Here is a 576716-nt window from a genome sequence, read left to right as displayed (position 1 = left end):
AGACGTAGCAACCAACTTCTGCAAAGCAAATTTCAGTGTCATGTACATTCAGCAAGTTGCATTTGAAAACTTTATTTCATCGTCATTACAGGACATAGCACAAGAACAAAATAAAGACAACGTGTGGAAAGAAATTAAACACCTTTGGCAAGATAAGAATAATGTTACGATTAGAAACCATTACACTGTACGCAATGACATTCTGTTTCGCCGCTCTCATCCTGACAGCAACAATTGGTTATTATGCATTCCTGACGAACTGGTTAACAAATTAATCTGGTACACTCATTTAAGTTACGCACATTACGGAGCACGAAAATGTTTTCTTATACTGAGACAGAACTGTTATTTTACCAACATGGAGAAACGTATACGACGAGTTTTAGCGTCTTGTAAAATTTGCCAGAAAGCTAAATCAGACACCACTTCACATATTCCTCCTTTATATCCCATTGTACCTGTTAAATTAAGACATATGGCCACAGTAGACATTTTTGGTCCGATTCCGAGAACTAACAGAGGTTTTTGCTACATCTTTGTCGCTGTTGAGCTCACTTCAAAATTTGTTACTTTCACTCCGTTACGCAAAGCTACTGCTAAAACTGTTTCGAAAGCATTTGTAAAACATTTTCTATTTCATGTAGGGCATGTGATGAAAGTAATTTCTGACAATGGATCACAATTTCGTTCTGGCATATGGACACGTATGTTACGAGCTAGAAACATTTCTCCGATCTATATATCCAAGTACCATGCTTCTTCGAACCCCTGTGAAAGATAGATGAAAGAAATTGGTAAGCTGTGCCGAATATACTGCCACAAAAGACATATTGATTGGGACACACACATATTCTCATTCCAAGATGTAATTAATTCCATTCCAAATGAATCCACTATGCTATCTCCGTCTGTTATACTGAAAAACGTTGAACCACCAAACAAAATTAAAGAATTAGTAAACTTCCCTAAATGTCGTCGACTAAGACACCACGAAATAATTGACATTGCGCTGAACAACATCAAACGTGCCGCAGAGCGCCGGAGAAGACAGCAAAAACAGGTTTGTACACGCCGAGACTTCCACGTTGGACAGAAGATATTAGTGCGTACACACTATTTAACCAGCAAATTAAAAGGAAAGTGCAGTAAATTTGAACTTCTATACGCAGGTCCATATCGGATTCGCAGCATTCCTCATCCCAATGTTGTACACGTCGAAACTTTGAGAACCAGAAAATCGAAAGGCAACCACCATTGGTCAAATATTAAACCCTTTATTGAATGAAGACACTTTATGATTCGACACACTATGATGCCATTTACTAATTTTTTTTATGACCACTTATGCAATTATATTCACATGACTAATTACTGATGATTATCGTATTTTTTCTTGGCAAGTGCCCGACTAGGTAAGATTAGCAGGTCGCTTTTCTTGTCGTTACACATCAGACCGTGCACATTTTCCATTTTTTTGTGTGTATGATTGTATTCCAGTTTTGTTTGTATGCACTGTGAAAAAGTTAAGATATAACACACACCAGTTGACTTTGACATTTTTTTTGCCCTGTGATATCTCAACATCGTGACTGTTTTACATTTTTCTTTTTGCTGCTGCATTGTGATATTCTCTGTACATTTTGCCTCTGAACACTGTCAATGTCTTTGACATATTACGTTTTCTGTCATGTTATGCTGTATGGTTAATTATGTCACCATAAACCAGTCATTATTTAATGGGTATATGATTTAAATGCAAGACATTAATCTCTGTTCATCAATTTCAGAAAGAAATGATGCGTGTAAGAAATAAATTCAACAGAAATGGGAATTTCACCTACGGAATAAACGAAAGAAGATGCAATAACTTTATGAGGAAGAGTAAATGGATCAGGATTAACAAGCATTAACAAGAATATACTATACTCATTGTAGAATAGCAGTCTTAACTAATTTTTTCTTTCAGAATACAAGGTTATTGATGCAGGCTGTCAGACAGAACTACACATCTTAGATTTAGTAATGAAATATGCTAGAGATAAGGAATAGTTGTGTAATGAGTAATGAAGTGATATTTTTGCAGATGATAATGAATGCTGATGAATAATGATGAAGAATATGCTGTTATGAATAATGAAGTTTTTCTTTACAGGTGATGATAATAATGAAGTTATTATAATATGGATAATGAAGTGATTGATAATGAAGTTTTTTTTTTCTTTACAGATGAGGATAATGTTGAAGTTATGTATTTATGCTATGTAGTTATTTAAGTATTTGTTGCAGTTTGCTTTGACAGCAGGTGTTATATTGCATAGTAGGATGACGGAAAGTTTTGGAAAGGACAGCTATGGAACACATTTTTATACACATTTCACTACCTGTTAATTCGAAGTTCACTACTTTTCAACATAGTATGTGTTTCTTCTTTCAGCTCAATAATCCATTTTGTATTTTTTTTCCAGGAGAAGCTTTTCATGATACTTACTAAACCTGTTACTTATTATACCTGTTCTAGTACTTGCATTTTTATTTTTTTTACCCATTTGCGTCTATCATTTATAAATGTGATCACATATACTGCCTTGTTACATAACCTTGCTACAGCTGACTCATGACGAATGACGTTACCTATCCTCATTTGCAGCAATAGGTCAAAAGCAAATAGTGTTATGCCTCAGCAATTAATTATCGATCCCAACGCAATGCATTGCTAACAAAAAAAAAAAAAAAACACGTATTACCAGTCCCACATAATGTCACTAGTTTATGATAATTCTGAATAATACTGATTAGCTCTGAATAGTATGTCACTTGAGTAATAACTTCTTAATGAGACAAAAAATATATATATATAAAATAATGCTTTGTAACTGGCTAATAACTGCCACTGTTTATTGTAATGAGACTACTTATAATGCCCATGATTATTAATGCTATGATTGTAATTAGCTGATTTTTAATAATGAGTTCTTAATGATCTGAATAATACTGAATGAGGAACAATGTTTTATACTATTCGATACTTGATGGCCACTGAGTGCCAATAATTAGTGTCACTTAATGAATTATACATTAATTATGTCATCAATTAGCTCCTGTTTTCAATTATGACTTTTCATGTTATAATAACTGGCCACTGAGTGCCAATAATTAGTGTCACTTAATGAATTACGTTATTAATTATGCCATTAATTAGCTCCTGGTTTCAATGATGATTTTTCATGTTCTATTACTGGCCACTGAGTGCCAATAATTAATGTCACTAAATGACTTATGTTATTAGTTATGCCATTAATTAGCTCTTGTTCTCAATGTTGACTTTTCATGTTTTGGCAAATGTCCAATGAGTGCCAATAATTTGTTTCACTCAATGTATTATGTTGATGCTAGGGCAATAATTGACTCTCCTTTTCAATTAAGACGTCTGATGAACATTATTCTGTCATACTAAATATGCTTTGTAACTGGCCAAGGACTGCCACTGTTTATTGTAATACGATTACCCATGATGCCAATAATTTAATTTTATGAACATTATTCTGTAATACTAAATACATGGTACAGAAATGTTCAGTAACTAGGCTATGAATGCCGCAAACTACTACTGTAATTCTCAATATTATGTGACTTAATGTCCTTCACCTTATGAGCTAACTACCCTGAATTACTGGAATGTCGATTTGTCCTGTCCATCCTCATGATCATGGAGCACTATATTTGGTTTTTGCACTAATCCTGCGTTGGTGTGCCTTGTAAGAGCGTGGTGTTGACACGACATGCTGTCCACCACCGTGAGCGATGAAGACGTTATTATGGTCGCACTGTTTGGTGTACCTAGTGTACTGCCAAAATGAAAACATGGAACATTACTACGACAGTTCAGTGTCTTGGCTACGCTGATAAATTCTGATGGGAAAAGAACTTCAAATTGTGTCACTTGGTGTTGTACTTCTGTGGAAAGATATGGACTTTCAGAACAGCTGTGTGCAATCTAAAGTGCTACAACCATGATGCAATCCTTCCCTTTCCTATCCTAATTCTTGCCACATAGTGAAGATCATTTATTTTGCTAACATCATTTATGTTCATGGGTTATACATTTTTTTTCGATTTGCTGAACTCCAGTGCGAGTACACTTATGGCACTTGTCGACATGATTTTTTGCCATTATGTTTTTTGTTGTGAAAATGCTAAAGACATTTTTTCGATTTGTTGTGAAGTACAGTATATGTGCACTCTTGTCTTTTATATTGTATATACATTTTTATTTTGATGATATGTTCTGAACTACAGTGCATGTGCACTTATGTTATGTGTTAATATGTTTTCTACTGAACTTCAGTGCCTGTGCACTTTTCTCATTTTTCAATATGATTTGTACTCATTCTGTATGTTCAATTCTTCAGTGCATATGCACTTACGTCATTTGTTACTCATTGTATATACATTTCGTCATTTGCTGATAGGTCCTCAACTGCAGTGCATGTGCACTCATGTCACTTGTCAACATGATTTTCTGCCATTCTGTTTATTTGTTCTGAAAATGCTACAGAATTTTTTCAGTGCGTATGCACTCTGTTATCTGTCAAATAATTTGTATATACATTTTTCTGATTTGCTACTATGTTTTGTACTCACATTTTGTCTTTGTCTGATATATTTTGTACTTGGTGCGTGTGCACCACATTTAATTTATGTACTACATTTGAATATTACGTAAATTGTAAAAATTTCTTGCGATGGCAAGTCCAAATGACTCACCATCGCTGCCAAATTTTTGCCCCCCCCCCCCAGTGGAGGGTTATGAAACACGTATGTAACGTAGCAGCGATGGTGAGGCATGATAAAATCTTTGACCAGAGAGCCTTTTATCGTGGTTAGTCTGCGCTTGACCGCGCGAGTGTTACGAGCAGCACTCTGTCGGTAGCAGTAGCTCAGTTCAGTTGCGTCCAGTATTCGGTCGGTAGTAGTTGTGCAGTACAGTTGCGAGCAGTCTGTCAGTGGGCAGTCTGTGAGCAGTGCAGTATGTCGGTAGTAGCAGTCGAGTGCAGTTGTGTGTGAGGAGTCGGCGAGAGTCGACATGGCATTCTGGTCAAGATACAGCACGAGGTATATTATTTTTAAATGCGCTCAGCTAATAATGTAAATTAACTGTAACTAATTTGTGCAATAATCGCCCCAATAATAATTTTTATTTCAAAGCAATTTTTTACAAAAAAAAAACCATTTAATTGAACCAACGATTTCCTTCCATTTCCCTTAAAGAAAAGTTTCAGTTAAAATTAAAAAAAAAATATTATTTGCAATGCATTTCCTCCAAGCCGTGGCCAACAATAAGAGCAGAACTTTGACATGCAGTTTCGAATGAGGTAAGAAATTAATTCTGATTTTTTTTGCACAGGGCGAAAGACCGATATTTCGGTTTAATTGAATTTTCATTGTCACTGAAGTTTCATTAGCACTGAATTATCTTGTATTATATTTTTTGTGGGAGCTTACACCAGAGTCAGATTGCGAATTTCACATTTATTGTCATTAAATTTAATTGCTAGGGAGGTTACGCTTGGATCCCATTTCTATTAAAATAATATCTTTCAAAATTTGTCTGGGGAGCTTACACTTAGCTCAATGATCATTAGCATTCATAAATAATATTGTCTTAAAAATTCTCCGGAAAGGTTACAATATGGCGTACTGGAATTCTGAATAAAACCAACATGCTTCGAGAAAAAAATGTGTTACATTACTTGTTGATTGTCCCGTGTTGTTTTAGTTTTTTATTCCATCATCAGCATCATTTGCTATTCTCTGTGTTTCTTGTGTTCAGCAAAGTTAGCGTGAACACATTCAGTATTAACTGACGGTCAAAGATGTGCCGAAAACATTAATGTCGCATCGCGTGTGTACTGAGTTTGGCTTTCTCCGCCTGCTGCTCTGGCGCTTGGCTCGTGCTTGCTGTGTGTATTGATCACTGTTTTTACACACGCAAGGCAATGCAGAATCTCTCGATCGTATAGATGGCACCTCGCAAACATCTCCTGTGGACGCCAGTAATACAGCAAGTGCTGAATAAATACACTAATATGGTTAACGATGTAGAGTTAACGTTGTAGAAGACGTGGACATGCATCTGACGATGGTGTGGCCATTGTAATATTTATTGTATACAAGAAGAGAGAGAATCACGCAGACCGATTGGTGCTGTGGTAGTTAGACAAAATAATACAGTTAACTGATGTAAAAGGTTGACATAGCACAATGATCGTGTGAAAAGTCAAATAAGATAGCTAATGCGACAAAAGTAAATAACTGTTCTAGACAAGGTCGTAACATTAAGGACCAGTAACCAGTCCACTGACGCCTTAAGAAATGGAACTTCCATGAATAAAATAGCTTCAAACGTCTGATTATTTTACACATTAATTAATGTGTTAAATATTTGATGCTAAGCGTGTAAAGCCCTTACGGTTGGAGACGCTCCATTTTAATAAAATCTACTGTTTCACGCATCTCAATGTTTATGACGTCATTCCACCTGAACTAAGTATTGTACAATGATAAAAGTTTGCAGGTGCGATCAGTGGTATATGTGAATACAATCTGAAATATGTGTTGTGAATAGAATCAATAGTAAACAAGTAATGGATTAAAAAGCCATGCCCTCTGTTCAGGTTTTGTTGCATGAGCAGCGAAAATGTAGTGAGCGATTAGTTTTTTCCTTTCATTATTTTGTAGTAGGTGTCAACAAGAAAAATTTCGAAATGGTTTGAAATTATGTTTCACGTTTGTTGGAAGTCGCAAAATCTCATTCTCAAATACTGAATGAAATCTCGGTGATTCTTATTAACGTTTAAAAACCCCTGAAGCGACGTAGATGATGCTGAGACAAGTAATTTAATATAAGACACATAGGGCCGCAAATATCGAAAATTGTCGTGTCCTGACATAGGTGGGAGGGGGAGAAAAGGGGTTACTGGTCAGTCTGCGCTCCCGAGCGGTACAGAGAAGAAGGCAGAAGGACAGTTCACAGTGAAGGCATTTGATTGTTTTCTTCTATCTGATCCAACACTGGTGCAGGCATTTACTAGAAATGCAGGTGGTGAGACTTGGCAGGGAACTCGTTGTGGAGACTCTTGGACAAACAGGTTTTCAAATAGTTGTTTATTCCAGACAGGACTAACTAATACACTGGAGGCCAGTTCTAGGGTTAGAAAAGCATGAATAACACTGTTACAACAGAAGCCAGTGCAGAAGTCCCAGGAGTGGATGCTAACCACAGTAGCAAACACTAGTAGCATCTTAAGGCAACAGATTAGTTGCAAAACAAAACATACTGAATGTGACACTGTTCACTGAGGCACTCCAAGTGAGAGAGCAGACTTACGCGGAGCTGGACCGAGGCTGGAGTCAACGGGCGCGGATTCGGCGCCCAGATCGTCTCACTGAAAACTCCGCCAAAATGCGGAATCTAGGGTTTTTTAAGAGTCGCGTGGGGGTACTGTTTGTCCCACTTAAAGCCACCCAGCCAATCCTGCAGGTCTCTTGCAGGCGCCTGTCAATCACGGTTTAGTTAGGTCCCCTCTACTGCTCCTAAGGCGGGGATGTTAATGCAGCTGCACTAACTAACTCCGTATTTGGTATCAACATTGTTCAGTTGAAAGCTAAACGTAACTGCTCTGACAGATAAGGCTTGCGTCATTATTGTTATACGTCATTTTCCCCGCCCCTCGGGCTCCCCGGTGTAGGGACTGCTGGGTCAACAGTTTTTTGGCGTTTTCGCTCTCTTTCTAACCCTTGTGAGTCTACTGACGTTGCTGTTTTCAGGGCTGGTATCAAGCTGGCTTTATACGCAGTACGTGCCTGTTGGTTACAAAGTTCTACGGTGGCAACCTACCACAGCGAATAGACGACATATGAAGTTGCATGTTAATTCCTTGAAGAGTAACTAGCGCCCTGGGACTGCGTCTGGGGGGCTTCTGCATTTTCGCAAGGCTCTCCCCTTACGGTTTACTTCATGTAACAATATCTCTCCTAGCTTCGTCTGCCCTCAGCTTCGTCTCTGCTTCCGCGCCTTGGAGCGCCTGTCCTCCTTTCTCACAACTTCAAGATAACATTACAGTAGTAAGGAATAATCAATATATTACAAAATATCCCAAAAGTGGATGATAAGTGTTAACCACGTGACGTCACCAGATGAAGAACCTCAGCGCACGTGCAGCGGTCGGGCTTGTCGATGTTAGCCTTACCGGTAGGGGGCAGTGATACACATCGCTACACTAGCCTTCTCTGTATACATTCTTGCAATATCTGGTGTGATACGGTAGAGCTCGCGGTAGAAGTAATGCCAGACTACGATGAATCGGTTCACATTTACGGAAACAGAGTAGCCTGGGGGAGCGATGTGTAGCACTACCCCCTACCAGCAAGAGTGGGATCGACAGGTCCAACCACTGCACACGTGAAGAAGTAGGTTATCCGGTGACGTCGCTTGTTCAACGTTTATCATCCACTTTTGGGGTATTTTCGGACGTTTCTGACCGCTTGTCTCATATCAAATTACTTATCTCAGCGTCATCTAAGTCGCTTCAGGGTTTCTTTTTAAGTATTCACAAGAATCACTCTGTATAGTATGGGTGATGTGCACACTGTCAGTTAACGCTTTCTCAAGACATACACTACTGGCCATTAAAATTGTTACACAAAGAAGAAATGCAGATGATAAACGGGTATTCATTGGACAAATATATTATACTAGAACCGATATGTGATTACATTTTCACTCAATCTGGATGCACAGACTCTGAGAAATCAGTACCCAGAACAACCATCTCTGGCCGTAATAATGGCCTTGATACGCTGGGGATTTGAGTCAAACAGAGCTTGGATAGCGTGTACAGGTACAGCTGCCCAAGCAGCTTCAACACGATACCACTGTTCATCAAGAGTAGTGACTGGCGTATTGTGACGAGTCAGTTACTCGGCCACCATTGACCAGACGTTTTCAATTGGTGAGAGATCTGGAGAATGTGCTGGACAGGGCAGCAGTCGAACATTTTCTGTATTCCTAAAGGCCTGTACAGGACCTGCAACATGCGGTCGTGCATTATCCTGCTGAAATGTAGGGTTTCGCAGGGATCGAATGAAGGGTAGAGCCCCGGGTCGTAATGCATCTGAAATGTAACGTCCACTGTTCAAAGTGCCGTATGTGCGAACAAAAGATGACCGAGACGTGTAACCAGTGGCACCCCATTCCATCACGCCGGGTGATACGCCAGTATGGCCATGAAGAATACACGCTTCCAATGTGCGTTCACCGCGATGTCGCCAAACACGGATGCGACGATCGTGATGCTGTGAACACAACCTGGATTCATCCGAAAAAATGACGTTTTGCCACTCGTGCACCCAGGTTCGTCGTTGAGTACAGCATTGCAGGCTCTCCTGTCTGTGATGCAGCGTCAAGGGTAACCGCAGCCATGGTCTCCGAGCTGATAGTCCATTCTGCTGCAAACGTCGTCGAACTGCTCGTGCACATGGTTGTTGTCTTGCAAATGTCCCCATCTGTTGACTCAGGGATCGAGACGTGGCTGCACGATCCGCTACAGCTATGCGAAATAGATGCCTGTCATCTCGACTGCTAGTGATAAGAGGCCGTTGGGATCCAGCACGGCGTTCCGTATTACCCTCCTGAATCCACCGATTCCATATTCTGCTAATAGTCATTGGATCTCTACCAGTGCGAGCAGCAATGTCGAGATACGATAAACCGCAATAGCCATAGGCTACAATCCGACCTTTATCAAAGTCGGAAACGCGATGGTACGCATTTCTCCTCCTTACACGAGGCCTCACAACAACGTTTCACCAGGCAACGCCGGTCAACTGCTGTTTGTGTAGAGAAAAGGGTTGGAAACTTTCCTCATGTCAGCACGTTGTAGGTGTCGCCACCGGCGCCAACCTTGTGTGAATGCTCTGAAAAGCTAATCATTTGCATATCACAGCATCTTCTTCCTGTTGGTTAAATTTCGCGTCTGTAGCACGTCATCTTCGTGGTGTAGCAATTTTAATGGCAAATAGTGTATATAGGTCTCTCTCTCTCTCTTCTCAGCGTTCACAAGCCCTGTAGACCACGCGATGCATCAACGAGCTGCTTCCACCGCCTTCTATCTCTCGCAGCCTCTCTCCATCCTGCGGAAATTCTTAATGCTGCGATGTCCTTCTCTATGTCATCTTTCCACCTTGTACGAGGTGGGCCCAATGGTCTTGTTGCCTGGAGAGTTCCTTAAAATGCTTTCTTGATGATTCTGTTGTTTTCCATTCTAGCCACATGTCCAGCCCATTGCAGTCTCCTACTTTTTAATTTATGGATGATAGTGGGTTGCTTCATTAACTGATAAATTTCATTGTTCTTTCGAATTCTCCATACGCCATTCTCCAACACAGGTCCCCAGATTTTTCTCATTACTTTTCTTTCGAAAACATTCAGTTTTTCTCTTTCTTTGTAAGCGCCCTGCTTTCTTAACCGTACAGTGCTATGGGACAGATGATAGTGTTGCATATCTTCATCTTTGAGGTGACTGGCAAAGCTTTACTTTTGAGTGGGTTGCTTAGTGCGTATAGACATCTTGACCCTGAGGCTATTCTTTCATTTATGTCCATTGCTATGATATTTTTACAGTTGAAACGTGATCCAAGGTATTTAAACTGGAGAAGTTTTCTGAATTTAGAATGGTGGTCAATTTCAAAGTAAGGATTTGTGTTTATGACTCGACCTATTTCCATATATTCGGTTTTCTCTTGGTTAATCAAAAGTTGGCACTGTGCCTGAGAGATCTGTACATGTCTTTCAGTTCTTTTTCAGTTTCATTCAGCAATAATATATCATCTGCATAAGCCAGGAGTTTTACTTCACTGTGTTCGAACCGGAGACCATTGTATAGATGTAAATTACTCTCCCAAACCACTTTCTCTAATGCTAGGTTGAATACGACACATGAAAGAGCGTCTCCCTGTCGTAATCCTGTTGTAATTGGCGGGGGATGTGGATCCTCTGAACTTCACTGCTGCCTGGGAGCCATCCATGCACAGTTGTATCATCCTAATGATTTTACTGGGTATACTAAATTCTCGTAATATGTTGTAGAGGCTACTTCTGTGGATGCTGTAGTAGGCTCGCTGGAAGTCAATGAAGAGACAGTGGATGTTTTTGTTGAATTCCCAGTATTTCTCAAAGATCTGTCGTCTAGTAAATAAATTAGCAGTTGGGGAACGGTTTGTTCGAAATCCAGCCTGGTAATCTTGAATAGTGTTTTCTGCGTAAGGTTTAAGTTTTTCCGGAATGATCATTGACAGGATTTTGTATGTTATGTTCAGCAGACTAATTCCTCTGTAATTTCCACATCGCATTCTGTTTCCTTTCTTGTGTATGGGACAAATTATTGCAGTTTTCCAATCTTCAGGCAGTGTTTCAGTTTTCCAGATTTCTTTGTGTAGTTTGCTACCGCCCTCTTTTAACATCTCTGCTGATATCTGGTCCTCGCCTGCTGCCTTGTTGTTTTTGAGCTTTTCATTGGTGTGGATCACTTCCTGTTCTGTGATTCTACATTCGCCATTATTAGTGCTGTCACTCTCAGACATTGCGTAATTGAAGGTTATGTGCGGATCAGTACAATTTAAAATTTCTGAGAAATGCTCTTTCCATCTTTCTAGGATATCTTCCAGCTGTGTTAGCATATTTTGATTTTTATCTTTTTTTTGAATAGGTTTTCACTTTGTTAACCTCTCTTACTTTTCTATGTATACTGAAACAGCTTCTTTGAGTTTTCATTCCTGCTTTCCACTTCTATAGATTCTAGGACTCCAGTTAGATATTTCCTTTTCTCTGTTCGTAGAACTCTTGCTGTTTCTCTACTAACCGTCTTGAAGGTCTCTCTCCTGTCCTCACTCTCCTTATTATGCAGCCACAGCATCCTGGCTTCTTTCCTCATTTCCACTGCCCTCTGACACTTTTCTTTCAACCATTTCTGTTTCTTCGTTTTCTTTTTTTCCCCAGTGCTTTTTCTGCTGCATCTGTTACTACAGTCTTTATGCTTTCCCAAGCCTTCTCGACACTACTTTCCTCCTCAGCTTCTTGCAATGCTGTAAATCGGTTATTTATTTCAATCGCATGGCTTCTTTAACAGACAGTTCCTTCAGTCGTTCGATGTCTAAATTAGGTTTTGGTGTGGCTTTTGGCTGTTGATTCCAAATCATCTTGATTTTCACCTTTCCTACCACTAGGAAATGATCTGAGCCAATTTCAGCTCCTCTGTACGTTCTGACATCTCTTATAAATGAAGTGAAACGTTGATCTGTCGTAACATGGTCAATCTGATTTACTGTTTTCCCATCTGGAGTTGACCATGTACCTTTGTGTATATCTTTCTGAGGGAACATCGTCGAGCAAATTCTCATATTCTTTGACAGTGCAAAGTTGATTATTTTTAATCCATTGTCGTTTGTGGTCGAGTGCTTGCTATATTTTCGTATTATGGGGATGAACATATCCTCTTTACCTATTGTTCCATTAAAGTCCCCTTAGATAATTCTCATATTTCTTGTTGGAATACTTTCGACTACTCTCTCTCATTCTTCATAGTACTCATCTTTCTCATCCTCAGTTGAATCTTCAGTCGGTGCATGGACATTTATGAATATTATATCGTACCACTGGTGTTTGATTGTTATGTAAGACGTTCTTTTGTTAATGGGATGGAGTTCCTTAACCCGATTAACAATCCTGTTCTTAACAGCAAAAACAGTACCAAATTCATGATGTTTTTTATCTCCCCCGTAAAAAATGACGCAATTATCCTCCGTGTGTATCCCTTCTCCAAGCTACCTAATTTCCTGTAGAGCTACAAGGTCTGTCTTGTATGTTTTTAGTTCAGATATCGAAGTCGCTGCCGCAGCTGGTTTATTAAGACTACGATCGTTCCATGTCCCAAATGTGGAGCAGTGTTTCTTGTTTCCATCTCGCGAATTCCTGTTCCATAGCCTATGTCCGTTTCCTTTGAATCCATCATCCAAGGCAAATCGTTGCTGTGAGCCAGTAGGTATAGAGCGCTCTGGCCGCGCTACGAGCGCTGCGCAGGTTAAGCTTGGTGATGGGGCTGCCACCTCACAGCTTCCACGCTTGCTGAGTAATATTTTGGATTATCGTTTCCTAGGAAGATTGCCTTTCCCAGGTCCTGAGCTCTGCCTGCCCCGTAGAGATGCCTTCCGCCTTTTCTACCATTGGAATGCTATAAAAACATTCTCTTCCGGCATCCGAGCCGTTGACTTTCTCTTCACTGGTTTTGGTCCACTCTGGGTATTTTATTTCCCCGGTACCCACCATACCTGCTGAGCAGGTGAGCATTCCCCTATCCGCCACCTGGGGAGGCGCCTGAGGGGGGACCGGCAACCCCTCGCGGGCAACACATATATGCAGTTAGTAACTTTCCTACTTGTCTTACAGTAATAAAACATAAGATTATAGCTCTTAATGAGTGAATTAATGACAAAATTTTAAATTGTTCAGTTCCAGCAACTACAGGAAATACTGCATCAGATTTCTGTTGGCCCTGCAAGCTGATGGGCCGGCCGCGGTGGCCGTACTGTTCCTGGCGCGTCAGTCCGGAACCGGGTGACTGCTACGGTCGCAGGTGCGAATCCTGCCTCGGGCATGGATGTGTGTGATGTACTTAGGTTAGTTAGGTTTAAGTAGTTCTAAGTTCTAGGGGACTGATGACCTCAGAGCCATTTGCAAGCTGACGGATAGGCATCCTGCAACTGGAATTCCAGTCATTCCTCTTCCAGTTGCATGCTGCCTATATAACTGGTGATCATTTAAGCCGTTTAGTATATTAAGTGTAAACTCTTCAGTGTTAGTGATACATGAAATACAAGTTGTATATAATGACATACCGGTACGCAAGATATCCACCATGTACATTATTGTTCAGCACCTGGTCTCTGTAGCAGCCTTGGTCTAGAGGCCTTTATCTTTGATTACTATTCCAAAGACATTCGATCTACAGTCACTAGTTGAGTTCCAAAGAAAAATCGAAACTGCGACTTCTGAAATTTCATCCTCTTTTTACTAGTGACGAGAAGTGTGTGAAGAAGCGAATAGAGGTGCAGAACATTCTGTCTTAAAATGAGAAACTGCACCTAAAGACGAAGAATCAGTAATAATCAGCACCATGAAGATGCAAGTGGGAATGGGAATTGTGAGAGAAGACGGGTTACTCCCTCTTACTATTCTCAATATTCAAGGGGACAATTTAACGTTGATTTTACACTCAACACATCGTTTTTATGATATGACAGGAAGTTACCAATATGAGCAGGCATTGAGCAGCATGTACGTTGCTGTGACTTGGCAAGACAGCCAAGCCACTATGAGATAGCCGAAAGGCACGCGTTTAAGCTCACGCAGGCTGGCGTGAGGTCTGGAACCGTTAAAGGAGTTGAGTCTAGTAAAAAAAGTACGTAGCTTCTGGAATACTTAACTTTAATCCATAATTGGTAAACATCGGTCTGACGGTACATGCATCACAAGATAAATAGCAAATGATAATGGCGCCTTGCTAGGTCGTAGCAAATGACGTAGCTGAAGGCTATGCTAACTATCGTCTCGGCAAATGAGAGCGTAATTTGTCAGTGAACCATCGCTAGCAAAGTCGGCTGTACAACTGGGGCGAGTGCTAGGAAGTCTCTCTAGACCTGCCGTGTGGCGGCCCTCGGTCTGCAATCATTGATAGTGGCGACACGCGGGTCCGACGTATACTACCGGACCCCGGCCAATTTAAAGGCTACCACCTAGCAAGTGTGGTGTCTGGCGGTGACACCACATACGTTGTTCATGTCTGCAGGATCTTTATGGTGGCTCTCCTTAGAATAATAATTTCTGGAACTGAGAGCAAGAAGGCAGTTTGGTCATTAAACAGTAAATCTTGGAGTGGACGTTTGGGGCTTAAAAGCCACAAGTAGCTATTAGGGAAAGGAACATCTCGAAGTACTTACTGGGGACACAATGCTGGTCCCAAGAATTTCTTGCACCGGTGTGCAGACAATGTGTTAGGTCGAAGAGGCGAAAAAGCTGCCGCCGGCCGGTGTGGCAGAGCGGTTCTAGGCACTACAGTCTGGAAGCGCGCGACCGCTACGGTCGCAGGTTCGAATCCTGCCTCGGGCATGGATGTGTGTGATGTCCTTAGGTTAGTTAAGTTTAAGTAGTTCTAAGTTGTAGCCGACTGATGGCCTCAGATGTTAAGTCCCATAGTGCTCAGAGCCATTTTAACCATTTTTTGAGAAAGCTCCCTACCTGGCACCTGCTAGGTGCCTCTTGCCACAGCAGGGGCAGGGGCGCCAGAGAAATCTAGGTTGCCCGGTCAACAAGTTATTACAGTATTGTAAACGCCCTTTGTGAACACGTATAGTGACCATAAAAAATCGTGAGTTTCCACGTTCACTGTGGACCACACGCTATCAAGAGAGCCGTCACGTGCTGTCATCCCTCTGCCTGCAGAGCATTTTGGGAAGCCTCAGGCCTTCAAAACAATTTTAGATGGAACGCCACATTGCTGGTGGCTCTGAAATGAAATGATCTATGCTGGGACACAAAACCACTTCTCTTAGTTTAGCCGGGGCCCCTGGTCAGACACACAGTAACATTTGGGTCGTCCAGATAATGATCACAATGATAAATGTGTTGTTCACTTTTGAGCTATAAAAGAACTCAAATACCCTATCTAAAGTGGCTGTGGGAAGAAACAAGTCGTGACAACAATGTCTCCTCCTCTCTGTTCGGGAATTTACGAGTCAGGGACTGGCTGCTTCTCCAGAAAAGAGAAGAATGTTGTTAACTTTTATTAGGTTTGGCTAATGGACAGAGTTGATCAGTTAGAGGGGAGACATGGAGCTCATGGAATCTTGTGATTGGTAGGAAACCACTGTGTGGGCAGTTGCAGGAGTGCTTTTGTGGAGTTCAGTGAGTTTGGTGGAAAATGAGGAGAAGACACACTAGGTCTTCCGGTTCAGACTCTGGTCTGGAATGGGTCTTCCGATTCAGACTCCAGCCTGGAAACGATATTCTGATTCAGATTCTGGTATAGAGAAGTCTTCAGATTCCGGGCTGGAGAGAATTGTGGTCTTGACATTTGTTACTAGTGGGACACTTGTCCTGAGCGTGACTTTGAACTAGCACTGGTCTTGACTGGAAAGCCTATGTGGAGGACTTAGCTGTACCCACTGGTTAGATCCCAGTCATCTCGGACAACTCGATGAGCCGAGTGCACTCTTATTCATGACTGGTCTGCCACCTTGTTGTTTGATCTCCTTGTGCACACTGCCGTATAAGTGAGTCAAATTGATCTGTGGTATGACTGGCGATAGGGGGTGTCACACGCTGGAATCTGCCGAGATTTCAGGGCTCCATGAGAGAGTAACTGCAATCTGTCTAACAGATCGCCACCCGCGACTTTGCATATTTCATGCCCGCAATAGCGAATTGCAGGACCAGCACATCACTTGAACTACGACGTCAGCTGCGATAGCGCCAAACATCGAGAAAAGGGGTGTTGTGATGCTGTTTCAGACCGATGGCCATAGTAGTCTGGTCCCTTCAATCTCACAAACCAACCACAATGCTGGTTCAAATGGGTCTGAGCGCTATGGGACTTAACATCTGAGGTCATCAGTCCCCTAGAACTTAGAACTACTTAAACCTAACTAACCTAAAACATCACACACATCCATGCCCAAGGCAGAATTCGAACCTGCGACCTGCGACCGTATCGGTAACGCCGTTCCAGACTGAAGCGCCTAGAACTGCTCGGCCACACCGGCCGGCGTTGTAATGCTGCTCCGGCTTGTTAGGGCAAACAGGATCAAAGTCTCGCCACTAGTTCTCAACTGCATAACTTATGTGTAGAATAAATCCATCAAAGTCTCTTCAGTGTCAGATAATTTCAGATTGCGTTTATGGTGTTTTAAGCCAGAGTAAATAGTTCCACGAGACAGACTTTAGTCTTTGCCAACCAGTCACCTCCCAGGCAGTGTTAACTGTTTGTTCTTCCATCAGTTCATGTCTATTTGTCGTCACACATAACACGTATTTTTTGTCATATTTTTAATCAATAAACTTGTAACAAAACTTTTATAAAAGATCAATCCCACGTTGATATATTAGTCACCCATCAACAGTTGACTAAAATAATGTCATGGCCACCATTCCAATAATATTATTTCAGTATTCAAGTTCATTTAGAGTCTGATAAATGCAATAACCTCTAATGCAGCCTATCAACAACAAACACAGTCAAAGAGCAAAATCAATTTAGCAGACACATGGGCCAGATAGTCAAGTGGAAGGCATAATAGTAAAGTGATTGCTGTCAGGGCGTAAACTCATAGTCGCCTGTCACCCTCCAAAACATACCACAACTCCAGCGTAGCCGCTGCAATTTGGCTACCGCTGGCATGATCCTGAATCGATGGCACCTTCTGTGACTGTCAGATGCAATTTCCGATACAAGGTTTCTGCTCTCCCATGCTGAAATACAATTGGTGCACTGAGGTAAATTAGTTTCGCCTAACCATAAGAATAACTGACGCTAAATACATCGATGATTTGTAAATTTTGTTTGGTCGTTTGTCTGGATTTTTATTCATTTGTTGTTGTGATTTCTGTGTCACTTGTTGATTGTTCCTGATGGAGAACGGCGTTGTGGTTGGTTGGTTTGTGGATTAAAAGGACTAAACTGCAAGGTTATCAGTCCCTTTTTCTTTAGTCACACAGGTGTTGAAATAAAGCCATTCACTAAAAGAATCCTATCGCCTGGAATTCGGGGAAGGAACAAAACACACAAAACTATGTGTGTAACCATACTGGAATAGAAAACGAAAGTATCAAGCCAAAACTGAAAACTTTAAGTAAAAGGAAAAAAAGCGGTAAATGTTGTTAAAACAGTATAGCAGACGGCCTTGCCTGGATGATCGTAAGAATAAAAAAAAAGATGAGACAGCCATTCTGCAACACATTAAAATCGCCGGCCTATAAACACAAGGCAAGAGAAACTCAGATGTGAAACAACGATCGCCAAATCGAACTGACAGAACCAGAGAGAGAGAGAAAGGGAGAGAGAGAGAGAGAGAGAGAGAGAGAGAGACAGAGAGAGAGAGAGGAGCTACAATGCAGGAAGGGAGAGGGCCTGAAAGATGATGCTAATGCGCCCAACCTTAAAAATAATGATAAAAACCCTCTTCACGGTTTAAAACTTAAAACTACGTTAGCTGTTGAGGTATTGTTATCTGAAATCGAAGAGAGCACGTCATGGAGATTAAAAGTCCGTTTCAGGGTGGCTAACCACTGTGAAACGTAAAGCTCAGTGACACTGAGGTGCAGCCTCTCTCTCTACATGGGACGTGACCGTGAGTCAGCCAAGTATGGCCGATGCGGAGCTGGCAAAGGACAATGGTGTCCTTACAAAAGGCTCGCATGGAGAACCTCCACATATTCGTTTTCTCTTTTATCATATGTAACTGATTTGGGAAAGTCAGAGACCGCCATTCGGCGTTCCAGAACCAAAAAACTTTGCAGCGTAAGGTTGATCGAAGATTAGATTCCGGTTTGCCAACCTCCAGAGCGGTATGCAAGTAGTCTCTTTGGCTAGCCTGTTGGCAAGTTCATTTCCCAGGATTCCGATGTATCCCAGGATTTACGTCCATATCGTTCAAGGACGTAAACGGGCTCTTGGATGGCCTTTACCAAAGGATGGCGAGGATAGCACTGGCTGAGAGCTGGCAGGGCGCTCTAGGAGTCGCTACAAATGAGGAAGGACTCCTTAATCCAGGAACGGATATGCTCAAGAGCGAGAGAGATAGCTACCAGCTCTGCAGTGAAAACATTGCAGTCTTCTGGCAAGAAGCGCAAATCGGTATGTCATGAACGAGCATAAGCGGACCCAACGTCACCATCACCATCGAGCCATGTAAACTACCTCTGGACGTTTTGACGCTTCAAATATAAAGAGAAATAGGCAGCGGAGTGCCGCAGGATGAACTGAGTCTTTGGGGACCCAGACGTAGCTGTGATCGATGTATACACCATGAAGGTGTACCTGAGTGGACGCGGAGGAGAGGTAGTAGAGGGAAAGACTCGAAAGGACCGAACACGGACTGCATTTGGAAACCCCGATCTGGTCCACCGTTGCTGGAGATAGATCACAGTTGTTGTCGCCTGATCAGAAATGGGGGAACCTCAGCTTCCATGAGTAGGCTGTTTTTGGAAAGCCTCCATCTTAAGTCGTACTCCACAGTGGCGTATAGGATACAGCACCCACAATGCTGAGGGCAATGCTGAACCATACGCCAGGCTCCCATAATCAAGACGGGACTGTACAAGGGCAATGTACAGCTGCAACAGTGTAGGGCGATCTGCATCCCAGTCGGTATGACTCAGACAACGAAGAATTTTACGATGTTGCTAGCACTGTTGCTTAAGCTGACGAAGATAGGGAAGCTAAGTTAAGTGGGTGTCGAAAACCAGTCCTGAAACGTCCCCTTAGAAAAATTATTAATGACTGTGCTGATAAACCTCTACGTTATTTGATTTTCAAACAGCTGAGCAAAACTGAACGAACTCTGACATTTTTCTCTTTACTTATTCTGATCATCACTAAACTGACACACAATATTTTTAGCGCAACGCAATCTGACTTTCAATAATCCCTACAAAAGAATGGCCCTGACTAACAATAACCTATAGCTTTCATGAATCACTCACCCCACAAAAATCTTCGTTACTCAAACTACTGCAATACAGCGTGCGCCAGTACTGCCAGCTAAATAAAAGATTCTAACTACTGAAGGCACTAACTACTGTTAGGCGTAGTTAGCAAATGAAAGATTTTTATAGAGAACAAACAATATAGTTACCTTAATAATGTTCAAAAGTCATCAGTTTATGACATCCAGTTTTACAAATTTCCTTTTTCTGGCGGACACACGTCCAGATCGACCGCCCTCAAAAGTCTGCCATCTCTCTCCCCACATCCACCACTGCTGGCGGCTCACCTCCAACGCTGCACAACGCTACACGCTGTTCACATCCAACTGCCCAACACTACAATAGCAAATATTCCAACAATGCAAACCAGCCACAGACTGCACACAGAACAGTCAGTGATTTTCATACAGTGCGCTACGTGACGTTACCAACATAAAAACCTAAAGAGCCTACTTACAAGCGATGGAATCTCATTCATCTAGTCCTGGAGCTATATTTGAGACCCTCATTCAACTCATACAGGAAGCGGAGAAGAAGAGGCAAGAGAGAGGAGATAGCTACGAAGGAGATGAAGAAATTAGTCACTAAGGAGACAAAGGAGATACGGATGGTAGCTGAACAGCTTGTTGAAAGTATAGAGCAGGTTGAGAAGGAAGTCGTGGGTGTTAAAGAAGAAGTAGAAAAGCATCAAGAAACCATCGACAGAGACAAAAGAGGTCGCGAGCGAGGCTAAACGAAATGCGAGGGCTGCAAGATTACCAGCGCAAAGTGCAAGCAAGGACGTTTGGTTAGCGAAAGAATAAGTAAAACAGGCCAAAACCGAAATGCGCAAACACAAAAACGTTCCTGCCACGCCACAAAAACGGGGAAGAAAGGCCTTCCAGAAAAAGCAAGAAAAAATTAGCGAGCGCATCGAGCAGATCGAGAACAAACAAACAGAAATATCAGAGGTTAAAGAAGAGAAAGCTTGGAGGCTCGAATCACCTTACAACAAATCGAGATGGCAAATGACGTCCAGCAAGCACGTTTGCAGGTTGCGCAATTAGAATCACTGCCTGGTACGGCAGCACTCCCCCATGACCAGGTAAGGAGAGAACATTTTGTATTACAACATTTCGATGCGCAATATGAGGCTACATCACCGGCACAAGGGTGAATGCCGTAGGAGTACACACCAGCCGCCATAGGGCGCACGAAAGAGCGCGTGACGTCGGAGACGCAAAGTGTGGCAGAAACCGAACCAGAACACAGTTGTGCACGTCTTCGACGAACAGAAACATTACTCTGTGAAATTGACGACACAAGAAGAGGCCCTAACAGTGTACAAGGATCGTTTGGATCTCGATTTATGGAGTCGCTCGCGTGCGGCAGAAACGAGGAAAAATTCGTTCACAAGAAATGTAGAACCATTCGCCCTCAAACATTTCTTACCATTCAGAATTTCCAAGTGTTGAAAGAGAATAGCAATACATCATATCCAAAAAGTTGGATTGCTCAGTGCGACAAAGGGCTGCCGGAATTGTGGCCACTGAAATACAAGCTGGAGTTTATCTCCGGATTTTTAGAGGGATCGATTGAGGAACATATGAGCAGTGGTGCTGAGAGCTGTCGCTTACATAGAGAGTTAAGGGACGCGTTCCTTAACACATATTGGTCGCAAGTCACGCGGGAAAGGATCAAGAAGGAGATTATGCTGGGCAAAGATCTAAACGGGTCAGGATTCTGTAGTCGGGTTAAGTTCTTTGAGTCGCTAATTAAGAAGAATCGTCTTTTGAACCAGCCGCAGAGAAGCGAGGAAATTATGAGGCACTGTTACGTCAAATGACCTCTGCACTAACAACAACTATTCACCAGAAGGTGCAACGATTACACTGATTCCTTCAAGAGTGCGCTACCCGAATTAGACTATGTCAACGTGTAACACAATAACACAGTGCCCACATATAATTTTTTTCCTGCTCTATTAACTATGTACATTTAAATGAAGTGTATAAATACGTTGTGCATATTATAGTGATGTATATCTATTTTAATGTGGCAACGACTTTGCCGCGGTGGATACACCGGTTCCCGTGAGTTCACCAAAGTTAAGCGCTGTCGGACTTGGTCGGCACTTGGATGGGTGACCATCCAGGCCTCCATACGCTGTTGCCATTTTTCGGGGTGCACTCAGCCTCGCGATGCCAGTTGAGGAGCTACTCGACCGAATAGTAGCGGCTTCGGTCAAGAATACCTTCATAACGACCGGGAGAGCGGTGTGCTGACCCCACGCCCCTCCTATCCGCGTCCTCCTCTGGGGATGACAGGGCGGTCGGTTGGTCCCGGTAGGCCACTTGTGGCCTGAAGACGGAGTGCTGTATATATATATCTTAATAATTTCCTTTGTGCAAAGTAACCAGTGAAAGAGAACGTAAAGAATCGTAGTAGATGCACTGACCAAGTCGGGTATTATCGTTATGTAAACCACAGAGGTTACTGTTATTGTCGTACTGTTGCTGGGCGCAGAAGCGCTGCGCAGTCGGGCACTGTCTGTCAGGTGGTAACGAGAGTCGGTTAGTAGCGAGCGAGCGGATCGGACGCAAAGGAGGAATTCTGCTGCGAGAGGCAATCCTTGTTTCACGGCAAGACCCCACGTACGGTATGGACAGGCAGAATGTGGAGAAGTAATTGGGCACAGTGCAAAGCATCAAGGTTAACTGGTGTTTAAGAAGAGCGCTGGAGGCTCAAAGTTACTGTGGAAAACCTGTGGCCCTACATTGTCGTGGTATAATGAACCTCGACGCAATGATCGCATCGCTATGAAGTAAGACCCGACCAGTTTATCATTTAGGATAAGAGATTTGACAGTGTTAGTTGCGAATGTGTGTTCAGTAACAACTGCCCGACAGGATCCTCCCCGTATCCGTAACTAACCGAGTCAGTGGCGGTGCTAGGCGTCGGCGACGTCGGCGGTCGGTGACGGCCTCGCGCCTTTGTGGTTCAAAAAATTGTTCAAATGGCTCTGAGCACTATGGGACTTAACTTCTGAGGTCATCAGTCTCCTAGAACTTAGAACTACTTAAACCTAACTAACCTAAGGACAGCACACACATCCTTGCCCTTAGGCAGGATTCGAACCTGCAACCGTAGCGGTCGCGCGGTTCCAGACTGTAGCGCCTAGAACCGCTCGGTCACAACGGCCGGCGCGCCTGTGTGGGCCTCGCAAAAAAGTTGTTGAAACTGTTAAAATTTTAGCTACCTAGTTGTCCGTCTCTGTGTCCGTATGAATGTAATAGTATTTATTTAGGGTTGTCTGGCAACATTATGAAAGTTAAGCCCCATTACAAAATCCATCTGAGGTGTACACCTTTGCGGCAGCGCGCCAAGCGTATAAGTTTGGGATTGCAGATTGTGGGGCTATTATACTACTGGCCATTAAAATTGCTACGCAACGAAGATGACGTGCTAAAGACGCGATATTTAACCGACAGGAAGAAGATGCTGTGATATGCAAATGTTTAGCTTTTCAGAGCATTCACACAAGGTTGACGCCGCCGGCCAGAGTGGCCGAGCGGTTCTAGGCGCTACAATCTGGAACCGCGCGACCGCTACGGTCGCAGGTTCGAATCCTGCCTCGGGTATGGATGTGTGTGATGTCCTTAGGTTAGTTAGGTTTAGGTAGTTCTAAGTTCTAGGGGACTTATGACCTCAGAAGTTGAGTCCCATAGTGCTCAGAGCCATTTGAACCATCTGAACCAAGGTTGACGCCGGTGGCGACACCTACAACGTGCTGACATGAGGAAAGTTTCCAACCGATTTCTCATACACAAACAGCAGTTGACAGGCGTTGCCTGGTGAAACGTTGTTGTGATGCCTCGTGTAAGGAGCAGAAATGCGTACCATCACGTTTCAGACTTTGATAAAGGTCGGATTGTAGCCTATCGCAATTGCGGTTTATCGTATCGCGACATTGCTGCTCGCGTTGGTCGAGATCCAATGACTGTTAGCAGAATATGGAATCGGTGGGTTCAGGAGGGTAATACGGAACGCCGTGCTGGATTCCAACGGCCTCGTATCACTAGCAGTCGAGATGACAGGTATCTTATCCGCATGGGTGTAACGGATCGTGCAGCCACGACTCGATCCCTGTGTCAACAGATGGGGATGTTTGCAAGAAAACAGCCATCTGCACGAACAGTTCGACAACGTTTGCAGCAGCATGGACTATCAGCTCTGAGACCATGGCTGCGGTTACCCTTGACGCTGCATTACAGACAGGAGCGCCTGCGATGGTGTATCCAACGACGAAGCTGGGTGCACGAATGGCAAAACGTCATTTTCTCGGATGAATCCAGGTTCTATTTACAGCATCGTGATGGTCGCATTCGTGTTTGGGGACATCGCGGTGAACGCACACTGGAAGCGTGTATTCGTCATCGCCATACTGTCGTATCACCCGGCGTGATGGTATGGGGTGCCATTGGTTACACGTCTCGGTCACCTCTTATTCGCATTGACGGCACTTTGAACAGTGAACGTTACATTTCAGATGTGTTACGACCCGTGGCTCTACGCTTCATTCGATCCCTGCGAAACCCTACATTTCATGTTATATTTGTCCAGTGAATACCCTTTTATCATCTGCATTTCTTCTTGGTGTAGCGATTTTAATGGCCAGTGGTGTACATTGCACAATTCGCGCGGTATATATCTGTCGCGAATCATCTCGCGCGCCCTAGTCGGCAGTAACGAATGGAACTCGAAGGAGACTGTTTTGTAGTAAATTCGTTCACACAGACTAAAAAAAAAATTGAAAAATAAATTATTAAATTATATACGTAGAGAGGAAGATGATCGTCATATTAAAGAAAGATTCATGTTAAACGGAAAATACACCTACTTTTCTTTATACCATCTTCACAGCCCGCTTAGTATGCACAGTTTTTCCGGACTGACACTCCGATCCAACAACAGGTAAATGCAACAATGCTCTGTGGAAGAGACAATACAGGCAGGAGAATTGTCTTGGCCAGTAATGCAAGCGCACTGAAACCGTGAACAAGTCTTTTGTCTCTGAAGCTGTGGTTGTACCAATTTCAGCCATACATACTTAAAGAACCTCATTCTATGGTAAGTCAATATGCAAATACATTTCTTGGCGTATTTATTTGGCTGCTATCATATACGACAGAATAGAAAAAAGTATTCTGCCACGTATGATAATCACACAGCCTATTCGCTCTATACTATGACATTGAGTACGTTAAGTACCCTACTGTGCTTATCAACGTACTTAGCATACAATGCTTTTTAGATCATCATGTCTGGAGGAGCCAGAATAGACAGAGGCATAGGGAGAAAATGGGAATCTGGTGCATCAAAAAGAAAAAGAAAGGCCAAGACCATTACATCCAGCCATGCTATGAGCCCGAGTATGATGAAATTTCTTAAGAAAACTTCAATTGTAACTGCTCCAGAGGCCTTCGATGATGAAGCTCTTATCCAAGTGTCTTTAGTTTCTGAAACAGAACCAGCTTCAAGGCCGAATGAATCTGTTACCCTTTCTGATACAGCATCAGAGTTGAGTGAAATTGCTGTTATCCGAGATTGTGAGCCGAATAAAGATTTCAAAAGTGACAATCAAGAGCAAATCGTTCTTATAAGAGAGTCATTTGTAGAATTAGATCCGGGAAAAACGGTTCAAATGGCTATGAGCACAGCACTATGAGACTTAACTTCTGAGGTCATCAGTCCCCTAGAACTTAGAACTACTTAAATCTAACTAACCTAAGAACATCACAAACATCCATGTCCGAGGCAGGATTAGAAACTGCGACCGTAGTGGTCGTGCGGTTCCAGACTGTAGCGCCTAGAACCGCTCGGCCACCTCGGCCGGCAGATCCGGGAAAGTGGGTATTTCCAGTAACAGGTTCGCAGCGTCATGATTTAATTCAAAATGGTCCCCAACAAAACCTAGAGAAACCTGATGAAAGTTACCCCAAAGATGCAAATAAAAGACATTTTCTGAATTTCATTTTATTAGAAAATTGAGTAACGGTGAAAAACATGGAGTGCATGATTACACGGGTGGAATTCTGCAAAGGAATCAAATACGGAAAACAACGTACAAGGAAACCGAGAGATTGATTAGGGTATCACAAAAGTATTAGTATAACTTGTTTGAAATATTGATCGATATTATAAAATACTTAGGTTTAGAGGGTATCGAGAAACCTGAACGATAGCGCAAACAGTGGTAATTTTATAGACCTATTTAACTTGTTATCCAAATATGATCTAATACTAAAAGGGCACTTGCAACGTATTAACGAAAAGCAACTTTACCAGCATTATCTGAGCCACGACATTCAAAATGAATTAATTACATTAATGTCCAAATCTATTATCAACGAAATTATAAACATAGTTAAATAAGCAAAATGATCGATTGTACCTGGGATTCGAGCCGTGTGGAACAATGTTAATAACATTAAGGTTCTGTAATTCCTCAGCTGTAGAGAAAGAGAAACATTTCGTTGGGTTTATTGTCGTCGCAAAAATAGCGGGAGAGTATTTAACAAATGTCATTTTAAAGGAACTAGAAAATAATATCCTAGACATCCAAAATTGTTGACGACAGCGATATGATAACGGTGCCAATATGGTTGGCATTAATAAAGGTGTTCGAACAAGAATACTCAGTATTAATCTACGAGCTTTGTTTATGCCATGCGGATGCTATTGTTGGAATTTGCTTTTGCGAGATGCCTCTAAACACTTCTACAACGTCTACAACATTTTTTGGGCTTCATCAATAAAGCTTACGTGCTTTTTACAAAATGAAGCAAGCTTTGAGGTGTTATAAAAATTAAATTGAAATTGACATTGAAACCTCTGTGGGAAAGTAGAATAGGAGCTGTAAAAGCGATATTTTAACAATTTGATGATATCGAAAGTGTGAGTGACCTGAAAAATACAACTGATGATTCCGAAACTCTTAGCGACTGTGATACAATCTTGAAGGAAATGTTAACTTCTGAGTTTATGGTTGCAATACACTTGTGGTATGAGATTTTACTACGTGTCAACAATATAAGTAAACTATACCAATCGGTTCAAGTGAACTTGAAAGTCGCTATTGATACTTTACATTCATTTCGTGACTGGATTCAAGAATTCCGTAACACAGTATTTGAAACAAGCGTTGCAAAAGTTCGATTGTTAGTAGAAAAAATTAGTTGCGAAAATGAGTCTTAGTTTCTTTTTTTTTTAAAAAAAAAAGTATAGCGCAGAAAAAACGAAAGTTCGGTTATGAAAAAATTTATGACCCTGTGCAATCTGCTAGAATGCTGCACAGAGCTAGCTTTTTGACACAATGATGGACGCTATAATCGTCGAGACTGAACGTCGATTCAAAGCGCTCAACGAATGTTTTGAACGATTTGGTTTTATTTAAGATATGAACTATTTCAAGTCGTTAGGTACAACACTTCAAGAAGTCGAAAATAGCGACATACAGCCTTTCGAACTTTATGATGAACTCCAACTTTCAAAATCCAGCCTACAAGACGTAAAAGAACTTATACAGTACATATTAGAAAATAATTTGGAAAAAGTATATTCAAATATTTACACAATAATTAGAATAATGCTCACAGTTCCGGTCAGTACTGCCGAGAGAAGTTTCTCAAAATTAAAATTAATTAAGACATACTTAAGAAGCACAATGTGCCTAGAAAGACTATGTGCTTTGTCAGTACTATCAATTGAAGCGGAAATAGCGGCTAGTATTAAGTACGATGTAATCTTAAAAAAAATAAAATAAAAAAAAAATACAGGGGGCGAAAAGCTGAATGTGTGCTTGTTTAATGTAAGTTTTGTCATTGAAATAATCCTTGTATATTATAATAATAAATGTGTGTATAACTATTATTAGTGTATAAATCAGCTCATTTAACTTAGCATTTATTTTCTGACTGGAAAGTGAAAGGGACCCCGCAAAGCTGATTCACCGCCGACGTTCAGTTTTCGCCTAGCGCTGCCATTGAACCAAGGGTGTCATTAATGAACTGAAAGTAAATGATAAGAAGAGTGAAGTTTATCGAATTGATTAATAGTTTAAATGAAAGTGAACAAAAAAGTTAGTTTTTGTGACTTGCTAATTAAGTGCTTATTATTGACAAGTAATTTGACAAAGCAGCATATTTAACAATGCATCACGTTCAGACAATTTTGTATGAGAAGTAAGTTGCGTAACAATAAGTCAAAACGGCGAACTTCGTAATCGTTTTAAAAACCAGTTACTATTGCTGAACAGTCAATTTAAATACTAAAAAAATTCTTTTCGAAAAGTTTAAATTTTGCAAAGCAGTTTAATAGCAGTTTGCTTTTCAGTGAGAAACGCAGTTCAGTTGTTACGTAACTGGTAGTGTAAAGAACTAATAATTAATTTCATGAAGTAGTTGCAAGTTTGCTTTTGTCCATGACTGAGTTTTTCTGAATTATCATTGTGTTTTGATAACGAGTGCTAATCAGTGCCTTTACGACTGTCCACATCTGCAAACGTACTACAATAGTAATGTGATTTATTTCAAAATCAAGAGTTTTAATTGATTTCGGTCACACTAAGTGAGCTGGCGACCGTTCCAAACAGAGTCAAGATTCAGTCATCATTTTGGACCAAAATTTCACTTGGTTGTTGTTGTTTGTTGTTGTGGTCTTCAGTCCTGAGACTGGTTTGATGCAGCTCTCCATGCTACTCTATCCTGTGCAAGCCTCTTCATCTCCCAGTACCTACTGCAACCTACATCTTTTTGAATCTGCTTAGTGTATTCATCTCTTGGTCTCCCTCTACGATTTTTACCTTCCACGCTGCCCTCCAATACTAAATTGGTGATCCCTTGATGCCTCAGAACATGTCCTACCAACCGATCCCTTATTCTAGTCAAGTTGTGCCACAAACGTATCTTCTCCCCAATCCTATTCAATACCTCCTCATTAGTTATGTGATCTACCCATCTAATCTTCAGCATTCTTTTGTAGCACCACATTTCGAAAGCTTCTATTCTCTTCTTGTTTCACTTCCATACATGGCCATTTCACTAGGTAATTTCCGTATTATTTTGCACATTTTTTATTTCTGCCGATCTTTATTGCGCAAAGTAGATCGCACACTAACGATCAAGTTATGACTGCACCTGACTTCTTCCGGGTAATACTGTCACTTCGTATTCGATGCCCTATTCCAAATTAATATAAAACCATTAGCAACACTTTAATTCTTTAATTGGTCTACCACCTGGAGAAGAAGGGGGGGTGTTATAAGCGAAATACAAAATGCAATCAACAGGAAAAGAAACCGCAGTTGGCAAGGCTCGTTAGAAAGAAACGACAATGGACGAAATGGGGGTAATTATCGATCACGGGAAAACTACAACTCGAGTTATAAACAGCCACCGTTGGAGAACAGACGTAGATGTTGCAATTACAACGCCAATTACAACGAACGGCAAGAAGAAAACTGGAGAGAACATCGAAATCCAAACCAATCCCAGCAGGTCACTGGAGAAGCAAAGCAGCAAAGAAACGACCGGGACAACAACAGTCGATGGCAGCATGAAAACCAGAAAGATCGTAATATCCAGATTATGCCACCCAGCCCGTCACAGGGAAAGTGACGCTTGGGTGCTGCAGACACGCTCAAAATACGTACTAGGATATGAAGACACAAGATTTGTATAATAGATGCATGTAGTAGTTCAGTTAGGTTAGAAGCAATTTGTACATAGTGAAACGTCCCCGTAGAAGAATTAATGAATTACTGTGCTGATAAACCTCTTACATTATTTGATTTTCAAACAGCTGAGCAGAACTGAACGTACTCAGACATTTCGCTCTTTACCTATTCTGATCAACACTAAACTGACAGCCAATATTTTTAGCGCAACGCAATCTGACTTTCAATAACCCCTACAAGAGAATGGCCCTGACTAACAATAACCTATACCTTTCATGAATCACTTACCTCACAAAAATCTTCGTTACTCGAACTACTGCAATACAGCGAGCGCCACTACTGCCAGCTAAATAAAAGATTCAAACTACTAAAGGGACTAACTACTGATAGGCATAGTTAGCAAATGAAAGATTCTGATAGAGAACAAACTATGTATTTACCTTAATAGTGTTCAAAAGTCATAATATATATATCAGTTCATGATACCCAGTATTACAAATTTACTCTTTCTGGCGGACACGTCCAGATCATCCACTCTCAAAACTGCGCCATCTCTCTCCCCATATCCACCACTGCTGGCGGCTCACCTCCAACTGCGCAACGCTACGCGCTGTTAACAGCCAACTGCCCAACACTACAATAGCAAACAACAATGCAAACCAGCCACAGACTGCACACAGCACAGCCAGTCATTTTCATACAGAGCGCTACGTGGCGTTACCAATATAAAAACCTAAACAGCTTACTTACAATAGGTCTTCAATGGATTAGCAAATTCTAGGTGATATTGTGTGGTGCAGTCTACATTTTTCGTTTATTAAATTTCTGAAATTGATGTATTTGTGTCATTTATTAGTTTATGGTAGATCTCCTTGAGGAACGTAGTCAAATGAGTAGCGTGGTTGTTACATCATCGTATCACTGCGTTCACTGCATGCTTGAAAATCAAAGTCAGGACTGAATCAAAATCGTCGTAAGCGTCAGCCCTTCGTATTAATTGACTTCTTTCTGTGGCATGATAACTTCTGCCCATTGACTGAACTGAGCCCAGTGTCCAACCTGAACTTACGTTTGTGTAAATGGCCGTTGTGTCTTCGGACCGAGCTGTTGTTGTCAATTATCGCGCTCCAAGGAGTATAAGAATGTTTGTCAAGAAAGGACAGCATTATGAACGTCAAATTCAGATGAATAGTTCAAGTGCTAGTGTCTTCCATGATACAACTATGGGCTGTGAGAGTATTTCCATCCTTTTTCATTGTTATCTCATACACTGCCCAAGAGCCAAGAGTACGTGCTTTTCCTGTTTAACAATAACGTGATTGAGACCAGGCCACTGTGCATGTTTGTCTCGATTTCCGGCTGTGTTATGAAAGATATTACCTGCCCACACATTAGATGCGTGGAGACGCTAATTCTTCTGGGATTCTGGGCCATCACCACTCATGCGATGAAGCCTTTCGCAAGGTCTTTGCGTTTTGCTGGTGCCTAGAGAGCGAGGTAGGCAAAGCACACTATGAGAGATGAGCATGCGCAGTGCGAGTCACGGTGGTGTGGTGTACCTCAAGTTCAGGACCGACCTACATTGGAGAACTAATTTACCTTTTTGAATCTGATTGCAGCAGCGATTTGACAAGAGGAAATTGGAGACCTTTTGTAACATGTAGAGCAACAAGTAAGCGGACATTAATGACATTTCCACGTTTCAGATGTGTGTATGCAGGAGTAGGTGACATGAGACAGAGCAGCTATGCTGGCAAATGGAAGCATGGTTTCGGGCCACTTTGGCACTGGGTGGCAAAACTGCTGGAAGTACCAAGAACAGGAGTAGTATAAATAGTGTAGTCATAATCTAAGAGTAGAGAAGACTTAGAGGTAAAGTTGAAGGCATTGGATAAAGAAAATAAGTTAATATAAAGTGTTGTGTGGAAATAGCATATTGGTTGAAGAGTGGATGCAGTGCTGGCCTATCATAGGGGTAATTCATGACAGGAAATGGTTCTAACACAACTTTCACACACAGACCAGAGACACTTCACACCTTATATTTAAGACAAGTATAAATGTTAAGGATGTCATGTTTAGTCTATGCAATAACACATACTACTTCTTTTCATTTTCGTTATTCCGATCATTGAAGTAATTATAAATGCACTCTCAATGTATTTATTTAAAAAGCTTATTTTTGCGTGGTTATTTTATTCATAAGAAACTATGTATGTAGGACATTGTACAACATTGGCACTGAAACATACTACGAGGAATGTGCAGATTTTGGAATCTGTCAAACCCAGTCGCTATTGGTGCATCTTGAGGGGCATCACAAGGCAACGCCCTGTGGCCAGCGACAACGACCACATGGCAGCCTGAAGAAGAATGCCTGTGGCGGTGTGGTCCCGAGACCTGCTGAGTGGAGGGTCGATCATCAGCGCTGAATGAATGCCAAGACAGCTGGGGGTCTGCCTGCCACCTTCACAGCCCAATGGAAGCGAAAGCAGAGAAGGAGCTATGCCATGCACTGTGGCTGTTGTAAGCCAGCCTGCCTTGGGTGGCTGTGAATGGAGGTGGCCCTCCGCACAAGGGTGGCCTGCCATTGATGCCACATCACTTCCTCGACAGCCTGGGGGATGGGCTGGGCGCCAAGTAAATGACAGCTGACAGCAGCCCCCTACGAAGTGGTTGTGAGTGGAACCATCAGACTGGAGGTTCACCACTGTTGTCAAAAGAAGCCTTTAAAGGACCCCCAGATGAGCTGGCAGCACAACAAGGCCCAGAGGTATTCCCCAGACAGAAACAACCCCTACAGATGGCGGGCAGTATCAAGTGGCCATGATCCAGGTGAGCAGCTCCTGCAGTCACGTACTAGGATGCAGAGGGAACTGGCGACGTTGGAGACTTCACAAGTTACCCACTGGCACAGAGGGAGAGAGGAAATCCTCACTAGGAGATAGGTTGCACACCATGTGCAACACTGTCTCACCATGTATTTCAACTGCTGGATCGAGTGACGAGATAGGGACAGAGGCATTATTACCTGAACTGGAGATGTTGGGCGCTATGCAACCACACTGGTGTTGCATTCTCTCCCATAAGATGTCATGTGCATCATGCCCAGCACTGCACCAGACTGCCAATTGCTGGCAGGTCGAGATGACATCAATAGCCCAGCTACCTCACTGATGCTGCAATTGACCAGATGGGGACAACAGCCATCTACTGCTGCTCCTACATCAAGGGCTGAGTGAAGGACGACCCTCACTCTGGCATGACCTTGCTGCAGCTCGATGCTTCAGCAAGTCCAGAGACCATTTGTGTGTCTGTTTAGTGTGATGTTCTATCTGTGTGTCTTTGTAAATGTAACAGTCTGTATTACGTAATCCAGTATATTTTCTTGTGAAACTAATTTTTATAGCTAATATAGTGTAGATAATTTCTCAAGCATGTATGTTAACTTAATGAAAGTGATTATCAAAGGCCTTTGAGGTAGAAAAAACAATATTACACTGCCCTAGGAAATAAGCACAACAGATGACACATGTTACTTGTTTGTTTAGATTCTGAGAATGAGTATGTTTCTTAAGTTATAATTATTGTACATTTATGTATTATGGATGACTGAAACCTTGTGTACGATTGAGCAGGGGTAAATCACTGAGGCAGAGAATGGTGCAAATCCACGGAATTGTAAGATGATTAGGAACATTAGTGGTCTCTGACCTCAGAAATTGTATGAGTGAGTAAAAATACTGCTGCAAAGTGTTCTAACCGCTTCATAATTAATAGAACGAAAACCAATCCAAGTTGCAAATATTTTATTTTTCATTCGATGACTAGTTTTGGGCCGAGATCCATTTTCAAATCAACATAACAAATTCAAAATGGCATTATTGAAGATGTCAACTAAATGTGTAGTGTACATTACACCTGAAGGCTCTCGCCCCGAAACTAGTCATCCAATGAAAAATAAAATATTTGTAACTTGGACTGGTTTTTCGTTCTATTGATTAACGGAAGCTGTTGACAAAAAGTGTTTCAAATGGTTCTGAGCACTATGGGACTTAACTTCTGAGGTCATCAGTTCCCTAGAACTTAGAACTACTTAAACCTAACTAACCTAAGGACATCATACACATCCATGCCCGAGGCAGGATTCGAACCTGCGACCGTAGCGGTCGCGCGGTTCCAGACTGTAGCGCCTAGAACCGCTCGGCCACTCCGGTCGGCGTAGTTGTTGATCCAAGTTGCTCCAGTATGCTCGAAGTTCGCTTAGTAATTGTCTATCTCATGGCTGGGGGTGTAGCAACGACCCTTGGGTCCACATAATCATACTACACTCAGCAATGTTCACCAATAGTTATCAGGCATGCAGCTTTGTGTGCGTGAGTGACCACTGAGGTGAATGAGGTCAGGTTACGATATTTTTTTTTAATTTGTGCTCTTGGTTGTCAAAGACAGGACCGTATCATCACTGTGAGATACCAGTACTATTTGTTAATTTCCTCTGTTACATGTCCCACTATGACATTTTGAAGTGAGACATTACACATGAGGAAACCAACCGTGGTGGAGTGCAATGACAGAGGATAGGTTACTCCCTCACTATTCTATATATTCAAGGGTACAATTTAATGGCGATTTGGACTCCCCACTGTGCCACTGGTCGCTGACTTGTAGACTGTCTACTTTCTCATTGTGACACAACTGATCTTTCCCCCACTTCACCGTATCTTAATTTCTATTTTCTTGAATATCAACCTCCAGTTCATCTTTTCATACACTACCTAATTTTTCCACTTCGCTGTTATTGACAGCTGGGTCTCGTGATGCTAGTGGAAACATGGATTTTTATTTATGATTAGTTAACTTTCTGGTATCATATGTCAGAGCCGGTTTAAGGTCCAAGTACGCAAGTGCCCGATTGCGACGCCGGTGTGAGAGAGTCGACAAATTTATTTTTTAAATGGAAGGCAATGTCTGACGCAGGGAGGGGATGCCAAATATTTTCTTGCTTGTGTGGAACCGGTCCTGTCTTATACAGGGTGAGTCACCTAAATCTTGCACCGTAAATATTGCGGAAATGGACAGTGTTATTGATGTGAGGTTTCCACAGAATGGATTAGTAGTCAAGGGCTGGGGTTGTTAGACAATAAACAGATTGTAATAATATTTAGAAAGTGCATTTTTTTTGCAAACATACACTTTTTTAAATGGAACAATGTCTGTTGACATTAAAAAAGTAAAAGTAGGGTAAATTAGAATGTCACTGTTGTTTGTTGCAGGATCTAGTGCGAGTCGTTTACAAGATTTCGTATTTTGAAAAGTTTCCGCAGCGACACTTGTTTGTGCGATTCAACGTGCGTAATTTCTGGGTACGATGTTGTTATGTTTGCTTACAGTGCGTTTCTGTGTTCCTTGAATTCACTGCGACTTGCTAGTCAGTCAGTGTGCGACAGTCCAAGCAGTAGGTTATGACTGGACGATGGGATTTACCAACGCAGGAAAAGCCGACATGCTCATGATATATGGAGAGTGTAGGAAGAATGAATTTCGTTCTTGTATATTGTGTACAGCAAGATATCCAAAAAGACGTCAGCCATGGGAAATCATTTATCAACCTCTTCAACCAGTTAAGTGAAAGTGGTAGTGTAACACCTACACAACGTAACAAATGGAAAAAAGCGACAACAGAAGGGGGTGAAATTAATGTCCTTGCTGCTGTTGAAATTCATCCGGACGTTAGCACCCACTCAATCGTACGAGGAAGTGGCTTGAATCAGGTAAGTGTCCTACGTATTCTCCATCGATATACTCGTAGGTTCAATACCTACCGCATCTCTCTCCATCAAGAGGCTAGAAGGACGGATCCTCAAAATTACAGACCAATATCCTTAACATCGGTTTGTTGCAGGATTCTCGAACATATTCTCAGTCCGAATATAATGAATTTCCTTGAGACAGAGAAGTTTCTGTCCATGCATCAGCACGGCTCTAGAAAGCATCGCTCCTGCGAAACGCAACTCGCCCTTTTTTCACATGATATCTTGCGAACCATGGATGAAGGGTGTAGTGTTGGTAGAAGAGCCAACACTGTTTTTCTAGAGGAGGCCGAAATGCACGCGTTTAATTACACGCTGACTGGCGTTAGGTCTGGAACAGGTCAGAGAAATAAGACTAGCAAAACAGGAGGTAGCTGGTAGAATACTTAACTTTAATCCACAATTGTAGAACATCTCTCGTTACGGTACATGCTTCATAATATTAATTATCAATTGAATACGGCGCCTTGCTAGGTCGTAGCAAATGTAGCTGAAGGCTATGCTAACTATCGTCTCGGCAAATGAGAGCGTATTTGTCAGTGAACCATTGCTATGAACGTCGGCTGTACAACTGGGGCGAGTGCCAGGACGTCTCTCTAGATCTGCCGTGTGGCGGCGCTCGGTCTGCAATTACTGACAGTGGCGACACGCGGGTCCGGCGTATACTAATGGACCGCGGCCGATTTAAAGGCTACCACCTAGCAAGTGTGGTGTCTGGCGGTGACACCACAAAGGATATCAGACGGATGCCATATTCCTTGACTGCCCCACTGCAGACTCCTAACTAAGGTACGAGCATATGGGATTGGTTCCCAAATATGTGAGTGGCTCGAAGACTTCTTAAGTAATAGAACCCAGTACGTTGTCCTCGATGGTGAGTGTTCATCGGAAGTGAGGGTATCATCTGGAATGCCCCAGGGAAGTGTGGTAGGTCCGCTGTTGTTTTCTATCTACATAAATGATCTTTTGGATAGGGTGGATAGCAATGTGCGGCTGTTTGCTGATGATGCTGTGCTGTACGGGAAGGTGTCGTCGTTGAGTGACTGTAGGAAGATACAAGATGACTTGGACAGGATTTGTGATTGGTGTAAAGAATGACAGCTAACTCTAAATATAGATAAATGTAAATTAATGCAGATGAATAGGAAAAAGAATCCCGTAATGGTTGAATACTCCATTAGTAGTATAGCGCTTGACACAGTCACGTCGATTAAATATTTGGACGTAACATTGCAGATCGATACAAAGTGGGACAAGAATGTAATGGCAGTTGTGGGGAAGGTGGATAGTCGTCTCCGGTTCATTGGTAGAATTTTGGGAAGATGTGGTTTATCTGTAAAGGAGACTGCTTATAAAATACTAATACAACCTATTCTTGAGTACTGCTCAAGCGTTTGGGATCTCTATCAGATCGGATTGAGGGAGAACATAGAAGCAATTCAGAGACGGGCTGCTAGATTTGTTACTGGTAGGTTTGATCATCACGCGAGTGTTACAGAAATGCTTCAGGAACTCGGGTGGGAGTCTCTAGAGGAAAGGAGGCGTTCTTTTCGTGAATCGCTACTGAGGAAATTTAGAGAACCAGCATTTGAGGCTGACTGCAGTACAATTTTACTGCCGCCAACTTACATTTCGCGGAAAGACCACAAAGATAAGAGAGATTAGGGCTCGTACAGAGGCATATAGGCAGTCATTTTTCCCTCGTTCTGTTTGGGAGTGGAACAGGGAGAGAAGATGCTAGTTGTGGTACGAGGTACCCTGCGCCACGCACCGTATGGTGGATTGCGGAGTATGTATGTAGATATAGTTGTAGAAGAGCTGCATGGAAACGATTATGAGAGTCGTGCTAACTCCTGTACATGAGCATAAGACAAGATACGCCAGATGTTTCATGTATCTTGTTTAGTGATGAAGTCACATTTACCAACCACGGCTAGGTAAACCGCCGAAAGATGCGATATTAGTCTGTTGACCGTCCCCTTTGGCTTCGTCTTGCGGAACGTCAGCGTCCATGCAGTGTAAACATGTGGTGTGGGATAGTGAACCATCAGCTCACAGGCCATGTTTCGTAGATGGAACACTGACGGCGCACAGAAATCGCAGGCTCCTAGGAGGGCAGACGTTCTTCTGCAGACTAGGAGGAACCTGTGGTACCAACACAATGGATGTCCAGCCCTTAGTGCACGAAGTACTTCAGCATGTCTTCATGAATTGTTTCCGATCGTTGGACTGGACACAAAGAACCTATACCTTGGCTGACCCTCCCCAGATTTGATACCTGTAGACTTTTTAGTGGGGAAAGCTGAAAGACGATATCTGAAAGACATAGCTGCTACACACGATGATATGTAAAGACGTATTAATGCAGCCTGCTGGGACATCTCCGCTGAAATGCTAGCACGTGTGCAGCAATCGTTCCATACCTGACTGGAAATGTGTATTGCTGCCGCCGGTGGTCGTTTTGAACACAACCTTTTATGGTCTGTTGTCTCGTTACTGGGCAGGATCCACGTAATTAGTATATCCACTTGTGTTGTTCTTTAGAGTACGCTACCACAGATATTGGACAAGTGTCTGTGTGGGAACTTTTCAAAATACGATATCTCGTAAACGACTCGCACTAGAATCCTGCAACAAACACCACTGATATTCTAATTTACCCTACTTTTGGTTTTTTAAAGTCAATAGGCTTTGTTATATTAAAAAAGTATATGTGTGCACAAAAAATACTCTTTTTAAGTATTATTTATTAGCTAACAATACCAGCCCCTGACTACCAATCCATTCTGTGAAAACAGCACACGAATAGCACTTTATATTTCTGCAATATTTGCGGTGCAAGTTTTAGGTGATTCATCCTTATACTGCGGCTGCCACACTACAGATTCATTAATTAAGCTTGCAACTGAGAAACGTTGTTTACTTTTCCAGCATATTGACATGAAGTTACTTTTTTATTTCAGATTTGGAAACACACATAAATTCGGAATTCTAGACTTCAAAGAAGCCCTTTGTTATCAAAGGAGAGTACTTGCTCACCTTACATACAGAGTAAAAAGCGAATTATCCTTGGTTTAATTTCCTTAGAAGAAATGTTGGCACAGAGGGGAGATACTGCCACCGTAACTCCGTACGAACTCTCTGGAATCATTACATTTTTAAATTTGCATTTATCTCAGGTGCGCGGCGCACGAATTGGGTGAGGTATGGAAATTGCAGGAAGAAACAGGTCAAGAGCTGTATAAGTAATTCGATCGTTAGAAATCGTTGGACGGACTGATTCTCACAAACAAATCCGTGCAGTTGTCTCGCAGTAGTCCTTCAGAATACGTGACGCTTCTCTAACTGCGTCCTTGAGAGTTTCCACTCAGAACTGTCTTTTGTCTCCGATAGATAGCTTGGCCCGCAGATGTTTATTATCACTCACTGAATCAGTCTGTGTCGTCTGCACAGGTGTGTGGTGTCTTCACCTCTTCATGGCGAACGGTCTACCCGACGGGAGGCCCTAGCCACACGACATTTCCATTTTACCTCTTCATTGTTTCTGCCGGCTGTTGCAGCTGGACCCATGAACCCAATAACTACACCTCTTCTCCTTCATAACATTCTGTTTTTGCGAGAGTGTGACATGACGTTGACGTAGCTGTACAGAGTCCATCTGCATCAATCGAAACAGTTTGAGTATGCAGAAGACGAAATGGCACCAATCATTTCGGTGGAAAGGGGCTAAATGTCAATATGTATGTCTTCAGGAAGCTTATATGTCGTTTGTAAATGCAATCAAGCAAGCTACTTCTACATCCCGTATCGGCTGGGAAATGCGTGACTGCGAAACGGAAAACCAACTAAAAGCGCAGAAGAGAGGAAAAACAATGAGATTCCTGTGTGATTGTGTGTGGACTGTACCAAAGAACGTACTTTCCTTCTAACGGCTGTCGTTAGAGCAATAAAACAACCAAGTTCTATAAGCAGACGCATGCCATTCCCGATTTTAACAGGGGTCATCGAACAGAGGTACATAACTGTAGGCCTATATCGCTGAAGTCGGTGTGCTGAAGGGATGTGGAACACGTTTTATGCTTGCTTATTTTGATCCTTATGGAAAACGAAAATCTACGTTGATTCCACAGATAACGATGTTGGGAAATTGGGTTCGTTCTGGTCATCCAGAGACAGAAGGCTCTGTTGTTTTTCTGCTTGCAATACCACATGTGTAAAATGACGGCTCCTGAGCGTAAAACATTTTGTGTTCTGCAGTTAACTAAGAATGGCTCTGTAATTTCAGTCCAACGTGCGTTTCGCTTTAAGTTTGTGATCCCTCATGTGGCAAAGACATCCACCGATGGTTCAGTCAATTCGATGCTTGTGCAAAGGGAAAAGCATAGGACGACCAAAAGTCACTGTAGAGGATATTGACCGTATCAGAGCATCTTACCTTTGTACTCCAAAGGAGTCTGTTTGGAAAGCAAATCTTGAACTTCAGTTGCCAAAGACGGCAGTGTGGAAGGTTTTCAGAAAACGTTTACACATGCATTCGTACCGATTACAGATGGTACATGCTTTACAGCTGGGTGACTATGGTGTACGTTATAAACTTGCAGGTGAAATATTTCAGCAGAAAGATGACTTTCTTGACAATTCGGTGTTCAGTGATGAGGCAACTTTTCTTGTAAGTAGGAAGGCAAATACCCATAATGTCTGCGTCTGGGGGACATGAATTCCTCATGAACCCGTATAATATTAAAGAGCTTCCCCAAATTAAAATTTCTGCACTGTGTCCCGATGTCAACCGTACGAACCATTTTTTTTTCGCTGAAGTTACATTACAGGGTGGCTTTTATGGATGTTTTGCAAGAATGGCTCTTCTCCGAATTAGAAGATGACCTGAAAATTTCGTTTGGCAACAAGATGGAGCCCCTCCCCATTGACACCATTTTGTGCGTGCGTGGTTGACCGTACAATTCCCTGACCGCTGTATTGGTCATAATGATCAATACGACAGAGTTTCTTTCCACTGGCCTCGACGTTCATCTGACCCCACTTCATGCGATTTTTTCTTTTGGGGCTTTATAAAAGATCATGTCTACGTTCCGCCACTATCTAATGAGTTGAGACTGAAATGAAGAGGTTATTGCTTCCATTACTCCAGATTTTTCAGTCAAAGTATGAGAAAAACTGGATTTTAAATTGGATGTGTGCCATATAACTAAAGGTTCACATACCGAGCATTTGTAAGAATGCGTTAATTTACCTTCAATTTTATATATGTTTTGCTGTAAATAGTCTAAATTCAAATGTTATAATATACCATAGAAACTGGGAATTCTTTTATGGGCACCTTTTATTTCCTGTGACTACTAAATCATAAAAGTGAGTTTTTCTTGTAAGCGGACAGAAGGCAGGTTGGTTGACTTGGGGGAGGGAACCAAACAGCTAGGTCATCGGTCCCATCAGATTAGGGAAGGAAGTCGGCCGTGCCCTTCCAAAGGAACCATCCCGGCATTTCCCTGGAGCGATTTAGGGATATCACGGAAAACCTATATCAGGATGGTCGGACGCGGGTTTGAACCGTCGTCCTCTCGAATGCGTGTCTAGTGTGATAACCACAGCGCCACCTCGCTCAGTGTGTTTGAGTGATTCGCTTGCCCGAGCTTTTCTCTAGAGCTGTAATGACGGCCATTAAAACTTACCGTCGTCATTTCATCGAAACTGCCATATTCATCATTTCTCGCAGTCTTGTTATAGACGCTCTATCCATATATCGCAATTCTCATCTCGTAGAGTCAATCATAATTGTCACAGAGACGTGTCCTAACAGCGTTTATGGTCCTTCACAACTTTCCAGTTGTGACGTAATGAATATCTACACAACCAGATTTCCTCACGAAGCTTCCCCTTCTTTTCCTCAGTCACAGTCACATGGAGCAGTAACACTACAGTACCCTTCTCGTACTCCATGTATCCTTTTCGTCCCCCATACTGCCGGCCGCGGTGGTCGTGCGGTTCTAGGCGCTCCAGTCCGGAGCCGCGCTGCTGCTACGGTCGCAGGTTCGAATCCTGCCTCGGGCATGGATGTGTGTGATGTCCTTAGGTTAGTTAGGTTTAATTAGTTCTAAGTTCTAGGGGACTGATGACCACAGCAGTTGAGTCCCATAGTGCTCAGAGCCATTTTCCCCCATACTGTCCATCCAAGCTTCCTCCCCCCACCCCCTTTGTCCCCTGCAATACATAATACATACGAATACATTAGCCTGACATGAAATTAAACACTACCGTCAGAATATCCCGAAGCAATACCGACAATCTGGAATATATTACCGCTGTTCTCTCCTCAGCACTATCTCCGAAATCATCAACTATGTCATCCATTCCGAGAATGATTTTATTCCCGGTGTATAAGCGATTTCAGCACAGTAATTACGGTGACAGATTGAACTAACTATTGTAAACCACACATCAACAGTTGGACGAATTTGGGGACTGCATGCCTTCACCATACTCCGCAACCTCAACTGGACTTATTTTCTGCTATGCCAACATCGTCCATTAAATTTCTACCACGCCCTTCAAGCCCTCAAAGTTCATGCATCCCATCTTGTTTTCCATTGGCTCCTACTCCTTCCCGCATGAAACATCTATCACCTTATCAGATTCCCCTTCGTTCTCGATACCTACCCATCCTCTGTCGAGAGGAACTAAATGGAATAGCATGAAAGAAAAATTAAAAGACCTGACTGGCTTAAGTCTTTGTACTTGGTACTGCTTCAGTGGTTTGTGCATTGAGTGGATGCAGAGAGCGATGTCGTGTTTGTGTGTAAGATGACAATTAGAAATAAGGAAGAGCGTGCGACCCACTGTTGGTAAGGTGGAAAGTGGGCAATCTATCACAGAGATGGTGTTAAGGCCAATCAAATTTTGCTGTCGTAATACCAGTACGGCCGGCTGCGTCGCCAGTGCATGCATGTGCTGTGGCCCTCGATTCGGAGATGGAAATGTCGTGTGGCTAAGGCCTCCCGTCGGGTAGACCGTTCGCTTGGTGCAGGTCTTTCAATTTGACGCCACTTCGGCGGCCTGCGCGTCGATGGGGATGAAATGGTGATGATTAGGACAACACAACACCCAGTCCCTGAGCGGAGAAAATCTCCGACCCAGCCGGGAATCGTACCCGGATTGACAGTCTGTCACGCTGACCACTCAGCTACCGGGGCGGACGATTCGGAGATAACTGGTACGAGTCGAGGTCGTGGAAGAAATTTTCACCACCGATATTTTGTTGGCCATGCTAGATACGGTGGTGCACATTCCCTAATATCGAACTTTCTTCCAATGTCTTGGATTAAAATTCTAAACCTCCCCACAGGGCCTCATAGAAGTAAAGAGGTGTGTCGCTTTCTTGGTCATTAGTGTCATCACGCACATGCGTCAGAACACACACAGAACACTACACTGGGCAAGCGTTCATCGACAGAAATACGGATTTGATGCTGTGGTGGTAGGCCTGCGCACTGCACCACCTCAGCGTTTGTATCCAGTGCCAGCGGCGGCCGGGCAAAGCAAGCGCGCCACCGTCGCTCGCAGTCAGCGCCCTGGCCGGTAAATACGAATACGTCGGACCACTGTCTCGTCCACTTCCATCTTCTCCGCTGTACGGTTATGTTCTCGACGGCTCGAGCTCTGTGCCGATGCACATTCAGTTGCCAGTGATAGCACTCCTTAATAATTGTATTAATGTTCTCCAATCTCGTCCTTATTCGTTGTGCAATTATCAGCTGATATAATTTTGCGTATTTAGCAGCTGTCAATAGAGAGTGTAGAAAAAATGGCTCTGAGCACTATGGGACTCAACTGCTGAGGTCATTAGTCCCCTAGAACTTAGAACTAGTTAAACCTAACTAACCTAAGGACATCACAAACATCCATGCCCGAGGCAGGATTCGAACCTGCGACCGTAGCGGTCTTGCGGTTCCAGACTGCAGCGCCTTTAACCGCACGGCCACTTCGGCGGCAGAGAGTGTAGACACAGCAGTTTTGGCGACGAGGTAGTTCGTTCTGCAAGTGTCTTTAGCGGGCGAAATGGATCCAGCAATGGTTCAATTTGCTACAACAACAGCAACAACAGCAACTGTTAGACTTGTTTCGCCAATTATTTACAAATTCACCGGGAGCAACGGCCTCTCAGTCACTGCTTTTTACGCACCCATCTGCTCCCTCAGCTTCGCCATCATTTCAAGAAGCAAGGGAATATGGGCACACGTATGTCCGACGTCTGTGGCAGCATTTCGCAGCATTTCAGGTTGAGGACCATCATTGCAAGAAGCTTTTTTCCTGTCGTGGATTGCGCCTGAAGCGTTTCATTTGCTTCGAAAATTTACCCCACTGAAAGGCCCATCAGCATAGTTATTTTCTGAAATATGTTACTTGCTTAGTGCTTATATCTTAAGCACAACACACGATAGTTTCCCATATGGAGTTCCACCAGCGGCAAAAGGGACCATGACAGTCGTATCAAGCGTGGGTAACAGACCACCGTGGGCTAAGTAGAAAGTTTAAATTAGTGTATGCTCACTACCAACACTCCTGTGCCGATTCTCTGATTCGCGACGTCATTGTTTGCTCTGCCCCAGATAGAGAGGTCTACCGGGAGGCCTTGTCAATAGAAGACACAACGGTTGGGGAGGTTTTGGCTATCTCTAAGGCTTCCGAAATGTCACAAGCTGCGTCTGAACAACTTGAAGATGTCACGGACGTTGCATCAGTGCGTTCGTTGGCACAACATCGGTGGCATTCCTTGACGCCCTCGATTTGTTCCTCTAATTTATTCAGGTTGCAATCGGACGTTGCTCCTTCCCACCACTGTTTCCAGTCGTGTCCTGACTGTAACCGACCGCTGTGGCCGAGCGGTTCTAGGCGCTTCGGTCCGGAACCGCGCTGCTGCTGCGGTCGCAGGTTCGAATCCTGCTTCGGGCATGGTTGTGTGTGATCTCCATAGGTTAGTTAGGTTTAAGTAGTTTTAAGTCTAGAGGACTGATGACCTCAGATGTTTAAGTCCCATAGTGCTTAGAGCCATTTGATCCATTTTTGTCCTGACTTTCCGTCTACACTCCCGGCGCCGCTGCCCGCACAGGCGCGCCAGGTCATGTGGCCGCGGTCTGTCGTAGCTTACGCGCAGCCAGATCTCGGACTTGGATGCGGAGTTCATGGAAGTGCATAGTGTTACAGCAGTCCATGGCCGCGAACTCGATCTCCCCGGCAAGCTTTATATTACGCTGTTGATTCAGCAACAGCCGGTCCCTTTACAGTCGACACAGGGTGCTCTGTGCCCTTCGTGAACCTTGAAACATCTCTGGGTAGACCTGCTCACTCCTCCACAAATCGTCGTATGGTCTGTTCTGACCTGGTGGGGTGTATGGGCGGCAGTGATCCAAATGCAATGGTCCAAATACTGGGTTGCTGACTGTGGTGACGATCCCGCACGTGGGGTCTCTGTGCATCATGTGGTGGCAAGAACCAGAGGCAGCGATGGCAGGGGAACGTCCACCTGGTGCTTGAAGAGCAGGCGACGTAAGGGCAGCGGCCGTCAGACACTGGTTGATGGCCTGGGGCGAGCAGCGGCTTCATCTCGACGTCGTCGATGGCCAATGGCACATCCAGGGAAGGACTCTCCATGATACTTGGCCCTTGGGAGGGGGCAGAGCCCGCAGGAGGGCCATCCAATGGCATTTGCTGCATCTGTGGTGGGTTGTTGCCCGTCTGAAGGTGTAGTTGATGCTGATAGCGGGAGAGTGAGCCCGCCAGCGTCCAAAGTGAGTATTCGCTGGCTGTGCGTCTCTGTAACTGTAGTCAGCACCTATTCTGGCCACAAACCGAAGGTGCACGGCCGGATTGTATCACCCACAGCATATCGTGAAGGGCATAGCTGTGCCAAAGGCAGTGGCAGAACAGGTGTAGCAGCATCCAGGTTTATCGACCATGTAGAACCTCTGCTGGGCCGGTGCCGTTCAGTGAGGTGGTCCTGTAAGTGCTTAGGAATGGAGGCAACGACGTAACGACAGACGAGTCTGCCAGGCACTTTGCCCATTAGATCTTAAATTTACGTGCCATACGTTCCGCGCCGGCCGGTGTGGCCGAGCGGTTCTGGGCGCTTCAGTCCGGAACCGCGCTGCTGCTACGGTCGCAGGTTCGAATCCTGCCTCGGGCATGGATGTGTGCGATGTCCTTAGGTTACTTAGGTTTAAGTGGTTCTAAGTTCTAGGGGACTGATGACCTCAGATGTTAAGTTCAAAATGGTTCAAATGGCTCTGAGCACTATGGGACTCAGATGTTAAGTCCCATAGTACTCAGAGCCATTTGAACCATACGTTCCGCCTCACCATTCGATTGGGTTTGAAATGGTGCAGACATGAGATGATTAATATCGTTCCAGATGCAGAAACTGCGGAACAACGCCGAGCCAAATTGTGGGCCATTATCATGTGCGATCGTCTGTGACAGTTCTCCAGTCGCAAAAATATGTAGTAGAGCCCGCACCGTCGCGTCTGTCGAAGTTGAGCGCATGTGTATGACATATTGGTAATTTTACAGTGTACCCATCAGTACTAACCATATGGAATGACAGAAAGGAGTCGGTGCCACAGCTCATCAGGAATGAGCCATGGAGCAAAAGTTGGTAGGGGGCTGCCAGATGCTAGGCTCACTGTTTGCACCCATGGTCAAGTTTCTCAACTGTTGGATCAATGCAAGGTCAGTAGGATAAAAGACTTGCTAGGATTTTCATGTGGCTGATGTTCCAGTGGCCTCAGTGGAGTAGCGCAAGTATCTGGGACCGCTGGACTGGCAGGATGGCAAAGTGGACTTTGCTCGAATCTGTACGAAGGAGGAGTGTACCATCAACCACTGCCAGCTTATTACAAAGAAGGAGAACATTTTGGAGTGGGTGCGACTGCTTAGCGGTCAGTCGATTGTGTCAACCCCTCGACACAAAATGAGACTCCTAACGGAGCACTGGATCTTAATGAGTGGCTTTCTCTATGCACTTGATCATCGATTTGGAGACAGACAACTTCCATTTTATCGAATTCTGGACCCGTGAGTAAGCGTGACAGCATATCTGCATCGGCATGGTGAGCACTGGGACATTTGTACTGACACACACTCAAAAGTAAAGCCCACTACTGAAGTCTTTGTGCAGATCAGTCAGGAAACCGAGAACTGGGGCTGAAAAGCGCCACAAGCAGCTTGTGGTTCGTTATGAGATGGAATTTTTTTTCCATAAAGCAAAACATGAAACTTGTGGAGCGCGTACATGATCGCCGATACTTCCATTTCTATTTTCGAATAACTATGTTGAACTACTGTCAACGTCATTAAGGCAGCTGCTAGAAGTTTTTCAGATTCATCAGCTTCCCTGTAGGACGAAACCGCCCCAAGTCCATACGTGTCTGTGGCAAGAACTGGTTATTTACTTGCTGTCAATGTACCGAGACACAGGGAAGACATTAGCAATGACTTGATGTCGGTGAACATATTGTCACAGTCCACTAACCAAACAAAAGGACTACTTGGAATCCATAAGATGTTTAAAAGATGAATGACGTCCACTGTACTGGAGTGGTGCCATGACCTGAAAGCATGGACTGCTGATGAATGGCCTCACATTGTGTTCAGTGATGAATCACAATTCTGCACTGTCGTGGATGAGCCCTTTCAGTATGGCGGCGATGAGGGGAGAGTATTTTCAAGAGGCACACTGGTGTTACTCCTAACGTCAAGGTATGGGGAGACATTGAATTTGTCTTCAGGTCATTGCTGGTAGTACATCGTGGACATCCTGCATCCTTACGTGTTACCTATCATGCGACAGTATCACGGTGCCATTTTTCAACAGGATAACGCTCGTCGACACATGGATTCCTGTCTCTATGAACTGCCTGGGTGATGCTGAGGTACTCCCATTGCCAGCAAGGTTTTCATTTCTCTCCCCAATAGAATATTTGTGACTCTACCTCGGACATCAACTCCGAACAAGTGCCTGAATCCACATCAAGCCTCAGTTACAACAGTTGTGGGCTAGCTTGGCTCAGGAGAGGATACCGTAGCTTTATACCTTTCCCAACCGAATCAGTGTGTGCATCCAGGACAGAGGGAGTACAATGTAATACTGATAAATGGGCTCATACTATCAAGTTCTTTGTAAATTTGTCTCGATTTTGTAATCACTGAAATAAGAATTCAAATACCTAGGGGCACTTTTCACTGAGAACTCGTCATGTGAAGCAGAGATCAATGCCAGAATACAAGCAGGAAACCGATCTTACCACAGCCTAGCACAACTGCTTCGCTCCAGATATCTCTCCAAACAGCTCAAGATTCGACTATACAAAACCTTGACCCAGCCTGTTCTTCTATATGGCTGTGAGACATGGAGTATCCGGAAACAGGACTTCCATAAGCTCCTTGTTTTTGAGAGAAAAGTGCTTCGGAAGATCTTCGGTCCGGTTCTGGATGCAGATACAGGGGACTGGAGGATCAGATACAACCAAGAGCTTGGGGAACTATACCAGCAGCCCAACATAGCAGGAACTGTCAAAGCCAAACGAATGCAGTGGGCCGGCCATGTAGCCCGGATGGAGGATCACAGATGGCCTCGGAGGCTCCTGGATACCTACAGGAAAGAGACCGCCAGGGAGACCCAAGAAGCGTTGGAGGGATGGACTCCATGAAGATTTATACCAAATGTCAATATATGTGGACGGATGGGGGATAGCAGCAATGGACAGAATACAGTGGAGGAGGAAGCTTATAGATGCGTGCGGTCCACTGGGCCTGATCACGTAGTAGTAGTAGTAGTAGTAGTAGTAGAAATAACATTACATACGCTCTCAACCCGTGAAGTACAGTCTTTTACCTCCTCCCCTTTGGGTGCATCACCTTTTTGGCAGGCCGTGTCCTAATATTGAGCAAAAGCAGTTATTGTGCAGCAAATAAAGGGGAGATTTACATCTATGTTTTCAACTACTCTGCAATTCACACTTTTCTGCCTGGCAGAGGGTTCATTGTACCTCTTTCACATTATTTTTCTACCGTTCCCTCTTGAACAGCACACGGGAAAAACGTTTAAATATTTCCGTACATGCTCTGATTTCTCTTATTTTGTTATGATGATCATTTCTGCCTCCATTTTCAGTTGATACCCCCAACGATAGTACTTTTCACCTGTTTTTTGTACCAAGGGGCATTAGTTCCTTCTCTTATTACTTTATCTGGTGTAAGTCTGTCAATCGCTGTGGATACCGCTTCTTTGAAGTTAAGGCACATCTGGTCTACGCCTACATTGTTAGTCTGGAAGGAATAGAGACTGTCTCTTAGGAAGTAGTCAAGCGAATTTTTATGTTTTTTAATATATATATATATATATATATATATATATATATATATATATATATCGTTTATTTTTGGTGGGTGTCGACGTTACGGTATTCAGTCTTGCTACAACGACCTTCTGGTTACTAACACCTGTATCAATCGTGTTTCCAAATTGAGAAGTGTTTCTGTGGAATAAAGTCAGAGAAGAAAACATCCCAATTTTATCTTATGAAAGGTATTTCATGATTCCCTTTTTAATGTTTAGGAGATGCTCCGATAGTCTAATTAATGCAAGTCCATAAGGAATGTAAAATCCAGCTGGAGACGAGCTCAGGAGTGGAAGTGGCCATAGCACAGTAAACATTTATAATGAACCACTTTCCACTAATGCCTTTTTTGTCATAATTCTAGGGTTAAAACGATCATGAAGCTCTGCAACCATCACGGGCGAGGCAGAGCAGTATGTATGATTTGTTATAGAGCATTAAGTTCTTTTCAGATATTGAAATTAATGCCACAGAAGAAGACATATATGGACTTATCCGTGGTTCATAGCATGTGGCTGTATATCTCACGGTATGATTGCTATCTGTAACGTTTAGTAAATACCAGTTGTGTTTTGAAATTCGAAGATTAAGACAGCTGTAAAGTTAGGTCTTTTGACGTATACTTAGCGGCGGAAGTCCTGTACATTGTACCCTGAAATGGGGGCACAGGTGCAAGAAATATGTGCGATAAACATACGAGATAAACAGGTGTTCCTGTGAGTTATCCGTGACGAGATGAAAGCTAAACCGGACAAAAGCATGAGAATTTCGAATGTGGCAAAACCCACTGTACGGTTCGGAAATGAATTCTTAAGTTTATTAGCAGGAAATAATACGGCAGATAATAGTAATGTTTTATTAAATGGACGGAAAGTCATTGTTTTTCAAGGGTCACTATTAAAAATCTTTTCCCATAGTCAAAGCACGTTTGTGGACATGTTCATTTTCCTGATAAAAGATTTTTTCTTCTAACGCATTAAAGGACTCTCTTCAAGTACGAAATATGTTCAAAAAGTAAAGCGAATATTGTGATTTTGCGCGGTTTGTCAGACCGATACGAGTGATTTTTTTCGTTGTTTTGTTTGTGAACATGTCAAAGTATCTGTACTGTGTTACCCATATCGAATATTTACTCTGTTGCCAGCTGTCAAAAAGATTACTCGGTTTTTGGTGGTATCAGTGATTATTTATTTTGTATAAAAGTGATTCAGAGAATTCGTCTTAAATGTTGCTATCAGAATCGTGTAAAATGCAGCCAAGTATTAGAACGGTTTAGTACTGCTTTGTGTGAGACTGCGACGAATAAAACAAAGGTTTACCAATGGTATTAGCGTTTGAAGAAGGCCGTGATGACGATGAGATGACGAGCGCTCTAGACTCGTGGAACGAGTGACAGAAATGATTGTGAACTATCACCGAAAAACGATCAGAGAAGTCAATGATCATGTTGGCATCTCAAGGAACTCATGCCATAACTTTTCTTCAGTTTTTTGGGTATAAAACATGTGGGAGCAAACTTTTTTCCAAAACTGTTGAATTCCGAACAATATCAGCGGTGAATGCAAGTTCCTCAGGAGTCGTTAGTGAATTCAGTAACACAAAACTTCGTTCAAATGGCTCTGAGCACTATGGGACTTAACATCTATAGTCATCAGCCCCTTTTTTTTGTCTCGTTTTTGTTCGTTGTATCTGCTCGGTGTGGACGTCGCAAGACACCCGTTTCAGTTCGTCGTTGATCCATTAACTCAGTTTTTTTTATTACAGAGGGTATCTAACCCTCTGACCGAACACGCTGAGTTACCGTGCCGGCTTCCCCTAGAACTTAGAACTACGTAAACCTAACTAACCTAAGGACATCACACAACTCCCAGTCATCACGAGGTAGAAAAAATCCCCGACCCCGCCGGGAATCGAACCCGTGAACCCGGACGCGGGAAGCGAGAACGCTACCGCGCGACCACGAGCTGCGGTCAATACAGAGCTACTGAAATGTGTCGTAATAGATGATGAAACATGGATTTAGGGATAAGACATCGAAAGTAACTCTCAGTCGTACCGATGGAAGCATTCGTGATCACCAAGACCGAAAAAAGATCTACAAGGGCGGCGAAATGTGAAGGCTATGCTCACTTTGGTTTTCGATTTTAGCGGCGTAGTGGACCATGAGCTCTTTGCACAACACCGGACGATAAATAAGGAGTACTACATACAACTTCAAGGCTATTTCTATGAAGAAATCCGAGAAAAAATGCCCAAATTTGTGGCGAAATACGGGGGTTAGAACTTTAATAGTGGCAACTATTTATTTACAACTCGTACAAAATAGACACGTGTTTCAAAGTTTTACTGACCTTCGAAGTAGTCACCAGCATTCTGTATAACCCGTTGCCAGCGATTTGGAAGTCGTAGGATACTCTTAGTAGTGCCAGTTGTGTTGACAGTTCGAGCGGCGCGGTCTGTTGCCCTACGAATTTGTAGTAGTTCTTGAGCATTGTCGTGCAAAATGATGGTCAAGTCCTGCAGAAAGTGTCATCACTTCTGTCTCTAAGCTGGTCGTAGGTTGTGTTCCAAAAATTAACAGCATGGAGACAAAAGTGATGACACTTTTTGCAGGACGTGTTCATTATTTTGCACGACAATGCTCAAGCACGTACAGTGCAAGCTGTTACTGATTTGTTTGTCTGATAAGGCTGCTAAGTGCTATACCACCTACTGCACTACCCTGACTAAAACCCTCGTGAGTTCAACTCGATTTCTAAACTGAAGGAAACACTTCACGGCATTCGCTTCAGAACTACTACAAATTCGTCGGGCAACAGATCGCGCCCTCGAACTGTCAACACAACTAGCACCGCTAAGATATCCTACGACTTCCACATCGCTGGCAACGGGTTATACACAATGCTGGTGACTACTGTGAAGATCAGTAAAACTTTGAAACACGTATCTATTTTGTACGAGCTGTAAATAAATAGTTGCCACTATTAAAGTTCCAATCCTCGTAATTCATGGCTCTTGCACCACAATATTGCAACTGCTAACACTTCGTCGCTTGTTCACGAATTTTTGGCAAAAAACAGTATTGTAATGATAGCCAGCATCCATATTGGTCAGGTATGGCCCCCTGTAACTTTTTGTGTTCCCTGCACTAAAATAAATCTTAAAAGACTGTCGTGTCACAAGCACAGATGAGATGAAAAATGTATTACTTAGAGAACTAAAAGCTGTCACAAAGACCTAGTTCCAGAAGTATTTCGCGGATTGGAAAAATCACTGGCATGAATGAGTAAAACTAATGTTTTTCTTCTAAGAGGGTACCGTAACATTGATGTAGTCGGATATATAAAATTATTTTAAAAAAGTCCATAATTTTTTTACACACCTCATATATTTTCGTCACGTTTGTCCTGAAAACTTGAGAAATACTGAACAGCTTTTGTTTCACTTTTGCGGGAATATTAGTAGGGAGACTCAGAGATCGTCAGCCACAATGTTTTCGACAAATGAAAGTCTTTGGCTTTTATTTTGATACACGACCACAAGTTTCCATACCTGTTTCACAGTAAAAATTGTCTCAGTTGCGAAATTATTTATCGTCAATGACGCGTTTCACCCTTTTGGGGCATGATCAGACTGTGTAGAAGCGAGTGGATGTGAAACGCATATGTCATAGTCATATAAAATGGAAAATGGACGTTGCGTCAATTTTTCATTTTATATGACTTTATGAAGGATGCGTTTCATATCCAGCTACTTTTACGCAATCTGATGATGCCCCCAAAGGGTGAAATGCGTCATTGACATTAAATAATTTCGCAGCTGAGACTGATTTTATCCTGAAATAATTCGGAGTTGGTTGCTGTAGCACCCTGTCACAATGGAATGGAATAATCTTTTTCCACCCACTGCTTAGATTACATTTTCGTTACTCTCAGCGAGTGAGGTGGTGCAGTGGTTAGAACACTCGACTCACATTCGGAGTGATTGCGGTTCAGATTACTGTCTCATCATCCAGATTTAGATATTACTTGCTTTCGTCAAATCACAGAATTGAAATATTGGGGTGTTTCCAGAATGAGATTTTCACTCTGCAGCGGAGTGTGCACTGATATGAAACTTCCTGGCAGATTAAAACTGTGTGCCCGACCGAGACTTGAACTCGGGACCTTTGCCTTTCGCGGGCAAGTGCTCTACCAACTGAACTACCGAAGCACGACTCACGGCCGGTACTCACAACTTTACTTCTGCCAGTACCTCGTCTCCTACCTTCCGAACTTTACAGAAGCTCTCCTGCGAACCTTGCAGAACCTTCCTTTGAAGAGGACACGGCTGGTTGCCTTCCCCAGCTTTCGCTAATCAGGGTTTGTGTTCCGTCACTGATGACAACGTCATCATAAGGGACGTTAAACCGTAGTCTTCCTCCCTTCTGTCATTTCTTGAATGAAGAGGTGGACCCATATCTTACACATGTTTGTAAATGAGCGCACAAAATTAGCTGGATCCTTTTTGAAGTGACCCAAACATCGATCAAATATTCGTTTTGGAGCTGGTCTCGACGTCTTCATTCGTAGTCGTAGTTTTATAACATGCTTCGGCTAGTAAGAGGGCTCATTGTAAAGATCTGTCGAAAGCAACTGGAATTTTAAATACACTATATGAATACAATTTCCAGTCAATAATGTACAACAAAAACGAACTTGATAGTCATTGCACAAACAGATCTGTCCAGGACCATGGAACAATAAGTAGCAGAACTTACATTTTGCAAGAGGAAATAAAAATAAAATTCAGAACAAAATTTTCTATCTAGGAAGGAAATTGTAAAATAACCTTAGGAGTTTAAAGAGCAAAATAAAACCATTTACCGAAGATGGCACATAAAATGTACCTATTAAGCGGAACATTCCATACAGTGAAGAATTACTTAGATAACTTAAAGTAGGAATTTGGTGAAAAATATTACATAAGTAAATAATATTTCTTAGAAACTATTACACTTCACAACACACTTTCTCATTAAAATTTTTTTAAACCTTGCACCAAAGTCCTGCAATAGATAACACTAACATCTTATCCTCTTTTTGAGCTCAATATCGCACTCATTATGGAGGGATTATTTCTTTATCTGTTTACTGATTTAATTGTAACAATATTATGAAAAGAAAAGTTGGTACGCACCTTATAGCGAAGATACTGAGTCACAGATAGGAACAACAAAAAGCCTGCCACAAATAAGCTGTCGGCCAACAAGATCTTTGTCAAAAAATAGACGAACGACACACACACACACACACACACACACACACACACACACAGAGTGTGTCTTCAGCTACCAGAGACTGCACTCATACGGTGTGACTGAGTTGCGTTTGCGTGTGTGTGTGTGTGTGTGTGTGTGTGTGTGTGTGTGTGTGTGTGTGTGTGTGTGTGTGTGTGTGTGTGCGTGTGTGTGTGTCGGTCGTCTATCGACAGAGGCCTTGTTGGTCGAAAACTTATTTGTGGCAGTCTTTTTGTTGTGACTATCTGCAACTCAGGATCGCCGCTACATTATAGTGCCAACTTTTTTTTATAATATTGTTACATTCCATCCTGGATTTCCATTGTTTGATTTTTGCTGATGTATTTGCATTTATATGGTTCTCCAGTATGGAATTCATTCAGTAAAGTGTCTCTATACCTACTGCAAATCCAGTTCTATGAATAATGATCTTGATGTTTATGGATCACTAACTGCTAAACGTTACTCATTAAGAACCGAACATAGTTAGGAATTGAAACATGTATGCAAATACAAAAAAAACTTCTGAAACCATGTAAATAATAATGCTGCCACACTTTGCGCTGAGAGCTTTACTTGTAGAATCTTGTACCGTAGGATTCAAGTGAGAGGATGTTGTTTGGTGGCTGGTATCCTCTTTCTACAACACAGCTGCACACATGAATTCTTTACTTAAGTAGATAGCTGCTACATTAACAACGTCCATGTGTTGTGGTACAAGCTCTTCAATATTAGTTCAAAAAATGGCTCTGAGCACTATGGGACTCAACATCTTAGGTCATAAGTCCCCTAGAACTTAGAACTACTTAAACCTAACTAACCTAAGGACATCACACAACACCCAGCCATCACGAGGCAGAGAAAATCCCTGACCCCGCCGGGAATCGAACCCGGAAACCCGGGCGTGGGAAGCGAGAACGCTACCGCACGACCACGAGATGCGGGCAAGTTTCAATATTAGTCCATGTTGACCTCACTGCCGGTGAAGTACAAACCCCACTATGTAATGAATGACAGATGCCAAACCGGAGTGCGAGTCGGTGCATCAGTGACTGAGCGACTGCACTACTGCCTTAGACCGAGTGAGACTGCAAATGCGACTGAGCCCTCCGGTCCGCGGCGGCAATGTAAATATTTGCAGTCGAGAGGATGTCTGCGGCGTGTTGCTTGTGAGTGTCTTTGGCCTCTCCCCTGATAGGCGCGTTTGGTCGAGCGCCTACTAATCGATCTTCTTGCTACATCTTTGCCGACCGGTGTGCTGGCGACAACTTAAGCCAGCACATACTGTAATTGTAAAAATGACTCATTCCATATCAAAGCGATAGGCAGCATCTATGGTCCATGGAACATGCAGATATCTAAGGTTTACTGTCTAGTGACTGTGGTAAACCGTGCTAACTACTACAGAAAAAAGATATACTATAATCCCAGAATACGTCACCACGGTTACCTAAATTGCAGCATAATACGGTATATTATAATGGTTTTAAAAACACTTCAGGGGCATGACGATACTATTTTAGAATTATTACAGGCCTCCGCGACAGTCCTCCTTGCACTACTATCTTAAGCCGTAATAGCTCCTGTTGTTCCGTCATATTTCTAATGTCATCCCCCCGCCCCCACTCTGAATGTCTTGGTATCAAGCAAAAACGTCTCTTGAATCATCCACTATCCGTTAAGCCGGCTCCAAGTCCATTACAGTCGTAAATACGTTATCCACTCCAGTTACTTCCCTGATCATAAGTTTATTTTCTAGTTCCTCATAGCAGTTATCAAAGTGCATCTCTCCACCCACTCAAAGACCCTCGGTTTTTGCATTACTTTCACTCTGAAAGTTCAAATCTTGCTTTTTTTTAGACACAGTGAAGGATTAGTTTTGTAAATCCTATTTTGCTTATCAAAAGCACTCTAGACCAATTCACTGTTCCGTTGATTTGTTTTACTGGACATACAGTCGACTTTAAACATGCAGATACGAAGACTCATTAACAGTATTCTGTTAATTCATCATTATTAGGATGCTTGTCCCAAATATCACCTCTGTGCTTTACAGCTCCCATACCTTTCCTGAGATCAATAAGCGTATCATCTTCAGTTTCATTCGGTTAGCACAGGTCGTGTTATCAGTACTAGAAAATACAGCGACGAAGTTGGAAGTGTAATCTATCTATCGCTTATCACATGTAGGTGGAAACTGATAGTTGTGATCAATACATATCACATGAAAATTAAAATAATCTGAAGACAGTATTGTAACAGTGTTCACTAACACCGAAAACCATCAGCTGTATAATGGAATCACGATAATGAAAAGTTGTGCCAGACGAAATCGAACCCGGATTTCGTGTTTATCGTGAGCTGTAGCCTTATCATTAGGCTATCCGAGCACGCTTGACGGCTAGACCCAAACTTCCATGCGTCGTCGTTCATGCGTCGCAACTGCACTCGTAGACGTTATACAGGGTGATTCTGAAGTCACTATACATTTCAGTGATATAGTAAGTCACTATACATTTCAGTGATATAGTAACGGAATATTTGTTTCTTGCAGGTACTACGACAGAATGCTAACCAAAGAAGAACGAATCGCTGTTTTTTCTGCTCGTCTTCGTGGAATGACGTATGAACAGGTGTTGACAGACTTAGCCCGGAGATTCCGGAAAACAGGCCCCACCAGGCTTTCTATCAAGACTATCGTCAATAAATCCCAGCGTACTGGTAGTGTTGTAGATGAAGGACGTCCAGGGAGGCCGGCCATAACGCCAGATACCGTGCAAAGTGTGCAGGATGCAATCACACGTAGCCCTTCGGCATCTACTAGGAGACTTAGTAGAGAGCTTGGTATTCCTCAAACCACTGTATGGAGAGTTCTTCGTTACAAGATGCACAAACGTGCGTACCATATCCAGGTCGTACATAAGCTTGAAGCGGAGGACTATGCAGCCAGACAAGCTATGTGTCATGACCTGCTAAAAGCTGTGGAAAATTATGATTTGATACCTAGATATGTTGGAACAGTTTTTGGAGCCCCAGTTGATATCTGACGGGATTATGGGTACTGTTGTTTTTCAACAGGATGGTGCACCACCCCATTTTGGCCTCGTTGCTCGGGATTATCTGAATCAAGCATTTCCCGGCAGATGGATTGGTCGTGCCTCTCCACGAATGTGGGCACCCTGCTCTCCTGACTTGACACCCTTAGACTTTTATGCATGGGAGTTTATCAAGTCTAAGGTATACCAGGTGAAGATCCGCAGCACTGAACACTTAACACAGCGGATTCGAGCCGCAGCTGCTGAGATTACACCAGATATGCTGGGGTTAACGTATACCAGGTGAAGATCCGCAGCACTGAACACTTAACACAGCGGATTCGAGCCGCAGCTGCTGAGATTACACCAGATATGCTGGGGGACGTTTTTCGGTCTACATTGAGGCACTGAGGGGGGAGGAGGGGGTTGCGTAAACGTGCATACAGCTCTGCGTGCCATCAAGCATTCTACTTTTAAGGAACACCTGCGAACGACAAAACATAAGATTTTAGGTATTAATGACAATCTAGAGATATTACACATCATTGATAAAGAATGGAATGGATGTTCTTGAAGATTTGGAAATCTATGTCACTGCAGAAAAAGAGCATGAAAATCTTTTAAATGAGCAACCGGAATCAAAGAATACGTTCTTTTTCGAATTTTTTCACAAATTATTCTGAATTGAAATCTGATATTTGGAAAGGAGATTGTATGGATAGCACCTGCGCATGTTAGTTCTGCATGCACTATCTAATCAAAAGTATCCATACATCGCTATGTAATCCGGAATTGACCACTAAATATTGCGAGAGGTGGAGCAGCCAGATAAAAGGAGGTTCAAAATGGTTCAAATGGCTCTGAGCACTATGGGACTCAACTTCTGAGGTCATTAGTCCCCTAGAACTTAGAACTAGTTAAACCTAACTAACCTAAGGACATCACAAACATCCATGCCCGAGGCAGGATTCGAACCTGCGACCGTAGCGGTCTAGCGGTTCCAGACTGCAGCGCCTTTAACCGCACGGCCACTTCGGCCGGCATAAAAGGAGGTGGCGAATATTGTGTTGTCAGTAGAGAAGTAATAACACTGGAGCGGAGCAGTCAGGTGAGTTCAGTGACTTCGAACGAGGACTAGTCGCTGGATATCACCTGAATAACAAGTCCGTCAGGGACATTTCAGCCCTTCTAAAGCTGCCGAAATCGACTGTTGGTGACTTGATTGTGAAGTGGAAGCACCAAGGAACAGCCACAGTATGTCATGACGAACAGGGACTGTCGAGCTACGGGGAGGATGGTTTTGAAAACAATCGCATTAAGTCAGCAGAAGGAAGCACTCGAGTCTTCCAAACTGCTACCAGCAGTCCAGTAGTGCAGCTAGCACAATGACTGTGCTTAGGAAGTTTCAAAGAATGGGGTACAATAGTCCAGGAGCTCCTCATAAAGCACAGATTTCTGTAGTCAGTGCTAAGAGATGCCTGAGGTAGTGAGATGCCACAGGACAGCGAATGAATGGAAACGAATGATTTGACTATCTGATGGAAGGGTATGGTTTTGATGAATACCTGGTGAACGTTACTTGTCACCATAGCGGCAACAGTGAAGTACGGAGGAGGTCGTATAACCGTATGGAGGAGATTTCCGCTCTTAGAATGTTATCCCCTTACTGTGCTCAAGCAAACGCCAAATATGGGACGATATGAACACAGTTTACAGCATTGTGTGCTGCATACAGTAGAGGAACGGTTCAGACACTATCATTGTCTGTATCAGCAGACAATGTACCCTGCCACAAAACAGCTACTGTGAGGCAATTGTCTGTGGAACATTAAATTCATGAAATGAACTGACATGCCCCGAGTCCTAACCAGAACGCAGAGGAACGTCTTTGGGATGAAATAGAACGTCGACTCTCTGCCACATCCCAGCGTCCAACATTATGTTGTCCGGTTTCGGGTATTGAGGAAAGATAGACCACCATTCTCCACACACATTCACACACCTCACTGAAAGTGCCCCAGCAGAGTTCAAGCCGTCATAAAGGCAAAGGGTGGAATCGGACTACTCCGGGAACGACTTTAGAACCAGCGATGGCTGGCCGATTGACCGATAGCGTCGACAGCGAGTCGCCAGAGAACAACAGGTGGATAATATGACAGGATGACAGACAACGGAGACAGCACGGCAGAATAACAAGTGCAAATGGCAAACCAACACCAAATACTAACGAGAAGAACACAGCAAGTGCCATAACCCGATTTCCCAGAAACTTCACTCAGTGGAAGAGGAGTCAAAATAAACACGTGTCTCAGGTTATCCGTAGATACACGATCGTTGCTGAGAAATCGGCGGTGAAAGTTTTAGGCGTACTTTAGGTGCCTTCCAGGGCGCGATAATCTCAATTGAAATTATGGAACAGTGGCCAGTGTCGTGGTCTCTCATTTTTGTGTCCCGTGTTCGAAAACCAGTGATTGTTTTTCTTTATTTTATTATATTTGTTTCATTTATCTACTTGTGTCCATAGGAGGTGACTACATGAACGTTTCTTAACAAGTTAGGGGTTACAAGAGCGTTAATCCTAATCGTAAAATTACAACTACGTTCTACAATAAGTGCCATAAATTTATTACAAATGTGTGTATGGTATTTCAGTGGTTACAATCTTTTTCTAAATTTTCATATTCTTACGTTTCATTCTTTTATCAATTCTTGTATTAATTCTTATATTTTATTCTTACAGATTTCGGGCAATCCCTTGTATGATACCAACCGTAGAAACATTCGAAACACAGAAATTCAGAATTCCACAAGCATTGCGGGAGAGTTGGTTTGCCGTAGCGACATTTCTTCATATGGATCTCACTCGGGAAAGAATGTGGTTAATATTGCTGAAGGTTTGACGTGTTGGTAATAATTTCGCGGTAATCCACACATAACGGATCACTTTACTAACAACTGAAGCTTGCAGTTACTTATGGCTCAAGATACTCTACAGAAATTTCACGGAAAACAATTTCAAATAATTCTCATTCATTCATTGTACCCTCTTTTTTTAAATTCATTCCCAAGATGTACAATTGGTAGCAGAATAAGGACAGCGTTATTTCAGAATATATTCTGAAACATTCGTGGAGTAATCTTCTACGTGCGTGGATAGATACATGAAACATAAAAAGAAAAAAGTATGTTGTATCCTGCCTACTCGTGAAATATGGAGTGTCTAGGAAACCTGTTTTCTCGGATCACTAGAAAAAAATTCAAGCAAATCATATTAATGAAGTCTAGTACAAAAGGAAATGATTACAATACTTAATTCTGTGAGATACAAATGTGTCGCGAGCAAAGGGCGACAGACTAACAATAAATGTCTTTAGTGTATACAATTCGTAATACAAGAGAAGCAATACAGTTCCTAACTCGCTGCTATACAAATGCCTATGCATGATGCCGTTGTGAACGTCGTAAAACTGCTAGTCTTCAATTGGGCCGCGGCCAGTCGGGTGCAGTGCTTGTGTCCTTTTCGTGTCGAGGCCGCTGCCGTCGGGTTGTCCCCCTAGAGAGGGGTCGGCCCGCTTGCAGTTGCCTGACGTCTTCTTCACAGCCCTCTCTGCTCTAACTTTCCCGACCGGTGTACCGGCACTTGACTTTACGCCAGAACATTCCTCCTCCCCAAAGCGACGGACCGTCGTCGTATAAGGAGCTCGACAACGGGAGGAAAGGCAGGATCGTGGACATTGCGCTGGACCGGAAGCTGTGGCTGCAGGGGACATCAGGCTTCCGGTCGTACCCCACCATCTGAACTTCGCTCTGGCGGGAACGTCCCCTGGAAACGACCATAAAACGGCCCTCCTGAGGCCCATAACCAGATGTAGAAGGCGTCGGCTGCTGCGGCTCGGTAGGACAAGAGGAGGCGGAGGAGATGAAGGTTCCGTCTACATGGGGTTGTCCTGCGGTGTCACGATGACACCCTCTGGCGGCTGCTGTGGCCGCGCTATCCTCGAAAACCGTGAATCTGGAGGAAGAGACACAGAAGGATCAGCGTGCTCATGACAGTGACGAATTTGACTGTGATGTCCACGGTTCAATCCGTCTGGGCCTGAAATGAGATACATGCATGTGCCAAGTCGTCGAAGGATCTCGCCTCGCAGACACCGTCTGCTGCCGCTAAGAACCCTGTAAAACACAATATCATGCATCGCAAAGTGATACTTGCGGCTTTCCTCCAGCGCCGGATGCTGAGGAGGGTGGAGCAGGTAGAGCAGTGTACGATGGCGGCGGCCGTGAAGCGATTCCGCCGGCGATGGTCCGTCTCGTGGGTGCGAACGATAGGAGGCAAGAAACAGTTGCACTGCTTGATCCCTCGTGTGTGCGGAGCGTAGTTTGGCCATCTGCTGTATGAAGGTTCTGACGAAACGTTCCTCTTCATCGTTTGACAGTGGCTGGAAGCGAGCACTAGTTATATGCTGTATGCCACTGCGTTCACAAAATGTTTCAAATTCATTTGACGTGAAGTGAAGTCTTTTCAATTCAATAAACTTTACCAGCAGCCATACACTTTAAGATATTTTATTTTATTTTGAAAGCAATCAGTTTTGACAATTCATTTTGCCATATTCAGGCCCCTGCATAATAAAAGAGCATACACGTAGAAACTTAAGGGTGTACAAATCAAGCTTACAAGAAGTGACAGGTAATCATAATACCGCTTAAGCTTAAAAATGATGAAAGTATTGGCGTTAAATCAAATCTGTGTGTGTACATCCAGCACAACAGACTAAAACAAGTGTACAAATTTGTTAATCATGAAACTATATAACATCACAGGTTTACAAGGGCCCGTGTAAATTCATTAAAAAGATCAGCACTAGACAGTGAACAATCGAGAGCTCCGTAGAAACAAAGCTCGTCATATTTTTATTATTATAACTTTCCCCCCTTTTTTGTTTTTTTTATATAATTATGAAATCCTATATGATTCTTTTAGATGAGAAACCACATAGTGTATATGAGTACCAATCTTCATTTAAAGTAAAATGTCACAGAGTACTCTGAGAAATACAATAGTATGCATACGTACATCCTGGACAATATCACGGATGGTAAGACAAGTAGTTGTCACATCATCAAACATAACTTGACGCAAAACCCAACGGCAGTCGACATATAAGACAAAATAGCATGCATAGCGAACACTAGAATATTCACAATCATTTTGTGGCCTAGGTTGTGCAGTAAACCGGAATAAAAAATATGACTGGTTTTCTTTATATCACTTAAGTTGTTGGCATTACCACAGTGAAACAAATCAACAAGAAAGTCAAATCCTACTTAAGCAAGGAGAGTCCTCTAAGTTTACAGCCGACAGCTTCATACAGTATAAGGCACTACCAAACACGACCTACCTATAGACGCTAGACCGTCTAAATACTAAGACATAGCAAGTTGTGACGCGATAGGGAACGTGGGTACGGAAAAAAATAAAAGGTAAATGACTGTGGAAAGACCAACATATTGTCGATGTTGAAGCCCATAAAGCGAGTATCATCATCTATCTCGATCAACACCAAAATTCATCTCTATTAATAACATCATAACACTCTCCGTAAACTGTACAGTTTTGTCAGTAAAGTACATTTAGAAGATACAGAAATTGAAAAAGAAAACAATATACTAAGGGATATAGCGGTAAGCAATAGTTACCAGCCTGAGATTATTGATTTAATTCATAATAATATCGTCTGAAAGAACTCTTAACTTGCTGCATGAAATTACTCTCACTCGCGTTGAAACCAGTAAAAATTGCCCTCAAGCATGGATTTTATAGATCTTATTTCCTATAGAGCAGCACAAGCATTCCGTAAAATAACATTGAAGGTGGTTTTACTAGTAAAAATACATTAGCCAAGGCACTTAATCATTCCATCTACAGACACGATCCTTTTTTGAGGTATGGTCTCTACAAAATTAAAAGCAATGACTATGATGTAATGTTTATTGGGCAAACCAGTAGAACTTTTAAAGAAAGATTTCGAGAGCATACAACTCTGCATACCATCAAACATTGCCGGCCGGAGTGGCCGAGCGGTTCTAGGCGCTCCAGTCTGGAACCGCGCGACCGCTACGGTCGCAGGTTCGAATCCTGCCTCGGGCATGGATGTATGTAATGTCCTTAGGTTAGTTAGGTTTAAGTAGTTCTAAGTTCTAGGGGACTGATGACCTCAGCAGTTAAGTCCCATAGTGCTCAGAGCCATTTTGAACCATCAAACATTCTACTTTTAAGGAACACCTGCGAACGACAAAACATAAGATTCTAGGTATTAATGACAATCTAGAGATATTACACATCATTGATAAAGATGGGACGATGGATGTTGTTGAAGATATGGAAATCTATGTCCATGCAGAGAAAGAACATGGAAATCATTTAAATGAGCAAACGGAATCAAAGAATAAGTTCTTTTTCGAATTTTTTCACAAACTATTGAGAACTGAAGTCTGATATCTGGAAAGGAGATTGTATGGATAGCATCTGCGCATGTTAGTTCTCCCCACAGTCTGTCTCGCATTGTGTTTGTTTATCGTATGCATTCTACATGTCTACGAGTTTTGATGTATCGATCCTTACCGTTGACTGTCTTTTTTATCTTTTGACTCGGTGGAACTAACTCTGGCCACGTTCATGGACTGTAGGTGGGCTCAGTTGGTGTCACGCTTTCGTATGAATCAGCTGCCTCTTTCTTTATTTGTGAATAGTTACACTGAGCTTTTGACAACACTTTTGATGGGAACGCAACAGGCTTATCTTTGTCAGCAAATCTGTGTGAAAGCGCTGCACCGATTCCGTAAGAGGAAGCGTGAACTTGGAATACAACTGGTTTGTCAGGATCTAAGTGCACCGAACATCGATCACTGAGCAATGCATCTCTAAGCTTTTCAAAAGCTTCTTGGCACTCATCTCACCAAACAAAGGAACATTCTTGCGACGGATGCGATGCAATGGAGCTGCGATTTGTGCAGCATTCGGTATGAACCGAATATAATAATTCACTTTGCCTAAAACTAACTAAAGTTCTGTGACATTGGGAGGAACTGATACGTCTCGTATGGCTAACAAATGTGACTGAAGGGGATGTACACCTTGACTGTTTATGACATGACTAAGATACTGCAACTCAAGTTTAGAAACGTCACACTTGTCCAGTCCACACTTTAGTCTTGCATCAGGTAACGCAAGAAACAAAGCACCCAAATTCCTGCTACGACAATATCATCAAAATACACTCCTGGAAATGGAAAAAAGAACACATTGACACCGGTGTGTCAGACCCACCATACTTGCTCCGGACACTGCGAGAGGGCTGTACAAGCAATGATCACACGCACGGCACAGCGGACACACCAGGAACCGCGGTGTTGGCCGTCGAATGGCGCTAGCTGCGCAGCATTTGTGCACCGCCGCCGTCAGTGTCAGCCAGTTTGCCGTGGCATACGGAGCTCCATCGCAGTCTTTAACACTGGTAGCATGCCGCGACAGCGTGGACGTGAACCGTATGTGCAGTTGACGGACTTTGAGCGAGGGCGTATAGTGGGCATGCGGGAGGCCGGGTGGACGTACCGCCGAATTGCTCAACACGTGGGGCGTGAGGTCTCCACAGTACATCGATGTTGTCGCCAGTGGTCGGCGGAAGGTGCACGTGCCCGTCGACCTGGGACCGGACCGCAGCGACGCACGGATGCACGCCAAGACCGTAGGATCCTACGCAGTGCCGTAGGGGACCGCACCGCCACTTCCCAGCAAATTAGGGACACTGTTGCTCCTGGGGTATCGGCGAGGACCATTCGCAACCGTCTCCATGAAGCTGGGCTACGGTCCCGCACACCGTTAGGCCGTCTTCCGCTCACGCCCCAACATCGTGCAGCCCGCCTCCAGTGGTGTCGCGACTGGCGTGAATGGAGGGACGAATGGAGACGTGTCGTCTTCAGCGATGAGAGTCGCTTCTGCCTTGGTGCCAATGATGGTCGTATGCGTGTTTGGCGCCGTGCAGGTGAGCGCCACAATCAGGACTGCATACGACCGAGGCACACAGGGCCAGCACCCAGCATCATGGTGTGGGGAGCGATCTCCTACACTGGCCGTACACCACTGGTGATCGTCGAGGGGACACTGAATAGTGCACGGTACATCCAAACCGTCATCGAACCCATCGTTCTACCATTCCTAGACCGGCAAGGGAACTTGCTGTTCCAACAGGACAATGCACGTCCGCATGTATCCCGTGCCACCCAACGTGCTCTAGAAGGTGTAAGTCAACTACCCTGGCCAGCAAGATCTCCGGATCTGTCCCCCATTGAGCACGTTTGGGACTGGATGAAGCGTCGTCTCACGCGGTCTGCACGTCCAGCACGAACGCTGGTCCAACTGAGGCGCCAGGTGGAAATGGCATGGCAAGCCGTTCCACAGGACTACATCCAGCATCTCTACGATCGTCTCCATGGGAGAATAGCAGCCTGCATTGCTGCGAAAGGTGGATATACACTGTACTAGTGCCGACATTGTGCATGCTCTGTTGCCTGTGTCTATGTGCCTGTGGTTCTGTCAGTGTGATCATGTGATGTATCTGACCCCAGGAATGTGTCAATAAAGTTTCCCCTTCCTGGGACAATGAATTCACGGTGTTCTTATTTCAATTTCCAATAGTGTAGTTTGAACAGTTTTGTACTTGAGCAGTCAGCTGTTCCAAATATCGTTGGAAAATGGCTGGTGCTGAAGCACTGCCAAAAGGCAAATGCAAATATTTAAACAAGTCCAAATGAGTGTTCGCAACACACTTTTGAGATTCTTCATCTAGATGTATTTGAAGGAATGCGTCGTGCAAATCAATTTTTGAAAAGTAGCGACCAGGGCGTGATCTGTCCATGAGATCCTCTGGGCATGCCAGTGGATAAGTATCAATCACAGTTTGTGGGTTGACTGTAGACTTAAAGTCAACACAGAGGCGAATGTGATCTGAAGGTTTGGGGAGCGAAACTAGCGGACTTGCCCATTGGCTAGCTTGTAAGGGGGCAATAGCTCCGCTATCCTGCAACTCTTTAAGTTCAGCAGCGTCTTTGCCCCATAATGCAATGGGCACACTTGTGGACTTGTAAAATTTCGGCCGAGCATTGTATTTCATAGTAAAATATGTGAAATAAAATTGTTATCCTTGCCTAAACCTTCAGAAAAGAGTTCAGGGGATTCTTTCAGCAAGCTAGCTACACTGTCTTCGGCATTGAATCCAGACACTTACAACACATTCTCCTGAATTTGAAAGCCAAATAAGTCAAATGAGTTAAGGCCAAATATGTTTTCACAATCGCGCGATTTTAGCACAGTGAAAGTCACAGTTCGCGTATGCGAGCGATACATTTTCCAGGAACGGGAATATCTTGTCTGCTATAAGAAGTCAGGTGCGTGCTAGTTTTAGACAGGCAATGGGAGTCTAACAGTTTATATGTGTTACGATTCAGTAATGGAACAGAGGCACCCATGACCAACCGAAATTTCACATCTTTTTCACAAAGAGTCAAATGAACGAAAAGTTTGTTGGACTGGCGTAGCTCTGAAGAACTGTTTGCTTGCTAGTTTTGCTAATGCCTGTTGGAGGCTTCGAGCACACTGCATTTATTACATGGACCTTGCGACTAGATTTTTGTGAGTGGACAGAATTCTTATGTTTGTTCCGTTGCAAACATATGGAGTGTACGTGTCCTTACTGACCACAAGTGTAAAACGGTGCTTCTCTGAATTGGCAGTTTGTGCCGTGGATAACACGGAGGGCATGACTTAACACTGTTCGCCTGTTTACGGAGCTGCTTACGCGGTTTGGAGAAATGTTTATGTAGCATGGCATGCGTAAGCTATTGCTACCTAATGGGCCAGTTGCGAGCAAGTGGTGACTCAACCCGACAAATTGGTGCCCGCTCAGACTTATCGGCTAACACGGCACCTGAATAGTACTGGCCCATTACTTGCATGACGTGCTGAAATGATGGTTCTGAAAGTTTCAAAATCTGTCCTCTGACATCAGTGACACTGTACACAATTGCACACGCAACACAACATCTGAATATAAAGTACCACAAGCACTTGAATTCGCATTTCCTCGTCATACCCTGCAAATGTGTGACCCACTTACGAAAGTTTGTTCCGGCCTTTTCTTACAACGAAAGAATTGGTACCTAGCTGCTACCACATTCACTTGTTGGTTGTAATAGATAGCGAATCTACAACGTGATCATAGGAAAGTTCACTTGGAGTGGCATTAGGGAATAATTTCTGAATAAGTCTAAACACTGCACTGCCTGCCATGGACAAGAATTAGTGGAGCTTCACAGCACCTGGTACGTTGCGAGCAATTATGTGGGCTTCAAACTCATGCAATCATTCGAGCGAATCCTCGTCTTGTTCATTAAACTGGCGAAAGGACGGTATAGCACTTAGAGCTGCTGTAGGCGTAGTTTGCTGTTCTATTGGGCACGTAGACTTGGCTAGTAGCTGCTGCACCTTGTTTAGGAGGACTGATATTTCTTGGCTCTGAGACATCTCCATTAGGTGCGCTGCATCTATCGCTTGCAGCTGAGGCGCCTGAGCAGAGGGTGGGTGAGGTGGGTTGCTCATGGCGGGAGAGGTAAATGCGATAAACAGAGAAGGCAATCAAAGGCAATCAATAGAAATAAGTACAAAAGCAAAGAAAATCGCCGCAACGCCCACCTGAAAACACTGATTAGCAAAAACACTATATGAGACACGATTAAAGCAAGTAAACACACCCCTGCATGCAAAGAAAAAACAATATAGAATTAAGCAGCCAGCAAAACAAACACCCACTAAATGAAAACAGAGAATTTGTGGTGGCTGTCGCTATGGAATCTCCTCGTCGCCAATGTTTTATCCTGCCTACTCGTCAAATATGGGGTGCCTAGGAAACTTGCTTTCTCGGATAGCTAGATAACAATTCGAGCAAATCGTGTTAATGAAGTTTATTACAAAAGCAAAAGATTACAATACTTTGTGAGACACAGATGTGTTCGAGCGAAGGGCGACAGACAAACAAGAAATCATTTTAGTATATGCAGGGTGAGTCACTAACTATTGCCACCTAGAATAGCTCCGACAGTACGACAGTAGCTGAAAAGTTTGTAGGACAAATGTTGCATGGGACAACAGGGTCCATAATATGACGTTGGTTTTTTGTTGCTAGGTGGGGTCGCTTCAGAGATATGAAGGTCAACTTCGTTTTTTTAAATGAGATGCTGTAGTTTGATGCTTATTTTCTGATAGCGGCTATCGAGACGAATCCAATGATGTGTAACCGTAAGCTCTTTGAAGGTCGACGAAGGTCGCAAAGGTGTCATTAACGCCCACTTACAGAAGGTGTTCGAAGTGATGACCATTGATAACAGTGCACCATTCGACGGTTTGGCTATACAACACTAATAGGAACGGTAAGACTAGTGTCGTCGAAGCAAGCGAATGTGAATGATGTATTTCTTCGAAGAACGAGTCAATATGCTTCTCATTTACGGAGAATGCCAACGAAATTCAATGAGAGCTATATACTTATACGCTGAAAGATATCTTAGTTAGGTGTAAGTAGTTCTAAGTTCTAGGGGACTGATGACCTCAGAAGTTAAGTCCCATAGTGCTCAGAGCCATTTGAACCATTTTTGGGCCGTGACAACACGCCCTAGACCGCGTGGCTACCCCGCGCGGCTGCCACTGTGGTTCGAGATCCTTGGGTTAGTTCGCGTCAAATCGCAAGGGAACCTGGCATGAGCCACAATAGTGTTGTTCGTGTTCTGCATCGTTATAAATATCATCCTTACCGTATCAGTCTCCACCAAGAATTAGCTGGTGCCGATTGTATGCGTCACACTGAATTCTGCCGATGGGCTCAACTTCAGATTCAGAGGGATGACACGTTTATTAATTTGATTTTATTTACTGACGAACCTACATTTACGAACCATGGAAATGTTAACTTGCATAACATGCATTATAAGGCAACTGAAAATGCACCTTGGCTGTGAAAAGTTGCACACCAAAAACCGTGGTCGGTGAAAAAAATGGTTCAAATGGTTCTGAGCACTATGGGCCTTAAGATCTGTGGTCATCAGTCCCCTAGAACTTAGAACTACTTAAACCTAACTAACCTAAGGACATCACACACATCCATGCCCGAGGCAGGATTCGAACCTGCGACCGTAGCAGTCGCGCGGTTCCGGACTGCGCGCCTAGAACCGCTAGACCACCGCGGCCGGCTCGTGGTCGGTGAATGTATGGTGTGGGATTCTGGAGGAAAGAATTATAGGGCCCTATTTCATCCAAGGAAATCTTAATGGTAGGAAGTACACGACATTCCTGCAAGAAACATTAGGTCTGTTATTTGAAGAAATACCTTTAGGAGCAAGGAACAGCATGTGGTATCAACACGATGGGTGTCCGGCACATTTTTTGCTGATGCTAGAAATGAGTTGCAGAGACAATTCCCAAATCGTTGGACTGGACGCGGAGGAGATATGTCGTGGCCGGCTCGTTCGCCAGACTTCATGCCTCTGGATTTTTTATTATTTTTTTTATTTACACGTCAAGTTCCGTAGGGCCAAATTGAGGAGCAAATCTCGAAGGTCATGGAACGTGTCAGTACATGAAATTACAACATAAAAGTAATAGCAGATAAAAATAAATGTTTGTGTTTTGGGGATTCGTAAAAGACATTGTTTATGAAGATGTTCCAACTACACCTGAAAATATGCGAGAGAGAATTGTCAGAGCAGGTGCTTCGATAAGTGCCGATGTGATAAGGAATACCACTCAATCCATGATAAGAAGTTTGCAGCACTGCATTGATACCAATGATCATCACTTCGAACACCTTCTGTAAATGGACGTTCATGCCACCTTCTTGACCTTCGTTGACCTTCAAAGACCTTACACATCATTGGATTCGTCTCGAAAGCCGATGTCAGAAAATAAGAACCAAACTACAGCATCCCATTAAAAAAAAAACAAAAAAAAACAAAGTTGACCATATCTCTGAAGCTACCCCACTTAGCAACAGAAAACCAATGTCATATGAAGGCCCCCACGTCCTAAGCAAGTTTTGTCCCACAAACTTTTCAGCTCCTATCATACTTTCGGAGTTATTCTTGGTGGCAATAGCTAGTGACTCACCCTGTATAATATACAAACGGTTTGTAATCAAGAGAAGTAATACAGTTCCTATGTCGCTGCTATAAAAGTTATAAAATAAATAAAATAAATAAATAAAAATATGTTGTTATTTTGATATTGATTATTCTATCTGTATGATGGTGATTGTGATTGCAATTGTATTTGCTTATCTGGAAGTGGACGTTTAATTATTCGGTATCAGACGCTTGACAATGGCTTTTTCGTAAAGGCAATGTTACTCGTAGTTGACCGTGAAATAAAACTGAATAATCGGACTTCGTAATTAAATCGTTTCCAAAGACTGCTGCGGTAGGTGCGGACTCATAATCTAAATCTCAATATTACAATAAGTTGCCAGCCATGCCAATACGTCGTACAGAGGTGATTGTCTACTAAACATAAAAAAGTTACACAGTTAGTTAAATCAGATATATTCAATGAATAAGCCTACAGTTCATAATCCTGCTTACTTTTATAAATATAAATTCTTTACAGAATCGAGTGCCTAGTGTGGTTGCAACTCGCAGTATTCTTCTATAACATGAAATATGGCGGTGTGCCAGACAATAAAAAAAAAATACGTGCTTCTCGCACCACTTCAACCTGAGCTCTCCCATTCTTAATCAAACATAAGAGTAACGTAATTGTGCTTTTGTTTTATCAGCGACACAGCGCTGCAGTTGTGTGCCATAGGCTTTATTTATTTGTCACTGATTATTTATTTAATTAGTATTTCGCGTTTCCGCGGAAACTCACGCTCGGCATGCAAATGTGCCTTTATATTGCCCCCTGAATTGCGAGGCGAAAGGACACACCTGCAGGCGAGCAATTCACCTAAAGGCACAAGAAAATCTAAGTTATCTACAACTATTTACATGACTTACATTACACATTATACACATTATATACAAAATTTGAATGACGCGGGTGCGCCGTAAAAGTTCTTATGTTGGCAGATAGAGTGCACGCATGCGCAGAAGCGTCTGTGTAACTGCGGGACTGCCGTTATATCGTACAGTTAGATCACGTGTTGCGACTGGTTCGTCTAAAAAATGTCCCATGTTCAAGTATTTTTCAAAATATCTGCGTAAGTTACCATTTTTACTGTTAAAAGTTTCAGGTTTTAAAATTTGTCTTCTGAGTCGCTCCTGGACGGATTGCGACCAGAATTTGTTCAGAAAAGCACGCTCAAACTCACTGTACGTGGTACATACGTCAGCTTGACTGTATGCCCAGACAGCTGTATCGCCTTGGATGTAACCGACAATATATGAAATCTTTTTCCGGTCACTCCAAGTGCGTGGAAATGCGTTACTAAAAGATTTAAGAAAAATCACCGGATGAATGGTTCGTTTTTCTGGGATAAAAATCTGAAATTGCCTGTGTTTCGTTAAGCTTTCATCTTCCTTCGCATTGTGATATGGATTTATTCCACTGTAATTACTGGTATGTTCAGCTGGCGAGTAATTACGATAATGTTGCTGTGGTTTACCATGATAATAGCTTGTGTTTGTGTTTCCACATCGTGGTATGTGTTGTAGTCGTGGTGTGTTTTGTTCTTGTGTATTTGTCGTGTGCGGAATGTGTGTATCATACTCGAATGTATATTGGTTTCTGAACTGTACATTTTGACTGATATTTTCGTTACATTCAGACTGTAGTTGATCGGTGAATTGTCTCATGGGTGCAGTGACGGATTGTACTGCGTCACTGACCAGCTGTTTGTTATTAGTAATGTATTGCGCTACGGAGTCGTGCACAATTGTTGGTAAATTTTCACGTAAGCATCTATCAAAATGTTTGTCTTTGTTCTCAACCCAATCATGAAATTCTTTATTAATATATTGAAAATGAGCTGTGGCATCTGATTGTAAGATGTCAGTCAGGTGTTGTTCAACATTGTCAAATTTATTCTGTACATCAGTAATTCGTTTTTCAAGGTTGTCATGTACTGAAGGATATGTTTGAATTTGTTCAGTAAGAACTTCACACGTGACATTAAGGTTTTTTACTTGTGTCTGTAAAAGTGCTACGTCAGTTGTAGTCTTTTCTTGTCCCGTATTGAGCTGGGAAAATTTAGTACTGAGTTCGGTCATCTGTTTGGTCAGTGTGGCGTCTATAAGTTCCACACGTTTACACAAAGTGTCATTACCTATCTTGATTGCTATGAGATCAGATTTGATTTCGTCATTTTGTGTTTTTAACTGTTCATTTCGTGTCTCTAATTGTGCCTTTAAGGTTGCCATGTTTTCGGCGTTCTGTTTCCTTATGGTTGCCACATTTTCTGCGTTTTGTTTCATTAGCATTTGTAACATGTCAGCAATGTTTACCGTTTGCAAGGTCTCTGCCTCCGCCGCGTCATTAGACGTGACGTCATGCATTAACATGGGCTCTGATTGAGATTTTGAAATTTTTGTAGTGGACGGCCTATTGTCAAAATTTTCGTCAACACTTGCGTCAATGTTTGATGAATCGTCACTACCGGTTGCTGTCGTAAAGTCATTTTCTAACACTTGTCTCACGTCCGAGTCGGATTGCGTCTGAATAGTACGTCCTTGCTGTTCCATTTTTGCGTATTGTTTTCTAGTTATTACCATGCCACACGTGATATATGTTTCAAGAAAATTTTTGACACTGATTTTAAAATAAAATGTAGTTGAGCATGAATCGCTCGTAGCAACAATGGCTGTCTGTTAATTTAAAAATATAAACTGAATTTGAGATTATTGGTAATGGCTGCTGGCCATGTTACATGATATCGTACAGAAGTCGGCCATATTGTACACTCGTGTATTGGTATTGTTGCATACGTTATTGTTTAGGGAAAAGTACTGAGAATGAAATTTATCACTGAAACTGTTATGCGGAAAAGAAACACTACAGAATTTACTGAAAAGCTAATACACTGAATTATACGTCTGGTCAAGCCTGCTAATGCAAAGATGCTGCGTCTTACCTTATTTTGCTGGAAGTTTCATTGCGTCTTCCCGCAAAATTTCAGAATTGGAAAATATCTTCAGATTTTGTTATCTCTCATACATTGACGTCCAGGTCCAGAAAGTTGATTTTTTACATGAAACAAAGAGAACAATGTAACAAATGACAAAATAACAAGTCCGACACGCAGTCGCCAATATAAAATAAATAAAATAAATAAATAAATAAAAATATATTGTTATTTTGATGTTGATTATTCTATCTGTATGATGGTGATTGTGATTGCAATTGTATTTGCTTATCTGGAAGTGGACGTTTAATTATTCGGTATCAGACGCTTGACAATGGCTTTTTCGTAAAGGCAATGTTACTCGTAGTTGACCGTGAAATAAAACTGAATAATCGGACTTCGTAATTAAATCGTTTCCAAAGACTGCTGCGGTAGGTGCGGACTCATAATCTAAATCTCAATATTACAATAAGTTGCCAGCCATGCCAATACGTCGTACAGAGGTGATTGTCTACTAAACATAAAAAAGTTACACAGTTAGTTAAATCAGATATATTCAATGAATAAGCCTACAGTTCATAATCCTGCTTACTTTTATAAATATAAATTCTTTACAGAATCGAGTGCCTAGTGTGGTTGCAACTCGCAGTATTCTTCTATAACATGAAATATGGCGGTGTGCCAGACAATAAAAAAAAAATACGTGCTTCTCGCACCACTTCAACCTGAGCTCTCCCATTCTTAATCAAACATAAGAGTAACGTAATTGTGCTTTTGTTTTATCAGCAACACAGCGCTGCAGTTGTGTGCCATAGGCTTTATTTATTTGTCACTGATTATTTATTTAATTAGTATTTCGCGTTTCCGCGGAAACTCACGCTCGGCATGCAAATGTGCCTTTATAAAGTGCCTATTGATGATGCCGCCGAGGAAGTGGTGGAACTGCTAGTCTCCAAGTGGGTCGCTGCCAGGCGACGCCGCACTTATGTCTTCGTCTCGAGGGCGCTGCCGTCGGGTTGTCATCCGAGAGAGGGGTCGGTCCGCGTTAGCTGACGTCTTCTTCACAGCCCCCTTTGCTCTAACGTTCCCGACCGGCTTGCCGGCGCTTGACTTTACGCCACAACAAAATAATCATCGGGTTTCGAACACAGGGAGTAAAGCGTGAAGCCGCCATGCTGTCCACTGTGCCACCGTTTCAGCTGAACGTTTTTCTCGCCGAAAGTCATGTAAAGTACCTCGAAAATCTTGGCCGTCGTTTTCTCAGAAACGGTCGCGTACCTACGGATGAGCCGAGACACGTGTTCGCTTAGTTTGATTACTCTTCGACCTAGCGAAATTTCTGGGAAATAGAGTTATGGTACTTGCCGTGTTCTCCTTGTAAGACTTAGCGAACTGAGAACCAAGACAACGATGGGTAGCGATCTCTATACTATAGTGCAGAGAAATCACAACTAAAGGATTGAGCGGTTGCGCTGCTGGCTTTAAAGGGTCGGCGCGAACCCTGATAGGTCCTTCCCCCCCTCCCCCTATTCGTTTTTCCACTCCTTCCCCCCCCCCCCCCCCCCCTTTTATTTTCCCATCACCTGTCCAGTTTCCCACCACCTGCTCTCGGGTGTGGTATGTCATATTGCCAACTTTTTAATGCAGTGTTCACGTGAATGTTCAGTGTTGTTCGTCTTTCCAAAGTGTTGCGAACAGAAACCATGCTGTCGCTGGGTGTGAATTTTATGTCTTTTGCGAACAGAAACCAGACTGTCGCCGTGTTTTTTTAATTGTCTGTCTATTATTTTACCTGTCTGCTTCATACGTATTTTATTAGCATCATCATCTCTTTGTTCTATGTTGTAAGTTCCACGATTTTTTCGCCATGTTACCATTTAAGTCTTCGATTTTGTCGCCTGTTTTTATTATTTATTATCTTCATCTTTTTACAACAAAGTCTGTAGGCTGAAGAGCGGCATACTAAGCTACTGCCAGCCCGCCCCCTTCGGGGGGAATCGAAAATCAATAAAGAAAAAAAAAACCTAATAGGTAGGCTTACAGCGTGGCTCAGGCGGCGTTTACATCGGCGACCGCAACGCCCAAATCGCAGCAGTGCTGCCTAGCGGCCGTCATCGATGTCCATACCATCCGGAGGGTCTTCAGAAACGCCGGGCAGGGACAATAGAGATATATCCCACATTAATATCCACTAATAAACGCCCAGATACTTTTGATGAGATGGTGATGTGAGAAGACTCCTGAGGGGAGCGTGGTCATTGTCAGACTGCTGGTCATCTACAATCACTGCAGGTTGGGGACCGGTCCTACAAGAGAGTGCATGAATTCAAATATCTAGGGGCACTTTTCACTGAGAACACGTCATGTGAAGCAGAGATCAATGCCAGAATACAAGCAGGAAACCGATCTTACCACAGCCTAGTACAACTGTTTCGGTCCAGATATATCTCCAAACAGTTCAAGATTCGACTGTACAAAACCCTGGTCCATCCTATTGTTCTACATGGCTATGAGACATGGAGTATCCGGAAACAGGACTTTCATAAGCTCCTTGTTTTTGAGAGAAAAGTGCTTCGAAAGATCTTCGGTCTGGTTCTGGATGCAGATACAGGGGAAAGGAGGATCTGATACAACCAAGTGCTTGACGAACTATACCAGCAGCCCAACATAGCAGGAACTGTCAATGCCAAACGAATGCAGTGGGCCGGCTATGTGGCCCGGATGGAGGTAGCTCCTGGATTTCACACCTACAGGAAAGAGACCCCCAGGGAGACCCAAGAAGCGTTGGAGGGATGGACTCCATGAAGATATAAACCAAGTGTCAATAGAGGTGGACGGATGGCGGATAGCAGCAATGGACAGAATACAGTGGAGGAGGAAACTTGTAGAAGCGTGCTGTCCACTGGGTCTGATCACCTAGTAGTAGTAGTAGTAGCAGTAGTAGTAGGTGATGTGAGAAGACTCTTCTGTGAAGTAATTTAACTTTTGGGTAACTGAAAGACACTGTTGAAAAATTGTTAAAATTTTTATTTCCTGCCAGTCCCATAAAGAAATGAATATGATTGTATCGTAACCACGACTTAACTTCTCTTGTCAGTTGAATGATCGTATCTGTTAGAACACAATGTAAATTAAACAATAATGCATATATTTACGCTAAAGTTTTTCAAAAGAAGCTTGTTAATACTTAGCTAATGTTGTCTCATGGAGCAATGACAGCTGAAGCAATGTAAATACATTCTACGAATGGACGCGAACTCTCTCGCTGCATTAAGCATCGCAAAGACGAGAGAGAGACTTTAGCGTGGAGCAGTGGAGTGCTATAGAGTGGCTGGTTGACGCATTTATTGAACTGGTTAAGTAAGTGAGCAATTATAATTTCACTCAAAGGTGGTTAGAGTCGTTACAGTCGTACGACTGTCCGGGCATTTGTTGAAGTCTGTATTTTTCAAAGAGTGAACCGAAAGCTTTACGGTAGTTTCGAGAATCAGTCTGCTATATTCCACCCGATGATTAAATAGGAAAATGACAGACTTTTGAGAGACTCTGTTATTTAATCTCTTTTGTATGCTGATACCATTACCCTTGTCGTTCGAAACATAGTCAACGTACTGTTTACAGGATGGATAAGGGCTTTGCTCAACCAAGTCGCGTAAAGGAGTCGTCATCTCGCCACACAGTGAGGTAAGCCATCTTGGAGTCAACAAATTGCCTCACAGACTTTTAGGAACTGTAGGAATCCAGTTCCTCTATGAGTTGTTGCTGGACGCTCATCGCTCAATAGCGATCGCTCGAAGAGTTTGGGACACTTAAACTGACTTACAAGATGGAGCGACAGAAATCAATGATATCTAAGTGTAGATCCGTAGATTGTCACCTATGTTCGACTGGGGTAAATGCGCGAACGGCTTGTACCAGCTAAGACTGCGTGATTTGAAATAGGTGGTAAATATTATATTACTTGTCAAACGCAATGACTATATGTAAGTCTGTAGGTTTACGTGGACAAGATGTGTATGCATCCCTTAGAACAGGGGTGTCCAACCTTCTAGCTTACCGAGCCACCCTGGAATAAGATGAGTATTTTTGGGCCGCACATAACACTCACAATAAAAGTTGACACAAAAATGGGAAGGGGGAGAAAGAACAGCAACGTTTGGAGGGAGTTTCAGATTGAAAATATTCAATTATTTACCGATTGTGTGATAGATGCTCTCTTCTTGTGCCGCATTAGTACTTGCTTTGGGCCGCACGCGGCCCACAGGCCGCTGGGTTGGACACCCCCCGCCTTAGAAGGCTGGAGAACCTGTGTAGCTGAAGGGACTTCGTGATACGACTTTCCTTTCCCAGCGTCGTGATCATGATGTTATCGAAAATTTAGTGAGAATTAGTAACGACGTGCAAACAATGAAAGCCTCTGAATCTGCTGCTTTCTACCGGCCAAGAAAGTAACTAGACAGCGACGGCAGGCGAGTAGAATAAGCAGCTCACCTCGGCGATACGACAATAATATTTTGGTATCATTTCTCCTATCTTATACTACAGGTTACCGGTACCTACCAAGTGACGGTGGCCCCTTCTTCGTGAGAGAAGCTCAGGGATTTAAATGTGTGTGTGTGTATGTGTGTGTGTGTGTGTGAATTTCTAAGGGACCAAATTGCTGGGGTCATCGGTCCCTAGACTTACACACTACTTAAAGTAACTTAACGCTAAGGACAACACTCACATCCATGCCCGAGGGAGGACTCGAACCTCCGGCGGGAGGGGCCGCACGGGGATTGAAATTCTGTCTGCGCTTGGGTAGCATTTCTCACTGGTGACATTTTTCTCATTTCACAACGGGGAGAGAGTGGACAGAATAAGATGTAATAATGCTGCGAAGGAATCAGATATGAATACAGTGAAGCAAAAAGAGAAGTACAAGAAACAGGTCGATAAATTGTAGCAAAAATACCTATTTTGGTGTAAAATATCAGTGAACCTCTAATCTGAGGAACTCGATGTAGAAGCCGTCTCATTGCTGAGAAAAAGTCTTAATTTCGTGATTACACCCACGAGAAAACCTACAGAACAAATCGTCTCTGTTTCTTCCTAAGATTCAATCAAAGCAAGTAAGAGAAGATGTATCAAGAATTATTTGAAAAGATGAATCACCCAAAAACAACATATCAGCGTAGTTAAGTAAAGCTCTTGAAGAAGAGAAATTTGTTAACATCGAGTATAGATTTAAGTGGCAGGAAGTCGTGTCTGAAAGTATTTGTATGGAGTGTAGCCATGTATGGAAGTGAAACATGGACGATAAATAGTTTAGACAAGAAGAGAATAAAAGCTTTCGAAATGCGGTACTACAGAAGAATGCTGAAGATTAGATGGGTAGATCACATAACTAATGAGGAGATATTGAATAGAATTGGGGAGAAGAGGAGTTTGTGGCACAGCTTGACAAGAAGAAGGGACCGGTTGGTAGGACATGTTCTGAGGCATCATGGGATCACAAATTTAGCATTGGAGGGCAGCATGGAGGGAGACCAAGAGATGAATACACTAAGCAGATTCAGAAGGATGTAGGTTGCAGTTAAGTACTGGGAGATGAAGAAGCTTGAACAGGATAGAGTAGGATGGAGAGCTGTATCAAACCAGTCTCAGGACTGAAGACGACCACAACAACAAAGTAAAGCTCTTAAGGATCTCAAGATAATTCAGTGCATCATGGACACCAGTGGGTGTAAGGGAAATACCATCATTGTTACCGAATCAGTGGAATAACACAAGAAGACGTATTAGCTCTTGGCTGGGCCTGTGTACCGCAACCTCAACAGTGATCTGACGAACAGGAATATGCAAAAAGAAAATCCTCCTGTGGATTACCATGAGTACGGTACAGCCGCTGAATATCTGTCACGTCGAGAATATACAATCCACCGATGATACACAAGGAAGAAATCCGCTGACACCGATATTTAACGGAATAAAATCTCCTACATACTTTTTAGCAAGTCATTTATTGGGAAATCTGAAATATACTGAGGGGAAAAAAATCTCAGCACCAAGAACGGCTTGTGCGACATAAACAACAGTTGGTAAGCGTGTTTCTACACCTTCAACATGTTGTCTATTCAGATGTCAAGCCAGTCGCATAAGATTGGCGCTAGTAGCGTCACTATAAGGATGCAAATCAGGTTTGCTTCAAATACACGCTGTAACGGCTGTGGGTGTTAGCTACCTCTGAAATTGGACGTGATGAGCTGATGTTAATCAAGAATGGCTTTAAGACGACAAAGACGCCATTATCAGTACCTCACTGAGTTTGAACAAGGTCGTGTAATAGAGCTACAAGAGGCTGCATGTTCCGTTGTAAGGTGTCAGGCAAATCCAACACCTTCCATGAAAACCCTGACATGATAGCAAATCCGACAGTATGTCACATAGCTCCGAATAAATCCTGACATTAAATTAACCAAAGTAATACGATCAACGAGTGAGCAAATGGAATACCACAGACTAACACAAGAACGCCTAAATGCATGTCATACCTTCCCACCGTGAAACAGACGCAGTTCTGAGGGGAGAAACGAGAACAGAAGCCGAGAGCAGAACCGTGTTAAGCTAGAAGGTCCTACGATAAGGGACAGACACCCACGTCGCCAGCCGACCTCCAATATCACCCCCAGCCCATGTTAAAAGATAGAGCCCTCCAGCCCATGTTAAAAGACAGAGCCCTCCAGAAGAACAGTACAGATCTTACGATAACACTGAAAGGGCCACACCAGCTGTAAGTTTTAGCGTGAGACTTTTTCGCATCTCTGTTACGTTGCAAACGTTAAAGACATTGCCCCACCACGAAAAGTATAATGTTTCTCATTGGATAGAAAGAATTTTTGTAGGCGGAACTTAAGGTTAACATTGAGACCCTGATTGGTCAGTTGAAAACACAGCCATATAGCTTTTTTTAAACCAACTTCGGTAAATTGTAGTAAGGAGAAGTTAGGAGGGAGTTGCCTCCGAGAGGGCGAGGTGCGTAATACTAGTGTCGATCGTCAATTAAAGCTCATGGTGTTCACATTTGCTACTTGAAGTAAAAATCTGAAATGCGATGATTTTTCTGGTATATAATTATTGAGAAGCCACATCAGCCACTACAATTTACGACAAGTTAGATAAGTAATTAAAGATAATTGAGGGTCACTGTAGACCAATTTGATAGTTTTCTCTTTTATGAAACTTAACTTAAATCTAGATTATAGATGTGATATGGCATAGGTCATCCTTCGATCCATTGTAGAACTTGGAAACCCATTCAGGGAATATTCGTTCACAGTTTTGTTGAACGCAGTTGGTTTTTATCATCCTGTATTAAAATACTTCCTTTTATCAATAGAGCATTTTATAAACAATGTTTTGTGAGTAGAATAAAATTTCCATTGGTAAACTTAAATGTTTTTTCGACGTTATTTTACCAGCTAACTAAAAATAGGAAAGCCTTGAACCCCTTCCACTAAATTTAGTTAGTATTAAGATTCTTTTACAGGGAGTGCAGTGGAGCTGACGCTGAAATCATTAAGAATTTGATTATATCATCGCTAGTCTCACTGAACTCTTATGAACTCTACATGTCATGTGTTGTCTGGCGTCTCCTTACCAGCAACAGGTCCCAGGTTCAAACTAGTCAATTCCCTAAAAAACACGCTCAGAGCGTCGTTGCGCGAAAGTGGTAGGGAGACACGACTTAGAACAAACAGACACCACGCAGAATGCTAGAGCGTCAGTGATACTGCAGAAAGACTTGGCATTTATGTAGCCACAGGGCATGAAATGTACGGTCGCAAGAAGACGGGGCTCCGGACGGCCACGTGACACTACCGAAAGATAAGACTAACGTGTTCGGCGTATGGCTCTGACGCATCATTCTGCATCTGCAGCAGCAATCTGAGCAGCAGTTGGCACCACAGTGACACAACGGATGGTTGCAAACCAGTTACTTCAAGGACAGCTCCGCGCCAGACGCCCCCGCAACGGACATTCCACTGTCTCCAAACCAAAGCGATTTGCGACTTCAGTGGTGTCAAGCGAGAGCTCACTTGCTCACTGGACGGCAGAGTGGCAGTCTGTTGTATATTCTGATGAAAGATGGTTCTTTAAGTTAAAATGAAGAGTGGAGATTTCAGTAATATTTGTGTACCGGCTTCGGCTTATGTTAAAGCCAGCTGCAGAATTTTTGGCATCCTATGTCCGGTGCTGGCGGGTTCTCGGTTTTCTCGTGATGCCACGATCGTACACTGTCGATTGTACGATCGTGGCATCACGAGAAAAACGAGAACTTGAAACACCTCCGTTTTTATCCCGACCTGATCTGATCGAATAGCAGCCCAATATTTATTATTAACATGACCGTGAACCTAATGGGGCTAGTAATCGGAATTGACTGCTACGGAAGTTGTTACTTTCCAGTTCGTCCTGTTCAATACTGTAATACTGAATGTCTGGTAACAAGGAACACCAACACAGTTTTACTAATTACGAACTTATATTCTTCTCAAAACACAAAAAGGAGACAACCACTGCCTTCGTCATACATATCTAATTACGGCTAATCTCAGCACAGGCTTTCTTCATTTTCCATTATCGTCACACGCTAATCCATCACCGCATCCAACACCGCAATCCAAGGTTAGGCCGGCGCGGTAGACGCGAAACTAAATATCGGCACTGGTAGCGTCACTGATCACTTTCATAATGATACTTCTTCACTTTCCCGGTATTAATCTATTATTTAGGGGTCTAACCATGGCGATGGTGACACCCTTCTCGGTTAAAGACCCTGTATTATTACAACAATGGCCTCCACACACACACACACACACCATTCCCACCAACCACTCTGGCGCTTCTCCACACTCGCTCTCGCAAAACGTCACAATCGATTGTTTCCCCTTCAACCTGTGCCGAGTGCAAAGTTATAGTAAGGGCCTACGGACCCCTTACAAACTCGCCAGCACCAGCCATAGGAGGCCAAAAATTCTCCGCTATACTGCGTGGACAGTGTCTAAATTGTCTAAATTTGTTGTCTAAATTTATGTCGTCTAAATTTATGAAAGCTGGTTATGCCTCGGTGCCAGGGATGGCCGTGTGTTGGTCAGAAGGAGCCCAGTTGAGAGCCTGCAACCATCCCCTCTGCGTGCTAGGCACACTGGATCGACAACTGGGTTACTGTCTGGGATGTGATTTTGTATGACAGTGGAAACTCTCTCGTGGTTATCCCACGCACTCTGAATGCAATTTGTGCGTCAGTCTGGTGATTCGACCTGTTGTGCTGCCATTCGTGGACAGCATTCCAGTGGGTGTTTTGCAACAGGATAACGTTCGCCCACATACCGCTGTTGGAACGCAACTTGCTCTACAGAGTGCCGACGTGGACGTGTTGGCTTGGCCTGCTCGTTCACCAGATCTGTCTCTAAAGAGTACGTAAGTGACATCATCGGATGACAACTCTAGCATCACTAAAGTTAAAATCTTCTGGGGTGTTAGGCCGCGTCATATTTCCTTTAAAATAATCGACGTTTCGACCTCTCTGCTGGGATCTTCTTCAGGATCTTCCGGTGTCCACTATTGCTAGAATACTGTCAGAGACCAGTGTCGTGTTCTCTAATAAAGGGGAGTTTTTCCGCGTTTGTGCCGGAGAAGTGGAAGTACTTGTTAAAATTCTTATGGCTACCATTGGTGGGCCATCGTCATAGGCTAATATTTCAGCGCTGATGCACAAAAAGGGGCGTTATTGGCTAAACTGTAATGGATACCATAGATAGACACTATTCTACACTTATGCTGGAGAAGGGTTGTTGGTTGAAATTCCTCCTACTGCTATTGGTTGGCCGTCATCATTGGCTAGATGCGAAACGGACAGAACAAGAGAGGGGGAATGTTTACCGAAAATATTATTGTCCGCCGAGGTGACTTGCAACGCGTTGTTTATGTTGTAACGAAATCGGATAAGGGGAATGCTAACGTTGTTTTGGACGCTGTGGATTATCACAGGAACAGGGAACAGCTACTAGCTGATCCTGTGTATCGCAATCCGACGAACAGAATCGATCGGAAAGCGAAAAATTTGATATCAGACTCCAGATTGGACAGCCGTGTTGCAAAGAATCTAACACCTCGAATACCTGTCTCATCCAGAATGTATGGAATACCCGAGATATATAAAGAATCGGTTGCTTTGAGGCCTATCGTCAGTGGAATTAACTCGCCAATTTATTTTTTAGCACATTATTTATCCGGCAAACTGAGACATCTAGCTGGTAAAACAAATACTTTTGTCAAAGATTCGAAATGTTTTAGAGCCGGCCTGAGTGGCCGAGCGGTTCTAGGCGCTACAGTCTGGAACTGCGTGACCTCTACGGTCGCAGGTTCGAATCCTGCCTTTGGCATAGATGTGTCTGATGTCCTTAGGTTAGTTAGGTTTAAGTAGTTCTAAGTTCTAGGGGACTGATGACCTCAGAAATTGAGTCTCACAGTGCTCAGAGCCATTTGAATCATGTTTTAGAAATTATACGCACACTGAAGATATCTGCAGCTGACATTCTTGTTAGCTTTGATGTGACATCGTTATTCACGAACGTCCCAGCGTCGGATACAAAGGAGATCATAAGGGAAAAAGTTGCTGCAGATGTTTGTGACTTAATTGAATTATTTCTTCGTTCGAGTTATTTTAAACGCGATGGTGAATTATATGAACAGGCTGATGGCCTTGCTATGGGCTCACCCATTTCGCCAGTTGCAGTTGACGTTTTTATAGAACATTTTGAACAACAGGTATTAAGTAGTGCTCCTTTAGAGCCTTATTGTTGGCTTGCTGTGTGGACGTTACATTTGTTATATGGCCACACAGTGAAGAACAACTTCATGAGTTCCACAATTTCTTAAATGGAATTCATCCCAAAATCAAATTCAGCTTCGAGGTTGAGAGTGAGGTCGGTCTTCCGTTCCTAGATGTGTTGGTATACAGAAGATCTGATAACATAGAGTATACAGAAAGCCGACTAACACAAACAGGTATTTAGATGCCACTTCGCACCACCACCCAGCCCAGAAGCAAGCAGTGTTCAACACTTTGTCTTCACGTGCCTTCCGTATCAGCGATGACGACAACTTGGAATCGGAGTCGACTTTTTTAAACAGGATATTGAAGGCAAATAGCTATGGTAATTGTTCAGTCGACAGCACTTTTAGGCGGAATATTAATCGCGGTAATAAGAATGACGAGGAGCCGCCTTCTCACCTGTTGGGTTACCGTTTGTTTCTCTGATCACTGACCGCATTGGCAAAATTCTAAAGAAAAATGGTATCCAGACATCTTTCTTTATTAAAAACAAAATAAAGATTTTTCCGACGAAAAGCAGATGCACCTGATTGCCTCCACAATGCAGGCGTCAATCAAGGGACATGTGGCTGCGGCAGTGTATATAGGCGAAACGGGAATAACTGTTAAAGAACGCATTAAGGAACACAAACGGCACACGCGGCTAAAACAAAATGTAAAATCGGCAGCAGCAGAACATTATGAGAACTGTGGCTCTGACATCGATTTTAATAACGTACGTGTGCTGGCTAAGGAAACAAACATTTCTAGAAGAAAGGTCCGAGAAGCAGTTGAAATTTCCAAGAGTGCATGTAATTTCAATAGAGAGGACGGCCATAGGCTTCCGGCATCGTGGCCCCCCACCATCATGGAAGTGAATATGCAGCCGCGGTGTGTGAGCAACATAAACAACGCGCTGCAAGTCACCTCGGCAGACAATAATATTTTGGATAAACATTCCCCCTCTCTTGCTCTGTCCGTTTCGCATCTAGCCAATGATACGGCCAACCAGTAGCAGTAGGAGGAATTTCAACCAATAACACTTCTCCAACGTAAGTGAAGAATAGTGTCTTTCTATCTAACGACGATGGGCCACCAATGGTATCCACGAGAGTTTAGCCAATAACGCCCCTTCTTGTGCATCAGCGCGGGAATATTAGTCTATGATGATGGCCCACCAATGGTAGCCACAAGAATTTTAGACAATACTCCCACTTCTCCAGCACAAACGCGGGAAAACTCTGCTTTATTAGAGAATGCGACACCGGTCTCTGACAGTATTCTAGCAATAGTGGACACTGGAAGATCCTGAAGAAGATCCCAGCAGAGGGGTCGAAAAGTCGATTATTTTAGAGGAAATATGACGCGGCCTAACACTCCAGAAGATTTTAACTTTAGTGACAAGGGCCACGAAAACCTGCAGACTTACATAACTCTAGCACCATTCACAAGCAGCGTTAACCGCCCCAGTAATGATCGACCAAGTGCAACATGCATGGAACTCCGTCCCGCAAACTGACATCCGGCACGTGTGCAACACAATGCTTGCACGTTTGCATGCTTGCATTCAACGTTCTAGATGTTACACCCCATTCACATTTGCAATGGCTTATGTCGCAGCCGGTTGCTGTGGACGAGCGGTTCTAAGCGCTTCAGTCCGGAGCGGTGCTGCTACTAGGGTCGCAGGTTCGAATCCTGCATCGGGCATCGATGTGTGTGATGTCGTTAGGTTACTTAGGTTTAAGTTGTTCTAAGTCTACGGGACTGATGACCTCGGATATTAGTGCTTAGAGCCCATTATGTCGCACTTACGTTAACCTGTAATTTTGCAATGTTAATCACTTAAATACGTTACCTAGACAAATCTATTCGTGAAACTTCATTACTCTACATTAATTATTTTTATGATGTTGCGATTTTTTTCCGTCAGTGTATCTAGTTGGAGAAACGAACCCTTTTGGAAAGATCCAAAACATTTTTAGAAATGTTACATAGGGTATAAAAATATGCGACTGCCATTCTGTTGAGGCCCGAGATGAAATCTTCATTTATCAACATTCCAGTAGTAGATGGGGTACCATAGATTTAATTTGGGATAAAACTGCTCCAAAGATATGAAACCTCTGTAAATTCTGTCTTATATCTAACTATTTTACATATAAAGATGAGTCATATGAATAATCCAGTAGTGTTGCTACAGGGACTACTCTGTCGCTAACCCAACAGAACCTGACATCTTTATGGAGCATTTTGAACAATAGACATCGAGCAATTTGGAATTAAACCATCTTGCTGGCTCCACCATGCAGATGACACATTCGTCACGTGGCTAGAGGAAAGAACAGCTACATGGATTCTATGATTTCCTAAAGGATCGTCATCCTGTTCCCAGACACGACAATATTCCAGAAAGCCAGCCAACACAAATCGGTATTTAGACGTCATGCACAAGCGCAAAAAAGCAAATGTAAAACACTCTTTCTCATGCCTTTCGCATTAGTCACAATAACATCTTGGGATCGGAGCTGGATTTCGTATGGAAAAGACTATGGTCAATGTCTACGACGGCTTCTCCGCACAGAGGAGCTATAAACCAAGCTATATTAATAATGGAAACAAGAAGAACGAGGAACATCCTTCTCACTTTGTAAGGTTACCTTTTGTTGCTGGGATAACCACTTACATAAGTAAAACCATTCAGAAGAATGGTATGAAGACTACGGTTTCCAAGCAGCACAAAATAAAAGACTTTCTCCAACTTGTAACGGACATGCTTCATCGTCTCCACACTTTAGGAATCTCTGAAGTGACCTGCGTTTATGACAAAGCGTACACAGAGAAACTGAGCGGACAGAGTGGTAACTAATTAAGAACACGAAAGTTCAAAACAAAGTGTACAATCTGCAATACCATAACATCAAGAAGACTGTGGCCGATGTATACATCGCCTGAGGAAAAAAAAGTGACGCACTCAGAAGGGCAAGTCACCTCACTGGCACGACGATAATCTATTGTATATACACTGAAGCGCCAAAGGAACTGGTATAGGCATTCGTATTCGAATACAGAGATATGTAAACAGGCAGAATACAGCGTTGCGGTCGGCAATGCCTATGTAAGACAAGTGTCTGGTGCAGTTGTTAGATCGCTTACTGCTGCTACAGTAGCAAGTTATCAAGATTTGAGTATCTAGGGATAGCGTCTTTGATTCATAATCAAAACGTCTTCGGTCCCGGGTTCGATCCCCGCCACTGCCTAAATTTTGATAAATAATCAGCATTGGCGGCCGAAGACTTCCGGCATAAGAAGTCAGCCTCATCCTGCCAACGGCCTCGTCAAAGAGGGCGGAGGAGCGGATAGAGGTTCAGAGCACTCTCTCGTCCTAGGGGTGGGAAATTGCCCCTAAAGGCGGAAGAATCAGCAATGATCAAAGACATGAGGATGCAGAAGGCAATGGAAACCACTGCATTAAATACACGTAACGTGTATCCACAGGACATGAGAAAAAGACTGAATAATCAACGAAAAGATAACGTTCTACGAGTCGGGGCGTGGAATGTCAGAAGCTTGAACGTGGTAGGGAAACTAGAAAATCTTAAAAGTGAAATGCAAAGGCTCAATCTAGATATAGTAGGGGTCAGTGAAGTGAAGTGGAAGGAAGACAAGGATTTCTGGTCAGATGAGTATTGGGTAATATCAACAGCAGCAGAAAACAGGTGTAGGATTCGTAATGAATAGGAAGGTAGGGCAGAGGGTGTGTTACTGTGAACAGTTCAGTGACCGGGTTGTTCTAATCAGAATCGACAGCAGACCAACACCGACAACGATAGTTCAGGTATACATGCCGACGTCGCAAGCTGAAGATGAACAGACAGAGAAAGTGTATAAGGATATTGAAAGGGTAATGCAGTATCTAAAGGGGGACGAAAATCTAATAGTCATGGGCGACTGGAATGCAGTTGTAGAGGAAGGAGTAGAAGAAAAGGTCACAGGAGAATATGGGCTTGGGACAAGGAATGGAAGAGGAGAAAGACTAATTGAGTTCTGTAACAAGTTTCAGCTAGTAATAGCGAATACCCTATTCAAGAATCACAAGAGGAGGAGGTATACTTGGAAAAGGCCGGGAGATACGGAAAGATTTCAATTAGATTACATCATGGTCAGACAGAGATTCCGAAATCAGATACTGGATTGTAAGGCGTACCCAGGAGCAGATATAGACTCAAATCACAATATAGTAGTGATGAAGAGTAGGCTGAAGTTCAAGACATTAGTCAGGAAGAATCAATACGCAAAGAAGTGGGATACGGAAGTACTAAGGAATGACGAGATACGTTTGAAGTTCTCTAACGCTATACATACAGCAATAAGGAATAGCGCAGTAGGCAGTACAGTTGAAGAGGAATGGACATCTCTAAAAAGGGCCATCACAGAAGATGGGAAGGAAAACATAGGTACAAAGAAGGTAGCTGCAAAGAAACCATGGGTAACAGAAGAAATAATTCAGTTGATTGATGAAAGGAGGAAGTACAAACATGTTCCGGGAAAATCAGGAATACAGAAATACAAGTCGCTGAGGAATGAAATAAATAGGAAATGCAAGGAAGGTAAGTCGAAATGGCTGTAGGAAAAATGTGAAGACATCGAAAAAGATATGATTGTCGGAAGGATAGACTCAGCATACAGGAAAGTCAAAACAACCTTTGGTGACATTAAAAGCAACGGTGGTAACATTAAGAGTGCAACGGGAATTCCACTGTTAAATGCAGAGGAGAGAGCAGATATGTGGAAAGAATACATTGAAAGCCTCTATGAGGATGAAGATTTGTCTGATGTGATAGAAGAAGAAGCAAGAGTCGATTTAGAAGAGATAGGGGATCCAGTATTACAATCGGAATTTAAAAGAGCTTTGGAGGACTTACGGTCAAATAAGGCAGAAGGGATAGATAACATTACATCAGAATTTCTAAAATCATTGGGGGAAGTGGCAACAAAACGACAATTCACGTTGGTGTGTAGAATATATGAGTCTGGCGATATACCATCTGATTTTCAGAGAAGCATCATCCACACAATTCCGAAGACGGCAAGAGCTGACAAGTGCGAGAATTATCGCACAATCAGCTTAACAGCTCATGCATCGAAGCTGCTTACAAGAATAATATACAGAAGAATGGAAACGAAAATTGAGAATGCGTTAGGTGACGATCAGTTTGGCTTTAGGAAAAGTAAAGGGACGAGAGAGGCAATTCTGACGTTACGGCTAATAATGGAAGCAAGGCTAAAGAAAAATCGAGACACTTTCATAGGATTTGTCGACCTGGAAAAAGCGTTCGACAATATAAAATGGTGCAAGCTGTTCGAGATTCTGAAAAAAGTAGGGGTAAGCTATAGGGAGAGACGGGTCATATACAATATGTACAACAACCAAGAGGGAATAATAATAGTGGACGATCAAGAACGAAGTGCTCGTATTAAGAAGGGTGTAAGACAAGGCTGTAGCCTTTCGCCCCTACTCTTCAATCTGTACATCGAGGAAGTAATGATGGAAATAAAAGAAAGGTTCAGGATTGGAATTAAAATACAAGGTGAAAGGATATCAATGATACGATTCGCTGATGACATTGCTATCCTGAGTGAAAGCGAAGAAGAATTATATGATCTGCTGAACGGAATGAACAGTTTAATGAGTACACAGTATGGTTTGAGAGTAAATCGGAGAAAGACGAAGGTAATGAGAAGTAGTAGAAATGAGAACAGCGAGAAACTTAACATCAAGATTGATGGTCACGAAGTCAATGAAGTTAAGGAATTCTGCTACCTAGGCAGTAAAATAACCAATGACGGACGGAGCAAGGAGGACATCAAAAGCAGACTCGCTATGGCAAAAAAGGCATTTCTGGCCAAGAGAAGTCTACTAATATCAAATACCGGCCTTAATTTGAGGAAGAAATTTCTGAGGATGCACGTCTGGAGTACAGCATTGTATGGTAGTGAAACATGGACTGTGGGAAAACCGGAGCAGAAGAGAATCGAAGCATTTGAGATGTGGTGCTATAGACGAATGTTGAAAATTAGGTGGACTGATAAGGTAAGGAATGAGGAGGTTCTACGCAGAATCGGAGAGGAAAGGAATATGTGGAAAACACTGATAAGGAGAAGGGACAGGATGATAGGACATCTGCTAAGACATGAGGGAATGACTTCCATGGTACTAGAGGGAGCTGTAGAGGGCAAAAACTGTAGAGGAAGACAGAGATTGGAATACGTCAAAAAAAAAAGAAAAGAAAAAAAAAGTGCGTTTGAACGTGGTGTTACAGTCGGCGCACGAGTGATGGGACACAGTATCTCCGAGGCAACGATGAAGTGGGGATTTTCCCGTACGACGATTTCACGAGTGTACCGCGAATATCAGGAATCCGGTGAAACATCAAATCACCAACTTCGCTGCGGCCGGGAAAAGGTCCAGCAAGAATGGGACTAGCGACGACTGAAGAGAATCGTTCAGTGTGACAGAAGTGCAACCCCTCCGGAAATTGCTGCAGATTTCAATGTTGGGCCATCAACAAGTTTCAGCGTGCAAGCCATTCAGCGAAACATCATCGACATGGGTTCTCGGGGCCGACATAAAGCTTTACGCCTCGGCTGGGCCCGTCAACACCGACATTGGGCTGTTGATGACTGCACACATGTGTATGGTCGGACGAGTATCGTTTCAAATTCTATCGACTGGATGGACGGGTACGGATGTGGAGCCGGCCGCGGTGGTCTTGCGGTTAAGGCGCTCAGTCCGGAACCGCGCGACTGCTACGGTCGCAGGTTCGAATCCTGCCTCGGGCATGGATGTGTGTGATGTCCTTAGGTTAGTTAGGTTTAAGTAGTTCTAAGTTCTAGGGGACTGATGACCACAGATGTTAAGTCCCATAGTGCTCAGAGCCATTTTTGAACGGATGTGGAGACAAACTCATGAATCCATGCATGTCAGTAGTGGACTGTTCGAGCTCGTGGAGGCCTTGTAACGGTATGGGGCGTGTACAGTTGGGGTGATATGGGAGCCCTGATATGTCTAGATACGACTCTGACAGGTGAGACGTATGTAAGCATCCTGTCTGATTACCTGCATCCATTTATGTCCTTTAAGCATTCCAACGGACTTGGGCAATTCCAGCAGAACAATGCGATACCCCGCAAGACTAGAATTGCTACAGAGTGGCTCCAGGAATACTTTTCTGAGCTTCAACACTTCTGCTGGCCACCATACTCCCAAGACATGAACATTATTGAGCATGTCTGGGATACTTTGCAAAGTGCTGCACAGAAAATCTCCATCCGCACTTACTCTTACGGATCTAGGTCAGCCCTGCAGGATTCAAGGTGTCAGTTCCCTCCTGCACTACTTCAGATATTAGTCGTGGCATGGGCCACGTCGTGATGCGGCACTACAGAAGTACGGCCGAAAGCCACACTGGGTAATGGGAAGCACACGGTGCTGGTGGAGATGCTGGTGGATGCGGCGGGTGAGGATGGATTCCAGGACCTTGCTGAAGACCGAGGTAAGGCTGATGGGACGGTAGGAGGAGATGGTGGACGGTGGTTTACCAGCTTCAAGGAACATCAGGATACAGGAGGTTTTCCACAGGTTGGGGTAGTAGCCAGTGGACAGGACTACATTGTAAAGCCTGGCCAGGGTGGAGAGGAAAGAGACAGGAGCTTCACAAAGGTGGCGGTAGGTGACACGATCATGACCAGGAGTGGTGTTGCGTTTTGTGCGGAGTGTAGCAATGAGATCCTGTGTAGTGAGAGGGGCATTGAGTTCTGCGTGTGCCATGTTGTCCAAGTACATGAAACCAGGTGCGAGGGGGGGGGGACAGAGGTGTCAGTTCGATTCGATCGCGGATATCCGGGAAGAGGGAGTAATCGAACTGGGGATCATCGGGGATGGAAAAGACATCGGAGAGGTAGGAGGCAAAGTGATTGGCCTTACTAAGGGTGTCAGGGAAGGGGTGATCATCATGGAGAAAAGGATAGTAGGGGTTGCTTAAGGTCAATCCCTCCAAAACCCAGGCGATCATTGTAGGCAAAACCACCCCTTCCTTCCGCCTCCTCGATTTGTATTTAACCATGGCTGTCCTATCGCCCTCACCCCCACCCTTAAGTACCTTGGCGCCACCCTCGACCGTCGCCTCTCCTGGACCCCCCATCTCCGGACAATCCAAGCCAAGGCACGCTCCTGACTCTGTCTCCTCAAGCTCCTTTCCGGCCGTACATGGGGTCTGGACCCCTCCACCATACTCCACATCTATAAATCCCTCATCCGCCCTATCCTCTGTTACGCCCATCTGGCCTGGATCTCTGCCCCCCCCCCCCCCCCTGCCTTTTACGAATCCCTTCAGATCCTTGAACGCCATGCCCTCTGTCTCGCCTATCACATCCGTCTCCCCTCCCCCATGCCGATCCTGTACGACCTAATTCCGTTCCCCCACCTCCTCCTTTTCCTAGAACAGATACGGATCCTCTACACCTCCTGTAAACTCGATCCTCCTCACCCGCTTGTCTTGCCCATCCTCTCCCATCCCCGCCTGCTGCAGCACCTGTATTCCCACGTCCCACCTGCTCTCCACATCTCCACCCTCCTTACCCTCTCCCAAGGTGGCTTCCGCCAGCCCCCCCTCCCTGATGATGCCCTCCTCCCCTCCATCTACCCCTCCTATCAACTTTGATCCTCCCCTCCCACTCCCTGTGTTTTTTCCTTTGGGCACCCTCCCTCCCTTCTCTCCTCCTTCCCTCCCTCCTCCATTTCTCTCCACTCCTCCCCTGGGCTTCCCCTACCCCTGTCCCTCTACTCCTCCTCCCTTCTCCTCTGCCATTGGCATCTTTTCCTCTCCCCTCTCCCTCTCCCTCCCCCTCATCCCTCTTCCCCTCTTGGCAGGTCCCTGGACTCGCACACGTTACGTGACCATTCGCGCGCCGGAGATCATCGCCATCCGTTTCTCGTGTGTGCCGTCGTGTTTTGTGTTTAGTATTCACCGTCACACTCCATCGTTCACATGTGCCATCCACATCATCAGTGTTAGTGCGTCGTGTCAACAGTTTGTAGTGTGGATTATCGTCGAGTGTGAACGGCTCCATGGTTTTGTATTTATGTGTCTACTGTTTTATTACCCGCCATTATGTAAATTCTGTGTATACCTTCTGTATTTTTTTATCATTGTCTATTCTACGGCTGAAGAGCAGCGTAAAATGTTGCTGCCAGCCTGCCTGTTGTACAGGTTTTAAAATCACCATAAAGAAAAAAAACCGACATTTCCCGAACTGTGACGAAAACTGTTCGAACAAATAGAGTCGTACTCAGACACACTTATGAATATCAATGGGGCACAGGGCCAATCACTTTGTGTGGCAGATATTAAATACCACGGGCATCGCCAGGCGCTGCAGGTAATATTTTGATAATATTTCTCCTATCATTCACTACCAGTTAGCAGTACGTATCAAAGGACGGTGGCCATTTCTTCGAAAAAGAAAACAGCTTCTTACTAGTGTGCGGGACAACGGTTTTCGACAGTTACTAGCCACGAGTGGACACCAGAAAACTGCTGACGAAGATTCCAGCAGAGGAATCGTAACGTAGAGTTTTGGAAAAGTTTGAAGAGCAATATGACGTGCCGTAATTACCCTAAGGAATTTAAATTCAATTAACGATTGGACTATATGACTACAACATTTTTCTTCTGGCCATTATGCTCCAGGAACACAAGAATGGCTAGATGCTTTATACCAACAGCGTTAATCTGGGTTATTGGAACTAATACCTGGCTATATCCGCAAGACACCATAGCTATAAAAACAGGAGCATATTTCAAGACGTTCACACACTGTAGTCAGACTGCCAGTGATTTACTTCACCTACTTCAGATCCTAATATTTAAAAGATACAATTCATGCCCAAAATTAAGGACAAAAAAGCAATTTACGAAGGGAAAGGACTCTCAAAATCCCTAAATTTCTAAATAGTATTGTAAGTGTCGAAGAACATGAGAAGAGGGCAGCAGCTGAATAAGAATGAGACAGGGTTGTACTCCCAAGTTATTCAATTTGTATACTGAGGAGGTAGTAAAGCAAAATAATAAGAAATTTGGAAGGGGAACGACACTGAGATGACAAAATTCATGGATAGCGATACGCACATATACAGATGGCGGTAGTATCGCGTACACAAGTTATAAAAGGGCAGTGTATTGGCGGAGCTATATTTGTACTCGGGTGATTCACGTGAAAAGATTTATGACGTCATTATGGCCACACGATCGGAATTAACAAACTTTAAAAGCGAATGATAGATGGAGCTGGAGGCATGGTACGTTCCATTTTGGAAATCGTTAGGATATTCAATACTCCGAGATCCACAGTGTCAAGAGCGCGAGAGTACCAAATTTCAGGCATTACGTCTCACCACGGACAACGCAGTCGCCGGCATCCTTCACTTAGCGATCGAGAGCAGCGGCGTTTGCGTAAGGTTGTCAGTGCTGACAGACAAGCAACACAGCAAAAAATCACCCCAGAAATTAAAGTGGGACGTATGACGAACGTATCTACTAGGACAGTGTGGCGAAATCTGCCGTTAATGTGCTATTGCAGCAAACGAACGACGCGAATGCCTTTGCTGAGAGCAAAACATCGCCTACAGCGCGTCTCCTGAGTCCGTCCCCATATCGGATGGACCCTAGACGACCGCAAAACAGTGGCCTGGTCAGAAGACTCCCGATTTCAGTTGGTAAGAGCTGATGGTGAGGTTCGAGTGTGGCGCAGACCCTACGAATCCATGGACCCAAGTTGTCAACAAGGCATTGTACAAGCTGCTGCTGGCTCTATAACGATGTGGGCTGTGTTTAAATGGAATGGATTGGATCCTCTGGTCCAAATGAACAGGTCATTGACTGGAAATGATAATGATCGGCTACCTAGAGACCATCTGCAGCCATTCATGGACATTATACTCCCAAACAACGACGGAATTTTTACGGATAACAGTGCGACATTTCACCGGGCCACAACTGTTAGAGACTGTTTTGAAGGACATTCTGGACAATTCGAGCGAATGATTTGGGCACCCAGATCGCCTGAGGTGAATCGCATCGAAGATTTATGAGACATAACTGAGAGGTCAGTCCGGGCAAAGATCCTGTACCGGCAACACTTTCGCAATTATGTACGGTTATAGAGACAGCATGGCTCAATATTTCAGCAGGGGACATCCAACTTGTTGAGTTCATCCCACGTCGAGTTTTTGCACTACGACGGGCAAAAAGAGGTCCCATATGGTATTACTTTTGACACCTCAGTGCAACAGTCAACTTTACAGTTTGCGTTGAAACCGTAAGTTTGTGAATTCTGTCAGAAACGGCAAAGGAGATGGGACATCAGTTGAACAGAATGGTTGATATCTTCAAAGGAGGTTATAAGATGGACATAGGAGATGGGAGTACAACACTGTCTCACTTGTTTTCCCCCCTCTCATGTTCTTCGTCTCTTATAACACCTTTCAGAAAATTTAGGGATTCTGAGAGCCCTTTTTCTCTGCAGGATCTTCTGGCATCCTTAATTTTGAGCTATAATATGAACCATATGTTAGAAGTAGAGGGAGGTGAGGTAAATCACTGGCGGTTAAGCTATAGACTGTGAACACGTTGAAATAAGCTCCTGTTTTATAGCTGTATATGAATGTCTACGAAACTAAAACGTAGGTAATGGAATGAGTAAAATTGATTTAAGTGATGCTGAGGGAAATACATTAGAAAATGAGATAGTAAAGGTGACATATGAGTTTTCCTCTTTGGGCAGCAAGATAACTGGCTGTGCCGAGGTGGAGAGGATATTGTATGCCGACTGGGAATAGGAAGAAAATCGTCAACGTTTAATATGATAAATTTCAAAGTCTAATATGATAAATTTATGTGGTTGGAATCCTTGCTGAAGTATCTATCTGTAGTATTGCCTTATATGGAAGTGAAACTTGGACGATGAGCAGTACTGACATGAAGAGGATAGAAGCCTTTGAAATGTGGTGCTACAGAAAAATGCTGAAGACTAGATGGGTATATCGAATAAACAATGAGCAGGTACTGAATAAAATTGGAGAAGAAGGATGATATGGAAAAAAGTTAACAAAAGAAGGGATCAGTTGATAGGATACATCCTGAGACATCAAGAAATTGTCAAATTGGCTATGGAGGGGAGTATATGGGGTAGGAATTGAAGGGGGAGATCAAATCTCGATTACAGGAAGAAGGGTCAAATAGATGTAGGTTGCAATAGTTATGCACAGATGAAGAGGCTTGCACAAGACAGACTAAGCTGCACCAAACCGTCTTTGAACTTAAGACCACAACAACAACAACATTAATTCCACCATAAGCTCACAATGGAATAAAAAAAGTAGACGATGAGACGTCATCTTCGGAGATACAACTATCATAAGCACCGAAGGAACTTGAGTAGAGTATTTCTGCAGAAAACATTTTCTTACAACTAGATTCGTGCACTCAAACTGCAGTAGCCGTCGTAAGCAAACGAGAGGAGTGATCAAGTAATGAGTGAAGGGAGCTGAGAGCATTTGTAAGTCAAAGTACTTCAAAACACAGGGAGGAAAAATTCATATTTTTAATTTCGCTCTTTTCATTTTTTTCTACTCAGTTGTAGTTATTGATTTCAAATATACGTTTTATCGATGAATATGACTCCATCTACAGGCACCTTAGTCTACGGGAATCAATCAAAATCTGAAACCTTCTGAGAGTGACGAATTTCACGCATCGTAACAAACCGGAAGACAAATAAGTCCAAGGACCGACAAGCCCGAAGATGTCTCAGTTACAGCAACTTGTCACTTTTTGGCACAAATAAGTGTAGGAACTGACATGGAACTACACTACTGGCCATTAAAATTGCTACACCACGAAGATGATGTGCTACAGACACGAAATTTAACCGACAGGAAGAAGATGCTGTCATATGCAAATGATTAGCTTTTCAGACCATTCACACAAGGTTGGTGCCGGTGGCGACACATACAACGTGCTGACATGAGGAAAGTTTCCAACCGATTTCTCGTACACAAACAGCAGTTGACCGGTGTTGCCTGGTGAAACGTTGTTGTGATGCCTCATGTAAGGAGGAGAAATGCGTACCATTACGTTTCCGACTTTGATAAAGGTCGGATTGTGGCCTATTGCGATTGCGGTGAACGCACATTGGAAGTGTGTATTCGTCATCGCCATACTGGCGTATCACCCGGCGTGACGGTAAGGGGTGATGGGGCTTAATATCTGAGGTCATTAGTCCCCTAGACTTAGAACTACTTAAACCTAACTAACCTAAAGACATCACACACGTCCATGCCCGATGCAGGATTTGAACCTGCAACTGTAGCAGGTTACACGTCTGTTACACGTCTCGGTCACCTCTTGTTCACATTGACGGCACTTTGAACAGTGGATGTTACATTTCAGATGTGTTACGACCCGTGGCTCTACCCTTCATTTGATCCCTACGAAGCCCTACATTTCAGCAGGATAATGCACGACCGCATGTTGCAGGTTCTGTACGGGCCTTTCTGGATAAAGAAAATGTTCGACTGCTGCCCTGGCCAGCACATTCTCCAGATCTCTCACCAATTGAAAACGTCTGGCGATTGGTGGCCGAGCAATTGGCTCGTCACAATACGCCAGTCACTACTCTTGATGAACTGTACCTGCACACGCCATCCAAGCTCTGTTTGACTTAATGCCCAGGCATATCAAGGCCGTTATTGCGGCCAGAGGTGGGTGTTCCGGGTACTGATTTCTCAGGATCTATGCACCCATATTGCGTGAAAATGCAATCACATGTCAGTTCTAGTATAATATATTTGTCCAATGAATACCCGTTTATTATCTGCATTTCTTCTTGGCTTAGCAATTTTAATGGCCAGTAGTGTAGTTGTGAGACACGCTACTAGGATAGCCCATAAAAGAGTGTAACATAAACGCTCGGTGAACTGAAACAGACATTTTTGGAAGAAATTCGACGTTGTTCTCTCGAATCCTTGTTAGGTAAATTCAGAGAATCTTTGTTAGAGAAAGATTGTATGATCATTCTGCTAACACTACTGTATAATTGACATAGGGATCATGAGAACAAGATAAGAGGAATAAAGACAGTTATTTTCCAATCGTTCAGTAAGTGAAAGAAAATAGCGCAGAAAATTGACAATATTGGTACGAAGTACCCTCCGTCATGTACTGCACAAAGGCTTGAGGATTACATACAGTATGTAGATGTATAGGAAGTGTAAGCGTTACGTACACTGACAGAAAATCAAACTACCGATTCGACCACTGTAAGGCGAAAGTATTTCGTTTTTGAGCGTTCTAATCGACCAGTTGTGTCGGTCTCTGCGGATAATGAGCATACAAGTGTGAGATTATTGTTATTGTGACTGAGGCGTCTGAGACACTTGAAAAACAGTTTTGTCACGCTCTCTATCGGCAGATATAGATTACGGATATTGAGATATGTCTGTAATCTGAAATCGATAGCACGGTAAACTTGACATCAATAAATAAAACTGGAAAGAGAAAGGAAACAGGAAAAGAGGAAAAATGAAAATAAATTTTTCCTCCGTGAGTTCCTTATCATCTGGTGTCTCCACAGTCTTCCACCACCATTGGAGTTAAGAGATTATTTGAAAGTCGTCTCCAAAGGAAAGGCCACTCTAATAAAGAGAGCTCTGCATCCTAGAGAGCTATGTTACGGCAGGCAATAAACAAACGGTAAAAGGAAAAGTATATTATTTAAGTTCTTTTAAACTGTCAATGTCCGCATTATTTATTTATGTAACCTGGTAAGATGTGTACCATAAGACCCTCTGTTACATCTAACCGTGCGTTCCACGTTTTTTACATCCCTTAATTACATTACAGTAAAAATGATACATTAAATATAGAAAATAAAAGATGATAAATATAACAATAATTAGAGATTATGGTAAGGTAAATTCTTAATTGCGATTGCTAGCATCAATGGGCAATGGGTGGAGGAGGGCGGGAAAGAGGAATGTGGTAACACACTGTTAAAGAAAACAAGGGAAGAGAAAGTGACGTAACCCATAGAGAAAGGAAATGAGAAAGAAGTGTAAGGGGAGAAGACAGAAGCATTGGCTTTACACTTTGACAGAGGGGAAGTTGGGCGTATACGTTAATTTTTGGGAAAGCGCTAACAGGATGACAGAGGAAGTGTCTCAATCTTTTCTGAAACGAAGCAGGGCGTTGACTTGTGCGAGGAATGCAGAGCAGCTTGTTCCAGAGGTGGGCAGCAGCGACAGCGAAGGAGTTCGCAAATGTTTTTGTGTTATGAATGGCCACAGCGAGGATGCTGTATAAGCGAGACCTCTGAGTTTATATTACGATCGTACGAAAGGTGTTTAATCTCTTAAGCAAGGTACTTGTGTGTCTGCGCACCGAGTAGCCTGCGGAGTGGAAATAGTGCGTAGTAGTCTCGTAACCAGTCAGGCCGCAGCCACCCAAACTGGGCGTATGGAGCACTGACAGTCACATCGAAGGATTTGTCAGATGTGACGCACACAAGCATTCATGTCCAGTTCTAACCGTCTTGTGTTTTCACTACTCGTGCCATGTTGAATTACATCACAATAGTGGATGTTCGCTAGAACGAGTTGTCATATATTGACGACATAATGACTTGTGCGTTATTACGCTTAAGGCTATTTGGAGCCATCAACGGCACTCCAAGATAATAAATCAGAGATACATTGCAGAGAGCAGGCAAAAGTGGTAGCGTTCAGGTTACCGGAGATAAATAGTAAATAGAAGATAAATTGCAGACACTCTGTGCAGCCGTCACAAGGGAGAAGTTTCACTTAAGAGAATTGGTAATTCCATCCACCGTCTAGACGCCGTCGTAAGGCGTCATTATAGAAGACGGCCACGAAAAGGCACGTCTTAGCAGAGGCAGCAAGCTTGATACTTACCCCACCCACGGAAGGGAAGACGACAGGGCCAATTGACGTAAAACACTGTTGTTGCTGGCCACAATAGGAGTGGCAGAGACTTTTAGCTTTCAGCTGGGCGCAATTGCTACCAAACTTGGAGTTTGTCAATGTAAAATCCAGAAGCATCGCTACCTACCAAGAAGGAGTAGGGAAGAAACCTAAATGTCGTTGTCAAGAGACATCCTGGAAGTGCAGAACGACTCGTCAGATAGGCCAGAGCTTTCAAAGTGCCGGTGGATTGGTGGGTCGACCATAGGAAGGAAGAAATGGTGCGCCGCCATGATTCTTTAAAAACCCATGTTTTTGTATTGAGAGGGGTTGCTCAGTCAGATCGCTGGGGCGCCGACTCCGTGTCGCTCGTGGCCAGCCTTGGTAAGCTCCGGCATGTCTGTATTCCTCACTTGGAGTGCTGCTCTCAAGTTTGTGTTTAACGTGCTGATAGTGTTCACTACTTCTATTAGCATCCGCCCCCGAGGCTTCAGACACTGACTTCTATTGCACAACCAACTGCCGCCATTGATTTGTCTAATGTTTAGAACTAGTCTTCAGTGTAGTAGTCGGTCTGGTAACAAATAAATAGTGTTAAGCAGAGCCCTGAATTCCATGAGCCTCCTGCTGCAAGGGTCCTGTCGAGTTCCAAAATCCGCGTGTCTCGTAGAAGTCATGTGACAGTGTTTGCCGCTGATCCATGTCATCAATCTGCCTTCACTGGCAATTTGTCTACTGCATTTTATCCTCACTGCTCGAAAATTGCACACTGAGGTTAAACCCCCTATCTTCCCTCTATCGTGTGTCAGCACATGACAGTGTGTTTGCACGAGTTTGCGTTTCACATCCTGTGTAAATATGTTCCGAAACTTTTTCAGGTCGTAGAGGCAAGCGAAGTCCTCCGGCAATTGGCGACAGTATTCTCTCCCCAATCTAAACGCTCATCCGAAATCACGTCCAATTTCTTCATAACTTTCTGGTATGGTAATGGGATGCCGTCAAGTTGAATGGGAGGCAATTAACTGCAGACTTCTCAACTTGTTAATTTCTGATGGTATAGTAAGATTAGCTGCGACTTTTTTGCATTTAATTTAAGCCCCAAGTTTTCTTCCCATGTTACAACTGAAGAGAGATCACCATTAATTGGGACAATCACAGAATTTATATCTTCAGGTCTCGCGCATAGGTAGAGCTGGAGGTCGTCAGCTAGAAATGATATTTGCAGGAAGAAAAACCCGATAAAATATTTACATACAAGGCAAACAAAAGTGGGCCCAGGACTGACCCTTGTAGCACTCCTGAGAGAACACGTTTCCAGGACGATTTTCCATTCCGACAGAGAACACTTTGATGTCTATTTTTCAGATAATTGTCAAACAACTTCAGCACACTATCTGAGAATTGGAGCTGTCGCATTTTTCTGAGCAGTATATCGAAATTGACAATTTCAAAAGCATTGAAAAGGCTGACAGTGTGGATTTTGTAGGCTCTTGGTTGTCTATGGCTTGTTTCAGGTCATCAGTAGACTTATAAGAAAACACGGAATTAACAGAGTACTCAATCAACAAAAGTTGCACGAATTATCAATTTCACAGAATACCTGCTTGTCCCGCAGGCTGTGGTGTAATGCCACTGCGTTGAGATTAGCAGTTCATTAGAACCACTTAAATAAGTATAAATACTAACATCTGGACAACACGAGTAACTAATATCCAGGCAATACAGATAAATTAGTGAAACCGGAGCGTGTTCGGGACCAGGGAACCACCGACTACTATTTTCCGAAACTGGAGAGATGTCTGCGTCTGATGATCATTACATAAAACATATGGGAAAGCAATACAAAATTCACAAACATGCAAGCAATGAGAAAGGAGGAGAACTTAAAAGTGTAGGCTCTGTAGGCCTTGGTGTTGTAGCTTTCCAACATGCCCCGTTTGGTGACAGGTATGAGGGTACCTCTAATGAAGTTCAGCCTCTGAATCTTTCACCCCTCAGTTACACTGCTATAAAATTAAATGCAGCGAACTCTAAATGCGAATGACAAAAGCATTTGGCCCTTAGCAGTGAAACTGAAATTGACAAGATGTATTCTACTCCAAGATTACTGGTAGGGTTCCTGCACTTAACTTAGGATCCACTTAGCAATTAATAAATACACGAAACCCTCCGTTGCCAAATTTACCTTTATTGTAATTAACGTGGAAGTCATAAAAACACCAAACATGGAGGCAAAATGTACGCATCTAAAGGCTACTTTAAAAAGGAATAAAATCGCTTACATTTGTTTCCACAAGAGGAGAATACAACGTTCCAATTCGGACCTCGCTAACATGTACATTTTACTGACATTAAATATAACAAGATAAATAATCATACATGTGACGAGAACAGATGAATAACACTATCAATCTTTACAGATGAGAATACGACTATATCCACGAAGGTTCGCGCCCTGGCAAGGGAGATACTCAACTTCAACATATAAGGTGATTACAGTAAGCCCTAATTCCACTCGACAAACGTAGTAACGATATAAGAGAGACAAATGTACTGAAGGAGGATAGCCGGATGTGCCACAGTAAAAAGGGCCACTATCAACACCGTCAGGACGCGACCCTGTGAACACGTCAATTTCAGCTACCTGCAACATACACAGAGTCATTTGTAGCTTCTGAAAAAACAATTAACATGAAAAGGCACAATCCGTAACACACTAATAAAATATAAACGACTACTTCACAGAACTAGATCCTCTTTAGACAAAGCAAACAGCAGAATATTAATAACACATAAAATACTTCTAACCTATAACAAACTAAGGTACCACGTAATAGAATATCGTCTTGAGCTCATAGAATACTGAGTTTCACTTGACTGTTTACAGGTCTTACAATTCATTTTAACAGTGTCAGCTTAAGCAAACCCGAGAATACAAAACTCGAAATATGACAGGAATAATGACTGAAGCCACTGACAATGCTAGGCTGCCACACAGAGGAGACAATAGTAATTTACAGCGGCGCACAACCGACCTTACATCTCCAATTTAGTATAATCAGAATAAACAATTTTGTGTATAATAATTACTTACAGTATCATGAGAACCTCAGAATAACACTTATTATGCAAGGTAGGTGCTGGTATCGAAAGGCACCTTTAGTAATACAGAGTTCGAGTGTATTCACTTATTGGAACGGTTTCAATTTTACATCCCTTTCCACATAGCTCTCTGTTTACACACTTCTATAGCTTCTGCAACTAAAGAAGGGCATATAAATGCACATATAACTGACACAGATTTAAGCAGAATAAAACAGTACCTTAGTATGGCGCAAATGGCTCCATTTGCTTTACACATGGGATATATTCAACAATGGGTGCCGTGATATCAGCTATTCACATAATTTCCTGCACAGACACAAGGCAGACGAAGCGTTTTCACATGCAACAGCGGCGAGCATCACACATATCCTCCGTCATGCCATAGACACATCTCAATTTCAATTGCTAATAACAAGAACCTGTAGATGCCCTCGCAGCAGAAAAGCACCAAAATACAGCAGTACACCACCGCGATACCAAACCCAAACCCGGGATCTCTCGCTGACCCTGCCCATAGCGTACAGGCGTCATACCACAGGCCTCACGGTAAACGTCAACAAGCCACCTCCGACCCTCCGAATATCCACTCCGCTGTCTCTGTTCTCTCTCCGTTAACCACCCGACCACCGGCCTGAATCGCGAAAGGCAAAGATGGTGACCCTATAATCGATGGCACCGATGCCATTCTAAGTGCGAGAACACTGGCGCCAGCCGCGCCACGGCTCAATTACTCCTATTGTTTCCCAAATAGATTAATGAAGTTAATAAAAGGAATGCCGTTTAATTGAATAACAGAGACATTCAGGATAACGATTTATTTATTTCCAAAAGATATGAATGGCAAGGGACACAGCTAAATATAACACATCGATTATAATCATGCTCCTGTTTAAAAAAAAAAATGATGCGTGGTTGACAGAGTTGGAAAGACTGTGGGAAACTGACTGTAACTGGATAACGCGATCTGACCGTAGCTAATTCGTTTGACAGTAATTGTGAACTGCTGATCGGAAAGCTATCACAATACACTTAAATTACTCGTAGACAGTGACTGCTGCTGTTGTAAGAGCACGTTGCAGTCTGTGCATTTGACCATAAAGATTACTGATGCTGATGCCGTGAAACGCTCGTCACACGTATGTAAATGTCTATAATGCGATGACCAGTGCACCTCTGCGTCGGCTCCACCTTCACACCCGAGTTCGAATCGATTCGGTTCGCGGCCACTGCTGGAATCTACTCTCCAACCGTCCTCTCTCCCTCATGGTTACTGTGCGAATCCTGGCTTCCTCATACGTGGAGTACGTGCCAGGAAGTTAAAAATCAACCATCTAAAACAGTAGCGTTCTCATGTGCCAGTCGTATATTTCTCTGCATACCGTACAGCCTACCTCCAGAAGACGGGCAAAATCCGTTTCTCCAATCCCAACACATCTCAGCATCGAACAGGCATTCATCGGTATGCTTTCTGATGTCACACCTGGCGTCGCAATTGGAACACTGTTATTTTATGCATGCGGGAAGCAGTACGGCTTGGGTGTCTATATGACCCAGGAAAAATTCAACAGCTGTCCCGGCGACACAGTGTTGGGTGTCCTGCAGTGCCGGCTCATTTCGCCTACTGGGGCAAAATGCTTTCACAAGGGTAGCAGATACTTATCTCACAGGGAGGTCCACAGGAAATATGATAAGGACACTGTAGATCTGGAGGAATGCACTCTCCTCACATGAGAACAATAATCGCCCAGGCACTGGTTCGTCGTGAGTCGGCGCTAGCAATCGTAAAGATTTCCTCGGTGACACCTGGAACAATGTACCACAGTCAGCTAGAGCTCTCCTCTATCTTCCCTCGCGTGAAAGCACCAGCCCAAGCTCCCTGTCTCGGTCGATATACCTGCTCCCCCGCCCTTCCTGCTTCTCTGAACTGCCACCAGTAAAGTGGCCCAGCAGCAGCAGTGATTGTCCGACAAAACATGCGCTCAGTCCCACCATCTCTAATTCCATCATGCAACTTTTTTTTTTTTTTTTTGAGTCATCTGGTTTGAGGCGGCCCACCACGATTTTCTCTCCTGTGCTGGCCTCTTCATCTTAGAGTAGCACTTGTAACCTACGGCCTCAATTATTTTCTGGATGTAATCCAGTCTCCATCTTCGTCTACAGTTTTTTGCCCTCTACAACTCCCTTTGGTATCGTGGAAGTTATTTCCTGATGTCTTAACACAAGTCCTGTAGCCAAGTCCCTTCTTCTTGTCAATGTTTTCTTGTATTCCTTTCCTCTCCGATTCTGCAGTGAACCTCCAAATTCATTACCTTATCAGACGACCTAATTTTCGACATTCGTCTCTAGCACCACATCTCAAATGCTTCGAGTCTCTTCTGATCCGGTTTTACCACAATTCGTTTCACTACCATATACTACTATGCTTCAAATGCAAATCCTCAGTAATTTCTTCCTCAATTTAAGTGCTGTGTTTGATACTACGAGGACAGTTCAATAAGTAATGCAACACATTTTTTTTCTCGGCCAATTTTGGTTGAAAAAACTGGAAATTTCTTGTGGAATATTTTCAAACATTCCCGCTTCGTCTCGTATAGTTTCATTGACTTCCGACAGGTGGCAGCGCTTTACGGAGCTGTTAAAATGGCGTCTGTAACGGATGTGCGTTACAAACAACGGGCAGTGATCGAGTTTCTTTTGGCGGAAAACCAGGGCATCTCAGATATTCATAGGCGCTTGCAGAATGTCTACGGTGATCTGGCAGTGGACAAAAGCACGGTGAGTCGTTGGGCAAAGCGTGTGTCATCATCGCCGCAAGGTCAAGCAAGACTGTCTGATCTCCCGCGTGCGGGCCGGCCGTGCACAGCTGTGACTCCTGCAATGGCGGAGCGTGCGAACACACTCGTTCGAGATGATCGACGGATCACCATCAAACAACTCAGTGCTCAACTTGACATCTCTGTTGGTAGTGCTGTCACAATTGTTCACCAGTTGGGATATTCAAAGGTTTGTTCCCGCTGGGTCCCTCGTTGGCTAACCGAACACCATAAAGAGCAAAGGAGAACCATCTGTGCGGAATTGCTTGCTCGTCATGTGGCTGAGGGTGACAATGTCTTGTCAAAGATTGTTACAGGCGATGAAACATGGGTTCATCACTTCGAACCTGAAACAAAACGGCAATCAATGGAGTGGCGCCACACCCACTCCCCTACCAAGAAACAGTTTAAAGCCATACCCTCAGCCGGTAAAGTCATGGTTACAGTCTTCTGGGACGCTGAAGGGGCTATTCTGTTCGATGTCCTTCCCCATGGTCAAACGATCAACTCTGAAGTGTATTGTGCTACTCTTCAGAAATTGAAGAAATGACTTCTGCGTGTTCGTAGGCACAAAAATCTGAACGAACTTCTCCTTCTTCATGACAACACAAGACCTCACACAAGTCTTCGCACCCGAGAGGAGCTCACAAAACTTCAGTGGACTGTTCTTCCTCGTGCACCCTACAGCCCCGATCTCGCACCGTCGGATTTCCATATGTTTGGCCCAATGAAGGACGCAATCCGTGGGAGGCACTACGCAGATGATGAAGAAGTTATTGATGCAGTACGACGTTGGCTCCGACATCGACCAGTGGAATGGTACCGTGCAGGCATACAGGCCCTCATTTCAAGGTGGCGTAAGGCCGTAGCATTGAATGGAGATTACGTTGAAAAATAGTGTTGTGTAGCTAAAAGATTGGGGAATAACCTGGTGTATTTCAATGCTGAATAAAACAACCCCTGTTTCAGAAAAAAAATGTGTTGCATTACTTATTGAACTGCCCTCGTAGTATACTTCTCTTGGCCAGGAAAGCCTTTTGGTCAGTGCTTGTCTGCTATAGATGTTTTCCGTGGTCCGTCCGTCATTGATTATATTTTACTGTCTAGGTAGCTCAAATGGTTCAAATGGCTCTAAGCACTATGGGACTTAACATCTGAGGTAATCAGTACCCTAGACTTAGAACAACTTAAACCTAACTAACGTAAGGACATCACACACATCCATGTCCGAGGCAGGATTCGAACCTGCGACCGTAGCAGCAGCGCCGTGCCTAGATAGCAGAATTCCTTAACTTCATCTACTTCGTGACCATCATTTCTGATGTTAAGTTTCTCACAGTTCTCATTTCTGCTACTTCGCATTACTTTCGTCTTTCTTCGATTTACTCTCAACCCATATTCTGCACTCATTAAACTGTTCATTCCATTCAGCAGATAATGTAATTCTTCTTCACTTGCACTCAGGACAGCAATGTCTTCAGCAAATCGTATCATTGATATCCTTTCACCTTGTATTTTAATTCCATTCCTGAACCTTTCTTTTATTTCCATCATTGCTTCTTCGATGTGTAGATCGAACAGTAGCGGGGAAAGACTACATCCCTGTCTTATATTCTTTTTAATTCAAGACTTCGTTATCGATAAACTACTCTTACTATTTCCTCTTGCCTCTTCTACATATCGATCTTTCCCTATAGTTTACCTGTATTTTTCTTAGTCTTTCGAACACCTTGTACCACTTGACACGGTCGAACACTTTTTCCAGGTGGACAAATCCTATGAACGTCTCTAGATTTTTCTTCCATTATCAACGCAACGTTAGAATTACGTCTGTGATGCCCTTACCTTTCCGAAAGCCAAACTAATCGTCATCTAACACATCTTTAATTTTTTTCCATTTTTCTGTATATTATTCTTGACCGCAACTTGGATGCAAGAGTTGTTAAACCGATTGGGCGATAATGATCGCACTTGTCAGCTCTTGCTGTCTTCGGAGTTGTGGATGATATTTTCCCGAAAGTCAGATGATATATCGCCAGACTCATACACCTACACACCGACGACAATAGTCGTTTTGTCGCCACTTCCCAAAAGATTTCAGAAATTCTGGTGGAATGTTATCTGTCCCTTCTGCCTTATTTGATTTTAAGTCTTCGAAACCTCTTTTAAATTCTTATTCTAATACTGGATCCCTTATCTCTTCTAAATCTATTTCTGTTTCGTAGATCAGACAAACCTTCCCTCTGATAAAAACCTTCACTGTAATCGTTTCACCTATCCGCTCTCTCCTCTGCATTTAACTGTGGATTTACAGTTGTAGTCTTAATGTTGCCACCCTGCTTTTAATTTCATCGAAGATTGTTTTGACTTTTCTATATATTGAGTCAGTCTTTCCGACAATCATTACTTTCCCGTTTTCTTCACGTTTTTCTTGCGGCCATTTCGTCCTAGCTTCCTTGCACTTCCTATTTATTTAATTCTTCGGCGACTTGTATTTCTGTATTCTTGAATTTCGCTGAACGTTTTTGTATGTCTTTTCATCGATCAAGTTGTAAGTAGGCTGTTTAGGTTTTTTTATTGGTAACGCCACCTCTGTATGAAAATCACTGGCTGTGCTGTGGGCAGTCTGTGTCTGCTTTGCATTGTTGTAATACTCGCCATTGTAGTGTTAGGCAGCTGGCTGTGAACAGCGCGTAGCGTTGCGCAGTTGGAGGTGAGCCGCCAGCAGTGGTGGATGTGGGGAGAGAGATGGCGGAGTTTTGAAATTTGTCATGAACTGCTATATTTATATATGATGATATCAAGGTAAATACATTGTTTGTTCTCTATTAATATCTTTCATTTGCTAACTATCCCTATCAGTAGTTAGTACCTTCCATAGTTTGAATCTTTTATTTAGCTGGCAGTAGTGGCGCTCGCTGTATTGCAGTAGCTTGAGCAGCGAAGATTTTTGTGAGGTAAGTGATTTGTGAAAGGTATAGTTTAATGTTAGTCAGGGCCATTCATTTGTAGGGAATTTTAAAAGTCAGATTGCGTTGCGCTAACAAAATATTGTGTGTCAGTTTAAGGACAGTCGTGTATAAATTGTTCAAAGGGGACGTTTCATATGTCGACCCTTAGCCGAGGATACCTCACTGGAATCTTCTGATTTTTTCTTGTAGTTTGTGTATTTAGTGTAGCTTTTGTTTATTGCTAGCGCGTAATTGTAGAGAGAATCTCCTTTGTAGTTGCAGTCTTTCATTGTTGTACTGTAAAACAGTTGTGGCATGCATGTAGATTTGCACCAAGTATTTCGCAGCTGCAATTAACTAGATATTATTTTCAGTGCTATGTTAATGTGTTCTCTTATTTTTGATCTTCAAATTGTGTTTTTCTGTGTTGTCGTGTGAAATACTGTGACAATAATGGCGTGTGAAAAACGTAATACTAGGCTCCAAAGTAAACTGAGAAATGACAGTGAAGACGAAAGCAGTGTGTTAACGCCACCATGTAATGAATTAACAAATATTCAAAGTAGTAATTTGGTAACTGTGCATAGGGAAATGGAGCGGGCGTCAAATAATGGTGTAGACATTGAAACATGTAGAGAACAGGGAAGCATTATCGATCGATCGGTCGGCAACAGCTCGCCTCAGGAATCCGAAATGACAGGACACAATTTCGCAAATACTGTAGATTCAGGTTTTGGGTCATCACCGTTTTCTCAAATAAGTCAAGACACATTTTCTGCTTGTCAAAATGTGAATGTTGCCGGTGCAAATGCACTGCCGAAAAGCGTAGAGAAACAGATTCCAGACACTAATACATTATTATTGCAATTAATGCAACAAATGGAACAAACTCAGAGACAAACACAGCAAAAGCTTGAAAAGTTAGACACAATGGAACAACACCAGAGACAAACACAGCAACAGTTAGACACAGTGGAACAAAATCTCAAAAAGTTAGACACAATGGAACAAAATCAGAGACAAACACAGCAACAGCTTCAAAAGTTAGACTCATTGGAACAAACTCTTGAACAAACGCGTGAAGATTTAACTACTGAGTTTCATCACATTGAATCGAAATGTCAAAAAGTCTGTAATGACGTAAAAACACAAATTTGTGAGCATTTTCAACCTATTTTTTCGCGGCATGAAAATGCATTACAGAATCATGAAGCAGCCATAAAAGAACTGCAAACCATTGTTCATGAAAATCATGAGACCTTGTGGGCTAAAATTGACTCAGTTGCATCTACCGATTCGGTTACGCAACTTGCTAAAACTCAGGAAAACTTAAAGGACACAGTAGATTCGATTTCAGCACAAATGGATACTCTGAAACTTGGTTCAGAAAAACACACTGAGGAAATAAGTACACTATCGGATAAAGTAGCCGAACTTTCAGATCAGTTCACTAACTTATCTACAAAGGTAGATGATGATCTGAATGACACAACACCTGTAGCCTTCACTGACACAGAAGAGTATGAACAAATTAGGAAATTCAAACAAAATCAGAATCAAATTAATACGCAACACCAAAGAGAAATCCGGGAAGTACAAGATCAGCTGACACAGGTAATACAAGAATTACGTATTTCAGAGGACACTCGCGCTCCAATACGGGAAGAGGGACATAGAAATACGGAACAACCACAAAATAATAACACAGGACACTTCGGAAATTATGAAAGAAATTGGCAAGGCGCATTGGATTTTGAGATGGAACCGCCGAAACGAAGTAACAATGACCGACATGCGACTCGCCGACATGACGATTTTGACTATAAGCTGTTCATTACTACACGTAAATTCAAAACATTTAAGAATTCTGGCAACGACATTCATCCACAAGCATGGTTCCAACAATTCTCTCATTGTTTTCCTCCCAACTGGTCGTTAGAACACAGATTAGAATTTATGTGTGGCTACTTGGAGAATGAACCAGCTGTAAGAATGCGATCGGTAATTCACGATTGCCACAGTGAAGGAGAGTTTTACCATGCCTTCCTCTCAGCATATTGGTCTCAAGCTACACAAGACTGTGAAAACATGGCATCATAATGATGAAACATTTCGAACAATCTGAATTCTCCAGTCTTGTGAAATATTTTGAACACATGTTGCACAAGAATCAGTACCTGTCAAACCCATGCAGCCCCTCAGAACTCATCCGCATTTGCTTAATCAAACTGCCTGAACATTTACGACATATTATTTTGGCAGGACGTTGCAAAGACGACATTGAAGCATTTCAGGGACTGTTACAAGAATTAGAAATTGACACAGACAGTCGCAGGATGCGAAAACAGGAAAACAATTACTACAGGTCACATCCGTCACAATTCCGTGACGACAGAAACAATAACTGGACACGACAAGGCTATTCTCACAACACAAATCGTGACCAAAACAGACACCACCCGTATGACAACCGTTGGCAGAGTAGTAATAACTACAGGGAAAGATCACCTCTCCGTGGTAATGACTATCACAGAGACAATAACATAAACAGACAATACGGGAACCAAAATAAATACTATCAAGGGAGACAGAATAACTTTAGACGCAACGGACCAGCGCGCAGTTACGATTCAGGGAGAAATTCTCCACCATGTGACCGACAAGAAAGAAACTATGGAATCTACCGACATGACGACAGACGATATGATCGTAACGACAGACCTGAATTGCATCAGAACTGGCGGGATTCAAACAGAGCAGGGCCCTCTCGTCACGGTGAATTTGTAGAAGTTAGGTCTCCAAATCCCAATAACGACGCGCGCCAACAAAGAGACAATAGGCAATGACTCACACCGCTGGCAGCAACAAAACGTACTTATGAAACTGATGACGCAGCTGCCGTAGCTAGTAATTACGTAAAAATGGAAGACATTAGGGACATCTTACTCCAGGAACACGACGTAAAACTTAACAACATTGCATATCCTGTGATTCACATTACTGTAAATGACGTAAAATTTACGGCAGTACGTGACTCTGGCAGTCCCATCTCAGTAATTAGTGAAACAGCCTTTAGCAAATGCAACAAATCGAACGATTGCCCCACACTTCCGTTACGTAAGATTAAATTACAAGGTGCAATCTTTGGAAAAAGTGTAGATGTACGCCAACAAACCAACTTAGAATTCTTTTGTCAAAGCCACAGCTTCTCTATGAACTTTCTTATTGTTCCATTATTGTCGACGGAAATTATACTGGGAGTAGACTTTTTAAATGAATACAAAGCAATCTTAAGCTTTCACGATGCTGAAATAAGTTTAGAAAAAGAAGGTAAGTCAGTAGCTTTGAAATTTGAAGATTGGCTCTCAAACCATGACGAGGAAATTAATCGGCTTTACCTTCTGTTAGACAACAGTTCGGAATTTTCGACGGAACTTGACACTAACAATCACTCTGCAAGTACTGACAGGGATGACATCGACGGCATATTTGAAATTAATGAGTTAATTCAGAATAAAATTCAAGCAATTGAGAATTGTAATGACACTGATAGGCAGGACCTTTTTGAAATTTTACAAGCACATTCCACAGTTTTTACTCACAAAACAGGAACAATCAAGGGATTTCAATACCAATTTCGTGTTCGTGAGCATACTAAATTTTGTGTTAGACCATACGTAATTCCGGCGCATTATAGGGACCGTGTTAGAACAGAAATACAATCTATGCTTGACGAGGGCATTATTGAGCCTGCAGTAAGCTCATACAACAATCCGTTACATGTTGTTGAGAAGAAAAATGGATCGATCAGGCTTGTCTTAGATTCGAGACAAATCAATACGATCATTATTCCTGAAACAGACAGGCCGCAAACGTTGGAAGAACTTTTTCAAAATTTTAATGGTGTAAAAGTGTTGTCTTCCATTGATCTCCGATCCAGCTTTTATCAGATCGAACTTCATCCAGAATGTAGAAAATACACAGCTTTCCTTTGTTTCGGCGTTTGTTATCAGTTTCGGAAACTTCCCTTTGGTTTGAACATTTCTTCGGCAGCATTCATTCGTGGGTTAAATTCCATATTACCTGAGTTCTTAAAACGTCACATCACCTTATATGTGGACGATATTCTGATAGCAGAAGCTTCATGGGAACAACATAATCGCATTCTCAACAGTTTGTTACATATTTTTGCAGAATCTGGAATTACAGTTAACTTGGAAAAGTCTGAATTCGGTAGGACAAAAGTGAAGTTTTTGGGACATATTATTTCTTCTGAAGGCATTCAGCCGGATCCTGAAAAGTTAGAAGCAATCAGAGCCATTCCAGTTCCATCTACAAAAAGACAAGTCCGCAGTTTTCTAGGTCTCGTAAATTTTTACCGTCGTTTTCTGAATATGCAAATTCTTGTTACACCAAAACTTTGTTCTCTCACTGGAAAAAATACTATTTGGAACTGGGACGAACAAGCACAATTGGAATTCAATTCTTTGAAAGAAGCGTTACTTCACGCGCCAATCTTAGCTCATCCAGATCTGTCACAAGATTTCTGCCTTAGCACGGATTCTTCTAAAGTCGGTCTTGGTGCCCATTTATTTCAAGAAGCCATAGAAAATGACACTACCGTTCAGAAAACCATTGCTTTTGCTAGCCGAGTGCTAACAAAATATGAAAAAAATTATTCCGTTACTGAATTAGAAGCTTTAGCTATCGTTTGGGCATTTAACAAATTCCGTTTCTTTCTTTCTGGTAAGCACGTAAAAGTATACAGTGATCATCGTGCATTACAATTTCTTATGTCCTCAAAATTAAATCATGACAGGTTAAAACGTTGGGCATTGTTTCTGCAAGAATTCCGCTTCACAATAGTCTACATTCCCGGCAAGGAGAACATTGTTGCGGACGCACTGTCACGCGCACCGGCTGGGCTTGAGAAAAGTAACACAGAAGGCAACCTCGAGAAAAATTTCAGTATTCTTTACATTCAGAAAGTCGCCTTTGAAAACTTCATCACCACATCTTTAAAGGACATTGCTCATGAACAAGATAAAGATCCGATTTGGAAAGACATCAAGAGCAAATGGCATGAAAAGACACACACACAGATTCGGCATTATTACCTGGTTAGAAACAACATACTCTTCAAACGCTGCACTGTTGATGATAAGCTATGGGTACTTTGCATTCCTGACGATTTTGTTAATAAGCTCATTTGGTACATTCATTTCAGCTACGCACATTTTGGCCCACGAAAATGTTATCATATTCTTCGAACGACTTGTTATTTTAACAATATGGAAAAGCGAATTCGAAGAGTCTTGTCTATTTGTAAACTTTGTCAAAAGGCGAAACCATCCACTGTCTCACATCGTGCTCCGTTGTTTCCTATTATTCCTTCTAAATTAAAAGAATTTGTGGCTGTTGATCTCTTGGGACCGCTTGTCAGAACATCTAATGGATTTTCGTACGTTCTAGTCGCTGTTGAACTTACTTCAAAATTTGTTTCTTTCACACCGTTACGTAAAGCCACTGGACGGTCTGTATCCAACGCCTTTGTTAAAAATTTCTTACGTGAAGTTGGACACGTTAGTAAAGTCATTTCAGATAACGGACCGAAATTCAGATCTGCTGTTTGGTCACGCATGCTTCGCAACCATAAAATCAAACCTGTTTTTATTTCATTGTACTCACCACATTGTAACCCCTCCGAACGGATTATGAAAGAAATCAATAAGCTTTGTAGACTTTATTGTCACAGAAAGCATCAGCATTGGGACAGATATTTACACTTATTTCAAAACGTGCTGAATGAAATGCCTCACGACTCCACTGCTTTACCACCTACTCTTGTACTGAAGAATGATGAACCACCGAACAGAATCAGAGAGCTTGTACCTTTCCCGAATACACGTAAACTTCGACACAAAGACATAATTGATTTGACTCTTAAAAATATAAAATCTGCAGCAGACAAAAGGAGAAAACTACACGGTAAAGCAAATGCAAAGAAGTTGTATATTGGTCAGAAAGTTCTCATTAAAGCTCATTCATTGTCACATAAGAAGAAACACTTGAGTCACAAATTCTTTCTAGTTTACAATGGACCTTACAGAATCCGACGTATACCACATGACAATTGCGTTGAAGTTGAAACTCTGCGTACTAGGAAGAGTAAAGGTTTACACCACATTTAACATGTAAAACCGTTTATTGAAAGATAATCTGCTTTTTAACTTAGTCTTTGTCATAAAATTTTTCGCTTCACATTACTAATATGCTTTGTCAGACTTAGAATCTGTTAACATACTACAATGTTTGAAGTTAAATATCCAATCAAGAACCAAGAGAACTTATTTAAACAGAAATGACGAATGCATTGTTATAGTGAACAGACGTCACAGTGTTATTGTGTGTGTACATTCTTGCTTGTTAGTTGTACGATTACGTAACGACTATAAGGCTCACATACTTAGAACATTTACCAGTACTGCTAATGAGATTTTAATGCAACATTTTGGTTACCTGAAAATACATTCTGTATTTAAAGTGCTTTCTGTGAGATACCAGATGACACAGTGGTTAGTTTATGTGACAGCTACACGATTTTATCACGACACTACTAATGTGTGACATAATTTACATTGTTGCTTTTGCGGTGTATCTGCTTTATATCTGCACAGTTTTTCTGAATTCTTCTGGAAAGCAAAACATGTTTTATTAGTAACTTTTGTGGTATAGCTACAAGGAGACAGCCTTTTCCATAGCACAACAATACGTTACAGCACAGTACTTTCATCATCACAACAATAAGCGTAATAACTAAGACATTTATACGCAAAGCATTTCACTTTTGTGTATTATGAGGTAAGTACATTGACTTCTGCAGAACTTAGCTTTCGGAGGAAAATAGCTACGACACTTCCACAGAGATTATCTTACAACAAGATGCACATTTAGCGCTACAGGACACGCATTTCAGTGATCAATTTTATACTTAAAACATTTATTTTTAAAGTTTTTTGAATTACAAAGAAAGTTTTCCGTGATACATTTCATTTCATTGCTGTAATCTGTAACACCTGAGGGTATAATAACATTAATCCTCAGGGGGGTACACGCTTACTTTGTGTACCATGTGTTTGGCAAGCACAAGGAACCCTAGCTAATATGGTATTTGCTTATACAACTTTACACATCGGTACCATATTTCTCTAACACACAAATTACACAGCTATTGATCATTTAACTGAGAGATAAACATGTTTTTTACTACGTCAGTGACAGATGTTTACGCAATTACAGAGTTGGATAATTTCACACTTATGAAATTGTATTTTGTCTGTACTGTGTGAACTCTTCATATTTTTTTGGAACCATTGTGATACTATGAGAGCTTTGAATGATGTATTTGGTATGAGATCATGATTTTTAAAGTACGTTTGAGGTAGATGACACTATTGAAATGAGCAGAGAATTTTTTTAGGTTTTGAAATTATTGGAGGAAGCTACGACGATTTTGAGATGTGACTGAGGTGTTGTGATGTTATTTTTACGACGACGATGTGTATTATGCTGCTGAGGTATGTTTATGATTAATAGGCTGAGGCTATATGAGTTATTTGATTATGCTTCATATTTATAATGACGAAATATTGACGAGTGTCGATGGATACGTATATGTGTAATGAATAGTGGGTAGGGACTCTTGACTTGTGAAACAGGATGTTGGAAACCAAGAATCGTACTTTAAGAGTTATGAAATGTGCGTAAATGTGTGACTGTATCACAATGCTGACGAATATTTTATTTGGACACTTATATTTATAGGGTTTTGTTTCTACACATTTGTAACGCAAATTTTCGACCTGTGAAATTTTTATATGAGACTGTCACTGTAGCGAAAACTGCTGTCGTCGTAAATATTTCCGTAAGAAAGTTAAGTGACCACCTGCACGTAATGCGTCGTGGGCACGCAGCTGTGTCAGACGCCGGGAGAACAAGTCATTAGTGAGTGCCTCATCAGAAGCACAGGTAGAAAAAAAAGAAAGGGAAGGCCATTGTCCGCGCTACTGACATTTCCTTGTTGAAAGCATACTGTGGAGCTCGTAATTTATGATATTTACTGAAATGCCTAATAAAATGACAATAAATATTTTTACATCTGCACACCTGATTATGACAAGTGTCTTTCTATGAGAGTTGAGAGCTACTGACTTACGAAATGCCACATGACTATTGAATGATATTTTTATGCTTTGGTTTGCGTAATTGCTTATTTCATTTGATATCTGGTTTCCAGCTGTGTTGCAGCTTTGCTTTTATAAAATGAAATGCATTTGCTAATGTGAACACTTTCTGTCAACAGATCTATTAAATAATTATTTTATGATCCACATTCTTTAAAAAAGGAGCACTTGGAAAGGAAAGAACAATAAGAAGGAACTAGTAACAGTAACACATAATTTTCTTTTCAAGTACATGGTAATATTTTTTTTACAATAAGTTGTTGTGGTGCACCACTTTAATTACTTAGACATTAAGATGTGATTATACATTTGCCTTATCTGCATTGTTATCTTTAGTGTACTATTTTTTCTGCTTGAGCTATGTCATGTTTCGATATAAGCTGCTGTTTGCCAGGCATAGTGCTACTGAACTTTAATTTGTGTTACTCTGCTAAGCCAGATTTTTTTTTTTTTTTTTTTTTTTTTGCTGCACAGTGCCCTATATTAGTTGTAATATTGCAATTGCTTTGGCATTTGTATTTTTGTCATTGATGTTTGTGTTACTTATTTTGTGCTGCTGCATTGCCTCGTCCCTTAGTTTAGCATCTGAGCTCAGTAGATTTAAGTTAGCTTAAGAGGGGGTAGACTATAGAAGAGAATGAGTTGCGATGAATTGGAAGAAATGCATTGAGAATCTATACGAAAAAACGTACAGAAAGCAGGTATAGGTAGGATTTTCTTGGAAATAAATGTTGAGGTAAGAAATGTGTGAACATATAAATACAGAAAGCATGCTTAGATAGAATTTTTTTGGTGGAAACAAAGGATGAAATAAGAGGAAAGATATATAAAGTTTTGGGTTGGACTGCAGTACCAAATGTTACACTGAAAACGAACCCTGTCCTTTCCTATTGGTGTTATCCCACTATGTGTTTGTGTACCCTTGTGTATTTGTTTTCTTCCTGTCTCTGTGTAATTTCATAGAATTTTTTTCTTCTTTTAATATTAAGCTACATTCACTATGATGAGGAATACTGTTATCCTCGAATATAATTGGCATTAATAATATGTTATTTACTTTGTAAAGATGTTAGACATTATTAATTCCGTTCTGTTTAATGCTCATGTGTGAAGCTGATGTTTCAAAAGTTATTGTGATCTTTTATGTATGTACTCATGTCATAATTCCACTGATGTATATGTTAGTTCGATTCTTTTGTAAAGCCTGTACTACAAATGTTATCTGTATTATTATGTTTTAATGATGTTTTCTGTATCTTTGTAATTGTATTCTCATGTTATAAAATTGTACTTGACACCAGTTCATCAAATTAAGTAACTTGTGAGTTACATTTCACTGCACACGTTTCCGTTGGTCATAGTATATGGACAATATGTGAGAAGTAGCGACTGTTAGTGTTTGCACGTGTGTTAATAATTCTGCAAGGGACTGGATAACAGCATTGCTGGTTCTAAGGACAATTCCAAAAACTTTGTGAGTGCACAAGTGGTGGTTATGGACTTGCTATATTGTCTGCAAGACTCTTCGATGGTGATTGTGCACCTGCACATTTGCAACAGATGGCTGCTGGCCGTCTCTACAAGGACTACAGTGGGTCTACATCTTTGATGATCCATCAGTACCATTATTTCTACAAGGACTGCAGTGGGTCTGCACCTCTGATGATCCACCAACGCCATTATTTCTACAAGGGCTGCAGTGGGTCTGCGCCTCTGGTGGCCCACCAATATCGTAATCTCTCCCAGGACTACAGTGGGTCTGCTCTGTGATGACCTACCAATATTCACCAAAACTTCAACTGACTCTGCAGTGGGTTTGCTCTGTTGTGACCCAATACTTGTCTGCATGTCGAGAGTCAGCACTGTCTTTCCGTTGGAAGGACAACACTACTTCTTCAAGACTGCATGGAAATCCACTACTTCCGTGTGCATTTTCTTCTACTGCTCAGACTTTGAGAAAAACACTATATTTTACCGTAATGAATGATCAGGACTGTCTTTATGGACTGTGACAAAATTTTAGCTTTTGACCAACGTTGTATAAATAAGTGTGTGCATTTGATATCTTTGTTATTGTAATTATGAAAAATTTTTTCAAATCATTATTGGCCACTGCCCAAAAATATTTTGTAAAATTTTTTGTGGGGAGCATGGGGGTTATGTAAGTAGGCTGTTTAGGTTTTTTTATTGGTAACGCCACCTCTGTATGAAAATCACTGGCTGTGCTGTGGGCAGTCTGTGTCTGCTTTGCATTGTTGTAATACTCGCCATTGTAGTGTTAGGCAGCTGGCTGTGAACAGCGCGTAGCGTTGCGCAGTTGGAGGTGAGCCACCAGCAGTGGTGGATGTGGGGAGAGAGATGGCGGAGTTTTGAAATTTGTCATGAACTGCTATATTTATATATGATGATATCAAGGTAAATACATTGTTTGTTCTCTATTAATATCTTTCATTTGCTAACTATCCCTATCAGTAGTTAGTACCTTCCATAGTTTGAATCTTTTATTTAGCTGGCAGTAGTGGCGCTCGCTGTATTGCAGTAGCTTGAGCAGCGAAGATTTTTGTGAGGTAAGTGATTTGTGAAAGGTATAGTTTAATGTTAGTCAGGGCCATTCATTTGTAGGGAATTTTAAAAGTCAGATTGCGTTGCGCTAACAAAATATTGTGTGTCAGTTTAAGGACAGTCGTGTATAAATTGTTCAAAGGGGAAGTTTCAAAGTGAAGTATTTCTTCTGTTACCCATGGTTTCTTTGCAGTTACCTTCTTTGTACCTAGGTTTTTTTTTCAACTTCTGTGGTTACTCTTTTCAGAAATGTCCATTCCTGTTCAACTGAATGTAGTTCTTATCCTCAGTTTAAAATTCTTCCTATTTACATTCTCACTTTCAGTAACCACGTAGTGACTCTTGTGGCCTACGTAGCAAGTAGAATAATCACCTCAGCATAAAGCTGTTTATACTTGTAAAATTCGCTGATTGACAGGTCTCCATGTGCCATATCTGAGTGACCAACGGGGAGCGTCGGACAAAAGACGGATGCTATCTCTGGCTCTGCTTCCCAGCTCAACTAGACGTCTTTCCTCTGCTCTCTCTTTCGATGGTTCGGACTTTCTTTCGTTACCTAACCACACCAGCCATTACCATCCTGACTGACTGCTGATCTGCTCTACGACCCCAAGGAGTATATTGGAGTAGAGGTACAATATTTTGGAGCTTCACTTTTCATTTGAAACACTCTTTTTGGGTGTCCACTCTTCCTGAAAGTCGTCCAATCTCCACTCTGCACCTGTACATTACCTTTTCCTTCACGCATTACTGTGGGTCCACAAACTAGGATCAACTCTTGATGAATCTGAGTAGCTGTGGATTCAATTACAAACAAAAATGGAGTAACAACTCGCAGTTCATGACTATCGGGAGTAACAGCCATTGTCGTGTGCCTTCAAACGCAGCCAAACCACTACAGCATCAAAACAGTGACTTAAGGTCTAAGTGACACAAGCGGGGGAGTTAAATAACATATCGCTTGTGTAGAAAACTCGAACCGGCTCTTGGTATAGCAGACAGCGCTGCATTCGTGTAACTGCCAAAATTTAAATATAAGCAAACGACCAGTACTTTTCGAATACGCCTCGTATTAATACGAGAGGCGATCAGTAACTAACGCGATACATTTTCTTTTCTGTAAGCAGGGTGGTTTTATTCAGGGTTCCAATACATAATATTATTTTTCAACATGATCGCCGTCCAACGCGACGGCCTTATGCCACCTTACTCGCAGGGCCTGTATGCCTGCATGGTAACATTCCATCAATAACCTCCCTATCACACCCATACTACTTCCCGTGGAATGCTGTAGGTACGCAAACTAGGAGCAACTCTTGATGAATCTGAGTAGCTGCAGATTCAACTGCAAACAAAAATCGAGCAACAGCTCGCAATTCGTGACTACCGGGAGCAACTTTCTACTTTTTCTGTAATTTCTATTAAGTTTTTCCTCATATCCTTTTCCTTCACAGTGTTGAAGCCATAATCAGTAGAATGGTGCTGCGAAGTCGTTAGAATACGTTGTTTCATTCTTTTAGTTGGTGAGAAAAATTAATGATTTCTTGTCTGCATCTACAAGATGATCGTCATTGGGCCAAACAGAAGGAACACGGAAGTTGCGAGACCCGAGAGATGAAGAATAGTCCAGTGAAGTTTTGTGAGGCCTTGTGTTGTCATGGAGAAGGAAAAGTTCGTTTGCATTTTTGAGGCGACGAATACGCTGAAGTAGTTTCTTAATAGCACAATACTCTTCAGAGTTAATTGTTGCACCATGAGGGAGGACATCAAACAGAATAGCCCCTTCGGAGTCCCAGAAGACTGTTCCCATGACTTTACCAGCTGACAGTGCGGCTTTGAAATTTTTCTTCGGAGGAGAGGTAGTGTGCCACCACTCCATGCACTGCCGTTTTGTTTCCTGTTCGGTGAATCCATGTTCGACAGCCTCATAACGCACAGGCAATAACGTCCATATGGTCCTTCGTTGCTCTTCGTGGTCTTCTGTTAGGCGGTGAGGAACCCAACTATTGGACAAGTCTGTCAGTACTACCAACAGAGACGACCAGTTATGCAGCGAAGTATTTGTGATCAGTCGACCAGTGATAATGTGAGTGTCCGCACATTCAAACATTGAAGGAATCACATCTGTTTGCCGCCGGTTGGCCACGCTAGAGATCGGGCAGGTTTGCGCGACCTTGTTGCGTTGATGACAGATGCCGCACCAAGCGACTCACCATGCTTTTGTTCACTGCCAGGTCCTTGTAGACATTCTGCAAGCGCCTATGAACATCAGCGATGCTCTCGTTCTCCACCAAAAGAAACGCAGTGACAGTTGTCCGCTTGGAACGCACCTCCGTTACAGCCGCCATTTTGAAGGCTACGTATAGCTCCGCCACCTGTTGGGATTTCATGAAAATGTATGGATGAAGCGAGAGTATTCCACGATGTTCCACAACAAATTCCGCATTTTTTCAACCGAAACTGGCCGAGAAAAATATATGTATAATTAGTTATCGAAGGCCCGTCGTAGTAGTACGTGCAAGATCCGTTGATGAGAGTAGCTAGATCAGTAATTTGGAAGTGTTGAATTTAAAAACTCGCTGGCGCAGAAGGGTGTTTTTGGAAAGAACATTTCGGTCGTACTTCAGACACCAGTGTTTATTCAAATGCGCGGTTTGAAAAAAATCCATTTTCAGGCAAAAATCGCGTTTTCAGTACCACACTGAAGAGCCAAAGAAACTGGTACACCTGCCTAATATCGTGTAGAGCCCCCGCGAGCACGCGGAAGTGCCGCAACACAACGTGGCATGGACTCGACTGATGTCTGAAGTAGTGCTGGGGGGAACTGACAGCATGACTCCTACAGGGCCTTCCATAAATCCGTAAAAGTACGAGCGCCTGGAGGTCTTTTCTGAACAGCACGTTGCAAGGCATCCCAGAGATGTTCAATAATGTTCACGTCTGTAGAGTTCGGTGGCCAGCGGAAGTGTTTAAACCCAGAAGCGTGTTTCTGGAGCCACTCTGTAGCAATTCTGGATGTCTGGGGTGTCGCATTGTCCTGCTGGAACTGCCAATGTCCTTCGGAATGCACAATGGACACGAATGGATGCAGGTGATCAGACAGGATGCTTACGTACGTGTCACCTGGCAGAGACGTATCTAAACGTATCACGGGTCCCATATCAGTTCAACTGCACGTGTCCCACACCATTAGAGCCTCAACCCACTTGAACAGTCCCCTGCTGACATGCAGGGTCCATGGATTCATGAGGTTGTCTCCATACCCGTACACGTCCATCCGCTCGATACTCATCAACAGTGCAAAGCCGGTGTTGACGGGCCCAGGCGAGGCGTAAAGCTTTGTGTCGTGCAGTCACCAAGGGTCGACGAGTGGGCCTTCGACTCCGAAAGCCCATATCGATGATGTTTCGTTGAATGGTGTGCACGCTGACACTTGTTGATGGCCCATCATTGAAATCTGGAGCAATCTGTGGAAGGGTTGAAACTTCAGGCAGATTAAAACTGTGCGCAGGACCTAGACTCGAACTCGGGACCTTTGCCTTTCGCGGGCAAGTGCTCTACCATCTGAGCTACCCAAGCGCGACTCACGCCCCGTTCTCACAACTTTACTTCTGCAAGTACCTCATCTCATACTTTCCAAACTTTACAGAAGCTCTCATGCGAACCTTGCAGAACTAGCACTCCTGAAAGAAAGGATTTGCGGAGACATGGCTTAGCCACAGCCTGGGGGATGTTTCCAGGATGAGAATGGCTGTGGCTAAGCCATGTCTCCGCAATATCCTATCTTTCAGGAGTACTAGTTCTGCAAGGTTCGCAGGAGAGCTTCTGTAAAGTTTGGAAGGTAGAAGATGAGGTACTTGCATAAGTAAAGTTGTGGGGACGGGGTGTGAGTCGTGCTTGGGTAGCTCAGATGGTAGAGCACTTGCCTGCGAAAGTCTCGGTCCGGCACACAGTTTTAATCTGCCAGGAAGTTTCGCATCAGCGCACACTCCACTGCAGAGTGAAAATCTCATTGTGGAAGGGTTGTACTTCTGTCACGTTGAACAGTTCTCTTCAGCGGGCGTTGGTCCCGTTCTTGCAGGATGTTTTTCCGGCCGCAGCGATGTCGGATATTTGATGTTATTCCGGATTCCTGATATTCACGGCACACTCGTGAAATTGTCGTACGGGAAATTCCCCACTTCATCGCTACCTCGGAGATGCTGTGTCTCACAGCTCGTGCGCCGACTATAACAGCATGTTCAAACTCACTTAAATCTTGATAACCTGCTGGCAGGATGGCCATTGCTGGGAGTCCCGATACCCCAGGGTCACGGGCATCTACTCTTCGGCATACGTGGGGAGTTAACGGCGCAGGCATTAGCAGAGCAATCCCTGTGTTGTCAGGGGGCTACAACCAACAGGGTGCATGGCGGCCCCACCACAACGGACTGGCTACCGTGCTGGTGGTCATCGTCGGCACAGAAAGTGACACTGCATAGTGCATAGTGGAAAACGCACTCAGGAAGGTGTCCTGGCCCAAGAGATGGAGAATGTACGGGACTTCAATGCGACGACGAGAAAGTGTGCTAAAGATCTGACTGCACAATGGACCCGAAGCACCATGTAAGGTGCTCTTCCCCAATTGGATGGCTCTTCGGAAAAATTTTGAAAAATGGAGGTCAAACTCTACAGGGGACCATCACATTGAGGCCGAAACGTGTGAGACTCCTTTTAGTCGCCTCTTATGACTGGCAGGAATACCTCGGACCTATTCTAACCCCTGGACCTTCAGGGGAAACCTTGTCAGGTTTCCTACTTTTCTTTGTCTTTTCTTTTACGTACCCTCAACTCACATAAATTTATTATAATTCAAATGGTCAGGATGAATAAGGTACTGAAATTAATTTTACTCTTTTCAGACTTAGTTTAATACAAGTGCAACACGTAAATTCCCAGAAGTAGCACATAGATCAAATTATAAAATAAATAATTAAGTAAAAATTTAAAAAATACTTGGTGACAGATCATATTGATTACTGGCAAAGTACGAGGTCCTGGTGAGAAATTTCGACTGAAGCTAAGCAGCAGACATAACATAACTGGCAATCGTTTCCTTTTTCAAGACAATTCTCAACCGGATCCTGTAGGGGCAATGGAGACGATCCTGAAGTGTTTTCGATGGGAAGTGTTTGATCACGCACAGCACAGCCCGTAGTTGACGTATTGTTGAAAAGCGACTTGGATTGACATGATATATCATGTTAACATAACCATCTCATGATTACATTTCAACATTCCTTTGCTGGAAACCACCATTTCTCTTGTCTGACGTGCGGTAGTTTTACCGAAAGCAGCCGCCTTCGCCTTTCCACTCCTCTACGTCCCGTTCTCTGTCATTTTGCTCAACTGTTCAACCATATCACTCTCTAGTCCCTCCCACTGTAGCCATTATCGATCAATATCTGGCATGCGAGATAGGCATCGTCTCCGCCATCGTCTGCTGTAAACATTGGCGATTGCGATGTCGAGTTGTTAGAGGCTATTTAAAAAAGAGCGGTGTGCTTTTGGCAATATTGAGTCTGTGCGAAGACGAGAGGTATTTCTTGATGACGGAATTAGAGGATACATTAGACGCATAATTCACAGAGATTAAGACGTGTTTTGTCGACTACAAAAAGCTTTATCAATATTTTTGCTGGTTTGCTCTCATCTGACCATACGTAATTTATGAAAGTTGATATCTTAATAAAGTCGAGCGAGATGGCGGGGGTTAGCTCACTAGTCCATTCCCCCGTTCTAGTGTACAGTTGATAATATTCCTTAACCATTGAAGGCAAATGACACGATGGCTAATTTGCAAAGGACACGGTTGAATTCCTTCTCCACTCTTACCCTAGTCGACCTCGTACTACAATTACCTCGTTGTCGATGAGAAATTAAATCTTAATCTTCCCTCTTTTCTTTACGTCTTTTTGAATAAGCTAGAAAAACTTCAAATGAGATTTTTGGATTAAAATGAGTTTATGTGTAACTTTTCACTCTTTGTTTTGCTGATAACGTGTGGTCACTTTTTTATCACAGAGAAATCGACTTATTAGCATGAAGATCTTATGGATCTTTTTCCAAATTTTACCATGGGTTTCAGGATAGTACCAACTAATTACTCTGCTTAGTGATCATTTAATGGTGCGAGAAAAATCAATAATTGTCTTCATACAGCTCACACCCATAGGCAGTAGCTTTCCATAGTTATTCTAGTAACAGAAAGTGACCTTGAGATTAAGCTGAAGTGTCAAGGTTTATTTATGTCCCTGATGTCTACGCTACAACGACAAAAATTTGGAAATGAGTGGACACTGGTGTCCAACTACGTCTTTCAGTGCTGACATTAGTGAAGCCTGACTGGAGAACACTTGACTTGACTTGTTTTATTCAACAGACACTTGTCCTACGTATGGCGTAGCCACTAGCGTACGTTGTGTTCCATTGGATCATCGATGTTTCTGTCACACAGCGAAACATCGTGCTGGAGAATAGACATAGAAAAACCGTTGCAAAGAGAGTACTACAGGGTGGTACATTGATGGTGACCGGGCCAAATATCTCACGAAATAAGAGTCAAACGAAAAAACTACAAAGAACGAAACTTGTCTAGCTTGAAGGGGGAAACCAGATGGCGCTATGGTTGGCCCGCTAGATGGCGCTGCCATAGGTCAAACGGATATCAACTGCGTTTTTTTAAATAAGAACCCCCATTATTTATTACATATTCGTGTAGTATGTAAAGAAATATGAATGTTTCAGTTGGACCACTTTTTTCGCTTTGTGATAGATGGCGCTGTTATATTCACAAACACATAGCTCACAATTTTAGACGAACAGTTGGTAACAGGTAGGTTTTTTAAATTAAAATACAGAACGGAGGTGCGTTTGAACATTTTGTTTCGGTTGTTTCATTGTGATACATGTACCTTTGTGAACTTATCATTTCTGAGAAAGCATGCAGTTACAGCGTGATTACCTGTAAATACCACACTAATGCAATAAATGCTCAAAATGATGTCCGTCAACCTCAATGCATTTGGCAATACGTGTAACGATATTCCTCTCAACAGCGAGTAGTTCGCCTTCCATAATGTTCGCACATGCGTTGACAATGCGCTGACGCGTGTTGTCAGGCGTGCCGGTGGATCACGATGGCAAATATCCTTCAACTTTCCCCACAGAAAGAAATCCGGGGACGTCAGATCCGGTGAACGTGCTTCGACGACCAATCCACCTGCCATGAAATACGCTATTCAATACCACTTCAACCGCATGCGAGCTACGTGCTGGACATCCATCATGTTGGAAGTACATCGCCATTCTGTCACGCAGTGAAACATCTTGTTCGAACCATCGTTCGAACATTACGTAGGAAATCAGCATACACTGCACCATTTAGATTGCCATCGATAAAATGGGGGCCAATTATCCTTCCTCCCTTAATGCCGCACCATACATTAACCCGCCAAGGTCGCTGATGTTCCACTTGTCGCAGCCATCGTGGATTTTCCCTTGCCCAATAGTGCATATTGTGCCGGTTTACGTTACTGCTGTTGGTGAATGACGCTTCGTCGTTTAATAGAACGCTTGCAAAAATCTGTCATCGTCCCGTAATTTCTCTTGCGCCCAGTAGCAGAATTGTACATGATGTTCAAAGTCGTCGCCATGCAATTCCTGCTGCATAGAAATATGGTACAGGTACAATCGATGTTGATATAGCATTCTGAACACCGACGTTTTTGAGATTCCCGATTCTCGCGCAATTTGTCTGCTACTGATGTGCGGATTAGCCGCGACAGCAGCTAAAACACCTACTTGGGCATCATCACTTTTGGCTGGTCGTGGTTGACGTTTCACATGTCGCTGAACACTTCCTGTTTCCTTAAATAACGTAACTATCCGGCGAACGGTCCGGACACTTGGATGATGTCGTCCATGATACCGAGCAGGATACATAGCACACGCACGTTGGGCATTTTGATCACAATAGCCATACATCAATACGTATCGACCTTTTCCGCAATTGGTATACAGTCCATTTTAACACGGGTAATGTATCACGAAGCAAATACCGTCCGCACTGGCGGAATGTATTTTTTTTTTTTTTTCCTTTATTGAATTTCAATTCCCCCCCGAAGGGGGCAGGCTGGCAGCAGCTTAGTATGCCGCTCTTCAGCCTACAGACTTTGTTAGAAAGATGAAGAGAATAAATAATAAAAACAGGCGATAAAATCGGAGACTTAAAGAGTAACATGGCGAAAAGAAATCGTGGAACTTAAAACAAAGAACAGAGGGATGAAGACGCTAAGAAAATACATACAAAGCAGACAGGTAAAACAATAGACAGACAATTAAAAAAACACGGCGACAGTCTGGTTTCTGTTCGCAAAAGACATAAAATTCACACTCAGCGACAGCACGGTTTCTGTTCGCAACACGAGAAAGACGAACAACACTGAACAGTCACTGGAACACTGCACTAAAAAGTTGGCAAATGTGACATACCACAGCCGAGAGCAGGTGGGGGGAAACTGGACAGATGATGGGAAAATAAAAAAAGGGGGGGGAGCCGGGAAAGGAGCTGATGGAGGATGAGGACCCATAAGAGGGGTGGGGGGCGCTGGGCAGACGCGACAGGGAGTGGTGTAGGCAGAGGAGGGGAATACAAAAGGACTCGAGGGGGGGGGGGAGAAGGGAGGTAGGGAGAGGTTTAGTGGGGAGAAAACAGGACGGAAGGGGGGAAGAGGGAGCCCAGGGAAAGGACAGAGGAAAGGAGGGGGAGTGAGGATCAGAGTTGATAGTAGGGATAAATGGAGGGAGAGAGGGCATCATCCGGGAAGGGGCGGAATGTTACCTGATACCGAGTACTTATACGTATGTGACTATTACAGCGCCATCTATCACAAAGCGAAGAATGTGGTCCAACTAAAACATTCATATTTCTTTATGTACTACACGAATATGTAATAAAAATGGGGGATCCTATTTAATAAAGCGCTGTTGATATCCGTTTGGCCTATGGCAGCGCCATCTAGCACGCCAACCATAGCGCCATCTGGTTTCCCCCTTCAAGTTAGACGAGTTTCGTTCTTTGTAGTTTTTTCGTCTGACGCTTCTTTCGTGAGATATATAGCCCGGTCACGATCAATGGACCACCCTGTATACGCTACTAGATGCTGCCTGTAATTGAAATACTGATGAATGAGTGAAAAGATAAGCGGTGTACATTAGGAAAGTTGAAGGTCATATTTATAGAAAGAGTTACAAAAAAAGTCACCTAGTGATACGAGTATTGCTGACTGTGCTGAGGTACGAAAGATCGAGCTATATGACAACACAAAAAATTTTGCGGACATTAACTTTTTGGAGTAGTTAACTACAAAGTGAGTTTCCATACACCACTGAAAAATCCTATAGCTTTAGCAACAGGAATGTTAATATCTATTCATTAGCAAGCACCTAGGGCAACACTTCCCCTTATAACCTAGAACAGGCCACTTTTGCTAAAGAAAGTCTTGGAACCTGTTCGATTGATGTTTCCCTGCTCACGCTACTTTAGATTGCTCAGTGCAGTGTTTAAGTAATACCCAAGACATCGTTTTATTAATTGATTCCATGAAGATTTTTCGAGGAAGAAAACCACAGTGCCATTTTCTCCATCTTTAGCCTAATGAAATTTCATGTTGTAACGCATAAATCGGCATTTTAGTATCCACATATGCCTAGATCGCGCTTGGGGATTTATGATAGTCGGTTTGGAGCCTAATGAGTTACCGCCAGAACTAAAATTCCAGAAACGACAAAAACGCGAAAACATACCTATAGTTATAAATATATTAAAATGTGCAAAATAAAGAGGAAACAGCACAAACAAATAACTCTTAAATTGTACTTCTCGTACACGTAAGCCAAGCATCTTCATGCACCCTCTATGAGCACAACAACTCCAGGTGCCGTTTTTAAAGTATGAGCAGGCACGGTTGATGATTTTAAATGACCACGATGAGCGTTAGATGACGACTTAACGTGTTATTATCACAACAATATACTGGGTGTATTTTCATGTTTCTTCTTTATACCGCAATTTTTAACATCTATTTATATTCAATCGTAATTTTGCATTTTTGTGTTTTCTAAATTTTTAGTTCGATGATGACTCATTAGAGTCGAAACCGGTTAATTATCATAAATTCGCCAAGTGTGAGCAATACCTTTGGAATAAAAGAGCTTTCTTCAAATAGATCTCGAATTTCAGTTTGCTAGTGTCAAATTTCATTTAAAATCGACACATTCATTTTCAACGAAGTTGAATTCCCCGTAACATTCAGCAGTCGGTAATTTTTTGATGCCATGAGTACCATTTTCTACAGTTTTATACTGATACATCTATATACCGGGAAAAATAACGTCGAGCGATAGAAGTGCTTGGGTTCAGCATCACAAACTTAGGCGTAGTAGTGAGGTTTCAGACTTCTGTATCCTGAGATCTGTGGTGTCTGCTACGAAGCTGTGCGTATTTATCTCTCCGTTGCGTTAGAGTTGAAAGTCCAGTCTAAGACCAGGAGAACGAATAGGGCGTTAATTGGCAGATAAGAATGCCACTCTTAAGGCTAATGAACTTGGCTTACTTGCTTACTGACCTCGCTAACATCTGTGTCGCGTCTAAATTATGCAGACAGTAACCAGACACGGGCCAAATGATCTTCAGACGCAGTATGTCGCGTGTGACGCCGCTCAGGAAGAAGGCGTGGCGGTGAATCGTAAAGGAGAAGACTAGAAACATTTGTTCGTAACGCTTACCTTTCGCATGATGACATTGTCACTAAATTTTGCAGATTTTACAACCTGATCATAGAAAGGAGTTCATTACTAATGTATGACAATATCATAAAATGAATAGCATTGCGCACTGAACTGGAGTCACTCCTCCGCGATATAAATCCAATTTGGTCGGACGTTGTTGCGCTATGGGGAGAAATCAACTGTTGTACTGGCGTAAGTTACCTTCAAAGTGTGAGCTCCCTCATTTATAGTTTGCCATTAGGATGCATCTTGTAATGAGAGTAACCAGCGTTCGGTTAAGGCAAATGCGCATATGAATGACCCTGAGGTACAGCAGCTCGTTTACTTGTCTGTGAGGATGGGTCGCACATCATTACGTACGTCCCTACTGCTGTTCTAGCTGAAATAACATGAAGTTCACATATGTTCATGCGGTCGAATCAGTTTTAAGTCAGTGCGACTGAAAATTAAATACTGTGATCTAGGAAACTCAGTGGTAGTGTTATTGTTGTTCTCTAAACCCGAAGAATCATTTGATACAGCTCTGTATGCTAATTTATCCTGTGCGAGCCATTTCATCTCCACATAGCCACTGCAAACTGTATCCATTTGAAACTGCTATACAGAAGCCTTTACACGCCGCTACAATTTCTACCGACGATTCTCTGACGTTTCAGTGCGTGTCGTATAAACTCTCTCTCCTACTTCCTCCATTCGATTAGTAAATCCTCACCAGTTATCCAGTCTAAACATCTAACCTTCTTCAAAAAAATGGTTCAAATGGCTCTGAGCACTATGGGACTCAACTGCTGAGGTCATTAGTCCCCTAGAACTTAGAACTAGTTAAACCTAACTAACCTAAGGACATCACAAACATCCATGCCCGAGACATGATTCGAACCTGCGACCGTAGCGGTCTTGCGGTTCCAGACTGCAGCGCCTTTAACCGCACGGCCACTTCGGCCGGCTTAACCTTCTCCATTTCCCTGTAGCACAAAATTTCAGTAGCTTCTATTCTCTTCTTGTGTGAACTGCTTTTCGTCACCATTTCGCTTCCGTAGAATGTTACCGCTTCAGACAAATATAAGCAAATACACTGACGTGATAAAAGTCATGTGATACCCCCCCAAATATCATGGCGGACCTTGCGGCGGCGCGGTTTCTTTCGTCATTTTACCTGCACCTACCTGTGAATTCGTTGCATCAGATCGCCGTTAGGAAAGCCGAGCAGAAACCTACCGTTCTGCAACTCGTACCAGGCTGCATACAACGTAACTATTCTAAGAATCGGGAAAAGGTCTTGAATGAAAGGTGGAAATATTGGCAAAACTTCGGTATATTCTGAAGTCGAGAATTACACGTTCACTGCGAAGCCCGTGTTAATCCTAACACAGTTATACACAAACCCTTTTATTCACTTTATCAAGTATATGGTAACGTATTTCCCGAAATCTGAACATTTACTAAGCACGGATTGTTCTTAAATGAAAACGCTCACCATACTATTAAGTTTATCGATGTCTAATGTACTCAAGTTTTTAGTCACCGGTCTGCTCAATATGCCATGCAGAATTACTGTCTTTCTGTCTTTCGTCATACAGAAAATTACTTTCTAAATAACACACCGGAATAAATGTGCCTTTACTTTAAAACACTTTCGAAACGTGTAGCACAACTAAAACTGGAAAATTGTAACTTCCTTCGGAGCTCGTACTACAGACGGCCGTACCACTGAAAGGCTGGGCTCCGACTACTTAGACTGCTGTCAGCATTCTAAATCTCGAAGAGAAAAGACGCGAGGAGAATACTGCGTTCTGATTGGTCAGTTTTCTTTAAGGCCGATAGAAAAACCCATTGTTCTCCCGCGATAGTCCGCGCTTTTCATGACTAACCAATCAACAAATAACCCACTTTTGAAATGTGCTTTGTCCCGAAATAAATATTTAACATTCTGATATTTTGTTTATACCTTATGATATTAACTATTTTCAAAAAATGGCTCTGAGCACTATCAGACTTAACATCTGTGGTCATCAGTCCCCTAGAACTTAGAACTACTTAAACCAAACTAACCTAAGGACATCACACACATCCATGCCCGAGGCAGGATTCGAACCTGCGACCGTAGCAGCCGCGCGGCTCTGGACTGAGCGCCTAGAACCTCTAGACCACCGCGGCCGGCATTAACTATTTTCATTTACGCTCTAATTAGTTTTCCTTTTACCATAAACTTACTTAACATATTATGATACAAAATTCCCCGTCGTCTGCATTCCCGGCGTCTTAAAACTTTCTCACGCTAGTTCGTACAGCGTTCATCAGTAGAGCAGTGATCTACATTTTTACTCTAGACCACATCCGTGCATCATTCACACTACTAAAAGCATATAGAAGACTGTACAAACATAAATAAACAAAAAAACCTTCAAGAAATAAATGTAACAATTCACAAAAACATTCTCTTGACTTGTTTCTTGAATGCCTCTGAGCGCTACTGGACTCTGGGGGGGATGAAAAGAAGAACTACGTACTCGACTGAACCCGCTTCAGACCACCTGTCACTGTGCATGCATGAGTCATTCTCCTGATACACAGATTCTAGACACGAGAGATATAAGGCGCCACGCCTCAACCACGTGGTTGCCAGGCGGAGTGCAGCAACTCGACGTAGCATGGATTCAACAAGTTGCTGGAAGTCCACTGCAGAAAAACTGACCTATGCTGCCTCTGTTGCCAGTGCAGAATTTTGTGCACGAACTGAGCTCTCCATTATGTCCCATTCACGTCGGGCGATCTGTGTGGCCAGATCATTCAGTCGAATTGTCCAGAAAGTTCTTCAAACCAACCGCGAAGAACTGTAGCACTGTTAAGCGCAGAGGAGAGAGCATATAGGAGTAAAGAGTACATTAAAGACTTCTACGAGAGGGAGGAACCGTTCGCCTATGTGATAGAAGAAGAAATGTATGTCGATTTGTAAGACACGGTGTCCTATTTCCAGTATTAAATCATAGATTGAAACAGCTTTGGTAGACTTGCGACCAAACAAGGCAGAGGGGATATATAACATTCCAGCCCATATAATCCATGAGACTGAAGACATACAGTCCGGCTTCAGGAAGAAGATTATCCGCAAAATCCAGGAGAAAAGACAGAAAAATCCGAGATCCCACAATCAGCTTAACCGCTCAAGCATATAATATTCCGAGAAGAATAACACACAGAAGAATGCAAAAAAATGAGGATTTTTAGATGTCGATGAGATTGGCTTTAGGAAGGGCAAAGACAACAGAGAGGCAGCTGTCACATTGCTCTTGATAGTGGAAGCAAGACTTACGAAAAATTAGGTCACCTTCGTAAGATTTGTCGACTAGAACAAAAGCGTCCGTTTCGTAAACATAGGATGGTGCAAAAGGTTTAAAGTAAACTAAAAAGAACTCGGACAGTTGCGAATAGGACTTGCGTTCTGAGGCTTCTGTAAAAACTTAATAGTGTATATGGATAGTTCATTTATAGGGTTTCGATGAGTGAGTTTGCGAATATCAAAACATGTAATATAAATGGCAGTATCTCTTTACTAACTTAAAAGCTTAATCTCTTACACTGCCTTGGTATTTAACATGGACTTTGGTGTGACGTCATAAGCGCGTGACTGCGTGTGAGATCGCTCTCTAAGTTTTTATATATTTTTAGGTTTCAGATACATATTTTAACGGTTTTTGTGATAATATTTACTATATTAGTGACTTATTAGTGGTTTCCTCATTCACCTCCTCCTTTCTTGTGTTGTGACCTGATATTTGTGAGTGTTTTCGTATCGAGCAACTTAACCTCTTACCTGTGTTTACATTCCGCGCTGACCAGTTGCAGCTGTAGCGGCGCATCGAAAGCTAAGTACTAATTAATTGTTTGTGTATAGTGGTTTATTTAGGAACTTTAGTAGTCTTCAACCGGTGTTCTTGCTGTTTTCTGGTGAAATAATTTCAGAAGAAATTTTTGGGAACTGTTTTCAGTTTCGTTACTGTGTCATTAGACGTTTGATTTTCTTTCTGTGTTAGTCTTTTGTTATATTCTCATTTGCTGTTGATTAATACTGTTAATAATAGTAGTCAGTTCCCTTGTAGAGTAAGTTTGTGATTACTGTAGTCAGTTTTTTAACATTTACTTATTGTACTAGCGGAACTTAGATAAAGTAGTTTTCTTGTTTCAATAACTGTAAAATTTTACCATGACTGAGAAGTGTGGGCTTTGCCGTAGGTTCGTGAGTAGTGGATTGCGGTGTGAGACTCGTTCGAAGTATTTTCACTGGGGGAAATGCAGTGGGGAAGCCAGTTGGCATTCTGGTGAGATCCTCTCCTGGAACTGCAGGTTATGTAGCAAGGGTACGTTGATAGAGGAGCAGGAGCGTTAGATCTGTGCCCTTCCGGTGCAGTTGAAAAAAGCACAGGAGGAGCTAGATAGGATGAGGAGGGAGAAGGGGGTTGGGGAATGGGAGCTGGCTGTCGGCAAGAGATCTGCTAGGAGAAGGAGATTTTCAGATAGTTTTACTATTGGTGTTTGCAATAGATATGACCAACTGTCAGAGTCTAGTGGAGAGGAATCTCTAGTAGCTGTAGATGTAGGAAGCATGCAGCAGACCTCAGTAGTTACGGTGGCTAGGACAGTTGCAAAGTCTAAGAGAAAGAAGAAGGTTCTGCTGTTAGGTAGTTCTCATGGTAGAGGTGTAGGCCAGCAGGTGCAGGAAGTGTCGGGGAGTGAGTACCAGGTCACCAGCATTGTGAAGCCTAATGCAGGATTGGCTCAGGTGACTGTTAACATACGGGGGTTATGTATGGATTTTATTAAAGAAGATCACGTAGTGATTGTGGGTGGGGCTGGTAATAGTATTGATAGGGATGGGGAGTATGACATAGATGGTGACCTGGAAAAGATAGCCAATCAGACTGGCAACACGAATGTGCATTTCGTGGAACTGTTTCAGCGTCACGATCGGCCTCATCTTAATACAGTCGTCAAGTGTAATAACATGAGACTTGGGGGTGCGCTGATGACAGAAGGCATGAGTCGCATTTCAGTGGTGTCGGTGGAGTCTATCGGCAAGACGGGTTTCACTAGACATGGCCTGCACCTCAACGGGTATGGAAAGGGGAGGTTGGCAAAGCTTATAGGTGACAGCATAGGTGGGGGTGGTGGGATCACTCATGGGAAAATTCCTGTACTAGTGGGTGTCAGAGCTGCACCTTTTTTAGATTGAAGTCAGCTGATAGGTATTCCTGCTTAAGGGAAGTCTCTCTAACAAAGAAACCACTTTTGACAAAGCTTAGGTATCCGAGTAATGAGGGAATTAGTATATTTCATCAAAATATACAAGTTAGTGAACTGCTTATAGATGTTGACTATGAAATTATTGGTATATCTGAACACTTCTTAAATAAGGAGATAATTCAGAGGCTTCCTTTACCAGGATACAGGTTGGCTGGCAGCTTTTCTAGGAGCTCTTTGCGGTATGGGGGAGTAGCCATGTATGTGAAAAACGGTATCCCATTTGAGTCAATTGATGTTTCAAAGTACTGCAGTGAAAAGGTGTTTGAATGTTGTGCAGGTGTGGTTAAATTTAGTGAAGTTAAACTTCTAACTGTTGTTATTTATAGATCCCCAGACTCCGATTTCACAACATTTTTACTAAAGCTAGAGGAGGTTCTTGGTTCACTTTATAGGAAATACAAAAAGTTAGTTATATGTGGTGACTTCAATATTAATTGTATAAGTCATTGTGCAAGGAAAAGGATGCTGGTAGACCTCCTTAATTCATATAATCTTATGCAAACCGTATTCTTTCCAACGAGAGTGCAAGGGAACAGTAGAACAACCATAGACAACATTTTTGTTCATTCCTCATTACTAGAAGGGCATTCTGTTAGCAAAAAAGTGAATGGCCTTTCAGATCATGATGCACAAGTTTTAACTCTAAAAGATTTTTGTGCTGCAACACATGTTAAATATAGTTATCAACTTTTTAGGAAAGCTGATCCAGTTGCTGTAGAGACCTTTGTAAACCTTATCAAGGAACAAAAGTGGCAAGATGTTTATATTGCTGATACAGTAGACGATAAATATAATGCTTTCCTCAAGACTTTTCTCGTGTTCTTTGAAAGTTGCTTTCCGTTAGAACGTTCAAAACAGGGTATTAGCATAACAGGCAGCCTGGGTGGCTAACTAGAGGGATAAGAATATCCTGTAGAACGAAGTGGCAATTATATCAAAACGTTAGAAACAGGCTAAATCTAAATGCAGCAGCCCATTACAAACAGTATTGTAAGGTGCTTAAAAAAGTTATTAGGAAGGCAAAAAGTATGTGGTATGCAGATAGAATAGCTAAGTCTCAGGCTAAAATTAAAACCATATGGTCAGTCGTAAAGGAAGTGGCTGGTCTGCAGAGACAGGTCGAGGATATAGAACCAATGAGTAGTGGGAATGTTCGTGTTACTGATAAGTCGCATATATGTACACTATTTAATAATCACTTTCTGAATATAGCAGGTGAACTAAATAGAAACCTAGTCCCAACAGGGAATCATATAGCGCTCGTAGAAAAAAGTGTTCCGAGACTGTTACCTGAAATGCTCCTCCATGATACTGGCAAGAGGGAGATTGAGTTAATAATCAAATCACTAAAGACCAAGGACTCTCATTCATATGACGGGATATCTAGCAGAATACTGAAGTATTGTTCTATGTATGTTAGCCCAGTACTTAGCCATATCTGTAACTTTTCCTTTAGGAGTGGTCGGTTTCCTGACAGATTAAAGTACTCGGTAGTGAAGCCACTTTATAAAAATGGAGACAGGGATAATGTTGACAATTATAGACCTATTTCTATGCCATCGGTGTTTGCTAAAGTTATCGAGAGGGTTGTATATACAAGGTTACTGGAGCATTTAAATTCACATAATTTGCTGTCAAATGTACAGTTTGGTTTTAGAAATGGTTTAACAACTTAAAATGCTATATTCTCTTTTCTCTGTGAGGTTCAGGACGGATTAAATAAAAGGTTGCGAACGCTAGGTGTTTTCTTTGATTTAACGAACTCTGTGAGGTTCTGGACGGATTAAATAAAAGGTTGCGAACGCTAGGTGTTTTCTTTGATTTAACGAAGGCTTTTGACTGTGTTGACCACAAAATATTACTGCAGAAGTTGGACCATTATTGAGTAAGGGGAGTAGCTTACAATTGGTTCGCCTCTTACTTTAAGAACAGAAAGCGGAAGGTAATTCTCGGCAATATTGAGAGTGATAGTAATGTTCAGTCCCAATGGGGCACTGTTAAGTGGGGCGTTCCCCAAGGGTCGGTGCTGGGGCTGCTGCTGTTTCTTATTTATATAAATGATATGCCTTCTAGTATTACAGGTGATTCAAAAATATTTCTGTTTGCTGATGGCACCAGCTTGGTAGTGAAGGATCTTGTGTGTAATATTGAAACATTATCAAATAATGTAGTTCATGAAATAAGTTCGTGGCTTGTGGAAAATAATTTGATGCTAAATCACAGTAAGACTCAGTTTCTACAGTTTCTAACTCACAATTCAACAAGAACTGATATTTTGATCAGACAGAATGGGCATATTACAAGCGAGACGGAACAGTTCAAGTTCCTAGGCGTTCGGACAGATAGTAAGTTGTGGAAAGCCCATGTTCAGGATCTTGTTCAGAAACTAAATGCTGCTTTATTTACCATTAGAATAGTATCTGAAATAAGTGACAGTTCAACACAAAAAGTAGTCTACTTCGCATACTTTCATACGCTTATGTCATATGGTATTATTTTTTGGGGTAATTCTTCTGATTCAAAGAGGGTATTTTTGGATCAAAAACGGGCTGTTCGAGATATATGTGATGTAAGTTCGAGAACCTCTTGTCGACCCCTATTCAATAGTCTGGGAATTCTGACATTACCCTCACAGTACTTATTTTCTTTAATGTCGTTTGTTATTAGCAATATTAGTTTATTCCCAAGAGTTAGCAGCTTTCACTCAGTTAATACTAGGCAGAAATCAAATCTGCATGTGGAATGCACTTCCTTGACTCTTGTGCAGAAAGGAGTGCACTATTCTGCTGCACCCATTTTCAATAAGCTACCACAAGAACTCAAAAATCTTAGCAGTAGCCCAAACGCTTTTAAGTCTAAACTGAAGAGTTTCCTCATGGCTCACTCTTTCTATAATGTCGAGGAGCTCCTGGAAGAGCTAAAAAATTAAGCAAATTCCAGTGTTCATTGTTGATTTTCTTTATTTAAACTTACGAATTGTCGCCTGAATACGTTTCTTGTATTTCATTTTATCTGTTTCTACTATCGTGTTATAATTTCATGTATTGACTCGCTCCATGTCCACGGAGACTTCTCCTTAATTTGGTCCCATTGAACAATAAATAAATAAATAAAAAATTTCTACTTGATACCTCTATCCGTTTCTGAGAAGAAGTGGGTTTAACAGACACAGGCAGACGGTCGTTGATCGCAGAAGGGTTCCGTTTCAACCGATTGAGGTACGAAACCCTAGAAATATCTACAGGGTGTTTCCGCAAGAGCGTGCAAGACTTTAACAGGACGCACAGGATGCTCCACTGAACAGTTTGACGTACGAAACCTGGGGTCAGAGAAGTCAGCTTACGGAGCTAGTAGTAATAAAATCACATTACTGTGTACTTTTTTATTTACATTAGTTACAATTGACTGCATATATCATCACTGACACAATGAAGGTACCATTTGTACTATATCTTACAAAATGTGCTGAAATAACGGCCATCAAGCTCAATGCAAGAATGGCATCGGCGAACAAGATTCTGACGCACACTGACAAATATCCTTGATGTGTTTCGAAACACATTACAGGCTGCTACAATGCTGGCAACTAATTCCATCTCGGTATCCACTAGGGTCTCATACACAAGTGACTTTAGATATCCCCAAAGGAAATAATCAAGGGGATTCATGTCAGGTGACTTCGCAGGCCATGGGATAGGGCATCCCCTTCCAATCCAGCGACCAGGAAATACAGCACTGAGATGGTCTCAGACATCCACACTGAAGTGAGGCGTGTACCGTCATGTTGTATCCACATCCTATCACGAACAGCCAAGGATACGTTCTCCAACAACTCACGCAGATTTTTGTACGAACCTCAAGTACACGTGACTATTCAGATGGCCAGGTAGAAGATAGTACCCAATGAGATTTTCGCCTACAAAGCCGGCCCAGATATTGACAGTAAAACGTACTTGATGACGTGACTCTACTACACCGTGAGGGTTTTCCTCAACCCACACAAGGTTATTCCTGCTGTTCGAAATACCATTTCGATCAAATGACGCCTCGTCAGTCAACAACACGATTTGGAGGAAATCTGGTCGATTAAGCCATTGTTGCAGAAACTACTGACACGATGCGATCCTTGGTGCAAAATCAGTCACAAGCATTGCATGGACTCCTTGCGGATGATAAGGGTGTAATTGTTCGTGGAGTACTCGCCATACGCTAGTACGTGCAGCGCCCATTTCAGTCACTCTCCGACAGATGTTACATTCATATTCAACTTTCTACAACTCGTCCTGAACAGCCACCGACACACCCACACACATCCACAAAACAAAAAAGTACAAGTACATTCTCCCCCCCCCCTCTCTCTCTCTCTCTCTCTCTCTCTCTCTCTCTCTCTCTCTCTCTCTCTCTCTCTCTCTCTCACACACACACACACACACACACACACACACACACACACACATGAGTAATAATAATAATCCATACGTATACGAGTACACATCCTCTCACTTACACACATACACAAGCAATAATAATAATAATAATAATAATAATGATAATATTCCGTAAGTATACACACTCTATCTCCCTTACTAAAACACACACACACACACACACATACACACACAGATATAAAGAGAACAGGAATGAACAGACGTCAGTTTTCAGCATATACTCCGTTAGACTGGTAACATGTATATAACCAAACCGAACAGGAAGAGACATAAAGTAAACACGACTTTGAATCACAGTTTTCGGTAAAATAGCTATAACTAGTGACAGCTCCAAGGCAATTACCGCAAAGAACATGAAAATTGTGAAGAATTAAGTTTGTACCATGAAAATGTACTTGTGTTTCTTAAGTGAAGTTATAGTGCGACCTCCACTAAAGATGTGACCAAATGAGAGAAGCCGGCCGGAGTGGCCGTGCGGTTCTGGGCGCTACAGTCTGGAGCCGAGCTACCGCTACGGTCGCAGGTTCGAATCCTGCCTCGGGCATGGATGTGTGTGATGTCCTTAGGTTAGTTAGGTTTAATTAGTTCTAAGTTCTAGGCGACTGATGACCATAGCAGTTAAGTCGCATAGTGCTCAGAGCCATTTGAACCAAATGAGAGAAAATATACCAGCCCAAATCTCTAATAACTGTAAGTACTCATTTATTTACGTAAAAACACGAGGCATGAAATCTTTTATAATCTATAAATATCGCTTATCCAAACAAAAGTGTATTATTTTAAGTTCCACTGGAGATGCCTTAAAGTAAAAGGCGAAACGCGTCTGGAACAAATAAAATACACTGTAGCAAGGAAAATGTGGTTTATGTTTACAAAACGATAACTTGCATGTTATTGGAGGAAGCGGAAGACTTTATCACTCAGTGAAGTGACGCAAGACAATCTTCTCATAAATAACATCAATTCAAATGCGATTTAGGAATGACAGACCTGCTGTGAAATCTTTCCTTAAACATGTACTCACTGTAGATGTCGTTTACTCCCACCAAAGTTGTACTGTTGCACTGAAATGCCAATCATTTGCAAAATCCAAGCATATAGTACACTTCGTGCCAAACTGACGTTTGTTGTACGCCGCGTTCCTGGTGCTGCAATTTTAATGCCCAGAGGTGTACGACAGTAACGCTCCTCACTGAGGAAGAACTAAGAATGGCTATAAGCCAGTTAAGGAAAACAACAGCTCCTAGTCCAGACTGCATTAAGGCCAGAGTGCTTCAAGCACGGACGATGGGATTGCACCTTAATTTATTAACGAAATTCTGCTGCAGTGGAGAATCCCAAGTTCAAGGAAATCGGTGCAACTGGTCATACGTAAGAAATGGGATTACTAGGATCCCATATTGACGATGTCCTATCGACCCTTAGGATGAGTTTACTCGGCAGACGCAGATGTAAAACTTTCGCGGCTGTTTCATGAGCACAGAAGATTCTAATTTCATTCCGAAGCGAGAAAGTAGCACATCACGTCACACTCAGAGCCGTTACAGCTATTTCACTAAAAGAGGACTAAAGAAAGACACTGAAGCTAGTCAGAGTTGAAATCAGACAATTTGGCCATGTAATCATTGAACTGTACATCGAAATTGGTCAGTTTTACGCTGAAATCATGGAATATTGAACCGAAATCATCTAATACAGCGGTGGTTCTGCGTGACACAAGCCCTTGATAGGTCTGCAACGATATGCAACATCAGTTGTTTACGAAATTCAGCCCGATTCCTGTTAAGGGGCTCCGGAAAGGCTCAAAATCATGAAAAGTTCAATTTTTACTTTTTTGCGTTTTCTGAATCTGCAGACTATTACCTTTTAATAGATATATAATTTATTCAATTCCGAAGACTACAACTATTTTTAAATTTTTTTTGAAATGTGTTCTACATTGGCGTGACCCACTGTGGCGCTGTTAAACTGCTGTCAAATGGTGTTATTATTAACGTCCGTGTTCATCAGGTACATTTTAGTGATGTGAGATAAAGTATGTGTTGTGGCTAACCTGTGATGGTTCAATATATATCGCTGGTGTGATTGTCGATTGTTTCATGTTTATTTACTCTGTCGTTATCTCGAAAATATTCGTAATTAATTCTGTTTCTTGAGTCTCTGTTTTGTTGAAGTATAATAATGAGTAAAAGTAAAGTTATTAGAAATCCTCTGAAGGCTTTTAAGAAAAGGAGAAATGTTGGAAGGCCAAAGGTATGTGTTATTACTGTAAACAATAAAGACGATAACCAAGTGAGTGAACCTAACCTCTCTAGTACACCTGCCCATAGCAGTCAAAGTGGGAAAGAAAATACTTCACAGAAGAAGCTTGGTTCAATGAGTGAAAACTATGAATGTTTTATGGGCGAATCGGATGTGAATGAAATAATTGATATGTCGGTTCTCAAAGGAATTTTTTCAAACTGTGTAAGATGTATTCATTGTAGTGAAGTCGGTCTGGAACTCTCCATAATAAAGCACGTAGGACTTGCTAGTGAAATACAACTGAAATGTGATAAGTGTTCATACATGACCACCTTTTGGAACAGTGTTGCAGTAACTGCAACTGAAGAAAATGGTAGCAAAATCTACGAACACAACAACGAGCGATGCTTGCTTTAGACAAGGAACGCCTTCGGGCTGCAGACAGGGCTGTAAAGAGTCTGGAAATACAAGCAAGAGTAAACAGGAGAAGGAACAAGAGGAAGCTGGAGGAGGAGTTTGCAGAGGATGAAGATAATCCATCCTATGAACCTGGAATGCACTAAAAAGTTAATCCAATCTTTGTCGCTCGATTCCCAAAACTTTTATTTTCTCATACTAATTACATGTTTTCTAAGGATCTTCCAAACATATTTGTTTCAAACTTTCAGTAAATGTTACACAGTACCTTCCGCATAATTTAACACAGCCTTTTTCCAAAAAAACTGTATATTTTTGAATATATAAATAAAAAATTTCAAAAAAATGTTGTGAATTTTCATTACAATTGAAAAAAATCATCTTTAATAACTGAACTAAAATTTTGTAAAATCCCTGTGTTAAGTTGTAGCCCATATTCCAATAAATAATCTGTAAAAAGTTCAACTTCCTACCTCAAATACTTTGTGAGGAAAGATGTAATTTATAAGCGTTATTTTAACATTGCAAGTATAGGGCGTTCCGGAGCCCCTTAAGTGGTAGTGATTTTCTCAGCCACTCAGACAGACTGACAGTTACATCAAAAAGTTGGAGAATGGACGTCAGTTAAACTTATTTCTTGGAGAGCAACGCAGATGCAGGATAGATGCAGTTCTGACATGTGGCACTATTATCAGTTGAATTATCACATTAAGACTGTCCCCATCTCTAGCACAGACTCATAACCATCAAAACTAGGAAGATGAAAGTTCCACACATATTTCTGACTAATACTAGTCTTCGTTGCTTCAGTCTGCTGGGTAAGAATCTATAGGCATGACATAACATCTCATGTTTCCACAGGGTTCCTAAGTCATTTCTGACGAATTTAACAAGGCGCTTGTGTGGAAAGTCTTTTGAGGACCAACATTGCGGGTGACCATGGTAGATAGGTCTGCTGTTCCGAGTTTCATTAAGCTCCATACCGTGGCTGAGTATCATCAGCAAATTGAGTGTCATACCAATCCACCGCTACAATAGATTCTTGCAGGTTTCCGGAGCTCTATGGCACCGCATGATTTCCACAAAATCTAACGATACAGCATGTCGGACAACTACTTCACCAAGTAACGTGAGACAACATAAAGTGTGAAAGAACTAAAAATTTACAGGAGTAGTTGGAAATGATAGAATGATTCCACATATTTAACGATACATCGTCTCAGCTACACTGTGTTTATGTATTTCATTGATGATATGCCTATTAAATCTCGGGATATCTCGAGAATGGTATTGTACACAGGCTTTACACATTTCAAACAAAATTTGGGTTTTAACCATTGCCTACAGTAAATGTTGGCTATCCAATGTTCGTTATCGGTTAAACTTACAAGAAACAGAGTACTGTCAATACATATCTCACTGCGTAACATGATGAAAGCAAAGTCTTGGCAGAAATAGGTATCAGCGACTGAGGTCTGAACAGAAAAAATTCTTTTAGAAGTTTAACACAGATTTTCACAATAGTGCGTACCCCACAATTCATCTATGCATAAATGCAGCATCATACATCCAGCAGCATGTAACGTAATAGCTGGCAGGAATGTCAAGACTGAATATATTAAACTGCCATTACAGTGAACTACACACATCAAAAAAAGTTTTGCATCACCCCGGTTCCCAGAACTCCTGAAGATAGACGTTGGCTGTGGATAATGTATCAGAAACACAGTCCCTTTGACTGTTCAGAGAAGTCACTAAACCCACTCAAAGATATAAACAACCATGCATGAGGAGCGCCTATTAGACGGAAGGGGTCCGACAGCCGATCAGTTCCAGTCATTCCACCAGCAAGGAGGTACACGGCTCGTGTTATCTGTAGTTCAACCATGTCTAGACAATCAATACCGCGGTTCTATCCCGTCCGCATTGTTACTTTGTGCCAGGAAGGGCTCTCAACAAGGGAAGTGTCCAGTTGTCTCGGAGTGAACCAACGCGATGTTGTTCGTACATGGAGGAGATACAGAGACACGCCTCGCTCAGGCCGCCCAAGGTCTACTACTGCAGGGGATGACCGCTACCTACGGATTACGGCTCTGAGGAACCCTGACAGCAACGCCACCATGTTGAATAATGCTTTTCGTGCAGCCACAGTACGTCGTGTTACGATTCAAACTGGCTGCATGATGCGCAACTTCATTCCCGATGTCCATGGTGAGGTCCGTCTTTGCAACCACAACACCATGCAGCGCGTTACAGAAGGGCCCAGCAATATGCCGAATGGACCGCTCAGAATTGGCATCATGTTCTCTACACCGATGAGTGTCGCATATGCCTTCAACCAGACAATCATCGGAAACGTGTTTGGAGGCAACCCGGTCAGGCTGAACGACATACACACTGTCCAGCAAGTGCAGCAAGGTGGAGGTTCCCTGCTGTTTTGGGGTGGCATTATGTGGGGCCGACGTACAGCCGCTGGTGGTCAAGGAAGCGCTGTAGCGGTTGTGCGGTACGTGAATGCCATCCTCCGACCGATAGTGCAACGATATCGGCAGCATATTGGCCAGGCATTCGTCTTCATGGACGACTATTCGCGTCCCCATCGGGGGTGGGCTGCAATCTCAAAGGGTGCATGGCAAATACAGGACGTGCTTGAATCAAGGAACAGTCGGAATTGTAGTTGTAAACTGTTGTAGTTGTGCTGGGAAAGTCCCTGAGCTTCAAGCGCTAATAGAAAGCACAGAAGCTGAAATCGTTATAGGTACAGAAAGCTGGCTAAAGCCTGAAATAAGTTCTGCAGAAATTTTTACGAAGTCTCAGACGGTGTTCAGGAAAGATAGATTAGGCAGAATTGGTGGTGGAGTGTTTGTGTCTGTCAGTAGTGGTTTATCTTGTAGTCAAGTCGAAGTAGATACTCCGTGCGAATTGGTATGGGTGGAGGTTATACTTAACAGCCGAACTAAGTTAATAAATGGCTCCTTCTACCGACCCCCAGACTCCGATGATATAGTTGCGGAACAGTTCAGAGAAAATTTGAGTCTCGTAACAAATAAATACCCCACTCATACGGTTATAGTTGGTGGGGACTTCAACCTTCCCTCGATATGTTGGCAAAAATACTTGTTCAAAACCGGTGGTAGGCAGAAAACATCTTCCGAGATTGTCCTAAATGCCTTCTCCGAAAATTATTTCGAGCAGTTAGTCCACGATCCCCCGCGAATTGTAAATGGTTGCGAAAACACACTTGACCTCTTAGCCACAAACAATCCAGAGCTGATAGAGAGCATCATGACTGATACAGGGATTAGTGATCACAAGGTCGTTGTAGCTAGGCTCAATACCGTTTCTTCCAAATCCACCAGAAACAAACGCAAAATAATTTTATTTAAAAAAGCGGATAAAGTGTCACTAGAAGCCTTCTTAAGAGACAATCTCCATTCCTTCCGAACTGACTATGCAAATGTAGACGAGATGTGGCTCAAATTCAAAGATATAGTAGCAACAGCAATTGAGAGATTCATACCTCATAAACTGGTAAGAGATGGAACTGATCCCCCATGGTACACAAAACAGGTCCGAACGCTGTTGCAGAGGCAACGGAAAAAGCATGCGAAGTTCAGAAGAACGCGAAATCCCGAAGATTGGCTAAAATTTACAGACGCGCGAAATTTGGCACGGACTTCAATGCGAGATGCCTTTAATAGGCTCCACAACGAAACAATGTCTCGAAATTTGGTAGAAAATCCGAAGAAATTCTGGTCGTATGTAAAGTACATAAGCGGCAAGACGCAGTCAATATCTTCGCTGCGCAGTGCCGATGGTACTATTACCGACGACTGTGCCGCTAAAGCGGAGTTATTGAACGCAGTTTTCCGAAATTCCTTCACCAGGGAAGACGAATGGAATATTCCAGAATTTGAAACACGAACAGCTGCTAGCATGAGTTTCTTAGAAGTAGATACCTTAGGGGTTGCGAAGAAACTCAAACCTCTTGATACGGGCAACTCTTCAGGTCCAGATTGTATACCGATTAGTTTCCTTTCAGATTACGCTGATACAATAGCTCCCTACTTAGCAATCATATACAACCGCTCGCTCACCGATAGATCTGTACCTACAGATTGGAAAATTGCGCAGGTCGCACCAGTGTTTAAGACGGGTAGTAGGAGTAATCCATCGAACTACAGACCTATATCATTGACGTCGGTTTGCAGTAGGGTTTCGGAACATATACTATATTCAAACATTATGAATCACCTCGAAGGGAACGATCTATTGATACGTAATCTGCATGGTTTCAGAAAACATCGTTCTTGTGCAACGCAGCTAGCTCTTTATTCGCACGAAGTAATGGCCGCTATCGACAGGGGATCTCAGGTTGATTCCGTATTTCTAGATTTCCGGAAAGCTTTTGACACCGTTCCTCACAAGCGACTTCTAATCAAGCTGCTGGCCTATGGGGTGTCGTCTCAGTTGTGCGACTGGATTCGTGATTTCCTGTCAGGAAGGTCGCAGTTCGCAGTAATAGACGGCAAATCATCGAGTAAAACTGAAGTGATATCAGGTGTTCCCCAGGGAAGCGTCCTGGGACCTCTGCTGTTCCTGATTATATAAATGACCTGGGTGACAATCTGAGCAGTTCTCTTAGGCTGTTCGCAGATGATGCTGTAATTTACCGTCTAGTAAGGTCATCCGAAGACCAGTATCAGTTGCAAAGCGATTTAGAAAAGATTGCTGTATGGTGTGGCAGGTGGCAGTTGACGCTAAATAACGAAAAGTGTGAGGTGATCCACATGAGTTCCAAAAGAAATCCGTTGGAATTCGATTACTCGATAAATAGTACAATTCTCAAGGCTGTCAATTCAACTAAGTACCTGGGTGTAAAAATTACGAACAACTTCAGTTGGAAAGACCACATAGATAATATTGTGGGGAAGGCGAGCCAAAGATTGCGTTTCATTGGCAGGACACTTAGAAGATGCAACAAGTCCACAGTGGCTTGCACTACATTCGTTCGTCCTCTGTTAGAATATTGCTGTGCGGTGTGGGATCCTTACCTGCTGGGATTGACGGAGGACATCGAAAGGGTGCAAAAAAGGGCAGCTCGTTTTGTATTATCACGTAATAGGGGGGAGAGTGTGGCAGATATGATACGCGAGTTGGGATGGAAGTCATTAAAGCAAAGACGTTTTTCGTCGCGGCGAGATCTATTTACGAAATTTCAGTCACCAACTTTCTCTTCCGAATGCGAAAATATTTTGTTGAGCTCAACCTACAGGGGTAGGAATGATCATCAAAATAAAATAAGAGAAATCAGAGCTCGAATAGAAAGGTTTAGGTGTTCGTTTTTCCCGCGCGCTGTTCGGGAGTGGAATGGTAGGGAGATAGTATGATTGTGGCTCGATGAACCCTCTGCCAAGCACTTAAATGTGAATTGCAGATTAATCATGTAGATGTAGATGTAGTATGCACTGTCCACAAACATCTTACATCAACATCCAAACACAATCTCCACAAGCTGCTGTAAAGTGCATTGTGGAGGGTATACTATTGATTATCGTTTATCTCACGTATTGCACTCTCATGTACTGATCGAGGAAAAAATGCTTGTCTACATACCTCTGGGTGTGTTGTATAATTCTTATGATCACTGTGCCAGATAAATGGTGGTAATGATATAGCAACACATTTAGAAACGTTTCTAACGCCCTGCCCCCCCCCCCCCCCAACCCCCTCTCCTGGAGAAAAACTTCATAATTCTTCATCAAGTCGTATATATCTTTATGAATTTTCCTTATCCTATTACCAAAACTTTGTTCTGACTCATTCTGCCTATGTGATACACCTCCCATCTGAGCCTGAAAACTCTTGAGCTATTCTGCTTCTCATGGTGCTATACAAGACATTCCTGAGTTGTCTGAATGTAGATGTGTTCCTTAACCCCTTGTGATAACGAGTAAATGCAGTCGCTCTCCCTGTCAAATGTGACTTGGTGAAAAGCAAGAATTGACGCCAGAAACTGTAATAAAATGCCCATAAAACAATAACAAATTGCCTCAAAACTGTAACAAATTACAACAAAATGTAGCAAATTACCACTAGACTGTAACACTTTGCCCTAAACTGTAACAAACTGTCCCCCAGCTTTCAGCGAAAATTGTAAGAATTTACTTCAGCTTCAGCAAAGATTATAAGAAATTGCCTCAAAACTGTAACAGATTAGCCAAAAACTGCAATAAATTGTCCCAAAGTGAAATAAATTGCCCCCATTTTACAGTAAAAATTGTAAAAATTTGTCCATATTTCAGGACAAATTGTAACAAATATGCTAAAAACTGTAACAAATTGATCCAAGACCATAACAAATCGTCCCTTAAACTGTAACAAAATACATCATATTTCAACACAATTTGGTAAAAAAATACCTATGTTACAGTGAAAGTATAACAAAGTGAAACACAGTATACATAAATGATGAATAGCTGGACACAGAGCAGTCTCAAAACTGACTACTGTCAACATGTGTAACTGGGATGTTCTGCTATATGTGTAGCAGCATACCAATGTCATGTGGAGTTCCTGAGTTTGTATTTTTTTTCATTGTGAAGGCAGCCTGAGAAATTATAAAAAGAAGACAAACGGGCACATAAGACCAAATGATACACATGTCATAGTGAAAGAAGTAACAGTAGCTTCTTCTTTGAGAAAGATTGCAAATAAATGTTGAATAAATTTCATGACGCTTCAGCGATTCTGTCAAACAACAGAAACTAATTACAAAAATATTCACAAGGGATTGCTGAAATCTCAGTGCAATATCCATTTGCTGCAAAAAATGGAAGCTGAAGCCCAATCTGTGGTAGGAAAAGCATTCAAACCTGTTCGTCGACTTCTACAGAGTTCAATTCAAGAACAGCTATTCAGAATGAAGAAGAAGAAGAAGAAGAAGACAGCCAAGATGAGGAAGGCGAAGAAAACAATGCATCTATGAAAGTAGACGGTGGAGAGATTAGAAGAGAAGAAGATGATGATAATGAGGAAGATGATCACAATGATGATGATGATGATGATGATGATTATACTGAAATGCATTAGGTTATCTGCAAGAACCATATATGTTGGGTATACAACCTGTAAGTTTAACCAGTCTTATAAAGGTATGTCCAATATTCTGAAAAACTTCAAAGGCCGAGAAGTATTCATTGAAAGATACCAAAATATATGGTGAAATGTTACGTATGACATAGCAACAAAAAGTCCAAATATCGTGAAATGAAAATAAAAGTTATGAAACCAAAGTCAGACTTCACAGCGACATTATAGATACTCAGAATAACAAATTAGCAGTTAACTGAAACAACATATCTACTGCGATGAGAACATTAATGAATTAGTTGAACAATTATGACTGTGCACATCATTGAACATTGCAGGGAATACAACCCATCAGAACGAGTTAATTGCAGTATTTTTCAGAGTTTGAGAAATATTTATTATCAAATAATTATGGAGATATCAATTCCATTTCCTGTTTGCTTATAATGCTACACGTATTGCACCATGGGAGCAGGTGGTGCGTGATCATTGCCAGTTCCATATACGTATTGAAGGCATGTATATCTCCTGTGCTAAATGAATGTGGATGAAAATGTATACATATCATGAATAAATATCTTCTTACTATATATGTCTTTGTTAAGACTGAACCTGCTCATGTAGGGGAGCTAGATAAAAATTGTTAGCTGAGGGTTGTGGACAAACTGGATTTTCCTCTAATCTGTCGGTAGAGGGTCAGGAATGTGGATGGATGGACGAGCAAGTTGAAACCAGTTGGTACAGCAGAGGAATGGTGGGCAAGTTGGAGCTTGTAAATGGTCTATCCATATCCTTGATGATGATGATGATGATGATGGTGATGAATATGAATTGGGAAAGTTTCAATAAAAATATAAGTAAAAATATACATTGCTTTAAAAAAATCATTTGTTTGTCACCCAGCTTAAAAGTAGTTGTACATCATCTGAAACACATATAACACATTTTCTTCTTCATAACTGTACATAAGCTCCTGTACAGCTCCTGTACCTGTATGATCCCAGATTGGAAACTGCAGCAAGCTTGTAAATATTATTCATCCACAGCCTTCCCAGTGCTTTTCACGTAGGTGATTGTGTTTATAGCTTCAAATATTCTAAGTTGTCAGCATATCTTAGTAAAATATCCTGGAATAATACCTGTGTATACCATATAAATGACACATCAATCGTAATGCAGGTTCTCATGTCTTGGCACACTTCACATCTCTGAATTCTTTCGGTGATGCAACGTTTCAGAAGAAAATGGTGATTCATCCAATATTTGTGAATCCAATGAAGGCAGTACTCTAAAATACAAACGGTCCACATTCATCACAGAAGCCTTGAGTATCTGAGGGCAAAATCTTGCATACATGTCAAAGAGTAGGTTGCAATCATTATTAACTCAGTCCAGCTCTAAATCATCATATAGGTATAAATCTGAATTAGGGTAAACTGTAGCACTGTCAAATGTGCTTGAATCGGGTTCCAAGCTTCCCTTCCAGTTGGACTGCAACACCAGTACAATGGACTGAGGCGCTTCTAATAGAACAGATGTTTTAACAATCCAGGTTTGTCTGGCTGAAGTCGGTAGCATGGGATAGTCAAACAGCTCTCCTGAACATAAAGTTAATGGCAGTTGGATATAAGCATTCAGAAACTTTAATTTAACGCTATACAACCAGTAAGTATGTACTCCCAATGTGCACGCCTAGCAGAACTTCTGTCTAAAGCACAATGGGAATTTACACTGACGGAAAAAAATCGCAACACCAAGAAGGAGTTGTGCTACATAAACGAAAGTTGGTAGGCGTGTTTCTACATCTGAAAGATGGTGTCTTTTCACATTTCGCGCCATTCGTATAAGAGTGGCGCTAGTAGCACCACTATGAGGACGCAATGGTTTGCTTTAAATACACGCTGTAATGGTCGTGAGCGTTAGTTACTTTGGTGAGTTGATGTTAGTCAAGAATGGCTTTAAAGCGTCAAAGACACCATTATCAACACTTCACTGAGTTCGAACGATATCGTGAATAGGGTTACGAGAAGCCGGATGTTCCTTCTGCGGTATCGCAGAGAGACTTGGCAGGAATGTAACCACTGTAGCTGAATTCTGGCAGCGGTGGTCACAAGAATATACTGTCGCAAGGAGACAGCGCTCTGGTAGGCCAAGTGGCACTACAGAGAGGGAAGACGATCGTGTTCGGCGTATAGTTCTGGCGCATCGTACTGCATCTGTAGCAGCAAACTAAGCAGCAGTACGCACCGCAGCGACCTGCTATAAAACGGTTACTTTAAGGACAACTTCCGAGCGAGACGCCCTGTAGCGTGCATTCCACTTACCCCAAACCACCGCTATTTGCGACTTCAGTGGTGTCAACCGAGAGCTCATTGGAGAACAGGGTGGAGGTGCATTGCGTTTTCTGATGAAACAGGGTTCTGCGTCCGTGCCATTGAGGGCCGCGTGTTGGTAGGAAGGGGGCTAGTTGAGGACCTGCAACCAACCTGTCTGTGTGGTAGATACACTGGACCTATGCTTGGAGTTATGGTCTGGAGTGCGATTTCGTGTGACAGAAGGAGCACTCTCCTTGTTATGGCACACATTCTGACTGCAAATATGTACGTCAGTCTGGTGATTCCACATGTTGGCTGCCACCATTCATGAACAGCATTCCACATGGTTTTTTTCCAACAGGATAACACTTTCCCACCTACTGCTGTTGTAACCCAATAGCTCTATAGAGTGCCAACATGTTGCGTTGGACTGCCTGATCACAGATCTGCCTCCAATAGAGCATATATGGGACATCATCAGACGACGGCTCCAGCGTCACCCACGAATATCAACAACCGTCCCTGTATTGACCGAACATGTGCAACATGCATGGAAATTTGTCCCGTAAACTGGCATCCGCTTACATAAATCTGTCATCTTGCACTGTTAATCACTTAAATATTATATTACCTAGATAAATGTATTTCCGAAGTTTCATTACTTTGTAAGATGTCTATGACTAAGGAATTTATTGCTAGCGCACTCGAGCAGATGTAATTTCGATGGATTGCTCACTCGCTGCCTGCGATATGTAAGCTATGAGTGAATCGCAGACCAGAGAGCAGTGCCGGCAGTAGTAGTAGTTGTACCTCTGGCAGTAGGAGTAAGTAGTAGCTAGCAGTCGGGTGTATGGAGTTGGCGGGGCTGGTCGTGGGGAGCAATGGCGGTGCCTGAGCGATGTAGTATAAGGTAAAAGCAGCCGCGCACATATGTAGTTTCTTACAACTCAATTCGTACTATTGTTATATCAAGTCCCATGTAAAATGTTCAAAAAAATATCTTTTAATAATAATCTTTTTTTACAGAATTAACTCTTTGACAGTCATCCATTTGAATTTAAAGAATTTACTAATTTCTGCAATCTATGGTCATCTCGATTGACATAAGGAAAAGTCAGTTGTTTCTTTTTATACATGACAAATCTAGCGGCCAGCATTGCACTGGGCTGAGCCAGAAAAATTTCTTATAGGAGCAGATATATACACGTTACCCGGCGACTTCACTGAGGTAAGAATTTTCAATTTTATTCAGAATTATCTTTCAGGGCCATGACGCAGCACTGCTGACGTCCAAATTTACCAGTTTAGATTCACAGTCGTTTAATTATTGAAAGGTTATATATGAGTCACATTTTTTATTGGGAGGTTAGTCACTTTATTATTGCGAGGTTACGGAATAATAAACTGTTGGGAGGTTACACTGAAATGTGAATGTTATACATATTTTTTCTGTTGGGAGGTTACAGCTTTACGTTAATTATGTTTTGGTGTTGCGATTTTTTTCCTTCAGTGTATTTCTGACTACAGCGTTTAATTTCCCTTAGCGAACTCCCTGCCATTTTTACCCTCCTGTTTCTTTAATTGTCCATCCGCTTGTAGTTTTCAGTTATCCCGACAATACAAATTGGTTAGCTGTTTCTATACTTCCAATATTAACTCTGTTTTATTGTCATATACTTATTATACATTGTTTTGATCTTACTGTAAAAAAATACGAAAACTACTGCCACCTGCAAATCGTAAGTGGTTAATATAAAACCAGGTTGTGCTTATTCCTTCTCCATACCAGTTTAATGACTGGAACATCTCTGCCAACGACGCAGAAAATAGTTTCGCTGAAATGGAATCACCCTGCCTAACACTTTTCTTAGTTCTGAACTTTTCATTCTCTTGATGTAATCGAATGGAAGCTGTACACTTGGTTTGTGAATTCGCCAACAAACTGTTGTAGATAGTTTCAATTCTATGGCTCTTAGTTCTCAAGAGCTGTCAGCAGAGATCTTCGTAATCTGTAAACCAAATACAAAGTGGGAACTGGCATTCATTGCTACTTTCTATAATTTCGTTGGCAACACGCAGAAGGTCAATTGTGCGAAAGCCACTTCTAAAGTTAACTTGTTTTTTTTTTTTCCTAGTTGAAATCTAAATCCTTTTCAGTATTACTAGTACGCATTTTTGTAAAAATCTTGTATATCACTGACAAAAGAATCATTTTGTTTGAAACCTATTTCCGTGAAATATCATACAGCGTGCTTTCGCTTATGGAGAAGACAATTTCTGGTTAATGATTCATATCTAATTGACCAGTAATTTGGACGAGGAAGTAACTAGTCATGCTTATTTTACTAGGACTCATTACCTGCAATCGAGGTCGCTAGACACGCGACTGTGGTGGCGTTCGTTCTCGAAGACAATCGGCGCAAGTTCAAATCGTCAGTATTTAGTTGGGAAGGGGAACGAGAGGTATTTTCTGATAACCAGACTATACGCCAGTGCCCTACGTTAAATCCCAAAACATTTCAATATCAGTTGGAAAAAGAGCATTTGGTACTGTTGATGATATGCTTTCAACTCACGAGAGGACATTTTGGAGTGACACGCTTCGATTTTCTTCATACACATAGGACATCAATTTCCTAAAGCAGTACGACCAAATTCTCAAGAGAAATCGAAAAAAGTCGCCTCTGGCGATTAGATAATTTCCGAGTTCGAAACATTTATATCTCGTTAATCAATTCGTTGGTAGCGCAGTGCTTACCGTAACTGGACTGCATTCGTAAAGTAGCTGGTTCTAATCTTACTGGTAGCATATTTTTTTACTTCTTCTTGAATGCCATATTTATAAACAGATGAAAATTTTAGTTACACAATGACGAATCACAATTTTAATAAAAGTAAAATATTTTAATTTGTAATTATAATTTGCTTGAAAACGCCAGTTTTCACAATAAATTAAAATTTGGTACATAAATGTGAAACATCAAAAAGAAAATGGAATAGTTATTTCTGATGTATAAAATAAAAAAGTTCTTTCTAGAGGTTAAACAGTATTGGTTACGTACATAGTTTTTTCTTCATTTAACATAAATACATTTAACTTCTCTTGTCAAATTTTAGTTCATTCTCATACAGACATTAATTACAAATAAAAATTTTCAAAAAATTGTTCAAATGGCTCAGAGCACTATGGGACGTAACTTCTGAGGTCATCAGTCCCATAGAACTTAGAACTACTTAAACCTAACTAACCTAAGGACATCACACGCATCCATGCCCGAAGCAGGATTCGAACTTGCGACCGTAGCGGTCGCGCGGTTCCAGACTGTAGCGCTTAGAACCGCTCGGTCACCCCGGCCGGCATAAAATTTTTATTAATAAATAAAAATTAATAAATAAAAATTTTATTAAAAATTATGGTACAATTTTCTATACAAAAATCACTTCAAAAGAAAAGTTCTGTATTCTTTTTAAACATGCAACTTATTTTCCATACCTGTAATATTCTTACAGTATGTTGAAGCATTCTTGGGAAAGAGATGTCATTTTTCGACATAATCTCCATCCCTTTCATCTCCTTACGCCGTCGTGGAACTTAATACCGTATATATGCACGTAGAAATCGGGATCAACATGTTTAAGCCGCTGTATAGCAGCCTTCACAAGGTAGTCATCATATTGAGATCTCGTTGTGCGAAGAAATTCCTTCAGTTTACTGGAGAGATGTTAATCTCAAAGTGCCAAATCAGGCCCTTAGCGTTGGTGTTCCAATGAGATCTCGTTGTGCGAAGAAATTCCTTCAGTTTACTGGAGAGATGTTAATCTCAAAGTGCCAAATCAGGCCCTTAGCGTTGGTGTCCCAATGTAGTCCACTTAAGATTTATGTTCTCGGTGGTGGTTTTCTCACTGACATATGGTCGGATGTTATCAACCAACAGCAAAAAACTGTGTTTTTGTTGAACTGTCGAACGTGACACATTCGAGCATGAAGTTTTTTAGGAATTGCCATTATATTTACAAGCAAGAGACATTCTGAATCAAAAACACAGAATCAACAACACAGCAATCACCGCCTTTCCTGCTGAAGGATCAGTTTTCAATTTCTTCTTCTTTGGCGAGTTTGCAGTATACCATTCCACCGATTGACTTTTCGTCTCTGGTCAGTCACAATTCTCGCAAGGAAGTAGTCTCCAGAATTCTCTTACTGTTCTAAAAGTTCACTGTAAACTATCTTCCAATTTTTTGTGGGCATTCGCAAACATTCTCAAAACCCACCTCGCTCAATCTTCTTTCAACTTCAAACATTTAAGAACATTTAATTTTTCAATATTCCGCACACTCTCACTTCTCCTACTCTCACTCGGGTTTAAGTTTCGTTCACTGTGAATACGCTACAGTTCGTCAGGAGTCTGCGCAGTGCTCGGTCTGCCTCTGCGTCGGGGGTCCGTAGTACATACTGGCGTGCTCACTTTACTAGGTAATCTGCTTGCCCAACGATCAACAGCGTCATCCCCATACACCTTCTTCAATATACTGTGAATGTTTTTCACTGACGTGTTCTCACAACACAGGGACGCTGTAGTAGCACACTGCTTCAGACCCACAGCCACAGCGCAACTTGCCCAAAAGGTCGAATTTAATCTGAATACAAGCGGAAAGAATGTTTCTGTGACCTCCAGGATGTCAAAGATGTAGAAGAAAAGCTGAACATTTGAAAAAAATTATGTTTTTCTTTGGAGTGACCCTCGTGGTTAACTTTTTCATTTATTAATAAACATGTAATTAAGAAAAAGTAAACACAGGTACGCTACTCGCTTAACAGCAATTTTATAAATTGATACCAGTTACGCTATGTGCTGAGCTTCCGTTTTACAAGCTACTTCGTTTCTTCGGGACATTTTTCATCCTAATATAAAAATCAACAGAGATTGTTGGTAATCGATGAGGAGCAGCTGCAGCTACTTCAAGATCTTTGGCCGGCGTGGCAGGCGTAAAGTCTCGAAATTGGTTCAAAAATGGCTCTGAGCACTATGGGACTCAACTGCTGTGGTCATCAGTCCCCTAGAACTTAGAACTACTTAAACCTAACTAACCTAAGGACATCACACACATCCATGCCCGAGGCAGGATTCGAACCTGCGACCGCAGCAGTCGCACGGTTCCGGACTGCGCGCCTAGAACCGCGAGACCATCGCGGCCGGCCTCGAAATTGTATATAAGTTACAAATGTTTTATACTTAATAGAGCACAGAAATCTTCTAAGATGATTTTTCGTGTATTTTTCAGAACAGAGTCGTAATGCTTTAGAAATTTCATTTCAGGGCACCGAACTTCAAATCCTATATGAAGAACGCTGAAAAATAGGTAGACTAGTCGGTAAAGTCAACGTGTCAGTCACTTACACTAGTTAATTATACTTACACATTAGACACAAGACTCACATTTCGCTAGAAAAGACTAAGACTAGTAGCGTCATAGAATCTTTTCCGGTCAGGCAGTTGAGTAGGCCCTCGGAGTCTATCAGCTAATTATGCTACACGATTTACTTTACTCTGATGTATATAACAGTATATGGTTGAAAACGAATTAATCGAACTTGTCTACCATGTTGATGGTTTAAAGGTCTCATTTCTACGTGCTCGTAATTGTCAGGCAGTAAACCTCACGGTATTAATTTTAATGCTAATTACTTATATCTAACATTGTTTATGTGACACAATAATTTTGCACGATGATTCGGTTGCGGAAAATACGTTAAGAGAAGTCATAGAAAACTGAAATAATTGAAGTATATAATTCCTGAAGATTGTTGAGCACTTCTAATATGTGGTGATTATTGGTTTCCACTGCGATAGCGTGCCAAAGAGAAAAACTTTGACATATTTCTGTTATCCCGACCTCATACGGGTTGCTTTTTATGTTTCATAAATGCTTTAATTTTAAAGTGCCACGGACATAGCAGCTCATTAGCATTTCATGGTGAATTGAGTGTCTTGAAAAAATTTATGACGTGTTTGTGTTGCTTAGCATTGCCGTGTGATGTCACTTTTGATACACGATGGAACAGCAAATATTATATAAAGATTTCGTTTTCTTTTGAGCACAAACTCTTCAAATTACTGTCAGAGCTTTCTACCCATGTAAGTACGCCTTTTAGTTACAGTGTTTTTCGCTTACAGTTATTTAAAATTCTGAAACAGAAGTTGACTTGTTATTCACCCAAGTTTTCTTCCAAGCATGCAGGCTACACGCCCAGAGAAATAATCATTTTAATTTAATACCAGTAATTGTCGGACATTTGTATTTCTTTTAATGAATTCTTATCCTACGTAATTTTTATCCGCTTAGCGTGGAAACATATCGAGACAAAGTTGGAAGAATTGGTTTCCATCAATAACAATATAAAACTTTTCTTTCCTCCTGCAGTTGTTTCGTTTCGTTTACTGGTTTTGTGGACAAAATAAATAAGAACAAAATAAGCTATACAGTTTTTCTTGAGTTCAAAAAAAAAAAAAAATGGCTCTGAGCACTATGGGACTCAACTGCTGAGGTTATAAGTCCCCTAGAACTTAGAACTACTTAAACCTAACTAACCTAAGGACAACACACACATCCATGCCCGAGGCAGGATTCGAACCTGCGACCGTAGCGATCGCGCGGTTCCAGACTGTAGCGCCAGAACCGCTCGGCCACCAGCGGCCGGCTTTTCTTGAGTGGTGACAGTAGGTGTCTGAGGAGCAAGTGAAGCCAACTGCATCCTCCATTTTCTTTAATCTTTCATTTTGTAGCCAAGTAAACAGAGCGGGGCGTTCTAGAACTCTCGGACCTTCTCCCACCTTCTCTCAGCGAGCCGAGAGAGGGTCAAATGGATACCCAGTTGAGAATATTTGGGAAGGTACTACCACTTCGTCATTTGCCTGATAAAAAAAGGAAACTTGCGGAAAACGTTGATCAGAATATGGATGTTAGACTTTTTTTTTGTTAGTTTCTAGGTCTGCATTGTGACAGGCAACAGTATGAAGCCCATGAGTGAGTCTGTCGTTTCTGGCGAAAAACCAGAAATATGTGCATCTGCGAAGAGTTGTGCAGAGGAAGTAGACAATGCCTCCTTCTCTAGTCACGCGGGGCTCCTAGTATTGATATAATTTGTGAAGGAATATCTATTAAATTTGTATATCATTAATTATTGCACCAACAGATACTATGTACCTTCTTTACTGAAACACTAGCTGAGTACCTGGCGTTGCATGGGTACGCATTTATTCCAGCCCTCTTAGTCCATTTGCTCTTTTCCCCTCTCATTGTCCGTCTCCTCTGGTCACCACACGGTACACCTCTTTCACCTCCCTCTCTCTCTCCACCTCCTGCAGCCCCGTTGCCTGTCCATCTCTTTCTGCCCCTTCGTTCTGTCCTAAATCTACTGTCTCCTCTCCTTCTAGCTCTCTTTTACCGATACTATCTTATTCATTCATTCCCACTGCCGCCGTCTATTCTCACTATCACTAGCTCTCTCTTCCTCGTGGTCATCGTCACAGACTCTGTCCCTCATTATCTCTCACCCACTTCCCCTTACTCTTCTTAATTCCCGTCCAACAAGCGCTGAATCCTTCACTCTTTTCCCAATACTGTTCTGTCACTGTCAACTATGTTCCACTACCACTGTGTCCCTCTCTTTCTCTCACACTGCCATTGTCTCCTTCGCTGTTTCTAAACCACGACCACTGTCTACTATCTTCCAGCACTTATTACTTTTTCGTGTCTTTACCACTACCATTGTCTTCTCTGTCAGCATAAGAAAACGCGAACATGTTCACATGCCAACATTTTTGGAATTTTTTTTAAAGATGCTGAGGAATGTAGAATGAAGCAGCTGGTATCCCACTTTTCAATCGGAATCTTTTAAATAGAAGCGTATTTGTATTTTCTGTGCTCCAATAGGAGCACTATTCCACTGGTTCCCTTCTTTCCCCTGCTACAGAAGAGCATGCCACTCATATGAAGAGAACTTTATGGTTTACTTGTGTGAAACTGAAATAACGTGTAACTAATTTTTCACGTGATATCGGATTTTACACGCAAAAAATTTTTTATGTGGTTGAGTACTACAGTGTAGTAGGTAGAACATGTTCTGAGGTATCAACGAATCACAAATTTAGCATTGAAGGGCAGCGTGGAGGGTAAAAATCGTAGATGGAGACCAAGAGATGAATACACTAAGCAGATTCAGAAGGGTGTAGGTTCCAGTAAGTGCTGGGAGATGAAGAAGCTTGCACAGGACAGAGTAGCATGGAGAGCTGCATCAAACCATCTCAGGACTGAAGACCACAACAACAACAACTACACCGCGTGGTTCCCAGATCCTTTCTGATGATAACGCACACACTTTACAGCATGTTTCTCCGTGCTACGTCACTGTATAAACTACGTTTTCGCCTCACACCGGATTTTACGTGTACAATTAGGGTAATTTGAACCTCTGTACCTCATAAACAGATAAAGAAATCAAGAAAATTTTCACGGTTGTTGGAGATCGAGATCTTAGAACATTGTAAAAATTTCAGCCTTTTGCTAGACAGGGTGGTCCATTAATTATGGCCGGGCCAAATATCTCACGAAATAAGCGTCAGACGAAAAAACTACAAAGAACGAAACTCGTCTAGCTTGAAGGGGGAAACCAGATGGCGCTATGGTTGGCCCGCTAGATGGCGCTACCATAGGTCAAACGGATATCAACTGCGTTTTTTAAAATAGGAACTCCCCATTTTTTATTACATATTCGTGTAGTACGTAAAGAAATATGAGTTGCAACCAGACAGCCATATTGCCTCCTATCGCATGAATGGGATTTACGAGCGATCAGCGATCGATCGCTACGATCTGCGATTTGCCCACACACGTGCGATCAGCGGATAGATCGCGCGATTAGCGACGGACTGCTGCAATCCGTCGTTCGTGTTTGAGGCCTTTAAACACTTTTTGTCTATGGAGGGCGCTCAGCGAAACAGTTCTACAACCGGGACACAAAAAATGGCTCTGAGCCTTATGGGACTTAACAACTGAGGTCATCAGTCCCCTAGAACTTAGAACTATTTAAACCTAGCTAACCTAAGGACATCACACACATCCATGCCCGAGGCAGGATTCGAAAATGCTACCGTAGCGGTCGCTTTCCTTTGAGACAATCTCCTCTCATTCCAAATTAATAATATAAGTGTAGACCAGATGTGGCTTGAATTCAAAGGAATAGTATCGGCAGCAATCAAGAGATTTTACCAAAGAAATTAACAAACGACGGAGCTGATCCTCCTTGGTACATAAAACGGGTTAGAACATTGTTGGAGAAACAACGAAACAAACATGCTAAATTTAAACAGACGCAAAATCCCCAAGATAGGCGATTTTTACAGAAGCTCGAAATTTAGCGCGGACTTCAATGCGAGATCCTTATAACAGTTTTCAAAACGAAACTTTGTCTCGAAACCTGGCAGAAAATCCAAAGAGATTCCGGTCGTATGTTAGCGGCAAGAAACAATCAATGCCTTCTCTGCGCGATAACAATGGAGATGCTATCGAAGACAGTGCGGCCAAAGCAGAGTTACTAACACAGCCTTCCGAAATGCCTTCACAAAAGAAGACGAAGTAAATATTCCAGAATTCGAATCGAGAACAGGTGCCAACATGAGTAACGTATAAGTAAATATCCTCGGAGTAGTGAAGCAACTTAAATCACGTAATAAAAGCAAGTCTTCTGGTCCAGACTGTATACCCATTAGGTTCCTTTCAGAGTATGCTGATGCATTAGCTCCATACTTAACAATCATATACAACCGTTTGGTCGACGAAAGATCCGTACCCAAAGACTAGAAAATTGCACAGGTTACAGTGATATTCATGAAAGGCAGTAGGAGTAATCCACTAAATTACAGGCCCATATCGTTAACGTCGATATGCAGCAGGATTTTAGAACAAATACTGTGTTCAACAATTATCAATTACCTCGAAGAAAACAGTCTATTGACACACAGTCAACATGGGTTTAGAAAACATCGTTCCTGTGAAACACAACTAACTCTTTGTTCACATGATAAGTGTTGGGTGCTATTGACAAGGGATTTCAGATCGATTCCGTATTTCTGGATTTCCGGAAGGCTTTTGACACTGTACCACGCAAGCGGCTTGTAGTGAAATTGCGTGCTTATGAAATATCGTCTGAGTTATGTGACTGCATTTGTGATTTCCTGTCAGAGAGGTCACAGTTCGTAGTAATTGACGTAAAGTCATCGAGTAAAACAGAAGTGATTTCTGGCGCTCCCCAAGGTAGTGTTATAGGCCCTTTGCTGTTCCTTATCTATATAAACTATTTTGGGGACCATCTGAGCAGCCGTCTTCGGTTGTTTGCAGACGACGCTGTCGTTTATCGACTAATAAAGTCATCAGAAGATCAAAACAAATTGCAAAACGATTTAGAAAAGATATCTGAATGGTGCGAAAATTGGCAGTTGACCCTAAATAACGAAAAGTGTGACGTCATCCACATGAGCGCTAAAAGGAATTCGTTAAATTTCGGTTACACGATAAATCAGTTTAATACAAAAGCCGTAAATTCAACTAAATACCTAGGTATTACAATTACGAAAAACTTAAACTGGAAGGAACACACAGAAAATGTTGTGGTGAAGGCTAACCAAAGACTGCGTTTTATTGGCAGGACACTTAAAAAATGTAACAGATCTACCATGAAGACTGCATACACTACACTTGTCCGTCCTCTTTCAGAACACTGATGCGCGGTTTGGGATCCTTACCAGATAGGACAGACGCAATACATCGAAAAAGTTCAAAGAAGGGCAGCACGTTTTGGTTCAAATGGCTGTAAACACTACGGGACTTGAGGTCATCAGTCCCCTAGACTTAGAACTACTTAAACCTACCTAACCTAAGTACATCACACACAGCCATGCCCGAGGCAGGATTCGAACCTGCGACCGTAGCAGCAGCGCAGTTCCGGACTGAAGCGCCTAGAACCCCTCGGCCACAGCGGCCGGCAGCACGTTTTGTATTATCGCGAAATATGGGAGAGAGTGTCACAGAAATGATACAGGATTTGGGCTGGACATCATTAAAAGAAAGGCGTTTTTCGTTGCGACGGTGTCTTCTCACGAAATTCCAATCACCAACTTTCTCCTCCGAATGCGAAAATATTTTGTTGACACCGACCTACATAGAGAGAAACAATCACCACGATAAAACAAGGAAAATCAGAGCTCGTACGGAAAGATATAGGTGTTCATTCTTTCCGTGCGCTGTACGAGATAGGAATAATAGAGAATTGTGAAGGTGGTTCGATGAACCCTTAAATGTGATTTGCAAAGTATCCATGTAGATGTAGATGTACATGTTTATGGGAATAATGCTAGGTGGGAGACAATCTCGTTCCTCTGAAGCATTCACTAAAAGATGGGAAATTGTTGTCTCATTGGCAGTTAAGAGCGAACAGTATTTCCTGCTTTGGATGCGACTGAGTAAACTCGAAACATTGGTGTACTATTAAACTTCTTGTTACATCAAATAATCACAATGTTGCTGTGTAATACCGAAAAAGATTTTAATATAAATGGCGCTCTAGAATGATGCCATTTTTTCGGCTTAACTAGGTCTATTTTGGCGTTGTCTGCTAAACAAAACTAAGAAGTTTTTCTTTAATACTGCAGCAGTTGTAACACGCAGCAGATAAACGAGACTACTTTTGTATGAATTATTATTTTTATGCACGTAACAGTATATCATTCAGGAAGTACTGATACCAAATGCATAGTATTACAATTAACCAAGTAAGTTAGGAAACACAGAAATATTCTCAACTGTCAGTCATATGCTTCAATTTCTCACGTACGAGATCGAAAAGACGAATTACGTCTTCCTTCAATGGACGAAATCTAGATATAAATTCCGAATCGTCATATTCTTCAAGGTAATTGACTTGACTCTCACTTTCTTCTCCTTCCTCACTGTAAAAAATAATTATGCCGAAATCTTATCTTCATTGTCTAGTTCTACCATAATCCTGCCATCGCCAAAAATTTTTTTCCAGTTAAATTCGCTAACCCAATCCAAAATCTCTGGTGAAATTGTCCCTAGCTTATTCTGCGGTTAGGCGTTATTCCGGTTTGGTACAACGCTTTTCCGCGCTATTCCGAGAATAGCTGCTAACGGGAGTTTGTACAACCGACTATAACAACACTTTCATAAATTCACCGAGATTGTAAAGCCGTTGTATAAATAGCTGCAGTGGAACTACAAACCAATAAATAAAGCATTTGGACTTGAAAAAATATTTGCGGAATACAAACTGGAAAGACCCAACACACTTCGCGTTAATGAAAAATGTAACGTACTCTGTAAAATCTCTAACGTAGCCTACAGCATCCAAGTGAAGCATTTCAAAACATGTTTAATAAATTTATTTCATCATTTTGCGAGTATTCGTTGAATCCGCATGCCACCACTACTAAACATAACAGTTAGTTCTCAAACTTCACAACACAGTGGCGTTCGAAATCCTGTTTAAAAGTGCTTCGCACATTGCTCATGTTTGAGGAGCGATCTGTTTTTATCAACAATTGAAAGCAAATAATCTCTGTCGACAATAATAACAATAAAAATAATAATAATTAATAGAAATAATAATAATAATAATAATAATAATTAATAGAAAACCCAGTACATAGAAAGAGTGCCACAAGACAAATTGCCTATTGTGACAACCCATGGGAAAATCATACAAGTACCACATTTTAAATACCTGGGAGAAATCATTCAGCCATCAGGGATCAACCTAAAGGCCAATGAGGAAAGAATAAAAAAATTACAGAAAGCATATAAACTCACGTGGAACTATTATAACAAAAAGTCCATATCCACTAACGCAAAATTGAGGCACTACAACACTGTCGTACTTCCGGAGGCACTGTATGCATCTGAAACAACACAAATAGGTGGGCAAACTAAAATCAAAGAAATAGAGAAACAAGAAAGGAAAATTCTCAGGAAAATTTTTGGCCCGATACAAGAGCAAGGAATCTGGAAGAAGAGACCAACATCAGAATTATATAAATACACAGACAAGATTACAGATACAGTAAGGAAAAGAAGAATGCAGTTCTACGGACATATCCACAGGATGAATGAAAACAGAATTTCAAAGCGAATTCTTAAAGTCATCAACTCAGGCAGGGGAAAAACAAAATAGATAAAAGAAGTTGAAGAGGACCTCAGACAAGCACAAATAACAGTAAACGATGCAGAAAACAGAACTGAATTCAGGAACATCATCAAAAAACATAAATTTGACACCACAACACAGAAGAGACCAGGATGCAAATGGACAGCGGAGCGAAAGAAACAACACAGTGAACACATGAAGAAAATTTGGGCTCAGAAAAAACACAAACAATCATCATAAAGGAATTCAAGTTCAAACGCTCTCTTAAATGGGAATAATCGAAAATAATAATAAATAATTAATAGCAGACCAAAGTAGAGTATAATAATTATGTAGATAAATCTCTCGTACCAATCGTAAAAAAAGTAAAATGTGGTTTAATAAAACACAAATACGTCGAATATAGTCTTCAAACGTTCAAAAATACACAGTCTTCATGTTGGTGATGTGTATTATCTCCAACGCTTTAAGCAGAGTTAATATTTTCAATTTAAAACTGTAAACTGTTACTTTTTCCGAAAAAAATCACTGATTCAGAATAAGAGAGCTGATCGCTTAAGAAAAATCCTATGTGCTGACAAGGGTATCTCGAAGAAAAAGAAAAGTGATAGATCTGCTACAAGTTGATGGATGATGGGAAACATGTAACGCGCAAGGAAAATGGTGTATCGAGAGATTCTAACGTCATGAAACCACAGAAAGTAAATACAGAAACCAACAGTAAAAGACTTAAGTTTTCTCGTTTATGGTTCTTAATATTAGGCCTACTTACGAAAGCAGAAATAAAAGTTTTTACACCAACTGTACTGTAAAAAGCAGTCTTCCCTGATTTGCAATTATCGTCACAAAAATCGGCGAGATTATGGTCAGCAAGACTGCGATAACACAGTTAAACAGTAGTCAAACTGCTCCTAATGTTATTAAGAATCTTTTTGGAAGACAACAGTTACGAGGCGTAGTATTCCCATTACTTCAGTTACACAAAATGTAAAACAAACATGGAGGTAAAATATCTCTGTGACAAAGAGCTCGACTTCAAAGGAATCTTTGATTCTATGTTATAAACCAGGGATAATATTGGCATCAATATTTGCATACTTCGTTGCTGCTCCACTTTACGGAAAGCAATATATGTATTTCCTACGGCGAGGGCAGGAAAAATTTCGTTCTGTTTTGAGTTTTTAAGTCATTTTCCTGGACGACCAAATCAACGTGGAATTCAAGAAATAGGTCAGACTGAACTCTAAGGTAATATTCTTTACTTTTAAGACCGTTTGATAAGGTTAGCGTACTGCTACATTGTGTCTTTACGTTCAGTATCGATGGCAATTACACATTTGTGAATATATATGACATGCACTATGCAATGAAAACGAATATCATGATATGATTCATAGATATTTCGCTGATAAATTAGCATAATATTTTTACTCTGTCTTTCATGAATTTGCACTGAATGGCAAGTGCCTTAAACGTATCAAGCTTTTTGAAATACTTTGTCTGTGACCACTGCTTCGGGCCCTATTGTAATACCGACAGCAGTAGATTGTGATATGTAAATATGACAACGGAATGAAATCTACACACAGGTGAAGTCAAATATATGATATAGCCCAATGGCCATTAACACACTCAGCAAGGCGACAGTTGCATTTATACTTTGGCACGTAGTTATAAACTTAATATTTGTGCAGATGTCGATACTCTTAGATACCTTCTGCACACCATGAGTGCACTCGCCCAGAACTAAGGAATTTGGATTGGGCCGAATTTCACAGTAAATGTAAATAAGAAACGAATAATAAACTATTGCATACTTAGCTTGAGGTATATAGCGAGCGATACATGACTGCTTTGGATTTATCTTCTTCTATTTCAGTATCTCCTCTACCTAGAGCGGGTTTTGCTTCAGTTGTGAATACTACTTTCATTAATAGCTGCGTTATGTTGTCTACAATATCGACTGCAAAATCAAATCTGATGCCTAAATTAAGTGGTATGATACCGCGTACAATGGTTTGGGGTCTGCAATCGACAATTTCAGATGTTGTTCGTATTTGGTGTGAAGGTTTGCTGAATGACCAAATCTCCAACTCCGAAATTTTAATGCTTTGTGAGTAGCGACCACTTCATGAAGGACGCGCAAATGTCGCGGTGAAATTTCAAAAATGTTGGCCGTGTTAAAAATGCTGTAGTTCAATGCATAATTGTGGTGCACGTGCAAAAATTAACAGGATAGTTTAGCAGTATTCACAGTGCAAATTCTGTAAGTTTTATTAGATTTATGCTCCAAGTGGCATTCAAACTTGTCAGTAAATTTTGTCAAGGCAAAATTTCTCTTCAGCTTTATCTCCTTATGTAGATAGTTAAGAAACTTCTCCTGTTGTGGTCCTATTATCTAGTAGCTTGTTTATAAAACTTATAAGTTTTACTGTTTTTAGTTTATAGTTTATAGGATGCACACGGATGAATTTGTCTGGAAACAACTTCGTTATCAAAGTAAGTGACTTTTGAACTTTTGTATCCACAGGGGACGACTGATCCAGAGTTACATTAACTACCATTTGAAAAACCACCTTTTCCTACAAAATATTAAATTTCCGCTGATGACTTCTTCCCTTGAACGTCTATAGTTAACAAATAAGGTTTCTCATACAAATGACTATTCATTCAAACCAGAGAAACATGACCATAAAGAAGGAAAAGTAATTTTGACCAGACTTAGTCCTTTCCACATTAAACAGATGGTTAAGTTCCATATTTTAGTGTTTTGTTATCAGTTTTCAGAGAAACAATATTTTTTGGCAGTACAGCTTGGTAAAGACGGGCTACAAAATTCCCCAAAAATAACATAATTGTTTCCATATATGAAGCCACGTTTTCTGACATACGTTTCTCAGTAGGAATATGATCCAACAGTCATTAACTACAGAATTCTGCAACAATAAGCGAAGCATTAACTGTTTTCTTAAGTGCATAATTATAGGTATTTTCGGTTACTTTGTTTTCCAATGCATGATGTCCCATATGTAACATAAAAACTGCTATATTTATGAAATACTAGACTGATTCTGTAAGTTTTCGACTTCTTAGATACTGACTCCACAAGAAAAAGGTAATCAAGCTCAGAACTTTAAACAAACTTGGATTCATACGTAAAAAAATCCTGATAATTTGAAAACCTAATGCATTCAGCTACTGACTAATTTCATCCAAAGTGTTCTTTTGGTAATCTGGATGCCAAGTTGTAATTCGTTGTATATTTTCGGCAAGCTGTTGCTGAATGTAGGAGATGTTTCTCCTGAATAAAAGTCGCTGTTGTTGAGTCGTTCTGGTCTGAGGTAGCGTGAAAAGTTGACTCGTCTTAAAACCATTGTATTGGCAAACTTTGGGTCTGTGCAAAGTTCATGTTGTAACTCTTTTACAAAGAAGAATCATCACAATCAGGAAGAAAGTGGTAGTGTGGCAAATCAGCTGAAATATTTCAGCTAGTGTGGTCACTTGGGCAAACGTGTTCTTAGAATTGTCATGTGAACCTCCGAGACAAACTTATTGCTGTAACAGCTTTGACTTCATGTGATGAATATGTGCTTATGGAACAAAATGATAAGTTTAACAGCAGTTTGGGGTATCCTGGGGTCACACCCCTTAAAATTTAGAGCGTCAGTAAACACGAGTCCAAAGACTACGTCAAACGCCAAGTTAAACAGGAACAAAGCTTAACAAGTAGCCAAAGAGCATCTGCTAGTACTCCAACGATGGTGCATTGCAACAGTCAGTGGGTTCAGGCAAACAGGAGTGCATGAATTGTTCTGAATGATCTCAGCTGTTATCAAACTTGAAAGAAAGCTGCGCACATATTGAGCAAATTCAAATTCTCACATTGGCACTTGGGAGTTGGTCCATTAAAACAAATGTCTCTGCAGAGACTTGTGTCTCTAAGAGAAAGGTTAAAACAGCTGGAGAACTGAAAAATGGAAAGGGCGTGCTAACGGATCCAGGCAGAAACGTCGAAGTTCGTTCTGAAAGAGTCAGGAATCTAGAGTTTGAATTTTTTGAGAATGATAAGTTCAGTACGCTCTGCCACAGCATAAGGAATTCTTTTATGTCAGAAAAAATGGAAGAAAATATCAAAAGGAAAACGACTGTTGCAGAGTAATCTGTCGATTTGTTCGATGTTTATCGAAACAAGCATGACCGATAAATTGGTTTTTCGAAATTCTGTGAACTTAAGACAAAATGGTGTCTCATTGTTAGATCCTCATGCGTGCACTCAGTGAGTGTCTGCGCAGCTCATCAGAACGCCACATTCATGCTTACCAGTAGCATCATTGGCATGGGTTATAAACTTTTGTTGGGTCTGACGTTTCGCAGTACTGATACAAAAGTTGCATGCTGCATCAATGTCGGGGTTAGCGCGGAAGATTTGTGTGGTTCCAAACAGATCGTGCATCACTTGAAACAAAGCAACTACCAGTAGATGATTTTGTTATAGAGACAGCATCAAGAATCTCTGACCTGATAATTCACCACTTGGTTTCAAATAATCAACCGTAGTATTTCAAAACTGTGGAGCGGTTGTCAAGTAAGTGCACTGTTCTCTTTTGCAGAAAATCTTTGCTATACAAGATGCTGTTGGAGGATTTCACTGGGAAAACAATCAAGCTACTCTACATCCCATTGTTGTCTGTTTATAAAATATTAGGGAACAGAGGTAAAGTTTGTACATAATTAGTGATGACCTAAGACAAGATATCACTGCTATTCATGTATTTCCGAAAAATCTTGTGAGTTTACTGAAACAAAAAAGGGCACAAAATCTGCAGAAAATCATAGCCTTCAGCAATGGTTCCTTTTTGTTGACAACGTCCAAATTAAGTCAACCAGATATTTTCATGCAGAAAGGTTTCCTTAGCCTTCAAGGGTTGTTGGAACAATAGGAATTCAACTGTTTATTCCAAACGATCTGAAAACAAGTGAAATGAATAAGATGTTATGGGCCTTTCTGTCATTTGTTGCCAATATATCAGAACCAACCAGGACATAACGTCACGTGTACGTACGGCAGCAGTTGCAGAATTGGCAATTTTGTAGTATCTCATTTGAGGAGAATGATATTTTTACCAACATAGTGCATGCCTGTGATTCTTCGAGATAGTTTCACTGGCCCATTCGAAAAGATATTTGGTGGATCTCTGTTCATCATATTATCACATGTCTTCTGATACCGTCTACACCAACAATGGGTGGGAAATACGGTTTCCCGGAACCAGCCCTTACTATAGATGATGAAAAGTTAAATCTCTGCTGCGGTAATGTTGTTTTCTTCAAACAAAACTTTTTCCAGGTTCACAAGCCTGCAAGTGGACTGCCCAATAAAGTTCGTCAAGCACATTAGTGAATTCCTTTAAAACGTTTCCATGCCTTTGGATAACTTATGGAAATTACCCAGGTCTCATGTTTGAGTATGTTTATGGTTTCCAGCGGAGTTTTCACAGTGTCACCTCACTAACAAGTTGTGCAGACGCAACTCCGAGAGAATTCTGAAAAGTGGTTTATTAAGTTTATTAAGTGAGAAACTGAGGAAAAGTAGTATCAGCAGCTTACGAAAAAGCACCTCCTCGGTACAAATTCGACGTGTAAGTCTTCACTTACGTTGTTCCAAAACTCACAGCATCTCACATTTCACCAGATATCGATGGCCCTTAAAAATTACATTTTTTCATCGAAAAAGTCAGTAGCTGATAGCGTAACATGGTAGATAATTAATTTTTGCATAATAGCCATATGACAAAACACTCTCCTCTTTAGTGCTATCATTTGCTAAAATCTCATTTCAATATATCAAACAGTTTATGACGTGCCAGAGCGTACTAAACTTATCATTCTCAAAAAATTCAAGCACTGGAGTCTTGACTCTTCCAAAATGAACTTTGCTGTTCTTTTATTCGCGGTGCTGATAACACAGTTTCCGCTTTTCAACGCTGTAGTTGTTTCAACCATTCTCTTAGACACACAAATTTCTGCTTCCCTAATCCGATGAGACCGATGACCTCACTGTCTGATCTCCTTCCCCAAAACAACCAACCAATTTATGTGCAATTAATATGCAATATATATTACACCGGTGATGTACCAGTCTGAACCCTCCTATTCATGACAATGTAGCATTATTTCTGCACTTCATCTGTCTGTAAAGTAATCAGGTTAAAAGTTTGAGTACTTGAGGCTAGATAAATGAGGCCAATGTCTAAAGAAACTGTATCTGATTACCAGTGCAGCTGAACTCACTGCTTCCGCAAGAACAGATTAACGCTTTTAACAATTATCTACGTGCTGATACGTCGCAACAGCCTTAGATAACACACGTGTTTCTTCTGTTTTCTCAGAAATCATATGACAAAAGACGTTATTCAAATAATCTCCTTTCACAAGTGGAGGACCGTTATTTAATTGGTACTGGACTCTATGGAAAATTTGATGCCGTCAAGAAGTAACTTCTGCCTGAAAACGCTCTAAGAGGTAAACGTCATTTGCAGTAAGGAAGATTTGGATACAGTTATCATCACCGTCTTTATTTTAGCACTGTACTCACAAGAGAATACAACAGAAGTACAGTAAATTTCCTAGAGATATAAATAAACTATCTGATTACCCGGAATTGCCCACTCATATCATTACGCCTATCTTCTATCAGAGAAGAAAAGCTGACAAATTGTAAAGGTTCTTCGCCTCTAGTTCTCCACCGAACATCGCGATGGGCGATGATGATAGTTGGGTTGAAGAATCCAAGAGAGGTTTTCTTTAGTAGTGACATATGCTCATAACCAGGTAAATTGTACATTCACTCACTCCTAAACTGTGTCGTATAAAATTCTTGCACACAGTACCATAAATAACGCCTTACTATTTTACATATAGCCCGTGTAGGAAACACAGTTAATATGTTGCAACAACTATAACATATTACACATTGGCCAGAGTTGCCAGGTTTATCTAAACAAAATAACGATTTCGTAAAACCTGACACTTGTAAACTGAAAAAAAGTCTGTTTTTCTCCACAGTGACTTCCCTAAAGAAGTTAGAATTAACACATGCAGGTCTAAAACTCCAACAAATTTCTACAGTTACCGATTTATTGTTTTCAATCCTTCAAGTACTATAACGGTACGGATATCACAATGTAAACACATTTGACCTGAAATAAAGCACTGTGTTTTATCTTTTTGATATTTCTGCTCACTTTTGATCTCCTTAGTAGAACTTTACCTTCTACCCGGTCAATAAATCGACTAAATTGTAGTTATGTAGATGAGTAGTTGATCTTCATCTGTAATTCAGCCACTAACATGGCCATTGATAAAACGGTTTCTCTAGACTCGCCAAGAGTTCTCTATGAGGCTAAAAAATTCTATCCGAAACAGCATAAAAACTATGTATAAAAACAAGAAACTTATCACTTTAAACAGGTTTTCACACTATGCATGCTAGAGAAATAACCTCATTAATTTCTCATCAGAGTTCAAAACACTCTCCTCCTCTTCCTTGAGACTATGACTCCTTGTGCCTCGCTGCTGAATGCGAGTAAGTTCGATGTTCCGGCTGTTGAGAGCAGATTCGTTAACTTCGGACTAAATACTGAAATTTTATTTTTAGTTACTTTTAGGAATTACATCTTAACTTAGACACTCACTTAATGACCATGGCTATATTGTATTGCATATTATCCACTGTAGAGTAATAAAGGTGTGCACAAGACAGCTTTGTGTCCCCCACACCCCCAGAGTGTGTCACTAGAAGCGTCGCTGTGGCTTCTTTTGTCAGGACAGCGTAATCTGTGAATTAGGTTAAGAATACGCCCTTTGGAGATATAGTCAGTTATCACGGACGTCGGATAGCAACCCATGCTTGCACCTCATGTGGTCAGTGAACTGATGACCATCCAACAGTCCACAGAGAACAACTGAGCTTTACACTTCATCTTCTCTGCACGAACATCAAAGAACACGACACTGTGGCACCATCCGATCAATGTGGGAGAGTCAGTTGCTTTCATACTAAAGGAGTCGTTCAGCCAATAGAATTCCGTCGCTGTTGTTAGTGTTCTTGGCGTGTAAGGCTGACCAATCGTGAAGACAATGCTTTGGACTAATACTAACTTTGTGTTTAAAAATGTGCATCTTATACACAAAAGGAGGGTAGTTACGCTTGCTGTCCCCTGCCTTTTCATGGATTTAGCAACAATTCTCGCCCATCACATAGGCAACAGCACAGAGTCGTCATGCCATGCAGGAGTTTTTGGAGTGGAGAGTTGAGGAGGAACAATTAAGTTAAGGAATCAGTTACTGACTACTGTCTCATGAGGTAATTTTCGTAGAATCTAGACCTGGCAACCATGTAGGGCTGCGTGGCGTTTTTTACTTTTCTTTAGGAAATGTAAGTTCGCAAATCCGCAGTAGTGTGATCCGTATCCAGAGCAGCTCACTTACTTGTGTTTTCTAATACACAACGAGCGTTGCTGATTTGGTTTATTGTATATTGTAGTTCTGGCTTCTTTAGCTTTGAAGGATCTTGGTACTTTATTTGCCATGTAGTATCCAAGATAAATTTTGGTTCCTCCCAAAATACTAGCGTCTTTCTTGCTCACTTTAAATGACTATTCAGATAACTTCACTCTCTATCAGTTTGCTGTTATTTTTATGAAATAAACAGAGTAAATAAACTGCTGTTATATACAGACTTGACTTAAATTTCAAGATACTTGAACTATCCTACAACTTTCCCTCGTTAGGTGACCCATTAAAAATAAATATGATGATGATTTATGGTGGACGGCCATCATCATCATCATCATCATCATCATCATCATATTTATTTCTAATGGGTCGCCTAACCAGGAAAACTCAACAGGATAACTTCAGTGTGTAGACGTTAACCTTGTGCGTAGTGGCCAAGTAAAAGGATAATTTACTTATTATTTTGTGACAGCAGCTTGTATTGCACCCGCTCGTCGTGTATTGCTACGATTTGGTTCTTCCAACTAGGGAGAACTGAGTCCACTTCTCCTACAAGCTCAAGTTGGTTGTAGGCTGGCGTTAATTCACAATATAACCACCAGGCTAGGAACTTTCAATAGCTGAACTGGAAAATAACAGGTTTGAAGCATTAAGTTTAGGCCATAATCTCCGCCCACACATGCAGCTTCAAACAAGCAAAATTACCTTGTAGTATCACAAACAGTCATTAATGATCTTCCACGAAGTGATATTTTGCATGTGAAATTCCTTGAGATGTAGTTGAATAATAGGTTAAAATTGAACGACTACATAAATCAACTACTCGAGAAACTCATTTCAGTTCATTTTTCAAGTGGAAGCAGCTCTCATTGTGTTGACTTAAAGCTTTTTTCACATCATTTTTATTCCATGTTGTCTTGTAGAGTTATATTGTGGGGCAATGCACGCAAATTGGATAAGTATCTATTCTGAATAGCACCAAGAATATTCTGTTTCGTTGGTACCAAGATCTTACAAAAGCCTCTTTAATGATATTGCATATCTGACGCTCACTTCCCACAACATTTATTCCTTAATGATATCTCTTTCCAGCAATAAAAAATACTTCTTATATATATATTATTCACACAATAACAATAATGACACAAAGTTAATTTAATTCTGACTTCGGCTCTTTCTCTATGGTTGCACGTGTAATTAAGTACTCTTGTGCAAACGTCTACAACAAACTATCATCAAACAGTGCAGTACTTTGGGTATCCCCACTAATTCAAAAGAAAATTAAAAACATTTCATTACTCACGCCTACTCCTTATGTAGTTATATAGATTCAAGAATCGAAAATTCTTGTTGGCTGCAAGGCAAGTAGAAATGGTTCGCTGTAAAGCTGAATGATAAGTGCTTTTATACTGTGAACAAGCCTCTGTTGTAACATATTTAACAATCTTCGAAAAATACCGACGTAGATATTGACTTACTAGTATCAGATAATGGGAAGTTATTTCATTATACAAATGAGGAAGCAAAAACTTTTTTCAAAAGTAGCAGCTTTCCTGCTAATCTTCTGGGTTGGATTTAGTTGGGGTAAGGACAAGAAATATTAAATAGTAAAGAGACAGTTTATTCTTAATACGCTGCACAGATTGTGAGCGTTCCTTCTTTTTATTATCGTGTAACTCGACTTATCCATGTGGCACATGCTATGGGCCAAGAACTTTAGATTTGGGGAGTGTATTCATCAAATCTACTAATATGACACTCTTTTCCAACATGTTCAGAAATAAATTAGCGATAATGGAAATTGGCTTCAAATGACAAATCTTTATTTTCGATTAATCTTTTGCATTTTTAACAGTAATCTTTTTGCATTTAACAGATGGACAAACATTCTTGATATTTTCATAAGGGATCCTATGTCTTTGTCACTTGAGAATTACAAGCCGCGTTGGCTTTAATCTGCATAGTCCTGTGGGGATGGGAAGATCTGGGGAGCACATGGTCACTGCTTTATTTCAAAACACAGACATTCACATGCACTAAATCCACACGGGCAAGCGAATGTCGACAGCATTTTTAGTCAGAAGAATTGTATACACCTCGTAGCTGGCATCGAGCAGGATTTGGTGGCGGCATTTTTTAGCATGAAGCGCTTGGAAACAAATCGACTCATCTTGCAAAATGCACACTCGATACAGTTTTTTTTGATAATTTAAAAATGTTCACCACAAATAAAAATAAGAAGGCAATCTCTAACTTTTGAGGTTTGGGCTGAGATTTGAATTTATAGACCGCGTGGTCGCGCCTAACGGAAATCACATTATTCTGCACACGATTAATTGAACTAAAAATTATAACCGGTACCTAAATGATCGTTGCAAAAATAGCTACGAGAAAAATTGTTGAGTTTAACAAATAAGTAACATATTCAAATGTCTTTTTATCCCGTGTTCGACGCAGCCGTTCTGAGGGAACGTCTGGTCGCATACTTGTCTTAAAACACACTCCCCCGACTAACCGTCTCGCCGAGCTCTCCCCGAGCCGCCCGAGGTGGTGGGGAGGCCAATGACCAACCTCTGCTAGGAAAAAGTTTAGCTTTACACATCTTTGGCCAAACCCTCCTGTTACTGCTCTCTGGCTTCCACTGACACCGTTTAGGTTGGTAGAAGATTAAGAGAGCCACCGCTTCTCTGGTTCGTCCGCTACTACATTCAAATCGCTCACACATGACGACACACTTTAAGGAAGGGCGAAAAAAAAATGGACATAAGGACACAGGACGTGCACATAAGAATGAAAAAGAAAATACGTCGACCCATATTGTTCCTACAGGCATGCGATTGTTGGAGCTGAGATTATTTCACAGTTAATTAGTTGCATAAAAGATCGATTTAATTCTGATCTCGTATATCAGATAATATGAAGATTTGTTTTAGCACTAATTTTAATCATGTAACGACACCTATTTTGACGTTGCAACACTTTATGTTTGTGCCCGAGGAATAATTCAGCCAAATTTCATAAAGATATATTTATTACTGTGACCGCAATCTACTTTGTCAGCTTAAGATACAGGGGTTTCGCGGTTCGTCAGATCCAAACGTTCGTGTTTCCAATGCTTTAAAAACCGCACGATCTGCATCTCTACATCTATTATGACAATCTGATCAAAAGAATTCTGACACATAATGATGGAAATTAATATGAGATGAGTCCATCCTTCGCCTTTATGACGGCTTTAGCTCTGTTGGGGCCATTTTCAGTGAGGTGTCTGAATGTCCGTGGCGGAATGGGAGCTCTCTCTTCCTCAAGAGCCAAAACTGCAGAAGGAACTGATGTTGGACGCTGCGGTCGTGAGCGAAGTCGACGGTCTAACTTAATCCTAAAGGTATTCCATTGGTTTCAGGTCGTGACTCTGGGCATGTCAGTTTATTCCTGGAATGTTACTGACTACAAACCATCGCTCCACAGATACTGCTATGTGACACGGTACACTTTCGTGCTGCCTGACAAAATCATCGCCTCAGAGCTGTTCCTCTACTCTACGCAGTGTACAATGCTGTCAAATGTATTCTTATTCTTCCGCATTTAGCGTTTTCTTTAGCGCAATAAGGATACCATACGCTAATCACGAAAAAATCCCCATACCGTAACACCACCTCCTCTGTACTTCACTGGTCCCTCCATACATGATGACAGATAACGTTCCCCACGCATTCGCCAGACCTCTTCCATCGGATTGTCACAGAATATAGCGTAGTTCATCACTCCAGATCACTCGTTTCCAACCATACATCTCAAGCGTTACTTACCAACATTTTGGCTTGTGAGGAGCTGTTCAAACACTGAATCCCATTATTTGTAACTCCTTAAGCACAGTCTCTACGCTGGCTGGACTGCTGCTAGCACATTGAAACTCAAGTGTGATTCATTTCGCTGATGTCATGCGATTTTTTAAAACCACCCTCCACAATGCTCATGCCGTCCGGAGATGAGGTCTGCCTGGTCTTAGTTTATCTGTAGTGGTTTCTTTGCAGCTCCACGCCGCAATCACATCGCCAACAGTCTATTTGGACAGCTTTAGAAGGGACAAATGTCTCTGACAGATATGTTACTCAGGTCATAACTAATGACTAGCCCATGTTCGAAGTCAATGAACACTCCTGACCGGCCGGTCGTTGTGACCGAGCGGTTCTAGGCGCTTCAGTCCGGAACCACGCGGCTGCTACAGTTGCAGGTTCGAATCCTGCCTCAGGCATGGATGTGTGTGATGTCCTTAGGTTAGTTAGGTTTAAGTAGTTCTAAGTCTAGGGGACTTACGACCTCAGATGTTAAGTCCCATAGTGCTAAGAGCCATTTGAACCATGTGAACTCCTGACCGATCCGTTCTGCTGTTACTGCTTATCTGCAGACAACACAGTACTTCTCACCTACTGTCTGTACCATTAGATATCTGGTGACATCTAATGATCAGTTCTTCATTAATAGATGTGTTCGGATACTTTTGATGAGACATGTACACTAAGATGACAAAAATCATGAGATATCGATATGCACATATACAGATGCCGGTAGTACCGCAAACACAAGGTTTTAAAGGGCAGTGCATTGGTGGAGCTGTCATTTGTACTCAGGTGATTCATGTAAAAAGGTTTCCGATTTGGTTATGGCCACGAGACGGTGATTAACCAAACGCAGAATGGTAGTTCGACTAGACGCATGGGATATTCCATTTCGGAAATCTTTAGGGAATTCAATATTCCAAGGTCCACAGCGTGAAGAGTGTGCCGAGAAAACCAAATCTCACAACGCAGTGGCCGACGGCCTTCACTTAACGACCGAGAGCAGCGGCGTTTGATTAGAGTTGTCAGTGCCAACAGACAAGCAGTACTGCCTGAAATAACAGCAGAAATCGATGTGGGACGTAAGACGAACGTATCCGTTAGGACAGTGCATAAAAATTTGGCGTTAATGGGCAACGGCAGGAGACGACCGATGCGACTGCCTTTGCTAACAGCACGACATCGCCTGGACCGCCCCTCCTGGACTCATGACCACGTGAGCTGGACATTAGACGATTGGAAAACCGTGGCCTGGTCAGATGTGTCCCTGTTTTAGTTGGCAAGAGCTGATGATAAGATCCGAGTAGGACACAGACACCAAGACGTGATGGTCGCAGATTTGCAACGAATCACTGTGCAAGGTGATGGTAGCTCCATAATGCTGTGGGCTCTGTGTACATGGAATGAGCTAGATCCTATGGCCAAAGTGAACCGATCACTGACTGGAAATGTTTATGGTCAGCTTCTTGCTGACTATTTGCAGCTGTTAATGTACTTCAAGTTCCCAAACAACGATGGAATTTTTATGTATCACAATGTGCCATGTCACTGGGCCTCAATTGTTAAAAACTGGTTTGAAGAACACTCTGAACAGTTCGACCGAACGATTTGGCCACCCATCGAACATTTATAGTTCATAATCGAGTGGTCCGTTCATGCAAAAAATCCTGCACCGCAAACACTTTTGCAGTTATGGACAGGTATGGAGAGACATGGCTCAATATTTCTGCAGGAGACTTCCAGCGGATTTTTGAGTCCATGCCAAGTGAGTTCCTGCACTGCACCGAGCAAAAAGAGGTCCGACACGATATTAGGAGGCATCCTAAGGCTTTGTCACCTCAGAATGCTAGCATTCTTTGATCGATCATTGCTGCATCATGTGCTATCTGGACCAGCTGCTACCTCCACCACGTGATCTTGTACACAAACAAGTACACTTCCTTATCTGATGGAAGCCGACACGTTTGCAAATTCGTGAGATAAGGCACGGCTTAAACTGTGACGTCTCATTCTCAGCCGCTTCCTGTCATCGAGGAAGGTCGAAGAGGGACGGTCATTACCTCATTACCACCACTTCCTTTGGCAAACATCCACTCACTATTTTTCAAACAGAAGCTTCTATCAATAAAATGTTCCTGGCTACTATGCCATGGTCGAATGGATTTCACATTTAAACCCAACGTTCGTTTCCATCTGCGAAGGACACTTTCATGGGGGATCGTAGCTACAGTGTGTGGTGTCACCGCCAGACACCACACTTGCTAGGTGGTAGCTTAAATCGGCCGCGGTCCATTTAGTACATGTCGGACCCGCGTGTCGCCACTGTGTGATCGCAGACCGAGCGCCACCACGAGGCAGGTCTCGAGATACGGGATAGCTCTCGCCCTAGTTGTACGACGACTTTGCTAGCGACTACACTGACGAAGCCTTTCTCTCATTTGCCGAGAGACAGTTAGAATAGCCTTCAGCTAAGTCCATGACTACGACCTAGCAAGGCGCCATTAGCCTTACATAGTTTGATAGCTATCGTATAAAATGTCTCATCAAGAATGCTGTATTCACATCAAAGAATAAAAGATAAGTATTCGAGGAGCTGCATACTTTTCTTATTAGAATTCACTACTTATCCTGTTCCAGAATTCACACCCGTCTGCGTTAGATAGCGTGCCTTTCGGCCTCCTTTATCTACAAGGTGTTGGCACATTTACCAACACATCACAGTGAAAGTCCGATCCACACCCTTGCTCGCTATTGACTGCAGCAAAATCCCGAATACGCGCGCTCCGAGCAGTGGCGTGACGTCACACGTTTTGAATACTCGAGCACAAGGACTTTTGTCGATTGCCGTCGTACACTGTTGCTATCATCCCATGGTGGTAGAGTGGTACCCATCTTTTTCAGCACCGGAATCCAAATGTAATTCGATTTCACTCCCTCTTCCTTCCACTGAAATTTCTGGTGTGTTTTACAACCTCTACGGCCTCTCTGTATAGCCTTTCATGGTATCTGCTTGTGGCTGACAATACTTAAGACCCATCAAAATGAATGTGGCGGTCTCCTGTCTGCAAAGCATGTTCCGCAACAGCTGCCCTGTCACTCTTACCCTTCTGCGATTGCCCTTGTGCTCTTCTAGTCTTTTTTTGATCGTTCGTTTTGTAGCACCCATGTGCACTTCCCCACAACTACATGGACTCCTACAAATTCCTGTTTTTTCCATCGATTTGCGAGCAACCTTGGCTAATTTCAAATGATTTTGTACGATGATGTTCCGTTTTTTCAAGATTTTCCTGTGGAGTAAGTAACATCCTTAACGAATGGCAGGAAAACTTACAGTTTCACACGCGTATGTGCATGACTATGCTTTCTGCCCTTTTTTACGTCAGCGGACGAGTAAGCATTCTTGAGCAATGCACTGGTGAGATGTTTTAATTTTGTATCAAGCGGTTCTGGTCGCAGATGTTCCTTGCCCTATCTGTTTCCTTGTAGTTCTGGGGAGGTGTACATGAGTACTACAAAAAGAACGCTTAAAGAACGACTAGAAAAACACAAAAGCAATTGCAATAGGGGGAAGAGTAACATATCAGCTGTTGCGGAACATGCTTTGCAGCAAGAAGATCACCACATTCATTCTGACAGGACTTGAGTACGGACAGCCACAAGCGTATACAGCGAAAGGCTATACAGAGAGGCCATAGAGATTGTAAAACACCCCAGTAATTTCACAAGGAAGGAGGAGGGCGTAAAATTGAATGATATCTGAATTCCGATCTGAGGAAAATGTATACCAGTCTTTCACCATGCGGTGATAGCAACAGTGAAGCGACGACAGTTGACAGCGGCCAATTGCGCTCGAATATTCAAAACAAGTGACGTCACGCCACCGAGCGGAAACACGAGTAAACGGAATTTTGGTGCAGTCAGTATGGAGCCAGGATGTGAATCGGACGCGCAAAGAAGCTACGATCCGCCTTGAAATGGTTTTCCGCAGATGGAGACGAAACTATGATTTTAAACACCCACCTGGCTAGCGGCGCTGTCTAACGCGCTGCTTCCCGAGCGAGGTCTCTAGAAGAGCGTAGCGTTCCAAAAGGTTGGAAAAGGGTACAGGTCATCCCCGTTTTCAAAAAGGGACGTCGAACAGATGTGCAGAACTATAGACCTATATCTCAAACGTCGATCAGTTGTAGAATTTTGGAACACGTATTATGTTCGGGTATAATGACTTTTCTGGAGAATAGAAATCTACTCTGTAGGAACCAGCATGGGTTTCGAAAATGACGATCGAGTGAAACCCAGCTCGCGATATTCGTCCACGAGACTTAGAGGGCCATAGACACGGTTTCCCAGGTGGATACCGTGTTTCTTGACTTCCGCAAGGCGTTTGATACAGTTCCCACATTTGTTTAATGAACAAAGTAAGAGCTTATGGACTATCAGACCAATTGTGTGATTGGATTGAAGAGTTCCTAGATAACAGAACGCAGCGTGTCATTCTCAATGGAGAGAAGTCTTCCGAAGTAAGAGTGATTTCAGGTGTGACGCAGGGGAGTGTCGTAGGACTGTTGCTGTTCACAATATATATAAATGACCTTGTGGATAACATGGGAAGTTCACTGAGACTTTTTGCGGATGATGCTGTAGTATATCGAGAGGTTGTAACAATGGAAAATTGTACTGAAATGCAGGAGGGTCTGCAACGAATTGACGCATGGTGCAGGGTGTAGACAAGTGTAATGTGCTGCGAATACATAGAAAGAAAGATCCTTTATCATTTAGCTACAATATAGCAGGTCAGCAACTGGAAGCAGTTAATTCCATAAATTATCTGGGAGTAGGCATTAGGAGTGATGTAAAATGGAATGACCATATACAATTAATCGTCGGTAAAGCAGATGCCAGACTGAGATTCATTGGAAGAATCCCCAGGAAATGCAGTCCGAAAACAAAGGAAGTAGGTTACACTACATTTGTTCGCCCACTGCTTGCATACTGCTCACCGGTGTGAGATCCGTACCAGATAGGGTTGATAGAAGAGATAGAGAAGATCCAACGGAGAGCAGCGCGCTTCGTTACAGGATCATTTACTAATCGCGAAAGCGTTACGGAGATGACAGACAAACTACAGTGGAAGACTCTGCAAGAGAGACGCTCAGTAGCTCGGTACGGGATTTGTTGAAGTTTCGAGAACATACCTACACCGAAGAGTCAAGCAGTATATTGCTCCCGCCTACGTATATGTCGCGAAGAGACCATGAGGATAAAATCAGAGAGATTAGAGCCCACACAGAGGCATACCGACAATCTTTCTTTTCACGAACAATACGAGACTGGAATATAAGGGAGAACCGATAGAGGTACTCAAGGTACCCTCCGCCACAGACCATGAGGTGGCTTGCGGAGTATGGATGTAGACGTAGATGTAGATGTAGATATGTCGGCGATTGCTATGCAAACGCTGTCTTCACGTACGCTTACACCATAATTACTCTACCACGCAAACGTTGGGGGCGGGGGGGGGGGGGGGGGCACTGAAGGCCGCATCGAACAATAACCTGTGTTTGGTGTGGGGCGGCGGTGATGTGGGTGGACTGCTGTGGCCTGTCGTGAGGTTGTGAACCGCTGAGGGCTGTAGCTGAGTGGCCAGCGCGACAGACTGTCAGTCCTAAGGGCCCGGGTTCTATTCCCGGCTGGGTCGGAGATTTTCTCCGCTCAGGGACTGGGTGTTGTGTTGTCCTAATAATCAACATTTCATCTCCATCGACGCGCAAGTCTCCGAAGTGGCGTCGAATCGAAAGACTTGCACCAGACGAGCGTTCTACCCGACGGGAGGTTCTCGCCACACGACATTATTATTATTACAGCGGGAAGAAGCCTCTCAGTCGTTTCTAGGTCCCCGGTTGAATTCACATACAATGAGTTTAAATTGAAATCCACTCGAGCACGGCATAATAGCCGGGAACATTTTATTAATGGTAATATTTCCGGCCGTACCTTTCCGCAGTGGCAATATCGTAACCAATGAAGTGTAACTGAGGTGCGATTATTGCTAGTTGAAAACTAATACCGCCAGTCTGCCTTCGGCAGTGACACAGTGCGGACCGTGTTGCCTGCCGGCCGCGCTGTGGTGCGCGCGCCTGTTTGTTTACGCCGGAGCGGCTTCGCGTGTGCGGTGTTGTGAGTCTAGAACGAGATGGCACACTCGTACAGAAAAACGACTTTGAAGTTCAGTTTTGCGAACGACTACTCACGACCAAAGGCACACGAGATTGAACGATTCTTAAAAGAAGAGGTAAAAATCGATCCACAGGAAATCGTGGGAATCAATTTATCGATCGTTTCTAGCGTCGTCTATGTCAAGCTTGTTGACGAGGCTGCTTGCGAAAGACTTCTACAACGATCACCGAACGGGTATCGTTTCTGTCATGCCGACGGGAATGTTGGTGCAGTTACGGTGGATCACGCGGGAATGGGGATCCGAACTATACGAGTCTTCAAACTTCCGTTTGAGGTCCCGTCTGAACTTGTTACAGACGCCTTTCGACCATACGGTACAGTTATATCCCATGTGGCCGAAAAATGTACGAGTTTTACCACGTACCCCGTTTTAAATGGGGTGAGACAAATACGGATAGAACTGCGAAAGCACGTCCCCTCTTATTTGTACATAGGAGGTTGTCGAGCAATTATAATCTATGATGGGCAACCACACACTTGCTCGGGGTGCAGGAAAGGAGGTCACGTCCGCTCGGAATGCCTCCAGCGACGTTTAGTGCAAACTCCACGGGATTACGTTCAGGCGCCACAACAGATGACTGTCTTACCGTTGACCTTTGTGGAAGCCCTGAGAGGCGATGTGAGGGAGATTTCCGATGGGCACCAGCAGCTGCCCCCTATAGAGAACATAGACACCAACGGACTGGAACTCCGACCACCGGTTTCACCACAGCAGACACAGGACACGACACAAGAGATGCAGCTGACGGCCGCTCCAGGCTCATCCGTGGTGGCTGCCAGTGCTTCCACCGAGAGCGTGATAGGCCAGGACCAAGACGGAGGATACGCAACCCAAACAGCCGATGCGGAAGCAAGGCAACGGAAACAGCGTTCGCCGAAGAGAAGAAAGAAGCGTCGGCTGACTTCTGCTGACGATAGCCATAGTCCCGAGGGGACAGTGGACAACAACGACAGTATCGACCTGAGACCAGTGGATTCAACAGATACCGAGATGACGATGCAGGAATTACACAGCGGCGATAACTTGACCTCTCCTTCTGGTGACCGGAAGGCAGAAGTGGAGATGACAACTGTCCAACATCAGAGCGGTGACAACGTTGCCTCCCACCCTTCGACCAGTTCCGGAAATATGCTGGGGGACTGGGTGCAAGAAATAGACCAGCAGGAACAGAATGAAACTACGAACGCGACGATTGAGGATAGTCCTGGCCAGAGGCCGGGAGAGATCGGGAAATGTTGAACAACTTAGTGTGGTGAGGAGCGCCGGGGGTGCAGATAGACGCTTAATGACACCGCCCTACAACTGATGAACACACGCCAGGCGTACCGCATTGCCACGATAAACATTAATGGCATTCGGACACCACTTAAAATTCAAATGCTGAAAGACATGTTACGCGCTGCGGACGTGGATATTGTATTCCTACAAAAAGTGCGTTTCACATCGCCGCCAGAGTTCTACGGCTACGAGGCACATTATTCAGTGCACGATGAAAGTGGATTCGGTGTGGCGATTCTCACCAGGGAAGGAATAGGACTGGAGGACGTCATGTATCTCCCTTCGGCACGTGGCATAACGATCACTGTCGACGACGTTCGTTTCATCAATTTATACGCGCCATCTGGCTCCACAAAACGAAGAGAAAGGGCGACCTTTTACACCGAAGAGATAGCACGGTTGTTCGCTGGACGCTATGATAACTATATAGTGGGCGGCGACTTTAATTGTGTCGTCGACAAAAAGGACCAAGTACCTCATTATGTGCCATGCATGGAACTGCGTGCGTTGATTACCGAAATGGCGCTTCTGGATACCTGGGAACTGCAGCATGGCGACAGACCGGGTTATACGTTTGTAACGGGACACTCGGCGAGTAGACTTGATAGAGTGTATGTGACACGAGCTCTACGGGCGGCGATACTGGATGCCGAAATCTGGCCAGCGGCTTTTACGGATCATATGGCGTACGTATGTACGATTTCACTAACGCGTTAGAAGATATGGCGGAGTAAGGGTCACTGGAAAATGAATTGTGCACTTTTACGTGACACTGAATGTCGCCGGACGATAGAGGCGGCCTGGGAGACCTGCGTTCGCCGCCAACGAGCATACACCTCGGTTCTCCAGTAATGGATTAAATGCGCAAAACCAACGTTACGGAGAACGTTGATACGATACGGGCGGGACAAATCGCAGTGGAACCGCACGACGGCTGATTTTTATTTTACAGCCCTGAGGGAGCTGATGACTCAACAACCATCGCCGGAAAGGCACACGGCCATGCGCAGGATAAAAGCCAAGTTATTACAGCTGACGAGACTAAGAATGGAAGGTGTAATAGTCCGGTCGAGATTGGCGGACACAGTTGCTGCGAAAACCCCCTCCATGCACCACGTAGTACGTGAACGCCAACGACGACGCAGAACATTGATCAGGGAACTAATCTCTGAAACTGGCCAGCAAGTTGTGAACCAGCGTGATATTGCGCATGTGTTTACTGACTATTTCCGCCAGTTATATGGACCTGTACAAGTGAACCACAAAACACTACATGACGTCATCTCGGAAATGCCAGATAGAGGACCACCACTGGATGCAGAAACTTTCATCACAGCGATAACAGAGGACGAGCTGACGGATGCAATTGCCAGGGGGGCCCCGAACAAGTCCCCAGGACAGGACGGCTTCCCAATTGAATTTTACCGCGCCTTTGCATACCTCATGGGATGGACCTGGATTCAGATGTACAACGAACTCTTGTTACCACAGACTGAGATACCTGCCGAATTCACGGAGGGTATCATCATCCCAACACCCAAACCACGCGGTGGCAGAAGGCCAGGAGATTATAGACCACTCACTCTCTTGAACTGCGACTATAAGATTTTCGCGCGCATCCTTGGGGCTCGCCTGCGGTATTCAATTTCTGATAGACTCCTCATCGATCGAACTTGCCTCGGCGGTAAGAGTAACGTACATACGGCGCTCGGTGACTACCGAGATATCATCGCATTAGCAGCGGCATGCCGAGTGCGTGGGGCACTCGTCGCTATTGACTTCGATCATGCGTTCGACAGAGTGGATCATACCTTTTTGCATGCGGTGATGGGCAGATTGGGAATCCCACAGGCCTTCATTCTCGTGATCATGCGACTGTTACACGGCGTGTGATCAAAGGTCTCGGTGAATGGGCGGGGCACTGACTACATTGTTATTTCAAGATCAGTTAGTCAAGGTTGCCCCCTTTCGATATTTTTGTATGCAATGGCTTTGGAACCCTGTCTATATGGTCTCCGAAGACGGTTGGAGGGAGTGCCGTTGCCACAACTGACCTTTCATTGCCGCGCTTATGCTGACGATGTGATGCTGGTGGCACGGACAGGCGAAGAAGTACGTACGGCGTTGGCATGGATACAGCGATACGGGATGGCGGCAGGAAGCGTGCTCAATCTACAAAAATAACGCTGCATGAATGTCGGTCGAGGATTACAGCCGGGGGAGGAAGGCCCGCTCATGTTAGTTAAGACCATAAAATGCCTAGGTATTATGTTCCACACGGATGTGCAGCGGACAGCAGCGGATAACTACCGACGCATATTGGAGCTGATGCGGACAATGGTGCTGTTACAGAAATTAAGAGCGTTGGATATGATTCAGAGGGTGATCTATGTTAACGTATACCTAGCACCGAGACTCACTCACGTAGCGCATGTCCTGCCTTTAACGCGCACAATGGCATCACGGATACAAGCAACTTCGTCAGTGTGGGACACCTGTTTAAGATCCAATACACAACGCTTACGCTACCACCTGGAGAGGGTGGACTTGGTCTAGTGAACGTATATGAAATGGCACGGGCGTTATTCGTCAGTACGATTTTCCGACAGTGGCGCGGTCAATTTCGCAATATCTCGGGTGCGTTGGCCGATGTACTAGCGCCCACTTCAATGCTGCCCCCAGTCAATGTGGGCCATATTTCACCGAAGCTGTCACATTTCAAGTTTTTTTTTTTTGGAGCTTAGCTATGTCAGAGATTCCTTCCCAACAACACGACTACCGACGACGCGAGATGTATACCAACTCTTACTGCGCCGGTGTCCCAGGAATACCCTGGAAAAGAAGTACCCAGACAAGAACTGGCGACAGATATGACGCGTTATACGAACGTTTACCTCCCAACGTCGGTACGCTCAACATCGTATGTGGTGGTAAATAGGAAGTTCGCAACGAATCAACGGCGGCACGCGATTCATTTGGCAGACACTCCACTATGTTTAGGCTGCGCAACAGTGGACACTGATGAACATCGTTTAGCATGTAGTGGGGCGGCTCCAGTGTGGAACTTGGCACAACAGATATTGGCGTTCCTGTTACGCTCCGCCCCTCACACAATTTCATCAGACACACTTTTTTTCCCCCAAGAATCTTATTTTCCGGTCCAAAAACCCAATGCAGTGACATGGGTACGGGGAATGGTGGTGGGCTACGTGTATAACGAATCGGAAAAGGACAAAATTGATTTTTGGCGTTTTCTCCTGGATGAACACACGAAGCTGCAACAGCATAAGAAATAAGGGTAAGACTTCGCTAATTACCTGCGACTTACATTTACCGACCCGCCGGCCAGATGGGGTGTGACGGGTGAGAGATGAGATAAACGAAGAAGCCGAAATAGACATCGATCACACTTATGGACCCTTAGTTAATTTCGAGAAGACGACCCAGTCTTACACCAACGTCTGGAGAACGAGTCGATAGATGGCTCTCTTGCTCAATCGAACGTCGGGTCGTGAGCAGGTGTCGCCCCGACACGAATATCATTTCATTGCTACAGGAGCATGTTTCTTTTGCATTTGTACTATCCGCAATGTCCTCATGTCTTTCATTTGGGCATTTTCAGTTTTATTCATTTCCTTAATTCATTAATTTTCTAATTAGGCACTACTTGTCAACATATGGACATTGTAGACACTATTTATGCAGTAGTACAACAAAATGTATGGCAGAAAAGGTGGTAAGCCTGACATTGAAAAAAAAAATGATTGTAGAGCACTTCCCCGCGAAAGGCAAAGGTCAAAAAAAAAAAAAAGTGGCCAGCGCGACAGACTGTCAGTCCTAAGGGCCCGGGTTCTATTCCCGGCTGGGTCGGAGATTTTCTCCGCTCAGGGACTGGGTGTTGTGTTGTCCTAATCATCAACATTTCATCTCCATCGACGCGCAAGTCTCCGAAGTGGCGTCGAATCGAAAGACTTGCACCAGACGAGCGTTCTACCCGACGGGAGGTTCTCGCCACACGACATTATTATTATTACAGCGGGAAGAAGCCTCTCAGTCGTTTCTAGGTCCCCGGTTGAATACACACACAATGAGTTTAAATTGAAATCCACTCGAGCACGGCATAATAGCCGGGAACATTATATTAATGGTAATATTTCCGGCCGTACCTTTCCGCAGTGGCAATATCGTAACCAATGAAGTGTAACTGAGGTGCGATTATTGCTAGTTGAAAACTTCTACCAATACGCCGCCATAGAGATGTGAAATATCACCTCTGTGGCAATTTCTGGTAGCTCCTAAGGGAGTGTTATTTCATAGAGTTCAAGGTACACATGCTGTGTGAGTTACACAAAATTAGAAGGTATTCGAATCACAAGAAAAAGTTCGGTAATATGTTAAAAATTATATTTGAAAGAATGGGCATTGGTTAATATAAAAAAGAAGACTGTGTTGACAGAGATGTATTGTAGTTACCTTAAGGATACTATTTAAGGTTTTACAGTATGTTTATGATGTGTGCTTTTTCTACTTCAGAGAGTAGTTCTTGAAATTTATAAGCTAATGTACAGAGCTTATGTGACATTGAGATTGTGTGTCTAATAGTGTCAAAACATAAAACATTAAAGGTGCATTATTGACTTATTCTAGAAATCTGGAAATAGACAGTTTTTATAGAAATGCCCTTATCGATTGGTTAAAACCATAAGATTCTATCTGATAAATGTAATATTCAATGGCTGGCACATTGCCCTGTTCATTTTTGCACTGTGATGTGTAAGTCAGTTTCGCAGTGAAAGACTAATTATATAGATCTGATCACTTCAGATACTTAAGATTCAATTAATGTCCAGAAAGTGTAGTTGAAAGGCTCGACAACTTTATTATATATCTCCTTTACGCCATTCTCAAGTATTTCAGAAATTGTCTAATATGATTATTAAATTGTTTTATATTTAAAATTATCCCACCAACTTGTTGATATCCATCATAAAGAACTTATCATGCTTCTGTAAAGACTGGAGCTCATGTAATTCAAAGTGCAGATTTTACTTCTTCAGGTTGAAGTTTGAATGTCTTTAAAAATTTTTTCTTGATGTTTATTTTAACTCTTTCCGGTAATTTAGTAACACAATTTTCTGTTGTCTTTCCTTAACGTCAGCGTAATTGAAATGATCAAACCGTTTTGTTTAAATAACTTCGTGTATGTATAACTTAGTATGTATTTGTAATGTGTAACAGTGTTTTTTTAATAAATGTTTTTATAAAATAAAAAAAAAGTGGTCAGCGTGACAGACTGTCAATCCTAAGGGCCCGGGTTCGATTCCCGGCTGGGTCGCAGATTTTCTCCGCTCAGGGACTGGGTGTTGTGTTGTCCTAATCATCAACATTTCATCTCCATCGACGCGCAAGTCTCCGAAGTGGCCTCAAATCGAAAGACTTGCACCAGGCGAGCGATATACCCGACGGGAGGCCCTCGTCACACGACATTGTTATTATTACGGCGGGAAGAAGCCTCTCAGTCGTTTCTAGGTCCCCGGTTGAATACACACACAATGAGCTTAAATTGAAATCCACTCGAGCACGGCATAATAGCCGGGAACATTTCATTAATGGTAATATTTCCGGCCGTGAAAGTTCCAGTGTCGAGCTTTCGTACCTGTGACGAGTATGCTGCACTGCTGTGCGATAAGACACGGGTAGAAAGCGACGTGAGACAACTGTCCGATTCGACAGGAGTTGCGGGTGGCGGGGTGGGCAGGCGCTGCCGCGACAGTCCACGTGCGCCGGCCGGGGGGAGGAGTGGGGGCAGACGTCGTCGCCGGCTGCGGCTGCGGCCGCGGCGTCGCCACGGACGCTCAGTAGGCGCCTGTCAGCTGCGCCGGTGCTCCGCCTGTGCTGTGTCGTGTGGTGCGCGCGCCATGAGCCACGGCGACGACAAACCGCGGCCCGAGTCGGGGTCGCCGCGCAGGGTGCGCCTGGACCTCGCCTTCCACGACCTCTCCTACTGCGTCAAGGTCGGCCTGCGCAGGGGTGAGTACCCGCCATCTGTTCCCAGGCGTAATGCAAAACGATTTCTTATGCGGTGTCAACGTCTCGTTGACGTAGGACCAGCAACCCTCTTGTTCCATGAAGACTTAATGACAAACCTGCCACACCTGTAGTACATATAGCGTCTACACTACCCTCCATAAGTTCGGAAGCACCATGCTGAGCATTACAACGGAGCAAGATGAGAGTGTTCTATGTAAGTTATAGGTTAGAATACAGAAGAGTATGCTCAAATAACGAATATTAATGATACAGAATTGTACAGATAATTATTGTACACTCAAATGCATATTTGTATTGGTCATTTTAATACAAGCAGACTTCACCTACGCAAGCAGGTTGAAACGTCCCCTTAGAAAAATTAATGAATTACTGTGCTGATAAACATCTTACGTTATTTGATTTTCAAACAGCTGAGCAAAACTGAACGTACTCAGACATTCACTAAAGTGACACACAATATTTTTAGCGCAACGCAATCTGACTTTCAGTAATCCCTACAAAAGAATGGCCCTGACTAACAATAACCTATATTTTTCATGAATTCTTACCTCACAAAAATCTTCGTTACTTGAACTACTGCAATACAGCGAGCGCCAGTACTGCCAACTAAATAAAAGATTCAAACTACTGAAGGCACTAACTACTGATGGGCATAGTTAGCAAATGAGAGATTTTGATAGAGAACAAACAATGTATTTACCTTAATAGTGTTCAAAAGTCATAATATCTATATCAGTCCATGATATCCAATATTACAAATGTACTGTCTCTGTCCAGATCATCCGCTCTCAAAACTCCGCCATCTCACTCCCCACATCCACCACTGCTGGCGGCTCACCTCCAACTGCGCAACGCTACGCGCGAGTTAACAACAACAACAACAACAACAACAACAATGCAACAATGCAAACCAGTCACAGATTGCACAGAGCGCTGTGATTTTTATATAGAGCGCTACAAGGCGTTACCAATAAAAAAACCTAAACAGCCTATTTACAAGGTCTACTAAACACGCTAGTGGCGTCAGTATACAGCACGGCTGTGTAGAGGCATGTTGTTTGTAATTTCGTTCACTTGTAGTTCAGTTTGTATGAACGTAGGACACTTCGCGAAATAAGCTATTATGCCCAGAGGAAGCAATTTAAAATGGTCCCACAGTGCCACATTCTTTGATTCATGGGTAAATATTGAAACATCCCCTTAGAAAATTTTATGAATTACTGTGTTGGTAAACCTCTTACGTTATTTGATTTTCAAACAGCTGAGCAAAACTGAATGTACTCAGATATTTCTCTCTTTACTTACTCTGATCAACACTAAATGACACACAATATTTTTAGCGCAACGCAACGCAATCTGACTTTCAATAATCCCTACAAAAGAATGGTCCTGACTAACAATAACCTATACCTCTCATGAATCACTTACATCACAAAAATCTTCATTACTCGAACTACTGCTATACAGCGAGCGCCAATACTGCCAGCTAAATAAAAGATTCTAACTACTGAAGGCTCTAAATACTGATAGGCATAGTTAGCAAATCAAAGATGTTGATAGAGAACAAACAATGTATTTACCTTACTAGTGTTCAAAAGTCATTATATATATATATATATATATATATATATATATATATATATATATATAAAAACAAAGATGATGTGACTTACCAAACGAAAGCGCTGGCAGGTCAATAGACACACAAACAAACACAAACATACACACAAAATTCAAGCTTTCGCAACAAACTGTTGCTTCATCAGGAGAGAGGGAAGGAGAGGGAAAGACGACAGGATGTGGGTTTTAAGGGAGAGGGTAAGGAGTCATTCCAATCCCGGGAGCGGAAAGACTTACCTTAGGGAGAAAAAAGGACGGGTATACACACGCACATATCCATCCACACATATACAGACACAAGCAGACAAATATGTCCTTTTTTCCCCCTAAGGTAAGTTTTTCCGCTCCCGGGATTGGAATGACTCCTTACCCTCTCCCTTAAAACCCACATCCTGTCGTCTTTCCCTCTCCTTCCCTCTTTCCTGATGAGGCAACAGTTTGTTGCGAAAGCTTGAATTTTGTGTGTCTATCGACCTGCCAGCGCTTTCGTTTGGTAAGTCACATCATCTTTGTTTTTAGATATATTTTTCCCACGTGGAATGCTTCCCTCTATTATATATATATATATATATATATATATATATATATATATATATATATATATATATATACTCGTGGAAATTGAAATAAGAACACCGTGAATTCACTGTCCCAGGAAGGGGAAACTTTATTGACACATTCCTGGGGTCAGATACATCACATGATCACACTGACAGAACCACAGGCACATAGACACAGGCAACAGAGCATGCACAATGTCGGCACTAGTACAGTGTATATCCACCTTTCGCAGCAATGCAGGCTGCTATTCTCCCATGGAGACGATCGTAGAGATGCTGGATGTAGTCCTGTGGAACGGCTTGCCATGCCATTTCCACCTGGCGCCTCAGTTGGACCAGCGTTCGTGCTGGACGTGCAGACCGCGTGAGACGACGCTTCATCCAGTCCCAAACATGCTCAATGGGGGACAGATCCGGAGATCTTGCTGGTCAGGGTACTTGACTTACACCTTCTAGAGCACGTTGGGTGGCACGGGATACATGCGGACGTGCATTGTCCTGTTGGAACAGCAAGTTCCCTTGCCGGTCTAGGAATGGTAGAACGATGGGTTCGATGACTGTTTGGATGTACCGTGCACTATTCAGTGTCCCCTCGACGATCACCAGTGGTGTACGGCCAGTGTAGGAGATCGCTCCCCACACCATGATGCCGGGTGTTGGCCCTGTGTGCCTCGGTCGTATGCAGTCCTGATTGTGGCGCTCACCTGCACGGCGCCAAACACGCATACGACCATCATTGGCACCAAGGCAGAAGCGACTCTCATCGCTGAAGACGACACGTCTCCATTCGTCCCTCCATTCACGCCTGTCGCGACACCACTGGAGGCGAGCTGCACGACGTTGGGGCGTGAGCGGAAGACGGCCTAACGGTGTGCGGGACCGTAGCCCAGCTTCATGGAGACGGTTGCGAATGGTCCTCGCCGATACCCCAGGAGCAACAGTGTTCCTAATTTGCTGGGAAGTGGTGGTGCGGTCCCCTACGGCACTGCGTAGGATCCTACGGTCTTGGCGTGCATCCGTGCGTCGCTGCGGTCCGGTCCCAGGTCGACGGGCACGTGCACCTTCCGCCGACCACTGGCGACAACATCGATGTACTGTGGAGACCTCACGCCCCACGTGTTGAGCAATTCGGCGGTACGTCCACCCGGCCTCCCGCATGCCCACTATACGCCCTCGCTCAAAGTCCGTCAACTGCACATACGGTTCACGTCCACGCTGTCGCGGCATGCTACCAGTGTTAAAGACTGCGATGGAGCTCCGTATGCCACGGCAAACTGGCTGACACTGACGGCGGCGGTGCACAAATGCCGCGCAGCTAGCGCCATTCGACGGCCAACACCGCGGTTCCTGGTGTGTCCGCTGTGCCGTGCGTGTGATCATTGCTTTTACAGCCCTCTCGCAGTGTCCGGAGCAAGTATGGTAGGTCTGACACACCGGTGTCAATGTGTTCTTTTTTCCATTTCCAGGAGTGTATATCGGTTCATGACACCCAGTCTTACAAATTTCGTTTTTCTGACGGACACACGTCCACATCGTCCACTCTCAAAACTCTGCCATCTCTCTCCCCACATCCACCAATGCCGGCGGCTCATCTCCAACTGCGAACGCTACGTGCTGTTCACAATCAACTGCCCAACACTACAATAACAAATATTGCAACAATGCAACCCAGCCACAGACTGTACACAGCACAGTCAGTGATTTTCATACATACCGCTACGTGGCGTTACCAACATAAAAACCTAAACAGCCTACTTACAAGATAATCACTTTGCACCAAGAAGACAATAGCGTCCGAAAAATGTCAACGAAATCGAAGATTTCCGTCAGTGGAGTTCTCAAGATCGTACACCGGCATCGAGATACAGGCTCCTATGATGACCTCCCTCCTCCGGAGCATCCGGGAAAATATTAGAACGCCAGGAAAAGTATTTTGTAGTGACCAATAAACGTAATAGATTCAAAACTGTCGATGAATTGATTGCTTAACTAAACACAACTAGCGATACACCGGTGAGTAAGTCAACAATGAGACGGCGCCTGGCAAAAGAGAACCTGCAGGATTTTCTAGCAGCAAGCAAATCATTGATGCGCCCAGACGAAATGCTTCAGTGGGCTACGACACACCATCACTGGACAGCAGGGGCTTGGGAAGGAGTCTTATTCACCGATGAATCCAAGTTCGAAGTATTTGAAAGTAAACATGCATCTGTTGCCGGTTTGAGATGGTTGTCATTAAGATCAGGCACTTTCAGTGCGGCCTCAGTAGGTCAGGCATGAGAATTAACCTGTCGGTTCGAAACTAGTCGCCCAAAAAATGTGTACTGCAACTGTGACAGATTTGTAATAAATGCTTCATAAAACAGTTTATTTTTATCTGCGAGTAAAACTTCATACAGATTCAGTTAATTTATTTGTGCTTTCACTGTGATTTTCGGTAAATTGTACAGTCATGACAGGTGGATACTTTTTATCGACGTCTGGCAGTATAGCCATCTTATTCGATTTGGGATATGTACTACTCATTTCTTATAAACATCACTGCTATGTAAACCACCCATCCTCCACTCCACACTCGTGTATTAATTTATCTCATTTAGCTCATTACCTCGTCGAGGAATTGTAGATCCCCATGCTAAATCTATGATGCGGGCCCTTCGAGGGCAAATTTTGTGATAAGCCGCGAAAAATGGCATTTTAGAGAAATTTTCCAGTTAAAAGCGTGTAACGTACAATTTGGGGTGTATATTTAATTGTATAAAATTTTACTACACAATTTATGATTTGATGTGTCGGTCACCTTTAAAAAATGAAAAGATTTTCCTAGGATGTGATTTTGGGCTCCTTTCCCGCACGGAAATGTTGATTGTGGTGGCAGACTGATCTCTAGTATACCCTAAGATCTAGGTTTGGTTGAAAGATGATAATTTGGTCGTGAGTTGGCGACGCCAATAGAAGTGAATACCAAATAAAGGTTACGGTAACAGATTGACCTGTAGCGTAGCCTAATGTTTACGTTCGCGCCATATTTAAATACACATTGCCATACTTAATCCACTTTTCAACAAAAAACTAAAACTACTACAAAACAGATTCAGGAAACATATATTACATAATGGACAAGTCTCCGACGAGTATATGCTGGACTCGCATTCGGAAGGACGACGGTTCAAACTCGCGTCCGGTCAGACCTGATTTAGGTTTTCCGTGATTTTCCGAAATCGCTTAAGACAGATGCTGGGATGGTTTCTCCAAGAGCGCACGGCTGCTTTTCTTCACCGTCCTCTCCTAATCCAAGCTTGTGCTCCGTCTCTAATGACTTCGTTGTCGACGGGACGTTGAACACTAATCTCCTCCTCCGACGAGTATTTTAATGTATGTGATGCACATACATGTACACGAACAACGAAAAATGCAAGGAGTGTCCCAAAAGCAACGTTTACCAAAGAATTTAAGTCGTTAAGGTATCCTACACGATTTATTAACATTTTGTGGAACGGCTATATTTTCTAAAACAAAACAAAAGTACTTAGAGTTTTGCCCATGTAACTAGCAGAAAATATGTTTGTTAGGTGAATGATAGGTAACAATAAGCCGACTAATCTAAATACAATACCACAGTGTCTCGCTAATGAGTAAAGCTATCTGAAAATGATTCCCCAGCTTCAAAAACTAAAGAATCCGCGTCTGGGACAAGAAGTAAAACATTTATGTGTGATGGTTTGGATGAGATGAGAAACTGAAGAGATCGAAGGTTCCGATGTCGAACTCACGTCAAACCGCAAAATTCCGTTAACCGTTATCTAAAAAGTATTAGCGATTTTGCAACTCAAGCGCCGAGCGTTTGACTGGGCCCCACTGGGAATTCGACCGACACGAGGGAGTGCATGGTTTGAGAGACGAGTGCTGACTTCATCCATAGCAACAGCCCACTGAAAGAAACATTTAGCCGCAAAAGTCAGAGTCGACCGCTATGGGGAGGGGGAGTGAATGTAAGAAGGAACATTTTCTTCCTCCTGGAATACAGACTCCTTAGTCATTATAGAATTCATGCCGTTTTTAGAAAGCGCTGTCCGTGATGCGATTGAACAACAGATTCAGTGTCAAGTTGAACGGGAAATACTGTGTCTTTAGCAAGCTCTGCGTAACTTGCGTTTGTTTGGTTGACAGGATGTTCACGCTAAATTATAGCATTTCCTCTTCGGCGCTGTGGTTTCTGCGCTGTTTTTCAGTCATGGCGGATGCAGACCTTTAGAGAACATTGCCGAAGTATAGTCCCAATTTTTTTCAACACAGCACTGCCTGCAGGCATTGTGACCAGTTGGGCAGTCCATTTGTCATGACAGGAAAACAACGTATCAGACTAAAGAGACGAGGACTGCACTGGATCAGTCGTAGGTTGTTAAGAGTCAAGAGTCAGTTATACCTATCAATTTGAGTTTTCTAAGATTTCTCACACACATCTTGTCGAATATTGGCCCGTGATTTTCTCTTGCCCAAACAGCCAAAAAATATAGCTTTCAAAGCAACTGTTGTTGAACTTTTTTGACAATCATCATTAAAAAATAATAGAACTTGTGAAAATAATGAAATAAATTATCTAGCATCATCAGAGTTTTGTAAGGAAATAAAATCAGATGCTATGAATGTTGAAAAGTTGTTATTTTACAAATTTATTGTCTATTTCCCCTCTTAGAGGAGTATCGAACGGAAACATTTTTTGCTGGTTATTTTTGCTGATATCCAGTAGGATTTCTACTGTAGATCTGATTTTTTTCTATTTCAGGTTTTTAATCTTCAGAATCAATTTAACATTACTGAAACATGAAAACATACATCTTGCAATTATTTTCGAGTTTCATTTCGTAATTCGTTGGATGTAATTAATTATAAATAAAAAAATATACTTCGCAGCTGCTAAGAAATGTGCTTAGCATACCTTTAAGGTGTGGTATCTTCAGAAAGATGTTTGAGTGGATAAACGACAAACATTTGAGATACAATAAGTTTTGTGTAATTCCTGTCAAATGAAGTTCTTAGGCCACAAAGCGTTCTCAAACTCCCCCGAAGACTAATATAAAAGTGGCAGTTTTAGTATATTGCCCTCTCTTGGCTACATTTGTGCAAACGCCTATGGAATAAGGCCGTACAAAATAATATCGTATACATATTTTATGATTAAGAGACGAACTGCAGCAGAGTATTACAATCAAGATCTATTTTTATTTTAAATTTTTGTAGTGTGGGTCCATTTGCCAATAGCTCGCCCGTAAATGCCCTCGTGCTTTAATTTCAGCATGAGATCGAAATCAGTCCAGGCTCACTCTCGAGGTGGGCCCCGAACACGTTGTAGAACAGCTGCGTAGTCTGAATGTTTAACTTTGACCTCATTGTCAATCTTTTGTCAGTGGCAGATAAAATTACTGATGGTCTGCCTTTTCTGTTACGCATCACGGGCCGATACTCGCAGTTAATGTTACCTATTTTATTATTATCTTAGAAAATTACTTAGCATATATACAGGTTGACCGACAATTATTGGTTCAACGAAGAGGACGAGCAGAGGACAAAGAAAAAAGCAAATAATGCTAATAAACATAGATTCAGAAACCAATTATTTTGAGTAATAATTCAGGGTAACAGCAGGAAAATTACATCACATTGGTGGACAGATACGTTACTCTCGCTTATGTCGAATACAAACTCAATGACTTAACCATTGTGCCACCTGCGTCGATGACTTAAAAACAACCAAACAATTAATAGCACCGTTGCAACTTTGTCCTGCTATCTGTACATCGTCCTTCTAACAGTCCAAAAGCGCGTCGATAGAGATTTTCATCCGGACTGCAGAAGGATAACTTGTACTATTAGTTTACTGCGACCGTCGATGTTTTTGCGAGAATGTAAACACGCACCCCGTATTTGAGCTGATACAGTGTTAACCCTACCTAGTTGTTACTCGTATGTTTAAATTTCTTCCACTTGAAACATTCTTTGCTTTTCCGTTTCACGTTCATTCTTCTATAAGGGAGGAACTTTTGGCTTTTTACAACTGTATTTAAGATTTTGATAGCGTACTGGACATCGCTGCTGGTTAATGCGTCGTTGCGAATGATGTCTGTAACATCCCGTATATTTTCTGCCTCCCCTAGCGGGTAGAAATTCTATCGTAAACTTTAAATAAAACATTAAGCGGTAATTCAGTGATGTACCTCGATTTGCGATTACGTTAAATAACAGATGAAGCTCAAATATCTGTCTTATTTATATTTTCCTCCCGCAGTGAAAGGCGATATATACCCATTTTTCAGAGTGTTTGACTATGCCATTAGAGAGAAGTGCACGCAAAGTGTTATAAAGGGCAAAATCAAGCTGATCTGTTTGCAAATCGTTAAGACTTAGTAAATTAATTATGAGAAGATCTTGAGTTGTAAAAGATTAAAATGTCATTTAGTAATTAGACGTTGCATACTAAAATACTGCGCAATACTGATAATGTTACGCAGCAACTGTCAAATGTGTCATAAATTTACCACAATATGTTTTGGGTCTACGTTGTCCCATTAACAAGTGCTATAAAATGGTTCAAATGGCTCTGAGCACTATGGGACTTAACTTCTGAGGTCATCGGTCCCCTAGAACTGAGAACTACTTAAACCTAACTAACCTAAGGACGTCACACACATCCATGTCCGAGGCGGGATTCGAAACTGCGACGTAGCGGTCGCGCGGTTCCAGACTGTAGCGCCTAGAACCGCTCGGTCACTCCGGCCGGCTAAGTGCTATAAAACAAAGAAACAAATCAATACAACGAAATACTACATATACTGACAACCATGTAAATATCTACAAGGTGCTTCCTGAAGAGCATGCAAAAATGTAAAAGGATACAGAGAATGCTCCACTGAACAATTTGAGGTAGCGAAGCTGGGGTCGGCGAAGATATGGAAGTAAACTTGTCTAGAGCATTGTCTTGCATTGCAGTTTTCCAGCTTATTTACAACTAACTTGGGTATAAGTTTACACGTACTGTGCTGTTTATTTACATGTACACTCTTTCTATCCAGTAAGGAAGCAAGGAGGACGAGCCTTATTACTAGGAAATCATGATTCAGGTTTTGTTTACTTTACTTGTCTGTAAGGTCGTTTGTTGTATCGTATTTACATTGTCCCATGACAGAACGTGCTATGAGTTAACGACAGACCCTTCATTACGCAGTGCTGTTCAGAAACGTACAGTACAATACGATGCAGCAGTACCGGTACAGTTTCGCAGAACCCACTGACGTATACCTTCGGTGTAGAGAAGTACTTAAAATGCTCTCGCTGCTGAAAGGCTGTACGGGGAACGATTTCCTAACAGGCCTCATCCGTCACGACGAGTGTTTATTTCTCTCGATCAACGAATGCGGGAGACGGATTCACTGGAAAGAAGAAACGAGGGATCTTCCAACATGAGGACCACTAGCACAGTCGATTTTGGAGAGGAGGTGCTGAACGTGTTGCTGTGGACCCCACTAGTATTGCACGTGAAATGGACGCTGCAAGTACTAGCGTGTGGCGAGTACTCCACGAACAACAATTACGCCCATACCATCCACAACGAGTCCATACAATACTTGTGACTGACTTCGTACCAAGGGTCGCATTGTGAAAATGTTTGCTCCACAGTGGATTGATCGACAAAATTTCCTCCAAATCGTGTTGTTTACTGACGAGGCCTCATTTGATCGTGGTGGTATTTCGAACAGCAGGGACAACGATGTGTTGGATGAGGAAAACCCTCACGCTGTAGTAGAGTCTCACCATCAAGTACGTTTTACTGTCAATATCTGGGCCGGCATTGTAAGCGACAATGTCATTGGACCATATCTTCTACCTGGCCGTCTGAAAGGCCAGCTGTACTTGAGTTTCGTGTAAAGAGTTCTACCTGAGTTGTTCGAGAACGTTTCTTTGGCTGTTCGTGAGAGGCTGTGAATACAACATAGTGGTGGACCGCCTCACTTCAGTGTGGATGTTCGCAACCTTCTCAGTGCTGCATTTCCTTGTCGCTGGATTGGAAGTGGAGGTTCTATCCGATGGCCTGCGAGGTCACGTGACCTGAATCGCCTTGATTATTTCCTATGGGATATCTAAAGTCACATGTGTATGAGACCCCACTGAATACGGAGATGGAATTAGTTCGATTAGTGGTTCTAAACACACCAGGGACATTTGCCAGTGTGCGTCAGAATCTAATTCGTTGATGTCGCCGAAGTGGAGTCAAATCGAAAGACTTGCACCCGGCGAACGGTCTACCCGGCGGGAGGCCCTAGTAACGCGACATTTACATTTTTTATCTTCAGAGAGGAATCGGATTACACACCCACTTCCAGTGTCTGCTGAGCATGCCGGAAAAGATCAGTGTTTGTCTTCTATGTTCTGAATAGAGCGATTAGCTTGCTGGACGAAGAAAATTAACTGATATCTTCTTAACACGAATTAACTTCTTCTAAGTGCTTGACAGAAAATTATAATAATAACAAAAAAGATAAACTTTCTCGGCGTTCTGCAATAGTAGAACGCCAGTAAAATGATTCGTTTGTTGTTAGATTTTTTTCCCTTGTTCAGCTGCTGTGGCGAATAATTCACTCTGGAACGGCAATGCCAATTGTTCGCAAGACGCGTCGTCTGGCCAAGCAGCGAACAAAAGTATTTCTTCAGTAAATGTTGTGACAATGACGGGTGTCTAATCACTGTTGTGAAATGTTGGAGCAGATACGCTAAGTAAACATCGTCTTGTTGATCGTGCTAACCTATAGAACTAAATCATGACTAACCACAAGCCTGGCGGCAGAGGAGCAGTGATAGTGCAAGACAGTTTCCCATATTATGCAAGAGAACATGGCATTAAGACTCAATCGAGGCTCTGTTGAACGAGACGTGTCATCATTCTCCTTCGACAGTGCAAGGAAACTGAAAAACTCTTCTCTAAAATTACAACGAATTTTGAACATCGATCCATTCTCCGAGGCCAGATTTTAACTGTTGCGGCTCACCATTCACTGATTTTCGGATTATTGTTTTTCTTCAACGTGAAATATGTTAACTGAATGATGCTGAGAGATTCTTTGGTTCTTGATTGAAAAGCAAAACTTTGTCCCGACGATATCTATGTCATTAAAGAGAGAAAAGTAACTCAGTTGAACTGCAGTGGTTGTCAAACTTCTTCGTACAGCAGTCAATTCTGACATGTGGCGGCACCTCATGGAGCATACGTGCCCATCTTATTACTAATCGATAACCTACATAAATTAGTATGTTATTAGCCTCCAACAGGGCGCGAAATGTTGGCTGCCTGTCCACACGTACCGATCGTTAAATGTCGGCACCGTTTGGAACACTTCGTGTGGACTGTTTGACTGTTTTCGGTTTCACATTGGTGCCACCCTTGTCAACCACAGAGCTGTGACTCTGTAACTGCCTGACGAAGTGTTGTTACGCTGTTTGCGTGCGCGGATGATTAACTGATACATTTACAAACACTGATTACATTTACAAGCATTGGCAATGTGAGACGTGATCACAAATGTTTACTAAACTGACATCAAAGCGTTGTATTACAACACGCTTAATTTACCTTCATATTCATTGCAACAAATATGTCTCGCATTTGAAGATGACGATCTCTGTAACGTGTATTCATGAATCCGTGTTAATTCTGTTTGAAATTTATGCCATAGCAACTGGTCGGTACGAGGCACACGTTCCATTGGGTTGTTAGCTGGAAGACAAACAAGAAAAGGTTCCCCTTCACCCCGAAACGGCAGATCTATCTGCCCATGCATCCAACTTCGCTTCTGAGGTGACCGGCGAATTCCTTGCGCACCTGTTATCATTTCTCCAGCATAGTTTTGATTCAATGAAGGAGTCAGATAGAACCAGCATTGTAAGTATATTTGTTTGTTACTGAGCACGAAAATTACACATTTAAGAATCTCTTAACGTTAGTTGACATTCTCGAATTCGGCTGTTAGTTGGTAGAGGCATATTATTATAAAATATGGCTGAGAACAGCGGTTAAAGGCGCTACAGTCTGGAACCGCACGACCGCTACGGTCGCAGGTTCGAATCCTGCCTCGGGCATGGATGTGTGTGATGTCCTTAGGTTAGTTAGGTTTAAGTAGTTCTAAGTTCTAGGGGACTTATGACCACAGCAGTTGAGTCCCATAGTACTCAGAGCCATTTGAACCATTTTTGAGAACAGCGGGCCGCAAGAATACTTCATTGTGGCCGAAGTATGATGACCACTGACTTAAAGGATAGGAGGGGGAAATCTGCCAGGACTTTTTAAAAACACGACTTCGCATTAACCTGAAGAAACAGAGGAAATCAGCAGACAATATAAATCTGCTCGGCTGAGAGAGGATTTGAGCGTCTCCCGTCCCAAATGTGGAGCTTGTGCCATAACCTCTGCACGACCTCGTTGTTTTTGTTAACATCAGGGAAGAAACCATATTGGAATAAGGACCTACCCTTCGATTAGGAGATGTGCATGCCCAAAAATATTAGACCCAGACGTAACTTTGCTATTATTGTCATTGTCTGTAGAACAAAATGAATAACTCTAGGCGAGCACAGAAATAAACGCCAAGAAACCTCGCCTTGACCTGAGTTTGTTTAAAAGTTTATAGTAGTAGACTACGCTGAAAAATAATCCCTGCAGTGTTTACTGTCATGACATAGCCTACATACCTTTGTACATCTTATTTTTATTTACGACTTCCCATTCCTCACGTGAGGTGCAATTGCTCGAAGAAGTTGGAACCTTGATGGATATTTGAGTTACTTTTCGTGCAGAAGATACTTCTTATTAAAGCACTATATACACTCCTGGAAATGGAAAAAAGAACACATTGACACCGGTGTGTCAGACCCACCATACTTGCTCCGGACACTGCGAGAGGGCTGTACAAGCAATGATCACACGCACGGCACAGCGGACACACCAGGAACCGCGGTGTTGGCCGTCGAAAGGCGCTAGCTGCGCAGCATTTGTGCACCGCCGCCGTCAGTGTCAGCCAGTTTGCCGTGGCATACGGAGCTCCATCGCAGTCTTTAACACTGGTAGCATGCCGCGACAGCGTGGACGTGAACCGTATGTGCAGTTGACGGACTTTGAGCGAGGGCGTATAGTGGGCATGCGGGAGGCCAGGTGGACGTACCGCCGAATTGCTCAACACGTGGGGCGTGAGGTCTCCACAGTACATCGATGTTGTCGCCAGTGGTCGGCGGAAGGTGCACGTGCCCGTCGACCTGGGACCGGACCGCAGCGACGCACGGATGCACGCCAAGACCGTAGGATCCTACGCAGTGCCGTAGGGGACCGCACCGCCACTTCCCAGCAAATTAGGGACACTGTTGCTCCTGGGGTATCGGCGAGGACCATTCGCAACCGTCTCCATGAAGCTGGGCTACGGTCCCGCACACCGTTAGGCCGTCTTCCGCTCACGCCCCAACATCGTGCAGCCCGCCTCCAGTGGTGTCGCGACAGGCGTGAATGGAGGGACGAATGGAGACGTGTCGTCTTCAGCGATGAGAGTCGCTTCTGCCTTGGTGCCAATGATGGTCGTATGCGTGTTTGGCGCCGTGCAGGTGAGCGCCACAATCAGGACTGCATACGACCGAGGCACACAGGGCCAACACCCGGCATCATGGTGTGGGGAGCGATCTCCTACACGGGCCGTACACCACTGGTGATCGTCGAGGGGACACTGAATAGTGCACGGTACATCCAAACCGTCATCGAACCCATCGTTCTACCATTCCTAGACCAGCAAGGGAACTTGCTGTTCCAACAGGACAATGCACGTCCGCATGTATCCCGTGCCACCCAACGTGCTCTAGAAGGTGTAAGTCAACTACCCTGGCCAGCAAGATCTCCGGATCTGTCCCCCATTGAGCATGTTTGGGACTGGATGAAGCGTCGTCTCACGCGGTCTGCACGTCCAGCACGAACGCTGGTCCAACTGAGGCGCCAGATGGAAATGGCATGGCAAGCCGTTCCACAGTACTGCATCCAGCATCTCTACGATCGTCTCCATGGGAGAATAGCAGCCTGCATTGCTGCGAAAGGTGGATATACACTGTACTAGTGCCGACATTGTGCATGCTGTGTTGCCTGTGTCTATGTGCCTGTGGTTCTGTCAGGGTGATCATGTGATGTATCTGACCCCAGGAATGTGCCAATAAAGTTTCCCCTTCCTGGGACAATGAATTCACGGTGTTCTTATTTCAATTTCCAGGAGTGTATATATATATATATTTCAAGGAACAAAACCATGTCTACAGTCAAGTCTCTGTTTTGAGTAATCTCTGTTATAACTTTATGCGTGTTTTGTATCAGAGAACGAAAGCAGTCCAGTGAACACTTACTTGGTTGTGGAAAACAGCGTCGTTCTGAAGCGGCTGGTGATATCCATAGGATACATAAAACGTTACAGACTTTACGTAGAGCAGTTAATTAAAGAACCGAACCGTGAGAGTAACGTATCACAGATCTCCTGGTGACTTTGCATATCCGAGCTTTTCGATTTAGTTCACGTAGAGGAAGGAATCAGTTATCATACAACTGCTGTAGCATTAATTGTTGGGGGTGAAAGAATGTTAAGAAAGGTAGGAAAATATTTCTGCTTCACAAGTTCGATAAGAAACAAGCTGCAGATTATGTGAGCAGTCAGCTTCTCTAGGAATGAAAATGTAGAGTATCGATGGTAGATGTGTGTAGTGTCTAGCAATATTGTAACGGAAGGGATTAATCCGCCGTGGTTCAGTAGCCATGTTGAAAGTTGCTACGAAAGAAAAGAGAAAATCATCACAAATTTAAGCGAAATCGAAGCCTTATTGACAAACGAAAGCTGGACGACGAGGCCATCATGCACGAACGAAAGCAACGGGAGAAGAGTCTACTGAATTCCAAAGTGCGATTTTCCCCACCCACCTGATGAAAAGTACAAAGTACTTTTCTTCTTACATAAAGAAGATAAACCGTTTAAAGTCAATTGCTCAATGACCATACAGGCAACGAAATGTGAGTGACACAGGAACATCGTCAATACAGTTCATCTGCCCAAGCGGAGAACGAATGCCGAAAAGATAGATAATCAGGTAAGTGACTGCTTAATAGAAAATCAATTAAAGGTCATTAAAAAAATTGCAACTGATAGAATACCTGATGATGCTAAACAGATTATACGAAAGAATTAACTATCTGTTAGGCAGTGGTTTGTTGTATCTTGCTTGGTCAATGATGGCTACCAACCGACTGGAAAAAGGTGCACATCATTCGCGATTCCAAGAAGGGTGGCCGGACAGGCATGCGTAATAAATTTGGCCGCAACCTAAGGGACTGTCATAGGACCATTAATGTTCATTATATGTTTAAGTGACCTGATATGGAATGTCAGAAGGTTTGTGTGGCTGTTCGCGAACTATTATGTTGTGTGTAGGAAATCCTGGTGCACGGACTGATGCTGACTGTCAATATAAATTATTGTAACATGTGGGGCATAAATCGAGGAAAGGACGAATTATTATGCCACGGTTGACAATCGCTCATTGCATACAGAATAAAACGAAAAATATTAAGAGTATACTTCTTGTGGCGATCTGCCTATCGAGAGATTAATATTGAATGTTCTTACACGGTTCGTTTACCTTCACACACTCTCGAACCTGGAGGCCCAAAGAATATCAGTTCCAGTCTAGAACAGATCACCCTCAAAAGGGGCCTAAAATAAATCGTAACCGAATTCGGAATGGTTAATTAAAATGATGTCCCTGATAATATTTTTCATGTGACTGCGTAAATTATATTTCGGATCTACACAAGAAAGTAAAAGTTGAAATTCTGTAAGAATTTTTACAGTTCCCAAGGAGTGAATGTTGTTACGTCCTGTTCACAAGTAACTGTCCGTACAGAATTAAATAAAACTTCAAATCAATAATCACTGAAAAATATTATAACTTCACTAAGACAAAACTATAAAATGCTGTAACACAATCGACGTGTGTTTTTAAGTAAACTATGGACGCAATGCATTGTATTCTTCCATATATATCTAGAAGTAATCGACTTCAAAGTTAGTATCATATACGTAAAATAAAATAAAGGCTTTGGCTTGGCGCTGTGTAACAAACTCACGTCAGTCGATCACGAGTACATTATCTTAAATTATGTTTCATGTTCTGCAGCAGTGGCCTCCCGATGTCCTTTCGCTGCCGGCTATTATCCCTCTGCTTTCGTTGCCGAGTACCGGGTAATTTTAATCATCCCGAGCCCCCCTGGATACTGCGTGGCTCGCTACAATAAATAGCTTCTTGCCACATATTTTTGCAAACATTAGAAGATAAAATTACGTACTGACAATCGCCACAGGCGAACCGTCACAGTCTGTAAAGACCCTCTGTGAAACGACAACCTAAAATTAGTTATTATAAAAAGTACAAGTATGTGTCCGGGTGAGATTCATTGGAAAAATCCTAAGGAAGTGTAATTCATCCAAGACAGAAGTAGCTTATGAAAACATCGTTCCACTGATTCTTGAGAATTGCGTACCAGGTAAAGTTAATGGTTAAGGTATGGAGGAACCAAAGAAGAGCTACGCATTTTGTCACTGTTGTGTTCAGGGTGAGAGGCCACGGATGCTCAGATATCTCTAGTTACAGACTCGACAAGAGAATTGTTGCCACCACGGAAAAGTTTACTGTTAGAAATTCTAGAATGTATATTCTAAAAAGAATCCGACAACGAATTAAATATTTCCACACACGTCACGCGGAATGACAACGTTTAAATCAGAGGTCGAGCGGAAGCTTACTGACGTGATTTTGGTGACACACTAACAGTGAGTGGTACAGCGGAAGAGGTAAATGATAGTGCTATCAAAAGTATCCTGCGCTGGATATACAAATAAGTAGAGAATGGTAATTGATGAATCAAAAAATGAAAGCAGGTCGAGGCTTAACATTCCATCGGAAATAAGGCCATTAGGGGCGGAGCGAAAACACGAAATGGGGGAAGGTTGGAAGGAAATCGACCTATCCAGTCTAAAGCAACCGACCCAGTCCTCACATGAAGCTATTTACAGAAATTCTGAAAACCTAAATTTCTGTGGTCAGATTGGTACTACACCATCCTTCCAAATGCTAGTTCAGTGTATTGAGCATCGTTATCACACTCGCTCGGCACAAAAATATTAAATTTTTTACAGTGTATACGCATCTTCACAGAATGTAGTAGTCGTTGCTATATCTTACAAGAGTCCCACTCGCTTCAGCTACAACGGAATTTGTGTCTTAAGAACGACTGTACTGTATAGACCGGTTACAACCTTTTGCAACACCACTGACAGGCCAGCCACCATTATCATAGTCTAAATAAACATTGATCTCCCATATTTCGTTCGCACAAAGTTCCGCATCACCCTCGTCCGTATCTGCGTTTTGTTAATATATTTCGAAGTGCTGTGTCGTGATGTATGATATACAAATTCAATAATAACCTCAGACGTATTCAACTTACTAAAAGGCATTTTAGTTTCAGCCAACCGATATGTCCTCGTTGTTTCTGAAACATTCGTGGTCGAGGGAAACGACTGTGGCAGAAACGACTTAGTAAATAGCGGTGCCACAGACGGAATGACCTACTTCAGTGACACAACCTGACACTGATAACACTTGGTGGTGTTACCTCAGATTAAAAGATATCGCAGCGTCTGCGCGAAAGTGTTGCTTGCGTACCGGGACTTGTCGACCTGCTCTGAATGCAGCTACACTGTCAAATACGAGTAACAAAAAAGCGAAAGCCTCTCACAACGCCAAATACTCAGTATCTGCTGATGACTGATTATAGCTAGAGTTATCAGATTCAAGGGGAATTCCGGGTATTAACTGAATAAATCTGCAGAATTCACGGTTGCACTAGAACGGTATGTCTATCCTAGAGCGTCTTATCACGAAAGAGAGGCAACGTCTGAAAAAGCGGTATTATTTCGATGTACAGTACATGGATAACGAAAATGTGTACCCGATTCGTTAACAAGAACAGATATAGAAGCCATCAATACTTTTTCACGAATGTCGTTCCTCTAGGTAATAGTCCCCGACAGTGAGGAAAAAATTCAGCTTTTTGAGGGTATTCCGCCATTGGGACTAAAAGACTGCGGCGTGATCTTTCCCTCTAAATTCTGTTCTTTTCTAGAGCAAATGAACATGCATGTCCCAATGTCTTAGAATGTTTGGCTTTTCTGCGCTCTTTAACGGGGGGTAGGACGTGAAACGGGACGACTTTGAGCAGGAGAGACACCACAGGAATTTTTAACTTCCACTGTCTATACTTTTAAAAATAAATACATAAAACTTTGTCATAATGACCAGAAAGGATTCAGGATTTACACTTATAGTGGTGGAAGTTCAAAAATATAAGAAAATAATTTATTTGTTTACATTTGTATTTCACCTTTTTTTCACTTACCGTTGGCTGCATTTGTTGCTATAGGTACACTTCTTCATAAGTAAGGGGGATTCTTCGATTAATTTTGCACAGCATACAAACCATACTTACAGGTGTATGAAACTCTAGAATTTTCCAAATATATTAAAATCTGTAGTAAAAATTGAGATAATTAACTATAATATTTGAGTTTTTTCTAAACATAAAGTTTAAAATGTAACAGCACATTCATTTTTTCATAAATTAAATAATTTCTAGAGTTTCATACACCTGTAAGTATGGTTTGTATGCTGTGCAAAATTCATCGAAGAATCTCTCTTACTTATGAAGAAACGTGTACCTATAGCAACAAACGCAGCCAATAGAACTGAAAAAATGATGAACTTTCACATGTAAAAAAAATTTATTTTGTTATTTTTTTAACTTCCACTGCTATGATTGTGAATCCTGAATCCTTCCTGGTCATGCTAACAAAGTTTTATGAATTTATTCGTAAAAGTATAGACAGTGGAAATTAAAATGTCCTATGATGTCTCTCCTGCTCCAAGACGGCCAGTTTGACGTCCAACCCCCCTTAAAGTAGCAGCATCGTCAAGAACGTCGATTATGAATTTTTCTTCGCTTCTAGGTCCTTAGTTCTGTGGTTAAATCCCCACGTTCTGTAAGACAGCCGCTGCTTTACAATCTCCTGTTCATCGTTGAATTCTGGCTTTTTGTATAAAACGGTCGCTTCCCATAACTTCCCATGCACCTAAAAGTGTAGTGTATTGAGCAGCGTGAGGTAGTAAAGCGTTCACCTTCGTTTCGTTCCATATTTTTCCAAAAATTGTGAAGACATGTCATATCATGAGCTGCTCCGTGACATGAGAGTCCGTTCACGTCAAATGTGAATCGTCCTTTCTTATGATGGGCACAATGCCAAAAAAATTCTCCTTTTCTTCTTTTTCGTCCCCAGTTCCCTTTTTGCCGACACCCACAGTACATATGACGCAGAGCTCTCGAGATACCGTATGACTGTGGCCTCCCTCCTGAAACTTTTAGCTACACCCGTCTATCAGTGTCAGGATCTACACGCCTGCTATATTTACCTTTTGATAAGGACTCGGTATCTGCAGGCCCGCAAGTTGACACGGCCGCCGATAACAAACGCTGGTCTGAGTCCGGAAGAAGTTTTTCCGGAACAAATATTTGGCAATATTTCACCGCGTTAGTAGATAACGCTGTTATTGCTAGGATGGAAAGAGACCCATTTGAGATGGAACAAAAGGTGTTGCATGGCAAATCCCACTAGAGCGGCAATACTGCCTTATTTACGTCTGAGAAAGAGGCACGGAGATAAAAACAGTGTACGTTTCTGTATTCTTAGGCGTGTAGCGCTATCAAGCTCTAAATGTCCAGCATTTTTGTTCGACAGTGCTATTTGTGCGAAGTCCCTTGCCGCCACTCAAGCACAGACTAATGTATGTGAATCTTTTAAATAAGCCGGCCGCGGTGGCCGTGCGGTTCTAGGCGCTCCAGTCCGGAGCCGCGCTGCTGCTATGGTCGCAGGTTCGAATCCTGCCTCGGGCATGGGTGTGTGTGATGTCCTTATGTTAGTTAGATTTAAGTAGTTCTAAGTTCTAGGGGACTGATGACCTCAGCAGTTGAGTCCCATAGTGCTCAGAGCCATTTGAACCATTTTAAATAAACCACTCTGCATTTGAATTTCAATAAATATATAATTTAGGGACATTGTGTATAAACATACAGTACAGGCCCTCACAGCCCCCGTCTTCTTCATTTAAAACTTCCAGGCTGAGAGGCCGTGGTCGATGATGATTTAACTAAAGGAGTGTGTATAAGTTCACATATGGTCATTTGCTTCTCCTGACAGCATTTCGGAGCGGATCCCGTAGACTAATTAATTGTTCTAAGAGTTTCTTTGCTAACATTGAACATTCGAGAAATTTTCATCATGATATTATCGCCCAGTACACAGTGCATCTAAACTTCATCGATAAACGTTGGGAATTATAGGCAGCATACATAGGATTTTTTTGTTCTGGGAATATACTTTTAACCTGAAAAAGAGGGTAATTAGGTTTTAAGGTACCGTCGATGATGTGGTCATTTGAGACGGAAGAAGGGCTTGCATTGGAAAGGGATGAGGAAAGAAATCGGCTGTTTCGATGTCAAAGGAACCATCTTGGCCTCTTTTTTAACACTTCGTTTATAAGTTATGTGCATAAGACCTCCATAATTTACGAGGATAAATAACTATGTTAGTAAATAAACTTCATTTCGTCAGAAGCATGCTCTTTTCCTTTAAATAAACAATTATGTCCACTCTTGTTTGGTGAATAATAAATCGTTTTCTGCCTTTCTTAGAAATGACGTTACGAATGAAAGGTCGGTTTGTATCTTACACGTTTATTCATTCTTCTGATATATGGATCAGGTGAAAAATTTAACCGTAGGTACACTCACGCGATGACCAGGACACTTTTTTTTTATTCGGATTCTTTTTAGTTAACATTGTGCGCCAATTATTTGACGTGTAGATCAGACTTAGGTTCAGAGTAACTTGTTCGTTGCATTATTTCGCGAGCAGAATTGCCATATTTATAAGTATTGAGATCACGTAGGTGAGCTTGCTATTTCGTCGATATATAATTAATACTGTAAGATTAGTGCGTTGGGGCTGCAAATTCTGAAGCACTTGTCACAAACCAAAACATAGGGTTTGGCTCAAATGGTTCAAATGGCTCTGAGCACTATGGGACTTAACAGTCCGGCCAGTGTGGCCGTGCGGTTCTAAGCGCTTCAGTTTGGAACCGCGTGACCGCTACGGTCGCAGGTTCGAATCCTGCCTCGGGCATGGATGTGTGTGATGTCCTTAGGTTAGTTAGGTTTAAGTAGTTCTAAGTTCTACGGGACTGATGGCCTCAGAAGTTAAGTCCCATAGTGCTCAGAGCCATTTTTAACATCTGAGGTCATCAGTCCCCTAGAACTTAGAACTACTTAAACCTAACTAACCTAAGAACATCACACACATCCATGCCCGAGGCAGGATTCGAACCTGCGACCGTAGCGGTCACGCGGTTCCAGACTGAAGCGCCTAGAACCGCTCGGCCACACTGGCCGGCCATAGGGTTTACACGAATATCTGTGTGTTGGATTCACATGCTTTGCCTACGGAAAAGCTTTCCAACACCGTAGGGGGGTTAAAAAGAAGGGACGATGACTCGTAAACATCACAAAACTTTCTAAATATAATTTAAGGATGGCTGTACTGTAACAGTAGACTGAAAAAAAGAGTTCGACAGAATGTTAACAAAGTTTACGTCTCTTTCGTCAGATTGAAACGCATGCAACATAATGAAATGAAGTAGCTCTCTTGATCGCCTAATATGTCAGTAATTTAATACTGCTACAAAGGATGTTTACCTTGTTCAGCGGCAAGTCACTTAATTATATCCATGATTCAATTTTCACTGACTTTTCTAAAAGACGTATCAAGTCAGTTTTAACAAGTTATTTAAAGCAAGATAGCAATGATAACTTAAATACAAGACGCGATTCAGCATTTGGTTGTGTTTAAGAATAATTAATCTATTTGCACAGATTTCTCTGCACTCAGTTTTGACAGAAATTGAAACAACGACAAATTGAGCATGTTTGGTTTTCTCTCCACCAATAGCACATCCATTTCATTATTGGGACGCTAAGCACTGTTAGCGAAATCCGTATAACCATTTTAACAGCATCACATGAAAGAGACTTTGAGAAGCGCCCTCTAATCCTAAACTATTTTTCACAATAAAGGATGGCAGCCAAAAACAGTTGCAGGATAGAATTTTTTTATTAAAATTCTTGACCAAGGTTTCGGTACATATAAATATACCTTCATCAGAAGTAAAACTTCCTGAATAGAAAGACACATTCATAAGAACAGCCATATCAACGAAAGTGAGAAACAGAAGCTTAAATAACGGTGAAATTGCTAAAGTAATACAGGCACACGATCTTTAGTACTTACTAAAATTACATCATGCACTGGAGAATAATAAAACAATTATGCCAAAAGGCGTCGTCAGTAATTAAAATATCATCTCCAATTGTACAACATGTGTAATGGGCACAGGATCAAAGCGAACAGTTTAACAGTGTTACTTCGCCTATGAACTGTTGAGACACGAGTGTGAAGGCACTAAGGCGGATTGTTTCGCCGAGAGAGGGCACTTGCATGTGCCAGACTCGCGCATATTACAATCCATAAATACATACATAAGCGCATCAAAAATTATTAAAGGTTGTGTTAATTCAAACTTTGTCTTAATAAATAAAGCGTATCACGCCAATTAAAGACATTTATGTAAACTAGAAATATAGAACCAAATTTACCTGTGTCCTAGTGTCAAACGGATAAAGCTTGCGCTTGGAACATCTAACGAGAGAGGGCACTACTGTAATGCGCGAGAGTCTCGCGTAACGTAGGCAGTGAAATATTTCTTTATCCTTCCAGTCACATTAATGTGACCACCTGTCAAAAGCAGAAATAACCACCTACATTCAGCGCAGACCGCTTCGAGACGTGGACGAAGAGTCAGTTAGGCTGTGGAAGGTATCTAGAGGGATGTGGAGCTGCGCCAACGCCAGTGCCGTGTCGTGGACATCTACGCTAGATTTCTCGGTTGAGGATCCAAGACGCGAGCAGCTCAGTCGAAGAGGTCCCACAAATTCTCGATTGCTTTTCAATCCAAGGAGCTTGGTGGCCAGGGGAGTACGGTAAATTCGTCCTGCTGCTCTTCGAACCATGCACATACCCTGCAAGCTGTGTAGTTGGTTACATTGTCGTGCTGGTAGATGTCATCGCACAGAGGAAAAACAAACTGCGTGTAGGGGTGGACATGGTCCCCAAGAATAGATATACACTTTTGTTGGTCTGTGGTGGCTTCCAGAATGATGAGATCACCCACGAAATGCCACGGAAACATTCCCCAGACCATAGCTCTCTCTCCTCACTGGGAGGAGCACACCACAGAACTGCTGAAGCGTCGTAACAAATCTCTATTTGCAATGCGAATTGTGTCAGACATAGGGGATATAAAAATGAAAAAGCTGGCATACTATGCTTACTTTCATTCCATAATGTCATATGAGATTTTTTTTTTGGGTAATTCATCAAGCCAAGCTAAAGTTTTCCGGGCACAAAAACGTGGAGTAAGAATTATATGTGGTGTGAACTCAAGAACATCCTGCTGAAGGGAGCTAGGGATACTAACTACTGCTTCCTAATGTATATATTCCTTAATGAAATTTGTCATTAAAATATATCACTTTTCCAAACCAACAGCTCAATTCATGGAATCAATACTAGAAATAAGAATAATCTTCACAAGGATTTAAAGTCACTCAGTCTCGTACAAAAAGGTGAGCATTATTCAGGAACACACATTTTCAATAACTTGCCAGCAGCCATAAAAAGCTTAACAACCAATGAAATTCAGCTTAAGAGAAGCCTAAAGGATTTATTGGTGGCCAGCTCCTTCTACTACATTGATGAATTTCTCAGTAGAACCAACTGCACTGAAATTGTGCAGAAGTTATATAAGTACAATCTAACTTCTGCACCATTTCAGTGCAGTAATGTGTTCATTGTAAATAAGTATTATAGTAGTTGTATTACACGTTTATTACCTTATAAATAAATAAAAAACTTTTTTATTTTAAATTCAGTGCATTAGTATTTGTAAAATGATTCTTTCGTATAGCGTTCATTAAAAAAATGACGATCATTCCACTTGGGACCTGTGGAATGGTACATTAGCTTATTTGTCTGAGTTGTACATATTTGTCATGTATTGTTGTTTTTCTGACACCCTGGAGGACCTCTTCACTATGGATCAATTGGAATGAAAGGAAATCTAATCAAAAAAAATAAAAAAACTCCGACCTGAACTCTTCCGACGAGTGTTGCAGTGTTTTTACTTTCTGTGCGATGGAGCATAAAATATGATTTATCTGAAAAGGCGACTTGCCGCCACTCAGAGGACCTGCACTTGCGCTATTGGCGTCCAAATTCCAGCCATCGTCGCACTTTAACAGCAGTCAGTATGGGTGCATGAACCAGGCCCCTATTGATGAGACCCATACACAGCAACGTTCGCTGAACACTCGTTGAGGAGACACTCTTGATAGCCCTTTGGTTCATATGGGCGGTCAGTTGCTCAACAGTTGCAGGTCTATTTGCCCGTACACTTCACCTCAGCCGTCGTTCACCCCTGTGTTCTATACCCATGGTGCACCACAACTGCGTTGACGCCGGTTTTGGATAGCGCCGTTATGCAATGCCCGGTATACTTTAACCACGGCAGCACACGAACAATTGACAAACTTAGCCGTTTCGGACATGCTTTCACCGTTGACCCGAGAGGCAATAATCATGCCCTTTTAGACATCAAATTAGTTGCTCCGTTTTCGTATTACGATTACAACTGCACTGTTTTCCGCGTGCCCTTGACACGCTTTATGTTGTTGTTGTTGTGGTCTTCAGTCCTGAGATTGGTTTGATGCAGCTCTCCTAGCTACTCTATCCTGTGCAAGCTGCTTCATCTCCCAGTAACTACATCTTTCTGAATCTGCTTAATGTATTCATGTCTTGGTCTCCCTCTACGATTTTTACCCTCCCCGCTGCCCTCCAATACTAATTTGGTGATCCCTTGGTGCCTCAGAACATGTCCTACCAACCGATCCCTTCTTCTTGTCAAGTTGTGCCACAAACGTCTCTTCTCCCCAATCCTGTTCAATACCTCCTCATTAGTTATGTGATCTACCCATCTAATCTTCAACATTCTTCTGTAGCACCACATTTCGAAAGCTTCTATTCTCTTCTTGTCCAAACTATTTATCGTCCATGTTTCACTTCCATACATGGCTACACTCAATACAAATACTTTCAGAAACAAGTTCCTGACACTTAAATCTACACTCGTTGTTAACAAATTTCTCCTCTTCAGAAACGCTTTCCTTGCCATTGCCAGTCTACATTTTACATCCTCTCTACTTCGACCATCATCAGTTATTTTGCTCCCCAAATAGCAAAACGCCTTTACTACTTTAAGTGTCTCATTTCCTAATCGAATTCCCTCAGCATCACCCGACTTAATTCGACTACATTCCATTATCCACGTTTTGCTTTTGTTGATGTTCATCTTATATCCTCCTTTCAAGACATTGTCCATTCCGTTCAACTGCTCTTCCAGGTCCTTTGCTGTCTCTGACAGAATTACAATGTCATCGGCGAACCTCAAAGTTTTTATTTCTTCACCATGGATTTTAATGCCTACTCCAAATTTTTCTTTTGTTTCCTTCACTACTTGCTCAATATACAGATTGAATAACATCGAGGAGAGGCTACAACCCTGTCTCACTCCCTTCCCAACCACTGCTTCTTTTTAATGCCCCTCGACTCTTATAACTGCCATCTGGTTTCTGTACAAATTGTAAATAGCCTTTCGCCCCCTGTATTTTACCCCTGCCACCTTCAGAATTTGAAAGAGAGTATTCCAGTCAACATTATGTACCCTCCACTTTTAGTGTTACCAATAGCAGTCTGTGAGTGCTTACTGCACGGAGACGTCGATTGTAGGCGCTGGTCACATTAACGTGACCGAACTGTATATTACCACTCTTACTTACCTTTTACGAGCCTGATGGGCGGAGAATGATGGAATCTCAAAACACAATGGTGATTCGCAAAGGTAAATCATATGAAGTGGACATTTAGTACCATGTAAAGTAGGACACCGAGACAAAGACGACAGGAAAACAGAGCGCGTTAGCGGCGTGCTTCCGATGGGACCCGAGCCGACTCAGGGGTCAAAATCCGCTTAGTGTGGCCTCCCGTATCTGCTCTTTGTCTGCCGGCGAGGGCGACACGTGTGGCGTCGCGTACAAGCCACTGTTTCGGGGCTCTCTTACCGCCGCTATCATCTGGCCAAATAGAACGCTCCAGGCAGCAGGTATACCAGTGCTGTTAATAGATACACCAAGGATTTACAGCGTCAGTCTGGAAAAGAGCGAGGAAAGCGTGCTGAAAATGTAAGAGAAGTTTTATTTTTCCCTCTTGGTGGGCTCGCTATTTGTTCTTTCGTCTACCTGACGTGCCACAATGTAAACAACTCAGATGCCGGCGCTGTTGTATCCAAAATCATCCACGTCCAAATGAAGAATTGTGCTGACTTTGAACAAGGAGAGGTATTTGTAGACTACAGTGTGATAGACAGTTAAATTTGGATAGCCGACAACAGATCTAAGAGGAAGCGACAGTCAACTGGTGTACCTGTTTCTACATTAGAATACCTAAAACTTATCTATGTCTTTTTTTTTGGGGGGGGGGGGGGTGGTACTTCTTATAGATAATTAATTCTAATTTAACTTCTGGTTTTTCCCACATTGTTCCGTTCGATCAAAGCATTGTCTTTTTCGATCTTCTGACCACGTTATTCTGGTTTTCTCTTTTTTTCCTTTCGAGAGGGAACTCCACTTCTTTCTATGAAAACTTATCTTTGTTTAGAATGTCATTGATATCTAACTTCATCACTTTCAGAAAATTTATGGCCTTTTGTAACCATTTCCACCCTTGTGATTTTTTTCTGGTTGACATGTCGGAAAATTCTCTTCTATCATCTGGTTACATTCACCTGATCCACATACGGATAAAATATCGTTCTGAATTCTTGCCGCTATTTTCGATTGCTCAGTTTTCTTATACATATCTTCGTCAATCTCTTCCTGCATTCACCGTTCTGTTTAAGAGGTATTAAAACTTTTTACTTTGTTTATCTCTCTTTTTCTGTGTTTTCTGCTTATAAACATTCTGTTTTTTTCACTATGACCTTTTTTTTTAAACATTGCTTGAGAAACATGCACCTCTTCTTACAAATATCTTTTGGAACTGATAATCCATTTCCAGCTTTCATTGCTTGCGTTTATTGGCCTTTCCCATGGTCGTTCTTTTGTATTGCCTCACCAGGATATATAAATGTAGAGGCTTTTAATCATTTTTTCGTAATCTGTGTGACATGGGATTTGTATCGTCTGTTTTTAACCAATTTAATTACCCTAGTGCTGCTTGAATAATTACTATACAGATCCTTACAAGCGTCACCATCTTCTTCATTAAAGGTCTAAGCTGAATGCTCTGTTCTGGTCCCTATTGTCTTCATGGTCGTCGAGTGTCTCTTCTCCGAAGTTTCATATGGAGACAGTTTGGCGATGCACTTTTCAGACAACAACTCTAACGATTTCTCCAGTCTCTTACTTTATACATAGCCCCATGTGCATTTAATTTTCTGCCATATCCTCGTCGTCTACCGTGTATTCTCAAGAACTTCCTGTAACAGCTTCAATTAATCTCATTCAGTGGGCTATGCTCTCGAAGCATCCAAGTTTCACTTCTTAATTCGCATTCGGGAGGACGATGGTTCAATCCCGTCTCCAGCCATCCTGATTTAGGTTTTCCGTGATTTCCCTAAATCGTTTCAGGCAAATGCCGGGATGGTTCCTTTGAAAGGGCACGGCCGATTTCCTACCCAATCCTTCCCTAACCCGAGCTTGCGCTCCGTCTCTAATGGCCTCGTTGTCGACGGTACGTTAAACACTAACCACCACCACCACTTCTTAATTCAAATAGGGGAAGGCAATTGTTTCATTAAACTTTATGCTGGTTTCCTTTTTAGTTTTGTTCTTCAGTAATTTTGTATTATTCTGCATGTACGAATGAAGAAATTAGTTTTGGCGTAGGTTGGGGGTCTATATGGACAGGTGAAATGATTCCTAAATATGTGAAATTGCTAGATGATGCCCACATCGGAATCTACTCTAACTTTGTATTGGAAGTTGTCTACTGTTGCTTTACTTTTGGATATAATTAGTCCATAATAGATGCAATTTGTGTATTGTTCTCCGTCAATGGTTTACAGTTCATTGTGCAATACCGTTGTTGGTGCATAACACTGAGTTTGCCTTAATTTACACAAAATAGGATTGTTATTCTGTACTTTCAATCAATCAAGACTCGACAGTCAACCATAGGAATTGAAATTTGTCATGTTGAGAAATGAGAATAAGCGATCTGTTAAATCTTAAAAAACACAGTATGCAGTAAAATGTAGAACAGCACATCTGTTTACGTTAGCTAAACACGATCCATTCATTGACGAAGGAACATGCTATTGTACAATTCATTGTGTACTGTGTTTTCTAAGACTTAACAATCATCTGTGAGCGCTACATATACGGACATGACCAAGTGCACAAAGTGCTTTTTACTTGTAAACATTTTATTTCTCACAAACCTTTGCGAAATGTGCTACTTATTATCCACTAGTATGACAGCTTGGTATGAGGTTCCAACTCACAATGAACACGTTTTGTACCAATAATTTTTGGAGGACAGAAGATTACAGCAAACCTGTCGAAACCGGTTGTCGAAAATAAATAAGTATTAATGCGATCTTTGGTATAGAAAATTTCTTTACCAAATATTTCCTTGAAAAAATAGTAACACAATTTCCTTTTCTTTTGCGACGTCCACAACTACATGGCTTAGAGGGAGCCATGAGATCAATTGTCAGTTACGTTATAATATACAAAACCTACCTAGTAAGTCGTAGATACCAAAGTATTCAGGTAGTGTGATGTGATGTTTATCCTAATCACTCTTTAGATGCAACAAAAAACTTTTTTAAGATAGTGGAGCTGGCCGCGGTGGTCTCGCGGTTAAGGCGCTCAGTCCGGAACCGCGCGACTGCTACGGTCGCAGGTTCGAATCCTGCCTCGAGCATGGATGTGTGTGATGTCCTTAGGTTAGTTAGGTTTAAGTAGTTCTAAGTTCTAGGGGACTGATGACCATAGATGTTAAGTCCCATAGTGCTCAGAGCCATTTTGAACCATTTTGAAGATAGTGGAAAAAGCCTCAAAACATGTGACTAAAACGAGTGATATTTTCAGAGCATAATTGCTGGAGGAACATGGAATTAAACACTTGTGCCTAGATCCATTAGAGGATTAAATGCGATTTTAGATTTATGGGCTTACAGATCTTCCAAACTAACGATACCAAAAATATTCACTGTTTCTTGAATCATTCTAAAGTACGAAGACGGTGTATTCTCTAAGCCTCAAGAGACAAAATCGGGTAATTGCAACCATGAAGGGTACAGAAGGACCCGGGGGCGGTAGATCCCACCGTTCTCAAGTAATACAAATCAACTGCTGTACATTTTAAGCGTTTCCATGGTTCCCGATAATTTCGAGGGACACACAGCTGTAATTTTATGTTCTCAGATTTAACTCCTCGGGCTGCACTATATTGATTTATTATATTTCACATTTTCGACTTCGGGACATCTTTTCTGCGATCATATGTGCCTGAAAAATCAAGTACATCAATCGAAAACTAACGTTTACCTTCCATGGGGCTCAGTCCATAAATATTATCATTCCCAGATCGCATCAAACTTCAGCACCTCCATCCCACCATGTACAGACGTAATATCGCACTATGAACGAAATTTCATTTGTTGAGACAAAATCGACTCTATTGTTTTCTCCGATTAAGCTAAGGTGAAAGTTGTTTAAGGAGCTATGTCGGCGCATCGTTGTTGTTGAGAGTAAGATGAAATGTGATATTTTTTAAAAAAAAAAAAAAAAAGGAGATGTTCGTCAGAGCGAAAGCGATATAATAGGTGGGCCTAAACAGGGCCACTGACTGATAACTGAACGGATGTGCAGCAAGTGCGCAGCTGTGGAGCGGTTATCTCTGCCTGTCGGCTCTTTTGTCTGTCGCTCTAGTATGGTACCAGATAGCATTCGTATAATGCTTTAAAATGTTCGAAACTTTCAACACCTGCAGGAGTTCCTACGACAGTGCTTAAAAGGAATGATGAGAAGTACTCACTAAGTACTTATAACCACGATCGTAAGAGCATAGGGGCGTTTGTCCTGGACTCTCTGTACCAACCTTCTCATCTCAGCCTAGCATTTGCACGCTACATCCTCAATTATTTGTTGGGTCTATTTCCATCTCTGTCTTCCCCTACAGTTTTCACCCTCCGCAGCACCATCTAATAGAACCCAGTATGTTGTCTCGAGAGTGAGTGTTCGTCAGAGACCTGGGTATCGGCAGGAGTGGCCCAGGGAAGTGTGACAGTACTGCTGTTATTTTCTGTGTACACAAATGATCTGGCCGACAGGGTAAGCTGTAGACTACTGCTGTTTACTGATGATGCTATGGCGTATGGGAAGGTGTCGTTGAGTGACTTCAGGTGGATACAAGATAACTTCGATGAAGTTCGTAGTTGGTGTAATGAATGGCCCCTAGCTCTACATGTAGAAAAATCTAAGTTAATGCAGATGAGTAGAAAACAAACCTATAATGTTCGAATACAGCATTAGTAGTGTAATGCTTGATACAGTTACATCGATTAAATATCTAGGCACAACGCTGCAAAGCAATATGAAACCGGATGATCATGTAAGGGTTGTAGTAGGGAAGGCGAATGGTCTACTTCGGTTTATTGGGAGAATTTTAGGAAAGTGTGGTTTATTTGTAAAGGAGACCGCACACGAGACTCTACTGCGGTCCATTATTGAGTACTGTTAAGAGTGTTTGAGATCCACAGCAGGTCGGATTAAAGGAAGACATCGAAACAATTGAGAGGCGGGCTACTATGTTTGTTACTGGTAGGTCTCCTGTAGTCTGCGCCACACCTCAAATTCTTCGAGTCTCTCCGGTTCCAGTTTGCCCACAGTCCATGTTTCTCTAAAAAATGGTTCAAATGGCTCTGAGCACTATGGGACTTAACTTCTGAGGTCATCAGTCCCATAGAACTTAGAACTACTTAAACCTAACTAACCTAAGGACATCACACACATCCATGCCCGAGTCAGGATTCGAACCTGCGACCGTAGCGGTCGCGCGGTTCCAGACTGTAGCGCCTAGAACCGCTCCGCCACCCCGGGCGGCGTTTCTCTAACATCAAATGCTGTGCTCCAAAGGTACATTCTCAGAAATTTCTTTCTCAAATTAAGATCGATGTTTGATATGAACAGACTCGTTTGGGCCTGCCAGCTTTTTATGCTCTCCTTCCTTCGTCCATCATGTATTATTTTACTTCCAAGGGAGTAGAATTCCTTCATTTCGTCTCTTTCGTGGTCCCCAGTTTTCATATTAAGTTTTACAGAAAATCTAAATCGGAATGTCCACATGGAGGTTTGAACTATGTTTCTCTCAAATAAAAATCAAGTATCTTCGTAATAGTAACATGGCGGTGTTAAAAGAATCTCACAATGATACAACATGCAGTACTGATTTGATTTTTATTCTGTATAAACAGTTAGTGGCACTTAGCTAATTACGTGATGTAGAGGTGCGGCGACTAATCTTCGGTCCGTGCCGTTGTATTTTTCTATTCAGAACAGATCAGTCGGTAATTATTTATCCTCGAACGACAAGCTCAAGCTGTGTCTGTGTTGAATTACTCGTATTTGATTGTGACAGACTCGATTTTTTTGCTATGTGCAGTCGGCACTAAAAAAAGATAAAAATTATATGAAAAATTCTGTACATCGTACTTTAACTGATACCGAAATCAACTTTTTTTTTCTAATTGTTTCCTTTTGAACCATTCGTCGATTTTTACTTAGCACTTCACATATTCGTAAAGAACAGCGGTCGAGGGAATTTCACTTCTTATTTCTGTTTGTGTGCTAATGGACTTCTAAAAACCCCACGGAAAATCCATTATGAAGCAGCGTGGCCTCTGTATCTCATCAAAATGTATTAGTGATGAGCTGTTTACGCACGATTTCAGTCTCGTTCAGAGGACAGAAACTTCCTGTCTCATGTGGAGCGCTGCTCAAGTTGTTTCCTGCAACTGTAGTAGCGCATACACCTGCATACTGAAGCAACATTACGCAGTTCCTTCCACATTACTGGGCCTGCCAAATCGAACGGCACGTTGGCTCAGACACTTTATTGGTCCAGAAACGGAGAACGTAAATGTAGAATTTAAATTCTCATGGCTGCTGAAACCATTAGAGACTGAACTAAAATGGTTCAAATGGCTCTGAGCACTATGGGACTTAACTGCTGAGGTCATCAGTCCCCTAGAACTTAGAACTACTTAAACCTAACTAACCTAAGGACATCACACACATCCATGCCCGAGGCAGGATTCGAACCTGCGACCGTAGCGGTCGCGCGGTTCCAGACTGTAGCGCCTAGAACCGCTCGGCCACACCGGCCGGCAGAGACTGAACTCTAGTTAGTTTGCAGAAGGATTAATGGTGAGAGTGAACGTGCTGTTTTAAGGGTGTAGCTCAATTTGAATGCCTGAAAAATAGCTGATTTTCGTGATTTTAAAAGTAAATTAAAAAGTATTGCTAAATCTGATGATATAGTTTTATTACTCACACTTTTGTCTTTAAGAAATCGTTTTTGTATCCACATCGGACGCTCCCTTCAATCGCTGAAGCAGGTGGAAGGACCCCTTGCAGCCGGATCATTGGTCGTAGGTGGGGGTTCCCGAAACCCTTCTATTGGACCTTTAACAAAATAATTTTATATAATATATTTTTTATCAGCACGCATAGAATAGTTGAAAGATATGAAGTTCTAACAAAATGGTGACGTGTTGTACAAAACGTCATTTTCTTCTCCTAAAACATCGAGACAAGAGCGTGTATCGAAAATAGACTTTTGGAGATATGACAAAACGGTTACGTACGCTGCTACATAATTAATTATAGAATTCTGGCATCAAATTCCGATCAAAGCGTATGTGCCGTTCTCAACTTATGTTTCCCGCCAATCTGAATACTACGGTTTCGGTTTTTGGGTTACATTTTTTGTATTTCAGTTAAACGTACGTACCTATAGTCAGCGACCTCTGGACAGTTCAGTAATCATTCGAGATCGAAAAAGAGGTCCTCCTCCATCTTCTTCGTGGCCCATAATGGTCCTGGATCTCTGTGACATCTTATGTCATCCGCTGCTCTGTTCGCTCGATGCGCTTTTCGTCCGCTTTCGTGCAGAAATTGTAAAAGGCTGGTCCGATCTTAAGGGGAGTCAAGTCAGAGCTGTACGGTGGGTGATCAAACATTTCCCACCGGGAGCGCTGCAGGGGCGTCCCCATTACGCCTAAAGTGCGCATCCGAGAACTGTCATGAAGAAGGGCTGCCTGAAACCAGGCGAAATCTCTCACAGAAACTCATACTTGGCGGGACACAATATTTTTATAGGCATCTTTACGTGCTCACTATGTGTCAGAGCAGAAAAGAGCGATGTGACGCGATCGACGGGCATACTAAAGACACTATCCAACCCATCTATGCAAAGCTTCACCGGATTTTCTCTGTGGTACCCATTTCGCGATCGATGGGACCTTACTTTCCGAACAGCCCACGTACAATTTTCCTTAGTGTGAGGTGTTGACCTAGAAATGTGTAAAAATTATTTGTGATATGATGTACTCTTTTCTATGAACCCAACATGTACAAAGATACTGAGGCACTGACAGGTGTGCAAGGGAAGCATAAAAAATGTTATTGGTTACAACTTCCTGATTTTTGTGAGACACGACATTGAACATAGGAGGCTAAGAGTGGAAATCTGTTTTACACATAACGATAGCTCTGATTTCCGTGCACTGTCAAATCGTAAAATACGTTACTATTCATGGAGTATAATGGCATTAAAAATTCACAACGAGGCAGCAAAACAGTAAAAATATGCAGTATCAAAACTCATTTCTACATTTATTTCTATTTTCTTGTAAAACAGTACACAACAGCCAATTTCTCCAAATTTTCTTCACTTAGGCTCTTGCGTTTATCGGCGAGATTACTTTTGTACGCAGAAAATGACCTTTCTGCGTCACAAGAACTGAGAAATGTATACTTAGGTGAAGAAATTTCAGGCAAAGTCAGACCAAGTTGAAAGCCTTTTACATTTTTCCACAAAATATTTTCTTGTCGCCTTCATACTATCAAAATACAGGATTTGATCCGGCAACTTTGCCCATCTTAAAGCTGCAACACCTAGTTCTCCATACGATGACAGCAAAGGTTTTTCAACTTCTTCAGTAACTGTCAATGATTCCACCAGTTGTCTGTGGCTTTCAGCTTCGTTATTATAGAAGGAAAATTCACAAAATTTGATTTGGTGTCAGTCTGGTCTTTCTTTAGATCTCTTTTCCTGAATGCCACTTCCGCGTTTTTAATGCAAGCTGCATTAGTGGCTTGAAAAGTATCTACGACCCAAAACCGGAAAAAATAGGGAGGGCAGTAAGTTAAGTCTTTTTAATAGAATGAAGAAAAAGATGTCAACTTCAATAAATTCGTGGGAATTCGCGGTCTCTTACTGACTTAAATTTATCAAAATTTTCACAGTAAAAGATGGCAGCATTTATCCAGGTACCCCATCTTGTTAAAATAGAGCATGGCGACAAAGCTAAATTTGGCAGTATATCTCCAAATGAGGCGACACGGACAAGTGCTTTGAAGAATACCTTCAACAGGAAAAAAAGTCATCGTATTGCTTGATTAATGCTGTCACAATTATCATACCCTTGTATTTTGTGCAGCAATTTATCTCCTTTGTGGGGGATTTCGGAGGATCCACATTGTCGTATTTAGACATGCTGTTTCAGCTACACGTCGTAGAGCATATGCCAAACAATTAATATACTTTAGATTATGATAAAATATTTTAATCGCTTTCCTTGCCTTTATCATATTTAGGGTAGCATCGCTTAACAACAACGGAATACTTTTTTATTAAAATTTGTTGGAAGGAAGTACATTGGCTCCCACCGACATCTACCGAGCCGAATTAAGGAGCTTCAGATCACTATGAAGTTTACCGACTGTAAGACAATTCGCGAAATTACTCATATTCTGCACTTCTGACGTAATTCATATGAAAAAAAAACATGATTAAGATATGCTATCATGCAAGTTCTTGGAATATATGCACTGAGCTCAGTAAAATAATATAAATAATACAATATCCATTACAAATGTCTAAATTCATGCAATTTTATCAATGAAATCTTCGAAATATGCATTTACTCCCCAAATGGCCAAAATATATAACAAGCATTTGCATGGAAATCGGGACTCTACACGTAAATGTTCGATGTTGTCGGTAATGTCACGCCGTGCCTAGTTACAACAAAAATAGCACATTTCTGCTTAACAGTGTTAATTTTCTAGGGCACTTTGTGAGGACAGCACAACTTGGTGATATACGATCATAATCTGCCGTTCTACAGTATTTTAAAACCTGAACATTTCGATGAACGGATAGAATGTTAACACTCTGAGGAGACCACCTTTTCGCTCACATTGTTGATTGAATTTGGATGGGTTTTACATTGGGTCTACAAGTGTAATAACTGTAGTGTGGGTACCAGATTCAGACGAACCAGTTATCAGATACGCCGGCAGAAAACTGCTAAGTCGATTGGATGACAAAGCGACATTTTTTTTAAAACAACATCCTCGCACAGCTCCTAACAAGCGCTGTAAATCTTCGGATTCTGGACGAAAGTTTTAATGAGTAGTGGGGAAAGGTGAGAAAAGCCCATGTTATCTGTACTTTTTAGTCTACTCTTTCTTAAAATAGGAAAACAGGAAACCAGGAATGGAGCTATTACTCAGATTTATCTCATCCTATATAGTAAGGAAAAAAGGATCACAAGTAAGATTATCGTTGAAGAATTTGTTTCCTCATTTCAGATGTTTGAGATTTTCTTTGTATCATACTTCTAGTAGTATAGTCTTTCAGACTAAGAAACATTACATATTTTCTCAGTTTGTTGATCACCTTTCCCCTTCAGTGTTTGTATCTGTTCTTAAGAAGGATGTGTGTGTGTGTGTGTGTGTGTGTGTTTCTACTCTTTGGCAAATTGTAGCATCAAAAAGGATATATGAAAGTAGTATGTGATTCATAGGATGTTCAGGGTAGGACAGGATGGCTATATGATTACAGTTGTGACTGAATGTGACGTCAGCACGAGGCTGATAATTCTCACGTGTATGACAGAGATTGATCTTTGAACTTCTTCTCGAGCGCTCAGACAATGCAAACTTGTCTATCGGCGTAGCAGTTCATCTGCTGACAATGCAAATCACCGAAGATTCAGTGGGTCCAAAGTGAGAGTTGGAACTCTTTTAGCAGACCCTTTACATTCCTCTCTCTCTCTCTCTCTCTCTCTCTCTCACACACACACACACACACACACACACACACACACACACCAACTGCTTATACCATTATTGAAATATATTCAACACATTATTGATGTCTTCATGTGTGTAACCATCTTTTGCAGTTACTTTTTACAAAACTGTGGTCAGGAATGTTTCCTAGAACCAAATATTTATAACTGCTTAAGTTTTTATACGCAAATAACGTTTTGTCAGTTATTCTTTTCACTCTTTCACGTCACAACCCGTCTTCGCAAAGGCATTGTCGGATCTGTCGTCAGTTTTACAATTTCCATTATTTCCAAGGTTTACGATATCATAAATGTGTGTTACCTGTTTTAAAGGTGCGATATGGACACTTAATGTAAAAACTGTACAGAAACGGATGCTTGTTCCGTGAGCAATGGAGAAATGCATATTGGCAATGAGCGCGTACCTCTACAGTAGTTTCGATACCTGTGATGTTGGTATCGATTGTAAGTGTTGAGTGAGTATCGATATCGTTAATGAAGAATAAAATTAAAGAAAATAATAATTTTTTATTACTGTTCAAATGAGAATTAAAAATATGTGTAATATCTATATGGTATACTTGGAAATACGAATACAAATGCAGCAATAAAAACTACATAACATGCGCAGTCTACAGTAAACATCAGATTTTAGCAAACCGTGCCAGTAATATTAAGTATGTGCCCACAGCCTTGGAAAAGCGGTACCAGTACTGTTTTTTATATTCGAATCGATTCATGAAAACATAATTTCCGTATTTCGCTCGTGTCTTAAATAAGTTGTTTTATGTACAAGAGAAAGACATAAGGAAAAATACATAAGGAATCAATACCTTGCGATACTGTCGATATCAATAAATTATTCCGATATAATGTAGATATTGATACAACTTAAGATATTGGTGCAGGTACCAAATATCGTATCTGTTATAGGGGCGACCCTATGCGAAAGTGGTGGGCGAATGTGGAGTCTGCAGTATCGTATTGCCAGGCTGTTCTATATATTTTACATTCCGTTCTAAAATTCTTGGTAGCAGAACCTTTATGTGTTGCACTGTAGTTGTTGTACACATGTTAATTAATATATTTTATGTTTTTACATTGTCTTTGTAGTATGTTGCTTGTCTTGTACGCGATTGGAGAGCCTTGTCTTTTAAAAGATATTTTTTTCTATTCTTTGTGCCAGTTTATGTCCACATGTTAGTGTCTAGTATTTTTGTGACTTGTTTCTCATCCTTTGCTATGTGCCTTCTGTTAGTATCGTGCCGTCTCAGAGTTAATTTGTGTTTGTTACTAGATAGATGACGTGGGTTCTGAATCTTTTCTTGGGTTTCTATTTATTTAATACCTCTTTCAGTTTTTCTATTAGAGTCTCTTCGTATCTGTTGTTTGCTACTATTTGTGTTATTTTCTAGATCTCCTTGTTGTAGACAGATTCAGTTTTTTCGTAGAGATTGTGCTCAGTCCGTAGAGGGTGTATCTAGTGGTTGAATGTTGCTGATGCTTTGTGTGTGTTTGTATTGTGCTTGTAATATTGTATCTGTGATAATAGGTTTCCTGTAAATGGTAAAGAACTTTGTCTTTTTTTATGTTCAGGGAAGTATAATTGAAGGAGTCAGTGGAAGAAAGTGCAAACCCTCAATGTTGTAAGGGCTAGTCTAATCACATTATCTGTTGTGTTTCCGAATAGACCACACTGTAGTTATAAACAGAACTATACGGACCGCTGTCTAGTACGTAAATAGCTTTTTATTATTGCCTGTACGTTCTTGACTTTGAATTTAACAAAAAATATAATATGCAGTATCACAAAAGACACTCTTGTGCTTTTGCACTATCTACCGCTATTCCCTTCAATTTGTCGCCTTTTCCTTCTCTGTAGCAAGATTTATATTTTAGTGATTTTTGTTTAGGTTGTTGCCCAGTTATTCTACTCATTTTCTGATACATCTGCCGGCAGATGATATTATTCCGTACGAACGGACACATAGGCACAGGTTAGTTAGTTTTAAGTAGTTGTAAGTTGTAGGGGACTGGTGACCTCAGATCCTCATATGTTAAGTCCCATAGTGCTCAGAGCCATTTTGACAGCGAGGGTGTTGCCGAACTGGGGATCGGGGGGGGGGGGGGGGGAGGGAGTCTAAGAAGACCCTTTGCCGATTTATTACGCACATCTTAATGTTGCACCCCCATGTTGTCACGCCAGAGTAGTGCGTGGAAAAGGAGGGATGAAAAAGTATATGAACCCTTTGCTGCCTCAGATCAGGTTCAGATTTCGACCAATGATTTTAACAGTCCTTAATTATTCCAAACTGCGCAGCGGAACAAAAATTGCGGTTGCGCTACACGCCATTGGGATCAGATAATAATGTTCCATGGGGTTGCAGTCCTATCACGTCCTTGTAGGGTTGAAATGCCCTGATGATGGCAACAATGTCGAACATTGTCAAGAATGTCGTTCTGTTGCCAATCGCATTGCGAATTGTCTTTTTCGAACGCGATATGTGTGGTAATCTGTGTCACATGTGTTGAGATGGTTTTTCACTGACGACATTTATCTCACCCCTTGAGGCCTTGTCGTGACGATTCTGAGCGGTGGTGTGTCTGATATGTTTTCCTCGGACACTCATAAGAAAACAGCGGGATTTCAGTCCTGGATGTCGCGGTTGTGACCTCCATCGCTGAGGCGTCAAGAGTAGAGTTGAGCAAGAGAGAGTGTGTCGAAGTTACAATCGTGGAACACGTGTACGATGGCATTGGGCAAATTTGTGGGAATATTTGGTGACAATGCCACATCATTAATCGACCTTACAGCTCACATGAGCTTCTAAGCCGTGATTTTATTTATTTATTTATTTATTTTTTACGTGTCGACACCTTGATGTTCGAATGGTCGCCGACCTCGAGGGTGATGTCACAGGGCGCCACGCTTTTGCACCATTACAGTGGAAGGTTACAGGCATCTTTGAGAAAAAATCGAACTTATGCATCGGAATGAGAGGCAGTTATGATTCATTAGTTTTTTGAGCAATGTTATTAATTACATAATTATGTTTATTCGAGATAATAACTGACTACCCCTCGCGTCAATCTAAACCAGTTTATCTGTTTGAACTTACTTGAACATTTGACTAAAGTAACTTAATTGTCACACACGTGCAACTCAGTGTGGCGCACTTGACTCACGAAAATATGTTGTCCTACTTACACCGTTAACTAAACATCATTACACGTGATGTGTGAAAGACACAGTTTTGGTCAAAGAGGCGAACTTAATAACGATATTGAGTATTAGCAAATCATTTTAATTGGTTCTTATGAATGACTGTTATACAGACTCATCTGTTTATGACTTAATTGTTTTAATATAAGCGACGTGCTAGTTGCTCCTGAGTGTACTTAGCGAGAAATTACTAGGGTACTATCTGCAAAGTGAGCGTCTAACAGAAAATAGAGCAGCCAGAGATGATAGACATAGACTAGATGTAATAATCTGTGCAGGTGGTCGGTGACACCGTTCTGATTGTTCATGGCCGGTGCACAGGACGCAAAAGAAAACTAGTACCCCTTTTACAGTCATACGATTCCCTTGAGAATATTTCCTAACCCTTTCCCCCTTGTTGTTGCTATTTAGTCTGGAACGTATTGCACCGGATATAATTTAACCAAATTATATGTGTCTAGCATATTGTCACAAGTACAGTTTAGATCTTCCATGTTCTGCAGGAATTAGCTTCAATTTTCTACTGTTCGTTGGTAATTACGTAAACATTCCTCGCTACAGCTCATCAGTGTACGAGATGTTGACATCAAATGCAGTCTGACACTAACAAAGGCTCAGTCACCTGAAAACCGAAAAATTCGTCTGAAACCGATTATGAATTGAATAAATAACAGTCTAAAGCATTGACTGTTAACGTTATTTGAATCGTTTCTTATCACACACAAATTTCGGTCCGTTTCGTAAGGATTTTCGTTATAATGTAGATCAGAGATCAAAATTCCCATATTTACGCTGTTTTACAGTTTGAGACACATTCCGGCAGTTACAGTGCATGGGTAGATAGCACCGACAAATGTCTATGGTCGTGGCAACAGGTGAAAAGCATATCTCAGAAGATAAAGTCCGGGGCCCAGGTGTGCGTTGTGCACCTGCTGTTATTTGGCCGCACCTGTCGATAGTCAGGTGAAAAGCCTCCGTTATCACATTTTGGAACGTCCCTGCTTAACTGCCATAACAGAAAAGAGCAGCAAGCGAACGTGTGCACCGAGTCCAAGAAACTACTTATAAAAGCGCACAATCCGGATGAAAACATAGCTTTTGAAATGGGTTTTAAAACCGGTATCTGGATTATTCATTGGACGTTAATATCAGGATCATTTTTTGGATGTTATTGAGATTCTATGACAAACAGTAATCCTTGTCAGCTGCCATGTTTAATCTTTTTATGTATGCGTTTAGAAACTATTGCATATTGTATCAAGGAAGAACTTAGAAAAAGGCGAAGATACTTCTAGCATAGTGTTTTTTCCGTCATATTTTGTGTTCTCAAAAGCTTCTTTAAATATCGCTGCTTCCAGATGTGATGCAGTAGAAAAGAGAGTAAGTGACTTTGTACGAGGTGCTTTCCTTGTTACTTTACACTTTATTTTTTCACATCAGTCATGATGAGCCATTTGACTCATCATTATATCTGCAAATATGTAGCACTTTGATCTAACATAGGAGGCTGGACAATCATTAGAAGTGTAATCCCTGCACAGTGCATCTTTTTTTTCCCAACTACTGTCATAACGTGAGATGGCAGCATGGTGTGTGATCATCAAGTTCAGTCCTGGTCGACGTGATTTCTATGGAAGGAGGGTGTAAACACTGCGGAAAGGAGAGTATAAACACTGCGGATATTCACAGCCCACTGGTGGCTATATGTGGAGAGTGTGCACCGTTAGGTTGCGTTCGTACACAGGGGCACCCCCACAACGGTCGTCAGACACCGTCGCCATAGGTCGCCCGAAAACATCGGCCGACAGCGTGGTCATAGTGCATCCGATCTCCATCGTCAGTTTTTGGCTGGGTCAAGGAGATTAGGTTAGGTTAGAATCTATTCTATGTATGAAGTAGGTTAGATTTTAACCTCTTAGGGTGGGTTGGATACCACCACGCCTCCGTGCTTGGATACGAGTGCTGCATAGCGGCTTCTGCTATTAAAGACACGCCGAACGCACTTGAATGAGCTTTCCTGTCTCGTAAAGAACGTGGCGAGTACTATACCCTCTGCCCTCAGTTACCAGAATAACCAGACAAGTTTTACCAATACATGAGATGACGGGAGAAACGTCCGTTACATACTCGAGACAATTCGTGGTGACATTGAAAAGCAAGTTATAAACATTCTATTTCGCTGTATTTATTTAAAGTTGCGCGTATGTAGTCAGTTAACCTTCAATGACTGTCATTTTGACATGAGGGGGAAGACAAGTAAAAAGTGTAGCATAAGATACTCTGAAAACCTAAACCACTTAAAAGTGGAAATACTACCGTGCACCACAATTGCAAACCACTTCACATTAATAGTATCACAATCCCACTGGCATAAAACGCCAGGAAGCAGTAATACTAATTTGTAGATAACTAATGACAACGTACCGCAAAAAATATTCAGAATAGTAGCTATAAGCATATGAGATGCGCCACCCTCTTCATTTGAACAAATTAATTTCTGCGGTTATAATCTGTGCCTAAAATTTCCAATAAAGATTTTGGCCGTTTGAGGTTTCAAATAAACCTGTGATATCAGTCCATAGATTCCGAACTACATCTCGATTATGTTTTCATCCTCAGGATGCCATATAAACTCACTCTTTCTTGGACTAAATTTATCAGTTTCTCACGCTCCATAGTTCGTGTGCGAAAACTTCGGTCGATTTGACCGAAGAAAACAAACTGATTTGAATTTCACCGATTGTCGTCCGAAGTCTGTACATTCGGGAGATAGAATCGGCTATTGTGTGACCGCGCACGTAGTGGTGAACTGATTTTTAAGATCGGCCTCGGCAGACGATGTCGGTCGTCGGCGGAATCCGCCGATATCGGAGCCACTTTGACCGCAGCCTTACTAAAAGTGCTCTTGCAACACGACAACGATACTGATCGGAAAACCACGGCTGCCATCGCCGAAATGGGGTTCCAGGTAATACCACAGCCATCGTATGCTCCTAACTTGGCCCGTTTAACTCCTGCAAGCACTCCTCGAACCACTTTTCTAGGGTCTATCGCACACATTGCAGTACAGCCGCTAGCAGTCTACGAAATGATGTCCGTGCAGTTGTCCCTTCATATCCCTGAATGGGCGACAATCAGAAGGGGCCAAGTCAGGAGAACTCGGTGGATGCGGCGGTACCTGGAACCCAAATTCAGCGATGGCAGCCGTGGTTTTCCGACCAGTATGGTAACTATCGTTGTCGCGTTGCAAGAGCACACTACGTGCCGGCGCACACTCCTCACTCTCCGCCGGAAATCATCCGTGAATATCCACAGTGCTTGCGCCCTCTTTCCTTAGAAACCACATTATCCAGCACTGACCTTGCTGATCACACTCCACGTTGTTCGCTGACATAATGACAGCAGGTGGGAAAATGGGCTGTACTGTGCAGGGACTACACATCAGGCCACCTATGGTTGCCACCTATGGTTGCACCAAAGAACTAAATACTTGCAACTGCAGTGATGAGTCAAATGGCGCACCATGTCTGAAGGCGAAAAATAAAGTGTAAATCAACATGGAACGATGCTCCTACAACGTATTTCTCACTTCTACACCATCGTCTACTCCTCTGTTACAGATTTCAATACATGCTCACTTGTAGGTTTTGATGACTGTCCACATCAGTTACCTAAAAAGCATTTCAGCAGTACCCGGCATGAGAAATCGAGTGATATGGCGCCTATAGAATTTAAAATAAAGCTTTTCATAGGCGACTGTCTACAGCTGTTAAATATTTTGAAAAAAAAAAATTCTGTGCCATCAGTTATGCAATTGTATATTTATTCTCTACCGGTTTCATTTATTACAACCATCTTTACAGGAGAAAAACTGTGTACATCATCCATCCATCGATGTATACCATTTTTCTCCTGTGAGTATGGTTGCAATAAATGAAACCGGTAGAGAATAATTATACAATAAGACAGTCTATAGAACGTGTTGGCTCATCGCCACTCCACCCCTTTCAGTCATAAGGCTTGGAAATTTCGTCCAGAGCTCATCGCCTTCTTGATTGGTGGTCTGCGTTTCTTAATTACATTACTATCGCGAGAGGTAGTCCTATTGTTCGTCACTTTGTAGCAATTCATATCAAGATACGCAATATCTAATCGCTGTGCTTGACCGTAGAAAGTACTTGCACACTGTCCGCTAACAGAACGGGCATTGGAAAAAGACACGTGCCTTCGGTTTGTGGCTAACATATAGCGAAATTATGCAAAATTTTCTGCCGCGGGAAAGAAGAGGTGCATACGTGCTTTTATCTGTATAAAAGTTTTTTTGTATTGGTGGCGGAAGAATTAATAGGTAAGAATGGGATCAAACGTCTGAAAGAGATTAATTCTTGAAATATCTGGAAAGCTATATAGCAAGTGATGCTAACTGTACCAATGAAATCTGCTGTTGAATTACTGTGAGCACATGAAGATATTTAAAAGTTTATGACTGGACTGAAGAAAATAGAGCTGTTAAATGTTAAATATCTAATGTGGCACACTGTGGGTGAGGTGAACTGATAGAAAATACTTAGAGCTTTGATATGTGGCACTGGAGAAGGATAAAAAAGATCACACGGATGGACGGAGGTGCGGAAACGAGGTAATGAGAGTAAATTATTTTGATAAGTGTACCTCACAGAAAATCTAATTCAATAGACAATATTTTGAGACATAAGTATCTTCTACATGCCACCACAGAAAATAATATAGCAAGAAAACGGAACTATGATTATGATAATTGTGACCTCAGGAAGCATGGTCGATCTCTCCATGGAACTGCCACAGGCAGAACACTGTTGATGATGATGATACCTGTAGAGTGTCATCCTCACAACCGATATGCACTAACCGATTCATAAGGTCGTGTGCATCTATTACACATAATGTAACGGAAGAGGATATATGTATGTTCTGGAGGATAAGAAACTAGCACCGTTAAAGATGAGATCGGGACAATGACATGTATAAATAATCGAAAACGAACGATAGTTGTGTATAAATCATACGTTTCAAGGTTGTTGGGCTTATTGGTAAACATCCCGGTTTCGAGCAAGGAGGTGTGAGTAGCAGTGGTAAGGAAGTATTATGTAAAAATAACTGAAAATATCTGCCATTTGTGTCAAATCTACTACCTTCAGGCTCACTAGGCTGAATGGTGCAAGTTCCCATAACCAAGTATTGTATTACAGTAAGAAAAAGCGGTAACGCTATCATTAACTCAGAGGTTGGCTTGAAAACCACGATACTTTACTAGGTTGGTCCTATTGGAGATTGTAGTATGCCGTTGCCTTCCTCCGACCTTTGAACTGCCTTAAGCCTTTGGCACACGGGACGAGTTAGCTAACGCTTATGCGGCGCTTTATGAGTTTTGTAATCTCACTTCCTGCTATTTCACGTTGAGGAGCCATTTCGTCACATGAAACAGAAAATAATTATGTTGTGAGAGATTTCGGCGACGCAGCATGTAAAATAGATCCAATAGGAACCAAGTAGAAAGCTTGAGGCTGGCAGAAGGCGAGATGACATATTGTACTTGTCGTGTTCAGTAGATGTCGATATTCGGTGGGTTTTATGTTACACCTTACACCCCATGAATATATGTTTTTCCTAAGAACGAATCGTTATTGGTACGATTTTTTGTAAAAAAATCGATGCGAAAGGTCACATTGGTGGTTAAAGAATTTTCGTATTTAGTTGTTATCGTGTTATAACTGCTTGTTTCAGAATAAGCTTTTTTAAGGCAACGGTACATTGAAGATTCATGAAAAACGTGTCGTTATTGTTAGAATTCATTATAATTAACTGTAAATTAATAATCAGCTAGTAAAGCCTATGTAAGACTGTAAGATACAATACAAAGTCCCATATTACGAACTTACAGCATAGGGTAGTGAGTAGAGGCACAAAGTTATGTTACAGAGGTTAGCTCGGTGTAAGGTTTGAATCCTATTATATCCTTTTTTTTCGTCTTTGCTTTATCCAAAGGGTTGTGCGACTTTCTTACGAAATTAATAGAAATAATTTCTGTAATACTTAACGTTATGTCAGTAAATATTTCGTTCTCTGTCAAGAGTGAGTTTGTTCTATTTGGTGAACTTTTATCAGCTGACGTCCTTACTGATTGGAGGCGTATCTTTCCTTTTTGTCTTATTAGATGTTCACGGATACTGAACTTTTTATTTATGTATACCACAGTCAGGACAACACGACTACTATATGAACAACGGAGAGAATGTGCATTTTAATAGTGCTAACGTAGGAATTTCACTTGCGTCCATTTTCTAAAACAAACAGCACTGTTTACGAACCAAAGAAAGCCGACAACTGCCGCTGGAGAGCGCTGAGAGCGCACAATCACGTTAACCAGATTGTCCCGTGTACCGGCGGTTCTGTGTTTCGAGACGTTGGATATCCGATCTGCGTAGACTGCCTCGTCCCGTGTAATGACGGCTTTACCCTGTCTGTTATAGGGGGACCTACAGTTTAACGTGAACTCCGAACCAGAATGCAGCTCGACATTTTTTAAATCAACATACATTGCCAGAGCTGAAAGTGTAGAGTCTTGTATCGTAAGGGAGCAAGGTAGAGGATGTTATTATGGGTGGCCGGTACCCTTATTCTACAGCACAAATGCACACATGGTTTAATACGGTTCTTTATTTACAAGAATTTGCTACTTTGCTTGAATAGAGTCCATGTGTTGCGATACAAGCTCATCTGTAATAGTCCTGTTGCAGACAATATCGGTAATCTTGCCGTTGCAAAAGTTAGTTTCTCACTGCTAGTCGCTAATCTAGTCGCTATTCACTGCCGTAACCTGCGATGTGAACTGACAGACGCCAATTGGAATATTGAGTGAGTGAGATGCTCCATTCAGCAGCGGCGGCCTTAATACACGTTGTCGAGAGGGTGTCGTGTCTCTGGCCTCTCTCCCAATAGGCGCGCTTGATCGAGCGGCTACAATCGATATTCGCGCTACATCTTTGCCGACCGCTGTGCTGGCGACAGCTTATGCCAGCACAGAAAGAAAGGGCAAGCGACAGATAAAAACCGTCGTACTAATTGGGGATCAAATTCCAGATATTTGTGACGTAACTTGACACTATGTGAATAAGCCATCGAGCCATATTATTAAATTAATATTAAGTTGAATTTCTAATAGATTGTACTTTATAAGTGAGTAATGTTTTCACAATATAAATCGGATTCATTCTCTTTCGCCTTACACAAGATCGGAATAAACAAGTAACCGAGCAACATTCGGTCATCAGTTAGTTATTATTCACTGATGACCCAAAACACTTTAAGCACAGCCCTCCTTGAGAGTGAATGGTGGCGCCATAAGCAAAGTATATAATCGAGGCGAAGACTATTGGCGAAAACATTCGAAGAGAGCGAAAATGACAGAACGAGGTGCCATAGTGGTTAGCACACTGGTCTTGCATTCGGGAGGGCGACGGTTCAAACCCTGTCTGGGCATCCAGATTTAAGTTTCCTGCGATCTCCCTAAACCGCTCCAGGCAAATACCGGGGTGGTTCCTTTGAAAGCACGCGGTTGATTTCCTTCCCCATCCTTGACACAATCCGACCTTGTGCTCCGTCTCTATTGGCCTCGATGTCGACCGGACGTTAAACACAATCTTTCTTCCTTCCTAAATGACAGCTATACGAAATTATCGCAAGCAACGAATACAAACATTGGAGGAACTACCTAACCTTGTAGCCCCCGCCATAAACTGGGCAAATGAATCACAGCATGATCTCTCTCGCAGCAGATGATTGTTCCAAGGAACCAATCTGAAGATGGAGGAACAATCAGCCGATTTAGCCCCGCCACACTCCGGACAAATCATCCACAGCACGATCTCTCTACAGCATCTGGGGAATCGTTCTGGCAACGACACGATCCGCAAGTGGGAAAATCCACAGCCTTAAACGACTTTGAGAAAGGGCAGATTGATGTGGTACGCACCTGTGAACGAGGATCTTGGAAACGGCGACGATGATCGGCTATTCTCATGTTACTGTCTTGAACGTCTATGGAAAATGCTGATGGACGGTGGAACAACAAACAGGCTAAAAGGTACTGGACGTCAAGGCTTCATCGCACAAGGAAGAGGTCGGCAGATTGCCCTCTCTGTAAGGCGGGATAAGGGGCATTCTGTGGAAAATCTCACTACAAGGTAAAAGTGTTTCGGAATATACCGTTTAGCGTATGTTACTGAACATGGAGCACTGCCCATTCGTGTTCCCATGTTGACCCAAGAAACTTGTCAGTTACGGTTGCAATGGGCAGTGGATCATTGAAATTGGACCATGGATCAATGGAAAAGTGTCATCTAGTTGGATGAATCACATTTCTTGTTGCATCAGATGACTGCGGGAACATACTACGAACCACTAGCATCCCTATACGCTTAAGGTCTTGCCCGACGGCGATTGCATCTTCCGTCGGGATAACTGTCTGTGTAGCAAGAGAAGAATATTACTACAATTGTCAGAGGAACATGACTGTGATCTTACCTTGGTGCCGTAGCCATAAAATTCGCCTGATCAGAAACCGATGGATCACATTCGGGATATTATAAGGCGCCAACTCTGCGACCACAAACCTCAGGCCTGCAATTTACGGGAATTGCTTGGCCTTGCGTAGACATCTGGTACCCCAGACCTCTGGAAACCTAAAAAGGACCTGTCGTAGGAATGTCACACATAATCGCTGCTGAATTGTTTTCCAAAGGTGGACCAACATGCTGTGAAGGAGGTGGTCATATTGTTTTGGCTCATCACTGTATAATACTGACTCTATCTTGTCCCCCTTAACTAGGTAGTATTTATTATTGCGTGTATATCAGTAGGTACACGTGCAAATCTTTTCCGCTCAAGATTTTGCACACAAAGCGATTTTTGCTAAGGTTATCTGCGAATATATTCACGTCCGCACAGACCTCTGCCTATCCCACCCGTCTCGGCTCAATCACACCGCTAACCACCGTCCCATTCTCGAGCATGCAAACTATCTGCTATGTACAGATGACACAAGCGTATCGCTGTGCCGCTGGTTTCCATCTGGTAATAAGATATCCAACTTTCGTGCCAATTGCTTTATGTTTTACCGAGTTTGTGGTTTTTGTATGATTTATCGAAAAACGGAGTAATTTCTTTTTAATGTTGTCAGACTCAGAGATTGGCGAATAAGTTAATAATGGAAGACTGTGCAGTGCATCGCTATACGTGAGAGAGCGTGGTGCGTAGGAACGCGTATCGTCTCGAGAACAGATAGCAACGTAAGTGTGCGGTGTCATTATCTTACGTAAAAGCCCCCGACATGTTACTTCGTACGAAATTTACGGCCCGTGACGGAACTGTAAAGTACGTTGTACCATGAAATTCTTCTCTAAGCATTCTAAAACAGTTCAGATTTCGCAGGTTCAGTGTCCTACTGCTCTCGTAGTATTTCGTGTAGCCTCGCACGTGCGTATTAGTGTGTGTTAAAAACTAGCATATTGGTCTAATTGTTCAGAACAATAATAATAATTTCTCAGTGAATTTGTAAAATGTAGAAATTGCACCCGAATTTCGAGAAGGATATACATGAATAGCGGAGAGTAACAGCTTTAGAAAGTTGTACTTCGGAGACAACAGAGTTGGAGAATGTGATAGTTTCTAGTACTTCTTGCGGTGCATTGTGTTTTCTATAAAGAGTAGTGTCGAAAGTCTACGCAGTGGCTAAAAAGATCAGACGTCCGTCACAATACTGCTGTCGAAAATGGAGCATTTTAAGAGTATTTTTAGAATCCCACATAGGGTTCATGACACTTATCACGACTGAAAGTTGCTTTTCGATGTTGTCGTTGTCGTTGGTATGTCGTTGTCAGAAGACTGGTTTGATACAGCTCTCGACAGTAGCGTATCCTGTACAAAGCTCTTCATCTCTACATACCTACTGCAACCTATATATATTCACCTGAACCTCCTTACTGTATTCAAGCATTTCTCTCCCCTTCCCCCTCCCTCCCCCCCCCCCTTAATAAACACACACATTTTCTTCCATTGGCAACTTAACTATTCCTCAAGATGTGTACTGTTGACTGACTCCTCCTTTTAGTCAACTTATCCCATAAATATCTTTTCTCACCAGATCGTCTGAGTACGTATTTATTACCGATCTGCTCCAACCATAGCTTTCTTAACTAGCACCACATTTCAGAAGCCTGTATTATTGTCTTGTCTGCACTGTTTATAGTCCACGTTCCACTTTTGTACAAGACTGCATTCCTGATAAATGCTTTAAGAAAAGGCTTCCTAACGCGTAAATTTATACTCCTACTTAACAATTTTTTCTTTCTGAGAAAAGCTTTTCTTATCATTTCCGGTCTGCATTTTATATACTGTCTACTTAGGGCCTTCCATGTTGAAGGAGGATCTTTTTGTTTATTGTAATGAGCACTCTTGAAACACCTGTAACACATGCCTTTGAGCCGGTGGTTCTAGGCGCTTCAGTGTGGAACCACGCGACCGCTACGGTCGCAGGTTCGAATCCCGCCTCAGGCATGGATGTGTGTGATGTCCTTAGGTTAGTTCTAGCGGACTCATGACCTCAGATGTTAAGTCCCATAGTGGTCAGAGCCATTTGAACCACTTTGAACATGCCTTCGAGATCAGTGTGTGATGCGGATATTCAACGAAGTCCTATTATCTATTAATTTATTTTAATATAATTCTGTATTTTATAAAGGGTAGAGCAGTTGTGATACGAACACACGCTCGAAGTTAAACTCACGTCTAATTCTGATTATTGGTATGGAACAAAATACCAACTGAGAATGTTAGAATCTCTGTTTTTGCTGCATACTATGAAAGGTTGCCCAAAGCGAAATAAGGACTGATGCTACAAATCAGTGTACTTATGAAATGTGTTCTGCTGGTTGTGATGGCCTCCAAATTTGAGTCCACACATGTGTGCAGTTGGTCCCTTCTCTGCTCATAAAATTTCTCCACGTCGTTTTCTGTAGGCTGTCGCACAAATGCTGCATTTTCCGCCTGCAGCTAGTGATGGCCTTTAACTTCTGTCAAAGACAAATACTTTTCTAGCTTTTGCTTTCAGTGACCTCGCTGCTGTAATACGAGGGTTATTCGGAAAGTAAGGAACGATCGGTCGCGAAATGGAAAATACAGTGAAAATTTGATGAAGCTTTGCACAGATGCTGTGTCTAATACGCCCGTCGGTCGCATCAAGTCGCTCTTTTCAGTTCTGAGCTCACAGTGAGAACGTAAAGATGGCTAGAAATTAGCGTCAACCGCCAAGTATGAGGGCCTGGCGAATTATTTCGCCTTAAGCTATGCAATCCACATAACATAACTGTAATGCGGTTCGTTCTACACGACAATTCTTGGCCGCACTCTGCAGGGGCCATGAAGATGCTCCTGTAGCGTTTTCGATGGAAAGTGTTCGATCACCCACAATACAGCCCGTAATTGGCTACCCCTGAGGTTCATCTCTGTTCAAATGCACCGCTGGCTATGAAGACAATATTTTGACACAGACAACGAGCTGCAGTCCAGAGTAGAAAATTGTCGAAAAGCACTGGCGGCTGTCTTCTATAACGAGGGAATTGAAAAGTTGGTACAACGCTTCGACAGATGTCTAAGTCTGAGTGGCGACTGTGTAGAGAAGCAGCTGGAAGGTGTAGCTAACCGTTGCAAATAAAACAGTTTCGATTTTCACTGTGATTTCCATTTCGCGACCTATCGTTCCTTACTTTCCGAATAGTCCTCCTAGCATTGCGGTCTGAAGAAGCGAATGCAATAAAATTTCCCTCGGATGTTGACCGTAGGGCTAGTTGGACTTGTTGTTTGAAGCACTTATCTGATGTTACGATCTGTATTACTTCGCAACACTGTCGTAGGCGCTGGTAATGTCTGCCTCGTGTTCCTAACTGATGCTACGCCAATTGAAGTCCGCTGCCCTGGAATAACCATATTATTTGGAAATATTTTGTGCAGGCGGTGCTGAACGGCTTTTAGGTAAATTGAGAACTGCATTGTATAAGGGCGACCAAATGAAAACGAGACAGATGGAAAAAAGTATGTAAACTTTTCATTATTTCAAAAGTTATTGCTGTAACTGTTAATACATTTATCCCACTGTGAGACAGGATCGTCAATGCCTTCTTGGAAAAATGTTTTCGGTTGCCTATGGAACCATGGTTGTACCCAGGTGTAATCCTCTTCGTTTAAAGCAAATCGACAGCCACGCCTGTTTTCGGGGCTGCAAAAATATGGAAATCACATGGGAAGAGATCGGGACTGTATGGAGGATGTGTGCGAGCTTCCCAGTGAAACTTCCGTAGCGTCGTCGAAGCAGCCTGGCAACATGTGGGCGGCCATCATTCTGCAACAAAATGATGACGTGCGTCTGCCCGCGGCTGATTGACTTTGTGGAACACGCACAGCAGTACGTGGACACTTTGCAAAGACCGTCCGCGGAGGCCGAGCGGTTCTAGGCCCTTCAGTCCGGAACCGCGCGACTGCTACGGTCGCAGGTTCGAATCCTGCCTCGGGCATGGATGTGTGTGATGTCCTTAGGTTAGTTACGTTTAAGTTGTTCTAAGTTATAGGGGACTGATGACCTCAGATGTTAAGTCCCATAGTGCTCAGAGCCATTTGAACCATTTGAAAACTTTGCAAAAACTGAAGCCGCCATCAGTTCCAAACGCCCAGTAATGTTGACGGATGGCGTCTAACACCTATTACAGGATAGAGCTCGCCGAAGTTCTTTTGACAACGCTGCAAGAGCTCCAATGGGAAGCCCGCGCACATCCTCTCTCGCCATGCGATTTCCTCATTTTTGAAGGCCTGGAGGAAGACATTTGTGGCTGTCGATTTACTTCGGACGAAGGGGTATACGCCTGAGTACAATCACGGCTCCTAAGCAACTGCAAACATTTTTCCATGAAGGAACTGGCCATCCTGTATCACACTGGGATAAATGTATTAACAGTTATAGCGATTCCTTTTTAAATAATAAACAGTTTATTAACTTTTTAGCACCTGTCTCGTTTTTATTTGAACCCCGTATAATATATAGAGCTGTTGTACCATTTTTATTGAAGACAGTCGATTTCGGCCCAACATCAGACAATCTTCGGTTCTCAAAAAAAAACTCGGCTGTGCATTGTCGCAGTTATAAGACCAAATGTAACTCATAGAATGTAACGTTACTATTATTAACTGTCTGTGAGTAACAGTTATGTCCTGACATCATAGTCGGTTATTTCATCTCTGTTTCACAGGGTGGCCGTATCCGTCTCTGAATTGTCATGACATAACTGTTTTTCGTAGACAGTTAATAATAGTAATGGAAAAGTCTATAAATTAGGAACATTTGGAATTGCACCAGCGACACTGCATGGCTGAGTTGATTTTTGAGACCCGAAGCCACGCGGGGTAGCCGGGAGGTGTATGGCGCCTTGTCACGGTCCGCGCAGCTCATCCCGTCGGAGGTTCGAGTCCTCCTTCGGGCATGGGTGAGTGTGTTGTCCTTAGCGTAAGTTAGTTTAAGTTAGATTAAGTAGTGGGTAAGCTTAGGGCCCGATGACCTCAGCAGTTTGGTCCCATAAGACCTTGCCACAAATTTCCAAATTGAGACCCGAAGATGGTGTGATGCTGGACCGAAAACGAAACGACTGTCTTCAGTAAAAATAGTACTACAGCTGTGTATTTTATAATGCAGCTCTTAACATATTATTTAGGTTTTAAAATCTGTGCTTTCGAATTTAATCTTTATTTGAATGACTCCGCGACCGCTGCGTCCGAACTTGAGAGGCGTTGGAAACATCCGTTTGTTAATCATAGTACACCAACGCCGATGAGACAGGTCAACATGAATTCGCAATCAGATTCATTTTGAACCTCACCAGACCTAACGTTTCTACTGGTTGCTAAGAATACTCCAGCTCCTGCCGAGTCCAACTTACCTTTACGATATGCCTTCTAAGTGTTGTGAAGATTTCCCCTTTATTTATTTCGGATTTCGATCAACTTTTAACCCATACTGTTAATTGAGAGCGAATGCTTTGTTGGAGAGTGGTGAATTCGGGGACTTCACTGTTTTTATTGTCAGTCAGTCAATCAATTTCAAACAGGTCTCAGCTCTTACCATTAAGTAATAGCAAATGTTTTCTTGAACAGATGTGAATTTTGGGGATTTACTGTTTTTGTTGTCACTAAAGGCCTTACTTCTGAACTGGCATAAGCTGGAAGACTTTCGGCTGCAATGATTTGTGTCTGACCATACGTATTAATAACAATAAAAATAATAATAATAATGTGCAGGCCCTACAGCAGTATGGTAGGTATTACATAGCTATAATTGAGCTGGGCTAGCAGTTAGTTCGTGTATTGTTGTGAAGTGAATAATGAAGGTGTGCCTGGTATATTGCAGGAACTGCCTACAGCTTGAAGAACATATTTCCTTGAAATATTTAAGCATATGTGATGTATTAGTCTGAACTGTACAGTCACTGATGCATGGAACAAAGTATAAAGTATGTGTTTAGGGGGTGTACTGTGTTATTCATACTTTTTTACACAAACTCTAACTCTCACCACATTGTATCATACATTAATGCTAGTATTTGAAGATAAATGTTATTAGTGATAATAATAAAAAAATTTAAAAATAATTTAGTATCATGACTGAACTGTAGCTAAGCCTTTTTGTTATTACAACACAGAAAATTACATTTTATCCCTTAGGGGGTAATTACCGGCCGGCTGGAGTGGCCGAGCGGTTCTAGGCGCTTCAGTCTGGAACCGCGCTGCTGCTACGGTCGCAGGTTAGAATCCTGCCTCGGGCATGGAAGTGTGTGCTGTCCTTAGGTTAATTAGGTTTAAGTAGTCCTAAGTTCTAGGGGACTGAAGACCTCAGATGTTAAGTCCCATAGTGCTCAGAGCCATTTGATTTGGGTAATTACCCTCAGGTTGGGAAACACTGCTCTAGACTGTTTCACTTTCGTGGTGGAGCCTCAACTTCACCTCTGCATGCACCGCTTCATCACTATGAAAGTGAAGTCATCAAAATGTCCTTTAAATCCGATGGTGCCAAGTCGGGACTGTACAGAGAGTAATCGATATCAGTGAACCCAAGGCGTCGGATTGTTGCAGATGTCGCAGCGCTCGTGTATGCTCTGGCGTTGTCAAGCTGAACGAGAGGCTGCTCCATGTGCGAACGAACTCTTAGAATTCGAAACTCGATTACTGCACGCTGTTTCTCCTGCACCGACATAGTTACGTTGCACACCGGCATGTTACTACGATTCGGAGAAGGCTGCAAATACACTACTGGCCAATAAAATTGCTACACCACGAAGATGACATGCTACAGACGCGAAATTTAACCGACAGGAAGAAGATGCTGTGATACGCAAATGATTAGCTTTTCAGAGCATTCACACAAGGTTGGCGTAGGTGGCGACACCTACAACGTGCTGACATGAGGAAACTTTCCAATCGATTTCTCATACACAAACAGCATTTGACCGGCGTCGTCTGGTGAAACGTTGTTGTGATGCCTCGTGTAAGGAGGAGAAATGCGTACCATCACGTTTCCGACTTTGAGAAAGGTTAGATTGTAGCCTATCGCGACTGCGGTTTATCGTATCTCGACATTGCTGCTCGCGTTGGACGAGATCCAATGACTATCTGCAGAATATGGAATCGGTGGGTTCAGCAGGGTAATACGGAACGCCGTGCTGGATCCCAACGGCCTCGTATCACTAGCAGTCGAGATGACAGGCATCTTATCCGCATGGCTGTAACGGATCGTGCAGCGACGTCTCGATCCCTGAGTCTACAGATGGGGACGTTTGCAAGACAACAACCATCTGCACGAACAGTTCGGCAACGTTTGCAACAGCATGGACTATCAGCTCGGAGACCATGGCTGCGGTTACCCTTGACGCTGCATCACATACAGGATCGCCTGCGACGATGTACTCAACGATGAACATGGATGCACAAATGGCAAAACGTCATTCTTTTGGATGAATCCGGGTTCTGTTTACAGCATCATGATGGTCGCATCCGTATTTGGCGACATCGCGGTGTACGCACATTGGAAGCGTGTACTCGTTATCGCCATACTTGCGTATCACCTGGCGTCATGGTATGGGGTGCCATTGGTTACACGCCTTGGTCACCTCTTGTTCGCATTGACGGCACTTTGAACAGTGGACGTTACATTTCAGATGTGTTACAACCCGTGGCTCTACCCTTCATTCGATCCCTGCGAAACCCTACATTTCAGCAGGATAATGCACGACCGCATGTTGCAGCTCCTGTACGGGCCTTTCTGGATACAGGAAATGTTCGACTGCTACCCTGGCCAGCACATTCTCCAGATCTCTCATCAATTGATAACGTCTGGTCAATGGTGGCCGAGCAACTGGCTCGTCACAATACGCCAGTCACTTCTCTTGATGAAATGTGGTATCGTGTTGAAGCTGCATGGGCAGCTGTACCTGTGCACGCCATCCAAACTCTGTTTGACTCAATGCCCAGGCGTATCAAGGCTGTTATTACGGCCAGAGGTGGTTGTTCTGGGTACTGATTTATCAGGATCTATGCAACCAAAGTGCGTGAAAATGTAATCACATGTCAGTTCTAGTATAATATATTTGTCCAATGAATACCCGTTTATCATCTGCATTTCTTCTTGGCGTAGCAATTTTAATAGCCAGTAGTGTATGTAGATTTTAAGAGTAAAGATGTAGAACGTTTACAAAGTTTGTTTTATTTAAAAAGCTTTAAGAGTTTTCACGTAAAAAGTTTGGAGGCATTACTTTTCAGCACGCCCACGTACAATGCGCGCAAACGCAGGTCGCGGCGTCCAGAGGCAGGAGAAAACGTGCCGTGGGCTTGTCCTTAGGTTTCTCCGCACCGTTGCTGCAATGTTCTCCGCTTCCTCAAACTTTTTCTTGAGTCTCATCTCACTGCAGTAACAATTGTACAACAGAAAATTCCCCGATTCCCTTCAGTGAGCGGTATACGCTCGAAAAATCTGTTCGTTTCGATACCATGCGCAACGGCGATGGTCTCCCATAACCGGCTACAATACTTTTAGCCTTGCTATTTTGAGCACGCATTCCGGTTGAATGTCTCATCCTGCACCTAACCAATTCAAAATAGAACTGCGGATCCCAAAATCCGTAAATAATATGCATTTAAATCTGATGCGTACGTAAAATCAGCCTCGTAGTAAATAATGTATCACGACAGAGAATATTCTTGCAGCAGTTGACGCTATATTTATTTAGATTTACACGAGTTATCTTCTACGAGCAAAATGAAGACTCTATGATGGTTAGCCTCATTTTGATACTCTTTCGTGAAGTACCCACCAAGTATAGGCATTTTATTGTTGTTATGGTCTTCAGTCCTAAGATTGGTTTCATGCGACTCTCCACACTACTCCCTTATACGCAACCCTTCTCATTTCCGAATAACTACTGCAGCCTACGTCCTTTTGAACCTGCTTACTGTATTCATCTCTTCGTCTTCCTTTACAATTTTTACCCCCCGCACTTCCCTCCAATACTAAATTGGTGTTTCTTTGAGTTCTCAGAATGTGTCCTGTCAACTGAGCCCTTCTTTCAGTCAAGTGGTGCCACAAATTTCTTTTGTCACCAATTATATTTAGTACCTCCTCATTTGTTACATGATCTACCAATCTAATCTTCAGAATTCTTTTGTAACGCCACATTTCAAATGTTTCTATGCTCTCTTTGTCTGAACTGTTTGTCATACAGGTTTCATCTCCGTGCAAGGCTACACTCTTGACAAATACTTTCAGAAAATATATCCTAACTTTTATATTCGATGTTAACAAATTTCACTTAATCAGAAACATTTTAGTTGCCATTTCCAATCGACATTGAATGTCCTCTTTACTTCGGCCATCATCGGTTATTTTGCTGCCCAAATAACAAACCTCATCTATTGATGGTTCAAATGGCTCTGAGCACTATAGGACTTAACATCTATGGTCATCAGCCCCCTAGAACTTAGAACTACTTAAACCTAACTAACCTAAGGACGTCACACAACACCCAGTCATCACGAGGCAGGGAAAGTCCCTGACCCCGCCGGGAATCGAACCCGGGAACCCGGGCTCATCTATTGATTTTAGTAATATTTTTCATAATCTGATTCTTTCAGCATCCTCTTATTCCATTCGTCTACATCCCATTACCCTTGTTCTCCTTTTATTAATGTTCATCTTTTATCTTCCTTTCGAGATACTGTCCATTCCGTTCAAATGCTCTTCCAAGTCCTTCAGTGTGTCTGACAAAACTACAGTGTCATCGACAAACCTCAAAGGTTTTATTTCTTCTCGCTGGACTCAATTTTTCTTTGGTTTCCTTTACTGCTTGCTCAATATTCAGATTGAATAACATCGGGGATAGGCTATAACCCTGTCTCTCTCCCTTCTCAACCACTGTTTCTCTTTCATGCCCCTCGACTCTTATAACTTTCGTCTGGTTTCTGTACAAGTTGTAAATAGCCTTTCGCTCTCTCTATTTGAACCCTTATACCTTCAGAATTTCAAAGAGAGTATTCCAGCCAACATAGTCAAAAGCTTTCTCTAAGTCCGTAAAAGCTATAAAGGTAGATTTGCCCTTCCTTAACCTTTCCCTCTAAGATAAGTCGCAGGGTCAGTATTGCCTCTCGTGTTCCTGCATATCTCCATGATTCAAACTGATCTCCCCAAGGTAGGCTTCTACCACTTATTCCATTTATCTGTAAATAACGCGTGTTAGTATTTTGCAATCATGATTTACTAAACTGATAATTGGGCAATATTCACGCCTGTCAGCCCCTTGAAGTCTGAAGGTCTTAGGTCTCCCACTGCACTGTGAAATTCTTCTCGCAGCATCTCCCGTCTAATTTTCACCTACTTCCTGTTCGCTTTAGACATCCATACTGCAGAAATGTGTTCGAAAGGGAATTCAACAACTACAGTCTGTTTATTAGGTCGTGCTATGGTGTAAAAGTATTTTGCCATGCCAAATTTGTGAACGAGTTACGGAATGAAATAATCACCCAACAGACACACATCTTGAAGAAAAAATAAAATCATGACGATTTTTTATGCTGGTCAAAATAATCCGCCGGCGAAATGCTGGAGTTTATCACGCAAGGAAGGTAGGAGTGATAGAGTTTTAACATTCTGTAGAATTCGTGTTCATCTGAAATGATTACACCACGGGGATGTCAGGACTCGACGACGTCATTAGTTCCTATTCAGGTCCGCCTTCAATGGGCTCGTTGTCGAAGACACGCTAAACACCGATGAAATAAAATAGTAATATTGACTTTTCCTAGAGTGGAAAATCGCAATAAAATTTACATTTTTGTGCTTTTCTTGATACTCTGGAAGTAACTCTTAGTGCGTAGAAGAAGGTAATGTAAGTGGTGTTAAGGCTTCTTCCTGCTTCGTTGACGGATGGAGCACAAGAAACCGAATAGACCGTGCATCAGTGCGAGCTGTTGGTGTTCTAATTTTAAGTACGTTGTTTCTATGGAAGCGATACGTAATGGTATAAATATTATTCATAGGTCCTCCCCTGAAGCCAGATATTTTCCGAGAACATTAGATAGATCGATGTCCCCTTTTAGTCCAGACTACACTGAGGTGACTAAAGTCATGGGATAGCGATATACACATATGCAGATGGTGGTGGTATCAACCCGCCAGGGTAGCCGAGAGCGCGGTGATAGGGGCCAACGCCTGAAGTGAAAGAGGTAATTTTCTAAAAAAAAAAAAAAAAAAAAAAATTAAAAAAAACAAAATAAATAAAAAAGAAAAAAAGGAAAAAAAAAGGGTAGCGTCTTATAATTCAAAAAAATAAAAAAGTGGCCGTGCGGTTAAAGGTGGAAAAAAAAAAGAGATCTAACGCGCTGCTTCCTGGACTCGGGTAGGCGCGCCGGCCCCGGATGGAATCCGCCCGGCGGATTGACGACGAGAGAAGGTGTGCCGGCCAGCCTGGATGTGGTTTTTAGCAGGTTTTCCACATCCCACTAGGTGAATACCGGGCTGGTCTCGACATTCCTCCTCAGTTACACAGCTCGCAGACATCTGAACACATTCACACTATTTCATGGATTCCACTAGACACAGACAGTTGGGCTACACTAATTCCGTTTTGGGGGTAAGGGGTGGCGGCAGGAAAGACATCCGGCCACCCCTTATTCTTAACATGCCAAATCCGAATAACCATGGCCGACCCTGCGTAGCTGCGGGACAAGGTGCAAGCGATAGATGGATAGAGAGATAGAGAGATAGATGGTGGTGGTATCACGTATACAAGGTATAAAAGGGATATGCATTGGCAGAGATGTCATTTATACTCTGCTTCTTATGAAAAGGTTTCCGACATGATTATGGCCGCACGACGGGAATTAACAGACTTTGAACGTGGTATGATAGTTGGAAATAGATGGCTGGGACATTCGATTTCGGAAATCGTTAGGGAATTCAATATTCTGAGATCCACAGTGTCAAGAGTGTGCAGAGAATACCAATTTTCAGGCATTATCTCTCAACACTGTTAACACACCAGAGCAGCAGCGTTTGTGTAGTGTTGTCAGTGCTAACAGACAATGAACACTGCGTGAAATAACCGCAGGCCGACGCGAGTGCCTTTGCTAACAGCACATCGCCTGCAGGGCCTCTCCTGGGCTCGTGACCCTAGACAATTGGAAAACAGTAGCCTGATGAGATGACACCCGATTAGAGGTGGTAAGAGCTGATGGTAAGGTTCGAGTGTAGTGCAGATCCCACGAATCCATGGACCCAAGTTGACAACAAGGCATTGTGCAAGCTGCTGCTGGTTCCATAATGGTGTAGGCTAGTATGGACTGGGTCCTCTGGTCCAGCTGAACCGTTCATTGATTGGAAATAAGTATGTTCGGCTACTTGTAGACCATTTGCAGCCAGTCGTGGACTTCATGTCCCCAGACAACGATGTCATGTCACTGGAGACAGTTGTTCGCGATTGGTTTGACAATTGGAGTGAATGATTTGCCACCCACCTCGCCCGACATGATTCCCGTCGAAGATTTATGGGACATAATGTAGAGGTCAGTTGGTGTACAAAATGCTGAATCAGCAACACTTTCACAATTATGGAAGTTACAGGGGCAGCATGGCTCGTATTTCTGCAGGGGATTTACAACGCTTTGTTAAATCCACGCCATGTCTAGTTGCTGAACTACGCCAGGCAAAAGACGTCCGACACGATACTGGGAGGTATCCAATGACTTATGTCAATTCAGTGTACTTTAGATCCAAGTCTCCTGAGAAATTGTGTATTTCACTATAAACTGTGCATGCGTTCTGTAATAATCTTTCTTCATAAGGGATGTTGGTTCATGTCGGCATTACATGAACAGCAGACAAAATCGGTTGTGTTACTGTTTAGATCTGTGGAAATTTAACTTCGATTTTTTCTGCTGTTGCGTGAATAGTGCTTGCCGAAGAGTGACGCAGGAGAATCGCAACCGTCACTCGTTCGCTCACCCAGAATCCGGGGCATGTTTTCGTACGTACACTGCTCACTGCGAAGGCCAAACGCGACCACAACTTGACAAGCGTCGTTTATAAACAGCTGTGTCGCCTTGGTGGCTGACACGCATCGGCTGACTGCACGATCGACAACAGCTGGTGCTGTCCAGTTCAGTGCCGCGTTAAGTCGGATTAAAGTGGACTACATATAATGCGGCAGCTTGTTGTCTGGCTGTAGGTCGGAGCGACAGAAACGGACCATATCCTTGATATCAAGAACAGTGCCAGGTTATTGAACCTATTTCCACAAATAATACATGAACGCCAAAAATTTGCCCGTAGACTTATGAGAGAATACTATGATCATTGTGACAAGGAACCCCTCGACTGCGAGGTCGCAAGTTCAATCTTTAGTAAGGCTCATTTGAAAAAATTGAGTTAACAGTTATGACAGGAAAAATATCAGCATCTAATGACCCAGCATGTGCATGAGGAGGGCGACAGAAGAGGACTGTCCGTAAGGTACAGAGGTCAGCCTTATAAGGGATGTATTTCACAAAATGGACATCGTCGACATTCATGACATCTTCAAAACAAACCATTAACCTGCACCATGAACACAGAATGAAAAATTGCGCGCGACAGTGATCGTAAAGGTTCGCAACATCAAGATCGAAGGTGAACTCTTGGGAGTTACAAACAGTGTAGGACGGTCAGCTAGTTATCCACTGTTAAAGAATGCATACAAAGTCATATTGGTGTAACCGGGCGACGAGAACTGATGGAATGTGATGGCAATGCAACCGAATGCGAAACAGTCTGTGGTGGAGCTTATCGTGGAGCTATCTATTCTTTAAGACGTAGTTGCAAATAGTGCGATAATATCTTTTATAGGCACGGAAAAAACAAACATCCAGGGGCTGAATTTGTCCAGTGGTTCCAGGTAGTTTCAACTGCAGTGCCACAAACTTTACAGGAGGGATAGCCTGCTCTAAAGGAATATGATTTTTTTACAGTGATCAGGAATCAAGCAAAAGCAAGTTATTCTCACCAGCTGTTGGCCAAAAGCAGTGCTCATACCATAGTAGTAGTTCTCTTACGCTCATTTTCCAACTCCTGCTTGCTGTGACGTAAATATTCCCTACTGCCCTTACAAGAGCGCGTATACGAGAAATAATCGTAGGGGGAAGAGCATCTCCACCTTCTCACAATACAATAAATAACTTTCCAACCAATTTACCATCCAGATGAACAGTCGGCACAATTGTATACGAATACGTTACGGCACTGATGTTGGTTGATCATGATAAAACTGTCTTGGTACCGCTAACTTCCAGCGTTCGTTTTATATGTATTTCACCTTTAAATTCCAATTGGTCAGAGATGGAAATAAATTCCTTACGGAACGATGGGACAAGTTTGTTTATCTCATCTACAAATTTTCGGGCCAATTCCGCACTTTCCTGTGCATCGTCAAGCTGACATTTTGTTTGAAATTTCTTTGTCTTAGGTCTTCCAGCTCTGTAGCATTGTTTGAGGTCGTGTAACTATCCACTGTTTCCTTGAAATCATTGTAATGTATGCCGCGCGTAGTAGTAGACCACTATGATGCACATCCTTTAAATTGTATCGAGCATCCTTGAAACGTGCAAACATCAGTTTTTGTAACAAGTGCGCCTTATCCTCCCTTGAATATCCATAGTTTTTCAAATGCCTTACAAGGCCATGTTGCTGCTAACTTATTGGAAATCGATTCATAATTGTTTTTTTACTATACTGCGGATGATCTTCCATGTATGTAATTATATGTAATTATGTTTAGTTTCCGCTTCTTGGACAACGATATTTCTTTAGTACGTTTTACTGGAGACGGGATATGTGGTTCCCTGACCGACAAAGATGATGACCTACATGGTGCGACACCTGTTTCAATATCGCTTTCACTTGTTAAGCATCTTTTATCATCATTGCACTCCTGATGTTCATCGTCCGCACAGAAGAGCGTATTCGAAACCACACATTCTACTGACTCATCCTGCAGAAATGCTAATATTTCATCTGCCACTTCTCCGTCTCTCTCTCTCTCTCTCCCTGCGAAAACCCTTGGGTTCCTTTCTGACAAAATGTCAACTTCGACAATAGATGTTGTAGATATAATGCAATGTTTGCTTTGGTTATAGTTGCTATTGGTCTGCTTTGTATCAACTCTCTAGCACTATTGTGAGTTACTCGTCGACTAAGCAGTTCAACGACGCTCCGTAGCCTCAAGCTGTGCTCATCATTGGATGCCTCCAGTCACGCCCCCTGTTGCCATTAGTAGCCAATATTGTGGTTACATAGCAGACAATATGTAGGGCGTCGAATGGCGTAAACATCATTGGCCTTTTGCGGCCTTGCACTCAAAGGGGTTGCTTGTGAGAAAGTTACACGCACTACTTGGGCGCAGCGTTATGGACACTGCAGCGTGGAAATGGTCAACTGTATAACGTGCCATGTGGCGCAGACATTCGCACTCGGGACCAGCTACATCAACTCCCTTTCAACCAATACAGATATAGTTTTTCCGTGGCTTCTCCTCATCTGTTAAGGTGAATGTCGGGTTGGTTCCTTTGACGAGGTCTCGCGTTTTCAATCCCCATACTAGCCCAAACCGAGTTTGCGTTTCCTCCCTAACTTCCTCGTCGTTGATGGGACGTGAAATCCTAATATGAGATATATAAATGCAGAACGCATGTATTGTCGCATTCTGTGCTTATAGAATGAAAAATCCACGGAAAGATGACAAATATTGGAGAAGACGCTACTAAGCGACAAGGCACTCTTTCATTGTTTCATTTAGAGGCAAGAACGACAGATGATTGCCTTTGCAGGGGGCGGCAACAAAACTGTCACAACTGACAGCGCCAACTGTTTGTAGCATATAGCGGGTCGAGTTTGTTGTTCTAACAACTCTTAAATCAATTGGATGACACATGAACTTCCCAATTTTCGGTCAAATACTTTTCAAATGATGTATTTCTTAGAACTGGAATTTGGTGGTAGCTGGTGGTGGCGGTGGTGGTAAGTTCCTATGGGATCAAACTGCTAATGTCATCGGTCCCTATCTTACACACTACTTAATCTAACTTAAACTAAATTACGCTAAAGATAACACACGCACCCATGCCCGAGGGAGGACTCGAACCTCCGACAGGGGGAGCCGCGCGAACCGTGGGAAGGCTCTTGAGACCGCGCGGCTACCCCGCGTGGCCTTGGTGGTATCTATGCTAAAGCGTATTTGTCTGGTCTGTAGCGTTGTACGGAAATGAAACGTGGACGAGAAACAGTTCAGACAAGAAGAGAACGGAAGCTTTTGAAATGTGGTGCTACGGAAGAATGCTAAAGATCAGATGCACAGATCAAGCAACTAATCAGGAGTTACTGAATCTGATTGGGGAAAAAGCAATGTATGTTACAACTCCACTAAAATAAAAAAATCGTTTGATAGGAGGCATTTTGAGCCACCAAAAAATTGTCAATTATGGTATTGGAGGAAACAGCAGGAGGGGGAGGGGGTATAAATTGTGCTCAAGAATGGACACGGTAAGCATATTCAAATGGATGTAGGTTACAGCAGCTATTAGGACATGACGAGAATTGCACAGGATAGAGTTGCCTAGTGTTGCGTCAAACAACTCTTCGGACTGTAGAACACATCATGCTAAAGCGATATGCCGACCACTGATGTGGACAAATTATTGGGTTGGGGCATAAATTCGTAGCGTCTTCTCATAAATTTAATGAACACAACTGATACACATAACAGAGATTTTAGGCATTAGTAATACATTCTCCTTCGCTGTTTACAACAGCCTGCCAACGCTGAGTTAACTTTTTGATTCCGCGACTGTAGAAATCACGTGGTTTTGAGGCGAAGAGCTCGTTGAGCCATGTTCGGAGCGCATTTTCATCCGGAAAGAAAATTCCTTGAAGGTTGTTCTATAGACAGCAGAAAAGACGAAAATCGGAGGGCGCAAAATCAGGTGAATAAGATGGCTGCGGAAAGAGTCCCACCTCAACTCCTGTTTAATGCTTTTTGTCAGCCTAACAAAATGCGAACGGGCGTTACCGTGGACTAGCATCACTTCACGCAGTTTTTCTGATCATTGTCTTGGACTGCGTCTGCAAGACGTCTCAATCACATTTATCAATTCTCGAGTAGACATGATATGGATCATTGTGGAGTGTTCCGTTTAAACGATCTTCATCAAAGCCAGAAGGTCTTCCTGAACCTGGAGAACCAATAATGTCAAAACGATACTCTTTAAAACGAGAAAACTACACTTCTGACCATTGAAATTGCTACACCACGAAGATGACGTGCTACAGAAGCGAAATTTAGACGACAGGAAGAAGATGACGTGATATTACTAATTAAAATGAAGCAGCTGAATTTCTCAAACAGCGCAATACACTCGTTCGACAGCTACCTCAAAAACAGAAGTCAACAAGTCATTTGTGGGTCGGAAAAGTCATCATGGAAAAACGTGCGCTCTGGAGTTCCCCAAGGCTCCGTCCTTGGTCCATTACTCTTCTCACTGTACATTAATGATATTTCTTCAGTGATTCACCCCTGCAACTACCATCTATATGCCGACGACATCCAACTGTACATAAGTGCAAGCCCCAAGAACATTGCTGACGCAGTAGCGAGTATGAACGCAGATCTTTGCTCTGTTTCTCGATGGGCACAGAACCTAGGTCTGAAACTAAACCCCAAGAAATCCCAGGTCATACTTATATCTCATCCAAAGTTAATCAGTCGGTACTTTCGCGAAACAGTCCCTCAAATACTCCTCAATGGTACCCAACTACCATACCAAAAAACAGTAAAAGACCTTGGAATAATCTTGGATGAACACCTAAACTGGGAAGAACAAACAGTCACAGCTTGCCGGAAATCGCTCTCCTCCCTACATGCAATTCAAAAATTTAGAAAAATATTTCCAGCCCATGTTAAACAAAAATTAGTCCAAACACTAGTCTTGCCTAATCTTTACAACTGTGATGTAGTTCAACATGGCACAAATAATGAAAATTCGAGATGCCTCGAGCTAGTGATGAATGCTTGTGTTAGATACGTATGCAACATACGGTTGTATGATCATATCAGTCCTTCATACTCCCAGCTAGGTTGGATACGCCCACATAAGGCACGCGATCTCCACACGATGTGCTTACTTCATCGATTTCTTAGCCACTGGTGCCCCCAATACTTATCTTCTCACATTAAACACCTATCATCATTCCACAACCGCAATACCAGATCGGATACGTCTAGCATCTTGGCTGTACCATTACATAACACAAAATCTTTCTCCGTGTCATTCTCCATCTCAGCCATACGACTATGGAACGCGCTCCCATGTGATCTGCGTCTTATCCAAAACCACTCAACATTCAAGAGGGAACTTAAGACTTACATATTAGGGACGGTATAGCCACCATTATCGTGGCCCCCCTCATCTTTTTCTTTCTCCTCTCCATCATAGCTTCGAATTTTACCATTCTATCTCTCTTCCTCTAACCTATCTACCTCTTCTATATCACTTTCACCCCATTCCATCGTCTTATATCTCTGCTTGATGAGAATAACTCACAAGCTGTAAGAATATAACGAGAAAATTCCCAACTAGCAATAGGACTGACACTCATAAAAGAAAAATATGTTTACTTTCATATACATAGTCATTATTATTATTATTATTATTATCATTATTATTACTATTTTTATTATTCTTGATTGTTATAATTATTTTTTGATTGTTATAATTATCATTGTACTACTTTTATAATCTCTATTTTTTTTCTTTAACATTAATACTGTATAACATGTTATATGTCCCAATTTTCTGTAGACACTGAAATTTGTTGAATCTGAGTATGCCTGGTTAGGTGTAAGAGAGGGCCTGAAGGCCCTAATCTTGCCAGGTAAAATAAATGCATAAATAAATAAATAAATAAATAAATATGCAAATGATGAGCTTTTCAGAGCATTCACGCAAGGTTGGCGCCGGTGGCGACACCTACAACGTGCTGTCATGAGGAAAGTTTCCAACCGATTTCTCATACACAAACAGCAGTTGACCGGCGTTGCCTGGTGAAACGTTGTTGTTGATGCCTCGTATAAGGAGGAGAAATGCGTACCATCACGTTTCCGACTTTGATAAAGGTCGGATTGTAGCCTATCGCGATTGCAGTTATACTATCGCGACATTGCTGTTTGCGTTGGTCGAGAACCAATGACTGTTAGCAGAATACGGAATCGGTAGGTTCAGGAGGGTAATACGGAACGCCGTGCTGGATCCCAACGGCCTCATATCACTAGCAGTCGAGATGACAGGCATCTTATCCGCATGGCTGTAACGGATCGTGCAGCGACGTCTCGATCCCTGAGTCTACAGATGGGGACGTTTGCAGGACAACAACCATCTGCACGAACAGTTCGGCGACGTTTGCAACAGCATGGACTATCAGCTCGGAGACCATGGCTGCGGTTACCCTTGACGCTGCATCACATACAGGAGCGCCTGCGATGGTGTACTCAACGACGAACCTGGGTGCACGAATGGCAAAAAGTCATTTTTTCGGATGAATACAGGTTCTGTTTACAGCATCATGATGGTCGCATCCGTGTTTGGCGACATCGCGGTGCACGCACATTGGAAGCGTGTATTCGTCATCGCCATACTGGCGTATCACCCTGCATGATGGTATGGGGTGCCATTGGTTACACGTCTCGGTCACCACTAGTTCGCACTGACGGCGCTTTGAACATTGGACTTTACATTTCAGATTTGTTACGACCCGTGGGTCTACCTTTCATTCGATCCCTGCGAAACCTGACATTTTAGCAGGATAATGCTCGACCGCATGTTACAGGTCCTGTACGGGCCTTTCTGGATACAGGAAATGTTCGACTGCTGCCCTGGCCAGCACATTCTCCAGATCTCTCACCAACTGAAAACGTCTGGTCAATGGTGCCCGAGCAACTGGCTCGTCACAATACGCCAGTCACTACTCTTGATGAACGGTGGTATCGTGTTGAAGCTGCATGGGCAGATGTACTTGTACACGCCATCCAAGCTCTGTTTGACTCAATGCCCAGCCGTATCAAGGCCGTTATTACGGCCAGAGGGGTCTGTTCTGGGTACTGATTTCTCAGGATCTATGCACGCAAATTGCGTGAAAATGTAATCACTTGTCAGTTCTAGTATAATATATTTGTCGAATAAATACCCGTTTATCATCTGCATTTCTTCTTGGTGTAACAATTTTAATGGCCAGCAGTGTATATACTATCCCCCATGATGTACCTCCTTTCAGGAAAAACGTCTGCTCGATGACGCAATGTGTACACTTCTTTGATGGTTCCACACTATTTAAGATCCCTCGTCATATCTGAAGGCGACATGAAAGCCAGCTACGTCAGTATTATTGCTGATCACTGCACGGTATATCTCCTTTACACGGGGGGTTACGTTTTCCACCACGGCAGTTTTTTCACATCACAGTGCAAGAATCGTGGTTGAAGAGCATCACCTAGAGTAATTGTCGGTGATAATATGATCGCAGGTGCACCGATAGCAATTTTGTTAAACACCTCTACCAGTCATCGACTCTTCATGTAACTTCGTAGTGCGGTACCACATACTTGGTACGATATAAAACATTGTTGAATCTATGCCACGATGAATTGCGACTGCATTACGTGCCAAATGTTCACCGATGTTTATGAAGTGGTTAGCCACAATGTTCTAAGTGATCTGTGTCTACCAAGTAAACGTAGGTATCAGTTATTTAATAGTTTGAAGAAAACGGAGATGGATGAAAACCTTTTGTAAATCGTGACTCAGAAGCATCGCCTGTGTGTGTGTGTGTGTGTGTGTGTGTGTGTGTGTGTGTGTGTGTGTGTGTGTGTGTGTGCGTGAGTGAGAGAGAGAGAGAGAGAGAGATGAAAAGATGAATAGAGTAATTCGCGGATTCCGAGACTGTTTCATTAGTAATGAGAGCCACAAGAGGCTGTGATGACCGGCACATAAATGCCACTGTTTATTAAGAAGCGAGCCCTACAATCGTTTCGAACATTAGGATCAATATTCAACTGCCCGAATGTGGCACATGCGCACCCACTAATATTGTGTTATCAGTTAAATACCCTGAATTCCGCATTAGCTGAAAACCTGTTTGTGTAATAATCACTAGTCGATACGAGGCGAGTTTTTAAAGCAAGTACCGTTTTGAAATTAAAAAAAGACGTGCTAAGATATCTCAGTAATTTTATTTTTACATGAAAGCCTGTGCCTTAATCTACGCACTGATGCCATTACAGTCTGATCCTTCCTTGTTTACGTTGTGTACTGAGTGTTTAAGATGCCTCCGATAATCGTGAGTCCCGCCGACCGTGAAGTACGGGCTATTATAAGATTTCTTAGTGCTAAACGCTTAAAAGCGATCGATATTCATCGTGAGAACTGTGCAGTTTACGGAGAAAACATATGAGTGATGGAATGGTAAGAAAGTGGGTGAGAGCATTTAAAGATGGCTGCACAAATGTGCATGATGAACAACGAAGTGGGCATCCTTCGCTCGTTAATGTACGTTGGTGCAGGAAGTGAACAGTAAGGTGGGAGAAAACAGACGCTTTATGATTTACTCCTTGCGGGATGACTTTCCTAATGTTTCTCGTAGTGTTTTGTATGGAGTTGTGACCGAACACTTGAATTACCGAAAATTGTGCGCACGTGGGGTCCCGAAAATGTTGACGGACGTACGCAAAACCAAACGTTTAGACAGTGCATTGACTTTCCTTGAGCGGTACCACAACGACGGTGATGATTTCTTAAGCCAAATTGTTACGGGCGATGAAACATGGGTGGCTTACGTCACACCAGAATCAAAGCAACAGTCCATGGAAGTTGAGCAAGGGCATCCCTTTGCTGCAAGACAATGCCCGTCCGCATGTGGCGAATCAGACCAAAGATCTCATCACATCTTTTCGATGGGAAACTAGATCATCCTCCGTACAGCCCCGATCTTGCGCCCAGTGACTACCATCTGTTCCTGCACTTGAAGAAACACCTGGGCGGTCAGCGTCTTCAAGACGATGACGAAGTCAAAACAGTGGTGATGCAATGGTTGACAAGTCAGACGGAAGACTTCTATGAGGAGGGTATTCAAAAACTGGTACAACGTTATGACAAGTGCCTCAATATTGACGGAAATTATGTAGAAAAGTAGATTAAGGTACTGGCTTTCATGTAAAAATAAAATTACTGAGATATCTTAGTACGTCTTTTTTTAACTTCAAAACGGTACTTACTTAAAAAAACACGCCTCGTATTAAGTAGCATCACGATGTGGCGTTACGCGTGTAGATACTGCCCGCTATAGAGACGGATATACTTCTGTTTCGTTCAAAATAATTGTCATGTGTCGGTTGCCAACGACAACGATTGCGTTCGTTTAGGGATAAGCTAATTCGTCAGTATAACTGTTGACAGTGTTCACATTCAGAGATCGTGAAGCACCAGATATTTTCTGTGGGGCTAATATTGGGCCAGTTGAGGTGCGATATGTTGCTTTGGTGTAGGTCAATCCAGAACGTACGCGTGCATCCCTGTCAACACGGCTGCTGCCACCTCGGAAGAGGGGAGTATCTACAGTATATTAATCATTAAGATGCAGAAAAAACGGTACCACTTGGTCACCGAGAATGCTAAAATAAACATCTTAGTACGTGTTCACGGTAACTACACTGAAGTGACAAAATTCAGGGAATACTTTCTAATATTGTGTCGGACCTCCTCCTGCCCGGCGTAGTGCAGCATCTCGTCGTGGCAAGGACTCTACAAGTCGCTGGAAGGCCCTTGCAGAAATATTAAGCCATGTTGCCTCTAAGGCTGTCCATGATTGCGAAAGTGCAGATATTGTGCATAAATTGCCCTCTCGATTATGTCCCATAAATGTTCCTTGAAAGTCATGTCGGGTGATCTGGGTGGGCAAATCATTCGCTCGAATTGTCCAGAACGTTCTTCAAATCAATCGCTAACAACTATGACCTAGTCGCAAGGCTCATTATCATCCACAAAAAGTCCATAATTGTTTGGAAACATGACGTCCATGAATGGTATCCAAACATAATCATTTCCAGTCAATGATCGGTTCAATTGGACCAGAGGATTCACTCCATTCCATGTAAACACAGGCCATAACACTACGGAGCCACCACCAGGTTGTACAGCGCCTTGTTGACAATGTGGGTCCATGGTTTCGTGCGTGCGGCCTGCACCACACTCAAACTCTGCCATCAGCTCTTATAGCTGAAATCGGGACATATCCGATCCGGCCACCGTTATCCAGTCATCTAGCAAAAGCACTCCGTCTTCAGGCCACGAGTGGCCTACCGGGACCATCCGACCGCCGTGTCATCCTCAGTGGAGGATGCGGATAGGAGGGGCGTGCGGTCAGCACACCGCTCTCCCGGTCGTTACGACGGTATTCTTGACCGAAGCCGCTACTATTTGGTCGAGAAGCTGCTCAATTGGCATCACGAGGCTGAGTGCACCCCGAAAAACGGCAACAGCGCATGGCGGCCTGGATGGTCACCCATCCAAGTGCCGCGCACGCCCGACAGCGCTTAACTGCGGTGATCTCACGGGAACCGGTGTAACCACTGCGGCAAGGCCGTTGCCTATCCAGTCATCTAGGGTCCGACCGATATGGTCAAGAACCCAGGAGAGGCGCTGCAGTCAATCCCTTGCTGACAAAGGCACTCGCGTCGGTCGTCTGCTGCCATAGCCCATTAACGCCATATTTGGTCGCACTGTCCTAACAGGTACATTCGTCTTACGTCCCATATTGATTTCTGTAGTTATTTTAAGCAGTGTTGCTTGCCTGTTAGCACAGACAACTCCACGCAAACGCTGCTGCTCTCGGTCTTCAAGTAAAAGCAGGTGGTGAAAGGTAATACCCGAAATTTTTTCATTCTCGGCACACTTGGTGAATGTATGAATACTGAATTCCCTAAGGAATCCCGAAATTTAATGTCTAACGTTTCTAGCTCCAACTACTATTCCGCGTTCCAAGACTGTTATTTCCCGTTGTGCGGCCATAATCACGTCGGAAACCATTTTACATGACTCAACTGAATACGAATAACAGGTGTGTCAGTACACTTCCGTTTTAAAGCTTGTGTACGCGATACTGCTGCCATCTGTATATGTCTGTATCGGTATCCCATAACTTTCGTCACCTGAGTGTAGAATGAGTGGACCCAAGAGAAATACGCTCGGAAAATCACAGAATCGCCTCCAGCCTGGACTATACTCACCACAAATTGCGGGTTGCACGTCTCGTTGGGCCATCAGTAATAATTTGAAAAGAGGCAATGCACTGACTCGTCGCCTCACACTTCACGCATCCAGCCAGCTGTGTTGTCTGGTCCACTGAAGGATTGCAGTTTTACGTGATGCTGTAAGCAGTAGCCTTTTCGCGAGGTACCAGAGCATGAAAATCTATTGCATGCACTACCATATTTGCTCAGAAACTATTGTAGTTCGGGTGGAACTGACAGCAACAGTTTCTTTCGGACTTGAGACCGATTCTCAGTGACAAAGCGTGACACTCGTCTACAATCGTTGTCAGCTAGGATCTTAATACGACCACTGTTCCTACTCCGTGTTACTTGGCGGCGAATGATACATCATTGTTTGTAGACAGGTTGGTGAGCATGCGTTGATACACCAACAAATCGGACAACCTCATTCACGGTGTGGTCACGGGCGCTTGTAAACACGTTAGCTCCTTTCTGTCATTCTGTTACGACTCCATTTCGAACCATATTATTTCGGTACTTCCTAATTCTATAGAATGGACCACTACATACACACCTTAACTCTGCCATGAGTTACGTCAGCAGTGGAGTGTCATAAAAGCACCTTGCGCCAGTTTTACACCGTCTAGAGAGTTTGAAAGTGACCAGTGACTAAAATTTGGGAGGTGAACTTACATGGTAAGAAACTGTTAGCACAATATAACTGGTGAGAGTTTTAAATCAGCGTTCTATCCGTTATTGAACACCACCTTTACTAGAAAGCCGTTTTTTGGTATGAACGATAGAATTTAGGTGTATCAAATTTCTTTCATGACTAGAGGTGGAGGGAGGGCTCTGAATACATGGAGCCAGCAGAAATACATTGTCAGAACAAAGTCTTAGTACACCTTGAGACGTCATCGATTTTGATTCGATGACGGCAAATGCCTCTTGGAGATGTACTCATAATGGTTTCAACGTGGTCCGCCAACAGATAGCGTAGTGGCGTAGGTACCAGAGTGACATCTGTGTCTGCCCTTTAATAGGGAATGCTCACAGCTAGAAGACTCAGTGTGGCGCAGATGTGTGAGGCAAGCAGGAAACCATGCTATGGAGACGCATTCGGGTTTCCTACAGCCAACTGAACGAGTTTGAAAGGGGTCAGACTGTGGCTTCCGAGTAGCGAAACGGTCCTTCTGGAGAATTCCCACACAAGTTGGACGTGCTGCGTCAGGTGTGCAACGATGCTGGTATCAGTGGTCACGTGAATATTCCGACACCCGTAGACAAGGTTCTGGATGTCCACGCAGAACAGCTATAACTCTCGTTCACCTTGGGAACGCTAACCAGCGCTCGGTACTTGCAGAATGTTGCTAGACCCGTTGCTTTGCCGTCCTTGAAGCAGGATGGTGATGTGTAGTTCCAACAGGATAATGCTCGCCCACACATTGCATGTGAAACTCAAAGTGCTCTGCAAGACGTACAGCAAATTCCTTGGTTAACACGATCTCCAGACTTGACTTCAATCAAGCACGTGTAAGATTCGATGGGACAAGTAGTGACTTGTCAACCAGAAACTCTTACAGAACAATGTGAACAGGTCGAGCAGGTGTGGCGTGACGTATCCCATGACGGTATTCGTCATCTGTATTATCGACTGGATGCGAGCGACAGCGACAGCATTGCCGCCCGTGGAGGTTACACCACATACTAATATGGGTGTTTCAGCATGAATCGATATATGGTACCTCAAAACACCTTTGCTATTGACCTGTAAGTGTGCTACATTTGCACTATTGCAACAATAAATTTTGAATGAATGGAATCCTCTAAAAGGATGTACTATTATACTATTTTTTTCCAGCAGTGTATCATAGTATGTGCATGTGGGGTTCTCTCTCTCCGTCTCCTTTTGCTTTTGTTTGTTTGTTTCTGTGTGCATGTGTGTGTGTGTGTGTGTGTGTAAGAGAGGGCGCGTGGGAGAGGGGAAAAATGGGTGTATAGTTCAAGCAAGTTGATGACTTGAATAACTTAACGCTATTTTCGGGTGTTGTTGTTGTGGTCTTCAGTCCTGAGACTGGGTTGACGCAGCTCTCCATCCTACTCTATCCTCTGCAAGCTTCTTCATCTCCCAGTACCTACAACAACCTACATCCTTCTGAATCTGTTAAGTGTATTCATCTCTTGGTCTCCCTCTACGATTTTTACCATCCACTCTGTCCTCCAATACTAAATTGGTGATCCCTTGATGCCTCAGAATATGCCCCACCAACCGATCCCTTCTCCTAGTCAATTTGAGCCACAAATTTCTCTTCTCTCCAATTCTGTTCAATACCTCCTCATTAGTTATGTGATCTACCCATCTAATCTTCAGTATACTTCTGTAGCACCACTTTTCGAAAGCTTCTATTCTCTTCTTGTCTAAACTATTTATTGTCCACGTTTCACTTCCATACATGGCTACACTCCATTCAAATACTTTCAGAAACGACTTCCTGACACTTAAATCTATACTTGATGTAAACAAATTTCTCTTCTTCAGAAACGCTTTCCTTGCCATTGCCAGTTTACGTTTTATATCCTCTCTACTTCGACCATCATCAGTTATTTTGCTCCCCAAATAGCAAAACTCATTTACTACTTTAAGCGTCTCATCTCCTAATCTAATTTCTGCAGCATCATCAGATTTAATTCGACTACATTCCATTATACTCGTTTTGCTTTTATTGATGTTCATTTATATCCTCCTTTCAAGACATTGTCTATTCCGTTCAGCTGCTCTTCCAGGTCCTTTGCTGTCTCTGACAGAATTACAATGTCATCGGCGAATCAATCTCAAAGTTTTTATTTCTTCTCCATGGACTTTAATTCCTACTCCGAATTTTTCCTTTGTTTCCTTTACTGCTTGCTCAGTAAACAGATTGAACAACACCGGAGATAGGCTACAACCCTGTCCCACTCCCTTCCCAACCACTGCTTCCCTTTCATGCCCCCCGACTCTTATAACTGCCATCTGGTTTCTGTACAAACTGTAAATAGCCTTTCGCTCCCTGTATTTCACCCCTGCCACCTTCAGAATTTGAAAGAGAGTATTCCAGTCAACGTTGTAAAAAGCTTTATTTAAGTCTACAAATGATAGAAACGTAGGTTTGCCTTTCCTTAATCTATTTTCTATGATAAGTCATAGGGTCAGTATTGCCTCACGTGTTCCGACATTTCCACGGAATCCAAACTGATCTTCCCCGAGGTCGGCTTCTACCAATTTTTCCATTCGTCTGTAAAGAATTCGTGTTAGTATTTTGCAGCCGTGGCTTATTAAACTGACAGTTCGGTAATTTTCACATCTGTCAACACCTGTTTTCTTTGGGATTGGAATTATTATATTCTTCTTGAAATGTGAGGGTATTTCACCTGTCTCAGCAGATGGTAGAGTTTTGTTAGGCCTGACTTTCCCAAGGCTGTCAGTAGTTCTAATAGAATGTTGTGTATTCCCTTGTTTTAAAACGTGTCCTACTAGAATGTAAATGTTAGTGCATGAAGGGGTAATTTTGGTAGACTTACCTTCGCTGCTACAGTTGATTAAACGAAGAAATTGCTGAAACGACGTAATTACATTATGAAATGATTATTGTTCCCTCATTACCAGTTTCCAAATAATAATAGACTTTGGAATCAAAATTAAATTATAGAAATTTAACTGAGTAACTTGGAAACATAATCGTAATTACTATTTTTTTCACGCCTGTTTGGAAGAACTGTAGTCAAAGTGTTAGTGAAAAATTATCAGAATTTTTATTCGATTTGTGTGTCGTTTAGACGTTACAGTAAACCACAGTGACGTAGTTAGTCTTATCACAAAATACACAGTGTTGTTACTGATGCGATGATTAGGAATTAGAACTCATGAGATCCACGAAACCTTTTTTGCCACCTTTTTGGGTTTTCAAGTGTCTCGTCTGTTAAAGGAGGCACTTGCCTCTCTGTCGCGACTAAATTTGGTCCAGATCGACTACTTCCACAGTCGACGGAGTCCGATAAGGGGAGCCCCGTTCTCCAAGTTGCCGCCCCGCTGTAGCACCTTCGCCGACGCAGGAAGAAGAGGCGTTCCAGATTTCAGTGCGTTGCTGTCGGGCGTCTGCATTCCATATTTCGACCTCATCGCTAGAACAGCTGTGTGTATGGCTCAACAGCTGACTTTCGTTCCCAGGGACGCCGCAACAGAGCAGCCGACCACAAAAGAAAGTAACGAAACGGGTACACATGCTGAGGCCCTCTGCTAACAGACCGAGTGGAGGGATGTGTGACTCTCGCACGTTCCCGTTCGCTTGCTCCGGTCCTCGTCGTCCGGCTGCGTCCTGTTGACCTGTAAACAATAAAAGGCTTTCTGTAGTGTTTGTACACTGCAGAAACAAAGGCGGTAGCAGCCACAGCTTATCGTCCACTGTCAGTTTAGTATCTTATCTGAAGCTTGTCAACACTTGTTTGCAGGGAGGGGACCGTGTTTGTGCTTGTTCCTTTGTTGGTGTTGTAGGTGTAAGGAGAACAATGACATCTTGCAAAGTGGACAGTGGACAGACGAGGCAGTGAGAATACCGGAACTAGTTATAGAAAGAGACAGGGAAGATCTGAACCTTTCAGTTTAATGGATGGCGTTTCGATCTTGTTCGTTCCACATGCATGTTCAATGTTCCGACAACCATACCACCTCGCTTAGTCCAAATTCGAAAGCAATATCCTTAATGACATTAGAATACTTTTCATTAAGCGAGATAGCATGCTAACAAGCATTTAAAATAAATGACAGGGAAAATAGTGTTGGCAATAACCTAGAGTATTTTGCCAGTTAACAGTTGGCTGTACTTCACATGGAGGTGACAAAACTCGTGGGATATCTCCTAATATCGTGTCTGACATCTTTTACCCGTCGCAGTGCAGCAACTCGACGTGACATGGACTCAAAAAGTCGTTGGGAGTCCCCTACAGAAATACTGAGCCATGCCGTCCGTAATTGCGGAAGTGTTGTCGGTGCAGGATCTTGTGCACGAACTGACCTCTCGATTATGTCCCACATATATTCGATGGGATTCACCTCATGTGATCTGGGCAGCCAAATCATTCAATCGATATGTCCAGAATGTTCTTTAAACAAATTGCGAACAATTGAGGCCCGGTGACAGGGCGCATTATCATCCATAAAAGTTCCATCGTTGTTTGGGAACATGAAGTCCATTAATGGCTGCAAATGGTCTCCTAGTAGCCAAACATAACTATTTCCAGTCAATAATCGGTTCAGGTGGTCCAGAGGACCCAGTCCATTCCATGTAAACACAGCCCACAAAGTTATGGAGTCACCACCAGCTTGCACAGTGACTTCTCGACAACTTGGGTCCACAGCTTCATGGCATCTGCGCCACACTCGAATCCTACCATCAGCTCTTACCAACTGAAATCGGGGCTCACCTGATGAGGCCACGGTTTTCCAATCGTCTAGGGTCCAATCTATATGATGACGAGCTCAGGAGAGGAGCTGCAGGCGAAGTCGTGCTGTTAGCAAAGTACTCGCGTCGGTCGTCTGCTGCCGTAACCCATTACCACAAAATTTCGTACCACTGTCCTTAGGGAAACGTTTGTCTCACGTCCCAAATTGACTTCTGCGGTAATTTCACACAGTGTTGCTTGTCTGCTAGCACTGACAACTCAACACAAACGCTGCTGCTCTCGGCGGTCAATGAAGGCCGTCGGCCACTGCGTTGTCCGTAGTGATAGGTAATGCCTGATATTTGGTATTCTAAATACACTATTGATACCGCGGGTCTCCGAATATTAAATTACCTAACGGCTTCCGAAATGTAACGTCTCATGCGTCTAGCTTCAACGAACACTTCCCTCTCATATAATTTTGGTGTTTTTTTTTTTTTCTTTATCAAGTTCGGCAGCGTACCTTTTCTCCGCCTGTATTTGCTCGTGTTTTCCACACTCATAAGATTCCATGCTGGTGAGGACGATCACGTTGAGAATTTGAATTTGTGCATATTTGTTCTCACCTCAATTACAACTGACTGTTAGGACAACATGTACCTATTACTGCCTGTCCCGAACATGGGTGGACGTCCACTTTGAGTGAATGTGGGTATAATAAGAAATGCGTGCAACTAGGCAAATTGAGATGGAATCTCTTGGTTTACCTATGCAGTAGCAGTTTGGGAAGGCAGTCGAACAATGTTTTCGAAGCTAGCTCCGGTGGTGTCAGATCGGCACTACACTCTGTCGCCATTGCGGCTATGCGTCTACAGGGGTGCAGCCTCGCGGCTAGCTGTTTTCGAATCCGAGCGCTGGGACGCAGTCTTCAAATTTTCATGAAATGTAATCTTAGTTGCGATTACGAACAAGCGTCAGCTGCATAGGGGAATGACGCCAATGAAAATTTGCGGTGGACCGGGACTTGAAACCGAATTTTCCACTTTACTCAAGTGGTAGCCTTACTACATTATTGGTCATTAAAATTGCTACACCAGAAGAAATGCAGATGATAAACGGGTATTCATTGGACAAATATATTATACTAGAACTGACATGTGATTACATTTTCACGCAATTTGGGTGCATAGATCCTGAGAAATCAGTACCCAGAACAACCACCTCTGGCCGTAATAACGGCCTTGATACGCCTGGGCATTGAGTCAAACACAGCTTGGATGGCGTGTACAGGTACAACTGCCCATGCAACTTCAACACGATACCACTGTTCATCATGGGTAGTGACTGGCGTATTGTGACGAGCCAGTTGCTCAGCCACCATTGACCAGAAGTTTTCAATTGGTGAGAGATCTGCATAATGTGTTGGCCAGGGTAGCAGTCGAACATTTTCTGTATGCATAAAGGCCCGTACAGGAACTGCAACATGTGGTCGTGCATTATCCTGCTGAAATGTAGGGTTTCGCAGGGATCGAATGAAGGGTAGAGCCACGGGTCGTAACACATCTGAAATGTGGCGTCCACTGTTCAAAGTGCCGTCAATGCGAACAACAGGTGACCGAGACGTGTAACCAATGGCACCCCATACCATCACACCGGGTGACACGCCAGTATGGCGATGACGAATATACGCTTCCAATGTGCGTTCACCGCGATGTCGCCAAACACGGATGCGATCATCATGATTCTGTAAACAGGACCTGGATCCATCCGTAAAAATAACGTTTTGCCATTCGTGCACCCAGGTTCTTCGTTGAGTACACCATCGCAGGCGCTCCTGTCTGTGATGCAGCGCCATGGGTAACCGCAGCTATGGTCTCCGATCTGATAGTCCATGCTGCTGCAAACGTCGTTGAACTGTTCGTGCGGATGGTTGTTGTCCTGCAAACGTCCCCATCTGTTGACTCAGGGATAGAGACGTGGCTGCACGATCCATTACAGCCATGCGGACAAGATGCCTGTCATCTCGACTGCTAGTGATACGAGTCGGTTGGCATCCAGCAGGGCGTTCCGTATTACCCTCCTGAACCCACCGATTCCATATTCTGTTAACAGTCATTGGATCTCAAGCAATGCGAGCAGCAATGTCGCGATACGATAAACCACAATCGCGATAGGCTACAATCTTACCTTTATCAAAGTCTGAAACGTGATGGTAAGCATTTCTCCTCCTTACACGAGGCATCACAACAACGTTTCACCAGGCAACGCTGGTGAACTGCTGTTTGTGTATGAGAAATCGGTTGGAAACTTTCCTCATGTCAGCACGTTGTAGGTGTCACCACCGGCGGCAACCTTGTGTGAATGCTCTGAAAAGCTAATCATTTGCATATCACAGCATCTTCTTCCTGTCGGTTAAATTTCGCGTCTGTAGCACGTCATCTTCGTGGTGTAGCAATTTTAATGGCCAGTAGTGTATTTGGGTACCCGAGCACGACTCGGGGCAGACTCAAATTTACCTATGTCGTCAGTGATATGTCTACAACCTGTACTCGTACACACATTATGTCATTTCCGTACAGGGGAGGACATTTTAATTGAAAGACACTGCCTGGTATCGGCGGATAAATACGATATTGCATTGCGTGTGATGTTAAGAAGAACGATGCAATGTTACTTCGTCTGTGCACGCATGCACAGTTGATTGCTACGTTTCTTTTCGTTGTGAGTCACAAGCTAGCTTTTATTATTCATTTAGTAATGGGAAGTGGTGAAATTTACTTTGGAATCTTCATGTGTGTGTAACAGTGCGGCTATGTTGCGCTTCCTAAATCTACTCAATCATTTGCTGACAAAAAATTGATACGTTGGAATTGCTTCCTTGTGTGGAACTATACAATTAGTATCTTTATGTGTGTTTCATGTAAATGTAAGCTCAGGAGTATGCTGCATTTGTAAAATAAATGTTAATATCGCAGTTATTTAGTTCATTAAACTTCACCCCAAAGTGTACGACAACAGGTTTCCCCACGTCCTGTAATCGTTAACATCCTGTAGCCTGTGAGATAAAGTGACTTAATATGTGTGTGATTCCTGACTGGTCGTTCGGGAGTTCACTAATTAAAATTCTGTTGCACAGTTTTCTTTTTAGGATAGTGAGTATGGCTAGTAATACATTAAAACTGATGTAACTTCAGAAGGCTTAGCATTCAAAGCCGAATAAATAACCTCAAGCATTGTGTCTGTGCACAGTGGGCGATCAGCTAGCCAAAGTCCACTTTCAACTGTTAACACATGCTAGCCGATAGGCATTCTTATCAGAAGTACCCGTTTCGAATCCTAGCGCTTCAAGAATTTTTCATTTCCATTCTTTGGCCAGCTAGTGGAGGATAAGACGTAGCTAAACTTCTCGAAACTCGGAGCAAATTAATGGTGTACTTCCAAGTGTTCTGTTGCGTTGGTTTCTGTACTATGCACAGTATTTCCACCACCGACCCGCGTCTCGCGTCTCTTTTTTCAGATGCAGCGAGTTTTGCTGTTATGTGAACTTCCTCCCCGGACTCCAACCGGGCTGGTCGTAGAAACAACTCGACACAATACTCATTAAGTACACCCTTAGTCAGCCGTGTAGAGAATACCTGAGTGATCGCCCTGAGCAAAGGTTCTGATTTAAATCAGCGAACCTCTCCAAAATGTCCCGTGGAATGAGCATGTGACACTGGTGATGAATGATTCTTCCTTCGGGTGAGGGCGTTAAGCTCGACGGCCTCCTTGGTGTTATTCAAGAGTAATCGTCGATATGTCAGCTCATACATGTCACCTATACTTTCTGCGTCAACTGGGAAGGCTACTATTAGACCATGAACCAAGCGAATAAATAAATAAATCTTTAATGTTGTTTGTGTCAAGCTATTCCGTATATATAATTTCTGTCGTAGTTTTTAACAGCTGTAGGTGACAAATGTATTCGTCAAACATACAAGAGATTCTTATAAATGTGCATTTTTAATATGGTTTTTTAAACTACGTCTTCTACAGAACACGATATATTTTTTTTTCTATTTACTCAGGCATGTTTAGACACGTTAAGTGTCATCTTCTGTGGCTTTCGATTTATTTCTATGAACATGTTATGCAAAGTTCATGGCCGGCCGGTGTGGCCAAGCGATTAAAGGCGCTACAGTCTGGAACCGCGTGACCGCTACGGTCGCAGGTTCGAATCCTGCCTCGGGCATGGATGTGTGTGATGTCCTTAGGTTAGTTAGGTTTAAGTAGTCCTAAGTTCTAGGGGACTGATGACCTTAGAAGTTAAGTCCCATAGTGCTCAGAGCCGTTTTTTTAGTTCATGGTTGTGCATTTTTTACTTTATTTTGATTGTTCACCTGAGGACTAAATTAACTATGATAATTAATTTGTACAGGTCGGCTTGTTTTTAAACCTTTTTATGGTTTAGTAGCATGTCAGCAGCAAAGTAGCTGGAAGAATATGCTTAATGAGAAATACTTGAAATACTCTCTCGAGAGTAGCAGCGATGTCTCTTTTATGCTTACATTTTCCTCCCTGTTGTACATGTAGTTAAACACCCTGCTTTGCATACCTTCACAATAAACAGCAAAGATGCGCATCAAGACAGAAAATATAAGTACAGGACATAAACCACTAGTGCTATCCAAAAAGCATTCCAGAATTAATAACTCATTAAGCAAATTCTAACAGCTACGTGACGACATACACTCAAACAAAAAAAGACCTAAAAACAAGCGACCTGTACAGATACAAATATTTTTACAATCAAAAATGTGCACGTTGTAGTTTTTATGAAGCGTAAAGTGAAAAAAAACAACTATGAATAATTGTATAATATTTTTACAGAAATAAACCATGACCGAAATAGATGTCGAAACATACAGTTGCATTTTGCAAAAGGTGGAGTTTGAAAAACCAAATTTAGTATTCAAATACGGAAAAAACGTCAACAGCTGCTTCCAGCCCGGGCAAGAAGTGCATCGTTTCTTTTGAGCAGTTATTCTCTGCATACATTTACGACGCTGCGACATTCCTGACAGGTTTATCTGGCTCTTTGAGTTCCCCTGCTCAAGTACACTGCAAACGGTACTTAAAGACAGCGATCTAGCACACACCATTTTACTTCCGACATAGCCTAGTGACGCGGTTGGCGTCAGGCTTTAGTTTATCGGTGTAACTAACGTTGTCGGGATGCGGCTGAATTCCCATTACAAGAGACCAATAATGTTATACGTAATAATCCGACAGAAACAAACGCTTTTCCCCTTGTAAGTAGCTTTGGTTCTACACCTCACGCGAAGTCCGGTTTTGAAATCGGGAAGCCCCCCGGTAAGAGGCCAAAGGCGAGAAAGTGCCTATTAAGTGAGGTGTGGAGCAGAAATGCGTTACCAAGGCAACGCCCAAGGACGCCTAGGATTACCGCCATATGCTTGGCTCATCGCTGCTTGGTCAGGTACTCTCGTGAAGTAATTTGACGTTTGTGGACGAGTAACAACGGAGAACAAAATGGTAGAAAGATAGCAAAATTTAATAAAGAAGCTGTATGTTGACATACAGCGCTTGTTATCTTAGATTTACCAGAATACATAATCTATTTACTGTGCACATGTATTTTCGCGCGTATAATGTCATGAAAGAAGATGATAAACGTAAATTTTTTGCTCTGATGAACTTAATACTTATACATGTTCGCGGGATTTGTCCAGTCTGCTAAAATTCGTATGAAAGTGCCTCACTAATTACATTATTCACATCCAAAATGAGGTAATTCTGTGGTGAATTCGGCAACCTTGCTTATAGCAATCATAAGATAATTCAGCATACCTACCCCTACTATTGACTGCAAAGGAGTCTCTACTTCGCCTTCCGCGTCGCGTTTAATAGAGCGTACGGTTGTTGTGCCAGCTAAAAGCATATTTCTCTTGTGAATAGTAGCTTTCCTGACCTATTTCAGTGGGGTAGTTGTTAGCTTCACACTTCAATGTATAGGGGAAATTTTAAAAATGTGCTTTTACCTGAAAAAAATAGGTGTGCTTCCAGGAAACTGTAAGAGAATCGGGAAATCCTGAAAGACTTGAAGAGAATTTGAACTGATCATAGACAGGAATAGATAAATGAAGTCATTGAGTTCCAAATCACACTCTGAGATTTTACATATGAGGACAATCTGTTGTGGAGCTATAGAGCAAGGTGAGGTGAAGTAGTGCGTCAAGTTATTGTGCTCATTGCTCGCCGACCTCGAGAGGTTTCGCTATTGCTCGGGGGTTCTCGGGTTTACCATTGTCTGGTGGCATTGCAGAATTTGGCACATTAGCTAAACACAGCGATCGGGCGCTGAAAACCACGTCACAGTCGAAATTTTATTCATTTACACAAAATCAAATGTGTGGTATTTGATTAATTATTCTATTAATACCGGTATATCTCTTTAACTTTTTAAGAACTGTTCGTTGTCATACAGTGCTCTGCTCCATCAGTTCCATTCCTACACACCGCACTGGACTCGAAAATTTGATGGAAGCATGCTGAAGAACGCTACGTTTGTAATTTACTCACCGAAAAGCATCATTCTTTTGGATTTGAATTTAATTGGACGAAGATTTTAATGTGTTTTTGGATGGTTGGTTCATCCTATTAGTCCCACGATCAACAAGCCGTTTTTATGCCATCCACTATATTTTTAACGTCTGACAACGGTGTGAACAGATACTCTCGAGAATGTACGTGAAATTTTCTGTGATTGTGGCAGTAATTACAAGGTCTTTGTTTTCGTTTTAATAAGAGTTACTACTCGTGCAACAGTATCATGATCTTGGCAAAAGGTGCTAATGAACACGCTGTTTAGCGCCTAGCAATTTTAAATCATCCGAAATCTTTGGAATTTGACTAACGACATTCACAAGTACCTTTTGATAGCTGCAGCGTAGGAAAGTGATGAAATATTTAGAGATGTGGGATGTTTATGCTGAGTAATTACGTTGTTTTTGTGTAACTAGTCAAAGTAATTCTGTAAATAGATTATTCGTCTACAAATAAATGAAAATACGCTTATTTTCCGTCTGTGGATCGCTATTTTTATTTTCTAAATCTGATCGGTTCCGGGCAGTATCGCCGAACTTTAGGTCTGTCAGACAATATAAAAGTATCCAGAATGAGATTTTCACTCTGCAGCGGAGGTGTGCGCTTTCGCGGGCAAAGGTCCCGAGTTCGAGTCTCGGTCCGGCACACAGTTTTAATCTGCCAGGAAGTTTAATATAAAAGTAAACGATAACTGGATCTAATCCGTTGTTTACAATATCACAGAACTAAAATAGAATTCTATCTACCTAGAATGAAAACGTTGCATAACATATCATTTCTCGTAGTTACAGTAACCAATTTTCGCCGGCCGTTGTGGCTGAGCGGTTCTAGGCGCTTCAGTCTGGAACGGCGCGACCGCTACGGTCGTAGGTTCGAATCCTGCCTCGGGAATGGATGTGTGTGATGTCCTTAGGTTAGTTAGGTTTAAGTTGGGTTTGGCTCAGAGCCATTTTTAACCAATTTTCACAGAACAATTTCAGTGACAGAATTGAAGCTGATGGTGTTCCGTTAAGAACTGGTTACTCTAACTACGACAAATTGTAGATTACATAACTTTTGTATTTTAATTGGAGGGATATATTTTTAGCTCTGTGGTATTGTAAACATTTGATTAGAACCCAGCTGTTGTTTATTTTTATATTTTTAACAGATCTAAAGATGAGCAACACTGCCAGAAGCCGGTCGGTTTGAGACAGTATAACCAGACAGACAAAAAATAAGTGTATTTCCAATTAACAAGGGTCGCGGATAACTCCCTGTCGACAAGTATGTCTAGTTTTGATATAAATAAATGATTCGTTATATTACTTAGAACAAGTTTAGCGCCTCACTGGAAATAATAAATACATTCTTAATTACTTTTCTTTATATCTCACAGCAACAAGTTACATTTTTGGGATGAATCGATTGTGGTAGCGGAGTGGTTAAGAAATGGACTTGCATACAGAAGGAACGAGGTTGAAATCCCCTTAAGCTACCATCCACGTTTAAGTTTGCTGTGAGTTCCTAAAATCGCTTAAGACAAAAGCCGAGGTGATTTATTTGAAAACAAGGCGGCCAATTCTGATCCATACCTGCTCAAGCCAATGCCCTGTCATCGAGGTAAGTTTTATCCTAACCTTTCTTCTGCTAGCAATTCCCCCCCCGATAGCTGAGTGGTCAGTGTGACGGATTGTCGTCCTGAGGGCCCGTGTTCGATTCCCGGCTGCGTCGGAGGTTTTCTCCGCTCAGGGATTGGGTGTTGTGTTGTCTTCATCATCATCTCATCCCCATCCGGCGCGCAGGTCGCCCAATGTGGCGTCGAGTGTAATAAGACCTGCACCAACACGGTCGGACATGCCCAGAAAGGGGCCTCCCGGCCAATGACGCCAAACGCTCATTTCCATTATTTTTTTTTTCTGCTAGCACACGAACACCCAGTCTACCTTCGCGTTTTACTACGGCATTTATTCTGTACGTCTGTTAATCGGGCAGACGATACAACCTCCAGTAGCGAACAAAGAAACGTGCGACCTTTTAAACTCATGTGAACTAGGTCTAGGTTTGCAAACTGATGTTTAGCATTGACTGACTGACCTGTAGTAGCAAACTGAAAACACGTTCAGAAATGATGAGTCACTAACACTCGCCAATAAGCGGGGCAATTAACACTATATTATGCAAGATATCCGAAACCATTTGTAATATGGGCGTATTTACGCTTATAACAAACTAAACAAAGGCATAGAAAAACAAAGGTTGTTCTGCGTTGAACGAAGAAAGGTTAGAATGTAACGTCTTGTCAACATCCAGTTCACTAGAGACGGAACATTACCTGAGATGGAAAACAGTAGAGGAAGAAACCATTCCAGCAGTTGAGATAACCATAAAAAACGTGAAGCATTACATCCTAACACAGTTTTGAAACTGGCTTCTTACGAAAACGAGTTCACCCAGTTAAACACTGGGATACATTATGGTAGTAGTAAACGGAAATGTTCTCGCCAAATCTATGAGAACAAAGATATCCATAGGATGCCCTCCCGAGAAACTTCCTGGTGAGTTTGCCTGGGAGGCAGTAATTCCTGATAAAATTATCCACAAGTTGCGGAAGAGAATACTCATCCACTGCTGAGAGAACTGTTGCACCATCACGCGGGAGCCGAGTCTTTGTCTTATCACGCATTGGTCGAAGAAGACTATTTTGTTTAAGAAGCCATGTCCTTTAACATTACTTTCAGACCACTGAAACATTCCTTACCTCATGAGATTATGCGTATAAACTTACCTCACATGGGCTTCAGTATCAAGGCATCTGAATCAAAATACCCTATCCTTAACTTTAATGATCTGTGGACTTTATGTGCTGGTAACTGCCGATATTGCTGCTGTGAATCACAAAACAGGACTGCTTCGTCGAATGTGTGTAAAGAGTTGTTCAGCCGATTGATTGCAATTCTGACTTATATTACTGAATCAAACAAGTTTATTGCTTATATGGGCACAGCACTATGCGTATGTGTTTTTCGATCATCACCTGGTGCCTTATTTGCTTAAGTCTAACGCAAAACACATTCATATGCTACAAAATAAAAATCTGTCCTATCTTAACCTTTTGTAGCAGTCTGCTTTTGCTGGTATCTGTTCCGTGTTGAACAGCAGCTAGATAGATTTAGCGGATGCCGCAAATTCGGTATAACGACAACGGTCTTGTATTTTCAGCAATGTCTTTAAAAGTTGTCATGAAAAGTCCAATCCACAACGGATCACGAGAGAACGATGAGACAATACAAAAAATGGCTCTGAGCACTATGGGACTTGTCATCAGTCCCCTAGAACTTAGAACTAGTTAAACCTAACTAACGTAAGGACATCACACACATCCATGCCCGAGGCAGGATTCGAATCTGCGACCGTAGCGGTCGCGCGGTTCCAGACTGCAGCGCCTAGAACCGCTCGGTCACTCCGGCCAGCCTGCGACAATACAACGACGGACACTGCTCCTTCGTAGTCGGTGGTGAACTGCACATGTCTGACAAGATTCGGACACACAGCCGTGAAATATGGCTTTAGTGCCTTACACTGAACACGCTGCATCTTTGAATCTACCCAGCTCCTGCTAAACAAAGAACAGATGTCTGCAACAGCAAACAGTCTGCTACAGTAAGGTACGTTAGGAGACGTTTTATGTTATTTTGTAGCATAAATACGTGTTTCGTGTTAGTCTAACATCCACTTTTAATTGACCATCACCCGCATTGTCACTCAAAGATACACTGAAGAAATGTTTGGAGTTGATACCAGGATATGAGTGTGAAGTCTGATGGTCAGGTACTATACGCCACTACATTCTTACTGCTAGAATTCGATCCAGTTATCTGCGGGTCGAAGGACACCGAACAAAAACATGTGTGGCTAATTATGGGCATTTTCACAGCTATTGGGAAGACAAAAGGTGGGTGTGATTGAAACTGATGTATAAGAGACACGATTCGGAATGATTACATTTAATTCTAAACGAGCGCAGTATTCCAACAGCGATAGTTCATTTAAAATTACGAATTTTTGCTTAAAATTTCGTTCAATCGGTATTTGGACGCAAGGGGACATGTAGTTACTGTAAGGACATTGAGATACTACAGTGTTAGCTATATTAGTAACTTACTGTTCTTCACGTTCTTGAACCTCTTGAGTATTTCACCCTCTTCTTCCAGAAACATCTAACGTACAGCTACATTTTCGTTTTCTGTCGCATTCGAACCGCATGACCATTGCGCTTAAATGTAAGGTATAAAGATACTAGATAATCAGAAACATTTTCGTCTGGTAGAAATGTGTTGGAAGTAACCCTCTATAGGGGTCATTCTTTTTCATTGCATTATTCTGCCGTTCGTCTCCAGACGGCGTCGCAGTTTGTTTTGTACAGTGCTAAGTTATCTTTGGAAAAAGATCTTTAATTTCCGAATTGTTTGCTCAGTCTGAAGACTGTTGGGCCAATAAGTGCAAAATGCGTTCTACGACATGCTAAGTTTAAAGTACTTAGTGACAGAGCGTAGCTATGAGAAACAGTTAGTGACAATGTATAGCTACGATAGGACGAATATTTCATAATTTCTGCGTTCGTCTGGGAAAAAGGATCGAGTGACAATATACTCGTATGCTATGAAAATTGGTATGGTGGAGTTTAGTGAAGCGTCGAAAGATAGCATAACTGTAATTTATAAGATATACAAGATGTCTATACCAGAAACTAAGTTCTGGAGAGATATATCTCTAGATAAAATTTATTCTTTTCTTAAGACAGTAAACGACGTTTATTACACAGCATCGAGTCAGAGTCTTCACTTATCACTTTAGTGAACTGCGAGACAAGTCAAAAGAAATAAGTGGCTCATAGGCTTGAGCGAGGCAATAAGTAACACGTCAAGTGAAGTCGCACTTAAAGTCTAATACAGTCAAGAAATACGATTGTGGTAAAATTTTCGTTCCTTTCGTGGAGCATAAAATATAGCTCAAAGCAGATATTGATTTCAACAAACATTAACTGTTGTAATGATGTAAAGTATACGTTGAGTCCCAAAACTCCGATCGATACGGAGTGTGATATAAATCTGTTACATCCTATTTAATCCAGAAATGTTTTGACATTGCGCAGCAGAGAATAGTAAAGGTCGGGGGCATCATCAACAAGGGCCCACACGACAGGTAGTTCATTCGTCATATTTTTGTTACTTCCAATTTTTGCGCAATTACCCATGCAGTCCATGTAAAATGACAAGGCATATTGCTGCACCGGGAAGAGTGTTTTATTTCAACATCAGGGCCTTCGATGTTGTCAGATTGACTTAACGACGGGTAGTGACCTTTTAACTATCAATGTGTACGCTCATGTTATCGAAGGGCATGACTAATGTTGGATAATACCTGCAGCTTCCGTGTCCTCGCCACACACTGCGAGGGAAGGTGACACACGGAGTATTTTGGTGGACGCTACCTTCCTCTCATCCATGTCCAACCGAACTAGTATCTCGTCTCCAGTGACCTCGATGTAGAGGGCCCGTAATTTTATCCTTCCATATTTATCTCGCTTGTAGGCAGATGGAACATCTCCTGCCTTTGTCCGAACCTTAACGTCTGTTTAATGAGAAGAAGAGCAAGGAAGATAATTGTTGCAGGGCTTTATCATGCTAATAACGATTGTGGAATGCATAATAACCTAAGTTAAGACTGTTAGTGTTCCCATCCTATTGCATATGAAAAAGAAGTACGTTTCGAATGACCACCGGCTTATTTGACTGGTGAGAGAGTGTAACAGGAATGTTGGAAAATTTTAACTCTCAGCACTCCAAGAATAACGCTATACATCTCGCGAGACTTACTTAGGAAATTTCAAGAAACGTCGTACATATAGAAAATTTCAAGACACGTCGTAAATAGAAACTACTTATATTCTCCTGCCCCCTACTTACGTATTCCGCAAAGACCATGCAGATAAAATTAAGCAAATAGCAGCTCGCATTGAGGCTACAAATAGTCTTGGCTCCACGTTTCATCAGAATGTATTGGGGAGGAACTTCAGTGGTTCGCACAGTAAAAAGTATTTTATCCACGAACTTTATAGTGATTCTCAGAGTATATATTAATTGCATCCTTGCAGTGTCGAATGCCAACTATCCATCGGTCTATGTCATACATCGAACAGTGTATAGCAGAAGACGCTTACGCATGCATCCTACCACAGCAGCAAGTTTGTAAACAACTACCTTTCAATCCTCCGGCACGGTGGTCCTTCGTTTTCCAGTGCCGCTGGCGTCAGCAGTCGACTCTGTGGCTTTGGGAACCTATCTGCCACCTAGTAGTGTTACGGCGTGAGATGGTTTAGGTCCGACTGACCGGCACGTGGTGCACTGTGACCTACGGGGCGGTCGATGTTCTATTTGTAGTTTGATAGGGGGCTGTCTCCTCGCTGTATTTTCTCAGTTGCTTCCGGGAGACGTCAGTTTTAGGAGGCGTTTGCTGCATTACACTCAGAATATTTAATATTAACGGAAGAGATAGTCAGACACAGAGAATGAACTGAGTAGAAGAGATAAGGGCACAGGTATGATAGTGGCCTGTTGAAGGTACCATCCCGATTTTCGCCGAAATGCTTGAGGAAAATCACGGCATATGGATGACCTAACATTGATTTGAATGCCTCTGCAGCGACTTAACTACTGCATCACCCGGTTGAGTGAGACGAAAAGTTGTGCGTGTTAACTGCAGGGAATATTTTCTAATTTAAAAGCGGCGATCATGGATTCTAATCTCGTATCAGACATGACTATGGCTTCTTTTTGTACATCAGAATGCAAATTAGGTACAAAATGTGATTTTCGTAAATGACTGAAAGTTGTTAGATGAACACAGATAAAAGGTGAAAGTTAGTAGAAATGTCAAAAGCGACGAGAAGTCTGTATCGTACAGTTGCCAGAATTCATATTTCAACTAAAAAAAAGTTCATTTTGTGTCCAGGTTTCAGAACTCCGTCCCGCCACACCGACTGATGTGGCGGAGCAGTTGACGCGCCGGGCTCACATCCGAAGGAGTGGGGTTCGGATCTCTGTCAGGGCTTATCCACTTAGGTTCTCCGTGGTGCCTCTAAATCGTATGTGGCAAGCGCCGGAATAGTTCATCTGCAATGGACGAGGCCCATTTCTGCCTCTATGTGCTCAGTGTGACCTCCCCGTCAACCAAGTTCTTTCGTTCTGTCGTGCTCCAAATCGCGTTTCGGTTTCCCTTATTCCCACACTATCTACGCGTTATTCTCCAGCGGACTTATGGTATCAGTATCCTCATTGTTAATAAAGTTACACACATTAACAAGTTTCTGGTAATCCTGGTTATGCTTTCGCCTTTTAAACATCCACCTCTTGCGAATTTTACACCATTTCTTTTCCAATACTGTCATAACTCAAGAAGTTATGAATAAAAACTGATCAATAATGTATTATCTTATAGAATGTGCGCTATAGTTTAAAATACTACCTCGTCTGCAAAGCTAGGTCAATAATTTCAGTTCCTCAAACGCGGCAACGAAAAATGTCTAATTTAGCGTCAATTCTGACGGAGCTCTTACGTCATAACAAACTCACTATTTTTTAAGATTGGGACTTCATCATTCATTATTTGCATATTTGTTATTCGTTACATTTTATACTTTTCAAGATGCAACATTCAGGGGGTAAGTCTTGTGCTAAGACACTTAAATGACCTGATGACGGATACAATGTGAGACATACAGTGACGTCACAGCCGGCAGCTAGCGTATATAAGGGCGCACCAACAGCCTACTGGCAGTCATACCACTTGACAATGGCCAAGGAGTGCTTGGCCGAAAGCTCGTGTAGTTTTAAGCAATTGACGCAGTTGGAAACCCGAGAACATTTTATTCAGTGTTATCGCCGCGAGACTCTGCATTCATACATTGAGACATACAGTGTTGCAAAAAAATGCAACACCTTCAAGGCCTGTGTTCAGTGGCACAAGGGTATAATATGTGCATATTCAGGGGTTGCAGTCTTAGTGATTCATAGTCTTAGTGATTCATTTGTCACGGTCATCGACGATTAGACTGCGCTCAGGCGGCTTGTGTGTCCGCCCTCTCTTTTGCTTCAGCACACAGTAACTGTGCTGAGTTTAGTGGTGAACAGTGATTGCTACAGTCACTCTATGGTACAACAATGTCCCACAGACGCGTACGTACTCCTGCTGAATAACTGCAGCCATTGGAACGGGGTCGCTTTGTAGGTCTGCTGAAAGCTGGATGGACACATCCACGGATTGCTGCACATGTTGGGCACCACGTATCGGAGGTGTATGCTGCTTTCAGCAATGATCTGTGGAACATTCTCACCCCTGTAGACCAGGTTCTGGACGTCCGCGTAGTGGAGACCCACAAGATAGACGCAAAGTTCGAGAAACAGTAGCTGACCACGCCTCATGCGTGGAAGAGATTCAGGCACTTGCCGCACCTACTGTGTCACTGAGGCCCATTGACAATGGTCTGCTTTCAAGAAGACCTTCAGACTTCAAGTAGAATATAATAATTCCGGTCCCAAAGAAAGCGGGTGTTGACAGATGTGAAAATTACCGAACTGTCAGTTTAATAAGTCACGGCTGCAAAATACTAACGCGAATTCTTTACAGACTGATGGAAAAATTGGTAGAAGCCGACCTCGGGGAAGATCAATTTGGATTCCGTAGAAATATTGGAACACGTGAGGCAATACTGACACTATGACTTATCTTAGAAGAAAGATTAAGGAAAGGCAAACCTACGTTTCTAGCATTTGAAGACTTAGAGAAAGCTTTTGACAATGTTGACTGGAATACTCTCCTTCAAATTCTAAAGGTGGCAGGGGTAAAATACAGGGAGCGAAACGCTATTTACAATTTGTACAGAAACCAAATGGCAGTTATAAGAGTCGAGGGGCATGAAAGGGAAGCAGTGGTTGGGAAGAGGATGAGAGAGGGTTGTAGCCTCTCTCCGATGTTATTCAATCTGTATATCGAGCAAACAGTAAAGGAAACAAAATAAAAATTTGGAGTAGGTATTAAAATCCATGGAGAAGAAATAAAAACTTTGAGGTTCGCCGATGACATTATAATTCTGTCAGAGACAGCAAAGAACTTGGAAGAGCAGTTGAACGGAATGGACAGTGTCTTGAAAGGAGGATATAAGATGAACATCAACAAAAGCAAAACGAGGATAATGGAATGTAGTCGAATTAAGTCGGGTGATGCTGAGGGAATTAGATTAGGAAATGAGACACTTAAAGTAGTAAAGGAGTTTTGCTATTTGGGGAGCAAAATAACTGATGATGGTCGAAGTAGAGAGGATATAAAATGTAGACTGGCAATGGCAAGGAAAGCGTTTCTGAAGAAGAGAAATTTGATAACATCGAGTATAGATTTAAGTGTCAGGAAGTCGTTTCTAAAAGTATTTGTATGGAGTGTAGCCATGTATGGAAGTGAAACGTGGACGATAAATAGTTTAGACAAGAAGGGAATAGAAGCTTTCGAAATGTGGTGCTACAGAAGAATGCTGAAGATTAAATGGGTAGATCACGTAACTAATGAGGAGGTATTGAATAGGATTGGGGAGAAGAGAAGTTTGTGGCACAACATGACAAGAAGAAGGGACCGGTTGGTAGGACATGTTCTGAGGCATCAAGGGATCACAAATTTAGCATTGGAGGGCGGCGTGGAGGGTAAAAATCGTAGAGGGAGGCCAAGAGATGAATACACTAAGCAGATTCAGAAGGATGTAGATTGCAGTGGGTACTGCGAGATGAAGAAGCTTGCGCGGGATAGAGTAGCATGGAGAGGTGCATCAAACCAGTCTCAGGACTGAAGACCACAACAACAACAACAACAACAACAACAAGATAACATACGCATCTGGCCAGGTAGACACCGACACCACGACACCACCAAGTACTGCTACTCTGGTGTAGTGAGAGTACTGACTTGAGAGTGGAATGGCGCTCTGTTGTCTTCAGTCGTGAGAGTAGCTTCTGTCTGCGTCAGAGAGATGGACGTACAGGTATACGGCGTAGACCTGGTGAGCTGCCTATTTCTGAGTGCATGTTCCCCTGACACACACAGGTCTCGCCCCAGGCCTCATGGTGTGCGGAACCATTAGCTACAACCAGCAGTCACACCTGGTGTTTCTGCAAGGTAAAGTAACCAGAGCACCGCACATTGCACAGGCTGTTACCCTTATGCTACTGCCATTTTGCCGTCAGGAAAAATTTGTTCAAATGGCTCGGAGCATTATGGGACTTAACATCTGAGGTCATCAGTCCCCTAGAACTTACAACTACTTAAACCTAACTAACCTAAGGACATCAAACACATTCATGCCCGAGGCAGATTCGAAACTGCGACCGTAGCGGCCCGGCGGTTCCAGACTAAAGCGCCTAGAACAGCTCGGCCACACCAGCCGGCATGTCGACAGGAAGCTGATGCGGTTTTCCAGCCGGACAGTGCAAGTCTATATAGGGCTTCTGGTACACAACTCGCTCTTCGAGGCGTGCAGCAGCAGCTCTGGCCAGCAACAGCATCGTCCTCCACGGCATGCAAGAACCATTGACGAATTGCAACAAAGGGTGCAAGATACTTCGGAAAATCGATTGCAGGATGTCATTCGGCACCTTTATGAACGTTTGCATGCGAGAATACACTTCTTTGTTGGCGCCAGAAAGGGGGATGGAGAGGGGGTGGTACACTGTGTACTGATGCTACTGTTTGGACATCCTCTACTTTGACATGTGTGATTTCATTTGGTCTCATTTTCTTATCATATACTCCTCCTGCAGAGATGAACTACCCGTCACTTCATTTGTTAGTAAAATAACGCCGTCCTTGTGATTGTTGCATTTTTCTTCCGGCTATGTGTATCTTCCTGATTAGGAAAAGTTAGTGTCATTTACACTGAGGTGACAAAAGTCATGTGCTACCTCTGAATATTGTGTTGGACCTCCTTTTGCCTGCCGTAGTGCAGCAACTCGACGTGGTATGTAATTAACAAGCCCCCTGCAGAAATACTGAGCCATGCTGCCTCTATAGCTGTTCATAGATGCTAAGGTGTTGCTGGTGCAGGATTTAGAACAAGAACTGAGGTCTCGGTTATGTCCCACAAATGTTCTATGGGATTCCTGTCGGTGAATCTGGGTGACCAAATCATTCACTCGAAGTGTCCAGAATGTTCTTCAAGCCAGTCGCTACCAATTGTGGCCAATTTCATATCTGGGAACACGAAGTCCATGAATGGCTGCAAATGGTTTCGAAGTAACCGAACATAACCATTTCCACTAAATGATCGGTTCAGTTTGACTAGAGCACCTAGTCCACTTCATATAAACACAGCCCATACCATTATGGAGCCACCATCAGCTTGCACAGTGCCTTTTTGACAACTTGGGTCCATGGCTTCGTGGGGTCTGCGCCACAGTTGAACCATACCATGAGCTCTTACCAACTGAAATCGGGACTCATCTGACCAGGCCACTGTTTTCCAATCGTCTAGGGTCACGAGCTCAGGAGAGGCGGTGCAGGCGATGTGCTGTTAGCAAAGCCACTCGCGTCGGTCTGCGGTTATTTCACGCAGTGTTGCTTGTCTATCACCACTGACAACTCTACGCAAACGCTGCTGCTCTGGGTCGTTAAGTGAAGGCCGTCGGCCACTGCGTTAACTGTGGTGTGAGGTAATTCCTGATATATGGTATTATCGGCACACTACTGACACCATAGATCTCGGAATATTGAATCCTCTAAGGATTTCCGAAATGCAATGTCCTATACGTCTATCTCAAGCTACCATTTTACGTTCAAACTCTTTTAATTCCTGCCGTGCGGCCATCATCACGTTGGAAACCTTTTCACATGGATCACCTGAGTACAAATGACAGCTCTGCCGTCTTTATTTGCGCATATCGTACCCCATGACTTTGTCTCCTCAGTGTAATATAGCACACCACTTGGAAATCTGCGTTAATGTCTAGGCTGAATTGTAGATCGTGGGATTGTGCTAAGCGTGTCGGTATCAGTGCGTGCCTCTCGAAAGGAGTATTGTAATCGGTTTCCATCGTCCCGCTGCCGTTTGGAAGCGCCGTGGGAACAGCTTCTCTTTGTTCGGGAGACAGCAGGCGCCGAGGCTGAGCCTGAGTCACGAGCCGGCCTTTGCTCGTAGGCGGGAGAAGACACGTCTGGCCCAAGTGTTTACACTCGACCAGAGCAAACCAGGCCGGCCGGCACGCTGGCTGATAAGTAGCGAGCACTCTGGACCGGCCTGTTGCGGAGAGCGCCCAGTACCCCATCGCGTGCGATGCGAATCTTGTCGTGGCCATTTTGCATTTATGCTGAGATTTCGTGCATACCGCGTCTTCTAAAATCAGGCAGTAGTCGCACGAACCATCCGCTCCATACGCTCCCATGATTTTTATCTCACCATTTACAACTGTCCTATCCAGCTGACAAACATACCAGAATAACTTGTCCTCGACCGTAAATTCATGGAAAATCACCACCTACTAACATCCAATAGAAATACCATAATCGACCAAAACAACAGTTTATTTTATATCCATCTCTCGTAAAACCTTAGCATGTATTTTGGGCTCAAACATAAAGAGGTATCTCAAACAGAATGATCCCTTCGCCGCCAACCAGAAAAACCCGCTGGACTGGTAAAGCTTTACAGAAGCTCGAAACTTAGCGTGAACTCCAATGCGAGGTGCCTTTAATAGTTTCCACAACGAAACTGTCTCGAAATCTGCCAGGAAATCCAAATAGTTTTTGGTCGTATAAGAAGTACATCAGCGGAAAGACTCCGTTAATACTTTCACTGCGCGATAACAATGGTGATATTATGGATGACAGTGACACTAGCAGAGTTACTGAACACAGTTTTCCGAAATTCCTTAACCAAAGAAGACGAAGTAAATATTACTAAATTCGAAGCAAGACAACTTGCCAACATGAGTGACCTGGAAGTAGACTTCTTCTATGTAGCGAAGCAGCTTAAATCAATAAAGGCAAGTTCACAGTTCTAGATTGTATACAGTCAGGTTTCTTTCAGAGTAAGCTGATACAACAGCTCCGTACTCAGTATTCGTATACAACCTCTCACTCGTAGAGAAATGCCTACTCAAAGGATGCAACGTTGCACATGTCACACCAATACCCAAGAAAGAAAATAGGAGTAATACGCTGAATTACGGACCCATAATGGTATACAAGATGAACACCAACAAAAGCAAAACGAGGATAATGGAATGTAGTCGAATTAAATCGGGTGATGCTGAGGGAATTAGATTAGGAAATGAGACGCTTAAAATAGTAAATGAGTTTTGCTATTTGGGGAGCAAAGTAACTGATGATGGTCGAAGTAGAGAGGATATAAAATGTAGACAGGCAGTTGCAAGGAAAGCGTTTCTGAAGAAGAGATATTTGTGTGGCGCGCAGTTTGTGACTCGGTGTTCATGGTGCAAGTTGATTGTTTGTTTTGATGATGTCATGAGCGTCGACGGTGCCCATTTGGTGATGTGTAATACATACATCCCATCTCTGCAACTCCCGGACACTCATTTTCTGTCGGCCTCCTGCTGCATGTGTTGATTCAATAGCAGCCAATATGTTTCCTGTCATAACTGTTAACACAACACTTTCAAATGATCCTTAATGAAGACTGAACCTTTAACATCGCGCTCAAGGGGTTCATTGTCAGTAATCTTGCAGGAAAACTACCAATCGTTTGGTAGATTACGTCTGTAAATGGCTTCACTTATCAACATCTACATAATGCTCCTTCTACCACGACATTGCAACACTATATGTATGAATTTTAATTGCGACACAAATTTTAACAAATGCATACATTTTCTTATCCAAAGAAATTAGAGAAATCAAACAAAAATCAGACAATAAGTTAAATAATTACGTTTTTGGAATAGAACCTTTTCAGAACACTTAGCTTTTAAATAATCTGCTACTTTTGTACATGACAATTTCTGTAGTTTTTCGTTTTCAAAGAAACTTAAATTTTATTAATTTTATTTACGTAACTACAAAATTAAATAATTCATGAAACTTCCTGACAGATTAAAACTGTGTGCCGGACCGAGACTCGAACTCGGGACCTTTGCTTTTCACGGGCAAGTGCTCTACCAACTGAGCTACCCAAGCACGACTCACGATCCGTCCTCACAGCTTCAATTCTGGCAGTACCTCGTCTCCTACCTTCCAAACTTCACAGAAGCTCTTCTGCGAACCTTGCAGAACTAGCACTTCTGGAAGAAAGGATAATGTGGAGACATGGCTTAGCCACAGCCTAGGGGATGTTTCCAGAATGACATTTTCACTCTGCAGCGAAGTGTGCGCTGATATGAAACCCTCCTGACAGATTAAAACTGTGTGCCGCGCCGATACTCGAACTTGGGACCTTTGCCTTTCGCGGGCAAGTGCTCTACTGCTGAGCTACCCAAGCAAGACTCACGACCCGTCCTCACAGCTTCAATTCTGCCAGTACCTTGTCAAGTTTCATATCAGCGCACACTCCGCTGCAGAGTGAAAATCTCATTCTGGAAACATTCCCTAGGCTGTGGCTAAGCCATGTCTCCGCAATATCCTTTCTTTCAGGAGTGCTAGTTCTGCAAGGTTCGCAGAAGAGCTTCTGTGAAGTTTGGAAGGTAGGAGACGAGGTACTGGCAGAATTGAAGCTGTTAGGACGGATAATGAGTCGTGCTTGGGTAGCTCCGCTGGTTGCCAACACGGTAACTCAGCGTGTTCGGTCACGGGGTTCGCTGCCCTCTGTAATAAAAAAAACTGAGTTAATGGACCAACGACGAACTGAAACGGGTGTCCTGCGACGTCCGCCACGAGCGGATACAACGAACAAAATGAGATTTTAAAAAAAAATGAGAAAAAAAATAAAAGTTGGTAGAGCACTTCCCTGCGAAAGGCAAAGGTCCCGAGTTCGAGTCTCGGTCCGGACACAGTTTTAATCGGTCAGGAAGTTTCATATCAGCGCACACTCCGCTGCAGAGTGAAAATCTCATTCCGGTAAATAATTCATTTTTGATCAAATAAACTGTATGGCTGTAGTCAGCAGAGTGAAAATTAAATCTTGTAAAATGAATTTCCACAAATAAATGTTTAAATTTAGTTTTTTCAAATGAGCAGTATAGTGTGACGCAACTAACATTTTGAACAGAACAATGATTATTTGATTATTAATTTTTGAATTTAATATTATTAATTACATATCCATCACAATTTTTATTATTTCTATCCTTCCCAAATTAAGTAGTGTCATGACGAATCTTGAGAAATACTATGCCGACTCATCGTATGAGCTAGTGACTAAAAAGGATGTTCACAATACATTTTATAGACAGAAAAGAAAAATATTATCACTACATAAACTCGTATATATCATATGGTTCGTCAGAAAACATGTATCGTGAATTATGAGACTCAAATTGTTCCAAAAAGTACGAAACAATAGGTGTTATTGAACAATTCATATTCCTAAAATGGCCTATATCCAGATAGTTTAAACTAAAATGAAAAATGTCAAGGGATATCTTCTAATATCGTGTCGGACCTCATTTTGCCCAGCGTAGCGCAGCAACTCGACATGGTGTGGATTCAGTGAGTTGTTGGAAGTCCCCTGCAGTAATATTGAGCCACGCTGCCTCTATAGCTGTCCATAATTCCGAAAGTGTTGCCGGTGCAGGGTTTTGCGCACAAACTGACCTCTCGGCTATGTCCCATAAACGTTCGATCGGATTCATGTCGGACGATCTGGGTGCCTAAATTATTCGCTCGAAATGTCCAGAATGTTCTTCAAACCAATTGCGAACAATTGTGGCCCGGTTACATGGCGCATTATCATCCATAACTGAAGTCCGCGAACGGCTGAAAATTGTCTCTAAGCAGCCGAACATAATCATTTCCAGTCAATGATGGATTCAGTTGGACCAGAGGAGCCAGTCCGTTCCATGTAAGCACAGCCCACACCGTTATGGAGCCACCACCAGCTTACACAGTGTCTCGTTGAAAGCTTGGGTCCATGGCTTCGTGGAGTCTCTACCACACTCTAACCCTGGCACCAGGTCTTACCAGCAGCAATGGCAACTCATCTGACCAGGCCACGGTTTTCCAGTTGCCTGTGGTCCAACTGATATGGTCACGAGCCCAGCAGATGCACTGCAGGTGATGATGTGGTGTTACCAAAGGCACTCGCGTCGGTCGTCTGCTGCAATACCCCATTAACGCCAAATTTCGCCGCACTGTCCTAACGGATTCGTTAGTCATACGTCCCAATTTGATTTCTGCGCTAATTTCACGCAATGTTGCTTGTCTGTCAGCACTGACAACTCTACACACACGCCGCTGCTCTCGGTCGTTGAAGGCGAGGCTGTCGGCTACTGCTTTGGCCGTGGAGAGAGATAATGCCTCAAATTTGGTATTCTGGGCCGCTCTTGACACTGTGGATTTCGGAATATTAAATTCCTTAACGATTTGCAGATGGAATGTTCCATGCGATCATCTCCAACTGCCAGTCCGCGTTCAAAGTCTATTAATTCCTGTCATGCGACCATAATCACGTCGGACACCTTTCAGATGGATCATCTGAGTGCAAATGACAGCTCCGTCAATACACTCTTTTAATTAAATGAAACAACAAGTTTACTGTTACCAGTCACCGTTTTATTTTTCCACGACTCGTGTCGAAGGTTTAAAACTCCATCATCGGGTGGATTTACATTAGTTAGTATTACATATGTGTGTGTATTGTGTTACGATTTTGGAGGAACTTGTGGCTCTGCCTAGTGGAGAAACAAGACACTATTTCAGAATATGGTTTTGGATAACTGTTGAAAAAAAAAATTAAACTGATATCTAATGGTAAACTTTAATAAGTAAACTAGAGTACCTCCAGTGGTCACAGGTCCCTTTTGCTGTCGTAACACATCACATGTATACTGCCACATTTGTAAACAAATATGGCGTATGGAATCAGCTGGGTGCAAGGTTCGTATAGCATAATCTCAAAGTGCAAAGAATGTACATCGTAACAACATTATTACAGAATAATTGTTTAAAGCATTTGGAGGTGTTTGTTTTGAGGTGTCGAATATATGTGTGTGTACTTCGGGTGGTATATAAATCCAATTTTGAAAAGTTAAAACAGCTGTTACTGACATTAAATGAAACAAGTTTACTGTTACCAGTCACCGTTTTATTTTTTCCTCGGCGCGTTTCGAAGGTTTAAACCTCCATCATCGGATGGATTTACAGTAGTTAGTATTACATATGTGTGTGTGTTGTGTTACGATTTTGGAGGAACTTGTGGCACTGCCTAGTGGAGAAACAAGACACTATTTCAGAATATGGTTTTGGATTGCTTTTGTCAAAAAATTAAGCTGATATCTAATGGTAACCTTTAATAAGTAAACTAGAGTATCTTCATTTAATGTCAGTAACAGTCACGGTAAAGCCTAACCTAAAAATGTTCACACTCTTTTAAACCTTGTATATGCGATACAACCACCACCTGTATTTGTGCGTATCGCTATCCCATGACTTTTATCAGCTCAGTGTATGACCCTCAGGGAAGTAACTAAAAGGTATCCTGTGTTAAACACAGTTATAATTTTGCTACTTGATTCTCGAAAAGTTAGCTGAGAAATTTTTGAAACCGAATCGATTAAGGGGGGTAGGACGTCAAACGGGCCGACTTGGAGCAGGAGAGGCACCACAGGACATTTTCCACTGTCTATAGTTTTATAAGTAAATTCATAAAACTTTGTCACTATGACCAGGAAGGATTCAGCATTCACACTCGTAGCAGTGGAAATTCAAAAACATAACAAAATTTTTTTTTACATGTGAAATTTCATCATTTTTTTCACTTACTATTGGTTGCATTTGTTGCTATAGGTACACTTTCCTTCATAAGTAAGAGAGACTGTTCGATGAATTTTGGACAGCATACAAATCATAATTACAGGCGTCTGAAACTCTAGAATCTATTTAATTTATGAAAAAAATGAATGAGCTGTTACGTTTTAAACTTTATGTTTAGAAAAAATCAAATTTTGTAGTTAATTATCTCAATTTTTACCACAGTTTTTAATAGATTTGGAAAATTCTAGAGTTTCATACACCTGTAAGTATGGTTTGTATGCTGTGCAAAATTCATCAAAGAATCTCTCTACTTGTGAAGAAAAATGTAACTATAGCAACAAATGCAGCCAAAAGTAAGTGAAAAAATGATGAAATTTCATATCTAAAAAAAAATTATTTTGTTATGTTTTTGCACTTCCACTGCTATGAGTGTGAATCCTGAATCCGTCCTGGTCATGATGACAAAGTTTTATGAATTTATTTGTGAAAGTATAGACAGTAGAAAATAAAATGTCCTGTGGTGCCTTTCCTGCTCCAAGTCGGTCCGTTTGACTTCCTACCCCCCTTAAATGTACGTTTAAAAGCGTTTAGTAAACTTGGTGACAATACGTCACGTCATTTGCATTGCCAGTACATTCAGTCGGGTGGTTTTGAGCAGACGTATGCAATGCGTTGATTGGCATTCGTCGGAACCCCCCGCGTGGTACGGCTGAAGGCCGTCTGGTTGTTGCTAAGTCCGCCCGAGTGTGATGCGGCGGTGGGGGCGGCATCTGGCGGGAGCGGCCGTGGCGCGTGACGACAGCTGGCGGCTGCCACTACGTAACGCCGCGCCCGCGCCGCCTTGTTTACCGCGCTGAGCCACGCCGGCACGTGAGCACGAGTGGCTGCGACTGGGGCCGACGACCTCGGCGCGGCGGGACAAGCCGAGTCCACCCGATCCGGCCTTGGACGGCCTGCCGCAACGCGGCCGTGGTTTTGGCACGCTGCTGCCGTGCCCAAACAGCCCACGCGCCGCAGCCGCGTATATTAGCGCTCCACTATCCGGCCTCTTAAAGCCCGTTTTACACGAGTGATTTTCTGGTCGAAAGCGATTACTCTAAGCGAGTGGACCTCTTATGTCTGTGTGTAAATCAGTAATCAACCACGACGCGAGTGTGCTAAATGTGGAGTTCTTAATTTCTGGGTTTGCTGCACACTGTGCATATGCAAAAAATGGGTCTTTGGAGACGTCTGTTAAATTCGAAAGTTAACTTATTCGGGCCGCGCTCACTTAGGGTGACCAGATGCAATTGTTTAGAAAGAAGGACAAACAGCTTCAAAAAGGAGGACAAAATAAGAAAAAAGAGGACACATCAAACGGGTCAACTGCAGATGTGGATACCACCCGTCAGTTTTGGACTAGTCACGTGACTGCCGGAAATTACCGGTAAAACTAGTAGTTAATTGTTACTGATGGTCAGGTGGTGGTTAACTGAGCAATATATAAAAAAAATAAAAACTTTGATTGTGGTGACAGTGTGGCGTCAATTGTTTTGTTATGTCAACAACACGGAATTGTTTACGAAGTGAAAAACGTAAGACCATTCACCTCCCTTCATTCGACGCACCGCTACCAACATCTACAATTCAAGCAGCAGCTGAGGACATGTAAACTGCACTTTAACCTTCCGAATACAAATAAACTGAATGACTATGAAACAATGAAATAAAACCATGACAGTTAATCTGTCGAGTTATTTCATACATTTATTGACCACTGAGACGTACGTTCCAGCTCCACATATTTTACATTCCGCTTCAAATTAATTTCTCCCTTTCTTAAAGCCGGATATTTGCAGGAAAGGACATCAGAAAATGTACACTTTCGTTTAGGCATAGCCAAATATTTTACGTAACTCACTCGGTTAAAAATTACACTCACAAATCACACGTGCACTACTGGAAGCCAAGCCAATAAAAGGCGAAGATACGAAACGAAAATTTTAAATAATCGATATTTGAAACTTCCTGGCAGTTTCATATCAGCGCACACTCCGCTGCAGAGTGAAAATCTCATTCTGGAATCGATATTTGCATTCGGTTATAAGCAGATCAACGATAACATCGACGATTCTGGTGCCACCTACTAACACCGCCTTCGTGCGTGTTTATCACGAAGGCTGTGCCAATAATTAAAGTATTTAAGAAAAGAGCAATAGAACAGGACGAATTGTAAATTTAACTGTATTACACTCAACTTTGCGAAAAAGCCGTACACTGTAAAAATCCGCCCGGACCCCGGACAAAGAGTTAAAAAGGAGGACATGTCCGGATTAATCCTTACGTCTGGTCGCCTTAAGCTCACTCCTGTTATAGAAATGGATTTTGTGCTTTCTCGTCTCCTTAAATCCTTTATGTATTCTTTGCTTTATTTTTAGGGACACACTGAAAAATTACGCAAGGTCCTGAAATTTTTCCTACTAGTACTCTTTGATAGACGAGATGTCTGAAACCTACGTATTACAGAGAAAAAGCCTCCACTACGCAGAAATAAAAATCCAAATCGATGAGGTGTTTCCATGAAAATTATTTCGACCGTGAAAATGTCAGATTTAATTGGCTGGAAAAATCATTTTCTATCTTTCTTGTAACAAGAACAACAAGAAAACAAAATATGAAGGATTAAGAAAAAGACACTATTTATTGACTTCTGGATATTGTTTGATGCGTTTGCACTTTAGAAGTATATATCTTCTCGAGCAAATAAATGTGCGCCTCTAGGTTTTGAAATGGTTGGACGACAGTTTTTCTATTCTTTCAGTTCTTGGGAGTGTAAAGAATTTGCCCCGCGACCTTTGACAAGAACTTCCACTATGAAATGAATTCTGCTGTGGACGCTGATAAACTGTGTTATCATTGCTTCTTCCAGTATTGTGCTGCTACAATATATTTCCATTTTTTCATGAAAAAGGATAGTCCCTCAAAACCTCATTTTCACCGTTAAGATGCAAACTGTACAAGAGACAGCTCCCACAACACACGCTGTTTTAGTGCTGACGTGTTAACGAAAATGACAACTCGAAACCAACGAGACTGTTCACAGGTATAAAACGCAAGGGCACTGCAATAGGCTCACTTGTCTGAGTAGTCAATTAAAACAAGAAAGTCTACCGTGCAGTTGGGGATTTACAGAAATAAAGGACTTCGAGTTACCACTCTTTATTTTACGTACGTTAACTACTAACGTAGAACACGCTCACATGCGAACAAGCGAAAGTTCGAGGGTGTAGGAATTTCTTATCTTTTAAGCTTCTTTAACACGAGAGACTGTCTTGTCTCAGTCGACTACTCGTGACAAGTAAGTCTACTGCAGCGCCCCTAGTGTTTATTTCTGTAATGAGTCCTGTCTGTTATGAGTGGTCGTTTCTGCTTACACATCGGCGCCAAAACTGCATGCGTTGTGAGAACTACAATTTGACATATGAACGGTGAAAGTGAGTTTATGACCTATGAGAGACTATACTTTTTAAAAGTCGAAATGCAGTAACATAATGTAGGAAGAACCAGCTGTAATAGACTGTATTAACGACCAAAGGAAAATTCATGATGGATGTTCTTGACATAGATCGTGTGGCAAGTTCTCCACTTTGAAACTGTAACATGCCGCCTATGATTACGTGAAACTGACTTCGTATTCTGAATCTGTCAATCAAGAGCATTAACTGCTAAGTAAAATTACACTCCTGGAAATGGAAAAAAGAACACATTAACACCGGTGTGTCAGACCCACCATACTTGCTCCGGACACTGCGAGAGGGCTGTACAAGCAATGATCACACGCACAGCACAGCGGACACACCAGGAACTGCGGTGTTGGCCGTCGAATGGCGCTAGCTGCGCAGCATTTGTGCACCGCCGCCGTCAGTGTCAGCCAGTTTGCCGTGGCATACGGAGCTCCATCGCAGTCTTTAACACTGGTAGCATGCCGCGACAGCGTGGACGTGAACCGTATGTGCAGTTGACGGACTTTGAGCGAGGGCGTATAGTGGGCATGCGGGAGGCCGGGTGGACGTACCTCCGAATTGCTCAACACGTGGGGCCTGAGGTCTCCACAGTACATCGATGTTGTCGCCAGTGGTCGGCGGAAGGTGCACGTGCCCGTCGACCTGGGACCGGACCGCAGCGACGCACGGATGCACGCCAAGACCGTAGGATCCTACGCAGTGCCGTAGGGGACCGCACCGCCACTTCCCAGCAAATTAGGGACACTGTTGCTCCTGGGGTCTCGGCGAGGACCATTCGCAACCGTCTCCATGAAGCTGGGCTACGGTCCCGCACACCGTTAGGCCGTCTTCCGCTCACGCCCCAACATCGTGCAGCCCGCCTCCAGTGGTGTCGCGACAGGCGTGAATGGAGGGACGAATGGAGACGTGTCGTCTTCAGCGATGAGAGTCGCTTCTGCCTTGGTGCCAATGATGGTCGTATGCGTGTTTGGCGCCGTGCAGGTGAGCGCCACAATCAGGTCGGCATACGACCGAGGCACACAGGGCCAACACCCGGCATCATGGTGTGGGGAGCGATCTCCTACACTGACCGTACACCACTGTTGATCGTCGAGGGGACACTGAATAGTGCACGGTACATCCAAACCGTCATCGAACCCATCGTTCTACAATTCCTAGACCGGCAAGGGAACTTGCTGTTCCAACAGGACAATGCACGTCCGCATGTATCCCGTGCCACCCAACGTGCTCTAGAAGGTGTAAGTCAACTACCCTGGCCAGCAAGATCTCCGGATCTGTCCCCCATTGAGCACGTTTGGGACTGGATGAAGCGTCGTCTCACGCGGTCTGCACGTCCAGCACGAACGCTGGTCCAACTGAGGCGCCAGGTGGAAATGGCATGGCAAGCCGTTCCACAGGACTACATCCAGCATCTCTACGATCGTCTCCTTGGGAGAATAGCAGCCTGCATTGCTGCGAAAGGTGGATATACACTGTACTAGTGCCGACCTTGTGCATGCTCTGTTGCCTGTGTCTATGTGCCTGTGGTTCTGTCAGTGTGATCATGTGATCTATCTGACCCCAGGAATGTGTCAATAAAGTTTCCCCTTCCTGGGACAATGAATTCACGGTGTTCTTATTTCAATTTCCAGGAGTGTATTTATTGGAACTTTGACTTTGGTGATAACGTTATAAGAAATCTGAGCCAAATTACATCGTTGCTTTAATCTCAGTTACTTTCATAAAAGTAAAGAGTGATGACAATACTGTTAACTTTCATTTGCTTCAAAACTGCAAAATACCCACGGCCCACAGTTAGCTTGGAAACAATTCGTTTGGTATTTTACTGGCCGTGAAAAGAAAATGAAGTCTCCTTTCGTAATAATTGCACACAGAAAAATTATCAGACTTCCAGAAAAATAAATGATTGCAGGCTCTAATAAATGTAATATGCAAATAGTAATCATGGACAAAACGGCTTTTGATATAATCACAAAGAAAACTAAAAACTTCCGTATTTAATTAAATCACTATTACTGAGTCAAGTTATTTTTTCTTTTTATCTAAAATAAGAGAAGGTCTTCATATGGTGTAGTTGTAATGCATACTTTTAATGGTCATTCTATCTACACGCGTTAATAAGATTCACGTTAAAAAATACAGCTCAGCGAGAGCGATCAAGAAAGATCCAATTCCTAGAGAGACTTGACAACAGGAGAGATCTAGCTGCAAGAGAGATCTAACCATCAGAGTGACCTAATCGTAAGAGAGTCTTTTCGCATTGTTCTGTTGTATTTATAACTGTTCAACAGACACTAACGTTTCTGTCATTCGCAAGGGATATCAATGATTACACGATTCGCATGTAGCTGCCTTTCACAGACGATAAACTGTTAGTAAATTAAATATTATTTTTATTGGGTCTACTTGATGCCGTCATTGTATAGATAATCATCTTAATAAAAATACGGCTGTGACGCCACAAAATAACGGGAAAAGTGTCGTACATCTACATCTATTTGCTCGTCAAATGTATGCTTACATACACATCAAACAATATTTCAGAGATAATAAATCTGTCTATGTTGTTTTCTTTCCAAATGCTAGGTAACATAGAAATTGTTTTTCTCACTAACAGACCTGACTTTTTCATTGCTCAAACAGTTTTCATAAAAAACTTTTATCTATTTACTTTCTTACTTATATATAGTATAATGATATAGAGTGTAATTTTTTCTTTGTCCAAGTATTGCAAAACGTAAATACTTTTTTCCTTACAGATATTTAGTCTCTGTTGTGGGAGAACGCTAGCAGCAAAAACACCAGGCCCCTCTTGCAGCCCTTTGCAATGTGTCACAAAAACAAAACACCAAAATAAATATTCAGAAGACACAAAAGCATAAAATCCATTACTATATAATGGACGTGAGGTCGGTGAGAATAGGTTAAGTTCTTATGTTAAAAGACGACGCCATAGTTCCTTGTTTCTGTGCAGGCGCAGTCTAGACTTCAGAACTCCACACTCAGCACAGTCGGTTTATCGCTGCTGTCACTGACCCACTAGCTAGCTACATGGTTGGCAGCTCTTTCATATGCAAGTCAGTGACGCACATCCACAACGAGTAGTCGATTTCGACCAGAAAGGTGCTCGTGTAAGTCGGGATTGAACGATGGTTGGAGGAACTGCAATGTTTCCTCCCAGTCATACTTGGGGAGAAAAACAACCCGATATTAAGGTCTCAGCAGGGCAGTAGACATCAAATTGAGAAACATTTTCCAGATAACGATAGGTCGGATATGCACTCTGTATTCGGACCACAAAATGACAGCCAGTCAATAACGATTGCGTAGAAGATTGCTTTTTAAGCGAACTTATTTGAGAGTGGCTAGCAATGCGGTTTTGTCTCACTAAGCTGGTCTGTGCTGTGGTTTCTTCAACGATATCAACATCATGGCGATATTGTTGGAAGTAGCTTCAAGGTTTTGCTGTAAACCATATGATTTCAGGAAAACAATTATTCTTTAAAATTTAACTTCTGTTTTGTTCTTCAACATTGTCTTAGTTCAGGCTTCGTGATCTCCTGTACTTGTTAGCATAAAAATTTGTTCGTGCTCTTTGTACATTAGCAAAAATTAAAACTCGTGGCCCTTAGATTTTACTTCAAAATGGCTCTGAGCACTATGGGACTTAACATCTGTGGTCATCAGTCCCCTGGAACTTAGAACTACTTAAACCTAACTAACCTAAGGACGTCACACACATCCATGCCCGAGGCAGGATTCGAACCTGCGACCGTAGCAGTCCCGCGGTTCCGGACTGAGCGCCTAGAACCGCGAGACCACCGCGGCCGGCTCCTTAGATTTTACTATCAACACCATTGCACTATACAGTAATACATTTTGACTATCTTACTACAGCCCTTTTTTTGCCAAATAACTTATTTTCTTGAAAAATTAATGGCATTGTGGAACTTTAGTAGTAGTCGATTTGATAGTTAACCTTTATCTAGTAAACATCACTGAAAATACTTGTCTATCGCAACCAGCCGTAGCGAGGAATTAAAGTTTTGCATATTTTTTCTTGTCTCCATCTGCATCGGTACTCTGTAAGCCACCTTTTAGTGTGTGACGGAGAGCACTTTCGGTACCACTGTCAAATCCCCCCTCTCCTTTCTTGTTCCAGTCGCGAATAGTTCACGGGAAGAACGATTGTTGGTAAGCCTCGGTGTGAGCCCGAATCTCTCTAATTTTATCTTCATGGTCTTTCTCTTGAGACTGCCCAACTGAAAAGATCGCTTTCAGCTAATTTAATTAGTAACTGCGATCTGTAGAATAACAGGCATTAGCGGAAGCGAAGTTTAAACACACTTCTCTCACTTATGAAAGTTCCCTTTAATTCAGTTCTGTAAGTTGTGAATGCTTAAGAAGAGATGAGCAAGAGGGTGAAGAACTCGTCCAAGTGCCATTAGCAGATGTCAAACTCTCTGTCCACGTATTAAGACCAGGTCATACGGATGCATGCTTATTATCATCACGGCTTATTGGAAAAGCCATGTGGTATAGTGAGCAAATACACCGTTTCTTCAAGAGGAACATTAGCTGGCGCGCCTACTAAGGACTGGCAGTTGCCCAACAAAAATAGAAGTCGCGACTGCAGAGTTGATGCCTTTACAAAATTAGCACAGTGAAAGCTGGCATGTCACGTCCCTCCAGTTAGAAGGGCAAATGGCAGATATGAAGGCTGTCTGGAGATACTGACATATGTTCAAAATTATCAATAAAAGAGAAAGAAAGAAATCGAGATTTCAAAAAATTAAAAGCTAATATGCAGTCACTTTCAGTGCTACTAAACGAGTGGCTCTCCAAATAATCATTTAATTTTAGGTTAACTGTGAATAATGGAGGTAATGTCATGAAATCAGCAGCGAACTGTACCTGGTCATAGTTTTCAATCGGAACTTTTCCTTGGATGTAAAAGCGTCAAAGCCGTCACTGACATACGTGTTTATTCTTTACGTTTACCTTGCTCTAGTGGCTGCCTGTGTAATATTAACGGGTCATTTTTGTAAAAAGTACTAAAATTAAGAAAGATAGGTAAATATACAGGGTGATTCAAAAAGAATACCACAACTTTAAAAATGTGTATTTAATGAAAGAAACATAATATAACCTTCTGTTATACTTCATTACAAAGAGTATTTAAAAAGGTTTTTTTTCACTCAAAAACAAGTTCAGAGATGTTCAATATGGCCCCCTCCCGACACTCGAGCAATATCAACCCGATACTCCAACTCGTTCCACACTCTCTGTAGCGTATCAGGCGTAACAGTTTGGATAGCTGCTGTTATTTCTCGTTTCAAATCATCAATGGTGGCCGGGAGAGGTGGCCGAAACACCATATCCTTAACATACCCCCATAAGAAAAAATCGCAGGGGGTAAGATCAGGGCTTCTTGGAGGCCAGTGATGAAGTGCTCTGTCACGGGCTGCCTGGCGGCCGATCCATCGCGTCGGGTAGTTGACGTTCAGGTAGTTACGGACAGATAAGTGCCAATGTGGTGGCGCTCCATCCTGCTGAAATATGAATTGTTGTGCTTCTTGTTCGAGCTGAGGGAGCAGCCAATTCTCTAACATCTCCAGATACTGTAGTCTAGTTACAGTAGCACCTTCGAAGAAAAAGGGACCAAAAACTTTATTGGCTGAAATGGCACAGAAAACGTTCACCTTAGGCGAGTCACGTTCATACTGAGTTGTTTCCCGCGGATTCTCAGTGCCCCACGCTGAACAACTGTCGTCTATTCACTTCTGCCGTACTCAATAACACAAAAAGCTTTCTGTTGAGCGGTCGCCATCTTAGCATCAACTGACGCTGACGCCTAGTCAACAGCGCCTCAAGCGAACAACAGTTTTAAATTCCTAAAGTTGTGGTATTCTTTTTGAATCACCCTTTATGTAACGCATGTTGAATGACACACTACAGTAACAATACAACAGAGTTTTTTCTTTTTTCATGCCCCATACGTTGTAGTAGGAACCACAAAGCGTAATCCAATAAGTAATGTAACAATAATAAATGTGTTGCAATGTTATGTATATTCTCTACAGTAATATCGTTTCACCCATAAAGACAGCGTAACTTCTAAGAACGATACGGCTTTTAAGTACAGTTGGGTGTCACGACGTGTGTCACGAAATACGACTGATACACTTCACTCCATAGATGCCTGTCACTTCCACATTCAACAGTTAGCTAGGGTTGCAGAGTCGCAATTATCTGTAACAAAAGTTTAAGTGTTTCTTCTAAGCTACTTAGGCTTCCATCACTCTGTGAGCCACAGGAAATCCCCAGATCCATATAGAGGATCTGATTTTATGACTCCACAAAGCTTTTATTTCCTTCTTCATATATTAACAAGCTGTAACACTTCATGTGAAACCCTACCAGAAATACAGTCCACTGAAGATTCAACTCAGAGAACGGTTTGTTGTTCCATCTGTCGCTGACCAAGCCCGTATTTTACGGACTATAGGACACTACGGGCTACAAGACGCGCCATAATTTTAAGCAGTTTAAAAAATAACATTTTTACCATTTTAAGTATTGGATTGCAAAGCCAGACTAAAAAAACAGTGTTAGTTTACACAACCGAATTGACCTTCAAAATCCCTGACAATCGTCATCTTAACTCTGTTCTACTACTTCTTCTTCTTCCTCTTCTTCTACCTGTTCGGCGTCATCGTTGTCTTCCTCATATACAAGAAAGTCTTCACTGCCATCGAGAGCGTTACTTAAACCGCACTTCTTGAAATATTTATCAATAATGTTTTCTCTCACTCTAGACCACGACTGTTTTATCCACTGATACACTTATTTGCTTGAAGGTCGTTTTAAACCTGACTTCGATGTGAATTCATGTTGAGTTTCATCCATCATCCATGTGTTACATTGCTCTCTCGCGTAAACTTTAAATGGTTTATCTATCGAGACATCAAAATTGTGAAGTAAGTCCTCCCGGAATAACAGCAAGCTCTGTTATTTCCATGTTTCAATTTCAATTTCACAGAATTTTTCAAATGGCTACTAAACTGATCTAGCGAAAGAAGAGAACTCTTCTTCAATAAAGCGTCTTTCCTTCTCTCCCACACTCTGTTAATCCATAATTCCATACAAACCACGCCCATCCAGCCCTTGTCACGCACGTGAACAACATCAGACGGTATTTCAAAAGGTTTTGGCATTGTTGTGCGTTTGAAAACGATCATTGGTTTAAGTTTAGTACCGTAAGCACAACATGAAACGACAATAGCGTAGTGCATTTTTTCATGTCCAATTGTTTTTATAGTTATAGCTTTAGCACCTTTCATTGCAACAGTTCTGTTACTCGGCACATCGATTGTCAGAGGAATTTCGTCCATGTTCGCTATTTTGCTTAGTTCCACACTGGTTTTCTTTCGATGGATAATATTTTCTATTCATACTCTTGTGGCACTTTCAGAGAAATTTTGGTTTTGGTTCGCATGCTAAGTCCATGACACTTCTTAGATCTGTAGCACCAACCAACTCCACCCTTAAAGTCTGTTAAGTTGCACCTGTAGCGCTTTTTAGCGCTTGTATTTGAATCGTTTTTATATTAATTCCAATGCCATTTTGACGGTGTGCTTGAATCCATTTCATTACGTCATTCTATAGCTTTGGCCATTTTGCATTCAGTCCTCATTCGCATATTTATTCTTCCTCAGTTTCTTCTGTTCTTCTTTGCTAACTCGCCAATCGCGAATTGTTTTTTCTGTTGGTGAAGGGCCGAAGTGCTGCTTGGCTGCTCTTTTTGTATGTTGTCCTACATACGCTATTACTTTCAATTTGTAGCCCGTATCATATGAATACCTTTTATTTTTTCGTACTTCGAAACTAACTACCAAGAAAAATATTGCACTGTTAGCGATAACACTAATCAGTTTCAATTCAAGTTCACTGGTGCCGTAGATTGCAATGATGCTTCATAGGCCAGACAGTGCTCTGGGTTTATGATGGCCAGGCGGGATGGAGACAGTGTTAGGAAGCTTGTGAATCCCTGCGAGTCGTGTGCGTCGCATCGGTACACTGCTACTGCCAGTTGAATCAAATTTTGCCATGTAGAGATACGTTTCCTGTGGCATCGAATATATTGCCATTTTTAAAAATGGCGGAAATTTAACTCAAACAGTGAATATTTTATATTAGTTTCGAGTATAAGCCGCATTGAATTTCAGCCTGCAGAGGAGTGTCCGCTGTTTTAATACTTCGTGTTACTCAAATCCACAGTCTTACCTTTCGCGGGCAAATCTACCCACTACTGAGCTATCCGCACGCAAACGACACACCCGCTCCGCTTCATTTTTGCCAATATCGTACTACAGATTGTCGTAGACTTTGAAATTTTATTTCAGACTTATTACAGCTTCAACTCCAACAGTGGTGTTGATTTATAGTATGACAACTTCTTTCACAATCATCAACATGGAGAAGTAATCGAGAATCGTCCACAAGACCCAGAGGTCAGCAGACACTGGCGCCCAGGTATATGTCGTGGTCCTTGACTTGCGATAGGCGTTCGATACGGTCCCGTAGTATTGCCTAATGAATAAAACACTAGCTTACGTAATACCACAGTAGCTTTGAACTTGGACAAAAGAGTTCCCAGCATAGAGAACACAGCATGTCGTTTTTAACAGACAGAAGTCTTCTGGCGTAACAGTATGTTTGAGTATACCCCTACTGATGATTACAGAACCATTAACGTACACAATGTACATACATGACGTAGCCGATATCGCTGGAAGCACCATGAGCCTGTTCGTGGATGATGCTGTTTTGTAATGAAAGATCGCAACGCTAGAAAGTTTTAATGAAATACGGGAAGATCTGAAGAGGATCAATGCTAGGGCTGGGATTGAAACTTAAGCGTCAGCTTAAACAATATTGTGCGTAGATGGCGGAAATGCTCCGTTACTGTTTGATTGCACGTTTATCGACAATCCCTGGAAGCAGCTAAATTCGTTAAATACCTTAGAATATGCGTACTGAGGTATTTGAAGTGGAACGACCACATGACTGTAGTACGGGGTGTTCAAAAAGTCTCTCCGCCGTGCCGTATGATTATTAGCCGCGCGCGCCGCATGCCGCAGAGAATATACCGAACGAAACTCAGTGAAATACAAGTTATAAATTTACTTACAAATTTTCACATTAAATGTTGAAAGTGTCCCCGACTGTTGTTGAATACACAATTCAATTCGTCTAATCATGTTTTCAAACACAAGCTGTAACATTTCTTCTGTAACAGAAGCAGTGAAAGTGGATATCGCAGTTTTCAATTCATCGATGGATTTTGGACGCTTTTTATAGACAGTTGCTCTCGCTGCATCCTAGAAGAAAATGTCAGGTGGTGTTCGGTCAGGCGATCGTGGAGGCCAAAGTCCCTGTGAAATTATGCGATCACCAAAAACATTAGCAAGCAGTGACATTGAAACGCGAGCTGTATGTACCATCTGGTTGAAAATAACCGTTCAACCGTTCAGTATTTCACTTAACACAAGTTCGCCTATGAACGGGTACAGAATATCACTGCAGTATCGTTGTGCGTTTATTGTTTCGTTGAGCAATATGGGCCCACAATCATACGGCACTGCTGAGAGACTTTTTGAACACACCGTACCATAGGAAAGGCAGATACCAGGCAGATTTATTGGAACAATTTGCTGGTAATGTAGCCCATCCAGAAACGAGAGAGATTAATAACACTCGTTCGAGCGATACATAAGTATGCTCTTGAGTCTGAGGTCCTTACTAGGCAGGTTTGGTAGAGAAAACAGGGACGATCCGAAGGAGAGCAGCTCGTTTCGTCATATGTTCGTTTGGTAAGTGCGAAAGCATCACGGAAATTCTCAACAACCCCAGTGACAGACATTACAAGAAGTAAAAGGAGGAAGGAAGATTAAGCGTCTGACGTCCCATCGACAACGAGAACATAAGAGACGAAGCACAAGTTCGGATTAGGGAAGTCTGGGGAAGGAACTCGGCTGTGCCCTTTCGAAGGAAACATTCCCGCATTTGTCTAGAGCGATTTAGGGAAACCACGGAAAACCTAAATCAGGATGGCTGGACGTGGATTTGAACCGTCGACCTTCCGATTGCGAGTCTAGTTGCTGACCACTGTGCAAATTCGCTCGGTCGTTACGAGAGGTATTGTGCGCACTGTGATTTATCTGTTAAAATTCGAGAGCATACATTCCTAGAAGCCAATCAAAATTGCGGTTTATCACGTGTACATCCAGCGAAAAGCTTAAGTAGATAAAATCAGAGGTTTGATCTCAAATGGAGGCTTACCAACAATCATTTTTCCTGTACACTACTCATGACTGTAACAGTAAAAAAACAAAATTGGGGGGGGGGGGGAGGGGAATTACAGTAGCACACGAAGTATCCTCCCCACCTGCCGTAAGGTGGTTCAAAATGGTTCAAATGACTCTGAGCACTATGGGACTTAACTGCTGAGGTCATCAGTCCCCTAGAACTTAGAACTACTTAAACCTAACTAACCTAATGACATCACACACATCCATGCCCGAGGCAGGATTCGAACCTGCGACCGTAGCGGTCGCGCGGTTCCAGACTGTAGCGCCTAGAACCGCTCGGCCACTCCGGCCGGCCCGTAAGGTGGCTTGTGCAGCATAAGTACAGATGTGTGTATAGATGTAGAAACTTGAAACGTCTTTGTGAAGTCGTTTCATAAGACGCTTGTCGAATTCGGTACAACTTATTCACTTTACTACCTGATTTTGGCTCAATTCATGAACTCTTCCAGAAAGACTGAGCACTCAAATAAGGCCTATTGAATATTATGTGTGTGTTTTAAAGTGGGGTTTCGGTTTTGTTTTGTGGGAAACGGTGAGTTGGTCATTTCTGCAAGAATATCTGTTCTTTCGTGCGCTTTCTACATAGCAGCACAACAGTTTGATTCGAAATGCACCACGTGCTCTAGTTCGGCCGTTTGCAAGCAGCAGACGCAGTATGTTGAATAATTATCGCACAACCTCGTGCATTGGTTAAACCTCTGCCCAGAATAGTGCATGCGTAGAATATCTCACTGAGATATTTTTATGGTATGAATGCAAAAGAGATGATAGTATCATTGTCTCCCACCCCCGTTTTCTGTGTTTCTTCTTGCTGTAGTTGAACTGTCCTCTGTTACATTCTCACGTAATTCTTACTTAAATATTTCTAGTCAGGCACCAGTTATGTGTAATTAGGATGTGCAATCAAATACTTAGATACAATAAATAATCTACGTGGAAGATAAATTCTGTGGTGTTGATCTTACCCACTTACTCCGATTTCCAATCCTGAATTAATCAAGTTGCTTCATGCACGACATGGAGTGCTATTTATTTGCCTACTTAAAAAAATTTGCATACTTGTAATTAAATTATTAAAGTAATTAAACTAATAATTGTCCAGCTTCGTTTTTTTTCTAAATGGTTAGGAAGGGCTTGGGCTGGTAGCGACCCTGAATTTCTGAATTTTTATCATTATTTATGTGAGAGAAGCAGCTAGAAATTCGAAACAATGTATACGGCTCGATGAGAAACGTCGTAAAGATACACTCCTGGAAATTGAAATAAGAACACCGTGAATTCATTGTCCCAGCAAGGGGACACTTTATTGACACATTCCTGGGGTCAGATACATCACATGATCACACTGACAGAACCACAGGCACATAGACACAGGCAACAGAGCATGCACAATGTCGGCACTAGTACAGTGTATATCCACCTTTCGCAGCAATGCCGGCTGCTATTCTCCCATGGAGACGATCGTAGAGATGCTGGATGTAGTCCTGTGGAACGGCTTGCCATGCCATTTCCACCTGGCGCCTCAGTTGGACCAGCGTTCGTGCTGGACGTGCAGACCGCGTGAGACGACGCTTCATCCAGTCCCAAACATGCTCAATGGGGGACAGATCCGGAGATCTTGCTGGCCAGGGTAGTTGACTTACACCTTCTAGAGCACGTTGGGTGGCACGGGATACATGCGGACGTGCATTGTCCTGTTGGAACAGCAAGTTACCTTGCCGGTCTAGGAGTGGTAGAACGATGGGTTCGATGACGGTTTGGATGTACCGTGCACTATTCAGTGTCCCCTCGACGATCACCAGTGGTGTACGGCCAGTGTAGGAGATCGCTCCCCACACCATGATGCCGGGTGTTGGCCCTGTGTGCCTCGGTCGTATGCAGTCCTGATTGTGGCGCTCACCTGCACGGCGCCAAACACGCATACGACCATCATTGGCACCAAGGCAGAAGCGACTCTCATCGCTGAAGACGACACGTCTCCATTCGTCCCTCCATTCACGCCTGTCGCGACACCACTGGAGGCGGGCTGCACGATGTTGGGGCGTGAGCGGAAGACGGCCTAACGGTGTGCGGGACCGTAGCCCAGCTTCATGGAGACGGTTGCGAATGGTCCTCGCCGATACCCCAGGAGCAACAGTGTCCCTAATTTGCTGGGAAGTGGCGGTGCGGTCCCCTACGGCACTGCGTAGGATCCTACGGTCTTGGCGTGCATCCGTGCGTCGCTGCGGTCCGGTCCCAGGTCGACGGGCACGTGCACCTTCCGCCGACCACTGGCGACAACATCGATGTACTGTGGAGACCTCACGCCCCACGTGTTGAGCAATTCGGCGGGACGTCCACCCGGCCTCCCGCATGCCCACTATACGCCCTCGCTCAAAGTCCGTCAACTGCACATACGGTTCACGTCCACGCTGTCGCGGCATGCTACCAGTGTTAAAGACTGCGATGGAGCTCCGTATGCCACGGCAAACTGGCTGACACTGACGGCGGCGGTGCACAAATGCTGCGCAGCTAGCGCCATTCGACGGCCAACACCGCGGTTCCTGGGGTGTCCGCTGTGCCGTGCGTGTGATCATTGCTTGTACAGCCCTCTCGCAGTGTCCGGAGCAAGTATGGTGGGTCTGACACACCGGTGTTAATGTGTTCTTTTTTCCATTTCCAGGAGTGTAGTAATACGTTACAAACTCTATTTCCTCTTAAAGATGGCCTTCCGCTCTGACTGTCTCCTCAGCAGCCCTGACTCGTCCGAATGTGTATAGCCACTATAAGCAAAACGGACTGTACCTCAGTGAACCACACTTGCAGGTGGGGCCGGCGAAACGGACAGCAGCTAAGGCAGCTGTCCGACCTTGGTCACCGACCAGTTCACCGGCTCGCTCCGCCATTAAACGGACCCTTTTAGCTCTCACTTGTCCCAGCGCTTACTTCTTTCACACAAAGGTACACTGAAACTCCTTTCTGGCTACCAAAGTCTTCGATGTGCTAAAGAACGGAGCGAGATGGCACTCCGATCAAAGCCCTGGAAACATGGGGTTCAAATATGTAACCGTCCATCTCGACTTAGGTTTTCCTTGGTTTCCGCAGATAAAGACGAATGACAGGGTGTTTCTTTTGAAAAGGGTATGAACGGTTGCCCTATCTGAGTCTGTGTTCCCTCTCTAATGACATCACAGATGGGACGATGAAGCCTAATTTTCCTTTTTCATCTCAATCGGTAAAGCTCTCTGAGGACCCCAATTTTTAGAAACCCCACATTCTACGTGTTGTTCTCATCTAGATTCCAACGTGTCACAGTGGTTTAAAAACTCGACTCGTGTTCGGGAACAGCCTTTCTGAAATACCTGTTTGGGCATCCTGAATTAGGTGTTTCGCAGTTTATTAAATTCACTTCAGGCAAATGCCTGCCCCACGCTTGCCCAGTCTGATCTTATGCTCCCTCTCAGCTATCGCATCGGAATTTTGAGTTCTAACCTCACTCCTCTACGTCTACATTTATACTCCGCAAGTGAGCTTACGGTGTGTGGCAGAGGGCACTTCTGGTACCACTTCCTGGATACCATTCAGGTACACGCAAGAAGGGACCATTCTCCGTTCCGCACATCTGAAAGGAACGATTTTTGGTAAACCTTCGTATGAACTCGTCTCTCTGATTTTCTCGCCATGGTCGTTTCGCAAGGAAGTAATGTGTTGCACGACTCTACTCGGGAAGTACGCTCTCGGAATTTCAGCGATAAACCTCTCTTTGTAGTCCAGAATGAGATTTCCACTCTGCAGCGGAGTGTGCGCTGACATGAAACTTCCTGGCAGATCAAAACTGTGTGCCGGACCGAGACTCGAACTTGGGACCTTTGGCTCTCTTTGTAGTGTCTGCCAATGGAGTTTGTTGAGCATCTCGTAACAGTCTCGCACTGATTAAATGTCGCCGTGGCGAAACCCGTGGTTCTTTGTTGGATCTTCTCTATCTCTTCTTTTAATCCACTTTGATGACGATCCCATACTGATGAACAATATTCAAGACTCGGTCGAACAAGTGTTTGGAAGCCACCTCTTTCGTGGATGAATTTGATTCCTCACGATTCTCCCAATGAATTTCAGCCTGGAGTCTCCTTTTCCTACTACTTGTTGTAGGTGGTCGTTCCACTTTAGGTGCACCGGATGGTTACTCCTGTCTTCCACCCCCTCTCCATCGAGCCCGCCCCCAAGACCGCGAAGTTATCAGACACTCATATCTCTCACCCATCCTGCTCTGTGAGCAGATGAAGACTATTTATCGACACACATGATCAGTTATAATTCATTTACTCAACAAAACGGGGCAACATTTTTTATTTCCATAAAAAAGTCCCGTTCATAATTGGGCAGTTTTATATCTTTGGAACCACCTGGAAAAGGCAGTAGTACACACTTCCTGTGGCTGTCATGCAACACTCTGATACGGAGTAGTACACTATGTTCATACAACAGAAAATTTCAACAGATATTTCTCTTATCTAAGGGAAGTCGGAGAAGTCAAAGGTTGAATAGTGGAATGAAATGGTTAGGTTGCACACGCACTTCTTGTGTTGACAATATTAGTCAGATATCACTGTTGTGTGTAAGCTGTTGTGTTATGCTGCATAATGTTTCTTCATTTTGAGTGAGACACTTCGTTCAAATCGACAATGATATGAAATAAGCAATTTGTAACATAATATTCAGTAACGACTGCACGTCTGTTATGCAGGAGAACAGAGGTTGGACGCCCTTATCTTCACGAAGAATGCACCGGCAGTTTTCTTTCTATAGATGCAATGTCTTTTTTTGTTTTTTACGACAGTGAATGGGCTTTTATCAGGGGAACGCAAAACAGCTGCCTTCCGTTTAATTACAGATTCATAACGATATTGACATGTATCGTCTCCAGTCACTACATTTTGTGCTTTATTAGGCTATTTGCCGCAAACTTTTTCGAATGTAATGTCAAATATTAGAAATGTCCATATTACTTCGTAAATTCTGTATAGCAAATTTTTAAATAGGTAAATGAACTAAGCATTGCGTTGTCGTTTTGACATGGATGTTTTCTTCTGCCAGTTTTTTTGGACAGTTGTCGTTATTTGAACAGTGAATTACACTGTCCAGTCAATGTGATGGGACCACCACCTATGTTCGACATCATTGTGCAATAAGCACGCACAGACGGCCGGTGGTAGCAATAACAAAGGAAGATACAAGTAGTGTGTCAGGGTGGGCGCGGACAACAATGCAGTCGCTGTTGTAGTGCGGAAACGGGGCGATTTATCTGACTCCAAAAGGGCATGATTGTTGGCTTTCGGGCCAAGGATGGAAGCATTTCCGAAACGGCTAAGTTTGTAGACTGTTCGCGTGCCGACGAGGTTAAAGTGCACGGTGCATGGCAAAATAGTGCTACCCAAAACGAGCGCCGAGGCAGCGTCGTGAACAACGGCCATAGATGACAATGATGAACGAAGGCTGCGGAGAGGTAAACGAGCGAATAGACATGCAACTGACCGCCCAGCTGAAGCAGTATGTCCTCAACGACTGTTGAGCGAACACTGTTGCTTGTGGACCTCCTCAGAAGGGCGTGCGTCCATGGCGACTGCTGTTCATAGGATGCGGAGGCTGGAATTTGCAAGCCAATTCAGCAACTGGACGTCCTTTTTAGTGGCGACAGGTGGCCTTTTCAGATGAATCACGTTTTACGCTCCATAGAACAGATGGTCGCAGGCGCGTACGGCCCTGCAACAGTTGTCGGAAGGGTCCAGGCTGGTGGAGGAAGCGTTATGGTCTGGCAAATGTTTTCGTGGCATTCTCTGGGTGATATAGTCATTCTGGAAGGCGCAATGGACGAACACATCCTTGGGGATCAAGTTCCCCCCTATATGCCGTGATTCGACGACGCTCAATAATCATTTCCGTCTTTCTTTCGACGTTGTCATTGGTTGCTAGTGTGCCGGGTAGACGGCAGTGTTCGCTATCTTCATCTTCTTCACCGCACTCTGCCAAACGTTTGCACCGCTTGTAAACGTTCGTTTCGTCAACAGAAGATACCCCAAAGTAGCATTTAACCTTTCAAGTGCAACAGTACACTTTCCCATTTTATTATATATTTATTCTTCGCAATTGTAGCACACTGCTAAAACGTAACGCAATTACAGAATTTGTATCTGCATCCAGTGCTGTTCAAGCTCAAAATAAATGACTGAAAACGAATAAACTGCTTTTGAAAGTATGTTATGGAGCCAACTGTAATACAATGACATACAGTGTGCACGAGCCACTAATTAATGGGAAGAAGAGGAGAGATACGGCAGAATGAAAATTAGAGAGACGTGGACTTCGGACGTTGGGTCGGTGCGGCCTGGGAGAGGCGACTTCCTGCGGATGATGGGCGCGTCTGCACGCACAAAGCCAGCGCCCGGGGATTGGGAGCCAAGGCTGCGTCCTCGTCATCTACTCTCGGCCATCGCGTGTTGCTCCGTCCAGGTGGTCTGTCTGGGTGCTGGTCCGCGGTAGTACAAAGAAGAGTTCAGTTCTTCCTTTCCTTAGTCTTAGTAACGAAAAATGTTAGAAATGTAGAACTGTTTACTTTACAAAACCTAAAAAGAATGTAATATCGTATGATTACAATATCAATAAAATTACCAAATATGCAGCAACCAGTCGCAAAATCATGTTTTATTTATTCACTTTTGCAAATCGATTTCAACTGATTAACAGCCATCATCGGTGCTACAAATACAAGAATAAAAATAATTAATAACAGTGACCAAATGAATAAATGTACATAAAGCAACGTAAACCAATTAAATGTATATAGACGCATTAAACCATTTAAAATGAACATACAAATTTACCTTTCAACCAATATGTGCCCTGAGTAGTAATACTGTCTTAAGCAGAGGTCAAACATAAAGTGATACATCGAGAATTGACTATGACAACGAGAAACCATAAGGGGTGCTGCAAAGCAAACCCGCCCTCTATGCGAAAAAATACAGCTAAAATAAGAATGAGAAGAAGAAGAAAGAGTTATGACATTATCATTCCTATTTCAGCTGTATCTGTTATTATTTATTTTTATTCTTGTATTTGTAGCACCGATGATGGCTGTTAATCAGTTGAATCGATCTGCAAAAGTGAATAAATAAAACATGATTTTGCAACTGGTTGCTACATATTTGGTAATTTTATGGTTTACGGTCGGTGCACGACTTGGGAACCACATGGAACCCACCATTTACAATATCAATGTTTGTAGTTGAATCTGTCAACACTATAAATACCAGGCTGGAAGTGTTTATGGACTGATCACTTACGTTCAGTTTTTGGTAAAGCAGGTGGCAGACTTAGTTTTACTGTTAGGATCACGGAAAAATGCAGTCAGTCTGCTAAGAAGACTGCGTACAAAACACTCGTGCAGCCCATCCTGGAATATTGCTGAAGTGCGTGGCACACATACAAACAGGACAGTCAGAAGATACTGAATGTATATAACGGTCAGCACGACCTCTCACACGCCGGCCGTGGTGGCCGAGCGGTTCTAGGCGCTTCAGTCTGGAACCGCCCGACCGCTACGGTCGCAGGTTCGAATCCTGCCTCGGGCATGGATGTGTGTGATGTCCTTAGGTCAGTTAGATTTAAGTAGTTCTAAGTTCTAGGGGACTGATGATCTCAGATGTTAAGTCCCATAGTGCTGAGAGCCATTTGAACCATTTTGAACGACCTCTTACAGGTTTGTTTGACTCATGGGAGAGTGTCATCGAGAGGACGAAAAACCCAAACTGGCAGACACTTGAAGATAGACACCCACCATACTCCAAAAACATGCGTACAAAGTTTCAAGAACAAGGACTAAATGAGGAAACTAGAATTATACTACAACCCTGAAAATATACCCCCTCCAGGGACCACGAAGACATGATTAGACTAATTTAATCGTGCATAGAGGCAATTAATTGACCATTCTTCATGCCCAAAGTGAAAGAGAGGTAATCCTGTAGCGTGGTACAGTGGAAACAATTCTCTGCCACACACTTCATAACGGTTTGCGGAGTGTGAATGTGGATGTAGAGACAAAAACGTTGTGATCGATTGTTTTTGATTTTTCGTTTTTATTAGCCATGTAAGAGCTTGGAAACTATCATTTTGTAGAATACAAGCCTTGCAGAGAACACAATTTTCTTAAATGCGAACATGTTCAGATGCAAGTACCTGCACTACGAACTTTTATTTCTCACATTGAACATGTTTCGGATCAACGTTGATGCCGGCAGCTGTGTCCGAGCGGTTCTAGGTGCTTCAGTACGGAACCGCGCTGTAACTACGGTCACAGGTTCGAATCCTGCCACGGGCATAGACGTGTGGCATGTCCTTAGGATAGTTAGGTTTAAGTAGTGTAACCTCCCCACAAAATTTTAAAAGAAAAAAAAAGACAATACTTAATAGAAATGGGAGCCGAGTGTAACCTCCCCACAAAAATTTTAAAAAGACAGAATATTATTTAAGAATGCTAATGGACATTGCTCTATGCGTAACCTGCCCACAATGAAATGTACTGACAATGGGAACAAAAATGTGAAATTCGCAATCTGACTCAAATATAAATTCTTCACCAAAAAATTAAAGTCCATTCAGTGACAAGAAAGTTCAATTAAACCGAAACATCGGTCTTTGGCCCTGTGTAAAACAATCAGAATTAAAGTCTTACCTCAGAATAACTGGATGTCAAATTTCTGCTCTTATTTCTGCGCACGGCTTGGAGGAACTGCATTGCAAATAATAATATTCCTTTTTTTTCTGTGAATTTACTGAAATTTTTCTTCAAAAGAAGTGGAATGAAATGGGAAGTGCAACGAAATCTTTAGTTCAATAAAAAATTAAATTTTTGAGAAAATGCTTTTGAAATAAAAATTATTATTGGGGCACTTGTTGGAGAATAATTACAATAAACAAAATTTTTCATTATCTAATGATTATATTAATTAACAGTATACCTCATACAGCATCTTGACCAGTGTTGCCGACCGCCTACATCACACAACCGCACTGGGCTGCTACTACTGACCGACCGCTCTGCATGACGACTACTAGCGTACTGCACTGCACGACTACACAGAGCTACAGACTCGCAACGACTAACTACAGAGTACTGAGAACCGCTCGCAACACTCGCGCGGTCAAGCGCAAACTCTCTGGTCACAGATGCTACAATGCCTCGCCATCGCTGCTATGTTACATACGTGTTTCATAACCCTCCACTGGGGGGGCAAAAATTTGGCAGCGATGGTGAGTCATTTGGACTTGCCAAGCGCGGCAAAATTTTTCTTTAATTAACAAAATTCTTCAACTTACAGAATATTTAAACGTTGTGCACACGCACTAAGTACAAAATATATCAGACAAAGACAAAATGTGAGTACAAAACATAGTAGCAAATCAGAAAAAATGCATATACAAATTATTTGACAGATAACAAAGTACACAGGCACTGAAAAAATTCTTTAGCATATTCAGAACAAATAAACAGACTGGTAAGAAAAAATATCATGATGACAAGTGACATAAGTGTACTCGCATTGGAGTTCAGCGAATCGAAAAATGTATAACCTATGAACATAAATGATGTTACCAAAAAATTTTTTTCTTTATGTGACAAGAATCAGGATAGGAAAGGGAAGGATTGCATCATGGTTGTAGCACTTTAGATTGCACACAGCTGTTCTGAAAGTCCATATCTTTCCACAGAAGTACAACACCAAGTGACACAACTTGAAGTTCTTTTCCCATCAGAATTTATCAGTGTAGCCAAGACACTGAACTGTCGTAGTAATGTTCCATGTTTTCATTTTGGCAGTACCTTACGTACACCAAACAGTGGGACCATAATAATGTCTTCATCGCTCACGGTGGTGGACAGCATGTCGTGTCAACACCACGCTCTTACAAGGCACACCAACGTAGAATTAGTGCAAAACCAAATATAGTGCTCCATGATCACTAGGATAAACAGGACAAATGGACATTGCAATAATTCAGGGTAGTTAGCTCATGAGGTGAAGGACATTATGTCACATACCATTGACAATTACAGTCTTCATTAGTAGTTTGCGGCATTCATAGCCCAGTTATTGAACATTTCTGTACCAAGTATGCAGTATTACAGAAAAATGTTCATTAATTGTTTTACATAGAATCAGTAGCCTTCTTTTCCTGGTTACAAAGTATTATGAAATAATCACATTCTTTTCAGTTACAGAGTATAATTAAGAATCATTAACCTTCTCCTAATTACAGTTAATTAATCATTTGTCATTCCAATAATACTCATTATCCTTTTCCTAATTACAGTTGATTAATAATTTGTCGTTAATTAATCATTTGTCTAATTACAGGTAATTAATCATTTGACGTTCCAATAATAATCATTAGCCTTTTCCTAATTACAAAGCATTATTAAACAGTCACATTCATTTCCAATTACAAAGTATGAACATTGAAAACAAGAGTTAATTAATGGCATAATTAATAACAATTCGTGGAGTGACATTAATTATTGGCACTCAGTGGCCAGCAAGTATTGAATAGAATCATCATTCAGTATTATTCAGATTATTACGAAGTCATTATTAAAAATCAGTTAATTACAGTCATAGCATTAATAATCATGGGCATTACAAGTACTCATTACAATAAACAGTGTTCCTCATTCAGTAGTATTCAGATCATTACAAAGTCATTATTAAAATCAGTTAATTACAATCAAAGCATTAATAATCATGGGCATTATAAGTAGTCTCATTACAATAAAACATTGTTCCTCATTCAGTCAGATCATTAAGAAGTCATTATTAAAAATCAGCTAATTAGTCATAGCATTAATAATCATGGGCATTATAAGTAGTCTCATTACAATAAACAGTGTTTCTCCTTCAGTAGTATTCAGATCATTACAAAGTCATTATTAAAAATCAGTTAATTACAATCAAATCATTAATAATCACAGGCATTATAAGTAGTCTCATTACAATAAACAGTGGCAGTTATTAGCTAGTGACAAAGCATTATCTTAAATATATACCTTTTTTTTTTGTCTCATTAAGAAGTCATTACTCAAGTGACGTACTATTCAGAGCTAATCAGTATTATTCAGAATTGTCTCAAACTGGTGTCACTATTTGGGACTGGTAATACCTTTTTTTTTTTTTTTTTTTTTTTTTTTTTTTTTTTTTTTTTTGTTAGCAATGCATTGCGTTGGGATCGATAATTAATTGCTGAGGCATAACACTATTTGCTTTTGACCTATTGCTGCAAACGAGGATAGGTAACGTCATTCGTCATGAGTCAGCTGTAGCAAGGTTATGTAACAAGGCAGTATGTGTGATCACATTTATAAATGATAAACACAAATGGGTAAAATACAAAAATGCAAGAACAGGTATAATAAGTAACAGGTTTAGCAAGTATCATGAAAAGCTTCTCCTGGAAAAAATACAAAAACGGATTATTGACCTGAAAGAAGAAACGCACACTATGCTGAAAAGTAGTGAACTTCGAATTAACAGGTAGTGAAATGTGTATAAAATGTGTTCTATAGCTGTCCTATCCAAAACTTTCCGTCATCCTACTATGCAATGTAACACCTGCTGTCAAAACAACTGCAACAAATACTTAAATAACTACATAACATAAATACATAACTTCAACATTATCCTCATCTGTAAAGAAAACTTCATTATCAATCACTTCATTATCCACATTATCATAACTTCATTATTATCATCACCTGTAAAGAAAAACTTCATTATTCATAATACCATATCCTTCATCATTATTCATCAGTATTCATTATCATCTGCAAAAAATCACTTCATTACTCATTATACAACTATTCCTTATCTCTAGCATATTTCATCACTAAAACTAAGATGTGTAGTTCTCTCTGACAGCCTGCATGAATCACCTTGTATTCTGAAAGAAAAAATTAGTTAAGACTGCTATTCTGTGATGAGTATAGTATAGTCTTGTTAATGCTTGCTAATCCTGATCCATTTACTCTTCCTCATAAAGCTATTGCATCTTCTTTCGTTTATTCCGTAGGTGAAATTCCCATTTATGCTAAATTTATTTCTTAGAATCATCATTCCTTTCTGAAATTGATCAACAAAGATTAATGTCCTGCATTTAAATCATATACCCACTAAATAATAACTGGTTTGTGGTAACATACTTAAGCATACAGCATAACATGACAGAAAACGTAATATGTCAAAGACATTGACAGTGTTCAGATGCAAAAATGTACACAGAATAATACAATGCAGTAGCAAAAAAAAAAAAAAAGTAAAACAGTCACGATGTTGAGATGTCATAGGGCAAAAAAAATGTCAAAGTCGACTGGTGTGTGTTATATCTTAACTATTTCACAATACATACAAACAAAACTGGAGTACAATCATATACACAAAAAAGTGGAAAATGTGCACGGTCTGATGTGTAACGACAAGAAAAGCGACCTGCTAACCTTACCTTGCCGGGCACTTGCCAAGAAAAAATACGATAATCATCAGTAATTAGTTAGGTGAATTAATTGCATTAGTAAATGACATCATAGTGTGTTGAATCATACAGTGGTTTCACTCAATAAACGGTTTAATGTTTGAGATATGGTGATTGCCTTTCGATTTTCTGGTTCTCAAAGTTTCTACGTGTACAACATTGGGGTGAGGGATGCTGCGAATCCGATATGGACCTGCGTATAGAAGTTCAAATTTACTGCACTTACCTTTTAATTTGCTGGATAAATAGTGTGTACGTACTAGTATCTTCTGTCCAACGTGAAAGTCACGGCGTGTACAAACCTGTTTTTGCTGTCTTCTCCGGCGCTCTGCGGCACGTTTGATGTTGTTGAGCGCAATGTCAATTATTTCGTGGTGTCGTAATCGACGAGATGTAGGAAATGTTATTAATTCCTTTAATTTTGTTAGGTGGTTCAGCATTTTTCAGTATAACAGACGGAGATAGCATAGTGGATTCATTTGGTATGGAATTAATTACATCTTGGAATGAGAATATGTGTGTGTCCCAATCAATATGTCTTTTGTGGCAGTATATTCGGCACAGTTTACCAATTTCTTTCATTAATCTTTCACAGGGGTTCGAAGAAACGTGGTACTTGGATATATATATCGGAGAAATGTTTCTAGCTCGTAACATGCGTGTCCATACGCTACTACGAAATTGTGATCCATTATCAGAAATTACTTTCATTACATGCCCTACATGAGATAGAAAATGTTTTACAAATGCTTTCGAAACAGTTTTAGCAGTAGCTTTGCGTAATGGAGTGAAAGTAACAAATTTTGAAGTGAGCTCAACAGCGACAAAGATGTAGCAAAAACCTCTGTTAGTTCTCGGAATCGGACCAAAAATATCTACTGCGGCCATATGTCTTAATTTAACAGGTATAATGGGATATAAAGGAGGAATATGTGAAGTGGTGTCTGATTTAGCTTTCTGGCAAATTTTATAAGACGCTAAAACTCGTCGTATACGTTTCTCCATGTTAGTAAAATAACAGTTCTGTCTCAGTATAAGAAAACATTTTCGTGCTCCGTAATGTGCGTAGCTTAAATGAGTGTACCAAATTAATTTGTTAACCAGTTCGTCCGGAATGCATAATAACCAATTGTTGCTGTCAGGATGAGAGCGGCGAAACAGAATGTCATTGCGTACTGTGTAGTGGTTCCTAATCGTAACATTATTCTTATCTTGCCAAAGGTGTTTAATTTCTTTCCACACATTGTCTTTATTTTGTTCTTGTGCTATGTCCTGTAATGACGATGAAATAAAGTTTTCAAATGCAACTTGCTGAATGTACATGACACTGAAATTTGTTTTGCAGAAGTTGGTTGCTACGTCTTGCTGATTGTTGCCGAGAGAACGCGATAGTGCGTCTGCTATAACATTTTGCGTACCGGGAATGTGAACTATTGTAAAAATTAAATTCCTGTAAATATAGTTTCCATCTGCTTAATCTGTCGTGCGTGAATTTGGCCGAAAGTAAAAATTGTATCGCTCTGTGATCTGTGTAAACTGTGGTATGTCTGCCATAAAGAAAGTGCCGAAATCTCGTAAAAGCCCATACAACACATAATGTTTCAAGTTCTGTAACGGAGTAATTTCGCTCAGCAGGTGACAGAATGCGGCTTGCAAATGCGATGTTTTTGATTACTATTGAACCATCTTCTTCAATTTCCTGGAAAATGTGTTCGCCTAAAGCGGTGTTAGAACTGTCGGTGGCAATGGAAAAATTTCTGGTAAGATCTGGGTGCGATAAAAGTGGAGCATTCAACAAGGCATGTTTCAAATAACATTCTCGTGAACAATATTCTGTGTGTCAAAAGTAATGTTTGCGTTACTGTAATATGCAATCTGTGCTGTATCTGGTTAAAATCTATCGTACGTGTTATTATTTACGGGAGAATGTTGTGGCATATCCACTATATGAACTGTTCTGTTATTTCTTAATGACGTGTTACGCTATGGATGACACCTATTGTCTGTTCCATTCATGATTATTTGTTGTTGCTGATGTTGTTGCTGCTCATAAGATCGACTGTTATTAAATGTACGCTGAAAATTGTGCTCATCACTTTTTACGTCTGTCATGATAGTAATTTCTATACGGCGCATTGCGATACGAGTTGAAATAGTGTGTTGTCTGTACGTAGTTATTTCTTTGCTGCCATGCGTTACTATTTGTTGGAGCTAGGACTATACGTGCACGCGGCGAAACATTAAAGTTTGGTTGACCTTGTAGACTGCATTGTTGGTTAGGTATGCTAAGCGGTTGACTTTCATGCTATTGTCGTGGAAAACGTCTATTGTTACAAAAATGTGGTTGCGACTGCCGAAAATTTTGTACATACTGATGATTACGATTTCATCTGTTATTAAAATTACGGCGATAGTTGTCATTACGGGAGTGCCTACTGAAAATTGTCACTTTCGGTAAAAGATTATCATATCCGGTTTTCATTACATATTCTTAACCCTAGATAGAGCAATAGTTAAAGAGCAGTTTTGATAGATATAAAGGATAGTAGAAGAGAAGGCAGCAGTGCAGAAAACTAAAGATGAAACAGCACTACTACAGCTCGGGGCCCTATGCTCGCTACGGCACATATTCATTAAAGCGTAATGAATCCCCTGAGGTCTATTACGAACTGCAAATAAATTTTAGCTTTTGCGTTGCAAGCAATATCGGTAAAATTCCAAAGGCAAATTGTTGTATCCGTGCTAATTCCAGTTTCTGCATTATAGGCAATGCTGTTGTAAATACAAAAATAAATTGTCGCATCTGGTTCAAAACTAGCTTCTGCATTACAGGCAATAGCGGTGAAAGCATAAAAACAAATTGTCGTATACAGCTCAAAGCGTGTACCTGTGTTCTGTCATTATTAAATTCTTTACATTTTCTTGCGGATAAAAATTGCTCATAATCTATGTTCTCGTCACCGAATTTGAGAACACGTTCAGGTTTGTATGTGAATCTGTTCGTCTGTGTCATTTCGTACTTCAAGTTGCGTAGCTTTTCATATTTTAAGTCGCGTAGTCTCTGTAAATTGTTCACATTATACACGCTGCGTGACTCTGACAAATGCTCATAACGTGGCGGATTCTGTGACGTATTGGTGACTGAAATAGTTCTTAATTCTGTTACTTGAAAACTTGCGACATTTTGGTTGTTCTGTCGTTCACTTTTATTATTGACTTCCGTATTCGGAGTGTGTGAAACTTCCACTGACTCTAAATTAACTTCGTCGCGAATCTGTACTGCGTTTTTAGGGCATTGTTCAGTGATTGCATTAATTTCGTGTATCTGTGTTTCGTTTGCTGAACATTGTTCGGTGACTGCAATCATCCCGTCTTTATGTGATTCTGTTGTGTCTACACGTGTGCTACTTAATTCTTGTGCAACAGTGCCAACTTCTTTATTACTGTTATTAGCACAAGTCTTAGTATCTACACGTAAATGTACTTTATTGTCCCGACATTGCACGGTAACAGCTGTAATCTGCTCACTAACTTGTTTGTTCTGTTCTTTAAGATCGTCTTGTTTTTCGTTTGTGAGTTCGAAACTTTTATCAATTGTTTCGCTAAGTTGTTTGTAATGGTTGTCGAAACTTTCACTCTGTTGTCCGATCCGTTCAATAAGTTTGTCTAGTTTCTTGTTCTGTTCACTAAATAGTTGTTGTAGCAATCTTGCCATAATTTGTTCAAAGCCAAAGTTAGCGTTTATACTCTCTGTGCTGTTTAGTGGTGAATCTGGAACTTTCTCGCTTACTGTAACCATTTGGTTATTCTCAGATTTAGAAAAACGTTTGTCAGTCGGATGTACACTGTCAGACATTATTTCGGAATTAAATAAATCCGTCGTACTTTCACTACACTGACCATTTTCATTGGAAAAATTTGTCTGTACATTACTTGGATTTTCTAAATCGGGTGTGTTAAGTTCGGCAGCGCTCATTACTATAGAGCATTCTGCGTCACCAATTGTCGTCAAATTAACAGACGAGACAATTGAGTTCGTTTGTTCATTATCAGGGTAAAAGTCATCACTAGTGGTTGGAATGCACTGATTGTTAGTGAACGCAGGATTGTCATCATTACACTGCGTGTCACATGTCCTATCGGTAAAGTTGTTTAAATCGGTAGTTTCGTTCGTAATACCTCGCGATACACTATTCACAGTCTTTCGCGGCATTTTTACAGTAGTCACAATTATTCAAAAACAAATAAGCACAAATGCAAAGGCAACACACAAATACAATAGAGCAACAAATTGCCGTTGACCTGTAGAAAGAAAGTCACAAGTTAATAAAAGCGTAGCGCCAAATCCTAATTATATCTAAGCAAATAAGAGCAGATATCTGACTGTCGCTCAAAAGACTCTCAACGAAATACGATCCTGGACTGGGTGTCGCCAAGTGTAACCTCCCCACCGCAATTTTTAAAAGGAATAAAAAGACAATACTTAATAGAAATGGGAGCCGAGTGTAACCTCCCCACAAAAATTTTAAAAAGACAGAATATTATTTAAGAATGCTAATGGACATTGCTCTATGCGTAACCTGCCCACAATGAAATGTACTGACAATGGGAACAAAAATGTGAAATTCGCAATCTGACTCAAATATAAATTCTTCACCAAAAAATTAAAGTCCATTCAGTGACAAGAAAGTTCAATTAAACCGAAACATCGGTCTTTGGCCCTGTGTAAAACAATCAGAATTAAAGTCTTACCTCAGAATAACTGGATGTCAAATTTCTGCTCTTATTTCTGCGCACGGCTTGGAGGAACTGCATTGCAAATAATAATATTTCTTTTTTTTCTGTGAATTTACTGAAATTTTTCTTCAAAAGAAGTGGAATGAAATGGGAAGTGCAACGAAATCTTTAGTTCAATAAAAAATTAAATTTTTGAGAAAATGCTTTTGAAATAAAAATTATTATTGGGGCACTTGTTGGAGAATAATTACAATAAACAAAATTTTTCATTATCTAATGATTATATTAATTAACAGTATACCTCATACAGCATCTTGACCAGTGTTGCCGACCGCCTACATCACACAACCGCACTGGGCTGCTACTACTGACCGACCGCTCTGCATGACGACTACTAGCGTACTGCACTGCACGACTACACAGAGCTACAGACTCGCAACGACTAACTACAGAGTACTGAGAACCGCTCGCAACACTCGCGCGGTCAAGCGCAAACTCTCTGGTCACAGATGCTACAATGCCTCGCCATCGCTGCTATGTTACATACGTGTTTCAGTAGTTCCAAGTCTAGGGGACTGATGATCTAAGATGTTAAGTCCCATAGTGCTTAGAGCCATTTGAACCATCAACATTGATTTTCATTTTGAGCAGAGAAATGAAAACACAATACCGGAGTAAGCACGTTGGAAGCATTTACAAAGGCACCAATGGCAACGCCAATAGTAGACAATTTACGTGGTAAAGTACACAGGTGACAAACGCCATGAATATCCCCTAATATGGTGTCGGACCTCCTTTTGCCCAGTGTAGTGCAGCAACTCGACGTGGCATGGATTCAACAAGTCGTGGGAAAACCCTGCAGAAATATTGAGCCATGCTGCATCTATAGCCCTCCATAATTCCGGAAGTTATGCCGGTGCAGGATTTTGTGCACGAACTGAATCTCTCGTTTGGGTCCCATAAATGTTCGATGGGATTCATGTCGGGCGAATTTGGAGGACGAAACCTTCGCTCGAATTGCCAAGAATGTTCTTCAAACCAGTCGCAAACAGCCGACGCACAGTGACATCCATAAAAATGTAGTTCATGAATGGCTGCCGGTTGCCTCCAGGTAGCCGAACATAACCATTTCCAGTCAATGATCGATTCATTTGGGCCATCAGAGCGCATTCCATGTAAACATAGCCACTACCAGCTCGCACAGTGCCTTTGTGGGGTATGCGCCATACTCGAGCCCTCCTATTAGCTCTTTCCAATAGAAATCGGGACTCATCTGATCAGGCCATGGTTTTCCAGTAGTCTAGATTCCAACCGATATGGTCACGAGCCCAGGAGATGCACTGCAGGCGATGCTGTGCTGTTACAAACGCACTCGCTTCGGTCGTCTGCTACCAAAGCCGATTAACACCAAATTTTGCAGCACTGTTCTAACGGATGAGTTCGCCGGACGTCCCACCTTGATTCAAATGGCTCTGAGCACTATGGACTTAACACCTGAGGTCATCAGTCCCCTAGAACTTAGAACTGCTTAAACCTAACTAACCTTAGGACATCACACACATCCATGCCCGAGGCAGGATTCGAACCTACGACCGTAGCGGTCACGCGGTTCCAGACTGTAGCGCCTAGAAACCGCACGGCTACTCCGGGCGGCCATATATGACAGTAGACACGGCGACACCAGTATACACTTCAGTTTTGTCGTTTTGTCCGTCCTTGAGTCGTGACTGAAATGAAAGTTTTGGCAACTCCACGTCGCAGGAGTTGTGATGGAGTTAAAGCTTGTTACGTGGAATCGTTGCATAAGAAAAAAATAAGAAATGTGTTTCGATTCGTGACTGGATGAAGGAAAAACGTCAGCTCGGTTGCTCAGCATCCTAGCTGAAATAATTTATAACGGAAGATCCAAGAAGTTCTTTTAATTATGTTAGAATGTCACCAGAACTGTTCACGTTTGTTCTAAACAGAGTTAATTATGCAGTAATGAATAAAGGTACTGTAATGCATGAAGTACTGTCGCCAGAACTGAAATTACATATCATATTGCATGCATTACAATCGAGAGCACTCGGTATGCTATCAGATATTGTTTCAGTTGGTGGTAATGCTATTTCTTTAACACCAATAATAATTAACATTAACAGTAATAATTATTAACATTAGCAACAATAATTATTCGAAGCAGGCCGCATTAAGAAGAGAATGGTTTGCAGATTACTCTCTTGAAGATAAATCCGTATAGTGGCAATATTTCAAAATTCTAACGTATGTGAAGGGGGCGCACTGCTGCGACGTTTTAAATACACTCCTGGAAATGGAAAAAAGAACACATTGACACCGGTGTGTCAGACCCACCATACTTGCTCCGGACACTGCGAGAGGGCTGTACAAGCAATGATCACACGCACGGCACAGCGGACACACCAGGAACCGCGGTGTTGGCCGTCGAATGGCGCTAGCTGCGCAGCATTTGTGCACCGCCGCCGTCAGTGTCAGCCAGTTTGCCGTGGCATACGGAGCTCCATCGCAGTCTTTAACACTGGTAGCATGCCGCGACAGCGTGGACGTGAACCGTATGTGCAGTTGACGGACTTTGAGCGAGGGCGTATAGTGGGCATGCGGGAGACCGGGTGGACGTACCGCCGAATTGCTCAACACGTGGGGCGTGAGGTCTCCACAGTACATCGATGTTGTCGCCAGTGGTCGGCGGAAGGTGCACGTGCCCGTCGACCTGGGACCGGACCGCTGACGCACGGATGCACGCCAAGACCGTAGGATCCTACGCAGTGCCGTAGGGGACCGCACCGCCACTTCCCAGCAAATTAGGGACACTGTTGCTCCTGGGGTATCGGCGAGGACCATTCGCAACCGTCTCCATGAAGCTGGGCTATGGTCCCGCACACCGTTAGGCCGTCTTCCGCTCACGCCCCAACGTCGTGCAGCCCGCCTCCAGTGGTGTCGCGACAGGCGTGAATGGAGGGACGAATGGAGACGTGTCGTCTTCAGCGATGAGAGTCGCTTCTGCCTTGGTGCCAATGATGGTCGTATGCGTGTTTGGCGCCGTGCAGGTGAGCGCCACAATCAGGACTGCATACGACCGAGGCACACAGGGCCAACACCCGGCATCATGGTGTGGGGAGCGATCTCCTACACTGGCCGTACACCACTGGTGATCGTCGAGAGGACACTGAATAGTGCACGGTACATCCAAACCGTCATCGAACCCATCGTTCTACCATTCCTAGACCGGCAAGGGAACTTGCTGTTCCAACAGGACAATGCACGTCCGCATGTATCCCGTGCCACCCAACGTGCTCTAGAAGGTGTAAGTCAACTACCCTGGCCAGCAAGATCTCCGGATCTGTCCCCCATTGAGCATGTTTGGGACTGGATGAAGCGTCGTCTCACGCGGTCTGCACGTCCAGCACGAACGCTGGTCCAACTGAGGCGCCAGGTGGAAATGGCATGGCAAGCCGTTCCACAGGACTATATCCAGCATCTCTACGATCGTCTCCATGGGAGAATAGCAGCCTGCATTGCTGCGAAAGGTGGATATACACTGTACTAGTGCCGACATTGTGCATGCTCTGTTGCCTGTGTCTATGTGCCTGTGGTTCTGTCAGTGTGATCATGTGATGTATCTGACCCCAGGAATGTGTCAATAAAGTTTCCCCTTCCTGGGACAATGAATTCACGGTGTTCTTATTTCAATTTCCAGGAGTGTAGATACATATTGAACAAAGAATTCAGCTTCTTAAATTTGTATAGCCTTCCCTCCTGTCAGCAATATTCCTTAACAAAGGGCTGGCCAACTCAAACGATGGGATTTTAGTCTTGTAGACGTGAGCATTGCCACAGCCAGAATTACACTTGCTTGCATTTTTCTTAATTCCGTTCTATATGTGCTCCTATCTCAATAAATTTTGCACTGTAGCTCAGATATTGTCAAACCATCTATGTTATGATCGCACCTGACGGTCTCAGCAGCAGGAATATGTTGCTTATTTTTGTAATCAGCATCACTGAAATCCCACAAACACCTATGCAAAGCATAGATATCCAAAAAGCGAACATTATTCTCAGTTCCCCACTTCAAATTTCAGTTTGTCTACATAATCTCAAAACTCATGCAACTAGTGTCGCCAAAGTTGTAACACGCCGAAAGTGTTTAGTTTCACCAACGAGTTGCGCAAAGGCGCGGCGCACATGCGCAGTGGCCGGTAGCGCAGTTGCGTGCAACCTACTGTCGTCGTGTAAACTAGGCTTAAGAATGGCGCTAGTAGCGCCACTATGAGGATGCAAATCAGGTTTGCTTTAAATACGCGTAGTAACGTTCGTGAGAGTTAGCTACCTTTGAGATTGGACGTGGTGTGTTGATGTTAGTTAAGAATGTCTTTAAGGCGACAAAGACGCCGTCATCCAAACTTCATTAAATTTGAACGAGGTCGAGTAATAGGGCTACGACAAGCTGGATGTTCCTTCCGCGACACTGCAGACAGACCTGGCAGGAATGCAGCCACTCAACGTGATTATTGCCATTTGGTCACGAGAATGTAGGGTCGCAAGAACACCAGGCTCCGGACGGCCGCGTGGCAATACCGAGAGGGAAGACGATCGCGTTCGGCGTATGGCTCTGGTGCATCGTACCGATCTGTGGCAGCAAATGACATGAAATGATAGTATGGCAGCCGAGGAAGTTCGGGTGCCAATTGCGAGTCTTATTGCAGTGGATGCCACATTGGGCGACTCGCATGGCGGTGATGACGATGAAATGATGATGAGGACAACACAGCACCCACTCTGCCGGGAATCAAAACCGAGCCCAGCTTCATGTGAGGCAAGCACGTTACCATCTTTTTTTCTTTGTTGTTCATTGGGTTTGGTGTGGGTGGACGTCACAGGACATCCGTTCAAGTTGATCGTTGATTCCTTTACTCAGTTTTTTCATTACAGAGAGCCAGCGCTGAGCTAACGTGCCAGCCGGCAAGTACGAGGGTAATTCCAAAGTAAGGTCTCCTATTTTTTATAAGTACACAGAACTGTTTATTTCTACAATGGTTAACTTCAGTTTACAGCTCGAACATTTAGCTATTTTTCGACATAATTACCATTTCTATCGATGCTGTGGCAGTTTTTGTATGCCCATGTGATACCAACTCGCCGCCATGCTCCGAAGAAGGATGCCGCCACTGGCGTGATTGTTGCTTGGTCTCAGATGTAAAGTGGCATGCTCAGGTTTCGTCACCCGTGACAGTTGAGTCCAGAAAGTTGTCCTGTTCGGCTGCAAGGCGGTGAAGATATGCGCGGGAAGCATCAACTCGTTGCCGCATGTGGTCCTCAGTCAGCATGCATAGCACGCACCCATCTTGCGCACACCTTCCGGTAGTTCAGTGTTTCCGTTAAAATTCTGTGAGCGGTGCTTCAGGAATCCTCAGGGACCAACGTGCAGACATCATCCACGGTGATCCGCCGATCTTCACGCATGATTTGCTCAACCTTCAACACTATCTCTTCAGAAATTGACGGTCTCCCGCTCCTTTGTTCGTCATGAATTTCGGTCTGACCAGCTGCAAACTCTCTACAGCTCTTACGAACATTTTTGACATCCATGCACGACTCACCATACACTTCCGCCAACTGGCGATGGATTTCAATCGGCGCAATGCCCTTTGCGTTCAAAAACCGATTACCAGCTCGCAATTCGCACTTTGCGGTAACATCCAACGGGAGCTCCATTCTCAACGGCTGCCAAGCCAAGACTGAGCGCCTCAGCGCGGCGTGCGCATGTTTACACACAGCCCGTGAAGCACTCTTCATAACAGTGTGACCAACTGATACACAAACAGAGTTCTGTACTTATAAAAAAATAGGAGGCCTTACTTTTGGGATTACCTTCGACGTTACCATCCAGCTAAGCAGGCGGACTCTGTAGCAACAATCCGAGCAGCAGTTGGTACCACAGTGACACAACGAACTGTTACAAAACGCTTACGTCGTAAACAGGAACTTATATAGAATCCTCGGATACTGATTGTGTGCTGTTCAGTTCACATTTGCTTACATGACGTGTAGCAGATTTACGAGGTGCGGCTAGAAAAAAACCGGACTGATGCTGGAAAAAACATTTATTTACAATTATTTACAATTTCATGTTATCTCCTTCAATGTACTCTCCTCCTCGGTCTCTACACCGCTCCATACGAATTTTCCACTGTTCATAGCAATGTTGCAGATCATTTTCGGTAAGTCCATACATTACTTCCGTCGCTTTTTCTTTTACTGCTTCAACAGTCTCAAATCTAGTTCCTTTCAAAGCTGACTTGACTTTAGGGAAAAGAAAAAAGTCACAGGGGGCCAAATCAGGTGAGTAGGGTGGATGATCTAAGATGGGAATGTTGTGTTTTGCCAAAAACGTCTTCACTGACAACGCACTGTGAGCTGGGGCATTGTCTTGGTGAAGGATCCATGACTTTTTTCTCCACAAATCGTTCCGTTTTCTCCGTACTCGCTCACGTAGGGTAGCCAGGACGCTAATGTAGTAATGCTGATTCACTGTTTGTCCCTCTGGTACCCAATCAATGTGCACAATCCCTTTGATGTCAAAAAAAAAAAACAATCATCATTGCCTTGAATTTCGATTTTGACATTCGTGCTTTTTTTTGTCGTGGAGAACCAGGAGTTTTACAATGCATCGATTGGCGTTTAGTTTCGGGATCGTAAGTAAAAAACCACGATTCATCGCAAGTAATAACATTTTGTAAGAAGGTGGGATCACTTTCAATGTTTTCCAGGATGTCAGAACAAATCATTCTTCGGCGTTCCTTCTGTTCAATTGTGAGACACTTTGGAACCATTTTTGAACACACTTTGTTCATGTTGAAACTTCCATGAAGAATCCGCCTAACACTTTCCTTGTCAACTCCTGTTAACTCAGACACTGCTCTGATTGTTAAACGGCGATCTTGTCGAACAAGTTTACCGATTTTTTCAATGTTTGCATCAGTTTTTGCTGACAATGGTCTGCCAGTGCGAGTGTCATCACTGGTGTCTTCGCTGCCATCTTTAAATCGTTTAAACCACTCAAACACTTGTGTTCGCGATAAACAATCATCGCCGTACACTTGTTGTAACATTACAAACGTTTCACTTGCAGATTTTCCTAGTTTGAAACAAAATTTGATGTTAACACGCTGTTCTTTCTGTACACTCAACATTTTCCGACGCACAGACAAAACGTCAACTACTTAAAACAGACGCCACGGGCAGACTGAGTGCAGGAGGCAGATGAAACTCGAGCAGTAGGCGGAGCGAGAGTCACGTGACAGGCCCCGCGACTTTCAGCCTTATTGCATTCGTTTTATTGTTTCACCAGTACTAGTCCGGTTTTTTTCTAGCCACACCTCGTATGTCAATTGCATGAAAACGCTTCCCGAATTTCCTTGACTGTGCTTGCACATTCATCAGCAAACATCACTAACCAAATGTCCGAAGTTACTATATAGAATCTTGGCACAAACTCGCTTTCGGCAAATTAAACTTCTGTAAACAATTAAGACTGGTAGAATTACCTTTTAATATATCAGTATATTCTTGCTGAAATTTACACCAGTTGCTTCTTTATCTCTTTCTTTACTCGTCAGATAATTCAGTTACAATCTATTTTGCAAATGCCGTCTAACAATAGACAGTTATTATCATTAGAATCATATACGTATTCACGATGGCGTCTCTCGTAACAGAATCCCTGTTGGTCGATAATTTTTCACATAAACGATCCGCTCGACGCGGAAGAACTATATGTACGAAGTAAACACATTTCTCCCGCAGACGAAATGCGCCAACTCACTGTACTTAATAAATTGCCATAAAACAGTCCATTGAAGGTAACAAACGAAAACATATCGGATCCTAAGTCGTGGATAAGAGTTAACTCGCCTTTCAGTTTTAATAGATGGAAGTGGAAGTATTTGACCCGATATGGCAAGACGGAAAAATATGCTGCTGTACCCTCGTCGTAGATGTAATATGGAATGGCGCAAAACTGCACTGCTATACGTTCGCATGAGGTAACATAATAACGGTAGACTGTCTTATATTTATGAATATCACATGCTCAACTTCTTGCTATCGAATCTCAAACAAGGGAAGCGGACTCAAACATAAAAGAACTGATGCCTGTAACACTCTCCTAAGATAACAACGAATCCTGGGCAGGCACAATAGGGAACACATGAAGGTCTGGGCAAATAAAACACGTAAGCCTGGGCAGAGTCATTACAGAAGACGAAAATGTGCCCTGAAAAGACACAAACTCTTTCGGACCACTACAGAAGTTTGTAAAAGGAAAATACAGCGAATATTTTCGGAGGCGTGGCAGATACGTCAGAAAACGGTTGTACGGTTAATCAGGGGTTACAATATCCCTGGGAGTTGAGATACAGTATGTATGTATGTATTTGTAAATCTGAGTTGTCCTTCCAAACTGAATATCTGTTCTAATACAAGTATATGAATCTGAAACGTCTTTTTATGCATGTTGAAAATCGTTAACATTACGTGCGCTGTGTTCGTGGAGTATGGGGAATATCCTCCCGAGCTACTTGTTGTACTAGTGCTAAGGTTCTTCGAAGTCTCGCTGAATCATTATCCTTGCAAGTGAATGGAAAGAGGGTTGCTTTATTAGTGAAACTGATGAGGTAATTGCGTCCAGTGCGTAATGAGGGCAGGATGTCCTCGCGTGTATTTTACAACTGCCTTATTTTCCCGACGTATCGCTAAGAGCTACTTACTTCTCGGAAACGTTTGCTCTAAATAAAAACAAGAAAAAACGTTCTCGTCAACACTGAAAAACATTTACGCACAACAGTGATCATTTAGAACTCTTACACTTACATATTTTTTTGTTGCATTACTCACACACCTATGTAGCCCAATTTTTAGATCAAGATACTACACTTTAAACAAATCTATTTTTGTACCAAATATTCTCCTTAACAAAAGAAAAAAATGGCTCTTCAGAAACGAAACAGCCTCTATATAGCAGCTTTTCTTATCCTCATGACTGCGATTTTCTGTTGTAGTCAGGAGTTAATGAATCCTGAAGTTATCAGAAGAAAGGTGCAAGCTTCAGTCGGTAGGTTTGCAAGCTTGTGTGAAATGCGTCAAACTATAGCAGATGATATTTTTACGAGAAATATCATTTGAATACAATATGCTGAAATTATCGCACAACAAGTAAACAAATAATAAAGAGACAGGAACAACGATAATGGTTCTTCAAATTTATGATAAATCGTCTCTAAAGGTGGTTCGGGAGCAATCGTGATTTAAAAACTGCTGCGCTACTTATAAAATTTCCGAGTGTCGTACAACTGTAATGCCACACTCTTTAAGTAATGTAGTGATGAATACTTGTCTGTTAACGGCCCGTAATAATTTTTGTAGTGCTCCATTCCTCTTGACCTAGATAAGTTTCTGGATTTTGAGTTTCCTAGCTGATATGGAACGCTACAAAAAGTATTAGAGGCTAATTTTAGGCATGTGTTACAGTTCTTTATTACTAAAATAGTGTGGTATTGTAACTGTACGACATTTGGGAATATTATATCGTTCATTATGTTAAGTACTTTTAATCACTGTTGCTTCCTAAGACATCTTTGCAAAAAAACAGTGTTGGAGACCACATTAAGCTAACATTGTTCTTGCTTGGCGATACTCGTGTTATATCCACAGTATATGTACAAGATCATCGGCTACAGTCTAAATAACATACAGCATCTGGGTCTCTTAGAGTTAATTATTATTAACCGCTTAATTGTTTGTATTCGAGTCACGAAAACATAATGCCCGGGAGAGCGGTGTGCTGACCACATGTCCCTCCATATCCGCTTCCAGTGAAGTCTAATGATGACACGGCGGCAGATCGATACCGTTGGGCCATCATGGCCTGTTCGGGCTGAGTTTAGTTTTAACCTTTTGTATACTCATTATGAATCTGATAGCGTATGTAGTAGCTGCTCTGAGAGGAATACTGATGGTTCTGCTTTTTGAATTTTTCAACAATTTACGCCAAAGGGCAATAGAAGATGTACTATTTAACAGATACTGAATAATGTTTGGGATACATCCGTATATACGTGAACTAAGTACGAGTATTTGTCCTCCAAGTCAACTGTCGTTCGTGGATATAAGGACACAGGTAATAGATTGGAGAAATCTGGGTATGTTTTTGGAATGGAGAAAGTGGAGTGGTAGCAACTGCTGGCGAATTTTATTCCTCGATTTGTACAAGTGTCTCTGGGGTCTAATACTGGAGATACCAATGATCATCACGCCTCATATAAAGGACTACCCGAACGAAACATTCTTCGCATGATGTGTTTTACACATTAGAAATTTCAGTGTATCCTTTAGGGATTCCTTCAGCTTCTAAAGAGTTAACTTCACTGCGCCAGAAATAACTCATGGTACTGAAATGGAGTTTATGCACAATCTCAACTACGCCTTACGAGCTTTATGTCAAATCAGACATTCGTAATCAGAGTGACACCGAAATAGCGTTCCATAAATAACAGAGAATGTACTAGGATGAACTCATGACCACTCCAGAAACTGTTGTATTAATTCTGTCTGAGTGCTTTCTCTGGTGAATTAGCTACACTACTAATGTGACGACAAACAGGCCAAATAGCTTCCGAAAGGTGAATCTCGAGTTTTTTGTAGTTAGCTTGAAATTTGAACAGCACTAAAGGCTCTATGAATATTTGATGTGTCCACTGGACACCGACTGACGTAGCTGGTTATATCCGGGTAGCACTTAGCGCGATCCGTTGAGCAGACTCGTCCCACAGCGCCTTGTCGTCCAGCCAGTTCCTTCTGACCGGTTTGCAGGCTTAGTGGCGCCAAACTTTCCGTTGCTCCTAAATGAGCACGCGAGCCAAGCTACAGATCATCTGCACCAGCAACTCATGGATGGATCATAAATTGTAGTCAATTCCATCGCCTGAGGAGCAACGTAATCGGTATCCCTCACTTTAAGAAACATAATCAGGTCTACATGTAGCGCAAAACGAAAGTACATGTATTAAAACTATGAGTTGTAATCTTTAGTCCGAAGTCCGAAGCCTGGTTTAATGCAGTTTTCCATCGTACTCTATAATATGAAAGCTTCCTTATCTCTGCGTAACAATTGCAATCCACATCCACTTGAACCTGCTTCTTGTAACGAAGCTTTGGTCTACCACTGCAGTGTTGACCTTTCACCCTCCTTCCCACTCACGACTCCCCTCCCCTCCCCCTCCTCAACCCTTCCGCTCACACGCACAAACACTTCCCACCGTCATCAAACTGACAGTTCCTTCGTGTCCCAAGATGTGTCCTTTTAGTCATGTTATGACTTTTACGTCAAATTCGATTCAGTGAATCTTTATTATTTAACGGATCAACCCATCAAATCTTCAGTATTCTTCTGTAACACTATATTTCAAAAGCTCTATCCATATCCTGTCTGTATTGTTTATCATCCACGTTTCACAGCCATAAAAGGCTACACTGCAGACAAATACCTTCAGGATTTGTATTAGATCTTAACACAGCGCTCTTTTTTAGAAACACTTCTCATGCTATTGCCAGTCTACATTTTATATCCTCTCTAATTCGTCCACCGTCTATTATATTGCTGCCAAAATAATGAAACTCATCTACTTTTAGAGCCTCAGTTCCTAATCTAATACTTTCAACGTTGTCTGGTTTAATTCAACTACCTTGATTTATCTTTATTGATATTCAATAATGTTATAAGGATACCAAAATGATTCCTTATGTCGATTCTTGTTTGGCCTCTAAAAATGCCCGTATCTTATCAGTTACTCCGTGGCATTTGAACAACGCCAACTTTATGCTTTAAGAACAAAGTAATTTTGCCTTCAAATGTGATGACCTATAACAATGCAATGATTTAATGTAGTGCCAACTGCCAAGTAGCGCTAAAATATTTAGCCGTCTATGTGTAGCAGTGTATCTATACCCAGCTACACGCACGAATTTACAGGAAAATGTAAAATATTGTGGGAAAGCGTAATTCCTTGACGAACTTGTTAAATTCCTTCAGTATGTGAATTTGCGTCCTCACCTCTCGCGACTACACTTGCGTCACTAGCTACCTGCATTGGTGAATCGTCTCGTTGTCTCGAAGGACAACATGTCTGTTTCTCCATCTAGCATGCCCCTTCCGCTAGGGACATCGAGTAGTACTACCAGTAGGCCATAAGCAACAAGGATTCGCCACACTTTCAGAGGGCTGTTGACAGGACCTTCGGGCTTCTTCCGCGAATTGAAGGTTCGCATGTTTGCGGGTTTTTCAGCCAAGTTGTCATTTTCTCTACAGAATATTTAGACAACTTCTTCAGTTGCGTGTGAGAAAAGTAAGGAAACCGATTTTTTATCTACCAAAGAGTTTATTTTTCTTCAGACAATATTGTCCCCTTCAAATACTTCGCTTCGGCAGCTACACATCTGCAGTCAGTCCCGGTCTTGGTAGCAGCGCTGCAAGGCTTCAACCGGTATGACCTTTAACACATCGGGTTCCATTCTTTTGAATGTTCTCCAGAGTTCCAAAATGAAGTCCTTTTAAGACTTTTTCAATATCCGGAAAAGAAAGAATTCACGAAGAGTCATACAGACTGAATAGGGAAGCTGTGGAACTGCAGGAATATCTTTTGAGTTCAAAACTTCTGAGAGCGTAGCGGCCGTATGACAGGGAATGATGTTATGATGCAGTATCCCCTTGGCTGCAACGTTCGGTCTCATTCAATTCTCCCTTTTCGTGATCCTTTCAAGGAAATATTTGTAAAATATTTGGTGGACAGTTTGTCCTGGAAGAACAAATTCTTTATGCACAATACTCCTACTCTCAAAAAATTAAATGAGCATTATTTTTATCTTTGATTTGCTCATTCGAGCACTTTTTTTTAGTTTAAAAGGTTACCCACCATCTTCATTGTTAATCGTCGGTCTGATGGTATGATCATGCAAGAATGATGACAAAACATTAAGCGTAGACCAGGCTTCGGACTACTGAGCAACACTACATCTTCCCCCCCAACCTCTCTCTTTCTTTCTGTCTTTGTCACACACACAAACATACACAGCCACACACACTTCGTTCTGTCTTACTAGTCTCACTGAGGCGGGACGTCTCGTTCGCTCTGTAGGTCTTACATAAGGTGACCATATTTCTGGGAGTCGAAGGTGAGACCAGTTTTATAACTGTCCACCGCTCAAAATGCAACAGTGTTCTTTAGTTGTTATACATTATTTAAGCCAAACGATAAAACAAACACAACCTAAAACAAAGACACATTCACAGTTATCGTATAATTACAATACTCTTCATTCTTAAAAATTAGTAATCAGGACACAACACTTGCTTAGGTAACGACACACAGCTTTTAATACTCAGTTGTTCACACCACTGTACCTCTGTGACGAATGAATTTGATCCAGCAGATGTTTATATCTTATTCATCAAATAAAAGACACTCTCGACTGCTGCTTTTGTACCGGAAGATGTAAAGAAAATTCCAGAATCTTAGAAATATTTTCAGAATATGTTTGGATGTGAAGTGCTTGAACATTTGTAGCCAGTGCATATCAGTGACAGTTTTTTCTGTGCTTCATTTCTCTATTTACTGACATGTAACGAACTGCTGCACGTTAATAAATGGTTCAAATGGCTCTAAGCACTATAGGACTTAACATCTGAGGTCATCAGTCCCCTAGAACTTAGAACTACTTAAACCTAACTAACATAAGGACATCACACACATCCATGCCCGAGGCAGGATTCGAACTTGCGACGTAGCGGTAGCACGGTTCCGGACTGAAGTGCCTAGAACCGCTCGGCCACACGGGCCGGCTGCTGCACGTTAATATACTCTTGGAACAAGTCATCATCGTTATCACGATCGAGAATTTGATGTGATTTTTAAAAACCAGAACATTTAGCGTCCTAGCGGAAACCGATGGGGACAAGAGTACTGGACTCCAGAAATCGGAACTGTCCCGGACAAAACGGGACGTCTGTTCACTTTATCTTATAGGCAATAACAGAAACATTATTCATGTCCCGGTAACCGTTTACTGGCCGATATAGGATGTGAGAAGACAGTGGACTTATTCTCAAGAAGAAAGCTCCAAACCAAATCCAGGAGTTGTTATTTTCGTTTCTCTAGCACACTTTCAAGGCCGTAGCCGATTCCCATCACAGTTCTTATCCAAGATGAGGTAGTGCTATTACTTCACCGATTATTACTTCAACGACACTGTCGTCTACGGACATTAAATTCCCGTCCTTGTTTCTTAGCTCTAGCATAATAAACCCATTGCAGATAAGATTTTAAACTACAGAATAATTTTCCTTCTGCAAGGAAATCATATAACACCATTTTAGGTTAGAGTTTACCTTTCAATATACCTTCTTTGGCAATTGGCCAATAAGCATTTTATTTTTTACCTGTACTATTAATGTCTGATATGGGTTACTGAAATTTGTCACCAACTGTTATGTGCTTTGAAAAGTACCGCAATAAAAGAGCCCGAAGGACATGTATTTCAACACGAAATATCTGAAATAAAACAGGAAAAAATCATTATGCTTTACAGTCAAATACAATACCGTGAGCTGTCGCTTTGAAAATAAAGCTATAGGCAGTTACGCTGCTTCATTTGTTATCAAACGTTGTTACTCGAATGTAATTAAACAGAATAGTTCATCAAGTCCGTTACAAAGCCAAAGGTTGTTGTAGACGTCTCATGGATTCAGACACACTACACTGCGTCTGCTAACTCTTGAAAAAGAACGCTGTGCTAGAAGTACCGTCGGGCGAAGCGAAAGTTATTGTTACTACAGTGATCGACATGACAGAAAATACATCAAGGTGACCTACGCCTTTTTTACTTCAATAAAGTTAATATTTTTCGTGGCTTCTTCATCACGAACAAACTAGTCGAAGAAATTTAGACATTAGATATTACGTATTAGCTTTGTGTTCTAGGGTCAATTCAGTTTCGGTGAACACAAAAGTGACTTGCACCACCAACTGTGCTATGCATCGATCATTGCTCTTTACTGTTACTCATATGTGGGGCGAGGGTAGGCAAGTACTATATACTGAGCTGTAAAGCAGCAGGAATTCACGAACAAAGTCAAAATGAACCACATAAAAGTAACGGGATAAGGTGATTGACCAACAGAACTGCTTGCCAGGGACGAGGTCGAGTGACAGTTAGAGAACTAAATTAAGCGACCTGTCTTTTACGATGCCATCTATTTTTGATATGTTTGCTCTGTGGCACAGTTTGCCACTTATAAGAACGCTGCAGTTATCTCTCTCTCTCTCTCTCTCTCTCTCTCTCTCTCTCTCTCTCTCTCTCTAGGACGTAAACATGACGGTAGTGTCACGCTGTCTTGGGCTCCAGTTGCCTAAACTGCGTTTTCCGTAATATGTGGGCTTTTATTTTTGTATTGTTTTGGACGAATTCGGAATGAAAAAGAGGTAGAGGGTGGTGCACGATTCCCGCTGTTCCAGTAACGTAGCGTATTCCTATTTCTCTCGAACAGCGCGAGGGAAGTCTCGAGGCTTAAAAATCTCATTCTTCACCAGGACTCGAACCGATTTCCTGTGATTCGAGAGCCACCGCCTAGTGCCTGTCAGCGGTAATACGGCAGTATGAAAATACACTACTGACCATTAAAATTGCTACACCACTACGATGTGCTACAAACGCGAAATTTAACCGACCGGAAGAAGATGCTGTGATATGCAAATGATTAGCTTTTCAGAGCATTCACACAAGGTTGGCGCCGGTGGCGACACCTACAACGTGCTGACATGAGGCAAATTTCCAACCGATTTCTCATACACTAACAGCAGTTGACCGGCGTTGCCTGGTGAAACGTTGTTGTGATGCCTCGTGTAAGGAGGAGAAATGCGTACCATCACGTTTCCGACTTTGATAAAGGTCAGATTGTAGCCTATGGCGATTGCGGTTTATCGTATCGCGACATTACTGCTCGCGTTGGTCGAGATCCAATGACTGTCAGCAGAATATGGAATCAGTGGGTTCAGGAGGGTAATACGGAACGTGGTGCTGGATCCCAACGGCCTCGTATCACTAGCAGTCAAGATGACAAGCATCTTATCCGCATGGCTGTAACGGATCGTGCAACCACGTCTCGATCCCTGAGTCAACAGATGGGGACGTTTGCATGGCAACAACCATCTGCACGAACAGTTCGACGACGTTTGCAGCAGCATGGACTATCAGCTCGGAGACTGTGGCTACGGTTACCCTTGACGCTGCATCACAGACAGGAGCGCCTGCGATGGTGTACTCAACGACGAACCTGGGTGCACGAATGGCAAAACGTCATTTTTTCGGATGAATCTAGGTTCTGTTTACAGCATCATGATGGTCGCATCCGTGTTTGGCGACATCGCGGTGAGCGCACATTGGAAGCGTGTATTCGTCATCGCCATACTGGCGTATCACCGGGCGTCATCGTATGGTGAGCCATTGGTTACACGTCTCGGTCACCTCTTGTTCGCCTTTACGGCACTTTGAACACTGGACGTTACATTTCAGATGTGTTACGACCCGTGGATGTACCCTTCATTCGATCCTTGCGAAACCCTAAATTTCAGCAGCAACATAATGCACGACCGCATGTTGCAGGTCCTGTACGGGCCTTTCTGGATACAGAAAATGTTCGACTGCTGCCCTGGCCAGCACATTCGCCAGATCTCTCACCAATTGAAAACGTCTGGTCAGTGGTGGTCGAGCAACTGGCTCGTCACAATACGTCAGTCACTACTCTTGATGAAGTGTCGTATCGTGTTGAAGCTGTATGGGCAGCTGTACCTGTACACGCCATCCAATCTCTGTTTGACTCAGTGCCCAGGCGTATCAAGGCCGTTATTACGGCCAGAGGTGGTCGTTCTGGGTACTGATTTCTAAGGATCTATGCACCCAAATTGCGTGGAAATGTTATCACATGTCAGTGCTAGTATAATATATTTGTCCAATGAATAACCGTTTATCATCTGCATTTCTTCTTGGCGTAGCAGTTTTGATGGCCAATAGTGTATGTGAAACTGAATGTCTTTTTTTTTTTACTTTTTTTTATTTTTTTTGCCAGCAGTACATAGCATCGCTCCCGTAAAAGCGGTCCGACATTTCCTCAGGAAACAAAGAAACTGTCTCGTGAGGGCTTACGGGAAGCGCGAGTTCAGTTCCCACTGTAGTTATCGCGCGGCTCTTCCTGCTAGCGCTGGCCGTGAGTCAGTCGACAACAGCTGGCTGCCTGCGGCCTTGTGACGCACAGCAAGCTGGCCACCAGCTGATCGCCACAAAGAAACCGAGCTGTGGGGAAACCTGCCTCACCTCGCTCTCTCCTCGGGATATGCAGCCTGCAAACACGCACAGCCGGTGCGCGCGTCGCATGCCAAGTGGAACACATAGCTGAGAGACGACTGGTAGCGTTCTGCAGCGGCGTGTGTGGGGGAAGAAGAAGCTGGCTTGGTTGTTAGTTCACCCACAGATAATTTTTACGGTGACATTAGACACGACGTCTTAATATAAATACAAAACTCAATTAAGAGTTAATTAATACATACACATAAGCATGTAACAAAGCTCATAAGACAAAAACTTAGCCATTCTTAGAGAAATCATTACAGTACAAGCATCATTTAATACGTGTAACTCCGCGGCTGGACTTGATAGCCGCCTGCATTCGATCAGGAACTGAATTCACACGCTTGTGCAGGAACGTTGCATCAAGGTTAAGCCTCTCGCTAACGATCTGATTGCGAAATTACTCTAAATTCCGGGTATGCTGATGTCGGAGTTTTACCCGCTGTTCCACCATGTTCCACAGATTTTCTTTGTGGTTCTAGACACATGATTCTGCTGAACAATCAAGATGTAATCGGCTGACGGCATGTTCCGAATTCCAGCGGCATATTCTTCCATCCTGATAAACTCTGCAGTTGCCGTCTTGAAAAATAGGAATATCAGTAGCATGTTCATCGAGCATAATGAACACCTGATCATTCTGAATGATTCTACACTGAAGAGCTAAAGAAACTGATACATCTGGCTAATACCGCGAGGGCCACCGCAAGCACGCAGAAGCGCCGCAACACGACGTGGAATGGACTCGACTAATGTCTGAAGTAGTGCTGGAGGGAATTGACACCATGAATCCAGCAGCCGCGCGGTGTAAGGCGCCGCAGTCATGGACTCTGCGGCTTGTCCCGGCGGAGGTTCGAGTCCTCCCTCGGGCATGGGTGTGTGTGTTTGTCCTTAGGATAATTTAGGTTAAGTAGTGTCTAAGCTTAAGGACTGATGACCTCAGCAGTTAAGTCCCATAAGATTTCACACATATTTGAACATTAAAAAAAAAAAATCCTGCAGGGCTATCCATAAATCCATAAGAGTACGAGAGGGAGGAAATCTCTTCTGAACAGCACGTTGCAAGACATTCCACGTATGCTCATTAAAGTTCATGTCTTGGGAGTTTGGTGGCCTCGAAGATGCTGTGTCCAATCGCTTGAGCGCCGACTATAAAAACACGCTCAAAATCACTTAAGCCTTGATAATCTGCCATTGTAGCACCAGTTACCGATCTGACAACTGCACCACATAATTGTCCTACGAGTATATAGGCGTTGCCAACCGCAGCGCCGTATTCTGTCTGTTTACATATCTCTGTATTTGAATGTGTGTGCCTACACCAGTATCTTTGGCACTTCATTGTATAAACATACTGGTTCATGTTAGTGGTCAACTCAGTGAGCGGACCCAATTCATGATAAGAAATGTGTCCCCAAAACATCAGAGACCCACCTCCGGCTTGAACCTGACCCTGTACACATTCTGGATGAAATGCTTCATTTGGGCCTCGGTGCATTCGACGATGTGCCTCCTCCGAATATAGGTAAAAACGTGATTCGCCAGATCGCATTACTTTCCACCAGTCATCTACTGTCCACATTCGATGATTTCTAGTTAATTGAAAACGCGTAGCTTTACACTGAGGTGACAAGAGTCATGGGATAGCTATATGCACATATACAGATGGCCGTAGCATTGCGCACACAGGGTATAAAACGGCAGTGCATTGGCGGATCTGTCATTTGTACTCAGGTGATTCATGTGGAAAGGTTTCCGATATGATTATGGCCGCACGACGGGAACTAACAGGCTTTGAACGCGGAAACATGGTTGGATTTAGACGCATGGGACATTCCATTTCGGAAATAGTTAGGGAATTCAATATTCCGAGGTCCACAGTGTGAAGATTGTGCCCAGAATATGGAGCTTCAGGCATTACCTCTCACCACAGATAAGACAGTGGCCGACGGCCTTGACTAAACTACCGAAAGCAGCGGCGTTTACTCAAAGTTGTCAGTGCTAACAGACAAGCAACATCACGCAAAATAATCGCAGAAATCGATATGGGACCTACGACGAAAGTATCCGTTATGACAGTGCGGCGAAATTTGCCGTTAATGGAATGTGTCAGCAGACGACAGACGCGAGTACCTTTGCTAACAGCACGTCGCTCGCAGCACCTCTACATGAGCCTATATCAGTTGGACCCTAGACGACTGGAAAACCGTGAACTGGTGAGATGAGTCCTGATTTCAGTTGGTAAGAGCTGATAGTAGCGTACGAATGTGGCTCAGACTCCACGAAGCCATGGACCCAAGTTGTCAACAAGGCATTGTGCAAGCTGCTGGTGGTCCATAATGGTGTGGACTGTGTTCACACAGAATGGACTGGATCCTCTGGATGTTCGGCTACTTGGCAACCATTTGCAGCCATTCAGTGACGCCATGTTCATGAACAACGACGGAATTTTTATAGATGACAATGCGCCATGTCACTGGCCCACAATTTTTCGTGATTTGTTTAAAGAACACTCGGGACAATTCGAGCGAATGGTTTGTCCACCCAGATCACCCGACGTGATTCCCATCGAACATTTATGGACGGCCGTAACAACATCATGGCTCGATATTTCTGCCAGGGGCTTCCAACGACTTGTTAAGTCCATGCCACGTCGAGTTGTTGCAACACGACGGGTCATTCTCGCCGCAATGTTCTCTCGCTTCTAGGTGGGGATGATGGACCTTTTTACTGGCTGCCTGTAGCAATTCGCGTTGGGGTTGCAAGCGATTTTCATTCACAAGCCGTGAAACGCGTCTCCGATCCTTCTCAGTCAGGATCTTTTTCCGACCACAGTTCTGATGTGTTTTCTGGCCACGAGTGTTAATCCACAGCTTGTAGATACGTTAAACAGTCCGCCGCGGAACATCAGCAAACCCAGAAAATTCGCACACTGTATGGCCATGGGCATGGCCAAACACAATTGCCCCTTTCGACCACTATGCCATGACCTTACATTTACCATGATTCTGTACAATGTCCTCTTGAAAGAAAAAAATGTCTTACTGATTGCTACTTCCTTATGGTCACGTAGAGGCAGTGCGTGAACGGTTTAGCATGTAACTCGATCGCTGCGCCATCTGTAAAGGCCTAACGGTTCATCCGTTCGTGTACATTGGGGTGTCTCGCTGTTTGTCTGGCGAGCTTACTTTAAGGTGTACGAAGGTTGCCCAGAAAGTAATGCACCGCATTTTTTCTCAGCCGAAAACAATGCTACGATTGCGAAACGTTACGTATGCATTATTTGAAGTCTCCTGAATGAGCGCGCCAAGTTTCCGTCACTTCCGACAAATAGCGTAGCTGCAGGACAGTTTCAAAATGGCGTCTGTAGGTGATGTACGTTACAAGGAACGCGCCGTCGTTGAATTTCTCACTGCAGAGAAAGAAACTTTGGGGGACAATTCACAAACGCTTGTACAAAGTCTATGGAGCATCTGCTGTCGACATTAGTACAGTTAGTCGCTGAGCACGGAGGGTGAGGTCATCAGAAGGCGGTTCAGCAGAGCTCCACAATTTGCAGCGATCGGGGAGATCGTCCACGGCTGTCACACATGACATGTTGCAGCGAGCTGATGTTGTCATTTGCGAGGACAGACGCATTACGACTCGAGAAGACATTTTGAGGACGATGAAGAGGTGATTCACACAGTGAAGCACTGGCTCCGCCACCAGGACAAGGATTGGTACCGACAGGGCATACACGCCCTTGTTTCGCGCTGAAGGAAGGTCATAGAACGGGGTTGAGATTACGTGGAAAAATAGGGTGTGTAGATAAAGCACCATTCTTTCGTGTGTGTAATTCTCATAATGTTCAATAAAGAATTGTTGAAGAAAAAATGCGGTGCATTACTTTTTGGGCAACCCTCGTAGTTTCAGCGGAATTTTTACATTATACTTTTTTTGTAAATGCATTTGTAAAACAAGGTAAAATTTTTGCAGATTTTACCGTTACCTATGGTTATAATGTCTCTAATTCTTTTTCTTCTTTCTTCTCAATTTCTGCACAACTTTAAAAGAATATTCTCCTCTTCCAATAAAGATTGAATTTCCTGATTTACTTGAAGAAATGTGGCAACCAACCACTTCTTACAGAACTTTATTTATGCCATCTTAAGTTGATGTAGTACGTTTCACATATGCACCCAAATGCGAAAAAGAACTGTAAGTTACAGAATAAAAATTAATGCACCTAATTGTTAACTAAGGGTAAATATACAACTCAGGAATGGTAGTTAAAAGGATTTTACTATCTTGAACAGGTAAGTTGCAGCGTTCAGAATGTAATATTGTGTACTGACGAAGATATAAACTTATTAAAGCCAGAAAATGGATGAAATCGCGTTCCGCACCGTGAATTTAATGAATTAATATGAAAACGGCTGTTTGCTGTATTTCTTCATCGATAAATTAGCGTTTTACCTGAACCATGGTTTTGTGTTGTTGCTTCATTTTTCTTCTTCTGTTTTGTAACTAGTGCGCTACACATTTTGGAAACTTTTCTTCTTACGTCCTTTTGGCATGTCCATACCTCTCGTAGTTGCTTCTTTTGAATAAAGGCAGTATTTTAATTTTAAACAAACATTCTGTTTCCGATCTCTTCGCTTTTTTAAAACTTTTCTTATCACTGCCGAACCTCTGCAGCTTGTCCAGGCTTGTGAACCACGTTTATTAATGCCATTTTTTTAAATAGTCTTTTTTTAGTATCAGTTCCTATGTGCTTATGCTATAGAATACCATTTAATACAGAAATAGTTGTTCATTAAAAACTGATAATTTCAAAACTAATGTTACTCATTTGATCTGATATCGGTGTCAGGATCATAATGGTGCATTTCCATCACGTAAATTTCCTTTTCCCATTTGTGTCACACTTACATCCATTCACTATAAATGAAATGATGAGCTCACGAAGAAGAAAGGAGATTAGTTCTGAAAAATGCAGATGTTAGCCATAGGATTTTCAGTAAGTTGCATTTTAAATTACGTTATGAAAGTGCCCTATATTGTAGGGTTTGCTACTATCTAATTCATTGTTCCAGTCTCCTATTTGCTGGTGTTTCATTTATCTAACATTTGAATGAACTTGGCTAATCACATTACCTTTCTTGGTTAAACTGTTCACTACATATGAAATACCACAAAATCTGCGATAAACAACAGGAAAAACAACCTAAAAATTCTGAAAGAGATTGAATCTAAAACGTACGTTATTGTCAAATAACGTAGGAAACAGGTACACATTCAACTAAAAGAGCGAAATGCAACTGCGTCATTCACTTACATGCTGAAGACTTCGCGGAATTAGGCTGAATTTCCTTGAAACTACCTGTTTACACGAGTTAAACTTACAGTAATGGGAATATGGAGACAATATATTAAATGTACAAATACAGTATTTCTGTTGTGTTTGAGGCCAAACTTTAACGACCTGATTAAGCCATCTGACTACAACGCCCTCACCTCCTTCTACCGACCTCTCCCACCACGTATGAAACTGAATTACGTTCGCTTATGGTTTCTCAGGTCACAACAGAATGCTAAAATGATTCAACTAAAATTGGACATCGGAAATGGCAAAAAATGGTTCAAATGGCTCTGAGCACTATGGGACTTAACATCTGAGGTCGTCAGACCTTTAGAACTTAAAACTACTTAAACCTAACTAACCTAACGACATCACACACATCAATGCCCGAGGCAGGATTCGAACCTGCGACCGTAGCAGTCGCACGGTTCCGGACTGAAGCCCCTAGGAACGCTCGGTCACATCGGCTGGCTCGGAAATGTCGCCAATCCGAAGAGTGAAGATCGATAGCTTTGGATTATATTAACAAGTGCTGCCAGGAATATCTTACACCACACTATCTTTATCCATATAGTAAGTCATATGTCTCAAAGTTTTCATTGAATTTTCTCCCAGACCTCCACGATTACCTTGGAACACACGCATACACACACACACATATACAGCTTACAAGTTAACACAGGTTGTATCTAGTTCTTGAATATCAAAAATGGTTCAAATGGCTCTGAGCACTATGGGACTTAACATCTGAGGTCATCAGTCCCCTAGAACTTAGAACTACTTAAACCTAACTAACCTAAGGACATGACACACATCCATGCCCGAGGCAGGATTCGAACCTGCGACCGTAGCAGTCGCGCGGTTTCGGACTGAAGCGCCTAGAACCGCTAGGCCACCGTGGCCGGCTCTTGAATACCCATAGGCATCTTATTGTATAGTTTGATTGCCAGGTAGAAATTCCCTGTTTTAGTTTTTCTTTTTTTTCGTTGATAAGCGTAATTTAAGTGCGGTTCTTGTTCCGTAATTACGGATAGTTAATGCCAATGTACTGGAATCAAATAATGATTTTTTCTGTTTTCTCTTTACATGCATAAATAAACCTGCAGTATTTTAGAAATGACAACATTTTCCGACTAGGCAGTTGTTGAATGTATTTATTCGCGATCACTATTTCGGTCTACTACGCCATTCTCAAATGGCAGCACGCTGTGAAGCGCGCTCGTCTTAACTGGACACTGTTCTCTTGTCAATATATTTACATGTTCCATATGCATAAAAAGACAGGAGGCTACGCCATTTACTCCGATAGAAAAAATATCGTAACACCAAGAGGCATTGTGCGGCATAAACGAAAGTTGGTAGGCGTGTTTCTACATCTGAAAGATTGTCTATTCAAGTTTCTCGCCAGTCGCATAAAAGTACCACTGTGATGATGCAAATCAGATTTGCTTTAAATACACACTGTAGCGGTCGAGAGCGTTAGTTAGTTAGTTATCTTTGTGATTGGACGTGGTGAGTTGATGTTAGTCAAGAAAGCCTTTAAGGCGACAAAGGCGCCATTATCAGCAACTCACAGACTTCGTACGAGATCGTGTAATAGGGCTACGAGAAGCTGGATGTTCCTTCTGTGATACTGCAGGACTTCCATGAATGTAACCACTGTACATGACGGCTAGCAACGGTGGTCACGATAATGTGCGATCGCAAGAAGACCGGGCTCCGGACGGCCACGTGGCACTACTAACAAGGGAACCTCCCCATCGCACCCCCTTCGGATTTGGTTATAAGTTGGCACAGTGGATAGGCCTTGAAAAACTGAACACACATCAGTCGAGAAAACAGGAAGAAGTTGTGTGGAACTATGAAAAAATAAGCAAAATATACAAACTGAGTAGTCCATACGCAAGATAGGCAACATCAAGGATAATATGAGCTGAGGACCACTGTGATCCCGTGGTTAGCGTGAGCAACCGCGGAACGAGAGGAAACTTGAGAGGTCGTTGGTTCCAGTCTTCCCTCGAGTGAAAAGTTTATTTTCTTTGTTTTCACACAATTATCAAAGTTCAAGCAGACACACTTTATCAACTTCGCTCTCCAAAATTCCAGGACATGTTCAGATTTGCTTGGACATATGCAGGATTTGACGGTCTACCCACGGAAAAATTTGAAAACGTTAAAAACATGTTTTGACAGAGCACAGAGAAAATTTTGCGACTGTGAAACTGTTGCATTCATTTGTTGCAGTTTATGTGACAAACTCTTATGTTTTCATCATTTTTTTGGGAGTGATTATCACATCCACGAGAAAACCTAAATCGGGCAAGGTAGAAGAATCTTTTTACCCATTCGACAAGTGTACAAGTTAGGTGGACCGACAAAAGTTAGGTGGATCGACAACATATTCCTCTCATGTGACGCACGTGCCGTCACCAGTGTCGTATAGAATACATCACACGTGTTTTCCTGTGGACGAATTGTTGACCTGTGACCTTTCGATCAAATGTTTTCGGTTCCCATCGGAGAGGCACGTACTTTCGTCTACTAATCGCACGGTTTTGCGGTGTGGTCGCAAAACACAGACACTAAACTTATTACAGTGAACAGAAACGTCACTGAACGAACGACAGATCATAACATTGCGAAAATTAAGAAAGTAAAATATACACTTGAGGGAAGACTTGAACCAAGGACCTCTCGTTCCGCAGCTGCTCACGCTAACCACGGGACCACGGCGCCCCTGCGCTCATATTATCCTTGGTGTTGCCTATCTTGTGCATGGACTACTCAGTTTGTATATTTTGCTTATTTTTTTCATAGTTCCACACAACAGAATCCCAGTACGTGGTGGCATGGGACAGAATTTTAGTTTCATCGAACAATATTTTATGTTTGTTGTGCAGAACACCAACGCCATATTAAAAATAGAGAGCTGGAGAAATCGGCAATTGCGGAGCACAGCCTCACGAACAAACATAAAATATTGTTCGATGAAACTAAAATTCTGTCCCATGCCTCCACGTACTGGGATTCTGTTATTAAGGAGGCTGTTGAAATAAGAATGAGCCAAAAGAACTTTAACCGCAATAGCGGATACCATCTGAGCTGTGCGTGGAAACGAGCGCTTGATGCAGAGAAGCAGCAGAGACGTTCCTTCCAAGGTTTACGTTCAAACGGAAGCGGTGGCGCCACCGGCGCGCACAGTGACACCGTCTGAGACAGCAGCACGTAATAGCCGACCAATCATAAGCCGACCAATCAGAAGCCGTCCACGGGCTATAAATAAGGCTACCACAGCGGCAGTGGAGACAGTCAGCTCCTGACGATGACGATGGAGGTCATCGTCGAAAGATCGAGATTTTATCTAGAACTGACGCGGCAAGAATACCGTGAATGTTTTATACATAAGTGCCGCCGCGAAAAACTTCGTTCCCATATTCCCGAGAATCAGGTTAATTTGTCAAGGAACTCCTCGACAGAATAGAAGGAGTGACCCACGAGGAAACTCTTCAGTTTCGATTTGAAAGCGCGTGGATTACTGCTAAGATTTTTGAATTCGAGTGGCAGCTTATTGAAAATGGATGCAGCAGTATACTGGACACCTTTTTGCACAAGAGTTAAGGAAGTCCGATCCAAACGGAGGTTTGATTTCTGCCGAGTATTAACCGAGTGAAAGCTGCTTATTGTTGGAAATAAACTAATATTGGTAACAAGAAACGACAATAAGGAATATACGTACTGAGAGGCCAATGTCAAAATACCCAGATTCATGAACAGAGGTCGACAAGAGGTTCGTGAACTCACACCAATTATTGCCCGAACCGCCCGTTTCTGTGCCAAAAATATCCTTCTAGAATGGGAAGAGTTACCCCAAAACATAATACTATACGACATAAGTGAATGAAAATAAACAAAGTAGACTAATTTACGTGTCGAAGTATCACTCACTTTCGATACCGTTCGAATAGTGAAAATGGCAGTATTAAGTCTTTGAACAAGATCCTGAACGTGGGCTTTCCACGACAGTTTACTATCTATCTAAACACCTAGGAATTTGAACTGTTCAGTTTCACTAATGATATGGCCGTTCTGTGTGATTAAAACGTCAGGTTTTGTTGAATTGTGTGTTAGAAACTGTAAAAACTGAGTCTTACTGTGATCTAACGTTAGTTTATTTTCTACAAGCCATGAACTGAGGTCATGTACTGCACTACTTGAAACCGAGTCAATGTTGCACACAACATCCTTTACTACCAAGCTAGTGTCATCAGCAAACAGAAATATTTTAGAGTTACCCATAATAGTAGAGGGCATATCATTTATACAAATAAGGAACAGGAGCGGCCCCAACACTGATCCCTGGGGCACCCCCCACTTGACAGTACCCCACTCAGATCCCACATCACAGCCGTTATCAACACTGTGAATAATGACCTTTTGCTGCCTGTTGCCAAAGTAAGAGGTGAACCAATTGTGAGCTACTCCCCTTTTCCATAATGGTCCAACTTCTGGAGCAATATTGTGAGATCAACACAGTCAAATGCCTTTGTTAAATCAAAAAATACGCCAAGCGTTCGAAACTTTTTGTTTAGCCCATCCAGTACCTCACAGAGAAAAGAGAACATAGCATTTACAGTTCTTGAAAAGCATTCCAGGGCTGTTTTCCAATAGGATATCTCTCGCCCACATACCGCTGTTGTAACCCAACATGCTCTTCAGATTGTCAACATGTTGCTTCGGCCTGCTCGATCAAGAGGTCTTGTCTCCTGTCGAGCACATATGGGACGGCAACTATAGCGTCATGCAAAAACTGGATTAAGCGTCCCTGTATTGACCGCCGAAGTGCAACAAGCATGGAAATCCATCTCACAAACCGGCATCCAACACCTGTACAACACAATGTATGCACGTTTGCATGCTTGCATTCAACACTGTGGCGGTGACACCGGTTCTTAATATACCAGAATTTCACATTTGCAGTGGTTTACCTCTCTCTTATGTTAACCTGTGATCTTTAATGTTAATCTCTTAAATATGTTACGTAGACAAATGTATCCCCCAAAGTTCATTCATCATCATCATCAGCCAATTCAATCATTAAATGATGTGGCCTCTTCGAGTTGTGGATTCAGGTAGGCTTTCAGCAGTCTTCTCCAAGTGGGACGGTATTGGGCAGTTCTCTGCCAGGTATTACCAGCGATCTTCTTGGTGTCTTTGTCCCATCTGTCTGGTGGTCTTCCTCTAGGCCTCTGGTGCTCTCTCGGACTCCACTCCAATACTAACTTCGTCCATCTGTTGTCTTTTCTTCTTGCGACATGGCCAGCCCACTGCCATTTCAAGGAACCTACTGTCTCTAAGATGTCATTAACCTTCGTCGCAGACCGGATGTCATCTACCCTTTTCCTATCCTTTCTTGTATAGCCCAGCATTGATCTCTCCATGGCTCTCTGTGCTATCCTAAGTTTCCCTTTTGTAAATGACTTCAATGTCCATGTCTCGCAGCCATACGTCATCACAGGAAGAATGCATTGATCAAATACTGCTTTCTTCAGATTTAGTTTAATTCTATTTTGGTGCTGCGATTTTCCTTCCGTCAGTGAATGTAAAAGAGCGTAGTACTGCGTGTAATAACTACTATAGAATTCATATCTTAATTTTCACTGCAATTCAAACATGGTGTGACATTTAATAACACCTGAGAATGGCGTGTTATTGTTGTTGTGACCTTCATTCCTATGACCGATTTGATGCAGCTTCCCATGGTAGTCTGTCCTCTGCAAGCCTCTTCATCTCTTCATAATACCGCAAACTACATCTGTTTGGACCTGATTAGTGTGCTCAAGCCTTGGTCTCCCTGGATAGTTTTTACCGTTCCCTCCCCCCCCCCCCCCTCTCGCACAGGTCCTGCCACTACCAAATGACACAGGAAAATGTTGTCATTTCTCAAATACTTTTTTAGTTCACAGCAACCAGTCAGAAAGGTAGAACTTCATGAAAAGGCGCTAACACATTCACACATTCCTGCTTGTCTTTATTTCGCACAAACTGATATGTATTGCCTTACGTAAGTTACTTATGTCAGTCATAATGTAGTATTAATGTGATATGCTTTTAATTACATGTCGAAAATTCGCATACGTGTTTGTACGGAAGTTTGCGATTTGTTTCACCACCATTGCAGATCACACGAAGGAATAAATACTTTTTACGTAATTGAGGACCAGCATTAATCTTCGCTGTTTGGTTATAGGTTCGTTGACATCACGGAAACAACGAACTACTACAGGCCCGAAAGACGCCTATTTTCTCGCGAATGAGGGAAAGCAATAACGTTCGGTGGAAGTCATGGCCATTAAAGGCCGATTACTGCGTCAGTTCGCCATATGTGATTGACGGGAATGTGGAAAACCTAAGTCAGGACGCGTATTCGAATCCCGCGCCTGCAAACGTGAGATCTGTGTCTTAAACATCGGTGCTCTTATCGCTGCCCCTTCTCAGAGATCGGTAAGACAAGACTATTTACTGCATACACGAAGGTGTGTTAACAAGCGTCATCAGTTCTGAGTTATCGGTGTAGACGTAACGTCCTGTTTCTCTCAGTATTTAGACTTTACATTTTTCCGGAGTCTGGGGCGTCAGTGACGCTTCCTGTATTTACAAGGCGCTTTTGACCTCACGTAGATAGACTTCTGCTACTCATCTACGACGTTGTAAGTGTCTAACCAGAGACCTTCCGATGCTGTAGTAAGCAACACTGAGCAGGTACGCAAGGGAGGCACCTTATCTGAAACTGAGCGATGCCTGCAACCTTTCAGATGTCATGATTTTTTACATCTTTCGCATGAACGAACTAAGAGAAACTTGGTGCAGGTTTTGGATGTGCTGATATCTGCCGGTAGTACAACTGCATCGTTGTAGATACGCATGTAGAATACTTTATTACCACCCATAAACCTTGGAGGAAGGGCCTCACTGACAATAGACAAGTGTAAGAACGTGTACAGAAACGCAGAAGTGACTTCTCGTGACCATTCATGTCGTGCGTAGAGGACAAAAGGACGAAGTGATACTAAGACGGGACCTGAATCGAGACCTCCGAATTATCGGTCTGTTTGCTGCAGAAACGAGCACCGTCAAATTAACAGAGTAACGCAACAGAATAACCTCTTCGTTCCAAAAGTGACCCAAGAGAACGGCTTGCTTAGTTTTGCTTTAATATTGATGCAGTTACCACGTCGTCTTGCGAAACTGGGAAGTGCTCTAGACCCGGATCGAATCCACGTGGCGGATAACGACCCTTGGTGTAGTACAGCCAGCCCTAGTGTAGTTTTTTATGCGGTTTTCCACATTCCTTTAGGAAAATTTTGGGCCGGTCCCCAATCTCCGGCTCAGAAACTACGATACACAAACAGCTAAGATACAACATAGAGAACAAAGCCTACACGATTCACAAATAGATGTCGCACACGACATACCCGTCTTAGGTTAAGGCTAACCGACAACTGCTGCGATACGAATGAAATCCGGCCTCAGATTTAAGACGAAATACATTTTCAAAATAATGAAAAGAGCGTAATCTGTGCGACGGGAAAAACGCTAGGAAAGAATGAGATCGATTCATTGATCCTCGACCTGAACTGATACCACATTTACAACTTATAAGAAGAATTTTACAAAGTTCAACAGTGTCAGAATCTATTCCTGAAAGAAATATTGCTCATAAACATAGAAGAAAGAACATATGATTGACAGGATTATTAGGAAGGTAGTACAACCTAGGATTTCACAAGGGAGGGAACGAAATCGGTCATGTTCTTTTCAGATGAACCGTTTTGGCCTTTATCGTAATAAATTTGAGGAAATCATGGAAAACTCGAAAGTGGTTAGCTGGACAGAGGCTCCTCCCTATTGCGATTCCAGTGTGCTACCTACTGCACCACATTTCTTGATAGATATAAGGCAATTATTTCGTATGTACAAATACATATGAACAGTACGAGCGGTTTTAGGCGCTTCATTCTGGAACCGCGCAACCGCTGCGGTCGCAGGTTCGAATCCTGCCTGGGGCATGGATGTGTGTGATGTCCTTAGGTTAGTTAGGTTTAAGTAGTTCTAAGTTCTAGGGGACTGATGACCTCAGATGTTAAGTCCCATAGTGCTCAGAGCCATAAGAACAGTACAAAAAAAAGTTCAAATGTGTGTGAATTCCTAAGGGACCAAACTGCTGAAGTCATCGGTTCCTAGACTTAACACTACTTAAACTAACTTATGCTAAGAACAACACACACACCCATGCCCGAGGGAGGACACGAACCTCCGGAGGAAGGGGCCGCGGAATCCGTGACTTGGCGTCTCAAACCGCGCGGCCAGTCCGTGCTACTGAACAGTACGTACTGAAAACTGTCTGGACAGCCCTACGTAATGAGGACCACTAATGTCACGAGGGGCAGACCGCCAGTATAAAAGAAGGCGGGGGTTATGGTGTTGTCAGCAGAGAAGGAGTAACAGCAGAGTGAATCGGTCAGCAGAGCTCAGTAACTTGGAACGTAGGCTACTCACTGGATGTAACCTGAGTAACAAATCCCTCAAGGACATTTCAGCCCTGCTAGTGGCCCATATCGACTGTTGGTGATGTGACTGTGAAATGGAAATGCATAGGAACAAAACCACAGCCAAACCCAGACCAGACAAACCTCGCGCACTGACGGACAGGAACCGTTCAGCATTGCGGTGGGTGGTCGTAATGAATCGCACGAAATCAAAGGAAGGAATCACTCCTGAGTTCTAAAGTGCTACCAGCAGTCCAGTTAGCGCCACTGGACAGTGGATGACTGGAAACGGGTGTTTTGGGGCAATGAATGCATTTTCCCTCTGGCAATCTGAAGGACGGATTTGGGTTGGGTTTGGCGAATGCTGGGAAGCATAGAGAACATTATCTGTCAACAGTTGAGTACAGAGGAGGTGATACTACTTCTTAAGTAATAGAACCCAGTACGTTGTCCTCGATGGTGAGTATTCATCGGAGGTGAGGGCATCATCTTGAGTGCCCCAGGGAAGTGTGGTAGGTCCGCTGTTGTCTTCTATCTACATAAATGATCTTTCTGATAGGGTGAGTGTTCATCGGAGGTGAGGGTATCATCTTCGGTGCCCCAGGGAAGTGTGGTAAGTCCGCTGTTGCCTTCTATCTACATAAATGATCTTTTGGATAGGGTGGATAGCAATGTGAGACTGTTTGCTGATGATGCTGTGGTGTACGGGAAGGTGTCGTCGTTGAGTGACTGTAGAATGATACAAGATGACTTGGACAGGATTTGTGATTGGTGTAAAGAATGGCAGCTAACTCTAAATATAGATAAATGTAAATTAATGCAGATGAATAGGAAAAAGAATCCTGTAATGTTTGAATACTCCATTAGTAGTGTAGCGCTTGACACAGTCACGTCGATTAAATATTTGGGCGTAGCATTGCAGAGCGATATGAAGTGGGACAAGCATGTAATGGCAGTTGTGGGGAAGCGGATAGTCGTCTTCGGTTTATTGGTAGAATTTTGGGAAGATGTGGTTCATCTGTAAAGGAGACCGCTTATAAAACACTAATACGACCTATTCTCGAGTACTGCTCGAGCGTTTGGGGTCCCTGTCAGGTCGGATTGAGGGAGGACATAGAAGCAATTCAGAGGCGGGCTGCTAGATTTCTTACTGGTAGGTTTAATCATCACGCGAGTGTTACGGAAATGCTTCAGGAACTCGGGTGGGAGTCTCTAGAGGAAAGGAGGCGTTCTTTTCGTGAATCACTACTGAGGAAATTTAGAGAACCAGCATTTGAGGCTGACTGCAGTACAATTTTACTGCCGCCAACTTACATTTCGCGGAAAGACCACGAAGATAAGATAAGAGAGATTAGGGCTCGTACAGAGACATATAGGCAGCCATTTTTCCCTCGTTCTGTTTGGGAGTGGAACAAGGAGAGAAGATGCTAGTTGTGGTACGAGATACCCTCCGCCACGGACCGTATGGTGGATTGCGGAGTATGTATGTAGATGTAGATTGTAATATGGGGGTGTCTCTCTTGGTTAGTGTGGTCACCTTACTGCGCCTAAGAAAATGCTAAATGCAAAAGGATATGAACACATTTTATAGCATTGTGTTCAGCACAGAAATACACGAACTGTTTGGTATCTCCATGACGATGCACCGGTTTATAAAACAGCATGTGTAAAGTAATAAATTATGGACAACAAAATTCTGAAATGGACTGTCCTGGCTCCCCACTGTCCCTAACTGAGCGCAATGGAATACCTTTGGGGTGAGTTAGAACGTCGACTTCACCCCAGACTCAAGCACTGAACATCACTAATTCGTCTTCTTTCGGCTCTTCAGGAAGAATGGACTGCCACTCGTCCACAGACATTCAGATACCTCATTCAAAGGGTCCCTAGCAGAGCTCAAGCCGTTATGGAGGCGAAGGGTGGACTCACCCCGTGTCGATGTCCACTATTATGTTTCCGGAAGTTTTCTATCAAATGGTGTCTGTTCTGCCAACCACTGACAGAGAGTGCAACTAGTATCGTGAGGTATACTAACAAAGCATAGTTGCATTAATAAAATGTAACAGACTAGCTTTTTCCCCATGGCTCCGTTTGCTTATGGCTTTGAAACAAATATTGCAGACATCTCCCCTTCTCCGTTCTTTGTTTCCGCTTCTTCCTACACACGCCTCTCTGTCTGCCATATCCGCCCAACTCTCTCTGTCTACTCTTCTCCGCCCTCTTTGACCATTTCCTCTAACCGCTCTCTCCGACCACGTATTCCTCTTCCCTCCTCCTTTCCACATCCTCCTCGTCTCTTCTGTCCATTTCCTCCAACGCTTCTTCCTTTTCGACTATACCTCTACACCCTCTGCATCTTCCACATGTCTCCTGCATCTCCCTCTCCTCCCAACTCTCTCTGTTCATATCCTGATCCCAAGTCTCTCTTTCCATGTCATCCTCCCCTTCTCTCTCTGTCCATCTCATTCTCCTGCCTCTATTTGTCCATCTCCTCCTCTCCCCCTCTCTGTCCAGCTTCTTCCGCACCTTCTCTCTGTCCACCTCCTCCTCCTCCCCTTTTCTCTGTCCACCTCATCCTCATCGCCTGCGCTCCCAACTCTCTCTTTCCATCTCATCCTCTCCTCCTCTCTCTGTCTATCTCATTCTCCTGCCTCTCTTTGTCCATCTCCTCCTCTCCCTCTCTCTGTTCAGCGTCTTCCCCATCTGCTCTATGTCCACCACCTCCTTCTCCTCCTTCCCTTTTCTCTGTCCACCTCATCCTCATCGCCTCTTCCACTACCCATCTCCTCCCTTCTTGCTTTGTACTTCAACCGAGGACAACGGACAAAAAACTTCGAGAGCTGCTAACCGTGTTACAACACGTCACGTTCCCAAGCTATGATTTTTTGAAACGATAGCGGATCTTCATGAACAGCTTGCATAATGTGCTAATCTGGTAAAAAAATTTCTTATCGGAAGTAATACTTGGTGAAAAACAAGGACATGATTGCCACCTAAGCTCTGTAGATGAATGCACCGAGGAAGGTTCAAATGGTTCAAATGGCTCTGAGCACTATGGGACTTAACATCTGAGGTCATCAGTCCCCTAGAACTTAGAACTACTTAAACCTAACTAACCTAAGGACATCACACACATCCATGCCCCTGGCAGGATTCGAACCTGCGACCGTAGCGGTCGCGCGGTTCCAGACTGAAGCGCCTAGAACCGCTCGGCCACACCGGCCGGCTGCACCGAGGGAGGGCCATAGTAGCCCTTAGAATGCCCCGAGAACAGAAGCTGATGAAGAGCAGAGCACACTGCATAGTGGGACTGGAGGAATAGCCTGTAGCATCCAGAAATGGCCGCAACGCTGCACTGGAGGCCGACGTCTCGCGCCGTGGCGGGAGGTACGCGTTTTTCTGACGGCGGCCTTGGCCTGCAAAGGCAGAAAGAAAAGCAAACACACCCACGATACTCGCTGAAGCACTGGCCTGCTTTGGCGCGTGCTGCTATATCCGTCTCGCTTTGTTAGTGACCCAGCTAATCGCTAATATTTCAGGACGCATCATATTTCAATGTGTTTGCTTCGCACGAGTGAAAAACTACAAGAAGAGATTGTGTGTGTGTGTGTGTGTGTGTGTGTGTGTGTTTGAGTATGTATGCGTGTGCCTGTGTTTGTCTGACATAGATATTACATCTTGTCAGTAAAGAACTCACTGTCAATGGAGTGTTAAACAGTAATAGCAACCAATAAAGAAACGAAGAGTCGCTGTGAAAAAACTGAGCTCCTTAATAATGTTCATAAATGCAGTTTCGAGGAAAAATAGTAATTCAGGAGGCTACTTTCTTATCATAAGCCATAATAAATCATAATCAGTAGTATCTCACTGTCAATTAGTGCCTCGTTTGAGAGAAAAAAAGTGGCATCGTTCCACACGATGTTTCAGCACTTCTGGTCACGAGTCACGGAGGGGGAGGGGGGACAACAGGTTCCGAATTTTTCCGTAATTGAAAATATTCATAGACACGAGCAAGTGTTATCTTCATTTTATTTGTGTCGGAGCAAGTGTTATCTTTATTTTATTCGTAATGGAGTCAAGTAAAAAGTAGATCTTTCAAATCAGTCTGCTCCAATACTGTTATAATTGTATAAATGGCATTTTCAGAGGCTAGGAGAAAGGAAAGAAGTAAGATTAGAGTTTAACGTCCCGTAGACTGCGCGGTCATTAGAGACAGAGCACAAGCTCGGATTAAGAAATGATGGGGAAGGAAATAGGCCGTGTCCTTTCAAAGAAGTCATCCTGGCACTGCCCTAGAGTGATTTAGGGAAATCACGGAAAACCTATACCTGGATAATTGGACGGGGATTTGAACTGTAGTCCTCCCGAACGCTAGTCCAGTGTGCTAACCACTGCGCAACTTTGCTCCTTAGCGCCTAAAAGTACTTTCATATTTGAAGAACAAATCCCGTGCTAAAGGAAGAGGACATGGAACACTCCACCCTCATTCCTCTTGATTTTGCTTATGTTCATAGAACGTAGTTAATTTTACGGGCATTCACTGTGTAAATTATATGATTGTTTTGAAACATCATCAAAATCTATTGTAACCACAATTACAAAGTCGTTAGGCCATACAAGAAGGAAGTGATGTTATAAACTAAATCATTCATTGTCTTACTAAGTGTTGCATATTTTTTATGTTAGGGCTGGAAAACCTATGAAATCAAAATCGCACGTGAAATCTTCTTTATTCGAATGGGTTACTAGTTTCGGCTGACAGATTCAATATTTACATCACCTGACTGTGTCAGTTATCAAATTTTAACGGCATAACGCTTTTGTTTTATGAGCCTTGTTCAATTACATTGAGCACGAACGATAAAAACCTGTTTGTAACTATGTCATGTTTGGATGTTGTCATTTTAAGAAAAATTTAACGAGGTGTGAAGCCTTAGTGACACTAACACTAATGAGGATGTTTTATGATTTGAACGTGGCTAGACTGTTAGGCGAAAGTAGTAATTAATCCAAAGAAAGAAGATTTCATTTGCGATATGTACTTCACGAGTTTTCAATGCGTAACATAAATAAAAAATTACAACAGATCGCATACCTCCTAGTTGACAGTCTCAATAAACTTGTTACATGTTTCTCCTCCCTAAATCTTTCAAAAGGAGCATGAAACATGAAGTATTATTATACTAAATAAAATAACCTCCGGATGCCGTTATGATTTAATAAGCTTTATTCTGTGAAAAATTTCGAGACTTCAGTTCTCATCTTCAGATGTTTCTTAGTACATATCAAAACGATTTTCACCATAATTCTGCAGATGGCAACAGGTTGTCAAACGGAAGACAAGTGAACACACTTCATGTCCGCAACACTGTGGAACGCGCCCCTGCACCACACTAGGGTGGTTGACATCCTTCTGCGGTCTTAGAAATTAATATGTAACGTTGATTAGATGTGTACTAAGGTACATCTGAAGATTAGACTTGAATTCTCGAAAACGATCATAGAATAAAACTTTTAAAATCACAACTGAACCCTGAGGCTATTTTATTTATTGTTATTACTGCATGTGGGTGCGTTCCCACCATTCACTATGATGGATGATGAGAACATGAAGTGTTAAGTTCACATAAGATACTTAATACTAGTCCGCAGCTCGTGGTCGTGCGGTAGCGTTCTCGCTTCCCACGGCCGGGTTCCAGGGTTCGATTCCCGGCGGAGTCAGGGATTTTCTCTGCCTCGTGATGACTGGGTGTTGTGTGCTGTCCTTAGGTTAGTTAGGTTTAAGTAGTTCTAAGTTCTAGGGGACTGATGACCATAGATGTTAAGTCCCATAGTGCTCAGAGCCATTTTTGAACGTAGTACTATCTTTTTACGAAAATGCAATAACACTGATTTCAATCCTTGGATAAAAGAGCTACCGCAAAAGCACCAACGTCGCCGATTAGTACAACAGTCGCGGAGGAACTGGCTCGTTTGAAACATAGATGTACAGAACTCATGACGTCGTTCGAAACGATTGGTGCATTTAATGCATTTTTCTTCTAGGCTATTTTGTGGCAATGACATATCCCACAAATGACAGCCCACATCCTCCTTGCACAATCTCGATCATGAATCGACACGTTGGGAACGCTATCTTGTGACTCACTGTGACTCAATCTTAAGATCCTTTCTCCTCGAAGAGAGACTGTCATGAGTTTTCCCTGACTGCTTTCAGTGCTCAGAAACATAGGAGTACTTCTTTGTTTCCAGTAGCTGCAGTCCTTCCCATTTGTTGCTTTCTTTTTGTTTTTTGTTTCACAACTGCTGCCAGTTGCAAATGTCGAAAGACTGATTTGTTTCTCTTCACCTCGGAAGTCGTATTCTTTTGTGGCGATCAAGTGCTTGGACACACTACGAAACATCCTTTGTTGGCAGTTGTGACACTGTTGGTCCACACACCCTTGACATCAAAACATATTTTTTCTGTTTGGAAATTTTAGTACCTACTTATATCTTTGGAATTATTCCTGATTTCGTTTCTAGTATGATATTAAGATGGCAATGTCATGTCAGAATGTTATAATACAGACTACAGCAAATATTTTATTGAAAGAAACTCTAGAATTACGAACATAGAGACTGAAATAGAAATGGAACCCATCGATAGATTCTACTTGACTGTGTAGGGCGAAAAAAAAACTTGATCTTATAAACAAAGAAACCACAACAGTTGCCTACCACCGGCTCCGGTCATTAATGAAACTTTTGCTAGCGTTTCTGCAAATTATCAGCCGGCTGCCGCACTCAGCAGAATAGAAAAATGAGATGGACGAAATATGACGTAGCGATGAATTACAGATCCCTTGCCCTATTTCTAAAAGTAACTCTGGAATTTTTCCGGCCAATATGTTATAAAGCTGCAATCTGAGTAGTCCAGACGACTCATTTATTAATAATTGAGTACTAAGATGTAAATTTTAAGGGTAGAGATTCGAAGATGCGGAGCTCCTAAAATGAGGTATTTAGAAGCAGTTTCTGTTTATGAGATTGTGCCTGGTTTTTAAAACCGATACCTATATGGCTTACTGCTGCAGCGGAGAGAGGATGGTTTGCGGAAATTTTTATTTACACTGGAAGTTGCGGTCAGATATGAGTCACCGCCTTTAGATTCCGTCACGTGTAGTGAAATGGCGTCAGAAGTGCGGTTGAAGCTTTCAGAATTGTTCAGAATTAGCGCTGTGAGGTCTGAGGACATCTAATTGCTAATACTGCAGATTCTTAAAGACACGGGAGCAAATAAACACAAAACTCGTATTACAATTAGGATTGATAATAGGCACTTTTCTACAAAAAAGTAAAACTCTCAGTTGTCACTTATCGGACCGATAGTATATACACTACTTGACATTTCGTAAGGAACAACTGACACTGGCTAAGGAACAATTGCCACCTCGAACAACCGACCAGTGTAGTAAAAGGATATGTAGAGGACTGAAAGTGTTAGCTATAGAGAAGTTTGTGCATGAACACTCTGCATGCAGTCGTCAGCTCAGGCAAAACGGTGATTGACGAAGGATGTTGTGGAATCGGTTAATGCGACATTCCGTGTGGAACGGCAACATGTTTGTAAGACATCATTTGAGTGCTTACGATCGTGGACCAGCAGTTGGACGGCTCGAAGCGGGTCAAAACGTCACTACTGTGGCCACAGTAACGGATGTGTCCAAAAGTGTCATCGCGCGATTAAAGAAGGCAGCTGAAAGTTGAAATGTTATGCGGAAGCATGCCAGCGGTCGTAGATAGACCACCACACTCCAAAAGGATCGATACAGCCCCAGTAGCGAAAAGTAACAGGTACGTCACCCCTAGACAAATTGTTGCAGACATCGCAACCGCTACTGTTACACGTATCTCTATCAGTACGATTCTGCGGCGATTGAATCAGGCTGGTTTTGTATGCTCGGAAGCCTGTTAAATGTTAGGGAGCCTGTTGTTTGGGGTCAGCAACAGTGGTCCACAGTGTTAGTGTGAGAGAGAGCAGAGCACGTTACACACCACGGAACGTTCGTGACCATCATCGATATGGCGTAGGCTTTATAGTGTGGGCAGCACTATGCACAGGGCCGAAAACAGCCGCGTATCTTTGAGCGAGGCACCATTACAGCACACCGGTATTGCAGGGAGATTGGTCTGGATCGTATCCGTCTGTTCAGGGATGCGGTAGGTCCCTAATTTCTGTTTATGGACGATAACTCCCGCTCATCCAAGACCGCTAGATGTCGGACACACTGGAAAATGAAGGTAGTCAAGGTATGGAATGGCCTGCGTACTCCCCGGACATAAACCTTATAGAGAATGCCTGGAATGTTCTTGGCTGACGTGTTCCACAACAAACACCCCCTCCTGAGCCGTGCAAGAACTGAAAACCGCCTTGATAGAGAAGTACGACATTATCCCTCGAATACTTCTCAGCAGCACGAATAACAGGTGTAAAATGTGTGCTAGTGCCGGAGGAGGGCCTGTTCCTCACTGTGGGCCCGATATCGACATTTGCGTTGGGAGTCTGACCTTGTGAAACATGAACGTTAGTTATGTCTGTTATCCTACTTTCCCATGTAGTGAAATCTGTACTATCTTTTGTTATAAATATACCATCCCCTTTATTACGTATATACTATGTTTCATGTCGTCCATCATTAACTTTGATTATTCTTATCCAGCAACGTATCTGTTCCTTAGCAGTTGCCAAGCAGTTTACGTACATATTTTTTTCTCCTGTTGTGATTGGCTTAAAACTCATATATACATGTTATGGACGTAGCGTCATTAACTTTACACCCCAAACGCAAAAGGTGTTCAGAACGATAAGTGCTTTCGGTGTGTTCAAGATACTACTGGATTACCATAAAGGAAAATGGTATTTGTTATTTACTGTACTGTGCTTTCGGTGTGTTCGCGGTACTACTGGATTACCATAAAGGAAAATGGTATTTGTTATTTACTCTACTGTACTCGTATATTACAGCTAAAAGACAAAGTTCTGGTACGAGTCTGTGCTCCAGCACACAGCTTTGATCTGGTCACCTAGATTCTCTTATTTGACCCCTTCAAATTTTTGTCCCCTGGAATGGGTGACATCGAAGACGATAAATAAAACCTTTATGTCTGGTAATTCTCTCAGCAAACTACATTAAGACAACTTCCGAAAAGATTTTGTTGTGGAAAGAAAGCTGAAAAATTATATGAAATTTGTTGATAATATTATTGAAACTGATGTAAATTATTATTGTGTTTTTGCCTTAGTAAACTGGCACAGTAGGTGAGCAGTTTCTCGGCGTTTGTTTTATGTGTAACATTCAAAGCGTGGCCTAACTGTGTAGCTTAAAGAGTATTGGGCTGGTTTCAGAAACAGGTAGTTCTCCCTCTACTCCGTTCGGCCAGAGTGCTTTTAGATGGTTTCCTCCCGTATCTAGGCAAATGCCGCCTTGGCTCTCTATGTGCGCGTCAGGTGCACAACACAGAAACAATTAAAATACGAATAGACGCACACAACTAGGTTTACATAATTCACAAACGCATGGCGCACTCGATTTATTCCCGTAGAATAATTGATACCTGTGGGGACACAGAACTGTCACAAAACTAAAATAATTTTAAGTAGTGGATAGACGAAACCGGAAAAATATCATGTCTGTGTCACAAAGCGGATGAAAGTTTGTTTTGAGTGATCGTGTCAGTCAGTCATTGAAGAGGATTGTTACGAAAAACAACAGCACACTGTTTCGAGCTTCTTGAGTTTACGCCCGAAGTGTGAAACATGGTAGAACTTCGCTGATGATTTGGGTAGCCTTATTGTGGTATTACGTGGGCCGCCTCTGTTACTCTACAAGGTCACGTTACTGCCAATGACTATGTGACATGGAACAATGTTTTTTCGCCAATGGAGATGCTACGATCCAAGACAACAGGGTCACTGTTCAGGCAGCTGGCATCGTCCAGGACTGCTTTTGTGAGGACGAGGATGAATTTTTGCATCTCCCCTGGTCACCACAATCATCAGATCTCAGTATTGTTGAGCCTTTGTGGTCTACCTTGGGGAGAAGGCTGTGTGATAGCTACCCACCACCGTCATCCTTAACTGAACTTCCCACTATTTTGCAGTAACAGTGGTATACGATTCCAGCGAAAACCGTAGAGGACCTGTATTTATCCATTCCGAGACGATTGGAAGTTATTTTGAACGTCAATGGGTTTCCTATACCGTAGTGTTTTCTACATCTACATCCATACTCCGCAAGCCACCCGACGGTCTGTGGCGGAGGGTTCCTTGAGCACCTCTATCGGTTCTCCCTTGTATTCCAGTCTCGTATTGTTCGTGGAAAGAAAGATTCCAGAATGAGACATTCACTCTGCAGCGGAGTGTGCGCTGATATGAAACTTCCTGGCAGATTAAAACTGTGTGCCCGACCGAGACTCGAACTCGGGACCTTTGCCTTTCGCGGGCAAGTGCTCTACCATCTGAGTTTGGAAGGTAGGAGACGAGATACTGGCAGATGTAAAGCTGTGGGTACCGGACGTGAGTCGTGCTTCGGTAGCTCATATGGTAGAGCACTTGCCCGCGAAAGGCAAAGGTCCCGAGTTCGAGTCTCGGTCGGGCACACAGTTTTAATCTGAAAGAAAGATTGTCGGTATGCCTCTGTGTGGGCTCTAATCTCTCTGATTTTATCCTCATGGTCTCTTCGCGATATATACGTAGGAGGGAGCAATATACTGCTTGACTGCTAGGTGAAGGTATGTTCTCGGAACTTCAACAAAAGCCCGTACCGAGCTACTGAGCGTCTCTTTTGCAGAGTCTTCCACTGGAGTTTATCTATCATCTCCGTAACGCTTTCGCGATTACTAAATGTCCCTGTAACGAAGCGCGCTGCTCTCCGTTGGATCTTCTCTATCTCTTCTATCAACCCTATCTGGTACGGATCTCACACCGGTGAGCAGTATTCAAGCAGTGGCCGAACAAGTGTACTTTAACCTACTTCCTTTGTTTTCCGATTGCATTTCCTTAGGATTCTTCGAATGAATCTGTCTGGCATCTGCTTTACCGACGATTGATTTTATGTGGTCATTCCACTTTAAATCACTCCTAATGCCTACTCCCAGATAATTTATGGAATTAACTTCTTCCAGTTGCTTACCTGCTATATTGTAGCTAAATGATAAAAGATCTTTCTTTCTATGTATTGGCAGCACATTACACTTGTCTACATTGAGATTCAATTGCCATTCCCTGCACCATGCGTCAATTCGCTGCAGATCCTCCTGCATTTCAGTACAATTTTCCATTGTTACAACCTCTCGATATTCCACAGCATCATCCGCAAAAAGCCTCAGTGAACTTCCAATGTCGTCCACAAGGTCATTTATGTATATTGTAAATAGCAACGGTCCTATGACACTCCCCTGTAGCACACCTGAAATCACTCTTACTTCGGAAGACTTCTCCACTGAGAATGACATGCTGCGTTCTGTTATCTAGAAACTCTTCAATCCAATCACACAATTGGTCTGATAGTCCACATGCTCTTATGAAACTTCCTAGCAGATTAAAACTGTGTGCCCGACCGAGACTCGAACTCGGGACCTTTGCCTTTCGCGGGCAAATGCTCTTCGCAAAGGTCCCGAGTTCGAGTCTCGGTCGGGCACACAGTTTTAATCTGCTAGGAAGTTTCATATCAGCGCACACTCCGCTGCAGAGTGAAAATCTCATTCAGGACACATGCTCTTAGTTTGTTCATTAAACGACTGTGGGGAACTGTATGAAACGCCTTGCTGAAGTCAAGAAACACGGCATCTACCTGGGAACCCGTGTATGGCCCTCTGAGACTCGTGGACGAATAGCGCGAGCTGGGTTTCACACGATCGTCTTTTTCGAAACCATTCTGGTTCCTACAGAGTAGATTGCTGTTTTCCAGAAAAGTCATTATACCCAAACATAATACGTGTTCCAAAATTCTACACGTTAGATCTACGTTAGAGATGTAGGTCTATAGTTCTGCACATCTGTTCGACGTCCCTTCTTGAAAACAGGGATGATCTGTGCCCTTTTCCAATCCTTTGGAACGCTACGCTCTTCTAGAGACCTACGGTACACCGCTGCAAGAAGGGGGGCAATTTCCTTCGTGTACTCTGTGTAAAATCGAACTGGTATCCCATCAGGTCCAGAAGCCTTTCCTCTTTTGAGCGATTTTAATTGTTTTTTTATCCCTCTGTCATCTATTTCGATATCTACCATTTTGTCATCTGTGCGACAATCAAGAGAAGGAACTACAACGCGGTCTTCCTATGTGAAACAGCTTTGGAAAAAGACATTTAGTATTTCGGCCTTTAATCTGTCATCCTCTGTTTCAGTACCATGATGTTCCCATACTTTTGTCCAGTCCCTGGGTAACTGTAACCCCACAGCCACAGAAAATTCGCCACCTGTTTGCATGGGATTTCTTAGCTTGTCGTTGTCTCTACAGTTGCTTCCTGAAATAATTCCTAGTTCTTGTGAGGCACCCTGTATTTATGTTTTTGGGATATCGTACAAGATCTTTTGCCTTTGGTGTACCCGCCTTGCGTCGCTCTCCACTTTCCCCTGTCCTCTGTTTTTTCCTTAATTTGTTGCTAACTTCACTATTTTGAACTTCATCTAGTTTTACATGTCTTATTACGCCTCTCCCTCTTTTCCTTGAGACCTTTCCTTGGATAGCCCTTTATCGAAGAGAATTTCTTCGAAGTTATGTCCCATTTTAGATGTTTTCCTCATTCTTATCATTTCCGCTTGTTTTTTCCCTTTCCTGTTTGTAGAAGTACTTCTTCATTCGTCGTTCTGTCGGTGCTTTTCACTCTAAGAATTTTTCTCGACAACCACGTTTCAAAACTACCGGAGTATTTTTCCTCTTTCCACACTGCCAAACAAGAAATTGAAGTAGTCAAATGTCAACGTAACTTCGCACACAAACTCGACATCGCCGGATATGTAAATTACCTGTGACAAGCAGAACGCCCATTAGTGCTTTCATATTTAGTGTCTTTATCAGACCTGATAGGGTATACTCGTATAAGGGCGTGAACAGCACCAGATGTTGAATAAACGGCCTCGCGGGATTAGCCGAGAGGTCCAAGGCGCTGCAGTCCTGGACTGTGCGGCTGGGCCCTGCGGAGGTTCGAGTCCTCCCTCGGGCATGGGTGTGTGTTTTTGTCCTTAGGATAATTTAGGTTAAGTAGTGTGTAAGCTTCGGGACTGATGACCTTAGCAGTTAAGTCCCATAAGATTTCACACACACATTTTTGTTGAATAAACGCTGTCAGGGACATGGAGATGTCGCGTACTCGTGTGACGCAGCATTATCACCACTTGACGGAGTTTGAATAGGGCCTCATTGTGAGTCTCCATTTGACCGGCTGGATCAGTCGTGCAATATCCAGATTTGTGGGCCATTCGTTTGTAACAGTAGCCTGACGCTCGACTGCATGCGGAGGTGAGGGTAGACATGTTCATCGTCTATGTTCCAGTCGACCACGTCTTACAGCCACAAGGGAAGACCGCCGTATTGTGTACATCAGAAATCCTTCACACCTGAGCCTGTCATCCGAGAGTAACGTACTCCCTGCAACATCTTGTGCCATCCCACACCATTGGTAGGCGACTAGCAACAATTGGACTAGGGAATTGCCATCATACGCGTAAGACGCCGTTGGCCCTGCGACCCCAACGGCTGCGTTTGATGTGGTGCCGTGACTAGGAAGCATGGACTGCTAACGAATGGTGTCGCATCACGTTCAGCAATGAACCTGCACTACTCCAGACGACCATCCTCGGCGAATATGACGGTGACCTGGAGGGAGGTTGCAGTCTTCCATTGTTTTTGAGAACGGTGTGGGCAGCCATCGGGCATGAATTCAGGTGACGGCTGGTCGTGAGTGAGGGTACTCGGATAGCACAACGGTATGCCACGGACATCCCGCGTCCTCATGTCTTACCTCTCACGTGACAGTATCGTGGTGCTACTTTTTCAACAGGACAATGCTCATTTATTCATGGTAGATGTCTCTATGCATTGTCTGCATAATGCTGAGATACTCCCGTGGCCACCAAGATACGCTGATCCATCCTCGATAGACCACCATTTATATAAGTGATATGCCCTCTAGTATTATTAGTAACTCTAAAATATTTCTGTTCGTTTATGACTCTCGCTTGGTAGTAAAGAATGTTGTGTGCAACATTGGCTCGGTTTCAAATAGTGCAGTTCATGGCATAAGTCCACGGCTTGTAGAAAATAAACTAACGCTAAACCACAGTAAGACTCAGTTTTTACAGTTTCTATCACACTATTCAACAAAACCCGACATTTTAATTTCACAAAATAGGCATATGATTAGTGGAACTGAACAGTTCAAATTTCTAGGTGTTCAGATAGATAGTAAACTGTCGTGGAAAGCCCACGTCCAGGATCTTGTTCAAAGACTTAATGCTGCCATTTTTCCTGTTCGAATGGTATCTGAAGTAAGTGATCGTTCGACACGAAAATTAGTCTACTTTGCTTATTTTCATTCGCTTATGTCGTGTGGTATTATATTTTGGGGTAACTCTTCCCATTCTAAAAGGATATTTTTGGCTCAGAAACGGGCGGTTCGGGCAATAAGTGGTGTAAGTTCACGAACCTCTTGTCGACCCCTGTTCACGAGTCTGGGTATTGTGACACAGGCCTCTCAATATACGTATTCCTTACTATCATTTCTTGTTAACAATATTAACTTATTCCCAAGAATAAGCAGCTTTCACTCAGTTAATACTCGGCAGATATCAAACCTGCATTTCGATCGGCCTTCCTTAACTCTTGGGCAGAAAAGTGTGCACTATATATATCAATAAGCTACCACAAGAATTCAAAAATCTTAACAGTAATCCACGCGCTTTCAAATCAAAACTGAAGAGTTTCCTCATGGGTCACTCCTCCTGTTCTGTCGAAGAGTTCCTTGAAAAATTAAGCTGATTCTTGTTGCATTGTTGATTGCGTTTACTTCAACTTAAGGCTTGACTTTTCTGGGTTCATAAACATTTTGTTTTTATATGTTATTACTTTTATGTTGTAACTTCATGTACTGACATGTTCCATGACCTTGGAGAGCTGCTGCTCAATTAGGTCCAACGGAACTTGACGTCTAAATACATAAAATAAACATGTGTGGAACCAGTTTGATTGTCAATTCTGTCCCAGCGCCAGTATTGGGAATATCGAAGATGAGTTACAACAGTTATGGGCCAGATTTCCTGAGGAGAGAATACAACGGCTTTATGACACCCTTCCCAATCACTTAATGCAAGGATCCAGGCCAGAGACGGTGTAACGTCCTACTGATAAGTGGGCTCATGCTACCAAGTTCTTTATAAGTTTGTTTCGATTTTGTAATCATTGAAATAACGTCAGCTACTCTCAACCGGTCAATTTTCTCCGCCCCTTCTGGGTGCTCCACTCGTTTTCTTGTTTTGTTTTTTTTAATTTTTTTGTTTTTTTTTTATTTGTTTGTGGGGCAGTGTATTTCAGTTTTCCTGATTCACTGCCATACAGTACTACACTACAGATAAAACACTATTCTATCGGAATTATTTTTGTTGTCAACGATCCTTTCACCTTTTCAAAAGCTCGTTCACCCATAGTTCGTATCCCGTTCACCCATAGTTCGTATCCCTTGCACACAACTTTCATTTTATTTCATGAAACATCGTAAGTACCTAACAGATTTTACTTGTTCCAAAGTGTTTCCTTCCAATGATATTTTGTCTTACCTTCATGTCTGTTGGTTCTCATTGCTTTGATCTTTCTAAATATAGTAGTGGAAGTCTGTATAAAGGCAGGGTTTCACGAAATTTCTGAAGCATGCATGTATCGAACTTGTTATGACTGTAGTAGACACATATGAGACTTCGACAGTCATGAGGGAACTGCATAGTTTCTTTCATAGCACGAGTAACAAAATAAGGCGTTTGCATTTCTTGGATGGAAATCGGTATAAAGGCACTCACCGTTCTGTGTGTTATTACTTTTTTTAGTCCTTTGTTCAACCTCAGATCTTCCTAATTATCTCCAAAAATTTCTTCGAAATTGATTTTTTTAAGGTTTGTAGTTCTTGCAGTGAAACTGTCGCCCACTCTTCTCGTGTCGATCTTTTCGGCTCACTTACGGCCTCAAATTGCCTTCCATTGCGATAAACAAGCCTTGCAAGTATTCCACAAAGGTTTTCCACAGGAATTAAATCCGGGGTACGTGCAGGCCAGGGCGAGATCTCGATATCTTTATCTTCAAACCACTTTTTCGTTGTAGCAGAAAGATACACAGATGCATTATCTTGTTGAAACATTATACTTTCGTCCCCTAGGACCTCTTATATTCTAATTAATGCTGCCTCTAGCACCTCAGTGCACATGTCAGTGTTCATTCTAGTGTTCATCCAAGCAATGCGTGACTTACCTTTACCGCAGAAGGCTGCCCGAGTCATAACACTTCCACCATCAAAATTTTTGCTCATTCTTACCTGCTGCTCTGTTCTCAGATCAGACCAATAACACTGAACTACTGTTCATCCGGCGGATCTAAATCAATTTTTTTCTTATCTCTGAAGACCACCTTACCCCAATCTGATGTCCATGATATACGTTTTTCAGCAAACTCCAGTCTAGCCTGTTGCCGTCGGGGTATTAGAGCAGGATCTGCTGTCGTTTCTTGAATGCAAGATGTTCGTCATCTGACAAAATTTGTCGTACACGTCAGTTATAGACAACTATAAATCAGCAACAAGTTGAGAAGAATAACTGTTTGAGGCTGTTGCTTTGAAGAAAAATAAATCTTTTTATGTCTCACATATTTTCCTACTTTGTCCATATTTTTAGTTCTGTCCATATCGTGCGCTCACGAAATTATCAATCACTGTTCTTGAACCGTTCAACTTCTTGGCAATTTGACGATTAGAGAGTCCATTTCCTTGTAAGCACCCATTTTTGCTTTTTCATCACATAACTGTTTTACACGTGGCATTGTCACAGTCGTGGTTTACATACACAACACGCACCGTCACGAATGGTGTCTGCGTCCTATCTGCAGTAAAGGCACGTACGTAAACACCGCACAGGGCCTACTGCCTTTATACCATGTTCCAATCTCTGACACCTGAATCGCTGATGTCTCGTTCTATTTCGTACTACTGACATAAGATGCAATACCATTTGACTGCACTTGTCGGTAAACTACGTAGATTTCATACATTATGCCCCTAGCCTTTTCTCATGCTTTGTCAAAGTCCTTTTCCGAAGCAACAAAACAGATATACGCAATCCTGCTAACTCCTAGCATCCTTTGTCCCATTATTTTCAAACATCCAGTCTCGTGTTCCTTTTCCTTAACTGAATACAAGTTGGTCCTCCCATCCCTCCCCCCTCCCCCCTCCCCATGCCCATATTTTTTCGAACAAGAATAAGTAATGATAATTTACAGCTTTAAGCTAGTAATTAGTAGAAAATAAGTCTGTTTTGCTGGATGTGAGATGAAAGAGTTATTGTGGTGTGTTGCAGAGAGCCGTGCGCTGCTCAAGGAAGTGAGCGGTCTGTGCCGGAGCGGGCAGCTGACTGCCATCATGGGCCCATCCGGTGCGGGCAAGACCACCCTCATGAACGTGCTTGCCGGCTACACGTAAGTCTCGCCAGGTTGCTTTTCATTATTCTAGTTCCGTTATGTTCTGCCTGCCATGATTGGTTGATTTGGGGGAGGGGACCAAACAGCGAGGTCATCGTCGGTCCCATCGGATTAGGAAGGGATTGGGGAAGGAAATCGGCTGTGGCCTTTCAAAGGAATGATCCCGGCATTTGCTTGAAGCGATTTAGGGAAATCACGGGAAACCTAAATCAGAGTGGTAGGACGCGGGTTTGAACCGTCGTCGTTCCGCATCAGAGTTCAGTGTGCTAACCACTACGCCACTTCGTTCTGTGCCTGTCGTGTCCTCTTCATAGTAGTTTGTCAGCCTTCAGCGACTTGAGGCAAAGCATTCTTCATTCTTTTGAGTTTCTCCAGAATCTCGTCAGCGAATGTAAATCACTTCTTCAGCATCAAGTGGGCAAATTTACGGAAAGTCTGTCCATCAGACCATCGTCAATTTGAATGAAATGCTGCATAGATGTTCTCCATAAAAAAAAACAGCTGAGCAAAATTTGAGCTTAAGATACAAGAAATTCGTACTTTACAAAGGCTTTCAGAATGGGGCAGTAAAATATGGTCTGAGTTCTACACGACGTGACAACAGTCTCCTAATATCGTTCAAATGGTTCAAATGGCTCTGAGCACTATGGAACTTAACATCTGAGGTCATCAGTCCCCTAGAACTTAGAACTACTTAAACCCAACTAACCTAAGGACATCACACACATCCATGCCCGAAGCAGGATTCGAACCTGCGACCGTAGCGGTTCCAGACTGTAGCGCCTGGAACCGCTCGGCCACCCTGGCCGGCGCCTAATATCGTGTCGGACTTCTTTTTGCCCGGCGTAGTACAGCAATTCGACGTCGCATGGACTCAGCAAGTCGTTGCGAGTCCCCCGTAGAAATATAGAGCATTACTACCTTTACAGACGTCCGTAATTCCGAAAGTATTGCCGGTGCAGAATTTTTATGTCCCATAAAGGTTCGACGGGATTCATGCCGGGCGATCTTCGTGGCCAAATTATGCTCTCGAACTGTCCAGAATGTTCTTGAAACCAATCGGGAACAATTGTGACCCAGCGATATGGCTAATTGTCATCCATAAAAATCCCACCATTGTTTGGAAATGGCTGCAAATATTCTCAGTCGTTTCAGTTCGACCAGAGGAGTCAGCCCACTCCATTATGGAGCCACCACCAGCTTGCACAGTGCCTTGTTGACAACTTGGGTCCATGGCTTCGTCGGATCTGCGTCACATTCGAACCCTACCATCCCCTCTTGCCAACTTAGAGCGGCACTCATCCAACCAGACCACGGTTTCCTAGTCGTCTAGGGTCCAACCGATATGGTCACGAGCCCAGGAGAGACGCTGCAAGCGATTTCGTGCTTCGCGTCGGTCGTCTGCTGCCGTAGTCCATTAACGCCAAATTTCGCAGCACTCTCCTAACTGATACGTTCGTCGTACGTCCCAGACTGATTTCAGCGGTTATTTCATGCAGTGTTGCTTGTCTCTTAGCACTGACAACTCAACGCAAACGCCGCTGCTCCCGGTCGTTAGGTGGAGGCCGTCGGTCACTGCGTCGTCCGTGGTGACAGGTAAGCCCGAAATTTGGTGTTCTCGGCACACTCTTGACACTGTGGATCTCGGAATACCGAATTCCCTATTGATTTCCGAAATGTGCCAATGCCAATGCACTACCTTTTTATACCTTGTGTACTCGATACTACCGCCATCCGTATATGTGTGTATCGCTTTCGCATGACTTTATTACCTCAGTGTATGTCAGTTTTGGTTACAAATAAGACAGCTTAAAACTGAAACTAATCCGAAGGAGATATCGGGATCGCATCAATAACTGTCAGTGCTCATCTGACCTAAAATTTTAATGCTGTGTCGTTGACCATTCTTCTGCTACATGAGGTCAAATTTCCGGAAAAATCAATCGCGACAATATTTCAACCATTTCACAACAGAATAAAAATTTCCACAAACAAAGGATATTGCTTGCTCATTAGGAGTCGCGTACAGAAACTATTTTTTATCATTTCTAACCAAATGCAGCAGTTACACCTATTTGAGAAGCTATTAAGATGTAAATATGCAAACAATAATTTTTTTTCTCAAGTTTCAGCATACTTTGATGTCGCGTTGCTAAATGTTGCACCTTCTGATTCTTTATTTTTGCTGTAGTAGAAAGGTCTGGTGGTTTTGTATTAGAAGAACATTTATTTGTTCTCGAGACGTCCTGGATAACGTTTGAAAAATGACCTTTGACGAAATTTCTTGTAATACTGTTATATATAATTTTTGATATATTTTTATTATTTTTAGACGCTATAATTGTGTATATTTACTAATGCTTTTATTTTTTATCGATATCTAACATTAACCGAGAATTTATTACAATAGTGGAAACACAGGATGGAAATAATTCAAAAAAATACGCTACAACTCACCTATAAATGATTGTACGACGGGAGTTCAGAAAGAAAGTTACATATATTATTACACGCTAAGACACTGCGCAACAAAAGTGCGGCATTGGCAGAAGAGAGTGCATTTACTGGGCTTTCTGCAGACACAGATCTGGTGCGGTATGGGTAACAGGTGCACCACAGTGCGCGAGTGAAATGCAAACGGAAACGTAGTCCATTGTTGAAGGTCTCGGGACAGTACGAGTCTTGCAGGCAAAACGTCTAAATTTCTGGCAGATTCACCTTGAAGTTCAGGATGTATATGACCAGATTCAGTGTCGCATCCACCTGTAGTGAACCGGTGCCAACAATTTGACCAAGGCCGCACAAACGTAACGCTAATGGCAAGCAAAGCGTTCGTCATCGATCACAGGCGACAATGTCCAGTAACTCGAGGAACTGATTCACAGTCATCGCAGATTTTCCAAAACGGGGACGTTCATGCAGCGGTTCTCGAATGGCTCCGTGACAAAGGAGGGGATTTCTATCATCGAGGAACTGAACAAGTGTTAGAAAGTTGAGACCATTGTTTCAGGGATTTAGTGTTAATGCCGAAAAACTCTCATGTACTTTTGTCACTTTGGAGTACAGTGCAGCATTAAATAAAAGCTACCTTGCTTGCCACAACTATACTTCTAAAGTCCCCTCGTAAAATGTACTTACCAGCAGTAACGGAAAATGACTGCCACCAATATATTTTTTCATATTGAGGAAAGGAAACAGGCCTCGATGCGCTTCGTCTTCCTGGTTTCTATGAGAGATGTAATTATGCAATATAGAAAGTACCACGACGTACCTGAGAATGTTCTTAATTTCCAGAGGCGTATAGCGAATCATTTAAGAGAGTTTGTAGGTATGGAATGACGAGAATATTAGGTGTGATACAGTAATAATATCATTTAAAGCGACTAAAGGCAATAACGCAGTATTATGTAATGTGTTGGATAGCTGTAAAAGTAGGGGACCTGGCCTAGATGGCATGGGTTTTGGTTTTTGATTTTATTATTTTTTTTGTACAACACTTGTAGAAATTCTAGTGTATGGGCGAATAGCTTAACTTTTTGACTGCAAAAACACGGAAGACCTATAAATTAAACACGATTTTAATTATACGTATTTAGTCAAATACATATTTAGGTAACCCCAAAAACACTTTTCCTAAAAGCTTGCAACTATGCCAACTAACCCCTAGAGGTTAGTTAGTATAACCTGATGTGGAGAAGGCTATTTAGGGAGAACACAGCAATTTTCGAGGACTTTCTTTTATGTATGTTTGCAGGTGGGGATATTCAGCCGCCAAATAATTGTCGAAATTCATGATGAAACCTTCAGCTGTCTTTTGTTTTGCACAATTCGGTAGTAGTTTCGCCCAGTAACCATTATCAAGCTTAGCTAGCATAAACGGTAGGAAAGTTATCCCATAATTTTAACAAATGTAATTTTCTCTTTTAAGCCCACCATAGCAAGTAAAAATTTCTCACAATAATGACTGTGTACGATAATCTTCGTCAAGAAGCAAGTCTACATCGACAGCTACTACACACTGAGTGTCAAGAAGCAAGTCCACATCGACAGTTATTAACACACTGAGTGTGTGGGCAATCTTCTTGACGAAAATTGTCGTACACAGTTATTAGTGTGAGAGATTTTTTTACGTACTATGGTGGGCCTACAAGAGGAAATTACTTTTTTGGAATTGTGGGATAACTTTCCTGCAGTTTATGCCAGCTATGCTGGATAATGATCATTGACCGAAAGTAGTAGCGAATTGTGCAAAATAAACGACAGCTGAAGATTTTTTTGTTTTATCAAAACTTAGGAAAGATCCTTTCCAAAGAATATGTTCTTCAAAATATAAATTCTTCTCGAAGAAATAATGCTTGAATGAAAGTAAATTCCACTTAGATGTATAAACAATGCTATGAACTTAAATGTGTGAATAATCAGCGAATGAAAAATATGTTCTGGTTATTATTATAGCTATGCGTGGTTTTTCAAACAGAATTATAGCTACGCGTGGTTTTAAGTCAACCAGGAATGTAGGAGTTGGACGCTCGTTTATTTGAACAAGTGTTTCTATTTTCGCACAATTTTTCTTTGATTGTACCATACTGAAGCACCCTTGTGTGGCCACCTCCAGTTATTCCCCTTTTGACCATGGTGGACACGCAAATCTCGTTGCCATCGTGTTCGAAAATCTTCTAATATCGGGCATGGTACTTCACCAAAACTTATTTCAACGTATCTGTAGGGTTAGCAGAAGGCTTTTGAGACTCTGGAGCATTTCTTGTTGATCTTGTTCGATGTTACTTGTTGGGACAGCTACGCCAACTGACCACATACCTAAAAATGCAAACTAGCCTCACAGGGACATCAAAAACAAAATGGATATCACACAAATCCATACATCAGAAATAAAAGATTATGACACATGCATGCATCCAGAGTTAACCGCTTTCCCCAAAACCGTCATCAGCAACACCTCAGATCGACCTATAGGTTCACCAGATCGAAGATTTAAGATCAAAAAACATACTCACCAGTCAGAACAATGATGAAATCGGGGTCCTTTCTTCGTGACGTTTCCAAGCAGACTAAATTTACGATGGGTGGTACACATTTACATGCACTTCCCTCTAGCGCGATGGCAGCACTCCAGGTCCACAGTGGCAGGATATAGAAACTGTGTGTCAACTAGCCCCTTATACCAACTAACCTTGGTCTCCCCCACTAACGATAACAATTACAGACAATATGTTGTTTTGCTAAGGTTTTCAGATCCAAGACTTATTTGATGCAGATCTCCAGGATAGTTTATCCCGTGAAAGCCTCTTAATCTCTCCATGACTGCTTACTATAATCAAGCCCTGATCTCCCTCTAAAAACCTCTGACATTTACCTCCGTTACCAAATCAACTATTCGCTGATGCCTCAGAATCCGTCAAATCAGCCGAACCCTTTTGTTGGATCATATACTTATTTTGTAACCAGTTTCATTCAATGCATTTTCATTAGTTACCGGATCTACCCATCGAATCTTCAGCATTCTTCTGTAACAACACATTTGAAATGCTGCTATTATCTTCTTGTGTGTAGTGTATATTGTCTACAATTCTCTTTCAGCTTACACTATTGACAAATACTTTCAGAAAAGACTTTATATTACATGAAGTTAATTTAGTTCTTAAAACATTCATCTTTTTCAGAAATGCTTTTCTTGCTATTGGTAAGCATATCCTCTCTACTCCAGTGGTCGCCAGTTATTTGGCCCAAATTAAAAAACCTACCTACTGCTTTTAATGTTTCGCTTCCTTATCTGCTTCCTTCAACATCTTCTGATTTACATCAGTTACAGCAGGTTACGGTCCTTTTCCCTTTTGTTGTTGTTCATCTTATAACCACATTTCTAGACACTATCCATTCTGTTAATTGTTCTTACAGACCCTTGTCGCTGTCAAATCTTAAAGTTTCTATTTCCTCTACCTAGAGTGTAACTGCTTTTCTGAATTTCTTTTCTGTTTCCTTCAGCACTGTTTCTCTCTCTTCTCTATTATTGCTTCCCTTCCTTCCATGTCCTTCGATTATTGTAACTACAGTATGGTTTCCGTATCGGTTAGCTCTAAACAAACTTATCATTATCCAAGTATCTCAATCTACATCTACGTGATAACTCTGCAATTAAAAAAAATGGTTCAAATGGCTCTGAGCACTATGGGACTTAACTTCTGAGGTCATCAGTCCCCTAGAACTTAGAACTACGTAAACCTAATTAACCTAAGGACATCACACACATCCATGCCCGAGGCAGGATCGAACCTGCGACCGTAGCGGTCGCGCGGTTCCAGACTGTAGCGCCTAGAACCGCCCGGCCACTTCGGCCGGCCCTCTGCAATTCATAGTCAAGTTCCTGGCAGAGAGTTCATCCAACCACTTCCACTCCAGTTCTGTACCTTTCCACTCTGGAACAGCGCGCGGGAAAAGGAGGAGGAGGTTAGTGTTTAACGTCCCGTCGACAACGAGGTCGTGAGAGACGGAGCACAAGCCCGGATTAGGGAAGGATGGGAAAGGTAATCCACCGAGCCCTTTTAAAGGAACCATCCCGGCAGTTGACTGAAGTGATTTAAGGAAGTCACAGAAAACCTAAATCAGGATGATCGGACGCGGGTTTGAACCGTCGTCCTTCCGAATGCGAGTCCATTGTGCTAACTACTGCGCCACCTGACTCGTTGAGCGTGAAAAAGAACTCTTAAATCTTTCCGTGCGAGCTCGGATTTCTCTTATTTTGAGATCATTTCCTCCTATGTCGGTAGACGACAGTAAAATATTTTTCCATTCGGAGGAGAAAGCTGGAGATTCAAATTTCATGAAACGATCATGCCAAACTCGCTTATCATATCCGTGACACTCTGTACCCTATTTCGCGATGATATAAAACGAGCTGCCCTTCTCTGAAATTTTTCAATGTCCTCCGTCGATCCTGTCTGGTAAGAATCTCATACTGCACAGCAACACTATAGCAGAGAATGGATAAGCGTAATGTAGGCAGTCTCTTTAGTGGATTTGTTGCATCTACTAAGCGTTCTGCCAGTAAAATGCACTCTTTGGTTCGCCTTACCCACAACATTGTCTATGCGATCGTTCCATTTCAAGTTCAAAAATGGCTCTGAGCACTATGCGGCTTAACTGCTGAGGTCATCAGTCGCCTAGAACTTAGAACTAATTATACCTAACTAACCTAAGGACATCACACACATCCATGCCCGTGGCAAGATTCGAACCTGCGACCGTAGCGGTCGCTCGGCTCCAGACTGCAGCGCCTAGAACCGCACGGCCACTCCGGCCGGCCCATTTCAAGTAGTTCGTAATTGTACTTAATAGGTATTTACCGAACTGACACCCGTTAGACTTAGAGATTTATCGTGTAACGGCAACTTAAGGATTTCTTTTAGTATTTATGTGGATGACCTCACGCCTTTCATTACTTAGGGTCAATTTCCGCTTTTCGCACGATACACATCTTGTCTAAATCATTTTGCGATTGTCTTTGATCTTCTGATGACTTCACTAAACGGTTAATGACAGCATCATCTGAAAACAATCTAAGATTGCTACTCAGTTTGTCTCTTAAGTCATTTATATAGATTAGAAATAGCAATGGACCTATAATTCTACCTTTGGAAACACCAGATATCACTTTTGTTTTACTTGAAGAGTTTCCATCAATTACCATCAACTGTGACCTATCTGAGAGGAAAGCGCAAACCCAGTCCCACAACTGAGTCGGTACCCCAACTTGATTAGATAACAATTCCGATACTGTAAGCGTCCTAAAAACAGTCGAGATTTCTTTTCCTGTCAATAAGACGGTTTTGTCTTCTCGGTGCTCTTTCACCTTCGGCAAACTTGTTTTGTCTTGAACTTTGTCTGCTTTGCGTAATTCTGGTTTCTACGTTTCGCCCACCGCTATGTAACAACACCAGAAGTCATTACGCTGCAGATTTTCCAAATACGTACCTGAAACTTCCTTCCTGAAGCGTTTCTGGCCACCCCTCGACAAACGGGGCAACCGTCGCTTTCCCGGTACTTCATATATAGAACTTCATTCGTAATATTGCGTACCCGTTCATATGAGACGCCAGCTCTTTCAAAAACTGTCTGCTTAATGTCACGTTCTTTTACCACGTTTATAATTTTATAATTTCTTTTTTTTTTCAAGAGGTCTTCAGTGTATTAAATGTGAAGCATTGATACGCGCACGGTTGAAATAATTTATCCCGTAGTAAACGGTCTAAAGGCTTAATCTCCACGAGCTCCCTCCAGCACAGTTTTTATTTGACCCGAAGACCTTTTTTAATTACGTTCTTTCTTTGTGCGAGACTCGTCTTCATCCAGTTTCTACGAAAAGTTTGGCACCGATCACGAATGGTGGTTCCCAGATTAGCAATTTCGCCTTATGTCTCTATGAAACTGTTAAAATAATTTCACTTATCAACAGTAAACCACTTAGTTCGCCACTGTTCCATAGAAATTTATAAGCCTTATCCACCATCGTGCAGCACAATCATGTGCTAGCAGGAAACGTTAACGATTTTGCTGCCGCCATTATGGCGAAGAGGAATGTTGCGTGGCTGTCGGGTGATCAATGACCGACAAAATTCCCATAGCTGTGGCTTTAAACTATAATAGCAGAGAGTGGAGTCAAACGAAACGGTAGTTGATACTCTCTAGTGTCTGAATCTCGTCATTGTCGGCATAAAGTAGACGCGAACGGTTATCGCAGGATCATGCAATTAACCAAGCCCTAATTTCTGTATTTATACCCTGTTGATTATTTGGTAGAGAAGTGGACTTCCGTTTCGCTTTCGGTGGATAAAACATTTTTCTTTATTGTTATATTTCATTAAATTAATTATAATGTCGTTACTGTAGGTACAATCCAGATAGTGAAGCAGTATCTCTCTAAACGGTGCTGAATGCGCGCTTGACGCATCAGCAGGGAAGATTTCGGATAGTTCTCTTTTCTTAATACAGGGTGTCCAGTGATGGAGTCATTAATTTCATAATTAGGTATTTCGAAAATAAGATCTATAGACGAGTGCAACAAACGGTACGTTTATAGTGCAAGCTGTAATAATTTTATACAGAAGTTTCGAAATATATCGAAAAGTTGTTAACAGGTGGTGCTGCAATCGCAATATTTAGCTACTATAACGTTCGTTGCTGCTGAGAGTGATCGGTTCCATCGTTGAAACATGAAAGGAAATTGACGTACCGAAGAAAGAGGTTCCTTGTATTCCACAGTGCAACGCGTTTTTCTGGTACCGGAATACCACAGGTCAGAACGCGGTTACGGCAACAGGGTACAGTTTTCAGACACGATTCAATGTCTCAAAAAGACCCGATTCGAAAACCATTCGCAAGCGCTTCGCCAAATTTCAATGGGCGGGCAGCGTGGCTGATGATCTAGCGGGGAATTTTGACCTCAGGAAAACTGTAGTTGCTCCTGATAATGTCGACACGGTTTTTGAAATTACTCACAAAAATATAAATGAATCAGTCCGAAGAATTTTAGCAGAGATTGGTTTGAAGCGTTTCAGCCTACAACCGTTTCCACTCAAATTCCAAGGCTACCAGTTCTTAACTGTACGAGCTGTGCGGCAGAGGGATGACCTTGCCAAGCAGATTCTCATAATATTGATAAAGAAGGCATTGGTGTTGGCTGCATCTGATTCATAGATGAAGCACACTTTCAGCTGAATGGAGTCGTGAATAAAGAAAACTGGCTATTTTGGAGTTCCGCAAATCCCATTTGTGTGAAACGAAACCATTGTATTCTTTTAAAGTTACTGTTTGGGCTACGGTATACAGCGGAGGCGTTATTGGCCCTTTTCTCATAAGAGAAACGATTGGTAGTGAACGTTACTTTGCAATTTTAGAACAGTTTGTCTCTGCAGAGCTGTAGTTGGAGGTTCGATCAGGCAACGAGTAGTTCATGGACAGTCACCTGGACGACCTTGAATCGGCAATTTGCGTGGCATCTGAATACATCTCCATTGAGACACTCACTACAGGATGCGATGACAAATTTCATTGTTCGTCTGTGCCATCTCCGTGCAGCGAGTGGTGGACTTTTCGAAAAGATTGTGATGTGATTGCAAAGAATGCTTGCAGAGAACACACGCTGATGCTGTACGAGCTGCACAAAATACAGCGCCATCTGTTTTCAGCTCTTTCCGAAACTTCTGTTTAACTTCTTTATAAAATTATTACACTTTGCACAATCAACATACCTTTTGTCGCACTCTTCTATCGATCTAAGTTTTCGAGATGTTTAATTTTGAAATCAGGGTCTCTCTCCGTCGCTGGACATCCTGTAGATTTTACTGTACTGTTAGTAGTGTGGTCATAAGAATGTATCCAATGGAAATGATATGATAAAACACGTAAAGGATTATGTAAAGCTGATATGAAATTATTCTGGGGAAACGAATCGAGGATAACCTCAGTAATATTGCAAATTTTACTGTCACCAACCGTCCTGATGAATAGGAACTGGTAACATGAAACGCTTCAAATGAACTGCAATACAAGTCGCAACGTTAGCATTAAGGCGCCCTTAGCTTGGCGGTTGTTGTATTTACTGGAATTTTGCCAGAGCATGTTGAACCAAAATACGTAGTTGTTTAGTTCAAAGCTAACGGCCATAAAACTGTACACTGTAGGGAGTACAAGTAAGGCGAGAACAGGAAATGACGCTTGCTGTCTTCGGACTTCCTACGAACTTTCCGAACTGTGATTTTACCAAAAAAAAGCTGGGCATGTTATTCAGCTGAGGAGCATTGTCAGCTTAAACCTCTCAGCTTAATTCAGTTTTTAGTCGTATAAACAGCGACAATTGTAACCTCACACGCGAGCTTTGGTTTCCTTGTGCCAGTCGGCATTCCATGCCTGAGGATTTAGCTTGTCGGAAGCTGGAGTAACAAGTGTAAGACAGCAGAAAGTTGTTATTGACCAAAGTTCACTCACTCACGGAACGTTCCTTCCTTTACCACCCTCTCCCCCTTTCCTCTAATTTCCCTTTTACCTGTGGAACTGCAGGCCGTTGTGGCCGAGCGGTTCTAAGCGCTTCAGTCCGGAAATGCGCTGCTGCTACGGTCGCAGGTTCGAATCCTGCATCGGGCCTGGATGTGTGTGATGTCCTTAGGTTAGTTAGGCTTAAGTAGTTCTAAGTCTAGAGTACTGATGACCTCAGATGTTAAGTCCCATAGTGCTTAGAGCTATTTGAACCATTTTGAACCTGTGGAACATATCTTATTCAATAATCAACAGCGTGCAATCAACAGTGTTTCCGCCAAGTATTTCTGCCTAATAACCAATGGCCTGCAACATGCCGTACCCATGCACGTAATGCGAACTTAATAACCTCATCTTTTGAGCACAGACCACAGTCGTTTCCCCGAAAGTACAAGAAAGGTATGCTGATTTTATCGTTGCTGCCTCGCATCTTCGTACTCGCACGGAAAGTTCGCCGGGAAATGTCAACTGGTTCTCCATTTCACTCTCTCCAACGCACAGGCTTCGCTTGTCACTGAGCTACAGTCCTGGGTAGAGGAGGAAATAGAAAGCTGTCCGCGTTAAGTAGGTTTTCACGTTTACCTGTACATTCATTTGCTTCGGATCAGAAGATAATCCTTACCGATGCCGTCTTTGGACTGAAAGGCATGGATGGACTTTTTGGAGCTCTACAGTACGCCTCGAGAGCACTCAGGACACTAGAGGCATTCGATAAATTAAGTTTACAAAGAATGATAGTATAGGATTTGTGGAAAGTAGGTGCGGTTTAAGTGGTTATGAAAGAGCCAACAAAGGTATTTTGACAAAGCTATAATGACAAGTTGTGCATGCACATGTACGTAGAGAGCCTTATCAAGAGGCTGTACGGAGCCGGAAAATATTTGTGTTGCGCGACCAGCAGCACACGCCAAGTGACGAGAAAACAGCGCGCGTCTGTCGCATTTAGAAGAGTATACGAAAGGATGCTCGCAATTACTGACTTATATTTATTAAGTTCGTCTGCCGCACGATATTGATATTACTGAAGGGAGCAGGCCGTGTGTGGCCGTGCGGTTCTAGGCGCTACAGTCTGGAACCGCGCGACCGCTACGGTCGCAGGTTCGAATCCTGCTTCGGACATGGATGTGTGTGATGTCCTTAGCTTAGTTAAGTTTAAGTAGTTCTAAGTTCTAGGGGACTGATGACCTCAGAAGTTAAGTCCCATAGTGCTCAGAGCCGTTTGAACCAATACTGAAGGGAAATAGGTTTCTCTGAAAGAATTAGCATGCAGATAGAAAATAGCTCATTTTTTTCACGCACAATATCTTGAAAATTGTAGATGTAGGTGAACAAGTATATTTCGTTTTCCTCGATTTCCAAAAGGCTGTAGACGCTACACTGCGCTATTGACCGATGACAAGATACAGTCACAAGGATTATCTGTACGAATATGGCATTAGTTAGAAGCATTTGCGGCGAACGGGTCCCCTTAAGCTGCACTGCACGATGCATGCTCAGTACAAGCTAAAGTAACATTGGATGTCCCTGAACTATGAGTAATAGAATAACGGATGTTCTCAATCAACATAGTCGACTTATCAGAAGGGGTCAACACCACTATCACACTGTTCGCTGATGGTAACGTTACCCACAGGAATATATTGTCCATGGGTGGTTGCAAAGAAATTCGGAACAACTTGGAGACAATATCCATGTGATGTAATGATGGAGAGCGCAGAAAAAAGTGAATAAATTCAGTTTCGTTAGCAAATTAGTGGTGAACTTCGGTACATCATTTTACATATTTTAGGGGAACTGTAAGATGCTAAATGAAATGGGATGGACAGTTGACACCAGTATTAGGGGAGGGAAATGAAAGACAGATTGGTCGGAAAGGCTATGGGAAAGTGCTACACATCTGTAAAGGGCGTCGGATACAAGAAGCTAATGCAACTAATTCTAGAGTGCTGCGAGATGCTACTAAAGCGTCTGCAGTCGTTATCACCTTGAGAAACCAGACTGTGGTTGTAAGAGCCAAGACATAAAAGGGCGACAGTTGATCAGAAACTAGTGAAGCGGGATTGTAACCTATCCCATGTTTATTTAATCAGTACACTGAGCCAGTTTTAAAGTAAACCAAATCGAATCTTTTAGAGGAAAGATAAGTTCATTGAGTAGAAAGAAATACTTGAAGGTTTGTTATTTAAATAATAAAACACCGCACCAGTTACGTTTCTTTTCATGCATGGCGCGATGCGTTCCGGAAATTTATTCCTATTATCAAGCGCAAATATCTACTTTTGTATTTTCTGTGATGTTTACAGATCTGTTGATCAGTTTATCTTGCCCTACAGTATTATTTTTGTGGTTTTACTGCGACCAGAAAATAAATCTTGCTATTTTCTTACGTGCTAATGTTAAAAAATAATATTTTTATCTGTCCGCTTACGTGTACAGGTGCTCCTTATAGCGCAGACATCAACAAAAACGCAAACCACCACTCAAACTGTTTGTTTATGTGAATTCAAAATAAGATACAAAGATATTATGACGGTGTAGCTTCACAAAAAGTTTGGATATAGAAGTATTCCATTTTTCGTGTGTTACACTATTTAGGTCAAATTGTCATTACATTATCGATTATGCATTGTACTATATATGATAATATTTTGTTACAAATATTAACTTAAATATATGAAAGAATGAGCATATTTATTGGTTTCCTATAGTTATTATATGCAGGAGAAACATTTAAAGAAATTAATCGATTCACTATGTAGCTTGCTATAGGGAATTTTTTTATCCTTCCTTTTTGTGGTTTACAAAAATTCCCAACGTCTCCATTAAATCTATTGCATGTGATTTGTGGAAAACGTGAAGTATCTTAAGATCTTCTTCTACATTTGTAATTGGGTGTCCTGAATTTTTTATATGCGGCTAATTCTGAGAATTAGTTATGTGCGTAACAGTTCAGAGTATCTAGTACGACAGTTCTTGTCAGTAGTAGCTTGAGCAAGTTTTACACGTGATTTTGTATATTCCCGAGTCTGAAAATTTATCCTGTTTGTGTTTAAGATATGAACTAATTCCTTTTGTAGGTTGTTGTTTGTAAAAAAAACTACGTTGACTTCATTTCATCTAAATAGGTTTACTACTTTTTGGGAAATGTTGCCCACAAAATTTATGATGGCCACACAGGTTATTGTATTGTTAGCTCCTTCTACAGAGCCAGGAATTGTGGACAATGAGGAAGGCACAATACCTGGAAGTAGACAGACAAAAAATACTATTTTTTTAGCACCATAAAATCACGAGATTTATATTTTACGGTTTTCCGTTTTCAGTGTAAACACAAAAGGACGATGGCAGGGCAAGAGAAGCTGAGCAAAACATCACAAAAATAGCAATGTAAACATTTGCATTTGGTAATTAAAATAAATTCTCGAAACGCGTCGTGCAAAGCATCATAACAATAATTTCGTCTCGCTCAATGGCCCGATGCAAGGCTTTCACACTATCCCAGATTAATGAATAAATTCATAACTGGCGCAATGTTTTATTATTTCAGTCGGGAATGACACAGCTGCAGGCTTTCTAAAAACATCGATTACCATGAACCGAATTAAACTGAAGGTTTGTCAGTGACACTATAATTCTGTCAGAGACGTCAAATGATATGGAAGCTTGTTTAACGCAATGGATAGGGTCTTGAAATGAAGTTATAAGAGCAACTTCAACAGACATACAACAAGATAATGGAGTGTAGACAAATTAAATCGGGTAATGCTGATGGGACTAGGTTACAAAATGAAACTTTAAAAGCAGTAGACGAGTTTTGTAATTTGGAAAGCAAAACAACTAATGATGGCAAAGTAAAGAGGATATAAAATGCAGTCATGAAATGGTAATAAAAACGTTTCCGAAATATTTTAACATGAAATATCAATTTAAGTGTGCAGAAGTCATTTATGAAGATATTTGTGTAGAGTATAGACGTATGTGGAAGCGAAACACGGAAGATAAATTGTGCAAACAAGTAGGAAATAGAAGTTTTTGAGATATGATGCTACAGAAGAATTCTGAAGATTAGATGGATAGGGTGCGTAACTAAAGCAGAGGTACTAAAATGAATCGGGGAGATACATCTATGGCGTCACTTGACTAAAAGAAGAGACACGAGGATAATCCCAAAAGAAAGGTCTCCAATTTTTTTATAAGCACATAGACCTGTTTATTTCTACAATGGTTTACATCAGTTTACAGCTTGAACATTTACGTATTTTTCGACATAATCACCATTTCTGTCGATGCATTTTTTTAGACGCTGTGGCAGTTTTTGCATGCCCCTGTCATACCAGCTCGCCGCCATGCTGTTCAGGAAGTTATGAACCTCTTCTTTCACCTCGTCGTCGGAGCTGATTCGCTTTCCGGCCAAAAGTTCTTTTAACCTAGGGAACAGGTGACAGTCACTGGGCGCCAAGTCAGGACTATAGGGTGGGTGGGTGATTATGTTCCACTGAAACTGTTGCAGGAGAGGGATGTGGGGGCGAGCGTTGTCATGGAGAATGTGTACGCCCTTGCTCAACATTCCACTCCTCCGGTTCTGAATTGCCCGTTTGAGTTTTTTCAGAGTCTCACAGTACCTGTCAGCGTTAATTGTGGTTCCAGTGGGCATAAGGTCGACCAGCAATACCCCTTTCCGGTCCCAAAAAACGGTTGTCATGACTTTGCCGGCAGGCTGTGTTTGAATTTCCGCGGATTTGGCGAAGAAGGATGCCGCTACTGACGTGATTGTTGCTTGGTCTCAGGTGTAAAGTGGTATGCCCAGGTTTCGTCACCCGTGACAGTTGAGTCCAGAAAGTTGTCCTGTTCGGCTGCAAGGCGGTAAAGAAATGCGCGGGAAGCATCAACCCGTTGCCGCATGTGGTCCTCAGTCAGCAAGCGTGGCACCCATCTTGCGCACATCTTCCGGTAGTTCAATGTTTCCGTTAAAATTCTGTGAGCGGTGCTTCGGGAAACCTCAGGAACCAACGTGCAGAGATCATCCAGGGTGATCCGCCGATCTTCAGGCATGCTTTGCTCAACCTTCAACACTGTCTCCTCAGAAACTGACGGTCTCCCGCCCCTTTGTTCGTCGTGAATTTCGGTCCGACCAGCTGCAAACTCTCTACACCACTTAACGAACATTTTTGACATCCATGCACGACTCACCGTACACTTCCGTCAATTGGCGATGGATTTCAATCGGCGCAGTGCCCTTTGCGTTGAAAAACCGAATAACTGGGCGCAATTCGCACTTGGCGGTAACAATCAAAGGGAGCTCCATTCTCAACGGCTGCCAAGTCAAGACTGAGCGCCTCAGCGCGGCCTGCGCATGTTTACACGCAGCACTCTTCATAACAATGTGTCCAACTGCCACATACAAACAGAGTTCTGTACTTATAAAAAAATAGGAGACCTTACTTTTGGGATTACCCTCGTACATTTATTGGACTGTTGTGTACGACTTCGTACACATTGGTAAGGGGAGGTGGGCTACAGAGTGGTGCGGCAACAGTCGTCGTGGGAAAGCTGGACAGGAACAGAAATGATTAGCGTACAAGTTAACACAGTAAACAATAGATTTCCTTAACTTGTATTTCTCCAAAAATACATGAAGACTCGTTACAACTGATGCAAGAAGAAATAGAGTCGAGTTATCATACTGCCCACAAAGAAAAGTCTCTTTGTACTGAAGCACGAATGATTGAAGACAGAGCCGTGAACAGGGGGCGTCTGTGTAGCAACACACTGCAAAGTGGCTCTGATCATGAATGGGCTACGTCACTAGCGCCGGCCATCCTATACTGCAGTGACAGAGGGCACTCAAAGTACGATGTAGCTGGAGTTGTGGTCCAGTGGACGCGACGATTGGGTCTGCCACGTCTTGGGCGACTGCTATCGGCATCTGACGGAAACTTGCAATTCCGTTGCTATGACGCCCGTGGGATGGTACTTATACGTGATACCAAGTGGACAGCTCCTCACACATTAAGGAACAGTTATTTTGGTGTAGCGCACAAAAATCACTCAAACTGACTAGGCTAGAATGCAGCAATCTGGTTCCAAATGGGTGTAGGCTTTACTAGTTATGCCATAGATGAAGAGATTTGCCGAGGATAGATCATTGTGGAGAGCCACATCAAACTAGTGTTTGGATTGAAAACCCTGAAAACCCCAAGCTCGAAATGGTTTGTTTATTTACATGCAGTCAGTATCAAAAATTAAATTATTTTTGTGGATAATTCTGTTTATTTGTCATTATATGAGTCAGACGCTGTGAGTTATTTATGTATCTCCCAAACATGTTGTTATCTGCTGTGCGTTATTCTATCAATAGAAAAAAAATGTTCCAGAGAAAGTATTTGCGTGTTAAGTTGCCGTGATGACTGGGTGTTGTGTGCTGTCCTTAGGTTAGTTAGGTTTAAGTAGTTCTAAGTTCTAGGGGACTGATGACCATAGATGTTAAGTCCCATAGTGCTCAGAGCCATTTGAACCATTTGTTAAGTTGCCAGCTGTCTTCTGAAGATTTCTATTGGATTAAGTATTATGTTGACTGCTTATTGGAATTTATTGTACCAGAACAGTTGCTTCTGTACAAATCAGTAATTTATAGGAAAATTGGATGTTACATTGTTACTCTACAATAAAATTACTCACCACTTGTAAGCATTTTCACAAGAAGAATTTGTGAGACTACAAGAAGAGCCACTTACGTTCTGTAGTTACAAAAAACAAGGGTCATCTTACGTTTAAATTACTAATGTCTGGAATCTTAAAAAACGTGCGAAACTTCTTGTGTACATGATAGACACGACATGTTAGATAATGTGTGTGCAAAATATGACTCAGTTACCAAGACGAAACAAAGGAACGTTCTCATTGACCACACTGCGTGTTTTCCGTAATTTCATTTCTTTGTTAAGTTCATGTGACTGAGAGAAATTGGTTAAATAATGCGGAAATGGGATGAGAAGTTCCGCCTTATGCAAGACACCTTTTTCTTTTGTTTCACCCATACATGTTTCAGCACTTTTGTGCTGTCGTCAGTGGGTTCTATTTTTTAACTGTAAATTTGTTGTTAACATATTAACATTTGTGTTGTTTACAACATTATGTAAAAGTTGCATTTATAACTTAATTGGCGAAAAGTGGGTGTAAGCATAAGTAACATACCTTACATGATGTTATTGTCCATTTATTTTGGTAGCTGTTCTGCTACACAATGTACAACTTGTCATCTGCGAACAGCAAAATGTAATTTATTTTCTGTTTGTTATGCATTTACGGACGGAAATAAGACTGTATCACGTTTTCTTTCTGTAACTTATAGTTTTGAAGTTGTGGTGCGTTCTCCTGTGTAGTTGGCGAAGTAAATAGGCTTACTTCTTTGCCTGTGTTCGCGTGGCAATGCACTTTTTCCGATTACTCAAAACATAGGCGGAGTTTTCGCTGCCATTACGTGTTGTTGTGGCTGTGTGGCGTTCATTTGTTTCGTAGCGTGTTCTGCTGGGTGAGGCGCGCGAGTTTGAATTGTATTTGTGTTGGTGGTGTGTGGTTTGTGTGGGTTTATGTGTGTGTGATGTGTGTGTTGAGTACTGGGGCAGAGAGAGAGAGAGACGGAAAGAAAGAGAGAGAGAGAGAGAGAGGTTTTGTGTGTGTGTGTGTGTGGGGGGGGGGGGGGGTGTTAATTGTATAGTTCTTCTATTGTGGCGAAGAGGGTTTTGTTGCACAGTGATGTGTATTCATTGAGTACTTTCTTTCCTTGGGCTATTGATTTTTGGATGTGGTAGTTTTCTTCTATAGTTAATTTTTGGTGTAGCCTGCTGCTAGTTTTTAGGATGTGAAGGTCAGTTTCAATGTTTGTTGGGTGGTGGTTGTGTGCTACCAGGTGGTCTGCAAATGTTGAGTGTGTGCTATTGCTTTTCAGTGCTCTGAGGTGTTCATTATATCTGGTTCTGAAGGTCCTACATGTTTGGCCCACATATACAGATTGACAGCAAGTAAGTTAGTAGATGCCGGACTGTATTTATTTGTCATTGTTGGTGGTATTTCTTCCGAGTCTGCTATGTATTGTGTTGTTGGTTCTGTATGCTATGTTAAGTCTTGTTTCTTTAGTATATTTAGTATATCTAGTATATTAACCACACACCACTAACGACAAATACAATTCAAACTCGCGCGCCTCACCCAGCAGAACACGCTACTAAACAAATGAACGCCACACAGCCACAACAACACGTAATGGCAGCGAAAACTCCGCCTATGTTTTGAGTAATCGGAAAAAGTGCATTGCCACGCGAACACAGGCAAAGAAGTAAGCCTATTTACTTCGCCAACAACACAGGAGAACGCACCACAACTTTAAAACTGTAAGTTACAGAAATAAAACGTGATACAGTCTTATTTCCGTTCGTAAATGCATAACAAACAGAAAATAAATTACGTTTTGCTGTTCGCAGATGACAAGTTGTATGATGTGTAGCAGAACAGCTACCAAAATAAATGGACAATAACATCATGTAAGGTATGTTACTCATGCTTACAACCACTTTTCGCCAATTAAGTTATAAATGCAACTTTTACATAATGTTGTAAACACAAATGTTAATATGTTAACAACAAATTTACAGTTAAAAAATAGAACCCACTGACGATAGCACAAAAGTGCTGAAACATGTATGGGTGAAACAAAAGAAAAAAGGTGTCTTGCGTAAGGCGGAACTTCTCATCCCGTTTTCTTAGCAAGCACGGAGACAACAAGAGAGCTGCACCACAAGATGATTAAATAATGCGATGTTGGGAGCGTAACGACGTATATCATGAGCAGCAGTTTTCAGTTTTATTTTCCAGGTCGCATTAAACTATTAAAACTTGCAAGAGAAATTGCAGTTTGGTGGTACTTGCGTCCAGAAAAAGTTTTACAAGCTTTGTGCTAGTATATAGAGCGATACTGTGAACTAGTTAAGGCATTATACTAGTATCTGAGAGAATGAAACGGCTTGTAAACCCTGCTTATGACTTCCAGAGATTTAGTGGACGTCAGTATTGTTTCCTGAAAAGACACGAGGATATCTTAAATATCCTTTTCTAACATTACGTTGTTCACATGATTGAACACGTACTGATGTCACTCGAAAATGCTCTTGTATGAGCGTGAAACCGACCACGATTCTTACATAAAATATGTTGAAAGGATGCTGCTCTCCTAGTAAACCAATTTCTTAGTTTCTGTGCGCAGAAGTAGGTCATTAATGGAAAGATTCGTACCAAAGAATCTTGTTATTGTAAGACTTAGTGAACTTTTCGGTAAATAATACCCGTTTTTCTTGAAATCAGTTTTTCAGTTTTTTTGGGTTCTTTTTGAGTCATTAATTGTTGTTTCGAATGAACGGCGAAGAACTTTATCTCGGTAGTTTTTGTAGTTTGATTTTTAGCGTGTTCCGTTTACTGATCAAAGATCTCAAATTGTGCTGTTGCGCTGCATTAATTTACTTCTCAACTTGTTTGGGACAGCAGCGTGATATTCTTCTCCGAGACATTGTGTAGAGAAGGACAATAATATGCTCATGCTGAGCTCGAGAATTTGCCTAATACGCTGTTCCACTGGTCGAATCCTGCATAAACGCGCTGGTAGCTGCCGAAATCGGTGGGCCCGGTATCTCTCGTCGATAAACACGTGTGTGCCAAAACCCCCTTAATTCCGCCGTTAAGATAAAGCTACAAGGACAGCTGCAGAAGACTATGTAGGGCACGACTGCCTGAAAGAGGCAGCAGAGGATGATGAGTCCAGTGTCTGCTATTTGGTGAACATGCAGTGTGAAGGTGCATCTGGGCTACCGACGTGGCACTAATTTCATCATCATGAGTACCCTTATAACATACACTGATGGATAAAGGCGTCCCCTAGACTTCATCAAATACGATATTACGATGTTCGATAATACGTACCCATGTTATGAAATAATTTTTACTGCTTCAGGTACTTTTTACTTATATATATCAATTCGGTGTTTCTTTAGCACATGCTGCCTTCATCAGGTGCATTACAGTTACATGTGTATTAATTTGAAGTGCGAAGAGAATTAATTTCTGTGTATGCCAGCGAGGCTATGAAGAACTAGAAATTATCGCTCGTGGCACGATTTTCATTCCTTGCTCATTGCATGCTAACAGATTGTTAAAGTGTAAGCTAGAAAGAAGCAATGCAAATTTCTTAAAAAATTTATCTAGTGTGGAATGCTTATTTTATTAGTATAAAGAATTAACTGGAAAAATTTCTAAACATTACTGAACAAACAAGAAATACTAACAAATCAGACAATTTAATTTGTGTCATTATGTAAATATGTTTACAGAGGGTAATTCAACTGCCTCTACCGCTGTAATTTTGTGCAACCCGGAATGTTATATATGGCATTCGTAAATCACATGCGAAATTTTCGTAATCTCTCGCTTGCTATACCAAAACTATAAGTCCTACAGATGAAATGAACACGACCATTTTGTAGGAAATTTAGTTCAAATGGGTCAAATGGCTCTGAGCACTATGGGACTCAACTTCTCAGGTCATTAGTCCCCTAGAACTTAGAACTAGCTAAACCTAACTAACCTAAGGACATCACACACATCCATGCCCGAGGCAGGATTCGAACCTGCGACCGTAGCGGTCTCGCGGTTCCAGACTGCAGCGCCTAGAACCGCACGACCACTTCGGCCGGCAGGAAATTTAGTATAATTAGATTCTGTTCCGGCAAATGTTTTCCCTAGAGGCCGTAGTTTCTGAATTGTTCAAGAGACACATACAAAAGTGATCTTCTAACGCACCCCTGCACCACACTCTGCGCAGGATCCTTTTCCCTAGAGCCCGTAGATTTCAAATTATTCAAGAAAAACGTACAAAAGTGATCTTCAAACGCACCTCTGTGCGACATTCAGCCCCATCGATCAAACTTTCTAGTATGTTGTTCTTGGAATTCCCTCCTACCACTGTACAAATATTTGCGGCTACACGAATTATTTCCCACATCCGACCTGTCTTGGTCTTCTTTGACTGGCTTTCTTACGCCACCGTCGTACTCGAGCACTTACAAGTTGTAAAACTGAGTTTGTGTAAATCTTACCAAATAGTTTTGTGAGTTTTGACAGCATAAAATAAATCATTACTTCGTTGTGTTCATCAGTCCTTCTGGCTACGAAACTACTGTGCTTGAAAGGGTTAAGTTTGGATCGAATTGTCTGTCTAATTAATATTAGCGTAACATTTACGAAAGGCGTTTTTCGTTCATTGCTTTCACAGGCAGATTGAAATTAATACTGTTAACGGAACAACCGTCTATGTGGGTGACGTAATAGCACAATCAATTGAGAGCAAAAGAGATCGAATATTGTAAACGGTTCGTGTAGCTAGAAATTTTTGTACAGTGGTAGGAGGGAGTGCCACGAACAACATACTAGAATTGCTGACTGGTGGGGGACGAGCGATGGGTGGAACTGCGTTTGAACGTCACTTTTGTACGTTTTTCTCGAACAATTCGAAAAGCCGGTCTTCAACAAAGACGTGTTCCAGTACAAAATTTAGCTACATTAAGTTTTCTACAGAAACGTCCTGCTCATTTTTTTCTGTTGGACTTATAATTTGCGCGTAGCTAGCGAGAGAATAGGAAAGTCTCGCGTATGGGTTATGAACGCCAGCTTAACATTGTGGGTTGCATAAAACGACAGCGGTAGGGGCAGCTGAATCATCCTGTATAAAAATGAGTGTATTTTCATTCATTGTACTACCTTAGCACTTGCAATAAGTTTATCTTAGCAGTTAAGAGTCAACATCTGGATGCGAAAATGTTAACTAATGAGACTGTGTTTATTGCTCTCCTCTGAGCGCGAGACAAATTTCTAGATGAAATGCTAATAACGACATTAATGAACTGTTTTAAACATACAACTAAAATAAATGAGTCTTTCTATACAAAGTTACATTTCGCTACATAACCTCACTGGCTCAGCTAGCAAATAATGCTCATCACACATAGGATGAATGTGCATTTAACTGTAATGTACCTAATAATGGCAGCATGCAGCCGAACTGCATCTTGCTAATCAATATTAGTAAAAAGTGACTGAAACAGTAAAAATTGTCTGACCAATTATTTAATGCAGTCTCTGACCTCAGTCAATTTCATACAACATGTATAATTTTTTTTTTTAATGCACCTATTACCCTACAAGTTTTCTATGTCATTTACCCAACTACAATTAGATCTTCGTCTTTGCCATTTCTTACCTCATGGAATCCAGTAAATAGTCCCTTAGTTTATCCATCATCCATTCGCCAGGTTGCATGTCGCATCCACCTCCATTTCATTTCCATTACAGCCACCATTACGTCCTTCACTCCAGTTAGCCGGTTGATCTATCTGTTTCCCTGTCTTCCATAGTAATTCCCAACATTCATATCCCCCTTGCTTAGTGATAATTACTCAGTTTTTTTAATAGTTTTCGTGTTAAAAGTCGACGTCTAATTGCTGTAATGCAAAATTGGTTATAAGTCGACGTTTCATTGTCGTAAGGCAAAATTGGTTATGCATACCTATTCTAAACTTTTCTTTTCAGATCTACCAGACGCTTAGTTTTTAAAACCTTATTATCTTATCAAGAATACTCAACCCCTTTTTACCTTTCTCCATATTTCTGTATTACTCCTCCAGTTCTTTTCTTCATTTTCCCCAACTACAAAATAAATGAGCTCATCCTGTGATAGAGTTCATAATTTGTTTAATTGATTATACGTTGTCTTAATCTCATCATAATAGAGTTTCAAGCTTACTTTCTAACTTGTTCTCTGAAGCTCTTGAATTCGTTGTGAACTTGATTTGAAAACAATACAACGTCACCCACAAAGCGAATGAGTTTCAGGTATGTCCTATTAACACGTATACCTTCTTCTCTCTCCTCTGCTCTGTAATTTCGTTTCTTCTGGTCCTCCGTCTTCTGACTAGTTTGTTGCGACCCGCCATGCATTCCATTCCTCTCCTGTGCATCCTAGCTGCGCCAGGGTAGCACTTTCACCTAATGTCCACAATTACTCTGCGCAAAAGAATTAGAGGATAACATTTTCGAAACCCCGTAATCGTCTCCCATTGCGACGTATAAGTTTAAAATTTGGCCCAAATGTACCTACGGCCTTCCTCTGTAATGTGTGACGTCGGTGCCAATTGTTACGTTATATACAAAAAAATTACATATATATTTTATATATTTTTATTTTTAATTTATCAGCATGAATTTTTCTTTTGTTAGTGCATATTCCTTCTCTCAGGGATATTGTCTTTTCTTATCACGTTTACTTACGTGCATAAGTAAATACGAAAGGGGTTCTTGAAGGGCCGCTGTTATTCATGTACCAACTTCAGATTTTGAACGTGATGGCTGAAATATGGTTGCCGTTAACTGAACTGAATGTAATTTTGTTAATTTCTATTTATTCATTGCAAAGCAAGGCTCGAGAGAATTTCGATTGTTGCCGTGGAGCGGCCAAGATAAAACTTACTGAACTTATGGAATCTGTATAATTTAAAAAATGAACTTTAACGTAAATTAATTATCTGTTGCAATTTAAAAAGGTTCTTACAACGAAATCTCTCGCATTTACAGTTACTGTTAACACTGAAAAATAAATTAATTCTTCGCTGCGTAATGGCCGACCAGAGGCTGCATCGGTAGATGAGCTTCCCGCAGCGCAAATTACTGAAAAAATACTTATTAAAAATAATTAGCCACTGCGAGCATTTTAGGTGACAACTATTACAAGGAAATTCATTTTTTGATAATAATAATAAGTTTATTCTAGTGAAATACAGAATAACTTACAGAAAATATGTGTAGCCGCTCAATGGCTGCCTTCCATATAGCGTATAAAATACGTCCTTCCTCCTCGTCCGTATAATCGCGTCTCTATCGATCCTTTTTTATTTTCGTAGACATTAAATAAAGATGCTACTCTTAAATTATCGCTGCATATCAGTTGTTTCAAGAACATTAACTATATCTTTTACACTAATTATATTCATAAAATACTTTCTGCGGTTTACAACCGATAAAAATGTCAATATTTATGTGACGTACCGTCACAAATGGTGCAAAAGAGTGGACCCTGCTACGTCACCCTTGACACATGCGAAAGAAAGGCCGGAGCTCAGAAGTTCATGTGACGTATATATTCATGATGTCCCATTGGCATCAAATCACCACAATTATGCCCAACGTTGCCGTGAACGTGTCACATGATGGGGAAGCCGTCACAGCCCGCCTTACCACATTTAACCCCTTCATTTGACGCCTTTGCATGGAGATCAAAACCGCAAACCCCAGAGTTGAAATCAATCAGTTTTCTTATGAGTGACCGAGGAAAAAAATGTTTCAGATACAGCGCGACTCAGAACCGACACAAAAAGGCCTCCGGGGGCGACTTAAAGGGCGTCAGTGGAACCACCGCTTTCCGTGGGGCGTTGATCCCCAGCATTTTGCGGTCGAAAACGACAGTCTGCAGTGTGATTAGCAACATGAAGACGTTCTTGACCATCTTTGATACTGCCGATGTTTTCCTTACTTTCAAACCTTCTCGATGGATATCGTGGGCTAGGAACCCCACTGAACGTGATCTCATCCCTTTGGAGCGCAATGTTACCGCTATTTTGGCTGTAGTGTAGAGGCTGGAACCACTAGCAATCGTTCAAAATACTCGAAGAAACTGGGACGTGATTCGAAGTAGCAAAGGGACCTTCTGATTTTTCATTGCTACTGCGTCACGCCCTCCTGTGCATGATCACAGAGGGTGCGACATTGCCACAATCGTGAATAAAACAGCAAACGGTACCTCTAAGGCCCCCCAAATCGGCAATAATCTCAATGGCACCCGCCCCTGTGTATTGAGAACTTTAAAACTGTGCCTTTGCAGAGAAAACTTTCGGAATAGTGCTACACACATGCATGTAGCAGGCCGAGGTGGCCGAGCGGTTCTAGGCGCTACTGTCTGGAACCGCGCGACCGCTACGATCGCAGGTTCGAATCCTGCCTCGGGCATGGGTGTGTGCGATGTCCTTAGGTTAGTTAGGTTTAAGTAGTTCTAAGTTCTAGGGGACTGATGACTTCAGAAGTTAAGTCCCATAGTGCTCAGAGCCATTTGAACCATTTGAACATGCAGGTAGGCTACCACTTGATACACCTCCGGTACCAGTTGCCTTCCAGCAGACGCCTAGCACTGTTTTCGGAGGTTTTCTCTGTAAAGACACATTTTTAAAACTCAATAAATGTGGGCGACTGCAAACGACTTTACTGACCAAGTGGGGGGCTTTAGAGGGACCCTTTGCCGTTTTATTCGTGTATGTATCAATGTCACAGCCCTCTGAGATCACGCCACAGGACGGCGTGACACTGGATCACTGAAAAAGCATAGCAACCCGCAGTAGCACGTTCGGTATTCGTCGAATGGTTTTGAACGGTGCCAATGGTTCCATCCTGAACACCAGAGCAAAAATTGCGGTTGCACTCACACTAAAGGAATGAGATCACATTCAATGGGGTTGCTAGCTCATGATGTCCTTCGAGGAGGGTTGAAGCGCCAGGAAGATGTCAGCAGTATCAAAGATTGTCAAAAATATCTTCCTCTGATCATAGAACAGCAAACTGCCGTTATCGGCCGCGAAATGTGGGGGAATCAACGTCCCAAAGATAGGGGAGATTTCATTGACGACCTTTATGCCATCCCGCCATCCCCTGAGGTCTTTTATGGGTAAGAGGGGCTTTGAGGACCTTCCCATCGCATGACTCGTCCACGACTTTTGGAAGAACTGCGTTGAATTTTGGTGTCAAACATCGTTAATCCACTTCTGAGATCTGGTGTTTTTTTCTTTTTTTTTCGCATGTGGCGACATCTTGCTTTTTGAAACGTAGTCGAGCCCGAGGGTAACGTTGCAGGGCGCCACGGCTTTGCATCGTTACAGAGGAAGAGCGTAGGCACCTTTGAGACAAATATCTAACTCATGTGCAACGCGGGTTAGTCGTACGGTCTTAGCAGCCTTGCCACGGTTCGCGCGGTTTCCCCCCGTCGTAGGTTTGAGTCTTCCCTCTGGCATGGGTGTGTGTGTTGTCCTTTGCGTAAGTTAGTTTGAGTTAGATTAAGTAGTGTGTAAGCCTAGGGACCGATGACCTGAGCGGTTTGGTCCCACAGGAACTTACCACAAATTTCAAAGCTTACGTGTCCGAGTGGGAGACAATGGGGTTTCTAAAATTTTATCCACTATTTCTTTTGCGCTGTTTCTTTGTTAGGTATATTTCAATCCTTTTCTTCTCCTATACTTTTTACCCTCTATCATAGAAGTTATTCCTTTGACGTCTTAACACATCTATATGCTGTTCCTTCTTCTTGTCAACGTCTTCCAGAGGTTCCAATCCTTGACGATTCTGCTGACAACCTTTTCATTTCTTATCAGTCCACACAATTTTCATCATTGCAATAAAGCATCAAGTCTCAAACGCTCCGATTCTCTTATTTTCCAGCTTTCGTATAGTCCATGATTCACTCTGATACAACGCTGGGCTCCAGACGTACATTCTCATAAACCTCTTCGTCAAATAACTCTCAATGATAAGTATTTATAGACTTATTTTGCCTGTGCTATCCCTCTTTATATGTAGTTGCCTTGTTCTTCATCCAAGGTAGCAAATTTCTTCACTTCGCCTACTTGGCGGTCCGCAGTTTTGATGTCAAGTTTATCGCTGATCTCATTTCATGGCAAGGACAGATGAGTGCGAGAACTATCGCACAGAGCGGTCACCTTAATCACTTTGGCTATCCGTGTACGACCCACGGCTAGCCCTGCTCCTCTATACGTTGCCGTTCGTGCGTCACAACCTGTACTCGGACACACATTATGTAATTTCCGTACAGGGGAGAAGATTTTAATTGAAAATCGCTCCCTGGTATCGACTGATAAATACTACACTGCAGTGCCTGTCTTATTAAGAAGAATGATATTCTAACATTCTGCGTGGTATCTGTTTGTTCTATATCGTGTCTCCCAACCACTTTCGCGCAACGACGCTCTGAGCGTGTTTTTTAGGGAATTGACTAGTTTGAACCTGGGACCTGTTGCTGGTAAGGACATGTAGAATTCAGAAGAGTTCAGTGAGACTACCGATGATATAACCAAATACTTAATGATTTCAGCGTCAGCTCCACTGCACTCCCTGTAAAAGAATCTTAATACTAACTAAATTTAGTGGAAGGGGTTCAAGGCTTTCCTATTTTTAGTTAGCTGGTAAAATAACGTCGAAAAAGCAGTTAAGTTTACCATTGGAAATTTTATTCTACTCACAAAACATTGTTTATAAATTGCACTGTTGATAAAAGGAAATGTTTTAATAGGGGATGGTAAAAACCAACTGCGTTCAACAAAAATGTAAGCGAATATTCCCTGAGTGGGTTTTGAAGTTCTCCAATGGTTCGAAGGATGACCTATGCCATATCACATCTATAATCTAGGTTTAAATTAAGTTTCACAAAAGAGAAAACTATCAAAATGGTATACAGTGACCCTCAATTATTTTTAATTACTTATCTAACTTGTCGTAAATTACAGTGCATGATGTGGCTTCTCAATAACTACACTCCTGGAAATTGAAATAAGAACACCGTGAATTCATTGTCCCAGGAAGGGGAAACTTTATTGACACATTCCTGGGGTCAGATACATCACATGATCACACTGACAGAACCACAGGCACATAGACACAGGCAACAGAGCATGCACAATGTCGGCACTAGTACAGTGTATATCCACCTTTCGCAGCAATGCAGGCTGCTATTCTCCCATGGAGACGATCGTAGAGGTGCTGGATGTAGTCCTGTGGAACGGCTTGCCATGCCATTTCCACCTGGCGCCTCAGTTGGACCAGCGTTCGTGCTGGACGTGCAGACCGCGTGAGACGACGCTTCATCCAGTCCCAAACATGCTCAATGGGGGACAGATCCGGAGATCTTGCTGGCCAGGGTAGTTGACTTACACCTTCTCGAGCACGTTGGGTGGCACGGGATACATGCGGACGTGCATTGTCCTGTTGGAACAGCAAGTTCCCTTGCCGGTCTAGGAATGGTAGAACGATGGGTTCGATGACGGTTTGGATGTACCGTGCACTATTCAGTGTCCCCTCGACGATCACCAGTGGTGTACGGCCAGTGTAGGAGATCGCTCCCCACACCATGATGCTGGGTGTTGGCCCTGGGTGCCTCGGTCGTATGCAGTCCTGATTGTGGCGCTCACCTGCACGGCGCCAAACACGCATACGACCATCATTGGCACCAAGGCAGAAGCGACTCTCCTCGCTGAAGACGACACGTCTTCATTCGTCCCTCCATTCACGCCTGTCGCGACACCACTGGAGGCGGGCTGCACGATGTTGGGCGTGAGCGGAAGACGGCCTAACGGTGTGCGGGACCGTAGCCCAGCTTCATGGAGACGGTTGCGAATGGTCCTCGCCGATACCCCAGGAGCAACAGTGTCCCTAATTTGCTGGGAAGTGGCGGTGCGGTCCCCTACGGCACTGCGTAGGATCCTACGGTCTTGGCGTGCATCCGTGCGTCGCTGCGGTCTGGTCCCAGGTCGACGGGCACGTGCACCTTCCGCCGACCACTGGCGACAACATCGATGTACTGTGGAGACCTCACGCCCCACGTGTTGAGCAATTCGGCGGTACGTCCACCCGGCCTCCCGCATGCCCACTATACGCCCTCGCTCAAAGTCCGTCAACTGCACATACGGTTCACGTCCACACTATCGCGGCATGCTACCAGTGTTAAAGACTGCGATGGAGCTCCGTATGCCACGGCAAACTGGCTGACACTGACGGCGGCGGTGCACAAATGCTGCGCAGCTAGCGCCATTCGACGGCCAACACCGCGGCTCCTGGTGTGTCCGCTGTGCCGTGCGTGTGATCATTGCTTGTACAGCCGTCTCGCAGTGTCCGGAGCAAGTATGGTGGGTCTGACACACCGGTGTCAATGTGTTCTTTTTTCCATTTCCAGGAGTGTATATAACAGAAAAATCATCGCATTTCAGGTTTTTACTTCAAGTGGCAAATGTGAACACCATGAGCTTTAATTGACGATCGACACTAGTATAACGCAAAAAGGGGGTGTAACAGATGAGACTTCTGCAGTCTGAGTGAAGCTTTATGCGCTGTTATGCGGCATCACGTGCATTCATTACCTTGTCGGTGTTCGTCAGGGGGCGGCGGGCAGCACAGCTCCGCTTACCTCGCCGTCTCAGAGGCAACTCTCCCCTAACTTCTCCTTACTACAATTTTCCGAAGTTGGTTTAAAAAAACTATCTGGCTGTGTTTTCATCTGACCAATCAGGGTCTCAATGTTAACCTTAAGCTCCGCCTACAAAAATTCTGTCTATCCAATGAGAAACGTTATACTTTTGGTGGTGGGGCAATTTTTTTAAAGTTTGCAACGTAACAGAGACGCGAAAAAGTCTCACGCTAAAACTTGCAGCTGGTGTGGTCCTTTTAGTGTTATCATAAGATCTATACTGTTCTTCTGGAGGGCTCTATCTTTTAACATGGGCTGGGCGGTGGTCCTGATGTAACAGAGACGCGAAAAAGTCTCACGCTAAAATTTGCAGCTGGTGTGGTCCTTTTAGTGTTATCGTAAGATCTATACTGTTCTTCTGGAGGGCTCTAGCTTTTAACGTGGGCTGGGGGTGGTCCTGGTGGTTAGCTGGCGACGTGGGTGTCCGTCCCTTATCGTAGGGCCTTCTAACTTAACACGGTTCTGCTCTCGGCTTCTGTTCTCGTTTCCCCCCTCGGAACTGCGTCTGTCTCACGGTGGGAAGGTATGACATGCATTTAGGCATTCTTGTGTTAGTCTGTGGTATTCCATTTGCTCACTCATTACTCGTACTACTTTGGTTAATTTAATGTCACGATTTATTCGGAGCTATGTGACATACTACTGGATTTGCTTATCATGCCAGGGTTTTCATGGAAGGTGTTGGATTTGCCTGACACCTTACAATGTGAAGTTCCTTCGTTCTTCTTAACAGCACAGGCACTGCAGTATCGTACACACAGTATCGTATCGGAAGGCCGATAGGTTTACAGTTTTTTATCTCTCGTGTACTTTCTTTTTTGTGATGTACAATAATGACAAAACTGTTGTAGTTTTAAGCAACTGATCTGATACCCTGTAAATAATTGCGTAAGTTCTTTTTGTTATACTTTCCATCCAGTTTTAGTGTATTTTTTATCGGAACAGAGTCATTTTAGGGAGTCTTTCCTGTGTTCATACTTCGAGTGGCTTTATAGACACCATCTAGCATTACAACCAGAATGTCATCATTTTCATTATTACCTATCGGGTGTTTCTCATTCATCTCTTGAACTATGCAAACAACTACATAACAAGTTTGAGATCTATCTTTTCAAGTGCTTCTGTGACTTTCTGTGCGTATTTACGGTAGATCTAATGGTGCGCTCACACACACACACACACACACACACACACACACACACACACACAAGTTTGTATATAATAATATCTTTTATGATCATCCTGTAAGGAGCAGCTGTATTTGGTAAGCTTATAATATTGTAATTATTAAGACTAATTTTAGTACTCATTATCCTGTAGAGGACTGCATAAAGGATTTTAGACTTTTACAGAATTCTGTTGTTGATTGTCTCTCTAGTTAAAACTATATATCAGATCACGTCTTGGAGGCCAGATATGTGGCATTCATACGCAATACTCTTACTTATTGAATTATCGAAAATGCCTCTTGCATGGATGAAAATTTCACAGGCTTCTCCAGACTTTTTGTAAACTTCTCGCCAGCTCTCTGGCAGTTTCTCCACAACCTCAGGGCTGTTACCAAAATTGAATTCTTTTCCAGAGCGTGCTCCCTACAAACTTTCTTCCTTGCTGTGGAAGTTTGAGCAAATGTAAGCGTCAAAGAGATCACGATCTACTAAATTTATAGATGTTCAAATTTAACAGTACCTCATGACAGCAAGATTAGCGACCAGTTTACACTGCGGGTATAAAGCCTAGTGTAGACAACCTTCACTTATTTGCACCGACAGCCCGTACGCTCCGTCACACATCGTATGATGACTTGCGAAATGCAAATACAGATGTAGGTAAGAGTGTAATGAGGGTAATATAGAGTAAAAAGAAATTCAGTCACTAGGGACCCACAAGCTTCGAGGTGCAACTGTGTTTGGAGGAATTTCCTCGAAAGACTCTGTAGAGAAGCTATTTCGCTCGTTGTGTGTAGAAGGTAGTTTTCGAGTTTAGGCAAACAGCTCAATTCAGTTTATCGTACGAATCCAAGCATTTATTCAGTATATGAGGGCTATCCGGAATGTAGGGCCCAATCGGATGCGAAGTGGAAACCACAGTGAAATTCCCGTGAAGTTTTGCACAGATGTCTTGGGCAGTGTATCTAGCATGCCTGTTGATCACGTCACTTCGTCTCCCGCCAACTATGAGGGTCTGGTAAGAGATTTCGCGTGATGTCACGCAGCTCACATAACATAACTTTCATGCGTTTCCTACTTCATGACAATAATTCTCGGCCACACTCTGCAGGGGCAGTGAAGATGCTCCTGCAGCGTTTTCCAAGGGAGTGTCTGATCGCCCACAATACAGCTCGTAATTGGCACCCCCTGTATTTCATCTCTGCTCACTTGATCCGCTGGCTATGAAGACAACATTTTGCATAGGCAACAAACTGTAGATTAGGCTAAAGAATTGTCACAAAGCACAGGCGGGTGCCTCCTATGACGAGGGTATTGGAAAGATGGTACAATACTACGACGGGTGTCAGAGCGGTGACTATGTTGAAAAGTAGCTGGACAGTGTAGCTAACTGTTGCAAATAAAATATTTTTGATTTTCACAGTGGTTTCTATTTCTCGACCGATCGGCCTTCATGGTACCTACATTAAGTCATCTATCATCGTTACTAATATTTAGAAAAATTCTTGTAATTGTTTCACCTGTATAAGAAAATGACGCCGATTTCAGTTTGGGATTCTTCATATGTAGTGACCTTGATGTCGGCTTAGTTAATCTCACTGGGAGGCTCATGTTATCACACAAGATAAGCCTGGATGTCTGGCCTACTTCCGGGTACCGAGATGTGATATCACCCGCTAAGCGCTATCACGCCCTCAGCGGATGTACCTGTCAGTGTTGTGCCTGAGCGCCACCAAATAAACCGTGGTAATTTACGGTGGGAAGTTTATCGACCTAAATAGTGTACCGACAGACAGAATGAATGTTACGGTGTTAGTTCGAGAGTCATGGAATGATCACGATGCAGTGACACAACCAAACAACTGAGTTGTTTGCTTACATCCAGTCAGGCGAAATAGGCAACTTTGTCGATAATGGAGGCAGGTTTGGATTTCCCATATGATTCAATGATAGATCAATATCTATTCTTGTTATGTACAAATTCCCGTTAGACACTTGAAGACTTGTAGAATGATAGTAGTTATGATTTCAAAAGTTAAAAATCTACATCAGGCGCAGTACCAGACAGGGCCCTTTTCCTCTAGGACGCATAGTTTCGTGTAGCTAAGCTATAAGGTAGTCAATGAGAGGCGAGAAACGAGACGAGGTGCTTCGAGAGTTGCAGTTTAAACCGTCTGATGTTCTTAGCAGGTTATTCGAGGTTTCGTTAAATTTTCCCCAACACAGTTTCGACAGTTTTTTCTACACGCATGGAACGAAAAATTTGATGACAGATTGGTTTGCAGCTCAGCATGAAGAGTAGGTTAGGTTGAAAGCTGACACTTGTAAGTTGGTGAAGCTAACGAACGTCATATGACAAGAAGCTGTTTCTTGGATTGAAGGTTGCGGTGACAGGCTGATCTGTAGCGTAGCCCTAGGTCTATATAGCATGTGGCACAAATTTATTTTTATTATTCTGGAGATTTTTTGCTTTTATTTTTGTCACTGCGACGGCCGTTTTTCCGCATTTCGTCTCTCTATTGATATCATGGTTTGATACAATGCCTCCCACTTATGCTGCTCTCTCACTGACTACTTGGAAAGTTCTAAACGTTGCCATAAATCTTACGTTGGAATGTTACAGTTATTGGGAACTAATTAACTTATAAGATCCTTCAGTTAAAGATTTTTGCGCTGTGGAAAAGGCGTACATTCGTGTGGTCGTTTCTAATATTCAGCGCTGGGATAAATGTCCTAGAAATTTTTACGTCGTTGCGATCATCCTGATGGCCGCAGTGATGGCGACAACAGTTCAGTAATGACGCGCGAGCAATCATTCATCCGAGGCCAAACATGGCGTCACACTCGGCGTCAGACTTTGCGTCGTTTACGGCACTCGCTGATAAGCGCAGCCCGACCACAGCTGATCAGAGTGTCTACAAATGTTTCTTACACCAGCACGTGAATTTAGTAAAATAATACAGGAAGCATGCAAATAATAATAGGAGGGCGTGGTGAAAAGTAGTGCTCCGAATTTTGTGTGTGAAAGTACTTAAAAGATTTTTAAATACAAGAAACGTTATTAACAGTCTGCGTCTTTTTTCTTCGTGACTACATATTTGCACCCCTTTGTTGCTAGAGAGCTCCGAATTACAGCGTGTAACATGGCGGCGTGTCACTTAACTATGTCAGTGCGTGAGAAACAGCGTGCTGTAATCTAGTTTCTAACCATAGAAAACGTTCGTCCGCAGCCTCTCCTTCAGCACGACAATGCCAGGCCACAAACTAGCGCTGCGACATCTGCAACAATCCGACGCCTTGGGTTCACAGTCATCGATCATCCACCATCCGATTTTCATCCCTTTGCAAAACTGAAAAACACCTTCGAGGACTTCACTTTGATACTGATGAAGCAGTGTAAGCAGAGGTGAGGGTGTGGCTCCGTCAATAAAGTCCAACATTCTGCAGTTATGGTACCAACAAACCGGTCTCTCATTGGGAGAAAAGTGTTCATCGTCTGAGAAATAAATATGTATACATGAAGAATAAAGATGAAAACCGTTAATAACGTTTGTTTTATTTAAAAATAGTATAAATAATTTTATCGTAAAAAACTCTCAGGCATTACTTTTCAACACGCTCTCAAAAATATACAGCAAAAGCAACGCTTCCCTCTGATTGGCTTTGTTAGGCGGGCAGAGAAAATGCTACGGAGGCCGCTGAATGTTGTCGATTGTTTTAACATGTTACATTGATAAATCAGTATGCTCCGTGAACGTCAAAATATGATGCTTGTGTAAAGGCAAGGGCTGAACAGAAATGGGAGAACAATGTAAACAACAGTGGAGCAAGTTCCAAATTTTTGGTAATTTTAACTAACATAACACATCAGGGGTGTTTCCAGCCAAATGTGATACCATCCTCTCAGCAATATTCGGAAGCCGTATACCAAAATAATCACATTCGTCTCCATATTGCTATGAGAAATCTTCTCTGCTTGCTGACACGTCGTCATTGAACATTTTTGGCATGTCATCTTTCCGCTACTCGTTACGCTCTTTCTCAAGGGTATTTCCAGCCAAATGTGATACCATCCTCTCACCAATATTCGGAAGCCGTATATCAAAATAAACACATTCGTATATATACTAAGATGACCATGCAGCTGATTAGAATGAAATTACAATGAAATGAACACCCTTAGCTGCTTACAGGCGTTGATATACGTCAACGGGGACATATGAAAATGTGTGCCCCGACCGGGACTCGAATCCGGGATCTCCTGCTTACATGGCAGACGCTCTATCCATCTGAGCCACCGAGGACAGAGAGGATAGCGCGACTGCAGGGATTTATCTCTGGCACGCCTCCGGCGAAACCCACATTCTCAACGTATTGTCCCGCACTACATTCGTAGTGCCCCCTCCCATTATACTCATTACTCGCGGCGCGTTGCCGATTCCCGTAAGAGTTCGGGCACTGTTTGTGCATTCGCACAGAAGAAGAAGATGGTCAAGTGGCCGGTGAGCCTTATATATATATATATATATATATATATATATATATATACTAAGATGGTATCTGTCCGAAAGAACAGATACCATCGGTGACCATGCAGCTCGTTAGAATGTAATTACAATGAAATGAAAACCCTTAGCTGCTTACAGGCGTTGACATACGTCAACGGGGTCAGATGAAAATGTGTGTCCCGACCGGGACTCGAACCCGGGCTGTCCTGCTTACATGGCAGACGATCTATCCATCCATGTCCTCGGTGGCTCAGATGGATAGAGCGTCTGCCATGTAAGCAGGAGATCCCGTGTTCGAGTCCCGGTCGGGGCACACATTTTCATCTGTCCCCGTTGACGTATGTCAACGCCTGTAAGCAGCTAAGGGTGTTCTTTTCGTTGTGAAATCACATTCGTCTCCATATTGCCATGAGAAATCTTCTCTGCGTGCTGACACGTCGTCATTGAACATTTTTGGCATGTCATCTTTCCACTACTCGCTACGCTCTTTCCGTAGCCAACGTAGCTGATCTGTCTACGCACTCTCGTAGGATATATCTGAACAGCAGTTCTTCAGGTACCCACCTGTACCACATTATGTATACTAATGGGCAGTAAAATTAGGTCGTTACACCTGATACAGTGTAGCACCCAGTGCCCCCTAATGACAGTGGCGATGCGTCGCGGCACCGGCTGCACGAGACACTAAAAGCGTTGGGGAACCAACATGATCCATAAATGATCAATTTCTGCTCATAGTCCGCCTGCGTAGCGTAGCGGTAGCGTTACCGCTTATCACGCAGGGGGGCCGGGTTCGATTCCCGGAAGGGGACTGGGTGTTGTGTGTCCATCATCATTGAGTCGCAAGTCGCCGATATGGCATCACCTAAAAAGGACTTGCAATACGGCGACCGAACTCCCCCGATTGGGGCCTCCCGGCCAACAATGCCATACGATCATTTCATTTCATTTCTGCGCGTAACTCATAGAACTGGCCGGATCTCGGTGCAAGTCGCTTAGGTCTTACTCGATGGTGTTTGACGTCAAGTTATCAGAGTTTTTTGGGAGTGAGGGCTAAAGTTCCCTCATGACCGTGGAGCATGTAATAGCCTCAAACCATCATACGATATTTCGGAAGAGATGAGATGGTTCATTGTCGTGCTGAAAGTAAAGTTCGCCAACCATGGTCCTGTAGACGGGAAACTGAATGACTGGTCAATTGATTCCTGAATCGTTAGCCGGTGGGAGATAACAGCAGACGTGTCAGCGTCGCTATTTAATCGAATGTAAACATCCTTCACACGAGGATACCTCCATCTCTTTCCTGTACGGTGCTCCGATGGCAAGAAGGACGCATTGTTTCCTCTGGTTTCAGATGTAAGTACCATCTTCATGAATGTACCCTGATTAATTATTCCAGGAGATCGTTTTTCCATTCATCGAACCTCCCATGACGGTGTGTGTGTATGTGTGTGTGTGTGTGTGTGTGTGTGTGTGTGTGTGTGCTCCCGCTGATCTCTGTGCCTTGTTACGTGCGGTGAGCAGTAGGACACGTGTGTGGTCTGTGGCTGCCATATACCGAGGAGAAGGTTGTAAATGGTATCGCTTTTCACCGATGACAGCTGTACTGTGGGCCCCTTTCGTCCGACGTTACAATCCCTGATAGCCAACAGCGTCCTCCAGTACAACGTCTGATGGCATCCCAATCATACAAGACGCCAAACTTTTCCTTTCGTCTCTAATCCAAATTTTACAGCACCTTATGTTATACTCTAGATTTAGAAATATGATGTAGATCTCTTGCTCTTTATTTATTTTCTTTGTATCACTGGGGGTCAAGCATGTGCTGAATTAAAAGAACTTCGATTTTGTCATTTGCTGTACACAATGATAACAATCTTTTTTCAAAAACACTACTCTATGTAATTTATCATTCGTGTGTCAATGCTTCGGAACGCTAAGCAGTAGCTATTACTCACTGTGCTAAAGCAAAGTTAATTCCCGGATACAGATTTACATATATGGCAAATTAAAATGGTTCTAAGCACTATGGGACTTACCATCTGAGGTCATCAGTCCCCTAGACTTAGAACTACTTAAACCTAACTAACCTAAGGACATCACATACAACCATGCCCGAGACAGGATTCGAATCTGCCAGTGTAGCAGCAGCGCGCTTCCGGACTGAAGCGCCTATAACCGTTGAAAGGTGGCTACACTGTGCCACTGCGCCAGAGAGTGCGCCAAAGAGTACTATTAAGCCGCCTCCACAGTGCGTGTTAAGAGCTCATGGCAGTCAGTGCTAGTTATGTGATCGTAGCAGTCAGTGCTTGTTAGGAGATCGGAGAGGACAGTGTGTGTTGGGAGTTCGTAGCAGGCACTGCTTGTCGTGAAATCGGAAGGATATGTTGTAGTAAAAAGTGTTGTTCCTTGTTTTATGCAGTTATTTGATGGGAGAGATAGCAGATGTTATTGTAATGAGTGCATTTCGTCAATATATATGAAGGTAAAATTTATAATGTTCCTTTATTAGTTGTGTATCTGAAATAATGTGTCACTACAGGTTCAGTCAACAAAGCATCTGGCTCGTGTTCTTGTATTAGAGTGAATTTTGGTTTTCTTGCGTAATTATAGTTTTTCTAAATTTCTTTTGTCACGTCGGTATAATTGGTATTTAAGAATTCTTGTCTTGTTTGAGAAGAACCGTGCCAGATGTGGACGTTGAGTCACACTCCCACATACAGAACAGTTACTTTTGTGCTTATTGGTTTTGTTGGTTTTTTAGTTGCTGGGGACTTAATTAATTAACTGTGTTTACTGAAATTTTCTTACATTGTTCTCTGCAGTCAGATAGCGTAACAATTCTAGTCAGGGCCAACCGATTACGAGACCTGCGTAATCGGACATACAGTTACAAAAGTATTTTCAATCACACAAATTTAAATAAGCCCCCATGCACGTGGCGACCGCTGCTTCGGATCGTCCCTTGGATTCTTCTGATTGTGAAAATTGTAGACTGTAGTATTGTTGTAGTAATTTGTAGTATAGTAATTGTAGTCTGTTTTGCATGTGTAGATTTGGTAATTGGCATTCTTCTAATGATATTTTTCAAAATTTAAATTTTATTGCCTTGTATACGCGTTTGACAATCTTGTGCAATTATTTCAATTGTTCGATTGATCGTGTTTGAGGGAGACATTGCGTGTGAATAGTATTGTTGGAGATAAGGGGTCATTGTGTGTGATTTTCGTACAGTGACGAATCTTTCGTATATTTTGTAAATGATTACGCGATCGATGAAAAAAGTAAAAATGATGAATAGTGAGTATAACGAAATTGTTGACATGGCGAACTCGCCAACAGAGGAAGACAGTATGGTGGATAATGGAGTTGAAAACAATGTGATATGTCGGGAAAATAGTCCGGAACCATTTCAAAATTTTTCTCAATCAGAAAATTCACAGAATACGAGATCAACGATAGAAGATTCTGAAATAGTATCGAACACAGATAGCTTTACAGCTATGACGAAGGAAACTGGTTTTGCGGGAAATGTTAGGGGCGAAAATAATTTTGAAACAGTTACCATGGGGCAGTTGATGAGTGCTATATTAAAAATGGAAACACGGTTTGGATCTGAATTAAAAACAGTGGGATCAAGAATAGGAAAAATGGAAACAGAGATGGGAACTTTGCGATCTGAAATTAAAAATGACATAGGGACAATGGAAACACGAATGGAAACTTTAGGATCTGAATTTAAAACAGAGATAGGAACAATTAAAACAGAGATGGGAACAATGGAAACACGGTTAGATTCAAGAATAGGGACATGTTTCAAAAATATGAAAGATGAATTAAAGAAAGAAATCAGGGAAGAAGTACAACCGATTCTGAATTCTCACAATAATAGATTAATTGCAGTAGAAATCAGACAAAGGGAACAGGATAGAGAACAGGAAGAAAGAGATCGCGTGATAGTACAGAATTTTTCAGAGTTAAATTTACAACGTGCAAAGGATAAGGAAGAAATATTTGAGAGAATCGAAGGATCCGTACCAAATGACAGATTAAATAACCTAACACAACAATATGAACAGTTAACTACCAAATGTGTCAATACTGAAACGCGAGTCGCGACACTTACGGAAGATGTAAACAAACAGAAAAAAAAAATAGGCGACTTATCGGAAAGAGTTGAGGAAATTTCAGATAAATTGACAAATCTTAGTTTACATGGGGACAGAGATTCGGATGATACAGCCCCATTACCATTTGCAGAAACCGAAGAGTATCAGAACATAAATAAGCATGTTGAAAATCAGGGAAAATTTAATGAACGTGTGAAAAGGGAATTTGAGGCATTACGGAAGCAAGTCAAACAAATTGAAGGCGAAATAGTAGGAAAGGATAGTAGAAGGAACTTAGAATCACAGATAGCAGAGGGGTATGAAGAAAGTAATTTATTTCATTTACGAGAAGCAACAAGAGAGCGCCAGGCGCGTGAACTTGACAATAATCGACATTCGGACTGGGACAGACGCGGTAGGTCTTTGTCGCCACGAGGCGAAAACTTTGACTATAAACACTTTTTGACTGTCCGGAAATTTAAGATCTTCCGTAATTCTAAGAATGACATACATCCATGTGCATGGTTAGATCAATTTATGTACGCACTTCCACCAAATTGGCCACTAAGTCACAAACTGGAATTTATGTGTGGATATTTAGAAAACGAACCGGCGACGCGGATGCGCGCACTCATTAGAGATTGTAATAATCTGAATGATTTTTATCATGCATTTCTATCGGCATATTGGTCCGAAAACACGCAGGACAGAGTTAAACACAGTCTTATTATGCAGCGTAATTTCAAACAGTCTGAGTTCCGCACGCCGGCAGAGTACTTTGAAGACATGATTCGAAAGAATCAGTTCCTGTCCAACCCTTATAGCCCGACTGAATTAATTCGCATTTGTTTAACTAAGTTGCCACAATCCATAAGACAAATTGCTTTAGCTGGAAGATGTAAGGACGACATCGAGACTTTTAAGACTTTGTTGCAAGAACTTGAGTATGACAACGACGACGGGACCTCTTGTAAATTTTTCAGTAACAGTATTTACAATAGATTTCCAGAGAAAAGAGATAGTGATCGGAACGGGCGTTATGTGAGTAACTTTGAGAACGATAGACGTAACAGACACGACAATAGATACCAGCCCTATGACAATAACAGACGTTCTAACAGAAATTACACAGACAATAGCGGTAATTCGTACCGAAATGATCAATCATACGGGAACAGTAATCGGTATCATCAGGGCAGAAATTATTCATACAGTAATAGAAATTCTTACTACAGAAATAATCAGGGTAGTAGATACAACAATAATTTCAGAAATGACAGTCGAAATTACACAAGAAGTAGTTATGCAGACAGACAGGAAAACAGAAATTTTAATAACAGACACAGCCAAGAATTTGCATCTAACAGACAGGAAGGACCTAATTGGCATCCTCCACGTGACAGAACTTCAGAGAGACAAGTGCAAATCGTAGAAATGGATCCGCGAAATGACGCGAATACTCAAAGACGTGACGCAAACAATCGACAATGACTTGCAGCTTCGGCTTCTGGCAGCAATATAGACGGTTCAGAAAGTAATGACACTACGACTTTACACTACGTACGCCTGGAAGACATGAGAGATATTTTATTAGACGAAAAGGAAAATAATGTAGACGCATTTTTACACCCTGTTATTGAAATATGTGTGGGTAAGAATAAGTTCACTGCAGTATTAGATTCTGGGAGCCCACTGAATGTCATTAGTGAATCAGTTTTTCGTATATGTGAAAGAACTATTGCCTGTCCTGTGTTACCTATTTCTAAAACTACAATTCGAGGTGCGATTTCTGGAAAAAGTGTGGAGGTCAGACAACAGACCAATTTAAATTTCATTTGTCAAGGATACGAATTTTCTGCTAATTTTATTATTGTTCCATTACTCAGTACACAAATTATTTTAGGTATGGAGTTTCTTAACGCACATAAGGCAATTTTGAACTTTAAAGAAGGAAGTGTAAATTTGACTGTTGCTGGAATGCCGAAATGTCTAAAATTCTTCGTGTGTTTAACAAGATCTGAGTCAGATACAAAATGTTTAAGGTTTCTTACTTCTGATGTTTTCGTTGAGCATTATGACGACAATGTGTTTATTCATGATAATGACAATAGATACAGAGACGCGATGGATGAGATAATTAATAGCGAAGAGTTAATTAAAGAGAAGGTTAAGAAAGCTGAAGTGCCAGATGACGTTGCAAGAGAAGAGCTGCACCACATTTTGACTTCACATGCTACAGTGTTTAGTCATCACACAGGAACTATACAAGGCCTACAATATTTATTTAAAGTGAAAGAACACACACCATTTCGCGGGAAAACGTACGCTATTCCTTTGGCTTACAGAGACAAGGTTAAGAATGAACTTCAGTACATGTTAGATCAGGGCATTATTGAGCCTGCAGTCAGTCCTTATACTAGCCCATTACACGTTGTTCTTAAAAAGGATGGATCAATTCGTCTGGTTCTGGATTCCAGACAGATAAATAATATCATTATTCCTGAAACTGACCGCCCACAAAATTTAGATGAACTTCTTCAACATTTCCATGGAATTAAAGTTTTGTCCACGATTGACATGCGCGCAAGTTTTTGGCAAATAGAACTCCACCCTGATTGTAGAAAATATACTGCCTTTTTAGCCTTTGGTAACTGTTACCAATTTCGGAAATTACCGTTTGGACTTACTGTATCTTCAGCAGCATTCATTCGTAGTTTAAATGAAATTTTACCTGTTTATCTTCGTGACAACATTACTTCTTATGTTGACGACATTCTTATTGCTAAACGTTCTTGGAGTGAACACAACAAAATTTTGGATTCATTATTACGTATCTTTGCAAAAGTTGGCATTACAGTAAACTTGGAAAAATCTGAATTTGGTCGTTCTCAGGTGAAATTTCTCGGTCACATTATTTCTACAGAAGGTATTCTTCCTGATCCAGAGAAATTAGATGCTATTCGTAATTATGCTGTTCCTACTACAAAACGTGATGTTCGTAGTTTCCTTGGTGTCTGTAATTTTCTTCGACGCTTTGTTAAATTGGACGATTTGGCCACACCTCGTTTATGTGAACTATCTGGAAAGAAATCTAATTGGTGCTGGGATGAGGAAGCTCAGTCAGAATTTGAACAGCTTCGTGATGCTTTAGTTGCTGCTCCACTTCTTTCACATCCGGATTTATCTAAAGAATTTTGTTTGGCGACGGACTCATCATACAAAGGCCTAGGTGCACATTTATTTCAAGAGATAGAAGAAAACGGCGTTGTAGTACAGAAGACTATTGCATTTGGAAGTCGTGTTCTTTCTAAATCAGAAAAGAATTATTCCATTACGGAACTTGAAGCTTTGGCTGTTGTATGGGCTTTCACAAAATTTCGCACATTTTTGTTTGGCAGACATACTAAGGTTTACACCGATCATCGAGCTCTGGAATTTCTTATGTCGACAAAATTAACTCATGGCAGATTGTCACGATGGGCGTTGTACCTACAGGAATTTGACTTTAGTATTGTTTACATACAGGGTTCTTCAAATATTGTTGCCGATGCTTTATCACGTGCACCTATGGGTTTGAAACAAAGTGCTGAAGAGGACTGCAAAGAAAACAATTATTGTTTGATGTATATTCAAGGTGTTGCGTTTGAGAACTTTATTTCGTCTTCGCTCCAGGACATCGCTAAGGAGCAAAATAAGGATCCAATCTGGAAGGACATTAAGGAGAAGTGGAGGAGAAAGGAAAGCGTAGCGATTAGACAGCATTATTTAGTTCGCAATGACATTCTTTTTAAACGGAAATCGGTCGACAGCTTCGTTTGGTTAGTTTGTATTCCTGATGAGTGGGTTAATAAGCTGATTTGGTATACGCATTTCAGTTATGCGCACTTTGGTCCCAGAAAATGTTTTCATAAATTACGAGAAAATTGTTACTTCAGTAATATGGAAAAACGTATTCGATCTGTTCTTGCCAAATGCAAATTATGTCAAATGGCTAAGCCTCCAACGATTTCTCACAGAGCACCGTTGTTTCCCATCATTCCAGCGAAATTAAAGGAGATGGCTGCAGTCGATTTGTTTGGTCCAGTGGTTCGTTCTTCTAATGGTTTTGCGTACATTTTCGTAGCAGTGGAGTTGACGTCAAAATATGTATGTTTTACACCTTTACGTAAAGCAACAGCTCGTTCAGTATCTAACGCTTTTATCAAACATTTTCTTAAAGAAGTCGGTCACGTTGATAAGGTTATATCAGATAATGGATCACAGTTTCGTTCTAAAATTTGGCTTCGTACTCTTCAGCGTCGTAAAATTAAACCAATCTTCATTTCACTTTTTCACCCTCAATCTAACGCTTCAGAGAGATGGATGAAGGAAATCAATAAATTGTGCCGTCTTTATTGTCATCAGAATCACAGAACTTGGGATCAGTATCTTCATATTTTTCAAAACATTCTGAATGAACTCCCTAATGATTCAACTTCTTTACCGCCTCTATTGATATTAAAAAATAAAGCACCGACAAATCGCATTTCTGAAATAGTTCCTTTTCCACCTTCACGGAAACTACGGCATTCTGAAGTTGTGAACATGGCTCTACGAAATATTGCATCCGCGGCTGCTAGAAGAAAGAAATCGGCGAAACGTCCTGGTCGTTTAAAAAATTTGTCAGTTGGTCAGAAGGTATTAATTAAGTCCCACCGTTTGTCTCATAAAGGAAAAGGCTTATGTCGCAAATTTTTTCTGCTTTATAACGGTCCATACAGAATTCGCAAAATTATACATGATAACACTGTTGAAGTAGAAACTCTTAAATCTCGACGCTCTAAAGGAATACACCATATATCTAACGTAAAAATTTTTGTGGAATGACATACTTCGGAGAACTAACAGCTACATGTAAACATGCGGAGAGTACAAGGATACCGCGCTGTGTTTTGGCGGCGGCACATACTCAAAGCAACAGTCAAGTCTGCGCGCCGCACAAGGCAGTCGTTGACCGCAAACAATTGCTTCCTACGTCACGCGCCTACAGCTGATCGAGCGCTCAGTGCGAATGCACTGACAGACATAAACAAATACACAGTTTAATTTCTCCGACTAAATTCTGTATAAAGCTATAAGGACTTGTTGAATTGTGTTATTAACATTCAGTATTTTGCAGGATACGGTGTATAAAGTATTTAAGACCTTCAGGTAAATTCTGTGCGTGTCCGACGTTAAGACGACTTGCTATCGAGAAATTTTCAGGAAGAATGTAATTTCGAAGAAGAAACTAATAAACTAAAAAGGGTAATTATTAATTGAGTTCGTTTTACAGGTAACATATTTCCACATAGGTACGTACTTTAGACGTAATTTGCTGCTCGCGATTACGTGATTCATACTTTGTGCTAATTTCATGTTCTATGAATTTACGTGTGAAGCGACGTGCTTGCGTACGTTAACTGATTTTGACAATGATTATTAATGAACTGGGTTGTGACTTGTATATATTATGCATCGCTTGGCTGCACTGCTATTTCACTGATGTCATATTTTTTAATTATGTGCCTGCTGTGCTTATTTATTTAAATTATAATTGTCACCTGATATATTGTGCTGATGTGTTTAGTTATGTAAGTTACACTTTGTCATTTATCTGCTTGCGCCTTCATGTTTACTTATTAAGATGACATATGAACATTTATTTGCTTAGGCTGATATGATGCTAATGACCTGTTTATTACGTAAGATATATGTTTGCTGCTTTTTGTAGGGATTACATATTTACACATTTCTGTTTTGTTGCCATAACTGCTCTTTAATTTGGTATATAGAAATGCTGATGTACAGTGTTCGAATATAGAGTTTAGGTTACACTATGGTATAGGTTATAGATTGTTCGCTTGGCAGAGCCTCGTTGTAGGATTTGTGCTGCATCCACTTGTTGACATTCTGTTCTCTACTGGTATATTTACTCGCTATTGCTTGTTTTGCTTACGCTCAGTATCTTATATTTTTTAAGATAAGAAAATGAACTGCTATAATTCGACGAACGACATTAGTACAAGAAACTTCATAGAAGTCACATGAGCTGGAGGTTTTATGGAAGCTGTATAACTTTATGCTAATAGGAAGGAAGCTAACGACATGACAGACCAAAACTAGGTTTAGACCATTGACAGTATTACACTGCATTTTCGTGAGCAATTGAAATAGGAAGTGACACTTGACACAAAAATACTCCACATGTTTGCTTCTGTCTGCCATAATTCTTGAAGTGGTGTACACACTGTGAAATATTATGATCATTCACACTCCGTAATCGTACTTAATTACTGAGAGTTATTCGAACTAAGTCTGTTAGAGGTCAGGTATGCATTTCTTTTATTTAATGATGGACAAGGAACCAAAATGTATCTTATAATTTATAATGAGTAGAAAATTTGGGTCAGATGGATTACACAGAGGTTGTGTGTGGACACTGTGTCTTCGGATTGTATGGGATGCTGAATTGAAGTTGCATTAGGATTTTATCTGTACTTGTTCGAGGAGACTGACTAGAGGAAAGAGTTGTTATGGAAGTGAAATGATATTGGTGCTGAGGTTTATATTTATCGACGTATTATTGAGGTATAGAGATTATATGAAGTTGATGATTATGGAGTTTTTGTGGACAAGAGGTAAGGTAAATGATATTGATGATAAGAGTTATATGTATCGACGTATTGAAGAAGTATTAGTGACGTATTGAGATTATGTGATGCTGTTGATTATTGGAGTTTTGGTGTATAAGAGGTAAAGTAAGTGAGGAGCATATTTTTTTTGTTGGTCTTATGGAACAAGGAGGATGAAGATAATAGTCTATACACACACTTTGTTAAATAACTAAGCAGTATATACTTTTTTTTGAAGAGAGGAAGTAATTGCATATCTTGGCTCACTGACAGTTGTTCAACAACAGTACATTTGATCTGGCTTGGCAAACATTGGTCTTGACATGATGACTATGACGTTGACTTAACTATTATTGACTGTTATACATTGCTGCCAGTACTACTTGATACACATGATGAACATCAGATTTAGACAGAATTTCAGTTACACAATTAACACTATTCAATTACACAGTAGTATTTAATGTGGATGAGAGATGCGTGAGTGTGTTTTGTGTGTTTTCCTTTCCTAATCCTACCCACCTATCTCCTAAATATTATTTTATTTGTTTGTAGTGGCTTGCACTGACACCCATGAATATTATAGGTTTACTGGTATTTGTGTATTGTAATAGTTAATAGGATAATTATCTGATATCATTTGTGTGTTTGTTGTGATTTGTATGTTACTGTAAAAGCATCTGTATGTGCATTCAAACTATTGTTCATGCCTGAATTGTCTGATTAGTGAAGATAAATATTCTGAACTGTTACCTGCACTTTTCAACATGATGTGTGACATTTGGTCGTGTTTAATTTCTGCTGATGAACAGAGTGATCAGTGCTAATGAATTTGATGGAACTGCTTCTACTGAAAAGATGTCCCCTGTTGCTGTGTGCACCTGATCAACATTGCTGATGCCACTAATGGACTGTTTTTACTGAAATGGTGTCACTTGTTGGTGTTTGCACCTACTCAACATTGCTGGATGCAACTGATGAACTGTTTTTACTGAAATGAAGTCACTGGTTGCTGTCTGCACCTACTCAACATTGCTGGGTGCCTCTGATGGACTGCTTCTACTGAAATGATGTCACTTGTTGGTGTCTGCACCTGCTCTCAACTTTACTGGGTGCCACTGATGAACTGCTTCTACTGAATTAATGTGACTTGTTGCTGTGTGTACCTCTTGAACTTTACTGGGGCCACTGATGGTCTGCTTCTACTGAATTAATGTGACTTGTTGCCGGGTGTACCTGCTAAACTTTATTGGGTGCAACTGATGGACTGCTTCTACGGAAAACATGTAACCTGTTGGTGTCTTTTTTTGTATAAACTAATCATTGAAAACATTTTATGTGAACATTTGTATAAACTGATTTTTTTTGTATATTGTGTAAACTATTATGTAAAGCCAAATGCATGAAAAGAAGTTGTATTGCTTACTGTATTTCATATATTAGGTTAGTAAAAGGTCAGTGCAAAGCCAAAATTTTTAACTAATTATGTGATATTTAGGTATTAATATTATCTTTATTTTTGTCTGTATTTTTGTGGACGAATTTGGTGGTATTTTCACCACCAATGCTGGCAAAAATACCATCAAATTCTGGCCTGTGGAGGAGGGGCATATGAAAGGTGGCTACACTGTGCCACTGCGCCAGAGAGTGCGCCAAAGAGTACTATTAAGCCGCCTCCACAGTGCGTGTTAAGAGCTCATGGCAGTCAGTGCTAGTTATGTGATCGTAGTTCCTTTATTAGTTGTGTATCTGAAATAATGTGTCACTACAGGTTCAGTCAACAAAGCATCTGGCTCGTGTTCTTGTATTAGAGTGAATTTTGGTTTTCTTGCGTAATTATAGTTTTTCTAAATTTCTTTTGTCACGTCGGTATAATTGGTATTTAAGAATTCTTGTCTTGTTTGAGAAGAACCGTGCCAGATGTGGACGTTGAGTCACACTCCCACATACAGAACAGTTACTTTTGTGCTTATTGGTTTTGTTGGTTTTTTAGTTGCTGGGGACTTAATTAACTGTGTTTACTGAAATTTTCTTACATTGTTCTCTGCAGTCAGATAGCGTAACAATTCTAGTCAGGGCCAACCGATTACGAGACCTGCGTAATCGGACATACAGTTACAAAAGTATTTTCAATCACACAAATTTAAATAAGCCCCCATGCACGGTCGCCACGTGCATGGGGGCTTATTTAAATTTGTGTGATTGAAAATACTTTTGTAACTGTATGTCCGATTACGCAGGTCTCGTAATCGGTTGGCCCTGACTAGAATTGTTACGCTATCTGACTGCAGAGAACAATGTAAGAAAATTTCAGTAAACACAGTTAATTAATTAAGTCCCCAGCAACTAAAAAACCAACAAAACCAATAAGCACAAAAGTAACTGTTCTGTATGTGGGAGTGTGACTCAACGTCCACATCTGGCACGGTTCTTCTCAAACAAGACAAGAATTCTTAAATACCAATTATACCGACGTGACAAAAGAAATTTAGAAAAACTATAATTACGCAAGAAAACCAAAATTCACTCTAATACAAGAACACGAGCCAGATGCTTTGTTGACTGAACCTGTAGTGACACATTATTTCAGATACACAACTAATAAAGGAACATTATAAATTTTACCTTCATATATATTGACGAAATGCACTCATTACAATAACATCTGCTATCTCTCCCATCAAATAACTGCATAAAACAAGGAACAACACTTTTTACTACAACATATCCTTCCGATTTCACGACAAGCAGTGCCTGCTACGAACTCCCAACACACACTGTCCTCTCCGATCTCCTAACAAGCACTGACTGCTACGATCACATAACTAGCACTGACTGCCATGAGCTCTTAACACGCACTGTGGAGGCGGCTTAATAGTACTCTTTGGCGCACTCTCTGGCGCAGTGGCACAGTGTAGCCACCTTTCACCGTTCGGCCACAGCGGCCGGCTTACATATAATGCAGCTACTTCACAGGTGTTTCACGAATGGTATCAACTGCCAGAACATGAGCAGTGAAAAGTGGTAGCCACTTTCCTCATACCTTGCCTCATGACAACGAACTACTGGCGGAAAGTGTCAGTTGGTGTTCAGAAATTCTAAGGGCAGTATAAGCAGTTGCACATCTGGCCGCTGTTGACTAACAATAATTTTTTATATTCCACTTCTAAAACGTATTATCGGGTAAATGTGAAGAGGTTTCAGGCGCATACGTACATTTTAACGTAGCCGTCGCAGGGATATTAGGCTTTTACGTGTCGCATAATTGTCACGATACTTTAATTTAATCGCTTTGTGTATGATGTGAGGACGACACAGGAAACATACTGCTTTAATCAGATCTTATAGGACCGATGGCCTTTGTAGTCTGGTCCCTTCGACCCCCACAAACCTACGAGCCAGATCTTATAAGAGGTGTAGCACCGTATTGTCACAGGGTTCTACTGATATGCATTTATTTACAAAACCGACAATCTGTGGGGCACAAAATGTATTTCTGCAATGTGTCGAACGAACTAAAGTAATTAGAATTCCTCTTTGTTTTTCGGTCTCTTTTTTCCGTAGTTGCAGATATACAAATTAAGATGCACGTGCACCTCTTCTGGGGTAGGTTGTGTTGCGATCACAACGTAAACAGTTGCAGTAACGTTAGACAAATCCAACTGCTTTATTCTTCATCAGTGGGAATGATTTTTTTTTTTCGTTTATCAAAAATGCTGAAAACAAACTCTCATAAGGCTGATATTTTAATCAACATATCCCGTAGGAATAGAAGTACTGGAGTACCAGTTTGTTAGCATTCGCTGAGAGTGGTCATTGCAACACTTTCCTCTTCCGTCAGTGTTTTCCGTGTGAGACACGCGCAGCGGCTCTGCCTGAGGGATAGCAGCAACAGCATTTTCAGTGGTCTGCCTTAACTGTTCCAGTATGCAAGGATTATTTGAGTACACTTGACTCTTCGATTTGTCTCACACGTAAAAATCACATAGAAAGAGACCAGGCGATCGAGGTGGTTAGCGCAGACTCTGCTGATTCCCCTCTTTCACCGAGCATCTCAAGCATTCGCGACAAAGTTGCCAAGGCTGTACTGTTGCTCCTGCTAACTGAATTTATTCCTTGTCTTTCGACGTCTGTAAGCTGATCTACATACAGCTTAAAAAGTTCTGGACATACCGGTTAGCATTAAGAGTTTGGGCAAAGGATCGTGTTACGATGCAGACACCAAACATTGAGCACCAAACACTAATCTTGAGGCTACGCAACGACTCTTCAGAATGCTGACGTGGATTTTCTAATGCATAACGGTGCATGTTCTGTGAGTTAAGACACCCTGACAGGCTGAATCAGGCTTCAGCTGAAGAAATGAATAACTGAGGTACAGAAACACCTGATTACACTTCACTCAAAACCATCGGCAGAACTCGACACGTGAACGTTTGTCTGGAGGCTTTGCTCATGCCCTACCATAATAATAATGAGCGTATGGCATTGGTAGCCGGGAGACACCTCGCGGGGCGGTTCGGCCGCCGCTCCACAAGTTCTTTAACGCCACTATGGCGACTTGCGAGTGAATGAGGATAATTTTTAAGGACACAGATGGTCATTTTACAGTTCCATACCTCAATCGGTAAAAACGGAACCCATAATGGATCGTTTTGTTGCCCGTCTGTCTGTATGACTAACTGTTCAAAACCGTTTTTCTCAGGAACGGTTTGACGTATCAAGTTGAAATTTATGTCACATATTAAGTTTTACGGTCCCTTGTCGGCGTAAAACCATGAAGCTTCTAACTCAATGCAATTAAAAGATTCGACCACTCATGTCAAATATTTTTATACTCGCAAAGTCGCTCATTAAAACCTACAAGGCATTTCTTCTTGACGTCGAATCATTAAACTTGGCAAGAAGAAAGAGCCCATGGCGATCTGAAAAACTGAAACTTCTAAATCAGTGCAACAAAAAAGGCTATTTATGTCATGTATTTTTATACTCGCAAGCTCACTCATTAAAACCTACAGGGTATTTCCCCTTGTCGTAGAATCATGAAACTTGTCAAGAAGAAAGATTTCACGGTAAAAGTTAGGGAAAAGATCAGAAAATTGTTAATTTGAAATTATATTACACAAAAATATTTCTTTTGTCATTTGTTATCCGATTTCAAACTTGAATTATAACATTTTACAGTTCTTGGAATCGCTGGGACCAGTATCAATGTCGATAACAGGCAAAAATCGTCGAGATCCTACATTCCGGAAATGGATGAACTGTCCATATACATAATTACGTTCTGACGGAGCCCTCTGTGCGCGAGCCCTCCTCACACTTGGCTAGTGTTTTAATAGTGTTTCGACACGAGGACCTCTTAATTCCCACTTGCACAGATAAACGGCATTAGCATTTCGTCGGACTTTGTTCCAGGCTTTCTTTCATTACACTAAAGTTTTCTGCTGTTCGTACTTTTTTCGGATAGTTACGGCTGTTAATGACCGCAGACCCCGTTTCGCGCGATTTTTCCACCACGTATTGCAATTCAGACTTTGTTGGAAGTTTTGTCAAAACACTTCCACTCTTAAACTCTTGCGCAGACAGATCCGCGCACGTTTTTCACGAATTCTGCTTCCCATAACGCTCGACAATGTGTTGCACTCAACTGGTCTCTGATCACGTCTCCTTCTCTCGCTCACTCAGACGTACTGATAGAGGATAGTACTCGGTTCAGTGTACGTGGGAGTTGCGCAGGTGCAGACGTGTCACAGCAGCCGATTGTTGTATGCAAATCGAGGTTTCCAGCATTTTCTGAAATGGGCAGTTCTCTCGTTCATGAAAAAGAGTCAGTTTCGTGTCAATCTTGGAAATATTTTCCGAGCCAGTTTTATTTTGCCTACCCTATTTCTTTTACCACTTGGTCCCATTTTAGAAGCAAATGTCAAGCACTTGTTACGTCAAGCACTTGTAATGGCACCACTATTGTGCACTTTTTAACTGTGTACTAACGGTAAGATTAGCCTTTTGCGGCTACAGTGGCTCTTTGTGGCCCACTAAATCTGCGGTATTCTCTGATAGAAAAACAAAATAACAATTACTGTATTTCAACACGCTAATGAGAATCACGTCCGATGATGAAAGTGAAATACTTTTTCATTGGTTTGAAGTCCTAGCTCACATTTTCACTTCGTAAGGATGCCCGTATCAAGAAAACAGTCAACCCAATCAAATCGTGGATGAAGATGGAATATGGATTAGCACAGCGCTGAGACCCTCCGCCATACCAAACAACGTTTGATAGTTGTGGAGTGCCGATGTAAGCACCAGTGTTACGTCGCGGAGGAAAGAACAGTCCGGACATTCACCTGAAGTTCAGCTCAATGCTGGTTCACGAGCACATCACACTGCTTGTCTTCTTACTCCTCCCCCGGTCCCCCTAGATAGGAGGGGACTGTGAATTCGGGGGAGACCAGTTCGTGACAGAAAGGCCATTCTCACCCCCTGCAAATATAGTCCTTGTGAACACCTGGCTCAAAATACTCGCAATACCACAAACTGACTTGTTTTAGTGGAACATGCGTCGGTCATACCGGCAATAGAAGACTGAAAGAATTTCACAGTTCGACAGTGTCCAGATGTTAGAACACGTTGTCAACTTGGCGCTGTCGACAGCCCACCTCACTTCTGGATGACGATGAAATCGCGTACAGTTAATTCGCAACATTTATGCGAAACCTTCCTGGAGAACTCGAAGTCATGGTTGGATTCAAGAATAATGTTAAGTCAATTCTATGACAGTCAACAAATGGAAATTGACAGAGGTGCCAGTCGTCATACTATAGTCCATATAAAATTACTTGATAGTTGAAAGGCCGGCCGCGGTGGCCATGCGGTTCTAGGCGCTGTAGTCTGGAACCGCGCGACTGCTACGGTCGCAGGTTCGAATCCTGCCTCGGGCATGGATGTGTGTGATGTCCTTAGGTTTAAGTAGTTCTAAGTTCTAGGGGACTGATGACCTCAGATGTTAAGTCCCATAGTGCTCAGAGCCATTAGAACCATTAGATAGTTGATACTTCACGCCCTGGAGTTAGTTTCTTCTAGTCAGAGTGCTCAACGTCACGCCAAAAACCGTTCCCCGTTGCCAAATTGCCACAACTGGTCAGTTCAGTATGTCCGGCTTTCTTACCTGTTGTGTTTAGATCGGGTGAAACGTCCCCTTAGAAAAATTAATGGATTACGGTGCTGATAAACCTCTTACATTATTTGATTTTCAAACAGCTGAGCAGAACTGGACGTACTCTGACATTTCCCTCTTTACCTATTCTGATCAACACTAAACTGACACACAATATTTTCAGCGCAACGCAATCTGACTTTTTCAATAATCCCTACAAAAGAATGGCCCTGACTAACATTAACCTATACCTTTCATTAATCACTTGCCTCACAAAAATCTTCGTTACTCGAACTACTGCAATACAGCGAGCGCCACTACTGCCAGCTAAATAAAAGATTCATACTGCTGAAGACACTAACTACTGATGGGCATAGTTAGCAAATGAGAGATTTTGATAGAGAACAAACAATGTATTTACCTTAATAGTGTTCAAAAGTCATAATACACTCCTGGAAATTGAAATAAGAACACCGTGAATTCATTGTCCCAGGAAGGGGAAACTTTATTGACACATTCCTGGGGTCAGATACATCACATGATCACACTGACAGAACCACAGGCACATAGACACAGGCAACAGAGCATGCACAATGTCGGCACTAGTACAGTGTATATCCACCTTTCGCAGCAATGCAGGCTGCTATTCTCCCATGGAGACGATCGTAGAGATGCTGAATGTAGTCCTGTGGAACGGCTTGCCATGCCATTTCCACCTGGCGCTTCAGTTGGACCAGCGTTCGTGCTGGACGTGCAGACCGCGTGAGACGACGCTTCATCCAGTCCCAAACATGCACAATGGGGGACAGATCCGGAGATCTTGCTGGCCAGGGTAGTTGACTTACACCTTCTAGAGCACGTTGGGTGGCACGGGATACATGCGGACGTGCATTGTCCGGTTGGAACAGCAAGTTCCCTTGCCGGTCTAGGAATGGTAGAACGATGGGTTCGATGACGGTTTGGATGTACCGTGCACTATTCAGTGTCCCCTCGACGATCACCAGTGGTGTACGGCCAGTGTTGGAGATCGCTCCCCACACCATGATGCCGGGTGTTGGCCCTGTGTGCCTCGGTCGTATGCAGTCCTGATTGCGGCGCTCACCTGCACGGCGCCAAACACGCATACGACCATCATTGGCACCAAGGCAGAAGCGACTCTCATCGCTGAAGACGACACGTCTCCATTCGTCCCTCCATTCACGCCTGTCGCGACACCACTGGTGGCGGGCTGCACGATGTTGGGGCGTGAGCAGAAGACGGCCTAACGGTGTGCGGGACCGTAGCCCAGCTTCATGGAGACGGTTGCGAATGGTCATCGCCGATACCCCAGGAGCAACAGTGTCCCTAATTTGCTGGGAAGTGGTCCCCAACGGCACTGCGTAGGATCCTACGGTCTTTGCGTGCATCCGTGCGTCGCTGCGGTCCGGTCCCCGGTCGACGGGCACGTGCACCTTCCGCCGACCACTGGCGACAACATCGATGTACTGTGGAGACCTCACGCCCCACGTGTTGAGCAATTCGGCGGTACGTCCACCCGGCCTCCCGAATGCCCACTACACGCCCTCGCTCAAAGTCCGTCAACTGCACATACGGTTCACGTCCACGCTGTCGCGGCATGCTACCAGTGTTAAAGACTGCGATGGAGCTCCGTATGCCACGGCAAACTGGCTGACACAGACGGCGGCGGTGCACAAATGCTGCGCAGCTAGCGCCATTCGACGGCCAACACCGCGGTTCCTGGTGTGTCCGCTGTGCCGTGCGTGTGATCATTGCTTGTACAGCCCTCTCGCAGTGTCCGGAGCAAGTATGGTGGGTCTGACACACCGGTGTCAATGTGTTCTTTTTTCCATTTCCAGGAGTGTATATATAGCAGTTCATGACATCCAGTCTGGACACACGTCCAGATCATCCGCTCTCAAAACTCCGCCATATCTCTCCCCACATCCACCACTGCTGGCGGCTCACCTCCAACTGCGCAACGCTACACGCTGTTAACAGCCAACTGCCCAACACTACAATAGCAAATTCCAACAATGCAAACCAGCCACAGACTGCACACAGAACAGTTTTTTCATATAGAGCGCTACGTGGCGTTACCAATATAAAAACCTAAGCAGCCTACTTACACGGGAATCCGTGATCTGGCCATTTTATTTCGTATTTCATTACACAAGATAACCACACCAAAAACAATACGCGCGCGCGCACACACACACACACACACACACACACACACAACAGTGCGAACGACATACACACGTTTCATACAGAGCGCTAACCAAACCCTACTGGATCCTTCCACACTAGTGCCACATTTACATTTATTATAATCACAGAGACTGAATGGCTTACATTAGATAAGTTTCGCACGACGTTATGTGAAGCCAAATTTTTGAAGGCTGCAAATCATCGCTGTTACTGAGGTTTACGCAGCGTAGTGTCGTAGCACATCAACCTGTCGTGTATAGCCAGATTAAAATTACTTGATAGATGACGTCTGTCACTTGCTGCTGCAGTATTGCCGTATTGGCCACTAGCTACCGATCAGTTATAGGTGACACGCAAACACGATAGGTCACTTCACAAATGCTGTTAATGTGTAACGAGTAGCAACATTGGAAGCCGCCGCCGCGAAGTATGATGGAAATGCAAAATGCTCTGTTGACGGCAGTTTTTACGTGGTCAGCGACTGAACTGCGGTAGACGACGCGCTTTGTATCCCTGAATTTAAAGTCGAGTCCTGACGCAACCACATCCTTGTGATGCGCAATGTATCCGAGAAAACGGTGGTCAAGAGTCAGCCGCAGAACTAAAATCACGATCGCTTTGTTTACGGCGATTAAGGGTAACCTCCACGAGCAAACTCGAGATAGAAAGACCTCAGTGCCAGCTTTAAAAACAAACTGTAGTTTCTCGCTGTCATTCATTGATTATCTGAAACTATACTCACACTGGCTACACAATCTGCACCTTTATCAGCCAATGAGCAGTGCTGGTTGACTTCAGTTGTACATTATACACGATACAGGCAGATCCCAAACCAAAGAAGAATGATAGAAAGAAAAATAAGAGCAAATGAAAAAGTCAATACGATAATGAAAATGATACGGCTAAGAACTGGAAACCAAAAGAAAATTACATTTCAAGTAGTTAATTGATAAAAATGGTAATGAAAGTCTCTTGATTGAAATTCGCAGTATTTAACGACATTCGAGCCTACAACCTTCTAAATGCCAATTATAGTTACTTAATGTTTGACACTTCATGCACTGGATCTAGTTTCCTCCAATATGAGCAACCAACGCCACATCCGAACAGTTCGCCATTGCCACGTCAACTAGTCAGTTCACCTTGGCTTTCTTTCTGGTTATGTCGCATCCCGAACCCTTGATCTGGCCCTTTTACTTCGTAGCTCATCACACATGCTAACCACACCGAAACATACACACACACACACACACACACACACACACACACACACACACACACAAAATCATGCTAACAATATACACGCGTTTCATACACAGCAGTAACCCAGATCCTTCTGCACTGGACGCGATTCAGTTTCACGTGTACAGATTTATAATCACAGAGATTGGCTTATATTAGGTAAGATCCACACGACATTATGTGAAGCCGAGTTTTGAAGGCTGCAATTCATAGTTGCTAATGGGGCACCAGATCATAAAAGTAGCATCTTTACGCAGCACAGTGCCAGACATAGATAATTTGTTTGGGTATTGGAAGAAGACAGCACTACTAAATCAAAAACGGACCATGAAGACACAACAAACACTTACAAATATCACAGTGGTTTTAGTAGTCAGCGCCATAAAAGAAATACGGAAATTTTCAATTTATTCAAAGAGAAGACAACACCACTTACGGGTTCTAGCCTTCTTGTGTTACTAGTGGCGGTGTCAAATGGTTCAAATGGCTCTGAACTTAGAATTACTTAAACCTAACTAACATAAGGACATCACACACATCCATGCCCGAGGCAGACTCTAGCAGCAGGGCGGTTCCGGACTGAAGCGTTAAGAACAGGTCGGTCACAGCGGCCGGCAGTAACGGTGTCTGTTAGTTCTATGTATTAGGATTCATCTGTAAGAACCTTTGTATAGTTCGCGCAGGATACTGTGGCCGATGCGCAGTGACAAGTTTTCGTCCAAAGCGCTGGGCGAGTTATTCGTTTGTGCGGAAGGGAAGGCCGGTAAGTGTTTTCCATCTTTCGGCCGGTCAGTGATGACAGAATCGAGGCCCGCACCCAGCTATCTGTCTCAAACGATGTCACAGAAATAATTCGGCAACAAATTTCATTTTTGCTTTGCTGATAGTTCTATATGTCAGGTTCATGACGATCTGCCCATCATTTCGTTAATGGTCATAGTTACTGTGATATTTACGTGAAAGTAAAACACTGCACGAAATTCGGAAAATGCAATGAAAAATAGGGGTCGCTATGATTTTGTGAGTAGTGCATGTTACATAATGTGTTGTTGCCTATGAAAGTTAGCTAACGTATTGAATTTTTCTTTAGACTTGGGTAGAGGTGTCTGACTGTCACCAATCTGGAGAAAATTGATCAGATATAGCACACTCATTTGCGATCGCGCCGAGCCAGCAATAAAGCCAGTATCCACAACGTTTCCATATTTTTTAAACGGTTTGAGGTATGGGAATGAGATTTTGGCAAATGATAGCATACAAAGAGGAGAGTATTTTTCCGAATCGTTATAATGCAAAACTTAATTATCTACAGTGTTATTCCGTAACTACAGACTTCTTCAATGAAAGAATGTAATTTTTAAGGGCCATCGATAGCTGGTGAAACGAGAAATGTTATGGGTTTTGGAACAACATATGTGAAGGCATTACAGGTTTTTTTTGTACAGAGGATGTGCTTTTTCATAAACTACTGACTTTACTTTTCCTCAGTTCCTCATTTAATAAACGTAATAAACCACTGTTTCAAAATTCTCTCCCAATTGTGTCTGCACAACGTGTTAGTGAGGTGAGACAGTGTAAACTCCACTGTGCTCTGGCAAAAGAAGAAAATTTTGACATGGCAACCGGAAAATCTGTAGGTTTTACTCAAAATTCTCCACTCTTGACACTTTTCTGAAAATTACATATGGTTAACAAGCCAGGCGAAAATAAATAGCTGCATTTTCGGCGGAATTTTTTTTAGATACTGACAAAAGTAGAGGTGAAAGTAGATCTTTCTGAATGGTCACCATGCAAGTGTAGGCGTGGACGGGTCCCACTTAATATTTGCAAAAAATGTGAGCGTAGGTTTCAGTTGAGAACGACATTTTCCCTACAGCGCTCTGAGCGACGCCCACCATCACTGCCGCTCCCCACACGCTTTACCGGCTGACTGCGCATCCAGCGGCCACGTCATTTTGTGCGCACTATGCATGCCATCTCTGTTAAGTTCTGTGAACAGTGTATTCCAGTGACGTTGAGAGGCTCTTTAGTTCTTAGTAGTCACGGATTCTTTTGATGTGTAAGGGGCGATCAATAAGTTTCCACTCGAAGGCCGTACAGTGCAGAATCGGAATGCCACTCTGACAAAATCGCCCTGAGCATGAGGCAACCCTCCCACTAATGCACCCGGTTGAAGACACTCATTTGGTAAAAAAAACCGTGTCCTGCTGTGTAAAGAAGTCAGAAACTGTCAGCTGCACAGCCTCATCTGACAGGAATCGTCGTGACTACGATGGGCGTTTGAAAAGTCCGTGCAAAAATAAAAACTACTTACGTGTTTTGGGTAAACATTTATTATTTTTCGACATAGTCTCCTTTTAGACTTATAGACTTTGTCCAACGATGCTCTAATTTGTTGATCCTTTCCGAATAATAGGAACCGTCCAAGTCTGCAAAATAGCTATTAGTTGCTGCAATCATCTCCTCGTCTGAATAAAATCTTTGTCCAGCCAGCCATTACTTCAAATTGGGAACAAATAGTAGTCCGAGGGAGCCAAGTCTGGAGAATAGGGGGGATGTGAAACGAGTTGGAATCCTACACACACCACAACTGTTGAGGTGTGTGCTGGTGCATTGTCGTGATGGAAAAGGACTTTTTTGCGGTCCAATCGCCGGCGTTTTTCTTGCAGCTCGGTTTTCAAACGGTCCAATAACTATGAATAATATTCACCTGTAATAGTTTTACCCTTTTCCACATAGTCGATGAGGATTTTCCCTTGCGAATCCCAAAAGACAGTCGCCATAACCTTTCCGGCCGAAGGAATGGTCTACGCCTTTTTTGGAGCAGATTCTCCCTTGCTAATCCATTGTTTAGATTGTTGTTTCGTCTCAGAAGTATAGTAATGTATTCATATTTCATCCACAGTGACGAAACGACGCTTAAAGTCCTGCGGATTCTTCCTGAACAGCTGCAAACAATCCTTGCAACACTTCACACTATTCCGTTTTTGGTCAAGCGTGAGCAATCGCGGAAACCCATCTTGCGGATAGCTTTCTCATGTCCAAATGTTTATGCAAAATATTATGTACCCGTTCAATCGAGATGCCCACAGCACTAGCAATCTCAAGCATCTTACCTCTTCTATCATCCATCACCATATCATGAATTTTATCAATGTTTTCTGGAGCCATAACCTCCACAGGGCGTCCAGAATCTTCAACGTCACTTGTGCCCATATGGCCACTCCGAAAATTTTGAAACCACTTATAAACTGTTCTAATCGAAGGTGCACAGTCACCATAATGTTTATCAAGCTTCTCGTTAGTCTCCTGAGGCGTTTTGCCTTTCATAAAGTAATGTTTAATCACTACACGATATTCTTTTTCGTCCATTTTTTGACAATCACTCGACTTCCTCAATTCACACGAATGTCAAACACAAAGAAATAGACCAATATGGCTGAAACTTGGTGTGCGTTCTTTCCAAAGATGCTACTAACTAAACATGACCTCGATACGCGCCAGTGGTGCCATCTCTCGAACTTTGCACGGACTTTTCAAACGCCCCTCGTACAAGACTTTTTTTCAGGGACCGAAGGCGTGATAATCGCATGGGGAAAGATCAGGACTACTGAGCAGGTGCTCGAGTGTCTTCCCCGTGACATGGCGCAACTTCTGCTGGATAGCCGCGCGTACTAAGGCGTCTTGCCAAGGTTCGCGCGGCTGTCCCCGTCAGAGGTTCGAGTCCTCTCTCAGGCATGGTTGTGTGTGTTGTCCTTTGTGTAAGTTAATTTAATTTAGATTAAGTAGTGTGTAGGCCTTGGGGCCGATGACCTCAGCAGTTTGGTCCCATAGGAACTTAACCACCACTACTTCTGGTGGTGCCGGCCGCAGTGGCCGTGCGGTTCTAGGCACTACAGTTTGGAACCGCGAGACCGCTACGGTCGCAGGTTCGAATCCTGCCTCGGGCGTGGATGTGTGTGATGTCCTTAGGTTAGTTAGGTTTAATTAGTTCTAAGTTCTAGGCGACTAATGACCTCAGAAGTTAAGTCGCATAGTGCTCAGAGCCATTTGAACTTCTGCTGGTGTCCCTGATCAACCGATGTCTTGTGTCAAATCGTGACCAGTGCAGAACTTGGCGCATCATTCCAAAAGAGTGCTTTTCGACAGACATGCTGCTCCATACATATTGTTCATTCTCCTATGGATGCCTACCAGCTGTGTTTGTCCTTCGGCAGTCAAGAAAAGAATTACAGCACGTGTGTCCTGTTTGGATGCATTTGGTAATAATGTCGACATAGTTCACTTTCCGCATTTACCACACGCACGTTGGAAAGACACAAACGCTATACTAATCCCTTGTCAAGAAATCAGTTCTTGTATACCAGCACCGAGGTCGCGCTACATTGCATATATGCTGCAGCGGTGTCCTCAAATGGGAACATTTTGATCGTCCATTACAGAAGACTTGCCAATGTAGTCCGCCATTAGACCTCTGACTGGCTTTATGTTGCTTTCCATGACTGATAACGTTCTCTCCTGTACCAGCCTCTTCTTTTCAGAGTAGCACGTACAACCAACGTCTTCGATTATTTGGGGTTATTTTTATTCTGTGCTCATCAGACTGTTCATTCTATTCACCAGGCCCTGTAATTCTGCCTCACTTTAACTTATAATAGCAGTTTAATGAGCGAGTTTTATCATTGATATCTTTTCACTCATAAACCTTACTTTTATTTACGTCATTACTTCTTCGGTGTACGAGTATAACTGTTTCGTATACTGGTCTCCTATTCTTAACATTTGTGTGTGTGTATTGTAATCTGAACAGTGTGTCAATAACGCAAATGGTATGTTTACGTAAATGCTATCTGACGAAAAGAGTCGCCAAATCCATATGAAATTGTGTAATTGTATTACAGTTAACTTTTCCGAAAGCATTAGGAAACTTAAAACTGTATACTAAATAAGCTAAGAAGCTATCCTGTCGTATTGTGTATTGTGCAGTACAGTACATGTCTTGCAATACTACCACACAAAAGAAACAGAATTAAAATTTCGCATAAAATTACAAACCAAACTTTGGAAAAATAAATGCCCAAAATCCTTCTATCTATTAAACTGCCCTAAAAATTAACGAGCAAAACTGACCATCTAAAATTACGAACATTAAATAGCACACACGCGAACATGTAACACTGCACTGTAAGAGTAAGAATGTCTGGCAAAGAAATGAAATCTGAATGAGACTTTTGCTGCTGATAATTTGTGATGCAATGCTTGCGTACCCTACTGTTTGTAATGTATCCTATTCCCGTTATAGCATTTTGCTGGAGTTAATATCATTCTACAAAATTTTCGTTTCATTATTTTATTGATAGCTGTAATTTTCAGCAACTGTAGTATACATTTCAAAATAAAATTCAGTCGTCAGTTGCAACACAGAGTGTTCGGAAATTCCCGCTACAAACTTTTAGGACTTGTAGAGGCGAGTAAGTACGTAATATTTTAAATAGGAACCCACGTCCGAAATGTACCGTTTCTGTGCTACATCCGTTTGAAAACATATTTGCTAGGTATGTACGCAACCGAGTAGTCATGATGAGGGATGATTACGTCGGATCTGCTGATGTCATTTGACGTCTTTCCTATCTCTCTGACCTGGTTCGAGCCTCATTCACTTTTCTGTGAGTGTTGAGAGCTACGTGACTGAGAACACATTTGCAGAATACACCGCTATGATCCTTCTGAATGGTGAGGCTCTCGGTAATTGAAGAGCTGCTCCCCATCTTTATCAAGACCGTTGTTCACAACGTCCGACTCCATCGCATATCCCATTCTCCACAATTACGCGACGGCTTCGAGAAAGGCTATCTTCACCGTCAGCGGGCTTGACCGTTGTGCTCCAAGGAGACGCAGCTTACCCGAACTGGAAGAGGCTGCACTGAATCACGCTGAAGAGAACCCGTCAAAGAGTACAATTTCTTTGGCTGTTCATGAGTGGTATGTAAAACAAGTGATGTACTATGTCACGCCCAATCGATTACTTGTAAAAGTGGTCCTGTTATCAAACACGTTTTCAAGTGGTCGGAGCACTGAAACGGTACGTTTCTGAACATGGGTTCCAATTCAAAACATTTTCTACTCATTCCCCTCCACATGTCCTAGAAGTTTGTAACGGAAATTTCCAAACGCAGAGTAAAAATATATTTGCACCTGAAGATTGAATTTTATTCAGAAAGATTTTCATTTCACTTCACTGACCACCAGAATATCTGGATTGTGCCTTTGCATTTCCATTTTCAGATTTTTCTAAAGTGACTGCCACATATAAACCTCTCATATTCCTGGTTGACTCTGAAATGTTTCCTTTTTGTTGATTTTTCAGTCTCTTTTTCATGGTCACATTCCCCTTGGCAATTCTGTCCCAGAGATCCGGCCGGCCGGAGTGGCCAAGCGGTTCTAGGCGTTACAGTCTGGAACCGCGGGACCGCTACGGACGCAGGTTCGAATCCTGCTTCGGGCATGGATGTGTGTGATGTCCTTAGGTTAGTAAGGTTTAAGTAGTTCTAAGTTCTAGGGAACTGATGACCTCAGTCCCATAGTGCTCAGAGTCATTTGAACCATTTTGAACCAGAGATCCGAGTGGGAAGCTAATCTGGAATTTTTTCGATCATCTTTTTCACCACAGGTCACATTTGCTCCGGATACGTATTTTGTCTTTAATTCAGTGGATTCCATTACCTTTCGCGTCATCGCGCCGTTGGTCTTTGCTAATTTGATCCCACAGAGCTGCTACTGCCCAGATTATACGCCAGTGGTTATAATGCGACTTCTCTCCAGAGTCTTAGGGAGTAACCGCATGTGGTATCTTGGTGCAGAACTAACCATCTGATGATGACGCCGAGCTTGTTGTTCATGTCAGTGGTATTACAGGTGAGTGGGCTATGAGCTACCGTGTTACGTACCAAGTTACATGCTGCCTGTTCATGAACAACATTACACTCTAGATGCATTCACCACAGTTATCTGCACTAAACACCCACACCCCTCCTGCGAAAATCAGCTTGCTGTTTTCTCTTACGATATCCTGCAATCTATGGATGGAGAACAACAGGCTGAGTCCATATTCCTAAATTCCCGGAAAGCGTTTGATGCTGTGCGTCACTGCAGGCTGTTGACGAAGGCCCGAATATACTGATTATGTTCCCAGGCATGCGAGTGACTCGAGGACTTTTTAAGTAATAGAACCCAGTTCTTTGTACTCGACGGCGTATGTTCATCACAGACAAGGGTATCATCAGGAGTGCCCCAGCGAAGTGCGATAGGACCGCACTTATTCTGTCTATACATAAACGATCTGACGGGCAGCGTGAGCATCAATTTACAGCTGTTTGCTGATGTCGCTGTGGTGTACAGTCGTCGTTGAGTGATTGTAGAAGGATGAAAGGTGACTAGGACAAAATTTCTAGTTGGTGTGATGAATGGCAGCTTGCTCTAAGTGTAGATAAATGGAAGTAGGAAAAAGGTCCTGTTTCGCTCGAATACAGCTGTAGTTGTGTGCTGCTTGTCGCACTCACATCGATTAAATATCGAGGCGCAACGTTGTAAAGCGATATGAAACGAAATGAGCGCGTCAGGCTGGTAGTAGGGAAGGCGAATACTCGATTTAGTTCTATTGGGAAATTTTTGGGAAGGTGAAGCTCATCTATAAAGGAGATGGCGCATGTAACGCTGATGTGACCCACTCTTGAGGCCGGCCGGAGTGGCCGAGCGGTTCTAGGCACTACAGTCTGGATACGCGCGACCGTTACGGCGCAGGTTCGAATCCTGCGTCGGGCATGGATGTGTGCGATGTCCTTAGGTTAGTTAGGTTTAAGTAGTTCTAAGTTCTAGGGAACTGATGACCTCAGCAGTTAAGTCCCATAGTGCTCAGAGCCATCTGAACCACTCTTGAGCACGGCTCGAGTGGTTGGCATTGGTACGTGGTGCCCTCCGCCACACACCGTACGGACGGTGGTTTGTGGAATACGTATGTAGATGTAAATGTAGAGCAAAAGCACAAACACACACACACACACACACACACACACACACACACACACACACACACACACACACATTCTGTGGCAGAAGAAATGTTTTTCAAATAGGGAACTCAACAAACCAGTGCCAGACAAATGGATTTTTAGAATGAGATTTTCACTCTGCAGCGGAGTGTGCGCTGATATGAAACTTCCTGGCAGATTAAAACTTTGTGCCGGACCGAGACTCGAACTCGGGACCTTTGCCTTTCAAGGGCAAGTGCTCTACCATCTGAGCTACCCAAGAAAGACTCACGCCCCGTCCTCACAGCTTTACTTCCGCCAGTACCTCGTCTCCTACCTTCCAAACTTTACAGAAGCTCTCCTGCTGTGAGTACCGGATGTGAGTCGTGCTTGGTTAGCTCAGATGGTAGAGCACTTGCCCGCAAAAGGCAAAGGTCCCGAGTTCGAGTCTCGGTCCGGCATACAGTTTTAATCTGCCAGGAAGTTTCAAATGGATTTTTAGCCTCACAGGCGGGATTACCGGCCATGCAACGGATGTTGTCATTTCCTTCGAAGAACGACCACAACAAGGAAGAGCAGGGTTTCACGTCCCATCCACGATGGCAACATTAGCAGAGCACCTGGATCTCCGACTAGACAAGAATGGAGAATTAAGTCAAACGTGACTTTTCCGAAGGACCCTTCAAGGCATTCATCTTAAGGGATCTATGGAAACCACGGAAAACAACAGTCTGGATGTCCAGACGAAGGCTTGAACGCTGCTTTTCACGAATGCGACTGAGTAATCTTAACTACTGACTCACCGCGCTCTGTCACAACGAGGAAAAAAAACCCATCAACGAATGTTGTCATCTCCACATTACGAATGCAACCTATGGCAATAAAGCAGCAGATTGTTAGTTTTACGCATGTAAATCTTGAAGGACGAACAGTTTTTCCTCTTAGTTTTCAAACTACCCGGAAAGTCATATTTACTGAATGTTCGTCGTGATTCGAAGTGTCTGGTCTTCTTTTTGATAGACGAAACGGAATGCTGGGAAGATTCATTACCAGACATCAGGTTTCAGATATCTCTCTTTCTGAACATTTGTGTGGCTTGGCTTAACGCTCTTCGATACCAACTAGACTCTCAGACACTAAAATAACAAGCTCTGTTAACGTGTTTAACCCGGTCTACAAATGCTATGTTACTGGGTAGTATTATAACAGGAATGTTCTTGAAAGTAATGCGTATCCCTGGTGTTTATGGCGTAAGCTCGTGAATCAAGGAGCTTTGAAAGATTGTCATCCAATGGACGCCACAGTGCTACAATGAATCGACTACTCTTGTAAGGATCCCATACTATTTCGCAGCCTAGCAAGGGAAGGAGAGATGGCAGCGCGCCGAAGTAGTTCCATACGGAATACACAAATGCCCTAGCTTAAAAGCCAAATCTCGTCACAGTGTCTCTTAGTGTTGAGGGCAATAAATTATGAAACGCGGGGTTTAACTCGAGGCACCCAACTTATTAAAATAGACTGGACCGTGCGCCGTCATTGGTCTTCTCTTTGCCTTCCCTTAATGCCATATAAATATGGAATTAAAGGAAGGCAGAGGGCAAGACCAATGACGGCACACTGTATCATTTCTCTCAATACTATAAATTTGTAATATTGAGGGTAATGATACAGTGGTTAAGAAACAGGACACGTCCCCAATGACGACATGATGTTAAACTCTAACCTTCCTCAAATTACTTCATACAACAAGAACGAGCTGTCATCACAGCAGTCATTATATGTGACACCAACACAAAATGACAGATGAGATGATGGTCATTGTAAATCCTTCATCAGTGAATATCATCTCTCCCACCCCACCCCCTCCTCCTAATCCTCCACACTTCCATCCTCCCCACTACTACACCCTCACAACCTGTGGACTGACGTAAGGATGACTGGAAAGGAGTTTGAAATATCAGTCATCCAAATACGAATTATTGGGGCCATTAAGAAATTTCTGTGCATGCCACGTACACGACGTTAATATTAATGAAATTTGTTTTTCGTTATGTCGGTAGTACTAATTTACCCGTAAGTAGCTCCGGCATCTCAGAAGATGACTGTCCGGGAATTACGACAGAGGACACTGGACAGAGCATGACGCCAAATTTTTAATTCAGATCCCAGGTGCTCAAAATGGACTCAGTGTCTGGCTTGGGAGACGGCAGTACATGCGTGAAATTCATTGAAGTCGCTGACTCGAATTGCATGGGAAGGCGTGACAGCAATCCTCTTTGGAAATGAGTCCATTGGGTTGTCTTCATGAGGTGTGAACTAATTTGATGTGGAGTAACCACGTGGACAATATTTCTACATGTCAAGTTGACGCACCTCCATTCTAGTGAAACAATGCCACCGCGTGTTTTACAAAACGAAACTTGAAGAGATGTTCTATTCATGGACATTTGTCATTTTTCTCTATGTATTGTAGTTTTCGCACAGCCGTCTTCTGAAACCCCAAGAGGTACTTATCGTTCAAGTGGCTCTGAGCACTATGGGTCATAAGTCCCCTAGAACTTAGAACTACTTAAACCTAACTAACCTAAGGACATCATACACATCCATGCCCGAGGCAGGATTCGAACGTGCGACCGTAGCAGTCGCACGGTTCCGGACTGTAACGCCTAGAACCGCTCGGTCACAGCGGCCGGCCGAGAGGTACTTATAAATAATCCTATATAGAGTGAACTTAATATGCAGAATAGTCTTGTTTACGAGGCTCCTTAAAGAAGTTTTGCTATGGGCGTTTCATTCAATTGCACACACCCAAAAACTACAAAAAATTTCTTTGATCCGGACTGTTTATCGCCAACAGAAATTAATCCAAAGTTGGTGTACGTTTTTAAGAAGTCTGTCCCTTTATTCTAATCAGTATACAAATGAGAAATTAATTTCAGACATTTTTTCTGTTTCTCTTGATTGTTACCATGCGAAAGTTGTACTAAATGTGAAGTCACAAGTGGTTGCCTTTTAAAGTTGTATGCAATGGCTGATACCAGAAGCATACCAAAAGGAAGAGTATGGATCGTTTTAGTTGCAGGACTGACTTGGAGACAGCTCTGTGCAGATGGGATCCTGCATTCCTAAAAAGGTTGCCAAGCTCAGGTGCGAAAACAAAATTCACAACAATGTTTGCTATTTGAAAATATATAATGGTTCCCTCATGCGAAAGACGTAACAGCAATTTAAGGACAGGTTAGCAGCCACCAGTCAATCACACACACACACACAAATAAAAAAAAAAGGAGTTTATCAGCTGCGACGATTGTGTCCAGTACTTTCTAGGATGCAAAAGGAAATTTTTATTATTGATAACCTTGAATAAGATACAATCATAACTCAACACCAACACGCAGAGCATCTGGACCAAATGAAGGAAAAAACGCGTGCGGGGGGGGGGGGGGGGGGGAGGATCACGAATTGCAGAAAAGACATTTAGTTGACTTTCTAGAATCGCACATCAGGGACGGCATTTAATCAGTATAAAAACTTTGAGTATTAATCTCAAAATGGGGCTAAGTCGACAGTAAGTACATTACTATAAAAAAAACACAAATGTTCAAAACTAGTTCAAGAAACTTTTGTCGTTAACCTCGAACTTATGTGGATTACACACCACGTCACTCGATTTCTTTGTTGAGGTATCATTATTAGTCTGATACAGTAAGTAACAGAGATTATGTGTCTTCAGCACTCATCGATTGTCCTGAACGGCGTTTCATTGTGTAGCTATTAAATAAATATGTTTCCTTGAATTTGCTTAGCTATCTCCGTTAACTTGTGTATAGATATGGTTTAAGAAACGATCGAGACAACGATCTACTAGGAGAGGGGTACAGCATTAAAAAGCATACAGGAACAACAACAGAGAGGAGCACCATAGATTTGTATGACTGATGACTAAAATGCACAGAGAAGTCTGGAGGAGAGCATCTTAAATAGCTGTTGCTTATGAAGCATGTTTGGTGATTTTTTTTTTTTTTTCAGCTGCCGATAATTTGGTTTCCAAGCTGTCTTGCAAAATCACTTTGGTTATTGTTCGCATTTCCCAGTTTTGCCTCATTCACAAATAATGTTCCTAATTTTGTGTCATACACACATTCGGCAAATAAACTGTCAAGTATTAAATCTGCGCCGGCCGCGGTGGCCGAGCGGTTCTAGGCGCTTCACTCCACAACCGCGCGACTGCTACGGTCGCAGGTTCGAATCCTGCCTCTGGCATTGATGTGTGTGATGTCCTTAGGTTATTTAGGTTTAAGTAGTTCTAAGTTCTAGGGGACTGATGACCTCAGATGTTGAGTCCCATAGTGCTCAGAGCCATTTCAACCATTTTATTAAAACTGCAGGTTTCTGGATTACGCGGTGCAGAGACAGAGAGAGCTCTAGGAGGCGTGAATTACCGTCTCTACTGGCTGGTCCTTTCAGGGCCTAATGCACTTACCCTGGATATGTAGATCCCTACATATTGATTAAAAAAAGAAATGTTCAAATGTGTGTGAAATCTTATGGGACTTAACTGCTAAAGTCATCAGTCCCTAAGCTTACACACTACTTAACCTAAATTATCCTAAGGACAAACACACCCATGCCCGAGGGAGGACTGGAACCTCCGCCGGGACCAGCCGCACAGTCCATGACTGCAGCGCCTGAGACCGCGCGGCTAATCCCGCGCGGCTCATATTGATTCCTTCTCGGCCTGATGGCTCACAAGAGTACTGGTTGGTCATCAGTAGAATAAAAGATTCGACTTTGCTTCCCCGTATTGTGCGCCTGAAGTATTTTCCCCTGACCGCAGAATGACAATGGCCGTTCAAAGTTCGCTAGGTGACTAGAAGCAACAGACTGTATTCGGTGCGGCCGCACTGCGCCCTCGCGACAGCTCTCCCAGCAGGTGGGAACTCTCGAGTGCACGAGCACCGAGCCCGGTGCAGGCGCACCCGGCACGGAAACAAAGAGCTGGTGGGGCAAGACCGCTGCAGCAGCGACGGAAACGCGGAGAAAAAGAGCGCAGGAGGTGACGTTGCGGACGTTCGCTCGACTGGAAGAAAGGTTGCGTCACGGACAGAACGGAGAACGCGGAAGTCGCCTGCCATCGGTAGCCCATTAGTCAGCGGCGATAGAGATAGAGCACGCAGGAGCAGTGAGAGAAAACTCATCTAGTGAACATGTTCCACCTTCTACCTTCTGGTATCTGATATGAGCTATTCACACTGTCAGCGATATACCTTTTAATGCCTTCATTAGTTGCAGAGATCTCGTTAGAGGTCTGTACCCATAATCTGTATACTTCACTAATTAGTTTAGTATAACCAATCTGTTCCGTAAACGGTGAGTCGAGATTTAATTTGCAAAGCGAGCATCGTTTAAGGGATTAAAGAGAGCTGTTGAAAGATCACCTCTGTTAAAACAGTGTCAAACAGCAGCAATTTGGCACTTTTAGGCCCTTCGCACATGGAGTGACTCAAAAGCAACTCGTTGCCGATGTGCGTTGCTAAAGGGTCGTCAGTGAATCACATCCTCTTTAGTTAAATACGGCTCCGCAGTGACTCACCAGTACACCGCTAGCAACGCGTGGCCATCAAGTTGCCGGCGACTCGGCGCCCGCGTTGCCAAGCGATTGAGTTGCATCGTGTCTTCTGACACAACTCGGTATTTGTTTACTTTGAAGATGAACGAGCAGCTTGTGAACATTAACTCCGCAAGAGAAGTGGACAAGCATCACATTTTATGCGAGTTCCTAGGATACTGCGAAAGAGATTTGTCAGGGAAAGCGGTGTATGAAGTGGGAAAAGAATTTCATATTACACATTTAGTGTACTATACAGCTAATGTTTAAAATAAAGTTACTGATAGATGGAAGGCAGTGTACAAGACACTGCAAATCATATCAATAGCGTTCTTACGTGTGACTGGCAGCCTTCTTCATTCTGTAAAATTACATTGTCAAATGGAAACGAAAGGTGAAAAGCCACAAATCTCAGATACGTGGCCGGCCGATGTGGCAGAGCGGTTCTAGGCACTTCAGTCCGGAACCGCGCTGCTACTACGGTCGTAGGTTCGAATCCTGCCTCGGGCATGGATGTGAGCGATGTCCTTAGGTTAGTCAGGTTTAAATAGTTCTAAGTCTAGGGGACTGATGACCTCATGTTAAGTCCCATAGTGCTTAGAGCCATTTTTCAGTCATGTATAAATACAATGGTGTTCATATTCAAATGATTTACCACACCACATTTCGGTGAATATAAATCTCCAGATAACTGGGTTTTCAAAATACAAGTAACGATGTTTTATGGTGGAAGAAGTCAACTGCGACAACTGTAGCACTGCTAGTCGTTCTATAAAAAGCAATAAACTACGAATCTGTCTGCCACGGCTTATACTTCTTTGGATGTACGGATGGATACAGAATTTTCTTCGTTTTCTTATTCATGTGTAATAATAGTAGAGAACCACATCTTCTTTCGAGCTCGAATGTATTACACACGGATGGCTTTATCGCTGAAACAACCGCTTATCGGTTATATCGCTTTTTTTTTTCAGGCCAGTTTAACCTGACTATTAAAACCACTCACCCACGACCTGTTTGTGAAATAACCGATTTTCATTTTGTTCTGGTATTTCCTGTAATACACAAGGATCGAAAAATTTTTACTCTCACAGTTTCAAGAAACATACGAGTAGAATCAAAATATTATATTAAACAGGCAAATTAAAGAAAACTTCGTCCATCCACCTTTCGCTGCTATTCTCGAATAATGATAAGTGGTTGAATACAACATAAGAATCACCAGTATTCTCGTTTTGATTTTAATTTTTTCAGACTCTGCTCAAAAATTATGTTGTAATCAGGGATCATATCAGTATTTGGGAATAACGAATAGTCAACGCTAAAGGATGAAAACTGAGATCGAAGAGGTATACTTTTAGTGTTAATTTGTCCGTTTTCATAGGCTACAAGCACATAAAGGCATATCATGTAGACATTTCCAGCAGATCTGCTACTTTCTATTCTTATTGTGAATTATGATTGAATACTTGTTAAGATTTTAATTTACCGCTGTTCCCACAATCTCCTCCCTCTTTTATTATTTCATAGAAATGGCAGACAAATCTTTAATCTTTTAAAGCAAATGAAGCATTGTACTTCATTGTCACGTCACTTCGTAAAAATATTTCCGGCCTATGGCTGGTGCCATTTTGCAGTGCAACTGATGTCCGGCGACAGGTAGGGAGCAACTACTGTATAGATCAGGCGGGGGCAAGTCTTGCACACAACAAATGGTTCAAATGGCTCTCAGCACTATGGGACTTAACGTCTGAGGTCATCAGTTCCCTAGAACTTAGAACTACTTAAACCAAACTAACCTAAGGACATCACACACATCCATGCCCGGGGCAGGATTCGAACCTGCGACCGTAGCGGTCCCGCGGTTCCAGACTGAAGCGCCTGGAACCGCTCGGCCACTCCGGCCGGCCTTGCACACAACACGCACACGCATACCTCGAGCCAAGACGCACAGCAATAGGGACATTATTCTCCAAGCAACGCTGCACCGATTCTTATGGCATGTGTTTGTTCCTTGTTTCGTCAGCACTGTTGTTAAAATAGCACAGATCCCTTTTCTCATTTCCTGTAATATCGCAATATTTCAAAATAACGCAACATTTACATGTAAAAATTACTTCTTTCTTAAGTAAGGTTTATTTAGAAACGAAAAATTTTAGCACTGTTCCTATAGGTAACTAACATTTCGAGGTTTTTTTGCCTGGTTGTTAGTAAAATTAAAAAGAAACGCCTGTTATAACCGAGATCAAACAAATGCCGAAAAATACCCTTTATTCTGAACTAAAATACCGTTATCAGTTCTAACCGGTCGGTTTTTCGCATCCCTAGCTCGACATACAGACTGTAACAAAAAGATGCTCGGATATGACAAACAATACTCCCTCTCCTCCACGCTCGCTCACGGCAACTGCAGGGCTCGCATGCTCGAGAGTTGAGATTAGGAATTCTTTATGGTCCCTGAAGGCCTATGATTTTGGGTGCCCACAAATCATGTCATCTGCACCGTCATTTATGACGTAACAAGTGCAGATCGAAGGTTCAGTTCTGGGAGGGTGGAGGGGGCACTCGTGGTTTGTTACTGGGTCCTCTCAGTATAATTTGTCACCACCTCAATAGCCACAGATGGCTAGGATTTTAACCCGCCATGGTAGCCGACAGCGCTAATGCGCTGCTTCCTGGACTCAGGTAGGCGCGCCGGCCCCAGATCGAATCAGCCCGGCGGATTAACGACGGGGGCTGGTATGCTGGCCAGCCTGGATGTGGTTTTTAGGCGGTTTTCCACATCCCGCTAGTGTGCTCCCTGCCGCCGTTGGATAAGCAGCTGCCAGCAGCAAGTCGTATACTCTTAGCTCACTTATTTGTTACATAGTTTAATTCTTAATTTCTTTGCGTGTTTTTGGTACTTGCATTGTTTAATTCATAAATTTCGGGCGTATTATAGTATTTGAGAGATCGCGTTTTAGTACCTGAATAGTGTAAAATCGCGTTGTCTCCTTCCGCCGCCAAGCAGTGTGTCAGCAGTGCGCAAGTAGCAGCATTACTGCATTTACTAGGCAATCTTGTATTTTAATAACCGTTTAACTTTTGTGTCAAATTGTTTGTGCTTCCTGTAGATTAGTTCAGATGTTCTTTGCGCAACAGTTTTTAGCATGGATAGGGACTGCAACTGCTGTGTTCGGATGCAGGGTGAGTTGGCATCCCTTCGCTCCCAGCTTCAGGCAGTGTTGGCTTCGGTCACACAGCTTGAGGCTGTTGCCAATGGGCATCACTGTGGGGGTCGGGTTTGTCGGGGACGGCCAGCTCGTCCCACGCATCCCCCCATCGGGCTACGGCTGTAGCTGCCCGGGTTACTGCCCACATTGAGGCTGACCCCTCACCTGTGGTAGAGTGGGAGGTCGTCTCGAGGTGTGGCAGGGAGCGTAAGACATTCCGGAGGGCTGAACGGAAGGCCTCTCCAGTTTGTCTGACGAACCAGTTTCAGGCTCTGTCTCAGGCTGATACTGATCTTCGGCCGGACATGGCTGCTTATCCTGTTCGAGAGGATGCCCCTCAGTCTGCAAGATCCGGGTGGTCGCAGAGGGTGGGCTTACTGGTAGTTGGGAGCTCCAACGTCAGGTGCATAATGGGGCCCCTTAGGGATATGGCAGCAAGAGAGGGGAAGAAAGCCAATGTGCACTCTGTGTGCATACCGGGGGGTCATTCCAGATGTGGAAAGGGTCCTTTGGGATGCCATGAAGGGTACAGGGTGCACCAATCTGCAGGTAGTCGCTCATGTCGGCACCAATGATGTGTGTCGCTATGGATCGGATGAAATCCTCTCTGGCTTCAGGCTGCTATCTGATTTGGTGAAGACTGCCAGTCTCGCTAGCGGGATGAAAGCAGAGCTCACCATCTGTAGCATCGTCACAGGACTGACTGCGGGCCTTTGGCACAGAGCCGAGTGGATGGTCTGAATCAGAGGCTGAGACGGTTTGCGACCGTGTGGGCTGCAGATTCCTTGACTTGCGCCATAGGGTGGTGGGGTTTCGGGTTCCGCTGGATAGGTCAGGAATCCACTACACGCAGCAAACGGCTACACGGGTTGCAGGGGTTGTTTGGCGTGGACTGGGCGGTTTTTTTAGGTTAGATGGCCTCGGGCAAGTACAGAAAGGGCAACAGCCTCAAAGGATGCGAGGCAAAGTCAGGACATGCAGGGACCAAGCAGCAGTCGGTATTGTAACTGTAAACTGTCGAAGCTGCATTGGTAAAGTACCGGAACTTCAAGTGCTGATAGAAAGCACCGAAGCTGAAATCGTTATAGGTACAGAAAGCTGGCTGAAGCCAGAGATAAATTCTGCCGAAATTTTTGCAAAGGCACAGACGGTGTTTAGAAATGATAGATTGCATGCAACTGGTGTTGGCGTGTTTGTCGCTGTTAGTAGTAGTTTATCCTGTAGTGAAGTAGAAGTGGATAGTTCCTGTGAATTTTTATGAGTGGAGGTTACACTCAACAACCGAGCTAGGTTAATAATTGGCTCCTTTTACCGACCTCCCGACTCAGCAGCATTAATGGCAGAACAACTAAGAGAATATTTGGAATACATTTCACATAAATTTTCTCAGCATGTTATAGTCTTAGGTGGAGATTTCACTTTACCAGATATAGACTGGGACACTCAGATGTTTAGGACGGATGGTAGGGACAGAGCATCGAGGGGCATTATACTGAGTGCACTATCCGAAAATTACCTCGAGCAATTAAACAGAGAACCGACTCATGGAGATAACATCTTGGACCCACTGATAACAAACAGACCCGAACTTTTCGACTCTGTAAGTGCAGAACAGGGAATCAGTGATCATAAGGCCGTTGCAGCATCCCTGAATATAGAAGTTAATAGGAATATAAAAAAAGGGAGGAAGGTGTATCTGTTTAGCAAGAATAATAGAAGGCAGATTTCAGACTACCTAACAGATCAAAACGAAAATTTCTGTTCCGACACTGACAATGTTGAGTGTTTATGGAAAAAGTTCAAGGCAATCGTAAAATACGTTTTAGACAGGTACGTGCCGAGTAAAACTGTGAGGGACGGGAAAAACCCACCGTGGTTCAACAACAAAGTTAGGAAACTACTGCGAAAGCAAAGATAGCTTCACTGCAAATTTAAACGCAGCCAAAACCTCTCAGACAAACAGAAGCTAAACGATGTCAAAGTTAGCGTAAGGAGGGCTATGCGTGAAGCGTTCAGTGAATTCGAAAGTAAAATTCTATGTACCGACTTGACAGAAAATCCTAGGAAGTTCTGATCTTACGTTAAATCAGTAAGTGGCTCGAAACAGCATATCCAGACACTCCGGGATGATGATGGCATTGAAACAGAGGATGACACGCGTAAAGCTGAAATACTAAACACCTTTTTCCAAAGTTGTTTCACAGAGAAAGACCGCACTGCAGTTCCTTCTCTAAATCCTCGCACAAACGAAAAAATGGCTGACATCGAAATAAGTGTCCAAGGAATAGAAAAGCAACTGGAGTCACTCAACAGAGGAAAGTCCACTGGACCTGACGGGATACCAATTCGATTCTACACAGAGTACGCGAAAGAACTTGCCCCCCTTCTAACAGCCGTGTACCGCAAGTCTCTAGAGGAACGGAGGGTTCTAAATGATTTGAAAAGAGCACGGGTAGTCCCAGTCTTCAAGAAGGGTCGTCGAGCAGATGCGCAAAACTATAGACCTATATCTCTGACGTCGATCTGTTGTAGAAGTTTAGAACATGTTTTTTGCTCGCGTATCATGTCGTTTTTGGAAACCCAGAATCTACTCTGTAGGAGTCAACATGGATTCCGGAAACAGCGATCGTGTGAGACCCAACTCGCTTTATTTGTTCATGAGACCCAGAAAATATTAGATACAGGCTACCAGGTAGATGCTATTTTCCTTGACTTCCGGAAGGCGTTCGATACAGTTCCGCACTGTCGCCTGATAAACAAAGTAAGAGCCTACGGAATATCAGACCAGCTGTGTGGCTGGATTGAAGAGTTTTTAGCAAACAGAACACAGCATGTTGTTATCAATGGAGAGACGTCTACAGACGTTAAAGTAACCTCTGCCGTGCCACAGGGGAGTGTTATGGGACCATTGCTTTTCACAATATATATAAATGACCTAGTAGATAGTGTCGGAAGTTCCATGCGGCTTTTCGCGGATGATGCTGTAGTATACAGAGAAGTTGAAGCATTAGAAAATTGTAGCGAAATGCAAGAAGATCTGCAGCAGATAGGCACTTGGTGCAGGAAGTGGCAACTGACCCTTAACATAGACAAATGTAATGTATTGCGAATACATAGAAAGAAGGATCCTTTATTGTATGATTATATGACAGCGGAACAAACACTGGTAGCAGTTACTTCTGTAAAATATCTGGGAGTATGCGTACGGAACGATTTGAAGTGGAATGATCATATAAAATTAATTGTTGGTAAGGCGGGTACCTGGTTGAGATTCACTGGGAGAGTTCTTAGAAAATGTAGTCCATCAACAAAGGAGGTGGCTTACAAAACACTCGTTCGACGTATACTTGAGTATTGCTCATCAGTGTGAGATCCGTACCAGATCGGGTTGACGGACGAGATACAGAAGATCCAAAGAAGAGCGGCGCGTTTCGTCACAGGGTTATTTGGTAACCGTGATAGCGTTACGGAGATGTTTAGCAAACTCAAGTGGCAGACTCTGCAAGAGAGGCGCTCTGCATCGCGATGTAGCTTGCTCGCCAGGTTTCGAGAGGGTGCGTTTCTGGATGAGGTATCGAATATATTGCTTCCCCCTACTTATACCTCCCGAGGAGATCACGAATGTAAAATTAGAGAGATTCGAGCGCGCACGGAGGCTTTCCGACAGTCGTTCTTCCCGCGAACCATACGCGGCTGGAACGGAAAAGGGAGGTAATGACAGTGGCACGTAAAGTGCCCTCCGCCACACACCGTTGGGTGGCTTGCGGAGTATAAATGTAGATGTAGTTGCAGAATACCGGGCTGGTCCCCACGTTCTGCCTCAGTTACACGACTCATAGACATTTGAAAAACGTTCGCACTATTTCATGACTTACACTAGACACAGACAGCTGGGGTACACTTATTCCATCCTGGGAGTTCGGGGTGGCGGCAGGAAGGGCAGACGGCCACCCTATGCTACTAACATTGCCAAATCCGTCATAACAAGGCTGACCCTGCGTTCCTGCAGGATAAAGGCCTACAGGAAAAGAAAGAAAGAAAGAAAGGAAGAGATCCTAGTATCGTGTCGGATCTCTTTTGGCTGGCGTAGTGCAGCAACTCGACGTGTCATCGACTCAACAAATCGTTGGAAGTCCCTTGCTGCCTTTGCAGCCCTCCATAATTGCTAACTTGTTGCCGGTTTAGGAGTTTGTGCACGAGCTGACCTCTCGATTACGTTCCATAAATGTTCGACGGTATTCATGTCGTGTGATGTGGGTGACAAAATCATTCACTCGCATTGTTCAGAATGTTCCTCAAACCGGTCGTGAACAATTGTGGGTCGGTGACAAGACACACTGTTATCCATAAAAATTCCATCGTTGTTTGGGAACTTGAAGTCATGAATGGCTGAAAAAGGTCAATGACCTGTTCAGTTGGACCAGAGACCCAGTCCATTCGTTGTAAACACAACCCACACCATTATGAAACCACCACCAACTTTGGTGCAAGGCTTCTTGGCGTCTGCACCACCCTCAAGCTCTATCATCAGCTCTTACCAACTGACTAATGTGACCAGGCCACGGTTTTTCTATCTAGGAACCAATCGATATGGTCACGAGCCCAGGAGAGGTGCTGCAGGCAGCCGTACTGTTACGAAGGGACTCGCATCGGTCGTCTGCTGCCATTGCCCGTTATCGGCACACTGTCCTAACAGATATGTTTGTTTATACGTCCCACATTGATTTCTGCAGTTATTACACGCATTGTTGCAGGTCTGTTAGCAACAGCAACTCTACGCAAACGCCGCTGATCTGGGTAGTGAAGGGAAGGCCGTCGGCCACTGCGTTGTCCATGGCCATTAAAACTGCTACACCAAGAAGAAATGCAGATGATAAACGGGTATTCATTGGACAAATATATTATACTAGAACTGAAATGTGATTACATTTTCACACAGTTTGCGTGCATAGATCCTGAGAAATCAGTACCCAGAACAACCACCTCTAGCCGTAAGAATGGCCTTGATACGCCTAGGCACTGAGTCAAACAGAGCTTGTATGGCGTGTACGGGTACAGCTGCCCATGCAGCTTCAACACAATACCACAGTTCATCAAGAGTAGTGACTGGCGTAACGAGCCAGTTGCTCGGCCACCATTGACCAGACGTTTTCAATGGGTGAGAGATCTAGAGAATGTGCTGGCCAGGGCAGCAGTCGAACGTTTTCTGTATCCAGGAAGGCCCGTACAGGACCTGGAACATGCGGTCGTGCATTATCCTGATGAAATGTAGGGTTTCGCAGGGATCGAATGAAGGGTAGAGCCACGGGTCGAAACACATCTGAAATGTAACGTCCACTGTTCAAAGTACCGTCAATGCAAACAAGAGGTGACCGAGACGTCTAACCAATGGCACCCCATACCATCATGCCGGCTGATACGCCAGTATGGCGATGACGAATACACGCTTCCAATGTGCGTTCACCGCGATGTCGCCAAACACGGATGCGACCATCATGATGCTGTAAACAGAACCTGGATTCATCCGACAAAATGACGTTTTGCCATTCGTGCACCCAGGTTCGTCGTTGAGTACATCATCGCAGACGCTCCTGTCTGTGATGCAGCGTCAAGGGTAACCGCAGCCGTGGTCTCCGAGCTGATAGTCCATGCTGCTGCAAACGTCGTCGAACTGTTCGTGCAGATAGTTGTTGTCTTGCAAACGTCCCCATCTGTTGACTCAGGGTGGCTGCACGATCCGTTACAGCCATGCGGAAAAGATGCCTGTCATCTCGACTGCTAGTGATACGAGGCCGTTTGCACCCAGCACGGCGTTCCGTATTACCCTCCTGAACCCACCGATTCCTTATTCTGCCAACAGTCATTGGATTTCGACCAACGCGAGCAGCAATGTCGAGATACGATAAACCGCAATCGCGATAGGCTACAATCCGACCTTTATCAAAGTCGGAAACGTGATGGTACGCATTTCTCCTCCTTACACGAGGCATGACAACGTTTCACCAGGCAACGCCGGTCAACTACTGTTTGTGTATGAGAAATCGGTTGGAAACTTTCCTCATGTCAGCACGTTGTAGGTGTCGCCACCGGCGCCAATCTTGTGTGAATGTCTGAAAAGCCAATCATTTGCTTATCACAGTATCTTCTTCATGTCGGTTAAATTTCGCGTCTGTAGCACGTCATCTTCGTGGTGTAGCAATTTTAATGGCCGGTAGTGTATTTTCTTCTTGTAGAGGCCGCTCCTGTCGTGATGCGGTCGTCACCAGCGGTCTATTGGCTGACGTCGTCTCACAGCCTTCTCTGCTCCTGTGTTCATCATCTTAGGTGCCGGCACTTCTCGATACGCCGGAACCCTTGGAATACTGAATCCTTGAGGATTTCCGTAATGGAATGTCCCATGCACCTAGCTTCAACTACCATTCCGCGTTCAAGGTCTGTTAACTCCTGTCGTGTGGCCATAATCACGTCAGACACCTTTTCACATGAATCACTTGAGTACAAATGACAGCTCCACCAATGTGGTGCCCTTTTATAACTTGCGTTCGTCATGCTACCGTCGTCTATATATGTGCATATCGCTACTCCACGTGTTTTGTCACCTCTGTGCATATGTCCCACCATAGGTTAACAGTTAATCGGTGGAAATTGCTGCTCGTTATTGATGTGCACTACTATCCACTGATAGAGGTAAGGTTGCTAATGGTTGCAGAATTATTATAATTACAGCTTGCACTTGAATATTGTGCTGCCTCCAAGTCTCGTTGTTAACCATCTGTTCCCCACCACCACTCCGTTTTGTCGAATCGAATTAGCTGGCGCCTGCAGATAGGCAACCCGGTCAATAGATTAGCAAAGTGAACTGCTGTCGCACCTTCGTGGAAAATTCGTGTCAATCAACAGCACGCCTGTTTTGCCGTTTGCCACAAACGAGGTCCATACTCAGCATTTGTAGTGTGAGTTACGAACTTGGAGATGTTCTGTCCACTGATGTGTGTCTGTGTTCTGCATGTTTTGTAGTTTGTGTGGCGTCTTCTTCAGAAACTCTGGAGGTACTTACGAAAACCCCTGCACTTCCCACCTCACCCCGCGTAGGACACGAAACAGTGGGAAACTTTTTTTTTTGTATTGTTACTTCTCACATACATCGAGTATAGATTTAAGTGTTAGGAAGTCGTTTCTGAAAGTATTTGTATGGAGTGTAGCTATGTATGGAAGCGAAACATGGACGACAAATAGTTTGGACAAGAAGAGAATAGAAGCTTTCGAAATGTGGTGCTACAGAAGAATGCTGAAGATTAGATGGGTAGATCACGTAACTAATGAAGAGGTATTATATAGAATTGGGGAGAAGAGAAGTTTGTGGCACAACTTGACAAGAAGAAGGGACCGGTTGGTGGGACATGTTCTGAGGCATCAAAGGATCACAAATTTAGCATTGGAGGGTAAAAATCGTAGAGGGAGACCAAGAGATGAATACACTCAGCAGATTCAGAAGGATGTAGGTTGCAGTAAGTACTGGGAGATGACGAAGCTTGCACAGGATAGAGTAGCATGGAGAGCTGCATCAAACCAGTCTCAGGGCTGAAGACAACAACAACTACAACATACTTCTCACTATGCCATTAATTAAAATAACCGTAAATTAATGATTTTCATTCCAAAGAAAACCGCAGTGAAAAGTTTACAATAACTTTCCAGAAACTTCATTTCAGAAAAATACGGAAACAGGGTTCAGGGCACACGCGCCAAGTGTCATCCCTAGTTACGTGACCGAATGTGAGTGAAACTGAGGAAGGATATTACTGAAGAAACCGTTTCATAATGTTTGCAGTTGGCCCCTCCCGAATTCTAAACCATTATCTTGACAGTTGCACCACCTTACATCAATTCATCAGTGTTAACCAGCAGATTTCTTCACTCAAATGCTGCGTAGCTTTTTACTCTTGTATCTCAGCCTCTTAAGTGAATTACGTGCCCGATTGCAAATGGTCCACGGTTCGAAGCTCAGTCATTCCTGGGGTTTCTCCTGATGCTAATCGCTTCCTTCACTTGGGGCAGACTTTGAACGTGGAATGGAGGTTGGAGCTAGACGCATGGGACATTCCATTTCGGAACTCGTTAGGTAATTCAGTATTTCGGCATCCACAGCGTCAGGAGTGTGCCGAGAATATCAAATTTCAGGCTTCACCTCCCACCATGGATAACGCAGTGCCCAATAGCCTTCACGTAACGACCGGGAGCAGCGGCGTTTGCGTAGAGTTGTCAGTGCTAACAGACAAGAAACGCTGCTTGAAACAACCGCAGAAATCAGTGTGGGACGTACGACGAACGTATCCATTTGGACAGTGTGGCGGAATCTGCCGTTATGAGCTATGGCAGCAAACGACCGACGCGAGGCCTTCACTAACAGCCTCTCCTGGGCTCGTGACCGTATCTGTTGAGCCCTAGGCTGGAAAACCGTGGCCTGGTTAGATGAGTCCTGTCAGTTGGGGGGTAAGAGCTGATGGTAGGGTTCGAGCGCCGCGCAGACCTTACGAAGCCATGGACCCAAGTTGTCAACAAGGCACCGTGCAAGCTGGTGGTGGCTGCATAATGGAATGGACGAGGTCCTCTGGCTCCATATTGGAATCGACTGGGTCCTCTGGTCCAACTGAACTGATCATTGACTACAAACGATTATGTTCGGCTACTTGGAGACCATTTGTAGCCATTCATAGACGTCAGTTTTTATGGATGACAATGCGCCACGTCACTTGGCCACAATTGTTCACAACTGATTTGTGGACAATTTGAGCAAATGACTTGGCCACGCAGGTCGCTCGCCATGAATTTCATCGAACATTTATGGGACATAATCGAGAGGTCGTTCGTGCACAAGTGAGGAGTTCAGAGGGTTGACATGTTCCGTCTGAAACGCAATGTCTGTTGAGAAGAAAAACCGCATACTGCTGGTAAACTTGCTTTATCAGATTGGTAGCAATAGCAGCGCTGCATTGCGGAAATATTTTCTACAAAACAGCTGCAAATAGGCCCTATGTCAATAAATGAGCTAAATATTATAAATAAATTTAAAGAAAGACGAGAAATAGATGATGCAGCAGGGAGAGGAAGGCGGTCCATTCCCTTGGTAGTTGTTAAAGGCTGGCTCTGAGCACTATGGGACTTAACATCTGTGGTCATCAGTCCCCTAGAACTTAGAACTACTTAAACCTAACTAACCTAAGGACATCACACACATCCATGCCCGAGGCAGGATTCGAACCTGCGACCGTAGTAGTCGCGCGGTTCCGGACTGAGCGCCTGAACCGCTAGACCACCGCGGCCGGCCTAGTTGTTAAAGAAGTTGCTGTAGCTATTAGCGACCGTGCAACACTTGTCTCAAATTCCGCAGCCAGTGTTCGAGCTGTGTCGTGGGAATTGTCTCTCACCTGGTCAACAGTTCAAAAGATTTTGCGACACGTTTTACACTGGTAACCCTACAAGATTCTGAATGTGCACCAAATGAAGCCCCAAGATAGGCTGCAATGCCATGACTTTGCCCTTCCTTTTTTGGCATTCATGGAAATGAATGACAACAAAATTTCACTGCACCACACACTTATCTTTGTACCTGATGACTGTATAACAGACAAAAAGCGATTTTGTAACAAATAATAAATATTGTAGAATATAAAACAAATGTTATATGTGTTTCATTCATAACAGAGAATTAGTGTGAAGGTGGTTCGATGAACCCTCTGCCAGGCATTTAGGTGTCATTTTCAGAGAGGCCATGTAGATGTTGATTTACAAATTTAGTATTTTTTGTACTGTACTGTATATGCACTGTAAGTACAATTTCGTTACTTGTTATCCTTTCCGTCATTGCAATTTTAGTGGCCAGCAGTGCAGATTAATATCATCCTTCCCTGGTAGCTTCATCATCACACTCCACGTCTATACTTACAAAGATTTTCACTTTTCGCCACATCTCTCGCTAACTTCTATCACAGAGAACTGCACCGACGAGATGGGTCCACGAGCTACTTCGAACGTAGAGGAACTTGACTATACACACGTTTCAATGACCTCGTACCGGTGCAAGCTGTTGTTTATTAGCGGTTGGCGGTCTGGAGCCAGGTGGCTGCTGTAGTCACGGAGGAGATACGGACCCATTAAGTCGCAGATAAAACGCCAAGAGAGGCTCTTCTCTGGCGCAGGTGTGAGATGCACATAGCGTCTCTGCGATAAGCTAGCGTTGTTGGAATTTTTTTCGAATGATACGTAAAAGCGTTATCACGAAAGGCGAATAAACCAGACAACCTATAATTTATGAAGGACTCAACACAGTTTATCTCTCAATACGTTCCGTGGTACTTTTGAGTTTTGTTTCAAATTGTATCACTCCGAAAGATATCCTAACCATTCATAAATGGGTTTACAGAACGGGTTCGATCGTCTTGTCATCTACATATGTATCTACATCTACATCTATATCATTATTCTTCAATTCACTATTAAGTGTCTGGCGGAGAGTTCATAGAACCACCTTCCATTCGTCTATCATTCCACTCTCGAACAACACGCGGGAAAAACGAACACTTAAATTTCACCGTGCAAGCTCTGATTTCTCTTATTTTATTATGCTCATCATTTCCCTAATGTAGGTGGGCGACAACAACATATTTTCACACTCTGAGGAGGAAGTTGGTGACTGAAATTTTGTGAGAAGATCCTGCCGCAACGAGTAACGCCTTTCTTTTAATGACTGCCACTCCTATACGTGTGTCATGTCCGTGGCACCCTCTCCGGTATTTCGTGATAATACAAAGCGAGCTGCCGTTATTTGAACTCTTTCGATGTCCTCTATCAATTCTGTGAGATGCAGGTCCCACACTGCACAGCAATACTCTAGAAGAGGGTACAGCAGTCTCTTTAGTAGACGTGTTAAATTTTCTAAGTGTTCTGCCAATAAAGAGACCTTTGGAGAAAAAAGAACCACTTGCATGAATATCAAGAGCTCAGATGGAAACCCAGTTCTAAGCAAAGAAGGGAAAGCAGAAAGGTGGAAGGAGTACTTGAGGACAATATTATGAAAATGGAAGAGGATGTAGATGAAGATGAAATGGGAGATATGATACTGCGTGAAGAGTTTGACAGAGCACTGAAAGACCTAAGTCGAAACAACGCCCCGGGAGTAGACAACATTCCATTAGAACTACTGACAGCCTCGGGAGAGCCAGTCCTGACAAAACTCTACCATCTGGTGAGCAAGATGTATGAGACAGGCGAAATACCCTCCGACTTCAATTCCAGTCCCAAAGAAAGCAGGTGCTGACAGATGTGAAAATTACGGAACTATCAGCTTAATAAGTCACGGCTGCAAAATACTGACACGAATTCTTTACAGACGAATGAGAAAACTGGTAGAAGCCGACCTCGGGGAAGATCAGTTTGGATTCCGTAAATATGTTGGAACACGTGAGGCAATACTGACCCTACGACTTATCTTAGAGAATAGATTAAGGAAAGGCAAACATACGTTTCTAGCATTTGTAGACTTAGAGAAACATTTTGACAATGTTGATTGGAATACTCTCTTTCAAATTCTGAAGGTGGCAGGGGTAAAATACAAGGAGCGAAAGGCTATTTACAATTTGTACAGAAACCAGATGGCAGTTATAAGAGTCGAGGGGCATGAAAGGGAAGCAGTGGTTGGGAAAGGAGTGAGACAGGGTTGTAGCCTCTCCCCGATGTTATTCAATCTGTATATTGAGCAAGCAGTAAAGGAAATAAAAGAAAAATTCGGAGTAGGTATTAAAATCCAGGGAGAAGAAATAAAAACTTTGAGGTTCACCGATGACGTTGTAATTCTGTCAGAGACAGCAAAGGACCTGGAAGAGCAATTGAACGGAATGGACAGTGTCTTGAAAGGAGGATATAAGATGAACATCAACAAAAGCGAAACGAGGGTAATGGAATGTAGTCGAATTAAATCGGGTGGTGCTGCGGGAATTAGATTAGGAAATAAGACGCTTAAAGTAGTAAATGAGTTTTGCTATTTGGGGAGCAAAATAACTCGTGATGGTCGAAGTAGAGAGGATATAAAACGTAGACTGGCAATCGCAAGGAAAGTATTTCTGAAGAAGAGAAATTTGTTAACATCGAGTATAGATTTAAGAGTCAGGAAGTCGTTTCTGAAAGTATTTGTACGGAGTGTAGCCATGTATGGAAGTGAAACGTGGACGATAAATAGTTTAGACAAGAAGAGAATAGAAGCTTTCGAAATGTGGTGCTACAGAAGAATGCTGAAGATTAGAAAGGTGGATCACATAACTAATGAGGAGGTATTGAATACGTAGAATTGGGGAGAAGAGAAATTTGTGGCACAACTTGACTAGAAGAAGGGATCGGTTGGTAGGACATTACCTATTTAGTATTGGAGGGCAGCGTGGAGGGTAAAAATCGTAGAGGGAGACCAAGAGATGAATACACTAAACAGATTCAGAAGGATGTAGGTTGCAGTAGGTACTGGGAGATGAAGAAGCTTGCACAGGATAGAGTAGCATGGAGAGCTGCATCAAACCAGTCTCAAGACTGAAGACCACAACAACAACAACAACTGTCTTTGGTTTGGTTTCCCCACAACATTATCTATGTGACCGTCTCATTGTAAGTGATTCGTAGTTGTGAATCACTGAGTATTTAGTTGAGTTTACGGAATTTAGGTTTGTTTACGGAATTTAGGTTTGTGTGACTGAAATTTAGCGGACTCTTTTTAGTTCTCATGTGGATGACTTCACACTTTTCATTATTTAGAGTCAACTGCCACTTTTTGCACTGTACAGATATCTGGTGTAAATCATTTTGCAAATAGTTTTGACCATGTTGGTAAATGACAGCATCATCGACAAACAATTTAAGAGGGCTGCTTAGATTGTCTCCTAAATCATTTATGTAAACCAGGAACAACGGAGGGCATATAACACTTCCTTGAGGAATGCCAGATGTTACTTCTGTTTTACTCGATGACTTTCTATTAGTTATTACGAACTGTGACCTTTCTGACAGGAAATCACGTATCCAGTCACACAACATACGACAGAAGAAGACTTCTGTTTGTTAATAAAAATCACATTTTGTTGGAATAAGGTTATTAAACATAGCACTTTTAAGGTTGGCAGCGCGGGATTGGGTTTGGTAGAGAATTTAAAAAAAAATTACGCAGTCATGATAATCTGTTATTGAATTTGGTTAAGTGTCACCGGGACACTAAATTTTCGTTACACGTTGCTCATAATAGAGGAATATATGATCGTCTTGTCACACTGTCCGAATTCCATGCCAGTTTTGCTGTATCCTTAAAACCTGCATTGCCTGCAGTTTTTAAACTGTCTTAACGTCATTCATTAGAGCCAAACCAGAAATACTAATTAAGTGTCCTTACGAAGCCGTTTTTCAGTTTCGCTTTATATCTGTATTGCAGGTTACTTTGACGGTACTCGCCGAAACAGATTTAACGCTCTCTCTTCACTTTGATTATATTGTTCTTAGTTTTACATTTGCTGTGCACAGCCCTGAAAATATAAAATTATTGAGCCAAATAATATGTACTGCGCACCACAATTTTCGCTTTTCTATTCTTTTATAAAAAGGTATAGGACACGAATATAGCAAAATGTAGAAGCTGATGTAGGATAGCCAAAGGATTAGCGGCAAATACTGACTGATGAACTGAACACACTATATCAAGCTCCCTGGGAGCGTCTCCCAGTTGAGGATATAGCAAGGATTGTCAGACAGATTTTTAGAAGAATGGTCGTCAATCTGCGGCCTAAGGGTCGCATGTTGCGTGTGGGCTATATGTGGCCCGGATCAAGTGTTTCGTGTGGCCCGCGGATCTCAGCAGTATTTTACAGTAATACGCTTCTAACAACTAATAGCTGAATCCAAAAGCTTCAACTAACGTTAAGGGCTTCTAAAGAGCGTATTTTTCTAGATCAGTAACAAACAAAAATACTTGCAGAGACATTAGTATTTTAAGATGTTGTTAATTTTAACTGACATTGGTAAATTTGACCGTGAGCTTACGTCAGGGCAAAGTCGTATGTGGAGCGGTCACTGCAATGTTGATAAAAATGAGAGAAGGAATATTTTATTTTTTGTCTTCCAATGCTGACACCTCAACGAGCGTGCGCAAACAGCACCAATCAGCTGCAGTGGTGCAAATGTCAAACAGAAGCAACATGTGTTCGTGAATGTGCGTTATACATACGGTCATCTCTAAATGTGGTAAATGTTTTAACAAGTAATATGAAATCAAGTTAAGACTGTTGTAATACAATACAATGAGTAATGGGAAAATAACGTAGTAAAATTTGTGGTCATGTCTCATATTGCAATTGCCGTTAACAATTAATGTAAGGTACTAATTTAAGTCCCCCCCCATGAACCATGGACCTTGCCGTTGGTGGGGAGGCTTGCGTGCGTCAGCGATACAGATGGCCGTACCGTAGGTGCAACCACAACGGAGGGGTATCTGTTGAGAGGCCAGACAAACATGTGGTTCCTGAAGAGGGGCAGCAGCCTTTTCAGGAGTTGCAGGGGCAACAGTCTGGATGATTGACTGATCTGGCTTTGTAACATTAACCAAAACGGCCTTGCTGTGCTGGTACTGCGAACGGCTGAAAGCAAGGGGAAACTACAGCCGTAATTTCTCCCGAGGACATGCAGCTTTACTGTATGATTAAATGATGATGTCGTCCTCTTGGGTAAAATATTCCGGAGGTAAAATAGTCCCCCATTCGGATCTCCGGGCGGGGACTACACAAGAGGATGTCGTTATCAGGAGAAAGAAAACTGGCGTTCTACGGATCGGAGCGTGGAATGTCAGATCCCTTAATCGGGCAGGTAGGTTAGAAAATTTAAAAAGGGAAATGAATAGGTTAAAGTTAGATATAGTGGGAATTAGTGAAGTTCGGTGGCAGGAGGAACAAGACTTTTGGTCAGGTGATTACAGGGTTATAAATACAAAATCAAATAGGGGTAATGCAGGAGTAGGTTTAATAATGAATAAAAAATAGGAGTGCGGGTTAGCTACTACAAACAGCATAGTGAACGCATTATTGTGGCCAAGATAGACACAAAGCCCATGCCTACTACAGTAGTACAAGTTTATATGCCAACTAGCTCTGCAGATGATGAAGAAATTGATGAAATGTATGACGAGATAAAAGAAATTATTCAGGTAGTGAAGGGAGACGAAAATTTAATAGTCATGGGTGACTGGAATTCGTCAGTAGGAAAAGGGAGAGAAGGAAACATAGTAGGTGAATATGGATTGGGGGGAAGAAATGAAAGAGGAAGCCACCTTGTAGAATTTTGCACAGAGCATAACTTAATCATAGCTAACACTTGGTTCAAGAATCATGAAAGAAGGTTGTATACCTGGAAGAATCCTGGAGATACTAAAAGGTATCAGATAGATTACATAATGGTAAGACAGAGATTTAGGAACCAGGTTTTAAATTGTAAGACATTTCCAGGGGCAGATGTGGATTCTGACCACAATCTATTGGTTATGAACTGCAGATTGAAACTGAAGAAACTGCAAAAAGGCGGGAATTTAAGGAGATGGGACCTGGATAAACTGAAAGAACCAGAGGTTGTACAGAGTTTCAGGGAGAGCATAAGGGAACAATTGACAGGAATGGGGGAAAGAAATACAGTAGAAGAAAAATGGGTAGCTCTGAGGGATGAAGTAGTGAAGGCAGCAGAGGATCAAGTAGGTAAAAAGACGAGGGCTAATAGAAATCCTTGGGTAACAGTAGAAATATTGAATTTAATTGATGAAAGGAGAAAATATAAAAATACAGTAAATGAAGCAAGCAAAAAGGAATACAAACGTCTCAAAAATGAGATCGACAGGAAGTGCAAAATGGCTAAGCAGGGATGGCTAGAGGACAAATGTAAGGATGTAGAGGCTTGTCTCACTAGGGGTAAGATAGATACTGCCTACAGGAAAATTAAAGAGACCTTTGGAGAGAAGAGAACCACTTGTATGAATATCAAGAGCTCAGATGGCAACCCAGTTCTAAGCAAAGAAGGGAAGGCAGAAAGGTGGAAGGAGTATATAGAAGGTTTATACAAGGGCGATGTACTTGAGGACAATATTATGGAAATGGAAGAGGATGTAGATGAAGATGAAATGGAAGATAAGATACTGCATGAAGAGTTTGACAGAGCACTGAAAGACCTGAGTTGAAACAAGACCCCGGGAGTAGACAACATTCCATTAGAACTACTGATGGCCTTGGGAGAGCCAGTCATGACAAAACTCTACCATCTGGTGAGCAAGATGTATGAGACAGGCGAAATTCCCACAGACTTCAAGAAGAATATAATAATTCCAATCCCAAAGAAAGCAGGTGTTGACAGATGTGAAAATTACCGAACTATCAGTTTAATAAGTCACAGCTGCAAAATACTAATGCGAATTCTTTACAGACGAATGGAAAAACTGGTAGAAGCGGACCTTGGGGAAGATCAGTTTGGATTCCGTAGAAATGTTGGAACACGTGAGGCAATACTAACCTTACGACTTATGTTAGAAGAAAGATTAAGAAAAGGCAAACCTACGTTTCTAGCATTTGTAGACTTAGAGAAAGCTTTTGACAACGTTAACTGGAATACTCTCTTTCAAATTCTGAAGGTGGCAGGGGTAAAATACAGGGAGCGAAAGGGTATTTACAATTTGTACAGAAACTAGATGGCAGTTATAAGAGTCGAGGGGCATGAAAGGGAAGCAGTGGTTGGGAAAGGAGTGAGACAGGGTTGTAGCCTCTCCCCGATGTTATTCAATCTGTATATTGAGCAAGCAGTGAAGGAAACAAAAGAAAAATTCGGAGTAGGTATTAAAATTCATGGAGAAGAAGTAAAAACGTAATTCTGTCAGAGACAGCAAAGGACTTGAAAGAGCAGTTGAACGGAATGGACAGTGTCTTGAAAGGAGGATATAAGATGAACATCAACAAAAGCAAAACGAGGATAATGGAATGTAGTCAAATTAAATCGGGTGATGCTGAGGGGATTAGATTAGGAAATGAGACACTTAAAGTAGTAAAGGAGTTTTGCTATTTAGGGAGTAAAATAACTGATGATGGTCGAAGTAGAGAGGATATAAAATGTAGGCTGGCAATGGCAAGAAGTCGTTTCTGAAGAAGAGAAATTTGTTAACATCGAGTATAGATTTAAGTGTCAGGAAGTCGTTTCTGAAAGTATTTGTATGGAGTGTAGCCATGTATGGAAGTGAAACATGGATGATAACCAGTTTGGACAAGAAGAGAATAGAAGCTTTCGAAATGTGGTGCTACAGAAGAATGCTGAAGATAAGGTGGGTAGATCACGTAACTAATGAGGAGGTATTGAATAGGATTGGGGAGAAGAGAAGTTTGTGGCACAACTTGACTAGAAGAAGGGATCGGTTGGTAGGACATGTTTTGAGGTATCAAGGGATCACAAATTTAGCATTGGAGGGCAGCGTGGAGGGTAAAAATCGTAGAGGGAGACCAAGAGATCAATACACTAAGCAGATTCAGAAGGATGTACGTTGCAGTAGGTACTGGGAGATGAAGAAGCTTGCACAGGATAGAGTAGCATGGAGAGCTGCATCAAACGAGTCTCAGGACTGAAGACCACACAACAATAACTAATTTAAGTAGGTTACCAGTTAACAGAAAGATAGACGAGGGAAGGTGTGGTAAAATGGCCAGGATAAGAAAAGTGGCCAATGCATATTTTTTGCCCTGCTGCTTGACGAGAAGTGGTCAGATGAGTTCTAATATCCAACGCCATTTAAATTGAAACAAATGAGTCCTCGGTCAGTATTATTTTCAGTCTATAAATAATAGTCTAAAAATGATAGGTTCATTTGTTTAAATTTTAATTTAGAAACGGTCACTGAACCAAGCAGCCATTTTTAAAACTTTACTTCGCCATTGTAGTCAGTGAGATTGACAGAGGAAGCTTTCTTCGTTGCTTTTTAGTAAAATGGTTTTTGTTCTTTACTCGTCTTACGCAAGAGAATACAAACGATGTGCTGCAGTCGCCTGGTATTCTTTCAGATAGTAGGACTGTAGAAGCCTAGAAAGTTTTCCTGGAAATCAAAACAACAAACATGGGATCTTGTTGCGTTGGCAATTGGCACAGCATCCGCTTAGATACTTAAAACTGACCGCAATGTAAGCCTTCAGAAAAATGCATGTAGTTCCAGCATATTATTTACTTTTTCACTTAGAAATATTTCATGTTATACCTTATGATATGTAGATTCCAAATGTTTAAGTGGTAAGATTCTATCATGAGTGAATATTTCGTCCATACGAGGGCTACGACTGTCGATACATACAAATTAAACAAATATTTTCACCAGTCACTTGCTTATTTTAATAAACAATTTTAATCATTAGTATAAGACGCAAAATAACTTACACTCTCCTAGGACTGCGACTGTGAAAAGACGTCTGTATTCCTCACCAACACCAGACCTGTAAATAAACAGTTCTCCGCCTGAAGAAGACGATGTGAACCATCGAAATGCGTACGGGCAAAATTAACAAGTGACTGGCGCATTAAATGTTTTATTGGTAAGCTTCTACCAGTAACAATGGTTTGGTGAAAACTGAATTTCGATTTGAGTGCCCACTACATCCGCTTCCCCTCCGCCATCATCTTCCGATTAGACCTGAGATGTCACCAACATGTTCGATGACCATTCCTATTCCATATCTATGACTCAGCCAGAATTGGAAAAAACTTTGACAGTTCGCTTCTTATAGCTGACGCAGTTTTTAAATATATAAGTGTGACTACAGTATGTTCACCATTAAAGAGGGGAAGGGGGACGGTACAACAAAAATGTTAGTACAGAATTGGAAGACGAGCAGAGGAGATGAGAACACAAAACGGAAGCACAGCAGCTTTGCGGTTGCTGGAACCAGTGGCATGTTATGAAAAAGAGGTCGGGACTATATGACACAAAAAATAAAATTGCCTTTAAGAGATCAGTTGGCTTCTATTGTGGGAAATGATCCATCGCCATATGATCTAAATGCAGATGGGCCACATACTATGGCCGGTCGGTATGGGACTTATTGAAAAAATGCCTGTAATCTTGGACTAATAATGTTGTTTTTTTCACTAATGCGAACTATGTGGACAACAGTATTATTGAGAAAAGACATTACATTTGTACACAATGTTTTAACGGTCTGTAGTAGTTGCTACTTTAATAGCACATGGCAACTAAACAGGAACAGATATAGTAGAATAAAACATTAGACTGTAACAACTATGTAAGTGACTGGATTATTTTCTGCAGCAGAAAGGATAGCCCACTGCGACTGAAAGCTGACACCAGAGTAAATTTCACACAGGATGGTACAAGTGTGTTAGTAGCAGTTTTATGAACGATAGCATGACCAAATTATAAAAAAAATATATATGTATCTAAAATAGCAAAATTAAATTAGGAAACATTTATTTTATGAATAAAAGCAGGAGGTCATGTCCAAAAGTTCTTGAAATATATTAGATAAATAAACTTATGACATCTTACCTGGATCTCATTCTGGACTGTCCCTGTGAAGCAAATACATGGATCCCCACGTTTCTCCCATTTTGGAAGTGCATTCAGGAAGGCTTTCTTTGTTAGTATTTAGCGCCCTATGTGATTCTTCTTGAATCTGCCTGACTGTTATAAATCTTCGTCCCTTCAACCTGATTTTCATCTTAGGGAAGAGGAAGAAGTCACACGAAGCTAAGTCTGGTGCATGTGGTGTGTGGAGAATAACTGTCTTCTTGTTTTTTAGTAAATAATTCCTGAATAATGTAAGCCGTATGCAGCTGTGAATTGTCATAGTGGAGTACCCAGTCGCTTGTACGCCACTTCTGTTACAACTGGCAAACTTTTTTTGGCCGAGGTGAAGGAGGACTGTTATATTGCAACGATTGCCGATTAGTCTCAGCGTCAGGGTCAACCCAACTTTCGTCACCAGTGACAGTCTTTGCAAGAAAGTTTGGAATGTCTTGAAATAGTTGTTTAAAGTTTTCTGCAAACTTCCTCGCAGTGTTACTTCTGTCCGTGTGGAAGCAGTCATAGCCCAAATTTCTCTGCAATCCTTCTCATGTTCAATTCTTCTGAAAGATTACACCCATAATATGTTCCCAAGGTATTGCAGAGGTGCAGAATCAGATTTCTCACTTTCTCAACATTTTTGGTGTGGTTCCTGTTGACACCCCAACAGTATGATCATCGTCATAAGTTGAAGTTCGCCCATTTCTGATATATTTATACCTGTCATAATACTGTGTCTGGCCTAAGGTGTTGTTTCCAAAACTTTGTTTCAACATTTGGTGTGTTTCTGCAGTGCTTGTGGGAAGTTTAAAACAAAGCCTTACACAAACGCACTGCTTTTTCAAGTCAGCCATCACAAAACTGTAAACTCATGAAAGCATGACATTGGGAATATGATCATCATCAACAAACCAAACCACTCTGTTCAAAGCCAGTTGGCACACTGAATGGAAAGGTATTACAGTGGACTCATAACCATTTGCCTGCAAAGTTCTAATTTTGTGAATTTGGGGATACTACCTTGCCAATGATAGTGAGAAAGGCCCTACTGTATTAATGCTTGAGTGTTTTTCTGCCTTAGTGTTTGCCGCTATGTCATCACAGGGTTCATCAAAATCTATCAACTCAGTGACAGTACAGAAGTTTCCTAGAGCTCTTCGCTGATAAATGTGTGCGGCGTCTGACCGAAAAGAAACGATTCTGATATTGCAATTTATGCAAACTGAAGTCTTTGTACTTCCAGAGAAGACCAATGACTTTTGTATTGTGCTGTATTATAAAAGTCGATATCTTGGTCACAAAACATTTTATTACTAAAATTATTAATCAATTTAAATGAGATATTTTGTGATCAAGACATTGCCTTTTATAATCTACTGCAATTAATCTACCATAATGAGTTATGATAAGGATTTGGAATTGCTGCAGTAAGATGTCACAAATACCCACTCTTTTTCATTGAGTACTATCCAGAGCTTAGCTCTTGAAACGTTACCAAATGGTTTTCAAAAGTTATAAAACTTACATGAGTGTTCATTTAATTCCTTATGTTTTCTACTAATTATTTCAAAGTAGAAACTTTCCAGTTTTAATCTGTTTGTTATTTTGTGATTGAAACTGAACTTTATAGCTTTTATTTGGTTGTTTAAAACTGCAGTACACTTTTAGTAGCCATTATCTTAGAGACTTATCAGGTTTCGATCTAACTTGTTTTAAATTTTATTTTTAAATAGTGATATTTTTAGCTTCATTTCAAAACTTGTGGACATTATGAGATATCAGATACATGTTAAACAGGAGCAGCAGTTGAGTATGTGTTGAATATTCATAATAGGCCTATTCATCATCAGGTTTTCCTGCTTGTTGGTTTTTATGCTTTCTTATAATTATTTCTTAACTGCCTATTGCAGTGTGTGGTTGCAGTTGCCTGCAATGGCTTCATACAATGCCATATTCAGTTTTTCATATGTATTCATCAACCTGATCTCTGTGATTATGATAACCTATGTACGTGATGATGAATCGCATCTCGTGTGGAAGTATCCATTAGTATTTGCTTATTGCTGTGTATGAAGTGTGTGTATTCATTGGCATCATTTTTTGTGTGGTGAAATATGAAATAAAAGTGCCAGACCCATAATTCTGGATCCAAACACATCAAGAAAGAATGCTGGACGAGGAGTTTGATCTGAAATGGCTAATTGTTGATGCAGTTTGGCAACGTCGAATGGTTTGTATGTGACACAGAGTGCTCTGATTGGAAGAAACCAGCTCAAGTGCATGAACAGTCAGCTGTCAAGTGATTTTAATCAGAATGTAGTATTAACAACATTTTTAATCTTACTTATGCCACTATACTTTAAAACCAATTGATAATTTTTTCCTTTGTGTGAGTTACCAATTTTTAAGTAGAAGTTCGTTGATAAAGTAGAAGGATATGTCTAGGAGAAATGAGTTTAGGTAGATAGGTTGAGGAACCTTAGAAAAGAGGGGCAGGTCACTTAACCCCAATCTGAAACAGGTGGCTCCCTCTCATCCTGAAATCTGAGTTCCCTGCTGCTCCTTTCTAACCTTCACCAACCTATCTCTCTTTCCTCCCCCATGAAGGAAATAATGTTTCCAAAATCTGGCATTAGTGTTTTCACTGTTAAATGTGTTTCTTGGCAATAAGGGAAACTGATCTCCTAAAGGTAAGTACTGGCCAGACATTCTTCTCTTTGCAATTTTATAGTGTTCACAAAGGAATTTCCCTATTGATTCAATTAAAAATAAATATACCCTTCTCATGATTGTGCTAAGACCTTGAAATGTTTTTATTATGTTGATCCTCTGTGAGAAATAACACAGCAGTTGTAACACTGTTTTTTACAAAAAATGATTTTATTTCCTTCTATTGTGAGACAGAAATGACCGACATAGATTGGTGTCTTCTACTATACACTATTGGACTAACAAATGAATGAATGAATGTATAAATCAGTGAAAATATGTGATCACGTAACTGAACAAGCTGACACAGTGATTTAGGCAGTTAATCACTATTACTTGACACGAGGCTTAAATGTCATCACTCCTGTTGGTTTAGTTTTCCTGGAGTTGCCATTAATCACTTTAGCTGAATTTTTGAATGGTTGATTTATTTATACAGTTTTGACTGTGTGACAGAAATAATTGAGGATCAAAGCAGCACACCAAACTGCTTCTCTTGATTAGTGACAGTAAGCCACTAATTCACCAGCCATAAAAAGGTCATTATGTGTAAAGTGTTTGACATAATTATCCACAATCTGGTCCCCTGTATGTGAAATTGTACCAGTTGTTAATATAATTTATAATCAATTCAGTTCATACATTGCTCCATTTTAGGCAGAGAACTATCAAACAGATCAGAGTGAATTAAGCAGATCACAAACTATACAATTCGAAAGTCGGTTTGATGTGTGAGTAACATTTTGGATAATTTGAAAATGCTGTTGAGGAATAAAATCTTAAGGTACTATATCATTGATGGTATCCTCTATTAATTCACTGTGAAGACGTTTCCAAATATATTCTGTGAGACATTATATTTTTCTTGTACTGCCTGCCAAGGAAGTCGTCAGAACATGTGCTGTTTTGAGTGCTGAAGACTATTATGATAAATGAACACAACTGAAATAGGATCCACACACAGAGCAGTTTTGCATATATTATGCTTTCTTGCTCTCTCACTTAACTTGTGGAAATGTCCTATGAGGCAACTCCTCTGGTGCAAGAACAGTACTTATGTGGGCAGGGGAGCAGGGTGGGGGGGGGGGGGAGGAGGAAAAGGCAAGGGGAGGGAAGCAGTGAGAACATTCAAGCATTCCAAAGAGAGAGGCACGCTGGCCACATTTCAAAGAAAGAAAAATACCTTCTCTCTATAGTAAACCACCCAGTCTCTTCACAGTGAAAAAGCAGCCATAGTTTTATCTACGATTACCCATCTGGGTAGCTGTGTGTGTTAAAGCATCGCTTCCAGGATGGGGATGTGCACCGACCCCATATCGAATTTGTGCAGTTGATTAAACATGCTGGCAAGACTGGATGGGGTTTTCAGGCAGTTCCTTACACCCCACTAGGTGAATGCTGGTCTGGTACCCAAGTCCCTTCTCAGCAACAAGATTTGCAAACATTTAAAAAACTTTGCTCACTTCCTCATAAATAACACTAAATGCATAGAGGTGGGGTACACATGTTTTGTCATGGGGGGTTAATAGAGTGGCAACAGGAAGGGCACCTGGCCACCTCTTAAATTAATCATGTCAAATATGTAAGTAATCATGCTGACCTTGTCCCAATGAGGGACAAAGACATAAGAAAAAGAAGAAGAAAGTCTATTTGCAATTGTGGAATAAGGAACATAAATGAGACAGTTTTAGAATATACTAGATTAATTAAGTCCTAAAATAGTTTCAAATATACTAGCATAAAGCTGTAAAACAGGCTGTCCTTGATACTGAGAGACCTGCTGAGACCTACCATACAATTCCTATAAAAGGCATGCACAGAACCCATAAATCATAGCTTTTTTTATGTGGTAGAAGAATTTTATACAAAATGTGGTATTCTAAACCTAATAAGTAATTTTAAATTTTAAATCTAAACATAATTTGTAATTTCAACATAAAATCCCATTATGATATAATATTAATACCATACCCAAATCATATGCACGATCAGTGGTTGATGAATAAATATGAAAATCTGAATATGAATCATTCATACTGTTTATGTCATGTCAATATTCCAAATAACTGGATCCTCTTTTTTTTCCTTCTACCTGCTAACATACCCAGTGATACAAAAACACCATCTTAATTCGTGTTATCTCTCACTGAAACTCTTTCATGGTCTAGCTCCATAATTCAACACTTGTATTCTTATGGCTTAGTTGTATTAAAGAACTTATTTCAAATGGTTGAAGAATCAAATTACACTACTTAGACTCTGCTGTTTGCACTTCTAATTTGTGAAAATATAGTCTGAACATTCTGCAATAAATGACCAAGAATTATGTATAGTCATTATAAGATAAGGTTAGGATATACTAAATGCATTTCAATTATCTCCATTTCTGTGTTCCATGGTACATTTCAATGACAGTCTTCGATAAAGTGCAACAGGATATTCTCTCTAGAGTGTCTTCATCTGCACTACCAGACTAGTTGGTTCAGGCATTTACCATTCTGTTGCTTTCAATTACTTCTACTGATAAAATGAATATCTACTGTCCTGGACATACCATTAACTTCATCAATAATAAGTTATTTTATTTCCGTTTGACACTTTCTTTAGCCACTTATATTGCACAGTTGTGTTTTTTGTATGCAACTATGTCATCATATCTGAAGTTCAAGAACTTCCTGTCACACTTAACTGACAAATTCTTTTTGCACTCGCAATACTTACATTGTAATATGGTTCATGTGATGAAAATTTTTCAGGAGGAGGGGTGTAACTGGTGACTTACTTGTAAATGGCCTGCAACGAGACCCACGTGAATTCCAAAGTATGTCCTGTTACATCATGCAAGACGACAAATTGCAGCCACACTTGTCAGTAAGTGAGGCCATGACCTTTGCTGCTAATCTGAAAATTCCTGATCATCATCGTAAACATGATAAGGTAAACAATCACTTTAGTTTCTTTTTATTGAAGTGTGTGTTAATGAGGACTACATAATAAACCCCACTTAGAAGTGTGAATAAAGAGAAAAATGAATTTTATTTGAAATATCAGTGAATATAATTTGCCTATACCACAATATCCTTTGCTAAAGGCAATTAGTTTTTGAATGAATCTCCCATCTTCAGATTACTGAACAATCTTTAATAGAGGGCACTACAGTTGTTGTAATTAAATGACACATGGATAATATTATGAGGTAATGATGGTTAGTCAAATGTTTTCTACATTTCTTGTTTCTTGTTTTAATTTAACTGAATCTTAAGCATTTCTTGGACTGTCTGTAGCCCTATGACTACTAAATTGCTTTTTATACAGGGTGTACATAAAGTCTGGGAACACTTTCAATTATTTATTGCACAAGAACTAAACATTGTACAGATATCATACATACATCATTTTGAAGAGAAACCCTGAAAGTATTTTTTCATGTATACTGCCACAGTGTAGTTTGATAATTTGCCAATAGTCAGTGCTAGTCGCAAACGCGGCGAGTTCAGGTGAGGAGCGAGCTTTCTGTGTGTTGGAGTTCGACAAAAACTAGTGTGCTACAGCTGTTCAGTGGATGTTTAGAACCAAGTACAGTAACAAGCCACCAGCAAGGGAGGCCATTCACCACTGGCACAACAAATTTGTTACAATGAGTGCCTGGCAGAGAGAAGCAGGCGTCCCAGTGTGAGTGAAGTGAATGTGGATCGTGTACGAGAGACATTCATAAGGAGGCCGAAGAAATCAGTGCATCGTGCATCCCGTGCACTCGAAATCACTCCAATGACATTCATCTTTCAGCAGGATGGGACTCAACCCCATTTTCAGTATGAAGTTTGTGGGTACCTGACCACGGAGCTGCTGCAACGATGGATAGGCCGTGCTACCGAAGGGGACAGCTGTTTCATGAAATGGCCTGCCCGATCACCAGATCTCACTCCTTGTGAATTTTTTCTGTGGGGACAGATTAAAGATCTGGTGTATGTACCGCCTCTACCACATGATGTGGCAGAGCTCTGGGAAAAAATACGGGAAGCAACTTCCATGGTCGAAGATGCAATGGTGGGATGGGTATGGCAAGAATTTGATTACCGTATTGATGTCTGCCGGGTCACTCATGGTTCACATATCAAATGTTTATAAAAAAAAAAAAAAAAAAAAAACAAAAAACAAAAAAAAAAAAAAAAAAAAAAAAAACACTTGCAGAGTTTCTCTTCAAAATGCAATATGTATGGTATCTGTGCAATGTTTAGTTCTTGTGCAATAAATAATTGAAAATGTTCCAGGACTTTATGTACACCCTGTATAAAAAGCAATTTTGTAGTCATAGGCCTACAGACAGTCCAAGAAATGTTATTTTAAACATAGAACAGTTTCAGTCTTGTTTCCCATATTTTTTCCATTAAGCTCCTTCTTTTTCCTCCCTCATCCCAGCCTACCTTTATATTATTCTACTTAATAATTTACCATATGATACATATAATTCCAGCAAATGTTTCATTATATGTTTACTTTTTAATATTTCAGAAGTAGCTCGGATTCCATGGTACTGAAAATATGTAACAAGTGGAAACCAATTATGTTAGGTTGCACAAATGTGGTGTTTCATTATTGTTATTTATCAATTTCACAACAGTTTTATACTGAGTAGTTGTTAATTTACTATCAGTTAAACTGATGTATAGGGTTTTCAGAGTTTGTGTCTTGGGAAGGAATTTTGGTTTCAGCCATGCCTTACTTTTATAATGTTATTCATTGGTTTCCTGTTTCAATAAATTTTACTCTTAATAGTAGACATAGCAATACATAAATGCCACCTGTTCTTCAAAATAATCACTGAATTTTACAAATAGCATTTAAAAAAAGTTTTTGTAAAATTATATCATAAATTTTATGTAATCTTCAGTAATGCAATTATTTATGCAATGAAACAGGTTAAGTCACAATTGTTTCATTACACCATGACCCTAGTGCCACCTAGCAGTTTATCCCACTGGTATCAGTTTTGATCCTTGAAGGTAGTTTGCACTTGTCTATTGTTAAGGATTGTTGACTAGATATCATGTATTCATTTGAGTAAGTTTCTACTGGCTCTTAATAATGACATTAATTATTTGGTAAGCTTTATACCATATTTTACTTTATATATCATGATTCCGTTTAATGGTGAAGAAGTAATCTGTTATGTATTTATATTGATTCAATTTTTGTCTTTGTATTTTCTATAGTATTTGATAATAACATAAGTTGAAGCCTGTAAGGCATAGAGGAATAGTAAAGTTGTGGTTCAGACATCTCATAGTGTTTTCAGTGCATCCAAAGGCCACTTTGTCACACAGTGCTTATACACACATTGTAGCTGATACATATTTAATTTAACACTGAAAAATTCGACTTTGTCTAGGTAGTGTATGAGTTTCTTTGGAACTTCATGTCATGCAGGTTTTTTGGCAGACTTGATACATGAGTACCAAGGTTCTTTTTCTAGAATTTTCAGTTGGTATGGTATGCTTAATATCTCCTTTTCTGGGTTATACAACCTGTGTTGCATTTTAGTGCACTTTCTATATCACCAAAGTCATTGTCTTTCAATAAGAATGAATGACCAGAAATAAAAAAAATTAGGGTAATCATTTTAAGAGTGACATGTTGCTATGGAGCAATCTTCAATATCAGAATCATTTTTATGTTTCTGTTCTGCTCCCCACAAGAATCAGACCACAAAATTAGTGCTTTAACTTGTTCACTACCATTGCTAAGAATGTGTCTCCTCAGATAAGATCCTATATCTTAGCTCCAAGATCAGCAACTCCTTCAGTCCACACATAACAGTGAGCCTCATTATTTTTTTCCTGTATGGATTCCACAGTTATAAAACAATAGTTGCTGTTTATAAAAAAAAAATTATATTAGTTGGAATTCAGGGTAAGGGTAAAGTTTTTCCAAGTCAGATGTGGTGGGTTCCATTTCTGCTTGTGTTATCATATCCTGTTTCAGTAATATTTGTGCTTCCTCTGCTTTATCTACATGTATCCTATGATCCACCTTGTGCCCTTCCTCATAACTTCATTATATATGGAGTGGATTCCTGTATTAAGTATCTCACAAACATTCATAATTACCAATTATGTTTCAACTCCAATATGTAAACCAGCAGAATGTGTGACATTCTTACTTGGATTTGGTTCCATGTTGCATATTGCAAATCACTGTCACATGGATACAGCAAATGGTAGTTGGTTCAGACCTCTCTACAGAGCAGCACACTGTGGAATGGAGTTAGCTCTATTTTGTATGATGTACTACACAGTCACACGTAGTTTGCAACAAAGGACTAGAAAGTGGAAAATGATAGTTGGTTCCCAATTGAATAACTGCATCTGATTGATCCTGTGAATTGCCCAAGAATAGAAATGGAAACAATTGACAGTAGCACAGCTACAATTACAGCAGTGGAAACTACTTGTAGATGAGGTGATAATTAATCACTTAGTTGAATAGTATCGCACTCTGCCAAAGTAGATGTTAATAGTGGTTGGCAGACATCATTGTACTCAGATCCCAAACAAGCCCAGTTGTAACACAAATAGTCCAGTGAATAACCAGTGCAATGCAGAATATTGTCAGTACTTCGGTCAGCTGTTGAGATGAACATGTTCACTTGCTGGTGACATATTGGCTGGAAGTCTGACGTGACCTACCAACCACAGATAATGTGTTGTGCACCAATGGCAGAGACCATGCCAAATGTAGGTGTAGTGCAGCATATCAGCAGTGTGGCATCAGCTATCAATATGCCCTACAAGATTACAAGAGATGTAGCAGGGTAAAGTGATGTCAGAACAGGACTTGAATTCATTTTTCTGCAATGAGCATTGCGTAAACTTTAGCAGCATCAGTGTGTTTTCCATAAATTCCTATCAAATTTAGTTTCTTCCCTTCCACCCTTACATGTAGTTTCTTGCTGTAACCTTGTAAAACTACTGCTACTTTGTACAGAGAGATCAGTAGGAAAGTCATAACCACAGTCTCATATAAGTTTCAGAAGGAAATCTTCATTTTGAGAAAGTCTGTACTGAAATGCATTTATGTGACAGGCTACCCTTCTGTGCTGGAGTGGAAATAAATGTGGATCTTTGCTTTTGTGGACTGTGTTCTCTTATGTGAGACATCTGAGATCTTAGTCATATCACGTACATTAATTCTGTGTCATGTATATGGAGAAAAGGTGGTGGTGTAGTGAATCATTGTATTAAGTTGTGTAATATGCTTGCATGATCAAGATTAGAGATCACTACCTGTGAAAAATTGATTTTTTCGTGATATTTGAAGTTTACTCTGATGCACATTTAACTTTTACATTTCTTATTATCGTAATCCTGTGTAACAGATGTACATGTTTTCAAACCAAAACATCTAAAATGTAATTCCAAACAATGGAAAATCCAGGATGGAATGTAACAATATTATGAAAGTTGCCACTCACCATATAGTGGAGATGCTGAGTTACAGATAGGCATAACAAAAAGATTCTGACAGTCTTTTTGTTGTGCCTATGCGCAACTCAGCATCTTCGCTATGTGGTGAGTGGCAATTTTTCATAATATTGTTAAAGTTTAATTCCTTAATTTCACATCAGAGTAATGAAAAATAGCAGTGCATTTATTCTGGGACACACATAATAAGATAAAATTATATTTTCTTTTTTTCTGGGGGGTGGGGGAGGGGTGGGGGGTATGTAGTCCCCATTCAGTTTTCTAAAACAAAGAAATACTTGATAAAATTCAGCAGATACTTCAAAGCTGCATCTTGTTGTAATATAATTGTATTAGTAGTAACATTCAAGAAATTAATGTGTTCAACATTTTTCTTGTTGTATTGGTAGACTTTGTGCCATCCATTCTTAGGAACTGTGGTGCTGTTTCATTTGTATTGCTTTATCGGTATTTTTCTTGCAACCTTTTCTCAAAAGGCAAAATAGTACGTACAGTTTCAGTTAATGGTCTGAATATTTTCTATTTTATCAGATTCAAAAAACGCTGCAGTCACTGGGACTTGAAGAATCACGCAAGACGAGAATAGGCAAGCTATCAGGTGGACAGCGAAAAAGATTGGCCATAGCACTGGAACTCATCAACAATCCTCCTGTAATGTTCTTTGATGAGCCAACTAGGTGAGGATAATCTCTTTCCTTTGCAGTGTGTAAAATGAACAATAGGCAATGGTTTTTTCAAGAAGAAAATTACAACATATGTGCCAGGATGACTAGAAATCAAGTGATAATCACAATATGCATTTTGCAGTGGGCTCGACAGTTCTGCTACTAAACAGTGTGTCATGCAACTAAAACTTTTGGCAGAAGAAGGAAGAACTATTGTATGCACCATTCACCAACCAAGTGCATTAATATTTGAAATGTTTGACCATTTGTGCATCATTGCATCTGGCTGTTGTGTGTATCAGGGCTGCACCAGTGAGATGCTGACATTTCTCAGCAATCAAGGACTTAACTGCCCTCCATACCACAATCCTGCAGACTATGGTGAGTTTTTGAGTAAATTTTTTGGTTATATTAGGAACTGTTATGTTAAGCAAGAAAAAGAGACAGAAACTATTCCAAATTGAAATAATTTGTAATAATGAGTAATTGACACATTTTGCAAGATCACATTCCCTTTCAGTTCCTCTCCCCTTTTCCTTTTTTCCTTCTTGTTCTCTTCTTAACTGTACTGCTTTAATTTTTGGGTAGGTTATTTACAGATTTGGTTAGAAATTAATATACTGCGTTGACTAGTCATGCAGACATACTTAACACAAACTTACTTTCTTTGTTGAGAAGCTCTGTGTAAATAGTCAGACAACTTACCTGCAGGTTCCCGTTCCAGTCAATTTTTGACAGATGTTTTCATGAGTTGTTCTTATGCTAAGGTGCCAAAATTATGAGATACCTCCTAATATCATGTCAGACTTAATTGTACCTGTTGTAGTGCAGCAACTCAATGTGGCATGGGCTCAACAAGTCATTGGGAGTCCTGTACAGAAATGTTGAGCCATGCTGTTGTCCATAATTGTGAATGTGTTACCAGTGCAGGATTTTTTGCTCTCATGTCCCATAAATGTTTAGTTGGATTCATGTGGAGCCATATGGGTGGCCAAATCATTTGCTCAAGTTGTCCAGAACGTTCTTCAAACCAGTTATGAACAGTTGTGGCCCTGTAACATGGTCCATCGTTATCCTTGAAAATTCCATCATTGTTTGTGAGCTTGAAATCCATGAATGGCTGCAAACTGTCTCAAAGTAGCCGATCATAACATTTCCAGTCAATGATCAGTTCAGTTTAAACACGGCCGACACCATTCTGGAGCCACCACTAGCTTGCACAATGCCTTGTTGACAACTTATGTCCATGACTTTGTGTGATCTCTACTACACTTGGACCCTACCAGCAGCTCTTACCAATTGAAATCAGGAGTCATCAGACCAGACAACAGTTTTCCAGTCATCTAGGGTCCAACCAGTATGGTCATGAGCCGAGGAGAAGAACTGCAGGTGACGTCGTGCTGTTAGTAAAGGCACACAAGTTGGTCGTCTGCTGCCGTAGACCATTAATGCAAAATTTCACCACACTGTCTTAAGTGACCTGTTTGTTGTACATCCCACATTGATTTCTGTGCTTATTTTGTCTGTTAACACTTGACAACTCTATGCAAGTGCTGCTACTCTTGTTTGTTAAATGTAGGCTGTCACCACTGCATTGTCCATGGAGAGAGGATATGCCTGAAAGAAATTTGGTATTCCCCACACACTCTTGACACTCTGGATCTTGGAATATTGAATTCACTAACAATTTCTGAAATGGAATGTCCCACCCATCTAGCTCCAACTATCAATCTGTGCTCGAAGTATGTGAATTCCCATCTTGTGGCCATAATCATGTCAATAACATTTTCACATGAATCATCTGAGTACAAATGACAGCTGTGCCAATGCACTGTCCTTTTATACCTTGTTTATGTGGTACTACCTCCAACTGCACATGTGCATATTGCTAACCCCTGACTTTATTACTTCAGTGTAAAAACTCTTATCAGTAAGGAATCTTTTATTAAAAATATTATATACTGTTTCAAATAACTAGTTGATGTACTTCATATGAAGATGACCATTACCAGATAACTCAAACCATTATTTCCTCATTTTAACATACAGTACCAGTACAGTTGGTTCATAATTATCTTGTTACCCTCAGAGTCTCAATTCTGACAAATCCTTGGTGTCCTGTAGATTGATGTTTCAGTGAAATAGCTAAAAGACTGTTTTCTAGGACTGTGAAAAAGATGTACACAATACAGTTGTTACATTAAATGGCTCTTCCCATATTTATTATCACTGTAAATTCTGCAATGACCAGGTCCAATTTCACAACTGCGTGTTGTATGCAGGTAGGTACCACCACACTTCTATCTCTAACCATAATCCTGATAACACCTCCTCAGTGAAGTGCCACAATAATTAATGAATGCAGAGGCAATATATCATAACAAGCATAATGTACACGTTTTTGTCATGCAAAAAGCTAACAACATGATTGAAATTTGCAGTGCATTAGTTTCATGGACCAGTTACACTTAGCTATTTCATATTTTCTTTGCGAATACAGACTTTACAGGCAAAAATTATCTGGAGATATGATTGTTATTCGGAAAGTAAAGTCTAAATTGTGATAGCTAGTCAAATTTCATGTGAACATTGAAATGCACATGCCCACAGACTTTTGCCATGCCTTGCTCATCAAATGATGCCCTTTGCATTGACATTGTCACAGTGTGCTATTTACAGTGTCAATTCAAAATGTTTTAAACAGCTGATAAGCCCATCGAATCTGAAAGATAATCAGTGATTTGGTTTTTGATAGCAAGAAACATTGTAGCAGCAGAAATTGACAGATAAGTGAGGTGTATGGCTCCAATATAATGAGTGACAGAAAACTGTGTAAGTGGGTGAGAGATTTTGAGGACGGATGGGAAAATGTCCATGGTGAACTGTGATCAGACCGACCACCAGTGATCTTAGTAGATTCAATCAAATCCATGGACAAAAAGATTTGTGAAGACCAGTGATTCACAGTTTCAACTTGTGCACTGGAATTTTCAAGTGTGGGTAGAACAACTGTGAACAAAATTGTCTCTGAAAAGTTGCAATTTTGCATATTGTTTGCACATTGGGTTCCTGAAAAACACAAAATGGGAAGAGTGGCTTATGCTCTTGATTTCTTTGTTCCAATATCATAAGAAATGTGATCCATTTTAGAGAAATTTGTCACAGGGAACAGGACATAAGTTTCTCACACGACACCAGTGTCAAAACATCAATCAGTGGGACGGCATCACATGACATCACAAATCAAAGTCAAGGCCAGCAGACAATTTCAACACTCAGGGGAATGGCAACCATGTATTGGGATAGACATGGTGTATTGTTAGCTGAGTTTATACAGCCAGGAACAAGCAAGTTTTGTTGCTGCTTGACAAATCCATATACCATTCTGCTGTTCAACCCAAAATCTGATCAGATCTTTTGAATGGGAACAGATTGTCCACCCACTGTACAGTCCAGACTTGGGACTGTGTGATTTTTGCTTGATCTGCTATCTGAAGAAAGTTCTTGGTGGTGAGAGCCTTAAAGCAGATGATGAGGTGAAAGAAGCAGATAAAGACTGGTTATCCCCACAGGCACCAGACATCAATGGCTTACAGGTGCGAAGGCTTGTAGAATGTTATGACAAATGTTTAAACAAATTTGAAAACTATGTAGAAAGATAGAGAAATATGTAAAGAGTTACACAAGAACAGTTTTAAAAAAATGTGAGGGATTATGTTTTGTAAGAAAATGGACCTTACTTTCTGAATAACCATCATATTAAGTACTTGCCAGCTTACCTGGGACTGAGCTGTGTAGATGTTCTGTAGCTATTTGCCAATCGCGGACTTACTTACATGCTGTTATGTATATGAATGCTAGCAGCAGATTTTCAACAAATACTCCCCCCTCCACCAAAGAAGTGTAGAAGTGTTAGTGTAGACTGTCTCAACATAGATGTTGCTTGTGAGTTTTCAGACTGCAGGCCTTTTTACAGGCTTGTTACACATAGGTTGACCCATTGCTATATCTGAGTCCAGACTGAGGATTCTGACTGGGGTTTGACTAGGTAATGGTAATGGTAAAGATAAAGATATTTGTTGATATCGGAAGCTACATAATCATTTGAAAGCAGGCTAGGCTAAATTTTGCTATTCTGAAAGGCAGTAAGGCAGTAATGCAATTTATATTATGGATTAAGAAATTAGAAAAGTTTATGGGACAATTCTATCCTATTTACGAATATCTACATCTACATCTACATTTATACTCCGCAAGACACCCAACGGTGTGTGGCGGAGGGCACTTTATGTGCCACTGTCATTACCTCCCTTTTCTGATCCAGTCGCGTATGGTTTGCGGGAAGAACGACTGTCTGAAAGCCTCCGTGAGCGCTCGAATCTCTCTAATTTTACATTCGTGGTCTCCTCGGGAGATATAAGTAGGGGGAAGCAATATATTCGATACCTCATCCAGAAACGCACCCTCTCAAAACCTGTCGAGCATGCTACACCGCGATGCAGAGCGCCTCTCTTGCAGAGTCTGCCACTTGAGTTTGCTAAACATCTCCATAACGCTATCACGGTTACCAAATAACCCTGTGACGAAACACGCCGCTCTTTTTTTTGGATCTTCTCTATCTCGTCCGCCAACCCGATCTGGTACGGATCCCACACTGATGAGCAATACTCAAGTATAGGTCCAACAAGTGTTTTGTAAGCCACCTCCTTTGTTGATGGACTACATTTTCTAAGGACTCTCCCAATGAATCTCAACCTGGTACCCGCCTTCAATTAATTTTATATGATCATTCCACATCAAATCATTCTGCATGCATACTCCCAGATATTTTACAGAAGTAACTGCTACCAGTGTTTGTTCCGCTATCATATAATCATACAATAAAGGATCCTTCTTTCTATGTATTCGCAATACATTACATTTGTGTATGTTATGGGTCAGTTGCCACTCCCTGCACCAAGTGCCTATCCGCTGCAGATCATCCTGCATTTCGCTACAATTTTCTAATGCTGCAACTTCTCTGTATACTACAGCATCATCCGCAAAAAGCCACATGCAACTTCTGACACTATCTACTAGGTCATTTATATATATTGTGAAAAGCAATGGTCCCATAACATTCCCCTGTGGCACGCCAGAGGTTACTTTAACATCTGTAGACGTCTCTCCATTGATAACAACATGCTGTGTTCTGTTTGCTAAAAACTCTTCAATCCAGCCACACAGCTGGTCTGATATTCCGTAGGCTCTTATTTTGTTTATCAGGCAACAGTGCGGAACTGTATGGAACGCCTTCCAGAAGTCAAGGAAAATAGCATCTACCTGGGAGCCTGTATCTAATATTTTCTGGGTCTCATGAACAAATAAAGCTAGTTGGGTCTCACATGATCGCTGTTTCTGGAATCCATGTTGATTCCAACAGAGTAGACTCTGGGTTTCCAAAAATGACATGATACTCGAGCAAAAAACATGTTCTAAAATTCTACAACAGATCGACGTCAGAGATATAGGTCTATAGCCACACAGCTGGTCTGATATTCCGTAGGCTCTTACTTTGTTTATCAGGCGACAGTGCGGAACTGTATCGAACGCCTTCCGGAAGTCAAGGGAAATAGCATCTACCTGGGAGCCTGTATGTAATATTTTCTGGGTCTCATGAACAAATAAAGCGAGTTGGGTCTCACACGATCGCTGTTTCTGGAATCCATGTTGATTCCAACAGAGTAGATTCTGGGTTTCCAAAAACAACATGATACTCGAGCAAAAAACATGTTCTAAAATTCTACAACAGATTGATGTCAGAGATATAGGTCTATAGTTTCGCGCATCTGCTTTATGACCCTTGTTGAAGACTGGGACTACCTGTGCTCTTTTCCAATCATTTGGAACCTTCCGTTCCTCTAGAGACTTGCGGTACACGGCTGTTAGAAGGGGGGCAAGTTCTTTCGTGTACTCTGTGTAGAATCGAACTGGTATCCCGTCAGGTCCAGTGGACTTTCCTCTGTTGAGTGATTCCAGTTGCTTTTCTATACCTTGGACACTTTTTTCGATGTCAGCCATTTTTCGTTTGTGCGAGGATTTAGAGAAGGAACTGCAGTGCGGTCTTCCTCTGTGAAACAGCTTTGGAAAAAGGTGTTTGGTATTTCAGCTTTATGCGTGTCATCCTCTGTTTCAATGCCATCATCATCCCGGAGTGTCTGGATATGCTGTTTCGAGCCATTTACTGATTTAACGTAAGACTACAACTTCCTAGGATTTTCTGGCAAGTCGATACATAGAATTTTACTTTCGAATTCACTGAACGCTTCAGCATAGCCCTCCATACGCTAACTTTGGCATTGTTTAGCTTCTGTTTGTCTGAGAGGTTTTGGCTGCGTTTAAACTTGGAGTGAAGCTCTCTTTGCTTTCGTAGTAGTTTCCTAACTTTGTTGTTGAACCACGGTGGGTTTTTCCCATCCCTCACAGATTTACTCGGCACATACCTGTCTAAAATGCATTTTACAATTGCCTTGAACTTTTTCCATAAACACTCAACATTGTCAGTGTCGGAACAGAAATTTTCGTTTTGATCTGTTAGGTAGTCTGCAATATGCCTTCTATTACTCTTGCTAAACAGATAAACCTTCCTCCCTTTTTTTATATTCCTCTTAACTTCCATATTCATGGATGCTGCAACGGCCTTATGATCTCTGATTCCCTGTTCTGCACTTACGGAGTCGAAAAGTTCGGGTCTGTTTGTTATCAGTAGGTCCAAGATGTTATCTCCACGGGTCGGTTCTCTGTTTAATTGCTCGAGGTAATTTTCGGATAGTGCACTCAGTATAATGTCACTCGATGCTCTGTCCCTACCACCCATCCTAAACATCTGAGTGTCCCAGGCTATATCTGGTAAATTGAAATCTCCACCTAAGACTATAACATGCTGAGAAAATTTATGTGAAATGTATTCGAAATTTTCTCTCAGTTGTTCTGCCACTAATGCTGCTGAGTTGGGAGGTCAGTAAAAGGAGCCAATTATTAACCTAGCTCGGTTGTTGAGTGTAACCTCCACCCATAATAATTCACAGGAACTATCCACTTCTACTTCACTACAGGATAAACTACTACTAACAGCGAGAAACACGCCACCACCGGTTGCATGCAATCTATCCTTTCTAAACACCGTCTGTGCCTTTGTAAAAATTTCGGCAGAATTTATCTCTGGCTTTAACCAGCTTTCTGTACCTATAACGATTTCAGCTTCAGTGCTTTCTATCAGCGCTTGAAGTTCCGGTACTTTACCAATGCAGCTTCGACAGTTTACAATTACAATACCGATTGTTGCTTGGTCCCTGCATGCCCTGACTTTGCCCCACACCTTTTGAGGCTGTTGCCCTTTCTGTACTTGCCCGGGGCCATCTAACCTAAAAAAACTGCCCAGTCCACGCCACACAACCCCTGCTACCCGTGTAGCCTCTTGCTGTGTGTAGTGGACTCCTGACCTATCCAGCGGAACCCGAAACCCCACCACCCTATGACGCAAGTCGAGGAATCTGCAGCCCACACGGTCGCAGAACCGTCTCAGCCTCTGATTCTGTTTGTCTGAGAGGTTTTGGCTGTGTTTAAACTTGGAGTGAAGCTCTCTTTGCTTTCGCAGTAGTTTCCTAACTTTGTTGTCGGCTCTGTGCCAAAGGTCCGCAGTCAGTCCTGTCGACGATGCTGCAGATGGTGAGCTCTGCTTTCATCCCGCTAGCGAGACTGGCAGTCTTCACCAAATCAGATAGCCGCCGGAAGCCAGAGAGGATTTCCTCCGATCCGTAGTGACACACATCATTGGTGCCAACATGAGTGACCACCTGCAGATGGGTGCACCCTGTACCCTTCATGGCATCCGGGCATCCGGAAGGACCCTTTCCATATCTGGAATGACTCCCCCGGTATGCACATGGAGTGCACATTGGTTTTCTTCCCCTCTCTTGCTGCCATATCCCTAAGGGGCCCCTTTACGCGCCTGACGTTGGAGCTCCCAACTACCAGTAAGTCCACCCTCTGCAACCGCCCGGATCTTGCAGACTGAGGGGCAACCTCTGGAACAGGATAAGCAGCCATGTTGGGCCGAAGATCAGTATCAGCCTGAGACAGAGCCTGAAACCGGTTCGTCAGACAAACTGAAAAGTCCTTCCGTTCAGCCCTCCGGAATGTCTTTCGCCCCCTGCCACACCTCGAGACGACCTCCCACTCTACCACAGGTGAGGGATCAGCCTCAATGTGGGCAGTATCCCGGGCAGCCACAGTCGTAGTCCGATCAGGGGATGCGTGGGATGAGCTGGCCGTCCCTGACATATCCCCATCCGGACCCCCACAGTGATGCCCATTGGCAACAGCCTCAAGCTGTGTGACCGAAGCCAACACTGCCTGAAGCTGGGAGCGAAGGGATGCCAACTCAGCCTGCATCCGAACACAGCAGTTGCAGTCCCTATCCATGCTAAAAACTGTTGTGCAAAGAAAGTCTGAACTAATCTACAGAGAGCACAAACAAATCAACACAAAATTTAAAAGGTTATTAAAATACAAGATTGCCTAGTAAATGCAGTAATGCTGCTACTTGTGCACTGCTGACACACTGCTCGGCGGCGGAAGGAGACTACGCGATTTTCACTATTCAGGTACTAAAACGCGATGCTGCATCTCTCAAATACTATAATACACCTGAAATTTATGAATTAAACAATGCAAGTACCAAAAACACGCAAAGAAATTAAGAATTAAACTATGTAACAAATAAGTGAGCTAAGAGTGTATGACTTGCTGCTGGCAGCTGCTTATCCAATGGCGGCAGGGAGCACACTGGCTGTGACCAACCGACACTGGCCGTTCAAAACAAAAACAGAAGACAGACAACTATGCGAATTTACACTATTCAGGTACTAAAACGCGATGCTACTATTCTCAAATACTATAATACGCCCGAAATTTATGAATTAAACAATGCAAGTACCAAAAACACCCAAAGAAATTAAGAATTAAACTATGTAACAAATAAGTGAGCTAGGAGTATACGACTTGCTGCTGGCAGCTGCTTATCCAATGGCGGCAGGGAGCACACTGGCTGTGACCAACCGACACTGGCCGTTCAAAACAAAAACAGAAGACAGACGACTATGCGATTTTACACTATTCAGGTACTAAAACGCGATGCTACAACTCTCAAATACTATAATACACACGAAATTTATGAATTAAACAATGCAAGTACCAAAAACACACAAAGAAATTAAGAATTAAACTATGTAACAGATAAGTGAGCTAGGAGTATACGACTTTCTGCTGGCAGCTGCTTATCCAACGGCGGCAGGGAGTCATCTTGGAAAATATTTTATTTCATGATAATTTATTCATAATCCTAATCAGTGACTTAACCAATTAATGAAGTACTTCATCTTGTGCATAAAAATTATGGCAACAAAAGTACGATGGCAATGTGGAATCTAACAAGCACAGGAGTGAGATCTGTAGTTGAAAACTGTGACAGTCTTGACATAATGTTAGTGTAAAGCTATGGTGTGTATAAGTAATCTCATCCAAATATTCTGATTAGCTCACTAGATGTTGCATTTGATGAACAATATCATTAAGTTCAATTAATTGTATTCTTTAAGTAACAGAGTTCTTAGAAAAATTTATGTTTACTAATATAGCTAATCAGTACATTCAAAATAATAATCTGGATACTAAATTTAAGGCAAATTAGCCTAATTACTGACTTTAAATATTTATATATATATGTTATGTATGTATTAACAATATTATGAAAAGGATGGATTGCTATTCACTGTAAAGATGACACTTTCAGTTTGCAGCCAAGTACAGTGAAAAGACTGTTACAGATTGAGATTTTGGCCAAAGCCTTCTTCAGAAAGAAAAACACACACATTCATACAAGCAAGTACATCTCACACACAGATGACCGCTATCTCTGGCTGCTCCAGTCAGAATGAAACAGCGTTGTGTCGACAGAAGCAGCAATCTGGACTGGGGGAGGGAGGGGGGGGGGGGGAGAGGGGGGATGGCAGCGTATGGGTTGGGGGAGAGAAGTGAGTGCTGCCTGGCAGAGTGTGCAAGGACTAGATGGTTGCAGGAAAAAGCTGCCAGGCTGTGGAGGAAGGAGGGAGGGGGCAGGGGGGAATAGAAGTGGAGAAGGAGAGGAGCAGAGAAGGAGATAATTCCGGTGGGTGCATTGCCAGAGATTGGTGTACAGCAAAGGTGAGAGGACATGAATTGGGGGAGCTGATAGGACAGAGAGGAGTAGAAACTGCTGGGCAGAGGGTGTGGGACAACGTCTGTGCAGTCACTGCAGAGCCTTTAATACTGGTGTGACTCCCAACTAGCTGTCCATCAGAATGAGTGGCCACTGTCAAATTGTGCCCAATAACAAAGAGGATCACCCTGTGGCAATCAGCATAATGTGCTTGATTTCAGTGGCTGCTTCACAACCCACAACATCTGTATCCTCCCATCCACCACCAGCTTTTCTGAACTGCACAGATGGGAATCATCCTTATAACACAATCTCTGCTCCTGAAATCATCCCAGCTTCAACCTGTGGTAACCTACTGTACCCACACCCTCCACCCAACTGTTTCTGCCCCCTCTGTTCTATCACCTCCTTGTAATTCATGTCCCCTCACTCTCATTGTGTTTCGGTCTCTACCATCACAACCACCAGTCTTTCCCCTTATCTACTTGTTTTCTTTTTCTCTCCCCCACAGCCTCCCGATGCTGCATCTGGGAGCCTTGTGCTGTTACCATCTAGTCCCTGTACACTCCACCAGGCAGCACTGACTACTCTCCCCTCACCCATATGCTGCTATCCCTCCCCCTTCCCTGCCCTACTCTGAACTACTGCTTCTGTTGACATGGCGCAGTTCCATTCTGGCCATAGTGGCCGGAAATAGTGGTCATATGTGCATGAGGTGTGCTTGCTAGTGTGAATGTGTGTGTGTTTTCCTTTCTGAAGAAGGTTTTGGCTGAAAGCTCAATATGTAACAGTCTTTTCATTGTGCCTATCTGCAACTCAGCATGTCATCTTTAAGGTGAGCAGCAATCTATCATTTTGATAATGTTATTGATATTCCATCATGAAGATTCCATTGTATTACTTTATGTATGTATTGCATAGATGACTGTATGAAAAGTGAATAATAATCAGAACAAAAAAATTTAGTAATTTAAGAGGTGCAGAAACATAACAGGTGGCAAGATCCTACCTTTCTACATCATTGGTTCACCATGGAGACTGGGAACAAATCCATGATGTTATAAAATTATTTCAAATTATTTAGAAAAACTAATACAACACACATCATCTTGCTTACAAATTCACATTATACACTAACATGCTGTTTTACAATGTGTAGTGTGTTGTCTCACAACCCATACAAAAGTATTTAAAAGACTTCCATATAGAGGGAGACACTATACATTTAGTGCACAAAATAATATACATAAAACATTGCAGGCCACACTTTTGTAATTGTTAGCTTCTGCCTGGAAATTTTTTCTACATTGCAGAAGGATGATTTCAACCTTTAATCTAATTTAGCTCCAAAGAAAAATAAATTTTTTGAAGTAATCTGGTGCCCTTTTACAAAACTCCGTCCCTTGTCCCAATTTCATAAATTCAATGCAATTATTATTATTGTTATCATCATCTTTATACTGACCAACTGGTATTGTGTAGCACTTCAGTTAATCTTCTTTCATTGTTGTTTCCTTTTTGTTCTAGTACTAGTCCATCTTTTCCCCCATGTTTTCTTTCCTTTCTTCTGTCTATGTTGTTCCTGATTTATTTTTTGTCTTGAAAGCCTTCTAATTTCATTATTACGTTGGGCCTTGTAGTACAGCAGTAAAGTGCATGCTTGGAAACTGACAGGTTACAGGATTGAATCCTGGTCAAACCACAGAAATTTTCTGTCTATCTTTAATGTAGCCTTCACCTTCAGATGTCTGCTGATGCCAGCACAAAAAATATCCAGGTAATAATGACTGAAAAGATTTATTTATCAAAATTAATAGCATGACTACTCTGACATGGGTTGAAACAAAACATAAAATAAGTCACAACTTGAAATAGAACAATAATACTTCTGGTAGGTGAATGCCAGTTAGATAGTCACTGATTGTAAGTCTAAGTTAATTAAACGCACACTTTATGAAAGTCAGAGTCCCATAGGACACTCAGTCTTAAAGTACAAACTGAATAAACTAAGTTTAAATCCTGTAGGGAGCAAAACTGTCCAATTACAGTGTGTAGCCATTTGCAAGTTAAACTGGAATGAATTTACAAGTCCACAAGTGTGCTATGATGAAAGAGTCCCCACCCTCTTCAGCAAGGAGGCCACAAATACTTCAACTCCACAGTTGGCAGCTTCTGCAGTTGCGAAGTCAGATGTGAATGACAACAACAGTGTAGCAGCAGCTCTCGAGTGAGAATCCTGTTTAGTCCAATCCTTACAGGATCGGCACCTGGCCTAGGAAACTCATTCAAGTGAACTGGTCTGGTCTGGCCTAAGCACTGCCCAAAATACCCCTTGGCACTAGGATATAACTGGTCCTATTTGCTATCATGTGTCTTGTGGGAGGAATAGGTCTGTGCAGCCCACAGCCTCTAGTAGTGTGTTGGTTGTCTCCTGGTCAACAGTTGGAGCATGGCTGCCTGTCTTCCAGAAAATAGTCCCCTTTGTATTAAACATCTTCAAAGCATTGATGTGGTGTTGGTTGCTGACACTGCAGGCATTAAACCTTGGTACAGCACACTCTCTATGATGTGTAGTGTCACCAAGAATGGCATTGGTTGAGATTCCATGTATAACTGTAGGTCTCCTTTCCCCAGTTGAATAACTGGTGTAGATTAGGAACAAGTCACAAGAGTGGCATCCAATTGAAAGACTTGTACATGGACTTTGAGCTGCATAAAAAAGCCCTTAAAACCAGTAAATGGAAAGCAGGAATCTGCTACAAGGCTCTGAATATTTGTGAATAGATAGTTTATGATTTCTTTTTTGTAAAGCAACTCCATAAAAATCAAAATGATAAAGTTGGAGTAAAGTTTCATGACACAGCTACAAACAAAAAACTGTATTCTTTGCCTTTACAAATGTCTGCTTGTGTCTGTGTATGTGCGGATGGATATGTGTGTCTGTGCGAGTGTATACCTGTCCTTTTTTTCCCCCTAAGGTAAGTCTTTCCGCTCCCGGGATTGGAATGACTCCTTACCCTCTCCCTTAAAACCCACATCCTTTCGTCTTTCCCTCTCCTTCCCTCTTTCCTGACGAAGCAACCATTTGTTGTGAAAGCTTGAATTTTGTGTGAATGTTTGTGTTTGTTTGTGTGTCTATCGACCTGCCAGCGCTTTTGTTTGGTAAGTCTCACCATCTTTGTTTTTAGATATATTTTTCCCACGTGGAATGTTTCCCTCTATTATATTTACTTCAGTCTAAGTTACATATACTCAAAAATACCAAACATTTGCCTCTACTAAAGTTCGATATCACTTTGTTGAGCCATTGCAAAGGCTATGTTGATTGCATAACACCCAATAAATATTTCATAGCAGCCATCATCAAATAACTTGCCTATATATTTTATTGGTCCCATTCCTAGCCATCATTAAACATTTCACACTGGAAAGGAGCCATACGATTGCCCTTGTTTTTGCGGCTGTGTGGATCTTTGGATCATGATGTGTGACAGGCATGGTGAATTATCATTTTGTATCCGTAAGCAGGTCAATGAGCTTACATTCAGTGTAATCAGTTACTGAGGCAAGGGTAATTGGTTGGATCTTAATGTACTATATGAACATACATCTCAAGACATTGTTAACATCTGTGTATATTATGTTGTTTGTTGCTGCTAAGTGTAAATAAAGACTTATTTCCAGAAAGATTGAGAAATGTTCTTCAGAATATAATCTTCTTTAATTAATCTTGTGATAGCTTTGTCACCCGGTTTATTCTATTTCATAAAATATTTTATCACTGAATAAAAAATTTTGTCATTTTTTATTAGATGTGGTAAGTTTTTTTTACTACTTTCTGAATTGCACAGTTTTAGAAGTCTGTACTGGAGATTATGGTGAAGGACACGTTGAAAAACTTGTGCAAGCAATAGAAAATGGAAAATGTGAACGATGGCACAGAAGAATTGGCAGCTGTTCGTCAAAATATGCAGGTAAGTTTATTTGCTCCAAACAAATCAGCATTTATCAAAAGTTTACAACAATCAAAAAAATTAAAACATTATTTCATTTCAGAGTCAATTGCAAATGGTTCTATAACTTCAGAATACTCTCATGGGACACCAGAAATAGGTCCATTGGTGGACACAACTAAGAAACCCAGACCTAAACTGTATGCTGCATCTTTCCCTGCACAATTTCTCCATCTCATAAGAAGAACATTCCTCATTCACTTTCGTGACAGTGTAAGTATATAATAAAAGTGATTATCCAAAATATGTTCAACCAGTGTACTAAAAATTAACTGCAAGTCCACACAGTGTAATTTTGCACAAGTGGTGTTAAGCTTTTGGTAGCTTTGAAGTTGGTCAATGGTAGTTGTCTTCCAAATGTTGGAAGATCTGATGAATATATGTCAAATGATGTACATCAATGTGAAATGTGAAATGTGTTTTCTTCATCTCATAACATACACAATTTCAGAACATATGGCTGATGTACAGGAGACATATTGTCACACTTACAATAATACTTTGTGAAGAATTTACTTATTTAACATTTGCCAAACTTACAGTATTTACATTTAGTATAAATATCACAAATTTTTATTCCATTTTAGAGATCCAGCTCAAAGTATCAGTTTGTCCTTCATGAAATCTTCCCCAGAGTAGTAGCATCGTTCAGTTAGAAAATTACATAACTTGCTTTTTAAAATATATTAAAAACCTCCATATTTTTATTGCATTGTGAATTTTCATGGCTATGTACTGAGGGATCTGAGCACACAGTCTTAAGTGATGTGAGGTGAGCATAAAGTTTTATTTATGTCTTGTGTTATGTGAGTGTTCAAAATGAAAATGATTTTTTTAAATAGATCAGGTCTGCAGCGTAGGAGAAGAACCACCTCAAAGATGTATAAAGAGGGGACAGTTAATATTTTTAGGTCTTCAAATAATGGTCGACATGATGCCCTCGTATGTGCAGTGCACATGTTCCGAATGATCCTTTTTTGCAACTTTAAAATTCATGTAACATTTCCTGAGTTTCCCCAAAAAATTATGCCATATCGAATAACAGATCCAAAATAGCTATAGTATGCTATTTCCCTGGTGTCCATATCAGTGGAAAAGGCCAAAATTTCCATTGCAAATGCAAGGCTGTTTAATTTATTTGCTAGATATTCTATATGAGAATTCCAGCTCAAAGTTCTGTCTGGGTTTATTCCCAAGAATCTGACTGAGCCAAGTTCTTCAATTTTTTGATTGTTGTGAGTGATGCAGATTTCAGCTTTTGAATGTTTGGTTTTAAAACTCATCATCTGGGTTTTTTAAATATTTGGCCTTAAGTCATTTGGATTGAACTATGTTTTCAACTTACTTAACATATTCATGACATTCTGTGGTTTATTGTCAGAATTTTCATTTTCAGTTAGGGCAGAAGTATCATCTGCAAACCAGGTTAAATGAGTATTTATATTGAAGGGCAAGTCATTTACATAGAAACAGGAATAAAATTGGTCCAAGGAATGAGCCTTGAGGAACACCTTGTTACACAGTTTTCCACTCTGAGAAGTAATCTGCTCCATTTGATATGATTACTGCCCTTTGTTTCCTCTCCATGAGATATGGTTCAAACCATTTCAAAGCAGTATCCCTTATTCCATACCAGTTGAGTTTGAAAAGCATCAGGGCATGGTTTACAGAGTCAAATACCTCTGTAAAATCACAGAATATTCCTGCGACCTTAGCTTTCCTATCTGATGATGAAGTAATTTTTTCAATAAACTCATTTATTGCATCTACTGTGATTGTGCCTTGCTGGAAGCCAAATTGGTTGTGTGAAATTATATCATTCTTGGAGACGAAACTTTGTATATGTAAAGCAGCAATTTTTCAAATGTTTTTGATATGACAGGAAGTATAGAAATGGGGTTTCCCATATCATCTTTCGAACGTTTTTTAAACAATGGTTTTACTTCTGAGTATTTCAAGATATCAGGGAAGTAACCTTCCTCAGAGGATCTGTTTATTATGAGAGATAGAGGATAAACTATTATGTTGTAAACTTTTTTAATTACTTTGGTGGGTATCCCATCCCAGCCTGCAGAGTTTTTGTCTTTTTAGGAGAATATGACATTTTCAACAAATTTTGTTGAGACTGTGTTCAACTTTTTGTCTTTTTGTCTTTTGACCCAAAACTACTTACTTTCTGTTCATAATTTGCTACATCTAAATCAGATTTTGCTACATTCATGAAGTATTCATTGAAGCTCGCAGTTATTTGAGCTGCATTTACAACAGATTTTTCCTTAAGTTTGATTTTTGAAATGTCTTGTTTGTGATTTCAGACACCTTATTCAGACTTAACTACAGCCCTTGTTTTATTTTTCTGCCCTAGAATGAATTTGTTATTTGCCATTTGTTTTGAAGCTTTCACAACTTTTTTAAAAATAGTTTTATAGTTCCTAACATATTTTACAAAATCAAGATCTTTGTTGTTGTACTTCTGCTGATTGTGTAGGTTCCTTTTCCTCTGACTGGAAATTTTTATTTCTGGTGTGATCCATCTTATTTTACTTGATGTTTTATTGCAATATGATCTTGGTGGGAAAGCTTAGTTGAATACTTCAAGAAAACTGTTTAAGAATGTACTAAAGTTTTCAATTTGTTCAATCACCATCCCCAAAACTTAGTTTCTCATAGAATATTTCAGTATTAGTTTTACTTAAACTTCTTTTGAAATAAGTTTTCCTTATGTTGTGTTAATCAGTTTTTGGCAGTGAGACAAACAAGGCTGAGTGATCAGAAAGTCCTAAGTCCAGACAGAATTTATGTATATTATCAAAGTAGTAATTTGTTACAAAATTATCAATGCATGTTGCTGAGTAAATATTTTCCCTGATGAACTCCAAAAAAATTCGTTTAAAACCAGGCTTTGTAATTGAATCAATAAATTTTGTTGAGTCTGTATTTTCATTTGCAGTGTTTATATTAAAATGTGCTGCTTTGACAATTTTTTTCTTCTTTTCTTTTAGTTTGTCTAGCAAGCACAGGAATTTAGAGAGGAATGGTGTGACTAAAGCCGTTTCTGGAATTCTATAAATAGAAATCATTAACATATTATGGTCTTTAAGCTCTATGCAACAACTTTCGAATATACAATCTTCATTTAAACAATTAAAATCTGTTTTCACTTTATAGCTTGTAGAAGAGTCCAGGAGTATGCAGCAACCTCCATGTGAGTTTTTCTCCCTGGAATAGCTACTTGCAACATTGAAATTTTCAATTTTGTTAAAAATATTTATTGTGTTAGAGATAAGCCAGTGTTCATTTAAACAAATAATTTTATAATTTTTATGTGTTTATATTCTGAGAGAAGAATTTGTAACTCAAGTTTGTAGCTTAGGCAGCTGGAAGATTTCGAATTTAAGCCATTTACATTCCAGTGCATCAAATAAGAATTTTTGCTCATTTCAATGGTATTAAGCATACATTTTTGTAAACATTGGTCAGAAGTTTACTTTTCAGCTAACAGGCATTTTTCTCTTACATCCCCTCCAGTAAATATCAATTTCCCTTAGTTTTAATGATTTTGTAAACATCCATAAACATTTTGCTGAAGGTCCTAGTCTGTTTGGATACAGTCAATTCTTGGCTAGACATTCCTTGCCCAAAAACGTATTTGGGTTTATAAATATAGCACCTAGTCTGTCACAACACTCACCAATTCTGTAATTAATTCGAGTGATATAACTGTCACTCACCGACTTCCTGTTTATGGTTCCGCTGATCACTATCGTGGAAGCAGGCTAAATTTTTCTGGCTGATCAGATTATATTTTTTGATTTGTTTATAATTTCCTCTTCACTGTATCCTCAGAGGAAATTTGGATGAAAATGGTTTTGTAATTTTTGTTCGCTTCTTTTTTATGTTTTCTCTTGAATTTGTAATGTTTTTAAAATAGTTACTGAGCTGATGGGACATAATTCCTGGGCGGACTTCAACTTCACAGGTTGGCAGTATTGCATTTTTCAAATGGAATTACCAATTATGAGAAATTCATTTTCAGCTGCACTCTGCAGTAATTAATTTTTTGTCACTTTCTTTTTATCTATAAACACTTATCCTTATCTGATGATCAGATTTGTCACAAGCAGTAGGATAAGCTTGTGAACTAAGTCAACTGTTATATTCATATACATTATATCACACAGTTATCTGGTGATGTATTAAAAGATACACTCCTGGAAATTGAAATAAGAACACCGTGAATTCATTGTCCCAGGAAGGGGAAACTTTATTGACACATTCCTGGGGTCAGATACATCACATGATCACACTGACAGAACCACAGGCACATAGACGTAGGCAACAGAGCATGCACAATGTCGGCACTAGTACAGTGTATATCCCCCTTTCGCAGCAATGCAGGCTGCTATTCTCCCATGGAGACGATCGTAGAGATGCTGGATGTAGTCCTGTGGAACGGCTTGCCATGCCATTTCCACCTGGTGCCTCACTTGGACCAGCGTTCGTGCTGGACGTGCAGACCGCGTGAGACGACGCTTCATCCAGTCCCAAACATGCTCAATGGGGGACAGATCCGGAGATCTTGCTGGCCAGGGTAGTTGACTTACACCTTCTAGAGCACGTTGGGTGGCACGGGATACATGCGGACGTGCATTGTCCTGTTGGAATAGCAAGTTCCCTTGCCGGTCTAGGAATGGTAGAACGATGGGTTCGATGACGGTTTGGATGTACCGTGCACTATTCAGTGTCCCCTCGACGATCACCAGTGGTGTACGGCCAGTGTAGGAGATCCCTCCCCACACCATGATGCCGGGTGTTGGCCCTGTGTGCCTCGGTCGTATGCAGTCCTGATTGTGGCGCTCACCTGCACGGCGCCAAACACGCATACGACCATCATTGGCACCAAGGCAGAAGCGACTCTCATCGCTGAAGACGACACGTCTCCATTCGTCCCTCCATTCACGCCTGTCGCGACACCACTGGAGGCGGGCTGCACGATGTTGGGGCGTGAGCGGAAGACGGCCTAACGGTGCGCGGGACCGTAGCCCAGCTTCATGGAGACGGTTGCGAATGGTCCTCGCCGACACCCCAGGAGCAACAGTGTCCCTAATTTGCTGGGAAGTGGCGGTGCGGTCCCCTACGGCACTGCGTAGGATCCTACGGTCTTGGCGTGCATCCGTGCGTCGCTGCGGTCCGGTCCCAGGTCGACGGGCACGTGCACCTTCCGCCGACCACTGGCGACAACATCGATGTACTGTGGAGACCTCACGCCCCACGTGTTGAGTAATTCGGCGGTACGTCCACCCAGCCTCCCGCATGCCCACTATACGCCCTCGCTCAAAGTCCGTCAACTGCACATACGGTTCACGTCCACGCTGTCGCGGCATGCTACCAGTGTTAAAGACTGCGATGGAGCTCCGTATGCCACGGCAAACTGGCTGACACTGACGGCGGCGGTGCACAAATGCTGCGCAGCTAGCGCCATTCGACGGCCAACACCGCGGTTCCTGGTGTGTCCGCTGTGCCGTGCGTGTGATCATTGCTTGTACAGCCCTCTCGCAGTGTCCGGAGCAAGTATGGTGGGTCTGACACACCGGTGTCAATGTGTTCTTTTTTCCATTTCCAGGAGTGTACATTCACACTGTTAGGTACTAAATGTGTATTTTGACAACTAAATCACTAAGAAGTTAACATTTTGATAGTTGGACATGAACTAACTGACTAAATAGATATTAGAATTTTTGGGCTACTAGGTGCTGTCTAATTCACATAGACATCTCATTTTAATTATTTAGTGCAGTCTGAATTATAATGTGGTGTTATAGTGTGTAAACAGGGACTGATATTAATGAAATGATTGACATCTGCCAACTGACTGCATCTGCACATCACACACATTTATAGATGCACTTAAGGTTAATCAAAATTTGTTATTACATTTTAAAATTTGACATAGAAGATAGCAAAATTAGAGGACAGAAAGATATGGTTGGCAAAAGAGCAAATCCATTTAAATATGAGTTGTAGAACCAAAAAAAAAAAAAAAAAAAAAAAAAGAAAGTAGACATTGTGATATGAAAAATATTTCTATTTAGATGGGAAATATCAAAGCCTGCCAAAAAGTTTTGAGAAAGTAAAATTTCCCAAATTGAATAATTAACAAACTAACAAGTTGATCTAGTGAAAATAATTTTAGGAATCAATAAAATGTGTGTTACAAAACTAAGCTTTCAAGTTTAGGAAATAATCACTATTTAAGATTGGAACTTTCTATATTGTAAAATTTTTGACTCCAACTAACTTTTGAAATATAAAGTTTTGGAGAGAGTAAAATGTATGTTGAAAAGAAGAGAATAAGGGCTTTTAAGTGAACTATGCTATTTGAAAAACATAATGTAATGGAATGGATAAAAAAATCTACTCATGGAATGGATAAAAAAATCTACTCACAAAACAGCAGCAGGAGAACACACACACCAAGGTATTTAAATTTGCAAGCTTTTGGAACCAATAGCACCTTCTTGTAGCAGAAGGTTTGAAGGTGAAGGATGGGGGGTGAAGGAAAAGGACTGGTGAGGTTTAGGAAATGGGGAGAGTTCGGAAAAGTCAACCAGAACACAGGGTCAGGTGAGACTTACCAGACAGAATGAGAAGGAAAGACTGTCCTTCTTGTCCCATCCAATAAGTCTCTCCTGACCTGAGTTTCTGGGTGACTTTCCCAAACTCTCCCCATTTTCTAAATTTCACATGTCATTTTTCTTCACCCCTCTTCCTTCCCCTTCAAGCCTACTGCCAGAAGGAGCCACTGGCCCCAAAACTTTTGCAACTTTAAATATCTTTATATGTGCATTCTCCTGTCACCACCTGTTGGGTAGATCTTTTATCAATCTAGTTACATTTTATAAGTAAACAGCTATTTCCTCACTGAAATTTTCACCACCACATGTTGTGTGTGAATAGTAAATTATGAATATTCCTTTCAAAATATTTCCATAATCACTGAAAGTACTTTTGTCATCAATGCTCTGAAAACTGTTCCGTGAGTATCAAAATGAAATAAAACATGAATATCCTGGAGGGTTACAAGACAATTAGTAGTTCCTGCAGTAGGCATAAAATTAACTTTCACAGAGGGCAAAATCAGCAATGCACTTTTGCAGTTTCGCTTGGCTTAGGGCCTATAGCTGTGAGAGAGGAGTGGTATTGTCACCAGCATTGCTGTGTTGTTGGCATTGGCCTGTGTTGTGCTGTTGTTCTGCTGCTAGTACCTTATTCACTGTCAGATATACTCATAATCTCTATTAAAATTTGTACGACTGTTGCAAATCTCCACTTCTTGACTGCAGAACCTTAGAAATTTTTAGCATGCACTAACAGCTTAAATTGTCACATGATATTATGTGCTAATTTGAAGGATTAGGCTCCACAGTTACAGACTTCTCAAGGGACTTCTATTTTATGTGACAAGAGTTTCCCATATAGTATTCTTTTAACAGTGCAGCTTGTTTGTGATGACGATTTGTCCCACATTACTAAATGATGCTGTACATTCCAAAGACTCTAAGGACTCATATCATTAATTTTAGGAATTAATTAGAAGAGAGAGACTAACACCATGCTTCCACAATGTTTGCCTAATCCTACTAGTTGTTTCCTCAACAGCTGGAAAACATTCAGTAGATATCGATAAATCATACATCTTGGTTACAATGGACCAAAAACCCAGAAATCAATGTTTCAACCTTAATATTTAGGTAGACTCCATTTGTATGATTGATGAAAAACTTTAGAGGTTCATTTAAATGAAAATAATCAATTTCTGAAAATATAATATAATTAGATAAGCTACTCACCAAGTGGTGGCAGGAGAACACATATATAAAGGTATATAAAGCTTTCAGGGCCAGTGGTTTTTTCTTCTGGCAGAGGGGTTGAAGGAGAAGGAAGAGAGGTAATGGAAAAGGAATGGTGAAGTTTAGGTAATGGGGAGATTTCATAAAAGTCACCCAGAACCCTGGGTCAGGAGAGACTTACCAGATGGGATGAGAAGGAAAGAGTGATTGTTGGGGACTGCATTGGTCGAAATTTGAAACCTGAGAGCTTGAAGGTGCAAGATAGGGTAATATGAAAGACAGAGATTACTGCCAAAACATCATGCATGGGTTAGTAAGAGTCAAAAGCTAAGTGCATTGTATGTGGTAGAGGTGAGAGGTGGGAGGCCGGGGAAAAGTAGACAGGTCAGAAAATGAAAGATACAGAAAGCTAAAAGGGAGTGGAGAAAGTAATAGTCTTGAATCTATTAATTAGTTCCTTCAACTAGGCTATGACTTCCTAATAACATACCCTGAAATGAGGTCCATTCTCTTTGACATTTTGCCTTCCACACCTAGAATAGCATTTTGTTGCCACCCCAGTCTTCTTACTATCCTTGTCAGAGAATATGCCTCTCCTGCACCCATTTCCCTACCCTGTGGCTCCTACCCCTGTGACTATCCCTGCTCTAAGACAATCTATGCATCATCCTACTGTTACCTATGCCAGTTCTGTAATTGGCAAACAATGTAATATCAAATGGAGAGTCACCTGTGAAGTGACACATCACATCCCAACTGTTATGTGAACACTGTCTGATCTTTGCCGGTCGTGGTGGTGGTCTAGCCATTATAGGCGCTTAGTCAGGAACCCCGCGACTGCTACGGTCGCAGGTTCGAATCCTGCCTCGGGCATGGATGTGTGTGATGTCCTTAGGTTGGTTAGGTTTAAGTAGTTCTAAGTTCTAGGGGACTTATGACCACAGATGTTGAGTCCCATAGTGCTCAGAGCCATTTGAACCATTTTTTTGTTTGATCTTTTACATCAGCATGACTATCACCAAGTCATCAGTTAGGGTGAATGGGCATAACCAGAGTGTGTATACTGGAAACACACAATATCCTGTTGCAGATCATCCTCAACAACATGCCAGTCTTAACCTTGCTGCCTGTTTCACCACATATGCCATCTGGATTCTTCCTACAGACATCAGTTTCTCAGAGCTCCGCCATTGGGAACTGTCATTGTACCGTGTCCTTGGTTCTCGCCACAACCTGGCCTTAATTTATGTTATTTTTTTTGGTTTCAGCATTTCTTCACAATAACTGTTACTTTCATCATTCCCTTTCAGTTTTCTATATCTTTCATTTACTGATATGTCTTTCTCCCCTTCCTTGCACCTCTACCGCATACAATACACGTAGCTTTCTGCTCTTATTAACTCATGCATGACGTTTTGGCGGTTATCTCTGTCTTGTGTATTCCTTCATTAAGCCCTCTGGTTTTCAAATCCTGGCTGACACAGTCCCCAACAATCAGTCTTTCCTTTTCACCCCATCCAGTAAGTCTCCTCTGACCTGGGGTTCTGGGCATATTTTCTGAACTCTCCCCATTACCTAAACCTCACCAATCCTTTTCCTTCACCCCTCTTCCTTCTCCTTCAAGCCTTATGCCTGAAGAAGAAGCCACTGGCTCCAAAAGATTGGAAATTTAATTATCTTTAAATGTGTGTTCTCCTGCTGCCACTTGTTGATTACATTTTTTATCAATACAATTGCATTATATTTAGAGGTTCACTGTCATATATTCAAAGAACAAAGGTTTAGTTACTCTGCCTTGATCAATATTTAAGTTTTTGGAGCCTTTTTTAAAGCCATTTCCTCAAAATGTTACATAAAGAATTACCGTATCTGGCATTTGGAGATACTATCACCATGTTATCTGCCATAGAGGGAAAGGAAAGGGAAAGACGAAAGGATGTGGGTTTTAAGGGAGAGGGTAAGGAGCCATTCCAATCCTGGGAGCGGAAAGACTTACCTTAGGGGGAAAAAAGGACAGGTATACACTCGCATACACACACATATCCATCTGCACATATACAGACACAGGCAGACATATGTAAAGACAAAGAGGTTGGGCAGAGATGTCAGTTGAGGTGGAAGTACAGAGGCAAAGATGTTGTTGAATGACAAGTGATGTACAACGGGTGGCAACTTGAAATTAGCTGAGGTTGAGGCCTGGTGGGTATCAGGAAGAGAGGATAAACTGAAGGGCAAGTTCCCATCTCTGGAGTTCTGATTGGTGTCGGTGGGAAGTATCCAGATAACCTGGATGGTGTAACACTGTGCCAAGATGTGCTGGCCGTGCACCAAGGCATGTTTAGCCACAGGGTGATCCTCATTACCAACAAACACTGTCTGCCTGTGTCCGTTCATGCAAATGGACAGTTTGTTGCTGGTCATTCCCACATAGAAGGCTTCACAGTGTAGGCAGGTCAGCTGGTAAATCACTTTGATCGTGCACACCTTCTGGGTTACAGGACTGGAGTAGGTGGTGGTGGTGGTGGGAGGGTGCATGGGACACGTTTTACACAGGGGGCAGTTACAAGGGTAGGAGCCAGAGGGTAGTGAAGGTGGTCTGAGGATTTCCTAGGGGTGAACGAAGAGGTTACGAAGGTTAGGTGGATGGCGGAAAGACACTCTTGGTGGAGTGGGGAGGATTTCATGAAGGATGGATCTCATTTCAGGACAGGATTTGAGGAAGTTGTATCCCTGCTGGAGAGCCACATTCAGTCTGATCCAGTCCTGGAAAGTATCCTGTCACAAGTGGAGCACTTTTGGGGTTCTTCTGTGGGAGGTTCTGGGTTTGAGGGGATGAGGAAGTGGTTCTGGTCATTTGCTTCTGTACCAGGTTGGGAGGGTAGTTGCGGGATGCAAAATCTGTTTTCAGGTTGTTGGTGTAATGGTTCAGGGATTCAGAACTGGAGCACATTTGTTTGCCACGAAGACCTAAGCTGTAGGGAAGGGACTGTTTGATATGGAACGGGTGGCAGCTGTCATAATGGAGGTACTGTTGCTTGTTGGTGGGTGTGATGTGGACGGACGTGTGAAGCTGGCCATTGGACAGATGGAGGTCAACATCAAGGAAAGTGGCATGGGATTTTGAGTAGGACCAGGTGAATCTGATGAAACCAAAGGAGTTGAGGTTGGAGAGGAAATTCTGGAGTTTTTCTTCACTGTGAGTCCAGATCATGAAGATGTCATCAATAAATCTGATCTGGACTCACAGTGCAGAAGAACTCCTTGGTGCATGGCCAGCACATCTTGGCACAGTGTTACACCGTCCGGGTTATCTGGATACTTTCCACTGACACCAACCTATCAGAACTCCGGAGATGGGAACTTGCCCTTCAAATAACAACAATATATAAAAAATAGATTGCTACTCACCTCATGAAAGAGGCACTGAGTCACAGACAGGCACAATGGAAAAGAACTCAAGAAGTATTTCAGCTTTTGAACAAAGTTCTTCTTCAGAAGTAGAAAACACACACACATTCACACAATCATAACTCACACAGATGTGGCCAGTCATCTCCTGATAGTAGCACTCAAACATGACTGTGACCATGTGTGTGTGTGTGTGTGTGTGTGTGCGTGTGTGTGTGTGTGTGTGTGTGTGTGTGTGTGTGTGTGTGTGTGTGTGTGTGTGAATTGTGGTTGTATGTATTTTTTGCTTCAGAAGAAGGATTTTTTTTTTTTGAAAGCTGAAATATTTCTAGCTTAACAATATTATGAGAAGGAAAATCGCTAATCACCATGTAGCAGGGATTCTGAATTGCAGATAGGCACAACAAAAAGACTCTCACAATTATAGCTTTCGGCCATTAAGGCCTTCATGAACAATAGACAAACATACGCACACACACACACACACACACACACACACACACACACAAACACAACTCACACACATGACTGCAGTCTTAGGCAACTGAAACCACACTCTCTTTTGTTGACAAAGGCCTTAACAGCTGAAAGCTATAATTGTGAGAGTCTTATGTTGTGCCTATCTGCAACTGAGCATCTCCAGTATATGGTGAGTAGTAACTTTCATTCTCATATTGTTACATTCCATCCTGGATTTTCCATTGTTTAATGTTTCTAGCTTACATTTGCAATCTACCTGTCTGTGACCCAACAACTCCTCTATGTGGTGAATAGCAATCAGTCCTTTCCATATTGTTGTTATTCCATCCTGGAATGTCTGTTATTAGATGCTGAAGGAGGCTTATTTAAGAATCATTGGAGCAGTGGAGTAACCAAATGATTAATTTTGTACTAAGATCTCAAGTTGGCAGGCAGAGGTATGTGGAAATAAGTGGTAGCATGTTCTGTCATCTGGAAAATTTTAGCTCATTCATGTCATGTGTGCAGCTGTAAAATCTCAAAAGATGAATAAGTAATTCTCACTATATTTACACAGTGTGGACTGTAGATTATCTTTTCTTCAGTAATGTGGGATTGGTTAACAGTGTAATTATATTCTGTGTGTACTGTAGATCTGATACCTAACTTCTGCAGTTTCAAACATGCTGAGGGATTGGATTTTTCTTGTACAAGATCACCACCTGAAGGAATGCACAGAGCATTAACAGGTTTTAAAGCTAACTAAATTGTAGCTTAAGAAAGTAATTGTAGCAAGAATAACAACTATATAAAAAAGAGTGATAGTTAAGTAATAAATGGAAGAATAGCTAAGTGCTTAAGAATCCAGAAACACATTACACACACACGCACACACACACACACACACACACACACACACACACAAGTTTAGGCTCTGCTGCCCCCCTCCTGGATTTGAAACACAAATATTTACTAAAATTTGCCTAACATGTGGGCATGTTTTTTTTGTCTGAGTTGCAAACCTGAAACTGTGCTTTTCTAAAAATAACAAAAAGAAAAACTTAATAACATGCCAAACAATAAATATAAATGCAAACAATTTGCATGATTTTCAGAAAGGTACCTGGGAGCAAAACACTGATTGTTTAAATACAAAGAGATTTTTCTTTGCCCTGTCATTTGCAAACAAGTTTATGATTTCTTTGAAGTCCAGTTTCATTTTCAAATGTGATTCAATAGCAAGAACACCAAGATAACTATGATGATCATGTTTTTGTGATGTCCTTAAATAAGTACTTATGCTCTTACACTGGAAAATGACCTTTCTGTTGAGCTATTGGAAGCAGGGTTCCTGAAATATATTTGAAGAACTATGTTCTTACCTGGGTACACATTCTCAAAGTTGCTACCTTTTAGCTTGTTGCATAGTACTGGAAGAGAGTGTAACTCATTTTTTATCTTCACATCAGAGATATAGTTTTTGATGTGTAAACATTCAAGTATAAATGCCGTGTTTTCAAGATCTGAACTGTTGACTTGCTGAAAACTGGATGATGCTTGCTGGATTTTGAGTGGACTTAGCTTTTTCAGGTCTAACGAAAACATAGATGGCTTACTGAAGTCCTTATAAGAAGAAACTCCCTTGTTGAGTCCTGTAATTTATCCAAAATCAAAAGGAAAGATATCTGCATATCATTTGGTTTATTAGTTTTTTCAATGTCTGAACCAGATTCATCAAAGAATTTTTTGTTTTTCTTATTTTGTTGCTTTCCTGAACCTCACATTGTTGAATTACAGCACTATTACAAAGGGATCCAAATTTTTTCTGTCCTAGGTTCTTGAAAACTTCATATCTCATTATTATTTCTTCCAAGATTCCTACTAAAAAACTGTATAACTTCAGAACAGTGGCTACACCCATGTCTACTGATTCAAATTGCTGGGCTCCACTTAGTGCTTTCTTCCTGTCATTTTCTTCAGTGTTTATCAAAATATCACAAAGCAGCATTCATCAATGACATGGTATGAATCGCATCAGAAGCAACTTGCCATTTGATTTAATGAACTAAAGCAAACTGTATGCAGTTGTCTGCATGAAAATCATACAGAGTGCATATACTACTCTCTCATGTTATAGGTGCATATGAGATGTAAAAAAATTAAATGAAACACAATGAAAAGTTAATTCATCATACGACTCACAGATGCTAAAAAATTCTGCTTATAAGAGATGTCCAGAAATTTTCAAATGTACATGTTTATGAACAGAAAAAAAATGTATGTGAGTATTTTTTGTTAAGAGTTTTTTAACAAAGTTAAGAATGCTTGTGTGGATGAACCTTAACTATTTTAACCACATTGTAACATAATTATTGGCTGAAAATTAAACATGTAAGAATGCTCTCTCATAAGCTGTAAGAAGGAAAAACTAACATCACTGTATCAGACTATCTCGTACCTGTGCTAATAGTATCGAGAATAAATGTCACTAAGTAACATACTTTGGCATTTTTGTCAGCTAACATTCCTCAGTGAGAGGGAGATTTAAATTATAGGAAGTTTTTGATGCCCATGGTTTTTATACAGTTTTCTATAAATATTGCCGCCCCTTAAACCTTAAAACCTGCCACCCTGGACAGTTGCCCAGTTTGCCCCTCCCCCCTCTTCCCTCCCCCTCCCTAAATACAGCCCTGTGTGTATTACGGAGTCAGTTACTATTATAAGGTCAGTCACTTTGGTACAAGGTTGTGCTCGGATTTTTATTTTCTGGTTTGATGGAAATTCAATGATACATGACTGTTATAATGTTAGAGAAGAGTTTCTGAAAGCATGTAAATTTTTCATTATTATTGTTATTATTTTCATCACAATTTCACAACCTGTTCACTGAATGTTATTGTTTTTGTATGTCCATTCTTGTGATTGATAGTCTTTGGGACTTTGGCCTTTCACTTACATAATACAATGAACTACCTGAAACTGTCATTTTTATATTATTTTATTATATTGCAACAAGTTTTGGTGATTTAGTACTCCATCTACAGGCCTATATGCATAAACAGTAATGACAGCATCATCAACTTACCAACCATGCAAATACAAAGACAGAATAAAAATCGAGGACAATACTATAGAATTGAATTTACAGTAATCATTTGATAAAAATCGACAGATACAGTCATTATCACATACGCAAAGTAGAATTGTATATACACAGTATACCATAACAAACTGTTACATTCCATCTTAGATTTTCAATTGCTTGATGACAAATTTCTGCTCTGTATATAGTACAAATGTATTATTTATTAATAACGTCAAACAATTCTCTATTTTTATTAATAACAGAATTAGCTAAATATTTAATGATTAAAAATTGGTCAGTTAGGTGGTACACTAAACAGAGAAATCCTGGAATAACGTACCAGTCTACAAAAATAAGTGTAGAAAATGATAGAAGACTGAAATAAACTACAACAGCTTCAGAAATAAGTAAACCAATGTAATATGCATTTGTGGGCAAGCAGTTCTTGTGAAAGGATAGCATCAACAATATCTAAGTGTCCGTACAAGTAAAGCTATCAAAATGACAATATAAATATATCCACACATCATGTCAAAGTTATAAAATGCTGAGCTGAAAACTGTATATGACCATATTTATGTCATATGCATAAAATGAAATCCAAGAATGTGTCGAAAGACCAAATGTAGAAAACCACCAACGTCATACCATACACAGAATGTACAAAACCCAAGATAAAGTTCAAGATTAAAAACATATATCCATCCATGTGCAAGTTTACCTTGCAAAAGGACAGCAGCAACAAAATCTTAAGTGTCAATAGAAATGAAGCTATCAAAATGATGATATAAATGTGACTATATATCATGTCAAAGTTATAAAATGCTGAGATGCTGACATTATAATATGTTATTGACTGGTTTTTACCTGGATACACAAGTTGTACAGAGGTGCATGTAAGGGATTGGCCTACACCATTACACCTTTTGTGATGTAACCCAGTAGTGTATGATGGTTTAATACAGGTCTTCCATGTTTCTTTTATGACATAAGTATTATCTCCACATATCATGACTGTATTGTTGTTGGTTGCTTTACCTGGATAGGATTAGTGGATTACAGTCACATTATTAGGTATTATACGATTTTTCATTGGTATCTAAGTTTTTGGTACAACACTGGATACACATCGGGTTTTTCACCTTTGACATTACTGACAACTTTGAATACTGATGATGAAAAACATGTGTTTTGAGATATTACATTTAAGTTTTACTTTATTATCATTGTTTAATTTGACATATTTGAGAAACAGATTCTGCTTATATGTTACCCTTAAAATGTCCTTTGTCAAATGGAACAGACTTTTTAAAGTTAATGTTACACATTAAGTGGTTAACTCCTTGGGACCTACAGCAAATTATAGGGTAAAAAATTTAAAACAAAATAAACTGGCCCCTAACTGAGAAAAATTAGCATACCCTGCTCAGCATTTTTTAAGGCAGAACATTGGTATTTTTATTCTGTGTTATGGCATCTTTTAGACGAAATTTGATTTTGAAATCTTTAACGGGTCAAAACCACTTAAAATTTTGATTTCAGGGAACCTTTCAAAAATAGGTATCCGAGATCACATATTTAATGGATGTCAAAGGAATTGATTTTCTACCTACAAAATAGTTGTGTCTGAAGCAGGTACAGGTAATTCACAAACAGCACTTTCGCATCTTCTTCTGTGGTTCTGGAATATCTGGTGGACAGGTTCTTCCTTAGAATCCTCATTGTCCTTGACTTGAGGTTCTGATTCAGTTTCTCATTCTACTTTGGGACATAGAATGTCTTTTTATTCCTCTTTGCAATAGGTTCTGATGTTTTTAAAAAGATAATCTTTTCATTGTCTTGTCATGCCTACTAGAATTACTGCAGCAGGAAATGCAACAGGTCCATTTTCTCTGGAAAACTTGCAGTACACAAACTCATTTCTGTCAATGTCTATTTTGTAATGTACACTTCCTTTGTCACTAACGATGAACTCAAAGTGGATATATTTAGTTATGTGAGGCACTTTGTGAGCATTACTATTCATGACAATTAGCCAGTCATATATATTCACAGCAACTTCCCCTTTATCATTTCTAGCAGCAACAGCAGTGTTAACATGTGTTGTAGTTGTAGGTTTTCGTTCCTACCATAATGTCAGCTGGCATCCTAGGGCTGCCAACTGCAAATTCTTAACATCTGAAGATATTTGTAACTCTTCTTTAAAAAGGGCTACGTACCTTGTTTGGAATTATTGTATTTGGAAAACATTCTCATTTAATACAAAGCTACACTGAGCTCTTTAAAATGCCTATGAAATTTAGGCAATATGTTTTGTGAAGCATTGTGTATGTAGCTGTGAGATTTACAAAAGAGGCCTCTTCTCTGCCCAGTGTTATTTCCCCATAATGACAAGAAATCTGTTTTCAAAAGACAGATATTTATTGCTTTTAATGATGTTATTGACACCTGTTGCATACAAGGAACTTTCAAATTGATACAAGCGTGCATAGAATGAAGTAAGTTACTACTCTGTGGTTTGCACCTCAGTGTTTTATAACTTTGACATGACACATATATACATTTATATTGTTATTTTGGTAGTGTTACCTATATTGACACTTACATTTTGTTGATGCTGTCCTTCTACAAGTTCAACTTGCACATAGATGCATATTTGTTTTTCATCCTGAACTTTATCTTGGGTTTTGAATATTCTGTTTATGGTATGACATTTTGTGGTTCTCCATATTTGATCTTTTGACATGTACTTGGACCTTCACTTTATGCATATGGCATGAATATGTCCATATATGCTTTTCACTTCAGCAGTTTACAACATCGATGTGGCATGTAGATATGTTTGTACTGCCATTTTGATCGCTTTTGTCTCTATTGTTCCTTTGCTTTCGCCTTTGGCCCGTAGTTTTCGCAGGGTCAACGTGGTTGCAATCAGACATGGCAAGCTTAATTTGAAGGGGTGGCTGGATGCCCTTCCTGCTGCCACCCTGTAACCCCCCCCCCCCCCCCCCCCCCCCTCCATGGATGGAGTCTGTGTACCCCAGCAGCTGTCTGTGTCTAGTGTAGTGTGTGGACATGTTTCAAATGTCTGTGAGTCATGTAACTGAGGTGGGATGTGGGGACCAGCCCAGTATTTACCTAGGGGGATGTGGAAAACTGCCTAAAAACCACCCCTCATCGTTAAGCCGCCATTCAGTTTTGATCCAGGGCCGGCGCACCTACCCGAGTCCAGGAAGCAGCACATTAGCGCTCTCGGCTAACCTGGTGGGTATAGCTTTATCTCTATTGCTAGTTAGATATTGTTGATGCTATCCTTTTACAAGGACTGCTTGCACATGGATGCATATTACTTTGGTTTACTTATTTCTCATGTTTTTGTTGTTTATTTTATCCATCTATCATTTTCTAAACTTACTGTTGTAGACTGGTAGGTTACTTCAGGATTTTGCAGTTTAATGTATCATCTAACTGACCAGTTTTTAATCATGAAATATTTAGTTAATGATTTTATTAATAAATAGTACATTTGTATGATATATAGAGTAGAAATTTGTTTCTTATACTATGTATGTATAATTCTGTATTAGGTATGTGACAGTGAATGTATCTGTTGGTTTTTATCAAATGATTACTGCAAAATCCCATTCTATAGTGTTGTCCTTGATTCCTACTTTGTCTTTAATATGTCTTTATATTTGCGTGGGAGGTAAGTTGATGATGCTATTATTACTGATTGTGCACACAGGCCTGTAGATGGAGTATTGAGTCATCAAAACTGGTTTCAGTATAATAAAAAAAACATCAAAATGATGGCTACAGATGTTTCATTTTATTATCGAATTTCACTGTGGTTGTATGAGGGCAAGGTGAAATGCTCTCAAACTGCAACAGAGGATGTATTAGTGTCAATGCAATTTTGTTTTTGTTATGTTGGTTCCTGTTATGTAGTAACATAGGTAAAGTGGAAACTTCATCTGGAGAACTGTTTTATTTATAGGAATTTTCATAGCAGTTCTGTTTTGTGTGAATTACTGAAATGAATAAACTGCAATTCTATCCCAGCATAAATTTGTTTTGCATGATTTATTACCAACATAAAATTTGGTGAAAGTTTGAAGAGTCTGATTCATCATTTTCAACAGTTAAAAATAGTTTACTGAATTTGTATATGCAGTATAAATCTCTTGTAAATGGTTCACACAAAGGTGGTCACAATGGTACAACCATATATGTACACATTTTGAAAGCTAGCTCTGTTTCTGATTAATATGGTTCATTAACAATATGTTCCAAATAGATCTATAATTATCTGTATTCACCATGCAATCAGTGTTTATGAAGAACTCACTGAGGACAGCATATTGTGGAGAAAACACCACTGACTGATGATAATCACATATGTGGTTATGTAAGATAATAGTGTCTGATTTAAGTTTTTCTCTCTTGCAGAGTCTTACACGGATGAGGCTGATGTTGCACATTGTAATTGGTTTTCTCATTGGAACTTTGTTCTTTGGAATTGGAAATGATGCTGGACATACACTAAATAATTTCAGCTTTTTGTATTTCTGCCTTATGTTCATCCAGTTTACAGCTTTCTCGACCATGAGTTTAACATGTAAGTAGACATATTAAAATAAACAATGGAAAATCATTTGAAACAGATAGATATGCATGTTCCATCTGCAAAATTCACTTGTATAATGAAACAAAATCCCAACATGCAACAAATGAAAGCATGAGATATGGATATTCTTCCATCATTAATTTATCATATTTATACATTCACTTGATTACTCTTCAAAACAAAGTTTCAAAATCTGTAATGTATCAACAAAGTTGTTTTCTTTTCATGTGCTTTACTAGCTAAACTGCAGTGTTGTGGAATAAATAGCACTGTATTACAAATAATTAATTCTTATCTAAATAACAAAAGGCTGTTTGTGTCAATTCAAAATAGGCATTGTTACTTGAAGCAAATCATGTTTGGTGTGACTCAGGGCTCTGTCCTTAGACCATTCTTCTTCATTGTTGCAATTAACAGTTTGCCACACTATATTTGGCTTCAGTCAGTCATCTGCTATGCAGACAATACAGCTTTAATCTCCACAGATGGAGATATGTCAAGGTTACACCAGAAATCACAGGATACTCTCTCCATAACACTAAACTGGTTCTCATGTAACAAACTACAGTGTAATCCAGAGAAAAGTCATCATCCAGAGAAAAGTCATCATCAGACTCTGTAAAACTGCTTGGAACACACATTGATTTCAAACTAAACTGGGAACCTCACATTAACCATGTCTGCAAAAAGATATCATGGGTGTCCTGTTTCACATGGAAAATATCCGATCTAGTGAGTAATAAATATCTTAGGACAACTTACTTTAGACTTTTTCAATATCACTCATGTCATGTCAGTGATGTACTACACATTGAGCCAAAGATGCTATGAATAATGTGAAAGGTTTGTCCAAGGGAACACTGATGTCCTCTATTCACTAAGAATATATTGACAGTGATGAATCTTTATCCCTAAGCACAATTGATATATAGTAAAAACAACATAACACCAAAGAGAATATAATCTGTCATGACACTAGGAACAAAAATAGTGCTGACAATGCTAGGCACAGGCTGACAGAAACAGGCAATGCTCACAAAGTGAACAGTTTGAAATTTCTTAGTAAATTGCCACATTCTCACTCAACACACCTCTTAGTAATTTTAAAATTAAGTTGTATAACTGGTTAAAAGTGGAAAATCCAGTATGGTGTAATGACAATATTATGAAAAGGATAGATCACTACTCGCCATATAGCGGAAATGTTGAGTTGCAGACAGACGCATCAAAAAGACTAATAAACATGTAAGGTCTTCTTCTGAAATAGAGATCATAGAGACACACATTCACCCAAACTCAGAATGTGAGCTGTGTGTGTGGAAATTCATATGGGTATGTTGTTTATTTCAGAAGAAGGTCTTCTAACCAATAGATTACATGTTTAGTAGTCTTTTTTTTTGTTCTTGTGTACCTGGTGGGGCAAAATGAATTCACTTTATTGCAACATAAAAACTAAACTGTAACTCATATGACTCTGTTGTAGAGCACATCCAGCAACAGAATAAAATAAAAGAGAAAACATAAGTCAGTGACTGTGCCAAAGATAATGATTAAAAAATATTAATCACTAACATGTAGCATTACAGCACAGATAACACTGGCAGGTATTTAGATCATTAGGGCGAGAGGTGCTTGTTCAACTGGGTGTGTGAACAATGTAGCTTCTGGGATGGCAGTCTTCAGCTTGGTAAATGCCAACTTGGCCTCACTATTCCACTGGAGTTCATCTTTCGGCTTCGGTAAACCATGAAAGAGTTTATTGAGTGGTGCAGCCAGGAGGGCTTGATTGTGAACAAATCAATGGTAAAAACTGATTACGCCAAGATATCATTGTAATTCTGTAACTGTCATAGGCTGCAGAAATTTAAGTATAGCTTCTACTTTTCCTTACGGTCATCTTATGCCATGTGCATTGATAGTATAGCATAGAAACTGTACTTCAGGTACTACAAAGATGCATTTTGGTGTGTCGATAAGCTGAGATTGTGGAGTTATGTTGAATTGGGACACAGAAGATCCGTCACTCAGCTGATGCAACACAATATGAAACGTTAGTGATTGTTGATTTCCACATGAGTGACTGTCAGAAATCACATTGAGGTTAAAAAAGTAAACTGTAACTCATATGACTCCATTACAATGTGCATTCAACAGCAGAACATATATATAAAAACAAAGAGAAAACATAAGTCAGCAACTGCACCAAAGATAATCACTAAAAAATAATAATCACTTGAGCATTGCATTACACCACACATAGCACTGCACTTCAAGACAGTCCATTCTACAGTTTAAGAGAATTCTTGGATATTACACTTGTAGTGTAGTAATTGAGTTTTAAGATTATGATTGCAATTCTGTAAAGCTAGTTCACGTATGATAAATGAATTGTGCATGTAATGTGGACATTAACTAATATAACTAATATAGTGATTTCTATTGTATTGTGTCATCAGTGAAAAACCTGTTCCACTACATATGAAAATAAAGAATCTGAATTTGAAACTAAAGACTCTTGCAGTTTTCAAACTTTGTGTAATCTGGATTAGAAGATTAAATGAATGTAACTTTCTAAAACAATGAACCCTCTATGTGGTCAATGGCAGTCTATTCTAATTCATTTCATTGCTGTTAGTCCATTCCAAATTTTCTATTGTCTGATCTAATCATTACTTACACCACTCATGTTCTTAACCTTCTAGCCCAGAAACTGTAATGTTCATTGATGACACAAGCATATTAATGAGGGGCCAAACTCAATCTTTCCAAACAGAGTTCAGATGATAGTTGATAAGGCATAAAATTGGTTTGCAGCTAATAGTTGAAATCTTAATCTCACAAAGACTTGTATCATGTAATTTCAAAGAAATGGAAATAGCCTGCTAACACCAGAAGTAGACATTAATAGTCATACACTAAAAGAAGCGCTTTGTATAAAATTCCTTGGCATCTAGTTGGATAACAAGTTAAAACAGAGCTAATACGTAGGTAAACTAATTGAGAAGCTGAGTTCAGTGTGTTTTGTCTGTAGCAGTATCTCTCAGTGTATTGATCTAAAGGTGAGGATTGGCATATTTTGCAACTGTATGCCCCCTGTTGTTTAGGGAATTACCTTCTGGGGTAATGTGCATCAAATAAATAAAATGTTCATTCAGCAAAAGTGAGCAGTGAGAATATTGTGTAAAGTAGACAACTGTACATCTTATAAAAGCCTTTTTAAGGATCTTGTGATTGTCACACTCCCTTCCAGTATATTTACACCTAAATTGTCTTGTTGGTCTTAATAAAAATCCACTTCAGCAGAACTGTGAACTACACAAACACTGTACAAGACAAAAAATAGTTTTCATGTAGACTTTGCCTGCTTGCCTAAAGGTGTGAGTGGATTCATGTACTCCACAGTAAAGATATTCAATGAACTGCTAGGTAACAAAGAAATATCTGAGAATTACAACCTTTTGAAAAGAAAATTAAAAATGTACGATGGGAGCCACTGTTTCTGCAAATTATTTGAATGTTTAGATTCAGGGATTCAGAAGTTCTGTTAAATGTATGGGAAGTAGCTGCGTTCACTGCAGAACTGCACAGCAAGTAGTAATTTACTGTAAACAGGTATCAGTAAAGATGTTGATAACTACTTTCTTTGAAAAACACTGAAGTAATGAAGCAGATCTTAAGCTACCAATCAGAGTGTCACTGATGATCTAGAAGGTATTGACTGGGGTATGGAGCCATGTCAGCTCCAGTGCCGTGGCCAGATGCATTAAGTTTCTCAGTTGAGGATCCTTGGCATGAATAACACATCTCAATGTTGTCACACAGATTCTTGATTAGGTTTAAATCTGGGGAGTTTGGTGGCCAGGGAGTATGGTAAACTCATCCTAGTGCTCTTTGAACCATGCACATGAACCATGCACATGCATTGTGAGCTGTGCAACATGTTGAATTGTCCTACTGGTAAATGCCATCATACTGAGGAAAAACAAACTGCATGTAGGGGTAGACATGGTCCTCAAAGAGACATATGTACTTGTGTTGATCCATTGTGCCTTTCATAATGATGAGATCTCACAAGGAATCCCACAAAACATTTCCCAGACTATAATGCTCCCTCCTCCAGCCTGGACCTTTCTCACAGTTGTTGAAGGGTGTTTACTTTCAAATGTTTCATGCCATACACACCAAGGGCCATCTGTCCAATGGAGCAGAAAATGAAATTCATCTGAAAATACCACCTGCCACCACATAGTTGATGTCTAGATGCAGTATTGGTGTGCAAATTACAGCCTTTATCACCAGTGAACAGCAGTCAGCATGGGTGTATGAACCAGAAGCCTGCTTTGGAGGCCCATGCACAGCAACATGCCTTGAATGGTCATTGAAGAGACACAATGGTAGATCCTTGGTTCATCTGCATGGTCAGTTGCTCAATAGTTGCACATCTGTTTGCCTGTACACATCTCCGCAGCTGTCATTCAGCCCTGTCATCTATGGTCTGTGGCGCACCATAGTTGCTTTGGCACAGGTTTGGATAGCACCATTTTGCCATGCATGATATACTTTAACAATGCCATCATGCAAACAGTTTACAAACTTAGGGATTTTTGAAATGCTTCCACCCTTTGAAAGCCAGTGATCATGTTCTTTTGGATATCCCATGAATTACTCCATTTCTGCATTACAACAATGACTGCACTGTTTCCAAGCGCCTACTGGCACTGAGCTGTGTGACCTGTTGAATTGTCCTGTGGATTGTTATTGCTAGCTGACATTGAATGTAGGTTGATGGTCACATTATTGTGACTGGACCATTTATGACTGAGTAGGCAGCAGCTCATTTCAAAGTAGCAGCTTTCTTTCTGATGTATTTTTATTAATTTTGACTAACATAAGCATGAATGGCATTAAGGAGGTTAGTAACAGTTTATTAATGTTTAACAGAAAACACTTATCTAATGTTCTGCAAATATGTGTGTATTACCTTCTTACCTGTGTGACTTTCTAAACTCTACATTAAGATGTTCCACAGAATGCTTCACTCAATGTTTACCATCACAGTTCAAGAACGACATGGTCTTCACACTGGTCAAATTAGCATTCTCATAAATGTTCCTGATGTCATTGTCCCTGTTATTTCATAATCTTTTTTTTTTTTTTTTTTTTTTTTTTTCATATATCTTTCTTCACAGAACTCAAATCACAGGAGACATCACTGAACCCTGGACTTTGATGGGAAACCCTAGTTACCTGGTAATTACTTACCACAGGGTTCATTAAAGGTTCTGAGATTGTCATCCCATGACTACTATTCAACTACAAGACCATAATCTCTTCTCAAAATCTTCCTTCGTACACTTAGCATACACCTTACGCCCCATACTATCAACCTGTTTCTGAACTTCTGGGGTTGTCTGAAAGCAACCAGGCTGAATGTATCAAACTTAATATTGGCTCTGGATCATTTTGCTGATTTGGAAGGCATGGCTGCAATCCAGTCCTCTGGTCTGGCCAAGATTACTACAGCAGACTGCATCTCATAAAACTGCTAATGCATCTTGCAGTATTGCCAAATCAGCTAAAGGTTTCAAGATAAGCTGCACTTTTACCATTAGTCCATAGTGGTAGTGACAATTACTGCATTTCCAGAAGTGACCAGCATCATTTCTGAAGTGAGCTGTACTACAACATCCCTCGGGAAAATAATGCTGATATTTCCCACACTCACTGCCATTCCTAAAGATTCTGCATCAGTTTGCACACTTGTTCATTGTGACTCTGAAGATAGTCAAAAAGTTTCTCTCAAAGAAAGGTTGACACATAAGGCATTTATAAATTTAATTTTTGATAAAATTAATTGAAAATAATAATTATTTAGCAACAGTTGCTTTATGTAATTTAGGTGCAGAAAATTATTCATAAAATATTACATTTACAAAATTTCTAAGAACAATTTATTTGATCTTAAATGTCAACTGGTGAAAATTTTAGAATAGAAGCATACATTTACTGCCACAGAAACTGACATTAGGTTAGTTCAGAACATACATTATATGTAACTAATGTTACTCTTAACCAGTAACTGCACAAATTTACTGATAGCTTTGTAAAAATAGATAATAAAACTTATCTTTGTAGAATAACGTTGTTGGGCTGTGTTTTCTCACTATAGCAAGTATTATCTGCAAGATATGGAAATGCTACTATTTCAGTAGATGTTAATCACTGTAAATCAATTTATGTAAGTTTGAAATTGTGGACAGTAGTATCATAACTATTGATTTAGCTAATCTGAGGAGCAATCTATCCACATGTTATGTTTCTCACTCACATGTTAGTTTCCTACCAGTAATAAACAAAGAAACCCTCTGTTTTCCATTATGAAGATAAGGCTTCATCCATTCAATAACAATGCCTTTAATGCTGTAACACTTCCAAATAGAAATTTGTGGCCAAGGCTTTGGCAACGTCTCAAAATGTACAACACGTAATTCATGTTGGTAATATAATTTCCTGAAACACTACACTAACATTTCATTTCCATTTTTGTATTGTCTATAGGACATTATTTGTGCAGTCACTAAATTATAATTTGAGAAATACTCAGTAGACTTATTTTTGAAACACAAAGAAAATGAAATAGTATCTAACTTTTCCTAGAGAATCAAAGCTGAATTGGACTGTTGCCCAGTCTGCTTAGTATATCCTCTCCTTCTGTTGATCCTGCAGCAGCAAATTTGATGTCTTCTTTTCCTAGCGAGGCACCAAAGGACATAACTGCATGCCATGTTTATGTCTCAGCTGCAACCAAATTGGGCAGTTGGTGTGATGAAATCTGATTTCATATGAGCAGTTTGCAGCTGATTGGAAAGGCTACGGCATAAGTTACTTGCCATGATATGTTGCGGCGTATACAAACAATCAGACAGTCACCTGAGAGATGATGACAGCAGTATTGTAAGCAGAACAGTACTCACTTCTTTAGGGGAAACTGAATACATTAACGCAGAAGCATAATGTGTCCTTTGAGTCATTATGTGATAGGATCCAAATGATCAAAGTCCAGTCATGTGAGCTAATGTAGAATAAATATAACAAAGAGATAGAGGGGTTGGCCAGTACTTACCTCAGCTCAGTACAGCCGATAGATACACATAAAACACATCAAACAGAACCGAAAATTTATGTTCCTAGCTTTCGGAACAAATGTTCCTTCATCGGGGAGGAGAGAGGGGAAAGAAAGGGGAGAAGGGAAAGGAGACTCAGTTACTCACAACCCAGGTTATGAAGCAACAGGGAAAGGAAAATAGGGAGGGTAGCAAGGATGGAGGCATGGTTGTCAGAGGGAAGCCAAAGATATTCTACTGTAAGTACTGTGCCAGCTTCAAACCAAAGAGTATGCATACAGAAGTAAAGAGGTATATAGTATAAAGATAAACACAACTATGTAGGATGAAAAGATGCGTGAATGGCTAAAGAGGAAAGGGGAAAGAGGAGAAGACTGAAGAGTAAATGGGATTGAGGTTGTTTAATGTAGGTTCAGTCCAGGGGGATGGCGGGATGAAAGGATGTGTTGGAGTGCAAGTTCCCATCTCCGCAGTTCAGAGGGACTGGTGTTGGGTGGGAGAAGCCAAATGGCACATACGGTGTAGCAGGTTCCTAGGTCCCTAGAATTATGCTGGAGGGCATGCTCCACTACTGGGTATTGGGCATCTCCTAGGCGGACAGTTCGTCTGTGTCCGTTCATGCGCTCAGCCTGTTTAGTTGTTGTCATGCCGATGTAAAAGGCTGTGCAGTGCAGGCATGTCAGTTGATAAATGACATGTGTAGTTTCACACGTGGCCCTGCCTTGAATTGTGTATGTTTTACCAGTAGCGGGGCTGGAGTAGGTGGTTGTGGGGCGATGCATGGGGCAGGTTTTGCAGCGGGTTCGGTTACAGGGGTAGGAACCGCTGGGTGGAGAAGGTAGTCTGGGAATATTGTAGGGTTTAACAAGGATGTTACGGAGGTTAGGGGGGCGACGAAAGGCAACTCTGGGTGGTGTGGGGAGAATTTTGTCAAGGGATGATCTCATTTCAGGGGTTGACTTGAGAAAGTCATATCCCTGGCGGAGTAATTTGTTGATGTTTTCGAGGCCAGGATAATATTGGGTGACAAGGGGGATGCTTCTGTGTGGTCTGGGGGTAGGAACATTGTTGTTGGATGGGGAGGAATGTATTGCTCGGGAAATCTGATTGTGGACAAGGTCTGCGGGATAGTTGCGGGAGAGGAAAGCATTGGTCAGGTTATTGGTGTAATTGTTGAGGGATTCGTCACTGGAGGAGATACGTTTGCCATGAATACCTAGGCTGTAGGGAAGGGAGTGTTTGATGTGGAAAGGATGGCAGCTATCAAAGTGAAGGTACTGTTGTTTGTTTGTGGGTTTGATATGGACAGAGGTGTGGATGTGAGCTTCAACAAGATGAAGGTCAACATCCAGGAAGGTGGCTTGGGTTTTGGAGAAGGACCAGGTGAAATTCAGATTCGAAAAGGAGTTGAGGTTATGGAGGAAATTAAGGAGTGTTTCTTCACCATGAGTCCAGACCACAAAGATGTCATCTATAAACCTATACTAGGCCAGGGGAAGCAGCTGTTGGGTCTTCAGGAAAGCCTCCTCCATGCAGCCCATAAAGAGGTTGGCATAGGACGGAGCCATCCTGGTTCCCATGGCCGTTCCCCTGATTTGTTTGTTGGTCTGGCCTTCAAAAGTGAAGTAATTATGGGTGAGGATGAAGTTGGTAAGTGTGATAAGTAACGGGGTTTTTGGAAGATCTTCGAGTGGGTGTTGGGAGAGGTAGTGCTCAAGGGCAGAGAGACCATGGGTATGTGGGATGTTTGTGTAAAGGGATGTAGCATCTATGGTGACAAGAAAGGTTTCAGGTGGGAGAGGAGTGGGAATGGATTTGAGGCGTTCTAGGAAGTGGTTTGTGTCTTTGATGTAGGATGGGAGTCTGCGGGTGATAGGTTGGAGGTGCTGGTCTACCAGAGCTGAGATACGTTCGGTTGGGGCTTTGAAGCCTGCTACAATGGGACGGCCAGGATGGTTCTCTTTGTGGATTTTGGGTAATAGGTAGAAGGTAGGGGTACGTGGCTCAGGTGGAGTGAGTAAGTCTATGGAAGCCATTGTGAGGCCTTGTGAGGGACCTTAGATTTTTAGGATTTTTTGCAGCTCAGTCTCGATGGAGGGAATGGGATCCTGGGTAACAGCTTTGTAGGTTGAGGTGTCGGAGAGTTGACGCAGTCCTTCTGCCACATAATCCACACGGTCAAGTACGACAGTTGTGGAGCCTTTATCTGCCGGGAGGATGACAATAGAGCGGTCTATTTTCAGCTCCTTAATGGCACGGGATTCAGTTGGGATGATATTGGGGGTTGTCGGGATGTTCTTCAAGAAGGACTGGGAGGCAACACTGGATGTGAGGAATTCCTGAAATGTCTGCAAGGGATGGTTTTGGGGGAGGGGAGGAGGATCCCTTTGAGAAGGCAGTCGGAACTGTTCTAGACAGGGTTCAACACTGGGTCTAGTATTTGGGGGCTGTGTTTGGGTAGTGAAGTGATATTTCCAGTTGAGGTTCCGGGTGAATGAGAGGAGATCTTTAACCAGGGCAGTGTGGTTGAATTAAGGCGTGGGGCTAAAGGTTAAGCCTTTTGATAGAACAGATGTCTCTGGAGGAGAGAGGGATCTGGATGAGAGGTTTAGGACTGAATTGGGACTGGTGATATGTGGCATTTGACTGTGGTTATAGTTGAGATTTGGTCTGTGTGGGGTATGTGCTGGGATGGGGAGATTGAGTAGGGTGGCTAGGCTAGGTTTGTTGGCTATGAGGGGGGTTTGTTGAAGGTTCTGTTGTGGTTGGTGTTTGTGAGGGATAGGGAGAGGGACCCCACTTCTTAGGTGTTGCACTAGCACTGTGGATAGTTTTTTCAGGTGGTGTGTGGCATGGAACTCAAGTTTGCAGCTGGCTTCTAGGATGATGTTCCTGAGTGTGTTGGGTTTGAGAGGTGGAGGACTTTGAAGAGAGATAGGAGCTGTTGGGAGTGGTGGTTACATGAAGTAGTGTAGAGATTCAGGACAAGTTGGGTAAGGGCTAAGGATTGACGGTTCTGGAAGTCCAGGAGAGACTGGTGGAAGGAGGAATTGCACCCGGAGATGGGAACTTTTAAGGTAAGCCCTTTAGGGGTAATTCCAAAGGTTAAGCAGGACCGGAGGAAAAGTATGTGGGATTGCACTTTGGCTACGGTGAATGCATGTTTCCAGAATGAATGTAAATAATGTGGTACAGGATTAGGGTATATAGTGGGTAACTGGTGGGTAGGGAAATTAAATAACTAAAGTTGAAATAGTAATCATAAGAAGGAATAAAACGCGGAGGGAAGGCCGAGAAGGAAAGAAGTTGTGTTGGTAACGTTCAATACCAAAGGAAGACCACTAAATAAGAAAAATACGGAAAAGCACCATACTCGCATATTAGTAGGTTGGTAGTAATGCTCTATTCTCTAGACACTCATTGCATTTCGCTTATCAAACAATGGAGGTGATGTGAGAGGAGCAGTATGGTGCAATAAAATCCTGTGTTTGTTTAAACTATACAGTGACTGAAACTTACAAAATCTGCAGCAAACATATGGTGAAGATGCACTACCTCATGCAAAAGTGTTTAGGTGGTTCAAAGACTTCAAATGCGGCCAACTTGTCTGTGTTAAGCCAAGGTGGGACTGGTGTTTCGGCTTCTGATGTGACTGAAGTTAATGTCAATGTAACTGCTGTGATTATTTGTGAGGACTGGCAGATAACATTACTTAATCTCAGTGAGATGTTGAAAATTTCATATGCAAGTGTCTTTATGATTTTGTTGATCATCTCCATATGTCCCATGTTTGTGCTCGTTGGGTGTTGTGTGTGTTGACTCCAAACAAAAGGCTTTGCAAATGGAGACAACTAATGAGGTGCTGTGTCCCTTTGGTGATTGAGGGGATGCATTTCTGGAATTGGTGATGAATCATGGGCACATCATTATGATCCTGACAGAAAACAAGTGAACACAGTGTGGAAATCGCCAGGTTCTCTGACACTAAAAAAAGGCAAAAGTTGTTCCATCTGCAGGAAAAGTGATGCATTTTCTGATTCTCATGGAATGATTTAGCAGCATACAGTTTTCCCTTGCACTACTGTTACAGCAGTAGACTACATGTCAGTATTAGCTAACCTGAAGAAGCACATTGCTGGAAAAGGACCAGAACTTTCTCGGAATGGATGGTGACTTCATTATGACAGTGTGCGGCTTCATGTCACAAATCAAGTCACACAGTTTCTGGAACAGTTCAACATTACGTATGTATGGCATCCATCCCTGATCTTGCTCCTAGTGATTATTTTTTTCATCACTAAAAGCAAAACTTTCAGACATTTGATTCAAGAACTCTGAAGCAGTACTCAAGAAAAGTGAGGCGATTCTCAAGGTCCTGATAAGGAATGGGCTGTACCATGTGTTCAAGGACTGGTAGAGATGCTATAAAAAGTGCATTCAAGTAGGAGAGAAGTACAGTAATAAACATCTGTGAAAAAATGAGTCTAGTCTTTCTAGGGGTGTAGTGACTGCCATGTGATTGCTTCAGTAATAAAAGCCACAGGTGTGGACGTTAGGGCCATGTCAAACAGCATTATCATAGCCAAAATGCTACAATTGTAGACAAGTGGGTCACAAAACATGGGAGTGTGGGAGTGTTTAACGGCTAAATCAGTATCAGCAAAAGCATTCATTAAATGTCAACAGGAACATATCAGCCAAAGGAAAATGTTCTTGATAAAGTGTAGTTCTGCATGAGTAGATGCAGAGACAGAATGCTGCTTGTGTAGTTTCATTGGTGGCAAGAAACATAGGTTTGTAGTAGATACAGGGGAACATGTAATGGTCATTGCATTAGATCTCTTGGGTAGAAAGAGACAATGGTCTCTGTGTTACAGGTTACATGGAGTTACTAATAATGATATAAGTTCATTGGAGGCCCCACTTCCCAAATTTAGCATTAGTACTGAGACATTTTTTTGAGCATTGGAGGTTTTTTCACAGGTTGGTAGAGGGTATTCTGCAATTGTTGGGCTTGATTTCCTTATTAAACGTCATACTGAAATAGACCTTTCATGGCATACAGTTGAGCTTGAAGGGATTTTACTTTTTTTTTTTTTTTTTTCAATTATAGTTCCTGGTGGGCACCTGTTGTGATTCTGAAAAAAATGATGGATGCCACCAAAAAATGCCATTTTTGTTGCAACCGTAGATACCTGAATGATAGAACCACCACCATTGCCTATCCATTACCTAACACCATGGAGATGCTTCCTAACTCAGGCAGATGCAAATACTTTTCTACAACTGATTTGTTTGGTGGTTACCACAGGCTGGAGATAGTGCAAGACAACAGAAGTAAAATAACTTTTACAGTCCCATGGGGGCTTTTTGAATATCACACGAAGCTATTCGGGCTTAAAATTGCACCAGTCACATTCCAAAGTTGCTAAATGTATGGCCTAAAATCTGGAAAATGCATGTCTCAATGATACAGTTTTCTTGGAAGATGTGAATGAACATGTAAAATGGTTGGAGGTGTATTTAATAGACTAAGGGCAGTACATCTTATGCTAAGTATTGAAAAAGGTAGTTTTGCAACAAATCAGGTCAAGTACCTGGGACATGTTATTAGTGAAGAGGGTGTATGAACTGATACTTGTTTAGTGTCAGCAGCCCTTCAAAAAGTGAAATGGTTACAATATTTTCTGGGTTGTGGAGCTATTACCATAAATTTGTTAAAAACTTTGTGTGAATTGACCAGCCATTATTATCTACTGAACAAAGAGTTAAATATGAGTAGCTCCTGGAATGTGAGTGTGCCCTTCTGGCATTAAAAAAAGCGTTAACCAAAGATGCGGTACTAGTGTTTCTTGATTTTGACAAAGAATTCATGCTTCCCTGTGATGCTAGCAATAGTGCTCTTAGTTGCATTCTCAGTCAGAATGTAGATGGCAAAGAGCATACTATAGCATAAGCATCTTGACAGCTAAACAGAGTGTTAACACAATTGCTCCACCACAGAGAAGGAATTGTTGTCAGTGATTATGGAACTACTTACTTTTGATGTTACGCATACAGACAAAAAGATGATGATTCATTATGTTAACAGCCAACATACAGCCTGGGACACTTATCTTGAGTTTGTGGTCGGCATGTACAATTCTAGGGTCCATACTGGAACTGGTCTCTCACCTTACAAGATTGTCTACTAAAGTAATATGCCATCTCGCTTTGACCTGTCACATTGAGTCAGTGAAAGAATTTTCAAAAAGTGTATGCTAAAGAAAAAGCTTGATAAAGAGGGTCAGTGTGTAAAAAGTGATTTTCTTTTTTATATAGTAACTAAAACATTTACTAAAACTATAAACTTTCAGAACATATGTACTTTACTTTACTTTACTTTACACGTGGCTAAGGCCTTATTGACCATACACCTGCTCTACGAGCCTCTTCCAATTATTTCTATCCAGGGAAATTGTTGTCCAATCAGAGTTGATGCCCATCCTAGCTGCATCTTCCCGGATATTCTCCATCCACCTAATTCGAGGTCTTCCTCTTCTTCGCTTTCCTTCTAATTTCTTAGTGGATGCTATTTTGGGTAGTCTGTTCTCCGGCATCCTTGCTACATGACCAGCCCAGTTCAGTCTTCTCTTCTTTAACATTTCCACAATGGTACTATGTTTGTACAGCTCCCGTAGTTCTTCATTTTTCCTTATCCTCCACTCCATGACATTTTCATCGAAGATTGGTCCAAATATTTTTCTTAGTATTTTTCTTTCAAATATCAACAGTTTTTCTTCATCTTTTTTCCTGAATGTAATAGCTTCACATCCATATAATGCTACTGGTACAATAGTTGACTGATAAAAACGGATTTTGAATTCAGTACTAAGTGATCTCATCCTTAAAATTTTGATACAGCTGTAAAAAGTTCTATTAGCTGCTGCTAGACGGGCATCTATTTCTATTTCTGCTCTATTGTCTCTGCTAAAAAGACTCCCTAAGTACTTGAAGTGGTCAACTGCCTTGAAAGTGAGACCATTTACGGTCAGTGGTGTATTCTTTTGGAACAGATGTAGCCTTGATTTATTCCTGTTAACATATATTTTATAGAGGCACAACAGATGATAAAAGAAGTCTTCATCTACATCTACACTCTGCAAACCACTATGAAGTGTAGGGCAGTGTTTTTTCCTAATCCATTTGTGTGTGGAGAGTGAGAAGAGTGACTGTTTAAATGCCTCCATGTGTGCTGTAATTAATATAATCTTGTCTTCATGATTTTATATGAGTGATAAATAGTAGGTTGTACTATATTCCTAGAGGAATCATTTTAAGCAGGTCCTTGTGAAACTGTAAATAGGATTTCTCAGGATAGTTTATGTCTTTCTTCCAGAATTCACCAGTTCAGTTTCTGCAGCATCTCTGTGATATACTCTCCCATGGATCAAACAAACCTGTGAAAATTCATGCTGCACTTCTCTGTATAGTTCAGGACTTCCTGTTTTATTTGGTGTGGGTCCGGCACACTTGAGCAATATTCTAGGATGGTTCACACAAGTGATTTGTAAGCAACCTCCTTTGTAGACTCTTGCATTTCCCCAGTATTCTACCAATAAACCAAAATCTATCACCTGCTTCACCCACAACTGAGACTATGTGATCATTTCATTTCATGTCCCTAAAAAGTATTACACCCAGATATTTGTATGAGCTGACTGATTACAACTGTGGCTCATTGATGCTGTATTCACAGGATACTGTGTTTTTTCAGTTTGTGAAGTGCGAGATTTTATATTTTTGAACAATCAAAGCAAGTTGCCAAACTTGGAACCACTTTGAAATCTTATCAAGGTCTGACTGAATATTTATGCAGTTTTTTTTTTTTTTCAGAAAGTACTTCATTACAGATAACTGCAGCATCTGTAAAAAGTCTGAGATTACTAGGTCCACAGGGTCATTAATATACAACATAAACAGCAAGAATTCCAACACAGTTTGCTGGCACACATATGTCGTTAGTACATCTGTTGATGACTCTCCATTCAAGATAAAATTCTTTCACCTGCCTACCAGAAAATTGTCAGTTCAATCACAAATTTTGGTTGATACTCCATATGTCCATAATTTTGATAATAAGCATATATGTGGTACTTAGTCAATGGTTTTTAGATATCAAGAAATAGTGCATCTACCTGACTGCCTTGATCGAAAGTTTTCAGCATGTAATGTGAGCGAAGTATGAGTTAGGTTTCACATGACCAATGGTTTCAGAATCATTGCTGGTTGGCATGGAGGAAGACATTCTGTTCATGTCTCATTATGCTTAAACTCAAAACAAGTTCTAAGAGTCTACAGGAAATCAGTGTCAAGGATATTGGGCAGCAATTTTGTGGACTACTTTTTCTAACCTTCTTGTAAATGCTTGTGATCTGTACTGTTTTCCACTGAATAGGCACAGTTTTTTGTTTGAGGGCTCTGCAGTAGATTAAAGATAAAAAAGGGACCAAATCAGTCACAAGTTCAATATAGAATCTGATATGATTCCATTGGGGCCTGGAGCTTTGTTCAGTTTTAATGATTTCAGCTATTTCTTGACAGCACTGACTCTAACACTTACATACTCATCTTTTCAGCGCTACAAGGATTAAGTTGGGGCAATTCTCCTGGGTTTCCTTTCTAAAGGAACATTTGAAAATTGTGTTAAGTGTTTCTGCTCTTGCTTTCTTATCCCCAATTTCAGTTTCTGTCTCATCCATGAGCGACTGGACACTAACTTTGGTGCCAGTAACACCTTATACATATGACCAGAATTTCTTTGGGTTTTGTGAAAGATCGTTCAACAAAATTCTGCTATGGTAGTTATTGAAGGCTCACACATTGCTATCTTGACTGTCAAATGTGTTTCACTTAGTATCTCTCTATCTGTAACCGTATTCTTCATTTTACACCTATCGTGCAGTAGTCTCCGTTTCTTCAGAAGTATCTTTACAATGACTGCATACCATGGAAGGTTCCTCTCATTATGGGCTCTTCTACTGGGTACATATCTATCCAGTGCATGGTCAGCTATTCTTTTAAGCTTGAGCCATAGCTTCTCTACATACTCCTGTCCTGGGGTAAAAGTTTCGAGTTCCTCACTGAGATATGACACTACTGCTTTTTTTATGTAATTTACAAGACATTTATATCTTTATATTTGTTTTAGCTGTCCTTTCTACTTTGTTAATTATTGTTGCTACAAATGCCTCATGGTCATTGATATTAGTTTTGATGTGGACATCCTGAAAGAGCTCAGGTCTATTTGTTGCCATTAGATTTCCACCATGAGTGGGATTCTGAACTATCTGTTCTAAATAGTTTTCAGAGAAGGCGTTTAGTAATGTTACAGAATGTCCTGTCATGTCCACCACTGCCGATTACAGTATGATTGTGGAACTTATGTAAAAAAAAACTGAGATTTTCTCTAGTAGTTTTGATAACTTCACAAGTTGAGACTGGTAATCGATAGAAGGATCCAGTTACCATTTTATGCCCACCCCTGACATGGAGTCTTGCCCTAACAATCTTCACTGGATCTGAGTGTCTTGTCTACTGCACAAATACACCACACCCATTTCCCATTATCCTATCCTTTCAGTGTACACTTACATTTTCTGCAAAAACTTCATTGCTATCAGCTTCAGGTTTTAACCAGCTTTCTGCATGTTGTATTATGTGACCCTTTCCTGCTTTTCAGCAGAGCTTCAAACTCTGGCACTGAGCTGCAAATGCTTTGGCAGTTAACTACTAGGATTTTAATACTTTCACCTGCAGGCTGGGTTAGGGACATTCTTTTGGATCTTACGTGAATATTTCCGGATCTCCTACAGCTCTTGTTACCTGAGCAGGATGGAGAGTTGCCTAACTTAAAAACTGTTGTGTACACTCTACACACAGTCAGCTACATGGGTAGCAGTTTCTGCTGTGTAGTGCACAACTGACCCATTTAGAGGGACCTTACAGTACTAAGTCCTATTATGCATGTCCAGGACGTTGCAGCCTAGCTTGTCACAGAACATTCACAGTCTCTGGTTCAACCCTTCTAGTTGACTCAGAACCAGGAGGCCATGATTGATTCAGGTGACAATACTGCAAATCATGAGCTTTGTTGAAACTCCATGTACAAGGCTTGTCTTCTCAACCTTCTCTGCCAGTTACTGGGATGATCCAAGTATGACCTCAGAGCCCAGATTACAGGCATTGATTGTTCAAATGTGCACCAAAGTCTGCAGTTGGTTGCACCCTATTCTCTCAATGACTGTCAGAATAGTCTCTTCCATATGTTTCCAGGTGCTCGTAGTGAATGCAACTGGTGTTCCTTCCTATTCCTTGCTGCCATTTCCCTAATGACTACCATTATTCCCACATGTTTGAACTGCTGATGATTAACATATTTGTACCTTTTTGTGCTTGCCTCCTGTTGAAACAGGATAAAGCAGGTTTCCCCAAAACAGGCAAAGTGAGTCCAGATGGCTTAGTTTCAGGTTCAGTGAAAGACAGCATCTCGAACTTGTTGTTTAGGGTAATCGGTATAACACCTTGAGTTCTCCCTAGTTCCCATGTACTGTGTACAGGACACTGTGCACAGTCAAGTGGACAAGTAATGACAGATCCCTCACTTCCTGCAGAGGAGACATGATCTACAGACAAGGATAGTACTTGGGAACCTTTGGTACCTCTGGTGTATGACTCTTGACAACTCTCCCAGCACACCAGTTCACAGCAGTTGCCAGTCATTTGACAGTAGCCAGGGTAATCTTCAGCTGCCTATGAACATCAACTAACCTATCCCATGTTCAAGAACAAATTCACAGTAGTGCTGAACTGTGGCTTCTGCACTGTTTTACAGGACAGTGAACAAATAATTTTAAACTAAGCTTGCTGCTTATCTTTTAATCTGGTGAGCTATAAATATTACTAATTTCCTTTAAGAACAGGAGCAGTTTGTACACACACTGAGATTTCCATTAAGGCAACAGGTAAACGTATGATCAAAATTAACACAAAGTCATTTAGTATTTAGCTCAGTCCTACCCACAAAACTGCTTCACAAGGGAAGGCTTTGCAGATACCCCCACTTGATTCGCTGTAACATCAACCAAACCATTATTTGAATCAAATTACGGAAGTTCTGTATTTTTTCCATTCTCATAGCAAATTTGTACAGTTGATTGTAATTATATTTAGTGCATATATGATTTACTAAAATATGTTTTTCTGTTATCAACAGTTCCTTTGGAGCTACCTGTTGTTGCCAGAGAACATTTCAATCGTTGGTACTCTTTAGGATCATACTATGCAGCTGTCACTTTAGCAGACATTCCAACACAGGTTAGTGTGAATAAGCAAAGACTACAAGTAAAATTCATATGAATTACACTTAAGACAAATCAGTGTTATAAAATTTCTGAGTCCTTCACAGCCAGTTATGAATATGTTTTGTTGTTGTGCCTCTCTCAAGATCTTCAGCTCACAGTAATTTAATGATTTTTCGGATTTTTCACTAGCATGAATGGCTAGTATTATCAAATATTCACCTTCCATTGCTGGTGGCAGACAGGAGTTGAGCCAGTAGCCAATGGTTACTTAATTGCCATGCTAATATCTGATAGTTTCTACCTGGTTATTGCCACTGTAGATTTCCCTGTTGCTTGCAATGGTTATTCGCTACAATAGGTGAATCTAGACTCAGTTTGTCTTGAGGATTTCAACTAGCTTTTTGTAACTATTGTCATGTGCATGGATTTTGATAGCTTCTCTAAACAAATGGATGTGGTAGTTATTATCCACTGTGAGATCCTGTATGTTGACTAATTTTGGTATGTGGTTTGTCTCACATAGTGTGTACTCCTCCACTGATGATTTCTCCACCTGTTCCAACTTGAAATAGTGTTATGCTCTGTGATACTGGTGTAGACAGATTTTCTAGTCATTACAACACAAATGTATTCACATGTGCACATAATAAATGTATATGGTATACACTTGCAGTAACTGAAGTATACTGCATAATGTATACATGTGGAAAATTTTACGTTGGAATGACTGAATGGTCAAGCAATACCAGGATCATTTTACATAAATTTCATTGCAGGTTGAGACAGACAGAGAAATCAGCCACAGTGCAACATGAGCTGTGTGAGATCATCAATGTAATAAAATTCACTGACATACAGGATCTCACAGTGAATAAGAACTAACATGCCTGTTTGTTTAGGAAATCCACAAAAATTCACAAGCTTGATGATAGTTTCATCAAGAAATAGGAAAGACTCAAGCTCAATCACACCTAGATTTGCCTGCTGCAGCAAAATTCCATTGGAAGAAACAAGGGGAAAACTACAGCAGTGATGACCAGTGGAAGACATTAAGACACTTGTAAGGGAAGTACATACTTCTACTAGCCACAAGCTCAACTCTAGTCTGCCATGAGAACTACTGAGTGATTCTTGATAATGGAAGTCACCTGTGATAGCAAAACACCAGAAAAAACCATAAATGACCGTTGGCCAAATATCCCAAGGTGAGTGCCATCAGAAATGTGTCAATAAACTTAACAGAATGGCTGTATTCAGGGAAAACTACAAAGTGAGATATTTCTGAAGTAAGTATCTTTGAATATGATACTAAATGTATATATGAGTCAGGTGACACATTATATAATATATTATGTATCTTTTTGAGGGGGACTGGGTTCCAGTTCTGAAAGAGGCAATCGTAAGTGGTGAAGCTGAAAGTGTTTGAAAGGTAAATTGTGAGAATGATTTTTGGAAGAATATTAGATGAACTAATAAATACAAAAGTACATGATTCATATGGAGATTGAGACATTGTGTACAGAACACCTTCAAGGGTGAAGACCTCTTGAGAGAGCTAGATTATGTTTCTGTGACATCAGAGAAAAATTAAAATCCTTCATACGAGAAACTGGCAAAGTAAAAGGAAAGGCAGCAAAGTGTGTGAAATCACCAATGAAGATCTTTCATATTCCAGAAACAAAACAATCTTCCTCAGCATGTGTTGTTAGGAGAAGTCACCAACAAATTTTGCTTGCAAGTAGCTCACACATCTCAGGGCCCCCTAAGTGCAGCAACACATAACTTATTGCACCATAAAAGCAATATTTTGAAGGTGTTTCAGAATTCTCTACTTATTAATCCTATGATTTTGTGAAATGCAGTTGTACTGCTACCCGTACTGTGAGAAATGTTGATTTTTTTTTGTCGTACAGTGAGTTTAATCAAAAGCATTCTTCAATTTAAGATTGTGTGCACCTGCCTGGCTTGAAATGACATTTACCTAAGAATAAAGAAACAAAACTGTAAATTATTTATTGCTTTTTAGCCGTATGAAAACAGCCAGTGTGGAGTAATGCCATCCCAATAACAGTAGTTCGATTTGAAAGCCAAAAGTAAATCATAAAATGAATAAATTTAACTTTTATGTTTTCCCTTTACATATGTATGTAAGTAGTATAATGGGAATTGTACTATTGTCATTTTATCTGTAAACTAAGTAGATTAAACTAATAATTATAAGACATTACTGCTGATATACTTAACTACTAGCAAATACTTCACTTATTGACACATATTTGTTAAAAAATATGATAAAAGATTACTTATGAATGATGCAACTATTAATTCTGATGTAGTGAATCTTTATTACAGATAAACAATAATTCCTTAAAATTTTACTTATTTAACTATATGTTTTATTGTGTTTTACAGATCATGTGCACATTTGCATATGTCATAGTGGCCTACTTCATGACTTCACAGCCCTATGAGTTTCACAGATTCACTTTATTCCTCATAATGTGCATTCTTGTTGGTCTAGTATCCCAAAGTATTGGCCTCATATTTGGAATTTCTATGACAGTTCAGGTAAGAGTTAAAGTAAATGAAAAAATATGTTAGAAAAATATTCGTTAAAATATGATGATCATTTATTGAAACAGTGTAATACTAATTATTAAAGTTTAATTTATCTCAGTGTAATCTGAGAATTATATATGCAGGGGCACTACTTTAGTGATATTTTACCTTTCTTACAGTGGAAATTCATTTCACTCTAATCATTTAATTATTTCACATTTTGATACGCACCAGCTTTTAAAAAGAAATTACAAGAATCTCTGGACTTTTGGCCCTTACTCAAATAAAGTGTTTCCTTAGAAGAAACGTTTAGATTATTTGCTAGTTCAATGAGAATATAAATTTGAATGTAAGATATCTGTCGCAAAGTAAGCTAAGATAGTGATGAGCTTCTTCTTGTTTCTTTGCAGAATAGCATGGTATTTGGCCCTCTTGCAATCTGCCCATCTCTCATTTTCTCAGGATTTTTTGTGTACATGAAGGATGCCCCATCATATTTTGATTGGCTCTTCCATATGAGTTACATGAAGTACAGTCTAGAGGGACTTATGCTTGCTATGTACGGCTATGATCGTCCTCGTCTGAAGTGCTACAGTGACTATTGTCATTATTCACAACCAAAGAGATTCCTCCAAGAAGTGGACATGGATGGTGGGAGCTACTGGGTGGATGCAGTATTCCTCATATCACTATTCTTCTTTCTCCGACTGATTGGATATTGTGCATTGTTGCTTGAAGTTTACTGCCGTAGGACGTTTTCCAGGTAGCACTTGCAGTGCCTCTGAATGGCAGAGGAATGTCTAAAATGAAGTTATATATACAATTGAAAATCAAAGAGCTCACTGTGAATGTTTCAGACATGAAGTGAAAACTCTTAACAAAATGTGTGACAGTGTTTACAGTGTCATTTATTTAAATATTCTGTGATGTTCCATGTGTCTTAAATGTATATACATGTATTTTTATGCTGATTTTGTCACAATACTGCAGAAGCCACAGACACTTTTAAAACTCTGCAACTATGGCTTCTGCTGTGCCATATTATTTAATAGATGACCTTATGCAATCCAAAACTGAGAGCCATGCAGCGAACTTTTGTATATGCTTACAGATCAATACATTAGAAAACATGTAACAACTTGCCATGCTGTCAACATAAATTACAGATTGTAAATGTCAGCTATGTGAATAACAAAGAAAAGGATGATAGTTGTGTTCAGATAATTTATTAATGTGTGAATGTAATGAACAGTATAAAATTTGATGCATGTGATTTCAACCTATTGTATCAGAAACAACTAATGAGAATTCATATTATCAACATAGTACAAAGAAACTATTTTAAAGCATAAAACGTTTTTGTAATATAGATGATATTACTATGAATGATTGCTGCTGCTGCAAATGTAAATATCTGCCTAGAATCGTACTACATGGTTATTGACATATGCACTACAAAAAAGAATGTATACTTTAAAATTATGGTGGATATGATAATTGTACTGAACTACACATTCCTGTGCACATAAATTTGTTTGTTAGAATCAATTGGTGCCTTTGTTCATATTTGGAGATGAATGAACAAATGCCACGTGACCAAGTATTGCTATTAGTACAACAATAGCTTTTGTATTTTTGTACACTGCTGCTTAACTGAAGATTCTTTTTTGAACTGGGAAAATATCTATCTTAGCAAAATACCTGGTAACTGATTAGAATCTATTTTTTGATATTTCTGTTGTTTTTGTTCTCAAAATTACAGTATACTTTTGCCATGAAATCAGCAAAAATAATATTTGTAGGAAACAGAACCAAAGAACTGTAGTTAATGGAATTACATAAGTATGAATTCTGTTGAAGACATTTGATATAACTGTTTGCATTGAAACTATCAATCAGGGAGATGCTGTCAGTGGTACATCTAGCTGATGCTGTGTTTTGTATCTTCATAAACAAAATTTCATTCTCTGTTAGTTAAAGGGAAAGAGGAAATTAAAATAACATGAAGGAAAGCGAAATGTGATGGGGCAAATATACTTCATTCTGGCAGCAGCACAGGCATGCAATGAAACAGTATGCATGCTGCACTACTAAACATTTTTGCTCTTCCAACATCCACTAAATTCCAAATGCAAAAGCTCAGTATCTTGTTACTTACTCATCAACTGAAAGTAGTGCTGTTAGAGAGATTGAATATGTCAGATCTCCATGGCAGAAATCAGGAATAAAGAGAGTAAAACGTAGATGTTCAATATACAAAGATGTCTTATGACATATGTACAATAATTTGAACCAAAAAGCAATTAACTTCTACTTCACTCCATATTTTTTACAGTAAACGCTGAGTAATTTTCTCCTCTGTTTCTGAAAAACATTCTTGTATTTCCTCTGAAACACTTTGTTATCCTTTCTGGACAATAGTTTAAGTTTCATTTCACTTTTGCCTGTGGCTTCAAGATTTGTCATAATGTCCTTTCATAGAGGTACGTATACCTTTTACATACCGTACCTCTGTTTGACTGAAATTCATTTCTGACAGTTGTTTCCTGAATGGAAGTAGTGGCGTATGTTCCTAATTGATAAACATTTCAAGCATTTCTGTCTCTGACAAGCTAGTACTACTAGTTTCAACTGTCATTTGCAGTGTAAACTTTTGCTTTGCATCTTAAATGTTTACTTTTTTTGCACTCTCTTCCTCTTTGCAGGTATTCTTCTCACTTCATTCCTTTCTTTTGGAATTGGAAAAATATTTGTTCTGAACTTTCAAGATACAGTGTAATATCGAACTGTGATTTTTTTCATTGTCAAGAGTGTCTGCTTTTGACCAACTTTATTCAGATCTTATAAATATGTAAATAAATATTTAATTCCACTGTAAAGCTTTAAATAAATAATTAATTTTCATTAAAATATTATATTGCTGAAACATGTTTCGATTCATTTACATTAATTGTCTCTGATTACCATGACACCAGGTGAGTCAACTATGATGTTCACCCCTGCATTTCTGGAACAATTTCACGTATCGTAATTCCAATTTTACCTAAATGAACTGAAAGAAAGTTCTCACTAAACACTGTGTACGATAACTTGTTATAACTCTCTTAATTATAGTGATATTAGTGTCAACTTCAGTTCTAAAATGTAACCCTTTATTAATTTCTGTTGCTAGTATTGTAGATCTCAAAAGGACAAATTAAACCACATTTCACTCTCTGAAATCAAGTAAATACTTTTGAAGACATTACAATATTTGGAACTTAAGATTAATCTGCTTTTATCATTGATACAGTTGTTGTTTTATGCTATCTTATGTTATCATACGGAATTGTCACATATGGCTGGTAGGGCACTCCAGCTTGACTTGGCTAAGAAAGTCTAATTGGATAGATAGTTAAGGAAAATTCAGTTCAAACTTGTACTAATCACACTTGGCTACCACAACACATAGAAGGCAAAGGACTTGCTGTCTAAGGAAGATTCACCATTTGCCTCCAGTAGCCCATCCTTCTTGGCCAGAGCTTTGAAAGGAAGCAGAATTTCACAAATTAAATTGATTTTTGAGACAAATCTGAGGCATGTAGACTGTTTAATAACATCTGACTACTGAAGTAAAATGGTATATATAAAATCATGTAACTAATATTTGGGAGGGCAGAACTTTTGTAGTACCCCATTTTGCCTCCAGGAGCCCATAAATCTAACATTCCAGAGTCAGTAAGTTGAGTGCTGTCACTGAAGAAGGTCAGGATTAGTTTTGGCAGAGGTTATTGCGACAACTGTTTTGTGTGGTGGTTGTTTTTGCAATTGCTGATTTTCATGAACAGCAGTACGGCTATGAAGTTCTTGTTTTTTTCTCATAAAATGTAACACAAACTCATGAAATGTTAAAACTGTGTACAGAGATGATGCTATGGGAAAAACTAAACTGTTTGAGCAGTTTTATTGTTTCAAAAATGGTAAAATGTCAATTGATGACAAATCTCATTCAGTTTACACTTCCATGGCCCAAACACATGAAAGTGTTGAAAACATTTCTGCAATCATCGGCAGACATTGGAGCAACTATGGAGTGACTTGGAGTTCAGAGAAGTGAATTGTGACAGCAGATTCGTGCCACAACTGCTGACTACTGAACAAAAACAAGGTCACTTGGAAGCCTGGTGTGCTTTGAAAGAAGAGTCCTGATGTGATCCAAGCTTTTTTTCAGAAATCACCACAGAAGCCAAAACTTGGTGCTATGCTTACAATCACAAATCAAAGTAGCAATAAAGCCAGTGGAAGACTTGAAGTTCACCTCACCCCAAGAAAGCTCATCAGGTGAAATCAAACATTAAACATTACTGATTTGTTTTTTCAATGGGAGAGAAATCATCCATTCAGAGTTTGTCCTTCAGGGTCAGACATTTAACTAGGCTGCCTACTTGGATGTTTTGATAAGATTGAACAACAGTATGTGGCAGGAATGGCCTGATTTGTGGCAGTCAAGTGACTGGTTTTTATATCATGACAGTGCCCCTGCTCACACAGCCCTGTCTGTATGACAATTCATGACAAAAAAAATTATGATGACTGTTTCTGACCCCCCAAACTCACCTGACCTTGCTCTGTGTGACTTTTTTGTTTCTTAGAATGAAAACAGACACAAAAGAAAAGCATTCAAAAGATGAATTTAAAGAATGTTTTGAAAAGTGGAATAAAAGATTAGACAAGAGTATTAGTTCAAGTGGAGATTATTTTGAAGGGAATTGAAAGTTTGTACTTAAAATGTGCTTAAATAAGTTTTAAAAAGGTATATGTAGAGAAGACTATCCACAGAACCTAGCAGTTAAGTCACTTTGAATGGCCTGCCAAGGAAGCAAGATTAGACAGAATGGCCAAAACGAGAGAGCGTAGAAGTAAATTGATGAGGGGAAAAAAAGGCATTTTCAAGCAAAAGGACTCCACTGGTAACAAATATAAGCATCAAATGTGGATGAAGTTAATTAATAGCTGTGTTTCTGGAGAACAAGAATGTATACAAGTAAAATATCAATCATGAGGAACCTAGAGGAAAAAACACTGGAAGAACGTGAAATGTGATAGCAGGATTGCAGTGGGGACTTTGATCAATAGTCAGTGAGGACAACAGAGCTGGTCATGTGATATAAAGTAATAAACTATCTGGTGTGGGATGTCACAGTGGTAGCCAATTAGATAGGTTTCTACTGCAAGGAAGAGTAGGGTGAGATGACAGGCAGGGGAGGGGGAGAAACCCACTTGCATTGTCTTAGCTGACCTAGTCCAGTCACAGATCAGTATTTAGTCACAAGATGTGGCGTCACACCAGTCAGCCACACACATTTGCTCTCCATCCCCTCTCCTCTTCCTTTGTACTCTAAGTGCCTGAACAGGCACACTAACTCACATTGTGGCACTGTGCTTCTGGTTCATTTTGTGTTTAGACTGCTTGACTATTAGTTAACTAATTCGACCATGATCAGATGTGATGTAACCAGTGAATGAGCCACATCGAATTCTTGAAGTATAGTAGTGAAATTTTATTTTTAAAACTGTAGATCCGATGAATCAGAATTAGAAATTGCAATTCAGCTGATGACAGGTCAATGATGCTGTATTTTGGTGAAATTCATATTAAAATTTAGTAATCACAGACTGTGATCATAATCACAAACTATTTGTATGACTGAAAACATTCTTCTACCACTTGAAAACATAAACAGCATATAAAATTTTGTTTAATCTTTCTTTGTAAATTAAATAATTTCTTCACTTCATAAGTATGATATATACTTCAACTGTATGCAATTTTTTTCCTTCTTATTTCATAGATATATGTCAACAAATACATCATCAATAGTGGACAACCCCAGACTCACATATGTCATTATAATTTCTGTACAGTTACTGTTCCTTTTTTTTCTTATAGAACAGAATCTTACAATAGCATCGACTGATGCTCAGTAGAATCATAGAGTAGAAATACACTCTATGAGTAGAACCAGGGTTTCGCAACAACTGCCAGCGGGACCTCCTCATTATCATTGGCCAGTGCTTCAGTTATAGTGATGGACGGTAAGGCATTTGACTAGTTGAGTCACTGCACCTAATTTGTGATAAAAAATGCCATGTATCTTAAAGTGATACCCTCCACATAGAAGTGTGTGTAAAATTTTAGCCTCACAACTGACCCATAGTAAATGCTGCATTGTAGCTACGAGTACTCTTCAAATAATTCTTTGATTTCACTGCAACTGTTTGTTCATGTGAACTGAGTGCTTGATGCTTTGCAGTGGAAAATAAATTTTGTGTTAATGGTGGCAAATTAACTTTTCCCTTACAACCACAGATGCGAAATGATGTGCATTACAAAATCAGCCCTGTAAATTCATCAGATGGAAATTATAACTCTGAAAATTGTTTTAAATAACATTCAGAGCACATTTAAATGCATCTTTCAAAACAACATAAAAATTATTGTTATCAAAGTCTACTTTATTATTATTATTATTATTATTATTATTATTACTTTGTCTACACAAAAATTGTGGCTCTTGAGCTCTTCGTCTTTCAGTGCGAGCCATTAATGTTCTTATTCAAGGTATAGCCCAAAACAAATACAATTTCTGTATAATAATAGAAGCTGTAGCTATTCAAAATGAAGAAACTGAAATTTAGGAACGCTTCATATTTACGACCTAAGCACATAGTGTTAGTTCCATTTGCTCTTAGACAAAAGTAAGTGGTGTGTTCATCGTAAGAATAAACGTGATGTAAACATTACATCACGTATTCTTCCACATTTGACTGAATCTCATTGGATTTCGTTTCACATGGTGCTGAAGCCAAGCTATCATAAGCAGAGTCAAGTATGATCATAAGGATACATTTTATGCTGGCAAGAGCACAGGGACCAGCAGGAACAGCCCAGTGATGCAGAAACAAATACAATAGCAGATAGAGAGCAGAAGTGAACAGCGGGGCAACCTGGAACACTAGTAAATGAAGAAAAAATCAAGAGAACCAGAAGAGGGAATAGACAACAGTGGTGAGTGGGGGGAACAGACATGCCAGATAATGGGAAACCGAGACGGGAAAAGAAATGTGTTGTGACAGTGCCACGACATTTAACAGTGCCGGAATGACAGTACGCGCAAACGGCGATAGAGGTGCTCCGCAACTCGGCTGAGCGCGGGAGCGCCACCTAGCTACAAACGGCGCCGGACGCATGTCACGGCACGGCAGTCGAATAAGAGATACTGAGTTGTTATCATGTAACCAGCTATTGTTTCTAAGTGAGTGTGTTTGAATATCCACGCAATTATTGGTGATTAAAGGTTATAACACTTTTTGGCGACAAGGATGGGATATTTTCACTGCGCTGTGGATTTGTGTGTTCATGACGGGGCAGACATGGAACAGCTTATGCAAGCACTCATTGAACAACAAACACAGCTGTCGGCTGCTATTCAGGCACAGCAAACACAGCTGACGGCTGCTATTCAGGCATTGTCGATGTCGCTTACTCATCGTCTGTCTTCCTCTTCTCCACCTCCATTCCCTCCTTACGACGAGGCCGCTGAAGACTGGGAGGATTATGAGAAGCGTTTGCGGCAATGCTTCTTGGCTTTCAGCATTGTCGACGCTCCTATGTGTAAGTCGTTATTTCTATCTTGGATTTCCCCACGGATCTATCAGCTGCTATCTCAGTTAGCCCCTCTGCGGGAACCTGCCTCTCTGTTCTTCCCAGAAATGTGTGACTTATTGTCTAACTATTACCGAAAAAACACCCACATCGTTGCCGCCCGTGTGGCATTCTACCGGTGTTGTAAACAGCCCCATCAATCTTACTGGGCTTGGGCGGCGAAACTACACGGTCTGAGTAGGAAATGTCAGTTTGTCACGGACACTCATCATGAGTCTTATGCTGATTCAATGGTTAGGGATGCTATTCTACAGCTTGCTCCTGATAAAGAAGTTCGGCAATGTGCCCTTCAACTGCCAAACCCATCGTTGTCGGAAGCTCTAAACATCGCTCAATCCTTTGAAGTGTCTCACGCTGCTGGCGCGCAAATAGACACGTGGTGTGATGTAGGCGCTGTACAGTCAACTTTTGACACGGACAATTTGCCTGTTTCACAGGAGAACGAAGATGTGGCGGCGGTTCACTTGCGTAAACAATGTCACGTTGGGCTGCAAAGCTCGCAGCAAAAACAGCAACCACAGAAGCAGGTTCGTTCCGCACTTCCTTCTTGTCCACGTTGTTTCGTACAGCATGACAGGGCTGTGTGTCCAAAACGTTGGGCCACGTGTAATTCATGTAGGAAAAAAGGCCACATTGCTTCTGTGTGTCAGTCCCCTAAAGTTCCTGTTGACGAGGACGAGGCATCGGACATGGATGTTAACTGTGTGCTTTCTCAAACAAATAAGTTGTTTGTTACTGTTTGTGTTCTGGATAAAGACATTCGCATGCAAGTGGACACTGGCTCTGCAGTAACTCTCATTAATTCTCGCATGTATTTGGAGTTGGGCTCCCCTCCCTTGTCCCCAGTTACGCGAAATCTGAGAACTTATAATAAACAGACAATTCCTATCATTGGCCAGTTTGATGCTTCCACTGCCTACAAGTCTGTTGTTAGGCCCCTCACGTTTTATGTGGTGGATCATGCGGGCACTGAAAACCTGTTCGGTTATGATGCTTTCCAGTTGTTCGGGTTCTCCATTGATGATGATGTGCACCTCATATCTGAGGATATTCCGTATCAACAGCTGCATGGATTGTGTTCTGAATTTTCGTCCGTGTTCTCTGCTGGTCTGGGTCGTGCCAAGGATTTTGAAGCCCACATTACTCTTAAACCTACAGCTCGCCCTAAATTTTTCTGGGCACGCCCTATTCCGGTGGCGTTGCGTGCACCTGTCAAGGCTGAGATAGACAGGTTAACAGCTTCAGGGATTCTCCTTCCTGTTACCTCCAGCGAATGGACATTGCCAATCGTGGTGGTTTCTAAACCAAACGGGAGTCTGTGATTGTGTGGTGATTTTAAAGCCACTGTCAACACTCAGAGCCTCATTGACACTTATCCTCTTCCCCATCCTGAGGAGTTATTTACCAAGCTCGCTGGGGGCCAGTTCTTTTTCAAACTTGACTTATCAGAGGCATACCATCAGTTGCCGTTGGATGCTTCTTCCAAGGAATTTCTCGTCATCAACACTCCTTGTGGGTTGTATCAGTACCAGCGGTTACCATTTGGCGTCGGCAGCGCGCCGGCCATTTTTAAGCGGTTTTTGGAACAGCACAGGGCTTCCGTTCCCGGCTGCATAAACTATCTGGATGACATTGTTGTCATGGGGGCCTCCACTGAGGAGCACCTTCGCAATTTGCATTCACTGTTTTGGGTTTTGCATTCGGCTGGGTTGAGGTGCAATCTGGACAAGTCACAGTTCTTCCAACCCTCCATTGTGTATCTTGATTTCCACTTGTCCCGTGAGGGTATACGTCTTCTACCTCAGCACGTTGCGGCCATTAACGCTCTACCCCGGCCGTCTATGGTCAAAGACCTTCAGGTGTTTCTAGGCAAGATTGCTTATTATCACAAATTCATTCCATCCATGGCGGCAGTAGCTCATCCTCTGCACCAGCTGTTACGCAAAAACGTCCCTTTCTGTTGGTCCGATGAGTGTGAGCAGGCTTTTGTCTCCTGAAGGCTCATTTGCAGTCGGCGTCTTGTCTTGCCACATTCCGTCTGGGTCAGCACTTGGTTCTGGTGACTGACGCGTCACAGTATGACCTAGGGGCTGTTCTCGCCCATCGGTATGAGGGTGGGTCGGAACGACCCATCGCCTATGCTTCCAAGACCCTCAACGATGCGCAACGGCATTACTCGCAAATCGAAACGGAGGCGCTCGCTATTATTTATGCTCTAAAAAGGTTCAGGGTTTTTTGTATGGTTCTAAGTTTCACCTCATCACCGACCACAAGCCACTGGTCTCTCTGTTCAGCCCATCGGTGTCGCTTCCGGATAAGGCAGCTCACCGCCTGCAACGTTGGGCCTTATACTTGTCTCGTTTTCACTATGAGATTCACTATCGCCCCACGGCCCAGCACGCCAACGCTGACACATTGTCGCGATTGCCGATGGGCCCCGACCCGGTTTCCGATCGTGATGAACTACTCTGTTTCCACATTGATGAGGAAGAACGTCGTGCAGTCAAGGGTTTTCCACTTACAGGTTCACAGGTCGCGTCGGCTACTGTGCAGGACCCGGTCCTGCGTCACGTGATCGGTTTTGTTCAACGGGGTTGGCCGGACAGGACCAAGGGCCGGGCATCGGATCCCCTTCGCAACTACCATGCCTTGCGCCTTCGTCTGTCTGTTCGTGATGGTGCTGTTCTTCTGGTCACGGATGGCGCATCTCCACAGGTCATGGTGCCAGCCTCTCTTCACAAAGATGTTCTCAAACTGTTGCATGAAGGCCATTGGGGTATTTCTTGGACTAAGTCCCTGGCCCGCAGGCACGTTTATTGGCCTGGTATTGATTCGGACATCGCCCACATGATTGCTGCGTGTGGTCAGTGTGCTCAACAACTGGCTGCACCTCGTACAATGCCCTCTCCGTGGCCTGATCCGGCGCAGCCATGGGAACGGGTGCACGCTGACTTTGCCGGTCCCTTCCTTGGTACTTATTGGCTACTGTTGATTGACACCTTCTCGAAGTTTCCGTTTGTTGTTCGATGTCCGTCGCCCACCACTGTGGCAACGACGCTGGCTTTGTCCAAAATCTTTGCGCTAGAAGGTCTTCCATCCACGAATGTCACGGACAGTGGCCCTCAGTTCTCTTCGCAGGCCTTCTGTGATTTTTATACTGGACACGGAGTTCATCATGTTACAGCACCGCCCTTCCATCCGCAATCGAATGGGGAGGTCGAGCACCTTGTCCACACTTTCAAAAGCCAGATGAAAAAATTCCTTAGTGATTTTTCCACAGATGACGCTCTGCTGCAATTTCTGAGTTCTTATCGCTTCACACCTCTGGGTGACTGCAGCCCTGCTGAACTCTTGCATGGCCGCCAACCGCGCACTCTACTGCCCCTGCTTCACCCTGTCAGGCCTTGTGCTGTGTCCCCTAGTGCGGAAAAATACTCGGTGGGCACCGACGTGTGGGCACAAGGGTATGGATCTCACCATAAATGGATTCCAGGGATGGTCAAGGCTCTTCGCGGCTGCCGGGTTTGTGAAATACGTACGGACGATGGCATGGTTGTTCGCCATTATGACCAGATGCGCCCACAAGTGGTGGCCACGCCGGTGCCACCGCCCCTTCCTTTGCCTCCATCAGCCCGAGAAGCCAGTCCTGTCGCTACTGCCGATCTACCGTCCGTGTTGATGCAGCTGACGTAGCTACCGCTTCCGCGTACACCGGAACCGGCCCCAGTCGCGATGCCGCCTTCTCCGGGACCCATCTCGCTGGAGCACACCCACAGGTCCACGTCACCTATGGATGCTGCTCTGGAGTTTTCACCCATCCTCTCGTCCAGGAGGCACATTTCACGCACGAGCTTCCGTCCTGGACATATTCGACCATACTCTCGTGTCTCTCTGCAGGATCTTCTCGGGGCCTCACAAGAGGCCATGGATGTCTCCGCGCTGTCCATGTCTCCAAGGAAGCGAGTGTTTTTTTTTTTCAAGGGGGAAAACGTGTTGTGACAGTGCCACGACGTTTAACGGTGCCACCACGACAGTACGCGCAAACGGCGATAGAGGCGCTCCGCAACTTGGCTGAGCGCGGGAGCGCCACCTAGCTACGAACGGCGCCGGCCACATGTCACGGCACGGCAGTCGAATAAGAGATACTGAGTTGTTATCATGTAACCAGCTATTGTTTCTAAGTGAGTGTGTTTGAGTATCCACGCAATTATTGGTGATTAAAGGTTATAACAAAATGATTCAAAGAAAATCGGGAACGAGACAAGAAGAAAACAAAATATAGGCAGCGGAAAGAAGCACCTGGCTACACATGGGAAAACTGGACAAAGATATGACAGAGGAAGTTATAAGAATACCTGAAGGAAAACAGAATAAAAGGGAAAATATATTGCAACCTGATGAATGAAAAACTAGGAAGCAGAGCTTTCAAAACAGGCATTCCACTGCAAGACCTAGAACTAGTCTGTGATGGAAGTTTCTGGCCAGAAGATGTAATATGCCACCCTTTTCAGCAACCCTGGAAGTTTAGAGGCCCGGAAACCAGGGACTAATATAACAGCACAGAATGTAGATGGCCTGAGGGGAGTTCTGAATCTGCTCCCGAGAAATATCATGGCGGATTACGACATTGGAGTACTCACAGAGACAATGGTAAAAGGGGACACAGAATGAACATCCCAGAATTTTACGATTTTCATGCCTGCGCGATACAGTGCAAGAGAAGAGAAGACCAGCAGGCAGTGTGTTACGCATCATTAAACCACAACTGGCCCTTTTCGAACTTCTATTAAGAGAAGAGAACATGTTGGTTGTCAGGACTAGGATTGGAGTTATAGTAGCAGTCTACTTTAACCCATACCACACCACAACAGACATAATAGATAAACTAGGGATGGCCTTGGACTACAGTAGAAGCAAGGCCAAGATAATCACTGCAGGATATCTGAATTGCACGATAAATAGGTAAGATAGAAAATGCAGAGAAATAATGGAATATCTAGTAAACGAGGGCTTCACAGTACACAACAGACAGGAGGACTGGACTTACCTAGGGCATAATGGAGCCAGCACAATAGGTCTAATAACCACAAAGGGCATCAGAACAAACTGCCCTGCCACTGCTGGGAAAAAGGAAGATGCAGTCATTTGTAAGCACATTCCAGTACAGAAAATGACAGAATCATCAAATCAGATGAAAGGTGAAATGTAACACTTGGCAAGATCTTGGACATGGAAATAATTAAAGGGAAAATGAAGAAAAAGATAAGGTTGAAAGAGCAATATGAGCAGGAAATATTGACGAGGCTGCCACATGGCTGAAATCAAATATAATAAATGGGGCTACCATAAAAGACACAAATATGATTGTGAGGCCATGGTTTGAAAGAGAATGCTATGAGCAAAGAAAACTGATGCTGAAAATACTACATTAAACTAGAGTACAAATAGCAAGTGCAACCACCACAGAATACCAATGAGAATGGAGGGAATACAAAGACCTAATAAAAATGAAGAAAAAGCAACACCTAGAAGAAGAACAAAAGAAAATGGTAGAGGAGGTAGAAGAAGACCCATACCAAGCTCTGAGACTGAAAAGGCAGAAAAAACAGCCCAACATCCCCATGGAAACAGAGAAAGACACCATAAGAAAAGTAATCTGTTCAAAAGAAACAAGACCCACAATCAAGACATCTAGGACACTACAGGCTGGAGAAATCCTCACCACAAATGAAATTGCAAGAGTGATACAGAAAATGAGGAACAACAGAGCACCAGGAGCAGATGGAATAAGAAACAAACACTTAAAACAGACGGCAGAAGAATACCTACCAATATTGACCTCCCATTTAAATAAATGTATAGAACTAGGAAGAATACCAGGCGAATGAAGAAAGTCAACAATCAAACTACTATGTAAGGGTAAAGGAGACATGGATAACCAAAATGCATACAGAGGAATAGCATTGGAATCCATGCCACTCAAACTCTTAACAGGAATCCCCATCAAAAGGCTGGCAGAGAAACTTGAACCTGTTCTACCAGAGGAGCAGTTAGGTTTTAGGAAGGGACAGTCCACGATCCTGGCAGTAGAAAATATGCTGGAACAAATAAAACATATGACAGGAAGACCCAAAGGAAAACTATATGTGGTTTTTGTTGTCTACTCAAAAGCCTTTGACCTGGTCAACAGAAAGGTTTTAATGGACAGACTGGAGGAACTAATTGGAAGAACGAGTACAACAACCCTGATATCGAATATACTGGCAGAAAACCACATACAGATAGATGATGGAATAGGCATATCTGATTGGCTGCCACAGATGAACAACATCCTCCAAGGTGCTCCACTCAGCCCTATCCTGTCACGCACGATGTCACAAAAGGAATGGTGGGAACAAGCACATACATATATGCTGATGATATGGCCATTGCAGTGACAGATATAGACAGACTACAAGTAGTGCTAAACACACCAAGTGAATGGACAGAGCAAAATGACATCAAGATAAATGAAGAGAAGATGGAGCTGGTAGTGTTCAGGAAAAGAGGAAGACTCACCGAAGTATAGAACATCAAATGCAATGGAAAACCACTCAAGATGGTTAACAGTTTCAAATATCTAGGCATCACAATCCAGACAACAGGAAAAAGTTTCAGACTGCATATAAGATCTAGAGCAGTGGTGGCCACTAGAGCTATGAATGAAATCGAAACATCACACAACTATCAATCAGTACAGCTTTGGACCTTTTTAAGCTAAAGATACTACCTGTTCTGATGTATGGCCTAGAATCAGTGGGCGAGTACCTCACATGCAAACAGCTGGAAGAATTGGAGCGAGTAAAGTACATGAAGAGTATTTTAGGTGTCCTGCAAGACTCAAGATCGAGGCTAGTATACTAGCTCACCAGGGAGACCTTCCTTCCAAGATGTGAACTCACTACCAGCTAGTGCCAGCTTCAAACAGCTTCTACAAAATCTGCATGAAAAGAAAAACTACATACCAGAGGACTTCTATGCAAGCAACATCTGCTATGCAAGACAGGACCGGGGTGGAAGCTAACCATGAAATGCGACATGTGATGACGAGACTCGCAACCCATGGTTTTCACCACAACATGTGTTGTAACAAATTATTTCATAAACCAAATGATGAGTGTGTGTGTGTGAGTTGTGCTTGGAATTTTAAGACCAATACCATATTATCAAATTCAGGAATAGACAGAAATCCATTGTAGCTTATAGCAAAGACAAGTAATGTGAATCAAATGTAATGTGAATGTAAAGTAATGTGAATGCAATCCTTTGCACAGCATGTGTGCATTTCCAATAAATAAAATTTTATGCTGTGTTACACACACATCGACTAGCGATAATGTGGGAGAACAGCTTTACTGATATATTTAACTTGGATAGCACTGGTCAGCCAATTGGTCCAACTAACCTGCATTGGTGTGAGCAGTTGCACTTCAGACATAAAAAGAGACGAGCAGAGAAACACCACAGCTTTGAATGCAATTTAACATTTACAGAGAATGAAATACTATTCGGCAAAACTCCAGCATCACGCATGCTTGTTAGGTGACCAGACAGAAAGCATAAAATGTTCTCGTTCTCACCTAACATAGTATTCAAATTACAAACAAGAGTAATGAAAATTCCTAACTTAAACACATGGAAATTTTTCTGAGTAAGCTGTGTGTGATGCAAAAGCATACTGCAGGGATTTCACCATATTGTTGAGTACTGAATCAATTGAAGGTATTGATTGCAGTCAGTTGTCTGGTAATCTCTTAGCTCCTTCCTTATCCAAATCCAAGAAATTAATTTCAGTTCTGGAAGTATCATCTGCTATGTTGATTAACAACAGAATTTACAAAGCCACCCGTCCACTGCATTTTCTCCTCTTCTTTTATGATGTGCCATTCTATTCCCACCAGCATCCAGCAGCGACACGTGAAAAAGCTGCGTGCGATAGTTCTGGTACGTCTGGCAGCTTAACAGTCTTGTGAAATGATAATTAAATCAAGACCCTCACTGCCAACAGGCATTGATATACATCAATGGGGACAGTTGAAAATGTGTGGCCCAACTGGGACTTGAACCTGGGATCTCCTACTTACATGGCAGACGCTCTATCCATCAGAGCCACTGCTGGCACAGAGGATAGTGTGACTGCAGGGACTTATCCCTTGCATGCACCCCATGAGACCAACATTCCCAACTTAATGTCCACACACTACATTCGTATTGCCCCAGCCCGTTACATTCATTACTCGTGGCAGACACTCTTACCGCGTGCCGTAAGAGTTCGGGCAATATATGTGCATCTGCACAGAAGAAGAAGGTCAATGTCCGGTTAGCCTTAACTATATGAAGATGGTATCTGTCCTTTTGAACATGTCTGAAAGAACGGATACCTTCGGTGACTATGCAGCACTCTAGAATGAAATGATAATTAAATCAGGACCCTACGCTGCAGACAGGCATTTATATACACCAATGGGGACAGTTGAAAATGTGTGCCCTGACCGGGACTCAAACCTGGGATCTCCTGCTTACATGGCAGATGCTCTATCCATCTGAGCCACCAAGGGCACAGAGGATAGTGCAACTGCAGGGACTTAACCCTTGCATGCTCCTCGTGAGACCCACATTTGCAACTTAATGTCCACACACTACATTCGTAGTGCCCCCGCTCATTACACTCATTAGTCGCAGCAGACAATCTTACTGAGTCCCGTAAGAGTTCAGGCAATACGTGTGCTTCTGCACAGAAGAAGAAGGTCAATGGCTGGTTAGCCTTAACTATATGTAGATGGTATCTGTTCTTTCGGACATGTCTGGAAGAACAGATACCATCTTCATATAACAGTCTTGTTGATTCTCACAACAAATCCCTTAGCTTGGCTCCAAATCAGTGGTGTTGGGTTCATATTGTAATTGTACACTGGCAAATTTAAAAATGCATGGTGTGCTCAACGCCATGAAAATGTTTTTCATGTTTAAATGTCAGTGACTGCTGTGGTTCGTGTGAGACTACATCTGTTTTATGAAACAACGGACATGGCCCAAATAAAGAGAATTTGGTTTTTCATTTTTGTCCTAATACATTAAATTGTTATGTTTTCTCAGTTTAAGCAACAGTTATTAACAATCTTTCACAAAACACAGATAATTAAGAATTATATTTGAAATGGAAACAGGAATTTCATGTGCAATATGCAATTAGAAACAAGAACATGTGCTTTATTCAATAAAAGTGATGATGAAAACAATATTGAGATGCAGGTATTTCAAACGGAATGAAAAAAAGGATGAACATGGTGACGCTTGAACCAGTGATCCATAAACTTCACTTACGCTACTGATTCCACTATACATCCAAGGTATTAATTACATCCCCTCAAAAAACTCCAAAGCTGTTCTTTTTTTCTGTAAATTTATGAAAACATTGAGAACTACCTATTTTGCAGCACTTTTTAACTGTGTTCCACGTGCTTGTTTCACTACGGAGCAGGAAGCAGTCTCAGCCATTTTCTTTCACCTGCATAGTAACAGGACAACATTCACAGGACAAAAGTACACAGACAGTGACTGTACATGATTTATGAAATAAAAACAGCTAAAGTGTGATTAAGGAAAATGTTGATGGCTGTTAATATATTGGAATATATTAAAGTTTCATTTAACATAACTTGGTAATGAGATATCTAATACATAAGTAGGACCTGTTTCCAAGAGCGTGATAACACCAATGCACATGTGCTATGGCTTCTGACCAATCATGGTGGTTAGTGTTTGTTTACACCAGTTTTATTCTTATGATGAACAGAGTATGATTAACAGTTTGTTGTCCACGACAGGGCCATTACTTTATGTTTTATTTCCCATTGCTGACAACATCAATGATGTAGCAGTTGTGGCATTGTAGCTGCCAGTATGCATGTGTAACTGCAAATGAACCATATGCAACATTTAAGCAAGAACATCCCTAGAATGTGTTATTGCTTTTGTGTGTCATTTATACCATAGCTCCTGACTGATACACGTGGTAGAAGGTGGTGTTGAAGTGACAGAGGAAAACTTTTTCCATGTGTGTATATTTACTTCCTTTTACCTCTGTTATTGGCCATGTACACACGATTTTTTTGTGCATATCTCTCGCAAAGTTCCTTTTGAATTATGTAACTTTCACTGGCCTCACTGAATAATTAATTTTAAAAATCATGTATTAACATCATGATCATTCAATAAAATGGTTGCATCATCCCTGTGACTGTCCACGTTCCTATAACTTCCTCTGTGTAAAAATTGTGTCTGTGTAGTTCTGTATCTTTCACTCTGACCCATTACTGTTCTTTGTGGGCATAGCCTTGTAATCTATCCCTCCCTCCTTTGTTGCCACTACTGTCATTGATGGTAAAGTCATTTCAGAAAATTTGAAAGGAGTAAGATTGACAATAAACTTTTTACTTATCTTTTTTCTCGTGCTACAGGTATTTGCAAATGAGCATTCACCACAAGTGTTAGTATTAACTGAAAATGGTCTAAAATATAATGAAATTAACTGTTATAAACTAGATGGTTATGTACTGGTAAACAGTTATTGTAGGAAACAGCATAAGGGTGGAGGTGTGGTAATCTTCATGAGAGAACATATTATTTATTTATTTATTTACATATTTTATGCCCACACTGGAGCACTTTATTCAATCCATATACATTTAAGTCTTAATACTAGTTGTAGATTTGGCTTTCGTCTTCTGCTCCCAAAACTTCTTCATTCTTTCCGACCTTGCTGCCCTTTCTTCATCAGTTATGGTGTATTTTTTGCATCTAAATACCTTTAGTTTAAATCTCATGTCACTGTGTTTCAGGATATTCTTCTCTTCTCTGCCTTCAATTTGTTGCATTGTCATGCTTAACTAGGTCTAAATCATCTTGAACTTCTTTGAACCAGTTGTTCTTGGTCTTACTTTTCTAAAAGTAGGCGACCAGTTGTTTCAGTAGCCTGGTTTCTGGAAGTCTGGAAATGTGACAAAAAAAAAGCAATCCTCCTTTTCTGCATTGTGTCAATTACTGACTCAGTTTCTTGGTATACAACTTTGTTAGGTAATAGTCACCACTGTCCCTCTACTTGGTATTTTTTGTTTGTAATTGTTCTAAGGATTCTTCTGTTTGTCTTCTGTAGTTTGTCTGTTGTTAATTTGGTATTCATCCTGAACAGTGTTTCACTAGCATAGGTTGCTTCAGGTTTACTAGCAGAGTGGTAGTGTCTGAGTTTTGCATTTATCAAGAGACATTTCTTCTTGTAAGTTGGCCAGGTGATGTATTGTGCTTGTTTCAGTTTAGTTGTTCTGCTTTCTACTAACATTTTATCATTTGAATTCCAACTTATAACTTCCCCAAGCTTTTGAATTTATTTACAATTTTAATTTGTTTGTTATCCTTCAGTGTAATGGCTGGTGTTTCAACCTTGAAGGATGGCATCATTTCTGTCTTTTCAAATGAGATCCATAGTCCTACTTTTGCTGCTATTTTTTCGAGTTCTTCAGTTTGGTGTTTAGCCTCTTCCACACTATTTGTGAACAGTGCTAGATCATCAGCAAAGGCCAGGCAATTGAGTTTGATATTTCTGCTAATATTGATGTTTGGTTGCCATTTCTTATTCCACTCTTGCATGACCTTCTCCACTATGCAGTTAAGGTGAGAGACTATCCCCCTGTTGAAGTCCCATCCGGATTTCAAATGATTTGGATAGTTCCCCTCTGAATTTAACTTCTGATTTAGTATTCTTAAGGGTGAGTCCAAAAGATTAACGAGTTTCAGGTGCAATCCAAATTCTGCAAGCATTTTAAGTAATGACTCAAGATGGGTACTGTCATATGCTTTCTTGAAGTCAACAAGAGTGGAGACCAACTTCTTGTTTCTCACTCTTTGATGTTTCATGATCCAGTTAAGGCTGATAATTTGATCTGGACAGCTTCTTCCAGGACGAAATCTTCCTTGATATTCTCCAAGTTCTTGGTCGAGCTGTACCTGAATTCTTGTAAAGATAATTTGAGACAAGATATGTGACATTTGGTTGGAGTATACTTTGATATTTTCTGAATGTCCTATAATAGTCCTTTGTTTTATGTTGTTTGAATGATTCCTCTATGAAGTTTAGGGTTTTTTTTGATGGTCTCTTTTGATTATTCTGATTTCCTTGGCCATTTGTCTTCTGGCAATGGTTAGCTTTTGTCTAGATTTTTCAGTTTTCTTTTGTTAGACATTCAACCATGCTTTGTGCCTTTTCTGTATTGCTTTATCACATTCTTCATTCACCATGCCTGTTTCTTTCTTCTTCTGACAGGGCAATCTCTTTGGCAATGTTTTTCAGTTTATCAATAATCGTTCCCAGTTTGTTGCTTGGAAGTGTTTTGGATCTCTCTGAAGACAACACATTATTTATTAAATAGCTGGGGTCATGTTTTCTCCTCCTAGTGAATTTTGATGGTTTGTTTTCTTTTCTTGGGGTTAATTTTTATCTTTGAAATGTAATGATCTGAATCAATGTCCACCCCATGAAGGACTTTGACATTATGGATTTCCTTGTGGTACTTTTTATCCATTGCAATATGGTCTATTTGACACTCCCCCATTTTATCATTAGAGCATTTCCAGGTCACTAACTTGAGCGGTCTTCTCTTAAATCTTGCAGTTTTGAGAATAAGTCCAAGATTTATGCAAAGTTCAATTAGTCTTTGACCATTCTTGTTTGTCAGTTTATGAGCTGGCCATTTACCAACAACAGTGTGATATTTTCTTTCTTTCTCAATTTTTCCATTGAAATCTCCAAGCAAGATTTTAATAAGGTTGTCAGGGATGTTTGATATCCGTTGGTCCAGTTCTTCGCAAAATATTTCCGTTCCTTCCTTATCTTTCATGTTTTTGTCATTTGTTGGGCCATGGGCATTGATCAGTGTATATATTTTGTTCTGTACTTTGATTGTTAAACTGTCATTCTTGGGGAGTTCGACGAGAAGTCCTCCACTGAGTCTAATATGCTATTATGAACCAGAAATCCCATTCCGAATTGCAGGACACTTTTTATTACTCTTTTTCCCTTTGTAGAGACGGAATCCCCCGTACTCAAATGGGTCCTGATCTACATCTAAAATTTCTTGAAGAGCTGTTGTTAGAATTTTGTGTTCATTCAATACGTCTGTTAAGTGTTTCAGTTTACCAGTTTTCATTATTGAATTTATATTTAATGTTGCAAAGAAAGAGAATTTTCTGGGTTTGCTGTATTTAAGCCTCTGTCTGCTTTTTGCCTGTTGGGCTGCCAGGTGTTCCTACTGACCACTATCTTCTAAGTGACACCCGGGCATATTATTTGAGAGAAACTCTCCTGGCGCTTCCCTTTTAATTTTTAGGGTCTCAACGTAGGTAACTTTTTTTTTTCAAACCATTCTTCTACCAGAGGAATGCTGGAAACTAATAATGTTTATATTAGAGCCATAAGTTTGGTAAGGCAAAGGACAACATCTTTTCCTGTATTGCTGAGTGAATAAGGCACTGTTTCTTGTTTTCCATATTACCCCTTTATATTCATCGTGTTCATCATTCTACAATCTACAAGTGTGAATATCTTTATACCTAATTTGCAGGTTTGCTTATAATAAATTGCTGGATGGAACACTTCCCTCTAAAAGGAAGTAATTGTTCATCAATCGTAAGGTATTCGCCTGGTGTGAAATAACGCTAAATAAATTGTTTTATAAGATCATGAACTGGAGCAGGCTTATCTGATTTTCTCCTGTCTACTCTCGTGCTGCAGTCACCAAAGCGAAGACATTGCATCAAAAAACAAAATCTATGCTCATTCACTGCTAAATAGCAAACTTTTATTCCAAATCCTTTGGAGCTATATCACACTTTTTAGTACTTTGTCCTGCTACATCAGCAAGAACAGACAAGGAGAATGATTCCAGTTTCCATTTCCAATTCAAACGAGCATCCCTGTCTCGGGAGAAATTATTCATTTTCAGAATATACTGATTTTTACATATTTGAGATGATACTGCTTATTCTGTCATCAACAAAGAGTTGCAATGCATTCTAAATGAAACTGAAAGTCCTTGTAGAGGACAAAAGATATATCGATGACATCACACTTCTGCATAATGGGACCGACGTCCAGCTGCAACTTTTTCAACACAGCTTTAACAAAATGCATCCCTAGACTCAGTGTACGATAGAATACCACTCTGGCTTTACACTCTCACTTTTAGATCTGGGGATTTCGTTACAGGACAGTAAAGTTCACTTTAACATATTTAGGAAATCAACTACGACTAGTTCTATTATTTATTGCTCTTCAGTATATCCAAAGCAGCAAAAAATGGCAGCTCTTCATGCAATGCTTTACCGCGCGTTAGACTCTCTCTGGCCGAGCGGTTCTAGGCGCTTCAGTCCGGAACCGCGCGACTGCTACGATCGCAGGTTCGAATCCGGCCTCGGGCATGGATGTGTGTGATGTCCTTAGGTTAGTTAGGTTTAAGTAGTTCTAAGTTCTAGGGGACTGATGATCTCAGATGATAAGTCCCATAGTGCTCAGAGCCGTTTGACCCATTTTTTAGACTCCCTCTCTCAAAACAAAACTACCAGCTTGAGTTGGATACCATTAAATTCAAAGCATATGCTAATGGTTAGCAGCCAAATGTTGCTGATGTTCTTCACCAGCAAATGCAATCAAAAGCCGCTACCGCTACCAACAATCAGTACCGGACTAACCTGTCATCTACAGTAATCTAACTAAAAAAAAAAAAAAAAAAAAAAAAAAAAAAAAAAAAAAAAAAAAAAAAAAAAAAAAAAAAAAAGAAGCTTTTTGCAGGATCCTATGATTTTCATTTTTTATTCTATGACGAAGGCACATTATTGTGCTGCATCATTATCTGTGTCCTCACTAATTTAAAATTTACCTGTCTTTCATGATATAAAATTCGTTTCAGGTCTTAATCTTAAGTAAGCCTCGATTAGTTGTCGACTTTTAGTTGTCAGATTTTAAATTGACCCAATTTTAATGTGCCCTTTTAGTGCTATTACTGCTAGCTATTAATTGGCATAATTGTTTCTGACAGTATGGACTGTAAGGTTTCGCTACTTTCTCTTTTGGTCAGTACTGAGATGCTTGTAAATAGGAGTGGCACATGTGTATGTTCTTTTAACTGTGAATGTGACCTGTTGTTCCACATCACCACAGAATATCACCACTAAATTAAAAACTTGCTTGCCACTCGTGTAATGGGAATAGTTTCATTGCGTTTGATGATCATACATAAATTTTATGTCGCCAGCTTCCACTCAGTTTTACTACAGTTCTGTACTTCCCTGTTCAACATGTTTCATTATCATGCATAATGCACTTTTAACGTCTTTCATGCAACGTTCTGTATGTTTTTGTTTTTCATTTTTCATTTTAAATGTAAATCACTAATTAAAATTGTGAACGGCTGGATTAGTGGCCCACGTTCTTCTTCCCGACAACAATGGTAGTACTTTTTCCACTCTGGTTTACCTGTTTGCTTCCTCCTCAGCGAATGCCACTCCATGTTCTGCGCTAGCTGGTAGCACACACCATCTTGTACTCATCCATCGTGATGCTCGGAGTCATAGCACCAAGTGTAAGTGTCCTGGTATGCTTTGCATATTTATTTACTCAGGCAGCATATTTCTTTACTCAGAGAGTCGTCTGTAGTACTGTCTGGTGTCACTTTGGCATTGCCTTAGGTTTTACAGCACCTAACCCGACCGGTGGTTTAAAATTTTTTTTTTTTTAATTTATTTTTTATTTTTATGTGTGTTGCTGCGCGTAAAAATTGTCTCCCGTCTCTTGCTATTTTTGGTACGACACCTGAAGATGGGCATATAAGAGCCCGGACCGGTTGTGTTCTAAATAAAAGAACCTTACAGCTGTAGCGGTATTTTCAACCTCTGGTTCTTGTAGAGACATGCAACCATTATGAATATAACTATTGGAAAGAATTTATAAAGGCTGTGTGGTTGCTTAAAAACAGTCACCGTTTCTTTCTGAATTTATATATTAACTGTCATGACACGTTTTGGATCCAAACTATCATCCGATGACCTATTACAAACAGATAAAAGAATCATAAGTTATGTTACAAATTTTACAGAAACGCAAATTTGTATATATTACAAAAAAAAAGGTGTGTATGTGAGTGTTTGTTTTTCACATCTCCTCCTAAACCACTGCACCGATTTCAACTAAACTTGGTACACATTTACCGTACTGTTAGGTGACAATTGCTGTGGGAGTAAGAACGACCCACCTACCAAAAGAGTGAGGATAGGGGTGAAAAAGGAAACTAGCCCGCTACGCTTGAATTCCCAGACTTTGTTCACCCATTATTTGAGAATTAGAGCACTTAGCAACTTGTAGCAAACTTCACACGTAATGTCAAACTTTGACAAAATTTTTTATTGGTGACAACTCCCAACAAAATAATGGAAGAAAAAGTGTTTATCACCTCCTACTTTCTCACTGTTCATGCGGTAAATGTACCTCATGACGCATGAAGTTATAATTTATTACTTATTTATTACTAACTGAATTCGCGACACATTTTACAGAGAGTATGTGCATATACCACTGAATGTAAGTGCAAAATTATGTCATTGTACGACACATTGTTCAGGGGATATGGCCACAAACAACGAGATGAGTCGATAACTACCGCATCATACGTGACGTTTAAATTTATTACTTCTCTACTACTAACTTTATTCGTAATACGTTTCTCAGAGAGTATCTGCATACGCCAATGAATGAACCTACAATATTATATCATTCTATGACACATAGTACAGGAGACAGGAGATATGACATTATAAACACGAAAAACTGCGACATCGCGCATAACGTTAAAATTGATTACTTCGTTGGTGTAACTCCATTCACAACACACTTTTCAGGCAGTATCCACATATGCTGCTGAATCTGCCTACAAAATTATATCATTGTACGACTCATAGTTCAGGACATATGACGTCATAACCATTAAGCACAAGGCCAGACACTGCGTGATATAGGTGTGGACATGCAGTTATAAATAACATGGGATACTTTTCTTTGTTGTTATTTCATCCCCCACGTTTCATATGGGGGGAAGGGGGTGGACTGTCAGCAGTGCAATACTTTACTCTTGAGTCAAGAGCGTTCTTAAAGATATAACAAAGCTAACAGAAAAATATGAGGGCTGTTTTCGTCTTAAATTAAAAAAAAAATTAACGACAGACAGTTAGAAGGGCGAAAAAATATATACATTTTAAAAAACACAATTGAAATGTGGTGATATTCTTCTATGAAAAAGACACTGGAGCACTGCACTTTCAGTTAACATCTGAAGGACCTACACTGGGCGAGAAGTACTGTGGGAGGAGAGAATATGTTCCATAGAGGTTGAGAAGTGTGGGTAAAGAGTTAGGGGTCTGTTAGGTGCAGAAACTATGGAGATGAAAAGTAGGAGGTGGAGATGATAGTGGTAATAAAGGCGGTAGGAGAGACAGAGGGTGAGGAGGGGTAATGGAGTGTTGGGAGTGTAGTGGTACGAGAGGAAATGGATAGGGGTGGATGGAGAGAGAAAAGGAGAAAAGAGTCGTGATGTGGAGTGAGATAGGTGGGGAAGAGCTGAAGTTGGTAGGAGGGAATACAAACGGTAGGAGAGATAGAGGGTGAGGAGGGGTAACAGTGTGTTGGGAGGGTAGTGTTACAAAAGGAGATGGATAGGGGTGGATGGAGAGAGAAAAGGAGAAAATAGCCGTGATGTGGAGTGAGATAGGTCGGGAAGAGTTAAAGTTGGTAGGAGAGAGAAATAACAGGTTGGATCTCATTACCTAGGAGAGGGGGTTGGCTGAAGTTGCGTTGGGACAGGACATGGAATGTGTGTAGGTGTAGGAAAGGAGAGCATACTAGTGGTGGTTATCAGGGGGAGACAGTGCAGTTATTGTAATCTAGTTTGCAGGTAGGATAGGAGATAGCTGTTTGATGTGGGTGAAGATCCTTGTGGAGGAAGGTAAATGGATGCAGAAAGCGAGACAGAGATGGATCACATTCGAGGACTTGGAGAGTCTTACAGGACTTTGGTGGGGCAGATACCCATGCAACATTCACATAGCAGAGGATGGGATGGATCAGGGTTTTGTGTGTGTGAAGAGTAATGGAGGGCTGTAGTCCCTAAGTTTGGTCTGTTAATAGTTTTAGTAGCTTTAGTCTATTGTGGGCTTTCTGTTGGATGGTGAGTAGGTGATGTTTCCATGTTAGTTGCCTGATAAGTATTAGTCCAAGATATTTTAGTGTTAATTAACTGGATAGGACGGTTGCAAATGACAAGGTAGAAGTCAAGGATGTGGAAGTGTGGGTGGGTTATCCTATAATTATTGTCTGGGTTTAATCTTAAGTAGCCATTGGTTACACTAGGAGGCAAACTGATTGAGATGGATTTGGAGCCATCCTTGGGATTTCTAGAGTGCAGGGTAGAGGACGAGGAAAGCGGTTTCATCAGCTTACTGAAAGTGACAGACTGGTGGGGGTGGTTTTGGCATATCAGCAGTGTAGAGGAAATAAAGGACAGAAAAGAGGACAGAGCCTTAGGGCACCCCTGCAGTGGAATGGAATGTATGGGAATTCATACTATTGGGAGTGACACAGATGGGTGATTAAATAGGAGGATACAATAAAGCAGACACAAGTAATTGGAAGTGGTATGTTAGAATTTTGAAAAGGAGGTTGGAATGGCATACATGGCCATAGGCTTTTTCTAGGTCGAGGGGGACAAAACTAGCTGATTTACAGGAGCTGTTGGGATAGGAGATGGTTGAGATGCAGGATCCGGTCATCGGAAACTGGGACACAAACCACAATGGTTAACAGGAAGAAGGTGGTGTTGGTTCAAGTGTTGATGGATGTGGCAGGAGAGTAAGGATTCAATGATACTGCTAAACATTGAGGTGAGGTAGTTGGGGCAGCAGGAGGAGGTATCAGTAGGAGGTTTGTGTGGTTTGAGGAAAAATGGGAGCTTGGATGGTTTCCACTGTTGAGGATAGTAACCTGTGGAGAGGATAGCAGTATAAAGTGTTGCAGAGGTGACAAGAAAGGAGAATAGGATTTCTTTAAGATATCAAGAAGTAATGCAGTCATGATTGGGGGAAGTGTTACGTTTTTGTGGAGTACTTGTTTTGTTTTGTATGCTGTAATTGGCGTATTTATTCCTGTTTGTGGTATGTTGTCCACGTGCTGGAAGCTGGGAGCCAGGGGTGATGCAGCAGTGCTGAAACATTTGTGGATAGTAGGAGAAAGTGAGTAATCAAAATGTATAGACTTAGAGGTCAGCAGCAAAAATATAGGTGGAACAGATAAATCTACGTGGGTGAGGAAATCATAGGGGATGGGATGATTAGGTCAGATGGCTATGGTTGAAAGGTGTGTGTGTGTAAATTATTGTAGGAGTTTTTTTTTTTTTTATTTGAATGTCTGAAATCGCGCTCAAAAGGTGTGAATTGCTTAAACAAGCATGTGCAGCCTTGCCAGAGAAGCTGCACCTCACAGAGGTCAGGGGTGCACTAGATTTATCTGTTGATAGTGAGGACGGGAGAGGAGATAGAGAGTTGAGCTTTGGTGTTAGACCTGAACAGTCGAGTTTTAGTTTAGTAGCAGTAAGAAGCAAACAATGGAGATTTTTGGGAATTGTATTATGCGTTAATGGAATATTTATTGTGGAGGGAAAAAGAACTGAATTTTACTTTGGTATGATTATACTCTTTGTGAAGAATGGATTATAAGTAATGATTAAATTTGTTTCATTTGTGGCAGTGGTTTGATAAATGCAGCATTCTTGGTTCCTCAGACATCCAGATCAGGTATCTTTTTGCTTTTAATTTTTTGTTAAATTTATCGATCACCAGCAGAGAAATTGATTTAAGAATTAGATATTGAAATTTTGTTTAGGAAAAGTTATACATGTGAAGTTTCATTTTTGTAAAGGTAAAAGGTTAGGTGAAAGGTTTCAGCCGGCCGCGGTGGTCTAGTGGTTCTAGGCGCGCAGTCTGGAACCGCGGGACTGCTACGGTCGCAGGTTCGAATCCTGCCTCGGGCATGGATGTGTGTGATGTTCTTAGGTTAGTTAGGTTTAAGTAGTTCTAAGTTCTAGGGGACTGATGACCACAGAAGTTAAGTCCCATAGTGTTCAGAGCCATTTGAACCATTTGAAAGGTTTCAGTTCACTCTCTCCAATTATCATGCAAATCAAAGAAAAAATTTCCCCAGTTATACTTAATCTATAGTGAACCATTAAACATTCGCTGAATATTTCACCCGAATGCGAGTGAATTTGAAACATTGTTCACAAAAATCTCATGTCCACACCACATTTTCAATCTAAAACATTTTGTAGAATAATTCTTTTGGCATTATTATTATTTTTTGTTAGTCAGTACGCATTTCTAAACACAGTCATGTTGTGATACATGTGATTTTCTCACTGCTGAATGGATTGTTGTAAGTATGTAGAAGTTAAGTCATCAGCCATTTCATCCTATGTATTTGCAGTTCATAATTTTTTTTTCGAGTTATGTAAGATTGACCATTGCTTTGTATTTCTTTCTTTTTGTGTATTTTTGTTACTGTAATGTCATTTACCATTACGAATATAAATTAGAATGCCGCTAATAATGAAACTTTCTAGCGGTATGTGTTATACAAAGATTCTGGCAAAACTACATTGCAAAAAAAGAAGCAGCAACATTCAGTCGACTAGAAGTGCGTACTGGCACAAAACCATGAGTGTTGAATGGCAACATTAGGTACTGAGTAAAGTAATGGAATTTTTCTTGAAGATTGAGACACTGAATTATGCAGCAATTGGATGGTGTTTTGCAAATGTTTTACAGTACGCAATTGTGGAACAGATTGTGAATTTTTGGTTGGATTCAACACTTTTTGCTAGTGACCAGGTTTCTTATTTTCAGCATAGAGCGCTGGACATAATAATAAAGAGTAAGAACAGTGACTACAATGTCAGATGAGCTTTTTTGAGTAACATGTAGTATGTGGTGGAAGTAATTATGAGTTTATGATGATTATTGGGTGACATGATGAGGTTGATGATTTTGTGGATTTATGAATTATTTATTTGAGGAAGTATGTTTTAATAAAGATTTCAGGATATATGCAATGAGGTTAGGGTCTGTCAGGAATTACATATGATTTACTTGCAGTGGACATTGAGTTGCTGTGGTTTATTAACAAGTTAATGATGTTTTTCAGTTCTTTAGTTCAACCTAATAGAGTTAAATATGTGTACTATGCATTTAGCAGAACTATTCTTTATTTTATTTATGTGTAGCTGTAAGGCATTTTTTTGGGACCGCAATGTCTTTCTTGCATTTGGGGTATTCTCAGTATTTTTTCGATGATAACGATTAGTTAGCATGTGCATAGAATAAGTATTTACAGCCACAGTTTTCACTTTCATTATGTTTTATGACAGGCTAATGACTGACACATTGATGTAATTAATTTCTTTTTACAGGTACAACAATAATTTTGTGCATAAACCTTTTGCCTTCCTTCATCCACTTGCCATCCGAATAGTTGCTCAAGCCGGAAAATGTTTGTAGGAAATAGTGTTATGTTTTATGATTACTGTACGTTGTAAGTAAGACGACCTTAAGAAAGCTTTTACTTTTGTAACTGTATTTTGATAGTTACTTGTACGATAATGACTAAAATTTTTATTCTCAGTTCATGTGTTGCAGACATACAAGAGTTTACTCGTGTTTTCTTACCCAGAACACTGTGTAACACTAATGTAAAGAATTTCATTTGTATAAAGTTTTAGAAAGTATTCTTTAATTGGAGCAAAGCAGTGATCGATATAAATTCTATTAATCAAATAAAAACAGTCTCGATCGTTTTTTCAGATTTTTATTCATTAGTAACTAGTTTCGGCCCTTTCCTCAGACCACCTTCAGGCTTTTCCCCGCCATTGTGATTGCTGGTGGCGACAGCCTGTGTGAGATCTTTACTTCCACGGATCTCACTCCGTCTGCCGCCACCATCTTCAGGCTTTTCCCTGCCATGAGCAGCCATAATTGCAGGAAAAAGCCTGCAGATCGTCTGAAAAATTGGTCGAAACCGGTTGTTAACGAATAAAAATCTGAGAACACGATTGAGACTGTTTTTATTTGATTTTTAGTTTTTCGTTTGTATGTTACTATGCAAACTTAATGGTAATTTACAGAATGAGATTTTCACCCAGCAGCAGAGTGTGCACTGATATGAAACTTCCTGGCAGATTAAAACTGTGTGCCTGGCCGAGACTCGAACTCGGGACCTTTGCCTTTCATGAGCAAGTGCTCAACCATCTTTTTTTTTAATTTTTTAATTTTTTTATTAAGAGTCCATCTTTCTACCAGCTTTTTTTACTTTTTTATTTTATGTACTTTTTTTATGTTTTTGATGGCAAATCCTCATTTTTCTTACTTTTTGCGAGTGTGTAATATCTCTTTATATTCGATAAATTATTCTGATAAAATTCTACCCTGGTTGACGTTTACTAATTTTCTATCTTCATACTCGCAGAATCCATGAGAAAAGTAGTTCATACAATAGCTATGCCATGAGCGCATAAGTATTCTTTGTAGTACTCTCTCTGGAGGTTGTTAGAAAAAAAAGAGAGAAAAAAAGCTTCCGAGATTGTCTTCGTGCCGATTAGCCTGAGCTTGGTTTGGAAGAACTGTAATCTGATTATTGAGATTTATAACAGAAGATAACTGATACGAACTGTACAATTTAAAAGGAAATATATATAGATTGCTCCTTCAAATAAAAGGTGTGTATTTGAAATTTGAGAATTAATGATATTTATCGATATATTGCGCAGTTGTTAATCAGAAGGGAACTTCCGAAAGACTGGATACGAACCTGCATTTAATAATCCAAGAGCTCCATTACTTCTTCGGAAGGTTAAACTTCATCAAAGCCAAATATCCGCTTGATATGAGGTTTCCCGACTGATTATACAACGCTCCCAAAATTACGAGGCATTTTATTTGTACAGATTAGCAGACTGCCGCAAAGCACGAGCCTGCAGAGAAGAAGAATCATCGCTTGATTTCATTCTAACAAGTAAAATTTCAGAATCATTTTGAGTGACTGAGCTATGACTGTGTTTCCTATCATGAATGATTGATTGCTCGAACGAATTGAGAGCTACAGAATTACGTAGAAAAGATAGGAGGAAAAATTACAAGTGCTTGGCCACTTTTTTTTTGTCGGCTTCCTATTTTTTTTTCTGTAAGCTGGATGCCTAAATTACCTTTGCTAACATAAACGAGGATAAATATTTCTTCTTAATATTAATTAAAGGAAATGAATCTTCTTCTTGCTAATGGAAAGACAAGTATATTAAAATAAACTGAGACGTGAAGTCTCTCACCTTCATAAGGAAAACATAAAATCTTGCATCCCTTTGAAAAACGTTTTTTAGAACTTAAAACTTCTCTGCGTATGGCATAAGATGATTATAAAAAAATAATAAAATTTGATGTCTAATTTCTTCATGAGGATGTAGTCCAGTGCGTCTTGCCACGGACTTGATTTCTTTTCTGTAGTGTTTCGTGAAAGGATTGAAGACATTCCGGTTCCAGTTATCTGTAATCGTGCAAGGCTGACATCTCTGAAGTCCGTACCAATCTTAATCTCTTATTGTTCTCTGTATAATTTTATTCCATGAATCTATTTACGAAGCATGCGTAATTTTTTTTTGTAGTCTTTTGTCCACATGAGATGATGGTGCTGTTCATTAGATACACCCAGTAATCTTCTTTGCTTTTATTTTCTGCCTTCAAGATATAGTGCACTGTGTGCCCTTTTAGCCAGTTAACAGCATTTCTTTTCGTATTAGGATATGGCAGTGCGTCTGGAGTCAGAAAATCTGCGGTGGTGAAAACGGTTGGAGATGTTCTGTTAACGGTTGCTAATTTCTGGTTAACTATATGCCAGATGTCTCTTACTCTTTCACACACGGATCGGTGTTCTTCAGTGACAAGAAGGTTGCATGACGCGCACAAGGGCGAATTTGTGAGATGTATAGCATGCAATTTGGAATTAGCTGATATTTTCCTGTTGACTGCATTATACAAAGTTGCTTTCACCTTAGAGGGTAAGTTCCGATCGTGGATATTTTTCCAAATTGCAGACCAGTCTTTGTTGGGGTATTTTCTTTCAATAATATTCCCTTCCTTAGCTTCCATCAAATATGTATAGATGTCCTTTACTTTCTTCAACTGCTGTTCTGAGAGCCTCGATGAGATATAACTGTACTCATTGAGAAAAGTTTTTAGGTGACAAATACCAGCTGGTATATGCTGCACATCTATTGGCAGCTGCATGCTTGCTGGAGCAATTTCATTCAGCAAATGGGCCGTTAAGCTGTCGGGCATCTGTTTCCATTGCTTGCACATTCGACACACATATAACGCTCGTGACCTGTAACTGACATCAACAAGGTTTAAACCCCCTTTCCTTGTTGGGAGTGTTAGTGTATTGAACTTCACTTTGAAAATGTTGCCTTGGCTTACAAAGCTTCCTATCGCGGATAAAATTCTTCTGGCTTTTTGTAATGGCATTGGAAAAGCTTGGACAACATAGTTAAGTTTGGATGTTATATCCACATTCATTAGTGTGGTTTTCTGTATCTCGTCCAGTTGCCTCATACTGTTTCCTTGTACAGATGCTCGTATGCTTGCAAGTAGTTTTTTATAATTGACAGCAATAGTGTGTTGTATGTTGCTCCTAAATTCAATACCCAAACATTTCAATGTGGATACTTCCATCAGTTGTGCCCGATTTTGCATGCATATTCCTCTGCCTAGGTTCGTGATGCCTGACTTCCTTTTATTTAGTTTGGCACCAGAAGGAAGTTCATATGTGTGTACAATCTGAAGAGCTTTCGCCACTTCATCTTCATTTATAACCAGGACGCCCACATCATCTGCGTAGGCGTTTCACACTTTTTTCTTGCCGTTTACACACAATACTTCCAGGTGATGCGTGAGTGTCGCGAGGAGAGGTTCTATTGCTATTGCGAAAAGGGCCATTGACATTGGGCAACTCTGACATACGGATTCAGTAAACTAAATCTCTCTACTTAGTTGTCCATTTATCATTATTCGTGCTACACTGTTTTTCAGAATTTGTTGAATAATCCTCAAGAATCGTGGTGGGAATCCCATTACTTCCATGATTCCAAGGATATACTTATGATCTACTCTGTCAAACTCCCTCTCGAAGTCTAATGACACTAAAGCACATTTTATTCGGCATACATTTGCGGTTGATATTATATCCCTATGTTCGCATATATTCTGATAGATGTTTCTGTCTTTGCCTACCAATGTTTGGTACGGGCCAGTTACAGAGTTAATAACCATTTTTATTCTTCTTGCTAATACGCGGGCCATAATTTTGTAATCACTATTGAGTAATGTTACTGGGCGAAGCTTTTCAATTGCTTTGATAAGTGAGTTTTTAGGAATTAGAACTATGATCCCTTCAGGAAATTCTTTGGGAGCGGCAACAGTGCCATTCATGAGTTCGTTGTACGTGCATAGCAACTTGCTTTTCATTTGTGGCCAGAACACTTGGTAGAATTCCACGGGGATACCATCAGGTCCTGGACACTTATTTTTAGGACTCTGTGCTATTGCGTCTTTCAATTCGTCCTCTTCTATTTCAGCCGTGAGATTTTCTACTTGCCCTGTTCTAATTCGTCCTGATACGTTTCTAACAAGATCACGCCGCACCTCGTCGACGGTAGGTTTGGTGGACATCATATCTGAGATATATTTATGAACAGCGTTTTGAATTTCATGCTATTTTGTGTGACTGGTCCCATCAGGTAACTTAACTTCTGTCAGTATTTTTTTGTTTCCTCTCTTATTCTCACGCATTACATGGTACATAGCTGTTTCTTACCCTTCTAAAATGTTTTGCATTCTCGCTCTGACTTTAAAACCTTCTGACTGTAGCCACTTCAGTGCTAAATGTTTTGCTTTAACTTTCTGAATCCGGCTAAAGTTCTCCATTAATCGTGTGTCCAGGGTGTACAGGTCTCTAAGGCAGCTAAAATAAAATTCAGTCATCTTTTTAATCCAGAAACTTTTCTGTCGTGAGTAATCGATCAGCATTGTTCTTATTTTAGGCTTAGCACATTGTAACCACCAAGCTATGGCAGAATTGTATAGCGGGAATCGTTTCTCACATTCTTGCCACACATTAGTAAATGCTACGCGACATTCCTCATCTTGTAGATGTGTAATGTTGAGTTTCCATATGCCCCTCGCTCGGTAAGTCTCTTGTTTTTCCTAATTTACTGTGGTGATGTACGCGGCGTGGTCAGAAAACATAGTGGGCGAGACCTCAGACTGGAGTACATGGTTCTTAAGGTTGGATGAAACGTTAATTTTGTCTAGCCTGCTTGCTGAGTGACTCGTAAAATATGTGAAATCGGGCTGTGCGCCATGGGTATGTTCTCAGGTATCGGTTAACTGTATTTGGTGGACTATTCTGTCCAGTTCTAAGGACTTGTTGAAATTCGGTGTCTAGTCTTTCGGGCTAAGTACAGAATTAAAATCGCCGGCTAGGATTATATAATCTTGACGCGTACCGAAGAGATGAACGATTTCACTTTTAAAAAAATCCGCTCTAGCACGCCTGTTATTGTTGCCTGACGGTGCATAAACATTGATGATGCGGGCATTAATAACAGTCACTGCAACCCCTCTGCTGTTTTCAAGTTTTGCTATTTGTGTGACACGGATGCCTTCTGTCGTGAGAATTGCGGTTCCCAGCTCTGCACCGATACTGGGATTTATTATGGCATTGTATCCAAGTATCTTTTCTAATTTAATATCTGTTACTTCCTGTAACAGTAGTATATCAATGTCAGCTGCGTATAGAAAGACTTGCAGATGTTGTAAATGCAGGGAGGAGTGTATCTTATTAATGTTCAATGTAGCGATTTTGTAGGCTTGTGCTGCGTTCATATTGTCCTATTCATTACCGAAGTTGTAACCTCCCAACAATAAAATAAAATAAATACATCATTCACATTTAGTGTAACCTCTCCACAGATAAAAAATAATAACCTCCCAACAGTAAAAAGTATAAGTATATAATTCACATTCAGCGTAACCTCCCACGGATAAATTCCGTAACCTTGGAACAATAAAATGTGAGTAATCTCCTAATAAAAAAATGTGACTCATAGATAACTTTTCAATAATTGACTGTGAATTTAAACTGGTAAATTTTGGACGTCAGCAGTGCTGCGTCATGGCCCTGAAAGATCATACTGAATAAATTGAAAATTCTTACCTCAATAAAGCATATATATCTGCTCTTATAATAAATGTTTCTGGGGCAGCTCAGTGCAACGCTGGCCGATAGATTTGTCATGTATAAAAAGAAACAACTGATTTTTCTTTTTCAATAATCGGGATGACCAAGGATTGGAGAAATTAGTAAATTCTTTAAATTGAAATGAATGATTGTCAAAAGTTACTTTTTATGAGGAAGATTATTATTAAAAGATTTTTTAAAAACATATACATGGGACTTGATATAACAATACTACATACGCGAGAGGCTGCTTTTACCTTATACTACAACTCTCAGGCTCCGCTATCTCACCCCACGACCGGCCCAGCCAACTCTACACCCACAACTGCTCGCTAGCAACTACTTACTCCTACTGCCAGACACTGCTCTTACTGCATGCAACACTGCTCTCTGGTCTGAGATTCTCTTATAACTTACATAACGCAGGCAGCACATGAGCAATCCATCGAAAATACATCTGCTCGAGTGCGCTAGCAACAAATTCCTTAATTATGGACCTCTTACATAACCCTCCACTGGGGGGGGGGGGGGAGGCAAAAATTTGGCAGCGATGGTAAGTCAATTGGACTTGCCATGAGCAACAAATTTTTCTATAATCTATTTAGTTTACTAAGTCTACAGTCACACAGTATATACATTATTGATAAGTGCCGAACATATTAAGAAATGAAATAGTTCAGAACATATTAAGAAATGACAAAGTGTATACGCAATGAGTACAAAATATATTAACAAATGACATAAAGTGCACAAGCACTGTATATGTCTTTAGAATTTTTTACAAGAACTGAAGACATTAAGAAATGAAATAAAGTGCACACGCACTGTAAAATGTTTTAGTATTTTGTACAAGAACTGAATACATTAAGAAATGAAATAAAGTGCACATGCACTGTGTAAGTCTTTGTTATATTTAGGAGAACTGATCATATTAACAAATGAAATGAAGTGCACACACACTGTATAAGTCTTTAGCATTTTTTGTTACAAAAACTGAAAACATTAACAAATGAAATAAAGTGCACATGCACTGTAAAACTCTTTAGCATTTTTACATGAATTAGACATATGAAGGAGTGAAATAAAGTGCACACGCACTGTATATGTCTTTATCAATTTACAAGAATTTAAACGCACTCTATAAGTCTTTACCATTTTACAAGAACTAGGAAAGGAGTGGGAAGGATGGCATCATGGTTGTAGCACAGTAGGTTGCACATAGCTGTGCTGAAAGTTCATATCTTTCTACAGAAGCACAACACCAAGTGAGACAATCTGAAGTTCTCTTCCCTGAAGTATTTATCAGTGTAGCCAAGAGACTGAAATGTATTAATCTTCAATGTTATCATTTTGGTAGTACATTAGGCACACCAAACAGTAGGACCATAATAACATCTCCATCGTTCAAGATGGTGGACAGCTTGATATATCAACACCACATTTTTGTAGAATCCATACTCTTACATCAACGCAGAATTAGTGCAAAAACCAAATATAGTGCTCCGTGATCATGAGGATTGACAGGACATAAGGATATTGCAGTAATTGCAGGTAATTAGGTCAGAAGGTGAAGGATACATTAAGTCTTATGCTAGTCATCATTCAGAATTACATAAGTGTATCAACTGATCTGAATAATTATTGGCACTCATTGAGTATTTACTAAACATTTATGTACTATGTATGGAGTATTACAGAACATTATTCATAAGTCATATCATTACAGTAATTATTGGCATAGCATTTATGCATAATTCATCTCATTACAGTAATTATTGGCATTCATTTATGCAGTGTTACAAAACATCATTCATAAGGCATCTCATTACAGTAATCATTGGCATAGCATTTATGCATAATTCATCATATTACAGTAATTGAATTGAATCATTGGCATCGTAAGACATCTCATTACAGTAATCATTGGCATCATAAGACATCTCATTACAGTAATTATTGGCATCATGTCATCTCATTACAGTAATCATTGGCATTCAGTTATGCATAAGTCATCACATTACAGTAATCATTGGTATAGCATTTCTGCATAAATCACCTCATTACAGTAATTATTACAGAACATTATTCATAAGTCATCTAATTACAGTAATTATTGGCATCATAAGTCTTCTCATTACAGTAATTAGATTAGATTAGATTAATACTTGTTCCACAGATCATGAATACGACACTTCGTAATGATGTGGAACGTATTAGGTTAATAAAAGATGTCTGTACAAGATATTACAATACACAAAATATTGCATGACACTAATGTTTAAGTTGTTTTTTTCCCTTAATTTATATCTAAAAATTGAGCCAATGAGTAGAAGGAGTTGTCATCTAGAAATTCTTTTAATTTATTTTTAAATGTTAGTTGGTTATCTGTCAGGCTTTTGATGCTGTTTGGTAGATGACCTAAGACTTTTGTGGCAGCACAATTTACCCCTTTCTGTGCCAAAGTCAGATTCAACCCTGCATAGTGAAGATCATCCTTTCTCCTGGTGTTATAGTATGCACACTGCTATTATTTTTGAACTGGGTTGGATTATTGACAACAAATTTCATAAGTGAATATACATACTGTGAGGTTACTGTGAGGATCCCTAGATCCTTAAATAGATGTCTGAAGGATGATTGTGGGTGGGCTCCAGCAATTATTCTGATTACACGTTTTTGAGCAATGAATACTTTTCTACTCAACGATGAATTACCCCCGCATATGATGCCATACTAAAGCAGTGAATGAAAGTAGGCATAGTAAGCTAATTTACTGAGATTCTTATCACCAAAATTTGCAATAACCCTAATAGCATATGTAGATGAACTCAGACGTTTCAGCTTCCAGTTTAACCTCTCATCAATGGACACACCTAAAAATTTTGAAAATTCTACCTTAGCTACAGACTTTTGATCAAAGTCTATATTTATTACTGGAGATGTGCTATTTACTGTATGGAACTGTATATACTGTGTTTTATCAAAATTTAAAGAGAGTCCGTTTGCTGAGAACCAGTTAATAATTTTGTGAAAAACATCATTTACAATTACGTCACTTAGTTCTTGGTTTTTGGATGTTATTACTATACTTGTATCATAAGCAAAAAGAACTAATTTTGCATCTTCATCATTGTGGAATGGTAAGTCATTAATGTATATCAAGAACAGTAAAGGATCTAAGACTGAACCCTGTGGGCCCCGTACTTGATAGCCCCCCAGTTTGAGGAATCAGCTGTTGTTTTAACATTACATGGACCACTTATTTCAACTTTCTGCATTCCTCCAGTTAAGTATGAATTAAACCAATTGTGTACTGCCCCCCTCAAACCATAATGATTTATCTTATCTAAAAGAATTCCATGATTTATTGGCACAGCATTTATGCATTATTAAAAAACATCATTCAGTATTACTCAGAAGTCATCATTCAAAACAAGAGTTATTGCATGTAGCATCAAGCTGTTAGTGTTTATATATGATATCATGCAAGTGACATAAGGCATATTTAAAATGTAACATATTGTAACTATTACTCAAGGTCTGTAGTCCAATAATACATAGATATAATGGATTCAATACATCAGAGAAATTTTCATTATATTTAGGACTAGAAATATATCTTAAACTGGTAGCATTATTTAGTTGTATACTGGTAATACTTGGGATTGATAATAAAAAAAATTTTTGTGCTAGCAATGCATTGCATTGGGATTGATAGTCAATTGCTAGGTGTGACATTACAGCCTTTATCACTGCGATTTTTAACATGTAAAAGTTTTTTTTTTCTGTATTTGCGTCAGTATGTGCGAACTTCTAACATATACCAATGAATGTTGTAACCAGATATCTTTGCCGCGCTCCTGAAAAGCGCAGAATATCACGATAGCTATAAACTGTTACACGCTGCTATCGATCAGTAAAAAAAAAAAAAAAACCGATGCACCTATGTTTCAAAATAACAATTGCCAATTTTTACTTCTGCAGGGAGCCGCGTCGCTGTCTAGCTCTTCTGTGAATGTGTTGCGAGTCGGATGCAAAAGTATTGTGCTCCATACTGATATAATCATTTTATTGTAAAGTTAAGAGTTTAAGTGATTAAAAATATATGTAGCCACAAACAAGCGAGAATGTATATGGTGAAAAATTCGCTCCACCGCCACAATGGGTGACCATGTTAATGTAAGTTTCCATTTCCTATTATAATACTTGAAGCCTTGAAGTTTATTTAATTTCAAAGAAAATCTCTCAACCTTATTTTCATTAATTATACATATGATAATCCTTCCTGTTTAAAAGATTTATGCAGCTTATGATCCAGCGTGTGTTCTGTCGGAACAGGAGGCTGTCGTGACGACATCACTATAGTATTCATTCCAAGTTCTTTCAGTTCCGTTTATATGTTCGTACAAATCCAATCAGTTGGTCCCTTAGGTTTCTTTCATGTAACTTCTGTCTGTTTTCTCCGCGCGATCTTCCTCCGAAAAAAAAATTTCTGTTCATTTTCTTTAGTAATTTTCGATATCGCGAAGGAGAAAAGACAGCCGCCTCCTCCTCCGAACGGAACACTACGACTTTTCTAACGTCGGAGAGTACCGCACGAATTTTCCGCTAAAAGGTAATAGAGTTTCTTAAAGCTGGATCAATTACACATGTTGCTGCTGTTCTCCGACAAATCTGGTGTGATTAATAGTAATTTATTCTGTCACGACAAAAAGAACCAATTTTATTTTTACCAAAGCAACAAAGCTTTCAATTGAATTACTAAGAAAAAAAAATCATACCAGATCTGGCGCCCGAACAGGGACTTGACTAAAATATTGAATGTGTCACGGTACTAATATATGATTGTCTTATTTCATGTATCGCTCTTTGGAACCCACTGCTGCATAAAATTACGGATGAGCAATAAATATACGCAATCTTGAAGGACGCGGTATTTACACAAATATCTTGGGATTTAATAAGACGCAGATTTGCAGTTTTGAAGACAACGCCGAGTGAGTACCAAATTTTCGTTTGCCATAGTTCTGTCTAAAGAGTAGCTCATTGACCTTCAAATTCGACCTCACTCTATCCTTTCTGTAACTTAACGTAAAAAACCATTTTTTTTTCTACGTAAATATTTGAACATTTTCTGTAACCTTTTGCTTGGCCTATTTGTTTTATACTGTAGTTAGTATTCTCGTGTAAGTTCAAGATGGATGCCATTTCAGTCTTTTCTGTGTAACAGCGTTGGCAATCAATTGTTTCAACGGCGTTGACTCCATCTTGTCTTTTTGCTACAGACGTGTGTCAGTTATTACCCACGTAACATTAGACATTTGACGAACGCGCCGCGACTTTAACTTGCGCGGCAAGAATAATTGACAATCAGAATTTCAGTTGGCAGTACCCATTTTAAGTTGGCAATAGTTGAATTTCATTATGGCGGACGGACAATCGAGCGCGAACTCTGCAGACGAAAGCGACGGCACTGTTAACAAACATTACCGACTCCGCTCACGCGGAACGACGGCCAGGACAGACGACAGACAAGAGGTAGCTAACGTGGACGACACTCAGCAGGAAACACCCACCTCCCCGATAACGGTATCAGTTGACATTGTCAAAATGTTACAGGAATTGATATTAGACAGACAGGAGAGGGAACAGCGCGAACGTGATCGCGAACAACGTGAGAAAGACAGAGACAAGTTTTTATCAGAGCTGAAAACGGATGTGACAACACAGATAGAGTCGGTTAAGGGTGACGTCACGGCACAGATAGATTCGGTTAAGGGTGACGTCAGGGCACAGATAGAGTCGGTTAAGGGTGACGTCGCGGCACAGATAGAGTCGGTTAAGGGTGACGTCACGGCACAGATAGATTCGGTTAAGGGTGACGTCACGGCACAGATAGATTCGGTTAAGGGTGACGTCACCGAGCAAGTAACCACTTTGACAACCCAGATAAGCACTCTGAATAACAAAATTGAGAACATCGGTCAGAATCTCACAACTCAAATCGAAGCGTGTCGCAAAGAAACCGATTCGGTAAAACTTGCGTATAAAACAGTTGCACGACAGGTAGACGAGTTAGCGACAGCGGTAGCCACTGTAGAATCAAAAGTAAGTGCAATGGCGAATGACATTTCGGACCGAACTATTGACGAAAGAGTTAACAGTAGTGTTGCTTCGCACACTAAAGCACTTACCGAACATTACAAAGAATGGATTGATGTACAAGAGAAGCTAGTTGAGGAGAAGGTTACACGTGACTTGAAAGATGTTGTTAAATCCGCAACCTTAGACATATTATCTGCACCCGGCAGTTCAGGAGACACTGTTTGTACTGAACTAGGCCAAATTAGACGAGTGTTTACCCGGGATTTGCCGGAATGGCGGAAGCAAGTAACAGATGAGATATCCGACCTGAAACAGCAAATTCAAACACTACAGTATGATAACCAGAGTGACGGGAAACACTCACTACCTTCTGAGCCAGATGAACATCAATACCAGACAACACAACAACACAACACACCACAGTACATTCCGCGACTGAAAAATGAATTTAACGATTCACACAACAACAACACTGAACAATTGACACTCACAACCCTCATGAAAGAGGAGAGTGTATTGAAACACAGAGTTTTTCAACCATTCCAACCGGAAAAGCGAAATATTCATCCAGTCGTTTTCCTAAAGAACTTTTCAGGAGTCTTTCCAGCTGCCTGGAATGACAAACAGAGAATACAATTCATTACCGGATACATACAAGGAGAAAGTGCTATATGGGGAACCGAGATGGTTGATAAGTGCAAAACATTTAGCGAGTTTGAGAAAAACTTTTTAAGCAAATTTTGGAGCGCAGGTGTTCAGCAACGCCTACGCAAAGAGGTCTATAACGCCGAACCTTTCCATTCGAACAGTGGCGGACTTCGCCGGTACTTTGAGAAGTACTTGAGAAAGATACAATATTGGGACACTCCCATAACAACAAAAGATGTTATTATGATCCTTAAGTCAAAACTACCCATTTCCATACGCGAGAAATTAGTGAACGTGTCAGAGGAAGATCAGGACGCATTTTTATCCGTCCTTGATTCGCTCGATCTTATACACGAAGACGCGCGTGCGAAT

The 576716-nt window shown here is 41.7% G+C and overlaps 1 protein-coding gene, 1 non-coding gene and 2 pseudogenes across 2 annotated transcripts; 3 read left to right on the top strand and 1 right to left on the bottom strand.

The window, feature by feature from the left end:
* The first annotated feature begins 184002 nt into the window (after positions 1-184002).
* LOC126417543 (U4 spliceosomal RNA) lies at positions 184003-184085 on the top strand (annotated as a pseudogene).
* A 5605-nt stretch (positions 184086-189690) lies between these two features.
* LOC126417542 (U4 spliceosomal RNA) lies at positions 189691-189830 on the top strand. The gene has a single exon (XR_007575637.1). It is a non-coding gene; the product is annotated as a U4 spliceosomal RNA (small nuclear RNA).
* Positions 189831-191400: 1570 nt separating this feature from the next.
* Positions 191401-537255, top strand: LOC126416619 (ATP-binding cassette sub-family G member 1-like). The gene is made up of 11 exons (XM_050084375.1): positions 191401-191556; positions 374792-374909; positions 474324-474504; positions 479580-479725; positions 479856-480094; positions 493802-493924; positions 494007-494176; positions 513215-513383; positions 531771-531871; positions 534271-534426; positions 534828-537255. The coding sequence occupies exons 1-11, from the start codon at positions 191445-191447 to the stop codon at positions 535182-535184; spliced, it is 1872 nt and encodes a 623-aa protein (XP_049940332.1). The 5' UTR covers positions 191401-191444; the 3' UTR covers positions 535185-537255.
* On the bottom strand, positions 263967-264084 carry LOC126417832 (5S ribosomal RNA; annotated as a pseudogene).
* Positions 537256-576716: the final 39461 nt, after the last annotated feature.

This window comes from Schistocerca serialis, chromosome 8 (genome assembly GCF_023864345.2).
Source record: "Schistocerca serialis cubense isolate TAMUIC-IGC-003099 chromosome 8, iqSchSeri2.2, whole genome shotgun sequence".
In the NCBI taxonomy this organism is placed as follows: domain Eukaryota; kingdom Metazoa; phylum Arthropoda; class Insecta; order Orthoptera; family Acrididae; genus Schistocerca; species Schistocerca serialis.
Note: the sequence above shows the minus strand (reverse complement) of the source record. Positions and strands in the feature narration are given on the sequence as shown.

Excerpts from the sequence above, each read along its gene's own strand:
- LOC126416619 (XM_050084375.1), top strand. The coding sequence starts at position 191,445 with ATGAGCCACGGCGACGACAAACCGCGGCCCGAGTCGGGGTCGCCGCGC. Across the intron at positions 494,177-513,214 it reads TCATTCACTTTCGTGACAGT|AGTCTTACACGGATGAGGCT; the intron begins GTAAGTATATAA and ends TCTCTCTTGCAG. Across the intron at positions 531,872-534,270 it reads TAGCAGACATTCCAACACAG|ATCATGTGCACATTTGCATA; the intron begins GTTAGTGTGAAT and ends TGTGTTTTACAG.